Source organism: Mobula hypostoma, chromosome 1 (genome assembly GCF_963921235.1).
Source record: "Mobula hypostoma chromosome 1, sMobHyp1.1, whole genome shotgun sequence".
Classification (NCBI taxonomy): domain Eukaryota; kingdom Metazoa; phylum Chordata; class Chondrichthyes; order Myliobatiformes; family Myliobatidae; genus Mobula; species Mobula hypostoma.
The window spans coordinates 248109390-248686105 of NC_086097.1; the positions used below are offsets into that span (position 1 = coordinate 248109390).

Below are 576716 nucleotides of genomic sequence, written 5' to 3' on the forward strand. Positions count from 1 at the left end.
GCCACCGCAAAGGTTTGCAGACTCAGCCAGCCCCATCACAGGCACAAGCCTCTCCCTCTCCACCATCAAGGACATCTTCCAAAGGTGGTATCTCAAGAAGGCAACATCTATCGCTAAGGATCCTTCCAGGACATGCCATCTTCTCATTACTACCATCAGAAGGAGATACGGGAGGCCGAAGGTGCACATTTAATGGTTTAGGAACAGCTTCTTCCCCTCTGCCATCTGATTTCTGAAAGGTCCATGAACACCACCTTGTGATTTTGCTCTCTTTCTGTTTTGTTTCTTTATTTTTGTAGGATGTTTCCTATGTTTGAGGAGTCTGGGACCAGAGGACACAGCCTCAGAACAGAGGGGTGTCCATTTAGAACAGAGATGAGGAGGAATTTCTGTAGTCAGAGAGTGGTGAATCTGTGGAATTCTTTGCCACAGGCAGCTGTGGAGACCAAGTCATTACGACTATTTAAGGCAGAGGCTGATAGATTCTTGATTGGTTAGGGCATGAAGTGATACAGGGAGAAGGCAGGAGACTGGGGCTGAGGGGGGATCTCTCATCAGTCTGTATTGGAGAAAATCAACCATGGGATGCAGATTGGTGGGGAGAAACCCAGTTCATATTTCAGACCGACGACCTTTCAAGAGAAAATGTTTCCTTGTTTGTTTATGGCGATTCTTGGTTCTTGCCGCAAATTCTTCCCATATTATGAATGGGAATTGTGCCCCCAGCTATAAGATCCGGGTTCAATTCCTGCCACTGTAAGGAGTTTCACAGACGGCACGGTAGCACCGTGTAACGGTTAGAGTAACGCATTACAGCACCGATGACCCAGGTTCAATTCCCCCTGGTGCCAAACAAGAGTTTGTGCGTTCTCCTCGTGACTGCGTGGGTTTCCTCTCAGTGCTCTGGGTTCCCCACACATCCCAAAGACATACAGTACTGTGCAAAAGTCTTAAGTACATACTTACATATAGCTAGGGTGCCTGAAACATTTGCACAGTACGGTATTTGTCAACGTGGAATGGAGAGCAAGTTTGTATATCTGGCGGAAGCAAAGGATGTTAGGAATGGTGGGGGTGGAGCGCTGTGGGAGGGGTGTGGGACAGGTGGCAGAGAAACAGTGCAAGGGACAGGAGTGGGTGGTGCAGATGCAGACACACCCAGCCCTGGGACACCAGGTAAGATCATTTGATTCCAGACAATTGGTTTATTGATCATTACAGAATGTCTCTCTGGTGCTTCTCGCTCCCTCCCCTCTCCCTTCCCCTTTTCCCAACCATGATTCCCCTCTCCCTGCCCCCTTCCCACTCTCAGTCCACCATAGAGACCCATCTCAGAATCAGGTTTATCATCACTCACATATGTCATGATTTTTTTTTGTGGCAGCTGTACAGTGTACTGTGAAAACTACATAGAACTACATAAAACTACATAGTACTGTGCAAAAGTTTTAGACTCCCTAGCTATACAGGTACGATGTTGGAAAGTGTATGGTCATGCACTTTGGTGGAAGAAATAAACAGGCAGACTATTATTTAAATGGGGAGAGAGTTCAAAATGCAGAGATGCAAAGGGACTTGGGAGTCCTCGTGCAGGATACCCTAACGGTTAATCTCAACCTGGAGTTGGTTGTGAAGAAGGCGAATGCAATGTTGGCATTCATTTCTAGAAGTATAGAATATAAGAGCCGGGATGTGATGTTGAGGCTCTATAAGGCACTCGTGAGACCACACTTGGAGTACTGTGTGCAGTTTTGGGCTCCTTATTTTAGAAAGGGATATACCGACATTGGCGAGGGTTCAGAGAAGATTCACGAGAATTATTCCAGGAATGAAAGGGTTATCATATGAGGAACATCTGGCAGCTCTTGGGCTGTATTCCTAGTGTTCAGGAGAATGAGGGGGGATCTCATAGAAACATTCTGAATGTTAAAAGGCCTGAGCAGATTAGATATGGCAAAGTTATTTCTTATGGGTAGGGGATTCTAGGACAAGAGGGCACCACTTCAGAATTGAAGGATGTCCTTTTAGAATGGAGATGCGGAGAAATTACTTTAGTCAGAGGCTGATAAATCTGTGGAATTTGTTGCCACGGGTAGCTGTGGAACATGTCAGAATAGAAATAAAACACTTAATTTATTCTTGTGGAACATCCCATACTAATGGAGTAGGAATTCTTATGGATGAAAACATGACAAAAGTGTTTTAGGACATTGGGCAATATCAGAAAGAATACTCCTTGTTAGATTCAGAGGACAACCATTTGATTTAGCAATTATACAGGTATATGCACCAACAACAGAGGGAATAAATGAGGATATAGGTAAATTCTTTGAAGAGCTTAAACAAGCAAAGAATGGATGCAAATCTCAAGATAATATGTCATGGGAGATCTAAATGCTAAAGTAAGGCAAGGTGCTGATGGAAATACCACAGGAAAATTTGGACTAGGGGAAAGAAATGAAAGAGGCGAGAAATGGGTAGAATGGTGCAAGATGAATAATCAGGTCATTATGAATACCTACTTTAAAAACCACCCAAGATGCTTGTGGACCTGGAAAAGTCCAGGTGATAGCACCAGAAATCCAATTGATTTTATTACTATAAACCAAAGATTTAGAAACTCAGTGACTCAATGCAAAACATATCCAAGTGCAGACTGTAATAGTGACCATAATCCAGTAGTATGTCATGTAAAAGTAAAACTTAAACTAAAGAAGCAAAAACCCAAACAATCCCTTGACTACATGCAATTAATTAAAGAAGAAAACGTAAGACAAAACATTACAATTGAAGTAAGAAATAGATTTCAAAGTCTAGAAATAGAATCAATCATGTAGATAGCAATCATGTAGAAATGAAAAAAAAGAAAAGAATGGTTAAACGAGGAATGTGAGCAAATAGAAAGAATCCCTATTACTGATCCAAAAAGGTTACATCAACAAATCAAGAATATCACTGGTAAAAAGCTCCTCTGTTCTTCAAGTGGATGTTTGAAAGCAAAGGACGGTACTATTGTCATGGAAAAAGATGAGATTATGAACAGATGGACTGAGTATATTCAGGAATTGTTTGAAGACGATCAAGGAGAAAAACTAGAAATTAAGAAAAACTCTGAAGGTCCAAGTATTTTAAAATCTGAAGTTTGTAATGCAATAAATAAGATGAAGAAAGGAAAGGCAGCAGGTCCTGATGAATTAGTAACAGAACAAATTATCGCCCTTGAAGATTATGGAATTGAAAAACTTACTGATTTAATCAATGACATTTATGAGACTGGAATAATACCAGAAGAGATTAAAAAATCAGTATTTATCACTCTTCCTAAGAAACCTGGAGCAATAGAATTTGAATTACATAGGACCATAAGTTTAATGAATCAGATCACCAAGATATTTATAAGAATTTTGATGACAAGAGCTAAAAGTAAGATACAGGCTGAAATAGGCAAAGAATAATGTGGTTTTGTGAAAGACAAAGGTACAAGAAATGCGATATTGATGTTAAGGATACTATCAGAACGAGCTATTCAGGTGCAAAAGGATTTGTTTGTTTGTTTTATCGACTACACAAAAGCATGTGTTAAAGTGAAGCACAATAAGTTATGTGAAATATTACAGGAAACTCTAGATCTAGATTTGAAAGACCTTCACGTAATCAGAAATCTCTACTCGGAACAAACTGCCGCTGTAAGAATAGATGGAGAAGTGAGTCAGTTTATGGAAATCAAAAGAGGCGTTAGACAAGGGTGTGTTTTCTCCCCTGATTTGTTTAATGTGTACAGTGAAACAATATTACAAAAAATAAGAGACGTCTTGGGAATCAAAGTTGGCAGTGAAAACATCAATAATTTCAGATATGCGGATGACACTGTGTTAATTGCAAGTACGGAGGAAGAACTACAAAACTTAATTGATACAGTTGTTGAAGAAAGTGCAAAAATGGGTCTATTTATCAACTGCAAAAAGACAGAATGTATGGTGATATCCAAAAAGAAGAAGAATCCTATCTACAGGCTGAGAATAAATAGGGAAGACATAAAACAAGTGAAGAACTTTTGATACTTAGGAAGCTGGGTGACATCAGATGGCAGGTGCGACTTGGACATCAAAAGAAGAATAGAGATGGCAAAAGACACCTTCACGAGAATGAAGAGTATACTGACCAATACTAAACTAGGCATGACAACCCACCTCTGAGCACTGAAATGTTACATTTATCCAGTTATGTTACATGGCTCAGAATGTTGGACAATATTTAGTAACATGAGGAAACGAATTGAAGCAGCAGAGATGTGGTTTTTGAGGAGGATGCAATGAATATGGACGAAACGAATATCTAACGAGGATGTCATGAACAGAGCAAACACGAAAAGAGAAATAATCTATGAGATCATGAAAAGGCAACGTAACTTCATTGGACATGTGATTAGGAAAGAGGAGTTAGAATGCACGGTAATTATGGGAAAGATTGAAGGGAAGAAAGCAAGAGGAAGACAAAGACAAATGATGATGGAGACAGCAGCCAGAGAACTGGAAATGAATGCCAATGAATTGATCCACTTGACCTGAAACAGGAGCGTGTGGGCCATGGCAGTAAAAGCTCAAACTGGGCATGGCACCTGATGATGATGATACTTATCCAAACGTTAAAAAAGAGAGCAAATATAGCAAGTTAGTGTCCATGGATTCAATGTCCATTCAGAAATCTGATGGCAGAGGGGAAGAAACTGTTCCTAAAACATTCAGTGTGCATCTCCAGGCTCCTGTACCTCCTCCCTGATGGTAGCAATGAAGAGAGGGCATGTTTCAGATGGTGAGGGTCCTTAATGATGGGTTGTGGTTTTTGTGATCCAGAGTGCGTACTACAGCAGAGGTGGTAACACCCCTGAGATTGTCAAAGTCACTCACTCTTGATTCCTGCTTGTTTTTTTTTATTGACGCTACTGGGCAGGAAAATTGGCTGTTAAATTGGTCAGTAATCTGATGGAGCCTCTTCCTCCTAGCATTAAGAGTTGATAATTTTCTGATTGTCATTTCCAGTGGCATGAAGGGAATAAAATGCTGTGACTGATGCTGGGTCTTCCTGAGATGAGTGCTTTTCTTCTGCAGGTCGAATGGGAAATTGCCGCCGTGCACTGCAGATGATAACTGAGGAACTGCAAGATGTAGACAAGGCGATCGAGTTTGCCAAGGAACAGGATGATGCAGAGCTCTGGGAGGACCTCATCTCACATTCCATTGACAAACCACGTATGTAGATGGTCTTAAGTTAACTGAAATACTGATCATTTTACTGGGATTAGATTCTGTGTTTCCCTCGGAAATTTGTCCGTCCATTCACAATGGCACAATCAAATTCCCAACTGGCTATTGCTCCCCTGTGGGGCAACGACCTACCTCGCAATTCCTTCATCCCTACTTGCAATCGTGCCCTGGTGAAATCCTTAATCTTCCTCATCTTTTTCATTCTTGAATGTGGGCCCTGTCCTTGCTTCCAAGGACTTCAGCTGGTTAAATGGCCTAATTCTGCTCCTATGTCTTATCTCTTCCTGAAGTCCAATAGGACTTAGTTCAAGTGCATAAATGGTTTAGGTTCCCATTGCCACATCAGGCTGGATCACGATCTTAGCCCATTTTCTTCTGCCAGTACCACACTATTAATGGTTGGCTGACTTCTTCACCAATTGCCCTTATTTTTCTTCCATTTCTTAATCCTCTGTCCTATCTTTTCCTTCATCACTATCAACAGAAGGTCTCATGGCGTTCTTCATTACCAAGATTGATTCCATTTATTTTCCTTCTCTCTGTGTACCAGCCAAACCTTGGCGAGTCGGGGAAAGGGAAGAGGGAGATACAGAAATGATGCTGGGCTCCTCCTTTTGCATCCCATACCTCTGTGGATGAATTTCAGCCCTGCCCTCGCCTAATATCGCGGGCCTCACGGAGTCTGCCAGCTCCTACTGTTGAACTTCTTGCATCAACCCGTCTTTTAATGCTCCCGTTCCCTCTAGATTTGACTGTTTGGAAGATCTTCACTGAAGTGTTCATTTCAATGATCAGTCTGAATTCTGCTGTTCACATCCTAATTTGTACCGAGTCAAAATCGCCCATTAATAGGAATTTAAATAAATCTTTATTTCAATATCTCCCCCTGTTTAAAATTTTCATCCTCATTTCCCATTCAGTAACCTTTCTCATCTTGTGTGCTTGCATGTGCAAGAGATCAAATTTATAAAAATAATTAATACAAAGTTCTGTCACTAATTTTTTTTAAATGATTTATCAACCAACTAACCGGTGAACATGATCTCACTGTTTTTGCTCTCCTTTTGCACCACTTATTTAATTATTTTTTTTTAAATTGTAATTTATAATATTTTTATACATCCTGTGCCTAACAAAGTGGCCACTAAGTGTACAACCTCTAGAGCTTACAGGGGATAGTGTGATACACAAAAAGCATCCAGTGAGCGGCTATTCTATGGGCGAAAACATCTTGTTAATGAAAAAAGTCAGAGGAGAATGGCCAGAGTGTTGGAAGGTGGCGGTAACTCAAATAACCACGAGATACAACAGTGGTGTGCTCTCAGCTGAACCTCTTGACATCGTCTGCATGCTTTTATGCATTGAGTTGCTGCAATATGATTGGCTGATTAGATGTTTGCATTAATGTGCAGGTGTACAGGTGTCCCTAATAAAGTAACCACTGAATGTATACGAAGGATTTGTTAATCTTTAAGTTTCTGGGTAAATGAATGTTTGAGTTTATTTTCATGAGGGATAATTTATCACTTTTAAAGCTACCAGGTAATGTTGCAGTTCCATAAAATCCTGGTTAGACCAGACTTGGGGTATTGTGTTCAGTTTGGTCACCTCATGATGGGCAGGATGTGGAAGCTTTGGAGAGGATGCAGAGGAGATTCACCAAGATGTTGTCTCCATTGGAGACCCTGTCTTATGAGGATAGGTTGAGTGAGCTAGGGCTTTTCTCTTTGAGAAAAAGGAGGATGATTTGATAATAATAACAATAATAATAAGTACTTTATTGATCCCGAGTGGGAAATTATTTTGTTACACCAGCAACATTTAAAAATGTGCTTAGCAGTAATAATAAATATAACAATAATATTAACTAATAATAAAGTACAGAGTAATAATATACACAATAATAATTTACCAATGTGCAATAATAATGTACAAAATAATAAAACAGAGACTATCGTACTATGCTGTATACTCTCCTGTTGCAGAGAGATGAACTGTTGTATATACTTACTGCATATATGCTTGTTGATAGATGTGTACAAGATGATAAGAGACATAGATCGAATGGACAGCCAGAGACTTTTTCCAAGGTGGAAATGGCTGATACAAAGTGGTATAATTTTCAGGTGATTGGAGGAATGTAAAAGGGGATGTCAGAGAGTTTTTTTTCCACATAGAGTGGTGGGTGCATGGAACACCCTGCCAGGGACAGGATTTGTTAGGGACAGTTAAGAATGTCTTAGGTAGGCAGGTGGGTGATAGAAATATGGAGAGTTACGTAGGAGGGAAGGGTTAGACTGATCTTAAAGAAGGTTAAAATATTGGCACAATATTGTGGGTTGAAGGGTCTGTACTTTCTATGTTCTTAAATCAATTATATTCTTGGGATCTGACATGTGGTGATTCACTGTGTACTTGAACATTGTCCATCAAGTCTAGCCCACTGACAATCTGCCTTTTGTACCATCTCCACAGCGTTCATCACTGGACTGTTGAATAATATCGGGACCCACGTTGATCCAATTCTCTTGATCCACCGAATAAAGGAAGGCATGGAGATCCCTAACCTGCGAGATTCTCTGGTGAAGATCCTTCAGGATTATAACTTGCAGGTCAGTGCTGAGGAAAGTAAGAAAACGAGGACAATTACATTTTCTGCATAATGTTCTTCATCCATCCTCAATGATGTTCCAAGTTTATTGTCACCCGACTGTGCAACCAAACAAAACAATGTTCCTCTGGACCATGGTGCACCCACAAAACATAACACACAGCTCATCAACCAAAATATTACCGTAAATAAGTTAATAAAATATCATTCAAAATGCATGCAGTGCAGTTAAACAGAATACAGTAAATAGGTCGCTGACCCTAGTGACGAGACCTCGGTGGTGGCAGGGTATTAATTCATCTCAAGGGAGGATTCTCTCTATTCTTGGGGCACTGCTTCTTGAAGATGTCCTCAACTGTGGGGAGCATTGTACCTATGATGGATCTGGCTGAGTCTATGTCAAATTTGGAATCCCTGAATTACCATGATACTTTTGTGGCAACGTTTTCATCGTAATTAAAAAATTCCATTTGTTGCACGTCAACGATGGCTATGTGCACGGGAGCATTTCAGTAACTGTGCGGCTGTGCACCCGCATAGCTTAGCAGGGATCACTGGTTACAAAGCACCTTGGCTTCTGCTGAGATGGTAAGTTTTTAAATTAAAAACACCGACTTTAACACCACCTTGTGCTATGTCCTTGCACTAAGCACATCCTAATATTATTTTGGCAAGACAAGTGTCTGAGTGAAGAGAAAACTTTTATTTCATTAATAGTTGCAGCCAATTTCATTATTTGCTTGCAGATTTTACTGAGGGAAGGATGTAAAAAGATAATTGTGACTGACTGCTTGGCTTTGCTGAAGAAAATGCATAAAACCCAGATGAGAGGTGTCCGCGTTGATGGTAAGCAACCTTCCACGTCGATCCCTGTGGCAGAGAGGTTATAATAAAGCTTTCACTGACTGATGAATTCTTTTCTTAACTTTGAGTATTTCTGAGCCATTTAGATAAACACTCTTCTTCAGAATCAGACTCGGGTTTAATATCACTGACCTACAGCATGAAGTTTGTTGTTTTGTGGCAGCAGTACAGTGCAATGCATAAAATATACTCTAAACCACAATGGGGAATACATAAAATATTTCATAGTCATGGTCATAGTCATACTTTATTGATCCCGGGGGAAATTGGTTTTCGTTACAGTTGCACCATAAATAATAAATAGTAATAGAACCATAAATAGTTAAATAGTAATATGTAAATTATGCCAGTAAATTATGAAATAAATCCAGGACCAGCCTATTGGCTCAGGGTGTCTGACCCTCCAAGGGAGGAGTTGTAAAGTTTGATGGCCACAGGCAGGAATGACTTCCTATGACGCTCTATGCTGCATCTCGGAGGAATGAGTCTCTGGCTGAATGTACTCCTATGCCCAACCAGTACATTATGTAGTGGATGGGAGACATTGACCAAGATGGAATGCAACTTAGACAGCATCCTCTTTTCAGACACCACCGTGAGAGAGTCCAGTTCCATCCCCACAACATCACTGGCCTTACGAATGAGTTTGTTGATTCTGTTGGTATCTGCTACCCTCAGCCTGCTGCCCCAGCACACAACAGCAAACATGATAGCACTGGCCACCACAGACTCGTAGAACATCCTCAGCATCGTCCGGCAGATGTTAAAGGACCTCAGTCTCCTCAGAAAATAGAGGCGGCTCTGACCCTTCTTGTAGACAGCCTTAATGTTCTTTGACCAGTCCAGTTTATTGTCAATTCATATCCCCAGGTATTTGTAATCCTCCACCATGTCCACACTGACCCCCTGGATGGAAACAGGGGTCACCGGTACCTTAGCTCTCCTCAGGTCTACCACCAGCTCCTTAGTCTTTTTCACATTAAGCTGCAGATAATTCTGCTCACACCATGTGACAAAGTTTCCTACCGTAGCCCTGTACTCAGCCTCATCTCCCTTGCTGATGCATCCAACTATGGCAGAGTCATCAGAAAACTTCTGAAGATGACAGGACTCTGTGCAGTAGTTGAAGACCGAGGTGTAAATGAATAAGTAGTTCAAAAAGAGAGTAAATATAGTGAGGTGGTGTTCATGGGTTCATTGTCATCTCAGAAATCTGAATATGGAGAAGAAGAAGCTGTTCCTAAAATACTGAATCAGATTTCATATCGCCAACGTATGTTATAAAATTTGTTGTTTTGTGGCAGCAGTACAGTGCAATATATATTTTTAAATTACTATAAGTTACAATCAGCATGATTACCATTATGTGCTGCATCGTATGACGTTAGTGATTGTGGTCCTTGGCCATGATTGTTTCTGACAAAAGTTTCTACAGAAGTGATTTTCCATTGCCACCTTCTGGGCAGTGTCTTTACAAGACGGGTGAGCAGCCTTTGTCAATACTCTGCCTGGCGTCAGTGGTCGCATAACCAGGACTTGTGATCTGCATCAGCTGCTCAAACGACCATCCACCACCTGCTCCCACGGCTTCACGTGACCCTGATCCGGGGGGGTGGGGGAGTGGGCTAAGCAGGTGCTATACCTTGCCCAAGGGTGACCTGTAGACTAGCGGAGGAAAGGAGTGCCTTACGCCTCCTTTGGTAGAGACGTAGCTCCACCCCACCACCCTGGTCAAAGCGGTGTACCAGAATGTCACCGCTGTCGTATGCAAACAGCTACTTGGAGCCACAGGTGAGGGCTGAGTGTCTGGTGGAGACCAAAGGTGAGAGAGCTGCCCCAGAATGGACATGACAAGTCCTTTCACTGGAGGTGCTACTTCTCCCTCGACACCCCATACATCTCAATTCACAGTAGAACAAAGAAATACAATAGAATCAATGAAAAACTACACACTACAAACAACCGACAAGCAACTGAAGTGCAAAAAAAAGATAAATTGTGCAAATGTGAATATTCACGGGGTATTTTTCTGCATCTGTTCTACTGAAGTGGGCACGTGGCCAAGTGGTTAAGGCGTTCGTCTACTGATCTCAAGGTTGCTAGTTCGAGCCTCAGCTGTGGCAGCGTGTTTGTGTCCTTGAGCAAGACACTTAATCACACATTGCTCGAGTCTGTGCGAGGAGTGGCGCCCCACACAGACTTCCAATCTGTGCCTTGTAAGGCGTGAAAATGCCCGACGCAGGCCTCTCATGGTCTGAGTCGACGTTCCCTTCCCCGTTCTACCGAATAGATTTAATCGAGATTAATTGAGTCAGATGGTATGATGCAGTAATGGAGGCTACAGAAGTTAAGGGTGAAAGATTAAATGTTGATGAGGAGCATGAGGGGGAACTTCTTCACTCAGAGGGTGGTGAGAGTGTTGGACAAGCTGCCAGTTCAAGTGATGAAGGTGTGGTTGATTTCAGCATTTAGGGAAATTTGGATAGCCTCATGGATGGGGGTGGGGGTGGTGTATGGAAGGCTGTAGCCTGGGTGCACGTCAGTGGCTGATTAATGGTTCGGCACAGGCTAGATGGGCCGAAGGACTATTTTCTGTGCTGTCATATTGTGTGACTGTGTGAATGAGAAGGCAGTAGTGGCTTAGCTGATACTGGGCACGTGAAGATAGGAGGGAGCCCAATTGCCAGCAATTGACACGGTCTTCTGTTGTAAACACCATGTGATCCTTTTCCAGTGGGCATTACTGTTCACTACGTAAAAATAAAGATGTTTTGTTTTTAAGAAAGAAGAGGAATTTCTTGGTATTGGGTACAAGCCAGTCAATGCTACCCCTTTAAAGATCACTGGCTGAATCTCAAAGAATGCTCCATCCAGTTCTCTGCAATATGAAGAGCTTGGAGAGGAGTTGTACTGAAGTTATGCCAGGAATAGGGGACTTCACTTATGTGAAGTTGCTGGAAAGACTGGAGCTCTTCAAGCAGAGACAATTAAAGATAGAAACTTAGAAACATAGAAAATAGGTGCAGGAGTAGGCCATTCGGCCCTTCGAGCCTGCACTGCCATTCAGTATGATCATGGCTGATCATCCAACTCAGAACCCTGTACCTGCCTTCTCTCCATACCCCCGATCCCTTTAGCCACAAGGGCCATATCTAACTCCCTCTTAAATATAGCCAATGAACTGGCCTCAACTGTTTCCTGTGGCAGAGAATTCTACAGATTCACCACTCTGTGTGAAGAAGTTTTTCCTCATCTCGGTCCTAAAAGGCTTCCCCTTTATCCTCAAACTGTGACCCCTCGTTCTGGACTTCCCCAACATCGGGAACAATCTTCCTACATCTAGCCTGTCCAATCCCTTTAGAATTTTATACGTTTCAATAAGATCCCCCCTCAATCTTCTAAATTCCAACGAGTGTAAGCCTAGTTCATCCAGTCTTTCATCATATGAAAGTCCTGCCATCCCAGGAATCAATCTGGTGAACCTTCTTTGTACTCCCTCTATGGCAAGGATGTCTTTCCTCAGATTAGGGGAAATCTAATTAGATGATTGAACTTACATCTTAATTATGAGGGTATTTGATGGAGGGGAATCCATTCCCAGAATGAACAGCATCTCGCTCCAGACAACATGGGTTTAAGGCAGTGCTGGGAGACATGAGGTTTTGGATAACTTCACCCGCCATGGAAATGATTCTGCAGCAGAGTGTACAGTAATCTCTATTTTCTTACAGAAGAGAACATCTGTGGATCATGCCATTCTCCCATTTTGCCTGCAGGTAGGTGCCTTTTAAACTGGTCGACGGGTGGGTGAAATTGTGAGAGGAAGGTTAGTCTGGTAAATCTGAGTTACGTGGGACATTATTGTGACCTCTTTTGGCCAACATAAAAAATAAAACTTACCTCCTTTCTTTATTCACTGGGTCAATTAGTAAATTGGTTTATTATTGACACATTTACCAAGGTACAGTGAAAAACCTGTCTTGAAAACCAGTCATTCATTACACTGGCCCTTCCAACCCAAAGAGCCCATTCGACCCATTTACACCCACGTACTCACTCATACATCTTTGGAATGTGGGTGGAAACGAAGCACCCAGAGGAAATGCACTATACGTGGTCACGGAAAATGTACAAATTCCTTACAGACAGCAGTGGGAATCGAATCTGGGTCAACGGTGCTGTAAAGTTTTACACTAACCACTACGCTACCGTGCTGCCCCCTAAATATGCCTTTGCATTTAAAATACGCTAATTGTCTTCATGAGATTCCTCACTGTCCACTCATCCTCAAATGTTCTTTTCTCCCCTGTTATCTGCGTACATCTAACTAACCAGAGCTCCTGGTTACTTAACTGTGTTTGAATATTTCTGTACTTGTCTCCAAATTTTCAATGCTCACCTGTTCCATTGAGGTACAGATTGTGCCAGGTTTCCAAGTGGGCTAAGTTCCTAGCTGGCCTACCATAGAAATTATCTTTCCATAAGACCATAAGATCTTGTACCTTATTGTCTATCTGCACTGCCCTTTCTCTGTAGCTAGACATTTTATTCTGCATTGTTACTGCTTTACCTTGTTCTACCTCAATACACTGTGTAATGATTTGATCTGTATGCACAGTATACAAGACAAGCTTTTCACTGTACCTCAGAACCATGGACCATAAAATCAAATGGTTCTGTTTATCATCAGAGAATGTATACAGTATACAGCCTGAAATACTTAGTCTTCGCAGGCATCCTCGAAAAACAGAAGAACCTCAAAGAATGAACGACAGAAAAATGTTAGAATTCCTAACCCCCTCTTCCCCTCCCCCATGCAAGCAGCAGAAAGCCTCATTGCAAAATCCTCCCCCCTGCCCATTTCAGCAAAAAGCATCAGCACTCCCCCACCCACCGAGGAACAGCGAAGAGAGACCGTGATCTGCAGTCGACAAGGCACAGAGAGGTATCACCCATTTTCACAGCGAAACAGGAGACTGACAGTCACTGATACGATATTACAGTCTGCCGTGTCAATTTCCCATACAGCTGCCGCAGCGAAATCCCGATGTTCCATCTCCCAGGACACCTCAGTCGGCAACACCGGCCTGAAATCGGTCATCCACAGGGCCTTGCAGGGCCAAACCCCAGAGGTGCCACCGTCCAAGCCGTGCCTGGGGAATGTCGGAAAACGATCGGCCGACAAGATCCAGGAATGGGAACTCGTCCACCGTAAAATAAAAAAACGCAGTTTGAGTGCCACTTGCAGATCAGGACCTTGATAGAACCCCAACCACCTTGAGAAGGGAAAAAAGAGACATCACAGAGAGAAATTAAGCTGTTTTGTTGCCGATGAGTTTGAAGAGGCAGTCTGTTGCCACCATCTTAACCCTGCCCACCTCCGACCGTCAGACACAAACAGGATCAGAATTAGGCCATTGAGCCCATCAAGTCTGCTCTGACATTCAGTCACGGCTGACTTATTTCCCCCTCAATCCCATTCTCCTTCCTTCTTTCTGTAACCTTTGACACCCTTGCTAATCAAGAACCTGTAAGACTCCACTTTAAATATACCCAGTGATGAACTGACGGACCCAGTGGGTCATGGTCTCTTTAAGGGTTTTGCTATTGCATGCCTGTGGGGGGGGTGGGGTTGATGTTTTTACTGAGGCGGGGGGGGGGTTAATGCTTTGCTGCTGCTTGGGTGTGGGTGGGAGAGGGTGGTCTTTGGGGCTCTATTGTTTTTCTGTCATTCATTCTTTGGGGTTTTTCTTCTGTTTTGTGGATGTCTGTGAAGAGTAAGAATTTCAGGTTGTAAACTGTATACATTCTCTGATATTAAATGGAACCTTTGAATCACTGCACCATTGACTTGGCCTCCACAGCTGCCTGTGGCAATGAATTCCACCAATTCACCATACTGTAGCTAAAAAGTTCCTCCTTTTCTCTGTTCCAAAGAGACATTGTTGTATGTTCCCTCTGGTCCTAGACATCCCTACTACTGGAAACTCCATTCTGTGTTTCCCGAATTGATTTCAAATCCCGTTTAACCTGCTAGAGTTTTGTTGTGTATGGTTACTCTGTGCACCCAGTGAGTTTATAACTGAACAATGATAAACTTCGACCTCATTTTTCTTTTAAACTCTAGCTCAATCTTCCTTTTGCAAAAATGTTTGATATCATTTGTTGTTTGACCGGTGTTTGGTTCTCTCCATCAACTCCTTTCTATTTCTGAATGTGTTGATTTTCAGGGCAGTTTCTGGAAATACTGTGTAAGGCAGTGAGTGGGCATTGGGACACATTATGCTTGCAGCAAAAACTCCTTCCCAAGCAGATTTAACTAACTTAGAAAATCTCAAGTGTGGGGATTTAAGATTCAAGATTATTTATTGTCATTCATCAGTACAGAAGTGTAAAGGAGAATGAAGTGATTGTTACTCTGGATCCGATGCCGCATAAAAACATACAATAAACATTGAACACAATTAAAATCATAATAAATATGAACACAAAAGAAAAAACACAATCTGTGGCAACTTCTCAATGAAAGCAGTATGATTTCTACAGAAAATTGAAGATGATTAGACGTATTAAGTGTATACAATTTATTAGAACATTATATCACAATGTTATACCAATCTTTTAACCTTCTCTAAGATCAATCTAACCCTTCCCTTCTACATTGTCCCTCCATTTTTCTATCAAGCATATGTCTGTCTAAGAGTTTCTTAAATGCCCCTAACATATCTGCCTCTACCACCACCCCTGGCAGGACGTTCCACCGGAAGCTTTAAACTAATTTGCCAGGGGGTTGGGAACAGGAGTGAAACAGCTGAGGACGGGGCAGTTGGCGTACATGGAGATGCGATGTGCAGTGAGACTGTGAGGAGGGACAGGCAGATGATGAAGCAAAATTGCAGTCGGTGGGATGAGTTGAAGTGTAACATGGGGGCAAAGTGGAAAAGGATGATGGATACAGGACTGAAGGTGTTATATTAGAATACACTTAATATATGGAATGACATTGGTGATTTTGTAACCCTGTTAAAGATTGGTAGGTATGATGTTGTGGGCATCTCTGAGTCTTGGCTGAAAGAAGATCATAATCGGTAGCTTGACATCCAAGAATATACATTGTACCCAAAGGACAGGCAGGTAGACAGAGGGTGTGGGGTGGCTCAAATGGTAAAAGCTGAAATCAAGTCCTTAGAAAGTGGTAACACAGGATCAGAAGATGTAGAATCCGTGTGGGTAGAGTTAAGAAATTGCAAGGGTAAAAAGACCTTGATGGGAGTTTTACACAGACCCCCAAACAGTTGCTAGTATGTGCGATGTAGAGTTCAATGGGAAATAGAAAAGGCATATAAAAAGGCAATGTTACGATAGTCATGGGAGATTTTGATATGCAGGTGGATTGGAAAAATCACATTTGATGCTGGATCCTAAGAGAAGGAATTTGTAGAATTCCTACAAGATGGCTTTTTAGAGCAGCTTGTGATTGAGCCCATGAGGGTAAAGACAATTCTGGATTAGATATTGCACAATAGGCTAGATTTGATTAGGGACCTTAAAGTAAAGGAACACTTAAGTGGCAGTGATCATAATATGATAGAATTCACTGTGGAGTTTGAGAGGGAGAAGATAAAATCGGAAGTATCAATATTACAGTGGAGTAAAGGGAATTACAGAGGCATGAGAGAGGAGCTGGCCAGAATTGATCGGAAGAGGACATGAGCAGGAAGAGAGGGCATATAATATAGCAAAAAATAGTGGGAAGTTAGAGGATTGAAAAACTTTTAAAAACCAACAGAACGCAACTAAAAAAGTCATAAAAAGAAAAAAGATGAAACATAAAGATAAGCTAGGATAAGAGGTTACAAAAGGTTTTTTTTTCCAGATATATAAAGAGTGAAAGAGAGACAAGCGTGCATATTAGACCGCTAGAAAATGTCGCATGAGAGGTAGTAATAGGGGACAAAGAAACGGCAGACGAACTTAATAGATATTTTGCGTCAGTCTTCACAGTGAAAGACACTAGTAGTGTATCAGAAATATGAGAGTGTCAAGGGACAGAAGTGATTGTTGTTGCTATTACTAAGAAGAAGGTGCTTGGGAAGCTGAAAGGTCTGAAGGCAAATAAACCACCTGGACTACACCCCAAGGTTCTAAAGTGGTGGCTGAAGATACTGTGGAGGCAGTAGTAATGAGTGTTCAGGAATCACTAGATTCTGGAATGGTTCCTGAGGACAAGAAAATTGCAAATGTTACTCTGCTCTTTAAAAAGGGAGGGAGGCAGAGGAAAAGAAATTATAGGCCAGTTAGCCTGATTTCAGTGGTTGGAAAGATGTTGGAGTCCATTATTAAGGACCAAGTTTTGGGGTACTTGCAGACACATGATAAAATAGGCCGTAGTCAGCATGGTTTCCTCAGGAAAATCTCGTCTGACAAATCTGTTGGAATTCTTTGAAGAAATAACAAGCAGGATAGAGAAAGGAGGATTGGTTGATATTGTTCACTTGGATTTTCAGAAGGCATTTGACAAGGTGCCACACGTGAGGCTGCTTAACAAATTAAGAGACCATGGTATTACCCCTAGGCCTGAGTCGACGTAGTAGTATTACAGGAAAGATACTAGCATGATCGAGCATTGGCTGATTAGCAGGAGGCAGAAAGCGGGAATAAAGGGGTCTTTTCCTGTGAGCTGAGATTCTGAATTGGAGAAAGTCCAATTCTGATGGCATCAGAAACGATCTGGAAAGTGACCAAGTTGCTGGATATGTTTAAAGCGGGGGTTTATAGGTTCTTGATTAGTCAGGACATCAAAGGTTACGGGGAGAAGGCAACCGAATGGGGTTGAGAGGAATAATAAATCAGCCATGATGGAATGTCTAAGTAGACTCAATTGGCTGAATGGCCTGAATTCTGCTCCTGTATCTTGTGGTCTTATTCTTGAATCCCACCACTCTCTGTGTAAAGATCTTACCTCTGACATCCCCCCTATACTTTTCTCAAATCACAAACTTATGCCCGCAACACACATCAAAGTTGCTGGTGAACGCAGCAGGCCAGGCAGCATCTCTAGGAAGAGGTACAGTTGATGTTTCAGGCCGAGACCCTTCGTCAGGACACCTCTTGTATAAACTTATGCCCTCTTGTATTAACCATTTCCACCCTGGGAAAAGCCTCTGGCTAACCCCTGACCTGTGCCTCTTATCATCTTGTATACCTCAATCAAGTCACCTCTCGTCCTCATTCACTCCAAAGAGAGGAGCCCTAGCATGCTCAACCTATCCACATAGTTGTGACCAGCAAGCTTAAAAGATGGGGGAGTTGTTTAGTCATCTCTCCACACCGACAGGCTTCAGTTGTGACTTCATGCATCCGTTGATCTTATTGCACGCGGGTCTGGGCTGTTTTCGTGTCGAGAGTGAATAAGTGAGTATTTTGTGCTTCCTCATTACAGAAGCTGCAAAACCGTTCAGTGTAGTGGTCTTCTACTGTCGACACATCTTTCATAAGGATTGCCTTCCTTCCCCAGGCATGGTATGTTCTTGATTTATGTTAACATCTAAAGGCCTAGTCTATTGTCAGAATATTACTTTTTATTTGGACCATATACGATAAGATATAGGAGCAGAATTAAGCCATTTGGCCCATCGAGTCTGCTCCACCATTCCATCATGATTGATTTATTATCCCCCTCAATCCCATTCTTCTGCTCTCCCTCCATAACTTTTGACACCCTGACTAATCAGGAACCTATCAACCTGCACTTTAAATATACGCAACGACCTGACCTCCACAGCCGTCTGTGGCAATGAATTCCACAGGTACACCACTCTCTGTCCAAAGAAATTCCTCATCTCTGTTCCAAAGGGACACCCATGTACTTCGAGACTGTGCCCTCTGGTCCTACATATCCCCACAATGGAAAACATCCTCTCCACAGCCATTCTATCTCGGCCTTTCAATATTCAATAGGTTTCAATGAGATTCTTCCACCACCAACCCACCCATTCTTCTAAACACCAGCAAGTACAGGGCCAGAGCCATCAAATGCTCCTCCCCCTTCATTCTTGTGAACCTCCTCTGGACCCTTGGACCCTCTCCAATGCCAGCACACCCTTTCTTAAATAAGGGGCTCAAAACTGCTCACATTACTCTGTGCGGTCTGCCCATTGCCTTATAAAGCCACATTATGGGAATGTATGCATTTACATCAGTACGTTCCTATAATAACCTATAGCTGTATGTTGTAAAACAGTGCCGGCTTCCAATTTCTTCCCCTTTTCCTCATTCATATAAATTATGTTTTATTTTTCTCTCAACAAGGCTAAAATCAAATCAAATCAGGTTTAATTATCATTCAAACCATACATAGATACGGCTGAATGAGACAGCATATCTCTGGGGCCAGGTACAAAACATTCAAAATAGTAAGCAAACTTCAAAATAGCAAGTAACATTCAAAATTGTAAGTAACATAATTCAAAAAGGTGAGAGAAGAAGCTCATTCACTCGAAGAGGAAACATATATATAGTCGTAGACCCTGAGCGACAATGTCCAGCAATCTCCTGGCAGTGTACAAACGCACACAATCCAGCCTGTCATTCCACCACTCAAGCACAGGAGGGCAGCACCAACAAGAGAGGCCAGGCTCCAGCCAAGTGGGGACACCACTCTGTAGCGCTTTGCGAGAGAGAGAGGATCTGTACTAGCATAAATGATTGTCTTTTTTATCCAGGTACCCTGAAGGATCCTCATTTGGGTTTGGTTTAACATGTCTAACATTTCTTAACATTTTCCTCAATTAAAATACATAAAATCCTGGAGGAACTCAGCCAGTCTAAGCCCTGATGAAGAGTCTTGGCCTGAAACATCGGCTGTTTATTCCCCTCTTTAGATGCTGCCTGACATGCTGAGTTCCTCAGCATTTTGTATGTGTTTCTCAAGATTTCCAGCATCTGCAGAATCGAAACACAAGAGAATCTGCAGATGCTGGAAGTCCTGAGCAACACACGCAAAATGCTGGAGGAACTCAGCAGGTCAGGCAGCACCTATGGAAATGAATAAACAGTCAGGGTTTTGGGCTGAGAAGGAAGGAGGAAGATGCCAGAATAAAAAAGGTGGGGAGAGGGGAAGGAGGATAGATGAGACTGGGTGGGTGGAGGAGTGGGTATGAGGTAAGAAGCTGGAGGCAATAATTGGAAACGGCAAAGGACTGGAGCAGAAGGAATCTGATAGGAAAGGAGAGTGGACCGTGGAAGAAAGGGAAGGAGGAAGGGCACCAGAGAAAGGTAATAGTCAGATGAGGAGAAGAGGTAAGAGAGCATAGTGGGGAATAGAAGAGGAGGGAATGGTGAGGAGGGAGACATTTACCAGAAGGAGAAAACAATGTTCATGCCATCGGGTTGGAGTCTGCCTAGATTGAATACAAGCTCTTGCTCTTCTCACATTTTGAGCTTTGACTAGCAACCAATCCAGACATCAGAAGTTTGAGAGGAGGGGATTTCATTCAGGTCCACTGACCAAGTAGAAAAAGGCAGGGTCAGATCATGGCAGCATGACGAGCTCTGACCAGCAACCAATCAGCATTTGGGATTGATTAGCAGGAGCAAGTGCTGTGGCCATAGTCTGAGTGGAGAGAATGGACATAGTGATCATGAGGTGTAAGTGAAGACAGGCTTCAGTCAGCCAAAAACTGGAGGTAAAGTTTTTTTCCTTCCCTTCTTTATATCTGCTTGGTTAAGACAGCAGAGGTGCCAGGCAGGATAGCTGAATGCTCTTCTTGGGAGATGTGAGAAGGCAGGGAGACCTCCAGTGTCCCTGACGACTACTCCTGCGAGAAGTGCATCCGGCTGCAGCTTCTAACGATCTGAGTGGGGCTGGAGCTGGATGAACTCCAGATCATTCAGGAGGTTGAAGGAGTGATAGGACATATAGAGAGGTAGTTACACCCAAGGTGCAGAACAGTGGAAAATGGGTGCCAGTCAGGAAGGGGAAAGGAGTTAAGAACCCATTGCAGAGTACCCCTGTGGCCATCCCCCCTGAACAACAGGTTGACCTAACAGAGGAACGCAAGGCAGAGTGGTTGGGCGTCTGGCTCTGTGACTCAGATGGGAAGGGGGGAGAAGAGGCGCGCTGTGGTGAGAGGTGATTTGTTAGTTAGGAGAACGGACAGGAGGTTCTGTGGGCAGGAACAAGATTCCTGGATAGTATGTTGCCTCCTGGATGCCAGGATCCAGGATATCTCAGATCCTCAGCATTCTTAAGTCAGAGGGTGAAGAGCCAGAAGCCGTGGACTATAAAGGTACTATAAAGGCATGGGTAGTATAAGTGACGAGGTTCTGCAGAGGGAGTTCAGGGAGTTAAGTGCTAAGTTAAAGGTCAGGACCTCCAGGGTTGTGATTTCAAGATTACCACCCATACCACATGCTAGAGAGACTAGAACAAGGAAAATTATACAGTTTAATACGTGGTTAAGGAGTTGGTGTAGGAGGGAGGGCATAAGCTTTTTGGATCATTGGGCTCTCTTCCAGTGAAGGTGGGACCTGTACAGAAGGGATGATTTGCACCTGAACTGGAGGGGGACAGATATCCTAGTGGGAAGGTTTGTTTACCTGCACAGTGGGGTTTATACTAGAGTGGTGGGGGATGGGCTCCAGAGTGTCAGAACAGTTGGTGAGAGGTTGTGGAGGCAGATGTTGTTAAGACCTCCGACAAAGTTAGGAATCAAAGGGTTGAGCATGGTGCAACTAGTGTCCTTGAGTATCGTAGGAAAAGCAGATGATAGTGCTGAAGATGAGATAGGGGGGATCTCATTGAAACCTACCAAATGTTGAAAGGACTAGACAAGATGGATGTGGAGAGGATGTTCCCTTTGGTTGGGGTATCCAGAACTAGAGGGCACAGCCTCAAAATTGAGGGGTGACCTTTTAGATCAGAAGTAAGGAGGAATTTTCTTTAGCCAAAGTGAGGTGAATCTGTGGAATGCTCTGCCACAGACTGCAGTGAAGCACAAGTCCGTGGGTATATTTAAAGCGGAAGTTGATAGATTCCTGATTGGTTGGGCATCAGGATATGGTGAGAAGGCAGGTTTTATGGGGTTGAATGGGATCTGGCAACAGCCATGATGAAATGGCAGAGTGGACTCGATGGGCTGAATAGCCTAATTCTGCTCCTATGTCTTATGGAACTCATTAGGCGATCACCAATTCTGGATTGGGTGTTATGCAATGAACCAGAATTGATTTGAGAGCTTTAGGTAAAAGAACCCCCAGGTGAAAGTGATCTTAATATGGTCGAATTCACCCTGAAATTGAGAAGGAGAAGCTAAAGTCAGATGTATTAGTATTACAGTGGAGTAAAGGGAATTACAGTGACATGAGAAAATATATGGCCGGAGTTGACTGGAAAAGAGCAGGAGCAGGGATGATGGCAGGGCAGCAATGGCTGGAACTACTGGAAGCAATTCGGAAGGCATAGGATATACATCCCAAAGAGGAAGACGTACTCTAAAAGGAAGATGACACAACCGTGGCTAACAAAAGAAATCAAAACCAAAGAGAGAGCATATAACAGAGCAAAAATTAGTGGGCAGTTAGAGGATTGAGAAGCTTTTATAACCAATGGAAAGAAACTAAAAAAGTCACCAAGACGTTAAAGGAGGATACAAAAGTAAGCTAGCCAGTAATATTAAAAGGATACCAAAAGTTTCTTCAGATACATAAAGTGCAAAAGAGAGGTGAGAGTGGATATTGGACTACTGAAAAGATAGTAATGGGGGACAAGAAAATGGTGGACGAACTGAATAAGTATTTTGCATCAGCCTTCACTGTGGAGGACATTGGCAGTATGGTGGAAGTTACAGGTGTCAGGGGTCATGCAGTGTGTGAAGTTGCCATTACTAGAGAGAAGGGTCTTGGGAAACTGAAAGGTCTGAAGGTAGATAAGTCATCTGGGCCAGATGGTGTACACCCCAGGGTTCTGAAAGAGGTGGCTGAAGAGATTATGAAAACATTAGCAATGATCTTTCAAGAATCGCTAGATTCTAGAATGGTTCCAGAAGACTGGAAAAATCTAAATGTCACTCCACAGTTCAAGAAGGGAGAGAGGCAGAAGAAAGGAAGCTATAGGCCAGTTAGTGGTTGGGAAGATGTTGGAGTTGATTATTAAGGATGTCGTTTCAGAGTATTTGGAGGCTCATGATAAAATAGGCCGTAGTCAGCATGGTTTCCTCAAAGAAAAACCTTGCCTGATAAATCTGTTGGAATTCTTTGAAGAAATAACAAGCAGGATAGACAAAAGAGAATTGGTTGATGTTATGTACTCGGATTTTCAGAAAACCTTTGATAAGATGCCATAAATGAGGCTGCTTAACAAGCTACAGGTCCGTGGTATTACAGGAAAGATTCTAGCGTGGATAAAGCAGAGGCTGATTGGCAGGAGGCAAAGAGTGGGAATAAGGAAGCCTTTTCTGGCTGGCTGGCTGCCTGTGACTAGTGGTATTGGCACTGATTCTTTTTATGTTGTATGTCAATTAATTGGATGGTGGAATTGATGCCTTTGTTGCAAGGTGGAGAGGCGGGTAGTTTTGAGGAAATAGAGAGGCTACAGAAGGACTTAGGCCAATAAGAAGAATGGACAAAGAAATGGCAGATGGAATACAGTGTCAGGAAGTATATGGTCATGAACTTTGTTAGAAGAAATAAAAGGGTTTATGTTTTTCTAAGTGGAGAGGAAGTACAAAAAAAAACTGAAGTTCATAGGGACTTGGGAGTCCTTGTGCAGGATTCCCTGAAAGTTAACTTGCAGGTTGAGTCTGTGGTGAGGAAGGCAAATGCAATGTTAACATTCATTTCAAGAGGACTAGAACATAAAAGCAAGGATGTAATGCTGAGACCTTAGAAAGCACTGGTGAGGTCTCACTTGAGTATTTTGAGCAGTTTTGGGCCCCTTAGAAGAGATATGCTGAAACTGGAGAGGGTTCTAAGGAGGTTCATGAAAATGATTCCAGGATTAAATGACTTGACATATGAAGAGTGTTTGATGGCTCTGGGCCTGTATTCACCAGAATTCAGAGGAATAAGGGGTGACCTCATTGAAACCCAATGAATGGTGAAAGACCCTGATAGAGTTGATGTGGAGAGAATATTTCCTATGGTGGGAGTGTCTAAGACCAGAGGACACAGCCTCAGAATAGAGAAGTGTCCTTTTAGAACGGAGATGAAGGGAAATTTCTTCAGCCAGAGAGTGGTGAATCATTCTTTGCCACAGGCAGCTGTGGAGACCAAGTCTTTATGTATATTTAAGGCAGTGGTTGATAGATTCTTGATTGGTTGGGGCATGAAGGGAGAAGGCAGGAGATTGGAGTTGAGAGGAAAATTGGATCCGCCATGATGAAATGGCGGAGCAGACTAGATGGGCCAAATGGCCTAATTCTGCTCCTTTATCTCATGTTCTAACAGTTAGTGGAGAGCTTGTGGAGGCAGATATTGGTAAGACCTCAGACAAAGTTAGAAATCAAAAGTTTGAGCATGGTGTGACTAGTGTCCTGAGCTGTGTATATTTCAGTGCAAGAAGTATCGTAGGAAAGACGGATGAGGTCAGGGCATGAATCAACACTTGGAAGTATAATGCTGTAGCCATTAGTGAGACTCGGTTGCAGGAGGGGCAGGACTGGCAGCTCAGTATTCTGGGGTTCCGTTGTTTCAGATGTGATGGAGCAGGAAGGATTAAAGGAGGAGAGTTGGTGTTACTAATCAGGGAAAATTCATGGCAGTGCTCCGTCAAGACTGTCTGGAGAACTTGACTAGTGAAGTATTGTAGGTGTAACTGAGAAATAAGAAAGGTATGACCATGTTAATGGGGTTATATTACAGACCATCCAACAGTCCGAGTGATTTAGAGGAACAAATTTGTAGAGAGATCATAAACTGTTGCATGAAACATAAGGTTGTTATAGTAGGTGATTGTAACTGTCCACGTATTGATTGGGACTCCCAAACTGTAAACAGACTTGATGGGATAGGGTTTGTCAAGTGTGTTCAGGAAAGTCTCCATCAGTACCTAGAAGTCCCAACGAGAGAGTGTGTGGTATTGGATCTGCTACTAGGGAATGAGATGGGTCATGTGTGTAGGGGAACATTTTGCATCCAGTGTCCACAATACCATTAGTTTCAAAGTAAATATGCAAAAAAGATAGTCCATGCGTTGAGATTCTAAATTGGAGTAAGGCCAATTTTGATGGTGTCAGAAATGATCTGGCAGGTGTGTTTTCTGGCAAAGGTGTACCTGGGAAGTGGGAGGCCTTCAAAAATAAAATTTTGATAGTACATAGCTTCTGTGTGCCTTTCAGAATAAAAGGTAAAGATAATAAAAGTAGGGAACCTTGGGTTCAAGCGATAGCGAGGCCCTGGTCTTAAATATACCTTAACGATTTAGCCTCTGTGGCCGCCTATGGCAATGAATCCCACAGATCTGCCACCACCCTCCGGCTAAAGAAATTCCTCCTCATCTCCGTTCTAAGTGGATTCTATGGAATACAACCATAACAGAATCAACAACACTTGGGCTTTGAACCAGTGTACAAAAGGCAGCAAACTGTGCAAATATAAAAAGAAAGATATAATAATAATAATAATAAATAAATAATATGAGGTGAAGAGTCCTTGAAGGTGAGTCCATAGGTTGTGGGAACATTTCAGTGATGGGGCAAATGAAGTTGAATGGTTATCCCCTTTGGTTCAAGGGCCTGATAGTTGTTCCTGAACCTGGTGGTGTGGGTCCTGAGGCTCCTTTACCTTCTTCCTGATGGTATCAGTGAGAAGAGAGCATGGGCTGGATGGTCGAGGTCCCTGATGATGAATACGTTGGAGTAAAGGTCTTATTCTACTCAGAATATGATTTACTTAAGAAAAATAAAAGTAACTCAAAAGTCCCATGAATAATGATATTAGTAAAATCATCTTAGCAAACATTTGTTTGTGTCTATTTTTTGCATTAGTGGAAAGGATATTGGTTTGTAGTGTGAGAGTTCCAAAGGAATCAGCTTCCACAGAGTTTCTTCTCTAAGTAACCCCCTCGTGCACTGATCTCCCTCCTGGCATTCATCTCTGCAAATGGGACAGTGCTACATCTGCCCCTTCACCTCCACCCTTCCCTCACCACTATTTAGGACCCCGAACAGCCCTTCCAGGTTCAAAGTAAATTTATTATCAAACTACATATATATTTCCATATACAACCCAAGATTCATTTTCTTGCACACATACTCAATAAATCCATTATAGAATAATAACCATAATAGAATCAATGAGAGATCACACCAGCTTGGGCATTCAGCCGGTGTGCAAAAGACAACAAACTGTGCAAATACAAAAAGAAAGAAATAATAATAACGACAATAAATAATAAATATCAAGAACAGGAGAATATCAACACTTCACTTGAGAGTCTGTGTGGGCACCTGGCCAAGTGGTTAAGGCATTGGACTAGTGACCTGAAGGTTGTGAGTTCGAGCCCCAGCCGAGGCAACGTGTTATGTCCTTAAGCAAGGCACTTAATCACACATTGCTCTGCGACGACACTGGTGCCAAGCTGTATGGGTCCTAATACCCTTCCCTTGGACAACATTTGTGTCGTGGAGAGGGGAGACTTGCAGCATGGGCAACTGCTGGTCTTCCATACAACCTTGCCCAGGCCTGCGCCCTGGAGAGTGAAGACTTTCCAGGCGCAGACCCATGGTCTCACGAGACTAACGAATGCCTTTACTTTACTTACTTGAGAGTCTGTCAGGGTAATTTATTGTAGCCTCCTATACATCGGTGAAACCCTTCACAGGTTGGGGACTGTTATCCAGCACTTTCGATCTGTCCGCCACAAAAGTCAGGATCTCTTGGTGGCTTCCCAATTCAATTCCACTTCCCATTCCCATTCTGATATGTCAGTGCATAGCCTCCTCCACTGCCAGGATGAGGCCACACTCAGGTTGGAGCAACAACATCTCATATTCCATCTGGTTAGCCTCCAAACTGATTGCATGACTATCGATTTCTCCAAATTCTGGTCATTTCTCCCCTCCTTTCTTCTGTCTTTTTCCATTTCCCGTTCTGGTTACTGGAGAATATTAAAGGTTACAAATTTCATTATTATTTTTAGTCCTAGCACCTAAGGTTTAAAACAAATGTAATTTCTTGTTTATGGGTGCACCACTGATTAATGTGAGTTTTTTTTTTCTTTTTATAAGCAGTTCTGTAACATCTGCAGTGCAAAAAATCGAGGACCCGGCAGTGGAATGAGTGAAGTTTAAACCCTGAGATGAATTTGCCGAACAACCGTTAATTTAAAACCTTGGCTGCATTGTTGCGATACAGGTCATTTTCAGTCAACTGTACTTTGACAACTGTCAAATCTAGTGTGGGTTATGAAGTATTAACTCCTGATTAACATCACTTTAAAGTCATCCACCTTGTACATAATCCGCTTGCAGAAACCACGTGATCATATACAAACTTGAAGAACAAATGTTTTCCCCAACATTTGTCTCTCCTGCAACAGCTTTGACCTTTTCACTAAGAAAGTTGAGACATGTTAAAGATACAACTGTGTTTGCATTTGTAATTATAGTTCTGTTCTATATAAATACGTATGTATACGTTTGTAGCAATAGTTGTGTTCTATATAACTATTTGTATGTAGAGTTGAGTTCTTCTGAAGTGCGCTTGATAACTTACAAATATTGTAAACTTGTATGAAAAATCTAATAATTAAATAGCTGTTCTTTACGTTCTCAAGTCAGAGTAGTTTTTTATGAGATTCTGTAGATGCTGGAAATCCAAAGCAACACAGTCACAGAATGCTGGAAGGATTCAACTGGTCAGGCAAAGTTCAAATAAATTCTATTATCTAGGTACATTTATGCTGAGATTCATTTTCCTGTGGGCATACTCAGCAAACCTATAGAACGGTAACTATACTGTGAGAGTATAATGGAGATCATGGTGACAGGCTGAATCACTGTCTGGTATGGTGGTTGGGGGGCAGGGTGATACTGCTGCACAGGACTGAAAGAAGCTACAGAAAATTGTAAAATTAGTCAGCTCCATCTTGGGTACCAGCTTCCGTAGTATCCAAGACATCTTCAAGGAGCGGTGGCTCAGAAAGGTGACATCCATTATCAAGGACCCCCATCACACAGGACATGCCCTTTTCTCATTGTTACCATCAGAAAGGAGGGACAGAAGCCTGAAGGCACACACTCGGCAATTCAAGAACAGCTTCTTCCCCTCTGCCATATGATTCCTAAATTCACACTGAACCCACGAACCCAGTCCTGCTGAAGAGTCTTGGCCCGAATTCATAGACTGTTTTCTTTTCCCAGATGCTGCCTGGCCTGCTGAGGTCTTCCAGCATTGTGTGTGTGTTGCTTGAACCCATCTTTTTTTAATATATATTCCTGTTTTTCCACTATTTTTAATCTATTCTATCTATACACATATATATATATATACTTTCTGTAATTGATTTTTTTCTTTGAATATTTATCAGGTATTGAATTGTACTGCTGCTAAGTTAACAAACTTCACGTCGCATGCCAGTGATAATAAACCTGATTCTGATTCTCTAATGTGACCAATGGAAGATCAACCAGAGTGCAGAAAACAACAAACTGTGCAAATGCAAATATAAATAAAATAGCAATAAATAATGAGAACGTGAGGTAATGAGATAAAGAGTCCTTAAAGTGGGACCATTGATTGTGGGAAGCATCTTAATGATTGGGCAAGTCAGTATAGTTATCCCCTTTTATTCAAGAGCCTGATGGTTGAGTGGTAGTAACTGTTCTTGAACCTGGTGGTGAAAGCCCAGAGGCTCCTGTACCTTCTACCTGATGGCAGCAGCGAGAATTGAGCATTGCCCGGATGGTGGGGATCCCTGATGATGGATGCTGCTTTCCTACGACACTGTTTCATGTAGATGTGCTCAATGGATGGGAGGGCTTTACCCATGATGGTCTGGCCCATATCCACTACTTTTGTAGGATTTTCCATTCAAGGACTTTGGTGTTTCCATACCAGGTCATGATGCAGCCAGTCAATACACTGTCCACCACACACCTGTAGAAGTGTAGATCTATGGAAATGAATAAACAGTCGACATTTCAGGCCAAGACCCTTCTTCAGGATTCTACAGTTATTTATTTATTTGGTTGAATCTAAGTACAGAAGTACAAGGTGCATTTGTTATTTCAAAGTATGTATAGTATACTGTATACAACTCTGAGATTCGTCTCCTTACAGGCAGCCACACAGCAAAAAACAATAAAATTCAGCAAATAACATTCAGAACTGAAGCTCGCAGCCACGAAACCAGTCACAGCCGATTCAGGAGTCCATTAGTTGCAGGTCGCAGTACAAGACCATGAGACATAGGAACAGAATTGGGTCATTCAGCTCATTCCACTCAACCCCACACACCTGCCTTCTGGCCATATCCTTTGATGCCCCAATGGATCAGGAAACTATCAACTTCCACATTAAATATACCCATGGATTGGCCTCACTGCAGTCTGTCGCACAGCATTCCACTGGTTCACCACTCTCTGACAAATAAAAATTCCTCCTTATCTCTGTTCTAAAAAGGTTGGCCCTCAGTTTTGAGGCTGTGCCCACTAGTTCTGGATACCCCCACCAGAGGAAACATCCTCTCTACAACCACCCTATCAAGTCCTTTCAATATTCATAGGAAGAGGTGCAGTCGACGTTTCAGGCCGAGACCCTTAGTCGGGACTGACGAAGTCCAAGTCCTGACGAAGGGTCTCGGCCTGAAATGTCGACTGCACCTCTTCCTATAGATGCTGCTTGGCCTGCTGCGTTCACCAGCAACTTTGATGTATGTAGCTTGAATTTCCAGCATCTGCAGAATTCCTGTTGTTTGCCTTTCAATATTCAGTAGTTTTCAATGAGATATCCCTGCATTCTTCTAAATTCCAGTGAGTACCGGCCCAAAGCTGCCAAACACTCCTCATATGTTAACCCATTCATTCCCAGAATCATCCTCGTGAACCTCCTCTGGACTCTCTCCAATGACAACGCATTCTTTCTGAGATATGGGATGTAGGACCCAAAACTGTTGACAATACTCCAAGTATGGTCTGACTAGTGTCTTATAAAGGCTCAGTATTATCTCTTTGCTTTTATATTCTATTCCCTTTGAAATAAATCCCAACATTGCATTTGCCTTCTTTACCACAGACTCGACCTATGAATTAGCCTTCTGGGAGTCTTGCATGACGACTCCTAAGTCCCTCTGCACCTCTGATGCTTAAATTTTCTCCCCATTTAGATAATAATCCACGCCATTGTTCCTGTTACCAAAATGCATTATCATACATTTCCCAGCTCTGTATTCCATCTGTCAGTTTTTTGCCCGTTCTTCCAAATTGTCCAATCCTGATGTAATCGCATTGCTTCCTCAGCATTACCTACCCCTCCACCTATCTTTGTATCATCCGCAAACTTTGCCACAAAGCCATCAATTCCATTATCTAAAGCAATGACAAACAATGAAAAGTAGCGGTCCCAATACTGACCCCTGAGGAACACCACTAGTCAGTGGCAGCCAACCAGAAAAGGCTGCTTTTATTCCCATTCACTGTCTTCTGCTTGTCAGCCATTCCTCTATCCATGCCAGTATGCCAAAAACGCCATAGGATTTTATCTTGTTAAGCAGCCTCATATGTTGCTCCTTATCAAATGCCTTCTGAAGATCCAAGTAAATGACATCACTGTCTGTCCTTTGTCCAGCCTGTTTGTTACTTCCTTGAAGAATTCTAACGGATATGTCAGGCAAGATTTCTCTTTACAGAAACCATGCTGACTTGGACTTCTTTTATCATTAGTCTCCAAGTACCCCGAAACCTCATCCTTAATAATAGACTCCAAAACTTTCCCAACCAAAGGTTAGGCTAAGTGGCCTATAATTTCCTTTCTTTTGCCTTGGAGTGACATTTACAATCTTCAAGTCCTCTGGGACCATGCCCAGATCAAGTGATTTTTGAAAGATCATGTCCAATGCATCTGTTATCTCTTCAGCAACCTCTCTCAGGACTCGAATGAAGTCCATCTGGTGCAGGTGACTTATCCACCTTAAGAGCCCTTTCTGTTATAAAAGCAAAGGCATTCACTCCTCCACTCTGACACTCACAGACCTCTGGCACACTGCTGGTGTCTTCCACAGTGTGTCACCAAATGTTGTAGCGCTAGTTGACATGTCCTTCGGATCTTCCTCTGGAGATTTTGCGTGTGGAAATCTATAGAATGTGCAAAGCAGGCTGTTTGACCAAGATGCTGCGTGCCATGTTTGTGTTCCACACTCATCGATTACCTGGCCAGCCCTTTAGACAAGGATAAAGTTTTCCTCAACTATTTCCTGTGGCAGAAAGTCACAAATTCTCACCTAAGTGGGTAAAGGGAGATTTTTTTTAATCCCCTATCTGATTTGCACAATTTGTTTTTTTTCCTGCACATTGGGTGTAGGCCATTTTTAAATTCAAAGTACTGAGAACATTTTATTTTCAAAGTATGTATACGTCATACAGCCTACGGTTCATCCCCTTACAGACAGCCACAAAACAAGGAACCCGTTAAAAACACAAGACTGCCAAACACCCAGAGTGCAGAGAGAGAGGGGAAAAAACAATCACACAACCCTAATGCATTCAGAACTGAAGTTCAAAAAGTCAGGCATTACTGCAGCCAGTCTAGAGTTACACTAGTTGCAGGCCACAGCCTCAGTGCAGCACAGAGTCGAGCAGCAAGCCAAACCAGCCCATCTCTCACCTCTGACCCCGACACCCTGACCATCTCAATCTGGCCCAGAGCATAAATCGTCTAAATCTCAGGACCTTCCTCCCTCTCGGACGCTTCGATATGGCCAGTATCCGACCTTTCCAGTTCAGCTTGGCTCTTAAATTGATCAGATTGCTCCTCAACTCAACTCCCCTCACCTTGGCCACATCGACTTACTCGACCTTCCCAATCAGCTCGGCTTTTAAGTCAATCAAACCTCGGATGTTTCCTCGCCTCGGGCACATTGAATTTGTTCCAAGTCTGCTCCAGCAACTCCAGCCCAGACGTGCAGAAGCTGTCCTGCCTCAGCGAGACTCCAGCCACACCGCAAACGTGCCAGGTCGTACAGGCGATGCAGCTCAACTCTGACAGGGAAGCCCACAGGCCACCGTTTGTGTTTATCAGTAAATGTGTGAATAACAAAGTATTTAGTGGCTTTCTTTGTTTCATTGCTGACCAGCCAGGTGTCACTGAAGCCAGGAACTTGCACCATTTTAAAGGGTTCTATGGGTTTCTTTGTTTTGCGACTCTATATAAGGAGACAAAACTCAAGGGTGTATATAGTATACATACGTTGATAACAAATCTTCTTTGACTTCGATTTTTTGGTGACTATTTAATATTGATGGCCTCTGGGTTTGCTCTTCCCACTAACAGAATTCTTCTTTTTTAAACTTCAAAGTTATTATCATACACAAACTTGAGATTCATCATTTTGTAGGCAGCCTCAAAACAAACACAATAGAAATCTGGGGTGGGGGGGGGGGGGGAAACACACACACACAACAAAGACAGCCACATATCCGCTTTGTAAAAGAGGACAAATCGAGCAGATAGTAAAAAGTGAGTAAACAGAAACAGCAGGAAGATGAACTGCAGAGTCCCTGCAGGGGATTTGGCCCACAGCTGCAGAAGCCGTTCAGCACTGAAGTGAGTACAGCTCGTCCAGGAGCCCAGTGGCTGCAGGGCAACTGCTGCTCCCCAACCTTGCGGAGTGGGACCCAAGACTTCTGCACCTCCCTCTCCACAGCAGGAGGAGAAGACAGGGACAATAGTGTGCATCATTCCGGATGCTTTTAAAGTTGCAGTTTGGATTTTTGAGTATTCGTGGCTTGGGCATGTCCTGGGTGATAGAGGTCCTTACGATGGGAGCCGCCTTTCTGAGGCGTCGCTCCTTGAAGATGTTCTGGACACTACGGAAGTGTGATTTGTACTTCTGCGTAGTAGCCTACGCCGTTGTGAGCATTTATACTTGTGCGTTGGTGTGTCTGCATCGCTCTGCAATTCACCGCCAAAATGCTAGTTGGCGGTGGGGTTTCTATGCCACTGTGTCGAGTTTCTTCGTGTTGAAACTCAACACGAAGAAACTCAAACTCCAAACAATGGCGACTGAAACTGAAGGAGGGTGAATTTTCTGTGCTTGTCCGGCCACTGAGAGACATGGGCGAGGAAATGCATTTCAAATATTTTCGGATGTCGGCAGGCAGATTTGACGATTTGGTTCATCGTCTCCAACCATTTATTTCGCATCAGTGTACACACAGTATAATAAGAGGCTGGCAATCACCATTCGAGTTTTAGCTTCAGGTGGAAGTCAACAGGCTGTAGCAGCTAGCTACAAACTGGCATCAAGCACAGGGTCCTCCATAATTTCGGAGGTCTGTAAAGCTTTATGGAAAGCATTGCAGCCAGCGTTCCTTCCCTGCCCTTCAGTCGCCCAATGGGAAGCTATTGCAGCGTAGGAGGAAATGCGATGCTACCAAGCGGACCAATCACAGTTGTTGCGGTCTGCGTCGCCACGACGCGTAGTTAAGTTTTTGGGGAGGTGCGCTTCAGGCTGTGGCGTAGGGGATAGCGTAGGGTACGCGGCTACGCCATACCTACGGCGTCGATTTGACACAGAAGTATAAATTGGCCTTACGTTTACAACTCTCTGCAGTAGCCCCTCCCCCCATGCCAGACGGTGATGCAGCCAGTTAGAATGCTCTCCGCGGTACATATGTAGAAATTTGCAAGTGTTTTAGGTGACAAACCTCTTCAAACTCCTATCTCTCATAGATCTCCCATTTCGACTGAATGTTAATTAGCACTGGAAAGAGTCAGTGTAAATTACCACAGTGCATTTACTTTCTGTATTGAGTTTGGTTTTGGCATGAAAAACTTGTCCTCTTCTCTGTTGCGGGGGCCAAATTTGCTGGCTGGCCTTAAGGTTTTACTTTCATGGAGTGAGATCTGTGAGTCATGAGCTCCAATCCATCTACTCCTGAATCAGCCCATTGTTGATTGTTCCGATCATATGACCCTGCAAGCTTTCTACAGCATGAAAGCAGGGTGGTTTAGCCTTGAGACAGTAAAGCCATTAGCGCCTACTCAGTGGCCACTTTATTGGGCACCCCCTGTACCCAATAAAGTGGTCACTGAGTGTTCTGCACACCACTGTTGCAATGTATGGTCATTTGAGTTACTGTCACCTTCCTGTCGACTTGAACCAGTCTGGCCATTCACCTCTGACTTCTCTCATGAACAAAGCATTTTTGTCCGTAGAACTGTTGGTCACTGGATGTTTTTTTTGTTTTTCACATCATTCTCTGTAAATTCTAGAGATTGTTGTGTGTGAAAATCCCAGGAGATCAGCAGTTTCTGAGATACTCAAACCACCCTATATGACACCAACAATCATTCCATGGTCGAAGTCACTTAGATCACATTTCTTCCCCATTTGGTCGTTTGGTCGGAACAACAACTGAATCTCTTGACCACGTCTACATGCTTTTATGCATCGAGTTGCTGCCACATGATTGGCTGATTAGACACTCGCATTAATGAGTAGGTTTACCTCCATATGTACTGCATGGAAAACTTTCTCAATACCACATAGCCAAAGGAGAATTAATGAGCTACTAAGTACCTCTCTCTTTGGCCAAGCTTGCAGATTGTCAAAGGGAGGAAGAGGTTTAGGTCCAGAAGGTAAACTAATGCTTTATTGACGGAGCTGAGATCTGTGCAAAGGGACAGAGTCAGAAAAATTTGAATGGTTGGAGGTTACAGGAAAGAATTTTAAAATGGAAGCCCCCTGATCTTCTGCGGGTGTGCAGTAGAGAGCATCCAAACTTGCTGTATGGCTGCAAGGTACAGAAACTGCACTGGGGTGGACAGGAAGGTTCTACAATGGATAATCAAAACTGCCCAACACATCAAGGTGATCAACACTCGCACACCCCAAAATACTCCCCCACCACCACTACTTTATCATTTCCTGTCGGTCACCTTATCTACAGACACACTTGCGCCTAGCGTCAGTTTATGGACATAGAATAGGTCTGTGTATATGTTAATCTTATGTATTTTATTTATTGTGTTTTAGTGTGTTCTTTATGATAATTGTGTTATCTGTTTATGCTGCATCAGATCTGGAGTAACAATCATTTTGTTGTCATCATGGATAAAGCCATTGAGCACATCTACATAAAACACTGTTGCAGCAAATCAGCATCCATCATCAGGGACCCCCACCATCCAGAACATGCTCTCTTCCTGCTGCTGACATCAAGAAGGAGGTACAGGAGCCTCAGGGCTCACACCACCAGGTTCAGAAATAGTTATTACTCCTCGATCATCAGGCTCTTGAACCAGAGGAGAAAACTTTACTCAACTTCACTTGCCCCATCACTGAAATTCAGGTACAGCTTCTTCCCTTCTGCTGTCCGATCCCTAAATGGACATTGAACCCTTGAACACTACCTCACCTTTTTAATACAGGTATATATTATTTTATTATTTGTTTTTTGCATGATTTTAATCTATTCAATATACATAAATTGTAATTGATTGATTTATTTATTATTGTTTTTTTCCCTTCTATATTATGTATTGTATTGAACTGCTGCTGCTAAGCTAACACATTTCACAACACATGCCAGTGATAATAAACCTGATTCTGATTCTGAAATTTCCCAATCATCTCATGTTCTCAATATCAATTGCTTATTTATTTATTTATTTATTTATTCATTCATTCATTCATTCATTCATTCATTCATTCATTCTTCTTTTAGTATTTGCACAGTTTGTTGTCTTCTACATCCTGGCTGAATGCCCTAGTCGAGCGACCTTTCATTGATTCTGTTATGGTTATTATTCTATAGATTGATTGAGTATGCCCACAAGAAATTCAGGTTGCCCCACTATAGGGGGTATGTTGAGGCTTTGGAGAGGGTGAAGAAGAGGTTTACCAGGATGCTGCCTGGTTTAGAGGGTATGTGCTACCATGAGAGGCTGGATAAACTTGGGCTGTTTTCTCTGGAGCGGCAGAGGGAGATCTGATAGAGGTTTATAAGATTATGAGAGGCACAGACAAATTGGACAGACTCTATCTGTTTCCAAGGGTTGAAATGTCTAATACTAGAGGGGATGCATTGGATGTGAGAGGGGATAAATTCAAAGGGGATATGAGGGGTAAGATTTTTACTCAGTGAGTGGTGGGTGACTGGAATGTGCTGCCTGGTGTGGTGTTTGAGACAAATACATTAGAGGCTTTTAAGAGAGGTTTGGATAGGCACATGGATGTGAGGAAGATGAGGGGATTAGTGTTAGGGTGTTCTTGATTTGCTTTTTAGCTGTTTTGGCACAACATTTTGGGCTGAATAGCCTGTTCCTGTGCTGTACTCTTCTATGTCTTTGTCTGAGGAAATGAACCTCGGGGTTATATATGTACTTTGATTTGACTTCCAATCTGCTCCTTGTAAGGCATGAAAATGCCCAATGCGGGCCTCTCATGGTCTGCCGACGTTTCCAACCCCCTCCCCCCTCCCGCGATAATACATTTAATTTGAACTTTGAAGAATGACAATCACTAATCTTGAATCTCGAATTTTGATCCATCACTGCCCCTGTATGTCAGTAACCAGTCATGAAACAGTTAAATGGAATTTGGTGCGGGAGTACAGGAAGAAGGGTGCTGGTATGACAGCTGAACCTTATCAACAATACAGAAACCGATAACTAACATTTTGATAAGACGCTTACTGGGAGCAGAATCCGTGTTTGGGGCAGCCCACTGTTAATTACATCTGTTCTTCAAGGAAGCAGCACGGAAATTAGGCCTATATGAGAATACAGGGGCACCGACGGGAGCTGGTCACATGTATTTATTTGATTTACAGATACATTGTGGAACAGACCCTTCCGGCCCACTGAGCCGCACTGCCCAGCAACCCACCTATTTAACCCGAGCCTAATCACAGGACAATTTGCAATGACCAATTCACCTTCTAACCGGTACGTCTGTGGACTGTCGGAGGAAACCAGAGCACCCGGAGAAAAACCACAGATTCCTTGGGGAGGATGTATAGACTCCTCACAGCGGATAAACACAAGAGATTCTGCAGATGCCGGAAATCCAGAGCAACACCATCAAAATGCCGGAGGAACTCAGCAGGCCAGGCAGCATCGATGAAGAGGAGTAAACGGTCGATGTTTTGGGCCAAAACCCTTCTTCAGGACTGGAAAAGAAGGGGAAAGATGCCAGAATAAAAAGACGGTGGGGGGTGGGGGAATCCTTACAGAGGATGCTGGGATTGAACGCTGTAGTCCGACGCAATGAGCTGAAGTAACATCATGCTAACCCCATGCTACCAAGGTGCCCCCAGAGTTCTTTGCTGCACACCTTGGTGCTGGACGCAGAAATTCATGTGTGAGAAGCTGTGGACCGTGGACCTTCCGAAGTCTTCTCACCACTCCTTTTTGACAAACTACCTCAAAGGCAGGCTTTCGCACACTTTTGTCAATCTTTGTGTGTACTTTTTCATGGATTCTATTGTATTTCTTTTTTTCTACTGTGAATGCCCACAAGAAAATGAATCTTAAAGTCGTATATGGCGGCTGTTACGTCAGCGCGGAGGGAGAGCGGCAGTCAAGTTGTAGGGTTAAAAGATTTTACTGAGTTATGTTAGCCTCAGTGCATGACGGGAGCAATGAACCAGGCCCACCAAGATGACTAAGGAATGTGCACCAAAAGCCCGCACAAAAAGAGGGGACTTCCCACCGCGTAGGAGGCCCCAGTCAACTCACCACACAATCAATCATGTGTGCACACTCCCACATTCCCACAACCGATCCAGTACAGTTCATACATACACTTGGATAATAAATTTACTTTGAACTTTGAACATCCCAGATTATTTATTCAGTGCAAACTTAATTACCCATCTGCTCTGCAAACGCACTGTGTAGTGATAATCACAACTCCTTTCAAGACTTTAAATTAGCACCAATCTGACACAATATTCCATACATCAGCCTAAGGAAGACAAGTACAACTGTGTGGCTGGGCCGCCCTTAATTCTCACTCAATGCTGCTGAGGTCATTTCATTACTTTGACAATTACATACTATTGTGTTTCTCAGTGTCAAGCAGAGGTCACCCCCGGGGTGGAAGAGCAACACCTTATAGCCTCTGGGTAGCCTCCAACCTGATGGCATGAATATCGATTTCTTCTTCCCTGCCCCTTTCCTTCTTCTATTCTTCATGCTGGCCTTTTACCTCTTCTCACCTGCCTATTACCTGCCCCTGGGTCCCCCCCCCTTCCCTTTCTCCTATGATCCACTCTCCTCTCCTATCAGATTCCTTCCACTCCAGCCCCTGACCTTCCAGTTAGCCTCCTTCCCCTCCCCCCATCTTTTTATTCTGGTGTCTCCCCCCTTCCTCTTCAGACCTGATGAAGTGTCTCAGCCCAACATGTCAGATCCTTATTCCTTTCCAAAGATGCTGCCTGGCCTGCTGAGTTCCTCCAGCATTTTGTGTGTGTTCCTCTAGATTTCCAGCATCAGCAGATTTTCACATTTATGTTTCTCAGTCCTTTTCCCCAGTGAAAATAATTTTATTTGCCTTTCTGTACATTTAGAATTTGGAGGTCTGAGTTTCAGAATCATCCTAATTATTTTCCCGTTGATAAACTAACTACTGCCTTAATTCAAACGACTGCATACTTCTGATATTCGAGCCACCTCCATGGAGTGATTGTACGCGTACGCACCGTCAAACAGCATTCTCCGTGTCTGTCACCAGCAGAAACTTCGGCACCAAGCTCCAGCTGCCTTTCCTGAATCTTTGATCAGTAATTAAACCGTTAATCATTTCCAATGTTCACCTGCGAAATGCCAAAGTAACTGCAGATGCTTTCCCAATGTCCAATGGGAAACTTCCAAAACTATTCAATGACCCCTTTTCAAAATCATTTTTTGAAATGAATTTATTTCTTACATCCTTCACATACACGAGGAGTAAAAATCTTTATGTTACTTCTCTGTTTAAGTGTGTAATCATAGTAATTTATAATAGTTTATTATAAATAGAACAGTCAATGTAACATAGGAATACACAGAGTTAATCAGTCTGATGGCCTGGTGGAAGAAGCTGTCCTGAAGCCTGTTGGTCCTGGCTTTTATGCTGCGGTACTGTTTCCCGGATGGTAGCAGCTGGAATAGATTGTGGTTGGGGTGAATCGGGTCCCCAATGATCGTTCGGGCCCTTTTCTCACTCCTGTCATTGTAAATCTCCTGAATCATGGGATGTTCACAACTACAGATGCACTGGGCTGTCCGCACCACTCTCTGCAGAATCCTGCGATTAAGGAAGGCACAGTTCCCATAACAGGCAGTGATGCAGCCAGTCAGGATGCTCTCAATTGTGCCCCTGTAGAAAGTTCTTAGGAGTTATGGTGTTGAATGCGGAACTGTAGTCCAAGAACAGCATTCTCACATAAGCATCCTTCTTCACCAGATGTGTAAGGATGGTGTGTAGAACTGTGGCTGTTGCATCATCTGTTGATCGGTTGTGTGGGTAGGTGAATTGTAGAGGGTCCAGTGTGGGTGGCAGCGTGCTGCAGATGTAATCCTTGACCAGCCTCTCAAAGCATTTGTTTACTATTGAGGTGAGTGCGACAGGACGCCAGTCCTTCAGGTACATTACCTTGGTCTTTTTTGGTACAGGGACAGTGATGGATAATTTGAAGCAGGAGGGCACTCTACACTGGGAGGGGGCGAAATTAAAAATGTCTGTAAACACACCTGCCAGTTGTACCGTGCACATCCTGAGTACTCGCCCTGGGACGCCATCCGGTCCCGCGGGCTTGCGACTGTCCACTCATTGGAAACATCTGCTTACCTCAGCCTCAGAAATGACCAGGTTGCAGGTTGTAGTGGTGGCTTTCCTCGGAGGCTGAGAGTTATCGATACTGAACTGAGTGTAGGAGTGATTGAGCTCATCTGGGGCAGAGGCCGTGCTGTTGGTGGTACCACTGCGTTTGACTTTGAAGTTAGCGATGGTACGCATCCCTCACCACAAGTCATGTATGCTATTTGATGTGAATCTTGACTCAATCTTGTCCCTGTATTGTTGTTTCGCAGCCTTGATAGCTTTGCACAGATCACAGCTGCTCTTCCTGAGCTCCTGCTGATTGCCGGCAGTGTAAGCTCGATGTCGCACGGTAGGTGCTGCTCACACAGAACTATGGATTCAGAGTTTCTGGTTCGGGAGGACCCTGACCGATTTCTGGGGGACAACATCGTCGATGAACTTCTGGATGAAGCAAGTAAATCCATCAGTGAACTCAAAGACATCCTCATCATGGAAGACTTTCCAGTCAGTGTTATTGAAGCAGTCCTGCAGCATGGAGACTGGTTGGTCAAACCAACAGTAGACGTTTTTAACTCTGGCTGCCTCTTGTTTCAGCTTTTGCCTGTAGTCGGCAAAAGCAGGATTGAGGAATGATCTGATTTTCCAAAAGCTGGGCGAAGGAGAGCTTTGTAAGCATTGTGGAAGGGAGTGTAACAGTGGTCAAGTGTGCTATCTCCACGAGCGCTCACCTGGATGTGCTGATGAAACTTTGGAGAGAATTTCATCAGCGACGCTCGTTTAAAGTCACCAGCAACTTTGAAGGCAACTTTATTTTTAGGCAATGTCCAAATATTTAATGATTTCTCTTTTGAATTTGGAGCCTCATTCCACAGTTACAGAACAATTTAAGTTCAAAGTTTTAGTAAGTTTGAGAAATCGTATTGTGGCGGCGCTGAAATGTATCAATAGAGTAAAGCCATTACAGTGCCAGTGACCTGCGTTCAATTCCTGCCACTGTTTTTATGGACGTTGTACAGGGTGTTCTCCCGTGATCCCTGTGTGATTAAAGTTCAAATTTAATTATCATTCAACCATACATGAATACCCATGAATACAGCCAAATGAAACGTTGTCCAGAGCCAAGGTGTAAAACACAGTAGCAACAGTTATTCACAGCACGCAGCACATATAGGATAGCAAGCACATGTAAGACATCTACAGTCACATACGAAAAGAGTAGTCCAAGACCTTGAGTCCATGATTAGTGCAGCGGTCTGCAGTTGAACATAATTACAGTTGTCTTCTGCCAAGTGATCACGGTTGGAGGGGGAGTGTGGGGCAGCACCAACTCCAGCTTGGAAGCTGCACCACTCTGCTTCTCCACCGCCTCTCTCCTGGGCACTTGTGAGCAGACGGCACCGCAGCTTGAAGCCTAATCCACGCTACGACAGGCCAGGCAGCTCTCCCGTCGTCTGCCAAAACCATCAGTGAATCGGACTTGCAGTATTCCACATTAACAATGTCCAGCAGGGTTATGCAATCACAAGAAAAGCAACACTCACAACACGCTGGAGGAACTCAGCAGGTCGGGCAGCATCCGTGGAAGTGATGAGCTGACGTTTCGGGCCGGAGCGTTCGTCAGGACTGTAGAGGGAAGGGGCAGAAGCCCTATAAAGAAGATGGGGGAGGGTGGGAAGGAGAAGGCTGGTAGGTTCCAGGTGAAAAACCAGTAAGGGGAAAGACAAAGGAGTGGTGGTGGGGGAGGGGAAGGGAGGCAGGAAAGGTGAAGAAGGAATAGGGGAAAACACAATTGGTAGTAGAAGGAGGCGGAACCATGAGGGAGGTGATAGGCAGCTGGGGGAGGGGGCAGAGTGACATGAGGGTCGGCACAACATTGTGGGCCGAAGGGCCTGTACTGTTCTGTACTATTCTATGTTCTATGGAATGGAGAGCGAGTTTGTAAACCTGGCAGGCGCAAAGGATGCTGTGATTGGCGAAGGTGGAGGGTCGCGGGAGGGGTGTGGGCCGGGTGTCAGGGCAGGGGGTGGTGCGGGTGCAGACACACCCAGCTCTGAGACAAGGCAAGGTCATTTGATTCCAAACATTTGGTTTCTTGATAATTATAGAACGTCTCTCTGGTGCTTCTCATTCCCTCCTCTCTCCCCTTTTCCAAACCCTGATTCCTCTCTCCCTGCCCCCTTCCGCCTCGCAGTCCACAATACAGACCCGTATCAGAATCAGGTTCATCATCTCTCACACATGTCGTGACATTTGATGTTTTTTGTAGTAGCAGTGCAGAGCAATACGTAAAATCGCTACAGTACTGTGCAAAAGTCTTAGTAAATTGATTATCAAAGTACAGATGTCAGCAAATATGACCCTGAGATTCATTTGCTTGTGGGCATTTTCAGTGGAACAAAGAATTGTGATCAAATTAATGAAAAACCATTTGCAAAGACTGATAAGCCACCAACGTGCAAAAGAGGACAAGCTGTGCAAATACAAATAATAGTAATAATAAATAAATAGATGGATAATAGACAAGTAATGAGTCCTTGCAACTGAGTCCGTAGGTTGTGGACAGAATCTGGTTATTAGCACTGACGTGGAGTATGTTGTGAATTTTATGGCAGCGGTGGAGTGCAAAACAGAAAATGTACTCTAAGTTACAATGAGAAATAAATATTGGCCTCCATTAGTCGGGCCATCCATGGATGTTACTTCCTAGTTGACTACATGACACGTAAGGCAGTATGCAGGCCAGGGCAGTAGGATATGCTGTCGCTCCTGCAGCAGTCTGATCAATCCACAGGAGCGGCAGAGGCCGATACAGTCTGGCAGCAGTGGCATTGCAGGAGTTGCCTGTCAGCGTTGAGCTCAGTGTAGGACTGCCTCAAAAGCATAAGACCATAAGATATAGGAGCAGAAGTGGGCCATTTGGCCCATCGAGTCTGCTCCACCATTCATGGGCTGATCCAATTCTTCCAGTCATCCCCACTCTCCTGCCTTCACCCCATACCCTTTGACACCCTGGCTAATCAAGAACCCACAGCCGCTCGTGGCAACAAATTCCACAGATTTACCATCTTCATTACCTCTAGAAATGAGTGCCAACATTGCATTCACCTTCTTCACAACTGACTCAACCTGGAGGTTAACCTTTAGAGTATCTTGCACAAGGACTCCTAAGTCCCTTTGCATCTCTGCATTTTGAATTCTCTCCCCATCTAAATAATAATCTGCCCGTTTATTTCTTCAACCAAAGTGCATGACCATACACTTTCCAACATTGTATTTCATTTGCCACTTGTTTGCCCATTCCACTAAACTATCTAAGTGTCTCTGCAGGCTCTCTATTTCCTCAACACAACCCGTTCCTCCACCTATATTTGTATCATCAGCAAATTTAGCCACAAATCCATTAATCCCATAATCCAAAACATTTGACATACATCATAAAAAGCAGCGTTCCCAACACTGTCCCCTGTGGAACACCACTGGTAACCGGCAGCCAGCCAGAATAGGATCCTTTTATTCCCACTCTCTGTTTTCTGCCGACCAGCCAATGCTCCATCCATGCTAGTAACTCCCCTGTAATTCCATGGGCTGTCATCTTGGTGAGGACAATATGAGTGAGGTTGATGTTCTGGAGCATGTTGATATTAAGGGAGAGGAGGTGTTGGAGTTGTTAAAATACATTAGGACAGATAACTCCCCGGGGCCTGACGGAACATTCCCCAGGCTACTCCACAAGGTGAGAGAAGAGATTGCTGAGCCCCTGGCTAGGAACTTTATGTCCTTATTGTCCACGGGAATGGTACCGGAGGATTGGAGGGAGGCGAATGTTGTTCCCTTGTTCAAAAAAGGTAGTAGGGATAGTCTGGGTAATTATAGACCAGTGAGCCTTATGTCTGTGGTGGGAAAGCTGTTGGAAAAGATTCTTAGAGATAGGATCTATAGGCATTTAGAGAATCATGGTCTGATCAGGGACAGTCAGCATGGCTTTGTGAAGGGCAGATCATGTCTAACAAGCCTGATAGAGTTCTTTGAGGAGGTGACCAGGCATATAGATGAGGGTAGTGCAGTGGATGTGATCTATATGGATTTTAGTAAGGCATTTGACGAGGTTCCACATGGTAGGCTTATTCAGAAAGTTAGAAAGCATGGGATCCAGGGAAGTTTGGCCAGGTGGATTCAGAATTGGCTTGCCTGCAGAAGGCAGAGGGTGGTGGTGGAGGGAGTACATTCATATTGGAGGATTGTGACTAGTGGTGTCCCACAAGGATCTGTTCTGGGACCTCTACTTTTCGTGATTTTTATTAACGACCTGGATGTGGGGGTAGAAGGGTGGGTTGGCAAGTTTGCAGACAACACAAAGGTTGGTGGTGTTGTAGATAGTGTAGAGGATTGTCAAAGATTGCAGAGAGATATTGATAGGATGCAGAAGTGGGCTGAGAAGTGGCAGATGGAGTTCAACCCAGAGAAGTGTGAGGTGGTACACTTTGGAAGGATAAACTCCAAGGCAGAGTACAAAGTAAATGGCAGGATACTTGGTAGTGTGGAGGAGCAGAGGGATCTCGGGGTACATGTCCGCAGATCCCTGAAAGTTGCCTCACAGGTGGATAGGGTAATTAAGAAAGCTTATGGGGTGTTAGCTTTCCTAAGTCGAGGGATAGAGTTTAAGCGTCGCGATGTAATGATGCAGCTCTGTAAAACTCTGGTTAGGCCACACTTGGAGTACTGTGTCCAGTTCTGGTCACCTCACTATAGGAAGGATGTGGAAGCATTGGAAAGGGTACAGAGGAGATTTACCAGGATGCTGCCTGGTTTAGAAAGTATGCATTATGATCAGAGATTAAGGGAGCTAAGGCTTTACTCTTTGGAGAGAAGGAGGATGAGAGGAGACATGATAGAGGTGTACAAGATAATAAGAGAAATAGATAGAGTGGATAGCCAGCGCCTCTTCCCCAGGGCACCACTGCTCAATACAAGAGGACATGGCTTTAAGGTAAGGGGTGGGAAGTTCAAGGGGGATATTAGAGGAAGGTTTTTTACTCAGAGAGTGGTTGGTGCGTGGAATGCGCTGCCTGAGTCAGTGGTGGAGGCAGATACACTAGTGAAGTTTAAGAGACTACTAGACAGGTGTATGGAGGAATCTAAGGTGGGGGCTTATATGGGAGGCAGGGTTTGAGGGTCGGCACAACATTGTGGGCCGAAGGGCCTGTACTGTGCTGTACTATTCTATGTTCTATGTTCTATGTTAAACAGCCTCATGTGCAGCACCTTGTTAAAGGCCTTCTGAAAATCCAAGTACACCATATCTTCTGCATCTCCTTTGTCTACCCTGCTTGTAATTTCCTCAAAGACTTACAGTAGGTTTGTCAGGCAGGATTTTCCTTTCAGGAAACCATGCTGGCTTTGGCCTATCTTGTCATGTGCCTCCAGGTACTCCATACTCTCATACCTAACAATCGATTCCAACAACTTCCCAACCACTAAAGACAGGCTAACAGGTCTATAGTTTTCTTTCTGCTGCATCCCACCCTTCTTAAATAGCGAACATTTGCAATTTTCCAGTCATCTGGTACAATTCCAGAATCTATCATTTCTTGAAAGATCATCGTTAATGCCTCCGCAATCTCTCCAGCTACTTCCTTCAGAACCCGAGGGTGCATTTCTTCAGGTCCAGGAGATTTATCCACCCTCAGACCATGAAGCTTCCTGAGCACTTTCTCAGTCGTAATTTTCACTGCACAAACCTCACTTCCCTGACACTCTTTAATGTCCGGTATACTGCAGATGTCTTCCACTGTGAAGACTGATGCAAAGTACGCGTTCAGTTCCTCTGCCATCTCTGCATCTCTCATTGGTCCTATATCTACTCTCAACTCTCTTTTACCCTTTATACACTTAAAAAAGCTTCCAGTATCTTCTTTGATATTAGTCGCAAGCTTCCTCTCATAATTCATCTTTTCCTTCCTAATGACCTTCTTAGTGTCCTTCTGCAAGTTTTTAAAAGCTTCCCAATCCTCTATCTTCCCACTAGCTCTGGCTTCTTGGTATGCCCTCTCTTTTGCTTTTACTTTGGCTCTGACTACACTTGTCAGCCACGGTGATGTCCTTCTTTCCTTTGAAAATTTCTTCTTATTTGGAATATATCTGTCTTGCACTTCCCTCATTTTTCGCAGAAACTCCAGCCATTTGCTGCTCTGCTGTCCTTCCTGCAAATGTCCCTTTCCAGTCAACTTCAGCCAGTTCCCCATTATAATTTCCTTTATTTCCACTGAAATACCGACACATTGGATTTTATTTTTTCCCTCTGAAATTTCAATGTGAACTCGATCATATTGTGATCACTGTTCCCAAGGGGTTCCTTAACCTTAAGCTCTCTTATCACCTCTGGATCATTGCACAACACCCAATCCAGCACAGCTGATCCCCGAGTAGGCTCAGCAACAAGCTGTTCTGAAATGCCATCTCTTAGACATTCTACAAATTCTCTCGCTTGAGGTCCAGTACTGGCCTGGTTTTCCCAATCCACTTTCATGTTAAAATCCCCAGTGATTATCGTGACATTGCCTTTCTGACACACCTTTTCTATCATGACTTCTGCTCTGGATTTTTCCTCAGGATTTACTCCCAAAGCCTTCCCCATGAGTGGGTACAGCTGCAAGGCAACGGAGTTTTCCTTCCCCTAGGCGAGCTGCTAACCACGGCTGACAAGCCCCATTGTCCAAGAGCTATATATATATAAATAAATATATGATATGAAAATATAAATAGGTAGTGGAGAAAGAGAGCAAAAGGGGAGGAGAAAACACAGCACGTGCGGCCGCTCCGAATGATATCGTATTTGTTAAATAGGGGCCGTACACAACACTGATTTGATGGAGACGGACGTGAGAAGCATGGAGGAACATCTGGAGAAACTTCTGAAATGCCCGCTTCGCTGCAGCTGCTACTGTGCGATCGAGAATCTCCGGAGGGGAAGGACCCAAATCCTCGGCTTTGCCTATTGCCTGTTGCCAGGGCCGGGGTCGAAGCGCCCGGCAGAGATTGTGCTCGGTGTTCGGTGCTCGGTGTTGGAGAGCTGGTCGGAGGCTCTAAGTTTTTGGACGGACTCGGAGTCGGACTGTGGTCGGTGCTTCCAGGATGCTGCATCGGCAAGTTTGCGGCGCTGGAAGCTCATGGCAGGGAGAGTTTCTCCCTTCAACCATCTGCGTGAGATGATGGGACTTTCGAGAGACTTTGAGACTTTTTTTTAACTGTGCCCATGGTCTGTTCTTCATCAAATTATGGTATTGCTTTGCACTGTTGTAACTATATGTTATAATTATGTGGTTTTTGTCAGTTTTTTAGTCTTGGTTTGTCTTGCGTTTCTGTGATATCATTCTGGAGGAACAAATTGTATCATTTCTTAATGCATGCATTACTAAATGACAAGATGACAATAAAAGAGGACTGCCTGTCCTCATAATCTAATCTAAAAAATAGTGAGGTAGTTTTCATCGGTACATGGCCATTCAGAAATCTGTTGGCAGAAAGTAAAAAGCTGTTTCTGAAACACTGAGTGTGTGTTTTCAGGCTCGATACTCTACGTCTCTACTGAGTGTAAATGCTATTTCTAAGTTTTCATTTAGAATGAATCAAAGCGAGCTCTACATCTTCCCCTCTGGAGAGGTTGATAGTCACACACACTGACAGTTTCTTCTGATTAGGAATGCATGTCATGACTCATACACCATGCACCGTAAGAACTAATTCCTGACACGATATTTCTTCTTGAACTGGTAATTTTTGGCTCCCTTCCCCTATAAATGAGTGACTCATACAAAATCACAGTGTTTATTAAAATTACATTGCAGTCCTGATAATGCCATTCAACTGTTAACTCAAACAGGGCAGAGGTCTAGTAAATGTGCAGTCATTTGTGTAAATTCACCACTGTAAAATGGTGCTAGACGCGATTATCTAATCAAAACCCAGTTCAAGTCCTACTGTGACCTGTTGATAAGGAGATTGCCAAAAGGTTAAATACCCTGTAGAGCTGAACAAAGATTAATATTAAGTTGATAAATAAGTCAGTAGTGGCTGTAATGCTGAAACGGCAACCCTAATGAAATAAACTAGCCTTTAAATAGTTGAACTAAAATGCAAATTACAATAACATCGTCAATCCTTTTGCAGATTTTTGCCTTTTTTTCCTGTCCGATTGATATGTGGGTGATGGTGTTCCTTTCCATGACCACGATTGTTCTTGGCAACGTTTTCTACAGAAATGGTTTGCCATTGCCTTTGTCTGGGCAGTGCCTTTACAAGACGGGTGTCCCCAGCCATTATCAATACTCTTCAGAGATTGTCTGCCTGGTGTCAAGTGGTCACATAACCAGGACTTGTGATCTGCACCGGCTGCTCGTACGACCATCCACCTCCTGCTCCCATGGCTTCATGTGACCCTGATCAGTGGGTGGGGGAGGGCTAAGCAGATACTACACCTCGTGGAAGGGTGACCTGCAGGGTAGTGGAGGGAAGGAACGCCTTACACCTCCTTGGTCGAAACATATCTCCACCCTGCCACCCAATATTGATCTGTAATGATTTAAATTTAAATATAAGACCAAGTTGTTGTTTTATATTTATATTTATTGGTTCTTTTTTTTGTCATTTCTATTGTGTTCTTTAGCTTATTGCAATTTTTTATGCTGCTTCGGATTCAGAGTAACAATTATTTTGTGCACCTTGATACTGAGGTACAGAAGAATGACAATAAGCAGTCTTGAATCAGGAATGCTGAATGTCGATTGTGAACTTTAGGCAGTGCAAACCTGGAGAACACACAGATGTTCTCATCTATGGCTCAGGAGAGGAAAGGGTGAGCAGCTTCAAGTTCTTGTGTGTCGATATCTCTGGAGATCTACATTCTAATGTAATTACCAAGAAGGCATGCCAGCAGCTGCATTTCATTAGCAGATTGAGGAGAGTTAGTGTGTCATCACAGATCTATTGTGGAGAGCATCCTGACTGGTTACATCACCCTCTGGTATGGAGGGGCCACTGCAGAGGAACAGAAAAAGCTGCAGAAAGTTGTAAACCCAGCCAGCTCCATCATGGGCACTAAACTCCCCAGCATCCAGGATATCTTCAAAAGTTAATGCCTCAAAAAGGCAACATCCATCATTAAGGACCAGCATCACCCAGAACCTGCCATCTGCTCATTGCTACCATCAAGGAGGTGGTACAGAAGCCTGAAGGCACACTCTCAACGTTTCAGGAATAGCTTCTTCCCCTCTGACGTCAGATTTCTGAATGAACAATTAACTCACTGCTTTGCTTTTTTGTTTGCACTGTTTATTTATTTTTAGTTTCTTATTGTGATATAAGTCATTTTCATCTATTTCTTTGTAATGCTGCCACAAAACAACAAATTTCATGACATATGTCAGTGATAATAAAAATGATTCTGATTTCGATTCTAAATACTATTACAATCCTCCCAGTGTGGGGCTCTTTTATTTTCATTTGTGACAAATATCTAATTTCCCTTATTCACTCATTTTCTCCCTCCCACTGTCAAACGTGTTTCGTGTTTTTCGTTAATGATTGGAGAAGCCTTGTAACTGACAAGTGGCCGCACAGCAAGAGAAACCCAAAATGATTTTGTCGCAGAGCTTGGGGCTCGTTCCAGGTGCAAAAACGATTGCCCGTGCTTCTGACGCACTGAGGGTCGGAAAAGAAGGAACTCCGACTGCCGCAGTGATTGTAGTCCCCAAGCATCTCAGGCCTGAACACTTTGAATTTAAGAGCAGGAGGTTATGCTGCAACTCTACAGGGTACTGGTGAGGCCTCACCTGGAGTACTGTGTGCAGTTCTGGTCTCCTTAAGCAACACACATCAAAGTTGCTGGTGAACGCAGCAGGCCAGGCAGCATCTCTAGGAAGAGGTACAGTCGTCGTTTCGGGCCGAGACCCTTCGTCAGGTCTAACTGAAGGAAGAGTTAGTAAGAGATTTGAAAGTGGGAGGGGAAGGGGGAGATCCAAAATGATAGGAGAAGACAGGAGGAGGAGAGATGGAGCCAAGAGCTGGACAGGTGATTGGCAAAAGGGATATGAGAGAATCATGGGACAGGAGGCCCAGGGAGAAGGAAAAGGGGGAGGGGGGGAAAACCCAGAGGATGGGCAAGGGGTATAATCAGAGGGACAGAGGGAGAAAAAGGAGAGAGAGAGAAAGAATGTGTGTATATAAATAAATGACGGATGGGGTATGAGGGGGAGGTGGGGCATTAGCAGAAGTTTGAGAAGTCAATGTTCATGCCATCAGGTTGGAGGCTACCCCTATCCCTTTTGCAATCACCTGTCCAGCTCTTGGCTCCATCCCTCCCCCTCCTGTCTTCTCCTATCATTTTGGATCTCCCCCTCCCCCTCCCACTTTCAAATCTCTTACTAGCTCTTCCTTCCGTTAGTCCTGACGAAAGGTCTCGGCCCGAAATGTCGACTGTACCTCTTCCTAGAGATGCTGCCTGGCCTACTGTGTTCACCAGCAACTTTGATGTGTGTTGCTTGAATTTCCAGCATCTGCAGAATTCCTCGTGTCTGGTCTCCTTACTTGAGGTGGTGCTGAGGAGGCCTGGGACTGTACTCACTGGAATTCAGAAGAATGAGAGGAAATCTTATATAAACATACAAGGTTATGAAAGGGATGGATAAGATGGAGGCAGGAAAGTTGTTTCCACTTATAGGTGAGACTAGAACTAAGGGACATAGCCTCAAGATTTGGGGGAGTAGACTAGGGCAGATATGAGGAGGAGGAATAGCTTTTCCCAGAGAGTGGTGGATCTGTGTTATTCTCTGCCCATTGAAACAGTAGAGGCTATCTCAGTAAATATATTTAAGACAAGGTTGGATAGATTTTTGCATAGTAGGGGAATTAAGGGTTATGGGGAAAAGGCAGGGAGGTGGAGATGAGTCCATGGTCAGATCAGCCATGATCTGAGTGAATGGCAGAGCAGGCTCGACGAGCTAGATGGCTGACTCCTGCTCCTGTTTCTTACATTAGAACATAGAACAGGGAAATCTACAGCGCATTACAGGCCCTTTGGCCCACAATGTTGTGCCGACCATGTAACCTACTCTAGAAACTGCCTAGAATTTCCCTACTGCATAGACCTCTATTTTTCTAAGCTCCATGTACTTTTTTTCTAAACTCTAAGAGTCTCTTAAAAGACCCTGTTGTATCCGCCTTGACCACCTTCACTGGCAGTGCGTTCCACACACCTACCACTCTTTGTGTGAAAAACTTACCTCTGACATCCCCCTTGTACCTACTTCCAAGCACCTTAAAACTATGCACCCTTGTGTTAGCTATGTTCTTATGTTCTTCTCCTCTGCCACCGGATTTCTGAACAGATCATCAAAGTTCAAAGGAAATTTTATGATCAAAAAGGCATCTGTTAGTCTTGCGAGACCATGGATCTGCGCCTGGAAAGTCTTCACTCTCCAGGGAGCAGGCCTGGGCAAGGTTGTATGGAAGACCAGCAGTTGCCCATGCTGCAAGTCTCCCCTCTCCACGACACCAATGCTGTCCAAGGGAAGGGCATTAGGACCCATACAGCTTGGCACTAGTGTCGTTGCAGAGCAATGTGTGATTAAGTGCCTTGCTCAAGGACACAACCATTGCCTCGGCTGGGGGCTCGAACTCATGACCTTCAGGTCCCATGTCCAATGCCAACACTGGGCCAAGTGGTTAAGGCATTGGTCAGGGTACATATATATCACCACATACATCCCTGACATTCTCGCCACTCACTTTATGCTCTCTTTTTGCTCTACTTATTTATTTTTTATATTTCCTAATTTAACTTATAGCAGTTTTTTAAACACTAGAAAATCTGCAGATGCTGGAAGCCTTGAACCACATACCCAAAATGATCCACTGCAATTTGCCTATTGTCACAATAGATCTACAGCAGTTGTGATCACAATGGCCCTCCACGCAGGCCCGGATCACCTGGACAATGCAAGCACCTGCATCAGGGTGCTGTATATTGAGTATAGCTGTATAGCTAGTATTTAACACCATCATTCCGACAGTCCCGATCAAACCTTGCCTCTGTACCTCCTTCCACAACTGGATCCTTGACTCCCTAACCAGAAGACCACATTCTGTGTGGATTGGAGATAGCATCTCCACCTCACAGACAACTAACATTGGCGCACCACAGGGATGTGTGCTTAGTCCACTGCTCGAATCTCTCTGTACCCATGACTGTGTGGCTAGGAATAGCTCAAACAGCAGCTATAAATTTGCTGATGATATGACCATTGTTGGCAGAATTTCAGATGGTAACGAAAGGGCGTACAGGAGTGAAATATACCAGTTAGTTGAGTGGTGTCACAGCAACAACCTGGCACTCAACGTCAACAAGACCAAAGAGCTGATTGTGGACTTCAGGAAGGGAAGCAAGGGAACACAAATCAATCCTCATAGAGGGATCAGAAGTGGAGAGAGTGAACAATTTCAAGTTTCTGGGTGTCAATTCACGGCACATTGATGTAGCTACAAAAGCAAGGCGGAGGCTATATTTCATAAGGAGTTTGAGGAGATTTGGTTTGTCAACTAAAACTCCCGAAAACTTCCACAAATGTACCATGGGGAGCATTCTGACTGGCTGCATCACCACCTGGTATTGGGGAGGGGGGAGGGCGGGTAGGGGGGGGCGCGGATGCACAAGATAGAAATAAGTCGCAGAAACTTGTAAAAGTGTTTAGCTCTATCATGGGTCCCAGCCTCCAGAGTAACCAAGATATCTTCAAGGAGTGGTGACTTAGGACGTGGTGTTCACGATTAAGGATCCCAACCACCCAGGACGTGTCCTCTTCAGACTGTTACTATCGGGAAGAAGGTACAGAAGCCCAAAGGCACACACTCAACAGCTTCTTCCCCTCTGCCATCAGATTTCTAAATGGACATTGAACTCACGAACACTACCTCACTACTTTTTTATTGCTGTTATCTTCGCACTTCTTGTTTCAACTACTTAATAGACATACATAAGCTTAATGTAACTCAATTTTTTTCTCTATATTGATTTATCATATATTTCATTGCACTACTGCTGTAAAGTTAACAAATTCCACAACATATGCCAGTGATATTTAATGTAATTGTGATTCTGAAAATGCTGGAGGAACTCACAGGTCAGGCAGCATCCATGGAACTGAACAGATAGCCAACGTTTCAGGCCGACACCCTTCGTCAAGACTGAAAAGGAAGGGGGAAGACGCCAACATAAAAAGGTGGGGGAGGGGAAGGAAGATAGCTGGAGGGTGATAGGAGAAGCCGGCTGGGTGGGAAAGCTAAAGGGCTGGAGAGAAAGGAATTTGATAGGAGAGGAGAGTAGACCATAGGAGAAAAGGAAGGAGGACAGAACCCAGGGGAAGTAATAGGCAGATGAGGGGAGGTAAAGGGTCAGAGTGGTGAATAGAAAAAGTGAGCGGGGGGGAATTTGTTTATCGGAATGAGTAATCAATATTCACACCATCAAGTTGGAAGCTACCCTCCTATTCCCAAATGCGTTTGCTTCCAACAAGAGGGTGATATTGAGTACAGGAATTGGATTCTTTTGTTGAATATAAAAGGTTTGATGCAGACAAGTGTGAGATGTTGCTCTTTGGGAGGACAAACCAGGGTATGGCTTACACAGTCAGCGGAAGGGCACTGTAGAACGTGGTAAAGCAAAGGATTAGGGAATACAGATCCACATTTCATTGGACATGGCATCACAGGTAGATTGGGTCATAAAGAGAGATTCTGAGAGATTTCATCAATCAAAGTATTGAATGCTGGAGCTGGGATGTTACATTGAAGACGCTTGTGAGGCCTAATTTGGAGTTTTGTGTGCAGTTCTAATCATTTTCCTACAGGAAAGATTGAGAATATGCGGGGAAAATTTACAAGGATGTTGTTGGCACTCGAGGACCTGAGTTGTAGGGAAAGTTTGAATAGGCTAGGACTTTTTTCCCTGGAGCATAGGGAAATGAGGGGAAATTTGATAAAGAATCAGAGTCAGAATCAGGTTTATTATCACCAGCACATGTCGTGAAATTTGTTAATTTACCAGCAGCAGTTCAATGCAATACATAATAAATATAGACAAAAATAAGGAAATCAATTACAGTAAGTATATATATATATATATATATATGTATATTAAATAGTTAAATTAAAAATAGTGCAAAAACAGAAATAATGAAAAAGTGAGGTAGTGTTCACAGGTTCAAGGACCATTTAGAAATCGGATGGCAGAGGGGAAGAATCTGTTCTTGAACCGCTGAGTGTGAGCCTTCAGGCTTCTGTACCTCCTCCTGAGGGTAACAGTGAGAAGAAGGTATGTCCTGGGTGATGGGGTTCCTTAATAATGGTCGCCACCTTTCTGAAGCACCGCTCTTTAAAGATGTCTTGGATAATATGGAGGTTAGTACCCATGATAGAGCTGACTAATGTTATAACTTTCTGTAGTTTCTTTCAATCCACTGCAGTAACACTCCCCCCTCCCACAATATCAGCCTGTCAGAATGCTCTCCACGGTACATCTGTAGAAGTCATTGCTTGTTTTAGGTGACAAACCAAATCTCCTCAAACTCCTAAGGAAATATATCTGCTGTCATGCATTCTTTTATAGCTGCATTGATATGTTGGGACCAGGTATACTGACGCCCAGGAACTTGAAATTGCTCACGCTCTCCACTTCTGATCCTTCCCTGAGGATTGGTTCATGTTCCCTCGTCTTACTCTTCCTGAACTCCAGCTCTTTGGTCTTACTGACATTGAGTGCCAGGTTGTTGCTGTGACACCACTCAACGAGCTGGTATATCTCACTCCTGTACGCCCTCTCATCTCCATCTGAGATTCTGCCAACAATGGTTGTTTCATCAGATGGCATTTGAGCTATACCTAGCCACATGGTCATGGGTATAGAGATATACAAAATTATGAAGGGTATAGAGAGAGTAAATGCCAGCAAGCCTTTTTCACTGAGTTTGGGTGAGACTAGAACTATTGGTCGTGGGTTAAGGGTGAGAGGTGAAATATTTAAGGGGAGCATGATGGGGAACTCTTTTACTAAGAGGGTGGAGACTGTGCAGAACAAGCTGCCAGCAGAAGTGGTGAATGTGGGTTTAATTTCAACATTTCAGAGAAATTTGGATGGGTACATGAACTGGAGGGGTACGGAGGTCTATGGTCTGAGTGCAGGTCAATGGGACTAGGCAGCATAACATTTTTGGTTTATGGGCTGAAGGGCCTGTTTCTGTGCTGTATTGTTCTATGACTCTATGATGTACCTGAAGGGGTACCTAGGACACAGAGCCTTTGGCTTTGGTGGCACTGGTGCTGTCTATTAAGTCAAAGAAATTAATTATTTCAAGGTCCCTTGTCCTCTTCTTTTCCAATCCTGATGAATGGTCTTGGCCCAAGACATGGGTGCTTCCCTCTATAGATGCTGCCTGACCTTCTGAGCTCCTCCCGCATCTTGTGTGTGTTGCTCCAGATTTCCAGCATCTGCAGAATACCTGGTACCTACATGTTTTTGCTGTTCTTTAAATACTTTTGCCTCGTTCCATTTGGAGTCAGCACAGCAGTGCAGTGGTTAGCACAACTGGTTTTCAGCACTAACAGCGATCAACAATTGGAGTTCAATTCCCACCACTCCCTGTCAGAGGTTTCTACCATCCCTCCTGACCATGCGGGTTGTCCAGTTTCTTCTCACGTTCCAAAGACATACCGGTTAGAGTTAGTGAGCTATCCATCTGCTATGTTGGTGCCAAAATTGTGGCAACGCTTGTGGACTGCCCCCAGCACGATTGATGCTGATATGATTTGACACAAGTGACACAATTTAATTCGATTCAATTTTAATTGTCATTCAACCATTCATGAATACCCATGAATACAGCCAAACAACACAGCAATACTCTGGGGCCAAGGTGCGACACATCGCACAGATAGTAAAGCACGCATACCATATACAAGATAGCAAGCACATGTAAGGTATTAGGAAAGTACAGCCATGCAAACAAAATATTCCAGACCCTGAACCCATGAATGCTCCAGAAATCTGTAGCTGATTTGTCTTCTGCCAGGCAAACACTGGAGGGATGTGGGGTAGCGCTCCAGCCTGAACGCCGTGCTACTCCAGCCCCAATGAAGCACACCGGCTTCGACGCCTCTCTCCTGACAGCTGTAAAACAGGCAACACTGCAGTTTGAGGCCTAGCCCTTGCTATGACCAAGACCATACGACTCCACTACAGTCCACCCCTGCTGTCTGCCGATAGATCAGTGAATCGGACTGGCAGCATTCACATCAACAATGCCCGAAAGGTTCTTGCGATCACAAGAACAACTACTAAGATGGTCAAGCGACTCACATCAAAGTTGCTGGTGAACGCAGCAGGCCAGGCAGCATCTCTAGGAAGAGGTACGGTTGACGTTTCGGGTCAAGACCCTTCGTCAGGACTAACTGAAAGAAGAGCTAGTAAGAGATTTGAAAGTGGGAGGGGGAGGGGGAGATCCAAAATGATAGGAGAAGACAGGAGGGGGAGGGATGGAGCCAAGAGCTGGACAGGTGATTGGCAAAAGGGATATGAGAGGATCATGGGACAGGAGGCCTAGGGAGAAGGAAAAGGAGGAGGGGAGGAAGCTCAGAGGATAGGCAAGGGGTATAGTCAGAAGAACAGAGGGAGAAAAAGGAGAGAGAGAAAAAAAAATCATAATAATAATAAATAAATAACTGATGGGGTACAAAGGGGAGGTGGGGCATTAACAGAAGTTTGAGAAGTCAATGTTCATGTCATCAGGTTGGAGGCTACCCAGACGGAATATAAGGTGTTGTTCCTCCAAATTGAGTGTGGCTTCATCTTGACAGTAGAGGAGGCCGTGGATAGACATGTCAGAATTGGAATGGGACGTGGAATTAAAATGTGTGGCCACTAAGATGGTCAACTAAGATGGTCATTTGCTATTAGAGTGCACGCTTCCTTTGCCCACCGATTCTTCTGACTCAAGCAGCATAATCCGCACATAGTCCAGCTCCGATAAAATATATGTTTAAAAAGGACAGTAGCACCTTTATTTGACCCTGTAGAAGCCACTGCTATTAAACGTGCTGCCATCTCACCAGAAATCCCCAGCCATCTTACTGAAAAATCCCCTGCCATTTTCACTGTATGTTTTGATGTATATGTGACAAATAAAGCTATTCTCTAATCTTTTTTAGCTTAAAAAAAACCTCTTTCTTCGCTCTCTGAGTGTTGTCATTGTTAGAATGAGGTATGACCTCTGTTGTTATGACAATGCACGAATCAATTTGTTTCTGGAGTTCCGCAGAGCACGGCCAGGTGCCAGCCGTACTTGGTGGAGATTCTGTACCTCATTCATTTACCTCATTATTTGGGGCTTTCAGCCCACGTTGCAGAATTAGTTTGGATTAGACAGGTACTGGAGTCTGCTTCCTGGCACAGCTGCACTTTTCTAAAGTGCTCTTCCTCTGATGTTTGGCACAGGATCTGAAAAAAATGTTCCAAAGATATATCCTGTATTTTAGCTCACCAGCAGCTCACATCATACTTTCAGGAAAGCATTCACGCCTCCAATGTGTATTCTGGTGAAGGTAGGGCAACCTACTCACCTAGTCCAAACAGGACAAAACATAGAAAATTGAAGAACACAGCATCGACCAGGCCTTTCAGCTCAAGATGTTGTGCCAGCTTTTAACCTACTCCAAGATCAATCTAACCCTTCCCTCCTAAATAGCCCAACATTTTTCTTTCATCCAAGTGCTTACCTTAGAGTCTCTTAAATGTCCCTAATGTATCTGCCTCTACCACCACCCCGGCAGTGCATTCCACCACTCTCTGTGTAAAAAAATATACCACTGACAACACCCCCACTATACTTCATTCACCACCCCCCCACAGACCAGAGTTTTCCACCCTAGGAAAAAGGCTCAGGCTGTCCACTCAGTGTGTCTTCTTGAACACCATCCTCATCCCCCTTCACTCCAAAGAGAACAGCCTGTCATTGTCATAGAGTTATACAGAACTACAGCGCAGAAACAGGCCCTTCGGCCCATCTAGTCCGTGCCATTTAAACTGCCTATTCCCATCGACCCGCACCGGGACCATAGCCCTCCTTACCCCTACGATCCATGTACCCATGCAAACATCTCTTAAATGTTGAAATCCAGCTCCCATGCACCACTTGTGCTGGCAGCTCGTTCCACACTCTCACCACCCTCTGAGTGATGAAGTTGCCCCTCATGTTCCCCTTAAACTTTTCACCTTTCACCCTTAATCCATGACCTCTGGTTGTAGTCCCACCCAACCTTGGTGCTTGCATGTTCTCATAAGACATGTTCTTCTAGTCCAGACAGCATCCTGATAAATCTTCTCGATGCATTCTCTAAACCTTCAAGAAGTTTCAGTTCGATGCCGGAATTAGCGATCCATTCAGTAAACTCAGGTGAGGCAGTGTAAGTGGTTGTCATCAAAGGGCCGGAGTCCAATATTTGGGCATTGATGTGATTTGGGTGGTCACAGTTAACGTTTGAATGTTCTTTACTTCCTGCTGGTGGAGTAGCTCGCCACATCTTCCTGACCTCTTCTGGCAGAGCTTACACAGTCATTCCTCGTGTTCTGGTAGGAAATGAGGGGTTTTCTTTAGATGTATTAGGGAAAAGACTGGGGTATCACAGTGTGCGATGACAGACGACTGGACCCAGGTGTGCAAGGATGAACATGTAGAGACAGAAATATTCACAGGAATTCTAGCAGAACATCAGTGGCTTGACTGAGCGTAACTGCAAGCTGAATCATTCTCGAGAAAGAAGGATCTCACAATCAGCACTAATCGGGAGCACACTTTAAATAATCACAGTACGCAGAAAATCTGTGCAAGTCAAAATAAACTTGACAAGATTAAACAGAAAGTATGAGGGCTTAATGACTCTAGATAAGACAATTAACAAATACAGACCTGCTGGGCTCATGACACGGGCTCTATGGTCTAATATTCTCGAAGAAGGATGTTTTCCCTGCAGCCATCAAGAAGTCCGATGCTGGTCTCTATGATCCAGAGTTGGAAAAGTCTTTCTACAATTCCATATCTCAGCAAAACATCACTTTATCTCCAGCCACTCTCTCTTTAGCCAGAGGTTGGTGAATCTGTGGAATTTGATGGCACAGGCACCTGTGGAGGCCAAGTTATTGGGCATAGTTAAAGCAGAGGTTGATAGATTCTTGATTAGTTGGGGCATGAAGGGTTCTGGGGAGAAGCCAGGAGATTGGGGCTGAGAGGGAAATGGATCAGCCATGAGGAAATGGCAGAGCAGATTTGATAGGCCAAATGGCCTAATTTTGCTCTTATATCTTATTTTTTATTTTTTATTTTATAATTTCATTGAAGTAGAGTGCAGAATAGACCCTTCCAGCCCTTCCACCAGTAATCCCCTTATTTAATGCCAGGCATTGGAGAGGGTTCAGAGGAGGTTCACAGGGATGATTCCGGGAATGTAAGGGTTATCATACGATGAACGTTTGATGGCTCTGGGTCTGTACTCGCTGGAATTTTGAAGTATGATGGGGGGGATCTCATTGAAATCTTTTGAATGTTGAAAGGCCTAGACAGAGTAGATGTGGAAATGACATAGGAAGGAAAAGCAAAGAGGTCCTGAAAAGAGACTTTAGAGAACTAGGTAGAAAGCTGAGAAACAGGACCACCAGGATAGTAATTTCTGGATTGCTACCAGTGCCACATGCCAGTGAGGGTAGAAACAGGGTGATTTGGCAGGTTAATGCGTGGCTGAGAAGCTAGTGCAGGGGGCAGGGCTTCAGGTTCTTGGATAATTGGGATCTCTTCTGGGGGAGGTATGACCTAAGACCCGAGGGGGACCAATATTTGAGTGGGCAGGTTTGTTAGAGCTGTTGGGGAGCATTTAAACTAATTTGGCAGGGCAGAGAGAACTGGAATGAAGGGACTCAGGATAGGATGGATGGTAAAAAAACAACAATAGCATGCAGTCAGACTGACAGGAAGGGTAGGCAATGATACTCGAGCAACACACATCAAAGTTGCTGGTGATACTCGAGAGTGAGTTTGTTGAATGCCTATGAGGTGGAGTTCTAGTACAGTTTGTCATTGAGCCTACTAGGGGATCAGCTATACTGTGCTGGGTTTTATGTAATGAACTGGATGTGATTAGGGAGCTAAAGGTGAGAGAATCCTTAGGAGGTAGTGATCACAATATGATTGAGTTCAACTTGAAATTTGATAGAGAGGTATTAAAGTCTGACATAGAAATATTTCAGTGGAGAAAAGGAAATTACAGTGGTATGAGCAAGGAGCTAGCCAAAGTAAATTGGAAGGAGATGCTGGCAGGGGTGACAGCAGAGCTGCAACGGTGTGAAGTTTCGGGGAAAATGAGGAAGGTGCAGGATAAATGTATTCCAAAAACAAAGAAATACTTAAATGACAAAAAAGTACAATCGCGGCTGACAAGGGAAGTCAAAGCTAATGTAAAAGCAAAAGAAAGTGTACATGCCAAAGCAAAAATTAGTGGGAAGACAGAGGATTGGGAAGCTTTTAAAACCCAACAGAGAGCAACTAAAACAGACATTAGGAGGGAAAAGATTAAATATGAAAGAAAGCTAACAAATAATATTAAAGTGGATAGTAAAAGCTTTTTCAAGTATGTAAAAAAAAAGGAGAGATGAGCATGGATATAGGACTGCTAGAAAATGAGACCGGAAAAATAATAATGTGGGCCAAGGAGACGGCAGATGAACTAAATGAGTATTTTGCATCAGTTTTCACTGTGGAAGACATTGGCAGTGTGCCAGATGCTGAAGGGTGTGAGGGAAGAGAAATGGGTGCAGTTAGTTACAAGAGAGAGGGTACTCAAAAAGCTGAAATACCTAAAGATACATAAGTCACATAGACCAGATTAACTGCACCCTAGGGTGCTGAAAGAGGTGTGGTAGAGATTGTAGAGACATTAGCAATGATAGTTCAAAAATCATTGGACTTTGAAAAATTGCAAATGTCACTCCATTGTTTGAGAAAGGAGGAAGGCAGCAGAAAGGAAATTATAGACCAGTGAGCCTGACCTCAGTAGTTGGGAAGATGTTGGAGTCATTTGTTAAGGACGAGGTTATGGAGCACTTGGTGACACAGGACAAGACAGGACAAAGTCAGTGTGATAATTTCTATTTTAAGAAAGGCACACTCGACAACTTCATGCCAAAGAAACAACTTTATCTCGAACTTCAAAACGTTAAGTATATACAGAGGGTTTCACAGCCCGTACAGCATGGCGGGGACACTATGTATTGAGGGCCACCGGAAGAACAAAAACGGAAGTAGACCCCCCACCCCCAATATCCTAATTAGTATTAACTTACTTTTAATTACGCTGACATTACAACAGTCAGTATGGCTTCTTAAGGGAAAATCTTACCTGACAAACCTGTTGGAATTCTTTGAGGAGATTATACTTACGATAGATAAAGGTGATTCAGTGGATGTTGTATATTTGGACTTTCAGAAGGCCTTTGACAAGTTGCCACAAATGAGATTGCTTAACAAGTTAAGAGTCCATGGTATTACAGGAAAGTTACTGGCATGGTTAGAGCATTGGCCTACTGGTAAGAGGCAGTGTGTGGGAATAAAAGGATCCTTTTCTGGTTGGCTGCCAGGGACTAGTGGTGTTCCACAGGGGTCAGTGATGGGTCTGCTTTTTATGCTGTATATCAATAATTTAGATGATGGAATTAATGGCTTTGTTGCCAAGTTTTGCAGATAATATATGAAGATTGGTGGAGGGGCAGGTAGTGTTGAGGAAAGTAGTAGGCTGCAGGAGGACTTAGACAGATTAGGTAAATGGGCAAGAAAGTGGCAAATGAAATGCGGTGTTGGAAAATGCATGGTCACGTCCTTTGGTAATAGAAATAAATGTGTGGACTGTTTTCTAAATGGGGAGAAAATCCAAAAATCTGTGATGCAAAGGGACTTGGGAGTCCTTGTGCAGAACACCCAAAAGGTTAACTTGCAGGTTGAGTTGGTCGTGAGGAAGGCAAATGCAATGTTCGCATTCATTTCAAGAGGTCTAGAATACAAGAGCAGGGATGTGATGCTGAGGCTTTATAGGGCACTGTGAGGCCTCACCTTGAGTATTGTGAAGAGTTTTGGGCTTCTCATCTAAGCAAAGATGTGCTGGCATTGGAGACAGTCCAGAGGGGGTTCATAAGGATGATTCTGGGAATGAAAGGGTTATCATACGAGGGCTCTGGGTCTGTATGAGCTGGAATTCAGAAGGATAAGGGGGGATCTCATTGAAAGTTTTCGAATGTTAAAAGGCCTGGACAGAATCGATGTGGAAAGGCTGTTTCCCATGGTGGGGAAGTCTAGGACAAGAGGACTGCTTCAGGATAGAGGGGCATCAATTTAATACAGAGATGCTGAGAGATTTCTTTAGCCAGAGGGTGGTGAACTTGTGGAATTCATTACCACAGGCATCTGTGGAGGCTAGGTTGGTGGGTGTATTTAAGGCAGAGCTTGATAGGTTCTCGATTGGACACGGCATCAAAGGTTATGGGGGAGAAGTCCAGGGAGTGGGGCTGAGGAGGGGAAAAAAGGATCAGCCTTGATTGAATAGTGGAACAGACTTGATGGGCCAAATGGCCTAATTCTGCTCCTATGTCTTATGGTCTAATCATGGTCAATAACCAATGACCAACTAATCTACCAACCAGTACGTCTTTGGACTATGGGAGGAAACTGGAGCACCCAGAGCAAACCCACGTGATCACGGGGAGAACATACAGACTCCTTATAGGCAGTGGCAGGAATTAAACGCAGGTCGGCTGAACTGTAAAGCATTGTGCTAATCATACGCTACCATGCTGCCCCATCTTATGACCTTTATTAATATATTCACTTTAAAATTATAGTCAATGTGATCATGCCGTCTTCCAAAGGTTGATTTAAATTTAAAATCAGTATGTGGAGGCGTTAAATTATTACCAGAAAATGCTGGTGTTTCCCAAAGTTATTTCAAGGTTTTGATTAATTAGATAATAGACTTTGAAGACAATTTGGCCTATTTATTCACCTACAATTATTTGTAATTGTCAATTAAATGTTTTTGGAACAATTTGCTATAGTTTGTTATTGACTTCCATGGTTACACATCACAAGCTCACTTGTTATGACGCAAGCGGTTTTCTGATACCTGACTAGAGAAAGGATAACTTGACCTTGTACAACTCTATATTTTGAATTCTTAAACCTTTAATTAAATCAATCAGAATGATTCAGACTTCATATAATTCTATTTTGCACTAGCATGCAATTTGTCAATAACAGTAAAGGAATTTTCAAATTACTTCATCCTTGACCTCTCAGTTCTAGGGCTTTTTGTTTGAAGCATCTGTATTTCCTAATTTAGGGGCACACTCTCTTTCTGTCCATTACACCACTGACATTTGAGGCAGCAATGAATGTCCTCCATCTCTGGCGATGTTCAGGGCTTCCTTCATCGTGTCTGTAGCCTCCTCTCTGTTTTCACTACTGTCAGTCATGCAAGTCCTGGGTGGAGACTCAGGAATACCGTCGGACTCGGATGTGGAAGGATTCTTCATTGCTGTTTCCGTGACAATTTTGTTTTACCAGTTAGCGTTGTTAGACCTGAGCTGAACCCCTGAACCTGGAGGAACGGTAGACCACTATTAGTCTGACCTCTACCCTTTGACCTGTTTGGCATGTGTGACCCTAGCAGTAGTCAAGGCATAAAGCCCTGACTCCAGCCAGCAGAGCTCCTCTGGGGCTTTAAGGAATGCAAGCCTCCAAATCCCATGACAAGGTTGTGATCCTCTTGGAGGCATAAATAGACATTTAATATTTTGAAGACATCCTCAATAGTGGAGAGGCTGGTGACCATGATGGAGCTGGATAAGTTTACAAAGTGTGGTTGTAGACAGGTCATATTCTGCATGAAGGTCGGTGACCAGTGGTGTGTCTCAGGGATCTGTTCAGGGACCCTCTACTCTTCATGATATTTATAAATGACCTGGATGAGGAAATGGAGGGATGGGTTATTAAATTTGCTGATGACACAAAGGTTGGGGGTGTTGTGGATAGTGTGAAGGGCTGTCACAGGTTACAGTGGGACATTGATAGGATGCAAAACTGGGCTGAGTAGTGGCAGATGGAGTTTAACCCAAATAAGTGTGAAGCGGTTGAATTTGGTAGGTCAAATATGATGGCAGGATATAGTATTAATGTTAAGACTCTTGGCAGCGTGGAGGATCAGAGGGATATATAAGAACATACATAAGAAATAGAAGCAGGAGTAGGCCATCCGGCCCATCGAGCCTGCCCCGCCATTCAATAAGATCATGTCTGTAAACTCAGCTCCATCTACCTGCCTTTTCTCCGTAACCCTTAATTCCATGACTCTTGAGGCAATGTCCCCTTGTTCTAGTCTCACCTACCAATGGAAACAACTTTCCTATTGTATCTTTTCTATCCCTTTCAAAATTTTGTATGTTTCTGTAAGATCCCTCTCATTCTTCTGGATTCTAGAGAGTATAGTCCCAGGCGACTCAACCTCTCGTCATAGGTTAACCCCTTCATACCTGGAATCAACCTGATGAACCTCCCCTGCACTGCCTCCAAAGCCAGTATATTCTTCCTCAAGTATGGAGACCAGAACTGAACACAGTACTCCAGGTGCGGCCTCACCAGTACCCTGTATAGTTGCAGCATGACCTCCCTGCTCTTGAATTCAATCCCTCTAGCAATGAAGGCTAACATTCCATTTGCCTTCTTAATAATCTGTTGTACCTGCAAGCCAACTTTTTGTGATTCATGAACAAGCACTCCCAAGTCCCTCTGCACAACAGCATGCTGCAATCTTTCACCATTTAAATAATAATCTGCTGTTCTATTATTCCATGGGGGGGTGTGGTTGATGTCTTTTTTTTTCTGAATGGCTTCCATGGTTTTCTTTCTTTCATGGCTGTCTGGAGAAGACAACTCTCCGAGTTGTATACTGCATACATTCTTTGTTAATACATGTACCTTGAACCTTGTTGCCATCTATGCTTTTTTATTTGCACGATTTGTCTTCTTTTGCTCATAGGCTGTTCGTTAGTTTTTATTTATGTATTCATTCGTCCGTTATGTGCCATGTTGTATGATAAGGGGGATTGTGGTCTTTCGATGAGCATGATTGTTCTTGGCAAAGTTTTCTACAGAAGTGGTTTGCCATTGCCTTCTTCTGAGCAGTGTCTTTACGGGACAGATGATCCCAGTCTTCAGAGATTGTCTGCCTGGCGTCAGTGGTCACATAACCACGACTTGTGATATAGAAACATAGAAACATAGAAAATAGGTGCAGGAGTAGGCCATTCGGCCCTTCGAGCCTGCACCGCCATTTATTATGATCATGGCTGATCATCCAACTCAGAACCCCGCCCCAGCCTTCCCTCCATACCCCCTGACCCCTGTAGCCACAAGGGCCATTTCTAACTCCCTCTTAAATATAGCCAATGAACTGGCCTCAACAGTTTGCTGTGGCAGAGAATTCCACAGATTCACCACTCTCTGTGTGAAGAAGTTTTTCCTAATCTTGGTCCTAAAAGGCTTCCCCTCTATCCTCAAACTGTGACCCCTCGTTCTGGACTTCCCCAACATCGGGAACAATCTTCCTGCATCTAGCCTGTCCAATCCCTTTAGGATCTTATACGTTTCAATCAGATCCCCCCTCATATGCACCAGCTGCTCATACGACCATCCAACACCTGCTCCCATGGCTTCACGTGACCCTAATGGGGGTGGGGGGCTGCGCAGGTGTTACGCCTTGCCCAAAGGTGACCTGCAGCCTGGTGGATGGAAGGTGTCGTACACTTCCTTAGGTAGAGACGTATCTCCAATCTGCCATACAATATTTATCGATAGATTTTCATACATTCTATTATATTTCTTTATTATCCTATTGTTGACTGCAAGAAAATGAATCTCAAGCTAGCATTTGCACTTTGGTAATAAATTTACTTTGAACTTTGAAGGTAAAACTTGAGGATGCTTAAATAGGAAACTTAATCGCTGACCTTATCCACTGCTGATCCTTCGATGAGCAGGCTTGGAGAATGGAATCTGAAATTGTCCCCTTTGGCAGGGAGAATTGAAAAGAGCATGGTATGTAAACAGTGAAAAATGGGAAGTGCTCAAATGTAGAGAGAGTTAGGTATCCCAGCTCACGATTCATGAAGAGCTGCTTCACAGTAATCAGAAAAGCCAATGGAATGAGAATGTGAATAAAGGGGGAAAGTTTGAAGAGTTGGTTGTGAGGAGCACTGGTGAGAGCAGACTTGTGGTGTAATGTATGCAACAGTAATCTCCCTATTTAAGGAAAAATGTTGGAAATGATTCAGAGAAGTTTTTCTATAGTATTTTCTTCTCTTCTCCTCACCTGCCCCTCCACCTTCCCATTCTCCTATTTTCCACTATCCTCTCCTATCATGAAGATTCCTTCTTCTGCATCCCTTTATCTCTTCCATCTATCACCTCCCAGCTTCTTACTTTCCACCCTCACCTATCTCACCTCTCACTTGCCAGCTTGTACTCCTCCACCTCCCCCTCCTTCTTATTCTGGCTTCACCCTCCCCCACCGCCCCTCCCCCCAATGCCTCCCTTTCCAGTCCTGATGGAGGATCTTCATTGCGGCCCTAAACGCTGGTGGCTTAATGGGCGGTAAGTAAGTAAGTTCTTTCCGGATTGAGGCCCTTCACCAGGTTTGGAAAAGAAGATGTTCAGAGCTTCCTTCATTATGTCAGTAGCTTGCTTGTTTTCACTACTGTCAGTCAAGTAAGTCCCAGATGGAGACTCAGGAATACCATCCCACTCAGATGTAGAAGGATTCTTCATTGTTGTTTCAATTGCAGTTTTGTTTTACTAGTCAGGGTTGTTAGCCCTGAGCTGAACCCCTGAACTTGGAGGACCAGAGGACCACTTTTAGTCTGGCCTCTACCCTTTGACCTATTTGGCATGGGTGACCCTACTACAAGCCAAAGCCCTGACTCCAGCCAACATAGATCTCCAGGTTATAGAGACACACAATCCTCCAAACCACAACAAGGTTGTGGTCCTCTTGAAGGTCAATGGTCCAGTCCAAATCATCAACTGTTTATTGCCCTCCATAGATGCTGCCTAACCTCCTGAGTTTCTCAAGTATATTGTATTTGTTCCTCTGGATTTCCGGCATCTGCAGAATCTCTTGTGTTTAGTGAGTACACTGATTTACCAGATCATCATCTTTATCATTATGTGCCATGTTGTATGATGTGGGCAATCACAGCCCATGACCAAGAGTGGTTAGCCATTGCCTTCTTCAGGGCAGTGTCTTTACAAGAAGGGTGACCCCAGCCACTATCAATACTCTTCAGAGATTGTCTGCCTGGTGTCAGTGGTCACATAACCAGGACTTGTGATATGGAACGGCTGCTCAAACAACCATCCACCACCGGCTCCTGTGACATTTCCTTCTATCTTCCAACTATCAGGCTCTTGAACTGGCGTGGATAACTTCATTGACCACAACATTGAACTGATCACTGATCACAGCCTATGGACTCACATCAAGGATGCTACAACTCATGTTCTCAGTATTATTTATTTATTATTTTTTGTATTTTCACAGTTTAATTTCTTTTGTTCACTGGTTGCTTATCAATCTTTGTGTGTAATTTTTCACTGATTCTATTGTATTTTTTGTTTCTACTGTGAATGCCTGCAAGAAAATGAATCTCATGGTATATTGTGACATATACCTACTTAGATAATGTTTGAGATATCAGAAGACCAGAAGACACAAGAGCAGAATACATCCTAGGATGTCTAGGACACATTATCAGTGATGTAACCTGGGGCCATTGGGTGTCCTGGGTCTTTCAACATCAGAAATCTCCACCCAGGTGACCCAGCCAGAGTTGATCAGGCCATGGCTTGTGTCCCAGCAGCACTGATCATCCATGGGTCACACCTCTTGATCCATAGCCATCTGGAGGCTTGCTCAGTGCCCTCTGTGGTGGTCCTGATGGCTTTTCTCTTTGCAGCCCCCATAATGCCAAGGAGAGAGTAGGTTCTGCAGAATGAGCAGCCAGTAAACCCTCTACACCCCACCTCTGTAGACGTGCATCATGCCCTCCACCCGTCCCTGGCTCTGCACTACCAACTCCTGGTAATAAATTTAACTTCAAAGCTCAAAAGTTCAAAGTACATTTATTGTCAAAGTATTTGTACTTTGCACATCCTTGGGATTCATCTCCTTACAGGCTGCCATGAAACAAAGAACCCCAATGAGACTAAGGAGCTAATTATCAACTTTGGAAAGTCACGGGATGATGAGTATGCTCCAGTCTACATTAATGGAGACATAGTGGAGAGAGTGTCCAGTTTCAGGTTTCTGGGAATACACATCTCAGAAGACCTTACGTGGTCCACTAACACCACAACAATAGTTAAGAGAGCACAGCAACGCTTGTTTTTCCTCAGGACGCTGAAGAAAGCTGGTCTACCTGAACAGATGCTGCTGACCTTTTACCGCTGCACCATAGAGAGCATCTTAACATACTGCATCTCTGTGTGGTATCTCAGTTGTACAGTAGCTGATAGGAAAGCACTTCAGCGGGTCGTCTCTAGTGCACAGAAGATCATCGGGACACAGCTCCCAGCCCTGGAGGACACCTACAGCTCTCCTGCCCAAGGAAAGCTACAAGCATCTGTAAGGACAATACACACCCATGCAATCATCTGTTTGAACTTCTTCCATCCGGCAGACATTATAAGATTTTCTATGCCCACACTTCCAGACTGAAAAATAGCTTTTTCCCCAGAGCTATAATTGTTCTGAACCAATTGATCAAGCATCATCCATAAATTTGTTATATTGCTACTTTAATACTGGTTTTATGGCTGTCATGCATCTGAGTCGTGCTTTTGTACAGCTGGACATTGCTTGTACTGGCTGGTTACTTGATTTTATTTATTGTTTATTTATTTTATTTGTCGTTTTATAGCATTGAGTATGAGAGTTGCAAACTCATTTTCGCTGTATTGGTGCATGACAAATTGTACTATGCAGTGACAATAAAGATATTTCATTTCATTTAAAAACAAAAGAAGACCATCAAACACCCAATGTGCAGTGAGGGAAAAAAAGAACAAATCATGCAACAATAAAGCAAGCAAATTTACTTTGAACTTTGATATTTTCAACAAAAAAGGACTGTAGGGGATGAGTCTTTCTAAATTTTTTTTTACTGTGTTACATGCTCAAGGAGATGTGTTTTTTTTGTGAGAATGATGTAATGGTCTCTTGGAGGTCACCTGATGTGCTTTTCCCACCAATGTGAAGTCACGTGATGACATGTGCACCATGGCTATATAAGGGTCAACCCAGATGACGAGGTAGGTTTTTAGTTTGTAGATTTCCAGGTAGAACGTGCTGTATCTCCGTTTCTGTTGCGTGTTTGTTTTTGTGACGCAGTTTCATTTTTAAAACGGTTTTGCGTTCTATTGCGAGATACCATATTATTGGACTGGAAATTTTTGCTAGATGTGTTGATTTACTCAATTCCAACAGTAGAAGGGAGAGTGAAGACTTTATCGAAGTACAGGACTAAAGGATCGAGAGAAGTCGGCATCGTTTGGCAGTTTAATAAAGGATCGACCTTATTGAGTCTTCGTTGGAGGAGTAGTTACCTGCATCGAAGATAACTCTTGCCAAAAAGAGCAAGGAGTTCATGCAATGGTTTTCTCTCTCTCTAAAAGAATTTAAGGTCAGTTGTTTTAAACTGTTTATTTTCGGCATCGTGAAACCTGTGGACAGAACCAGCAGGAAAGTTGTGAAGAAATCCTTCTCCAGAGAAGTCTCTCCCAATTGAACATGTAAATCTGTTGGACTTTTGAATTTATCATTTTAAGAACTATATCTGACTTTATTGCTTTAAGAACTGTTTTCGCATTGAACTCTTTAAGAAACCAGTGCTGAGTGACGATTTGTTTGAATGGCTGCATACCAGTTAACTTCCAGTTAAAGTTTTTGTTTGTTTTTTTCCTTATCGTTTGTCCGTGTTTAATAAATGTTTGGTTGTTTTTATATACCCTGTCTCGATTGATATTCATTGTTGCCATTTACGTAACAACTGTGATCAATATCTTTATTGTAATTGATGAATATGGGCATGTTGATAATGGAATGGGGAGAGAGAATGCCACCTTTGTTCCTGAACTTGACAAAGCACAGTTTAAGAAGCATCAAGATGTTGGGAAGTTTCAGGAGGAGAAGGAAACAGAGGTGGCACTTATTGCTCAAAGAGTTTACTTACTTAAACTTCTTAACATATTTTGTTAATGTTTCAGGTTGTGAAGTGTTTAAATTATTTTAATTTTTCACGTAAAGTCTAATTTTCAAGATTTGGTGGGGGTTCTTTTCTTTGAACAACTTCCATGTTTTTCTTTGTTTCATGGCTGTCTGGAAAAGATGATTCTCAGAGTTGTATACTGCATCCATACCTCAATAATGAATGTACTTTGAACCTTGAATTATGATTTTTAAAACAATATTTTTATAACTGTATTTCAACATTCTTGGTTTCTTTTGTAATGCTATGTATTTTATTTTATATATTTAAATACATTATTCTGAGACGGGGTCCATTGGCTTCACCAGACTGACATAGGAGGTCATGGCATAAAGAAGGTTAAGAAACCCTGATTTAAAGCAACTCAGTTATTTTTAACGGCTTGAATGTGTTTTTGCATGCTGCTGAGTGTCAGGAACATTTAGGAACTTTAAAATCCCTGACAGATTTGACAGCTGTCTGAACTTGCAGTAACTCACTACTGCCAATTTTTCTAGGAGCTGAGAATCAGAATTCAGAGCAGTTCAAAAAAATCATTGATTTTTCAATGGTCTTAATTTGGCAGGACAATTGTAAATATGATTTCCTGATTCATTTTGTTCCGGAAAGCGCACTAGGGCTATTAAGACAAAAACTTCAAACCATTTCTTCCTCCAGGCAGTCAATCTGATCAAACATTCTAGTTAGCCCCCCGCCCCCATGACCCCCTCTATTTATCAACTCAGTTATGCACTGCGTGGTGAGGTGGAGATACATCTCTACCAAATAAGGTGAAAGGCATTCCTTTTCCTCCACTAGCCTGCAGATCACCCTTGGGCAAGGTGCAACACTTGCTTAGCCCCCGATCAAGGTCACGTGAAGCAATGGGAGCAGGTGGTGGGTGGTCGTATGAGCAGCTGATGCATATGACAAGTCTTGGTTATGATGCCAGGCAGACAATCTCTGAAGAGTATTGTAAAGACACTGGAGAGAAGAAGGCAATGGAAAACCACTCCTGTAGAAAAAATTGCAAAGACCACGAGACCCTAAGGCCATAAAGGATAAGGCCATTAGGCCATTTGGCCCATCAAGTCTGCCCCACCCTTTCATCATGGCCGATCCATTTGCCTCTCCGCTCAATCTTCAGGACCATGATTGCCCACATCATATAACATGGCACATAGTGACTAACTGACTGTCTGCACTTTAAACCACTTCGTATAAATCTGTTTACATTGTAAGCATATGTTGGTACCTATGTACACTTTATTCCATATCTGTACTTTAACCTGATTTTATTATTTTTTTTATATATTCCATTGGCATGTCGCAAAGGTAATGCTACAGTTGTTATGGGGGATTTCAACATGCAGGTAGACTGGGAAAATCAGGTTGGTACTGGACCCCAAGAAAGGGAGTTTGTGGAGTGCCTCCGAGATGGATTCTTAGAGCAGCTTGTACTGGAGCCTAGCAGGGAGAAGGCAATTCTGGATTTAGTGTTGTGTAATGGACCGGATTTGATAAGGGAACTTGAGGTAAAGGAGCCATTAGGAGGTATTGACTATAATACGATGTTTTAATCTACAGTTTGAGAGGGAGAAGGGAAAATCGGAAGTGTCAGTATTACAGTTGAACAAAGGGGACTATGGAGCCATGAGGGAGGAGCTGGCCAAAGTTGACTGGAAAGATACCCTAACAGGGATGACAGTGGCAGGTATTTCTGGGAATAACACAGAAGGTGCAAGATCAGTTCATTCCAAAGAGGAAGAAAGATTCTAAGGGGAGTAAGGGGTGACCATGGCTGACAAGGGAAATCAAGGACAGTATAAAAATAAAAGAGAAGAAGTATGACATAGCAAAGATGAGCGAGAAACCAGAGGATTGGGAAACTTTTAAAGAGCAACAGAAAATAACTAAAAAGGCAATACGGGGGGAAAAGATGAGGTACGAAGGTAAGCTAGCTAAGAATATAAAGGAGGATAGTAAAAGCTTCTTTAGGTATGTGAAGAGTTAAAAATTAGTTAAGACCAAAGTTGGGCCCTTGAAGACAGAAACAGATGAATTTATTATGGGGAACAAAGAAATGGCAGATGAGTTGAACAGGTACTTTGCATCTGTCTTCACAATCTCCCAGATGTAATAGTGGCCGGAGGACCTAGGGTAACGGAGGAACTGAAAGAGATTCACATTAGGCAGAAAATGGTGTTGGATAGACTGATGGGACTGAAGGCTGATAAATTCCCAGGGTCTGATGGTCTGCATCCCAGAGTACTTAAGGAGGTGGATCTAGAAATCGTGGACGCATTGGTAATCATTTTCCAATGTTCTATAGATTCAGGATCAGTTCCTGTGGATTGCAGGGTAGCTAATATTATCCCACTTTTTAAGAAAGGATGGAGAGAGAAAACAGGGAATTATAGACCAGTTAGCCTGACATCAGTGGTGGGAAGATGCTGGAGTCAATTATAAAAGATGAAATAGTGGCACATTTGGATAGCAGTAACAGGATAGGTTCAAGTCAGCATGAATTTATGAAGGGGAAATCATGCTTGACTAATCTTTTGGAATTTTTTGAGGATGTAACTATGAAAATGGACAAGGGAGAGCCAGTGGATATAGTGTACCTGGACTTCCAGAAAGCCTTTGATAAGGTCCCACATAGGAGATTAGTGGCCACAATTGAAGCACATGGTATTGGGGGTAGGGTACAGATATGGATAGAAAATTGGTTGGCAGACAGGAAACAAAGAGTAGGGATTAACGGGTCCCTTTCAGAATGGCAGGCAGTGACTAATGGGGTACCGCAAGGCTCGGTGCTGGGACCACAGCTGTTTACAATATGCATTAATGATTTAGATGAAGGGATTAAAAGTAACATTAGCAAATTTGCGGATGACACAGAGCTGGGTGGCAGTGTGAATTGAAAGGAGGATGTTATGAGAATGCCGGGTGACTTGGGCAGGTTGGGTGAGTGGGCAGATGCATGGCAGATGCAGTTTAATGTGGATAAGTGTGAGGTTTTCCACTTTGGTGGCAAGAACAGGAAGGCAGACTACTATCTGAATGGTGTCAAGTTAGGAAAAGGGGAAGTACAACGAGATCTGGGTGTCCTTGTTCATCAGTCACTGAAAGTAAGCATGCAGGTACAGCAGGCAGTGAAGAAAGCTAATGGCATGCTGGCCTTCATAACAAGGGGAATTGAGTATAGGAGCAAAGAGGTCCTTCTGCAGTTGTACAGGGCCCTGGAAGACCACACCTGGAGTATTGTGTGCAGTTTTGGTCTCCAAATTTGAGGAAAGACATTCTAGCTATTAAGGGAGTGCAGTGTAGGTTCACGAGGTTAATTCCAGGGATGGCGGGACTGTCATATGTTGAAAGGTTGGAGCGTCTGGGCTTGTATACACTGGAGTTTAGAAGGATGAGAGGGGATCTGATTGAAACATATAAGATTATTAAGGGATTGGACACACTAGAGGGAGGAAACATGTTCTCGATGTTGGGGGAGTCCAGAACCAGAGGCCACAATTTGAGAATAAGGGGTAGGCCACTTAGAACGGCGTTGAGGAAAAACTTTTTCACCCAGAGAGTTGTGGATCTGTGGAATGCTCTGCCTCAGAAGGCAGTGGAAGCTAATCCTCTGGATGCTTTCAAGAAAGAGTTGATAGAGTTCTTAAAGATAGTGGAGTCAAGGGATATGGGGAGAAGGCAGGAATGGGGTACTGATTGTGGATGATCAGCCATGATCACAGTGAATGGTGGTGCTGGCTCGAAGGGCCAAATGGCCTACTCCTGCACCTGCTGTCTATTGTCTATTGTATAATACTTTATTCTTTATAGCTATTGAATCGTGTTGTTCTATACATAATTCTTTATTCTGATAAATGTTTTAGGCAGTTTGTTGTTGCAAGTCCTGCCCTGACCACAGCAAATTCGTAATAAATTTATGGCAAATAAATTTGATCCTTGATCCTTGCTTGTAGATCCTTGGTTCATTAACAATAATCCCAGAGCAAATCAAAACACATTTAAATGGAGCTTTCTGTACCCTGGCTTTCCACTTAATGGCCATCCTCGAAGGCTTCCTGTTACATCCCTCCTTTGAAAGTAATTTTCCCCCATCACATTTGCTGCAACTCTTGGTTTAGAACTTCTTAGGAGGGCTAGAGCAGGAAAAGCTTATGCCCAGAAGGCTCAGCTCATTTTTGTACGCAATATTTCCATAATTAAATGTCTGAGCTTGTATTTGAATGTGAAAGCTAGGGTTTTGCTCTCTGGAAAGAAGATGCTAAGAGGTAACTTGATAGAGGTGTACAAGATGATAAGAGGCATAGATAGAGAGGACAATCAGAGACTTTTTTGGTGGGATGGAAATACCTAATACGAGGGGGCATAACTTTAAAGTAATTGGAGCTGGAAAGGGAATGTCAAAGATGTTTTTTTACACAGAGTTTGGTGGATGCATGGAACACTTTGCAGGGGTGGGGGTGGTGGTAGAGGCAAATACATTAAGGATATTGAAGAAACTCTTAGATAGGCACATAGATGATAGATAAATATACTATAAGACCATAAGACATAGCAGAAGAATTAGGTTATTCAGCCAATTGAGTCTGCTATGCCATTTCATCATAGCTTTTTAATTATCCCTCTGAACCCCACTCTCCTGCCTTATCTCCATAACTTTTAGCACTGTTACTAATCAAGAACCTCTCAACTTCCACTTTAAATATACCCAATTACTTAGCCTCAACAGGTGTATGCGGCAATGAATTCCACAGATTTACCATCCTCTGGCTGAGAAAATTCTTCCTCATCTCTGTTCCAAAGAGATATCCTTGTAGCCTGAGGTTGTGCCCTCTGGTCCTAAGACTCCCCCACTATAGGAACCATCTTCTCCACATCCACTCTATCTGAACCTTTCAGTATTCAAAATGTTTAAGTCATATCTCCACTTAGTCTTCTACACTCCAGTGAGTGCAGACCCAGAGCCATCAAGTGCTTCTCATACATTAACCCTTTCATTCCTGGAATCATTCTCGTATGCCAATGCCAGCTCATCCTCTCTTACATAATGGAGCCAAAATTTACCAATCCTCCGGCACCATCCCCATTTCTAATGACATTTGAAACATTCCTGTCAGAGCCCCTGCTATTTCCACACTAACTTCCCTCAAGGTCCGAGGGAATATCCTGTCAGGACCCAGAGACTTATCCACTTTTATATTCCTTAGAAGCGCCAGTACTCCCTCATCTTTAACCATCATAGTTTCCATAACTTCCCTACCTGTTTCCCTTACCTGACACAATTCAATAACCTTCTCCTCAGTGAATACCGAAGAAAAGAAATTGTTCAGAATCTCCCCCATCTCTTTTGGCTCCACACATAGCTGTTCACTCTGATTCTCTAAGGGACCAATTTTATCCCTCACTAGCCTTTTGCTATTAATATAACTGTAGAAACGCTTTGGATTTATTTTCACCTTAATTGCCAAAGCAACCTCATATCTTCCTTTAGCCTTTCTAATTACTTTCTTAAGATTCTTTTTACATTCTTTATATTCCTCGAGCACCTCATTTACTCCAAGCCGCCTATATTTATTGTAGATCTCTCTCTTTTTCCAAACCAAGTTTCCAATATCCCTTGAAAACCATGGTTCCCTCAAACTTTTAACCTTTCCTTTCAACCTAAGAGGAACATAAAGATTCTGTACCCTCAAAATTTCACCTTTAAATGACCTCCATTTCTCTATTACATCCTTCCCATAAAACAAATTGTCGCAATCCACTCCTTCTAAATCCTTTTGCATCTCCTTAAAGTTAGCCTTTCTCCAATCAAAAATCTCAACCCTGTGTCCAGACCTATCCTTCTCCATAATTATATTGTGATCACTGGATCCAAAGTGCTCCCCAACACATACCTCCGTCACCTGCCCTATCTCATTCCCTAACAGGAGATCCAACACTACCCCTTCTCTAGTTAGTTCCTCTATGTATTGCTGCAAAAAACTATCCTGCACACATTTTACAAACTCCAAACCATCCAGCCCTTTTACAGTATGGGCTTCCCAGTCTATGTGTGGAAAATTAAAATTTCCCACAATCACAACCTTGTGCTTACTACAAATATTTACTATCTCCTTACAAGTTTGCTCCTCCAATTTTCACTCCCCATTAGGTGGTCTATAATACACCCTTATAAGTGTCACTACACCTTTTCCATTCCTTAATTCCACCCAAACAGCCCCCTAGATGAGCCCTCTAATCTATCCTGCCAGAGTACCGCTGTAATATTTTCTCTGACAAACAATGCAACACCTCCCCCTCTTGTCCCTCCGATTCTATCACAGCTGAAGCAACGAAATCCAGGAATATATAGTTGCCAATCACACCCCTCCTGCAACCATGTTTCACTAATAGCTGCAACATCATACTTCCAGGTATCAATCCATGCTCTAAGCTCATCCACCTTTCTTACAATGCTCCTAGCATTAAAATAAATGCATTTAAGAAATTTTCCACCTCTTACTCTCTGTTTATCACTATCAGTGCAAACAACTTTACTATCTCCTTTTTCTTCCTTCTCCCCTACATCTGTTCCTACACTCTGGTTCCCCTCCGCCCCTTGTATCTAGTTTAAATCCACTGGATCCTCTCTAGCAAACCTACCTACAGGAATATTTTCCCCCCTCCAGTTCAGATGTAGACCGTCCTGCCAGAACAGGTCCCACCTTCCCTGGAAAACTGCCCAATTATTTACAAATCTGAAGCCCTCCCTCCTGCACCATGTCTTCAGCCGCATGTTGATCTGCGTTATCTTACTATTTCTAAACCCGCCTGCACGTGGCACTGGGAGCAATCCTGAGATTGCTATCCTAAGGTCCTGTCCTTTAACTTGGCGCCTAACTCCCTAAACTCACCTTTCAGGACCTCCTCACTTTTCCTACCCACGTCATTGGTCCCTACATGGACCACGACATCTGGCTGCTCACCCTCCCTCTTGAGAATACTTAGAACTCGATCCGAGATATCACGGACCTTGGCACCAGGGAGGCAACAGACCATCCTGGGTTCTCGATCTCTCCCACAGAACCTCTTATCTGTCCCCCTAAGTATCAAATCCCCTATCACTACTGCTCTCCTCTTTTCCCTCCTTCCCTTCTGAGCTGAGGGTCCAGTCTCGGTGCCAGAGACGCGACCACTGCAACTTGTCCCTGGTAGGTCGTCCCCATCAACAGTATCCAAAATGATATACTTATTATTGGTGGGAACGGCCACAGGCGTGCTTTGCTCATTCTGTCTATTCCCCTTCCCTCTCTTGACAGTCACCCAGCTACCTGTTTCCTGACTCTTAGGGGTGACTATCTCCCTGTAACTCCTCTCTATTTCTGCCTCTGCCTCCCGAATCATCCAAAGTTCATTCAGCTCCAGTTCTAGTTCCCTAACTCGGTTTGTCAGGAGCTGCAGCAGGATGCAGCTTTTACAGGTGAAGCCATCAGGGACGATTGTGCTTGCCCTGACTTCCCACATACTGCAAACGGAGCACTCAACTGCCCTAACTGCTGCCTCCATTACCTACTCTTAAGTTAATTAGATTTATTAAAGGAACTTAACCGGCCTTACCTCACTGGGAGCAGGCTCGTCCTCAGCCTCTACTCACTGAAGCCTCAGGAGCCAAAGCCTTCCTACTCTGTCTCCCACTACTCCGTTGCCCGCTCCATTAATCTGCTTGCTTTTTAACTCTCCTACTGCCTTATGGTCCGACTTTCACGCACTTGCGCAGTCGTGCCCCGTTCAACCGCCAAAATATGTAAAAATCGGATTGTTACGAGAATTTTACCACATTATTCATTTGAAATTCCCAAAGAAATCTCTAGTCCTTTGGAAGTAGCTTCTTGCTTTTATGGAATTAGGCAGAAATATTAAATTAACAGGTGCCTAAAGGAGATCCTCTTTGAAAGTTTGTTTATCAATATATCTATCTGTTTATAGAGATATAGTTCAGAACAGTGCCTTCTGGCCCAACAAGCCACTCCACCCAGCAGCCCACCTATTTAACGCTAGCCTAATCACAGGACAATTTACAATGAGCTACTAACCAGTACGTCTTTGGATAGTGGGAGGAAATTGGAGCACCCAGAGGAAACCCACGCAGTCATAGGGGGAATGTGCAAACTCCTTACAGACGGCACTGGAATTGAACTCTGAACTCTGGAACACCCCGAACTGTAATAGCATCACGGTGACTGCCAGGCTGCCGTGGTGCCCTAAGTAAATGGTCAAATTATTGAGCAAAAATGGAGGGATATATACTAAGCCATAACCTAAAAACAAGGGTGCTGATCTAAGGGTTACTTGGAGCATTGTGAGCAGATTTGGGCACCTTATTTTAGAAAAGACGTGCTGACATTAAGAAGGATCCAGAGGAGATTCGCAAGACTGATCCAGCCAATGACTGGGTTGATGTATGAGTAATGTTTGATGGCTCCGGTGAGGTTGATAAATTCTTAATTTATAAAGGGAACAAAGGTAACAGGAAGAAGGCAGGGGAATGGGATTGGAAGGAACAATAAATCAGCCATGATCGAATGGCAGGGCAGACTTGGTGGACCAAATGGCCTAACTCTGCTCCTATCTCTTATGGTCTTATGGTTCGTATCCCATTTACACCTACAAAAGGATTCATTTAATTTCATACTTGTGTATTTGGATGGGAATTAGAGTTATAAGGTTGAAGAAAATGCAAGCATCTCTACAAAGGATCACAAATACATTTTTGTTTCCATTTAGCAATAAGCACAAAAATAATCTACATAATATTAACCCCAGATACTCATTTTTTTGTCTTAAATACAGTGCCTCAGGTTGAATACTGAAAAGATTTTATGCTGTGGCCAATTAGTCATGGTCCCCCACTGTCCAAGATCAATTTATAAATAGCAGTGCTGCACAACTATAAATAGGTACACTCCAAAGGGAAATAAAGGAAAGAATATTAAAAATAGATGAATGGCTTGTATGCATAATAGATGAGGGAGAATGAAGTCAATTGTTTACATGGATATATCTGCTTGTTTTTATAGTCCACTTGAATAGGCGTGAGGAGGTTAGTTCACAACAGGGGGATGGGAACCAGTGCAGAGAGACAGAGGGGTGTAAAGTGAGGGTAGAAGCAAAAAGTACTAAGGAAAAGAGTAAAAGTGGCAGGCCGACAAATCCAGGGCAAGCATTAAAAAGGGCCACTTTTCAACATAATTGTATAAGGGCTAAGAGAGTTGTAAAAGAGTGCCTGAAGGCTTTGTGTGTCAATGCAAGGAGCATTCGTAATAAGGTGGATGAATTGAAAGTGCAGATTGTTATTAATGATTATGATATAGTTGGGATCACAGAGACATGGCTCCAGGGTGACCAGGGATGGGAGCTCAACATTCAGGGATATTCAATATTCAGGAGGGATAGACATGAAGGAAGGGGAGGTGGGGTGGTGTTGCTGGTTAAAGAAGAGATTAACGCAATAGAAAGGAAGGAGATAAGCCGGGAAGATGTGGAATCGATATGGGTAGAGCTGCGTAACACTAAGGGGCAGAAGACGCTGGTGGGAGTTGTGTACAGGCCACCTAACAGTAGTAGTGAGGTCGGAGATGGTATTAAACAGGAAATTAGAAATGTGTGCAATAAAGGAACAGCAGTTATAATAGGTGACTTCAATCTACATGTAGATTGGGTGAACCAAATTGGTAAAGGTGCTGAGGAAGAGGATTTCTTGGAATGTATGCGGGATGGTTTTTTGAACCAACATGTCGAGGAACCAACTAGAGAGCAGGCTATTCTGGACTGGGTTTTGAGCAATGAGGAAGGGTTAATTAGCAATCTTGTCGTGAGAGGCCCCTTGGGTGAGAGTGACCATAAGATGGTGGAATTCTTCATTAAGATGGAGAGTGACATAGTTAATTCAGAAACAAAGGTTCTGAACTTAAAGAGGGGTAACTTTGAAGGTATGAGACGTGAATTAGCTAAGATAGACTGGCAAATGACACTTAAAGGATTGACGGTGGATATGCAATGGCAAGCATTTAAAGGTTGCATGGATGAACTACAGCAGTTGTTCATCCTAGTTTGGCAAAAGAATAAATCAAGGAAGGTAGTGCACCCGTGGCTGACAAGGGAAATTAGGGATAGTATCAATTCCAAAGAAGAAGCATACAAATTAGCCAGACAAAGTGGCTCACCTGAGGACTGGGAGAAATTCAGAGTTCAGCAGAGGAGGACAAAGGGCTTAATTAGGAAGGGGAAAAAAGATTATGAGAGAAAACTGGCAGGGAACATAATAACGGACTGTAAAAGCTTTTATAGATATGTAAAAAGGAAAAGACTGGTAAAGACAAATGTAGGTCCCCTGCAGACAGAAACAGGTGAATTGATTATGGGGAGCAAGGACATGGCAGACCAATTGAATAATTACTTTGGTTCCGTCTTCACTAAGGAGAACATAAATAATCTTCCAGAAATAGTAGGGGACAGAGGGTCCAGTGAGATGGAGGAACTGAGCGAAATACATGTTAGTAGGGAAGTGGTGTTAGGTAAATTGAAGGGATTGAAGGCAGATAAATCCCCAGGGCCAGATGGTCTGCATCCTAGAGTGCTTAAGGAAGTAGCCCAAGAAATAGTGGATGCATTAGTGATAATTTTTCAAAACCCGTTAGATTCTGGACTAGTTCCTGAGGATTGGAGGGTGGCTAATGTAACTCCACTTTTTAAAAAAGGAGGGAGAGAGAAACCGGGGAATTATAGACCGGTTAGCCTAACGTCGGTGGTGGGGAAACTGCTGGAGTCAGTTATCAAAGATGTGATAACAGCACATTTGGAAAGCAGTGAAATGATCAGACAAAGTCAGCATGGATTTGTGAAAGAAAAATCATGTCTGACGAATCTCATAGAATTTTTTGAGGATGTAACTAGTAGAGTGGATAGGGGAGAACCAGTGGATGTGGTATATTTGGATTTTCAAAAGGCTTTTGACAAGGTCCCACACAGGAGATTAGTGTGCAAACTTAAAGCACACAGTATTGGGGGTAAGGTATTGGTGTGGGTGGAGAATTGGTTAGCAGACAGGAAGCAAAGAGTGGGAATAAACGGGACCTTTTCAGAATGGCAGGCGGTGACTAGTGGGGTACCGCAAGGCTCAGTGCTGGGACCCCAATTGTTTACAATATATATTAATGACTTGGATGAGGGAATTAAATGCAGCATCTCCAAGTTTGTGGATGATACGAAGCTGGGTGGCAGTGTTAGCTGTGAGGAGGATGCTAAGAGGATGCAGGGTGACTTGAATAGGTTGGGTGAGTGGGCAAATTCATGGCAGATGCAATTTAATGTGGATAAATGTGAAGTTATCCACTTCGGTGGCAAAAATAGGAAAACAGATTATTATCTGAATGGTGGCCGATTAGGAAAAGGGGAGGTGCAACGAGACCTGGGTGTCATTATACACCAGTCATTGAAAGTGGGCATGCAGGTACAGCAGGCGGTGAAAAAGGCGAATGGTATGCTGGCATTTATAGCGAGAGGATTCGAGTACAGGAGCAGGGAGGTACTACTGTAGTTGTACAAGGCCTTGGTGAGACCACACCTGGAGTATTGTGTGCAGTTTTGGTCCCCTAATCTGAGGAAAGACATCCTTGCCATAGAGGGAGTACAAAGAAGGTTCACCAGATTGATTCCTGGGATGGCAGGACTTTCATATGAAGAAAGACTGGATGAACTGGGCTTGTACTCGTTGGAATTTAGAAGATTGAGGGGGGATCTGATTGAAACGTATAAGATCCTAAAGGGATTGGACAGGCTAGATGCAGGAAGATTGTTCCCGATGTTGGGGAAGTCCAGAACGAGGGGTCACAGTTTGAGGATAAAGGGGAAGCCTTTTTTGGACCGAGATTAGGAAAAACTTCTTCACACAGAGAGTGGTGAATCTGTGGAATTCTCTGCCACAGGAAACAGTTGAGGCCAGTTCATTGGCTATATTTAAGAGGGAGTTAGATATGGCCCTTGTGGCTACGGGGGTCAGGGGGTATGGAGGGAAGGCTGGGGCGGGGTTCTGAGTTGGATGATCAGCCATGATCATAATAAATGGCGGTGCAGGCTCGAAGGGCCGAATGGCCTACTCCTGCACCTATTTTCTATGTTTCTATGTGTGTGTATGTGTATATACAATTTCTGCCTGTAAATAAGTGTCATACAAATGTATACATTATTGTTCATAAGCTTTAACTAATTTGTCTTGTGTATATATATTTGGGGATCTTTATAACAAGACTGTACGATCATATGACATAGGTGTAGAATAAGGCCATTTGGCCCATTGAGTCTGCTCCATCATGGCTGATAGATTATCCCACTCAACCCATTTCTCTTGCCCTCTCCCTATAACCTTTAATGTCCTTATTAATCAGGAATCAGTCAACCTCTGCTTTAAATATACATTATGAATTTGCCTCTATGGCCATCTGTGGCAATGAATTCCGCAGATTCAACACCCTCTGGCTAAAGAAATTCTTCCTTATCTCTGTTTTAATTTGATGTCCCTCTATTCTGAGGTTGTGCTCTTTGGCTGTAGAATTCGCCCACTATAGAAAACATCCTCTTCACATCCAGTCTATCCAGGGCTTTTGATTTGTTTCAGTGAGGTCCCCCCCCCCCCCGCCTTACTCTTCTAAACTCCAGTGAGTACAGACTCAGAGCCATCAAATGTTCTTAATTACTCCATCTGCATTTGCGTGTTTGCTGCTTGTTTATGTACATGGGGGTGGGGGGATGTCTTTTGTTATGTTTGTACTCACGTTCATACTCGGCCCAATACATGAATTTCTTTAGGCGTTATTAATTCGTATTGCCAAATCTTTAATTAGTTAATTAATTAATTAATTATTATATTTAGGATACAGCACCTTTTGAGTCACGACCAATTAGCCACCTGGTAGGTCTTTGGACTCGACTATCGGAGGAAACCGAAGCGCCCGGGGAAAACACACGCATTTCACGGGGAGGATGTACAGAGACTCCTTGCAGAACAGCTCTGCAACTGAACTCCGAAACGCCTCCAGCTGTAATAGCGTTGCGCTAACCATAACACTCCGAGGCTTTATAAATAAATAAAGTTAAAATATCTCAAACTAAAACTAAAGGAGCACACATTCTGGCAAGGTTGTTTGCGCAAACATGCAGCACGGTGCATGTTTTGCACGCGGGTGCGTGTCGGTGCAGGGTGGGTGGAGGTCGCTTTAAGAGTTGTTGCTGCGGCCGCCCCGTTTCAGGTGGAGCGCAGGGACGGAGACACACGCACACAGCAGCCATGGCGGACAACATCAAAACAGGAGTCTTCGCGAAAAATGTGCAGAAACGGCTGAACAGGGCCCAAGAGAAGGTAAGGAAATGGCCAGTCTCCTGCCCTGTCATCGGTTACGGACTCAATCTCTGGAGATAAGCGTTTGTTTTTCGGTTTCGGTCCCCGCAGCTGCCGGGCTGGATCGGTTTCAGCACCGAGAGGCAGGGACAGCGACCGACGGCCGAGGGACGGCGGGCGGATGCGGGAGAGATGGGACTGTGTGCGGAAGATAGGAAGAAGGTCGTGGTGGAAGGAGAGGACGGGGAGAGCTGAGAAGGGTGAAGGGGTGAGGAAGGGGATAAGGTTTCACACGGTACCGGAGCCGGTTTGTCTGCCTTCTAGGGCCGAAGCAATGCAAGAGAAGCCGGGGTGTGCGGCTGGCTCTTAAGCTAAGAATATGTAGATTCCAGTTCCCCTGTCAGGGCTCCGAGTAGATACAGAGAGAGGGTTGATGGGGTTAGTTCTGGGGGTAGATCCGGCTGTAGTATCCCAGAGTCACGGTGACCCTGAGAGCGGAGAGTGGGGTGACTGTCGCATGGAGTGACGGGGCCTGGCCCAACATTATATCGACATATCCCACGGGTAACCTTCAGAAGTCAAAGCCTGACGGGGGAACAGCCCAGCTGGCGCCCCGCATCATTTCATCGGGAGAGCAGCGGAAAAAAAAACAAGTGATAGTTTTAGAGGACATTCACCTCCTTTCCCCCCACTGCCCGTTAAACTGGGAGGAGGTGCAGTCAACCTGGGAACCGTACACGAACGGGCTTCAGATGCCGCCGGTCGGTGCTCCCCGCGGCGTGCTTGTGTGCTCTCGGGGTTACCCCGTCTTTTCTTGCCTGTCCCGACGAGCAGCTGACTGAAAGATTTGCTGCCCTCTGCTCTCCCCGCCCCCACAATGTTTATATAAGAGGATTTCTTCTCCTTTAATATCCCCGCGGACCCAACCACCCTAATCTCCGGCAGAATGTTGTTATCTTTGCCTCATTGCGCAGGGGAACTTGATAACTCATCGGCGTTTCTCTAGTGTGGGATGACATTTATTTGAAATTATCATTGGCGATTTCAGCGGGTTTGCTTTACAGTCGGAAGATTTGTTTGTTGCGGGCTGGTTAAGTTGGCACTGATTTTTAGAGCAACCTTTGACTCTTTTCGTTGTTATTGATTGGAACAGAGCAGTAATGTAGGAATGAAATCATCTGTTTTATCCAGAGACTTATTAATTACTGCTGACATCAAATAAAATGCATCTCTCTCTCAATACCGCGTAGGAACATCTCGCTCACTGGAACTTGGTTTGGCAATGGGACATTATAAGGTTAACAAAGTCAACAATCCGCACTCTGGCCATTTCATTAGGTACATCCCTACACCTGCGTTAATGCAAATCAGCCAATCAAGTGGTGGCAACCCAATACATAAAAGTATGTGGAGGTTCATTTGTTCGGACCAAACATTAGCATGAGGAAGAAATGTGATCCGAGTGACTTTAACCGTTGAATGATTGTTAGTGCCAGGTGGGGTGGTTTGAGTATCTCAGAAACTGCTGCCCTCCTGGGATTTGAGGTTACCGATTTTAATTGTTACAGAATTATATAAAAGTACAGTAGAGAAATAGGCCCTTTGGCCCATCTAGTCCTTGCCAAGGCATTTAAACTGCCTACTCCCATTGACCTGCATCAGGACCATCGTCCTCCATATCCCCTGCCTCCATTCATATACCTATCCAAACTTTTCTTAAATGTTGAAATCGAGCTTGCATGCACCACTTGCCCTGGGAGCTTGTACCACACTCTCATGACTCTCTGGGTGAAGAAGTTTCCCTCTTCACTCTTGTTTTAATATCACAATTCTGAATTGATTATGAAACAATGCTCAGAACATACAACGTGTATTTATCACCTTCCTCTGGTGCTCGTCCTGCTCCCCTTTTCCCCAAGGTCCACTCTCCTCTTCTATCAAATTCCTTCTTCTTCAGCCCTTTACCTTTTCCACCCCTCACCTTCCAGGTTCTTACTTCATCCTGCCTGTCCCACCCATCTTCCTTCCCCCTCACCTGGTTTCACCTATCACCTGCCAGCTTGTACTCCTTCCCCTCCCCCTACCAGCTTATTCTGGCTTTTTTCCCCTTCCCTTCCACCTGACAAACAGTCTCGGCATGTTTACTCCTCTCAATAGATGCTGCCTGATGGCCTCAGTTTTTTCAGCATTGTGTGTCTTGAATGCAAGTCACCTTTCCTCTGGGGCAACTTGGCTTATCACAGACACCAGCAGAGGCTTAGAGATCATGCTTTCTCAATATTGCTTTAGTTAATAATATTCAATTATTACATCACTAATTTTCCATTTTCATTGGAAAGTGATTTCCTAAGCTTGTGGTATTATAATTTATAGAGAGGACATAGAACATGATAGCAAAGTACATGCTCTTTGAAGATTAATCTAACCCTTCACACCTGGCCCTCAATTTTTCTATCTTCTATGCATCCACTACTATCAGTATTTTAAAAAGATCTACCATACTTCCCACCATACTTCCCTTCAATCACTTTGAAGTTGTGCCTTCTGGTATTAGCCATTTCCACCCTGAGAAAGGTCTCTTGCTGTCCACTTGATCTATGCCTTTTATTTTCTAGTATACCTCTATCATATCACCTCTCATCCTCCTTCACTCGAGGTAGAACAAAAACCGTTCAAATTGTAACAATGGAAAAGTTGATCAAAGATACTTGTGAAATAATGTCTAGATCAAAGACTATTTTATCACTTTTTATACACACAGTGGCCACTTAGTTAGGTGCCTCCTAATACTGTCTATATTTATGCTCTTCTGTTGCTGTAGTCCATCCATTTCAAGATTCAACATGTGCGTTCAGAGACTCTTGTGCACATAACGTGATTACTTGAGTTACTCTTGCCTTTCTGTCAGCTTAAACCAATCAGGCCACTCTCCTCTCTCATTAAAATGCATTTCCCCCACAGAACTGCCACTCACTGCATGTTCTTTGCACCGTTCTCTGTAAACACTAGAGACTGTTGTGTGTGAAAATCCCAGGAGATCAGCAATTTCTAAGATACTCAAACTACCCCATCTGGCACCAACAATCATTCCTCAGTCAAAGTCACTTAGGTCACATTTCTTCCTCATTCTGATGTTTGGTCTGAACAACAACTGAACCTCTTGACCATGTCTGCATGCTTTTATGCATTAAGCTGCTGCCATATGATTGGTTGATTAGACATTTGGATCAACAAGTATCTAATAAAGTGACTACTCAGTGTATATGCTCATTATTCATGTTTCCTGTAGAATTTCAGGAGAATTAACACATTGCCCAGAGGTTTATTTTAAAATGGTGAGTGCACAGTAACTTCATCTAAGGGCATTATCTGTTCCGTGTCCTTGAAGCTATCACAGTATCAGTCACTGTGCTCTCAGGAACATTGAAGGACACATTTAATCACAAGACAATATAAAATCTATGCTGGAATAGTGTGACTTCCATTCATTGGGTACATGACCTTTAGAATCTTGATTCATAGCAATTCAGTCTAAGTTCTTCATGCATGCACTTTGAATGCAAACTGATCTGAACTTAAGACTTAAATCTTATGGCTAAAACATAGCAACATACAATTTGCTATTAGTTGCCATCATTATTTCTAATTTTTTTATTTATCTATTATCTATTTACTTATCATTTATCTATCTATCCATCTAGACATGCAAGCTGGCCCTTCTGGTCCAATAAACCCGCACTGCTCAGTTACACCAATGAGACCAACCTCTACGTTTTTGGAATGTGGGAGGAAACTCATGCAGTCACAGGGGAGAATGTTTAAAAACTCTTTACAGACCCTGGTGGGAATTGAACCCAGGTCGCTGGCACCGTAATAACTTCACACTGACTGTTACTGCCCTAGTTATATTCAGTTGTGAAGTAAATGACTAGCTGACATATATTCTGCTGTGGTGATTGTTGTGTTCATCATTGAGGGAGAGTGCAGAGCACACCAGGACACCAGCTTGCAGGATATTCAATTGAACTTTACCCTGCTTGTATGGTATGTGAACTCCCCCCATGTGGGAGTGGCAGAGAAATAACACTATTAACTACCACTACAGCCATATTCTTAAATCTGAATCAAAAATTGTGTGTTGAAGTCCCACGTCATACTCAAACACACTATCAGGGTTTTTTCCCCTCTAGCCCCCAACTCCAATCCAATTCTCAATTATGCCTATCATTGTCTATACCATAAACTCTGGAGTTTACCCAGCGTTCGCTGTACTCTATTGATCAGAGGTGTCATTAAATCAAGGTCGTCTCTGGTGAATGTAGAAGAAACTCAGCTCCTTCAAAGAAAGGCAGTAATTTTCCACTTCATGTTACAGGCACTTTGTCTGTTTTAACTGACAGCATAAATGCTGATTTTCTACTTATGATATTGTGCTTGTTGGGCCTTATTACGTGTAAAGTGGCTGTCACATTTACTCCATTAGAATTCTTAAAACACAATTCAATATGTCCGAGGCACTTTAGTACCAAGACTACTGTGCTGATCCAAAGAGTGCTGTGTGAAGTCATTTTTACTCTCGGTCATTTGTGAGTCAATCTATAGCCAGAGAAGTGATGACACCCCCCCCCCCATTAGACTGTTTGGGGTAACTTATTTTTCATTCTTTCATACTTCTCTTTTAATATTTGTATATCTATGCACTACTGTGACTCTGACTCTGGAATTTCCTCTATGATCAGTAAAGTATCTATCTATTTATCCTAAGCATAGAACATTATAGCACATTACGAGTTTTATTTAGAGATATAGCATGGAACAGGCCTTCCGGCCCAACAAACAACACCCCCCAGCAACCCATCTATTGAACCCGCGCCTTATCACAGGACAATTTACAATGACCAATTAGCCTACTAACCTGTACGTGTTTGGAGTGTGGGAGGGAGCTGGAGCCCCAGGAGGAAACCCATGCATTCATGTGGAGGACGTACAAACTTCTTACGGGCAGCGTCAGAATTGAACTCCAAACTCTGACAACCTGAGTTGCAATAGCATTGCATTAACTGGTACACTACTGTGGTGCCCACTGTAACCCACTCTTAAGGTCAATCTAACCATCCCCTCCCACATAATCCTGTCATCCATGTGCCCATCTAAGAGCTTCCCACATGCTCCTACGACCACCCTGGCAGTGTGTTCCGCACACTCGCCACTCTCTGTGTAAAAACCTGACATTCCCACCTAGACTGTCTTCACCTTACAATTATGCTCTCCTGAATTAGCCTTTTCCACCCTGGGCTGTCCACTTGATCTATGCCTCTTACTAAGTTGTCCACCTGTATCAAATTGCCTCTCATCATCTTTGCTGCAGAGAGAAAACCCCTAGCTTGCTGAACCTTTCTTCAAAAGACATGTTCTGTAGTCCAGGCAGCATCCTGGTAAATCTCTCCTCCATCTTCCTCAGGAACTAATAGCCTTTCTTTACTCTGACTGATGGATGAGGATTTGGCACATCCAAGGACACCCCCAGTGGTCCTAAGATCTGTGCTGTATAGCTCTCAGATTATTGTGACTTCCAGTTCCAGCCTTCTCTGCTCCCATGAGTCTTTCCTCCTTTCACTCAGCCTAATTAGCTAGACATATCTTGTACGCTTTTGGAACATTTCATTCCAATCAATGTCCAATGAATGGATAATGCCCATTCTTCATTTATAAAGCACTCTTAAAATATTTGTAAAACCTGCCCTAATATCTTCCAGTGAGGTCTCTGTCATACTTGGTCACAGGAAAACAGCATCCATCATCGTGAACCCCCACCACATAGAACATTCTCTCTCCTTGTTGCTGTCATTAGCAAGAAGGTCCAGGAGCCTCAGGACTCACACCACCAGGTTCAGGAACAGTTACTACCCCTCAATTATCAGGCTCTTGATCCAAAGAGGATAACATCACACAGCTTCACTTGCCCCGTCACTGAAACGTTCCCATAACCTATGGAATCACTTTCAAGGACTCATCTCATGTTCTTGATATTTGTTGCTTATTTATTTAGTATGATTATTTCTTTCTTTTTGTGTTTGCACTGTTTGTAGGCTGAGATCCTCCATCAGGACTTATGATTCTGAAGAAGGGTCTCGGCCCGAAATGTCAACTGTTTACTCTTTTCCATGGATGCTGCCTGGCCTGCTGAGTTCCTCCTGCATTTTGTGTGCGTTGCTTTTCAGCAGATTTCCTCACATTTGTGATATTTTTGGCTGCTCTGGTTTCCGGTCACATTGCAGAGATGTATGGGTTAGTGTTGGAGAGCTGTGGGCATGTCATATTGGCACCAGACACATGATGGTACTGGCGGGCTACCCAGCACATCCTCAGACTGTGTTAGTCACTGACGCTAATGACACATTTTACTGTATGTATTGCTGTTTCAATGTACATGTGAAAAAAAATCACATTTACTGTATCTTAATCCTTTATAAGCAATGCAAAACAATTCCCACAATCTAGCTGTCCTTTGCTATGAACCTCCTTGGCTTCAAATGAATGAAGCCCTTTACACATAATTGTCTTTCTCAAATAAACCTACCTGTGATATATGTAATGTTGCAGATATGGGCAGGGAAAGGGCAGATGGAGTTTAACCCAGATAAATGTGAGGTGTTGCACATCGGTAGGGCAAACGTATGGAGACAGCACACTGTTAAGGGCAAGACCCTTAACTGAGTTGCTGAGCAAAGATATCTTCGGGTCCATGTTCATAGGTCCTTGAAAGTGGCTACCCAGGTTGATGGGGTGATTAAGAAGGCTTACAGAATACTTGCTTTTATTAGTCGCAGCATTGAATTCAGAAGTCAAGAGGTTACGTTGCAACTTTATAGAACTTTGGTTAGATCACATCTGGGGCATTGCATACAGTTCTGGTTGCCCCTCTACAGGAAGGATGTTGAGGCTTTGGAGAGGGTGCAGAAGATGTCCTGCCTGGTTTAGAGGGCATGTGCTATCATGAAAGGCTGAACAAACTTGGGTTGTTTTCTGCAGAGCAGCGGAGGCCGAGGGGGTATTGGATGGAGTTTTATGAGATTATGAGAGGCATTGATAGAGCAGACAGGGAGAATCTATTTCACAGGGTTGAGATGTCTGATACCAGAGGGCATGTATTGAAGGAGAGGAGGGGTAGGTTCAAAGGGGATGTGAGGGGTAAGATTCTCTCTGAGTTGTGGATGCCCGGAAAGCACTGACTGGAATGGTGGTAGAGGCAAATACTTTAGAGGCTTTTCGGAGATGTTTAGATAGGCACGTGGGTATGAGGAAGATGGAGGGCTATGGCTAATGTATAGGTAGGAAGGATTTGTTTTTTTGGGGGGGGGGGTTGGAAATTTTAGCTGGTCCTGGCCTGTTGGCCTGTTCCTGTGCAGTACTGTTCTATGTTCTATCCTTTCCAATCTTTTCCTTTGCCAATATTGGGTATTTTGCACATGCTTTGAAATGGCAATATCTTTATTCTAGTGCCAGCTTTGAATGATAATATTCAACCCTTTCCTCACTCTCTGTGTGTTTTGGATCTCATACTGGGCCGCCAGAGCTGAGGAAACAGCCTCAATGCTGTTATTTGCCATATTTCACACCTTGTTGATTTGCCTGGATTCTGCATCTCCTCATCAAAACTGCTTGACAAAGATTTTCAACCAGCAATACTTCAAACAAAACTGCCTTTATTCCAAATGGATGGTGCATCTTCCTCATTTTGAATAATTGGCTAGTTTATTAATTGCTCAGGAAGTGTGTGAACAAATCATAATTTGTCTTTGTCAGTGTAAACTTCCACTGATTGAGCAGGGATTTAGTTTCCAGTGAATCATCATGTAGACAATTGTTGGAATGGACTTCTTTTCAACACAAAGTAGTTCAGTACGAGATGCTTTCATGGGCTTGACATATTAATGCAATCGTGATGAAGGCAGGACAGCAGCATTATTTCATTCAGAGCTTAAGGAGAGTTAGGATGTCACTAGCAAATTTCAACAGATGTATCATTCTGATTGGTTACATCACCGTCTGGTATAGAGGGGCCACCACACAGGACTGGAAAAGCTGCAGAAAGTCGTAAACTCAGTCAGCTCCATCAAAGACACAACCCTCATCAAGGACATCTTGAAAAGGTGATCCCTCACGAAGGTGGCATCCATCATGAACAACCCTCATCACCCAGAACATGGCCTCTTCTCATTGCTCATATCAACGAGGAGGTACAGGAGCTCTGTCGGAATTCTGAATCGTCCATGAACCCTACCTCACTATGTCCTTACCATGAATATACTATCTCCTGTTTACAGTATATTACTTGTCTGTGCTAACATGGCGAAGCTGCTACTGTCTGTGACTTGTATGGGAGGTTCACGCATAACAACACGCACAGAATGTTGGAGGATCTGAGAAGGTCAGGCAGCATCAATGGAAAGAATGAATAGTTGACGTTAGAAGACCCTTCTTCAGGACTGAAAAGGATGGGGGAAGATGCCAGAATACCAAAGTAGGGGAAGGGAAAGAAGGACAACTAGAGGGTGATGGGATTATCATGAGGTCATAGTGCTCCCTTAATCTTGTCATTAAGATTACTGTTAGGTATGAGAATTGAGCTTGTTTGAAACTTTGTAACTTGCCTTTTTTTAAGATTAGATTATAAGGACACTCAGTCCTTGTTTATTGTCATTTAGAAATGCATGCGTTAAGAAATGATACAATGTTCCTCTAGTATGATATCACAGAAACACAGGACAGACCAAGACTAAAACTGACAAAAACCACATAATTATAACATATAGTTACAACAGTGCAAAGCAATACCGTAATTTGATAAGAGCAGACCATGGGCACGGTAAAAAAAAAGTCTCAAAGTCCCGATAGCCCCAACATCTCACGCAGACGGTAGAAGGGAGAAACTCTCCCTGTCATGAACCTCCAGCTCCGCAAACTTGCCGATGCAGCATCCTGGAAGCACCCGAGCACAGTCCGACTCTGAGTCCGTCCGAAAACTTTGAGCCTCCGACCAGCCCTCCGACACCGAGCACCATCTCTGCCAAGCGCTTCGACCCTGCCCCGGCCGCCAAGCAACAGGCAAAGCCAAGGATTCGGGCCCTTCCCCTCCAGAGTTTCGGATCACACAGTAGCAGTGGCAGTGAAACAAGTATTTCAGAAGTTTCACCAGATGTTCCTCCGTGCTCTCACATCTGCCTCCGTCAAATCAGAATTGTGCACGGCCTCCTACTTGACAAATAACAGATATTCATCACTGGAGTGGCCGCGCGCGCTGCGTCGCGCCACCATCTTCTCCTCTCCTCTCCATTGTTTCCATTTCTGCCTTTCTCATGATGGCGTTGCTCTGTTTGACACTGAGCGGTGTGTAAATGTTCCCAACGTGTAAATGCTGTTGATGAAATCTTCAATGATTTTTAGTAATGGGCAGCAGCTGAAACCAGTGTCAGAACACAACAGTCTGCCTTCCAAATCCCAAAACTCACCCTTCGTTTTGAAACGCACACAAAATGTTAAAGGAACTCACAGCTTCAATGGAGGGGAATGAACAATCGATGTTTTGGGCCAAAATGTCCACTGCTCACTCTCCTCCATAGATGATAGAGCATAGAGGGGGTCAGAGACAGACGTATTGAAATGGGATTGGGAAGTCAAATTGAAACTGCTAGCCACCAGGAAATCCCACGTTTTGTGGCTACAGTTTCTTACTGTTCTTTGAATATTTTGTCTTTTGCTCTCTGAGTGTTGTCATTGTTAGAATGAGGTATCACCTCTGTCGTTATGACAATGCAAGAATCAATTTGTTTCTGAAGTTCCGCAGAGCACGGCCAGGTGCCAGCCGTACTTGGTGGAGATTCTGTACCTCATTCATTTACCTCGTTATTTGAGGCTTTCAGCCCAGGTTACAGAATTAGTTTGGATTAGGCAGACACTGCAGTCTGCTTCCTGGCACATCTGCACTTTTCTAAAGTCTTCTTCTTGTGCATCTAAAGAGAAATTAGGCACAGAATCTTATAAAATGTTGCAAATTTATGTCCTGTATTCGAGCTCAGCAGCAGGTCGCATTCAAAATTTATTTTCCATTGATGCTGCCTGACCTGCTGAGTTCTTCCAGCATTTTGTGTGCGCTGTTCAGGAAAGCATCCAAGCCTCCAACATGTGTTCTGCCGAGGGAAGGGGTAACCTACTAATCTAGTCTAACCAGGGTAGAACATAGAAAACAGTACAGGCCTGTCGGCCCAAATATTTCGTCAACCTTTTAACCTACTCTAAGATCAATCTAACCCTTCCCTTCCATATAGCCCTCTATTTTTCTATCATCCATATGCCTATCTAGGAGTTCCTTAAATGCCCCCAGTGTAACTGCCCCTACCTCCACCCTGGCAGGGCCTTCCATGCACCCATCACTCTCTGTTAAGAAACCTATCTCTATATTTCCCCCTCCCCACCCCATATTTTCCTCCAATCATCATAAAATTATGCCTGGCTTACTGAGCTCTTAGACCACAAGACAAAGGAGCAGAAGTTGGCCATTCGGCCCATCGAGTCTGCTCCGCCATTTTATCATGAGCTGATCCATTCTCCCATTTAGTCCCACTCCTCCGCCTTCTCACCATAACCTTTGATGCCCTGGCTACTCAGATACCTATCAATCTCTGCCTTAAATACACCCAATGACTTGGCCTCCTCTTCTGGCATATTTTATTTATTTATTGAGTTACAAAGCGAACAGGCCCTTAGTGCCACACCAGCCAGCAACCCCCAGTTTAATCCTAGTCTAATCACAGGACAGTTTACAATGACCAGTTAACCAACCAACCGGTACACTGGCCTGTGGGAAGAAACCAGAGCACCTGGAGGAAACCCACACCCCACCCATGGGGAGAATGTACAAACTCCTCTCAGGCAGTGACGGGAATTGAACCCGGGTCACTGGTAATGAAAATTGTGCTAACCACTGTGCTCCTGTGCCCTGTTATGTTGCTCTAGGTTTCCAGAATCTCTTGTGGCCGTGAAGGTGGAAATGGGTTTTGTCGTTACAGAATGAGTAAAAACTAAGGGAATAGAATGGAGAGCGGTGGCCGGGGACCTGCTACGTTCAATCCCCGGGCCTGTTGTGTGCAGAAACAGCTTGTAATGATTCCATGCAGTGTTCAGCCAGAAAAGATCAGAACAGAGCTGCCACAGAGCAGCTGTTCTAAGCCGGGGCTAATAGATACGTCATTGGTTTCAAATAGCTGTTTAAATTATTGGACCCCGGAGAGCTATTACAGGAAGTTGCTGGTCTTAGACAGCAAATTAAATGCAAGTTTACCCTGTTTTCACAAGGGCTACAGCGGTACTGGTTTCTAGTTGCCGGACTGGATTCAGCTGCAACAGTTCTGATTTGGTTTATGCCTGGAGTGTAGGAGAATTTGACAGAGGCTTACAAAATTGAGGAGGGTGATAGAGTGTTCAAAGCATGTAACTATGTACAAAATTATTAAGCATATACATATAGTTAGGGTGCCTCAACTTTTGCACAGTGCTGTAGTCATTTTATGTATTGCACTGTACTGCTGCCACAAAAAGGAACAAATTTCATGACGTGAGTGCTGATAAACCTGATTCTGATATGGGTCTCTATTGTGGACTGACAGTGGGAAGGGGACAGGGAGAGGGGAATCAGGGCTGGGAAAAGGGGAAGGGAGAGGGGAAGGAGTGGGAAGCACCAGAGGGACAGTCTTTAGTGATCAATAAATCAGTTGTTTGGTGTCTCAGGGCTGGGTGTGCCTACAGCCGCACCATCCTCCACTCCAGCACTCTTTCTCTGCCACCTGTCCCACGGCCCTCCCACAGCACTCCGCCATTGCTGTTCCCAACATCCTTTGCTCCCAATAGATTTACAAACTCTCTCTCTCTCTGCTCCACGTTGTCAAACACAGTACTGTGCAAAAGTCTTAAGCACTCTAGCTATATACATGTGCCTAATTCTGTTGCACAGTACCGTAAGATTCATTTTCTTGCAGGTATTTACAGGATAATAAAGAAATGTTACAGGATTTCCTTTGACAATCAGATTTCTAAATGGACAATGAATCACCAATGAATCATCACTGTCTTTGCTCTTTTTGAATTACTAATTTATTTTAAATTAGTAATATTATTGTAATTTAGTGTTTTTATGTATTGCACTCTACTGCTGCCACAAAACAACAAATTTCACGACCTACATCATTGATATTAAGTGTGATTCTTATTCTCAGAATTTATGAAAAAATATAGATAAGAAAGACTGACAAGCTAATAATAAGCAAACAAAGACAAGTCGTGTAAATAATACTGAGAACATGAGCTGTTGAGCCCTTGAGAGTGAATCTATAGGTTGTGGAATCAGTTCGGAGTTGAGGTGAGTGAAGGAGTTGAGGTACCTGATGTTTGAAGAGTAATAACTGTTCCTGGATCTGGTGCTGTGGGTTCTGAGGCTCCTGTAACTCCTCCTCGATGGCAGCTGCAAAAAGGGAGCATGGCCTGGATGGCGGGGGTCCTTGATGATGGATGCTACTTCCTGTAGATGTGCTCGATGGTGGGGACGGACTTTGCCTGTGATGGATTTGCCTGCGTCCACCACTTTCTATACATCCAAATACATACAGTAGATCATTAACATGTGACGGCTGTATATAATGGTCAGAAAGGAACTGGGATGCAAGTATTTGTATCTAAGGAAATGAACAGAAAGTTTATGCAAACACGAGGAAATCTGCAGATGCTGGAATTTCAATCAACACACGTAAAAGTTGCTGGTGAACGCAGCAGGCCAGGCAGGCAGATGCTGCTGTGTTCACCAGCAACTTTTAAGAAAGTTTACACAGCAGGTTCATAAAGGCTTGGTTGGGTCAAACTGGAGTACCGTGAGCAGTTCTGAACACTAAACATTCTGGCCTTAAACTAATAAACTAATCTAATGTTAGAGGCGTAAATTCATCAGAATGCCACAGGCTGCGTCACCACCTTGTATGGAGTCTTCCATACACGGGATTGCACGGGCTGCAGGAAGTTGTTGACCCAGACAGCTCCATCACGGTGACAGTGCTCCCCACCATCGAGGCCATCTTCAAAAGGCAGTGCCTCAAGACGACAGCATCCATTACTGAGGACTCTCACCATCCTCGACATCTCTCCTCATTACTACCATCAGCGAGGAGCTACAGGGGCCTGAGGATCCATGCCCAATGCGTCAAGAGCAGCTTCATTCCCTCTGCATCAGATTTCTGAATGGTCCATGAACACTACCTCAATATTTGACTTTTGCACGATTTTTGTTCTGAACTTGTAATTTTTTTATTTCTTGAACTGTACTGGTGACACATAAAAAAACAAATTTCACAACATAGATCAGTGATAATAATCTGATGGTTAGAACCCAAGAGCTAAAATGTAAAACAAAATTATTGAAACATTGATTTTAGGGTGAAGGTTTTCTAAATTTTGTAGGGCAGGTGGAGAGAAGCTTTTAGTCATTTGGGGCTAACAAAGATGCATTAGTGATGTTACCTCCCTAGTAATGCAGAGGCCTGCTCTAACCAATCCAGAGACCTCAGTTCAAATCCCACCAGGGATTAATAATCTGGAATTTGGAAAATGGCAATTTGTCTCAGGAATGTATTTTCATAAAAACTCACTGGGCTCACATCAACAACTTTAAAAAGTTATCTGGGTAAGTACATGGAACAACACACAAAATGGTGGGGGAAACTCAGCAGGTCAGGCAACATCAATGGAAATGAACAGTCGATGTTTTGGGCCGGGGGGGGGGCGCGGGTGGAGGACGAAGTACAAGCTGGCAGGTGATAGGTGGAAGAGGTAAAGAGCCAAAGAAGAAAGATCTGATAGGAGAGGGGAGTAGATCATAGAGGATTCAACAGGCAGGATTGCAAGGGGCTGCAGAGGATTGTAAACTCAGCCATCTCCATAACAGTCACAACCCTCCCCACCACTGAGGACATCTTCCCTTGATAAAGGGAAGCAGGTGGGACACTAGGGAAGTGAAGGACAGTTGAGAAGAGAAATAGAATGGGAAATGGAAAAAAGAGAGGAGGGTGGAGAAATTCCTGCAAGTTTGGAGAAATCAGTGAAAGTGTCATCAAGGAAGAGGCTACCTCGATGGAATATGAACTGTTGCCCTTCCAGCCTGAGTTTGCCCTCAGGTAGGTCAGCCATTGGCTGTGGATTTGATCAAAGTACATGGAGGGTTAAAGGGTTATGGGCCAAATGCGGGGAGTTGGGACAAGTTTTCTGCATGCCACAGTCAGCAGGGATAAGTTGAGCCAAAGGGCCTGTTTCTGTGAGGTCTGACTCTGTAACTCTGGAGGAAATCTGCAAATGTTCACTAATCTGGCCTCTGTGTGCCTCCACACCCACTTAATGTGGTTGGCTTTGCCATCACTGCAATGCTCAGACAGTGAAAGGTCAGACCTAATTTTGACCAAGGCACCAAATAAGACGCAGCAAAGACAACCTGGAGAAGACATTAACATGAAGATATTAACAACTAAGAGCGTCTGGCCTGGGACTAACACGTAAACACCATCACAAACAAAATGAATCTCAAGGTAGTATATGATACCCCCCAACATCCAGATCATGCTCTCTTCTCGCTGCTGCCATCAGGAAGAGGGTACATCATTATCATCATTATGTGCTGTGTCATATGACCTGGTTAATGATGGCAGTGATTGTTCTTGGCAAACCTTTCTGCAGAAGTGGTTTGCCACTGCCTTCTTCTGGGCAGTGTCTTTACAAGACAGGTGACCCCAGCCATTCTCAGTACTCTTCAGAGGTTGTCTGCCTGGTGTCAGTGGTCACTTAACCAGGACTTGTGATGTGCACCAGCTGCTCATACGACCATCCACCACCTGCTCCTATGGCTTCATGTGACCCTGATCTGGTGGGGGGGTGGGGAGGCTAAGAAATGCTACACCTTGACCAAGGGTGACCTGCAGACTAGCAGAGGGAAGGAGCGACTTACACTTCCTTTCCTGTTAGGAAACGAGTTAGGACAAGTGACAGAAGTCTGTGTAGGGGAGCACTTTGGTTCCAGTGATCATAACAACATTAGTTTCAACTCGATCATGGACAAGGATAGATCTGGTCCTGGGGTTGAGGTTCTTAACTGGAAGAAGGCCAAATTTGAAGAAATGAGAAAGGATCTAAAAAGTATGGATTGGGACAGGTTGTTCTCTGGCATGGATGTAATCGGTAGGTGGGAAGCCTTCAAAGCAGAAATTGTGAGAGTGCAGAATTTGTATGTTCCTGTCAGGATTAAAGGCAAGGTGAATAGGAATAAGGAACCTTGGTTCTCAAGAGATATTGCAACTCTGATAAAGAAGAAGAGGGAGTTGTATGACGTGTATAGCAAGCAGGGAGTAAATAAGGTTCTTGAGGAGTATAAGAAGTGCAAGAAAATACTTAAGAAAGAAATCAGGATGGCTAAAAGAAGACATGAGGTTGCCTTGGCAGTCAAAGTGAAGGATAATCCAAAGAGCTTCTACAGGTATATTAAGAGCAAAAGGATTGTAAGGGATAAAATTGGTCCTCTTGAAGATCAGAGTGGTCGGCTATGTGCGGAACCAAAGGAAATGGGGGAGATCTTAAATAGGTTTTTTGCGTCTGTGTTTACTAAGGAAACTGGCATGAAGTCTATGGAATTGAGGGAATCAAGTAGTGAGATCATGGAAACTGTACAAATCGAAAAGGAGGAGGTCCTTGCTGTCTTGAGGAAAATTAAAGTGGATAAATCCCCGGGACCTGACAGGGTGTTCCCTCGGACCTTGAAGGAGACTAGTGTTGAAATTGCGGGGGCCCTGGCAGAAATATTTAAAATGTTGCTGTCTACAGGTGAGGTGCCGGAGGATTGGAGAGTTGCTCATGTTGTTCCGTTGTTTAAAAAAGGATCGAAAAGTAATCCAGGAAATTATAGGCCAGTAAGTTTAACTTCGGTAGTAGGTAAGTTATTGGAGGGAGTACTAAGAGACAGAATCTACAAGCATTTGGATAGACTGGGACTTATTAGGGAGAGTCAACATGGCTTTGTGCGTGGTAGGTCATGTTTGACCAATCTATTGGAGTTTTTCGAGGAGGTTACCAGGAAAGTGGATGAAGGGAAGGCAGTGGATATTGTCTACATAGACTTCAGTAAGGCCTTTGACAAGGTCCCGCACGGGAGGTTAGTTAGGAAAATTCAGTCGCTAGGTATACAAGGAGAGGTGGTAAATTGGATTAGACATTGGCTCGATGGAAGAAGCCAGAGAGTGGTGGTAGAGAATTGCTTCTCTGAGTGGAGGCCTGTGACTAGTGGTGTGCCACAGGGATCAGTGCTGGGTCCATTGTTATTTGTCATCTATATCAATGATCTGGATGATAATGTGGTAAATTGGATCAGCAAGTTTGCTGATGATACAAAGATTGGAGGTGTAGTAGACAGTGAGGAAGATTTTCAGAGCCTGCAGAGGGACTTGGACCAGCTGGAAAAATGGGCTAAAAAATGGCAGATGGAGTTTAATACTGACAAGTGTGAGGTATTGCACGTTGGAAGGACAAACCAACGTAGAACATACAGGGTTAATGGTAGGGCACTGAGGAGTGCAGTGGAACAGAGGGATCTGGGAATACAGATACAAAATTCCCTAAAAGTGCCGTCACAGGTAGATAGGGTCGTAAAGAGAGCTTTTGATACATTGGCCTTTATTAATCAAAGTATTGAGTATAAGAGCTGGAATGTTATGATGAGGTTTCATAAGGCATTGGTGAGGCCGAATCTGGAATATTGTGTTCAGTTTTGGTCACCAAATTACAGGAAGGATATAAATAAGGTTGAAAGAGTGCAGAGAAGGTTTACAAGGATGTTGCCGGGACTTGAGAAACTCAGTTACAGAGAAAGGTTGAATAGGTTAGGACTTTATTCCCTAGAGCGTAGAAGAATGAGGGGAGATTTGATAGAGGTATATAAAATTATGATGGGTATAGATAGAGTGAATGCAAGCAGGCTTTTTCCACTGAGGCAAGGGGAGAAAAAAACCAGAGGACATGGGTTAAGGGTGAAGGGGGAAAAGTTTAAAGGGAACATTAGGGGAGGCTTCTTCACACAGAGAGTGGTGGGAGTATGGAATGAGCTGCCAGACGAGGTGGTAAATGCGGGTTCTTTTTTAACATTTAAGAATAAGTTGGACAGATACATGGATGAGAGGTGTATGGAGGGATATGGTCTGTGTGCAGGTCAGTGGGACTAGGCAGAAAATGGTTCGGCACAGCCAAGAAGGGCCAAAAGGCCTGTTTCTGTGCTGTAGTTTCTATGGTTTCTATGGTTTCCTAGCGATGAATCTCCACTCCTCTCCCCCCCCCCCAATCAGAAGGTATAGGATCCTCAGGATCCACAGCACCAGGTTCAAGAACAGATATTAACCTTCATCCATCAGGATCTTGAACCAAAGGGGATAACTTCACTCAACTTCACTCGCCTCGTCACTGAACTGTTCCTATAATCTGTGGACTGGCTTCCACGGACTCTTCACCTCATGTTCGCAATATATTTGGGCTCTCTTTTCTTTCGCCTTGTATTAGCCCGGTTTATTATCTTTTACACATTGGTTGTTTGTCCATCCTCTTGGGTGCCATCTTTCGTTGATTCTATTGTGTTTCTTGTATTTACTATGAATGCCTGCAAGGAAAAAAATCTGTGTTGTATATGGTGACATATGTACTTTGTACTTTGAACTTTGATATAAAGGTAGTTGTCCATCAAATCTAACAACGACAGGAGATCCATGTGGGAGAGTTTTTAAAGAGTGGAAAAGACACTGCCCTGGGGCAGTTCCACTTTCTCGACCTCAGAAGTCCGGGTCCAGTCCTATGAGTAGTTGTCACAAACAAAATTAACCTCAAACTGGTAAATGGAGACATAGACATACTTTGAAAACAAACTTGCTTTGAGTTTGATTAGCTACCTGCCCATTATTTCAACACTATCTGGGTCAGCAATTCGTCTCCAGTTCTGTGAATTGCAGCTATTGTTAACAGCTTCTTGGGGGAAAATACAGAAGACCTACTGTGTGTCCAAATTGATAACGTTCATTTATATTCTCCCATCTCACACTCTAGTAATCTCTGCTATGTCAAGCATGATCTAGAGTTACAAATCATTTCTGGGTTTCTGTAACCTTCTAAAATTATCAAGTTCTTATTCACTCACCACTTAATTACAGGTCTAATGACTTCCTGATGACAGGTACTAGGCTAAACTGTGCTTTGATTTGCTTAAACTAAATAAATTCTGCAGATGCTGGATTCCCAGAGTAACACACACAGTAAAGGCTGGAGGAACTCTACAGATCAGACAGTATCTATGGAGATGAATACACACTTGATGTTTCAGGCCGGTCCCTTCATTAGGACATCAGAACAAGAACAATTCCCTTATTTTCCCTCTCACCTTTCCTCACCATTATTCTTTTTCATAGATACTGCCTTTCTATTTGAACAGTTTGTTGTTTTCATCACTCTGGCTGAATGCCCTAGTTGGCTGGTCTTTCACTGATTCTGTTATAGTTATTATTCTATAGATTTATTAAGTATGCCCACAAGAAAATGAATCTCTGTTGTACATGGTGACATATATGTACTTTAATAATAAAAAATTTACTTTGCACTTAAACTTTGAACATTACTAATTTCAGATTGATTCCTGGGATGGCAGGACTTTCATATGATGAAAGACTGGATGGACTAGGCTTATGCTCGTTGGAATTTAGAAGATTGAGGGGCGATCTTATTGAAACGTATAAAATCCTGAAGGGATTGGACAGGCTAGATACAGGAAGATTGTTCCCGATATTGGGGAAGTCCAGAACGAGGGGTCACAGTTTGAGGATAAAGGGGAAGCCTTTTAGGACCGAGATGAGGAAAAACTTCTTCACACAGAGAGTGGTGAATCTGTGGAATTCTCTGCCACAGGAAACAGTTGAGGCCAGTTCATTGTCTATATTCAAGAGGGAATTAGATATGGCCCTTGTGGCTAAAGGGATTGGGGGTATGGAGAGAAAGCAGGTACAGGGTTCTGAGTTGGATGATCAGCCATGATCATACTGAATGGCGGTGCAGGCTCGAAGGGCCGAATGGCCTACTCCTGCACCTATTTTCTATGTTTCTAATAGATGCTGCCTGACCTGCTGAGTTCCTCCAGCATTTTGCTTACCATTAATTTTCCAGTCTAGAGAAACACTTCACATCTTAAATGTTTGAAAGATTAGAGTTAGAACATTTGAAACATTCTCACTTCCTTTAATATCCTGCACTGGAAACAATCTGTTCCTGGTGACTTGAACCTCCTCAGTGTGATTTTTTTTCAGTGATTTTCATTTGCTTATGCTAATTTTGGTGAGTTACCATCTGTAGTGTCCACAGTTTTTAAATGCTGTTTACTGTCCAATCCATGTAAGATAACTTACAATGACTGATTTACCAGCAAAGTATTCTTTATCAGAGTTGCTTAACAGTCAAATCACAGAAATGGCTAGGCCAACAATACACACAGAGGCCATTTATCAGGTAGACCTGCTCATTAATGCAAATATAAGACTATAAGATGTAGGAGCAGGATTAGGCCATTTGGCTCATCAAATCTGCTCTGACATTTCATCATGGCTGATCCAATTTTCCTCTCAGTCCAATCTCCTGCCTTCTTCCCATATCCTTTCAAGCCCTGACCAATCACGAATCTATCAACCTCTGCCTTAAATATACATAAAGACTTGGCCTCCACAGCTGCCTGTGGCAAAGAATTCCACAGATTCACCACTCTCTGACTAAAGATATTCCCCCTCATCTCCATTCTAAAAGGACGCCCATCTATTACAACATATACAGTATGTACATTACAGCATATTTTATCATGTGCCTCCAAGTAGCCCAAAACCACATCCTTAATAATCGAGTCCAACATCTCCCCAGTCTCTGAGGTCAGACTAACTGGCCTATAGTTTCCTTTCTTCTGTCTCTCTCCCTTCTTGATGAGTGGAATGACATTTGCAATTTTCCAGTCTTCCGGAACCATTGCAGAATTCGTGATTCCTGAAAGATCATTACTAATGCCGCCACAATCTCTTCAACCACTTTTTTCAGAACCCTAGAGTATAAAATATGTGTTCCAGGTGACTATCTACCTTCATACCTTTCAGTTTCTCAAGAATCAACACTCTAGTTAAGGTAACTTCACACACTTCATGACCTCTGACACCTAGAACTTCTGCCATATTGCTCGTGTCTTCCATAGTGAAGATTAATGCAAAATACTTAATTGTTTCATTCACCATTTGCTTGTCCCCTATTACTACCCCTCCAGTATTATTTTCCAGTGGCCCAATATCCACTGTTGCCTTTCTTTTACACCTTATGTATCTGAAGAAACTTTTGGTATCCTCTAAAATATCTAATCAGCCAGTCACTGAGCAGCAACCCAATGCATAAAAGCATGCAGACATGGTCAAGAGGTTCAGTTGTTGTTCAGACCAAGCATCAGAATGAGGAATAATTATGATCTAGGTGACTTTGTGACCGTGGATTGATTTTTTGTGCCAGACAGGGTGGTTTAAGTGTCTAAGAAATACAATAACATCAATGAAGAATGACATACACAACCAGTGTGCAAAAGAAGACAAAATGTGCAAATACAAAAAACGAGTAATAATGTTAATAATAATGTAAATCACCGGAAAGCCACAATACTAAACTACAAGAATAGTCTGAAAGTTCGTAGCAATTGAGAAATGAGTGTGCTTGGCTATGCCCGTACCCTGGGTTTTACCAGCTTGAGCTGAGAAAAATTTTAAATAATAATAAGCTATAAATTAATAATACTGAGAACTTTAGATGTAGAGCCTTTAGAAGTAGTTCAGAGATTGTGGAAGCAGTTCAGAGTTAGGTGAGTGAAATTATCCACACTGCCGTGCTGGGCGACTCAGTCAGTATGAATGTATTGGGACAAAGGGCTTGTTTGCGTGTGTCTGACTCCGTAACTCTGGAGCTAGTCTGCCAGAAATCCCCTATCGGGCCTCTAAGTGCCTCCACACCCACCTAATAGCAGGGTAGCGCAGTGGTCAGCACAGGTGAACCGGGCTCAATTCCAACCGCTGCCTGTAAGGAGTTTGTACGTTCTGCCCGTGACCACGTGGGTTCCTTCCAGGCTCCAGTTTCCCCCCACAGTCCAAAGAAGTACTGGTTGTTAGGTTAACTGGTCATTGTAAATTGCTCCGTGATTTGGCTAGGGTTAAGTCGGTGGTTGCTGGGTGGTGTGGGGCGAAGGGTTACCTGTTCCGTGATTTAACTCAATAAAATGAAATAATGTGGCTTTGAGCATCACTGCAATGCTCAAGCAATGTCAGAATAAATGAGCAGTCAAACCTGGCTTTGACCAAAGCACGGAATTAAGACACAGCAGAACTGACCTGGCAAATACGTTACCATATTGGAGAATCTGTTTTGGGAACAGCACTTCAGTGATATAATTTGAAGATTATTTCTGGATTTGTGGTATCTAGTGTACTTTAGAGGTTGGTGTTATTAGCCCGAGTTACAGGTGGATATTTAAAAATATCTTATTCCATGTATTTTCAGATATACATAAATATCGGAGGAGGTACGGGATGTAATAGCATTCATGAGTTAAATTTATTTGCAAGAGCATTGGGAGTTGTTATTAGACAATAGACCACAGAACATTACAGCACCATACAGGCACTGCAGTCTATGACAGTGTGCCAACAAATGGCCTACTCCAAGATCAATCTAACCCTTCCTTCCTAACCGACCCTCAATTCTTCTATCATCCATGTGCCTAAGAGTTTCTTAAATATCCTTAATGTGTTTGCCTCTATCACCACCCCTGGCAGAGTGTTCCATGCACCCACCAATCTCTGTGTAAATAAAAACTAACCACTGACATACCCCTCCATACTTGCCTCCAATCATTTAAATTACGCTCCCTCATATCCGCCTTGGGAAACATTCTCTGGCTGTCCACTCAATTTATGCCTCTTATCATCTTGTACACCTCTCATCCTCTGCTCCAGGGAGAGAAGCCCTAGGTCCTCGTAAACACTTGGATTGAATTCAGTAAATATGTTAACTTCAATGTTATATGATGAAGATGTAGCCCAAGGAACAAAGAAATTAATAAATGTAAGAATACGAAGTCTAAATAAAAAGTTTTACTTTTGCAAGTAGTGAATTGCTCACAATAATTTAACGTAGATATTTGGCAACACATTTTCTTGCAGGGGAAGCAGTGAGGTTTACATGAATGTGTGAGTACCTTTAAGAACTGTGTACAGGAGGTACCTAATAACGTGGCCTCTGAGTGTATTTCTGCAGGTTTGTGCTCTTCTGCTGCAGGTTTGACATGTTGTGCATTCAGAGATGATCTGCTCAGCTCTGTTGTACTGCCTGGTTATCTGAGTTACTGTCACCTTCCTGTCAGCTTGAACCTCCTCTGTCCCCTCTCAATAACGAAGCATTTTCACTGACAGAACTGCCACTCAGTGAATGTTTTTTTGCTTTCATGCCATTCTCTGTAAATTCCAGAGTCTGTTGTGTGTGAAAATCCCAGGAGATCACCATTTTCTGAGATACTCAAACCTGCCATCTGGCACCAACAATCATTCCACAGTCAAAGTCACTTAGATCACATTTCTTCAGCATTCTGATGCTAGTTCTGAACAACAACTGAAGCTTTTGACCATGTATAAAAACTCAATGCTTTTATGCACTGAGTTGCTACCACATGATTGGCTGATTAGATATTCGCATTAACGAGCAGGTGTACCTAAAAATATAAATGCGTGTATATTCTGTGTTAAAGACACACTCACTCTGTTACTGACCACTGCGTGTATATTCTGTGTTAAAGACACCACTAGCTCTTTACTGGCTTGTTTTCTCTCGTCATTCAACTGACTTCATCCTTAATCGCTCTTGGCCTCTGTCATTTTCCCTGTCCCCCCCACCGATCTTAATAATATGGGGCTTGAAATTCCCGATGCTTGGTATCCTGCAGTAATGTATGAACAAATGCTTCCATGCGGCTAAGTTTGCACCTGCAAATTAGCAGTGTGGTTTTTCTGCTCCGCGTTTGTGCAGAGTATTTATCTGGGTCAACGTTAGTGCTTTGGGTTTTTCATTTACCTGCTCCCTGTGGCCACTTTATTATGTATACCTGTGCACCTGACCATTAATGCCTCGTTCCACACTCTCGCCACCCTGCGAGTGGAGAGGCTCCCTCTCACGTTCCCCTTAAACATTTCACCTTTCACCCTTAATCCATGACCTCTAGCTGTAGCCTTAGTGGGGAACAATAGCGATGGGTATTCACGGTACTGTCGATGTCATTGTGGCTATGGATTAGAATGTGCAGAAGGTCTGTCACTGTCTGAAGCAGTCCAGCAATCTGCCTTCCCACTAATTGCTAGAATGGTTGTGGGGACACTGAGAAGAGTGGCTGTGAATGGGTGCTGACGTAAACACATCCACGAGGTATAGAGGTACGGGAGGTACAGAGGGCTGAAGTCTCACACTTACCAAGTTCAAGACCACGAGGCCAAGGGTCCAGTTTATTGTGCTAGGGACTTGTAACAGCGGGCTGGAAGCTGTCCTTGAGCTTGGTGGTACGTGCTTTCAGGCTTTTGTATCTACTGTCCGATGGCAGAGGGGAGAAGAGGGAATGTCCGGTGTAGGCGGGGTCTTTAACTCTGCCGGCTGCTTTACTGAGGCAACAAGGTGTACAGACAGAGTCCACGGAGGGGAGGCTGGTTCCCATGACGTGATGAGACATGTCCACAACTCTTTGCAGATCCTTCTGGCCGTGGCCAGAGGTTCAGTAACAGCTACTTCCCTTCAGCCATTCTAAGATCCAAAGTACATTCATGATCAAAGAATGTATAAATTATACAGCTCGAAAATTGTCTGCTTACAGACAGCCTCAAAGCAAGAAGTTCAAGTGACCCAATTTAGAAACGACCAAAAACCACTGCACAGCGAAAGAGAGGGGGAAGACGCATCATGCAAACAATAGAAGCAAGCCGAACCAGACCGAGTGCCAGATCTGCCCCCAGACCAGCCGGAGGAGGCCCAAGCCAAGCATCGGTCCCCAGTTTTCACACCATCAGGGCAGGAGTGCACAACAGATGGATCAGATCACAGCCGCAGCACCCCGGTGAAGGGAACGAACCTTCATGGGAGAGCGAGCAAAGTTAGCCTAACCCTTGCCTCCGTACCCAACACGTGGGCTTCTATCTATATCAGTGTTTAAATTGTCCAAGCACCAAGCAGTGCCATGTCCTAGGACCCGGATCAAGGTGTGCCAATACCTTTGGGCCACCCCGGCCGATGTTCTTCTCGATCTCACCAAATTGGCTTGGCTCTTGGAACGATCCAGTCTTGCACCTCCACATCGACTCCTCTTCAAATCGCTCACTCCACCTCCAGTTCTTGAACCAACTGGCAAAGCTCTAATAACTATAGTTTAGCAACACTGTGACTGCCTTGGTGACCTTGCACTGAAATGGACTTGTTTTTGTTCCCATGTTGCTTTTGCATTGCACCTGCTCACACATGCACTTGTGCATCTGACAATAAACTTGACTTTGACTTTGCCTTTGATGTGGCTAAAGGATTAAACTGAGAAAGAAGGATGCTGAATTAGATTAGATTTGATTAGATTATGAGGACATGCAGTCCTCTTTTATTGTCATTTAGTAATGCATGCATTAAGAAATGATGCAATATTCCTCCGGTGTGATATCACAAAACACAGGACAGACCAAGACTGAAAAACTGACAAAAACCACATAATTATAACATATGGTTACAACAGTGCAACAATACCATAACTTGATGAAGAACAGGCCATGAGCATGGTAAAAAAAGTTCAAAGTCTCTCGAAAGCCCTACATCTCATGCAGACGGGAGAAGGAAGAAAACTCTCCCTGCCATGCCCGACCACAGTCCGACTCTGAGTCGTCCGAAAACTTTGAGCTCCGAACAGCCCTCCGACACCGAGCACCATCTCTGCCAAGCGCTTTGACCCCAGCCCCGGTCACCAGCAGCAGGCAAGGCCGAGGATTTTGGGGCCTTCCCTCTGGAGATTCTCGATCGCACAGTAGCAGCGGCAGTGAACTGGGCATTGCAGAAGTTACTCCAGATGTTCTTCCTTGCTCTCACGGCTGTCTCCATCAACTCAGAATTGTGCACGGCCCCTATTTAACAAATACGATATCATTTCACTGGAGAGTCTACACACGCTGCGTTGCGCCACTATCTTCTCCTCCCCCTGAATTATTGCATATTGTCGCTGAGAAGGAGGCAAGAATGAGCTCTCTCATTTGAATCAGGGTAGGATTGGGGTTTTTACAGAAAATCTAATATCTCTGTTAAAACACAAGAGATTCTGCAGATACTGGAAATCCACAGCAACACACACAAAAATGCTGGAGGAACTCAGCAGGTCAGGCAGCATCTATTGAAATGAAGATCGACATCAGCAATTGGGAAACCAATGCCAAGGACAGGAAGCTCTGGCAAGCCATCATCTGTGAAGGAACAGCAACTTTCGAAGCCAACAGATGTGCAGAATTAGAAGAAAAGAGAAGAAAATGGAAAGAGAGGCAGCAACAACCAAAGCCTGATCTGCCGTCTGGAACTACATGTCCTGAATGAGGAAGAACTTTCAAAGCCAAGATTGGACTCATAAGCCACTTGAGAGCCCATAAGTAGATCAACAGAACGAAGACCATCATCCTCGACCTCGAGGGATAGCCACGACGGATTAAAATGAAGAAACAGTCTATGTTTCGGGCTGAGACCCTTCTTCAAAAGAACTTTAAACTAATAAACACAACACCAGGGAAAATATAACGCAATTAGTAATTCTAAAACAAACAAAATCCAAGCGATGTGGTAGAATTGAACTTCAAGCACCACAGTGCATCACAGGAGCCAACCTCTCCTCGAAGGATTCCACTGCCTTAGAAAATTGTTATGCAGTTTTGGTCTCCAGGTTTAAGGAAGGACATCCTGGCTGTGGAGGAGGTGCAGCGTAGGTTCACTAGGTTAATTCCTGGGATGTCCGGACTGTCTTACGCAGAGAGGTTAGAGAGACTGGGCTTGTACACGTTGGAATTAAGGAGATTGAGGGGGGATCTGACAGGGACATATAAGATTATTAAGAGATTGGACATGATAGAGGCAGGAAGTATGTTCCAGATGCTGGGAGAGTCCAGTACCAGAGGGCATGGTTTAAGAATAAGGGGTAGGTCATTTAGGACAGAGTTGAGGAGGAACTTCTTCTCTCAGAGAGTTGTGGAGGTGTGAAACGCGCTGCCTCAGAAGGCAGTGGAGGCCAATTCTCTGGATGCTTTCAAGAAGGAGCTAGATAGGTATCTTATGGATAGGGGAATCAAGGGTTATGGGGACAAGGCAAGAACCGGGTATTGATAGTAGATGATCAGCCATGATCTCAGAATGGCGGTGCAGGCTCGAAGGGCCGAATGGTCTACTTCTGCACCTATTGTCTCTTGTCTATTGTCTATAAAAGGAGCCAGTATAATGAAGGACCCCATGCACCCCAGACATTCTCTCTTCTTCCCTCTCCATTCAGGCAGAAGATACAAAAGCCTGAAAGCACGTACCACCAGGCTCAAGGATAACTTCTACCCTGCTGTTATCATCTATTAAATGGTTCCCTGATATGACTTTGGGTGACAGGGTGGAGATGCATCTCTACCAAAGGAGGTGTAAGGTGCTCCTTCCCTCCACTAGCCTGCAGGTCGCCCTTGGGCAAGGTGTAGCACCTGCTTAGCCCCCCGATAGGGTGACATGAAGCTGTGGGAGTAAGTGGGGGATGGTCGTATGAGCAGTTGATGCATATCACAAGTCCTGGTTATGTGACCATTGACGTCAGGCAGACAATCTCTGAAGAGTATTGATAATGGCTGGGGTCACCGGTCTTGTAAAGACACTGCCCAGAAGAAGGCAATGGCAAATGACTTCTGTAGAAAAGCCTACCAAGAACAGTCATAGTCATCATTACCAAAGTCATATGATATGGCACATGATGATGAAGATGATGTACCTCCTTCCTGAAGGAAGCAGCAAGAAGAGAGCATGATTTGAATGGTCTTGTAAAGGCACTGCCCAGAAGAAGGCAACGATAAACCATTTCTGCAAAAAAATTTCCCGAGAACAACTATGGTCTTGGCAAAGACCATGATTGCCCATGTCATACAACATGGCAGATAATGATGATGATAAGCTGTCACTCTTGACCTCAGAATCTACCTCGTTATGACCTTGCACCTTATTGTGTGCCTGCTCTGCACTCTCTCCGCAGCTGTCACACTATTCTGCATTCTGTTATTGTCTCATTTTTAACTATTTCAATGCACTGATCTGTATGAACAGTGCAAGACAAGTTTTTGTCACTCTACCTTGGTACATGTGATTCCAATTCCAATCCTAATTTGGACTCTTCTCTTATCACTGAGAATATTTTAGGAAGTGGAGAGCACAAGGAGAATTCCTGCAGACACCTCACACTTGACCCAAAACGAGTTGTCCCCTTCTGTCTCTAGGAATGTCGCTGGTGATATGGGTGGGTGGGAGGGAGGGGGTTTGATTTGCGGTTACTGTCTGTTTTGTTTTTGCTGCTGGTGTTGTTCTGCTGAGCATTGTGGCCATGCTCTATCGATGCCAGACTATGTGGCAATACTTGCGGGCTGCCCCCAGCATATCCTTGGGCTGTGTTGTTATTTCACCGTACCTTTCGCTACACATGTGAGAAATAACTTGACCTGAAGCTGAATGGATCTACTGCTGGTGGGTTCATGTTCCATGCACAGAATGAAGATGTCTCCTGGCAACATCAGATCACCATCTTGTGTAAAGTCCACTCTCCTCCCCAACCCTCTTCCTAAAGTCTATTGGGAAATGGAAGAAGATACCCCTATTCTTGCTTGGATCTCTTGTCCTATTCCCTGGCAACCTTAGATCATCTAGGTCCCCTTACCATGAACCGAGGGATTTGTGGAACCCAGGCTGAGAACCCCTGTACTATGAGTTAGGGACCATTGTGATGTGAGTATCATAAGGGCCATGACAGGCACTGATGAGTGCTGGACAGATCAACACCTGAGGGAAGGTGCAGAAGAAGCAGACCAGGCTAAGAATAAAACTTGAGAAACACACTTAGAAGTTGCTAGTGAACGCAGCAGGCCAGGCAGCATCTCTAGGAAGAGGTACAGTCGACATTTCAGGCTGAGACCCTTCGTCAGGACTAGACACAGAACTAGACTAAAACTTGAGAGCCTGTTTGACTCTGCCATGCAACAGCACCTTCAGGCCTCTCCAATGGGAATATCCATATGATATCAAAGAATACTGGGTTCTGTTTAAATCCACATTCCTTGTACCCAAGGATGTTATTGCAAGCCCAGAAAGCATCAGGGTTGGTTTCCTGATACCGCCATGGAGACAGAGCAAATCCTCTCCAGGGGAAAAAAAAGAATCTTGTGCTTGGCAGAATAATATTAGCAGCAAGGTCAGAAGAGAAGCTTACTCCAGAGCCAAGGCAAATATCCAACACGCGGTGAGGGAGTGAAAGAATTCTTGGTGGACTGACAAAGCCCTGGAAATCCAGAGACTGGTAGACTCTGGTGACACGAGAGGCTTCTTCAGTGTCACCAAAACAGTCTATGGTCCAAGCTACTTCAGATTAAACCCCCTGCACTCAAAGGATTGGAAGAACTTGCTAAAGAATTGGAAGGGTATCAACAATCGATGGAGAGAGCACGTTCATGACCTTCATAACCGCAATAGCACTGCTGAACCAAAGGTTGCTAACCAAATCCTCCAGTGACCTGTTAGAGAGGACATGCAGGAACCTCCCAGTGTGAAGGAGGTCCATGATGCCGTGGTGCTCCTGTTTCATCCCTCACTCTAAAGATGTTTGGGTTAGGGTTAGAAAGCTGTGGCCATGTTACGTTGGTGCCGGAAGTCTGTCAACGCTTGCGGGCTGCCCCCAGCACAATTGTCGGACTTTGTTGGTTGTTGAGACAAAACAGTGCCGTTGACTGTACAGTAGGCTTGTTTTGGTGTACGTGTCAATCAAGGCTAATTGTTATCTTTGCAACTAAAAGAACATAAGAAATAGGAGCAGGCGTAGGCCATCTGGCCCGTCGAGCCTGCTCCGTCATTCCATAAGAACATGGCTGATCTGACCGTGGACTCATCTCCACCTACCTGCCTTTTCCCCATAACCCTTAATTACCCTACTATGCAAAAATCTATCCAACCTGAGATAGCCTCCACTGCTTCAAAAGAGTTACTCTGCAAACAGATGAGAAACCCACAGCCAGTTAGTCAGTGGGATTAATTTATTTATCACATGTATATCGATAAATACAGTTGAAATGTGTTGTTTTCATCAACAACCAACACAACTCAAGGACATGCTGTGGGCAGCTCACAGGTCTTGCCAAGCATTCTGGTACCGATATGACATGCTCACAATGTTCAGCAGAACAACACTGGCAGCAGCAACAACAGCAATGTAAACCCTTGCCCTCCCTCCCTCCCACCTTACACACAAACAGACAGTCCTCCACCCTCAGGACAGTCCGCCTCTAGGCCTCTATTCTCTAGCGGACTGGCAGACATCTGGCCTCGGACTACGTCAGTGGCCCTGTGGAGTCACAGACCCAGGGGTTTGGCCATTGGGTCTCGACTCCCGGACTTCCACTCGATCTTTGGGCTTCGATCTCTGGTATTGACCTCAGAACCCACCGATAATGGGACCCCAGACTCCAGGCCTCAACAGAGGGTACACAGAAAGCCTATCCTAGTTGCCTTATGGAAAGCATTTTCAAATAAGTGATTTACACACCACACACACCACACACAATGCTGGAGGAACTCAGCAGGTCAGGCTGTATCTGCGGAAAGAAATAAAGAATCGATGTTTTGAGCTGAGATATTTTGTCAAAATTGGAAAGGAGGGGGGAAGATGCCAGATTAAAAAGGTGGGGAGAGGGGAAGGAGGATGGCTGGAAGGTGATAGGAGAAGCCAGGCGGGTGGGAAAGGTAAAGGGCTGGAGAAGAAGGAATCTGATAGGAGAGGAAAGTGGACCATGGGAGAAGGGGGCCCAGGGCAGGGGGAGGGGGTTTTATAGGCAGATGAGAAGAGGTAAGAGGCCAGAGTGGGGAATAGATGAAGGAGGGGGAAATTTGTTTATTGAAAGGAGAAATTGATATTCATACCATCAGGTTGGAAGCTACTCAGACAGAAAATAAGGTATTGCTCTTCCATCCTGAGGATGGCCTTAACTTGGCACAAGAGGAGACCTGACCCGACACATCAGAACAAAATGGGAATCAGAATTAAAGTGTTTGGGTACTGGGAGGTCCTACTTTAGGCGGATGGAGCAGAGGTGCTCGATGAAGTGATTATTTTTTTCTCTCCGCCTCACAAAACCAGTTCTGCACAAAGCTTCATCTGTTCACATTTTAGGTACAATTCCAGCTGTTGTCGGTAATTAATTTTAATTAACAGTCTTGTAGATTTGCATAGCCTTAACTCGAAGTGATTATCTATTCCTAATAACAAAGAGATTAGAGGCTTTCAATAACTCAGAGTCTGTGCAGACAAGGAACAGAACACAGAGCAGCTGCAACAGCAAAAGGTGCTACAACCATTTTATGGATCTTTTGGACAATTACTTGATTTATTTTTATTCTGCCTGACTCCATAATCGAAATCTGCAGGTGATAAAGCTAGTTTATTTGGTGCTGTGGAATTGCATTACCCCACTGAGGTGTTGGATTTCCAGCAGCTGGGCCAGGTGTGACCGGAGAGCCTGTGAGCTGGGCCTCGGTAACAGCCAAAGCCTCATGGGATAGAGTCGGCTGCCTGCAGTCAGAATCTGAATCTGAATCACAATCGGAATTAGGTTTAATTTCTCTGACATATGTCATGAAATTTGATGATTTGGGCAGCAGGGCAGTGCAATATAGCTGGTTCCTTAAGGTTGTCATAGCTGGGGGTGGTAAAGGGGATAGGCTCCCACTACCTATTAAATGCTCTCAATGGCGTGCATCTCAAATGGCCTCTGACAACCAAGTCCAGCTCCTTACCTTCGTGTGTGTGTGTGGCTTAGCTACAAAGCCTGCTGGAACCATTTCTACTGTCAGAAGATGGAGCGTAGGCAGTTACTAGAGTCTTAAAACCAGTCGCTACGGGCAGATGGAGCTCATCAGTCATGGTTGACAGCTCATCTAGGAGAAGGAGAACTCCGATCTCAAACCTCTGCTCCTTGCAGCTGTACCCCAACTCATGGGGAAGGCTTCGGGAGTAAACCCTGAGGGAGAAATCTAGAGCTGGAGACACTCAGGCAGACCTACATTGAGTTCAACACTGAGTGGCAACTCCTGCAATGCCACTAGTGCCAAATTGTATTGATCTCTGTTGTTCCTTTGGATTTATCAGCTCCATGGAGAAGGGGAGCCTGCTGCATGGGCAGCAGCTTGCTCTCCATATTGTACTGCCTTGGCTTGTGTATCTAGGTAGCAACATCCATGGTCGACCCTGGCCGATAGATGCCTCAGTGCAACACTCACAACACGCTGGAGGAACTCAGCAGGTCAGGCAGCATCCATGGAAAAGATCGGTCGACGTTTCAGGCCGGAACCCTTTGTCAGGATTGACGACGGTGTCCAGCCCGGAACGTCGAGCGATCTTTTCCACGGATGCTGCCCGACCTGCTGAGTTCCTCCAGCGTGTTGTGAGTGTTGCTTTGACCCCAGCATCTGCAGATTATTTTGCGTTTAAGGTGCCTCAGTGCAATACATTAATAAAACTATAAGTTATAATAAGAAATACTAAATAACAATGAATTGATACAATAGTGGGAGAGTAAATTAGTGCAGTAGTGTTCATTGACCATTCAGAAATCTGATGGAGAGGAAGAATCTGTTCCTGAAACATTGAGTGTGTGTTTGCAGACTCCTGTATCTCCGCTCTGATGGTACTGATGAGAAGAGGGCATGTCCTAGATGGTTCAGGTCCTTAATAATGAATGCTGTCACCTTGAGGGATCGCTGTTTGAAGATGTTGTCAGTGCTGGGGAGGCTGGTGCCCATGATGGAGCTGGCTGAGTTTACAACTTTCTGCAGCTTTTTCTGATCCTCTCAGTGGACCCAGCACCAATTCCCGTGGCACTCCACTAGTCACAGGCCTCCAGTCAGAGAGGCAACCATCTACTACCGCTCTCTGGCTTCTCCCACAAAGCCAATGTCTAATATAATTACTACCTCAGCTTGAATGCCAAGCGACTGAACTTTCTTGACCAACCTCCCATGCGGGATCTTGTTAAGCTCAATGTAGACAATATCCACTGCCTTGCCTTCATCGACTTTCCTGGTAACTTCCTTGAAAAAACTCTATAAGATTGGTTAGGTGTGATCTACCAAGCACAAAGACATGCCGACTATCCTTAATCAGTCCATGTCTATCCAAATACTCATATATCTGGTCCTTTAGAATACCTTCCAATAACTTTCCCACTACTGTTGTCAGGCTCATCGGCCAATACTTTCCCGGCTTATTTTCTTAAGCAGTGGAACAACATTGGCTACCCTCCAATGTTCTGGTACCTCACTTGTCGCTAAGGATGATTTAAGTATCTCTGCCAGGGCCCCCGGCAATTGCTGCACTCGCGTCCTGCAGGATCAGCGGGAACACCTTGTCAGGCCCTGTGGATGTATCCACTCTAATTTGCCTCAAGACAGCAAAAACCTCCTCTGTAATCTGCATAGGGTCCATGACTTCGCTGCTGCTTGGCCTCAATTCTGTAGACTCTGTGTCCAGCTCCTGAGTAAATAAAGAAGCAAAGAATTCATTTAAAATCTCTGCCACCTGTTTTGGCTCCACATGTGGATTATTATTCTGGTCTTCCAGATCACCAATTTTGTCCCTAGTAATTCTTTTGCTCTTACCATATCTGTAGAATCCTTTAGGATGCTCCTTCACCTCACCTGCCAGGGCAACCTTTTGCCTTCTTTTAGCCCCACCCTGCCGCCCCCCGATTTCTTTCCTAAATGCTCTTTTGCATTTCATATACTTCATGAACACCTCATTTGTTCCTACCTGTCTGTACCTGCTACGCTATGCAGCTTTTTTTTTCTGATCAATATCTCTTAACCAGGGCCTCAATATCTCTTATCCAGTGATTCAATATCTCTTGAGAACAGAGTTTCCCTAAATCTGCTATTTTTGTCTTTTATTCTGACAAGCTTTTACTCTCAAAATTTCACTTTTGAAGGCCTCACACTTATAAGTACACCCTTGTCAGAGAACTGCCTGTCCCAATCCACACTTGCCAAATTATTTCTAATGCCATCAAATTGACCTTTCTCTAATTTAGAATCACAACCTGTGGAATAGACCTACCTTTTTCCATATTTACTTTGAAACTAATGGCATTGTCAAGATGCTAAGTGTTCCCCTACACTAACTTCTGTCACCTGCCCCGTCTCATTCCCCAATAGCAGATCTAGTATCACACAGTCTCTCACTGGGACTTTGACGTACTGATTAAGGAAACTTCCCTGAGCACATTTGACAAACTCTATCCTATCGAGTCCTTTTACAGTATGGGAGTCACAGTCAATAGGTGGAAAGTTAAAATCACCTACTATTACAACCTACACACATCAAAGCTGCTGGTGAACGCAGCAGGCCAGGCAGCATCTCTGGGAAAAGGTACAGTCGACATTTTGGGCCGAGACTCTTAATGTCGACTGTACCTCTTCGTAGAGATGCTGCCTGGCCTGCTGCATTCACCAGCAACTTTGATGTGTCTTGCTTGAATTTCCAGCATCTGCAGAATTCCTTGTGGTTACTATTACAAACTTATGATCTTTGCAACAGTCTGCAATCTCTTTACAAGTTAATTTCTGATGTTCGGTGCAAGTTTGTTCTGTTTGACCTCACTCAATCAGCTGATCTGTATGCCTCCCCATCACCATCTGAAGTTCTGACAACGATAGTTGTGTCACTGGCAAATTTACTACTGCTGTTTGAGCACAGAAGCAGGTTTTGAGTTCACCATAAATGAACTGGAGAGCCTGGTGTGGCTGGGCCTGTTCCCCATGTACACCGCAGGAAGATCTGATGGAGGCTTTCAAAACTACCTGTCCTGAATGCGGAAGAACTTTCAAAGCCAAGATTGGACTCATAAGCCACGTGAGAGCCCATAAATAGATCAACAGAACGAAAACCATCATCCTCAACCCCGAGGGATAGCCACGACGATATGAAGAGGAACCGTGGTAATGTTAGTAACTAGAGCACATAGTTGTTTTATAATTAACTCAAGCAAGGAGATACATTCGGTGACAAATGAGCAGCATTGCATTGGGACAATGGTATCCTCTCAACAGTGATTTACATAAACCACATGGCTCCCCCTCTCCCACTGTTCAATGCATTTAGGTATTCCATTCAGGGACAGATTGTGCCTGGTTTCCAAGTGGGCAAAGTTCCACAAAAATCAGAATCAGGTTTATTATCACTGGCATGTGATGTGAAATTTGTTAACTTAGCAGCAGTAGTTCAATGCAATACATAATCTAGCACAGAGAGAGAGAAAAAAATAAATTCAATAAAATATAATAAATATACAAGTAAATCAATTATGTATATTGAATAGATTATTTTAAAAATGTGCAAAAATAGAAATACTGTATATTTAAAAAAAGTGTGGTAGTGTCCAAACATTCAATGTCCATTTATGAATCAGATGTCAGAGGGGAAGAAGCTGTTCCTGCATCACTGAGTGTGTGCCTTCAGGCTTCTGTCCCTCCTACCTGATGGTAACAGTGAGAAAAGGTCATGCCCTGGGTGCTGGAGGTCCTTAATAATGGAAGCTGCCTTTCTGAGACACTGCTCCCTGAAGATGTCCTGGTACTTTGTAGGCTAGTGCCCAAAATGGAGCTGACTAGATTTACAACCTTCTGCAGCTTCTTTCAGTCCTGTGCAGTAGCCCCTCCATACCAGACAGTGATGCAGCCTGTCAGAATGCTCGCCACAGTGCAACTATAAAAGTTTTTGAGCGTATTTGTTGATATGCCAAATCGCTTCAAACTCCTCATAAAGTATAGCCACTGTCTTGCCTTCTTTATGACTATATCAATATGCTGGGACCAGGTTAGTTAGGTCCTCAGAGATCTTGACACCTAGGAACTGCTCACTCTCTCCACTTCTGATCCCTCAATGAGCATTGGTATGTGTTCCTTCATCTTACCCTTCCTGAAGTCCACAATCAGCTCTTTTGTCTTACTGGCATTGAGTGCCAGGTTGTTGCTGTGACACCATTCCACTAGTTGGCATCTCACTCCTGTATGCCCTCTCGTCACCACCTGAGGTTCTACCAACAATGGTTGTATCGTCGGCAAATTTGTAGATGGTGTTTGAGCTATGCCTAGCCACACAGTCATGTGTATATAGAGAGTAGAGCAGTGGGTCCTTGCTGAGGCAGGAGTTCAGTTTAGTCATAACCAACCTCTCAAAGCATTTCATCACTGTCGATGTGAGTGCTACCAGGTGATAGTCATTAAGACAGCTCACATTATTCTTCTTTGGCACTGGTATGATTGTTGCCTTTTTAAAGCAAGTGGGAACTCCTGCCCGTAGCAGTGAGAGGTTGAAAATGTCCTTGAATACTCCTGCTAGTTGGCTGGCACAGGTTTTCAGAGCCTTACCAGGTACTCCATCGGGACCTTCTGCCTTGCGAGGGTTCACTCTCTTTAAAGACAGACTAACATCGGCCATAAATTGATGTTCCATAAGTCCATAAGATCTTGCAACTTATTGTCTGCCTGCACTGCAATTTCTCTGTAGATGTTACACTTTATTCTGCATTCTGTTATTGTTTTACCTTGTTCTATCTCAATGCACTGTGTAATGAATCTATCCGTAAGAACAGTATGCAAGTCAAGCTGTTTGCTGTATCTCAACACCATAATACCATAGATGTAGAAACACATGCTAATCAAGAATCTATCAACCTCCACCTTAAATATACCCAATGACACGTCCTCTACAGACATCTGTGGCTATGAATTCCACAGATTCATCACCTCTGGCTAAAGAAATTCCTTCTCATCTCTGTTCTAAAGGGATGTCCTTGTACAGAATTACTCTATTTGCAGCAGGCAGTACAAACTCAACAAGAGAAATGGAATAGTGTGCCTTTATATTTCATGACATTGTAGTGCGTCTCATTCCCTGCATCTTGGCTTTATTCCTGCTGTATTTCTCATCTCAGCGAGGTGCCAGCTGGTACTGTTGCTGCAGCTGTGGCAAGGAGAAGTGTTCCAACACGATTCAGCAAAGTGACAATGCACAGAAAACTGAAAACACACAAGGGAAGGGCACATGGGCAGTATGCTGGGCTAGTCTGTTCCTAAGAAACCAAAGATAAAAGGAACACAGGCAGTTACAAAGTAAGACTGCCATTTTATCCTGAAATTAGTGTCTCTTCTTTCCAATGACCTCAGCTGGTTAAATAGGGGTAGGTTTGTGGAAAAGCTTACTGAAAGTGCTGGGTACAGCCCAGTCATCTACCAGCAAAGCCCCCTTCACGGCAACACCCCTGCTTAAATAGAACTTTGTGTTAATTTGGCATTCATGAAAACTTTGACAAACTTCTTTAGTTGCACAGTAGAGATTATGCACAGGTTGCTGCAGAAGTACCAACGCCCAGGGATGGAAAAGGCTACAAGAATTTGTCACCTCAGATGGCTGAAGAAGTTTGGCACGAGTCCCCAAATCCTCAGGACTTTCTACATGGGCTCCATCAAGAAAATCCTGACCGGCTGTGTTATCGTCTGTACTTCCCTCAATTGCAGGGCACTGCAGAGAGTGGTGCGGACATCCCAGCACATCTGTGGATGTGAACTTTCCTCTTCATGACATTTACAGCAGCAGGTGTGCAAAAAGGGGCCTGGAGGGTCATTGGGGACTCCAGCCACCCCAACCACAAACTGTTCCAGCTGCTACCATCTGGCAAACAGTACCACAGCATTAAGACCAGGGCCAGCAGGCTCCAGGACAGCTTCCTTCACCAGGGCATCAGATTTATCAATAACATTGATCTGATTGCATATCTGACTGTACATACATGTATACAAAACAATTCTGCCATTTGGTCATCAAGTCTGCTCCACCATTCCATCATGGCTGATTTATTTTCCCTCTCAACCCCATTCTCCTGCCTTCTCCCCATAGCCTTTGATGTCCTGACTAATCAACCATAATTCACTGTGCTCTGGCTAAAGAAATTCCTCCTTATCTCTGTTCTAAAGAGGCGTACCACACCATACAACCATAAGGCTGCCGAACCATCGTGGATAACTTCACTCACCACAAAACTGAACTGATTCCACGACCTACAGACTCACTCCCAAGGACTCTACAACTCACGCCTTCAGTATTATTTGCTTAATATTTTTTTCCAATTTGCAGAAGTTGTCGGCTTTTGCACATTGGTTGTTTGTCAGTCTTTATTTATGTTGAGCTTTTCATTAATTCTATTGCATTTCTTTATTTTCCTGCAAATGCCTGCAAGAAAATGAATCTCAAGGTAGTGTATGGAGATATATGTGTACTTTGAAGGCAAAACTTGAGGACCCTTGAGTCAGAAACTTACCCACTCACCCTATCCACTGCTGACCTTCTGATGATAATAAATTTACTTTGACCTTGACTTTACAACTAGGGTGGCCCTTGCTTTAATCCCTGATTGCTTATTTACTTATTATTATACTTTGTATTTACAGTTTGCTGGTTGCATGGCCAAGTTGGTGCAGTCTTTCATTGATTCTATTACGGTTATTATTCTATTTTTGAGTATGTCTGGAAGAAAATGAATCTCCGGGTTGAATATTGTGACATATATGTACTTTGATGATGAAATTACTTCAAACTTCACACTCTGAACTTTGATCTGTATGGAGTTGTGGTTGCTAATTAAAGTAGACATGACTCTAAGATAAGTAGAGATGGAGAGGGGAACCAGCGAGGGATCCAGCTTTGATCCACATTCAAGGGGCAATTTTGGAAGTGACCATAAGATATAGGAGCAGAATTAGGCCATTCAGCCCATTGAATCTTCTCTGCCATTCCATCATGGCTGATTTATTATCCCACGCAAGCCCATTCGGCTGCCTTTTTCCCATGACCTTTGACATCCTGATTTATCAAGATCCTATCAACCTCTGCCTTAAGTATACCCAATAACCCACCCTCTACAACTGTCTGTGGCAATGAATTTCACAGATAGATAGATAGACTTTATTGATCCTGAGGGAAATTGGGTTTCGTTACAGCCACACCAACCAAGAATAGAGCATAAATATAGCAATACGAAAACAACAAACAATCAAACAACGAAATGCAAACTATGCCAGATGGAAATAAGTCCAGAACCAGCCTATTGGCTCAGGGTGTCTGACCCTCCATGGGAGGAGCTGTAAGTTCGATGGCCACAGGCAGGAACGACCTCCTGTGACGCCCAGTGTTGTATCTCGGTGGAATATGGCTGGAGTCCAACAGCAAAAAGTTCAATATCCGGTCTACAAACACGTTCCTCGATCACCCTCTGGTGAAAGAAATATTTTCTCATCTCTGTTCTAAGTAGACATCCCTCAATCCAGAGGCTGTGCCTTCTGCGCACGGTGCCAGACGAGCCAGGATGTATATACAGAAGCCAGGATCACAGTCTGCAAACACGCTCAGGTTCAGAGACCACAGATGGCAAGTCGGGCAGCAGGTGAAAGGTGAGGAACAGAAGATGAAGGTGATGTGAAATGGTACGAGGTGGTGTTGATCATCTGTATGAAGAAGTCTGGAGCGACACAGAGAAGGGGTGGATTGTCACTGCCTGAAACTAGAGGGCATCAGTTTGAAGTGAGAGGGGGAGATTTAAAGAGGATTTAAGAGGCAAGATTTTCACAAAGGCTCATGGAATCAACCTCCCCAGTATCGAGGGCACCTTTAAGAGGCGGTAACTTAAGAAGGCAGCACCCACTAAGGACCCCCCCCCCACCCCGTCCCCAGCACCCTGCACGTGCCCTCTTTTCACTACTACCATCGAGGAGGAGGTATAGGAGCCTGAAGAGACAAACTCAATGTTTCAGGAACAGCTTTTTCCTCTCCTCCATCCTCCATTGAACCCTTGAACACTACCTCACTATTTAAAAAAAAAAAGGCATCCGTTAGTCTTGTGAGACCATGGATCTGCACCAGGAAAGTCTTCACTCTCCAGGGCACAGGCCTGGGCAAGGTTGTATGGAAGACCAGCAGTTGCCCATGCTGCAAGTCTCCCCTCTCCACAGCACCAATGTTGTCCAAGGGAAGGGCATTAGGACCCATACAGCTTGGCACCAGTGTTGTCGCAGAGCAATGTGTGATTAAGTGCCTTGCTCAAGGACATAACACATTGCCTCGGCTTGGGCTCGAACTCTTGACCTTCAGGTTGCTAGTCCAATGCCTTAACCACTTGGCCACGTGCCCAGACTCCTCACTATTATTGCACTTTTATTTCAGACACGTGACTATATTTGAGACACATGCCATTGGGAGCATTTAATAGGTAGAGGGGACTTGTCCCCATTTTTTCTCCCAGCTATGACAACCTTAACAGACCATATACTGGATATGCATACTGTCTGTCTGTCTAATATAAATATTCAACATATTTTTGTAACTTATTGTCTATTTTTATATTTTGCATTGTACTGCTACCACAAAACAACAAATTTCATGACACATGTCGGTGAGCTGCCGGAGGATATGGTGGTGTTAGATAGAAATACAACACTTACTAGACATTTGACAAAAGACAAACAAGAGATAGTCTGCAGATGCTGGAAATCGAGGGTAACACACACAAAATGCTGGAGGAACCCAGCAAGCCAGGCAGCATCTGTGGAAAAGAGCACAGTTGATGCTTTGAGCTGAAACCTTTCGGCAGGGCTGGAGGGAAAAAAAGAGACATTCAGCCTTGGGATTATTCTAGAGTTCCTTAAGGTTGTTATAGCCAGGGTAGGGGGTAGGGGGTGGGGACGGTGGTAGTGGGGATGAGCTCCCATTACCTAATAAATACTCCCATTGGCATGCGTCTCAGATAGCCTCTGACAACCAAGTTTCACTCCAAGCCTTCATGTGGCCTGGCAGAACCATTTCTACTGACGGGTGGGTCAGTGGCACCTTCAAACCAATCACTTCAGGCAGGTGGGACTTGTCAACATGGTTAGCAGCTCATTTAGGAGAAGGAGAACTCTGATCTCAAACCCTGAAGAACAATCTGGAGATGGTTGTTGACTTCGGGAGAGCACGGAGTGACCAATCTCCGTTGAACATCGACGACTCCTCCGTTAAGGTCGTTAAGAGCACCAAATTTCTTGGTGTTCACCTGGCGGAGAATCTCACCTGGTCCCTCAACACCAGCTCCATAGCAAAGAAAGCCCAGCAGCATCTCTACTTTCTGCGAAGGCTGAGAAAAGTCCATCTCCCATTCCCCATCCTCACCACATTCTACAGAGGATGTATCGAGAGCATCCTGAGCAGCTGCATCACTGCCTGGTTCGGAAATTGCACCATCTCGGATCCCAAGACCCTGCAGCGGATAGTGAGGTCAGCTGAGAAGATCATCAGGGTCTCTCTTCCTGCTATTACAGACATTTACACCACACACTGCACCTGCAAAACTAAAAGTATTGTGAAGGACCCCACGCACCCCTCATACAAACTCTTCTCCCTCCTGCCATCTGGCAAAAGGTACCGAAGCATGCGGGCTCTCACGACCAGACTGTGCAACAGTTTCTTCCCCCAAGCCATCAGACTCCTCAATACCCAGAGTCTAGACTGACATCTACATCATTTATTATTATATTGTAATTTGTCCTCTACTGTGCCTATTGTCTGGTTTATTAATTACTGTACTGCCTTGCACTGTTTTGTGCACTTTATGTAGTCCTGTGCAGGTTTGTAGTATAGTGCAGTTTTTATGTTGTTTTACGTAGTCTATTGTAGCCTTGTGCTGTCTCACATAGTCTAGTGTAGTTTTATGTTTTTTCATGTAGCACCATGGTCCTGGAGGAAATTGTTTCATATTTACGGTGTACTGTACCAGCAGCTTATGGTCGAAATGACAATAAACTTGACTTGACTTGACTTTGAGTTGGAGTCCCTAAGACTCCTCGTTCCTGAAGTTCCTGTGTTGAGTTCAACGCTGACTGGCAACTCCTGCGATGCCGCTGGTGCCAAACTGTATCGGTCTCTGCCGTTCCTTTGGATTCATCAGCTGTGTGGAGACGGGGAGCCTGCTACACGGGCAACAGTTCGCTCTCCTTATTGTACTGGCCTGGCTCGTGTATCACATGGACAACCAGGGCATGGTATCCATGGCCACCCCCGAGCAGTGGAGGGTCTGCTGATAATTTCAGCTTCACTTCACAGTGTGCTGCACACTGCTGTGACAGGGAGGACAGCTCTGCTCCATACTCCAGCAGGAGTTTCACCTGCTTTTCCCTTGCAGATTTGGCGGCCGTGGCTGCGACGGTCTGCTAGACTTGCTGAGTTGCCCAACATGCGGACATTCCCAGACTGAACTGGAGACCGGCATGGGAGTTCCTTGTCGCAGAACCTGACCGTGGGTCGGAAAGGAGTCATGGTACACTGCAACGCAGAAGCAGGTCCTTCCACCCATCTAACTGTGCTGACCCATTTAAACTGCCCACTCCCAGGACCATGGCCCTGCTTATCCCTACCACCCATGTACCAATCCAAACTTCTCTTAAATATTGAAGTCAAGCTGGCATGCATCACCTGTGTCGGCAGCTCGTTCCACACTCTCACCATCCTCTGCATGAAGAAGTTTCCCCTCCTGTCCCTTTTAATCTTTTGACCCCTCACTGTTAGCCATGACCTCTAGTAGACTCACACAACCTCAGTGGAAAAAAGCCTGCTAGGATTTACCCTATAGATGTCCCTCAGTTTTGTATATCTCTATCAAATCTCCCCTCAGTCTTCTATGTCCCAAGGAATAAAGTCCTAACCTGTTCAATCTTTCCTTATAACTCAGGTCCTCCAGTGCCACTACCTGCACCTGGACCATAACACTCCCTATTGCTCTCAGCCATGTTCCAATCCAAACTTCCCTTCGGTGCAGGAGACTGAGAGTCCGGGCCTAGAACTGGAGGCCTGGGAGATGGGTTTCAGGCCTGTCTCTGTGTTTATCTGTTAGTGGGAGGATGAGAAAGGAGCTCGTTGGCTGTTGTTTTGTTTTGCTGTTGTTCTTGCTGCCGCTTGTGTCATTCTGCTGAACACTGTGGGTGTGATATGTTGGTGCAGGAATATATGGTGACAATTGCGCATTTCTCTTGGCACATCCCTGGGTTGCGTTGATTGTTAACACCAATGACACCTTTCACTGTATATTTCAACGTAGAAACATAGAAACATAGAAAATAGGTGCAGGAGTAGGCCATTCGGCCCTTCGAGCCTGCACCACCATTTATTATGATCATGGCTGATCATCCAACTCAGAACCCCGCCCCAGCCTTCCCTCCATACCCCCTGATCCCCGTAGCCACAAGGGCCATATCTAACTCCTTCTTAAATATAGCCAATGAACTGGCCTCAACAGTTTGCTGTGGCAGAGAATTCCACAGATTCACCACTCTCTGTGTGAAGAAGTTTTTCCTAATCTCAGTCCTAAAAGGCTTCCCCTCTATCCTCAAACTGTGACCCCTCGTTCTGGACTTCCCCAACATCGGGAACAATCTTCCTGTATCTAGCCTGTCCAATCCCTTTAGGATCTTATACGTTTCAATCAGATCCCCCCTCAATCTTCTAAATTCCAACGAATACAAGCCCAATTCATCCAGTCTTTCTTCATATGAAAGTCCTGCCATCCCAGGAATCAATCTAGTGAACCTTCTTTATACTCCCTCTATGGCAAAGATGTCTTTCCTCAGATTAGGGGACCAAAACTGCACACAATACTCCAGGTGTGGTCTCACCAAGGCCTTGTACAACTGCAGTAGTACCTCCCTGCTCCTGTACTCGAATCCTCTCGCTATAAATGCCAGCATACCATTCGCCTTTTTCACCGCCTGCTGTACCTGCATGCCCACTTTCAATGACTGGTGTATAATGACACCCAGGTCTCGTTGCACCTCCCCTTTTCCTAATTGGCCACCATTCAGATAATAATCTGTTTTCCTATTTTTGCCACCAAAGTGGATAACTTCACATTTATCCACATTAAATTGCATCTGCCATGAGTTTGCCCACTCACCCAACCTATCCAAGTCACCCTGCATCCTCTTAGCATCCTCCTCACTGCTAACACTGCCGCCAAGCTTCGTGTCATCCGCAAACTTGGAGATGCTGCATTTAATTCCCTCATCCAAGTCATTAATATATATTGTAAACAACTGGGGTCCCAGCACTGAGCCTTGCGGTACCCCACTAGTCACCGCCTGCCATTCTGAAAAGGTCCCGTTTATTCCCACTCTTTGCTTCCTGTCTGCTAACCAATTCTCCACCCACACCAATACCTTACCCCCAATACCGTGTGCTTTAAGTTTGCACACTAATCTCCTATGTGGGACCTTGTCAAAAGCCTTTTGAAAATCCAAATATACCACATCCACTGGTTCTCCCCTATCCACTCTACTAGTTACATCCTCAAAAAATTCTATGAGATTCGTCAGACATGATTTTCCTTTCACAAATCCATGCTGACTTTGTCCGATCATTTCTCCGCTTTCCAAATGTGCTGTTATCACATCCTTGATAACTGACTCCAGCAGTTTCCCCACCACCGACGTTAGGCTAACCGGTCTATAATTCCCCGGTTTCTCTCTCCCTCCTTTTTTAAAAATTGGGGTTACATTAGCCACCCTCCAATCCTCAGGAACTAGTCCAGAATCTAACGAGTTTTGAAAAATTATCACTAATGCATCCACTATTTCTTGGGCTACTTCCTTAAGCACTCTAGGATGCAGACCATCTGGCCCTGGGGATTTATCTACCTTCAATCCCTTCAATTTACCTAACACCACTTCCCTACTAACATGTATTTCACTCAGTTCCTCCATCTCACTGGACCCTCTGTCCCTTACTATTTCTGGAAGATTATTTATGTCCTCCTTAGTGAAGACAGAACCAAAGTAATTATTCAATTGGTCTGCCATGTCCTTGCTCCCCATAATCAATTCACCTGTTTCTGTCTGCAGGGGACCTACATTTGTCTTTACCAGTCTTTTCCTTTTTACATATCTATAAAAGCTTTTACAGTCCGTTTTTATGTTCTCTGCCAGTTTTCTCTCATAATCTTTTTTCCCCTTCCTAATTAAGCCCTTTGTCCTCCTCTGCTGAACTCTGAATTTCTCCCAGTCCTCAGGTGAGCCACTTTTTCTGCCTAATTTATATGCTACTTCTTTGGAATTGATACTATCCCTAATTTCTCTTGTCAGCCACGGGTGCACTACCTTCCTTGATTTATTCTTTTGCCAAACTGGGATGAACAATTGTTGTAGATCAACATACATGTGATCTGAATAGCCTATCACGTAAATAGGACAGCCAACAGCTATTCCTGCGGCTAGCAGAGATCAATATTCTCTGAGTCCTAATGAAGTATCTCGGTCCAAAACATTGACGGCTTTTTCCCCTCCATGGATGCTACTTGGTTTGTTGCTGTTTGTGTTGTTTTACTACAGGATATGTGGGCGCTGGGACTTGTGGCGACACTGGAAGGCTGTCTCAGGCTCATCCTTGGGTCCATTGGTTGTTTACACACACGAGGCATTTCACTGTACGTTTCGATGTACAGTGAAAGTCTTCGGCATGTGTATATATCTGCAGTGCCTAAGACTTTTGCACAGTGCTGTATATTATGTCTTTCCGGTTACCAAACAACACTTGATACTGTCTGTCTGTCTAGGTACCATATCCGATACGGACTTTGGTGACCATGGTTTTCCATATAGATCTATCCTTCGTTTTTTTGGATGACTTCCGTTTCCTCGATGTGTAGCCACCTGGCTATGCTTTTGATGTACATAAGCCGAGGTCTTCCTCTCGGTTTGCTCCCCTCGATCTTTCCAGAGAGTATGAGTTTTTCTAGTTCATCTTTCCGCATGATGTGTCCCAGGAATCTGAGTTGTCTTTCTCTTATTGTTGGTATGAGTGATGGAACTGCTTGGGCTCCTCTGAGAACTTCTTCATTTGATGTGTGTGTGGTCCATGATATTTTTAACCTTCTCCTGTAGAACATTAATTGATACACTTGATACTACTAAGCAAATACAAAGCTAAGCACTCATTTCTATTTCCCAACGCGTGTGTGTTTGCGTGTGTGTGTGTGTGTGTATATATATTATACACAGAATATTTCTGTGGTTCACTGTCTCAGGCAGCTGATGGCCTGGCATGCGAGCTGCTTGGCGTGCTGAGTGTGATCAGGACTGCATCAGGATGGTGTGGATACTGGGTGGGCCTGCCTTGGCAAGTACCTCAGTGTCAGGGATTCTGTCTTCCCACTTAATGCCGAGAAGCTTTCTGAGGCAGACTGTGTGGAAGTGGTTCAGTTTCCTGGCGTGCAATTGGTACACTGTCCATGTTTCACAGGCATAAAGCAGAGTGGGAAGTACTGTAGCCCTATACACCTTCTGCTTCATCGGTAGACTTGTGCCTCTCTGTTCCAGACGCTGGCATAAAGTCTGCCAAAGGCTTCACTTGCTTTGGCGATCCTAGCATTTACTTCATCATCGATGATGGTGCTCTGGGACAGTGTGCTGCCAAGATATGTGAACCTGGTCACTCAGGGGAGCAGTCTGATGCCAACCTGTTCACTGGGTTGACTCAAGGTATGATTTCCCAGGTAATGGCTGATGCATTACTTCAATCTTGGTGTTGATGGTGAGGAAAAAGTTTAGAAAACTTGTCAACACCACACTGCATATCATCTTTGGAACCAGCATCGAGGGCAATGTCATCAGCAAATAGGAAGCCTCTGATGATGTCTGTCATAACCTTAGTCTTTGCTTGGAGTCTCCTGAGGTTGGAAAGTATCCCATCAGTGCAGAAGCTGGCATCACCGTCTCATAGAACATAGAACATAGAATAATATAGCACAGTACAGGCCCTTCGGCCCACAATGTTGTGCTGACCCTTAAACCCTGCCTCCCATATAACCCCCCACCTTAAATTCCTCCATATACCTGTCTAGTAGTCTCTTAAACTTCACGAGTGTATCTGCCTCCACCACTGACTCAGGCAGTGCATTCCACGCACCAACCACTCTCTGAGTAAAAAACCTTCCTCTAATATCCCCCTTGAACTTCCCACCCCTTACCTTAAAGCCATGTCCTCTTGTATTGAGCAGCGGTGCCCTGAGAAAGAGGCACTGGCTAACCACTCCATCTATTCCTCTTAATATCTTGTATACCTCTATCATGTCTCCTCTCATCCTCCTTCTCTCCAAAGAGTAAAGCCCTAGCTCCCTTAATCTCTGATCATAATCCATACTCTCTAAACCAGGCAGCACCAGGCAGCATCCTGGTAAATCTCCTCTGTACCCTTTCCAATGCTTCCACGTCCTTCCTATAGTGAGGCAACCAGAACTGGACACAGTACTCCAAGTGTGACCTAACCAGAGTTTTATAGAGCTGCATCATTACCTCGCGACTCTTAAACTCTATTCCTTGACTTAAAAGCTAACATCACATAAGCTTTCTTAACTACCCTATCCACCTGTGAGGCAACTTTCAGGGATCTGTGGACATGTACCCCCAGATTCCTCTGCTCCTCCACACTACCAAGTATCCTGCCATTTACTTTGTACTCTGCCTTGGAGTTTACCCTTCCAAAGTGTACCACCTCACTCTTCTCCGGGTTGAACTCCATCTGCCACTTCTCAGCCCACTTCTGCATCCTATCAATGTCTCTCTGCAGTCTTCGACAATCCTCTACACTATCCACAACACCACCAACCTTTGTGTCATCTGCAAACTTGCCAACCCACCCTTCTACCCCCACATCCAGGTCGTGAATAAAAATCACGAAAAGTAGAGGTCCCAGTACAGATTCTTGTGGGAGACCACTAGTCACAATCCTCCAATCTGAATGTACTCCCTCCACCACCACCCTCTGCCTTCTGCAGGCAAGCCAATTCTGAATCCACCTGGCCAAACCTCCCTGGATCCCATGCCTTCTGACTTTCTGGATAAGCCTACCGTGTGGAACCTTGTCAAATGCCTTACTAAAATCCATATAGATCACATCCACTGCACTACCCTCATCTATATGCCTGGTCACCTCCTCAAAGAACTCTATCTGGCTTGTTAGACACGATCTGCCCTTCACAAAGCCATGCTGACTGTCCCTGATCAGACCGTGATTCTCTAAATGCCCAGAGAACCTAAGCAGATGAATCACTGTCTGGGTCTCGACTAAGTTCAGTGGATCATCCATTGCAGGTACTTGGGGAGCAGGCAATCGATTGTTTTGTCATTTATAGTCAAAGAACAATTCAGAATATTGTTAAAATGCTTAGCCCTCCTGCAAAAAATGTTCCTTTTGTCCACGGTCAGCGTGTTCCCATCAGCACCAGGGAGAGGGGATGACCTTGATGATGTAGAGCCGTAGACTTTTTTTAGTGCAGCGTAGAAGTTCTTCAAACCATCCCTATCTGCATACACCTGGATCTCATCAGCTTTATTACTCAGCCAGGATTCCTGTATCTGGTGTGGTTTGTGTTGTATGGTACTCGTATTTATTGAAGGCATCCATCTATGAGATGGATTGGGGGTCGCTGAGGAAAGGTTTCTGGAGATGATGTTTCTCATCCAGCAGCTGTTTGACATTGATACAGGTTTCAACAAATCAGCCCTTGGGCTTTCTGGTAGCAGGGTCAGTGAGGATTGTGATGGATAAGTTGTCACCAACATAACATGACCACAACTCACTAACCGGAATCAGAATCACCTTTATTTTCACTGTCATATGCTGTGAGGTTTGTTGTTTTGTAACAAAAAATACTATAAATTACAATAAGGAATCATCGTTATCATTACACGCCGTGTTGTATGATGTGGGTCCCATGACCATGATTGTTCTTGTCAGATTTTTCTGCAGCAGTGGTTTGCCATTGCCTTCTGAGCAGTGTCTTTTCGTGACGGGTGACAGGTGACTCCAGCCATTATCAATACTCATCAGAAATTGTCTGCCTGGTGTCAGCGGTCGCATAACCAGGACTTGTGATACGCACCAGCTGCTTGGACAAACATCGACTACCTGCTCCCAAGGCTTCGTGTGACCCTGATCGGGGGTCGGGGAGGGTTGCCAAGCAGGTGCTGCACCTTGCACGAGGGTGACCTGCCGGCTAGCGGAGGGAAGGAGCGTCTTGCACCTCTGTTAGAGACCACCCCGCCACCCTACAATCAGAAATATATATAAAAATTAAATGTAGTGCACTTTTTAAAATTTTCTAGGATGTTGAAGGACCTGAGTTAAGATAAAGGTTAAATAGGTTTGGTCTTTATTCAGCAGAGTGTAGAAGAACACTTCAAGTTTAAGACAGTGCCAGTGAACCTCAATGACTTCTGGCTGATGGCTAACGAGAAAAGCAACGCTATTTGCTTGCGGTGACTGTTTACATGAGGTTTTTTCCTCATTGCGCATTGGTGTTCAACAGTTTTCCTTTTTACGAGTTTTATTCTTTTCTTTTTTTATGGGTTCCTTTTCATGGAAATGATGTGGTTTTTATTCTCTGCACGTTGGACGTTAGACAAGTCGTCCCTCATTCTAAGACCCAGCCGCTGCTGCATTGATACGTGTTTTATATTTGTAATTAATTTAGATCACTTTGTAGAGATCTGTTTTCACTGTGACACAGAAGAGTCCTTTTCTGTTGATCAGTGTCAAAAAAGCCAGATTAAATCCTCTGTGATTCAATCTTGTAAAACAATAAAACATGAAAACTTCCAAGGGAATGAATACTTTTTATGGGCTCTGCAGGTATGTGATTTTTTTTCTGGTGTCTTTTTTCATGGCTGCCTGTTCAAAGATGAAACTCAAGGTTGTATAATATATGTGTATCTTGAGAATAAATGTACTTCGAACTTTGAAGAGTGAGGGGAGATTTGGTAGAGGTGTCCAGAATAGGGATATAGATAGGATAAATGCAAGCAGGGTCTTCCCACTGAGATTGGATTAGAGCTCATGGGTTAAGGGTTAAAGGTGAAATGTTTAAGAGGAACTTCTTCACTCGGAGGGTGGTGAGAGTGTGGACCAAGCTACCAGTACAAGTGGTGGATATGGGTTCAATTTCAACATTTAAGAGAAATTTGGATAGGTACGTAGATGGGATGGGTGTGAAGGGCTATGGTCTGGGTACAGATGTAGCTGGTCATTTCTCTCCATAAATGCAGTCTGACCTGCTGAGTTCCTCCAGCATTTTGTGTGTGTTTCTCTGGATTTTCGGCATCTGCAGAATCTCTCGTCTCATTGATCATGTGTTTGGTTACCTGGTGTAACCTCCTTTTGAACTAAGCTGAATATCCCCGGACTGTTTCATTAGTCACACTTAATATCAGAGAAATATATACAATATACATCCTGAATTTTTTCTTTGTAGACATTCACAAAATTGTCCCAAAGAATGAGTTAAAACGTTAGAACCCCAAAGCTGTCCTACTCCCCCCTCCCACGCACAAGCAGCAGTAAAGCAACGACCCTCCCGATCCTCACCCACTTCTGTAAAAGAAACGTCAGCACCCTTTACCACCAAGCAAGCAATAGCAAAGCCCCCAATAAAGACCATGATCTGCAGTACAACTAATCATTCACCCGATAATTTAACATGGCACAGGCTCTCTCTCTCTCTCTCTCTCCCTAATAAAGGGAAAAGGGGTGTCCCCTTTCACAGTGAGAGGGGAGACATAACAAACTAGCGTTAAAAGTCTGTTGCGAAACTTTTTTCCCTGAGTTCTGAGTCCCAAAAATCGGCAACAATCTCTCACCCACCAGCAAGAGAGAGAGATTGTTTCAAAGACTCTGCGGTTTGATATTTAATATTCTGATTGTTGTTCTTTAATTTTTTTTCCATTTGCACAATTTATTTTTTTTTGCGCGGTGGGTTTTTAATGTTTTCTTTGAGCAGGTTCCACGGTGTTTCTTTGTTTTGTGGCTGTCTGCAGGAAGACAAATCTCAGGGTTGTATACTGCATACATACTTTGTACTTTGACTTCTTTGGCTTGTTTGATTGCAATCGTGCGAAGAACTTTGGGACGTTTACTGGGCTATACATACTCTGTAAATTAGAGTAGAATTCCGGAGCCTGTCTTTTCCAAATCCTCAAACTTTTGAGGGAGGCAGGACCTGTCCTGGACATGGCACGTAAGTGCAATTGTGAAGAAAGCACAGCAGCACCTCTTCTTCCTTAGGAGTCTGTGGAGATGCGGCATGACGTCTAAAACTTTGACAAGCTTCTATAGACTGGCTGCAACATGGCCTGGTAGGGAAACACCAATGCCTTTGAATGGAAAATCCTGCAAAAAGTAGTGGATTTGGCCCAGTACATCAGGGGTAAAGCCCTCCCAATCATTGAGCACATCTACATGAACACTCTCACAGAAAAGCAGAATCCATCATCATAGGTCCTCACCATCCAGATCATGCTCTTTACTCACTGCTGCCATCAGGTAGAAGGTACAAGAGCCTCAGGACCCCTACTATCAGGTTCAGGAACAGTTACTACCCCTCAATCATCAGGCTCTTGTACAAAAAGGGGTAACTACACTCAATTGCCTATCCATTGAGCTGTTCCCACAACCAATGATCTCCCTTCGAGGACTCTATCTCATCATCTCATGTTCTCATTATTTATTACTATTTATTTATATCTGCATTTGCACTTGTTGTCTTCTGCACGCTGGCTAATATTTCATTGATCCTGTTATAGTTACTATTCTATAGATTGGCTGAGAATACCTGCAGGAAAATGAATCTCAGGGTTGTATTTGGTGACAGATATGTACTTTGGTGGGAGCACGTGGCCAAGTGGTTAAGGCATTGGACTAGTGACCTGAAGGTCATGAGTTCAAGCCCCAGCCGAGGGAACGTGTTGTGTCCTTGAGCAAGGCACTTAATCACACATTGCTCTGCGACGACACTGGTGCCAAGCTGTATGGGTCCTAATGGGTCCTAATGCCCTTCCCTTGGACAACATCGGTGTCGTGGAGAGGGGAGACTTGCAGCACGGGCAACTGCTGGTCTTCCATACAACCTTGCCCAGGCCTGTGCCCTGGAGAGTGGAGACTTTCCAGGCGCAGATCCATACCTTTAATGTGTACTTTGATATTAAGTTTACTTTTAACTTTGAACCATTACATGTGACAAATAAATTTAGAATCTGATCATGTACAAATTCCAAATTCAATGAGTTCAGCATTTTTCGGGGTGGAAATGGTGCAGCGTTCCCTCAGGTGTGTGCAGTGCTCTGTGGATTTGCAAGTCCCAATGCCATCAATGCAAATGTTTCAGGAATCTCGCCTGACTCAGAGCCAGATTCACCATCTGGTTCTTCGTTCAACTGAAGATGAACAGAACTTTCCCCAACTGTTATTTAAGATGATGTGAAGCGATACCATCAGGTGGTGACTTTGACTGTTAACTTCAGGCAAGCGGGGAGAGCTGAGATGTTTGATTAGCTGTGATCTCGCATTTTTGTGCTAAGACACAAGGTTTTGCGCAGGAATTTGTATCAGGTTTATTATCACTGGCGTAATGTATGTCATGAGAATTGTTTTGTGGCAGCAGTGTATGCCACACCCTTGTAAACCGCTTTGACAGATGGGCTAAACCAAGTGAGGGTAGCCGGCAGCCTTGTACCCCAATGAGTTAGGGATATACCTGGCCTAGTAGGCAAAGTCAGCTCCAGCAGACCGGGAAGATGAGATCTACAGCGAGATGCAACAACCAGAAAGGCAGTACTGCAACACTCCATGAGAGCAAAGGACACAACAAGGCACCGAAGATCACTGTTTCGAGCCCTGCAGGCCTCTGCAGTGAACCGTAGATAGAGCGTTGGGCTTCTAGGATCTGGATTTACTAATTGTTGTCTTAATGAGAGTCACTAAGCCCTTGTGCTTTCTATTTAATCTGGTCAAGTTCATTGTGACTGGCAAGGGTTTTCCGCGTTCTGTGATTATTTAAAGCGGACTCTCAGTTAGCTCTCATCGCAGGATCCTTGTGTGTTTCGAGAATGATTTATCGCCCAGCGTTGCTCAGTTAAGCCACCGAAGTTCACTTGAAGCCCCGATGAAGAAACTCTTGTTTCTGTCTCAACGTGGGAGTTTGTCGTTCCTCTGCACCTGGGCTCAGTCATCTGTCTTTGCACACCGTGACTATCTCATGTGAAGTCATCTCCGGCAAACTGGGTGGATGAGATCTACAGTGAGAGCCAATGGCCAGGCAGGTGGTGCTTCAACGCTCTGTGGAGTGTGAAGGGCACGATGAGCCACAGAAGACTTCATGGTCATCCCCTGCAACCAAGGAAGACCTCAGTTTGCGATGCCTGCTTGTACCACTGGACCCGGACTTCTGAGGTCTGGAGAGTGGAACTGCCCCAGTACAATGGCTTTGCCACTCTTTAAAAACTCTCCCTCTCACAGGCTTTCTGTCATCATTGGACTCAATGGACAAACCATCACAGTGCAATACATTAAAAATTACTATAGGTCACAATAAGAAATATAGAAATAAACAAATAAATAAATAGCCCAAACAGAAAGCAAAATAGTGGGTTCATTGTCCCAGAGGTGAAGAAGCAGTTTCCTAAAACACGAGTGCGTGTCTTCAACCTCCAGTACTTCCTCCCTGATGGTAGTGATGAGAAGGGGACATGTCCTGGACGTGAGTGTCCTTAATGATGGATGCCACTTTCTTGAGACCTTGACGGTGGGGAGGCTAATTGCCATGATGGAGCTCCCTAAGTCTACAACCCTCTGTAGCTTTTTCTGCTCCTCTGTAGTGGCCCCTCCATACCAGGTGGTGATGTAACCAGTCAGAATGCTCTCCATGGACAGCTAGAGTCCTTGGTAACATACCAAATCTCCTCAAACTCCCAATGCAAAGTAGTAACTGCATGCCTTCTTTATGATTTCATTAATATGTTGGGTACAACATAGATCCTTTGAGGCGTTGATGCCCAGGAACTTGAAGCTGTTCATCCTTTCCACTGTTGACCTCTGGAAGAGGTCTGGTGTACTTCCCCTTTCTGAGGTCCGAAATCAGCTCCTTGGTCTTACTTACATTGAGTGCAAGGTTGTTGTTGTGACACCACTCAGCCAGCTGATCTGCTTTGCTCCAGTACGCCTTCTCACCACCTTCTGCAATCCTGACGTTAGTTGTGTCATCAGCGAGTTTATACAATAGAAGGTGTTTGGGCTGTGCGTGGCCGCACAATCATGATTGAGGTGGGAGTAGAGCAGTGAGCTGAGCACGTGTCCTTGAGGTCCACCTGTGCTGATTGTCAGTGAGGAGGAGATGTTATTTCTGATCTGCACAGTGTGGTCTCCTGGTGACGAAGTCAAGGATCCAGTTGTAGAGGGAGGTACAGAGGAACAGGTTTTGGAGCTTGCTCATTAGAACTAAGGATACAATTTTTTTGAACACTGAGCTTTAATCAATAAACAGCAACCTGACATAGGGATTACTATTATCCAAGAGAGACGAGGCCAAGTGGAGAGCCAGTGAGATTATATCCACTGTAGACCTATTGTGGCCAGAGGCAAATTGCAGCAGGTCCGGGTCCTTGCTTAGGCAGGTGTTGATTCTGGCCATGACCGCCTTCTCAAAGCACTTCATCACCATACATGAGTGTTGCTGTGGTAGCTCTCCCTATTGTCCTTGGGCACCGGTATGATCGATGCCCTTTTGAAGCAGGTGGGAACGTCCGACTGCAACAGCGAGAGATTGAAGATGTCCGTTAACACACCATCCAGTTGGCCGGCACAGGTTTTCAGTGCCCTGCTGGTTAGACCATCAGTGTCTGACAACAAGATGGCACTGGAGATGTGTGCTGACGTTTTGCGGGCATCTCACAAAACTGCTATCCATTCTACTAAACATATTTCTAGACTGCAATCACTGTAATCCGGAGCCTGTAATTTCCCTTTGGGAAGTGTAGTTTTGAAAAGACTGTACAATCTGTCGTTTTAGCAGTCTCCTGAAGGACTTGGTGAACTGGACTCTGAAGAGTGTAGGTATGGCTATCATCGTGATAGCCGACTTCCAGCCAGAATGAAGCAGATTGAAAATGAACTAGCTGATACAAGGACCGAGCAAGATTAAAAAGGTTAAGATGTCGAGATGAGGGTGGAGGATGAATTGGTGTTTAGTTCACTTCTCCTTGACAGCCAGGATCCTCCATCTACCTGGGTTTGACCCACTTCCCTCTCTTCTTGCTGCTACCATTGGGCTGTGGTTCAGGAGTCTTGGGTCCACACCAGCAGGTTCGGGTGGAGTTGTTGTCCTGCGGCCATCAGGTTCCTGGACCAGCTTCACTTACCTCGGTGATAAACTGGCTCCACAGCTGTGAACTCAGTTTCTGTGTTTGTTTGCATGATTTCTGCATGTCAGATGTTTGCCGACCTTTTCGTGGATTCTATTGTGCTTCTTTGTTTTTTGGCTGTCTGCAAGAAGATGGATCTCAGGGTTGTATATGGTACACATAGCTTGATAATAAATTTACTTTGAATTTTGTACCTTGTGTGAGGGTTCAACCTTCTGAAAGATGTTCTGACATTGGCCTCTGAGGGTGTGATTGATTTGAATGCTGAGCTGTAATCAATAAAAGCTGCCTGGCGTAGGTGGTGCATTCTGCATGCAGAAAGCGGTTGCAGTGCTGTGAAAGGGCACAGTTGGGTTCGTGTACAGCAGGGGATTCCAAACGTTTTTTATACTGTGGACCCTTAACATTAACCGAGGGGTCTGTCGGCCCCAGGCTGGGAACCTCTGATGTATGTGCTTCTGTCTGCACTGTATATTGGCCGTGGGGGAGGCGTGGGCAGACTGAGGCTGGAGGCTGGAGTTCCTGGCTTTGGTTGCCAGAGGAATTGTTAATCTCAATAGCCCCACGAGGCCCAAAGATTTTTCTTTGAACTCTTCCTGCTTCATTGAATTTCTTTTCTTGTTCTGCATTGTTCAGGAGAGAGCCAGTTCAGCGTGTAAACATTGCGTTTATGTTAATTAGGAGAAATTCTGCAGTCGCTGGAAGTCCGAAGCAGCACACACAAAATGCTGGAGGAACTCAGCTGGTCAGGCAGCATCTGTGGAAATGAACAGATAGTCGAAGTTTTGGGCCATGGCCCTTCTTCAGGGCAGGGAAGGAAGGGGGAAGATGCCAGAATAAAAAGGTGGGGCAAGGGGAAGGAGGCTAGCCTGGAAGGGGATAGGTGAAGCCAGGTGTATGGGAAAGGTCAAGGGCTGGAGAAGAAGGAATCTGATCGGAGATGTGAGTGGACCATGGGAGAAAGAGGAGGAGGAAGGGACACGGGGGGGGGGAATAATAGGCAGGTGAGAGGAGGTAAGAATTAGAGGTGGGAATAGAGGAAGGTGCGGGGGGGGTGGAGTGGAATTATTTACTAGAAGGAGAAATCGATATTCATGACATCAGGTCGGAAGCTACCGAGACAGAATATGCTACAGCAGGCGTTCCCCATCTTTTTTATGCCTTGGACAGCCACCATTAACTGAGGGGTCTGTGGATCCCACGTCAGGAATGCCTGTGTTACAGAGACTAGAGGAAGCTGTACAAAACACAAATGCCAGTCCTTGTTTACCTGACAGGCAGGTGTGTGATTTCTTTAATCTTGCCAATCTTTTGGGAGGACTGCCACAATATTCCACCTCAGGCAACTGGATGTCAGATCAGTTTTCCCTCGTTGCCTTCCTGTTGCCAAGCGCAGAAAGCAGTATTCGTTGTGATCTCTCTCCTTCCTCATCAGGAGACCACAGTCTGTGTGGATCAGAAATAACATCCCTTCCTCTCTGATGATCGGCACAGGTGCATTTCAAGGTTGTCAGCTTATCCCACTGCTCTACTCTCTCTACACATGATTGTGTGGACAAGCTCAGCTCAAACACCATGTATAAATTCACCGATGACACAGCAGTTGTTGGCAGAATCTCAGATGGTGACAGGGGAGGTGAAGGCGAGTGCGGTATAGACGTAGGTGTTGACAAACACCCAAACGTTACGTCTTCTCAGGTATTCTACATCTATCCCACTGTTTACACAGAAACAGGAATAGGGCGCTTTGTAATCGAGATGAGAATTACCTGTCCCATATACATGGAAATGCATTGTTTGCATCAAAATCAAATCAGCGAGTATTGTTCTGGGGGCAGCCTGGAAGTGTAGCCATACTTTGGATGCCAACATAAGACACTAACCCTAACCCACTTGTCTTTCTTAAGATGGTGGTGTGCCCGGATACAGCAGCCTCTCCAGGTCCAATCAAAGGTGTTTTTGTTGGTCTTGTACGCCTCTTTTACCATCGCAAGTTCAAAGTAAATTAATTATCAAAGTACATACATATCACCATGTACAAGTTTGAGATTCATTTCCTCGTGGGCATAAGCAGTGTATATATAGTAAATATATATTGTAGCTAGGATGCCTAAGACCCTTACACAGTACAGCATTTGTCAACATGAAGCAAAGAGTGAGTTTGTAGTCTGGCTAGAGGAAAGGATGTTGGGATGGTGAGGGTGGAGCGATGTGGGAGGGGTGTGAAACAGCTGGTAGAGAAGGAGGAGAGCCGGTGGTGTGGTGCGGTGTGGGTGCAGACACACCCAGCCCTGAGACACCAGGCGAGGTCATTTGATTCCAAACAATTGGTTTATTGATCATTACAGAATGTCTCTCTGGTGCTTCCTGCTCCCTTCCCCATTTTCCAGCCATGATTCTCCCTCTCCCTGACCCCTTCCCACTCTCAGTCCACAATAGAGACCCAGATCAGAATCAGGTTTATCATCACTCACAAATGTCATAAAATTAGTTTTTTTTATAGCAACATTACAGTCCAAGATATAAAATTACTACAGTACTATGCAAAACTTAGGCATCCTAACTATATTTGGGCACAGGAGTACTTTCAGCCAGAGACTCATTCCTCCAAGATGCAACACAGAGCGTCATAGGAAGTCATTCCTGCCTGTGGCCATCAAACTTTACAACTCCTCCCTTGGAAGGTCAGACACCCTGAGCCAATAGGCTGGTCCTGGACTTATTTCATAATTTACTGGCATAATTTACATATTACTATTTAACTATTTATGGTTCTATTACTATTTATTATTTATGGTGCAACTGTAACGAAAACCAATTTCCCCTGGGATCAATAAACTATGATTATGACTATGACTATATAGAGTATGGGTCTCAGACTTTTTCACTGGACTGTGTATCTGTTGCCCATTTTGAACTTTTATTTACATTCACTTCAAGTAGGAAATGGATGTTCATTTTACGCTTAGTGATCGACAGGCTGCTGTCTCTATCTTCCAAGTGCCAGTTGTGCCTCTGCCAGTGCGGCACGGTAGGGTAGTGGTTAGCACAACGCTTTATACTTCAACTCCCGTCGCGGCCTGTAAGGAGTTTGTACGCTCTCCCTGTGACCGCGTAGAGTTCTCTTGGTGAACATAGAATATAGAAATCTACGCAGTCACAGGGAGAACGTACTAACTCCTTACAGGCCCTTCGGCCCACAATGTTGTGCCGATCATGTAACCTACTCTGGAAACTGCCTAGAATTTCCCCAGTTCATTGCCCTCTATTTTTCTAAGCTGCATGTCCCTATCTAAGAGGCTCTTAAAAGACCCTTTTGTATCACCACCGTCACCGGCAGTGCATTCCGTGCACCCACCACCCTCTGAGTGAAAAATTTACCCCTGACATCCCCTCAGTACTTATTTCCAAACACCTTAAATCTATGCCCCCTCGGGTGCTTCAGTTTCCTCCCACAGTCCAAAGATGTACCGGTCGGTAGGTTAATTGGTCATTGTAAACTGTCCTGTGATTAGGCTGGGATTAAATCGGGGCATTGCTGGGCGGTGCCCAGCTCGAAGGGCCAGAAGGGCCTGTTCTGTGCAGTATCTCAATCAATCAATCAATCAATAAATAAAGAAACTTTCCCCTTAGGGGAAAAAAAACTGTATTTTTAGCATTTGTGGTAGACAGTTATTTTCTGTCAAATACTGAGAGGGTCGCAGGTATGTGTTACAGGCACAGGCCATCATTAACTCTGCTGAGTTTGACAACATAAATACCTTTGAATATACAGGTTTAGTACTGGTTAGAAGTGATGGTCTCTCCAAGAGGACCACGATCTTGGTGCTTGTGTGCCTCATTGACCCAGAGGGCTATGTTGGCCGCAGTCAGGGCTTTATGCTTTGGTTCTTGCTTGAGTCACCCATGTCAAATAGGTCAAAGGGTAGCCGCCAGACTGAGAGTGGTCCTCTGGTCCTCCAGGTTCAGGGGTTCAGCTCAGGGCTAACAACCCTGACTGGTAGAGCAAAATTGCTACAGAAACAGCAGTGAAGAATCCTTCGACATCTGAGTGCGACAGTATTCCTGAGTCTCCACCCAGGACTTGCACGGCTGAGAATCGAGAGGAAGCTACTGACACGAAGAAGGAAGCTCTGAACCCTACCAGAGATGGAGGACCTTCATTGCTGCCCCAAGTACCAGTGGATTAATGGGAAAAAAAGAAACAACAAGAAATGATGGTCACTTGGAACTCTGTCAAGTTACAACTGTGCTGTTCAAGCAGCGACCTTCCCCTCCCTCTCTCTAGTACATGGCGATCTGTGTTAAATGGGGTAGACACTAAAGTATTCCTTCGGAAGCTTAACAATGGTAGTGTAGCAGTTAGCATAACATTATTACAATGCCAATAATCTGGGTTCAATTCTGCCACCTGTCTGTAAGGAACTCGTAAGATCTTATGACCATGTGGGATTCTACCGGGTGCTCTGGCTTCGTCCCACAGTCCAAAGTTGTATGGGTTAATAGATTCCACACGCATTGCAAAGATATATGGGCTTGTTGGGTCAGAGGGGCCTGTTACTATGCTGTATCTGTAAATTTAAAAAAAATCACACTCCACCCCATCCTTGCCCACATCATCTCTGACAATATCCAGCTCCCGGTCTGTGTGCCAGAGTGTCTCCGCCAAGCTGGCAATGTAATGATCTCCGATTCTGACCCTGTTCCCTGCTAGTCTCCTTGCAATTACTTCTTGGCCCTTCTCCAATCCAAGCAGGTCGATAGGACTGACCCCACAATCTCATCCAGTGACATTGGTTTTCCACGTGGGCTTTAAGAAGATCTGCAAGTGCTACGCTAACAGCCCCTAAGCGGGAAAATAATTGTGGAAATGTAGATGCTCAAAGTCTTTCTTTTAAATCTTTTTATTGAATTAGTACACAAAAGGTAAACCATATAGGCACTAATGCACTGTTGTAATATAACATTACAAGAAGTATTAATACAAAAAAAATTAGTACAAACAGTGCAGTTTAAATATAAAATAACAAGGTAATATAATAGTATACTGATTTTCATACATATCAATAAGGAAAGGAAAAAAAACCCCAACCCCCCCCCCAAAAAAAACCCACTGTGCAACTAATCTAAAAAGCAAACCAAAGCAATGAACTAACTAGGAATCAAGTAGAGTTAAACAACTTTAATATTTTGGCAGATGACTGGGCGCATATTTTACAACTAGTCAATACTTCCTCTATTTGTTCTAAACACTCTCTAATTCAATTTAAAGTTGTCCATAGAGCACTTATGTCCAAAGATAAATTAGCTCGTTTTTATTCTCATATCAATCCTCTTTGTGACAGATGTCATGGGGAGATAGCCTCCTTAACTCATATGTTTTGGTCCTGTCCTACTCTGGAAACTTTTTGGAGAGACATTTTTAATATTATTTCAAAGGTATTGAATATAGATTCTCAAAGTCAAAGCAAAGTTATGATCAATGTGCATATATCTCACCATGTCCAACCCTGAGATTCATTTCACTGTGGACATTTACAGGAAAATGAAATATAAATATATACATATATATAATATAAACCAAGGCTGACTAACAACAAATGTGCGAAAAAGAAGACAAGAACTTAAAAAATGTTTGTTTTTGCACAATTTGCGAACAAGTGTTGTAGAGTCCTTGGAAGTGAGTCTGTTGATTGCGGAACTAGTTCAGAGTTGAGGTGAGTGAAGTTATTCACGTCGGCCCAGGAGCCTAATGGTTGTAGGGTAACAACTATTCCTGAACCTGGTAGTATGGAACTTAAGGCTCCAGTAGCTCTCTTCCTGTAAGAAGAGAGCACGGCCTGGATGGTGGGGGTCCTTGACAATGGATACAGCTTTCCTGTGACAGCGCTCGCTGTAAATGTGCTCAATGGTAGGGAAGGCTCTGCCTGTGATGGGCAGGACTGTATCCACCACTGTCTGTGGGCCTTTCTCACCCTGGGCATTGGCGTATCCATAATCAGGCTGTGATAACACTCCTAACTTTTAGAAGCATATTTTCTTATTTTGCATTAAATTAAACCAATTGATTTATTTTCTTTTGCACCTCAGTTGTTTATCAGTCTTTCTTTATGTATACTGTAGTTCTTTAATAAATTCTATCACGTTTCTTTATTTCTCTGCTAGTACCAGTGCCAATTTATAATTAGTTTTTGATCATTTGTTATGTTCCGTGTCGTAAGACATAGGTGATCACGGTCTTTCCATGGCCATGATTGTTCCTGGCAACTTTTTTTACTCAAGGTGTTTGCCATTGTCTTCTTCTGGGCAGTGTCTTCACAAGACGGGTCACCCCAGCCATTACCAATACTCTTCAGAGATTGTCTGCCTGGTGTCAGTGGTCATGTAACCAGGACTTGTGATCTGCACCGGCTGCTCGTACGACCATCCACCACCTGCTCCCATGGCTTCACGTGACCCTTCGGTAAAGACCTATCTCCTCACCACCACCCACATTGTGAGTTTTGCAGAGCTGCTGAGTCAAGCAGTACGTGGGCTGAAACTCTACTAAACTGATATTAATATTAATACCTTGAACTACAACAAGGTTTACCCTATCTCATTACATGTAACATTTTGTACAGCAACTCTAAATGTTGATCCTGCAGGCAGGGTTTCTTTGCAAGTGTAAATACCTTAAGTATCAAAGGTGGCCTCCAGCAGAAAGGCACCCTGGGCTCTCTGATCTGCTTACATCTGCTTGCTGTTCACTTCAGCTTCTGTTCAAAAGGAAACTGGCACACTGATGGTTTCTTGCATTGGTATACACACACACACACACACACACACACACACACACACACACACACACACACACACACACACACACCCCGTTGTCTTGTCATTCCGCTGTTGGGCTGAATGTCTGCTTCAATGTCTCCTTGCTATATTCTCCTTTCTCACCATATGTGGCAGAATATTCCATTACGTGGCTAATGGGGATGTGTAAATGTGTATATGTTTTTTGTATACTGTATTTAAGGTCGATACTTCTGTTTATTTTGTAATATGATTGTAACTACATTGTGGGATGCACCATATTCTCATTCATGTGTAGTCTTAAGTTTTATTTATGGGTAATTAAAGATGGCATGTCTTAGCGCCAAATAAATGGGCGAGAGAGAGAGAGACTGCCTGCATTTACCCTGTCTATACCCCTCATAACTTCGTATACCTCTTTCAAATCTTCCCTCATTCTCCTGCACTCCAGAGAATAAAATCCTAACCTATTCAATCTTTCCCTAAATAACTCGGGTCCTCAAGAATGCAGCAATGTCCTTGTAAAACATGCCAGTAGCACATTTAACCCTCCAGCCAGACATATTTCTATCTTATTTGTTTTATTTTATTTAATGATACAGTGCAGAATAGACCCCTCTGGCCACCCCAGCAACCCCTGACAAACCCAATTAACCCTAAGTAATAAAGCTTAAGGTTTATTAAAGCTTCAATCCACATTTGAGATTGATTAGCAAGAGAAAATTATTGGGAGACAGGGCAAACACAGTGGCCTTCATCTGAGAGGCCAGAGTCAGAGTGGTGATCTTGAGGCGTTTACCCTTCGAGGCTTCAGTCAAAGAAATCGAAGAAAAGAAAAGCTCTAGGTTAAATTACTTTTTTCCTTGCCTTCTTTATATCTGAGCAAAAGTTATCATGGTAGAGATGCGAGGCAGGATAGTGGAATGCTCCTCTTGCGGGATGTGGGAAGGCAAGGAGACTTCCAGTGTTCCTAACAAATATAACTGCAAGAAGATGTTGTAGGGATCACTAAATCATGGCTGAAAGAAGATTATAGCTGGGAGCTTGATGTCCAAGGATTCACACCGTATTGAAAGGACAGGCAGGAAGGCAGAGGGGCGATGTTGCTCAGTTAGTAATAAAAAATGAAATCAAATCATTAGAAAGAGGTGACATGGGGCTGGAAGGATAGAGCTAAGGAACTGGAAGGGTAAAAAGACTCAGATGGGAATTGTACATAGACCCCCAAACAGTAGTAAAGATGTGGTCTACAAATTACAATGGGAGATGGAAAATGCATGTCCAAAGAGCAATGTTACAATAGTTATGGGGACTTCAATATGCAGGTAGATTGGGAGAATCAGGTTGGTGCTGAACTCCAGGAGGGGGACTCTCCAGAGTGCCGATGAGATGATTTTTTAGAGCAGCTCGTGGTTGAGCCCAGTAGGAGACCAACTCTTCTGGAATGGGTGTTGTGCAACGATCCTGCATTGATTAAAGAACTTAAGGCAAAATAACCCTTGGGGCAAGTGATCATAATATGATTGAATTCACCCTGCAATTTGAGAAGGAGAAGCTGAAGTCAGATGTATTAGTGTTACAGTGGAGTAAAGGGAATTACACGGGCATGAGAGGGTTGGCCAGAATTGATCGGAAAAGAACACTGGCAGGGATGATGACAGAGCAACAATGGCTGGGATTTCTGGAAGCAATTTGGAAGGAACAGGATATATATATCCCGAAGAAAGAAGTATTCTAAGGACAAGATGACACAACTGCAGCTAACAGGAGAAGCCAAAGCCAAGATAAAAACCAAAGAAAGAGCATATAATAGAGCAAAAATTAATTGGGAAGTTTGAGGATTGGGAAGCTTTTATAAAAACAATAGGAGGCAACTGAAAAGTCATCAAGAAGGTAAAGATGGAATACAAGAGTAAGCCAGCCAAAAGTTTCTTCAGATACATGAAGTGTATAAGAGAGGCAAGAGTGGATATCAGACTGCTGGAAAATGATGCTGGAGATGGAGTAATATGGGACAAGGAAATGGTGGGCAAATTGAATAAGGACTATGTGTCAATCTTCACTGTCGAAAACACTCGTAGTATGGTGGATGTTCCAGGTGTCGGGGGCATGAAATATGTGAAGTTACCATTATTAGAGAGAAGGTTCTTGGGAAACAGAAAGGTCTGAAGGTAGATAAATCACCTGGGCCAAATAGTATCCACCCCAGATTTCTGAAAGAGGTGGCTGAAGGGAATATGGAGGCTTTAGTAATGATCTTTCAAGAATGACTAGGTCCTGGAATGGTTCCGGAAGACAGGAAAATTGCAAATTTCAGTCTACACTTCAAGAAAGGAGAGAGGCAGAAGAAAGGGATCAATGGGCCAGTTAGTCTGACCTCTGTATATGGAGGAATTTAAGGTGGGGGGTTATATGGGAGGCAGGGTTTGAGGGTCAGCACAACATTGTGGGCCAAAGGGCCTGTACAGTGTTGTACTATTCTATGATATGTAATAGTTGGGAGGGTGTTAAAGTTGATTGTTAAGGATGAGGTCTCAGGATACTTGGAGGCACACGATAAAATAGGCTGTAGTCAGCATGGCATACTCAAGGGAAAATCTTGCCTAAAATATCTGTTGGAGTTCTTTGAAGAAATACTGTACTTAGATTTTCAGAAGGCCTTTGACAAGGCCACGTGAGAGGCTGCTTGATTGGCTGGCTATGATGACTGGTGTTCCACAGGCATCTACGTTGGGACCAATTCTTTTTATGTTATATGTCAATGATTTGGATCATGGGATTGATGGCTTTGTTGCAAAGTTTGCAGATAATATGAATATAGGTGGAGGGGCAGGTAGTTTTGAGGGAGTAGAGAGGCTACAGAAGGACTTAGACAGATTAGAAGAATTGCCAAAGAAGAGGCAGATGGGATACAGTGTTGGGAAGTGTATGGCCATGCACTTTGTTAAAAGAAATGAGAGGGTTGTCTATTTTCTAAATGGAACGAACAGTCAATGTTTTGGGTGGAAGTGCTCATCAGCACCTCTGCTCTCTTCCTTTCCTGTCCTGATCAAGATTCTTGAAACAAAATGTCAACTGTTTATTCCTCTCATAGAAGCTGCCTGACGTGCTGAGTTCCACCAGCATTTTGTATGTGTTGCATCAGATTTATTATCACTGAGATATGATATGAAAAAATAGCAGTACAGTGCAAGACTCAAAATCCACCAATTATGAAAGTTATAAGTAGTGCAAAATGGAATAACGAGGAAGTGTTCTTGGACCATTCGGAAATCTGATATTGGAGGGAAGAAGCTGGTCCTAAAACATAGAACATAGAATAGTACAGCACAGTACAGGCCTTTCGGCCCACAATGTTGTGCTGACCCTTAAACCCTGCCTCCCATATAACCCTCCACCTTAAATTCCTCCATATACCTGTCTAGTAGTCTCTTACATTTCATTAGTGTATCTGCCTCCACCACTGACTCAGGCAGTGCATTCCACGCACCAACCACTCTCTGAGTAAAAAACCTTCCTCTAATATCCCCTTTGAACTTCCCACCCCTTACCTTAAAGCCATGTCCTCTAGTATTGAGCAGTGGTGCCCTGGGGAAGAGGTGCTGGCTATCCACTCTATCTATTCCTCTTAATATCTTATATACCTCTATCATGTCTCCTTTCATCCTCCTTCTCTCCAAAGAGTAAAGCCCTAGCTCCCTTAATCTCTGATCATAATCCATACTCTCTAAACCAGGCGGCATCCTGGTAAATCTCCTCTGTACACTTTCCAATGCTTCCACATCCTTCCTATAGTAAGGCAACCAGAACTGGACACAGTACTCCAAGTGTGGCCTAACCAGAGTTTTACAGAGCTGCATCATTACCTCGTGACTCTTAAACTCTATCTCTCAACTTATGAAAGCTAACACCCCATAAGCTTTCTTAACTACTCTATCTACCTGTGAGGCAACTTTCAGGGATCTGTGGACATGTACCCCCAGATCCCTCTGCTCCTCCACACTACCAAGTATCCTGCCATTTACTTTGTACTCTGCCTTGGAGTTTGTCCTTCCAAAGTGTACCACCTCACACTTCTCCAGGTTGAACCACATCTGCCACAAACATTGAGTGTGTATCTCCAGGCTCCTGTAATAAAAAGAAATGATAAAAAAACAAAATAATAATAATAAATAAATAAACTATAAATATCGAGAATATGAGTTGAAAAGCGTAAACACAAAAGATTCTGCAGATGCTGGAAATCCAAAGCAATGGACACAAAGTGCTGGAGGAACTCAGCAGGTCAGGCAGTGTCTATGGAGGGGAATTAAGCAGTCAACGTTTCGTCCTGATGAAGGATCGCGGATCAAAATGTTGACATTTTAATGGTGGCATGAATGAGAAACCAACTGCAGAAATGGAAACTAGATGAGACCAGGTTGGTCTGGAGAGGAAGTGTCTCTGTTTAAAATGGAACACCAGCATGGCAGTTAGTGGAATGCTATTACAGTACTAACGATCAGGGTTCAATTCCCATCACTGCCTGAAGGGAGTTTGTACGTTCTCAGCATGACTCTGACAATTTCCTCCGGGTGCTCCGGTTTCCCCCCACATTCCAAAGACATATGGTTTAGGATCAGTAAACGTGCAACGCGGGCATCCTATGTTGGCACCCGAAGCACGAGGACACTTGTGGGCTGTCCCAACACACCCTCAGACTGAGCTGGTCATTGACGTAAAATAATGCATTTCACTGTTTGCTTTGCTGCCCCTGTGACATATAAAGCTAATCTAACTTGAGAATGTCAGTGAGAGGGCTGACGTTCTTTTTAATTACCAAAAAGTGATGAACAATACACACAAAATGTCGGAGGAGCATCTGGTCGGGCAGCATCTGTGGAGTGGAATAAACAGTCGATGTTTTGGGCTGAGACCCCTTCAGGACTGGAAAGGAAAGTGAGTGGGAGGGAGATGCCAGAATAAGAGGGTGGGGGCAGGGGAAGGAGAGCAAGCTAGAAGGTGATAGGTGGAGCCAGGTGGGTGGGGGAGGGTGATGAGGAAGGAAGTGGAAATGACAAAGGGCTGGAGAGGGACGAATCTGATAGGACAGGAGACTGCACCATGGGAGAAAGGGAAGGAGGAAGGACACAAGAGGGAGGTTATGGGGAGGTGAGGAGAAGAGAACAGGTAAAGGGGGGGAGGCAGAGTGGGGTGGGGAATAGAATTGGAGGGGATGGGGAGGAGAAATTGTTGTCATCATGTTGAAGGTTACCTACACAGAATATGAAGTGTTGCTTCTCCAAAACAATGCAGTTGGTTTTTGATGGGATTTAAACTTAGTGGAATGAATATTAACATCAAGACATTCCCTGCTGGGTGAGAAACTGCTTTCATGAAATATAATGGAAGTTTAATAGGTTCACACTTCTGCCTAATTATAAACTAACTTCTCATTTTCACACCTCCAAACTACTGTAGTGAGCACTGTTTCTAGAAGGTCAATGTTAAACCAACCCTTTGGGGAATTAGAAGTTTCTGGAAGGAGAGAACATGTTGTGATCAGATCAGGATAGGTCACAGCAGGTTGAAGGATTATTGCTGAATGTAGTCAGGAGGAAGAGAGAGAATATCTTTCCTAGCGATGGGAGAGTCTGTTGCATGGGGCTTCAGCACCAGGATATCACAACCCCTTATTTTGATACAGCTTACACCACAGGAGCAGTTTTAGGCCATTCAGACCATTGTGCCTGCTACGCCATTGGATTAATGCCTGATTTAGACCATAAGACATAGCAGAATTAGGCCATTTGGCCCATTGAGTCTGATCCACCATTTAATCATGGCTGATCCTCTTCTTTCGCGCTCCTCAGCCCCACTCCCCGGCCTTCTCCCCGCAAACCTTGAAGCCGTGTCCAATCAAGAACCTATTAATCTCCGACTTAAATACAGAAAGCAACCTGGCCTGCACAGCTGCCTCTGGTAATAAATTCCACAAATTCACCACCCTCTGGCCAAAGAAATTCCTCTGCATCTCTGTTTTAAATGGATGCCCCCCTATCCTGTAGCTGTGCCCTCTTGTCCTAGACTCCCCCACCGTGGGAAACATCCTTTCCAGATCTACTGTGTCTAGGCCTTTCAACATTTGAAAGAGTTCAATGAGCTTCCCCCTCATTCTTCTAAATTCCAGCAAGTACAGACCCAGAGCCATCAAATGTTCCTCGTATGATAACTATTTCATTTCTGGAATCACCCTTGTGAACCTCCTCTCAACCCTCTCCAATGCCAGCTCATCTTTTTTTAGTTAAGGAGGCCAAAACTATTCACAATACTCAAGGTGAGGCCTCACCAGTGCCTTATAAAGCCTCAGCATCACATCCCTGCTCTTGCATTCAAGAACTCTTGAAATGAATGCTAGCATTGTTTTTGCCTTCCTCACCACTGATACAACCTGCAAGTTAACCTTTAGGATGTTCTTCTCAAGGATTTCCAAGTCCCTTTGAATCTCAGATTTTTGGATTTTCTCCCTATTTAGAAAATAATCTGTGCATTTATTTCCTCTACCAAAGTGCATGACCATGCATTTTCCAACACTGTATTTCATTTGCCACTTTCTTGCCCATTCTCCTCATCTGTCTAAGTCCTTCTGCAACCTTCCTGTTTCCTCAACACCTCCTGCCTCTCCTCCAATCTTTGTATCATTTGCAAACTTGGAAGCAAAGCCATCTACTCCATCATCTAAATCATTGATATACAGCATAAAAAGAAACGGTCCCAAAACTGAACCCAGCAGAACATCACTAGTCACTGTCAGCCAACCAGAAAAGGATCCTTTCATTCCCACAGACTGCCTCCTACTAATCAGCCAATGCGCTAACCATGTTAGTAACTTTCCTGTAATACCACGGGCTTTTAACTTGCTAAGCAGTCTCACTTGTGCCACCTTGTCAAAAGGCCTTCTGTAATTCTACTGCATCCTTTTGATCTCCTCAAATAATTCCAACAGGTTCATCAGGCAAAATTTTCCCTTAAGGAAACCATGCTGACATTTTCCTATCCTGTCCTGTGTCACCAAATACTCCATAACCTCATCCTTAACAATTGACTCTAACATCTTCTAAACCACTGAGGTCAGGCTAACTGGTCGATAATTTCCTTTCTGCTGCCTTTCTCCTTTCTTAAAGAATGGAGTGACATTTGCAATTTTCCAGTCCTCTGGAACCATGCCAGAGTCCAATGATTTTTGAAAGATCATTACAAATGCCTCCACAATCTCTACCACTACCTCTTTCAAAATCCTAGGGTGCAGTTCATCTGGTCTGGGTGACGCATGCACCTTTAGATCTTTCAGCTATTTGAGCACCTTCCCCTTGTAACTGCACTCACTTCTCTTCCCTCACAACCTTCAACACCTGGCACACTGCTAGTGTCTTCCACAGTGAAGACTGATGCAAATACTCATTTAGTTCATCTGCCGTCTCCTTGTCCTCCGTTATTATTTCTCCAGCCTCGTTTTCTAGTGGTCCTATATCCACTCTCATCTCTCTTTTATTTTTTTACGTACTTGTAAAGGTTTTTCTATCCACTTTGACCTACCGTCACTCACTAGGTATATTAATTAGTAGTGCAAAAAGAGAAAAAGAAAAGAAAAAAGTAGTAAGGTAATGTTCATGGATTCAATGTTCATTTACAATCCAATTGCGTTGGGGAGGAATCCGTTTGTAAAACGTTGAGTGTGTGTCTTTAGGCCGCTGTACCCTATCTATGAAGGTAACAATGAGAAGAGGGCCCGTCCTGGGTGAGGGGCATCCTCAATGATGGAAGATGCCTTTTTAAGACAAATAAGAGAAAATCTGCAGATGCTGGAAATCTAAGCAACAGATGTGTTGCCTTTTGAAGGCACTGCTTGACATAATGAGTTGCTCCAGGTTTGCAGCATTCACAGAATCTCTTGTGTCTAAAATAAATCTTACTCTGATTCTGAAAGAATATTGTGATGGAGTGCACTTGCTCACTCTTTGTGACAGGATTATAGGTCAGTGGACAGTTTCCTCAGATTCACATTCAGGTGTATTTATCACATGTACTTGGAAACAGTGAAAAACACCATTTGTGTTAACAACCAACACGCCCATGGATGTGTTGGGAGCAGTTTGCAAGTGTGGTCACACGTTCCAGTGGTGACATGCTCAGCAGAACAACACAGAACACAGCAAAACAGAACATACCAAGCAACAGCACTGAAACAATCCCAGTCCCTCCCACCACCCACGCAGATAATCAGTCCTCGAAAATCGGGGGACAGTCTTTGGCTCCAGCCTCCAGCAGGCCCAAGGATTCACAGACACTGGGCCTTTGACTTCCCCAGCGACTTCGTTAAGATCACATACTCAGGGCATCGATCATTGGGCCTCACTGCTGGACTTCCGATTGACCTTTGGCCTTCAATCTGGACTTCCGATTGACCTTTGACCCAGGACTCATCATTGATGATGAAAGAGAACCCTGGACTCTTTTTGCACTGTTAATTAACCTATAAAGTGTATACTGTGTTACAAGAATCACCCCTTGTAATAATGATCAGTGAGGCACAGAGAATCTGTACTTACCGACAAGTAACTTCTATTATTTCTACTAAAAAGCACGTGGGTTCACACTCTTGTCTACCTGTGTGCTCCCTACGAGAACCTCTGCCCCGACACTCCATGAACAGTCAATGAAGAGAGAAGATAATACCCGGGAAAGGAGTCCACGCTGCCCAGGCTCTCCTCGTGGTCCCGATCTCCACATGTCCGTGGGGTTCTCCTTATCCACGATGGTTGGTCTCTGGCTGCTGGAGAGTTATCGCCCCTGCATTTTTTGGAGTTCCTGAGTTTTATACTGTACCTCATCAATTGAACCATTGGATCTCCATCCCATTGGCTCAGGGTCACCTGATCTACCTGGGTCACCTTCTTACTGGTCATTGTACAGAGCTACACCAACATTGTTCCATGGCTCTGCTCACCCCAGCCTTGTGTATTTGTGCCTTTACACTCTGACTGGTCCAAACCAGTTAAATAAGACAACCCAGACAGAGTCTAACAAGATTACATATTACTTCTTTGGTAGGTCTGGCATTTTACATAACAAGTAGCCACTCCTCTGAGAATGGTCTCAGGTTTATTGATCCAATTAGATTGTCCCAGAGTCAAGAATCAATTCAGAGTCCACGCCCTTTACGTAACAAATGGTTACTTGTTTGAGAATAGTCTCAGGTTCAGCAGATCAGTACCTGAAGCTTCCTGTGTCCACATTCAGTTGCTCTGATTAGATTATCCAAGAGCAAGAGTCAGTTTAGAGTCCACAAAAAAGGGGGAACAAAGATAACTGGCTTGTCTGCTTCCTCTGTCTAATGCCAAGGAGCCTCGCCATTAACTGAGGGGTCCGTAGACCCAAGTTGGGAACCCCTGCTCTAGCCTGTCCTCTCTTTCCCCCACATCCCTGCCATTAAACGTTAATCTGACCCCAAACTCACCTCCTTGTCCCCAAAATCATCCATATGAAAGGCTTGCAGACCGTGGAAAGGGAGAGGAGGTTCCTCTAGTGGGAGAGTCTAGGACCAGAGGGCATGGTGTTAGAGTAGAGGGACGTCCATTTAAATCAGATGAGGAGGAATTTCTTTAGCCAGAGAGTTAGAACTCTGTAGAATTCGAGCCTGTCCACCTAAACCGAGAGCGAGGTTGGATCGGTATAAGCGTCGGGCCAATTTGGAAACGTCAGGTACAGGCCGGAACATGGTTGCAGGGTGCAGGCCCAGAGTGTATCGATGCAGCAGGGCCCAGTTCCTAGAGCAAGGAACAAATTGGTGGTTGGACGATTTAAACTGCCAGGTCAGGTTTCAGGACCTGAGGCGAGGGTCAGGCTGGTTCTGCTCGCTCTTCGGTGACGTTTGCTCTGCTGTTCGTGCCGTGAGGCCAAGGCTGTGGGCCTGCCCTGGCTGCTCCGGGCTTCATGTCCTCGAGCTCCACTACGTTTTTCTCTGCTGTTTGACGAACTGAGGCTGAGGCTGTGGCTGTAGGCCTGCTCCAGCTGCTCCAGGCTTCATCTCGAGCGAAGGGAGTTTTTCACTACTCGGGGTAAAAGAGAGGTGAGACTGCGCAGGCATGTGATGTCAGCCAGTACAGAGTGAAAAGTTTAAAAAAGGCAACCAATCTTCAACAGTTTTTGATTTGGAGCAAGAAGGCTGCGAGTGAACGACTGAATTTTTTGGAGCGAAGGGTGTTTTTTACTACTCGAGGTAAGAGAGAGGCGAGACTGCGCAGGCACGTGACATCAGCCAGTACAGCGCGAAATGTTTAAAAAGAAGACCGCCATATCTAGCAGGCAGCATTCAGAGTGGGCAGCGGAGTGAGAGGCGACAGAATGATAGGGCTTTGGCTCAACGGGTTTAGGCAGTAACAGGAAGAGGCAAGGTAGGTTTACCTGTGTTAATTGCGGAAAGGAAGTAGTATGAGTATGAGGCCAGTTTTCTGTGCTCGGTGTTAGATGTGGGAGGTCCTAGGGGTCTCCTAGCCTCCCGGATGGCCATATCTGCACCAGGTGTGTCGAGCTGCAGCTCCTTAGAGACCGTGTTAGGGAACTGGAGATGCAGCTGGATGACCTTCGCTTGGTCAGGGAGAGCAAGGAGGTGATAGACAGGAGTTATAGGCAGGTGGTCACACCAGGGCCATAGGAGACAGACAAGTGGGTCACAGTCAGGAGGGGGAAGGGGAACAGTCAGGTACTAGAGAGTACCCCCATGGCTGTACCCCTTGACAATAAGTACTCCTGTTTGAGTACTGTTGAGGGGGGGGGGACAGCCTACCTGGGGGAAGCAACAGTGGCCATGCCTCTGACACAGAGTCTGGCCCTGTGGCTCACAAAGGTAGGAGAAGGAAGAGGATGGCAGCAGTGATAGGGGACTCTATAGTTAGGGGGTCAGACAGGGGATTCTGTGGACGCAGGAAACTCGGATGGTAGTTTGCCTCCCAGGTGCCAGGGTCCAGGATGTTTCAGATTGTGTCCAAGATATCCTGCAGTGGGAGAGAGAACAGCCAGAGGTCATGGTACATATTGGTACCAATGACATAGGTAGGAAAAGGGAAGAGGTCTTGAAAATAGATTACAGGGAGTTAGTTGGTGGGGCGGGGGGGGGATGAAACTGGACTCTCACGGTGGTGTCTGAAAAGAGGATGCTGTCTAAGTTGCATGCCATCTTGGACAATGTCTCCCATCCACTACATAATGTACTGGGTGGGCACAGGAGTACATTCAGCCAGAGACTCATTCCACCGAGATGCAACACAGAGCGTCATAGGAAGTCATTCCTGCCTGTGGCCATCAAACTTTACAACTCCTCCCTTGGAGGGTCAGACACCCTGAGCCAACAGGCTGGTCCTGGACTTATTTCATAATTTACTGGCATAATTTACATATTACTATTTAACTATTTATGGTTTTATTGCTATTTGTTATTTATGGTGCAACTGTAACGAAAACCAATTTCCCCCGGGATCAATAAAGTATGACTACTACTACTATGAACGAAGTTGAGAAGCAGGACCACAAAGGTAGTAATCTCAGGATTACTGCCTGTGCCACACGACAGTGAGTATAGGAATAGAATGAGGTGGAGGATAAATGCGTGGCTAAGGGATTGGAGCAGGGGGCAGGGATTCAGATTTCTGGAAAATTGGGATCTCTTTTGGGGCAGGTGTGACCTGTACAAAAAGGATGGGTTGCACTTGAATCCCAGGGGGACCAATATCCTGGCAGGGAGGTTTGCTAAGGCAGCTGGGGAGAGTTTAAACTAGAATTGTGGGAACTGAACTGAAGAGACTGGAGAAGAGGAGGTTGGCTCACAAATAGAGAAAGCTTGTAGACAGTGAGAAAGGGAGGATAGGCAGGTGATAGAGAAGGGACGCGCTCAGGTTGAAGGTTTGAGATGTGTCTATTTTAATGCAAGGAGCATTGTGAATGAAGTGGATGAGCTTAGAGCGTGGATCAGTACTTGGAGATACGATGTGGTGGCCATTACAGAGACTTGGATGGCTCAGGGACAGGAATGGTTACTTCAAGTGCTAAGTTTTAGATGTTTCGGAAGGGGCACGGATGGAGGCAAAAGAGGTGGGGGCGTGGCACTGTTGATCAGAGATAGCGTCACAGCTGCAGAAAAGGTGGTATCATGGAGGGATTGTCTACGGAGTCTCTGTGGGTGTAATAACAATAGAGTTGTCGTGATGGGAGATTTTAATTTCCCAGATATCGATTGGAATCTCCCTAGAGCAAGGGATTTAGATGGGGTGGAGTTTGTTAGGTGTGTTCAGGAAGGTTTCTTGACACAATATGTAGATAAGCCTACAAGAGGAGAGGCTGTACTTGATCTGGTATTGGGAAATGAACCTGGTCAGGTGTCAGATCTCTCAGTGGGAGAGCGTTTTGGAGATAGTGATCATAATTCTATCTCCTTTACGATAGTATTGGAGAGAGATAGGAACAGACAAGTTAGAAAAGCGTTTAATTGGAGTAAGGGGAATTATGAGGCTATCAGGTAGAAAATTTGAGGCATAAATTGGAAACAGATGTTCTCAGGGAAAGGTACAGAAGAAATCTGGCAAATATTCAGGGGATATTTGTGTGGGGTTCTACATAGGTGTATTCCAATGAGACAGGGAAATTATGGTAGGGTACAGGAACCGTGGTGTACAAAGGCTGTAATAAATCTAGTCAAGAAGAAAAGAAAAGCTTACCAAAGGTTCCAAGAGCTAGGTAATGTTGGAGATCTAGAAGATTATAAGGCTAATAGGAAGGAGCTTAAGAGGAATTTAGGAGAGCTAGAAGGGGCCATGAGAAGGCCTTGGTGGGCAGGATTAAGGAAAACCCTAAGGCATTCTACAGGTGTGTGAAAAGCAAGAGGATAAGATGTGAGAGAACAGGACCAATCAAGTGTGACAGTGAGAAAGTATGTATGGAACTGGAGGAAATAGCAGAGGTATTTAATGAATACTTTACTTCAGCATTCACTATGGAAAAGGATCTTGGTGATTGTAGTGATGACTCGCAGCAGACTGAAAAGCTTGAGCATGTAGATATTAAGAAAGAGGATGTGCTGGAGCTTTTGGAAAGCATCAAATTGGATAAGTCACTGGGACCGGATGAGATGTACCCCAAGCTACTGTGGGAGGTGAGGAAGGAGACTGCTGAGCCTCTGGCGATGATCTTTGCCTCATCAATGGGGACAGGACAAGTTCCGGAGGATTGAAGGGTTGCGGATGTTTTTCCTTTATTCAAGAAAAGGAGTAGAGATAGCCCAGGAAATTATAGACCAGTGAGTCTTAACTCAGTGATTAGTAAGTAGTTGGAGAAGATTCTGAGAGGCAGGATTTATGAACATTTGGAGAGGCGTAATATGATTAGGAGTAGTCAGCATGGCTTTGTTAAGGGCAGGTCGTGCCTTACGAGCCTGATTGAATTTTTTGAGGATGTGACTAAACACATTAATGAAGGTAGAGCAGTAGATGTAGTGTATATGGATTTCAGCAAGGCATTTGATAAGGTACCCCATGCAAGGCTTATTGAGAAAGTAAGGAGGCATGGGATCCAAGGGGACATTGCTTTGTGGATCCAGAACTGGCTTGCCCACAGAAGGCAAAGAGTGGATGTAGACGGGTCATATTCTGCATGGAGGTCGGTGACTAGTGGTGTGCCTCGGGGATCTGTTCTGGGACCCCTACTCTTTGTGATTTTTATAAATGACCTGGATGAGGAAGTGGAGGGATGGGTTTGTAAATGTGCTGATGACACAAAGGTTGGGGGTGTTGAGGATAGTGTGGAGGGCTATCAGAGGTTACAGCAGGACATTGATAGGATGCAAAACTGGGCTAAGAAGTGGCAGATGGCATTCAACCAAGATAAGTGTGAAGTGGTTCATTTTGGTAGGTCAAATATGATGGCAGAATATAGCATTAATGGTAAGACTCTTGGCATTGTGGAGGATCAGAGGGATCTTAGGGTCCGAGTCCATAGGACGCTCAAAGCAGCTGCGCAGGTTGACTCTGTGGTTAAGAAGGCGTACGGTGTATAGCCCTTCATCAATCATGGAATTGAATTTAGGAGCCGAGAGGTAATGTTGCAGCTGTATAGGACCCTGGTCAGACCCCACTTGGAGTACTGTGCTCAGTTCTGGTCACCTCACTACAGGAAGGATGTGGAAGCCATAGAAAGGGTGCAGAGGAGATTTACAAGGATGTTGCCTGGATTGGGGAACATGTCTTATGAGAATAGGTTGAGTGAACTTGGCCTTTTCTCCTTGGAGCGACGGAGGATGAGAAGTGACCTGATAGAGGTGTACAAGATAATGAGAGGCATTGATTGTGTGGATAGTCAGAGGCTTTTTCCCAGGGCTGAAATGGTTGCCACAAGAGGACACAGGTTTAAGGTGCTGGGGAGTAAGTACAGAGGAGATGTCAGGGGTAAGTTTTTTCATTCATAGAGTGGTGAGTGCATGGAATGGGCTGCCGGCAATGGTGGTGGAGGTCGATATGATCGGGTCTTTTAAGAGACTTTTGGATAGGTACATGGAACTTAGTAAAATAGAGGGCTATGGGTAAGCCTAGTTATTTTTAAGGTAGGGACATGTTCGGCACAACTTTGTGGGCCAAAGGGCCTTTATTGTGCTGTAGGTTTTCTCTGTTTCTATCTTTCATGTCTGCGGGCTCCACAATGTGCTCTGCTGTGTGACGAGCTGAGGCTGTGGGCCTGTCCCGGCCGCTCTGGGCTTCAGGTCTGCGGACTCACTTTTGTTCTTGCATGCTCTTTGCTTGCTTTTATTGACTGCACGATTTGTGCTCCTTTGCTCTCTCTGTGCACTGGGTGTCTATTGGTCTTTTTCTAATGGGCTCTTTCAAGTTTCTTGTTTTGTGGCTGCCTGTAAAGAGATGAATCTCAAGACTATATAATTTATACATATTTTGTTAAACATGTACTTTGAACTTACATTTGTGGCACTTAAGAAACTCTTAGTCACAGGGATGGTTAATGGAACAATGGAGGGTTATGTAGGAGGTTGCTCTTAGAGTAGGTTAAGATGTTCACAACACCATGAATCAAAGGGGCTGGACCGTGCTGTACTGTTCTATAACAAAATATTCAAGCATCACTTTCAGTGAATTCTTAGCTCCAACATTTTGGGAAATGCTCTGATGTGAACTGACCTGAGAAGTGTTTCCTTAATTCATAGGTGCTGCAGAAGCTCGGCAAAGCAGATGAAACAAGAGATGAGCAGTTTGAAGGATTTGTACAAAACTTCAAAAAGCAGGAGGTAAGTAAAGATCTTGCTTTCATAGTGAACTCCTTCCACCACTTGGATTCACTAAATCACTTTGCAACGCAAGAACCATCTTTCAAGTGAAATTAGGCCCTCATACAGTACTAAGCACATTCCTACAATTAAGTGATTGGTCTGTAAGTCACACAGTCAGAGAGTTACACAACATGGGAATAGGCCCTTTGTCCCAACCCATCTATGCTGACACAGAAGGCCATCTAAGCTAGTCCCATTTATCTGCACTTGGCCCATATCCCTCTAAACTAGGCGTTCCCAACCTGGGATCCACCAACCCCTCAGTTAATGGTAGGGGTCCATGGCATAAAAAAGTTGGGAAACCCTGCACTAATCCTTTCCTATCCGTGTAGTTGTCCAAGTGTCTTTTAAAAGTTGTTATTGCATCTACCGCAACCATTTTATTGAGATACAGTATGGAGTAGTCCCTTCCGGTCCTTCGAGCTGCACCAACCCACAATCCCCCGATTTAATCGTAACCAAATCACAAGACAACCTACAATTCCGTATGAACTAGTACTTGCCCATCTTTTGATTGTGGGAGTAGACTAGTGCACCCCAAGGAAACCCAAATGGTCGCAGGGAGAACATACAAACTCCTTACAGGCAGTGGCAGATCATTCCAGATGCCGACCACAGTGCGTTTCTGAGGTTCCTATTACATCATTCCCCTCTCCCTGTAAATCAAGTCATTGACTCACATCCCTAGAAAAGGACTGTGTGTATTTTTATTATTAATCATCTGTTACGCCACTGGTGCTCAGGGCAGCAGTGAAGATCCTCCATCTTGGCCTGTCCTTGGCCACTTAGAAAGAACCTTCACTGCTGTTTCCAGCATAAGTTTTTGATCAGTTGGGGTTGTTACTCCTGAGCTGAAACCCTTGACTTGGAGGACTAGTAGTCCCCTCTTAGTCTGGCTTCTACCCTTTGACCTGTTTGCCATGGGTGACCCTACCCAGAGCCAAAGCATGAAGCCCTGACTCCAGCCAACAGAGCCTCTGGGTCAGTGAGACACGCAAAACTCCAAACCCAACAACAAGTCTGTGGTCCTCTTGGAGGCATTAACACTCCTAATTTTATATGTCTCTGTATGGTTACCTTTCAGTATTCTACACACTCCAAGGAATAAAATCCTAACGAAATCCCTAAAATCCTGACAACATAAATCTCCTCTACACTCATTGTATCTTTCCCATAGCAGAGTAACAAAAACTGAACAGAATATTCCAAATCCATCCTCACCAACATCTCGTACAACTACAGCATAGCATCCCAATGTCTCTACTCAGTGGCCTTCACTACCTGGGCGCCATGGTAACATAGCGGTTAGTGCTACGCTTTTACAACTCAGAGCGTTCCGGCGCTGTTCTATAGACAATAGGTGCAGGAGTAGGCCATTTGGCCCTTCGAGCCAGCACCGCCACTCACCATGATCATGGCTGATCATTCGCTATCAGTATCCAGTTCCTGCCTTATCCCCATAACCTTTGTTTCCACTATCTTTAAGAGTTCTATCCATCTCTTTTTTGAAAGCATGCAGAGACTTGGCCTCCACAGCCTTCTGGGGCAGAGCATTCCATATATCCACCACTCTCTGGGTGAAAAAGTTTTTCCTCAGCTCCGTTCTAAATGGCCTACCCCTAATTCTTAAACTGTAGCCTCTGCTTCTGGACTCACCCATCAGCGGGAACATGCTTCCTGCCTCCAGCGTGTCCAATCCCTTAATAATCTTACATGTTTCAATAAGATCCCCTCTCAGCCTTCTAAATTCCAGAGCATATAAGCCCAGTTGCTCCAATCTTTCGATATATGACAGTCCCGCCATCCCGGGAATTAACCTTGTGAACCTACGCTGCACTTCCTCAATAGTAAGAATGTCCTTCCTCAAATTTGGAGACCAAAACTGCACACAGTACTCCAGGTGTGGTCTCACCAGGGCCCTGTACAGCTGCAGAAGGACCTCTTTGCTCTTATACTCAATTCCCCTTGTTATGTAGGCCAGCATGCCATTAGCTTTCTTCACTGCCTGCTGTACTTGCATGCTTGCTTTCAGTGACTGATGTACAAGAACACCTAGATCTCATTGTGCTTCTCCTTTTCCTAACTTGACTCCATTTAGATAGTAATCTGCCTTCCTGTTCTTACCACCAAAGTGGATAACCTCACAGTTATCCACATTAAACTGCATCTGCCATGCATCTGCCCACTCACCCAGCCTGTCCAAGTCACCCTGCATTCTTACAACATCCTCCTCACATTTCACACTGCCTCCCAGCTTTGTGTCATCGGCAAATTTGCTAATGTTACTTTTAATTCCCTCATCTAAGTCATTAATATGTATTGTAAACAGCTGTGGTCCCAGCACTGAACCCTGCGGTACCCCACTGGTCACCGCCTGCCATTCCGAAAGGGACCCGTTAATCGCTACTCTTTATTTTCTGTCAGCCAGCCAATTTTCAATCCATGTCAGTACTCTGCCCCCAATACCATGTGCCCTAATTTTGCCCACTGATCTCCTATGTGGGACTTTATCAAAGGCTTTCTGAAAGTCCAGGTACACTACATCCACTGGCTCTCCCTTGTCCATTTTCACAGTTACATCCTCAAAAAATTCCAGAAGATTAGTCAAGCACGATTTCCCCTTCGTAAATCCAAGCTGACTCGGACCAATCCTGTTACTACTATCCAGATGTGTCGTGATTTCATCTTTTATAATTGACTCCAGCATCTTTCCCACCACTGACTTCAGGCTAATCAGTCTATAGAGAGTCTGTAAACGTTCTGTAAAGAGTCTCTGTATGTCATAGAGTCATAGAAAAGTACAGCACAGAAACAGGCCCTTCAGCCCATCTAATCCGTGCTGAACCATTTGAACTACATCCATCGATTTGCACGGGGACCATAACCCTCCATGCCCCTACCATCCATATACCCATCCAAACTTCTCTTAAACATTGAAATCAAGCTCGCATGCACCATTTGCTCTGGAATCTCACTCCACACTCTCACCCACCCTCTGAATGAAGAAGATTTCCCCCGTGTTCCCCTTAGACTTTTCACCTTTCACCCTTAACCCATGACCTCTACTTGTAGCCCCACCCAACCTCAGTGGAAAAAGCCTGCTTGCATTCACCCTATCTCTACACCTCATAATTTGGTGTACCTCTATCAAATCCCTAACTCTTCTACATTCCAAGGAATAAAGTCCTAGTGTATTCAATCTTTGCTGATAACTTAGGTCCTCCAGACCTGTCAACATCCTTGTAAATTTTCTCCATATGCTTTCAATGTTATTTACATTTTTCCTATAGGTAATTGACCAGATCTGCACACAATACTCCAATTTAGGCCTTACCAAAGCCTTATACAACTTCAACATAATGTTCCATCTTCTGGACAAAATACATTGAATTATGAAGGCTAATGTGACAAAAGCTTTCTTTACAACCCTCTCTACCTGGAATTATGGACCTGTATTCCCAGATCCCCTTGTCCTACAGCACTCCACAGTGCCCTACCGTTCACAGTGTAAGACCTTCGCTGGTTGGTGCTACCGACTCATCTTGGTTTCCTCCCCATGGAATGCATGGGTCTTCTCCAGGTGCTCCAGTCCACAGACGTACTGAGCAGGTTAATTGGTCATTGTAAATTGTCCCGTGATTAGGTTTGGGTTAATTGAGGCTGTGGGGTTGCTGGTGGTGTGGTTCGAAGGACTGCAAGGGCCTACTCCATGCTGTATCGCTAAAGAAATAGATGTATTTCTTAGGCATTAGTTGAAGGGAGATGTTTGCTCAAAAAGGAAGAGGAATGCACCAGCAGTCAGTAAGATCGATGCTTTCACATCAATTTTGTTTCCTCACTGGCTTCCCGTATTTGCTGATTACTCTGCCAATGCCTCTCAGAATGTTATTGTCATTGTGTACAGTTCTGGTCACCTACCTACAGGAAAGATATCAATAAGATTGAAAGAGTGCAGGGAAGATTTACAAGGATGAAAGATTGAAAGGTGACAGGAAAGGGTTGAACAGGCTTAGACATCATAAGACCATAAAACACAGGAGCAGAATTAGGTCATTTGGCCCATCGAGTCTGCTCTGCCATTCAATCATGGTTGATCCTTTTTTTAATATCTCTTCCTTAACCCCAGTTCCCGGACCTCTCCCCGTAAACTTTGATGCAATGTCCAATCAATAACCTATCAATCTCTGCCTTAAAGAGGCCCAAAACTGTTCACAATACTCAAGGTGAGGCCTCACCAGAGCCTTATAAAGCCTCAGCATCACATCCTTGCCCTTGTATTCTAGACCTCCTGAAATGAATGTTAACATGGCATTTGCCTTCCTCAAAACTGACTCAACCTGCAAGTTAACCATTAAGGCTGTTCTGCACAAGGACTCCCAAGTCCCTCTGCATTTCAGATTCCTGGATTTTCTCCTTGTTTAGAAAATAGTCCACTCATTGATTTCTATTACCAAAGTGCATGACCATGCATTTTCCAACATTATATTTCATTTGCTACTTTCTTGCCCATTCTCCTAATCTGTCTAAGTCCTTCTGCATCCTACTTATTTCCTCAACATTACATGCCCTCCACCAATCTTCGCATCATCTGCAAACTTGGCAACAAAGCCATCATCTGAATCATTTATATACAGCAATTAAAGAAGTGGTCCCAACACCAACCCCTGCGGAACACCACTAGTCACTGGCAGCCAACCAGAAAAGGATCCTTTTATTCCCACTCACTGCCTCCTACCAATCCGCCAATGCTCTAAACATGTTAGTAACTTTCCTGTAATACCATAGGCTCTTAACTTGGTAAGCAGCCTCATGTGTAGCACCTTGTTAAAGGCCTCTTGAATGTTCAAATATATAACATCCACTGCATCCCTTTTATCTATCCTACTTGTAATCTCCTCAAAGAATTTCAACAGGTTTGTCAAGCAAGATTTTCCCTGAAGGAAACCATGCTGACTTTGTACTATCTTGTCCTGTGTCACCAAGTACTCCATCACCTCATCCTTAACAATTGACTCTAACATCTTCCCAACCACTGAGGTCAGGCTAACTGGTTTATAATTTCCTTTCTGCTGCCTTCCTCCTCTCTTATAGAATGGAGTGACATTTGCAATTTTCCAGACCTCTGGCACCATACCAGAGTCCAATGACTTTTGAAAGATCATTTCTAATGCCACCAGAATCTCTAATGCTACCTCTTTCAGAGCCCTAGGATGCAGTTCCACTGGTCCGGGTGACTTATGTACCTTTAGGTCTTTCAATTTTTTGAGCACCTTCTCCCTTGTAATAGTAACTGCACTCAATTCTCTTCACACTCTACAACATCAGACATACTACTAGTGTCTTACACAGTGAAGACTGACACAAAATACTCATTTGGTTCATCAGCCATCTCCTTGTCCACCGTTATTATTTCTCCTACCTCATTTTCTAGTGATCCTATATCCACTCTCATTTCTATTTTTAACATACCCTGAAAAAACTTTTACTATCCACTTTGATATTATTTGCTAGCTTGCTTTCATATTTCATCTTTTCCCTTCTAATTATATTGCTCTCTGTAGGCTTTTAAAAACTTCCCAATCCTCTATCTTCCCACTAATTTTTGCTATGTTGTATGCCCTTTCTTTTGTTTTTACAATAGTTTTACTTCCCTTGTCAGCCACGGTTGTACTATTTTACCATTTGAGTATTTCTTCATTTTTGGAATACACATGTCCTGCACCTTCCTCATTTTTCCCATTACTGCTCTGCTGTCATCTCTGCCAGCAGCTCCTTCCAATTTACTTTGGCCACCTCCTCTCTCATACCACGGTAATTTCCTTTACTCCACTGAAATACTGCTATGTCAGACTTTACTTTCTCCCTATCAAATTTCAAGTTGAACTCAGTCATATTGTGATCACTGGTTCCTAAGGGTTCTTTTACCTTAAGCTCTCTAATTGCCTCCAGTTCATTACATAACACCCAATCCGGTATAGCTGATCCACTAGTAGACTCAACGATAAACTGCTCTAAAAAGCTATCTCTTAGGCATTCAACAAACTCACTCTTTTGAGATCCATTTTCAATCGACCTGCATGTTAAAATCTCCCAAAACAACCATAACATTGCCCTCTTGACTCCCTTTTTCTATTTCTTGTTGTAACCTGTGGTCCACATCTCAGCCCACTGTTGGGAGGCCTGTATATAACTGTCATCAACATCCTTTTACCCTTGTAGTTTCTTAACTCAACCCACAAGGATTCAACATCTTCCAATCCTATGTCACATGTTTCTATTGATTTGATGCCATTCTTCACCAGTAGAGCCACACCACCCTCTCTGCCTACCTTCCCATCCCTCCAATATAACGTGTAACCTTGGACATTCAGCTCCCAACTACAACCATCCTTCAGCCACGATTCAGTGATGGCCACAACATCCTACCTGGCAATCTGTAATATTGCAACAAGATCATCCACCTTATTTCTTATACTACGCACATTTAGATACACCTTGAGTACCGTATTTGCTATCCTTTCTGATTCTGCATTCCTAATGATTTAATACTCACCCTACACACATCAAATTTGCTGGTGACTGATGAAGGGTCTCAGCCCGAAACGTCGACTGCACCTCTTCCTAGAGATGCTGCTTGGCCTGCTGCGTTCACCAGCAACTTTGATGTGTGCTGCTTGAACTTCCAGCATCTGCAGAATTCCCTGTTGACTGCAACTAAGTCCCATCACCTGCCTGCCCTTCCTGACAGTCTGACTGCACGCTATCTTTACTTTTTTACCATCCGTCCTTTCCTGAGTGCATTCACTCCGGTTTTCACCCTCCTGCCAAATTAGTTTAAACCCTCCCCAACAGCTCTAACAAACCTGCCCATGAGAATATTGATCCCCCTCGGGTTCAGGTGCAACCCATCACTTTTGAACAGGTCATACCTCCTCCAGAAGAGGTCCCAATGATCCAGAAACCTGAAGCCCTGCCCTCTGCACCAGCTTGTATTATTTATTTATTTTATTTCGAGATACAGCACAGTAACATAAGAACATAAGAAATAGGAGCAGGAGTAACCATCTGGCCCATCGATCCTGCTCCGCTATTCAATAAGATCATGGCTGATCTGGCCATGGACTCATCTCCACCTACCTGCCTTTTCTCCATAATCCTTAATTCCCCTACTATGCAAAAATCTATCCAACCTTGTCTTAAATTTACTTACTGACAGGTCCTTCCACCCAATGAGCACATGTCGTCCAATTACACCCATGTGACCAATTAACCTACTAACCTATATGTCTTTGGAATGAGGGAGGAAACCCACAGAGTCACGGGAGAATGTAGAAACTCCTTAGGGACAGTAGCAGGAATTGAACCTGGGTCACTGGCACTGTAATAGTGCCATGCTAACCATTACATTACGATTGTGCCTGGACTGTAGGAGAATGAGGGGAGATTTGATTGAGGTATGCAAAATTATGAGGGGTGTAAATAGGGTAAATGCACAGGTTTTTTCCACTGAGGTTGGGTGAAACTAGAACTAGAGGTCATGGGTTAAGGGTGAAAGGTGAAATGTTTAAGGGGAACCTGAGAGGGAATTTTTCCACTCAAACCCCATGTTTCAACAGCGAAGAGAGGATAATATTGTTGTATTATATATTTGTGGTTTTTAGATGTTGCTTTTGCTTTTTTTCCAGGCTGAAGGCTGTCGATTACAGAGGGAACTACGTGGCTACCTAACTGCAGTGAAAGGTTATCATATCATTTGATATTCTCTCATTTTGATTTGTGTGATATACATGAAACATTAAGCATAGAACTTTACAGCACATTACAGGCTCTTTGGCCCACAATGTATGGTGACCTTTTAAACTACTCCAAGATCAGTCCAACCCTTGCCTGAAACAAATAAAGACTTTGAATAGTTAGCTTTATTTGTCACACGTACATCAAAACATATAGTGAAATGTGTCATTGGCATCAAATTAAATCAGTGAGGATTGTGCTGGTCAGCCTGCAAGTGTTGCCAGGCTTCTGGCGCCAACATAGTATACCCACAACTTACTAGAATGGAACAGACCAGAACTTTATTGTCATTGCTTAAGACAATGAGGTTGTGCTGCTACTCCAGTCAATGCAAAACTGATATTTACAATGCAGGCAGTATTCCCATATTTACAAGCAACTAGTGACTTTGATAGCCCATAGTACTCAAAGGCTAGTGACTTTGGACCATGGGAGGCAACCAGAGCACTCTGAGAAAACCCATGTGGTCATGGGGAGAACGTACAAACTCCGTACAGGTTTTGGGGGCAGCTAAGGTTACTAGCACTTTGTAGGAACTAAAGATGTTTTCAAGAAAACAAAAACTTAATGTCACTAGTTAGGACATTGATTTCCTCCTGATGAGAAATATCATGTTGTTTGTGAACCGTTCAGGTCAGTAAATTACCCCAAAACTGCATTATTAGACCCCTAAACTGTTTCTCTCCAACTACTCGTTCATTATGTACCATGTCATGACATAGGTGATCATGGCCTTTCCATGATCATGATTGTTCTTGGCAAATTTTGTTCTAATCTTCTTCAGGGCAATGTCTTCGCAAGACAGGTGACTCCAGCCATTATCAATACTCTTCAGAGATTGTCTGCCTGCAGTCAGTGGTCACATAACCAGGACTTGTGATATGCACTGGCTCCTCTCACAACCATCCACCACTTGCTCCTGTGGTTTCATGTGACCCTGATCAGGAGCTAAAGAGGTGCTACACTTGCCCAGGCTGGTGCCTTACACCTCCTTTGGTAGAGATGCCTCTCCACTCCAGTACCCTCTCTAACTATGGTGTATTGATATTCTAAAGGGCGAATAAATGATTATTTAGATCTGTTAACTGATTAATGTTTAGGACACTGAATATTCTTTTCTCAGAACAGATATAATTAATGAGAATGTCCTTTTCCTGTAATCAGCCCATCTGTTAAAATATAAGCAATTTATATGAGTCCTGTAAAGGGTCTCAGCCTAAACCATCAATTCTTTCGATAGATGCTGCCTGACCTGCTGAGTTCCTCCAGCATTTTGTGTATGTTGCTCTGAATTTCCAGCATTTGAAAAATCTCTCATGTTTATAATTTATACAAATAGGTGGAACTGCCCAACTGGGGGATATTTTCACTGTGTTACGTAACATGCCCACCAATGATAGTGTTGTTAAATCATCTTTAAAAAGACAGTAATTGGTGGATCAAAAGAAATACTTGGTCCATCCAACACAACTTCAAGCATCCTGATAGCTGAATGTGACGGAGTTATTGATTTTCCAAAGCAATGGAACCAGAAAATCTACATTGCTTCCTCAACACAACCTGCCCTCTACCTATCTTCACATCATCCACAAACATGACCTCAAAGCCATCAATTTCATCATCTAATCATTGACATATAGCATAAAAAGTGGTTCCAACACAGACCCCTCTAGAACACCCCTAGTCACCGGTAGCCAACCAGAAAAGGCTCCCTTTATTCCCACTCTTTTCCTCCTACTAGTAAGCCAATCTTCTGTCCATGCTAGTATCTTTCCAATAATATCATGGACTCTTATCTTGGTTAGCAGTCTCATGTGCAACAGCTTGTACAAGTAAACAAAATACATCAACTCTCCATCGCCTATCCTGTCTGTTATTTTTTCAAAGGAGCCCAACAGATTTGTCAGGCAAGATTTCCCCTTAAGGAAACAATGCTGACTTCGGCCTATTTTATCATGTGCCTCCAAGTACCCTTAATAATGTACGCCAGCATCTTCCCAACCACTGAAGTCAGGCTAACTGACCCCCATCACCCAGGCTCTACCCTCTTCTCATTGTTACCATCAGGGAGGAGGTACAGGAGTCTGAAGACACACACTCAGCGATTCAGGAACAGCTTCTTCCCCTCTGCCATCCAATTCCTGAATGGACATTGAACCCATGAACACTACTTTTTTATGGTTTTGCACTAAATTATTTAATTTAACTTTCTAAAATATATATATATACTTCTTTTGGGTGGGCTGGATGGAGATCTGTCTCCACCAAAGGAGGTGTAAGGTGCTCCTTACCTCCGTTGGCCTGCAGGTCACCCTTGGGCAAGGTGTAGCACCTGCCTAGCACCTCCCCACCCCCCGAACAAAGTCACATGAAGCCATGGGAGCAGGTGGTGGATGGTCGTACGAGCAGCCGGTGCAGATCATAAGTCCTGGTTATGTGACCGCTGACACCGGGCAGACAATCTCTGAAGGGTATTGATAATGGCTGGGGTCACCGGTCTTGTAAAGACACTGCCCAGAAGAAGATGATGGCAAACCACTTATGTAGAAACATCTACCAAGAACAATCATGGTCATGATTGCCCACATCAAATGACACAGCACAGAATGAACGAACTTACTGTAAGCTACAGGCTTTTTATTGCTATGTATTACAATGTACTGCTGCCACTGAACAAAAAATTTCATCACATATGCTAGTGTTATTAAACCTAATTCTATTCTGATTCCTTCTGTTTGTTAAACCCTGATTTTATTTTAACCATTTTCTGTGTTTTGTTTTAACTTCTTCGGAACGCTGGGTAAATATGCTGAACTGCTTGTTTTCCACAGGAATGCAGGAAGCTTCTACAAAGCTGACAGAGTCACTGCATGATGTTTATGAGCCTGAGTGGTATGGTCGGGATGATATTAAAACCTTAGGCCAGGTAAGGCTAAGCCCAGCTGGGATGAACCAATGTCTCTCCATTAAAAGCACGTTACTTTTGCTTCTTCGCGTTGTCACGTATACGCGGAGGAAGAGCAACAATGGAGCAGTGTGATTATGTGTTTTTACTGAGTCACGTTAGACACAGTACACACTGGACAACTTATAGTGCAGGAGCCGGCTGAGACGGGAGAGTGCACTCGAAAGCCCTCGCAAAAAAAGATTGCATTCCACCTGTAAGCCCGATCAATTCTCCGGGCAATCAATCAGCTGCAAGGGCACTGCCACATCCCCCTCGATTGATCTGATACGGTTCACCTCACAATGGGTTTTTATACACAACGTTGGCTAGGCATGGTTTGTGGTAAGGAATTTGATCAAATAACAGCTCTCGCTGAACACTCACTACCCAAGTTGGTTTGAGACACTTTGACCTTTATTTCCTGGAACGTAGGAGAACGAGAGGAGACTTGACTGAATTATGAGGGGTAGAGATAGGGTAAGTGTGAGCAGGCTTTTTCTGCTGAGGTTGGGTGAGGCTACTAGAGGTCATAGGTTATGGGTGAAAGGTGAAATGTTTCAGGGGAACATGAGGGGGAGATTCTTCACTCAGAGAGCGGTGAGGGTGTGGACCAAGCTGCCAGCGGTTCGATTGCAACATTTCAGAGAAATTTGGGGAAGTACATGGTGGGGGGGTGGGGAAGGGGTGTGGAGGACTATGGTCCACGTGCAGGTTGATGGGACAAGGTATAATGATGGTTTAGTACAGACTAGATGGGCCGAAGGGCCTGTTTTTGTTCTGCAGTTCTCTATGACTCTATGATCTGAGAGAATGCTACAAACATGCAAGTATTTTTCTCATCTCACTGCCGAACCTCACCTCTAGCCAACCTCCCTGAGGCAATGGAAATAATCTTTCATGCGGGTAGGAAACTGTTCAACCTTTGGCAAGTACACTACAGAGCCAAGGTCATCCAGAGCTCAGTGATGAGCTGCTTCCATTTGCGCCTGCTGAAAGACATACTGCGGAGATTCATCATTTCACTCACTGCCGCACTGAGAGAGCGATCCTTACACATAATGAGACCAAGGTCCTCCAGCAACCTGTCCTCTGTCAGCTCAATACCATCCTCCAATAATCACCGTTCTCCACAAGGCTCTGAAACATGTGAACTCTTTTCCAGGGTGTTATAGAACGGTAGTCCCCAACCTTCTTTGCACCGCGGACCGGTTTAATATTGACAATATTCTTGCAGACCGGCCGACCCGAGGTTGGGGAGCTGGTGGTGTTCAAGTAGGGTTAAACTCACCTCAACATGTCTTCTACAGTTAGGGTTGCCAACTTTCTCACTCCCAAATAAGGGACAAAAGTAGCAGTCAAATCCCAGGACACTTTACCCCAGGAAAGACTACCATGACCATGAAGCCTTGTGCGGGCACCTGTGTGCGCATACACGTACCTGCCGATTTTTCTACCCACTAATCGGCTTTGCCTTCATCTTCCCGACTACTCTGTACATACATTATTTCTACTTTATATAGGCTGTGTATTTATCATATCATTCCTGCTTTTACTATATGTTAGTGTTATTTATTTTTGGTTTTAGGTGTTATTTGGTATGGTTATTTTTTGGATCTGGGAACGCTCACAAATTTTCCCCATATAAATAAATGGTAATTGCTTCTTTGCTTTACTCCATTTCGGCATGAAAGGTTTCATAGGAATGCTCTACCTTGGCAGGGAAATACGGGACAAACCAATTTAGCCCAGTATACGGGATGTCCCGGCTAATACGGGACAGTTGACAACCCTATGTTCAAGTTCAACAGTGCGTGACAGGGAATGAGGAAAGGTGCAGCTGACTCATATCATTTCCTCCCGGCCCAGTAGCACATGCTTTGCGGCCCGGTGGTTGGGGACTGCTGTTATAGAACACAACAGCACAGGAACAGGCCCCTTGGCCCATCTAGTCCCTGCAGATCTATTAATCTGCACCCGGACCATAGCCCACCATACCACTCCCAACTCCGACTGAAGTTTCCCTTAAATTTTGCAATTGAACCACTCCCGGTGGCAGCTTGGTCCACACTCTCACCACCCTCTGAGTGAGTGAGCTCCCCCTCATGTTTTCACTTCCCCCTCACATTCATTATGGGCGGCTGCATGCTGAAGCTCACGATGCAATTGGGTACGAGCCGATTAACAAAGCGTTACAGTGGAAGAGTGGTCTTAATCCTGAGTTTTCAGCACACTATATGTCGAACATTGCTGACATGGCAAGAGTTATTGTACGGAGGTTAGTGGTGTTTGGAATGGCAGCGTCAGAATTATTGTCCAATGCTGATGGTCTTTGGGAGGTTAACATCAGAACTATGTTAGCCTAACGTCGGTGGTGGGGAAACTGCTGGAGTCAGTCATCAAGGATGTGATAACAGCACATTTGGAAAGTGGTGAAATGATCGGACAAAGTCAGCATGGATTTGTGAAAGGAAAATCATGTCTGACGAATCTCATAGAATTTTTTGAGGATGTAACTAGTAGAGTGGATAGGGGAGAACCAGTGGATGTGGTATATTTGGATTTTCAAAAGGCTTTTGACAAGGTCCCACACAGGAGATTAGTGTGCAAAATTAAAGCACACGGTATTGGGGGTAAGGTATTGGTGTGGGTGGAGAATTGGTTAGCAGACAGGAAGCAAAGAGTGGGAATAAACGGGACCTTTTCAGAATGGCAGGCGGTGACTAGTGGGGTACTGCAAGGCTCAGTGCTGGGACCCCAGTTGTTTACAATATATATTAATGACTTGGATGAGGGAATTAAATGCAGCATCTCCAAGTTTGCGGATGACACGAAGCTGGGTGGCAGTGTTAGCAGTGAGGAGGATGCTAAGAGGATGCAGGGTGACTTGGATAGGTTGGGTGAGTGGGCAAATTCATGGCAGATGCAATTTAATGTGGATAATTGTGAAGTTATCCACTTTGGTGGCAAAAATAGGAAAACAGATTATTATCTGAATGGTGGCCAATTAGGAAAAGGGGAGGTGCAACGAGACCTGGGTGTCATTATACACCAGTCATTGAAAGTGGGCATGCAGGTACAGCAGGTGGTGAAAAAGGCGAATGGTATGCTGGCATTTATAGCGAGAGGATTCGAGTACAGGAGCAGGGACGTGCTACTGCAGTTGTACAAGGCCTTGGTGAGACCACACCTGGAGTATTGTGTGCAGTTTTGGTCCCCTAATCTGAGGAAAGACATCTTTGCCATAGAGGGAGTACAAAGAAGGTTCACCAGATTGATTCCTGGGATGGCGGGACTTTCATATGAAGAAAGACTGGATGAATTGGGCTTGTACTCGTTGGAATTTAGAAGATTGAGGGGGGATCTGATTGAAACATATAAGATCCTAAAAGGATTGGACAGGCTAGATGCAGGAAGATTGTTCCCGATGTTGGGGAAGTCCAGAATGAGGGGTCACAGTTTGAGGATAGAGGGGAAGCCTTTTAGGACCGAGATTAGGAAAAACTTCTTCACACAGAGAGTGGTGAATCTGTGGAATTCTCTGCCACAGGAAACAGTTGAGGCCAGTTTATTGGCTATATTTAAGAGGGAGTTAGATATGGCCCTTGTGGCTACGGGGGTCAGGGGTTATGGAGGGAAGGCTGGGGCGGGGTTCTGAGTTGGATGATCAGCCATGATCATAATAAATGGCGATGCAGGCTCGAAGAGCCGAATGGCCTACTCCTGCACCTATTTTCTATGTTTCTATGTTTCTATAAGACAGTGGTGTTTGAGAAAGAAGCATCAGAATTATTGTTGGAAGTTAGGTTTCCTTAGGAAGATAGCATCAGAATTATTGTCCAAAATTCAGTGGTCCTTGGGCAGACAACATCAGTATTATTGTCCAAAGTTGTTAGTCCTTAAAGGCATCCGTTCGTCTTGCAAGACCATGGATCTGCACCTGGAAAGTCTTCACTCTCCAGGGCGCAGGCCTGGGCAAGGTTGTGTGGAAGACCAGCAGTTGCCCAAGCTGCAAGTCTCCTCTCTCCACGACACCAATGTTTTCAAGGGAAGGGCATTAGGATCCATACAGCTTGTCGTTGCAGAGCAATGTGTGATTAAGTGCCTTGCTCAAGGACACAACATGTTCCCTCGGCTGGAGCTCGAACTCACGACCTTCAGGTCGCTAGTCCAGTGCCTTAACCACTTGGCCACGTGCCCACACCTATGTTAGTCCTTGGGACTGGAAACATCAGTATTATTGTCCAATGTTGGTGATCCTTGGGAAGATAGTATCAGAATTATTGTACGAATGTTGCTGTCCTTGGGACAATAGCATCAGGCTTATTGTCCCTATTTGTTAGTGCTTGGAAAGATAGCGTTAGAATTATTGTCTACAGTTGTTGGTCTTTGGGACCAACACTCTCACCACCATAAAATAGGCATCAGACCTATTGTCAAATGTTTCTGACCTTTGGGAAGATAGCATCAGAATTATTGTTTAAATTTTAGATTTATTTTTTTTAGATTTTGCCGAGTGCCTTCGACCTCTCCCTGGCCGCTGAAACAAGCAAAGCCGAGAATTTCGGGGCCTTCCGCTCCAGAGATTCCGGTTACCACACAGTAGCAGTGACAGCAAAGCGAGCATTTCAGAAGTTTTCCAGATGTTCCTCCATACTCTCACATCCGTCTCCATCCAATCAGGATTGTGCACGGTCCCCTACTTGACAGATATTCATCACCGGAGAGGCTGCGCGCGCTGCCGTCGCGCCACCATCTTCTCCTCCTCCTGAGATCCTTTGGTGGTCCTTTGGAATATTTTATCAGTATTGGTTTCCAAAAGTCAGTAATTCTTCAGTAGATAGCATCAGAAATATTGTCCGATTTTGGTGATCCCTAGGAAGGAAGCACCCGAATTATTGTCCACATTTGGTGGTCCTTGGAAGATGGTATCAGAATTATTGTCTAAATTTGGTTGACTTTGGGAAGATAGCATCACAATCAGGCTCATTATTACTGATATATGTTCTGAAACTTACTGCTTTTGGGACAGCAGTACAGTGCAAGACACAAGAATTACTACAACCTACAAAAATAGTAAGTAGTGAAACAGGTGAATAGCAAAGTAGTGTTCACAGGTTCATGGACCGTTTGAAAACTTGATGGTAGAGGTGAAGAAGCTGTTGTTAAGACTTTGATGTTGCTCTTAAGGCTTGAGGATGGTGAGGTACCAGTGAATGGTGTTCTTCAGAAGCTGAAGGGCAAGTAGGGGTTATCCCTGCTCATTGAGTACTGAGGTTACGTAGCCAGCAAGGAAAGGAAAGAGTCACAGATTTCACCTATTGTCTCTGTCTTTGTGTTTTGGGAAGAAAGTTCAGGATGTGAAGTCCTAGAGATCACCATTCCTTACTCTTATGCTGGCAAATGGGGGTGTAATGTTGTCCTGTCATACAGACCCAAATGTCCAGCCTGTATCCCCGTCATTCCGTGTGTTAAAGCAACTGTAAATTAATAACAGCCAGCTGCTGATGCCTTCCTGTGTTAAGATTAATTACCACAATTTTTATGCATACACTGTTTGTGTATCTGTGTGAACAATATGCATGACACAGCTTCTCCCTATACTTCCGTACATGTGAGAATCAGAGTCAAGTTTATTATCACTGACCTAAAGTTCAAAGTTCAAAAATCAATAATCAGCTCCTTGGTCTTGAAGACACTGGGTAAGAGAGTTTTGTTATTGCACCACTCGGCCAGATTTCCAATCTCCCTCCTACATGCTGATCCGTCACTACCTTTGGTTCGGCCAAGAACAGCGCTGTCATCAGTGAACTTCTGTATGATGTTGAAGCTGTACTTAGCCACACAGTCAAACGTGTGAAGCGAGTTGAGCAGGGGACTAAGCACATAGCCTGTGGGGAACCTGTGCCAATGGCGGCCATGAAGGACATGTTGTTGCCAATGCAACCTGATTAGGGTGTGTGAATGAGGAAATCGAGGATCCAATTGCAAAAGGAGGTATTGTGGCCAAGATCTTGGAGCTTATTGATTAGCTTTGAGAGGAATTTGTTGTTTTCTGGCAATGGGTATCATTTACTTAGCCACTTGTCTCTAAGTTAGTTCTTATCTTCCTGAGTTCCACCACCCAGCACATGTCACCTTCTCATTGCTGTCAGGGAGGGGAACAGGAGCCTGACGACCCACACTCAACATTTTCGGAATAGCTTCTTCTCCATCAGATTGCTGAACAGACTATGAATCTGTGACTACTACCTCATCATTTTTCCTCTCTTTATGTTCAAAGTTCAAAGTAAATATATTGACAAAGTACATGTGTGTCTCCATACACAACCCTGAGATTCATTTTCCTGCAGGCATATTCAATAAATCCGTAACAGAGTAATAACCAGAATAGAATGAATGCAAGACTGCACCAACTTGGTGTTCAACCAGTGCTCAAAAGACAACAAACTGTGTAACTACAAAAAGAAAGAAACAATAATAATAAATAAATAAACAATAAATATCAAAAAAAAATTAAATGAAGAGTCCTTGAAAGTGAGTCCATTGTTTATGAGAAAAGTTCAGTGATGGAGCAAGTGAAGTTGAGTGAAGTTATCTCCTTTGGTTCAAGAGTTTGATGGTTGAGGGGGTAATAACTGTTCCTGAACCTGGTGGTGTGAGTCCTGAGGCTCCTGTACCTTCTTCCAGATGGTTGAGGGGTAATAACTGTTCCTGAACCTGGTGGTGTGAGTCCTGAGGCTCCTGTACCTCCTTCCTGATGGTAGCAGTTGGGGGTCCCTGATGACGGATGCTGCTTTCCTGTGTCAGCACTTCGTGTAGATGTGCTCAATGATTGGGAGGACCTTATCATGATGGACTGGGTTATATTCAGTACTTTTTGTAGGAATTTCCATTCAAGGGCATTGGTGTTTCCATACCAGGCCACGATGCAGCCAAGCAATGTACTTTCCACCACACATCTATAGAAATTTCTCAAATCTTTAGATGTCATGCCAAATCTTCACAAACTCTGAAGGAAGTAGAGCTGCTGCTGTGCTTTCTTCATAATTCCACTTACATGCTGGGCCCAGAACAGGACCTCCTACTTATTTATTTTTAATATATATTTCTTATTGTAATTTATAGTGTATTTTATATATTGTACTCCACTGCTGCTGCAAAACAACACATTTTATATCATATGTCAGTGATAATATATCTGTTTCTGATTCTCACATCTGGATCTTGATGCAATTTATATTGTTGTCATTATAAATTCTCAGGAGTTCTTTCATTACTTCTCAGAATTCTGATTCACTGTGGGCAGACTTCCACCAGAAGCTGGTTGACCAGGCTTTGTTAACGCTGGACACGTACTTGGGGCAGTTTCCTGATATTAAGGTAAGGTCTGATTGCAATGACCATAGGACCATAAGAGATAGGAGCAGAAGCAGGCCATTCGGCCCATTGAGTCTGCTCTGCCATTCATTCATGGGCTGATCCAATTCTTCCAGTCATCCCCACACCCCTGCCTTCTCCCCATACCCTTTCATGCCCTGGGTTAATCAAGAACCTATCTATCTCTGCCTTAAATGTACCCAATGACTTGGCCTCCACAGCCGCCCGTGGCAACAGATTTACCACCCTCTGACTAAAGTAATTTCTCCACAGCTCTGTTCTAAATGGACGTCCTTCAATCCTGAAGTTGTGTCCTCCTGTCCTAGACTCCCCTACCATGGGAAATAACTTGCCATATCTAATCTGTTCAGGCCTTTTAACATTTGGAATGTTTCTATGAAATCCCCTTTCATTCTCCTGAACTCCAGGGAATACAGCCCAAGAGCTGTCAGACGTTCCTCATATGGTAACCCTTTCATTCCTGGAATCATTCTCGTGAATCTTCTCTGAACCCTCTCGAATGTCAGTATATGTAATCATTCAACGCCGGTGACCTCCTCCGAAAGTCTCCACATCACTCAGAGCAACACACATCAAAGTTGCTGGTGAGCGCAGCAGGCCAGGCAGCATCTCTAGGAAGAGGTGCAGTTGACGTTTCAGGCCGAGACCCTACGTCAGGACTAACTGAAAGATCTCGGCCTGAAAAGTCGACTGTACCTCTTCCTAGAGATGCTGCCTGGCCTGCTGCGTTCACCAGCAACTTTGATATGTGTTGCTTGAATTTCCAGCATTTGCAGAATTCCTTGTGTTTGCGTTTTTAAATGTCACTCAGAGGGTGATTTTGTCCTCAGACACTGTTGTGGATAAGATGATAGTGATCGGCTTCTCCTTGGATTCTTGTCCTAGTAATTATCAAGCTGACACAGATGAAAACTGGGAGATTTACATCAGGGAACTAATTAGATATTGCCTATTTTACAGGACATGCCAAAGTGAAATAGCTCTTACTAAGTCTTTAACGATTTGTATCCTGAGATTAAGTATATACCTGCACTATCTCAAAGTGCAGTGTAAATTTATTATCAAAGCATATCTATACTTTGTGGCCACTTTATTAGGTAGACCTGCTCATTAATACACCTGGCCTTATCTATCATCTTCCTGCTAGCCTCCTTCCCCTCCTCAAACCTCTCCATTCTGGCATCTTGCCTGTTCCTTCTCAGTCTTGAAGAATAGTCTTGGCCTGAAATGTCAACTATCTACTCATTTCCATAGATGCAGCCTGACCTGCTGAGTTTATTCAGTATTTTGTCTGTGTTGCTCTGGGTTTCCAGCATCTGCCGACTTCCTCATATTTGTCATTAATGTAAATATATAATCAGCCAATCATACGGCAGCAACTCAATGCAGTCATGGTCAAGAGGTTCAGTTGTTGTTCAGCCCAAACATCAGAAAGGGAGAAAAATGTGATCTAAGTGACTTTGGCCGTGGAATGAATGTTGGTGCCAGATGGAGTGGTTTGAGTATCTCAGAAACCGCTGATCTCCTGGGATTTTCATGCACAACAGTCTCTAGAGTTTACAGAGAATGGTGGCCATTCTGAAGAAAAATGCCTTGTTAATGAGAGAGATTGGATCTGTTCAGGTTGACAGGAAGGTGACAGTAACTCAAATGACCATGTGTTACAACAGTGGTGTGCAGAAGAACATCTCTGAACATGTATCATGTCAACCTTGAAACGGATGGGCCACAGCAGCAGAAGACCACACCGGTTTCCACTCCTTTACCTAATGACATGGTCACTTGGTGTACGGCTGCCACAACCTCAAACTTCAAAGTAAATTTATTATCAAAGCATATGTATGTTAACATTCACAACCTTAATGTTTGTTTTCCTGCAGGCATTTACAGGAAAAATAAAGGTCACAATAAAATTTATGAAAAACTGTACATAAACAAAGACTGACAACACAATCAGTGAGCATAAGAAGACAAAACTGTGCAAATAAAATAAACAAGATTGAGAACATGAGTTGTAGTGTCCTGGAAAGTGAATCTGTAGGTCACAGAAACAGTTCAGAGTTGTGGGAAGTGAAGTTAGCCATTCTCCAAACACCACTTTATGCAGAGAACATCTCCTACCACCAGCTACCATCTTCTGTCCACCAACCAGCAGCTCCATCCCAATCACTGTTTACCCACAACAGAACATAGGAAAATGGAAGCAGCCAACAGCCACCCCAAAGACTCTGCAGCTCAGGTTCTCAGCTTTGTTTGTTTGTTTACATACTTATTTATTTATAATTATTATTTGTAGGAGCCGTGTATTCTGTGCTGTGCATTTATTATGGTAACTAGTCACATGAGTGAAGGCATGGTAAAAGCAAAGGGAATCAGTTACGTATTCATCCTTATTTCGTGGCAGTCCGTAGCTTGGGACCAGCAGAGGTTGTACCTTTGTTGACCGTCGAGATAATGCTCAATAACGCTTAATTGTATGTTTGCTAATTGCTAATAAAGGATCGGAATAGGGAACTTGACTCTTTAGAGCAATCATAAGACCTTAAGACATAGAGGCAGAATTAGGCCATTTGGCCCATCGAGTCTGCTCCACCATTCTATCACGACTGATCCCGGATCCCACTCAACCCCATACACCTGCCTTCTCCAAATATCCTTTGATGCCCTGATTGATCAGGAAAAGAGCAACTTCCACCTTAAATACACCCATGGACTTGGCCTCCACCACAGTCTGTGGCAGAGCATTGGTGCAATGGCTGTGTCATGCAAGTACAACAACTCCGTCTGAGGTCACAGGCAGGCAGAAATTTGTTTGGTTTTATTTTGTATCAGTTTTTGCAGCTACATTACTATTTTTTTCGTATTTGCACAGTTCGCCTTTTGCACATTGGTTGCATAATAGTCTCTAATTATGTTTAGTTTTTCATTGATCCTACTGTATTTCTCTGTGAATGCCGACAGGAACATGAACTCAGGGTAGTATATGGTGACATTTGTTTGTGTTGTATGACATGGGAGAACATGGTCTTTCTATGACCATGATTGTTCTTGGCAAACTTTTCTACAGAAGTGGTTTGCCATTGGCTTCTGGCAGCGTGTCTTTACGAGATGAGTGGCCTCAGCCATTATCAATACTTTTAAGAGATTGGCTACCTGGCATCAGTGGTCGCATAACCAGGACTTGTGATCTGCACCAGCTGCTCATACGACCATCCACCACCTGCTCCTATGGCTCCACGTGACCCTGATCGGGGAGGGGGGTGGGTGGGGAGCTAAGCGGGTGCTACACCTTGCCCGAGGGTGACTTGCGGACTAGTGGAGGGAATGGGCACCTTATACCTCCTTTGGTAGTGACATATCTCCACACCACCACTCAATACAATATATGTATTTGATAATGAATTTGCTTTGAACCTTGAACCTGGCCTCTCAATCCTTTCCTACCCTGCCATTCGGTACGAACATGGTTAACCTTCCCCAGGACTTAAAGCCTCTCCGTGTGTGTAGGTTCCACATAGCTTCAGTTAAGCAATCTTTTGAAGCAACTTCTTAGTTAAGTACATCCAGTCATTGACCTTAGCAACACTATGGGGTAGAGAATTCCAGAGATTCACCATCACCTCTGAGAACTTCCTACACACCTTGGCTGTTCCTTATCTTGTAACTTTGTCTAACCAGCAACTCCAATACCCCCAACCACCACTGCCCTCCACTTTTAAACCTCCTTCCCCTTCAAAATCACAGTCATAAAGTTGCACAGCAGAGAAAGATGCCATTCAGTCTATCATCCATGCCAACCACCAAATACATATCTTACAGGTTAATTTGTAAGTAGTTTCTAACCCTAAAGGTTAATTTGCAGGTTGAGTCAGTGGTGAGAAAGGCAAATGTGATGTCAGCATTCGTTTTGAGAGGACTAGAATATAAAAACAAGGATGTAATGTTGAGACGTCATAAAGCACTAGTGAGGCCTCACTTGGAGTATTGTGAGCAGCTTTGGGCCACACGTCTAAGAAAGGATGTGTTGATATTGCAGAGGGTTCAAAGGAGGTGACCAGAATGTTTCTGGGAATGAAGGGCTTGTGATATGAGTAGCATTTGATGGTTCTGGGCCTGTACTCCCTGGAATTCAGGAAAATGAGAGGTGGCTTCATTGAAACCCATCAAATCGTAAAAGGTCTCGATAGAGTGGATGTGGAGAGAATGTTTCCTATAGTGGGGGAGTCTAGGACCAGAGGACCCAGCCTCAGAATAGAGGGACATCCATTTAAAACAAAGATGAGATGAAATTTCCTAGTCAGAGAGTGGTAAATCTGCGGAATTCATTGCCACAGGCAGTAGTGGAGGCCAAGACATTGGGTATATTTACAGTAGAGGACAATAGGTTCTTGATGAGTCAGGGTGTGAAAGGTTAAAAGGAGAAGACAGGAGAGGGAAATGGATCAGCCATGATTGAATGGTGGAGCGGACTTGATTGGCCAAATGGTCTAATTCTGCTCTGATATTATGGTGTTACATGGATCCTAAATGGTTCTTCCGTAATCCTATTAACTATCCCCATCTTCTCCACCCACCTCCCCAACCTATACATTATTATACCAGTATAGGATTCACATCTTGTGCTGGCATAGGTCAGATCCACATTTCCAGAACAAGAACCTGGAAACAGCTGTTATCCTGTTTCATTCCATGCAAAGTGGCCGTTCATTCAGGTAGTGTTGTAATGTCCAGTTTTATACCTGATATCGATGGTACGTCTTCCCAAACTGGTCTGACTCTAGTCATAATTGAAACGCTGCTGTTCTGTCCTTGGCCCCACAGATCAATGTTTAACAACCGATCAAAGTGAAATAGCGGATCTTCGATCTAATCTGTAAATCCATTGGCTAAAGTATTTTTCACCAAGGTCTGGCTTCCTTCAAGCTTTAGGGAATAGCTTTTACCCTGAGAGAAAATGGTTAATATAAGGAGACATAATTTTCGGGTGATTGGAGGAAAGTATAGGGAGAATCAAATCAGTAGAAAGATGTGCCATAGGATTGGACGATGTCGAATCCTTGTGGGTTGAGTTAAGGGTAAAAGGACCCTGATAGCAGTTATATACAGGCCTCTCGTGTCATGGTCCAGTCCGTGAAATCTGCATTCCGGTTCACGGTCAGGTCCATCGACCCTTGCTCCAGGTTTTCCTGTATACCCTGTGTCTGTTCCTGTTGAGTACTAATTGAGGCAGCTGATGCTCGTTGGGGCTGGCTGCATAAATACCTCCAGAGACCAGGGTGTGGCTGCTGGATTGTTCTTGTCCTTACTCCTTGTATCCTTTCCTCTGCTTTCTGTTTCCTTGCCTGAAGCCTTGCTTTGTTTTGCCGGTAACTCTCACCTCGCCTAGCCTGAAGTCTTGTCTTGGAGCCACCCTGAACCTAGCTCCCTTCCTGTCCCTTGCCTCCGTCAGGTAAGCCAGGCCAGATTGCCGTTACCCTGCGGTGGGTTCTGTCCCTTCCTGTCCCTTGCCTCCGTCAGGTGGAGATCCGCACCCTGCCCAGGGGGAGCTTCAAGACCCCAAGCCTCTAGCCAAGCCTCGCCTGCAGTCCCTAGTCCCCAGCCTCGTCCGGCCTGCCAGCCAAGTCACGTCTTTGCCTAGTTCTGGGGTCCGAGCCAGAGGCAAGCCGGGGCTCCTAGCTCTCTTGTCCAGTCCTGTTCCAGGTTTCTGGTTTTCGAGTCCACGTCCTGGCCCTCACCCTGTATTCTAGTCCTGTCCCTAGTACCTCAGTGTCTGTGTCTTGCACTTGGGTCCGTTCCCAGCCACCACCTTATGACATCCCAATAGCAGTTGGGATATGGACCACAGATTACAACAGGAAATAAAAAAGGTGTGTCAAAAGGGCAATTTCACGAGAGATTTCAGCATGCAGGTCAATTGGGAAAATCAGACTGGTAATGGATCTCAAGAGAGTGAGTTTGTTGAATACCTAAGAGATAGATTTTTAGAGCAGTTTGTCGTTGAGCCTGCTAGAGGAACAGCAACACTGGATTGAATGTTATGTAGTGAACCGGAGTTGATTAGAGAGCTTAAGGTAAAACCCTCAGGAGGCAGTGATCACAATATGATTGAGTTCAACTTGAAATTTGATAGAGAGAAAGTGAAGTCTGGCGTAGCAGTATTTCAGTGGAGTAAAGGAGATTACAGTGGCATGAGAAAGGAGTTGGCAGGGATGACTGCAGAGCAGAAATAGCATGAGTTTTGGGGAAAATTGAAAAAGCTGCAGAAAAGATGTATTCCAAAAACGAAGATATACTCAAATGGTAAAATAGTACAACCGCGGCTGACAAGGGAAGTCAAAGCTAAATAAAAGCAAAAGGGACGGTATACAACAAAGCAAAAATAACTGGGAAGATCAAGGATTGGGAAGGTTTTTAAAAAACTACAGAAAGCAACTGAAAGAATCGTTGGGGAAAAAGATGAAGCATGAAAGCAAGTTAGCAACAATATCAAAGTAGGTAGTAAAAGCTTTTATTCAAGTATGTAAAAAACAAAAGATGTAAGTGTGGATATAAGACTGCTAGAAAATGAGGCCAGAGAAATAATAACAGGGGGCCAAGGAGATAGCAGATGAACTAAATGAGTATTTTATATCAGTCTTCACTGTGGAGGACACTAGCACTGTGCCAGCTTTTGAAGAGTGTGAAGGAAGAGAAGTGAGTGCAGTTACTGTTACAAGGGAGAAGGAGCTCTAAAAGCTGAATGACCTAAGGGTACACAAGTCACTCGGACCAGATGAATTACACCCTAGGGTTCTGAAAGAGGTAGTGGTAGAGATTGCGGAGGCATTAGCCATGATCTTTCAAAAATCATTGGACTCTGGCATGGTGCCAGAGGACTGGAAAACTGCAAATGTTACTCCACTCTTTAAAAGAGGAAGACAGCAGAAAGGAAATTATAGACCAATTAGCCTCACCTCAGTGGTTGGGAAGGTGTTGGAGTCAATTATTAAGGATAAGATTATGGAGTACTTGGTGATCCAGGACAAGATAGGACATGGGTTACTTAAGGGAAAATCTTGTCTGATAAACCTGTTGCAATTCTTTGAGGAGATTACAAGTAGGATAGATAAAGGGGATGCAGTGGATGTTGTATTTTTGGACTTTCAGAAGGCCTTTGACAAGGTTCCACACATGATGCTGCTTACCAAGTTAAGAACCCAAGGTACTACAGGAAAATTACTGGCATGGTTAGAACATTGGCTGATTGGTAGGAGGCAGTGAGTGGGAATAAAAGGATCCTTGTCTGGTTGGCTGCCAGTGACTAGTGGTGTTCTGCAGGGGTCGGTTTTGGGGCCACTTCTTTTTATGCCATATATAAATGATTTAGATGATGAAAAAGATGGTTTTGTTGCCAAGTTTGCAGATGATACGAAGATTGGTGGGGGAGCAGGTAGTGTTGAGGAAACAGGTTGGATGCAGAAGGACTTAGACAGATTAGGAGAATGGGCAAGAAAGTGGCAAATGAAATACAATGTTGGAAATGCACGGTCATGCACTTTATTGGTGGAAATAAATGTGCAGACTATTTTCTAAATGGGGAGAAAATCCAAAAATCTGAGATGCAAAGGGACTTGGGAGTCTTTGTGCTGAACACCCTAAAGGTTAACTTGCAGGTCGAGTCAGCGATGAGGAAGGCAAATGCAATGTTAACATTCATTTCAAGAGGTTGAGAATTCAAGAGCAAGGATGTGATGCTGAGGCTCAATAAGGCACTGGTGAGGCCTCACCTTGAGTATTGGAACAGGTTTGGGCCCCTCATCTTAGAAAGGATGTGCTGACATTGGAGAGGGTCCAGAGGAGGTTCACAAGGATGATTCCAGGAATGAAAGGTTTATCATACGAGGAATGTTTGATGGTTCTTGGTCTGTACTCACTAGAATTTAGAAGGATTGGGGGGCAGATTTCAAGCTTTATGAAGGTTGAAAGGCTTGGACAGAGCGGATGCCTAATTCTGCTTCTATGTGGTATGGTCTTATGGTCTTATGGAATGTCAGAGACAAGTTTTCAGAAAGGAAAATTGTGAATGCGTGGAACACACCGCCAGGTGTGGTGGTGGAGACACATACATTAGAAGCTTTTAACAAGCTCTTAGAGAGGCACATGGACGATAGAAAAATGTAGGTAGTCTCGGAAGGAAGGGTTTGATTGACCTTAGACTAGGATTAAATGGTAGAGCGCTACAGTGACATAGTGGTTAGTGAGATGCTATTCCAGCTCGGGGTGTTGGAGTTCATGAGTTCAATTCCGGCGCCACCCTGTAAAGAGTCTCTGTACCTTCTCCCCGTAGAGTGTGTGGGCTTTCGCCGGTTCCTCCAGTGTCCTCCCACAGTCCAAAGGCATGCGCAGTAGGTTAATTGGTCGTTATAAATTGTCCTGTAATTAGGTTTGGGTTAATGGGGTTTGTCGGTAGGTGCTGGGGCAGCACGGCTCGAAGGTCCCGAAGGGCAACTCCACGCTGTATCTCTAAATAAATAAAATAGAAAGTCTGCACAATATTGTGGGCCAAAGGGCCTATACTCTGCCTCAGTGTTTTGTGTTCGATGTTCTAATCCTCCGGGGGTGATGTATCTTTTATTAAGATTGTGACACCACGCCGGTTTCGGTTTGCGTTCTACACCCACATTGTCCACTTTGCATGTCTTGCCAAGTGTGAGTTAATGGAGCTTGCGATATTTCACTGCCATACATCAGCTCTGAAGGGTGCTACACTGTTGGCACTCTCTTGTTCTGAATGAATCATTGAGTCAATCGAGCTTGCAGTGCTTCCAGCTACTCAGTCACTGGCCAACACTCATCTTTCTGAAGCACTCTAAAACAAAGTGAATCGTTACTCATCTTCACAAGCGCAGCAATGTCTGCAGATGCTGGAAATCCAAAGCGACATACACACACACACACAAAATGCTGGAGGCACTCAGCAGGTTAGGCAGCATCCGAGGAAACAAACAGTCGATGTTTTGGGCTGAGACCCTTCATCACGACTGGAAAGGAAGGGGGAGGGCGCCAGAGTGAAAAGGTGGGGGGAGGGACAGAGAATCACTCGAAGGTAATAGGAGAAGCCAGGTGGGTGGGAATAGGAAAGTGCTGGTGGAATCTTCTAGGAGAGGAGAGTGGACCATAGGATAAGGAGGAGGGGACCCAGGGGGAGGTGATAGGCAGGTGAGAAGAGGTAAAAGGCCAGAGTGGGGAACAGAAAACATTTTACTAGAATAAAAAATGAAAATCATGCCATCAGGTTGGAGGTTATCCAACAGAATAAAGATGTTGTTCCTCCACCCTGAGGGTGGCCTCATCACAAAAGTAGAGGAGGCCGTGGACTGAGAACTGTCAGAATGGGATTCGGAATTAAAACGTTTGGCCTCTGGGAAGTTCCGCTCTTCTTGTTTGCTGTTTTGCAAATCTGCGTGCCTTCATAACAACGTTCTTGCATTTCAAAATGACATTCGGCATGAACTACCCAGTAAATGGTAGAACAGAGGGATCTAGGAATACAGGTCCATAATTCCTTGAAAGTGGTGTCACAGGTAGATAGGGTCATAAAGAAAACTCGTGGTATATTGGCCTTCATAGATCAGGATGTTGAGTGCAGGAGATGGGATGTTATGTTGAAGTTGTAGAGGACATTGGTGAGGCCTCATTTGGAATATTGTGTGCGGTTCTGGTCTCCTACCGACAGGAAAGATGAAAATAAGATTGAAAGAGTGAAAAGAAAGTTTACAAGGATTTTGCCATTATTTGAGGGCCTGAGTTATATGGAAAGGTTGAATAAATTAGGACTTTATTCTCTGGTGTGCAGAAGAAATTATTACCCCTGAACCATCAGGCTCCTTAACCAGTGGGACGACTTCACTCAAGGTCACGTGCCCACGACTGAACTGTTTCCACAATCTATGGACTCATTTTCAAGGACTCTACAAAGTAAAGTTCAAAGTAAATTTTTTTTATCAAAGTACACATATGTCACCATATACAACCCTGAGATTAATTTTCCTGCAGGCATATTCAACAAATCTATAGAATAGTAACTGTAAACAGGATCAATGAAAGATCAACCAGAGTGCAGAAAACAACAAACTATGCAAGTGCAAATATAAATAAATAGCAATAAATAAGGAGAACATGAAATAACAAGATAAAGAGTCTTTAAAGTGAGATCATTGGTTGTGGGAATATCTCAATGGATGGGCAAGTGTAGTTATGATATGATTAGGATTATGAGGACACACAGTCCCCTTTTATTGTCATTTAGTAATGCATGCATTAATAAATGACACAATGTTTTTCCAGAATGATATCACAGAAACACATGACAAACTGACTTAAAAACTAACAAAATCCACAAAATTATAACATATAGTTACAACAGTGCAAAGCAATACCGTAATTTGATAAGAACAGACCATGGCACAGTAAAAGTCTCAAGTCTCTCGAAAGTCCCATCATCTCACGCAGACGGTGAACCTCCAGCGCCGCCAACTTGCCGATGCAGCATCCCAGAAGCATCTGACCACAGTCCGACTCCGAGTCCGTCCGAAAAACACCGAGCACCGAGCACCATCTCTGCCAAGCGCTTCAACCCCGGACCCGGCAACAGGTGATTCGCAAAGCCGAGGATTTGGGGCCTTCGTCTCCGCAGATTCTCGATCGCACAGTAGCAGCGGCAGTGAGGCAGGCATTTCAGAAGTTACTCCAGATGTTCCTCTGCGCTTCTCACAGCTGTCTCCATCAAATCCGGATTGTGCGCAGCCCCCTACTTAACACATATCGATATTCATTTGGAACGGCTGCGTGCGCTGCATTGCACCGCCATCTTCCCCTCCTCAATAATTATCCCCTTTTGTTCGAAAGCCAGATGGTTGAGGGGTAGTAACTGTTCTTGAACCTGGTGGAGTGAGTCCTGAGGGACTTGACCCTTCTATGTGAAGGTAGTAGCAAGGAAGTATCATAGCCTGGGTAGGAAGGATCTCTGATGATTGATGCTACTTTCCTATGACAGCAGTATCCATCTCATCTCGCATTTATTATTTATTACCACTATTATTATTTTTAATATTTCGTATTTGTTCTCGAAGTCGGGAGTTCAATTCTGGCATCTCTCTAAGATAGTTTGTGTGTTCCTACGGGTGTTCAGGTTTGCTCCCCCAGTCCAAAGCTGCAGCGGTTTGTAAGTTATTGTAATATTGTCCTGTTATTAAGTCGGTGGGTTGCTGGCTGCCAAGACTTGCTGGGCTGGCTCGGGCTGGCTCGGCCTACCCTGTGCTGTATCTCTAAATAAATAAAACCCAGGTCCCTGGTGGGTGTTCAGGGATCCTGATGAAAGAACACGGACTCCGGGAAATGTGAGAATCAGAGCCCCAGTGGGTGGATGGGGAGCCTGAGAACCAGGGTCCTGGTGAATGAATGGGAAATATAGGCAAGATTAACTGGTGAGCAAGGTGCCAAACCATCAGGATTTCCAGGATAATTTCACTGTGGTTAGGTTTTCTGGTCTGTTTTTATTGAAGTCCCCCCTCCTCACAATATCCCAGCAACTTTGATTCCCCAACCAGAATTGCTTTTAGAACCATAGAACACTACAGCACAGAAAACAGGCCATTCGACCCTTCTAGTCTGTGCCAAAATCGATTTCTGGCCAATAGATAATCCTAAGGTACAGTAATCAGATTTCTATTAGCAGAGTTATCACTGTGCACAAGCTTCCTTCTGCTTTCCTAAAGGAAAAATGGAAGAGCGGATTATTACTTAAATGGTAAAAAGATTGCAGCATGCTGCTGGGCACAGAGACTTCGGAGTGCTTGTGCATGAATCACAAAAGGTTGGTTTGCAGATGCAGCAGGTTATCAAGAAGGCAAATAGAATGTTGACCTTCACTGCTAGAGGGATTGAATTTAAGAGCAGGGAGGTTATGCTGAAACTGTACATGGTACTGGTGAGGCTGCACCTGGAGTACTGCATGCAGTTCTGGTCTCCTAGGATGTACTGGCTTTGGAGACAATGCAGAGGAAGTTCATCAGGTTGATTCCAGAGATGAGGGGGTCAGACTCTGAGGAGAGATTGAGTCGCCTGGGACTGTACTCACTGGAAGTCAGAAGAATAAGAGGAGATCTTATAGAAGAATATAAAATTATGGAAGATATAGGTAAGATATAGGCAGGAAAGTTGTTTCCACTGGTAGGTGAGACTAGAACCAGGGGACATACCTCAAGATTCAAGGGAGTAGATTTAAGACTGAGGTGAGGAGGAACTGCTTTTCCAAGAGAGTGGTGAATCTGTGGAATTCTTGGCCCAAATGAAGCAGTGGAGGCTACCTCAGTAAATATATTTAAGACAAGGTTGCATAGATTTTCACACAGTGGGGGATTTATAGGTTATGGGGAAAAGGCAGGTAGGTGGAGATGAGTCCATGGCCAGATCAGCCATGATCTTATTGAATGACGGAACAGGCTCGGTGGGCCAAATGGCCGACTCCTGCTCCTATTTCTTAAGTTCTTATGTTCATTAAATTAATCACTAGCTTTTGTATTTAGTTCAGGATTATGAAGTGTTTTGCCATCTCCTGAGGCCATGAAAGGCTTTCTCCCCCTCCACGACTTGCTGCTTGTGGTGTTCTGTGTTGTTCTGCTGTGCATCGTGGCCAGGCTACGTTGGTGCCAGGGTTTTGGCGACACTGGCGGACTACCCCCAGCGCGTCCTTCGGTTGTGTTGGATGTTCACGTGGTAAACAAATCTGAATCTTATCGAAGTGTAGGCAGTAACATTGAACTAACTGGGTTGAGTGAGCTAGGGCTTATCCCTTTGGAGCGAAGGAGGATGAGAGGTGACTTGACAGAGATGTTCAAGATGATAAGAGGCATAGATAGAGTGGACGGCCAGAGATCCTTTCCCAGGGCAGAAATAGCTAATATCAGGGGTGTAATTTTAAGGTGACTGGAGGAAGGTACAGGAGGGGTGTCAGAGGTTAGTTTTCTTACACGGTGAATGCTGCGTGTGTGGAATGCCCTGCCAGGGATGGTGGTAGAGCTGGATACATTAGGGACATTTTAAAAGCTCTTAGATAGGCACGCGGATGATAGAAAAATGGAGTCATAATGCAAGGGATTCTGCAGATCAGTAGGTCAGACAACAAGGAGAGGAATAAACAGACGGCCTTTTGAGCTGGGACCCTTCATCAGGACTAGTCTATGTAGGAGGGAAGGGTTAGATTGATCTTAAAGTAGGTTAAAAGGTTGGCTAATCACTGTGGGCCGAAGGGCCTGTAATGTGCTGTTATGTTCTATGTTCTACGACTTCTCATGTCAAGCACACTCGATGGTTCTTCTCGTCGGTGGCCCAATGATACATCTCATGTCACGGTCAGGTGCAAGCTGCACTATCTGTGTGATGATTTTTGGTGTTAATAACGGTTCTGTTCTCACTCAACCAGACTCGAATCGCAAAGCGCAGCAGGAAACTTGTTGACTACGACTGTGCACGACATCACTTGGAGTCCTTGCAGCACTCGAAGAGAAGAGACGACAGCAAGCTCGTCAAGGTAGGGGACCCGAAGGCAATGAGGCTTAGGTAAATACAACAATGAAACATTAAATTAGTAGTTATATACATACCGCCGAGTGTCGCTACAGACCACAGTAACTCGTACATTGTGTTTTATAGGATTGCCTTTATACAATTCAGGTGCTTTCTATGCCACATTGGATCCAGAATAACATTTTGTTCTCCTTTACATTCGTGACCAAAGAATGACAATAAACTCTCTTGAATCTTGAAATGACAATGGTGTACAAGCGAAAGACTTCATGTCAGAAGGCTTAGCTTTATTTGTCACGTGTACATCGAAACACCTAGTGAAGCGCCATCGTTGGCGTCAAATCAAATTCGGGAGGATTGTGCTGGGTAAAGCCCGCAAGTATTACCAAGTGCCAACGTAGCATGCGCAAAACTTACCACCCCTAACCCGTGCGTCTTTGGGAGAAAACCAGAGCACCTAGAGGAAGATGTACAAATTCCTTACTGACTCCTTATTGAACCATGATCGGTGATCACTGGCGGTGTAATGTGCGAACGGCTGCACCACTGTGCCGTGTCATAATGCCAGGGTGACCTCTGCACGGCAGCCAGCAATGCAGGTGCCCAAAATGTGCTCTCTGGGTAATGAGTGCTCTCGAAACAGTTGCGTTTTCCGTGAGTCTGCTCCCAGGACAGTGGTGTTACTGCCAAGCCGTGTTGGTCCAACAGGCGGGGTGGTTCCCTCCTCTATGAAAGGGCCCCACAACACCCTCATCAGCCCCTTGGAAAGTGCTCCCAGCAGCACTCTGGTGGAAAGAATGCGTTCCCATTGGCACGCAGCCAGCAAGGTCCAATAGCTCTCGGTCAACAAGTGATCTTTCGGGAGGGTGAACCCTCAGGCCCTGATGGTGTACCTGGTAGGCCTCTGAAAACCTGTGCCAACCTGCTGGCAGAGGGTGTTCAAGGACACTTTCAATCTCTCACTAGAGCAGTTGGAGGTTCTCACCTGCTTCAAAAGGGCGACCATCATACCAGTGCCCAGGAAGATCAGGGAGAGCTGCTTGAAGGACGATTACCCAGTGGCTCTCACAGTGACTGTGATGAAGTACTTTCAGAGGTTGGTCATGGCCATAATCAACTCCTGTCTCAGCAAGGACCTGGACCCACTGCAATTTGCCTATCGCCACAATAGGTCTACAGCAGATACAATCTCAGTGTCTCCACTTGGCCTCGGATCACCCGGACAATGGTAATACCTACGTCAAGCTGCTGTTTATTGATTACAGCTCAGAATTTCAACACGATCGTAATGTATGATTAAGTATTCTTTTTTTTTGGCGCGTGCGTGCGTGTGCGATGTTGGCGAAATGATGTCTTTTTCATGCCTTTACAAGGCGTGGAGCGAGAGAGAGAGACTGTGTGACACGTTGCTCCCTCACACAGACATTTCGCAGCATTTTCCCCCTTTTATTTTACGGGGTCAAGTTGCGATCTCGACACTCAACCCGGCACGGATGGAAAGTGTACCTGGGAGCGGACCCGGCTGGTTTCGAACTCGGGAACCTCCATTCCAGAGTCCAGCGCTGATGTCATTGCGCCACCAGCCGGCCCATGATTAAGTATTCTTGTTTATTTAAATAATTCATTACGGGTTATATGTAAAAATAGGTGAATTACATACATCATCAAGCTACGTGTGATATGTGCACGCCTCACTTAAAGTAAACATGAATTTAGACCCGCATCCCTGGACTCCTGTGTCTTTCTTTCAATTAGTTTAATGCTTTGAAGTTAAAAAACGTAAGTTCTAATCCACAAGGTGCAAAACCTGGGCCCCTGTACCTCCCTCTACAACTGGATCTTTGACCTCCTCACCGGGAGACCACAGTCCGTGCAGATTGGAACTAACTTCTCCTCCTCATTGACAATCAACATTGGTGCACCTCGGGGATGTGTTCTTAGCCCACTGCTCTACTCTCTCTACACCCATGACCGTGTGGCTGGGCACAGCTCAAACACCATCTGTAAATTTGCCAATGACACAACTACTGTTGGCAGAATTTCAGATGGTGATGAGAGGTGTACAGGAGTGAGATAGATCAGCTGGATGAGTGGCGTTACAGAAACAACTTTGCACTCATCTCAGTCATACTAAGGAGTTGATTGTGGGCTCCTAGAAGGGGATGATTCTCATCGAGGGGTCAGAGGTGGAAAGGGTGACCAGTTTCAGGTTCCTGGGTGTCAAACATCCTGGGTCCAACATACTGATGCAACTTCAAAGAAGGCATGACATGCGGAGAATTGGTATGTCACCAAAGATGCGCAAATTCTTACAGGTGTACTGTGGAGAGCATTCTAACTGGCTGCATCACCGTCTGGTGTGGAGGGGCCACTGCAGAGGATCAGAAAAAGCTGCAGAAAGTTGTAAACTTAGCCAGCTCCATCATGGGCACTAGCCACCCCAGCATCCAGGACACCTTCAAAAGGAAATACCTCAAAAAGGCAGCATTCATCATTAAGGACCCCCCCCATTATTCAAGATATGGTCTCTTCTCATTGCTACCATCAGGGAGGAGGTACAGGAGTCTGAACACACACGCTCAACGATTCAAGAACAACTTCTTTCAGAGAGACATTGATAGGATGCAGAAGTGGGCTGAGAAGTGGCAGATGGAGTTCAACACGGAGAAGTGTGAGGTGGTACACTTTGGAAGGACAAACTCCAAGGCAGAGTACAAAGTAAATGGCAGGATACTTGGTAGTGTGGAGGAGCAGAGGGATCTCGGGGTACATATCCACAGATCCCTGAAAGTTGCTTCACAGTTGGATAGGATAGTTAAGAAAGCTTATGGGGTGTTAGCTTTCATAAGTCGAGGGATAGAGTTTAAGAGTCGCAATGTAATGATGCAGCTCTATAAAACTCCTGGTTAGGCCACACTTGGAGTACTGCGTCCAGTTCTGGTCGCCTCACTATAGGAAGGATGTGGAAGCATTGGAAAGGGTACAGAGGAGATTTACCAGGATGCTGCCTGGTTTAGAAAGTATGCATTATGATCAGAGATTAAGGGAGCTAGGGCTTTACTCTTTGGAGAGAAGGAGGATGAGAGGAGACATGATAGAGGTGTACAAGATAATAAGAGGAATAGATAGAGTGGATAGCCAGCGTCTCTTCCCCAGGGCACCACTGCTCAATACAAGAGGACATGGCTTTAAGGTAAGGGGTGGGAAGTTCAAGGGGGATATTAGAGGAAGGTTTTTTACTCAGAGAGTGGTTGGTGCGTGGAATGCACTGCCTGAGTCAGTGGTGGAGGCAGATACACTAGTGAAATTTAAGAGGCTACTAGACAGGTGTATGGAGGAATTTAAGGTGGGGGGTTATATGGCAGGGTTTGAGGGTCAGCACAACATTCTGGGCCGGCACAACATTCTGGGCCGAAGGGCCTGTACTGTGCTGTACTATTCTATGTTCTATGTTCTTTCCCTCCACCATCTGATTTTTGAATGGACAATGAACCCATGAACACCATCTCACTTCTTTTTCCCCTCTCTTTTCACACTACAGTACTTACTTAGTTTAATATTTTTATATTTTTATTGTAATTTATAGCTTTTATTAATATATATTGCAATCTACCGCAAAACAACAAATTCCACGACATACACTGGGGATATTAAACTGTTTCTGATCTGATCCTTGGCAGCCAAACGAATGGACTGTAAATTCTTACATCCATAACGCGGGCGTTGGCCAAGTCTCTGAACGGGGCTCCCAGTGAAGGTCACCAGCATTGCCCCAGTGATGAAGGTGGAAAAACCTTCCCTTCATATCCATCGTCCAGCAAAGGATGGTCAGTTTTTAGTGCCAGTGTGAAAGGTTAAAGATGAACTTTTTTTGTCACATGTACTTCAAAATATCAAAGCATGTCGTGGAATGCATGGTTTGTGTCAATGACCAGCACGATCTGAAGGCAACCTGCAATGTCGCCACGCTTCCAGCCCCAACATAGCATACGCACAGCCTGCTAACCCTAACCCGTACATCTGTGGAATGTGGGAGGAAACCAGAGCCCCCAGAGGAACTCCAGGCAGTCATGGGGAGAACGTACAAACTCCTTACAGGTAGTGACGGGAATTGAATCCCGATTGGTGACTGCTGGCACTGTAAAGTGTTTGTGCTACTGCTACACTCCCGTGTCGTATTATTGTGACAGAGTGACTTCTGTACAGCAGTCAGTGATGAAGTTCCCCTACAATGTGCTCTGCTTGTATTGAATGCCCTTCAAACAGTTGGCGCATTTTCATTTAATCTGCACTCGGGATGACGGTGTCGGAGTTGGTCTCCTTTCTTTAGCTCTCCTGAGTGTCGTGACCAGTTCAAACAAATAGGCTGCCTGGCGCATCAAGCCTGCTCCACCATTTAATCAGATCATGGCTGATCTGGCCGTGTACTCAGTTCCACACTTTTCCCCTCAACCCTTAATTCCCCTGCTATGCCAAAATCTATCTAACTGTGTTTTAAATATAACTAAAGTCTCTATCACTTCTCTGGACAAAGAATTTCACAGATTCACTTCTCTCTGGGCAACTGTCCTCTGTAGTTTCTCCTCATCTCCGCCCTAAATCGATTTCCCTGAATCTTTTCCTGTTTAAAGTCAAAGTACATTTATTATTGAGATTCATCTTCTTACATGCAGACACAAAACAAAGAAACCCAATAGAACCCATTTTAGAAAAGGCCATCAAGCACCCAATGTGCAGAGAAAACAGATCATGTAAATGATAAAAATAAGCAAATAATGAAGGTGAGTCTACAGCCAATCCAGGAGCCCTTTAACTGCACACCACAGACTCAGTGGTTCCAGCAATGCCCATATATTGGCTCATTCCACGTTCTTGGGACCAGGCCCCGTGGGCCTCAGTTTGGCCCATAACTGCCACGTTGTAACCACCCTGCACCTTAAAGACTTCAGTTCACACTGCAAAATGTCAGATCATACAGGGGGTTCAAACGCTCAACTCCAAAAGGGTAGGTACAGCCTATTGAATGGAGTGATAATTTACTAGAAGAAGTGTGAGTAATGAAGTAGTGAGAATTTGTGTTTGCTGCCACCAAGTCATCACTGTGCCTCACCAGAGAAAAATTCCTGCAGAGGACAATTGCACTATTATCCTCTGACGCTAGAGGGAGCTCTTATTGGTCACTACAGAGGTTGGGAGGTCTCGGCATTCATGTTTCTGATAATGTTTGCAGAAGCAATTTCTGCTGTGGAGGCCAAGTCATTGGGTATAGTGTGGGTGTCTAGGGTCTTGATTAGTTGGGGTGTCAAAGGTTACAGGGAGAAAACAGGAGAGAGGGATAATAAATCAGCCATGATGGAATGGCAGAGCAGACTTGATCGGCTGAATGGCCTAATTCTACTCCCATGTCTTATTGTCTTCAAAATAAAACACCAACTCTTGATTTCTTTTCCTTTTAGGCAGAAGAGGAGTTCCAAAAGGCTCAGAAAGTCTTCGAAGAATTAAATACAGATTTACAGGATGAATTACCATCATTGTGGTCAAGGTATTCAATTTTATTCTCTGATATAACTTGTTATCTAAAAGCATGTCTTTAATCTCTGATATGCACATTATCAAATTCAAAGAGAAACGTAAACAGCCGTTATTTTATTCCCAGTGTTCATTCGTTATGTGCCGTGATGTATGACATAGGTGATCATGGTCTTTCCATGAGTATGACTATTCTTGGCCAATTTTTCTACAGAAGTGGTTTGCCATTGCCTTCTTCCGGGCAGTGTCTTTACAAGACAGGTGACCCCAGCCATTATCAACACTCTTCAGAGATTGTCTGCCTGGTGTCAGTGGTCGCATAACCAGGACTTGTGACATGCACCACACACATCAAAGTTGCTGGTGAACGCAGCAGGCCAGGCAGCATCTCTAGGAAGAGGTACAGTCGATGTTTCGGGCCGAGACCCTTCGTCAGGACTAATTGAAAGAAGAGCTAGTAAGAGATTTGAAAGTGGGAGGGGGAGGGGGAGATCTGAAATGATAGGAGAAGACAGGAGGGGGAGGGATGGAGCGAAGAGCTGGACAGGTGATTGGCAAAAGGGATATGAGAGGATCATGGGACAGGAGGCCCAAGGAAAAAGAAAAGGGGGGGAGGAAACCCAGAGGATGGGCAAGGAGTATATTGAGAGGGACAGAGGGAGAAAAAGGAGCGAGAGAAAAAGAATGTGTATATATAAATAAATAACGGATGGGGTACGAGGGCCATCCTCTGGGTTTTTCCCCCCCTCCCCCTTTTCTTTCTCCCTGGGCCTCTTGTCCCATGATCCTCTCATATCCCTTTTGCCAATCACCTGTCCAGCTCTTGGCTCCATCCCTCCCCCTCCTGTCTTCTCCTATCATTTTGGATCTCCCCCTCCCCCTCCCACTTTCAAATCTCTTACTAGCTCTTCTTTCAATTAGTCCTGACGAAGGGTCTCGGCCCAAAACGTCAAATGTACCTCTTCCTAGAGATGCTGCCTGGCCTGCTGTGTTCACCAGTAACTTTGATGTGTGTGGCTTGAATTTCCAGCATCTGCAGAATTCCTCGTGCTTGTGATATGTATCAGCTGCTCCGATGGCTTCACGTGACCTTGATCGGGGGCTAAGCAGATTCTATACCTTGCCCAAGGGTGATCTGCAGGGTAGTGGAGGGAGAGAGTGCTTATACCTCCTTTGGTAGAGACGTATCTCCACCCCACCATCACCCATTTCATGGTAGAGCAGGTGAAAATCGCACCATTTGGTTTGCAACAGCACAACGGTTGGTGAGTGACCTGGACTGTTGTTTTCCACAACGCCATTCAGACTGCTTTCAAAATTCCCAAGGAGTGGGAAGAGGTGCAGTTACGCACATTCTTACTTATGCAGTGTTAATGGTCACAGCCAGGTTGTGGTGGGAAGGTGCCAAGCACGATCTCACAAACAGTCCTTTGCTAATTAGGCAGAGGAGTATGTGTCTGAGACACCTTCTAGTGGATGCAGGTGATCATGGGTAAGGTGTAGAGAAACTGTTAGCATTCATTTCACAAAGACTAGAATATTAAAGCAAGGATGTGATGCTGAGGCTTTGTAAGGCATTGATCAGACTGCACTTGGAGTATTGTGAGCAGTTTTGAGCCCCTTATCAAAGAAAAGATGTGCTAGCTCTGGAGAGGGTCCAGATAAAGTTCATGAGAATGATTCCGGGAATGAAAGGGTTTATGTATATGGACTGTTTGGTGGCCCTGGGGCTTTACTCACTGGAGTTTAGAGTGGCACAATAGTGTAGTGGTTAGCACAATGATTTACAGTACCCGGGTTCAATTCCCACTGCTGTCAGTAAGGAGTTTTACCATCTCCCCATGAAAGTAAGAGTTTCTTCCGGGTGCTCCTGTTTCCACCCACAGCCCAAAGACCTACTGGTTAGTAGGTTGATCGGTCATTGTAAATTGTCCCATGATTGGACTATGGTTAAATCAGAGCCAGAAGGGCCAATTCCACAATGTATCTCAATAAATTAATTCAATGATAAACAAGTAAACTCAGAGGTGTGGTGAGTACTTGAAACAAGCTCAAACAAGAGAAAATCTGCAGGTGCTGGAAATCCAAGCAGCACACACAAGATGCTGGAGGGACCCCCAGCAGGTCAGGCAGCATCTATAGAAAAGAGTAAACAGTCGATGTTTCAGGCCAAGGCCTGTCTCAGCCCGAATCGTAGACTATTTACTCTTTTCCATAGTTGCTGCCTGGTGCTGAGTTCCTCCAGCATTTTATATGAAACGAGCTGCCAGAGGAAGGGGTTGAGGCAGGTACAATAGTATAATTTATGAAGCACTTGAACAGGTACATGGAGGGGTGGGGACTGCGGGAGGGGTTGTGGATATTGACTGAACGCAGGAAATTGGGACTAACATTTTCTCCTGGCAATGGTTAATAATTGGAATGGTTAAAGTAGGAATCATATTCAGAGCCTGCATGTTTGGTCACAGAATGTTGGGATCTATGCAGTGTGGATTCATAAGGATGCTGGAAGGAATGGGAAAGTCTGATTGTAGAAAGAGCATAGAGATATTTGCAGTGTTTGAAAAGAGACTAGGACAAGGCTAAAGAGCAATTTTTAAATGAATGAAGTATTTTCTTTGGTTTTGGAGTTGGTGTTTACATAGATTGTTGAGAATGAGGAAGGTGAAAGCTTGCAAAGGGTCATGCTTTAGGATTTATTTTCATTTTAAAATCTTTTTAAATTATTATTAAAGATCAACAAAAAATACATTGAGATAATCAAGTCAATATGTCAATATGTACAATGAAGAATTAAATTAGCAAATGACTGATTAACAAAGCTAGGACAGCAAGAGGTCCAACGTTACCTTACAAAGGCATGGGTGGTTCCACAGGACCTACTCTTCCAAACCCACAAACAGAAATTAATGTAGAAGATAGAACATTGTAGCACAGTACAGGCCCTTCGGCCCACAACATTTTATAACCTTTTAACCTAGTCTGAGATCAATCTAAGTTCCCCAACCATACCGCAGCCACCACCCTGCGACCAGACATTGTCCTAGTGTCTGAGTCTACTAAGCAAGTGGTGCTGCTGGAGCTGACAGTCCCATGGGAAGATAGCTTGGAAGAGGCCTTTGAAGGGAAGCTCTCCAAGTACGCAGGACTGGTCAGCAACTGTCAGCAGGCTGGATGGAGAGCGAGGTGTCTCCCAGTGGAGGTTGGTTGTAGGGGATTCGTAGCCTGTTCTTTAGTTAGAGCCTTCAGCATTTTGGGCATTGAGGGAGAGAGGAAGAGGAGAGCCATCCGCAGTACCACCGATGCGGCAGAGAGGGCCTCAAGATGGCAGTGGCTCGAAAGAGGGGAGCCATGGAGTCATAAGTAGCTAGCCATCTGGACACAAGCTGGGGTCTGATCAGCCCCGGCTGGGTCACCTGGAGGAGGGTGTATGATGTTGAAAGGCCCGAAACACCCGATGATTCCAGGAACATCACTGAAGATGTGTCCAGAAGCATCAATAGATGTATGTACACAGTGGAGTCTCCATTTGGTAGCGTATGGAGTAAGACTTTTTTGTCTCAGCTCTGTCTTTCACAACTTACTTTCCACTGCTAGATCCATTTCAAGTTTGAAGATTTATTGTATTTGCTGAAGGATTTTACCATTTAATTACGATGGCTGGAAACGAATTACCGAGTGGCAAAACTCTTCCTGAGCCACAACAAACAGAGAAATCAGAGGAAGTCTCTACTTCAGACAGAATGCTCTCTTTAATAGAAGCTAATAATGTGAAGATCTGAATACCAAAGACGCTGAATACCAAAATGGATAAATTGATGAAAGCTAATGAATTGTTTGAAAAGACCATTATCGCTATTCAGGAGCCTTTGAAGAATTTGGAAGATCGATATCAAACACTTAAGCAGAGTACTCACAAAATTGAAAGGGAATTTGAATTAATGGATCAATCTATTAAGGAATAGGATTTGAAGATATCTTTTATGGAAAAGAAAATTAATGAGAATACTCTGGAATTATCAAGAATTAAGAAGAAAACGATTGATTTGGAAAGCAGAAATCGCAGGATGAATCTACATATACTGGGTTTGCCTGAAGATACGGAAATCGGTGAGCCACTAAAGTTTTTTTCGAACATGTTATACTCACTTTTTAGTGACATTCTCGAAGCCAGTCCGATATTGGACAGAGCCCACCAAATTCAGCGTTTTAAACCATCAGCCAAAATTAAACCACATCCTGTAATTCTCTGTTTGCATTACTTTATAACCAAAGAAGCTATTCTTCAGGATGCAAGGAAAAGGGATAAGCTAATCTATAATGAAGTTAAGATTTGTATAGTGGAAAATTTTACCCCAGAAATTTATCACAAAAGAATTAAGTATCGGGAAGTGATGGCGGAATTTTTTTAAATGAGCTGTCACCCTTTGCTGCGTTACCCAGCACGTCTGATGATTATTCCACCCAATGCTCGTTCAAGACGGATTGACTCTCCAGAAGATGGTTGGAAATTTATAGAAGAGTTTAAGTCCACTTCGTAAGCAATTTGAAAAGTTGATCCTTAGCTGGGACTGGTTTGTAACGCCGTTGATGAAAGTCCGCTATTCATTTTATCAATGTTCAGATACAGACTTGGTTAACTTACTTAGATCTGTTGTTGTTTGCTTTAACAGTTAATGTAATTCTGAATTTAACACATATATATTTACTTATTTTTTCTTTGATTTATAAGTCTTTAATATTAGTTGTAGTATATTTTAGTTGATTGGATTTATTCGAATCAACAACAATTGTAGGCCATATCTCGGGTAATGATGAGTTTGAGTACAGAGAGGAAATTAAGAACCTGGTGGCATGGTGCGAAGACAATAACCTATCCCTCAACGTCAGCAAGACGAAGGAATTGGTTGTTGACTTCAGTAGGAGTAGTGGACCGCACGACCCAATTTACATCGGTGGTGCGCAAGTGGAACAGGTCAAAAGCTTTAAGTTCCTCGGGGCCAATATCACAAATGACCCGACTTGGTCCAACCAAGCAGAGTCCACTGCCAAGAAGGCCCACCAGTGCCTTTACTTCCTAAGAAAGCTAAAGAAATTTGGCCTGTTCCCCTAAAACCCTCACTAATTTTTATAGATGCACCGTAGAAAGCATTCTTCTAGGGTGCATCACAACCTGGTATGGAAGTTGTCCTGTCCAAGACCGAAAGAAGCTGCAGAAGATCGTGAACGCAGCCCAGCACATCACACAAACCAATCTTCCGTCCTTGGACTCACTTTACACCGCACGCTGTCGGAGCAGTGCTGCCAGGATAATCAAGGACATGACCCACCCAGCCAACACACTTTTCGTCCCTCTTCCCTCCGGGAGAAGGCTCAGGAGCTTGAAGGCCTGTATGGCCAGATTTGGGAACAGCTTCTTTCCAACTGTGATAAGACTGCTGAACGGATCCTGACCCGGATCTGGGCCGTACCCTCCAAATATCTGGACCTGCCTCTCGGTTTTTTTGCACTACCTTACTTTCCATTTTTCTATTTTCTATGTTCTATTTATGATTTATATTTTAAATGATTAATATTTAATATTTTTACTATTTTTAATATTTAATATTTGTAATCCAGGGAGTGTGAAGCGCAGAATCAAATATCGCTGTGATGATTGTACGTTCTAGTATCAATTGTTTGCCGACAATAAAGTATAAAGTATAAGAATAAAGTATGGCTTTGCCTAATTTTAGAATGTACTATTGGGCAAAAATATTCCATATAATTACTTTTTGGATTCACTATTCAGATATACATGAATGTCCTTCATGATTGGATCTAGAGATAAACTCGGTGAAAGGATTCTCTTTGGCCTCTTTACTGGGAGTTCCTCTTCCCTTTCAATTTGGTTTCAGTTTCGTAGATTTTTTGAGTTAAATAATTTTAGTCTTTCTTATAATATCTATCTCAATTTTTTTTAAACCATCAATTTTGGATAAGGCCTTTGGAAAACCAAGGGAATAATAACTTTTTCAGATTTGTTTTTAGATGCCTTTTTCTCAGTTAGTGGATAAATATGATTTATCATATTTATTATATGATTTATTCATATATGATGAATGCACTGCCTGAGTCAGTGGTGAAGGCAGATACACTAGTGAAGTTTAAGAGACTACTAGACAGGTATATGGAGGAATTTAAGGTGGGGGCTTATATGGGAGGCAGGGTTTGAGGTTTGGCACAACATTGTGGGCCGAAGGGCCTGTACTGTGCTGTACTATTCTATGTTCTATGTTCTAATGTACACTTTTTTAGATATTTACAAATTAGGAATTTTTTACGTGGTTTGTTGCCGAATTACCCTTCTGCTTATCCACCTAATATGACAGATGCTCGCTTTCGGTTTAAACCATTTCAAAAAGGGTTGATAGCTATAATCTATAAACAGTTATTGAGTTCACGAATGATATCTAATGATAAAATTAAACATGATTGGGAATCGGAACTTCAAGAGTCATTTTCAGATAAACAATGGAGTAAAATTTTTCATTCAGTTAACAACTCATCTACTTGTGCCCGTCATTCCTTGATACAGTTCAAGGTAAGTGCATCAGGCCCACATGTCAAAGGATAAACTAGCTCGTATTTTCCCCAATATTAATCCTATTTGTGACAGATGTAATACTGAGCTGGCCACTTTAACTCATATGTATTGGTCTTGTATAAAGCTAGATAACTTTTGGAAAGATATTTTTAAATCACTATCAAAAGTTTTGGATCCGGATCTACAATCTAATTTGTTTACGACAATTTTTGGGATTATCCCATCAGAAGCAGGAAATATTCCTGTTTCTGCTCAACGTATGCTAGATTAATAAAGATTAATAAAGAAAGATCAATCTAACCTTTCCCTCCCACAAGTCCCCACTTTTCTATCAGCCTTTTGTCAAGTAATCTCTTAAATGTTCCTAATGTATCTGTCTCTACCAACACCCTATATTTAGCTATGGTGCCTAAGATGTTTACACAGTACTGTATTTATCAACATGGAGCAGAGAGTGAGTTCATAAATCTAGCGGGAGCAACGGATGTTGGGAGTGGTGAGGGTGGAGTGCCACAGGAGGGGTGTGGGACAGCTGGCAGACAAGGAGTGTCAGGGGTGGGGCGGTGGCAAGAGAGCAGAAACACCCGGCCCTGAGACGCCAGGCAAGGTCATTTGATTCCAATTAATTTATTGATCATTACAGAATATCCTTCTGGTGCATCCCGCTCCCTCCTCTCTCTCTTTTCCTTTTCCCAACCACGATTCCCCTCTCCCTGCCCCCTTCCCACTCCCAGTCCACAATAGAGACCCGTATCAGAATCAGGTTTATCATCACTCACATAGAAACAGGTGAATTGATTATGGGGAGCACGGACATGGCAGACCAATTGAATAATTACTTTGGTTCTGTCTTCACTAAGGAGGACATAAATAATCTTCTGGAAATAGTAGGGGACAGAGGGTCCAGTGAGATGGAGGAACTGAGCGAAATACATGTTAGTAGGGAAGTGGTGTTAGGTAAATTGAAGGGATTGAAGGCAGATAATTCCCCAGGGCCAGATGGTCTGCATCCCAGAGTGCTTAAGGAAGTAGCCCAAGAAATAGTGGATGCATTAGTGATAATTTTTCAAAACTCTTTAGATTCTGGACTAGTTCCTGAGGATTGGAGGGTGGCTAATGTAACCCCACTTTTTAAAAAAGGAGGGAGAGAGAAACCAGGGAATTATAGACCGGTTAGCCTAACATCGGTGGTGGGGAAACTGCTAGAGTCAGTTATCAAAGATGTGATAACAGCACATTTGGGAAGCGGTGAAATCATCGGACAAAGTCAGCATGGATTTGTGAAAGGAAAATCATGTCTGACGAATCTCATAGAATTTTTTGAGGATGTAACTAGTAGAGTGGATAGGGCAGAACCAGTGGATGTGGTATATTTGGATTTTCAAAAGGCTTTTGACAAGGTCCCACACAGGAGATTAGTGTGCAAACTTAAAGCACACGGTATTGGGGGTAAAGTATTGATGTGGATGGAGAATTGGTTGGCAGACAGGAAGCAAAGAGTGGGAATAAACGGGACCTTTTCAGAATGGCAGGCAGTGACTAGTGGGGTACCGCAAGGCTCAGTGCTGGGACCCCAGTTGTTTACAATATATATTAATGACTTAGGCGAGGGAATTAAATGCAGCATCTCCAAGTTTGCGGATGACACAAAGCTGGGCGGCAGTGTTAGCTGTGAGGAGGATGCTAAGAGGATGCAGGGTGACTTGGATAGGTTAGGTGAGTGGGCAAATTCATGACAGATGCAATTTAATGTGGATAAATGTGAAGTTATCCACTTTGGTAGCAAAAACAGGAAAACAGATTATTATCTGAATGGTGGCCGATTAGGAAAAGGGGAGGTGCAACGAGACCTGGGTGTCATTATACACCAGTCATTGAAAGTGGGCATGCAGGTACAGCAGGCGGTGAAAAAGGCGAATGGTATGCTGGCATTTATAGCAAGAGGATTCGAGCACAGGAGCAGGGAGGTACTACTGCAGTTGTACAAGGCCTTGGTGAGACCACACCTGGAGTATTGTGTGCAGTTTTGGTCCCCTAATCTGAGGAAAGACATCCTTGCCATAGAGGGAGTACAAAGAAGGTTCACCAGATTGATTCCTGGGATGGCAGGACTTTCATATGATGAAAGACTGGATGAACTAGGTTTATACTCGTTGGAATTTAGAAGATTGAGTGGGGATCTGATTGAAACGTATAAAATCCTAAAGGGATTGGACAGGCTAGATGCAGGAAGATTGTTCCCGATGTTGGGGAAGTCCAGAACGAGGGGTCACAGTTTGAGGATAAAGGGGAAGCCTTTTAGGACTGAGATTAGGAAAAACTTCTTCACACAGAGAGTGGTGAATCTGTGGAATTCTCTGCCACAGGAAACAGTTGAGGCTGGTTCATTGGCTATATTTAAGAGGGAGTTAGATATGGCCCTTGTGGCTAAAGGGATCAGGGGGTATGGAGAGAAGGCAGGTACAGTGTTCTGAGTTGGATGATCAGCCATGATCATACTGAATGGTGGTGCAGGCTCGAAGGGCCGAATGGCCTACTCCTGCACCTATTTTCTATGTTTTCTATATGTCATGAAATTAATATTTTTTGTGGCAGCAGTACGATGCTATACATAAGAGTACTGCAGTCCTGTGCTAAAGTCTTTGGCACCCTAGTTATGTTGATGTAAGACTTTTGCACAGTACTGTACACACTGACATCTCTCCTACACTTCCCTTCAATCACCATAAAATTATAGCCCCTTGTATTAGTCATTTCCATCCGGGAAAAAGTTTCTAACTGTAAACTCTGTCAATCCCTCTTTTGCATGAGTTTTGTATGTGTTCCCGAGGGAGAAGCCAGGAGGATGGGAGAAGCCAGGTGATTGGTGGAAGAGCTAAAGGGCTGAAGAAGAAGGAATCTGATAGGAGAGGAGAGTGGACCATAGGAGAAAGGGAAGGAAGAGAGAACTTGAGGGAGTTGGTAGGCCGGTGAGAAGAAGTAAGAGGGGGAGTCAGAATAGGGAATGGAAGAAGGGAGAAAGAGAAGGGGGAGGAGATAACTGGAAGTTAGAGATATCGATGTTCATGTTATCAGGTGGGAAGCTACCCAGACAAATATGAAGTGTTGCTCCTCTGGCCTGAGAGGGGCCTCATCGTGACAGTTTAGGAGGCTGTGGCAAGTGTGACATTCCAAATGCTGGGAACACTGAGCAGATTAACGTTTCAAATTGAAGACTTTTTCTCTTAATTTCAGATTACAATCTGCTTTTTTAAAAAATCTTCTTCTATCTGAAGATCTTTCTGAAATTTATAAGGGGGAAAGAGGATGGAATCATTGGGCAATGGATCTAAAGTTTCGTTTTCATTCCCAATGCTGGTTTGAGGTTGTTTTTTCACACAGATTAGTCAATTTTCACACAATTTAGTCTTGCCTCAGACTGTTAGACTGATGAATACCCTAACACCACCAAGGTCTTGTCACTAGGACAGCAAGCTGTTTACTCTTTACCTTTGCTTTACTACCAACATTTTGAATTAATATGTATTAACTTATTTACGGTAATATTTTGTTTTACGTACTGTGTGTGATATATTTTGTGTGGGTTCACCGTGTTCCAGAGGAACATTGTTTCATTTAGCTGTATGTATGTACAGACAGGAGACAATACGACTCGAACTTGCTCTTCAACTTGAGCAGATGAATTATGAGTAAGTGGTTTTCACAGATTATTTGTTTTCTCTCTCACAGCCGAGTTGGTTTCTATGTCAACACATTCAGAAACATTACCTGCATAGAGTCTAAATTCCACAAGGAGGTCGCAGTGGTGAGTAGTCATGACTCAACACCCGCTGAAGGTGTTTTTAGCAGTGAACTTCATGTCACCCCAAGGTCTATCGAGTGATTGCTTATACAGCACTTCTGGTGGATGAGTGAAAGTAATGAAAATAGCACTGGATTCACAAGCGATTCTGCAGAGACAACACACACACACACACACACACACACACACACACACACACAATGTTGGAGGAACTCAGCAGGTCAGGCAGCATCTGTGGAGGGAAATGAGCAGTCATCATTTCATCAAGACTGGAAAGGAAGAGGCAAAGTTCTTAATGACATGAGCAGCACACAAAATACCACAGGAACTTAATTTCAATATTTTTGAGGAGCTGAACAACCAATCAGCAGGAGGCAGTTCGCAAAAAAAATCCTTTCAGTCAGGTCCCCATTCAAGATTTAAAAAGCAAAGCCAAGCAGCAGTTTTCTCTGAGTTGCGCAGTCGACTGCGTAAAATGAGCCACCTTTTAATCAGGACGGCAATGAAGGTTTTACAGGCAGAGTTTCACGGCGGTTTCTCTGAGCTGAGCAGCCAGAGGGATCCATTAGAAAGGACCAATATAAATAACTCTAGTGCAAGTGGAATGGCAGCCATTCTTTTGAGTGCACCAGTCTTTAGAGTGCCATTGGCTCATCAGACTTAGGTGAGCTCAGGCTCGGGTGAGGTAAAATATCTTGTAAGTTACTCTCTCTCTCTGTTCTTATTTGTTCATTCCTCATCTGTTGGGGCATAGTAGTTTAGTGAGAATGGCTCCAGGGGCAGTGTTCTGTACTGTGTGTGGGATGTGGGAAGTCTGGGAGACCTCCCGTCCCAGATAAGCACACCTGCACCAGGTGCAGCTCCAGAGAGAACGTATTAAGGAACTGGAGCAGCAGCTCGATGACCTTCGACTCACACGGGAGAATGAGGAGGTGATAGACAGGAGCTATATGGAGGTATTCTGGATTGGGTGTATACAATGAACTGCAATTGATTAGAGAGCTTAAGGTAAAAGAACCCTGACCGGGAAGTGATCACAATATGATCAATTTCACCCTGAAATTTGAGAGGGAGAAGCTAAAGTGGAGTAAAGACAATAGGCAGTAGGTGCAAGAGTAGGCCATTCGGCCCTTCGAGCCAGCACCGCCATTCACTGTGATCATGGCTGATCATTCACTATCAGTATCCAGTTCCTGCCTTATCCCCGTAACCTTTGATTCCGCTATCTTTAAGAGCTCTATCCATCTCTTTCTTGAAAGCATCCAGAGACTTGGCCTCCACAGCCTTCTGGGGCAGAGCATTCCATATATCCACCACTCTCTGGGTGAAAAAGTTTTTCCTCAACTCTGTTCTAAATGGCCTACCTCTAATTCTTAAACTGTGGCCTCTGGTTCTGGACTCACCCATCAGCGGGAACATGCTTCCTGCCTCCAGCGTGTCTAATCCCTTAATAATCTTATATGTTTCAATAAGATCCCCTCTCAGCCTTCTAAATTCCAGGGTATACAAGCCCAGTGGCTCCAATCTTTTGACATATGACAGTCCCGCCATCCCGGGAATTAACCTGGTGAACCTACGCTGCACTCCCTCAATAGCTAGAATATCCTTCCTCAAATTTGGAGACCAAAACTGCACACAGTACTCCAGGTGTGGTCTCACCAGGGCCCTGTACAGCTGCAGAAGGACCTCTTTGCTCTTATACTCAATTCCCCTTGTTATGAAGGCCAGCATGCCATTAGCTTGCAGAGGAGTTGGCCAGAATTGATTTGGGAAAAAAAAAACACTGGCAGGCATGACAGCAGAGCAGCAATGGCGGGAATTTCTGGAAGCAACTTGGAAGGCACAGGATAGATACATCCCAGAAAAAGAAGTATTCTAAAGACAAGATGACGCAACTGTAGCTAACAAGAGAAGTCAAAGCCAACATAAACGCCCAAGAGGGCAAATAATAGAGCAAAAATTAATGGGAAGTTAGATGATTGAGAGGAAGGTAAAGATGGAGTATGAAAGTAAGCCAGCCAGTAATATTAAAGGGGATACCAAAAGTTTCTTCAGATACATGAAGAGTAAAAGAGAGGTGAGAATGGATATCAGACCACTGGAAAATGATGCTGGAGAGGTAGTAATGGGGGATGAGCAAATGATGGATGAACTGAATAAGTATTTTGCATCAGTCTTCACTGTGGAGGACACCAGCAGGTATGGTGGAAGTTCCAGGTGTCAGGGGTCATGCAGTGTGTGAAGTTAACATTACTAGGGAGAAGAGATTTGTGAGACTGAAAGGCCTGAAGGTAAATAAGTCACTTGGACCGGATGGTGTACACCCCAGGGTTCTGAAAGAGGTGGCTGAATAGATTGTGGAGGCATTAGTAATGATCTTTCAATATTCACTAGATTTTGGAATGGTTCCAGAAGACTGGAAGATTGCAAAGGTCACTCCAAAGAGGGAGAGAGGCAGAAGAAAGGAAATTGCAGGCCATTTAGTCTGACCTCAGTAGTTGCGAAGATGTTGGAATCAATTGTTAAGGATGTGGTCTCGAGGTACTTGGAGGCACATGATAAAATAGGCTGCAGTCAGCATATTTTCCTCAAGGGAAAATCCTACCTGACAAATCTGTTGGAATTCTTTGAAGAAATAACAAGTAGGACAGACAAAAGAGAATCGGTTGATGTTGTGTACTTGGATTTTCAGAAGGCCTCTGACAAGTTGCCACACATGAGGCTGCTTAACAAGCTACGAGCTCGTGGTATTACAGGAAAGATTCTAGTGTGGATAGAGCCGTGGTTGTTTGACGGGAGGCAAAGAGTGGGAATAAAGGGAGACTTTTCTGACTAGCTGCCGGTGACTAGCCGTGTTCCATGAGAGTCTATTTTGGGATCGATTCTTTTTATTTTGTATGTCAATAATTTTGATGATGAAATTGATGGCATTGTTGCAAAGTTTGCGGACGATATGAAGATAGGTGAAGGGGCAGGTAGTTTTGAAGAAGTAGAGAGGCTACAGAAGGACTTAAATTGATTAGGAGAAAGAAATGACAGATGGGATAAAGTGTATGGTCATGCACTTTGGTAGACGTAATGAAAGGGTTGACTATTTTCTAAATGGAGAGAAAATACAAAAAAACTGAGGTGCAATGGAACTTGGGAGTCTTTGTGCAGGATTTCCTAAAGGTTAATTTGCAGGTTGAGACTGTGGTGAGGAAGGCAAATGCAATGTTAGCATTCATTTCAAGAGGACTAGAACATAAAAGCAAGGATGTAATGTTGAGACTTTATAAAGCACTGGTAAGGCCTCACTTGGAGTATTGTGAGCAGTTTGGGACCTCTTGGTAAGGAAGTGCTGAGATTGGAGAGTGTTCAAAGGAGGTTCAAGAAAATGATTTCAGAATTGAACGACGTCATATGAAGAGCATTTGATGGCTCTGGGCTTATATTCACTGGAATTCAGGAGAATGAGGGGTTACCTCATCGAAACCTATCAAATGGTGAAAGGCCTTGATAGAGTGGATGTGGAGAGGATGCTTCCTGTGGTGGGAGAGTCTAAGACTAGAGGACACAGCCTCCGAATAGAGGGGCGTCCTTTTAGAACGGAGATGAAGGGGAATTTCTTTAACCAGAGAGTAGTGGAATTCGTTGCCACAGGCAGCTGTGGAGGCCAAGTCTGCATGTATATTTAAGGTAGTGGTTGATAGATTCTTGACTGGTCAGGGTATGAGGGGACACGGGGAGAAGGAGATTGGGGCTGAAAAGAAAAGTGGATCAGCTCTGAAGAAATGGAAAAGCAGACTTGATGGGCCAAATGGCCCAATTCCATTCCTCTATCTTATGGTCCTATGGTGTTGCTGAAAAGAATTTGGATAGGTACATGGATGGGAGGGCTATGGGCCTGGTGCAGGTTAATGTGACTAGGCAATTTAAATAGTTCAGCATTGGCTAGAGGGGCCAAAGGGTCTGTGCCTGTACTGTAGTTTCTGTGACTATATCATTAAGAACTTTGTTACTTTCTTTCCAGTCCTGATGAAGGTCTTGGCCTGAAGCTTTGGCTATTTCAAGTTCAGGTTCTTTGCTATTCAATCATATGCATGTATACAGCTCAATGAAATATTCCTCTATGGCAAAAGTGCAAACTCCCCGTACATACTGTCACACACAGCACGTATAGTCACAAAATAACATTAGCACCAGTCACAAACAAGAGAAAATCTGCAGGTGCTGGAAATCCGAGCAACACACACAAAATGCTGGAGGAACTCAGCAGGCCAGGCAGCATCTATGGAAACAAGTGTAGCTGACGTTTCGGACCGAAACCCTTCAGCAGAACTGGAGAAAAAAAGATGAGGAGTAGGTTTAAAAGGTGGGGGGTGGGGAGAGAGAACCACCAAATGGTAGGTGAAACTTGGAAGGGGATGGATGAAGTAAAGAGCTTGCAAATTGAGAGAGGGAAAAGGGAATGGGAAATGGTGAGGGGGGTGTTGGGAGGCATTACCAGAAGTTTGAGAAATCGATGTTCATGCCATCAGGCTGGAGGCTACCCAGACAAAATACAAGATGTTGTTCCTCCAACCTAAGAGTGGGGTCATCACGATAGTGGGGGAGGCCATGGATAGGCATATCGGAATGGGAATGGGGAGTGGAATTAAAATGGGTGGCCGCTGGGAGATCCTGCTTGGTCTGAAGGACGGCGTGTAGATGTGCAGTGAGGTGGTCTCCCAATCTACATCGGGTCTCACTGATAGCAGGAGGCCACGCGGGGAGCACCGAACACAGTATATGACCCAACAGACTCACAGGTGAAGCGTTGCCTCACCTGGAACAACTCTTTGGGCCCTGAATGGTGGTGAGAGAGGAGGTGTAGGGGCAGGTGTAGCACTTGTTCCGCTTGCAAGGATAAGTGCCAGGAGGGAGTCCCTGGCTCCGGGTGCAACTTTGATTTCAGTGTTTAAGGAAAGTTTGGATAGGTGCATGGATGGTACGGGTATGGAAAGCTACAGTCCTGGTGCAGGTCTATGGGAGTAGGCAGATTAAATGATTTGGCCTGGACTAGATGGGCTGAAGGGCCTTTCTCTGTGCTGTAGTTTTCTATAGCTCAATGTCATTAGCACAAGTCCCTGAGTGGCATGGCCTTAAGATTGACAAGTTGATATAAAGTATGTTTAAGTCAGGCAGTACAATGTTAATGTTCTGGTAGAATGTGGCGGGGATGGGAGTGGGGAGCCTCGCTTGCCTCAGTCTCCTCAGGAAGTGCTGTGCTCTTTTGGCCAGACGTGCGGTGTTGAGAGAGCAAGTGAGATTGTCAGTAATGTCCACCCTAAGACACTCGGTGCTCCTACAGCTCCTGAAGCTGTAGATGTGAAGTAGAGAATGGTCAGTCTTCACCTGCCTGAAGTCTACAATTATCTCCACAGCCTCATCCACAGTGAAGCTCAGGCTGCCGTGTTGACTCCCGTCCACAAGCCGCACTACCTCCTCCCTGTAGGCTTTGTCATCATTGCTGCTGCCGAGGCCAACCATCAAGAAACTTACTGATGTGGTTAGAGGCAGTACAGTCATCCACTATCAGCGTGAAGAGCAACAGGCAATTCCCTCCATTGATGCTAACATCCTGCTGTTTGTGTTATGTTTTGAGTATTTTTGAGGATATGAAAATAAAGGCAGTTTCTTATCACCATGTCTCTCTCTCTCCCTCTTTTACCCTTTTCTTCTAGCTCTGTCATAAGCTTTATGAAATAATGAGCAAACTTGGAGAACAGCATGCGGACAAAGCGTTCACCATCCAAGGGGCTCCCAGGTATGGTACCCAACTACAATTCACATTAATGGCAGCTAACTCATACAACTCACTTAATAAAGAAAGGGCGCAATCTTACATTTGGTGTCTGCACTGTTCAGCTATTTACTAATCTGGAGAAGGGTATTTTCTGGGACTTTTCTTCAATTCCCATCTCTAGCCCCTCTCCTTCCTCTTCATTATCATCATCATATGCCATGTCGTACGACGTGGGCGATCATGGTTTTCTCATGACAAATTTTTCTACAGAAGTGGTTTGCTATTGCCTTCTTCTGGGCAGTGTCTACACTCTTCAGAGATTGTCTACCTGGTGCCAGTGGACGCATAACCAGGACTTGTGATATGGACCAGCTGCTCATGCGACCATCCACCACCTGCTCCCATGGCTCCACGTGACCCTGATCGGGGGCCTAAGCAGGCACTACACTTTGCCAAGGGTGACCTGCAGGGTAACGGAGGGAAGGAGGGCCTCTCACCTCTTTTGGTAGAGACATATCTTCACCCTGCCTCCCAGCTCTTGAATCAGGGGTTCCCAACCTCTTTCGTGCCATGGAGCCTTACCATTAACTGGGAGGTTTGTGGACCGCAGGTTGGGAACCCCTGTCTTAAAAGAATAACAAATCAGCCATGATGGAATGGCAGAGCAGTCTCAATGGGCAAATGACCTAATTCTGCTCCTTTGTCATGTGGTCTAATGGTCTCTTCCTGCCAATCACTTCCTCCTGGTGCCCCCTCCTTCCCTTTCTTCCCTGGTCCACTTTCCTGGCCTATCATAGTCCTTCTTCAGATCCTTACCTCTTCCACCTATCACCTCCCAGCTTCTCACTTCCTCGCCCACCCACCTGGCTTCATCTGTCACCTTCTAGCTTGTAGTTCTTCCCCTCTCCAACCTCCTTATTATGGATTTTAGTCCTGAAGGAGATTTTCAGTCCTGCAGGAGGTTTTCAGTCCTGAATGAGGGTCTCAGCCAAAACAGCGACTGTTCATTCATTTCTCTCGATGCCAACTGACCTGCTGAGTTACTCCAGCATTTTGTGTGTGTTGCTGCATTTATTGGGCATACGGGTGGTGATGAGGCTTCACTAGGGCATGATAAGGGAGCTAGGGCTTTACTCTTTGGAGAGAAGGAGGATGAGAGGAGACATGATAGAGGTGTACAAGATAATAAGAGGAATAGATAGAGTGGATAGCCAGTGCCTCTTTCCCAGGGCACCACTGCTCAATACAAGAGGACATGGCTTTAAGGTAAAGGGTGGGAAGTTCAAGAGGGATATTAGAGGAAGGTTTTTTACTCAGAGAGTGGTTGGTGCGTGGAATGCACTGCCTGAGTCAGTGGTGGAGGCAGATACACTAGTGAAGTTTAAGAGACTACTAGACAGGTATATGGATGAATTTAAGGTGGGGGCTTATATGGGAGGCAGGGTTTGAGGGTCGGCACAACATTGTGGGCCGAAGGGCCTGTACTGTGCTGTACTATTCTATGTTCTATGTTCTCTAACTGATTGATTGGTCAAAAACATGATGGATGGAGATCACCTCAGCTCAAGAAACACTTAGCCAGAAGAAATGATTCATTTTGAAGGTCAGATTTGAAGGCAGAATACAGGGTTTATACCTGAATTCTTAGCGGTGTGGAGGAATAGCAGGCTCATGAGGTTCACATCCATCGATCCCGCAAAGCTGCTGAGCAGGTCGATAGTGTTGTTAGGAAGGTTAACCTTCACTAGTCAGGGACTGAGTTCAAGGTAATGATGCAGCTCTCTAAAACTCTGGTTCAGCCACACTTGGAATATTGTGCTCAGTTCTGGTCGCCTCATTACAGGAAGGGTGTAAAAGCTTTGGAGAGGGTGCAGAGGAGATTTACCAGGATGCTGCCTGGATTAGAGAGCAGGAATTATGAAGATAGGTTGAGAGAGCTAGGGTTTTTCTCTTTGGAGTGAAGGAGGATGAGAGGTGACTTGATAGAGGTGTAGAAGATGATAAAAGGCATAGAAAGAGTGGACAGCCAGAGACTTTTCCCAGGGCAGAAAAGGCTAATACAAGGGGGCATAGTTTTAAGGTGTTTCGAGGAAAGTATAGAGGTCATGTCGGAGGTAAGTTCTTCACACAGAGAGTGGTGGATGCATGGAATGTACTGCCAGGGGTAGTGGTAGAGGCAGATGTGTTAGGGAAATTTAAGAGACTATTAGATAGGCACAGGAATGACAGAAGAATGGAAGGCTATGTGGGAGGGAAGGGTTAGATTGATCTTAGAATAGTTAAAAGTTCAGCATGGCATTGTCGGCTGAATAGCCTGTACCATACTGTTATGTTATATGTTCTTAAAAATAGAAATGATAAGTATTTTTAATCATTTGGAAATTTTGAAAAATACTGAAGTTCAGGTGGATTGTGAAGGAGATTAAAAGGGAGGTAGAATCAGTGATTGAATTTGTGGGATGTAGAAAGAACAACTTAATGAGCTGAAAGGCATATTATCATTTTTTGTTATTTCATTAACTTTACTTTGAAAACTAGCCGGATTACTACTAGATTCTTATCACACCGATAGATCTTTCTTATGTTAAAATGAAGAATGTTTACCTTCATCCATGGATACAATCAAATGTTTGATGGTATTTCACACTACTTTCTGCTGCTTTGACAAAGGACTTGGAGGTAGGTTGAACAGTGTGTTGTAGCACAGTTGGTAGATGCAGTGATTAGCTTCCACACGCTCATGATTGTGGCCTAAAACACCAAATCACGCCAACTCTATTCCGACTTAGAAAGCTTAGAGCTTGGCTTTCTGTCAAATATTGAAATGGAGCAAAATTAGTGCTAGGTGGCAAATCAAATCCATTTCTAATAGTTCTGTTGTATATTTAATATTTCAGTTATATGTAAGTAATCTTGTATATATATTGTTTGATGAAACATTCTTATTCATTTTAATAATTGATTACAGGTTATACATAAAAATACTTTAATTACATACATCATCATGTTCCCACGTGATACGTGCAGGCGTCACTTAAATTAAAGACCAATTGCCAGATTCCACACATCTTCCTTTGAATCAATGTAAGGTTTTGAAATCACAAAACATACCATTGGCGATGAGAATGGGATTTCCAGGCAAGTTGTAGTTGTCCTAGCCAATCACGTCACCGCAATATTGTCCTAGCCAATCATGTCACCACAATATTGTCCTAGCCAATCACGTCACCTCAATATTGTCCTAGCCAATCACGTCACCTCAATATTGGCCCTCCTGTTTTTACCACATACATGCTCAATGTGGCTTGTTGGTTGCTCGAGTTCACTGTTATGGATGTCATTCCCTCAGGAGTTATCTTTTCTCGAGTGTAAGTTCTTAGTTGGATATCTGCAGGCTTCAGTTTAGTATCTTTGAAATGCCGTTCAAATTCATTTTGTGGGATGAATGAAACAGCCAAGGCAGTGTCCAATTCCATTTTAATTAATTTGCCATTCACTTCTGTTTTAAACCATATTGCTTGTCTATTGCTAATTTTCATACTGGAAATCTCAAGGCTACACAATCCTGTGTTGCCGTCATTATCAGATTTTTCATCAACAGCACGCAGGTTTGTGCTCTTTTAAAACTGCAGCTTCACTTTTTAGCTTTCTCTCTTCCCTGCGCAGACCATTTATTTTTGGCTGCCCGACATGCTCTTTGTACGTGTCCTATTGTGTTGCATTTTCTGCAAGTTTCGCCTCTAGACCCGCATTTTGAACTCCTCCGTGTCCCTTCGAATTTGTTTAACGTTTTGAAGTTACTGAACATATCAAGTTCCTTTGTTGACAGTAAATATCAGTAGCCTCGGATACTTGGTGCATGTAAACTAAGATACCTTCTGTTCCTGGTTCTACTTAGTTATCAAGTTTGTGTGGAAAGTGGGTTATTTTATCTCAAGTCTGTATTCTTGTTTGAGATTTAGAACCAGACAGTTTGCAATATTGGCATCATGTTTGACCCCCAGGTCAGTTTCCAATCACAAACTTATTAGCCAGTACTGTCACCACTGCCAGTCCTGACCCAGGTGATACCTGAGCAGCTGATACAGGTCTTTGTTCTGGAGCATTGGATGTAGAAAACTGAGGGGAGATATGATAGAGGTATACAAAATTATGAGGGGTATAGACAGGGTAAATGCAACCAGGCTTTTTCCACTGAGGTTGAGTGGCACTACAACCAGAGGTCATGGGTTAAGGGTGAAAGGTGAAAAGTTTAAGGGGAACATGAGGGGAAACTTCTTCACTCACTCAGAGAGTCATGAGCGTGTGGAATGAGATGCCAAATGCAAGTGGTGCACGTGAGCTTGATTTCAACATTTAAGAGAAGTTTGGATAGGTACATGGATAGTAGGGCTATGGCCTGGGTGTAGGTTAATGGGAGTCGGCAGTTTAAAATGGTCCAGCACAGACTAAATGGGCTGAAGGGCCTGTTTCTGTGCTGTTCTTTTCTATGACTCTATTACAACACAGTACAAGCCCTTCGCCGATGATGTTGTGCTGACATTTTAACCTTCTCCAAGATCTATCTAACCCTTCCCTCCCGCATTACCCTCCATTTTTTCTATCATCTATGTGCTTGTCTATGAGTCTCTTAAATGTCCCTAATGTATCTGTCTCTACCACCGCCCCTGGCAGAGTGGTCATTGCACTCACCACTCTCTGTATAAAGAACAGACATCTGACATCCCCCTATACTTTCCTCCAATCACCTTAAAACTATGCTCCCTGGTATCAGCCCTGGGAAAACGGTTTCTGGCTGTCCACTCTTATCATCTTGTGTACCTCTGTCAAGTTCTCGGGGGCTGCTCTTGCTGCTAAATGCCCCCAGATACTAGATTAATTTCTTGTTGTTACCTGAACATGACGAGGAAGCAATGCTGAATTATAGACTGGCTCCAAATTACTCATGAGTTTTGTAGCTACAGCGTTTCAGCGTCACTTTGTGTGTGGTTGCTAGGGAAAGCAGAAGTGAAGCTTCACTTCACAAGGCACAAGTCCCAGAAACCTTTCGGACTGTGTCAGGTTGATGACCAGAAATAGTTTTTGACTGTACATGATCGTGCTGTGTCGGGTCTCACCACACCACCAACTGATTTATGACTGTCCAATCTGCTTTCATCTTACAGTGACTCAGGACCACTGAGGATTTCCAAGACCCCGACCCCTCCAGAGGAGCTGTCTCCGCCCAGTAGTCCAGTGACCAGCCCAAACCACACCTTGGCGCCCGTGGTCGTGTCGCCGGCCCATACTCCAACTCGTCCCAAATCACCATCTCAGGTAACATTTCAAGTGGGGATATAGATAGATTCAGGTGATGGACTCTCTGTCTTGTTTTGCAATGCTGATGAATTGACATCACCATCAGGCAGAAGGTGCATGAATCTCAGGTCTCACACCACCAGGTTCAGGAACAATTATTACCCTTCAACCGTCAGGCCTCTGAACCAGCATGGATAATTTCACTCACCTCAACACTGAACTGATTCCACAATCTTCAGGCTTAGTCTCAAGGATTCTACAACACATGTTCTCAGTTTGTTTTGTGCCATGTCATATGACATGAGCGATCATGCTCTTTCCATAACCATGATTGTTCTTGGCAAACTTTTCTACAGAAGTGGTTTGCCATTGCCTTCTTCTGGGCAGTGTCTTTACAAGACGAGAGACTCCAGCCGTTATCAATACTCTTCAAAGATTGTCTGCCTGGCGTCAGCGGTCGCATAACCAGGACTTGTGATATGCGCCAACTGTTCATACGACCATCCACCATGGCTTCGGGTGACCCTGATCTGAGGGGCTGAGCGGATGCTGCACCTTGCCCATGGGCCAGTCTAAGACCTACAGGACAGCAGATGGAAGATAGAGACATATCTTCACCCTGCCACCCATTCTCAGTATTTTTTTATTTGCAGTTTGTCTTCTTTTGCACAGTGGTTGTTTGTCCGTCTTTGTTTATGTATGAATTCACTTCTATTTCCTCTTTTCCTGTAAATGCCTACAAGAAAACCCTTATTCCTTCAGGGCTCCCACCCATATGGTAATCAACAATAGCCAATTAACCTATCAACTGGCAGGTCTTTGTGGCGTGTGAGGAACCAGGAGCGCTTTGGGGGAAATGTAAATTGTCTCGGGGAGAGTGTACTATTGCACAGACATCACCAGGAGTTCAGATTTACATTAAGACGGAGGAGCAGAATTAAACCATTCGGCCCTTTGAGTCTGTTCCGCCCTTCCACCCCTCTCAGCCCCTTCGGCCCACAATGTTGTGCTGAACCCCCTACAAAGTAAATTTAAAAAAAACCCCAAAACGAATCCCTCCTACCTACACAATGTCCGTATCTCGCCATCTTCCTCATACCCATGTGCCTATCTAAACGTCTCTTAAAAGCCGCTAATGTATCTGTCTCTACCACCACCCCAGGCAGCACATTCCAGATAGCCACTACTCTCTGAGTAAAAATTTACCTCTCACATTCCCTTCAAACCCACCCCCTCTCGCCTTCAACACATGCCCTCTGGTATTAGACATTTCAACCTGAGGAAAATGATACTCTCTGTCCACTTTGTCTATGCCTCTCCTAATCTTATAAACCTCTATCAGATCTCCTGTTAACCTCCGCTGCTCCAGTGAAAATAACCCGTTTATCCAGTTTCTCATGATAGCACATGCCCTTTAAACCAGGCAGCATCCTGGTAAACCTCTTCTGCATCCAGTCCAAAGCCTCAACATCCTTCCTACAGTGGGGTGATCAGAACTGTGCGCAACACTCCAGAAGTGGCCTAACAAGAGTCTTATAAAGTTGCAACATAACTCTTGGGCATTCTGAATGCAGCAGTCCAGGCAGCATCTCTAAGAAGAGGTGCAGTCGACGTTTCAGGCCGAGACCCTTCGTCAGGACTAACGTCGACTGCAGCTCTTCCTAGAGATGTTGCCTGGCCTGCTGCATTCACCAGCAACTTTGATGTGTGTTGCTTGAATTTCCAGCATCTGCAGAATTCCTGTTGTCTTGGGCATTCTCCTGTCTTTTCCCAAGTAACTTTGACCTTTGAATCTGGATTGCTCTGGGTATGGGGCAGCAAATGTGCTCCTCTGCCTGGCTGCACCCTCTTGAATCTGCCCAGGTGCGGCCCAGCCAATGGAGCAGCGTGACTTCTCTCTGAATTTTATGGAATACTGTACATAAACAAAGACTGACGAACAACCAATGTGTAAAAGAAGGCAAATTGTGCAAATGAGAAAAGAAATACTGAGAACGTGAGTTGTAAAGAGTCCATGAAAGTGAGTCTGTAGGTTGCAAAATCAGTTCAGGAGCTTGGTGTTTTGGTATAGAACTGTGCAAAAGTCCTAGGTGTAGTATATATGTAATTACACGTATATAGCTCTATGCCTAAGACTTTTGTACAGTACCATAGTAATTTTATGCATTACACCGTACTGCTGCCGCAAAACAAATTTTGTAACACGTGAGTGATGATAAACCTGACTCTGATATGGGTCTCTATTGTGGACTGAGAGTGGGAAGGGGGCAGGGAGAGGGGAATCATGGTTGGGAAAATGGGATGGAGAGGTGAGGGAGTGGGAAGCACCAGAGAGACATTCTGTAATGATCAATACACCAATTGTTTGGAATCAAATGACCTTGCCTGGGGCTCAGGGCTGGGTGTGTCTGTACCCGTACCAACCCCCATACCTGGCACTATTTCTCTGCCATCTGTTCCACATCTGATACCTGTAAGTATATAGACTCGGTGGTAAATTTATAAGGTACTGGAGTAGAACCTGGTTTGGTCTTCTGCTGCTGTAGCCCATCCACTTCAAGGTCAACATGTTGTACATTCAGAGATGTTCTTCTGCACACCACTGTTGTAATGTGTGGTTATTTGAGTTAGTCGCCTTCCTGTCAGCTTGAACCAGTCTGGCCATTCTCCTCTGACCTCTCTCATTAACAAAAAGTTTTCGCCCACAGAACTGCTGCTCACTGGAGGATTTTTTCATATTTTGCACCATTCTCTGTAAATTCCAGAGCAGGGGTGGCCAACCTTTAAAATTCCATGCGTCAATTTTTCACGCACGAGTTCAGATGCGATTTTTTCACGCATGATTTCTATATTAACATATTTTTACAAGAATTGAATGAGGGTACAAGAGTTGTATGGCGCATGTGAACTCGTGCGTGAAAAAATTGACGCATGGAATGCGAAAGGTTGGCCACCCCTGCTCTAGAGACTGCTGTGCATGAAAATCCCAGGAGATCGGCAGTTTCCGAGATACCTAAACCATCCTGTCTGGCACCGACAGTATTTCCAGGTCAAAGTCACTTATATCACATTTCTTCCCTATTCTAATGTTTGGTCTGAACAACAACTGAACCTCTTGACCATGTCTGCACACTGTTATGCATTGAATTGCTGCCACACGATTAGCTGATTCAATATTTGCATTAACAAGCAGATGTACCTGATAAAGAGAATGACTCCATTAAGATTTGACAGAAGGGGGAAAGCTTTAATCTGCTGTTTGTACAGTGACGCTCCCAGGAGCGTGAAGTTGTGGAATCTTCCGTTTGTGGCCTGTTTCTGACCTCCTTTACCTTGTTGAATTTAGCTAAGGAAAGGACCTCCCGTCCCACCGCCACCAAAACTGACCCCAACAAAAGAGCTGCAGCCGGAAAACATCATCAACTTCTTCGAGGACAACTTTGTTCCAGAGATCAACGTCACCAGCTCATCGCAGGTGAGAGAACTTTATGTCTACACTGTTTCCCGGGAGTGGCCCGTCCGTAGTTCACAGGAGGCATGTGTGATGGAATATCAACGTTATAGCCAAAGGCATGAGCTGTAACCACATTTACAGTGTTAACTATTCACTCAGTTCTTTATAGGAAAACAGAAAATGCATCATCATAACATTTCACAGCCTCCCAGTGTTTCAAAGCACTTCATATCGATCACTTAGTGGATACTGCCACATAGCACTGTGAATTCCACAACCAGACAGCTGTTTTGTCTGATGTTGAAAGTAAACTTATTGTCAAAGTACTATATAAATGTCACCATATACTACTTGGAGATCCTTTTTCTTGCAGGACGAAAAGGAATACGATATAATTTTATGAGAAACTATTTATAAACAGACAAGCAACCGATCTGCAAAAGAAGACTAAGTGTGCAAAGAAAAATAATACTGAGAACATAAGTTGTGCACAGTGCTTTGAGAGTGAGTCTGTGGGTTGTAGGATCAGTTCAGTGTAGAGGTGAATGAAGTTATCCACCAGTGGTTGTAGGGTAATAACTGTTCCTGAACCTGCTGATGTGAGACCCAAGGCTTCTGTACCTCCTGCCCAATGGTAGTAGTGAGAAAAGAGCAAGGCCTGGATGGTGGGGGTCTTTGATGATGGAGTAGAGTTTGGCCTATCGAGTCTGCTCTGCCATTCCATCATGGCCAATTAATTATCCCTCTCAACCCCATTCTCCTGCCTTCTCCCTGTAACCTTTCATGCTCTGACTAATCAAAAATGTAACAACCTCTGCCTTAAACCCCCGCAGTCGCCTGTGGCCACAAGTTCCACAGATTCACCACCGTCCGGCTGAAGAAATGATGGATGCTGCTTTCTTGTGGCAGCGCTCCATGTCAATGTGCTGAATAGTGGGGAGGGCTTTTCCTGTGACGGACCAGGCTGTATCCACCACTTTCTGTTGCCTTTTCCATTCCTGGGCACTGGTGTTTCCATACCAGGCCGTGACGCAACTCTCTGCTGTGCATCTACCGAAGTTTGATTTTGATATTGATTGAGGGACATCCGAAGAATGCAAGTCCTCAAATCACCTATAAGACTTGGACCTTCTCTGGAGGAACATCAGGGTTTGGTTTAATGTGTTATCATATCCTCAGTACAATCACTGTGCACTAACCTGTAGTGTTAGCCTAGACTGTGAGCTCAAGTTTATGGCGCAGAAACTTCGGGCCATCATTAAGGACCCTTGTCATCCAGGACATGCTCTCTTCTCATTGCTACCATCAGGGAGGTACAGGAGCCTGAAGACACACACTCAACATTCAGAATCGGAATCAGAATCCGGTTTAATACTACCAGCATATTATCTGACAGCCGTACATCGCAATATATAGTAATTGTAAATTACAGTAAGAATTATATTTATATTTTAAAAAATTGAAGTAAGTAGTAGTGCAAAACTAGAAATGGAAGTAGTGAGGTAGTATTCGTGGGTTCGACCTCCACTCAGAGATCTCCTGGGTGCTGGGGAGGCTGGTGCCCAGGATGGAGCTGACTGAGTTTACACCCTCTGCGGCTGATTTCAGTCCTGCACAGTGCTCCCCCTGCTATCAGACAGCGATGCAGCCAGTTAGGATGCTCTCCACAGTACATCTGGACTATGCATCATGTGTCTGAACGGAACATTAATCCACAAACACTTCCTCGATATTCCCTCTCATTTTGCACTACTTACGAAGTTTTCATTGTAACTGATCATCAGGCTTTACGTGTTGCACTGTGCAGCGGCCACAAAGCAACACATTTCACAACGTATGGCCGTGACAATAAACCGGAGTCTGACCCTGATTCTGACCTTCCTCCTCAACATTGCTGGAACTCCTTCAAAGGGAGGCAATAGCAGATCGAGGAGGTCTGGCAATAGACTCTGTGTGACACCTAGCCAAAAGAAAACATCATCATCATCATCAGGTGCCGTGCCCAGTTTGAACTTTGACTGCCAAGGCCCACACACTCCTGTTTCGGGTCAAGTGGATCAATTCATTGGTATTCATTTCCAGTTTTCTGGCTGCTGTCTCCATCATCATTTGTTTTTGTCTTCCTCTTGCTTTCTTCCCTTTAATCTTTCCCATAATTACCGTGCATTCTAACTCCTCTCTCCTAATCACATGTCCAATAAAGTTACATTGCCTTCTCATGATCTCATACATTATTTCTCTTTTTGTGCTTGCTCTGTTCATGACTTCCTTGTTAGATATTCATTTCGTCCATGATATTCTTTGCATCCTCGGCAAAAACCACATCTCTGCTGCTTCAATTCGTTTCCTCATGTAACTAGATATTGTCCTACATTCTGAGCCAAATAACATACAAATTAGCCAGAGAAAGTGGCTCACCTGAGGACTGGGAGGAATTCAGAGTTCAGCAGAGGAGGACAAAGGGCTTAATTAGGAAGGGGAAAAAAGATTATGAGAGAAAACTGGCAGAGAACATAAAAACGGACTGTAAAAGCTTTTATAGATATGTAAAAAGGAGAAGACTGGTAAAGACAAATGTAGGTCCCCTGCAGACAGAAACAGGTGAATTGATTATGGGGAGCAAGGACATGGCAGACCAATTGAATAATTACTTTGGTTCTGTCTTCACTAAGGAGGACATAAATAATCTTCCAGAAATAGTAAGGGACAGAGGGTCCAGTGAGATGGAGGAACTGAGTGAAATACATGTTAGTAGGGAAGTGGTGTTAGGTAAATTGAAGGGATTGAAGGCAGATAAATCCCCAGGGCCAGATGGTCTGCATCCTAGAGTGCTTAAGGAAGTAGCCCAAGAAATAGTGGATGCATTAGTGATAATTTTTCAAAACTCGTTAGATTCTGGACTAGTTCCTGAGGATTGGAGGGTGGCTAATGTAACCCCAATTTTTAAAAAAGGAGGGAGAGAGAAACCGGGGAATTATAGACCGGTTAGCCTAACGTCGGTGGTGGGGAAACTGCTGGAGTCAGTTATCAAGGATGTGATAACAGCACATTTGGAAAGCGGAGAAATGATCGGACAAAGTCAGCATGGATTTGTGAAAGGAAAATCATGTCTGACGAATCTCATAGAATTTTTTGAGGATGTAACTAGTAGAGTGGATAGGGGAGAACCAGTGGATGTGGTATATTTGGATTTTCAAAAGGCTTTTGACAAGGTCCCACATAGGAGATTAGTGTGCAAACTTAAAGCACTCGGTATTGGGGGTAAGGTATTGGTGTGGGTGGAGAATTGGTTAGCAGACAGGAAGCAAAGAGTGGGAATAAACGGGACCTTTTCAGAATGGCAGGCGGTGACTAGTGGGGTACCGCAAGGCTCAGTGCTGGGACCCCAGTTGTTTACAATATATATTAATGACTTGGATGAGGGAATTAAATGAAGCATCTCCAAGTTTGTGGATGACACGAAGCTTGGCGGCAGTGTTAGCAGTGAGGAAGATGCTAAGAGGATGCAGGGTGACTTGGATAGGTTGGGTGAGTGGGCAAACTCATGGCAGATGCAATTTAATGTGGATAAATGTGAAGTTATCCACTTTGGTGGCAAAAATAGGAAAACAGATTATTATCTGAATGGTGGCCAATTAGGAAAAGGGGAGGTGCAACGAGACCTGGGTGTCATTATACACCAGTCATTGAAAGTGGGCATGCAGGTACAGCAGGCGGTGAAAAAGGCGAATGGTATGCTGGCATTTATAGCGAGAGGATTCGAGTACAGGAGCAGGGGGGTACTACTGCAGTTGTACAAGGCCTTGGTGAGACCACACCTGGAGTATTGTGTGCAGTTTTGGTCCCCTAATCTGTGGAAAGACATCTTTGCCATAGAGGGAGTACAAAGAAGGTTCACTAGATTGATTCCTGGGATGGCAGGACTCTCATATGAAGAAAGACTGGATGAACTGGGCTTGTACTCGTTGGAATTTAGAAGATTGAGGGGGGATCTGATTGAAACGTATAAAATCCTAAAGGGATTGGACAGGCTAGATGCAGGAAGATTGTTCCCGATGTTGGGGAAGTCCAGAACGAGGGGTCACAGTTTGAGGATAAAGGGGAAGCCTTTTAGGACCGAGATTAGGAAAAACTTCTTCACACAGAGAGTGGTGAATCTGTGGAATTCTCTGCCACAGCAAACTGTTGAGGCCAGTTCATTGGCTATGTTTAAGAGGGAGTTAGATATGGCCCTTGTGGCTACGGGGGTCAGGGGGTATGGAGGGAAGGCTGGGGCGGGGTTCTGAGTTGGATGATCAGCCATGATCATAGTAAATGGCGGTGCAGGCTCGAAGGGCCGAATGGCCTACTCCTGCACCTATTTTCTATGTTTCTATGTTTCTATAATTGGATAAATGTAGCATTTCAGTGCTTAGAGGCGGGTTGTCATGCCTAGTTTAGTATTGGTCAGTATACTCTTCATTCTCCTAAAGGTGCCTTTTGCCATCCCTATTCTTCTTTGGATGTCCACGTCGCACCTGCCATCTGATGTCACCCAGCTTCCTAAGTAGCAAAAGTTCTTTACTTGTTTTATGTCTTCGCCGTTTATTCTCAGCCCGCAGATAGGATTCTCCTTCTTTTTGGATATTACCATACATCCTGTCTTTTTGCAATTGATAGATAGACCCATTTTTGCACTTTCTTCAACAATTATATCAATTAAGTCAATAATATCAAAAAAGAAAACATAGATCATAGAATATAGAACAATATGTTTTCTATGTTCTACGTTTCTATGTTCTAATACTGCTAAGATCAATCTAACTTTTCCCTCCCACATAGCCCCCCATTTTTCGAAGTTCGAAGTAAATTTATTATCAAATTACATATATATCACTATATTTGTTCAGATCCCCTCATGAGCCCTTAAGCACAGTCCAGCTACTGAAAGCTATTCCTCGGCCTCCTGGGATCACCTCTCTGTTGTCCTTACTCTTCAGCCTCTGTCTGTGTGCAGGTAGGAGCAGGACGGACAGGTGATCAAATTTCCCGAAATACAGTCTGGGCATGGAACAATAAGTATTCCTAATTGTAATATAGCACTGGTCAAGTGGTTAAGGCGTTCGTCTAGTGATTTGAAGGTCGCTAGTTCGAGCCTTGGCCGAGGCAACGTGTGTGTCCTTGAGCAAGGCACTTAACCATACATTGCTCTGCGACGACACCGGTGCCAAGCTGTATGGGTCCTAATGCCCTTCCCCTGGACCACATCGGTGGCATGGAGAGGGGAGACTTGCAGCATGGGCAACTGCTGGTCTTCCATACAACCTTGCCCAGGCCTGCGCCCTGGAAACCTTCCAAGGTGCAAATCCATGGTCTCATGAGACTAACGGATGCCTATTAGTGTGTGGGGACCCCTGGTGCTGCAGGTGATATGTTGATGATAATTGGGCAGAGATTCCTGAGTGAAATCCCTGACTGTGATTTGAAAGGGGGTGAGGTAAACTGTTCCTTGTTTGCTAATCATGGCATGCAATATATCGAATGCTTATTTAATGTTGGCTTTTGGAGGTATGTAAACTGTGGTCAGGATCATGGAGGAGAACTCTTTCGGTAAGATGAATGGTTGGCTCCAAGCTGGAGAAACAAGAGTGCAACAAGACCACTTCATCCAAGCACCACAACGAATTTATCATGAAACACTGCCCCCACCTTTTGCCTTCTTTGCCATCCTGTGTATTGAGAAGCCCTTGGGTCTTACCAATGTATCCAGCATGTCCAGAGTGAGCCATGTCTCAGTGAAACACAGAACATTGCAATTTCTCATTTTCTCTCCCCTCCACCCCCGATACAGCAATCGTGCCCTCCCTTAGGTCCTCAATCTTGTTCTGCAGCAACTGTACATTTGCTGGGTAGAGGGGGGTCTCATTCCTCGTTGTTTCAGTCTTCCACTCCTCCCTCTCTTCCTGCTATGGTAATGAACTATGATAATCCACTTAAAGGTGCTGTATTTGCTTATTTGAAAGTTAAGTCCGCTGAGTCCTTCAGAAGGTTGTGAAAACATTAGTTCATTAAGACAGTTCAAAAACAAGTTGCTTACAGGAAAGTTATAGGCTGCTGATTGCAGTGAGAGTATTTAAAAAGAAGTATATTTAGAAGTTTTGTAAACAGCCTGCAACATGTCACCATGGTTCACCGATGTCATCTTGGGGAAAGGATTTTTCTATCATCCATGTTTTTAAATGTCCCTAAATGTATCTGCTTCTGCAACCACCCCAGGCAGGGCAGGTTGAGAAGGATAATAAATCAGCCATGATGAAATGGAGGAGTAGATTCAATGGGCTGAATGGCCCAATTCTGCTCCTATTCTTGTGGTATTTCTGTGTAAAAAAAATGCCTCTGGATGAAAAATTGCTTGTCAAACGTGTTCAGGAAAGTTTCCTCATTCAGTACATAGATTCTGGTAAAATGGCGGCACAATCGGTCACAGAGGCTTCTACAGGGGCCAACCAAGGGTGTTATTGTCCTTTTTTAAACATTTTATTTTACGATCACAAGACCCTGCTAGACATTAAGAACTTGAAGTGCTGAAGATCTACCCTATTGGTGAGTTGCTGGTTGGTTGGAGCTGGACTTCATGCGGACCGTGCTGTTGACTGTGAAAGAGACATTCGGGGGTGTAAGTGCGTGAAGGCAGTCCAGCAGTCTAACAGCAAGTGATTGTCTTGTTCATTTTCCCTCTGATCACAAGACCCTGTTGGACATTGTTGATGTGGAATGCTGCAAGTCCTATTCACTGGTCTATTGGCGGATGGTGGGAGAGCTGTGTGGCCCAGGTTGTTGCGAGGACTAGGCCTCAAAACAGAGTTTAGCCTGTTTACTGCCGCTCAGGGGAGAGGCTGTGTGGTGTGGCATCCAAGCTGGAATCAGTGCTGCCCCCTAGTGTTCTCCTGGCTGACGACAAGTCAAATTGTGTTTGACTGCAGACTGCTGCAACATTCATGAACTCAGGGTCTTGGACTATTTTTTTTGTGTGACTGTATTTTACTGATATCTTATATTTATTCTATATAACTGTTCTACATATAACAGTTGTGTGGGCACGAGGCCAAGTGGTTAAGGTATTGGACTAGCGACCTGAAGGTCGTGAGTTCGAGCCCCAGCCGAGGGAAGGTGTTGTGTCCTTGAGCAAGGTACTTAATCACACATTGCTCTGCGACGATACTGGTGCCAAGATGTATGGGTCCTAATGCCCTTCCCTTGGACAACATTGGTGTCGTGGAGAGGGGAGACTTGCAGCACGGGCAACTGCTGGTCTTCCATACAACCTTGCCCAGGCCTGCGCCCTGGAGAGTGAAGACTTTCCAGGTGCAGATCCATGGTCTCGCAAGACTAACGGATGCCTTATGTTGTACATAACTATAGTGTATATAACTGTTGGTATTGTGTTTTGCACCTTGGCCTTAGAGTAATGCTGATTTGTTTGACTGTTTTTATGGGTATTCATGTATGGTTGAATAACAATTAAACTTGAATTATCTTTGAAGTCCCAAATGGATAGAATGCAATACTAGATCTACTAGGGAATGAGATAGAGCAGGTGACAGAATTTTGAGTAGGGAGCACTTTTTATCTTGTGACCACAGTGCCATTAGTTTCAATGTAATTATGGAAAAGGATAGGTCTGGTCTGTGGTTTGACATTCTAAATTGGAGAAAGGCCAATTTTGATTGCATCAGAAAGGACCTGGCAAGTGTGGATTGGGACAGGCTGTTTTCTGGCAAAGGTGTACTTGGCAAGTGGGAGGCCTTCAGAGGTGAAATTTTGAAAGTACAGACTTTGTGTATTCCTGTCAAAATAAAAGGCAAGGATAACAGATTTATGGAACCTTGGTTTTTGAGAGATATTGAGACACTGGTTAAGAAAAAGAAGGATGTACATAGCAGGTACAGACAGGCAGGAACAAATGAGGGACTTGAGGCATATAAGAAATGCAAGAGGGAAATCTTCAGAAGGAAATCAGGAGTGCCAAAAAAAAGACATGAGATTGCCATAGCAGACAAGGTGAAGGAAAATCCTAGATAGATAGATAAATTTTATTGATCCCAAAGGAAATTACAGTGTCACAGTAGCATTGTAAGTGTACAGATATACAAATATACAAATATTACAAGTAAGAAAGAATAAAAAAAATAAGTTACCTCAGACAGTCTAACAGGAGGGGTTCATCACTTCCCCGGCTATAGGTCGACTGATTACAGAGCCTTATGGACGAGGGTAAGAATGACTTCATATAGCACACTTTGGGGCAGTGCAGTTGTCTTAGTCTATACTAAAAGTGCTCCTCTGTTCAGCCAAGGTGGCATGCAGAGGGTGAGAAACATCGTCCAGAATTGCCAGGATTTTCCATAGGGTCCTCTGTTCTACTACAATCTCCAGTGTGTCCAGTTTGACTCCTATAACAGAGCCAGCCTTTCTAATCAGTTTATTGAGCTTTTTGGCATCACCCTTATTGATGCCATTGCCCCAGCACCCCAAGGCATAGAAGATTGTACCAGCAACAACAGTTCTGGAGGTTGGAACCAGGAGGTAGCCTGTCCCGGAGTTCGGGGTCTGTCTGTTTGTGCGTGGGTGGGAGGGTGGGAAAGGGATTTGTTTTTCTGTTGCTGTTGTAGGTTGCTTCTTGTATTGTTCTGAAGAACATGGACAGTAGATGGTATGCTCTGTCGGCTATCTTCTACCTTGAAAGAACTAAATCTTTGTGATCCCATAAGATATTAAACATACGAGTAAAATTTGGTTATTCAGCCCATTGAGTCTTTTTTGCCATTTCATCATGGCTGATTTATTTTCCCTCTCAACCCCCTTCTCACCATAGCCTTTGATGCCCTGACTAACCTATCAATCTCCACTTTAGATATACCCAATAACTTGGCCTCCACAGCCGTCAGTGGCAATGAATTCCACAGATTCACCATCCTCTATCGAAAGAAATTTCCTCCTCATCTCTGCTTGGCAGTCCACTCAGCCCATCAAGTCTGCTCTGCCATTCTATCATGGCCGATTTATTATCCCCCTCAACCCCATTTCTTTGACTTCTCTCTGTAACATTTGACTCCTCTCTGCAACATTTGACTCCCTGACTAATCAAAAACCTATCAACCTCCACTTTACTTTGATTTTTTTTGCCCATTCTCCTAATCTGTCTAAGTCCTTCTGCAGACTCCTCATTCCTCAACACTACCTGCTCCTCCAGCTATCTTCATATCATCCGCAAACCTGGCCACAAAGCCATCAATTCCATCATCCAGATCATTTCCGAATGCTGCATTGGGAACAGTGGTAGGTGATATGTAGGTAAGAATGTGGCAGTCTCCCAGCATCCATTTCAGAAAGGAAAAACTGAGATCAGAATTGAAAACTGAATCATTTCCTCACAGGGAATGTCACATGACTGAAGTATCTAACAGGGCAATTTATAGTTCCTTAAAGAAATCCCATTAGCACCTTGTCTCTACAGAACATGCATCCAGGACCCTGTTTACTTGGTGTGTGAAGTGAGAATAGAAACATAGAAACATAGAAAATAGGTGCAGGAGTAGGCCATTCGGCCCTTCGAGCCTGCACCGCCATTTATTATGATCATGGCTGATCATCCAACTCAGAACCCCACCTCAGCCTTCCCTCCATACCCCCTGACCCCCGTAGCCACAAGGGCCATATCTAACTCCCTCTTAATTATAGCCAATGAACTGGCCTCAACTGTTTCCTGTGGCAGAGGATTCCACAGATTCACCACTCTCTGTGTGAAGAAGTTTTTCCTAATCTCAGTCCTAAAAGGCTTCCCCTTTATCCTCAAACTGTGACCCCTCGTTCTGGACTTCCCCAACATCGGGAACAATCTTCCTGCATCTAGCCTGTCCAATCCCTTTAGGATTTTATACGTTTCAATCAGATCCCCCCTCAATCTTCTGAATTCCAACGAGTACAAGCCCAGTTCATCCAGTCTTTCTTCATATGAAAGTCCTGCCATCCCAGGAATCAATCTGGTGAACCTTCTTTGTACTCCCTCTATGGCAAGGATGTCTTTCCTCAGATTAGGGGACCAAAACTGCACACAATACTCCAGGTGTAGTCTCACCAAGGCCTTGTACAACTGCAGTAGTACCTTCCTGCTCCTGTACTCGAATCTTCTTGCTATAAATGCCAGCATACCATTCGCATTATCAGCAAACTTATTAGGAAGCTCACTGTCTATTTCTGGGTGCAACATAAATTATTGGAGCTATTTTGATTATTCTTGCTTTAGAAAGCAGAGGTGAATTCAGTCCAGCAACATCGATTTTAACGGCTTCCTGTCCCACTACAATAAGAATGTGTTCATGCCAGTCAGTGTGATCGCTCAAGTTGAGTATGATGTTTTCCTAAGGGGTTGTCTATTGGTGGGTGCTTGGGTGACTGAAGAGGCCGATTCGGGATCCACATATTCCGTTTCAGTGTGTACATGAGTAAGTGGTGGCTGTAGTTAGTGTTTGGGTCTTCTGGTTGTTCAATCTCTCCTTTCACAGCTGCTGTTTGTTGTCGTGTAACTCAGCTCCCTCTTGAACAGATTTCCTCCCGGTCTATCTACTGAGTGCAATGTAGATGTAATGTTGAGTGTCTTTAATCTGAATTTGATGTTCAAAGTTCAAAGTACATTTATTATCAAAATATGTCAACTATATGTACTACAACCTTGAGATTTGTCTGCTTACAAGTAGTCACAATACGACAAAACCCAATAGAACCCATTAAAGCAAAGACCGTCAAACAGCCAACATGCAGCCAGTCATCACTGAAGCCGATTCAAGTACTGGTTACGTTGCAGGCTACAGCCTCAGTTCAACACAGAAACAAGTAAATCTCGTGGAGCAGTGAGCTGACCACCATCCTATCCCTTGCCTCCGGCCCCAGCACCCTGACCTTTCCAAACTGGCCCGGTCAAACCCTGGGTTGTACCACACTTAAACCGGCCAAACGCTGGGTTGTACCACACTTAAACCGGCCAAACGCTGGGTTGTACCACACTTAAACCGGCCAAACGCTGGGTTGTACCACACTTAAACCGGCCAAACGCTGGGTTGTACCACACTTAAACCGGCCAAGCGCTGGGTTGTACCACACTTAAACCGGCCAAACGCTGGGTTGTACCACACTTAAACCGGCCAAACGCTGGGTTGTACCACACTTAAACCGGCCAAACGCTGGGTTGTACCACACTTAAACCGGCCAAACGCTGGGTTGTACCACACTTAAACCGGCCAAACGCTGGGTTGTACCACACTTAAACCGGCCAAACGCTGGGTTGTACCACACTTAAACCGGCCAAACGCTGGGTTGTACCACACTTAAACCGGTCAAACGCTGGGTTGTACCACACTTAAACCGGCCAAACGCTGGGTTGTACCACACTTAAATCGGTCAAACGCTGGGTTGTACCACACTTAAACCGGCCAAACCCTGGGTTGTACCACACTTAAACCGGTCAAACCCTGGGTTGTACCACACTTAAACCGGCCAAACGCTGGGTTGTACCACACTTAAACCGGCCAAACGCTGGGTTGTACCACACTTAAACCGGCCAAACGCTGGGTTGTACCACACTTAAACCGGCCAAACGCTGGGTTGTACCACACTTAAACCGGCCAAACGCTGGGTTGTACCACACTTAAACCGGCCAAACGCTGGGTTGTACCACACTTAAACCGGCCAAGCGCTGGGTTGTACCACACTTAAACCGGCCAAGCGCTGGGTTGTACCACACTTAAACCGGCCAAACGCTGGGTTGTACCACACTTAAACCGGTCAAACGCTGGGTTGTACCACACTTAAACCGGCCAAACGCTGGGTTGTACCACACTTAAACCGGCCAAACGCTGGGTTGTACCACACTTAAACCGGCCAAACGCTGGGTTGTACCACACTTAAACCGGCCAAACGCTGGGTTGTACCACACTTAAACCGGCCAAACGCTGGGTTGTACCACACTTAAACCGGCCAAACGCTGGGTTGTACCACACTTAAACCGGCCAAGCGCTGGGTTGTACCACACTTAAACCGGCCAAACGCTGGGTTGTACCACACTTAAACCGGCCAAGCGCTGGGTTGAACCACACTTAAACCGGCCAAACGCTGGGTTGTACCACACTTAAACCGGCCAAACGCTGGGTTGTACCACACTTAAACCGGCCAAACGCTGGGTTGTACCACACTTAAACCGGCCAAACGCTGGGTTGTACCACACTTAAACCGGCCAAACGCTGGGTTGTACCACACTTAAACCGGCCAAACGCTGGGTTGTACCACACTTAAACCGGCCAAACGCTGGGTTGTACCACACTTAAACCGGCCAAACGCTGGGTTGTACCACACTTAAACCGGCCAAACGCTGGGTTGTACCACACTTAAACCGGCCAAACGCTGGGTTGTACCACACTTAAACCGGCCAAACCCTGGGTTGTACCACACTTAAACCGGCCAAACGCTGGGTTGTACCACACTTAAACCGGCCAAACGCTGGGTTGTACCACACTTAAACCGGCCAAACCCTGGGTTGTACCACACTTAAACCGGCCAAACGCTGGGTTGTACCACACTTAAACCGGCCAAACGCTGGGTTGTACCACACTTAAACCAGTCAAACCCTGGGTTGTACCACACTTAAACCAGTCAAACCCTGGGTTGTACCACACTTAAACCGGTCAAACCCTGGGTTGTACCACACTTAAACCGGTCAAACCCTGGGTTGTACCACACTTAAACCGGCCAAACGCTGGGTTGTACCACACTTAAACCGGCCAAACGCTGGGTTGTACCACACTTAAACCGGTCAAACGCTGGGTTGTACCACACTTAAACCGGCCAAACGCTGGGTTGTACCACACTTAAACCGGCCAAACGCTGGGTTGTACCACACTTAAACCGGCCAAACGCTGGGTTGTACCACACTTAAACCGGCCAAACGCTGGGTTGTACCACACTTAAACCGGCCAAACGCTGGGTTGTACCACACTTAAACCGGCCAAACGCTGGGTTGTACCACACTTAAAACTGGCCAAACGCTGGGTTGTACCACACTTAAACCGGTCAAACCCTGGGTTGTACCACACTTAAACCGGCCAAACGCTGGGTTGTACCACACTTAAACCGGCCAAACGCTGGGTTGTACCACACTTAAACTGGCCAAACGCTGGGTTGTACCACACTTAAAACTGGCCAAACGCTGGGTTGTACCACACTTAAACCGGCCAAACGCTGGGTTGTACCACACTTAAATCGGTCAAACGCTGGGTTGTACCACACTTAAACCGGCCAAGCGCTGGGTTGTACCACACTTAAACCGGCCAAGCGCTGGGTTGTACCACACTTAAACCGGCCAAACGCTGGGTTGTACCACACTTAAACCGGCCAAACGCTGGGTTGTACCACACTTAAACCGGCCAAGCGCTGGGTTGTACCACACTTAAACCGGCCAAACGCTGGGTTGTACCACACTTAAACCGGCCAAACGCTGGGTTGTACCACACTTAAACCGGCCAAACGCTGGGTTGTACCACACTTAAACCGGCCAAACGCTGGGTTGTACCACACTTAAACCGGCCAAGCGCTGGGTTGTACCACACTTAAACCGGCCAAGCGCTGGGTTGTACCACACTTAAATCGGTCAAACGCTGGGTTGTACCACACTTAAACCGGCCAAACGCTGGGTTGTACCACACTTAAACCGGCCAAACGCTGGGTTGTACCACACTTAAACCGGCCAAACGCTGGGTTGTACCACACTTAAACCGGCCAAACGCTGGGTTGTACCACACTTAAACCGGCCAAACGCTGGGTTGTACCACACTTAAACCGGCCAAACGCTGGGTTGTACCACACTTAAACCGGCCAAACGCTGGGTTGTACCACACTTAAACTGGCCAAACGCTGGGTTGTACCACACTTAAACCGGCCAAACGCTGGGTTGTACCACACTTAAACCGGCCAAACGCTGGGTTGTACCACACTTAAACCGGCCAAACGCTGGGTTGTACCACACTTAAACTGGCCAAACGCTGGGTTGTACCACACTTAAACTGGCCAAACGCTGGGTTGTACCACACTTAAACCGGCCAAACGCTGGGTTGTACCACACTTAAACCGGCCAAACGCTGGGTTGTACCACACTTAAACCGGCCAAACGCTGGGTTGTACCACACTTAAACCGGCCAAACGCTGGGTTGTACCACACTTAAACCGGCCAAACGCTGGGTTGTACCACACTTAAACCGGCCAAACGCTGGGTTGTACCACACTTAAACCGGCCAAACGCTGGGTTGTACCACACTTAAACCGGCCAAGCGCTGGGTTGTACCACACTTAAACCGGCCAAGCGCTGGGTTGTACCACACTTAAACCGGCCAAGCGCTGGGTTGTACCACACTTAAACCGGCCAAGCGCTGGGTTGTACCACACTTAAACCGGCCAAGCGCTGGGTTGTACCACACTTAAACCGGCCAAGCGCTGGGTTGTACCACACTTAAACCGGCCAAGCGCTGGGTTGTACCACACTTAAACGGCCAAGCGCTGGGTTGTACCACACTTAAACTGGCCAAGCGCTGGGTTGTACCACACTTAAACTGGCCAAGCGCTGGGTTGTACCACACTTAAACCGGCCAAACGCTGGGTTGTACCACACTTAAACCGGCCAAACGCTGGGTTGTACCACACTTAAACCGGCCAAACGCTGGGTTGTACCACACTTAAACCGGCCAAACGCTGGGTTGTACCACACTTAAACCGGCCAAACGCTGGGTTGTACCACACTTAAACCGGCCAAACGCTGGGTTGTACCACACTTAAACCGGCCAAACGCTGGGTTGTACCACACTTAAACCGGTCAAACGCTGGGTTGTACCACACTTAAACCGGCCAAACGCTGGGTTGTACCACACTTAAACCGGCCAAACGCTGGGTTGTACCACACTTAAACCGGCCAATCGCTGGGTTGTACCACACTTAAACTGGCCAAGCGCTGGGTTGTACCACACTTAAACCGGCCAAACGCTGGGTTGTACCACACTTAAACCGGCCAAGCGCTGGGTTGTACCACACTTAAATCGGTCAAGCGCTGGGTTGTACCACACTTAAACCGGCCAAACGCTGGGTTGTACCACACTTAAACCGGCCAAACGCTGGGTTGTACCACACTTAAACCGGCCAAACGCTGGGTTGTACCACACTTAAACCGGCCAAGCGCTGGGTTGTACCACACTTAAATCGGTCAAACGCTGGGTTGTACCACACTTAAACCGGCCAAACGCTGGGTTGTACCACACTTAAACCGGCCAAACGCTGGGTTGTACCACACTTAAACCGGCCAAACGCTGGGTTGTACCACACTTAAACCGGCCAAACGCTGGGTTGTACCACACTTAAACCGGTCAAACGCTGGGTTGTACCACACTTAAACCGGCCAAACGCTGGGTTGTACCACACTTAAACCGGCCAAACGCTGGGTTGTACCACACTTAAACCGGCCAAACGCTGGGTTGTACCACACTTAAACCGGTCAAACCCTGGGTTGTACCACACTTAAACCGGCCAAACGCTGGGTTGTACCACACTTAAACCGGCCAAACGCTGGGTTGTACCACACTTAAACCGGCCAAACGCTGGGTTGTACCACACTTAAACCGGCCAAACGCTGGGTTGTACCACACTTAAACCGGTCAAACCCTGGGTTGTACCACACTTAAACCGGCCAAACGCTGGGTTGTACCACACTTAAACCGGCCAAACGCTGGGTTGTACCACACTTAAACCGGTCAAACGCTGGGTTGTACCACACTTAAACCGGCCAAACGCTGGGTTGTACCACACTTAAACCGGCCAAACGCTGGGTTGTACCACACTTAAACCGGCCAAACGCTGGGTTGTACCACACTTAAACCGGTCAAACCCTGGGTTGTACCACACTTAAACCGGTCAAACCCTGGGTTGTACCACACTTAAACCAGTCAAACGCTGGGTTGTACCACACTTAAACCGGCCAAACGCTGGGTTGTACCACACTTAAACCGGTCAAACCCTGGGTTGTACCACACTTAAACTGGCCAAACGCTGGGTTGTACCACACTTAAACCGGTCAAACCCTGGGTTGTACCACACTTAAACCAGCCAAACGCTGGGTTGTACCACACTTAAACCAGCCAAACCCTGGGTTGTACCACACTTAAACCGGCCAAACCCTGGGTTGTACCACACTTAAACCGGTCAAACGCTGGGTTGTACCACACTTAAACCGGTCAAACGCTGGGTTGTACCACACTTAAACCGGCCAAACGCTGGGTTGTACCACACTTAAACCGGCCAAACGCTGGGTTGTACCACACTTAAACCGGCCAAACGCTGGGTTGTACCACACTTAAACCGGCCAAACGCTGGGTTGTACCACACTTAAACCGGCCAAACGCTGGGTTGTACCACACTTAAACCGGCCAAACGCTGGGTTGTACCACACTTAAACCGGCCAAGCGCTGGGTTGTACCACACTTAAACCGGCCAAACGCTGGGTTGTACCACACTTAAACCGGCCAAACGCTGGGTTGTACCACACTTAAACCGGCCAAACGCTGGGTTGTACCACACTTAAACCGGCCAAGCGCTGGGTTGTACCACACTTAAACCGGCCAAACGCTGGGTTGTACCACACTTAAACCGGCCAAACGCTGGGTTGTACCACACTTAAACCGGCCAAACGCTGGGTTGTACCACACTTAAACCGGCCAAGCGCTGGGTTGTACCACACTTAAACTGGCCAAGCGCTGGGTTGTACCACACTTAAACCGGTCAAACGCTGGGTTGTACCACACTTAAACCGGTCAAACGCTGGGTTGTACCACACTTTTGGACCTGGGTCCTGCCACTTCAATACACCTTCAGGCCCAGGTTCCATCACCTCAACTCTGCCTAGCCTTAGTTTTGCCGCTTCAAATTGCCTCCAAGTCCGCTCCAGCAATGACCAAACACTGGCTCGTTCCTCGCTCTTGTCCCCAGGCCCTGCCACCTCGATTTGGCCCGTACACACCACGCCACAGCCATCCTGTGTCTTCGAAACTTCAGCTCAAAATGTCAGGTCATACAGGCGGTTCAAAAGCTCATCTCCAAAAGGGAGGTAACAGGCTATTGGTTGCAGTGATTGTTTACCAGAAAAAGTGTGATTAGTAAAGTAGTAGTTGTGTTTGCTGCCAGCAAGTTGTCACTGTGATTCAACAAAGCCATTTTAAACCTGATCTTTGAAGCATTTTCTTTGCCTGCCAGGGGCTTGTTGACCTTCCTTCAACTGAAAGTAAAGGATCTGTTTGGGGAGACGTAAGTTAGGTACACAGATGACACAACCTATCCATCAGAGTTGGTGTTGTTTTATCATGGGTGAAATGCTGTTCATGTTGGCCTCCTCCATACACTGGTGTTTGTCTGTCCTTCCAGCTGATCCTCAAAATCATTCATAAGGTTCTTTGGTGTTATTGTTCCAGAGCTTTCTGGTGTCAAATGCAGGTGATCCAGCTCGATACAGTAATGTACAAAGGACTTCTCTTCTCCAGATCAAAAGTTTTGTTTGGATCTGTAGGTCGTGGTCTTCAAAGGGTCTTTTCATTATTCTTACATAGGTGTCACTAGCACTACAGCAGAACAAATGAATGTTTTTGTTTGTAACATTATACCTGTGACTTTTTAAGATGTTCCCCTTCCAAATTCCAATCTGTTTGGGCATTGCATCTTTTGCCTCAGCTCCATATACTTAACAGTTTCTGGCAACATTTCTCTGCCTGTGGAGGGTTGATCCTTCCTCTCCCACCCAGCTCCAGGGCCAGGGCCACAACACCCCACAGGGGCACCTCATTCTCTTTCCCATTTCAACTCAACCTCTTGCTCCTTTCTTCTCTCCCAATCCTTCTCTGATCCTGTAACCAACCATCTTCTCTCTGCTCTGACCTCTACTCCTTTACCCCCTTCCAACCCTCTCTACCATTACCCTGTTCACATTCTACACTCGCCATCTTCCCAAACTTAAAGTCATAAAGACGAAAAAGATGGAATATGAAGGTATGCTAGCCAATAATATTAAAGAGGATACCAAAAGTTTCCTCAGATATATAAGGAGTACAAGAGAGGCGAGAATAGATATTGGACCACTGGAAAATGATGCAGGAGAGGTAGTAATGGGGGACAATGAAATGGCAGACAAACTGCATAAGGATTTTGCATTAGTCTTCACTGTGGAAGGCACTAACAGTATGCCGGAAGTTCAAGAGTGTCAGGGGACAGAAGTGAGTGCAGTTGAAATTACTAGGGAGAAGGTGGTTAGAAAATTGAAAAATCTGAAGTTAGATAAGTCATCTGGACCAGATGGTGTACACCTCAGGGTTCTGATAGAGGTGGCTGGAGAGATGGTAATGATCTTTCAAGAATAACTGTATTTTGGCTTGGTTCCGGCAGACTAGAAAATTGCAAATGTCACTCCAAGAAGAGAAGGAGGCATTAAAAAAGGAAACTATAGGCCATTTAGTCTGACCTCAGTGGTTGGGAACACGTTGAAGTCAATTATTAAGGATGAGGTCTCTGGGTACTTGGCGGCACATGGTAAAATAGGCTATGGTCAGCATGGTTTCCAAAAGGGAAAATCTTGCCCAACAAATCTGTTGAAATCTTTGAGGAAATAACAAGTAGGGTAGACAAAGGAGAATTGGTTGATGTTGTGTATGTGAATTTTCAGAAGGCCTTTGACAAGGGGCCACCCATGAAGCTGCTTAACCAGCTATGAGCACATGATATCACAGGAAAGATTCTAGCATGGATAAAGCAGTGGATGATTGGCAGGAAACAAAGAGTGGGAATAAGGTGAACCTTTTCTGGTTGGCTTCCAGTGACTAATGGTGTTCCACAGGGGTTTGTGTTGGGACCGATTCTTTTTACTTTATGTGTCAGTGATTTTAGATAAGATTAGATTAGATTCAACTTTATTGTCATTGTGCCAAGTACAGATACAAAGCCAATGAAATGCAGTTAGCATCTAACCAGAAATGCAAAGAATAGTGTTATCTACAAAATAACTGCGAATAAAAAGTAAGTGCTACAGCACACAAATATAGAAGTACTGAGACAGTACAATATGGGTGCAACACTGCTTAGCGCTGTGATGTGAGGTTCAGCAGGGTCACAGCCTCAGGGAAGAAGCTCTTCCTGTGCCTGCTGGTGCGGGAGCGGAGGCTCCTGTAGTGCCTACTGGATGAGAGGAGAGTAAAAAGCCCATGGTTAGAGTGAGATGCATCCTTGATAATGCTTTTCGCCCTGCCCAGGCAACGTTTATGGTAGGTGTTCTCAATGGTGGGCAACTTTGTGGATGATACGAAGGTAAGTGCAGGGACAGGTAGTGTTGAGGAAGCAGGGAGGCTGCAGAAAGATTTGGACAGATAAGGAGAATGGGCAAAGAAATGGCAGGTGGGATATAATGTCAGGAGTGTCTCATCAGGAAGAGGAAGTTAGCGCCGGTGAACAACGCTACCGCAGGCAGCATCCTCCAGATGGTCCACAAAGCTGTTTCTTTCACTCCTCTTACGTCTTCTTTTTCTTTCAAATGTGGTTCTGCTGCTGCTGGAGTCAGTGATCTCCAGTTTGATGGTGTGTTTTCCGGCCGATAGAGCAATCTTGCATATTGCTCTCTCCGAGAAGCTTAGAGACCAGCGCAAGCCCATGATCAACTCTATTTCTCACTGATCTTGCTGATTAAAATGTCAAAGAAGACTGAAACATTGAGGCTAACGAGTGTTCAACATCGTCTACCAGTCTCTCACTCACCTTTGCTGGAGGAAGGTGGCTGTGTGTGACTTTCTCTTTCTCCCTCACGCTGGCTGCTCTGGAGGGAAGGCCCTTGTATTCGCGTGATCTCTCTCTCTCCCTCGATGCTGTTGAACGACGGTGATGAAGTTCTGGGTCTGTAGTTTGTGTTTGGGACTGTAGTTCCCGGTCACTCCATTCTCTGTTGCTATTTTGGGGAACTTTGAATCGGGGTGGCCTGCAGATAATGAACACTGAGCTGAACTGTATATGGGCTCCTCGATTTTGAGTTTTAAATCCTATGTTTTCACTCGTTCTTTCTTGTTGCAGTTTGCGTGATTTGTTTTATTGTGTGTAGAGGGGTGGTTGGTGTTTTTGCTTTGAATGGGTTCCATGGTTTTCTTTGTTCAGTGGCTGTGTTTGGAGAAAACGAATCAGGGTTGTATATTGCATACATACTTTAATATTAAATGTACTTGGAATCCTTAGAAAATAGTTTACCCTTTTATTTCAAAGTGGATTCCCCACAGGTTAATTTGCAGTGGTGAAGAAGGCAAATGCAATGTTAACCTTCATTTTGAGAGGACTAGAATATAAAAGCAAAGATGTAACATTAAGGTTTTACAAGGTACTAGTAAGGCCTCACTTAGAGTATTGTGAGCAGTATTGTAAGAAAGGTGTACTGACATTGGAGAATGTTCAGAGGAGGTTCACGAGGATGACTCCGAGATTGAAAGGCTTATCACTGAAGAGCATTTGATGGCCCTGGGCCTATACTCACTGGAATTCAGAAGAATGACGGGGGAAGCTCATTGAAAACTATTGAATATTGAAAAGCCTTGATAGAGCGGATGTGAAGAGCATGTTTCCTATCATGGGGGAGTCTAGGACCACAGCCTCAAAATAGAGGGGCGTAAATAAATTAGCCATGATGGAATTGTGGAGCAGACTTGATGGGCTGAAAGACCTAATTCTGTTCTTACTCTTTGTCTAATGGTCCTGCAGTCTAAACCCTTCCCACCTCAGGGAGCTTTTTAGGGGACCACAGTGCCTTGCCTTCAGATTTTGTCTCATCAATTGTTCATGTACTCTGGAGATACAGTGCAGGACAGGGTCTTTCAGCTGGACCACCCAGCAACCACGCCCCGACCCAACAACCCCGATTTAACCCTAACCTACTTACAAGACAACTTGCAATGACCAATTAACCTACGACCCGGTACGTCTTTGGACTGTGGGAGGAAAATGGAGCCCCTGGGGAAACCCATGCATTGCACAGAGACTCCTTGCAGAGGATGCTGGGTTTGAACTCTGATCTGCCATCCCTCAAGCTGTAATACTGTTGCAATAAATGAAATATAAATTGTTTAATGTGCAGATACTTACAGATTTGTCATTGGGCATTCCTCCCAGCAGACACCTTGTATAAAAACTGATGGTTCACCCTCAAATGCTTGAAGTGAAGGTCTGTACTGATGGAAGGTTGACATATGCATGGAAGGACATGATTGCATTTGGGATGTGACATTGCTCATTTTTGGCAGAGGGAGTTGCTTTTGTTCTTTAGACTAAGTAGATTGTCTACCCCTTTCTCCTTAGGCCCTGATGTGCTGCGGATCCTTTTTTGCTGTGCCAGAAATATCTCAACAGGTAAAGAGCGGTGCCTTGTTTCTCTTGCATCAATAGTTCACTTTTGCCTAACTTTCAAATTGTTTTCCTTGTTTATTACCTTCATTTCAAGCTTCCACTCCTTTGATCTACATAATAACCCCACATTTATAAACACAAGAGGTTCTGCAGATGCTGGAAATCCAGAGTAAAACACACAAGATGTAGGAGGGACCTCAGCAGGCCAGGTAGCATCTATGGACAGGAATAAACCGTTGATCTTTCAGGCCGAGACCCTTCAAAGTTCAAAGTAAATTTTATTATCAAAGTACATATATGTTACCATACACAACCCTGAGATTCATTTTCCTGCAGGCATACTCAACAAATCTATAGAATAGTAACTGTAACAAGACCAATGAAAGATCAACCAGAGTGCAAAAGACAACAAACAGTGCAAATGCAAGCATAAATAAATAGCAATAAATAACAAGAACATGAGACAACAAAATAAAAGGTCTTTAAAGTGAGCTCATTGGTTGTGGGAACATCTCAATGGATGGGCAAGTGAGTGTAGTCATCCCCTTTTGTTCAAGAGCCTGATGCTTGAGGGGTGGCAACTGTTCTTGAACCTGGTGGTGCGAGTCCTGAGACTCTTGTACCCTCTACCTGCTGGCAGCAGTGAGAAGGGAACATGACCTGGGTGGTGGGCATCCCTGATGTTGGATGCTGCTTTCCTATGACAGCGATTCATCTGGGAGTGGTTGGGAGGGTTTTACTCGTGATAGACTGTGCTGAATCCACTACCTGTTTTAGGATTTTGTCCTGACCCTTCGTCAGGACAATCGTCATGGGCCTCACTGTTCCATGCTCTGAAAGCAACATCTCCTTCATATACACATCATGATGCCATAAGATATTGGAGTAACTTTAGGCTATTTGGCCCATTGAGTTTGCTGTGCCATTTGATCATCCTGCCTTTAGAAGAATTCTTCTTTGGAATGTACAGTATCTATCCTGCACCTTCCAAGTTGCTCTCTGAAACTCCAGCCAATCAATTTAGACCAGCCCCTCTCTCGTGTCTCTGTAATTCCCTTCCATAGAATATTAACATTTGTACATTTTAGTGATTCAAGGTGCATAATTTGTGTGGAAGAACTATGATTGCTAACTGTCTGGATACATGGAAAATGTTCCCTACCGAGCTGCAGAAGTGCAAACCACAGAATCCACCTTTCATCTCCATAAAACTCTTACCATTCAGCTATATCAGATATCAACTTGATTCAGTTTCTGAGGTTCCTCTTCTCTTGGGCTGGATGTGCAGACGAATACACGGGCTTTACTAGCTGCATGCTACTCCTCCCCAGTCTGCAAACAAGCTCAATCTAAACTCTGTAAGAAAATCTTAAGAGCACTACCAGGACTGAAACAGGCCCTTTGGTCCATCTAGGCAACGTTGAACTGTTATGCTGCCTAGTCTTATTGACCTGCACCTGGACCCACATCCAGCACTGGCAGCTTGTTTCACACCCACTCTGCCTCTGAGAGAAGAAGCCCACCTTCATGCTCCTCTTAAAACCTTTGACAAAGTCCCGATAGGAGGTTGGTCAAGAAGGCTCAGTCACCCGGCATTCAGGATGAGGTAGAAAATTGAATAAGACGTTGGTTTCACAGGAGACGCTAGGGGGTGATAGTAGATGGCTACCTCTTTGACTGGAGGCCTGTGACAAGTGGTGTACCACAAGTATTGGTGCTGATTCCATCGTTGTTTGTCATCTGTAGCAGTGATCCAGATGATAACGCGGTAAACTGGATCAGCAGGTTTGTGGATGACACTAGGTGGACTGAGAGGAAGGCTACTGAAGCTTGCAGTGGGATCTGGACCAATTGGAAAAATGTGATGAACTTAATGAGGACAAGTGTGAGGTGTTGCACTTTGGGAGGACAAACCAGGGTAGGACTTGCATGCTGAGGAGCACAGTCGAACAAAGGGATCTGGGAACACAGATTGATAATTCATTGAAAGGTAGATCGGGTTGTAATGAGAGCATTCAGCACACTGGCCGTCACAGATCAGAATACTGAGTACAGACGTTGGGATACTATGTTCAATTTGTATGAGACATTGGTGAGATCTAATTTGAGTATTGCATTCAGTTCTGGTCACCTACCTACAAGAAAGATATCAAAAAGAATAAAAGAGTGCAGAAAAAATTTACAAGGATGTTGCAGGGACATGAGGACCTGAGGTATTGGGAAAGGTTGAAAAGGTTAGGATTTTATTCTCTAAAGCATAGGAGAATGAGGGGAGATTTGATGGAGGTATACAAATATAAGGGGTATGGATAAAGTAAACAAAAACAGGCTTTTCCATTGAGTTTGGGTGAGACTAGAACTAGGGTTAAGGATGAAAGATGAAATGTTTAAGGAGGGGGTGAGGGGAACTTCTTCAGATGGTGGTGAGAGTGTAGAATGAGCTGCCAGTGGAACTGGTGAATAAAGGTTCAATTTCTACATTTGAGAGAAGTTCAGCTAGGTACATGGAAGGGGTAGGGATGGCTATGGTCCAGGTGCAGGTCGATGGGAGTAGGCAGTTTAATAGTTTGGCACAGACTAAATGGGCTGAAGGGCCTGTTTCTGTGCTGTAGTACCCTATGACTTTAAATATTTCACTATTCAACCTTAATCTAGGACCTCTAGTTCTTGTCTCATGAACCTCAATGGGAAAAGCCTGTTTGCATTTACCCTATCTATAGCCCTCATCATTTTACATACCTCTCTCAGCTCTTCCCTCAATCTCCTACATTCCAAGGAATAAAGTCCTAACCAATGCAATCTTTCCTTATAACTCAGGTCCTCCAGTCACGGCAACATCCTTGTAAATTTTTTGTTTCCCTGTACTCTCTCATACTTATTTACATTTTTCCTGTAGGTAGACGGCCAAAACTGCACACAGTACTCTGAATTAGGTCCCACCAATATCTTATACAACTTCAACATAACATCCCAACTCTTGTACTCAGTATTTCGTACTCAACACAAGCAGTACAATTTGTGTCACCGCCCACCCCCCCCCACCCCCGACAGATTATTCTATTAGTAGTCCTGGTAGAATCTTCTTTCCCCTGTTGCATGAGAACTTTCCCCAGCAAAGAATTGACCTCCCAGGCCTTCTCCATGGTCAGCCAACAATCTGCTGGAGAAATTCAGTGGGAGGAAGGGAACTGTGGACATTTCGAGCAGGTTTGCAACAGTTGCTTTCCTCTCACAGATGCTGCTCGACGTGCTGAGTTTTTTTTCCCTCTTAACTATTCTTTCCAGAAGTGGCTGCATGACTTTGGCTTCACTAGAAGAGAGATCAAGTCAACCAGCAGGGCTGTAGCTGAGGCAGCAGAGAAAGGATCAGCATGGGTGTGGAACAAGTATGTCCAGAGGGGCAGATAGTCAGACAGTGTATACATATCTTGCAAACCCTTCAGTAGTTGCATAGACACCTGAAGAGCAGACTATCTGTTGGATGGAAGTGACCAACATCTCTGATAGAGACAGATGCCAGGTTTTCAAGCTCACCAGTGGGAGTTGGTGCTTTAGCACTGCTGGCCCACCACCTCGAGGGAGTCTTGATCATAAGCGGGCCGAAACTCCTGAAGACAGGTGGCAGATCAACTGATGATCCCACTGGTGATAGCACAGGACAGTTAACATCTTAGTTCACGTGTGTTTTTAACTCTTCTCATCTCATTACCCGCCTTTCACCTCCCTCTGGATCCCCTCCTCTTTCCCTTTCTCCCATGGATCACAGTCTTCTCCCATCGGGTTCCTTTTTCTTCAGGCCTTTTGACCTTTTCCCCCCGTCACATCCCAGCTTCTTAATTCGATCCTCCCCTCCCCACATCGACACACCTTCACTCTCACCTGCTCTCACCTATCACCTTCCAGCTTGCACTCCTTCCCCACCCCCCCACCTTCTTATTATGGCTTCTAACCCCTTCCTTTCGTGTCCCTGAAGAGGAGTCTTGGCCCAAAATTTCAACTATGTATTTCCCTCCGTAGAACCCTATTTGGGTGGCGAGGTGGAGATATGTCTCAACCAAAGGAGATATATGGTGTTCCTTCCCTCTGCAGTCTGCAGGTCACCCTCGGGCAAGGTGTAGCACTTGCTTAGCCCTCCCCCCACCACCGCCACCCCACCAATCAGATTCACGTGAAGCCTTGGAAGCAGGTGGTGGACGGTCATACGAGCAGCTGGTGCTTATCACAAGTCCTGGTTATGTGACCACTGACGCCAGGCAGACAATCTCTGAAGAGTATAGATAATGGCTGGGCTCACCTGTCTTGTAAAGACACTGCCCAGAAAGACCATGATCGAACACGTCATACAACATGGCACATAATGATGACTACCCTAATGATGAGTCATGGCCTGAAATATCGACTGTTTCTTTCCCTCCATAGATGCTGCCTGACCTGCTGAGTTCCTGCAGCATTTTGTGTGAGTTGCTCAAGATTTCCAGCATCTGCAGAATCTCTTGTGTTTATAAAAGCTATGTTGTCATGTTACTGCAGTATAAAACTTTAGGCAGCATTCGGAGTATTGTAGGCAGTTCTGCTCAGCGAATTTAAGAAAGGATGAAGAAAGAGTGCAGAGGCCTAGACAGAGTGGATGTGGAGAGGATGTTTCCTTTAGTACAAGAGCCTAGGACCAGAGGACAAGGACTACCCTTAGAACAGAGATGAGGAAGAATTTCTTTAGCCAGAGAGTGGTACATCTGTGGAATTCATTGCCATAGTCAGCTTTGGAGGCCAAGTCCTTGGGTATATTTAAAGTGCTGGTTGATAGGTTCTTGATTAGTTAGGACATCAAAGGTTACAGGGAAAATGCAGGAGAATAGGGCTGATGGAATGGCGGAGCAGACTCAATGGGCCAAATGGCCTAATTCTTCTCCTATGTCTTATGGTCTTTTGGTTGAAGATGTTCACTGGATTGTTACCTGAGTTGGATAGTATTAGACACAAGGAGGTGATGGACAAATTTCTCTGCAACATTAGAGACCAAAGGGTGACCTATATAAAATTCTGAAAGGTATAGACAGGGTAGATAGTATTTTTGCCAGGGTTCATTCCCTATGTGCTGAATAACATGACATGGGCAATCATAGTCTTTCCATGACCATGATTGTTCTTGACAAATTCTTCTACAGAAGTGGTTTGCCATCGCCTTCTTTACAAGACAGGTGACCTCAGCCATTATCAATACTCTTCAGAGATTGTCTGCCTGGCGTCAGTGGTCACATAACCAGGACTTGTGATCTGCACCGGCTGCTCATATGGTCATTCACCACCTGCTCCCATGGCTTCATGACACTGATTTGGGGTACTATGCAGGTGCTACACCCTATCCATGGGTGATCTAAAGATTAGTGGGGGGAAGGAGTATCTTTCACCTCCTTCGGGGGAGGTGTAGAAATGTTGAATACCATTTATTAAATATATATTAAGTATTGCCCATTCAGTCTCCCTCTCGTCCCTTCTTTTCTCGTGACCTGCCTATCATCTCTCCTGGATACCCTCTTCCTTCCCTTTCATGCATGGTCCACTCTCCTCTCCTATCATACTCCTTCTTCTTCAGCCATTTACCTCTTCTGCCTATCACTTCCCAGCTTCTCTCTACATGCCACACCACCACCCACCCTCCTTCTCTCGCCTAGTTCCACCTTTCAGCTGCCAACCTGTACTCGTCCACCTCCCCACACCTTCATATTCTGGCTCCTTTCCCCTTCCTTTCCAGTCCCCTTGAACCCTTGAAGTGTTTCAGTCCAAAACGTTGAGCCCTCCATGGATGCAGCCCGACCTGCTGAGTTCCTCCAGCATTTTGTATGTGTTGCTGTGGATTTCCAGCATCTGCAGAATCTCTTGTGCTTACGTTGTAGATATAACCATATAACCGTATAACCGTATAACAATTACAGCACTGAAACGGGCCATCTCGGCCCTTCTAGTCCATGCTGAACTCTTACTGTCACCTAGTCCCACCGAACTGCACTCAGCCCATAACCCTCCATTCCTTTCCTGTCCATATATCTATCCAATTTAACTTTAAATGACAACATAGAACCTGCCTCAACCACTTCTGCTGGAAGCTCGTTCCACACAGCCACCACTCTCTGAGTAAAGAAGTTCCCCCTCATGTTACCCCTAAACTTTTGCCCTTTAACTCTCAACTCATGTCCTCTTGTTTGAATCTCCCCCACTCTCAATGGAAAAAGCCTATCCACGTCAACTCTATCTATCCCCCTCGTAATTTTAAACACCTCTATCAAGTCCCCCCCTCAACCTTCTATGCTCCAAAGAATAAAGACCCAACTTGTTCAACCTTTCTCTGTAACTTAGGTGATGAAACCCATTTTAGTAATTCTTCTCTGTACTCTCTCTATTTTGTTGACATCTTTCCTATAATTCGGTGACCAAGACTGTACACAATACTCCAGATTTGGCCTCAGCAATGCCTTGTACAATTTCAGCATTTTCATATTCAGGAGACTTCCTGCCAGGGTCGCCATCATCGTCATTCTGTGCTGTGTCATATGACGTGGGTGATCACGGTCTATGACCAGGATTGTTCTTGGCAAATTTTGCTATTGCTGCCTTCTGGGCAGTGCCTTTACAAGACAGCTGACCTCAGCCATTATCAATACTCTTCAGAGATTGTCTGCCTGGTGTCATAACCATAGGCACCGGCTGCTCGTACAACCATCCACCACCTGCTTGCATGGCTTCATGTGACCTTGATCAGGTAGGGGGGGTTAAGCAGGTGCTACACCTTACCCAAGGGTGACCTGCAGGCTGGCAGAGGGAAGGAACACTTTACAGCTCCTCTCCTTTGGTAGAAACGCGTCTCCGCCCCGCTACCCCTGCCAGGGTTGTTCTGTTAAATACTGAAAGCCATAGATTTGCAGTGAGAGGGCAAAAGGTTAAAGGGGAGTGTGGGGCACATCTTTACACAGTGGTGCTCTCAAATGCCCTGTCAGGGGAGGAGTTGGACGCAGCCACAACGGTAATATTTACGAGGTGTTCAAGGCAGGCACAGAAACCGACAGAGTGCAGAGGGATACAGATCATGTGCAGGCAGATCAGATTGGCTCAGATTGGCATTGGCATTGGCACAGACATGGTGGGTGAAGGAGCTGCTTCTGCTCTGCGCCCTTCTCTTTTGGTGTTCCATGTTCAGGAGCTCCCTCTGTAAACGTTCCCACTGTTCTCTCGGCCTCTGAGATGTCCTCTAAATCAACCTCTTCCACGAAGCTTCAGGTTCAGGTTCAGCCTCAGATTCATTGAGACATGCAGCGACAGGCATCGTCCATGTTAACGACCAACACAGCCCAAGGACGTGCTGGGGGCAGCCCACAAGTGTCACCACGCATGCCCAGAGTGATCATCTTTGGCATATGTCATGAGATCTGTTGTTTTACCACAGCAGTACATTGCAATGCAGAATAATAAAAAACTATAAATTGCAGTATGTTAAAAAGTAAGTGCAAAAAGAGATGGAAAAAAGTAGTGGGGTAATCCAACCACAAACAAGAGAGAATCTGCAGGTGCTGAAAATCCGAACAACACCCACGTGAGGGAGTGTTCATGGATTCATTGTCCAGTCAGAAATATGATGGCAGAGGGGAAGAAGCTGTTCCTGAAACTCTGATTGTGTGCCTTCAGGCTCCTGTACCTCCGCTTTGACAGCACCAATGATAAGAGGGCATGATTTGCATGATTTGGATGATAAGTGCTGCCATTTTGAGGCATCGCCTTTTGAAGATGTCCACGATGCTGGGGAGTTTAGTGCCCATGGAGGAGCTGGCTGCGTTTACAAGTTTCTGCAGCTTTTTCTGACCCTGTGCAGTGGCCCCTCCAGACCAGACAGTGCTGCAACCAGTTGGAATGCTCTCCTCAGCTCAGCAAAACATAGCACGGCCACAACGATCAGAACAACAGCACTAAACAACCACAGCAAATCAAGCCAGAAGATGGTGAACCTGTGGAATTCGTTGGCACAGGCGGCGGTGGAGGCCAAGTCATTGTGTATACTTAGGGCAGAAGTTGATAGGTTCTTGATTGGTCAGGCATGAAGGGTTAGGGGGAGAAGGAAATTGGGGCTGAAAGGGAAATGGATCAGCCATGAAATAGCAGAGCAGACTCAATGGGCCAAATGGCCTAATTCTGCTCCAATATCTTATAGTTAGATGGTCTAAGCCCCCTCCCTACCACCTTTTCACCCACCCACCCACTCACACAAGCACCCATCACTTACCTCGACAGCTTAATCCACACTCTTACCACCCTCCGAGTGAAGAAATTCCCTCTCAGGTTCCCCTTAAATGTTTCACCTTGTACCCTTAACCCATAACCTCTGGTTGAAAAACCCCACTTGCATTTACCCTGTCTGTACCCCTCATTCTCTGACACTCCAGGGAATGAAATCCTAATTTATTCAGCCTTCCCTATAACTTAGGTGCTCAAGTCTTGACAGCATCCATGTAAAATTTTCTCTGCACTCTTTCAATTTTATTGACATCTTTCCTGTAAACAGGTGAACAAAACTGCACACAGTACTCCAAGTTAGGCCTCACCAATGTCTTCAACATAACCTCCCAACTCCTGTGCTTAGTACTTTGATTTGTGAAGGCTAATGTGTCAAAAACTTTCTTTATGACCCATTCGAGCTTTTTCTGTATCCTTTTTCTCTGTACTCTTTCAATCTTGTTGATGACTAACTGGCAAGTTTTCTCACCGCATTCATTTGCCTCCCATGGCGAACAGCTCTTGTGCTTGTCATCGACAATCAATCTAAAACAGCATTCTCCATAATAGAACGTCATTGTTTCCGTGGTGTTGCAGTGGAGAGGCGATCTTTCTCATAAATATCGGATATTATTGTTCTCATTAACATCCCGTCGCTTATATTTTCAATCCCCACCCTGGATAGTTTCATTAACTCTTAAAAAGGGTCTTCATTTCTCAGTATCAAATGTTCAGAGCAAAGGCTGTTCAGGCTGACAACTATCGGGGAATTTATAGCAAATGAAGATTGGGGTATGTATTCATTTAACACACACAAAATGCAGGAGGAACTTAACAGGTCAGGCAGCGTCTATGGAGGTGAATAAACAGTTTCTAGCTGAGGTCCTACAACTGGACTTAGATCTCAGCTTGAAACGCCGACTGTTTTTTCCCCTCCGTAGATGCTGCCTGACCTGCTGAGATCCACCAGCACTTTGTGTGTTGCTCAAGAACTTCAGCATCTGCAGAATCTCTTGAACACATTTACTGAAGAAAGAATATTATAGCACAGTACAGCCCTTTCGTCCCATGAAGTTGTGGGCCCTAAAATCAATCTAATCCTTCCTACCTACATAGCCTTCCAGTTTTCCAATATCCACGTGTCTATCTAAGAGTTTTGTAATGTTCCTAATGTATCTGCCTCTACCATCACCCTGGTATGGCATTCCACACTCTGTGCAAAGAACTTTTCTCTGACATTCTCCCTATGCTTTCCTCCTATCACCTTAAAATTATGCCCCCTTGTTATAGCCTTGAGAATAAGTATCTGGCTATCTACTCTGTCTATGCCTCTTATCATCTTGTACATCTTGATCAAGTCACCTCTCACCCTCTTTCACTCTAGAGAGAAAAATATTCATTCATCTGTGGATGCAAATTAAGTTCGAGCAGGAGTAGGTTATAATACTGCCACTCTGCTCTGCAACTAGACAGTGACGGATCCTGTATCTCAAGTCCACTATTTTCCCATCCTCATAGCTTCTGATTGCCTCACTCTACAGAAATCTGCCAATCACCTTTTTTTTATCATCCACAACCCCCGAGATAAAGAAATTCATCTAAAGATTAGCTTTATTTGTCACATCTCCATGGAAATATCGAAACAGTGAAATGCACCGTTTGTGTCATTGACCACAGCTTACTAACACACTTCCAGATCCCACAGTTCACTAACACACTTCCAGATCCCACAGTTTACTAACACACTTCCAGATCCCACAGTTCACTAACACACTTCCATATCCACAGCTTACTAACACACTTCCAGATCCCACAGTTCACTAACACACTTCCATATCCCACAGCTTACTAACACACTTCCAGATCCCACAGTTCACTAACACACTTCCAGATCCCACAGTTCACTAACACACTTCCAGATCCCACAGCTTACTAACACATTTCCAGATCCCACAGTTCACTAACACACTTCCAGATCCCACAGTTCACTAACACACTTCCAGATCCCACAGCTTACTAACACATTTCCAGATCCCACAGTTCACTAACACACTTCCAGATCCCACAGTTCACTAACACACTTCCAGATCCCACAGTTTACTAACACACTTCCAGATCCCACAGTTTACTAACACACTTCCATATCCCACAGTTTACTAACACACTTCCATATCCCACAGTTCACTAACACACTTCCATATCCCACAACTTACTAACACACTTCCATATCCCACAGTTGACTAACACACTTCCATATCCCACAGTTCACTAACACACTTCCCGATCCCACAGTTCACTAACACACTTCCATATCCTACAGTTCACTAACACACTTCCATATCCCACAGTTCACTAACACACTTCCATATCCCACAACTTACTAACACACTTCCAGATCCCACAGTTCACTAACACACTTCCATATCCCACAGTTTACTAACACACATCCATATCCCACAGTTCACTAACACACTTCCATATCCTACAGTTCACTAACACACTTCCATATCCCACAGTTCACTAACACACTTCCATATCCCACAACTTACTAGCACACTTCCAGATCCCACAGATCACTAACACACTTCCATATCCCACAGTTCACTAACACACTTCCATATCCCACAGTTTACTAACAACACTTCCATATCCCACAACTTACTAACACACATCCATATCCTACAGTTCACTAACACACTTCCATATCCCACAGTTCACTAACACACTTCCAGATCCCACAGTTCACTAACACACTTCCATATCCCACATTTCACTAACACACTTCCAGATCCCACAGTTTACTAACACACTTCCAGATCCCACAGTTCACTAACACACTTCCATATCCCATAGCTTACTAACACACTTCCAGATCCCACAGTTCACTAACACACTTCCATATCCCACAGTTCACTAACACACTTCCATATCCCACAGTTTACTAACAACACTTCCATATCCCACAACTTACTAACACACATCCATATCCCACAGTTCACTAACACACTTCCATATCCTACAGTTCACTAACACACTTCCATATCCCACAGTTTACTAACACACTTCCATATCCCACAGTTCACTAACACACTTCCATATCCCACAACTTACTAACACACTTCCATATCCCACAGTTGACTAACACACTTCCATATCCCACAGTTCACTAACACACTTCCCGATCCCACAGTTCACTAACACACTTCCATATCCCACAGTTCACTAACACACTTCCATATCCTACAGTTTACTAACACACTTCCAGATCCCACAGTTCACTAACACACTTCCATATCCCACAGTTTACTAACACACTTCCAGATCCCACAGTTCACTAACACACTTCCATATCCCACAGTTCACTAACACACTTCCAGATCCCACAGTTTACTAACACACTTCCAGATCCCACAGTTCACTAACACACTTCCATATCCCACAGTTTACTAACAACACTTCCATATCCCACAACTTACTAACACACATCCATATCCCACAGTTCACTAACACACTTCCATATCCTACAGTTCACTAACACACTTCCAGATCCCACAGTTCACTAACACACTTCCATATCCTACAGTTCACTAACACACTTCCATATCCCACAACTTACTAGCACACTTCCATATCCCACAGTTCACTAACACACTTCCATATCCTACAGTTTACTAACACACTTCCAGATCCCACAGTTCACTAACACACTTCCATATCCCACAGTTTACTAACACACTTCCAGATCCCACAGTTCACTAACACACTTCCATATCCCACAGTTCACTAACACACTTCCAGATCCCACAGTTTACTAACACACTTCCAGATCCCACAGTTCACTAACACACTTCCATATCCCACAGTTTACTAACAACACTTCCATATCCCACAACTTACTAACACACATCCATATCCCACAGTTCACTAACACACTTCCATATCCTACAGTTCACTAACACACTTCCAGATCCCACAGTTCACTAACACACTTCCATATCCTACAGTTCACTAACACACTTCCATATCCCACAACTTACTAGCACACTTCCATATCCCACAGTTCACTAACACACTTCCATATCCCACAGTTCACTAACACACTTCCATATCCCACAACTTACTAGCACACTTCCATATCCCACAGTTCACTAACACACTTCCATATCCTACAGTTCACTAACACACTTCCATATCCCACAGTTCACTAACACACTTCCATATCCCACAGTTCACTAACACACTTCCATATCCCACAGTTCACTAACACACATCCATATCCCACAGTTCACTAACACACTTCCATATCCTACAGTTCACTAACACACTTCCATATCCCACAGTTCACTAACACACTTCCATATCCCACAGTTTACTAACACACTTCCAGATCCCACAGTTCACTAACACACTTCCATATCCCACAGTTCACTAACACACTTCCATATCCCATAGCTTACTAACACACTTCCAGATCCCACAGTTCACTAACACACTTCCATATCCCACAGTTTACTAACAACACTTCCATATCCCACAACTTACTAACACACATCCATATCCCACAGTTCACTAACACACTTCCATATCCTACAGTTTACTAACACACTTCCATATCCCACAGTTTACTAACACACTTCCATATCCCACAGTTCACTAACACACTTCCATATCCCACAACTTACTAACACACTTCCATATCCCACAGTTGACTAACACACTTCCATATCCCACAGTTCACTAACACACTTCCCGATCCCACAGTTCACTAACACACTTCCATATCCCACAGTTCACTAACACACTTCCATATCCCACAGTTTACTAACACACTTCCAGATCCCACAGTTCACTAACACACTTCCATATCCCACAGTTCACTAACACACTTCCAGATCCCACAGTTTACTAACACACTTCCAGATCCCACAGTTCACTAACACACTTCCATATCCCATAGCTTACTAACACACTTCCAGATCCCACAGTTCACTAACACACTTCCATATCCCACAGTTCACTAACACACTTCCATATCCCACAGTTTACTAACAACACTTCCATATCCCACAACTTACTAACACACATCCATATCCCACAGTTCACTAACACACTTCCATATCCTACAGTTCACTAACACACTTCCATATCCCACAGTTCACTAACACACTTCCATATCCCACAACTTACTAGCACACTTCCAGATCCCACAGTTCACTAACACACTTCGATATCCCACAGTTCACTAACACACTTCCATATCCCACAGTTTACTAACACCCTTCCAGATCCCACAGTTCACTAACACACTTCCAGAGCCCACAGCTTACGTATGTCTCTGGAATGTGGGAGGAAACCAGAGCACTGGAGGAAATCCATGTGGACATGGGGAGAACATACAAACTCCTTACAGACAGCAGGCAATAGATGGCAGTTGTAACCTGCAAATCCCTCTTAGAATGTATCAATGAGATTACCACTTATTTTTCTAAACTCTGTTGAGCACAAACTAGTTCTATTAACTTATTCTTCATAGAACAAACCCTCTTTTCCAGGAATCAGTGCAATAAATCAATACTGCAATGATTCAGTGAGACTTAGGAACAGAATTAGGCCATTCAGCCCATCGAGTCTGCTCCGCCATTCCATCATGGCCAATTTATTATCCTTCTCAGCTCCATTCTCCAGCCTTCTCCCTGTAACCTTTGAAGCTGTTACTAATCAAGAACCTATCAACCTCCACTTTAAATATACCCAATGACTTGGCCAGCACAGCCATCTGTGGCAATAAATTCCAATAGATTTGCACCCTCTGGCTAAAGAAATTCCTCCTCATCTCTGTTCTAAATGGATTTTGAAGGCAAATCTATCCTTCAGAGACCAAAACCGCATCCATTATTGGCTCTGAGAGTGTCTGCTTGCATTGTTCTCTCAAATCTGTTTCAAGACAAATTTATGAACAGGAATGACTATCAAGGATACGCGTGCACTGACCGTATCTACCAGGAGACCACAGGGGTCCAACGTTGGCGTTGGAACCAATGGTTGAAGAATTAAGTGCCACTTGACGGTTCAGGCATAATCAGTCCTGTGCATTGTTTTATGTTTAATCTGAAAGACAATATTCAGAAGTCCAATGTCCGATTCAGAGACTACCTGAACACTCCTTGTGGTCCAACCAGCACCCAGAGCAGATTATGTGGCCATAGAGGCATAGAGCATTAGCATAGAAAAAGGCCCTTCAGTCCACCGAGTCTGTGTCGACCTGTTTTTCTGCCTAGTCACATTTAATCACATCTGGACCATTACCCTTCAATTCTGAATGTTATTTGCTTACTTTTATTGTTTGCACGATTTGCTATTTTTCTGCACATTTGGTGTCTGGCAGTTTTCATTTCTTAATGGGTTGTACTGGGTTTCTTTGCTTAGTAGCTGCTTGTAAGGAGACAAATCTCAAGGTTGTATATAGCATACATACTTTGATAACCAATGTACCTTAAACTTCAAACGTATCCATGCAGTTCCCTCTAAATTGTAACGACCGGTGTCACAAAAATCTTGCACTGTGCAATCTTTTGCCCAATGACAACATGTGCGTACAGAATAATGTCTTCAATAAAGACAGTAGAGTTACAGAACACACATGGACTAAGATATTAACTGTCCTGTGCTATCATCAGTGGGATCATCAGTTGATCTGCCACCTGTCTTCAGGAGTTTCGGCCCGCTTATGATCAAGACTCCTTCGAGGTGGTGGGCCAGCAGTGCTAAAGCACCACCTCCCACTGGTGAGCTTGAAAACTTGGCATCTGTCTCTATCAGAGATGTTGGTCATTTCCATCCAACAGATAGTCTACTTTTCAGGTGCCTATGCAACTACTGAAGGATTTGCAAGATATGTGTACACTGTCTGACTATCTGCCCCTCTGGACATACTTGTTCCACACCCATGCTGATCCTTTCTCTGCTGCCTCAGCTACAGCCCTGCTGGTTGACTTGATCTCTCTTCTAGTGAAGCCAAGGTCACGCAGCCACTTCTGGAGAGTGAACGCAATAAACCCACGGCAGCCTACTTCGAATGGATAGCATGAGACCTTCCACCCTCTGTCTCTGCACTCTGATCTTAATTCTGATAACCAATGTACCTTAAACTTCAAACGTATCCATGCAGTTCCCTCTAAATTGTAACAACCGGTGTCACAAAAATCTTGCACTGTGCAATCTTTTGCCCAATGACAACATGTGCGTACAGAATAATGTCTTCAATAAAGACAGTATAAATAAGTCATTTCTAAAGACTGCAGACAAGTCATCGCAAATTCCACATTGTCCGCACCGTCTGTATCAGAATCCAGAAAAGGAAATGTGATCGTGTACGATTGTGAAATGTACTTAACATGCCAACAAGGTAGAGAGTGACAACCTTTTGTGTGGAGTTTAAATTCCTTTGTGCACTAATAGCAAAAGGTGTGGGTGTGCATGTGTGTGTGTGTGTGTGTGTGTGTGTGTGTGTGTGTGTGTGTGTGTGTATACGTACACCTTAGGGGGAACATTGCATCTATGTACCTATCCATATTTCTCTTAAATTTTGCCATCTACTTAATTTCTATTTGTAGATTCCTGTAGTATCAAAGATGCTTATTTAAAAGAGTGGTTAGATTAGGAAAAAATCTTATCTGTTTGTAACTTGTGTTGCAATTTCTTCAGATTCTGAAATGCACCACATATTTTCTTCATTTAATGATAGTCAGGTTGGTTATTTTCCCCCTTCTGAGCATCCTTCTTTTTCATCAGGCTTTTTGTCATCCTCATGTTCCCTCCCTTTGACTCAGAGTCAATCTCTCTCTCTGTCTCTCTGTCTGTCTCTCTGTAGTGCAGAGTAGGCTCTCTAGCCACCAGACATCCCACCCTGCAAAAACTCATTTCAGGGAGGTAGCACCATCCATTTGCAGGAGACTTCCGGGAGAGGTGGGATGTCTGCAATAGAGTAGCTCCTTAGCAGCTGGCCGGCTAGTTTAAATAACGTTAGCTATGCTAATGAACGAATGACACCTGTTAAACTCACCTCAACATGTCTTTTACATTTTAACCCACCATGGGCAATAGAAAAGTCACTGTTGCAAACAGTGCAGCGAGCAACACTGTCATTATTTTTGACCTCTATTAGGCAGGGGTACACTTTAGTGTAGTCTGGGGTGACGTACGTTTTATATTTTCTTTTTTTGGAACACTCCGCCACTCTGACTTTTTTTGGAACTCTCTCACTCTCTATCGCGCGCACCCTCGCTCGTGGTCGCTCTCTCGCGCTTGCTTTCTTGTTCTCTCTCTCCCGCGCATGCTCTCTCACTCTCTCGTGATCGCTCTCACTTGCTTTCCTGCTCGCGCTCTCTCTTGCGTGCTTGCTTTCTTGCTCTTGTGCTCGCTCTCTCGCTCTCTCCCGCACGTTCTCTCACGCTCGCTCTCAAAAAAATCAATTTCCAGGACATTGTATATAATTTGCGGGCATCAGGGAGCCACTGTTAATATGCGGGAGACTCCCGGAACTTCCGGGAGAGGTGGGATGTCTGAGCCACACCGCTCAAGCTGCCCCAATTAACCCTAGGCTAATCACGGGACAATTTTCAATGACCATTTCAACTACTCGGTATGCCTTTGGACTGTGGAAGAAAACTGGAGCAGCCACACATTCCACAGGGAGGACGTACAGACTCCTTAGAGGGGATGCCGGAATTGGATCCCAGACTCCGGAACTTCCTAAGCTGCAATAGCATCGCGCTAACCGTTACGCGACTGTGGTGCCCAGCTTTCCTCCGACCTCCGCAAATTACCATATTTCTCACAGTGCAATTCAGAGCAAGCACCTTAGCTCTGGCTGTTTGGGGGCCCTTTATACAAGATTTCAGTTCATTAAATGTCCTTTTCAATGCTATTTCACAGTGGGACAACATTAGCCCTCTCTTTGACTCACTCATTTCTAGCAAGACTGTATTCTGATAATGGCCTTATTGAACTTTATTCGTTCTGTTAATGTCAAGAAACTTTTCTTACATTAAATTCAATGGAACAAATGTAAATCACGGCACTATTATATGGAAGAGGAAATCATACGCACAAGCACAAGAGATTCTACAGAAATCCAGAGTAACCTTTCCACAGCCCATTCCCATTCGAACATGTCTGCCCACGGCCTCCCTACTGCCATGATGAGGCCACTCTCAGGCTGGAGGAGCAGCACCTCATGTTCTGTCTGGATAGCCTCCAACCTGATAGCATGAACATCGATTTCTCCAACTCTGGTAATTTCTCCCCTCTCCCTTTCCCTCCTTTGCCATTCCCCATTCTGGCTCCCCCCTTACCTTTTCTCTTCTCCTCACCCGTCTCTCACCCTGCTGTAGGCCCCCTCTTCCTTTCTCCCATGGTCCATTCTCCTCTCCTATCAGGTTCCTTCTTCATTTCCACCCATCACCTCCCAGCTTCTTATTTCCATAAGACAAAGGAGCAGAAGTCGGCCATTCGGCCCATCGAGTCTGCTCCGCCATTTTAACATGAGCTGATCCATTCTCCCATTTAGTCCCACTCCCCCACCTTCTCACCATAACCTTTGATGCCCTGGCTACTCAGATACCTATCAATCTCTGCCTTAAATACACCCAATGACTTGACCTCCACTGCCGCCCGTGGCAACAAATTCCACAGATTCACCACCCTCTGGCTAAAAAAATTTCTTCGCATCTGTGTTCCGAATGGGCGCCCTTCAATCCTTAAGTCATGCCCTCTTGTTCTAGACTCCCCCACCATGGGAAACAACTTTGCCTCATCCACTCTGTCCATGCCTTTCAACATTCGAAATGTTTCTATGAGGTCCCCCCTCATTCTTTTAAACTCCAAGGAATACAGTCCAAGAGCGGACAAACGTTCCTCATATGTTAACCCTCTCATTCCCAGAATCATTCTAGTGAATCTTCTCTGTACCCTCTCCAACATCAGCACATCCTTTCTTAAATAAGGAGACCAAAACTGCCCACAGTACTCCAAGTGAGGTCTCACCAGCGCCTTACAGAGCCTCAACATCACATCCCTGCTCCTATACTCTATTCCTCTAGAAATGAATGCCAACATTGCATTCGCCTTCTTCACCATCCCCACCTTCATTTCATCCCTACCTTCCCCATACCTGGCTTCACTTATCACACACTCAAACTGCAGGAGGAACTCAGCAGGTCAGGCAGCATCTGTGAAGAGGAATAAAGAGTTGACGTTGAAGGACCCAGACCCTTCACCAGGACTGCCAGCTTGTACTCCTTCCCCTTCCCCCCACTTTCTTATTCTGGTTTCTTCCTCCTTCCTTTCCGGTCCCGATGAGGAGTCTCAGTCTGCAACACCAACTGTTTATTCATTTCCATAGACGCTGCCTGACCTGCTGATTTCCTCCAGCAGTTTGTGTGTGCTACTCTGGATTTGGAACAGAAATAGTCTGCAGATTAATTACAAGAGAATTTTTCAGACTGACCAGATATGATCCGGTGTTTTTGAATAGATCTTAAAGATGCAATATAGAAACATAAAACCACTGCTTTTTTAACTCTGTTGCTCCATAACAAAAATGAGTTAACCATAGCTGAATATATTATAGCAGCACAAATGTGATTTAATATGCTATTGTCTATAGTAGTCTATGTAGTCCTGTCGCCATTTAACATAAATGCTGAATTTGTGGCCCTCTGTTGGTCACGGTTGACAATGGATGTTGTGTCCTTGCTGTCTACGTGATACACGAGCCAGGGCAGTACAATATGGAGAGCAAGCTGTTGCCTGTGTAGCAAGCTCCCCCTGTCCAAGCATCAGATGAATCTAAAGGAACAGCAGAGACCGATACAGTTTGGCAGCAGCAGCGTCGCAGGAGTTGCCAGTCAGTGTTGAACTCAACGTAGGGACTCCAGCTGTGTTTTTCTTCCCCTCGGGGTTTACTCCTGGAGCTTTCCCCATGAGTGGGTGTAGCCACAACGCGGCGGAGGTTTGAGATCAGAGTTTTCCTTATCCCAGATGAGCTGCTGACCATATCTGTCTGAAGGTGGCTTTGCCCCTTCTCCTGACAGTAGAAACGGTTCCACCGGGCTTAGTAGCTAAGCCACAAGCGAAGGCAAGGAGCTGGACTTGGTTGTCAGAGGCTATTTGATACACATGCCACTGGGAGCATTTAATAGGTAGTTTATCCCCATTACCACCAAGATATATAATCTTATACACCCTATAACACCCTTAAGGAATCACATGCAAAATATTAAAACATAATTATAAGACAAGGTTGGATAGATTTTTGCACAGTAGGGGAATTAAGGGTTATGTGGAAAAGGCAGGTAGCTGGAGATGAGTCCGTGGCCAGATCAGCCATGATCTTATTGAATGGCGGAACAGGCTCGACAGGACAGATGGCCGCTCTTGCTCCTATTTCTTATGTTCTTATGTTCTTATAATTTCACCAAGGTATGTAAATTCCTTGTTCCTAAATAAAATAAATGTTTGCATCAAACACTTTCAGCTGCAGAGCTACCCATGACTAGTGAACAGTGGAGGTCTACACAGCAGAGTAATAGGTAGCGTAACCGTATTACGGTACCGGCGACCCCAGTTCAATTCCCGCCACTGTTTGTAAGGACTTCGTACATTTTCCCGGTGAATGTGTGGGTTTCTTCTGGGTGCTCCAATTTCCTCCCACATTCCAAAGACATACCGGCTGGTCGGCTAATTGGCCACATGGGAGTAATTGGACAGCGGGGCCCATTGGACCAAAGAGGCTTGTTACCATGCTGTATTGTCAGAGAGATAGATAGCTGAACAGACAGACAGATAGATAGATAGCTCAATAGACAGATAGACAAAAATAAACAAATCAATAAATCAATAAAATAGATCAATTATAAAAGATTTTTTCTAACTGACAAGACATGATCCAGTGATTTCTGAACAGATTTGCATGCTGCAAAATAGAAACATAAAACCACTGCTGTTATGTTTTGTAAATTCTAAACATTAAATTAAATCCAAGGAAACATGGGAGTCTGGGAATACAGGTGTAACCATCTTTATTTTAAGCGAGGCCACATGTATCACGGGGTAATGTGACAACATATGCAATCAATGTATTTTTACACATAGCCTGTAATTAATTATTTAAACACATGAATATTTAATCAAGCAATATTATATAATTGAAATATTAATTACGTAACAACTGTGTTCTTAATAACTCAGTGTCCCATGACTAAAAACAAACTGATTACTGTATATTGACATGATTATATCGGCAACACAGAGGTGCTTCAATATGTTATTGTCTAAAGTGGTCTAGATAGTCTGATAATCACTTCAACATAAATGCTGAATATTTCACCAACACTCACATAGGTACTTCTGCTCCATTGTCTTATGGTGTTAAAACCCACGGGGAGAAGGCAGGAGAATAGGGTTGAGAGGGAAATGGATCTGCCATGATCAAATGGCAGAGCCGACATGAAGGGCCGAATGGATGAATTCTGCACTGATGTCTTATGGTCTAAACTCCTTGTAACTAAATAAAATAAATTTTACCTTCAGACATTTTCAGCTGCAGAGCTACCTATGACTAAGACCTTAAAAGTCAAACACCCAGTATCAGAGTCCTCAATTAGGTTGGAGTAAGACTACCTGATCCACAAAACTTTAGTGCTGGTACAGAGGGATCTGGGTCTGTCACTGCTGGGACAGAGGCAACTGTGTCTGTCAGTGTTGGGACAGTGAGAACTGGTTCTGTCAGTGCTGGGACAGAGGGAACTGGTTCTGTCAGTACTGGGACAGTGGGAACTGTGTCTGTCAGTACTGGAACAGTGGGAACTGAGTCTGTCAGTACTGGGTCAGTGGGAACTGTGTTTGTGAGTGCTGGGACAGTGGGAACTGTGTCTGTCAGTACTGGGACAGTGGGAACTGTGTCTGTCAGTACTGGGACAGAGGGATCTGGGTCTGTCAGTGCTGGGACAGAGAGAACTGGGTCTGTCAGTGCTGGGACAGTGGAAACGGTGACTGTCAGTGCCGGGACAGTGGAAACTGTGACTGTCAGTGCTGGGCCAGTGGGAACTGGGACTGTCAGTGCTGGAACAGTGGGAACTGGGTCTGTCAGTGCTGGGATGGTGAGAACTGGTTCTGTCAGTGCTGGGATGGTGAGAACTGGTTCTGTCAGTACTGGACAGTGGGAACTGTGTCTGTCAGTACTGGGACAGTGAGAACTGTGTCAGTCAGTGCTGGGACAGAGGGAAATGGGTCTGTCAGTGCTGGGAAAGAGGGAGATGGGTCTGTCAGTGCTGGGACAGAGGGAACTGTGTCTGTCAGTGTTGGGACAGAGGGAACTGTGACTATCAGTGTTGGGACAGTGGGAACTGTGTCTGTCAGTGCTGTGACAGTGGGAACTGGTTCTGTCAGTACCGGGACAGCGGGAACTGTGTCTGTCAGTACCAGGATAGAGGGATCTGGGTCTGTCAGTACTGGGACATAGAGAACTGGTTCTGTCAGTACTGGGATGGAGGGAACTGTGTCTGTCAGTACTGGGACAGAGGGAAATGGTTCTGTCAGTACTGGGACAATGGGAACTGTGTCTATCAGTGCTGGGACAATGGGAACTGTGACTGTCAGTGCTGGGACAGAGGGAACTGGTTCTGTCAGTACTGGGACAGTGGGAACTGTGTCTGTCAGTGCTGGGACAGTGGGAACTGGGTCTGTCAGTGCTGGGACAGAGGGAAATGGGTCTGTCAGTGCTGGGACAGAGGGATCTGGGTCTGTCACTGCTGGGACAGAGGGAACTGTGTCTGTCAGTGTTGGGACAGAAGGAACTGTGACTGTCAGTGTTGGGACAGTGGGAACTGTGTCTGTCAGTGCTGTGACAGTGGGAACTGGTTCTGTCAGTACTGGGACAGCGGGACCTGTGTCTGTCAGTACTGGGACAGCGGGACCTGTGTCTGTCAGTACTGGGACAGTGGGAACTGAGTCTGTCAGTGCCGGGACAGTGGGAACTGTGTCTGAAAATGCTGGGACAGTGGGAACTGTGTCTGTCAGTGCTGTGACAGAGGGATCTGGGTCTGTCAGTGATGGGACAGAGGGAACTTGGTCTGTCAGTGCAGGGACAGTGGAAACTGTGACTGTCAGTGCCGGGACAGTGGGAATTGTGGCTGTCAGAGCTGTGCCAGTGGGAACTGGGACTGTCAGTGCTGGGCCGGTGAGAACTGGTTCTGTCAGTACTGGGACAGTGGGAACTGTGTCTGTCAGTGCTGGGACAGAGGGAACTGGGTCTGTCAGTACTAGGGCAGTGGGAACTGGGTCTGTCAGTACTGGGACGGTGGGAACTGGGTCTGTCAGTACTGGGACAGAGGGAACTGGGTCTGTCAGTGCTGGGTCAGTGGGAACTGTGTCCGTCAGTGCTGGGTTGGTGGGAACTGTGTCCGTCAGTGCTGGGATAGAGGGAACTGGGTCTGTCAATGCTGGGACAGAGGGATCTGGGTCTGTCAGTGCTGGGACAGTGGGATCTGGGTCTGTCAGTACCGGGACAGTGGGAACTGTGTCTGTCAGTGCCGGGACAGTGGGAACTGTGTCTGTCAGTGCTGGGACAGAGGGAACTGGGTCTGTCAGTACTGGGACAGAGGGATCTGGGTCTGTCAGTACTGGGACAGTGGGAACTGGGTCTGTCAGTACTGGCACAGAGGGATCTGGGTCTGTCAGTACTGGGACAGTGGGAACTGTGTCTGTCAGTGCTGTGACAGAGGGAACTGGGTCTGTCAGTACTGGGACAGAGGGATCTGGGTCTGTCAGTACTGGGACAGTGGGAACTGGGTCTGTCAGTACTGGCACAGAGGGAAATGGGTCTGTCAGTACTGGGACAATGGGAACTGTGTCTATCAGTGCTGGGACAATGGGAACTGTGACTGTCAGTGCTGGGGCAGAGGGAACTGGTTCTGTCAGTACTGGGACAGTGGGAATTGTGTCTGCCAGTGCTGGGACAGTGCGATCTGGGTCTGTCAGTACTGGGACAGTGGGAACTGGGTCTGTCAGTACTGGGACAGAGGGATCTGGGTCTGTCACTGCTGGGACAGAGGGAACTCAGTCTGTCAGTGCTGGGATGGTGAGAACTGGGTCTGTCAGTGCTGGGATGGTGACAACTGGTTCTGTCAGTACTGGGGCAGTGCGAACTGTGTCTGTCAGTGCTGGGACGGAGGGAACTGGTTCTGTCAGTACTGGACAGTGGGAACTGTGTATGTCAGTGCTGGGACAGTGTGATCTGGGTCTGTCAGTACTGGGACAGTGGGAACTGGCTCTGTCAGTGCTGGGTCGGTGGGAACTGTGTCTGTCAGTGCTGGGACAGTGGGAACTGTGTCTGTCAGTACTGGGACAGTGGGAACTGGCTCTGTCAGTACTGGGACAGAGGGATCTGGGTCTGTCAGTACTGGGACAGTGAGAACTGTGCCTGTCAGTGCTGGGACAGTAGGAACTGTGTCTGTCAGTACTGGGACAGTGGGAACTGGGTCTGTCAGTACTGGCACAGAGGGAAATGGGTCTGTCAGTACTGGGACAATGGGAACTGTGTCTATCAGTGCTGGGACAATGGGAACTGTGACTGTCAGTGCTGGGGCAGAGGGAACTGGGTCTGTCAGTACTGAGACAGTGGGAACTGGTTCTGTCAGTGCTGGGTTGGTGGGAACTGTGTCTGTCAGTGCTGGGACAGTGGGAACTGGTTCTGTCAGTACTAGGACAGTGGGAACTGTGTCAGTGCTGTGACAGTGGGAACTGTGTCTGTCAGTACTGGGACAGAGGGATCTGGGTCTGTCAGTGCTGGGACAGTGGGAACTGGGTCTGTCAGTGCCGGGACAGTGGGAACTGTGTCTGTCAGTGCTGGAGCAGTGGGAACTGTGTCTGTCAGTACTGGGACAGTGAGAACTATGTCTGTCAGTGCTGAGACAGAGAGAATTGGGTCTGTCAGTGCAGGGACAGTGGAAACTGTGTCTATCAGTGCTGGGCCAGTGGGAACTGGGGCTGTCAGTGCTGAGACATTGGGAACTGGGTCCGTCAGTGCTGGGATGGTGAGAACTGGTTCTGTCAGTACTGGGACAGTGGGAACTGTGTCTGTCAGTGCTGGAGCAGTGGGAACTGGTTCTGTTAGTACTGGGACAGTGGGAACTGGGTCTGTCAGTGCTGGGACAGAGGGAAATGGGTCTGTCAGTGCTGGGACAGAGGGAAATGGGTCTGTCACTGCTGGGACAGAGGGAACTGTGTCTGTCAGTGTTGGGACAGAAGGAAATGTGACTGTCAGTGTTGGGACAGTGGGAACTGTGTCTGTCAGTGCTGTGACAGTGGGAACTGGTTCTGTCAGTACTGGGACGGTGGGAACTGGGTCTGTCAGTACTGGGACAGAGGGAACTGGGTCTGTCAGTGCTGGGTCGGTGGGAACTGTGTCCGTCAGTGCTGGGTTGGTGGGAACTGTGTCCGTAAGTGCTGGGACAGAGGGAACTGGGTCTGTCAGTGCTGGGACAGAGGGATCTGGGTCTGTCAGTGCTGGGACAGTGGGATCTGGGTCTGTCAGTACCGGGACAGTGGGAACTGTGTCTGTCAGTGCCGGGACAGTGGGAACTGTGTCTGTCAGTGCTGGGACAGAGGGAACTGGGTCTGTCAGTACTGGGACAGAGGGATCTGGGTCTGTCAGTACTGGGACAGTGGGAACTGGGTCTGTCAGTACTGGCACAGAGGGATCTGGGTCTGTCAGTACTGGGACAGTGGGAACTGTGTCTGTCAGTGCTGTGACAGAGGGAACTGGGTCTGTCAGTACTGGGACAGAGGGATCTGGGTCTGTCAGTACTGGGACAGTGGGAACTGGGTCTGTCAGTACTGGCACAGAGGGAAATGGGTCTGTCAGTACTGGGACAATGGGAACTGTGTCTATCAGTGCTGGGACAATGGGAACTGTGACTGTCAGTGCTGGGGCAGAGGGAACTGGTTCTGTCAGTACTGGGACAGTGGGAATTGTGTCTGCCAGTGCTGGGACGGTGCGATCTGGGTCTGTCAGTACTGGGACAGTGGGAACTGGGTCTGTCAGTACTGGGACAGAGGGATCTGGGTCTGTCACTGCTGGGACAGAGGGAACTGAGTCTGTCAGTGCTGGGATGGTGAGAACTGGGTCTGTCAGTGCTGGGATGGTGAGAACTGGTTCTGTCAGTACTGGGACAGTGCGAACTGTGTCTGTCAGTGCTGGGACGGAGGGAACTGGTTCTGTCAGTACTGGGACAGTGGGAACTGTGTCTGTCAGTGCTGGGTCGGTGGCATCTGGGTCTGTCAGTACTGGGACAGTGGGAACTGGGTCTGTCAGTGGGAACTGACTCTGTCAATGCTGGGACAGAGGGAACTGGGTCTGTCAGTACTGAGACAGTGGGAACTGGTTCTGTCAGTGCTGGGTTGGTGGGAACTGTGTCTGTCAGTGCTGGGACAGTGGGAACTGGTTCTGTCAGTACTAGGACAGTGGGAACTGTGTCAGTGCTGTGACAGTGGGAACTGTGTCTGTCAGTACTGGGACAGAGGGATCTGGGTCTGTCAGTGCTGGGACAGTGGGAACTGGGTCTGTCAGTGCTGGGACAGTGGGAACTGTGTCTGTCAGTGCTGGAGCAGTGGGAACTGTGTCTGTCAGTGCTGGAGCAGTGGGAACTGTGTCTGTCAGTACTGGGACAGTGAGAACTATGTCTGTCAGTGCTGAGACAGAGAGAATTGGGTCTGTCAGTGCAGGGACAGTGGAAACTGTGTCTGTCAGTGCTGGGCCAGTGGGAACTGGGGCTGTCAGTGCTGAGACATTGGGAACTGGGTCCGTCAGTGCTGGGATGGTGAGAACTGGTTCTGTCAGTACTGGGACAGTGGGAACTGTGTCTGTCAGTGCTGGAGCAGTGGGAACTGGTTCTGTTAGTACTGGGACAGTGGGAACTGGGTCTGTCAGTGCTGGGACAGAGGGAACTGGGTCTGTCAGTGCTGGGACAGAGGGAATTGGGTCTGTCAGTGCAGGGACAGTGGAAACTGTGACTGTCAGTGCCAGGGCAGTGGGAACTGTGTCTGTCAGTACTGGGACAGTGAGAACTGTGTCTGTCAGTGCTGGGACAGAGGGAAATCGATCTGTCAGTACTGGGACAGAGGGATCTGGGTCTGTCAGTACTGGGACAGTGCGATCTGGGTCTGTCAGTACTGGGACAGTGGGATCTGGGTCTGTCAGTACTGGGACAGTGAGAACTGTGCCTGTCAGTGCTGGGACAGTAGGAACTGTGTCTGTCAGTACTGGGACAGTGCGATCTGAGTCTGTCAGTACTGGGACAGTGGGAACTGGTTCTGTCAGTACTGGGACAGTGGGAACTGTGTCTGTCAGTGCTGGGCCAGAGGGAACTGTGTCTGTCAGTACTGGGACAGTGCCATCTGGGTCTGTCAGTACTGGGACAGTGGGAACTGGGTCTGTCAGTGCTGGGTCGGTGGGAACTGACTCTGTCAATGCTGGAACAGAGTGAACTGGGTCTGTCAGTACTGAGACAGAGGGAACTGGGTCTGTCAGTGCTGGGTCGGAGGGAACTGGGTCTGTCAGTGCTGGGTTGGTGGGAACTGTGTCTGTCAGTGCTGGGACAGAGGGAATTGGGTCTGTCAGTGCAGGGACAGTGGAAACTGTGACTGTCAGTGCCAGGGCAGTGGGAACTGTGTCTGTCAGTACTGGGACAGTGAGAACTGTGTCTGTCAGTGCTGGAACAGAGGGAAATCGATCTGTCAGTACTGGGACAGAGGGATCTGGGTCTGTCAGTACTGGGACACTGCGATCTGGGTCTGTCAGTACTGGGACAGTGGGATCTGGGTCTGTCAGTACTGGGACAGAGGGATCTGGGTCTGTCAGTACTGGGACAGTGAGAACTGTGCCTGTCAGTGCTGAGACAGTAGGAACTGTGTCTGTCAGTACTTGGACAGTGCCATCTGGGTCTGTCAGTACTGGGACAGTGGGAACTGGGTCTGTCAGTGCTGGGTCGGTGGGAACTGACTCTGTCAATGCTGGGACAGAGGGAACTGGTTCTGTCAGTGCTGGGAGAGTGGGAACTGGTTCTGTCAGTGCTGGGCTGGTGGGAACTGTGTCTGTCAGTGCTGGGACAGTGGGAACTGGTTCTGTCAGTACTAGGACAGCGGGAACTGTGTCTGTCAGTGCTGTGACAGTGGGAACTGTGTCTGTCAGTACTGGGACAGAGGGATCTGGGTCTGTCAGTGCTGGGACAGTGGGAACTGGGTCTGTCAGTGCCGGGACAGTGGGAACTGTGTCTGTCAGTGCTGGAGCAGTGGGAACTGTGTCTGTCAGTACTGGGACAGTGAGAACTATGTCTGTCAGTGCTGGGACAGAGAGAATTGGGTCTGTCAGTGCAGGGACAGTGGAAACTGTGTCTGTCAGTGCTGGGCCAGTGGGAACTGGGGCTGTCAGTGCTGAGACATTGGGAACTGGGTCCGTCAGTGCTGGGATGGTGAGAACTGGTTCTGTCAGTACTGGGACAGTGGGAACTGTGTCTGTCAGTGCTGGAGCAGTGGGAACTGGTTCTGTTAGTACTGGGACAGTGGGAACTGTGTCTGTCAGTGCTGGGACAGAGGGAATTGGGTCTGTCAGTGCAGGGACAGTGGAAACTGTGACTGTCAGTGCCAGGGCAGTGGGAACTGTGTCTGTCAGTACTGGGACAGTGAGAACTGTGTCTGTCAGTGCTGGAACAGAGGGAAATCGATCTGTCAGTACTGGGACAGTGGGAACTGGGTCTGTCAGTGGGAACTGACTCTGTCAATGCTGGGACAGAGGGAACTGGGTCTGTCAGTACTGAGACAGTGGGAACTGGTTCTGTCAGTGCTGGGTTGGTGGGAACTGTGTCTGTCAGTGCTGGGACAGTGGGAACTGGTTCTGTCAGTACTAGGACAGTGGGAACTGTGTCAGTGCTGTGACAGTGGGAACTGTGTCTGTCAGTACTGGGACAGAGGGATCTGGGTCTGTCAGTGCTGGGACAGTGGGAACTGGGTCTGTCAGTGCCGGGACAGTGGGAACTGTGTCTGTCAGTGCTGGAGCAGTGGGAACTGTGTCTGTCAGTGCTGGAGCAGTGGGAACTGTGTCTGTCAGTACTGGGACAGTGAGAACTATGTCTGTCAGTGCTGAGACAGAGAGAATTGGGTCTGTCAGTGCAGGGACAGTGGAAACTGTGTCTGTCAGTGCTGGGCCAGTGGGAACTGGGGCTGTCAGTGCTGAGACATTGGGAACTGGGTCCGTCAGTGCTGGGATGGTGAGAACTGGTTCTGTCAGTACTGGGACAGTGGGAACTGTGTCTGTCAGTGCTGGAGCAGTGGGAACTGGTTCTGTTAGTACTGGGACAGTGGGAACTGGGTCTGTCAGTGCTGGGACAGAGGGAACTGGGTCTGTCAGTGCTGGGACAGAGGGAATTGGGTCTGTCAGTGCAGGGACAGTGGAAACTGTGACTGTCAGTGCCAGGGCAGTGGGAACTGTGTCTGTCAGTACTGGGACAGTGAGAACTGTGTCTGTCAGTGCTGGGACAGAGGGAAATCGATCTGTCAGTACTGGGACAGAGGGATCTGGGTCTGTCAGTACTGGGACAGTGCGATCTGGGTCTGTCAGTACTGGGACAGTGGGATCTGGGTCTGTCAGTACTGGGACAGTGAGAACTGTGCCTGTCAGTGCTGGGACAGTAGGAACTGTGTCTGTCAGTACTGGGACAGTGCGATCTGAGTCTGTCAGTACTGGGACAGTGGGAACTGGTTCTGTCAGTACTGGGACAGTGGGAACTGTGTCTGTCAGTGCTGGGCCAGAGGGAACTGTGTCTGTCGGTACTGGGACAGTGCCATCTGGGTCTGTCAGTACTGGGACAGTGGGAACTGGGTCTGTCAGTGCTGGGTCGGTGGGAACTGACTCTGTCAATGCTGGAACAGAGTGAACTGGGTCTGTCAGTACTGAGACAGAGGGAACTGGGTCTGTCAGTGCTGGGTCGGAGGGAACTGGGTCTGTCAGTGCTGGGTTGGTGGGAACTGTGTCTGTCAGTGCTGGGACAGAGGGAATTGGGTCTGTCAGTGCAGGGACAGTGGAAACTGTGACTGTCAGTGCCAGGGCAGTGGGAACTGTGTCTGTCAGTACTGGGACAGTGAGAACTGTGTCTGTCAGTGCTGGAACAGAGGGAAATCGATCTGTCAGTACTGGGACAGAGGGATCTGGGTCTGTCAGTACTGGGACACTGCGATCTGGGTCTGTCAGTACTGGGACAGTGGGATCTGGGTCTGTCAGTACTGGGACAGAGGGATCTGGGTCTGTCAGTACTGGGACAGTGAGAACTGTGCCTGTCAGTGCTGAGACAGTAGGAACTGTGTCTGTCAGTACTTGGACAGTGCCATCTGGGTCTGTCAGTACTGGGACAGTGGGAACTGGGTCTGTCAGTGCTGGGTCGGTGGGAACTGACTCTGTCAATGCTGGGACAGAGGGAACTGGTTCTGTCAGTGCTGGGAGAGTGGGAACTGGTTCTGTCAGTGCTGGGCTGGTGGGAACTGTGTCTGTCAGTGCTGGGACAGTGAGAACTGGTTCTGTCAGTACTAGGACAGTGGGAACTGTGTCTGTCAGTGCTGTGACAGTGGGAACTGTGTCTGTCAGTACTGGGACAGAGGGATCTGGGTCTGTCAGTGCTGGGACAGTGGGAACTGGGTCTGTCAGTGCCGGGACAGTGGGAACTGTGTCTGTCAGTGCTGGAGCAGTGGGAACTGTGTCTGTCAGTACTGGGACAGTGAGAACTATGTCTGTCAGTGCTGGGACAGAGAGAATTGGGTCTGTCAGTGCAGGGACAGTGGAAACTGTGTCTGTCAGTGCTGGGCCAGTGGGAACTGGGGCTGTCAGTGCTGAGACATTGGGAACTGGGTCCGTCAGTGCTGGGATGGTGAGAACTGGTTCTGTCAGTACTGGGACAGTGGGAACTGTGTCTGTCAGTGCTGGAGCAGTGGGAACTGGTTCTGTTAGTACTGGGACAGTGGGAACTGTGTCTGTCAGTGCTGGGACAGAGGGAATTGGGTCTGTCAGTGCAGGGACAGTGGAAACTGTGACTGTCAGTGCCAGGGCAGTGGGAACTGTGTATGTCAGTACTGGGACAGTGAGAACTGTGTCTGTCAGTGCTGGAACAGAGGGAAATCGATCTGTCAGTACTGGGACAGAGGGATCTGGGTCTGTCAGTACTGGGACAGTGCGATCTGGGTCTGTCAGTACTGGGACAGTGGAATCTGGGTCTGTCAGTACTGGCACAGAGGGATCTGGGTCTGTCAGTACTGGCACAGAGGGAAATGGGTCTGTCAGTACTGGGACAATGGGAACTGTGTCTATCAGTGCTGGGACAATGGGAACTGTGACTGTCAGTGCTGGGACAGTGGGAACTGGTTCTGTCAGTACTAGGACAGCGGGAACTGTGTCTGTCAGTGCTGTGACAGTGGGAACTGTGTCTGTCAGTACTGGGACAGAGGGATCTGGGTCTGTCAGTGCTGGGACAGTGGGAACTGGGTCTGTCAGTGCCGGGACAGTGGGAACTGTGTCTGTCAGTGCTGGAGCAGTGGGAACTGTGTCTGTCAGTACTGGGACAGTGAGAACTATGTCTGTCAGTGCTGGGACAGAGAGAATTGGGTCTGTCAGTGCAGGGACAGTGGAAACTGTGTCTGTCAGTGCTGGGCCAGTGGGAACTGGGGCTGTCAGTGCTGAGACATTGGGAACTGGGTCCGTCAGTGCTGGGATGGTGAGAACTGGTTCTGTCAGTACTGGGACAGTGGGAACTGTGTCTGTCAGTGCTGGAGCAGTGGGAACTGGTTCTGTTAGTACTGGGACAGTGGGAACTGTGTCTGTCAGTGCTGGGACAGAGGGAATTGGGTCTGTCAGTGCAGGGACAGTGGAAACTGTGACTGTCAGTGCCAGGGCAGTGGGAACTGTGTCTGTCAGTACTGGGACAGTGAGAACTGTGTCTGTCAGTGCTGGAACAGAGGGAAATCGATCTGTCAGTACTGGGACAGAGGGATCTGGGTCTGTCAGTACTGGGACAGTGCGATCTGGGTCTGTCAGTACTGGGACAGTGGGATCTGGGTCTGTCAGTACTGGGACAGAGGGATCTGGGTCTGTCAGTACTGGGACAGTGAGAACTGTGCCTGTCAGTGCTGGGACAGTAGGAACTGTGTTTGTCAGTACTGGGACAGTGCGATCTGGGTCTGTCAGTACTGGGACAGTGGGAACTGGTTCTGTCAGTACTGGGACAGTGGGAACTGTGTCTGTCAGTACTGGGACAGTGCCATCTGGGTCTGTCAGTACTGGGACAGTGGGAACTGGGTCTGTTAGTGCTGGGTCGGTGGGAACTGACTCTGTCAATGCTGAGACAGAGGGAACTGGTTCTGTCAGTGCTGGGAGAGTGGGAACTGTGTCTGTCAGTGCTGGGACAGTGGGAACTGGGTCTGTCAGTGCCAGGACAGTGGGAACTGTGTCTGTCAGTGCTGGAGCAGTGGGAACTGTGTCTGTCAGTACTGGGACAGTGAGAACTATGTCTGTCAGTGCTGAGACAGAGGGAAATGGGTCTGTCAGTGCTGGGACAGAGGGATCTGGGTCTGTCACTGCTGGGACAGAGGGAACTGTGTCTGTCAGTGTTGGGACAGAAGGAACTGTGACTGTCAGTGTTGGGACAGTGGGAACTGTGTCTGTCAGTGCTGTGACAGTGGGACCTGGTTCTGTCAGTACTGGGACAGTGGGAACTGAGTCTGTCAGTGCCGGGACAGTGGGAACTGTGTCTGAAAATGCTGGGACAGTGGGAACTGTGTCTGTCAGTGCTGTGACAGAGGGATCTGGGTCTGTCAGTGATGGGACAGAGGGAACTTGGTCTGTCAGTGCAGGGACAGTGGAAACTGTGACTGTCAGTGCCGGGACAGTTGGAATTGTGGCTGTCAGAGCTGTGCCAGTGGGAACTGGGACTGTCAGTGCTGGGCCGGTGAGAACTGGTTCTGTCAGTACTGGGACAGTGGGAACTGTGTCTGTCAGTGCTGGGACAGAGGGAACTGGGTCTGTCAGTACTGGGGCAGTGGGAACTGGGTCTGTCAGTACTGGGACGGTGGGAACTGGGTCTGTCAGTACTGGGACAGAGGGAACTGGGTCTGTCAGTGCTGGGTCGGTGGGAACTGTGTCCATCAGTGCTGGGTTGGTGGGAACTGTGTCCGTCAGTGCTGGGACAGAGGGAACTGGGTCTGTCAGTGCTGGGTCAGAGGGATCTGGGTCTGTCAGTGCTGGGACAGTGGGATCTGGGTCTGTCAGTACCGGGACAGTGGGAACTGTGTCTGTCAGTGCCGGGACAGTGGGAACTGTGTCTGTCAGTGCTGGGACAGAGGGAACTGGGTCTGTCAGTACTGGGACAGAGGGATCTGGGTCTGTCAGTACTGGGACAGTGGGAACTGGGTCTGTCAGTACTGGCACAGAGGGATCTGGGTCTGTCAGTACTGGGACAGTGGGAACTGTGTCTGTCAGTGCTGTGACAGAGGGAACTGGGTCTGTCAGTACTGGGACAGAGGGATCTGGGTCTGTCAGTACTGGGAAGTGGGAACTGGGTCTGTCAGTACTGGCACAGAGGGAAATGGGTCTGTCAGTACTGGGACAATGGGAACTGTGTCTATCAGTGCTGGGACAATGGGAACTGTGACTGTCAGTGCTGGGGCAGAGGGAACTGGTTCTGTCAGTACTGGGACAGTGGGAATTGTGTCTGCCAGTGCTGGGACGGTGCGATCTGGGTCTGTCAGTACTGGGACAGTGGGAACTGGGTCTGTCAGTACTGGGACAGAGGGATCTGGGTCTGTCACTGCTGGGACAGAGGGAACTGAGTCTGTCAGTGCTGGGACGGAGGGAACTGGTTCTGTCAGTACTGGACAGTGGGAACTGTGTATGTCAGTGCTGGGACAGTGTGATCTGGGTCTGTCAGTACTGGGACAGTGGGAACTGTGTCTGTCAGTGCTGGGTCGGTGGGAACTGTGTCTGTCAGTGCTGGGACAGTGGGAACTGTGTCTGTCAGTACTGGGACAGTGGGAACTGGCTCTGTCAGTGCTGGGTCGGAGGGAACTGGGTCTGTCAGTGCTGGGTTGGTGGGAACTGTGTCTGTCAGTGCTGGGACAGAGGGAATTGGGTCTGTCAGTGCAGGGACAGTGGAAACTGTGACTGTCAGTGCCAGGGCAGTGGGAACTGTGTCTGTCAGTACTGGGACAGTGAGAACTGTGTCTGTCAGTGCTGGAACAGAGGGAAATCGATCTGTCAGTACTGGGACAGAGGGATCTGGGTCTGTCAGTACTGGGACACTGCGATCTGGGTCTGTCAGTACTGGGACAGTGGGATCTGGGTCTGTCAGTACTGGGACAGAGGGATCTGGGTCTGTCAGTACTGGGACAGTGAGAACTGTGCCTGTCAGTGCTGAGACAGTAGGAACTGTGTCTGTCAGTACTTGGACAGTGCCATCTGGGTCTGTCAGTACTGGGACAGTGGGAACTGGGTCTGTCAGTGCTGGGTCGGTGGGAACTGACTCTGTCAATGCTGGGACAGAGGGAACTGGTTCTGTCAGTGCTGGGAGAGTGGGAACTGGTTCTGTCAGTGCTGGGCTGGTGGGAACTGTGTCTGTCAGTGCTGGGACAGTGAGAACTGGTTCTGTCAGTACTAGGACAGTGGGAACTGTGTCTGTCAGTGCTGTGACAGTGGGAACTGTGTCTGTCAGTACTGGGACAGAGGGATCTGGGTCTGTCAGTGCTGGGACAGTGGGAACTGGGTCTGTCAGTGCCGGGACAGTGGGAACTGTGTCTGTCAGTGCTGGAGCAGTGGGAACTGTGTCTGTCAGTACTGGGACAGTGAGAACTATGTCTGTCAGTGCTGGGACAGAGAGAATTGGGTCTGTCAGTGCAGGGACAGTGGAAACTGTGTCTGTCAGTGCTGGGCCAGTGGGAACTGGGGCTGTCAGTGCTGAGACATTGGGAACTGGGTCCGTCAGTGCTGGGATGGTGAGAACTGGTTCTGTCAGTACTGGGACAGTGGGAACTGTGTCTGTCAGTGCTGGAGCAGTGGGAACTGGTTCTGTTAGTACTGGGACAGTGGGAACTGTGTCTGTCAGTGCTGGGACAGAGGGAATTGGGTCTGTCAGTGCAGGGACAGTGGAAACTGTGACTGTCAGTGCCAGGGCAGTGGGAACTGTGTATGTCAGTACTGGGACAGTGAGAACTGTGTCTGTCAGTGCTGGAACAGAGGGAAATCGATCTGTCAGTACTGGGACAGAGGGATCTGGGTCTGTCAGTACTGGGACAGTGCGATCTGGGTCTGTCAGTACTGGGACAGTGGAATCTGGGTCTGTCAGTACTGGCACAGAGGGATCTGGGTCTGTCAGTACTGGCACAGAGGGAAATGGGTCTGTCAGTACTGGGACAATGGGAACTGTGTCTATCAGTGCTGGGACAATGGGAACTGTGACTGTCAGTGCTGGGACAGTGGGAACTGGTTCTGTCAGTACTAGGACAGCGGGAACTGTGTCTGTCAGTGCTGTGACAGTGGGAACTGTGTCTGTCAGTACTGGGACAGAGGGATCTGGGTCTGTCAGTGCTGGGACAGTGGGAACTGGGTCTGTCAGTGCCGGGACAGTGGGAACTGTGTCTGTCAGTGCTGGAGCAGTGGGAACTGTGTCTGTCAGTACTGGGACAGTGAGAACTATGTCTGTCAGTGCTGGGACAGAGAGAATTGGGTCTGTCAGTGCAGGGACAGTGGAAACTGTGTCTGTCAGTGCTGGGCCAGTGGGAACTGGGGCTGTCAGTGCTGAGACATTGGGAACTGGGTCCGTCAGTGCTGGGATGGTGAGAACTGGTTCTGTCAGTACTGGGACAGTGGGAACTGTGTCTGTCAGTGCTGGAGCAGTGGGAACTGGTTCTGTTAGTACTGGGACAGTGGGAACTGTGTCTGTCAGTGCTGGGACAGAGGGAATTGGGTCTGTCAGTGCAGGGACAGTGGAAACTGTGACTGTCAGTGCCAGGGCAGTGGGAACTGTGTCTGTCAGTACTGGGACAGTGAGAACTGTGTCTGTCAGTGCTGGAACAGAGGGAAATCGATCTGTCAGTACTGGGACAGAGGGATCTGGGTCTGTCAGTACTGGGACAGTGCGATCTGGGTCTGTCAGTACTGGGACAGTGGGATCTGGGTCTGTCAGTACTGGGACAGAGGGATCTGGGTCTGTCAGTACTGGGACAGTGAGAACTGTGCCTGTCAGTGCTGGGACAGTAGGAACTGTGTTTGTCAGTACTGGGACAGTGCGATCTGGGTCTGTCAGTACTGGGACAGTGGGAACTGGTTCTGTCAGTACTGGGACAGTGGGAACTGTGTCTGTCAGTACTGGGACAGTGCCATCTGGGTCTGTCAGTACTGGGACAGTGGGAACTGGGTCTGTTAGTGCTGGGTCGGTGGGAACTGACTCTGTCAATGCTGAGACAGAGGGAACTGGTTCTGTCAGTGCTGGGAGAGTGGGAACTGTGTCTGTCAGTGCTGGGACAGTGGGAACTGGGTCTGTCAGTGCCAGGACAGTGGGAACTGTGTCTGTCAGTGCTGGAGCAGTGGGAACTGTGTCTGTCAGTACTGGGACAGTGAGAACTATGTCTGTCAGTGCTGAGACAGAGGGAAATGGGTCTGTCAGTGCTGGGACAGAGGGATCTGGGTCTGTCACTGCTGGGACAGAGGGAACTGTGTCTGTCAGTGTTGGGACAGAAGGAACTGTGACTGTCAGTGTTGGGACAGTGGGAACTGTGTCTGTCAGTGCTGTGACAGTGGGACCTGGTTCTGTCAGTACTGGGACAGTGGGAACTGAGTCTGTCAGTGCCGGGACAGTGGGAACTGTGTCTGAAAATGCTGGGACAGTGGGAACTGTGTCTGTCAGTGCTGTGACAGAGGGATCTGGGTCTGTCAGTGATGGGACAGAGGGAACTTGGTCTGTCAGTGCAGGGACAGTGGAAACTGTGACTGTCAGTGCCGGGACAGTGGGAATTGTGGCTGTCAGAGCTGTGCCAGTGGGAACTGGGACTGTCAGTGCTGGGCCGGTGAGAACTGGTTCTGTCAGTACTGGGACAGTGGGAACTGTGTCTGTCAGTGCTGGGACAGAGGGAACTGGGTCTGTCAGTACTGGGGCAGTGGGAACTGGGTCTGTCAGTACTGGGACGGTGGGAACTGGGTCTGTCAGTACTGGGACAGAGGGAACTGGGTCTGTCAGTGCTGGGTCGGTGGGAACTGTGTCCATCAGTGCTGGGTTGGTGGGAACTGTGTCCGTCAGTGCTGGGACAGAGGGAACTGGGTCTGTCAGTGCTGGGTCAGAGGGATCTGGGTCTGTCAGTGCTGGGACAGTGGGATCTGGGTCTGTCAGTACCGGGACAGTGGGAACTGTGTCTGTCAGTGCCGGGACAGTGGGAACTGTGTCTGTCAGTGCTGGGACAGAGGGAACTGGGTCTGTCAGTACTGGGACAGAGGGATCTGGGTCTGTCAGTACTGGGACAGTGGGAACTGGGTCTGTCAGTACTGGCACAGAGGGATCTGGGTCTGTCAGTACTGGGACAGTGGGAACTGTGTCTGTCAGTGCTGTGACAGAGGGAACTGGGTCTGTCAGTACTGGGACAGAGGGATCTGGGTCTGTCAGTACTGGGAAGTGGGAACTGGGTCTGTCAGTACTGGCACAGAGGGAAATGGGTCTGTCAGTACTGGGACAATGGGAACTGTGTCTATCAGTGCTGGGACAATGGGAACTGTGACTGTCAGTGCTGGGGCAGAGGGAACTGGTTCTGTCAGTACTGGGACAGTGGGAATTGTGTCTGCCAGTGCTGGGACGGTGCGATCTGGGTCTGTCAGTACTGGGACAGTGGGAACTGGGTCTGTCAGTACTGGGACAGAGGGATCTGGGTCTGTCACTGCTGGGACAGAGGGAACTGAGTCTGTCAGTGCTGGGACGGAGGGAACTGGTTCTGTCAGTACTGGACAGTGGGAACTGTGTATGTCAGTGCTGGGACAGTGTGATCTGGGTCTGTCAGTACTGGGACAGTGGGAACTGTGTCTGTCAGTGCTGGGTCGGTGGGAACTGTGTCTGTCAGTGCTGGGACAGTGGGAACTGTGTCTGTCAGTACTGGGACAGTGGGAACTGGCTCTGTCAGTACTGGGACAGAGGGATCTGGGTCTGTCAGTACTGGGACAGTGAGAACTGTGCCTGTCAGTGCTGGGACAGTAGGAACTGTGTCTGTCAGTACTGGGACAGTGGGAACTGGGTCTGTCAGTACTGGCACAGAGGGAAATGGGTCTGTCAGTACTGGGACAATGGGAACTGTGTCTATCAGTGCTGGGACAATGGGAACTGTGACTGTCAGTGCTGGGGCAGAGGGAACTGGTTCTGTCAGTACTGGGACAGTGGGAATTGTGTCTGTCAGTGCTGGGACCGTGCGATCTGGGTCTGTCAGTACTGGGACAGTGGGAACTGGGTCTGTCAGTACTGGGACAGAGGGATCTGGGTCTGTCACTGCTGGGACAGAGGGAACTGAGTCTGTCAGTGCTGGGATGGTGAGAACTGGGTCTGTCAGTGCTGGGATGGTGAGAACTGGTTCTGTCAGTACTGGGACAGTGCGAACTGTGTCTGTCAGTGCTGGGACGGAGGGAACTGGTTCTGTCAGTACTGGACAGTGGGAACTGTGTATGTCAGTGCTGGGACAGTGTGATCTGGGTCTGTCAGTACTGGGACAGTGGGAACTGTGTCTGTCAGTGCTGGGTCGGTGGGAACTGGCTCTGTCAGTACTGGGACAGAGGGATCTGGGTCTGTCAGTACTGGGACAGTGAGAACTGTGCCTGTCAGTGCTGGGACAGTGTGATCTGGGTCTGTCAGTGCTGGGACAGTGGGAACTGTGTCTGTCAGTACTGGGACAGTGGGAACTGGCTCTGTCAGTACTGGGACAGAGGGATCTGGGTCTGTCAGTACTGGGACAGTGAGAACTGTGCCTGTCAGTGCTGGGACAGTAGGAACTGTGTCTGTCAGTACTGGGACAGTGCGATCTGGGTCTGTCAGTACTGGGACAGTGGGAACTGGTTCTGTCAGTACTGGGACAGTGGGAACTGTGTCTGTCAGTGCTGCGCTAGAGGGAACTGTGTCTGTCAGTACTGGGACAGTGCCATCTGGGTCTGTCAGTACTGGGACAGTGGGAACTGGGTCTGTCAGTGGGAACTGACTCGGTCAATGCTGGGACAGAGGGAACTGGGTCTGTCAGTACTGAGACAGTGGGAACTGGTTCTGTCAGTGCTGGGTTGGTGGGAACTGTGTCTGTCAGTGCTGGGACAGTGGGAACTGGTTCTGTCAGTACTAGGACAGTGGGAACTGTGTCAGTGCTGTGACAGTGGGAACTGTGTCTGTCAGTACTGGGACAGAGGGATCTGGGTCTGTCAGTGCTGGGACAGTGGGAACTGGGTCTGTCAGTGCCAGGACAGTGGGAACTGTGTCTGTCAGTGCTGGAGCAGTGGGAACTGTGTCTGTCAGTACTGGGACAGTGAGAACTATGTCTGTCAGTGCTGAGACAGAGAGAATTGGGTCTGTCAGTGCAGGGACAGTGGAAACTGTGTCTGTCAGTGCTGGGCCAGTGGGAACTGGGGCTGTCAGTGCTGAGACATTGGGAACTGGGTCCGTCAGTGCTGGGATGGTGAGAACTGGTTCTGTCAGTACTGGGACAGTGGGAACTGTGTCTGTCAGTGCTGGAGCAGTGGGAACTGGTTCTGTTAGTACTGGGACAGTGGGAACTGGGTCTGTCAGTGCTGGGACAGAGGGAACTGGGTCTGTCAGTGCTGGGACAGAGGGAATTGGGTCTGTCAGTGCAGGGACAGTGGAAACTGTGACTGTCAGTGCCAGGGCAGTGGGAACTGTGTCTGTCAGTACTGGGACAGTGAGAACTGTGTCTGTCAGTGCTGGGACAGAGGGAAATCGATCTGTCAGTACTGGGACAGAGGGATCTGGGTCTGTCAGTACTGGGACAGTGCGATCTGGGTCTGTCAGTACTGGGACAGTGGGATCTGGGTCTGTCAGTACTGGGACAGTGAGAACTGTGCCTGTCAGTGCTGGGACAGTAGGAACTGTGTCTGTCAGTACTGGGACAGTGCGATCTGAGTCTGTCAGTACTGGGACAGTGGGAACTGGTTCTGTCAGTATTGGGACAGTGGGAACTGTGTCTGTCAGTGCTGGGCCAGAGGGAACTGTGTCTGTCAGTACTGGGACAGTGCCATCTGGGTCTGTCAGTACTGGGACAGTGGGAACTGGGTCTTTCAGTGCTGGGTCGGTGGGAACTGACTCTGTCAATGCTGGGACAGAGTGAACTGGGTCTGTCAGTGCTGGGTCGGAGGGAACTGGGTCTGTCAGTGCTGGGTTGGTGGGAACTGTGTCTGTCAGTGCTGGGACAGAGGGAATTGGGTCTGTCAGTGCAGGGACAGCGGGAACTGTGTCTGTCAGTGCTGTGACAGTGGGAACTGTGTCTGTCAGTACTGGGACAGAGGGATCTGGGTCTGTCAGTGCTGGGACAGTGGGAACTGGGTCTGTCAGTGCCGGGACAGTGGGAACTGTGTCTGTCAGTACTGGGACAGTGAGAACTATGTCTGTCAGTGCTGGGACAGAGAGAATTGGGTCTGTCAGTGCAGGGACAGTGGAAACTGTGTCTGTCAGTGCTGGGCCAGTGGGAACTGGGGCTGTCAGTGCTGAGACATTGGGAACTGGGTCCGTCAGTGCTGGGATGGTGAGAACTGGTTCTGTCAGTACTGGGACAGTGGGAACTGTGTCTGTCAGTGCTGGAGCAGTGGGAACTGGTTCTGTTAGTACTGGGACAGTGGGAACTGTGTCTGTCAGTGCTGGGACAGAGGGAATTGGGTCTGTCAGTGCAGGGACAGTGGAAACTGTGACTGTCAGTGCCAGGGCAGTGGGAACTGTGTCTGTCAGTACTGGGACAGTGAGAACTGTGTCTGTCAGTGCTGGAACAGAGGGAAATCGATCTGTCAGTACTGGGACAGAGGGATCTGGGTCTGTCAGTACTGGGACAGTGCGATCTGGGTCTGTCAGTACTGGGACAGTGGGATCTGGGTCTGTCAGTACTGGGACAGAGGGATCTGGGTCTGTCAGTACTGGGACAGTGAGAACTGTGCCTGTCAGTGCTGGGACAGTAGGAACTGTGTTTGTCAGTACTGGGACAGTGCGATCTGGGTCTGTCAGTACTGGGACAGTGGGAACTGGTTCTGTCAGTACTGGGACAGTGGGAACTGTGTCTGTCAGTACTGGGACAGTGCCATCTGGGTCTGTCAGTACTGGGACAGTGGGAACTGGGTCTGTTAGTGCTGGGTCGGTGGGAACTGACTCTGTCAATGCTGGGACAGAGGGAACTGGTTCTGTCAGTGCTGGGAGAGTGGGAACTGTGTCTGTCGGTGCTGGGACAGTGGGAACTGGGTCTGTCAGTGCTGGAGCAGTGGGAACTGTGTCTGTCAGTGCTGTGACAGTGGGAACTGTGTCTGTCAGTACTGGGACAGAGGGATCTGGGTCTGTCAGTGCTGGGACAGTGGGAACTGGGTCTGTCAGTGCCGGGACAGTGGGAACTGTGTCTGTCAGTGCTGGAGCAGTGGGAACTGTGTCTGTCAGTACTGGGACAGTGAGAACTATGTCTGTCAGTGCTGGGACAGAGAGAATTGGGTCTGTCAGTGCAGGGACAGTGGAAACTGTGTCTGTCAGTGCTGGGCCAGTGGGAACTGGGGCTGTCAGTGCTGAGACATTGGGAACTGGGTCCGTCAGTGCTGGGATGGTGAGAACTGGTTCTGTCAGTACTGGGACAGTGGGAACTGTGTCTGTCAGTGCTGGAGCAGTGGGAACTGGTTCTGTTAGTACTGGGACAGTGGGAACTGTGTCTGTCAGTGCTGGGATAGAGGGAATTGGGTCTGTCAGTGCAGGGACAGTGGAAACTGTGACTGTCAGTGCCAGGGCAGTGGGAACTGTGTCTGTCAGTACTGGGACAGTGAGAACTGTGTCTGTCAGTGCTGGAACAGAGGGAAATCGATCTGTCAGTACTGGGACAGAGGGATCTGGGTCTGTCAGTACTGGGACAGTGCGATCTGGGTCTGTCAGTACTGGGACAGTGGGATCTGGGTCTGTCAGTACTGGGACAGAGGGATCTGGGTCTGTCAGTACTGGGACAGTGAGAACTGTGCCTGTCAGTGCTGGGACAGTAGGAACTGTGTTTGTCAGTACTGGGACAGTGCGATCTGGGTCTGTCAGTACTGGGACAGTGGGAACTGGTTCTGTCAGTACTGGGACAGTGGGAACTGTGTCTGTCAGTACTGGGACAGTGCCATCTGGGTCTGTCAGTACTGGGACAGTGGGAACTGGGTCTGTTAGTGCTGGGTCGGTGGGAACTGACTCTGTCAATGCTGGGACAGAGGGAACTGGTTCTGTCAGTGCTGGGAGAGTGGGAACTGTGTCTGTCAGTGCTGGGACAGTGGGAACTGGGTCTGTCAGTGCCAGGACAGTGGGAACTGTGTCTGTCAGTGCTGGAGCAGTGGGAACTGTGTCTGTCAGTACTGGGACAGTGAGAACTATGTCTGTCAGTGCTGGGACAGAGAGAATTGGGTCTGTCAGTGCAGGGACAGTGGAAACTGTGTCTGTCAGTGCTGGGCCAGTGGGAACTGGGGCTGTCAGTGCTGAGACATTGGGAACTGGGTCCGTCAGTGCTGTGATGGTGAGAACTGGTTCTGTCAGTACTGGGACAGTGGGAACTGTGTCTGTCAGTGCTGGAGCAGTGGGAACTGGTTCTGTTAGTACTGGGACAGTGGGAACTGGGTCTGTCAGTGCTGGGACAGAGGGAACTGGGTCTGTCAGTGCTGGGACAGTGGAAACTGTGACTGTCAGTGCCAGGGCAGTGGGAACTGTGTCTATCAGTACTGGGACAGTGAGAACTATGTCTGTCAGTGCTGGGACAGAGGAAAATCGATCTGTCAGTACTGGGACAGAGGGATCTGGGTCTGTCAGTACTGGGACAGTGGGATCTGGGTCTGTCAGTGCTGGGACAGTGGGAACTGGGTCTGTCAGTGCTGTGACAGTGGGAACTGTGTCTGTCAGTGCTGGGACGGAGGGAACTGTGTTTGTCAGTACTGGGACAGAGGGAAATGGATCTGTCAGTACTGGGACAGTGGGAACTGTGTCTGTCCGTGCTGGGACAGTGCGATCTGGGTCTGTCAGTACTGGGACAGTGGGAACTGGGTCTGTCAGTGCTGGGACAGAGGGAACTGGGTCTGTCAGTGCTGTGTCAGTGGGAACTGGTTCTATCACTGCTGGGACAGAGGGAACTGGTTCTGAAAGGAATGGGACAGTGGGAACTGGGTCTGTCAGTGCTGGGTCGGTGGGAACTGTGTCTGTCAATGCTGGGACAGAGGGAACTGTGTCTGTCAGTACTGGGACAGAGGGAACTGGGTCTGTCAATGCTGGGACAGAGGGAACTGGGTCTGTCAATGCTGGGACAGTGGGAACTGGTTCTGTCAGTACTGGGACAGTGGGAACTGGTTCTGTCAGTGCTGGGAGAGTGGGAACTGGTTCTGTCAGTGCTGGGAGAGTGGGAACTGTGTCTGTCAGTGCTGGGACAGTGAGAACTGTGTCTGTCGGTACTGGGACAGTGGGAACTGGTTCTGTCAGTGCTGGGAGAGTGGGAACTGGTTCTGCCAGTGCTGGGAGAGTGGGAACTGGGTCTGTCAGTGCTGGGTCAGTGGGAACTGTGTCTGTCAATGCTGGGACAGTGGGAACTGGTTCTGTCGGTACTGGGACAGTGGGAACAGTGTTCGTCAGTGCCAGGATAGTTGGAGCTTAGAAATTTGGTGCTGATATATTGTTAGCTGGGAGCATTGGTGTTGGGAAATTGATGCATCAGTGTAGGATCCATCTGGTTGTAGCAAATGTGACTGACCTTAGTATGATCTTCATTAAAACATGTAGACCTATTTTGTGATGTTCCACTGGAGACAAAACTAAAGTATATTTCAATTGTTTCTCCTTCTTGCTTCACATAGCCGGAACAACCTGCCACACAGCCGGGCGAGTCTCTGCTTGACATGGACTTCGATCCTTTCAAACCTGACCAGACCAGTACAGCAACGCAAAGTCAGTCACCACACGCTCAGGTCTGTGTGTTATAGAGATTTCATGTTCCCTTGTAAGAAGTGAAAATACAACTACTCATATTGACTGGGCTGGGATTTGTGACGGGATGCTTGGAAGTGTGGGATTTTCTGTGTGGCGTCAATTTTGACTTCATAGTGTGTGTGATATTTCCCATGGGTGAATGCCTCAGTTGTTGGCCGGCAGAGGTGTGGGCAGCCTGATTAACTTTATCAGAATCAGATTTATCATCATTGAGGTTCAATATGTCATGAATAGGGTGGTGGAGTGGAGATACATCTCTACCAAAGGAGGTGTAAGGCACCCCTTCCCTCATTAGCCTGCAGGTCACCCTTGGTCAAATGTAGTACCTGTGCAGCCCTCCCCGATCAGGGTCACGTGAAGCCACGGGAGCAGGTGATGGATGGCCGTCTGAGCAGCCAGTGCAGATCACAAGTCCTGGTTATGCCACCACTTACACCAGGCAGACAATCTCTGACGAGTATTGATAATGTCTGAGGGTCACCCCTCTTGTAAAGACACTGCCCAGAAGAAGGCGATGGCAAACCACTTATGTAAAAAAAATTTACCAAAAACAATCATGGTCATGAGAGTGTGATTGCCTATATCATGTAACATAGCACATACTGCCGAGGATAAAATGAATTTTGTTGTTTTGAGGCAGAAGTACAGTGAAATATTATGATTTACAATAAGAAGTATAAAAATATAAATAAGTAGTGTAAAGACAATAAGAGTGAGGTAGTATTTATGGGTTCACTGGCCAGTCAGAAATCCAAAGCGGAAGGCAAGGAACTGCTCTTAAAATGAGTGTAGGTCTTCAGCCTCCTGCACCTCCCTATTGATGGTAGTAATGAGAAGAGGGCACATTCCTTGCAAGGTCCTTTGTTAGGAATTGGAAAAAACTGCAGAGGGTTGCAAACTCAACCAGCTTCATCACGGGCACGATCGAGGACATTTTCAAAAGGTGATGACTCAGGAAGGAGACATCCATCATTAAGATCTTCACCACCCAGGACATCCAGCTGTAGGGTACCTGAAATGAGAAGAAGTATAAGAATTGTGTTCTATTGAGGATTCTGCCTGGACAAGAGAGCCTGAGTTATGGGGAGAGGTTGGCTGTCTGGGATCTGTATTTCCTTGAGAGCAGGAGAATGAGGGGTGACCTCACAGGAACTTTTAAGAATCATGACAGGTGTGGATAAGGTGGATAGTCATAGTCTTTTTCCCCAGGGCAAAACCAGGGGACACATATTTATGATGAGATAAATTCAAAAAGAGACCTGATAGGTGATCTTTTAACTCAAAGGATAGTGAGTACTCAGAGGACGGTACCATTATCATGGAAAAACAGACGGTATACCGCATACAAATAAACAATTCAGCTTTATAGTTCTTAATTTGACTGAAGGGTTAGTAAAGAAAAGGGCCCATTTTAATGAAACAGTCTAATGTGCACAAGTTGGAGCTCACGGTTTCCCCTTCGCTGATCCTCCTTCGATCTCATTCCGGGCTTCGTCGAATCATGGCGCTGCTCTGGGTCGAATCCTACGACCTCTTCTCTCTGGTGTCTTCTCTCTTCATCTCCTTGACAAAAGCCCCAAGCCCAACCTTAGAGTCCCTTGCCTGACAAACCTCCCCTGAATCCGGCCATCCGTATTGGATGACACACAATCCTCCTGTCTCTTATCTTCAACAGTAACCCAAACAAACAGCTTGCACAGAACAGCACAAAAATCAAATACAGACCAGCATAACAGTAAAAAATATGAACCAGGGCATTACAGGTGCATGGAGGGGAGAGGCCTTGAGGGTTATGGACTGAACACAGGCAACTGGGACTAGCAGTGAGGATGCTGTGGTCAGCATGATCCAGTGGAGCTGAAAGACCTGTTTTTGTGCTCTGTGGATCATTGTTTATTGCCAGTGCTCCGTCATGTCTGACGAGGACATGAAACCATTGCACTGGGGCAATTCCACTCTCTCGACCGCAGGTGAAATCTGGGTCCAGTCGTACAAACCAGGGTCACAAACTGGGGTCTTCCTTAGTTGCAGTGGATGACCATGAGGTCTTCTGTGCTTCGTCGTGCCCTTCACTCTCCACAGAGAATTGCAATACCATCTTCCCAGCTGTTGGATCTCATTCACCAATTCGCTAGAGCTGACCTTGCATGCTGGGACAGGCATGTCCCTGTCTCACTGGGTACGAGGCTGCTGCCTGCCCTCACCTGGTTTAGCCTGCCTGTTGAAGCAGAATAGTTGTTTATTGATTATTTATTAAATAAATAAATAGTAAAATTGAGAATTACAATTACCCAGCTGCAGTAAATACTGGAAGTTTAATTATTAATGCTATAAATGGAGAAATGTAATATGTGTGATTTCAACAGAACTATTACTACAGTTTTAATAATGTTCTTTTTTTCATCTTTTTTAGACTCTTCCTTGGGATCTGTGGGAGGTAGGAACAAGATATTTTCCATCTGAAATCAAATTCATCTTTAGGTTTATTCACTCTTGAGGATGGTTTCACTGAGGGATTTTGTCAGAGTAGCTTCTCAGATAGCATCAGATTCAATCGGTCAAGGTATCGAAGCAGAATGACAGGCTGGATTGCCAGGAACTCTACCATCAATTTGCTGGGCAAGTCGCTCAGGGTTGTGGGCTACAGATGTGTATTTTTGCGTGACTGTTTTCTTTCTCATTATTTTAAATGTGCTGAGAATGTTTTGCACCTTAACCCTGAGGAATACTGTTTCAGTCAGCTGTATCCAGGTGTTGTTGAATGATAATTAAACTTGATTTGATTTGTATTGAGCGCTGCAGGAGTTGAGATGTTGTATTGAAGTTGTATGAGACATTGGCGAGGCCAAATTTGGAGTGTTGTGAACTGTTCTGGTCACCTAGCTGCAGGAAAGATATCAATAAGATTGAAAGACTACAGAGAAAATTTACAAGGATGTTGCCAGGACTTGAAGACCTGAGTCACAGTATAGGGAAAGTTTGAACAGGTTAGGCAAACACGAGGAAATCTGCAGATGCTGGAATTTCAAGCAACACACACAAAAGTTGCTGGTGAACACAGCAGGCCAGGCAGCATCTATAGGAAGAGGTACAGTCGACGTTTCGGGCCGAGACCCTTTGTTAGGACTAGTCCTGACAAAGGGTCTCGGCCCGAAACGTCAACTGTACCTCTTCCTAGAGATGCTGCCTGGCCTGCTGTGTTCACCAGCAACTTGAATAGGTAAGGACTTCATTCCCTGAAGCGTAGTAGAATGAGGAGGGAATTGATAGAAATATACAAAATTATGAGGGGTATAGATAGGGTAAATGTAAGCAGGCTTTTCTCCACCGAGGTTGGGCAACAAGAGGTCATGGGTTAAGGGTGAAAGGTGAAATGTTTAAGGGGAACTTCTTCACTTAGAAGGTGGTAAGAGAGTGGAACATGCTGCCAATGGAAATGATGGATGTGGGGTCGTTTACATATTCAAGAGAAGTTTGGATAGCTACATGGATGGAAGGGGTTTGGAGGGGTCTGGGTGCAGCTAGAATAATAGTTCTGTTACTCTAGGGACTGAGACTAGGCAGCGTACTAGTTCAGCACAGACTAGATGGGCCATATGGCCTTCTTCTGAGCTATAATACTCTATGACTATGATGCGCAAGAGCATGCTAGATTAGATTAGATTATGAGGGGACACAGTCCTCTTTTATTGTCATTTAGTAATGCATGCATTAAGAAATGATACAATGTTCCTCCAGAGTGATATCACAGAAACATGGCAAACCGACTTAAAAACTAACAAAAACCACATAATGATAACATATAGTTACAACAGTGCAAAGCAATACCGTAACTTGATAAGAACAGACCATGGCACAGTAAAAGTCTCAGAGTCTCTCGAAAGTCCCATCATCTCACGCAGACGGTGAACCTCCAGCGCCGCCAACTTGCCGATGCACCATCCTGGAAGCATCCAACCACAGTCTGACTCCGAGTCCATCCGAAAACTCCGAGCCTCCGACCAGCTCTTCCACACCGAGCACCGAGCACCATCTCTGCCGAGCGCTTCGACCCCGGCCCCGGCAACAGGCAATATGCAAAGCCGAGGATTTGGGGCCTTCGTCTCCGGAGATTCTCGATTGCACAGTAGCAGCGGCAGCGAAGCAGGCATTTCAGAAGTTTCTCCAGATGTTCCTCCGTGCTTCTCACAGCTGTCTCCATCAAATCCGGATTGTGCATGGCCCCCTAGTTAACACATACGATATTCATTCGGAACAGCCGCGCGCGCTGCGTCGTGCCGCCATCTTCTCCTCCCTCCTTCGATGTAATGTAATTTAACTGCTTATAGTTTGCCGTGTGAAGCTGATGGTCTATATGAGGAATCTATTCAAGTGCACCACAGATCTCTGACAATCCTGTATAAAACTCCATTGATACAGTCTAACTAGCTCCCAGAAAACAGTGAACTGGTTGGTTCTTCAAAAAGCAATATTGACTGTGAAATAATAACTGTGAAATAACTCAGTGACTCTCCTCAACTTTGACAGAATACTCATTAGTTAACTTTGGATGGGAGTGTACATTATGTACACAGCACACTCAGGTAGAAGATGAAAATTTTGTTTTCAAATTTCAACATTGTTTAATGTCAGTTCCGGTGCACAAATGTAAAGGAGAATGAAATAATTGTTAGTCTGGATCTGACGCAGCACAAAAAAAAAACACAGTAAGGTAAAGAACATAATGAATATAAATATATAAGATGGATTGACTGAATGTCCATAAAGTGACACCAGGCACAGGAGTGTCTGTATGTAAGGTGACTCTGACAGGAAATGATAAAGTAGTGGTGGTTGGGGGTGTGGAGGGGTGGGTTAGTGGCTGGAGGTGTTGATCAGCCTCTCTGCTTGGGGAAAGTAATTGTTTTTGAGTCTGGTGGTCCTGGTGAGGGTTCTATGTAGCCTCCTCCCTGATGGGAGTGGAGCAAACAGTCCATGAGCAGGGTGGTTGGGATCCTTCATGATCTTTCTGGCCTTTCTCAGGCACCATTCTCAATGTACGTGGTTGGTGTTGGGAGGCTTCAGCAGAGCAAGAGGAGCTGGTTTTTTGTGAGCATATTTCTGCATGGATACGTGGGGCATTTAAACATAGTGAAACAAGTGTAGAGGTTCACAGTGCATAATGACAATGGACTAGACATAATGCCTATATTTAATACTAAATTTTGTTTCTCTCAAGGCAAACACAGAACTAGTTCAACCTGTGAGTACATTTCCACATTTCCTCCATATTCACACTGTCCTGAAGATGAGCTCTCCTTAATCTCTCAGAAAATGAAATATTAATTCATTCATCAACTTTAAGAATCAAGTTTATTCATCATGTACAGTACATTTAAGAAATTGCTGTGGTGTGTTGACTGTGACTAGTTTTTCTCAATATTAATGCTTTCATCCTTAGATAGCTTTCCATAAAATTAATTTGCACTTGTGTAGTGTCCCACTGGTTTCTTAAGGTTGTTATAACCGAGGGCGGTAATGGGGACAAGCTCCCACTACCTAATAACTGCTCCCCATGGTGTGTGTCTCAACTAGTCTCTGACAACCAAGTCCAGCTCCTGGCCTATATGTGTGGCTCAGCTACTAAACCCAGCGGAACCATTTCTACTGTCAGGAAAGGGGCAAAGGCAGGTTACTTGTGCCTTAAGACCAGTCACTTCCGGCAGATGGTTCTCAAAAGCTGTGGTTGGCAGCTCGTCTGGGGGAAGGAAAACTCTGATCTCAAACCTCCGCTGCCTTGGGGCTATACCCACTCACGGGGAAGGCTTCGGGTGTGAACTCCAAGGGAAAATCTGGAGTTGGAGTCCCTAAGATTAGGATAGAATGGAATAGAACTTTATTTTCATTACTCAAGATGAGATTGTGGTGCTACTCCAGACCGTGAAAAACAGATATTTACCATGTATGCAGTACGGCTTAATTAAAAAATTTTAAATGTAGTCGGTCCTACGTTGAATTCAACGCTGACTGGCAACTCCCGCGACACTGCTGGTACCAAACTGTGTCGGTCTCTGCCATCGGTATTGGTTTATCAGATGTGTGGGGAGGGGTGGGAGTCTGCTGCTTGGGCAACAGCTTGCTCTCCATATCGTACTGGCCTGGCTTGCGTATGACAGCTAGGACAGAAACATCCAGGGTCGACCCTGACCGAAAGAAAGCCTCAGTGTCCCTGTCAATGATGAATGAGAATGAAGAGGTGGGGTCTGGAGGGAGAGGGGACCATTTTCAGTCACGTGTCCCAGGGTCGAATGGCACCCGCGGGCATTGTTACCCCACAGAGCTAGTTTTATACCCAGGGCTCCTTAAAACCACTCCCTAGAATCCTACTGTCTTAGAAACACCAGAGATTCTACAGACACTGTACGAGCAGTGATAGCCAAAGGTAGAAGGAGTCAATTTTAGAAAACCTAGCTCATTTATTTTTCCTACATTTACACACTTCGTCCAGCGGTCGTGGAGCATACGGATCCCTTCTTTGTAGAAGTCGGCATCTTGGACTTCCAGAAGCGGTCCACAGCAGGGGTGATTGGTAAGTTCATGACCTAAGGTAGAAGCAGATGAGGAGAAACTTCAAACTTTCTGCATGTTTCACTCAAAGAGTTGAACTGCACGTGCACGTAACGAGAGCTGTATAACTCATCTCCTTCTACCTTAGACCACGAACCTATCAATCGTCCCTGCTAGAGACCACCTGGAGGTCCAAGATGCTCTCGTTACATGCACGTGCAGTTCAACTCTTTGAGTGATAACGCAGAAAGCTTGAAGTTAGTAACTCATCTCCTCCTACCTTAGGCCACAAACTTACCAATCACCCCTGCTGTGGACCACTTCTACAAAGAAGGGATCCGTATGCTCCATGACCGCCGGACTAAGTGTGTACATGTAGGAGGGGACTATGTTGAAAACTAAATGTACTAGGTTTTCTGAAATTGACTCCTTCTACCTTAGGCCACAAACTTATCAATCACCCCTCGTAAATCCAGATTAGCACACACAGAATGCTGGAGGAACTCAGCAGGTCAGGCAGCATCTATGGAAAGGAATAAACAGTCGATGTTTTGGGCCAAGGCCCTTCTTTAGGACTTGAAGGACAGAAGAGTGTCCTGATGAAGGGTCTCGGCCTAAAATATCGACTGTTTATTCTTATCCATAGATGCTGTCTGACCTGCTGAGTTCCTCCAGCATTGTGTGTGTGTGTGTGTGTGTGTGTGTGTGTGTGTGTGTGGTCTTTTTTAAATCCATATATCCAGTATGCTTTATTTTATATCTTTTACTTATCTTCTCTGCTGGAAAAACATGATTTTGTTTTGCTTTTTAAAAAAATCATATCTGCTTGTGCTATTGTCTTTTATATCTGTCTTCACTCATTTTCTGTCAAAAGCCTGAATCTTCAAACAGTCTCTTCTCGGTCTGTGAGCCGGCTGGAGAGGACAACCCAGATGCTGGTGAACCGAGCAACGTTACTGAATCAGAAGCCAGCCAACAAGGCCTGCTCCAGCGCAGCCTTAACGACACAGGCCTGCTCACTAGCAGCGAGGAAGGGCCTCTGCATGGCTCTCACCTTGAAGCGTGGCCATGTGCTTGGGAGCAAGAGGCTGTAGACTGCTCAGACGAGAGCACTGCAAGCCCGCTGTGTCGGGCTGGGGAAGAGGAGCAGAGTACAGTCGTTGCAGAGAGTTGGCTGGAGGATCCGTTAGACCAACAGGTAGACACTGAAGTAATGAGGAGAAGGAGTCGGCCTACAAATCTGTATGCGGAGCAAGACCTCTGTGTGGATCAGAAGGCATCCTTAACTCCTGTAGTGCCCCAAGACCTAGAACTGGCTAAGGGAGGAAGTGTTAATCTATTTGCACAGATAGATAATGGATACTATGATTCAATAGTGCAGCCAGGACATGAGCCAGTGCAGGATACAGGTAAGGTTGATGAGGCCAGAACCCATACCACGGAAGCCCTGGGGCCTGAGGGTGAAGAGCTGAGCTTTGTTGAGAGGCCTCAGAGTGATGACAGTACCAAAAGCCACCATGATAACCTACTCGATGGTCAATGTGCAAAAGCTAGCATTCTGCCTAACCAGAAAAGTGATTGTATTCCCAATAGTTGGCAGGGTGAGGATGTTCCGTCGCCCTGTGTGGGTGACTGTACCCCAAGCTGCCAGGAAACGGAGAGGACTGTTTCCGGGAGTGAAGGGGCTCAAATTCTTTCCCTTCAAGGTGACACATTTGGTGTTAGCTGTGAGGAGACAGGCAGCATTGCACAATCTCAAGATAGAGAGAACCATTCTGAACTTATTAACCCAGAAACCAATACAACAGACGATACAATTGAATCACCGTCACAGATAGGAACCAATCAAACTGATGAAACCCACACTGAGATCTCAGATGAGAATCAAGCAGACACATTTCACACAGCGACCGACAACGTGATCTCCCCCGAAAACCTGCAGCCGGAATCCTGGGACAGAGAAAAGCAGGAGATATGGCCAGAAAACTGGGAACCCAATGTTATCAGCACCGAGTGGGACCTCGGTCTCTTGGGTCTGCCGCAAGGCCAGAAGAACGGATTTGCCTCATGGCCAACGTTTCAGGAAAACCAAGGGGAGACCGGTAACCCTGACAGAGATGGGGAAGCCCATCTTTGGAGAGGGTGTGATGAGGATGCGAGTTTTTACCCTCCACCAGGTTTGTTTGGTAACACAGAGACTGGGAACGTGCTGGGCGGTTCCAGTCAGGACGAGGAAACGCAGAACTTCCATGGGGACGCTGAAAATGATGGTGATGGAACACGGGCCAGAGATACTCACGCCCCCCAGACTTCCCGCCCCGTAGAGACTTTAAGTAATGCTAGCGACGAGAGTCCATCCAGCCTAAAGGAAACAACCCTCTCGGATCTGTCTGAAGATGAGAGCGCAAACCAGAGATACGGACTCTTATACAAGGAACTAGATGCTGGAAGAGAAGAGGTACCTTGTCAAGTGTTTAGAGTAGAAAAAACTATTTAGGAGAGACTTTGACTGTAAATACCAGTTTTAGTTTCATTATTTCCCTTGTTTCAATCTTTCCTTTGTTACCATGCTTGCTTTAGCTTTTCCTTCAGCTGTCGTTGTTTTGTGTCATTCCTCCCACAGGGCAAGACATAATGGCAAATCTGATACCTGTATGTATAGAGACTCAGTGGCCCCTATATTAGGTGTGGTCTTCTGCTGCTGTGGCTCGTCCACTTCAAATCTGAAAGACCGTGCGTTCCGAGATGCTCTTCTGCACGCCACTGTTGGAACTTGCGGTTATGTGAGTTACTGTCGCCTTCCTGTCAGCTTGAACCAGTTTGGCCATTCTCCTCTGACCTCTCCCATTGACATGGCGTTTTCGGCCACAGAACTGCTGCTCGCAGGATGCTTTTTTCGTTTTTTGCACCGTTCTCTGTAAACTCTAGAGACAGTTGAGTGTGAAAATCCCAGGAGTCCAGCAATTTCTGAGATACTCAAACTACCCTGTCTGGCACCAACAACCATTCAATGGTCAAAGTTACTTAGGTCACATTTCTTCCCCAATCTGATGTTTGGTCTCAACAACAACTGAACCTCTTGACCATGTCTGCATGCATTTATGCATTGAGTTGTTGCTATGTGATGGCTGATTAGATATTTACATTAACGTACGGGCATACCTAATAAAGTGGCCACTGAGTGTATATGATTTTCTGATTGATATAGAGAGTGGCCACAGCCCAACTTTTCACTTCTTTTTCTGTTTATCTAGATGCCCAGTGCTGCATTCAATGGATTCGCACAGGTAAGACACTTATGGTGAATCACTTCAGAGTTCAAAATACTGTATGTTTATTAGCAAAGTGTCACTGTATACTAACCGGCTGGTGGCGTAGTGGCATTAGCGCCGGACTCCGGAGTGAAGGCTCCTGAGCTCGAATCCAAGTCGGGCCACCCCCTGAGCATACTTTCCATCCGTGCCGGGTTGAGCGTCGAGCTAGCCTCGTAAAAAAAACAAGGGTCGAGTCAGGAACGTTCATATCGTGACCCGGTTAATCCGAAAGGAGACCAATCCTGACACCACACGCCAGACAAGAATCGCTGACTGTCTGGTGCGACACGCTAGGAAGGACCATATACTACCCTGAGGTTCATTTTCTTGTGAGCAGTCACAGTAGAATACAGAAATACAATAGAATCAATGGCAAGCTACGCATAAAGACTGACAAACAACCAATTTGCAAAAGAAAAAAACTGCAAATAATAAAAATATATAAAACTGAGAACTTAAGTTGTGGAGTCCTTGAAGGTGAGTTCATAGGTTGTGGAATCAGTTCAGTGTTGAGGTGAGTGAAGTTATCCACACTGGTTCAGGAGCCTGATGGTTGAGGGGTAATAACTGTGCCTGAACCTAGTGATGTAGGTGCTGAGGCTCCCTTACCTCCTTCCCGATGGTAGCAGTGAGGAAAGAGCATGGCCTGGATGGAGGGTGGCCCTGATGATGGATATTTGGTCACATTTTGGAGCTGGTCAAATGGCCAAATCAGCCTGGTTTTGCTGATACGTTTTAATAAATTTAATTTTCTAACCTTCTGTTTTGTCTGCCCCAAAAGCAGATCAGACAGTTGGGTGAAGGTGAGGTGAGGGCTAGTCTACCTACCTCTGTCCGATCTCTCCAGCCAATGGTCCTCCCCACGCGAATCCCTAAACTTGTCTTATTTCTGTTCTTAGATTCAGATTGATTGATCACATGTACATTGAAACAAATGGATAAATGTGCCAACCAACACAAGGGTGTGCTGAGGGCAGCCCGCAAGTGCCCCTCGGTTAATGGTAGGGGTTAGAGGGAAATGGATCAGCCATGATGGAACGGTGGAGCAGACTCGATGGGCCGAATGGCCTAATTCTGCTCTTATGTCTTATGGTGTCATTTTATTTTAATGTGAGGTTCCTAAAGAAGCATGAGATCACCAAATCAAATGAACAAGTGAATCATAAAGCTTGCGGAAAGCATGGCGGCAGGGTAGAGAAGTGGTTAGCACAATGCTTTACAGTACCGGCGACCCGGGTTCAATTCCACCGCTGTCTGTGAGGAGTTTGCCCGTTCTCCCCGCGACCGATTGGGTTTCCTCTGGGTGCTCCCATTCCCTCCCACAGTCAAAAGACGTACCAGTTAGGAGGTTAATTGGTCATTGTAAATTGTCCCCTGATTAAACTAGGATTAAATTGCCAGATATGCTGGGCTGTGTGGCTGGAAAGGCCAGTAGGGCCTGTTCGGGCACTGTATCTCAATAAATAAAATAAATAAGTAAATAATAAAGGTGAATTAACAAAACAATATGAGAGGCAAGACTGTTGTCGAAAACAAGAGATTCTGCAGGTGCTGGAAATCTTAACCAACACACCCAAAGTGCTGGAGGAAGCCAGAGGGTCAGGCAGCATCCATGGTGGGGAATAAACCGTGTGTTTCAAGCTGACAACTTTTTTGACCTCATTGAAACCTATCAACTATTGAAAGGACTCAATAGAGTGGATGTGGAGAGGATGTTTCTTATGGTGGGAGAATGCAGGACCAGAGGACACAGCCTCAGAATAGGAGGATGTCAATTTAGAATAGAAATGAGGAAGAATTTCTTTAGCCAGAGAGTGGTGAATCTGTGGAATGTGTTGCCACAGCTGGCAGTGGAGGCCAAGTCATTGGGTGTACCTAAGGCAGAGGTTGATAGATTCCTGATTAGTCAGGGCATGGAGAGATAGAGATACGGGGAGAAGGCAGAAGATTAGGGCTGAGCAGGAAAATGAATCAGCCACAACGATGGGCTAACTGGCATAATTCTACTCCTATATTTTGGGATCTTGTGGTCTTTCATCAGGACTGGAAATGAAAGGGGAAGAAGCCAAAATAAGAAGGTGGGGGGAGGGGAAGATGTACAAGCTGGCAGACAGTAGGACATCGCTTAATCTATCTTCTGGTAATATCTCCCCTCTTTACTTCTCTTTTTCCATTCCCCATTCTGGCCCCTCTCTCACTCCTTCTCCTCATCTGATCATTGCTTCTCACTGGTACTCCTCCATCTCTTTCTTCCATGATCCAATCAGATTCCTTTATCCTCAGTCCTTTATCTCTTCCAACCTATCACCTCCCAGCTTATTTCATTCCCCCCTTCCACCTCATCTGGTCTCACCTATCACCTTCAACCTAATAGGGTAAACATTGAGCACTGAATCTAGCTTCTGGTAATTTCTCTCTCCTCCTCCTCCTCTCTTTTTCCATTCCCTATTCTGGCTCCCCTCTTACCCCTTCTCTTCTCCTCACCTGCCCATCACCTCCCTCTGATTCCCCTCCTCCAACTCCTTCTTCCATGGTCCATAGTCCTCTCCTATCAGATTCCTTTTTCTTCAGTCCTTTAACTCTTCCAGCCTATCACCTTGCAGCTTCTTATTTCAGCCCCCACTCCCACCCACCCAACTTCCCCCTAACATGGTCTCACCTATCACCTTCTAGCTTGTACTCCTCCCATTCCCACCTTTTTATTCTGGCTTCTCCCCCGCCCCCCCCCCCAGCCCTTCCAGTGTTGATGAAGGGTCTCAGCCTGACATGTTAACTGTTTATTCCCCTCCACAGATGCTGGCTGACCTGCTGAGTTCCTCCAGCATTTTGTGTGCGTGTTGTACCAGACCATAGCCAATATTTGAACCAAGTACAAACGTAGTTTGCTGTAAATAATGTAATGTATCCGGGTTAAATACTAAACTAGGACCCATTATTTCCAACTGGTTGCTTGTTTAATATTTATTTAGAGAATCACCACGGAAACAGGCCCTTCTGGCCCAACAAGCCTATGCCAGCCAGTCACACCCATGTGACCAATTAACCTACTGACCTGTATGTCTTTGGAATATGGCAGGAAACCGGAGCACCCAGGGGAAACCCACACGGTCACGTGGAGAACGTACGAACTCCTTAAAGACAGCAGTGGGAAATGAACCCCAGTTGCAGGCGCTGCAAAGCGACTCGCTAACTGCTACACTACCACCTAAATATTTAGAAACACAAAACCTCCAGCATAATACAGGCCCTTCAGCCCACAAAGTTGTGCCGATCATGTCCCTACCTTAGAACTACCTAGGCTTTACCCATAGGCCTCTATTTTTCTAAGCCCCGTGTACATTCTTCAGTTCCAAGCTTCTTCCCCTCTGCCATCAGATTTCTGAATGGAAAATGAACCCATGGACACTCCCTCAGTACATTTGATCTCTGCACTCCTTATTTCATTTATATATTGAAAACAAGTATATATTTACTTATTGAGATACAGCATGTTACAGGCCCTTCCGACCCTTTGGGCACACCACCCAGCAATCCCCCGATTTAGCTCTAGCCTAATCACTGGGCAATTTACAATGACCAATTAACAACGCTTTTCTCAACCTTATGAGACTAGGTTGAGTGTACTTGGCCTTTTCTCCTTGGAGTGACAGAGGACGACCTGACAGAGGTGTATAAGATGATGAGAGGCATTGATCGTGTGGATAGTCAGAGGCTTCCCAGGGCTGGAATGGCTAGCACGAGGGGCATAGTTTTAAGGTGCTTGGAAGTAGATACCGACGGGATGTCAGGGGTAAGTTTTTCACACAGAGAGTGGTGGGTGCGTGGAATGCACTGCCGGAGGCGGTGGTGGCGGATACAACAGGGTCTTTTAAGAGACTCTTAGATAGGTACATAGAGGTTAGGAAAATAGAGGGCTATGCAGTAGAGAAATTCTAGGCAATTTCTGGAGTAGGTTACATGGTCGGCATAACATTGTGGGCCGAAGGGCCTGTAACATGCTGTAGGTTTCTATGTTCTATGTTCTATTAACCTACCAAACGGTACTGGGAGGGTTAGGGTTGAAAATTGAAAAAAGAGAGCAGTATTAGGCCATTTGGCCTATCAAGTCTGCTCTGCCATTCCATCATGGCTGATTTATTTACCCTCTCAAACCCATTCTCTTGTCTTCTCCCCGAAACTTTTGATGCCCTTATTAATCAAGAACCCATCAACCTCCTTTTTAAATATACCCAATCACTTGGCCTCCACAGCTATCCGTGGCAACGAATTCCACAGATTCACCACTCCCTGCCTAAAGAATTTCATCCTCATCTCTGTTATAAAGGAGTGTCCTTCTGTTCTGAGGCTGTGCCCTCTGGTCCTAGACTCTCCCACTGTAGCAAACATCCTCTCCACATCCACTCTGTCTAGGACTTTCAATATTCAATAGGCTTCAGTGAGATCCCCCATCTTTCTCTTGAATTCCAGTGAGTACAGGCTCAGAGTTATCAAACACTCCTACTACGTTAACCCTTTCATTCCCAGGATCAATCTCATGAACCACTCTGGACCCTCTCCCATACCAGCACATCCTTCCTTGGATGAAGGGCCCGATCAGATTCTGATTTTGCTATCAACTTGCCCTCATTTGTTTAAATCTCAGGGGCTGCTTTTCATCCATAGACGTGACTCAGAGGAGACCATGCTGTCTGTCTGAAAGTTAAAAATGTCTTTTTTTAAAATCTTTTTGAAAGCCTATGGTCCATGAATAAGAGTTCCTGTGGAGAGTGCAACGTTGGAGCTTGTGCAGATGAATATTAATAGTGTCTCCGATAGATGAAAGTACCTTCCAGCTGTGCTCCTTACACAGTCTGATTAATCTTGACAAGCTATTGCATAGATTAGTTTAATAAGATCACGCCGCCAGTCGTATCTCAGGCCTAGAGAGATATTCTTCCTCCCCTGTGGTATTCCCTGACTCACTCGTTGCCTTTTTGATGTCTTCACCTATTAAAGCTGGATGCTGGTATCACAGGCGGAACCACGGAGCTGCCCAGTCAAAGCGTGTTTGATACAGTGGTGAGTCAGATTGTGCCTGTTGCATTTTAATTCCGTCATCCCACCGTTAGGAGTCCTACCCACAAAGGCGATTGTTGTACACGGTCATGTTGTGCCTTAAAGATCACAAATACTGTGCAAAATCTAAAGTATAATGTATAAATCTCTCGTTCACAACTCTGATGGAGATTCTTTAACCTTAAACATTACTGTTTGATGATTGAGAGTTGTTTCAAATCTGTGGTCCTGTGACTCAGCCTTATGGTTAGGGTTACAGATATTTGTGTTTCAGATTAAAGAATCTTCATTAGAATAGGGAAGGAGAATATAAGTTAGCTTTACACTTGCAAAGATAATTGCATGAGGATGATTTGGACAAAAAGAAACGTGTTTAGTCACACACCCACAAAACCTGGAGGAACTCAGCACATCAGAATCAGGTTTAATATCATCGGCATATGTCATGAGATTTGTTGTTTTGCAGCAGCAGAACAATGCAATACATAATAATAAAACTGCATGAAATACATCTATAAAAGTAGGGAGGTTATGTTCACGGGTTCACTGTCCACTCAGAAAGCTGATGGCGGAGGGGAAGAAGCTGTCCCTGAAACATTGAGTGTGTGTCTTCAGACTCCTGTACCTCCTCCCTGATGGTGGCAATGAGGAGAGGGCGTGTCCAATGTCCTGGATGCTGGGGGGGGGGGGGGGCCAGTACCAGTGATGGAGCTGACTGAGTTCACAACTTCCTTCAGCTTATTTGAATCCTGTGCAGTAGCCTCCCCATACCAGGCAGTGACGCAGCCTGTCAGAACACTCTCCCTGGTACATATGTAGAGATTTGTGAATGTCTTTGGTGACATGCCAAATCTCCTCAGACTCTGAATGAAATACAGCTGTTGTTGTTCCTCCTTCATAACTGCACTGGTATGTCAGGTCCAGGATAGATCCTCAGAGATATTCAAAGGTTCAAAGGTACAATTTAATGTCAGAGAAATGTATACAATATACATCCTGAAATGCTTTTTCTTCGCAACCATCCATGAAAACAGAGGAGTGCCCCAAGAGCGAACGACAGTTAAATGTTAGAACCCCAAAGTACCCCCCCCCAGCTCCCGTGCGTAAGTGGCAGTGAGCAACGATCCCCTTCCCCCCCACCAACAAAAATAAAGCACACCCACTACCAGCACTCAAGCGTGAGCAAAGCGATAGCAAAGACACAGACTTGCAGTTACCCCAAAGACTACATTGTTCACTCGATAATTCGACATGCTGCAGGCTCTCTCTCTCTCCCCTAACAAGGAAGAAAGAGATGACTCCATTTTCCAACAAGCGGGGAGACATAACAACTCACTGGTTTACAATGTTAAAAGTCCATTATGTCGCTTTTTTTCGAGCCCTGTGCCTGAAGATCGCAAGGATCCCGGGTCCCCAGGCACACAGCAGATGTTCCAACTCCCCCAACGACACACGGGTCTCCTGTGGCGACACCAACCCTGATCCACCCGTCTCCAGTTCCACAAGATGCCAGGCTTCAGAATCCGTGCTGAAGTCTTAGGCCAAGCCTTCGGCATGCAGAATAGCAGCCGATTGTGGAACCCTGAGAGCGGGTCCCATTCCCACAAAGAACCATGGTCAGTGTGTAACTCCAGGTCAGGGTCTTCAAAAGAACCCTGAAAAAGAAAAATAGAGATATTAAAGATGGAAATAGAACTGTTTTTGAAGATGCCAGCAAAGGAGTCGCCGTTGGGCGCCATAACTACTCAGCTAGGGAACTGGAAATTGCTCACCCGTTCTCCTTCTGATTCCTTGTTGAGGACTGACGTGTGTTCCTTCATCTATAGGAAGAGGCGCAGTCGACGTTTCAGGCCGAGACCCTTCGTCATAGTCCTGACGAAGGGTCTCGGCCTGAAACGTCGACTGCGCCTCTTCCTATAGATGCTGCTTGGCCTGCTGCGTTCACCAGCAACTTTGATGTATGTTGCTTGAATTTCCAGCATCTGCAGAATTCCTGTTGTTTGTGTGTTCCTTCATCTCAGCTTTCCTGAAGTCCACAATTAATTCTCTGGTCTTACTGACATTGAGTGAAGGGGAATAAACATTTCAAGCCGAGACCCTTCAACAGGACTGGAAAGGAAGGGGGAAGGTGCCAGGATAAGAAGGTTGGGGAAGGGAAAGGAGTACTAGCTGGCAGGTGATAGGTGAAGCTAGGTGAGGAGGAAGGTGGGATGAAGTAAGGAACTGGGAGGTGATAGGTAGAAAAGGTAAAGGACTGGAGAGGAAGGAATTCGATAGGAGAAGAGAGTGGACCATGGGAGAAAGGAAAAGAGGAGGGTCACCAGAGGCAGGTGATGGGCAAGTGAGGAGATGAGAAGGTGTAAATAGGGAGCCAGAGTGGGAAGTGGAAAAAGACAGAAGGTGGAGGGGTCTCAAAAAAAAGCAGAAAAAGTCAGAAAAATCGATGTTCATGCTGTCAGGTTGGATGCTACCCAGCAGAAATATGAGGTGTTCTTACAACCTCTCCATGGCCTCATTATGTCAGGAGGCCATGAACCAACACGTTAGAATGAGAATAGGGATGGGAATTAAAATGGTTGGCCTCTGGGAAATTGTGCTATTTTTTGACAGAGCGAAAGTTCTCGAAGTGGTCCCCCATTCTATGTCGGGTCTCACCGATGTAGAAGGAGTGCTCGATGAAGCGGTCTCCCAGTCTACATCGGGCTTCACCCATGCAGGAGTGCTCGATGAAGCACTTCCCCAGTCTATGTCGGGTCTCACTGATATAGATGAAGCCACATTGGGAGCACCGAGTAAGGTAGGTGTCCACGACAGACTTGCAGGTGAAATGTTGCCTCACCTGGAAGGACTGTTTGGGGCCCTGAATGGAGGTGAGGGAGGAGGTGTATGGGCAGGTGTGGCACTTTATCCGCTTACAGGGTTAAGTGCCGGGAGAGAGCTTAGTGGGGAAGGACAAATGGACAAGGGAATCACAGAAGGAGTGATCCCTCTGGAAAGCAGAAAGCGTTGGGGAGGTAAAGATTATTTGGTGGCAAGGTCTCATTGAAAATGGTGGAAGTTGTGGAGAATGATGCGTCAGTTTCAGAGGCTCATGCGATGGTAGGTGAGAACAAGAGGAACTCTATCCCCGTTATGGAAGTGGGAAGATTGGGTGAGATCTGATATCTCAGAATTGGAGGAGATGCGGGTGAGGGCAGCATCAATGGTGGAGGAAGGCTATCCCCATCCTTTAAAGAAGGAGGACTTCTCTGATGTCCTGGAAAGGAAGGCATCGCGCCTGGAATAGGTGTGGCAGAGATGAACAAAATGACAAAAAGGAATGGCATTTTTACAAGTGACAGGGTGGGAAGAGGTATAGTCAAGATAGCTGTTTATAAAAGATATCAGGAAACAGTCTGTCTTCAAAGGTGGAGGCAGAAGAATTGAGAAAGGGGTCAGATGTGTCGGATCAAGTAAATTCGAGGCCCAAGTGGAATTCTATGAAATTGCTGAGCTCAGCTTGGGAGCATGAAGCAGCACCAATGCATTCGTCGTTGTAGCCCAGGAAGAACTGGGGAGTTTTATCTGTTGGGGCTCAGGACATGGACTATTCCACGTAACCAGTGGAAACACAGGCACAGCTGGGGCTCATGCAGGTGACCATGGTTACACCTTGGGTTTGGAGAAAGTGGGAGGAGCTGAAAGAGAAATTGTTGTGTGTGAGGACCATTTCTCCCAGATGGAGGAGGGTGGTGGTGAAGGGGACTGATTAGGGTTGGTTGTGTCTAGTAGGGTTTATGATTTTTATCAATGACTTGATGAGGAAGTGGTAGGGTGGATAAGTTTGTAGATGATATGGAAGTTGTGAATAATGTGGAAGGTTGTCATGGGTTACAACAGAACATTGAGGAAATGCAGAGCTGGGCTGAGAAGTGACAGGTGGAGTTCAGTCTAGAGGGTCACACATCAGTTCAGTGATGAGGTGAGTGAAGTTATCCACACAACCTGCAGCACCAATCAGCAGCATCTGTGGGAGGAAAGGATGTGCCTACGTTTTGGCCCCAACACCGCATCAGGGCAACAGAAGAAAGCAATGCCAAAGCAGATAGAGAGTCAGAGCACGAAGAAGGGAATGTAAAAGCTGCAAAAAAACGGAGCTCACGGACAAGATCTCTGGCTGTCCATTCAAAATTAAATTTGATTTGGGGCAGAAGCACAGTACAAGACATAAAAATTACTATAAGTTACAATAAATAGATAAATAGTCCAAAAAGGAATAAATTTGTGTTTATGTATTCATGGACCATTCAGAAATTTGACAGGGGAGGGGAATACGTTTACAGACAGACTTACAGATACTGGCATTCATAGCAAGAGGATTCGAGTACAGGAGCAGGGAGGTACTACTGCAGTTGTACAAGGCCTTGGTCAGACCACACCTGGAGTATTGTGTGCAGTTTTGGTCCCCTAATCTGAGGAAAGACACTCTTGTCATAGAGGGAGTACAAAGAAGGTTCATCAGATTGATTCCTGGGATGGCAGGACTTTCATATGATGTAAGTCTGCATCGACTAGGCTTATACTCACTGGAATTTAGAAGATTGAGGGGGGATCTTATTGAAACGTATAAAATTCTAAAGGGATTGGACAGGCTAGACGTAGGAAGATTGTTCCCGATGTTGGGAAAGTCCAGAACGAGGGGTCACAGTTTGAGGATAAAGGGGAAGCCTTTTAGGACCGAGATTAGGAAAAACTTCTTCACACAGAGAGTGGTGAATCTGTGGAATTCTCTGCCTCAGGAAACAGTTGAGGCCAGTTCATTGGCTATATTTAAGAGGGAGTTAGATATGGCCCTTGTGGCTAAAGGGATCAGGGGGTATGGCGGGAAGGCTGGTACAGAGTTCTGAGTTGGACGATCAGCCATGATCATACTGAATGGCGGTGCAGGCTCGAAGGGCCGAATGGCCTACTCCTGCACCTATTTTCTATGTTTCTATCAAGAAACTTGAAAACCTACAAGAAAGCATGATTGTACAAATACATAAACTGGCATTAAGAATGTTAAACTACAAGAAAAGTAACAACTTAAATAGCTATTTTGACCCTAATCCAATACTGTGGCACTATAGGAATGCTTATTATTTCAAAAAGAAAACAGTGATCTAATAATTGTCCTTGGTCTCTTTTGGAAAGCAAGATGACCTGTTTCAGTATTGAGAATGCCAGGCCTCTGAGGAAGAGTACTTAGGGCAAATAATTCAGCTTTTCACAGTCTTCCTTACTAAATATGCGGTTCAAAGCTGCTTAGTTCCCTGCTAGCATCACAGGAGATGGAATGATTAATGTAGGTTTAGCAGTGGTCAACTGCCTCTTTATTTTCACTCACTGATTTGATAAAATAGGATACTAGTTTAAGCAGTTTAAATAGTTCAGCATGGACTAGATGGGCTGAAGGGCCTGTTTCTGTGCTGTACTTTTCTGCGACTCTATGACTGGTTGATGGGAATTTAATAATTCAAAGTCCACACTGACTGAAAAGAATTCTAAGATTTTCAGACATTTCCACAAAAAAAGAATTAGTTACTGGTACACGCTGCAAAATTTGTTATTGAAGTACATATATGTCACCATATCCAACTCTGAGATTCATTTTCTTGCAGGCATACTCAGTAAATCCAAAAACCATGATAATCAATGAAAGACCGTGCCCAACAGGACGGACAAACAACCAGTGTGCCAAAGACAACAAACTGAGCAAATACCAAAGAAGAAAGTAAATAATAAATAAATAAGCAATAAATATCAAGAACAGGAGGTGAAAAGTCCTTGAAAATGAGTCCACAGGTTGTGGGAACAGTTTACTGATGGGACAAGTGAAGTTATCTCCACTGGTTCAAGAGCCTGATGGTTGAGGGGTATTAAGTGTTCCTGAACCTGGTGGTGTGAGTCCTGATGATCCTGTACCGTCCTCCTAATGGCAGCAGCGAGAAGAGACCACGACCTGGGTGGTGGGGGTTCCAATCAAGGACTGTAGATAATTATTGTTTGTTTATTTATTATTATTATTACTACTTTCTTTTTGTATTTGCACAGTCTGTCTTTCTGACTCTGGGTGATCACCCTAGTTGGCGTGGTCATTCATTGGTTCAGTTATAGTTATTATTCTATGGATTTGCTGAGTATACCCACAAGAAAATGAATCTCAGGGTTGTATATGGTGACATACTGTATATGTATTTAGATAGATAGATATATATACTTTATTGATCCCGAGGGAAATTGGGTTTCGTTACAGCCGCACCAACCAAGAATAGAGCATAAATATAGCAATACAAAAACCACAAACAATCAAACAACAAAATGCAAACTATGCCAAATGGAAATAAGTCCAGGACCAGCCTATTGGCTCAGGGTGTCTGACCCTCCACGGGAGGAGCTGCAAAGTTCGATGGCCACAAGCAGGAACGACCTCCCGTGACGCCCAGTGTTGTATCTCGGTGGAATATGGCCGGGGTCCAATAGCAAAAAGCTCAATATCCGGTCTACAAACACGTTCCTCGATCATAATATGACCCAAGTTGCATCATCCGTTGTTAACCAGAACAGTAAACACCCAACTCCTTTACGCTTACCGCTCTCAGTGCACTTCCGGTCAGCCTGAATGGTCTGGAAGCCATCCATGGAAAAGATTTGATCGGGTATGTCCTTGTGCAGCCCCGTTCCAGTAAAACACATAACACCGCACTCCCGAAATGTTCTCTGACGCCTGGCTAGCGCCGTGAACTCATCCATTTTATTATCCACTGAACTCCTCTTCTCCATAAGTCTCTATTGTCTTGACCCGGTCCTCTTTCCTCGCCTTTGTGATCCGCCTCTGCATCCTCTGTGTGTTTTCCTCCAGATTTCAGCAGGGGTGTCCGCCGCTCTGCTCGCTAAACCGGCCGGCATAAGCGCAATCAGCTGGTCCCCGGAATAAACAATGCGACCATGCTTCTGCCCCGCTAATGAGATGTGTCAGAATGCAACTATTTCCAGTGCTAAAAACCCAAATAAAACTCTCTCTACCAGCATGTTAGAGAGGGTGCAGCTTCAACGTTTTAAAAAATACAAAAAATAACGTAAGTTAAAAAATTTGAACTTCCTTCCCCTCCACTATCTGAATGATCCATCAACAGTACCTCACTATTTAGTTTAAACTTTGATGCTGCTTTCCTGCGACGTACGTGTGACAAATAAAGCTAATTTTTATTACAGATTGAGGCCTAATTTTCCATTTTAAGGTGTGTTGAGTTTTCTTGTAATTACATATCCTCCGAGGACTAACATGGCCGCCTTTCTCCCCCCCGCCCCGCCGCTCTCAAAAGATCAATGCTGAAGCCACTCTTGTGGAGGAGCCCAAAGCTGCGGAGGCTGGCACGGAGTCGGCCGAGGATGCTCCCTCTGCTGTGCAAGGCACAGTCGTGGAGGAGGCCGCGGTGAGTCCCGCTGCCTGACTGCGGAGTCAGTCCCGAAGCAGCCAACGTTTTGTTCATCCCATCACCACAGCATTACCCTGTTTACTGCTGATCGGCAGAGATGGGTTCCTGCTCCATCTTCAGAGCATGCCATCTCTCATCGTTAAGTTGCCTGTGATCCTCTAACCGCACCTCCCCACTCCTCCAACCTGCCTGCCTTCCATTTTTATTCATTTGCTGACAGCAATAGCAACGATGAGTCTGTTACTGAAAAGGCCAGAAATGAATGTACGATCTATAGCAAAGGCCTTGTTGTCATTGACACAACCTGTGTACAACCAGGCCATGTGTCACACTGTAGTCCATTTTCTTTCTTTCTTTCTTTCTTTCTTTTTAAATCTTTTTATTGAGTAAGTATACAAAAAAGGTAAGCCATATAAACATTAATACAATGTTAAAGTATAATAAAATTCCAAAAGATAACAATACCAAAAAGAAAATACTACAATGTAATTTAAGCATAAGAAACCAAGATAACATAATAGTTTACTAAATTTTATATATATCAATGGAAAAAAAGAAAAAAAAAACCCCCAAAAAAAACCCACCGTGCAACTAACTAAAAGCAAGGCAAAGCAATGGGCTAACTTGAAACCAAACAGAGTTAAACTTAAAATCACGTCCTCAATCCCGACCTCCATTAAAACAGTGAAAAAAAAACAAGAAGGGTAAATATTACATTAAATGAAAATATCGAATAAAAGGTCCCCAAATCTGTTCAAATTTAAATGAAGAATCATAAAGGTTACTTCTAATTTTCTCCAAATTCAAACATAAAATCGTCTGAGAAAACCAAAAAAAGGTAGTTGGGGCATTAAGCTCTTTCCAATGTTGTAAAATACATCTTTTTGCCATTAAAGTAAGAAATGCAATCATTCTACGGGCTGAAGGGGAAAGATTACTAGAAATTTTAGGTAGTCCAAAGATAGCAGTAATAGGGTGAGGAGAGATATCTATATTTAATACCTTAGAAATAATATTGAAAATATCTCTCCAAAAAGTTTCCAAAGTAGGGCAAGACCAAAACATATGAGTTAAAGAGGCTATCTGTCCCGAACATCTATCACAGAAAGGATTAATATGCGAGTAAAAACGCGCTAACTTATCTTTGGACATATGTGCTCTATGAACCACTTTAAATTGAATTAGGGAATGTTTAGCACAAATAGAGGAAGTATTAACTAATTGTAAAATCTGCCCCCAATCATCCACAGAAATGGTAAGCCCCAATTCCTGTTCCCAATCTACCCTAATCTTATCAAATGGAGCTTTCCTAAGTTTCATAATAATATTATAAATCATAGCCGATGCACCTTTCTGACATGGATTAAGGTTAATTATCGAATCTAAAATATATATAGGAGGGAGCATTGGAAAGGAAGAAAGTATAGTACTTAGGAAATTTCTAACTTGTAAATATCTAAAAAAATGTATTCTTGATAAGTTATATTTATTAGATAATTGTTCAAAAGACATAAGGGAACCATCTAAAAATAAATCCAAAAACCGTAAAATACCCTTAGTCTTCCAAGTTTGAAAAGCGCGATCCGTAAAAGAGGGAGGAAAAAATATGTTACCTAAAATAGGAATCGCTAACCCGAATTGATTAAGATCAAAACATTTTCTGAATTGAAACCAAATGCGCAAAGCATATTTAACTATCGGGTTAGAGACCTGCTTAAGGCGTTTCGAATCAAAAGGAAGAGAGGAACCTAAAATAGAACCAAGTGTATAACCCTGAACAGATTGTAATTCCAATGCTACCCATTTAGGAATAGATAGTATGTCCCGGTCAAGTAACCAAAATTTCATATGTCGAATATTAATAGCCCAATAATAAAATCTAAAATTAGGTAATGCTAAACCTCCATCTCTCTTAGCTTTCTGTAAATGTATTTTACCCAGTCTCGGATTCTTATTCTGCCAAATAAATGAAGAAATTTTAGAGTCAACTTTATCAAAAAAAGATTTAGGAACGAAAATTGGTAATGCCTGAAACACATATAAAAATTTTGGCAAAAAAAACATCTTAACTGCATTAATACGACCAATCAAAGTTAAATATAAGGGAAACCATTTAGATGAAAGTTGAGTAATATGGTCTATTAATGGTAAAAAGTTAGTCTTAAATAAATCTTTATGTTTACAAGTAATTTTAATCCCAAGATATGAAAAGTAATTATTAATCAATTTAAATGGAAATTTATAATATAAGGGAAGATGTTTATTAATCGGAAAAAGTTCACTCTTACTAAGATTTGATTTATAACCTGAGAAAAGACCAAATTGTGCTAATAACTCTAAAACAGCAGGAATGGATCTCTCAGGATTAGAAATATATAAAAGTAAATCATCAGCATAGAGTGATAATTTATGGGACTTTAATCCCCGAGTTATCCCAGTAATATTTGAAGATTCTCGAATAGCAATTGCAAGAGGTTCTAATGCAATATCAAATAATAGGGGACTAAGAGGACAGCCTTGTCGAGTACCACGAAAGAGAGGAAAAAAAGGTGAGTTTAAAGAGTTAGTACGAACCGAGGCTACAGGGGAGTAATATAACAGTTTAATCCAGGATATAAATTTCAAGCTAAAATTAAACATTTCAAGCACCTTAAATAAATAAGGCCATTCTACTCTATCAAAAGCTTTCTCGGCATCTAAAGAAATAACACACTCAGGAACATTTTGTGAGGGAGTATAAACGATATTTAACAATGTACGAATATTATAAAAAGAGTAACGACCTTTAATAAAACCCGTTTGGTCTTCCGAAATAATAGAAGGAAGTACTTTTTCTAGTCTATTTGCTAATAACTTAGAAAAAACTTTAGAATCAACATTTAATAAAGATATTGGTCTATAAGATGCACATTGAGCAGGGTCTTTATCCTTCTTTAGTATTAAAGAAATTGATGCTCTATTAAAAGATTCCGGAAGTTTACCAAGTTTCAAAGAAGCCTCAAAAACCTTATAGAGCCAAGGAATCAATAAAGAAGCAAAACATTTATAAAATTCAACGGTAAATCCATCAGGGCCAGGAGCTTTCCCCAGATTCATAGAAAAAATAACATTCTTAATCTCATCCATTGTAATGGAAGTATCTAATAAAGAAGACATATCCCGTGAAATCTGAGGGAAGTCTAACTTATCTAAAAAATCATTCATATATTTAGAATCTCGAGGAGACTCTGATTGATATAAAGAAGAATAAAAATCACAAAAGGTTTGATTAATCCCCACATGATCCAATATCAATCGATCATTTTGGTTATAAATCTGATTGATTTGAGATTTAACATAATTAGATTTCAATTGATTAGCCAGCAGCTTGCCAATTTTATCACTGTGAACATAAAAATCACTTCTTGTTTTCTTTAATTGGTTTACAATCGAGGACGAGAGTAGTAAACTGTGTTCCATTTGAAGTTCAGTTCTTTGTTTGTATAGCTCCTCAGAAGGAGCCATAACATATTTCTTATCAATTTCTCCACAATTGCCATCTCCTCCTGCTTCTGTTTCTTCCTCAAAGCAACGGAATACGAAATAATCTGACCCCGAATATAGGCTTTAAAAGTGTCCCAAAGAGTGTTAACCGAAATATCTTCTGTATAGTTAATTGTAAAAAAAAGCTCAATCTGTTCATTCATAAAATTAACAAAGTCCGAGTCCTGAAGCAACAGCGAATTAAAACGCCATTGTCTATTGTTTGGTATATTGGCCATAATTTTAATAGAAAGCTTAAGTGGAGCATGATCCGAAATGGTTATAGAATCATAATCACATTTAATCACTGAAGGAATGAGACGAGAATCAATGAAAAATTAATCAATTCTTGAATAGGAATGATGAACATGTGAAAAGAAGGAAAAATCTTTTTCCTGAGGATGCAGAAAACGCCAAATGTCCGTCGACCCAGAATCAGAAAGGAAAAAATTAATCAAATTTGCAGATTTATTAGGTAAAGTCCGTAAAGGAGCCGAACGGTCCAAAGCTGGAGATAAACAGGTATTAAGATCTCCGCCCCAAATCAATGAAAACTCGTTCAAATTCGGAAACTGATCAAACAATGATTTATAAAATTCCGGACAATCCATATTAGGAGCATAAACATTAACCAAAACTACTTTTTTATTAAATAGTAAACCACTAACCAATAAAAATCTACCATTCGGATCAGAGATAATATCCTGTTGTATAAAAGTAACTGAGGAATCTATAAAAATAGAGACACCTCGAATCTTAGCATTAGAGTTCGAATGAAATTGTTGACCCTTCCAGAATTTGAAAAAACGTAGTCTGTCCCCCCTCCGTACATGGGTCTCTTGTAAAAATAAAATTTGTGCTTTAAGTCTCCGGAACACTTTAAAAACTTTTTTCCTTTTAATAGGATGATTAAGACCATTAGTATTCCAGGAGACAAAATTAATAATAGACTCCATAAATCCTAAAGTCAACCCACAACAAGGAGGATTGACAATAGGCGCGACCCACAAACCCGGAGAGGAAACAGAACATACAAAAGATACCGGGGAAAAGGACGCAACCAGTACTTCAATAATGTATATAGCCCAAAGAGAAACAAACTAAAACGTGAAGCCCCTCCCACCACCCACCACCCCAAGACCCCAAGGCAAAATCTAAAGCAGACCCGCCAGAAAGAAGCAAGCGCTAAAACTACCCCCATGACTTCCGGTATACGCTCCCTAAAAAAAAGGTATAAATATGAAAAAGATCAGCTAATTGTAAAACAGTAAAAAAATAAGTAAAAAAAAGTTAACTCAATTAAGATACATACAGAACAGAACAAAAGCCGGAAAATATATATTAAAAAAAACCACAATAAACCTCAAACTCATGAATAGACACAGCAACAAAAAAAATAGGATTATTAACATAAAGTAATTATAAAAAGCAAAACAGAATAAAATTTTAAAAAAACTACAAAATTTAAGGCCGCACAGGAAATACGTAAGATGACAAAAGGGAAGTAACCACCCAGAATCCCCTGGGAAAAGAAAGAAATGACGCAGTTAAAAAGAAAGTTTAGCAGCCATATTAAGAAATCAAAAGTAAACTTTTCTGCCCAAATAGGGCACAGAAAAGTTAAAACCAACCAATTCACAGCCTCCGATCAACGGAGATAATTAAAAAAAGGCAATTAAGATGTTGAAGATGAAAGTTGATCCAGATAACTCTGGGCATCCGATGGAGAATCAAAAAAACGAAGGGCTCCATCTAACATGCGAATCCTTAGACGTGCAGGGTACAGCAGCGCTGGTCTTAAATCCATCTTATAGAATTCCGACATCACGGATCTGTAACGGACCCGTTGGTCCCAGATTGGTTTACTGAAATCTTCCACGAATCGGAACTTAAGATCCGAAAAATCAATGAAACCTTTAGATCGAGCGAATCGAAACAGTCTCTCCTTGTCTTGAAAATAATGAAAACGTAAAATAACATGCCTAGGTCTATCTGACCTAGACGAGTATGATGGGATTCTGTGAACACGATCCAGTAGCGGTGGTTGGTCAGGAAATACAGTAGGGAATGCATCTTTTAAAAGTTGAGAGAAATATTTCATGGGATTGTTGGCTTCAACGGCTTCCCTCACGCCGATCATTCGTAAATTCTGCCGTCGCATTCTAGATTCCAAGTCAGAGTTTTTAAAAGTCAAAAAGTCCAGTTTCTTCTTCATTACATTAATTGTTTCTTCGATTTTCCCCATCTTAAGCTCACTTTGTTGCGCGAATTTTTGAAGATCAGATATAGCCGACTGATGTTCCGCAATACATGTTTGCATCTTATCAATTAAATCGGCAATTTTCTGGAAATTAGTTGAGATTTCCGTATGAATCAGGTCTTTAACAGGTCCTGCAATTTCCGTACGAATCATCTCCCTAACAGAGGTTGAAATTTCCCTCTGAATTAACTCCGATATCGCTTTCAAAGTCACCGGTGATTCAGTCGGGGGGAGATCCGTAGCTTTTGGTTTAACCGGAGGTTTACCATCCTTGCCGTCTTTCTCGTTCTTAGACATGGCAGATCTAAGTTCCATCCAGTTGTCGGAGAATTCAGTTTAATTCAAAGTATTGTAAGAGTTGATGCCTTAATGGTTAATTAAAGTATAGCTGACCATAGAGAAAAAAAACTCAGAGGTAATGGAGCGAGTCAAGAACGCGACTTCACTCCATGAGCGCTACCGGAAGTCCCCCATTTTCTATTTGAGTTGTTCATCCACATGTCCCACACCTTCAGTGTATATGTGTAGCCGTCTGCACGAGCACCTGTGTGGTTAAAACGCCTATAAGTCCATAAGACACACATAGGAACCGAATTAGGCTCATTCAGTCTACTCTGTCACTTGATCGTCACTGATTTATTTTCCCTCTCAACTCCATTATCCTGCCTTCTCCTCATATCCCTCGAGGCCCTCACTGATCAAGAACCTATCAACCTCCACTTTATGACTTGGACAGCTGTCTGTGGCAAAGAATTCCACAGGTTCATAGCCCGCTGGCTCAAGGAATATATAAGTCATTGGTCATCGTGCATTTGGAGCATTGTGAGCAGATGTGTGGGCCCCTTATCAGTGAAAGGTCTTATTGGAATTAGAGAGGATCCACAGGAGGTTCATGAGAAAGATCCGTGGAATAAAAGGGTTAACATATAAGGAGCATTTGATGGTTCTGGGCCTGGACTCACTGGAATTTAGAACAATGAGGGGAAATCTCATTTAAACATTAAATATTGAAAGACCTATATAGAGTGGGCGCGGAGATGTTTTCTATAGTGGGTGAGTCTAGGACCTGAGGACACAGCCTTAGAATAGAACATTTATTATGCAGAGAGTGGTGAGTGCGTGGAATGAGCTGCCGGCCACTGTGGTGGAGGCAGATACAATAGGTACATGGAGCTTAGAAAAATAGAGGGCTATGGGTAACCCTAGACAATTTCTAAAGTAAAGACATGTTCGGCACAGCATTGTGGGCCCAAGGGCCTGTACTGTGCTGTAGGGTTTCTGTGTTTCTATGTTTCACATTCTTTTAGAATAGAGATGATGGGGAATTCCTTTAGCCAGAGAGTGGTGAATCTGTGGAATTTATTGATGGCTGTGGAGGCCAAGTAACTGGGTATATTTAAAGTGGAGATTGTTAGCTTCTTGATTAGTCAGGGCATCAAAGGTTACGGAGTGAAGGCAGGAGGCAGGAGAATGCGGCTGAGAGGGATAATAAATCAGCCATGATGAAATGGCAGAGCAGACTCAATGGGCCGAATGGCCTAATTCATCTCTGATGTCTTATGGTTTAATGCCAGTGTTAGTGCCTTAGCCTGTGCTCTGTAGGTAAGTGCTCATTGCTTGAATACCATCAGACAAATCACGCTCGTCTCATCATTTGAAATCACACCATGTTCTGACATTTTACAGTGCTGGATTTAAAATATGTGACCAGACTGCATTTGAATGAAATAAATCCCACGTTTTATTCCCCATCTAGGAGATTAAGGAGCTTGACGTTCAGGAGGCAGCTGTAAGTGCCGAGAACGAGGGCGTCGAGGTACATAAACAATGCTTCAATGAGACAGCACAAGTCCAGATCTAAAGCTCATTACAGTTAAATGTCAGCTCCCAAGTCTCTTCCCTCTAATTAGTTCCCCATGAATGGATCAATTCCTTCTGCGTCAGAGATACTTGCAAAAGCACTGTGTTGTTCAGCCACATGAACAATTGAGTGTACGGTAGGTTTCGGTTAATTGGGACACATTGGCACCAGTACATTTTAGCTCAATTTAATGGCTCCACCAATTAGCCAACCAACTATCAGTGACAAAAAGCACTGCTTTTTGAACACAAACACATGCAACTGATGCTATTTAAAAACTTCCGGCTTTAAGCACGTAACGTCTCGTGGCTGGGTTTGAAATCGGTTGGAGAAATGCCAGAGCAGCAGAAATCCGTTCCCAAGAAGGGTTCCAAGAGAGCTTTACCTCAACCGGTGAGCAAGTCTGGCAAGAGCAAGAGGACAAGGAAGGAGACTTACTCCATCTACATGGTTCACCCTGACGCTGGCATCTCCTCCAAGGCCATGAGCATCACGTACTGGTTCGTGGACAATATTTTCGAGCTCTTTGTGGGTAAGGCTCACCGCCTGGCCCATTACAAGCAGTCGACCGTAGGCTCCCGGGAGATCCAGGCTGCCATGTGCCTGTTGCTGCCTGGGGGAGCTGGCCGAGCACACTGTGTCAAACGGGACACAAGTACATTACCTCCAAGTGAACCTGCACAGAGTGGTGACAAGACAAACCAACAACAAAAAATGACCACACAAGAGCTCACTACTGCCCCCAGTTCAAAACTATTTGGCAATAATTTCCTGTCCTAATTAAGCAGTATCATGTCCCAAATAAACAAAGGGAATACCAAGCAACACACATCAAAGTTGCTGGTGAACGCAGCAGGCCAGGCAGCACCTCTAGGAAGAGGTACAGTCAACATTTCGGGCCGAGACTCTTCGTCAGGACTAACTGAAGGAAGAGTGAGTAAGAGTTTTGAAAGTGGGAGGGGGAGGGGGAGGAGGAAATCCGAAATGATAGGAGAAGACAGGAGGGGGAGGGATGGAGCCAAGAGCTGGACAGGTGATTGGCAAAAGGGATATGAGAGGATCATAGGACAGGAAGCCTAGGGAGAAAGAAAAGGGGGGGTGGGGAACCCAGAGGATGGGCAAGGGGTATAGTGAGAGGGACAGAGGGAGAAAAAGGAAGTGTGTATATAAATAAATAAATAATGCATGGGGTACGAGGGGGAGGTGGGGCATTAGCAGAAGTTAGAGAAGTCAATGTTCATGCCATCAGGTTGGAGGCTACCCAGACGGAATATAAGGTGTTGTTCCTCCAACCTGAGTGTGGCTTCATCTTTACAGTAGAGGAGGCCGTGGATAGACATATCACAATGGGAATGAGACTTGGAATTAAAAGGGAATACCAGCTACTTTCTTGATTAGTTTTTGTTCTTTTAAAATTCTCCCAACTAAGAGGTTGTCCCATTTAACCAATGAGCCAGTTAACAAGAATCCACTGCATTTGACAGCCAATCTGTACTATAATGCTAAACCATAAAAGTTGGCATTTAAGAAAAAAAGATGTGTTGATTTGAGCTATTCTCATTTTGAAGATTAATGCATGTTTGTTTTTGTAGAACAATCAAATGACTGCTCTGTGAAAGTGTAAAAACAATTCTCCTGATGAGGGGTCTCAGCCCAAAACGTCGACTGTACCTCTTCCTAGAGATGCTGCCTGGCCTGCTGCGTTCACCAGCAACTTTTATGTGTGCTGCTTGTCTTTCCATAGTTATTTTTTAGTCGTTGTCTGGCCTCTGCCTTTTAACTTGAACCCAAATCCCAGATGATCCTCACAGGCATGATAAGCCAGATGGAATGCTCTTGTGATGTAAGATTCTGTGAATCCCATCATTTGACCCAATTCAATCCGTCTCCCTGGAGACATCTCAACTACCACCCAGTGTAACACCAACCTGTTTTTGAATGATTTTCTGCTCTTTCGCTCAAGCACTGAAGTGGAAAGAAGTTGAAGTTCAAAAGTTGAAAGTAAATGTATTATTGAAGTGCATATATGTCACCATACACAACCCTGAGATTCATTTTCTTGTGGGCATACTCAATAAATCCATTAACCATAATAGAGTCAATGAAAGACTGCATCGACTTGGGTGTTCAACCAGTCTGCAAAAGACAACAAACTGCAAATACAAAAGGAAAGAAATAATGATGATAAATAAATAACAAATAAATATCAAGAACATAAGATGAAGAGTCCTTGAAAGTGAGTCCATAGGTTGTGGGATTATTTCAATGATGAAGTGATGTTGAGTGAAGATGTCCTCTTTGGTTCAAAAGCCTGATGGCTGAGGGATAATAACTGTTCCTGAACCTGGTGGTGTGAGTCCTGAGGCTCCTATGCTCTGATAGTCTTCTTCACTGTCCACTACACCTCCAATCTTGGTGTCATCTGCAAATTTACTGATCTAGTTAACCACATTATCATCCAGACCATTGATATAGAAGACAAATAACAATGGACCCAGCACCGATCCCTGCGGCACACCACTAGTCACAGGTCTCCAGTCAGAGAGTCAACTCTCTACTACTACCACTCTCTGGCTTCTCCCACAAAACCAATCTCTAATCTAATTTACTACCTTAACTTGAATACCAAGCAACTGAGCCTTCCTGACTAACCTCCCATGAGGACCTTGTCAAATGCCTTGCTAAAGTCCATGTAGACAACATCCACTGCCTTGCCTTCATCAACTTTCCTGTTAACTTCCTCAAAAAAATCTAGAAGATTGGTTAGACACAACCAACCATGCACAACGCCATGCTGACTATCCTAATCAGTCCATGTCTATCCAAATATCCACATCTAGGATCCCTTGGACTATCTTCCAGTAACTTTCCCTTTACAGGTGTCAAGCTCACTGGCCTATAATTTCCTGGTTCAAGTTTACAGCCTTTCTTAAACAATGGAACAAAATTGTCTACCCTCCAATCCTTCGGTACCTCACCAGTCATTAAAGATGATTTAAATATGTCTGCTAGGTCTCCTGCAATTTCAACACTTGTCTCCTACAGGGTCCTAAGGAAATCTTGTTAGGCCCTGGGGATTTATCCCCCTAATTTGCCTCAAGACAGCAAACACCTCCTTCTCTGTATTCTGTATATGGTTCATGACCTCACTGATGCTTTGCCTCACTTCTCTAGACTCTGTGTTCATCTCCCGAGTAAATACAGATGCTAAAAGAAATCCATCTCTTTTGGCTCCATGCATAGATTACCAGTCTGATCTTCCAGGGGACCAATTTTGACCCTTACAATCCTTTTTCTCTTAACATATCTACAGAATTCCTTAGGATTCTTCTTCCCCATGTCTGGCTGGGCAACCTCATGCCTTCTTTTAGCTCCCCTTAAGTGTTCTCTTGCATTTCTTGTACTCCATAAGTACCTCATTTGTTCCTACCTGCCTATACCTACTACACACCTCATTTTTTTTCTCAACCAGGGCCTCAATATTTGCTGAAAACCAAGGTTCACTAAACTTGTTATCTTCAACTTTCATTCCAACAGGCACGTCAAGCTTTGAACTCTCAAAATTTCACTTCAGAAGGCTTACCACTTACCAAGAATACCTTTGCCAGATAATAGCTTCTCCAAATCCACACATGCCAGATCCTTTCTGATACCATCAATATTGGCCTTTCTCCAATTTAGAATATCAACCCAGACCAGACCTATCTTTTCCAATATTTACTTTCAAGCTAATGGTGCTCCCCTAGACAAACTTTCGTTACCTGCCCTGTCTCATTCCCTAACAGGAGATCAAGTATGCACAGTCTGTCGTTGGGACTTCTGTATAAGGATGAAGGAAACTTTCCTGAACACATCTGACAAACTCTATCCCATCTAGTCCTTTCACGGTATTTGAGTCCCAGTCAAAATGTGGAAAGTTAAAATCACCTACTATAACAACCTTATGTTTCTTGCAATAGTGTGTGATCTCTCTACAAATTTGTTCCTCTAAGGCCTGTGAACTGTTGGGTGGTCTGTAATATAGCCCATTAACATGGTCATACCTTTCTTATTCTTCTGTTCCAACTGCCTTTAATCTGAGACGTTCTAATAAGCTCTTCAGAGCTTTTGCCTGTCAATCACTTGACGTAACTCATGAAAGACGTGTGCTGTCAACTAAATCTTTCTCTTCCCTCAGTTTCTTCCATCACTGCAAAATGTTTGAGCTTCACTTTCCTCAGTATGTCCCAAAAAAAAGCTGCTGTTTCCTGATTGATGATATCAGCTCTCTTCTTTTTCTGACTTTTCACAACACTTCCTCATTTGTTACTCCGTGCATCTACAATGTTTTCATCATGCTCTCAAAACCCACATTCCTGCAGCTTCGAGTCTTCCCTTATGTCGCTTTGATATTATCCAACATTCACTCTGTACGTCAGTGTGGAATGAACACAGCACCACAACACCCTGAGTTTCATATTCAGGGAAATTACATTATTGGTCATAAAGTGGAAAAAAACAACAAAACAGACCAGATGAAAGATTAGCCTGTTCCATAATGTGGTTTTCTACAATCCTCAGATTCAATAACTCACTTGTTTTGTTCCCCATAAAGACGATTAATGACTCCGAAGAGCAGAAGCCGGCTGTAGATGCTGAAGCAGAAGGAGCTCAGGTATGTAAATTCAACACATGGGCGCATCATCTGTTTGTTGCACTTAAATGCCTGCCATCAGCTCTACCCCTATTCATGGTGTGCACCCTGGAACATATCTTTCGGCCGTCCAGGGAAGTTGCAAGCTGCAGCAATGCTTTTATTTTAACGGCTTGTGTTCACCAGAGGATGCTCCCCGAGTTTCCTCAGCTCCACCTGAACACCAATATTCTGTTTGTCAAACCATAAGGCCAGGTGGAAAATCTATCAGAGTGTTCTGATTTCTTGAAGAAGGATCTCGGCCTGAAAACATCGACTGTTTATTCCTCTCTATAGGTGCTGCCTGACCTGCTGAGTTCCTCCAGCATTTTGTGTGTTTTCCTCCGGCTTTCCCCGAGGTGCCTTCCTATTGACCCGAGTTCCTTTTGTAAATCCTCAGCAGGCAAGACCCCACTGTCAACACATCCCTGAAGAGTTCAATAGAAAGGCTTCTAGTCCCAAGGTTTGCTGGAAAAGTACTTACAAACCACACAGCAAAACAACGCTGTTCACCAATGTTCTTTTATCATTGGACAGCGCACACAAAATCCTGGAGGAACTGAGCAGGTCAGGTAGCATCTACAGAAATGAATCAACAGAGAACATTTCAGGCTGAGACCCTTTATCAGGACTGGAAAGGAAAGGGAAAGAAGCCGGAATAAAGTGGTGGGGGAAGGGGAGGAGTGCAAGTTGGCAGGTGATAGGTGAAGCCAGGTGAGTGGATTGGGAATGGGGATGAAGTAAGAAACTGGAAAGAGAAAGGTGAAGGGCTGAAGAAGGAACGTGATAGTAGAGGAGAGTGGATCACGGACAACCAGAAGGAGGTGGTGGGCTGATGAGGAGAAGGGGGTGAGAGGGTAACAAGAATGGGGAATAGCAGAGGAGAGTAGGGGGGAGTGGGGAGTGGGGAGTAAGCAAGCAGATGATAATTTAGGATATCCTTCCTAGTCCTGATGAAAGGTCTCTGCCCGAAACGTCAACTGTTTATTCCTCAGCATAGATACTGCCTGACCTGCTGAATTCCTCCAGCATTTTGTGTGTGTGTCTCTGGATTTCAGGCATCTTCAGAATCTCCTGTATTCTTTTTTCATTTTAGAATTATATCCATGGAAAACTGCATGGCTTTTGAACATAGCTTCACAATCCCTTAATTTCAACTTGCCTTCATCTAACAGAGCAGAGCACCTTCTCAGTTCCCTATTGTTCTGAATGAACTTACACCTAAGATGTCAAAGACACCAGAGATCCAGCAGATGCTGGAAACCCAGAGTAAAACAGACAAAATGCTGGAGGAACTCAGCAGGTCAGGCAGCATCTATGGAAAGGAATAAGGATCTGACATGTTGGGCTGAGACACTTCATCAGGACGCTAAAGGAAGAAGGAAGAACCCAGAATAAGAAGGTGGGAGGAGGGGAAGGAATACAAGCAAAACGAGATTGGTGAAGCCAGGTGGGTGGGGAATGTGGATGAAGTGGGAAGCTGGGAGGTGAAAGGTGGAGAAGGTGAAGGGCTGGAGAAGAAGGAATCTTTTCAGGGAGGAGAGTGGACCATGGAAAACAATGTCTATCTAGGAAAATGAACAGTTACTATTTTGGCTCAAGAAGTTGACTGTTCATTTTCCTCCACAGTTACTATCTGACCTGCTGAATTCCTCCAGTATTTTGTGTGAGCTACACCTGAAATTTCAGCCACAGTACTAATTCCAAGTCACCATTTTCAAATCTGTTCTGATTGTTACTGTATAGAACGTGACGACCGAGAAGGATGATGAAGAACACAAGACATCTCCTGAAGATGTGGTGACGTCCCAGGTACAGTCCAAAATTCTAGCCCTGATTCCTGTGGCCAGCTTTGTGCATGAGTTATGTTCAGTATTCTATGTTGAGTTATGGTACAGAATTCAGGGGAAGAGAAGAGCCTTGGGTTACTGCAACTGTCTAAAACAGGGATTCCAACCTTTTTCATGCCATGGACCCCTACCATTAACCAAGGGGTCTGTGGACCCCAGGTTGGGAACCCCTGATCTACAAGGTGCTGACATTGTATTTTTATATAGAGATGTGGCATAGTCACAAGCCCTCCTAGCCCATAAGCCCACGTCGCCCAATTACACCCATGTGGACAACTAACCTGCTAACCCATACGTTTTTGGAATGTGGGAGGAAACTGAAGTATCCTGAGGAAGCCCACATGGTCACAGAAACTCCTTATAAACAGCAGCTGGAATTGGGTCTGGGTCGCTGGTGCTGCTATAGTGTTAAACCAGCCACTACACTACCATGCCACCCTAAATTTTGTAGATTAAAAAAAGACTTCTACATTCCTTCTATTTCCAATACTCCAACATATCCACTCTCTCTGTTCTAAAGGGACATTCTTCTATTCTGAGATTGTGCCCTCTGATCCTAGACTCCCCCACTATAGGAAACATCCTCTCCACCGCCACTCTATGTAGACCTTTCAGTGTTCTGCAGGTTTTAATGAATGCGCCCCCCCCTCACAAGGCCTCATACATAACCATTTCAAAGTTGTAAGATCAAAGCACATTTACTGTCTAAGATTCATTCACAGAGTCATTTTTATGAACCGCCAGCACATCATTTCTTAGATAAGGTTCCCACAACTGCTCATAATACACCAAATGTGCTCTGATCAATGCCTTATAGAATTAATTTCATTGGCATATGTCATGAATTTGTTGCTTTCTCACAGAAGTACACTGCAATACATAATAATAAAAAAAACTATAAATTATAGTAAGAAATATACATATAAATTTAATTAAGTAATGCTCTTCATATGACAAGTTATTTAATCCTGGAGTCATTTTTATGAACCTCCTTTGAACCCTCTCCAGTTTCAGCACATCCCTTCTAAGATAAGGGGCCCAAAACTGCTCACAACACTCCAAGTGAGGCCTCACCAGTGCTTTATAAAGTCTCAACATTACATCCTTGCTTTTATATTCTAGTCCTCTTGAAATGAAAGCTAACATTGCGTTTGCCTTCCTCACCACAGATTCAACCTGAAAGTTAACCTTTAGTAACTCCCGATCTATTTGGACCTCAGTTTTTTGTATTTTCTCTCCATTTGGAAAATATTAAACTGTTTCATTTCTTCTACCAAAGTGCAAGACCGGACACTTCCCAACACTGTATTCCATCTAACAACACACATCAAAGTAGCTGGTGAATGCAGCAGGCCAGGCAGCATCTCTAGGAAGAGGTACAGTCGACATTTCAGGCCGAGACCCTTCGTCAGGCCTTCAGTTAGTCCTGACGAAAGGTCTCGGCCTGAAACGTCGACTGTACCTCTTCCTAAGGGTGCTGCCTGGCCTGCTGCATTCACCAGCAACTTTGATGTGTGTTGCTTGAATTTCCAGCATCTGCAGAATTCCTATTGGTTACTGTATTCCAAGTACCATTTAAGTCCTTCTGTAGCCTCTGTACTTCCTCAAAATCTACTTGCCCCTTTACCTATCTTCAGATCATCTGCAAACTTTGCAAAAAGCCATCAATTCTATCATCCAAATCATTGACATATAACAGAAAAAAAATCGGTTTCAACACTGACCCACGTAGAACACCCCTAGTCACCAGCAGCCAGACAGAAAAGGCTCCATTTTTCCCCACTCTTTGCCTCCTGCCAATCAGCCATTGCTTTATCCATGCTAAGGCTTTCCTGTAATACCATGGGCTCATAGTTTGTTAAGCAACCTCATGTGTGGCACCTTGTCAAAGGCCTTCTGAAAATCCAAGTATACAACATCCACCAATTCTCCTTTGTCTATCCTGCTTGTTATATCTTCAAAGAATTCCAACAGATTTGTCAGGCGAGACTTTCCCTATTTTGTCACATGCCTCCAAGTACCCTGAGACCTTATTCTTAATAATTGACTCCAACATCTTCCCAACCACTGAGGTCAGACTAACTGGTCTATAGTTTCCTATCTTCCGCCTCTCTCCCTTCATGATGAGTGGAGAGACATTTGCAATTTTCCTGTCTTCCAGAACCATTCCAGAATCTAGTGATTCTAATGGCTCCAGGATCTCTGCAGCCACCTCTTTCAGAACTTTGAGGTGTACACCATCTGGTCCAGGTGACCTATCTACCTTCAGGCCCTTCAGTTTCCTGAGAACTTTCTCTCTAATTATAGTAACTTCACACACTTCATCCCCCTAATACCTAGAACTTCCACCATACTGATAGTGTCTTCCACAGTTAAGACTGATGCAAAATACTTATTCCGGTTATCTGCCATTTCATTGTCCCCCATTACTACCTCTCCAGCACTGTTTCCCAGTGGTCCAAAATCCACTCTCACCTCTCTTTTACACTTCCAGTCTTACACAGTGGCACCTCCACATCAGATGGTGATGCAACCAGTCAGATTACTCTCCATGTTCACCTATAGAAACTTATGATTGTCTTTGGTGGTACATCATTTCTCCTCAAACTCCTAATGAAATATAGCCGCTGGCATGCCTTCTTTGTAATTACATCAATCTGTTGGGCGCAGAGTAGATTTTCAGAGATAATGACATCCAGGAGCTTGAATCTACTCACCCTTCCCACTTCTGATCCCTTGATGAGGCCTGGTGTGTGGTCCCTCGATTTCATCTAATACTCACTCTGCCAGACCAAAAAGAAAGGCAGAGGTCAATCCTAAAAAACTCACTGGTATTGAGTCAGAACAAGTCTAGCTTTCAATGTAATTACCATCAGGGTTTTGTCTTCACAGATTTTACTGTTAATTTGACCTTTGAACACTGCAATGTTAAGCAGAACGAAGAGATTTTATTGAACAGACTCGGCATAGAGTCAAAGAATCTGCACTACACATTAAGTAGCTCATTTGCTGAAATCAGAATCTGACCAGCAAAGATAAGTTCCTGCAAATTCAATGGCAGCTGACTTAAATTTTCAAAGGGGCAATCTATACCCATTGGCCACTTCATTAGGTACCTCCTGCACCTAATTAATGTGACCACTGAGTGTATGTTCCTGGTCTTCTGCTGCTGTAGCCCGTCCACTTCACGGTTCAACATGTTGTGCATTCAGAGATGCTCTTCTGCACACCGTTGTTGTAACTTGTGATTATTTAAGTTACTGTCACTTTCCTGTCAGCTTAAACCAGCCTTGCCATTCTCTTCTGACCTTTCTCATTAACAAGGAGTTTTCACCTACAGAACTACTGCTATTGGAAGCAGTGAAATCATCAAAGTCAGCATGGATTTGTGAAAGGAAAATCATGTCTGACGAATCTTATAGAATTCTTTGAGGATGTAACTAGTAGAGTGGATAGGGGAGAACCAGTGGATGTGGTATATTTGAATTTTCAAAAGGCTTTTGACAAGGTCCCACACAGGAGATTAGTGTGCAAATTTAAAGCACATGGTATTGGGGGTAAGGTATTGATGTGGATAGAGAATTAATTGGTTGGCAGACAGGAAGCAAAGAGTGGGAATAAACGGGACCTTTTCAGAATGGCAGGCGGTGACTAGTGGGGTACCGCAAGGCTCAGTGCTGGGACCCCAGTTGTTTACAATATATATTAATGACTTAGACGAGGGAATTAAATGCAGCATCTCCAAGTTTGCGGATGACAGGAAGCTGGGCGGCAGTGTTAGCTGTGAGGAGGATGCTAAGAGGATGCAGGGTGACTTGGATAGGTTGGGTGAGTGGGCAAATTCATGGCAGATGCAATTTAATGTGGATAAATGTGAGGTCATCCACTTTCGTGGCAAGAACAGGAAAACAGATTATTATCTGAATGGTGGCCGATTAGGAAAAGGGGAGGTGCAACGAGATCTGGGTGTCATTATACACCAGTCATTGAAAGTGGGCATGTAGGTACAGCAGGCGGTGAAAAAGGCGAACGGTATGCTGGCATTCATAGCAAGAGGATTCGAGTACAGGAGCAGGGAGGTACTACTGCAGTTGTACAAGGCCTTGGTGAGACCACACCTGGAGTATTGTGTGTAGTTTTGGTCCCCTAATCTGAGAAAAGACATTCTTGCCATAGAGGGAGTACAAAGAAGGTTCACCAGATTGATTCCTGGGATGGCAGGACTTTCATATGATGAAAGACTGGATCGACTAGGCTTATACTCGTTGGAATTTAGAAGATTGAGGGGGGGATCTTATTGAAACATATAAAATCCTAAAGGGATTGGACAGGCTAGATGCAGGAAGATTGTTCCCGATGTTGGGGAAGTCCAGAACGAGGGGTCACAGTTTGAGGATAAAGGGGAAGCCTTTTAGGACTGAGATTAGGAAAAACTTCTTCACACAGAGAGTGGTGAATCTGTGGAATTCTCTGCCACAGGAAACAGTTGAGGCCAGTTTATTGGCTATATTTAAGAGGGAGTTGGATATGGCCCTTGTGGCTACGGGGATCAGGGGGTATGGGGGGAAGGCTGGTACAGGGTTCTGAGTTGGATGATCAGCCATGATCATACTGAATGGTGGTGCAGGCTCGAAGGGCCGAATGGCCTACTCCTGCACCTATTTTCTATGTTTCTATGCTCACTGGATGGTTTTTGTTTGTTTTTTGCACCATTCTGTGTAAAGTTTAAGAGACTGCTGTGTATGAAAATCCCAGGAGATCAGCAGTTTCTGAGATACTCAAACTAGCCCATCTGCCACCAACAATCATTCCACGGTCAAAGTCACTTAGATCACATTTCTTCCCCATTCTGATGTTTGGTCTGAGCAACTAAACCTCTTGATCATGTCGGCATGCTTTTATGCATTGAGTTGCCACAACATGATTAACTGATTAGATATTTGCATTAATGAGCAGGTGTATAGGTGTACCTAATAAAGTGGCCACTGAGCGTAATTTGAACAACTGAAATATTGAGACGTATCACCTTTGAGACACTCCTATTTCTGAGAGATTTTGAAATTTGACTTGTGCGCCTTTTGAAAGGTCTCGGTTCCTTCGATGGTTATCGAGCCGGCATCCAACAACGAGCACGAGGATGATCAGAGTCCTGCCGTGAACGACGCTGTGGCCGTGCAGGAGGCAGGTGAGGTGCCAGCCAAGGAAGAGAATTCAGCTCCGGTGCCCAGTGCAGTGGAAGAGACAGAGGAACTGAATAGAGCTGAAGATGAGCAGCAAGTCAATGCAGAGAGTACGGGCGTCCCTCAGCAAGAGAACACACCCGAGGTTGAGGCTGCCAAGCCACAGCCCATGCCTCCTGGCTTCATGTACAAGGTATCACTGTTACTACAAATCAACCGCCGACAAATTGTCATGAGGCTTTCTTTAAAATAACATTAATGAGCATGTCTACAAGGAGAGCTGCCATAAGACCATAAGATATAGGAGTAGAATTTGGACATTGGCCCATCAAGTCTACCCTGCCATTTCATCATGGATAATCTATTTCCCTCTCAGCCCCAATCTCCTGCCTTCTCCCCGTATCCATTCAAGCCCAGATCAATCAAGAATCTATCACCTCTGCCTTGAATACTGTACACCCAATAACTTGTCCTCCACAGCCACCTGTGGCAATGAATTCCACAGGTTCACCACTCTCAGGCTAATGAAATTCCTCCTCACCTCCATTCTAAATGGACTTCCCTCTATTCTGAGGCTGTGTTCTCTGGTCTTAGACTCCCTCACCACAGGAAACATCCTCTCCACATCCACTCTATCGAGCCCTTTCAACATCCGACAGGTTTCAATGAAGTCACCCCTCATTCTTCTGAATTCCAGTGATTACAGGCCCAGGGTCATCAAAACGTTCCTCTTATGATAAGCTTTTCAATCCCAAAATCATTTTCACGAACCTCCTCTGAACTCTGTCCAATTTCAGCACATTCTTTCTGAGGTAAAGGGCCCAAAACTGCTCACAAGACCAAGAGAGCAGCTTCCATCAACAATGACCCCCCACCATCCGGGCCGTGCTCTCTTCTCGCTGCTGCCATCTGGAAGGTGATAGAAGAGCCTTAGGTCCCACACCACCAGGCTCAGAAAAAATTATGACCCTTCAACCATCAGGCTCCTGAACCAGCATTGATAACTTCACTCATCTCAACTCTGAACTGATTCCACAACCTGTTGCACTCACAAAATGCTGGAGGACCTCAGTAGGCCAGGCAGCATCTGTGGAAAAGAATACAGTCGACATTTCCGGCCGAGACCCTTCGGCAGAACACGCAACCTGTTGATTCACCTTCGAGGTCTTTACAACTCATGTTCTCAGTATTACTTATTTACTTGTGATGACTCGGTGGGCTGAATGGCCTAATTCTGCTCCTATGTCTTATGGTCTTATTTATTTATTATTATTGTGTTTTTTATAAGCACAGTTTGTCTTCTTTTGCACATTGGCTGTTTGTCAGTGATTGAGAGTAGTTTTTCATTGATTCTGTTGAGTTTTTTCATTCTACTGTGAATGCCTGTAAAGAAAATGAATCTCAGGGTTGTATATAGTGACGTATGTACTTTGATAGTAAACTTACTTTGGACTTTATGAGGAAAGGTTGCAAGATACATTTTTTTCTCTTTGGAGTGAAGGAAGATGAGAGGTGACTTGATAAAGGTGTTTCAAAGGTTTCAAAGGTACAGTTAATGTCAGAGAAATGTATACAATATACATCCTTTTTCTTCACAACCATCCACGAAAATAGCAGAATGCCCCTAAAGAATGAATGACAGTTAAATGTTAAAGTCCCCCCTAGCACTCCCCTCCCCCCACCAGCAAAAAAAAGCATCAGCACCCACCACTGAGCACTCGAGCGTGCAGCAAAGCATAAGCAAAGACACAGACTTGCAGTACCCTAAAGACTACTCATCCACCCGGTATTCAACATACCACAGGCTCTCTCTCTCCCTAATAAGGGAGAAAGGGATGTCTCCATTTCACAGTGAGAGAGGAGACATAACACACATCTCGCTGGTTTATGATGTTAAAAGTCCTTTTCCTGAACTCTATGCCCAAAAATCTCAGGTCTCTGGGCACACAGCCAGTGATCTACCGACTCCCACAGCACACCAATTTCCTGCCGGACACCAACATTCGATCTGTCCATCTCCAGAGCCACAAGATCCTAGGCTTCCAAAGGTGAGCTAAACACTTAGGCCGCATCCTTGGCATGTCGGATCACAGCCAGTCGTGAAACCCCGAGAGTGGGTCCCATTCCCGCAAAGAACTGAAGTCAGCATGTAACTCCAGGTCAGGGATTTCAAAAGAACCCCGAAAGGGAAAGATAGAGATATTAAAGATGGAAATAGGGCTGTTTCTAAAGATGCAAGCAAAGGAGTTGCCGTTTAGCGCCATCATAACTAAGCTTCACCCTCTCTAAAAGATGATAAGAGACTGAGTGGATAATCAGACACATTTTCCAGAGAATGAACATTCAAAATGGATGATTCATCATCCACAAATGTGATACTGGCTTATCGTTGCTGGTTTTAATCTTGGAGCTTCCAAGCAATGTGGAAGTAAGTTCACCAGCACACTGCAATGCCCCAAAAACCTCATTTTCCATCACCTTAAATGTAATTAGAGACGAGTGAGGAATGTTGGCCATACAAAATAATGCATTTATCCTATAAAACCATTCTCTAAACTGATAGAATTTTATGGATCAAACTTTCCAACAGGTTCAAGCAGTCCATAACTTCGAAGCTGCCAATGACGATGAACTTAACTTACAGCGTGGAGACATTGTGTTAGTGATTCCGTCGGAGACAATAGAAGACCAGGTAACCAGAATTGAAATGTGGAACAAACCTGCTGAAGTTCCAGTAGCAAGTTTCTTTATACAACTTTGAGAGAGTTTTATAATGTTATAAAGTACACAGAGCTTAGGGATCTATCTACTCACTGGCAAAGCAGTGGTTGGTCAGTTCTTGGTTAGTCAGAGTATCAAAGGATACAGGGAGAAGGCAGGAGAAAGGAGTTGAGAGGGAAAATAACTCAGCCATGATGGACTGGTGGAGCAGACTCAATGGGTGGACATCTTATGGTCTAAAATTTTCTCATGATGAAATGTTATTATTTGCTAATTCTTGTGCATATGCAGGAAAGAAAGATGCCTTTGGGAGGAAATTAAATTTTAAAGTTTCTAAAAGGCTGTTAAGTAGAACATAGAGCATAGAACAGTATAGTAGGTGTCCTTCAGCTAATGATACATAGAAACATAGAAAATAGGTGCAGGAGTAGGCCATTCGGCCCTTCGAGCCTGCACCGCCATTTATTATGATCATGGCTGATCATCCAACTCAGAACCCCACCCCAGCCTTCCCTCCATACCCCCTGACCCCCGTAGCCACAAGGGCCATATCTAACTCCCTCTTAAATATAGCCAATGAACTGGCCTCAACTGTTTCCTGTGGCAGAGAATTCCACAGATTCACCACTCTCTGTGTGAAGAAGTTTTTCCTAATCTCCATCCTAAAAGGCTTCCCCTCTATCCTCAAACTGTGACCCCTCATTCTGGACTTCCCCAACATCGGGAACAATCTTCCTGCATCTAGCCTGTCCAATCCCTTTAGGATCTTATACATTTCAATCAGATCCCCCCTCAATCTTCTAAATTCCAACGAGTACAAGCCCAGTTCATCCAGTCTTTCTTCATATGAAAGTCCTGCCATCCCAGGAATCAATCTGGTGAACCTTCTTTGTACTCCCTCTATGGCAAGGATGTCTTTCCTCAGATTAGGGGACCAAAACTGCACACAATACTCCAGGTGTGGTCTCACCAAGGCCTTGTACAACTGCAGTAGTACCTCCCTGCTCCTGTACTCGAATCCTCTCGCTATAAATGCCAGCATACCATTCGCCTTTTTCACCGCCTGCTGTACCTGCATGCCCACTTTCAATGACTGGTGCATAATGACACCCAGGTCTCGTTGCACCTCCCCTTTTCCTAATCGGCCACCATTCAGATAATAATCTGTTTTCCTATTTTTGCCACCAAAGTGGATAACTTCACATTTATCCACATTAAATTGCATCTGCCATGAATTTGCCCACTCACCCAACCTATCCAAGTCACCCTGCATCCTCTTAGCATCCTCCTCACAGCTAACACTGCCACCCAGCTTCGTGTCATTCGCAAACTTGGGAGATGCTGCATTTAAATCCCTCATCCAAGTCATTAATATATATTGTAAACAACTGGGGTCCCAGCACTGAGCCTTGCGGTACCCCACTAGTTACCGCCTGCCATTCTGAAAAGGTCCCGTTTATTCCCACTCTTTGCTTCCTGTCTGCTAACCAATTCTCTATCCACATCAATACCTTACCCCCAATACCGTGTGCTCTAAGTTTGCACACTAATCTCCTGTGTGGGACCTTGTCAAAAGCCTTTTGAAAATCCAAATATACCACATCCACTGGTTCCCCCCTATCCACTCTACTGGTTACATCCTCAAAAAATTCTATGAGATTCGTCAGACATGATTTTCCTTTCACAAATCCATGCTGACTTTGTCCGATCATTTCACCACTTTCCAAATGTGCTGTTATCACATCCTTGATAACTGACTCCAGCAGTTTCCCCACCACCGACGTTAGGCTAACCGGTCTATAATTCCCCGGTTTCTCTCTCCCTCCTTTTTTAAAAAGTGGGGTTACATTAGCCACCCTCCAATCCTCAGGAACTAGTCCAGAATCTAACGAGTTTTGAAAAATTATCACTAATGCATCCACTATTTCTTGGGCTACTTCCTTAAGCACTCTAGGATGCAGACCATCTGGCCCTGGGGATTTATCTGCCTTCAATCCCTTCAATTTACCTAACACCACTTCCCTACTAACATCTATTTCGCTCAGTTCCTCCATCTCACTGGACCCTCTGTCCCCTACTATTTCTGGAAGATTATTTATGTCCTCCTTAGTGAAGACAGAACCAAAGTAATTATTCAATTAGTCTGCCATGTCCTTGCTCCCCATAATCAATTCACCTGTTTCTGTCTGCAGGGGACCTACATTTGTCTTTACCAGTCCTTTCCTTTTTACATATCTATAAAAGCTTTTACAGTCCGTTTTTATGTGATACTATGCTGATTGACATACCATAGGACTATAAGATATAGGAGCAGAATTAGGCCATTTGGCCTACTTAGTCTGCTCCACTATTTCATCATGATTGATCCATTATTCCTCTCAGCCCCAATCTTCTGCCTTCTCCCCGTAACTCTTCATGCCCTGACTAATCAAGAATCTATCAACCTCTGTCTTAATCTATACCCAGTGACTTGGCGTCCAGAGCTGCCTGTGGCAACGAATTTCGCAGATTCACCACTCTCCGGCTAAATAAATTCCTCATCTCCATTCTAAATGGACACCCCTCTATTCTGAGCTGGTGTCTTCTGGTCTTCAACTCTACCACCATAAGAAATATCCTCACCACATCCACTCTACCCAGGCCTTTCAACATTCGATAGGTTTCAATGAGGTCACCCCTCATTTTTCTGAATTTTAGTGAGTGGAGGCCCAGAGCCATCATATGATAAGCCATTCAATCCTGAAATCATTTTCGTGAACTCCTTTCAGCCCACTCCAATGTCAGCACATCCTTTCTAAGATAAGGGGCCCAAAAGGGGAACTTGATGATGGTGAGGACAATATGAGTGAGGTTGAAGTTCTGGAGCACATTGATATCAAAGGAGAGGAGGTGTTGGAGTTGTTAAAATACGTTAGGATAGTTAAGTCCCCAGGGCCTGATGGAATATTCCTCAGGCTGCTTCACGAGGCGAGGGAAGAGATTGCTGAGCCTCTGGCGAAGATCCTTATGTCCTCATTGTTCACGGGAATGGTACCAGAGGATTGGAGGGAGGCGAATGTTGTCCCCTTGTTCAAAAAAGGTAGTAGGGATAGTACGGGTAATTATAGACCAGTGAGCCTTACGTCTGTGGTGGGAAAGCTGTTGGAAAAGATTCTTAGAGATAGGATCTATGGGCATTTAGAGAATCATGGTCTGATCAGGGACAGTCAGCATGGCTTTGTGAAGGGCAGATCATGTCTAACAAGCCTGATAGAGTTCCTTGAGGAGATGACCAGGCATATAGATGAGGGTAGTGTAGTGGATGTGATTCTCATGGATTTTAGTAAGGCATTTGACAAAGTTCCACATGGTAGGCTTATTCAGAAAGTCAGAAGGCATGGGATCCAGGGAAGTTTGGCCAGGTAGATTCAGAATTTGCTTGCCTGCAGAAGGCAGAGGGTCATGGTGGAGGGAGTACATTCAGATTGAAGGATTGTGACTATTGGTCTCCCACAAGGATCGGTTCTGGGACCTCTACTTTTCGTGTTATTAACAACCTGGACGTGGGGGTAGAAGGGTGGGTTAGTGGTGTTGTAGATAGTGTAGAGGATTATCGAAGATTGCAGAGAGACATTGATAGGATGCAGAAGTGGGCTGAGAAGTGGCAGATGGGAGTTCAACCCAGAGCAGTGTGAGGTGGTACACTTTGGAAGGACAAACTCCAAGGCAGAGTACAAAGTAAATGGCAGGATACTTGGTAGTGTGGAGGAGCAGAGGGATCTGGGGGTACATGTCCACATATCCCTGAAAGTTGCCTCACAGGTAGATAGGGTAATTAAGAAAGCTTATGGGGTGTTAGCTTTCATAAGTCAAGGGATAGAGTTTAAGAGTCGCAATGTAATGATGCAGCTCTATAAAACTCTGGTTAGGCCACACTTGGAGTACTATGTCCAGTTCTGGTCACCTCACTATAGGAAGGATGTGGAAGCATTGGAAAGGGTACAGAGGGGATTTACCAGGATGCTGCCTGGTTTAGAAAGTATGCATTATGATCAGAGATTAAGGGAGCTAGGGTTTTACTCTTTGGAGAGAAGGATGATGAGAGGAGACATGATAGAGGTGTACAAGATATTAAGAGGAATAGATAGAGTGGATAGCCAGCACCTCTTCCCCAGGGCACCACTGCTCAATACAAGAGGACATGGCTTTAAGGTAAGGGGTGGGAAGTTCAAGGGGGATATTAGAGGAAGGTTTTTTACTCAGAGAGTGGTTGGTGCATGGAATGCGCTGCCTGAGTCAGTGGTGGAGGCAGATACACTGGTGAAGTTTAAGACTACTAGACACGTATATGGAGAAATTTAAGGTGGGGGGTTATATGGGAGGCAGAGTTTGAGGGTCAGCACAACATTGTGGGCCGAAGGGCCTGTAATGTGCTGTACTATTCTATGTTCTATTAAAATTGCTCACAATACTCCAACATACTCCATGGTCAATCTATCTCTTTCCTCCTGTACAGCCCATATTCCTCCATTTTTCTTACATCCATGTGTCTATCTAAGTCTCTATTATGCTCCCATTGTATCAGACTTCACCATCAACCCAACAATGTTTTCACTCTTCTCATCAGATTTCTGAACAGTTCAACTCTACCTCACGACTTGGCCTAATTAGGGAGAGTCAGCATGGCTTTGTGTGGTTTAGGTAATGTTTTACCAACTTGATTGAGTTTTTTGACAAGGTGAGGAGAGAGATTGATGAGGGTAGGGCAGTGGATGTTGTCTACATGGATTTCAGTAAGGCCTTTGACAAAGTCCCTCATGGGAGGCTAATCCAGAAGATTAAGATGCATGTGATCTGCGGCAAATTGGCAGTTTGGATTCAGAACTGGCTTGTGCACAGAAGACAGAAGGTAGTGGTTGAAGGGACTTGCTCAGGCTGGAGGTTTGTAATTAGTGGTGTTCCACAGGGATCTGTGCTGGGACCTCTGCTATCTGTGATGTCTATAAATGACCTGAATGAAAATATAGATGGGTGGGTTGGTAAATTTGTGGATGATACCAAGATTGGTGGTGTTGTGGATAGTGTAGAAGACTGATAAAGAATATAGCAAGATATGGATCAGTTGCAAATATGGACAGAGAGATGGCAGATGGAGTTTAACCCAGATGAATGTGAGGTGTTGAACCTTAGTAGGGCAAATGCAAGGAGACAGCACATTGTTAAGGGCAAGAGTGTTAGTAGTGTTGCTGAGCAGAGAGACCTTGGGGTCCAAGTTCATAGCTCCTTGAAAGTGGCTACACAGGTCGATAGGGTGGTTAAGAATTTTTATGGAATGCTTGCTTTTATTTGAGTTCAAAAACCAAGAGGTTATGCTGCAACTCGGTGCAAAAAACTCCGGTTAGGCCACATCTGGAGTATTGCACACAGTTCTGGTCACCCCACTATAGGAAGGATGTCGAGGCTTTGGACAGGATGCAGAAGAGGTTTACCAGGATGCTGCCTGGTTTAGAGAGCATGTGCTGGATAAATTTGCTTGTTTTCTTCAGAACGACAGAAGCTGAGGGAGATCTGATAGAGGCTTATAAGATTAAGAGAGGCATCCACAGAGTGAACAGAGAGTATCTGTTTCCCAGGGTTGAAATGTCTAACACGAGAGAGCATGCATTCAATTTGAGAGGGGGTGTGAAGGGCAAGTTTTTTACTCAGAGAGTGGTGGATGCCTGGAATGCGCTGCCTGGTGTGGTGGTAGAGGCAAATACATGAGCAATGTTTAGATAGGCACATGGATATGAGGGAGATGGAGGAATATGGACACAGTGTAGGTAGGAGGGATTAGTTTTTGGAAGGTTTTTGGTTTACTTTTTTAGCTGGTTCGGCACAACACTGTGTTGTACTGTTATAGGTTCTACGACAGTAATGCCTGATACCTATGGAACAGAAATGTTTCTTAGAGTCACAGAGCACTACAGCTCAGAAACAGGCCCTTCAGCCCATCTAGTCTGTGCCAGACTGTTATTATGCCTAGTCCCATTGGCCCGTACATGGACCGTAGCTCTTCATACCCTTCCCGTCCATGTTCTTATCGGAATCAGGTTTAATATCACTGGCATACATAGTGAAATTTGCAGTTCAATGCAATATATAATAATAGAGAAAAAACTGTGAATTACAGTAAGGGTATATATTTTAAATAGTAAAATAAGTCGTACAAAAAACAGAAATAGAAATGTAGTGGGGTAGTGTTCACAGGTTCAATGTCCATTCAGAAATCGGATGGCAGAGGAGAAGCTGTTGCTGAATCACTGAGTGTGGGCCTTCAGGCTTCTGTACCTCCTTTCTGATGGCAGCAATGAGAACAAGGCATAACCTGGGTAATGGGGGTCCTTAATGATGGATGCTTTGTCTTTGAGGCATCGCTTACTGAAACTTCTCTCAAAGTTTGCAATCCATCGCCTTCACCGGCAGCTCACTCCACCCCAAGTGGTCACCGAATTACAGGAAAGATGTCAACAAAATAGAGAGAGTACAGGGAAGATTTACTAGAATGTTACCTGGATTTCAGCACCTAAGTTATAGAGAAAGGTTGAACAAGTTGGGTCTTTATTCTTTAGAGCATAGAAGGTTGAGGGGGGACTTGATAGAGGTATTTAAAATTATGAGGGGGATAGATAGAGTTGACGTGGATAGGCTTTTTCCATTGAGAGTAGGGGAGATTCAAACAAGAGGACATGAGTTGAGAGTTAAACATAGAAACATAGAAAATAGGTGCAGGAGTAGGCCATTTGGCCCTTTGAGCCTGCACCGCCATTTATTATGATCATGGCTGATCATCCAACTTAGAACCCCGCCCTAGCCTTCCCTCCATACCCCCTGACCCCCGTAGCCACAAGGGCCATATCTAACTCCCTCTTAAATATAGCCAATGAACTGGCCTCAACTGTTTCCTGTGGCAGAGAATTCCACAGATTCACCACTCTCTGTGTGAAGAAGTTTTTCCTAATCTCGGTCCTAAAAGGCTTCCCCTCTATCCTCAAACTGTGGCCCCTCATTCTGGACTTCCCCAACATCGGGAACAATCTTCCTGCATCTAGCCTGTCCAATCCCTTTAGGATCTTATACGTTTCAATCAGATCCCCCCTCAATCTTCTAAATTCCAACGAGTACAAGCCCAGTTCATCCAGTCTTTCTTCATATGAAAGTCCTGCCATCCCAGGAATCAATCTGGTGAACCTTCTTTGTACTCCCTGTATGGCAAGGATGTCTTTCCTCAGATTAGGGGACCAAAACTGCACACAATACTCCAGGTGTGGTCTCACCAAGGCCTTGTACAACTGCAGTAGTACCTCCCTGCTCCTGTACTCGAATCCTCTCGCTATAAATGCCAGCATACCATTCGCCTTTTTCACCGCCTGCTGTACCTGCATGCCCACTTTCAATGACTGGTGTATAATGACACCCAGGTCTCGTTGCACCTCCCCTTTTCCTAATCAGCCACCATTCAGATAATAATCTGTTTTCCTATTTTTGCCACCAAAGTGGATAACTTCACATTTATCCACATTAAATTGCATCTGCCATGAATTTGCCCACTCACCCAACCTATCCAAGTCACCCTGCATCCTCTTAGCATCCTCCTCCCAGCTAACACTGCCACCCAGCTTCGTGTCATCTGCAAACTTGGAGATGCTGCATTTAATTCCCTCATCCAAGTCATTAATATATATTGTAAAGGGCAAAAGTTTAGGGGTAACATGAGGGGGAACTTCTTTACTCAGAGAGTGGTAGCTGTGTGGAACGAGCTTCCAGCAGAAGTGGTTGAGGCAGGTTCGATGTTGTCGTTTAAAGTTAAATTGGATGGATATATGGACAGGAAGGGAATGGAGGGTTATGGACTGAGTGCAGGTTGGTGGGACTAGGGGAGAGTAAGAGTTCGGCACAGACTAGAAGGGCCAAGATGGCCTGTTTCCGTGCTGTAATTGTTATATGGTTATAAGTGAAGAAGCTCCCCCTCAGCTTGCCCTTCACCCTTGACCTATAACCTCTATTTCTCATCTCACCCAACCTCAGTGGAAAAAGCCTGGGATAACAGAAAGGAAATTATGTACAAATTCCTTTCAGACACCGGCAGGAATTGAACCCCAATCGCTGGCACTACAAAACAATATGCTAACTGCTACATTACCCATAATACTACTACTGCTTGAAGGGTTATCGTTTGTACAGCACATTGCTGAAAGACAAACACTCACATTAAATCTCTGTACAAGCGAGACACTTCTCATTGTCTTTGACTTGGTAACTTGTTCATGTGCTTTTTCCAGGATGCGGGCTGGCTCACAGGGGTAAAGGAGTCAGACTGGATCCAATATGGTACTACCCACAGTTACAAGGGGCTGTTCCCCAAGAATTTCACTCAGCAACTGGAATAGACTTTGGCCACGGGCTCCGTCGGTGTGGAAGTTACCGGAGAGAAACGGAGAAAGCAGGACTCTGCTTCCCAAGCCACATGGTCTCCCACAACACAGTTGTGTCCTTGGATTTATCAAAGGGAGGTGCCAGAGGCGCACAGCTTATCCGCGAGGCTCAACGTATCTAATGATCACAAACACTGAAGTGAGGCGGTGTATATTAGGACACAGGAAGCATGCACTGACCTTGATATAATCTATTTTCAACAAGCTATGAAAATGAATATGCATTTCTTTATTAAATCCAACATTCTGTTTGTGTTTCCCTGGAGTTAACGATATTCTTGAATGCACCTCTTCCTGTCGGTATAACGGTGGTGTAGTCCTCCCGATGACAACTCCATGTTTTGCACTGTGCATTACGTAAAATCTGCTGCAATGTGTCACATTTCGGTAGCCTATCTAGTCGATTCTGTGTGTACTTATTAATTTTTGATCTGTTGGCTGCAAATTGTTTTTTTAAAATCTGTACACCCGCAGAGCTGAACAGTCTTTGCAGCGATGTGGGATGAGTGATTGTACCGTTGCATCTCCTCACCGTGTGCGTCGCGGCGTTCCCCTCCTCCCAGTATCCGTGCTGGCTCTGTTTTTGAACAAATTCTATTGCTCTGTTGCCAAAATGAGTCTGGGAAACTGTATTTGTAATGTATTGCGCGTTAAAGGTTATCAGATTCAGAACGATGTTCGAAGGACAAGACTACACCACCTCCTGGCTTCTTCACTGAATAAATCAACAGGGATTTACAGGGAGAAATGAATCAATGCACCAATTACTGAACACCGTGCCCTCTAGTTATCCTTGTAGCAGCAGTCTGAAACATTTCATTCCAACTTCGTGGAATATACAGTCACATAAGGATAGGCGTTGTAACCTAGATATTGTATTGTGTAGTCCCATACTGCTCTCCATTTCACCACTGCTCATGCTGGAATAAAAAGGTAAACTCAACTTGCTGACGGTGTCCTGTTATTTAAGGAATTTGAACATATCAGGCCTATGTCTGCAAATAACTACAGGATGATTTTTAGACCATGAGACCATAGGAGCAGAATTAGGCCAGCTGGCCCATGGAGTCTGTTCCACCATTTCATCATTACTGATCCATTCCCTCTCACAGCCCAGTCTCCTGCATCCTGCCTCATATCCCTTCATACCCTGACTAATCAAGAACCTATCAACCTCTGCCTTAAATATACCCAATGACTTGGCCTCCACAACCACCTGTAGCAACGGATTCCACAGATCCACCACTGTCTGACTAAAGAAATTCTTCCTCATCTCCATTCTAAAAGAACTCTCCTCTATTCTTAGGCTTTGACCTCTGGTCATAGATTCTCCCACCAGAGGAATCATCTTCTCCACATCCACTCAATTAAGACCTTTCACCATTCGATAGGTTTCAATTAGGTCACCCCTCTTTCTCCTGAATTCCAATGAATAGAAAACCAGAGCCATCAAATGCTCTTCATATGACAAGCCATTCAATCCTGGAATCATTTTTGTGAACCTCCTTTGAACCCTCTCCAATGTCAGCACATCCTTTAAGGGGCCCAAAACTGCTCACCAAGTGAGGCATCACCAGTGCTTTATAAAGCCTCAACGTTACAGCCTCACTTTTCATATTCTATTCCTCTTGAAATGAATGCTAACATCGAATTTGCCTTCCTCACCACAGATTCAACCTGAAAATTAACTTTTGAGAATCCTGCAGAAGGACTCCAAAGTCCCTTTGCATCTCAGATTTTTGAACTTTCTCTCCAGTTAGAAAACAGTCTACCCTTTCACTTCTTCCACCAAAGTGGAACCGGTAAGTGTACACTTACCGGCATTGCATTCCATCTACCACTACTTTGCCCATTCTCCTAATCTTTCTCACTCCCTCTGTAGCCAAGACCATAAGGCATTGGAACAGAATGAGACCATTCAGGCCATCGAGTCTGCTCTGCCATACTATCACGGGTGATCCCAACCCACTCAACCCCATACACCTTCCTTCTTGCCATTTCCTTTGATGCCCTGACCAATCAAGAAATGATCTAATTCCGCCTTAAATATACCCACAAACTTGGCCTCCACTGCAGTCTGTGACAGAGCATTCCACAGATTTACTACTCTCTGGCTAAAAAAAATTCCTCCTTACATTTGTTCTAAAAGGTCGTCCCTCAGGTTTGAGGCTGTGCCCTCTAATTTTGGATACCCCCACCACAGGAAACATCCTCTCCACATCCATCCAGTTCCCTTCCACAGTCCAAAGACGTACCGGTTGATAGGTTAATTGGTGATTGTAAGTTGCCCTGTGATTAGGCCCAGATTAAATCAGGACAGTGTGGCTGCAAGGGCCTTTTCTGCCCTGTATCCCAATAAATAAATAGCCTCTGCAGGTCAGGCAGCATCTATGGAGGGGAATAAACAGACAACGTTTCAGGCTGAGACCCTCCAACAGGAAGAGACCTGTCCTGAGGAAGGGTCTCGGCTTGGAACTGTTTATTTCTCTCCACAACCTGGGGTCCTGGACCTCTTGGTTAATGGTAGGGGTCCATGGCATAAGAAGGCTGGGAACCCCTGTTCTAGATGCTGCCTGGCACACAGCATTTTGTGTGCATTACTCCATTAATTTGTTCCCTTTCTTAATCTTCACCTAGCAATGCAAACAGCCAGACAGAAGGCATAATTCTATTCTTGGAGTGCCGTTTTTCCACATCTCACTAAACATATTAAGTCCGCCATGTTTTGCTGCCTTACTTAACTTGTAGGGCAATCCAGTGCACCGCTTGGTACATACATTCTGAAAATGGGCTGACTTTACCAAGTTTCCAAGTCACTCGACGGAATCTCACTAGAATTTTCAATGTTGTAGCAACTGATTTACACAGACACAGGTCTGTGTACATTTCACTCTGGCCCAGGAATGGATTACAAATTAAACCATGGAGCAAGCAGGCTGTGTGGCCAAGTTAATAAGAACTCTATGAGGTCCATGGTATTACCGATGAAGTTCAAAGTTGAAAGTAAATATATTATCGAAGTTTGTTTAAATTCTCCCACTCTCCTCCACACTAGGGGCCAGCTAACCCACACATCTTTGTTCAAAGTGAATTCATTACCGAAGTATCTATATGCTACCATATACTACCCCGGGATTCGTTTTCCTGCAGGAAAATAAGGAAAAATAATAGAATTTATGAAAAACTAGACATAAACAAAGCCTGACGAACAACCAATGTGCAAAAGAAAATTGTGCAAATACAAAATAAATGATTCTGAGAGCATGAGGTGCAGAGTCCTTGAAAGTGAGTCTGTAAGTTGCAGAATTAGTTCAGTGCTGAGGTGAGTGAAGTTATCCATGCTGCTTCAGCAGCCTGGTGGTTGAAGGATAGTAACTGTCCTAAATCTGGTGGTGTGGGACCTGAGGCTCCTGTACCACCTGCCCAACGGTAGCAACGTAGAGAAAGCATGGCCTGATGGCGGGGGATGGATGAGTGATGCTGCTTCCTTGTGGCAGCGCTCCAGGTGAATGTGCTCAATGGAACGCTGCCACAAGCAAGCTAATAAATTACAGACAGAAAGCATTATGGTAATGATATCCCGTAATCCCATAACTCAAGTTCAAATTCTCTTTGGCAGTTTGAGAATTTAATATATTTAATGGAATAAATTAATGAAAGTTGGTGACTGGAACCTTTCACGTTCACCAACATTCCTCACAGAAGGAAATCCACTCTTCTATCTATAGAAAGATTGGGGGCTTGTCAGAGACGCACATGAGTGTGAAAGAAATGGAAGACTCTGGACATTGTGTAGGCAGACGGGATTGGTTTAATCATTCGATTACTAATTTAATGGTATAGGCACAACATTGTGGGCCAAAGGGCCTGTTTCCTGTACTGGACTGTTCTAGTCTGGCTTCTTCTCTTCAGGCCTTCATGAATCTTCAAATAGACAGCAGTGTGGTTGACTCTAAACTGCTCAATTCAAATCACTTGGCAAACCCCATTCTAACCATGGACAGTTAGTAACACGGGATAAACGCTGGCCTCACTATTTGCCCATCCCTTGAACAAAAGTGAAAAGTCATCGAATGTTCCTTACTTGCGTCTTGCAGATAAGAAAAACATTTCGGCTGGTTGGGAGGTGAACCACGGCTAGACAAGATGCTGCCTCTTTCCTGCTCTTATGGACATAACGTGGATCTCGAGAAAGCAGATGAAGTAGTTCTGGGTAAATGTAGTATCCAGCACAAAGAGATTTGGTACCCTCCAACCTGTTGGCATGAATAGCGATTTCTCCTTCCAGAAAAAAAGCATTTCCTCCCCTCCCCTCTTCTTCTATTCCTCACTCTGGCATTCTTCCTCTTCTCTCCTGCCTATTATCTCCTCCCGGGTCCCTTCCTCCTTCCCTTTCTCCTATGGTCCACTCTACTCTGCTGTCAGATTCCTTTCTCTCTGGTCATCTATCATCTTCTAGCTACCCTCCTTTCCTTCCCCTCACTTTTTTATTCTGTTGTCTTCCCCCTTCCTTTCCAGTCCTGAAGAAGTCTCCTGGCCCAAAATGTCGACTGTTCAATCATTTCCATAGATGCTGAGTCTCCATAACACCATTAGATATAGCAGAAGAATTAGGACATTGTTCCCATCGAGTCTGCTCTACCATCTCATCATGGCTGATCCAACTTTCCTATCAGCTCCAGTCTCCTGCCTTCTCCCATATCCCATCATGCCCTGACCAATCAAGAGTCTATCAGTCTCTGCCTTAAATATACATAATGACTTGGTCTCCACAGCTGCTTCTGGCAATGAATTCCATAGAATCACCACTCTCTGGTTGAAGAAATTCCTCCTCATCTCTGTCCTTCTAAAAGGACACCCCTCTAATCTGAGGCTGTGTTCTCTGGTCTTAGACTCTCCCACCATAGGAAACATCCTCTCCATATCCATTCTATCAAGACCATTCACCATTTGATAGGTTTCAATGTCATCCCTCATTCTCCTGAATTCTAGTGAATACAGGCCCAGAGCCATCAAATGCTCTTCATATGACAAGCCATTCAATCCTGGAATCATTTTCATGAACCTCCTTTGAACCTTCTCCAATTTCAGCATTTCCTTACCAAGAGGCCCCAAACTGCTCACAGTAGAAACATAGAAAACCTACAGCACAATACAGACCCTTCGGACCACAAAGTTGTGCCGAACATGTCCCTACCTTAGAAATGACTAGGCTTACCATAGCCCTCTATTTTTCTAAGCTCCATGTACATATCCAAAAGTATCTTAAAAGATGCTATCGTATCCGCCTCCACCACCATTACCGGCAGCCCATTCCATGCACTCACCACTCTCTGAGTAAAAAACTTACCCCTGACATCTCTTCTGTACCTACTCACCAGCACCTTAAACCTGTGTCTTCTTGTGGCAAACATTTCAGCCCTGGGAAAAAACCTCTGACTATCCACACGATCAATGTCTCTCTTCATCTTATACACCTCTATCAGGTCACCTCTCATCCTCCATCACTCCAAGGAGAAAAGGCCAAGTTCATTCAACCTATTCTCATAAGGCATGCTCCCCAATCCAGGCAACATCCTTGTAAATCTCCTCTGCACCCTTTCTATAGTTTCCACATCCTTCCTGTAGTGAAGCAACCAGAACTGAGCACAGTACTCCAAGTGGGGTCTGACCAGGGTCCTATATAGCTGCAACATTACCTCTCGGCTCCTAAATTCAATCCACAATTGATGAAGGCCAGTACACCGTACGCCTTCTTAACCACAGAGTCAACCTGCGCAGCTGCTTTGAGCATCCTATGGACTCGGACCCCAAGATCCTTCTGATCCTCCACACCGTCAAGAGTCTTACCATTAATACCATATTCTGCCATCGTATTTGACCTACCAAAATGAACCACTTCACACGTATCTGGGTTGAACTCCATCTGCTACTTCTCAGCCCAGTTTTGCATCCTATCAATGTCCCGCTGTAACCTCTGACAGACCTCCACACTATCCACAGCACCTCCAACCTTTGTGTCATCAGCAAATTTACTAACCCATCCCTCCACTTCCTCATCCGGGTCATTTATAAAAATCACAAAGAGTAGGGGTCCCAGAACAGATCCCTGAGGCACACCACTGGTCACCGGCCTCCGTGCAGAAAATTACCCGTCTACAACCAATACTCCAAGTGAAGCTTCACAAGTGCTTTATAAAGTCTCATTATTACATCCTTGCTTTTATATTCTAGCGGTCTTGAAATGAATGCTAACATTGCATTTACCTTCCTCACCACAGACTCAACCTGCAAATTAACCCCCAGGGAATCCTGCACAAGGACTCCCAATTCCCTTTGCACCTCTTTCTCTCCATTTAGAAAATAGTCAACCGATTCATTTCTTCTACCAAAGTGCTTGTCCCAACACTTTTGCTTCATCTGCCATTTCTTTGCTCATTCTCCTAATCTGTCTTAAATCTTTCTGAGCCTCTCTACTTCCTTAAAACTACCTGCCCCTCCACCTATCTTCATATCATCTGCCAACCTTGCAACAAGGCCATTAATTTCACCACCCAAATCACTGACGTATAAAAAGAATCACTTTTAACACAGACCCCTATGGAACACCTCAAGTCACTGGCAGCCAGCCAGAAAAGGTGACTTATCTACCTTCAGACCTTTCAATTTCCTAAGAAACTTCTCTCTAATAATGGTAACTTCACACATTTCATGACCCCTGACACCTGGGACTTCCACCATACTGTTAGCGTCTTTCACAGTGATGACTGATGCAAACTCCTCTCTCATGCCTCTGTAATTCCCTTTACTCCACTGTAAATCTGATAAATCTGACTTCAGCTTCTCCCTCTCAAATTGCAGAGTGAATTCAATTATATTATGATCACTTTCCCCTCAGGCTTCTTCTACTTTAAGCTCTTCTCTAATCAATTCTGGTTCATTGCACAACACCCAATCCAGAATAGCTGATCCTCGTGTGGGCTCAACCACAGGCTGCTCTGAAAAGCTGTTTTGTGTGCACTCCAGAAACTCCCCCTCCTGGAATCCAGATCAACCTGATCTTCCCGATCTACCTGCATACTGTATTGAAATCCACCATGACTATTGTAACATTGCCCCTTTGGCATGCATTTTCTATCTCCCATTGTAATTTGCAGGCCACATCCTTATGACTGTTTGAGGGTCTGTACACAACTCCCGTCAGGGTCTTTTTACCCTTGCAGTTCCTTAGCTCTATCCACAAAGATTCCGGACCTATATCACCTCTTTCTATTAACTCGATACCTTTTTTCACCAACAGAGCAACACCACCTCCTCTGCCTTCCTGCCTTTCCATTCAATACAATGTGCTTCGTTGGGCATTAACCTCCCAGCTATAATCTTCTTTCAGCCATGATTCAGTGATGCCTGCAGCAACTGTGCTACAAGTTCATCTACCTTATTTCATATACTGCACGCATTAAAATATAACACCTTCTGTCCTGACAAAATCAACCATTTTTGATTTTGTCCACCTTTTACACGGCAACTCATCCAGTTAACTGAAATCCTTCCCTTTAACAGCCTCTCCTCACTATACATTGCCTCTGTTTGTAAACCAGCAACCTCATCTTTAGCACTAGCATCCACCTTTCCTACAATGCTTCTTGCATTAACAAATGCGGAGCTCAGGACAGTAGTCACACTGTAGTGTTCTCGTGCAGTGTGTTGAAACTCTGACTAAACACCAAGTTAAACCGGAGCCAATGAAGACAGAGTCGTAGTAAGGTTAACCATTTACTGTTCACTCTTCCACATTAACGTCGTATGGTGAAAACTGTTGATAAAAAAATACAAACATATACAGCGTCTGTTTCATTCTGGAGACCACACGCACTCTCATCTCTCAGTGAGTGTCTCCAGCCGCCCCGAGTAGCGGGTGAGGGGTCGCGTCAAACCGCCGTCGGGCTCGAGCCCACCCCGCGTTTGAAATTGAAAAGCCGGCACGCGCGCCGCCCCAACCGCCGCTTCCTTAACAGAAACCGCGTTAATATTTTTACTTCAAATACATTCTTATGGACTTACAGCGTTGCTTCTATAACGTTTCTTTGTGGGTAGGAACGGAGCTCTTCACATCATGCCGCCCGCATGGCGCCCACCTTCACACCTTCCCGAACCAAGACGCGGCGAAACTGGAGGTGACGTCATCACATGCCGCGATATACCATAGACAATGGATTTACCTTTGTTATACTGCAACTTAATTATAAACCTTTAACTAGAAAATAGTTACAAACAAATCATTTAAAACGTAGACCCAACAAAGTCAAATAAATGCCTTAAGGGCAACACACATACCACGCTCAATCTTTCGAGTCTTAACTTTGTCTGGTGTCTGAGCAACATAACACCATGAGACATAGAAGCAGAATTAGGCCTTTTGGCCCATCAAGTCTGCTTTACCATTCAATCATGGCTGATCCATTATTTCCCCTCCTCGGCCTTGCTCCGGTAACCTTCGATGCCATGTCCAATCAAGAAACTATCAACCCCTGCCTTAAATACACCCAACGACCTGGCCTCCACAGCTGCATGCGGCAACAAATTCCACAAATTCTATAGTTAGGGGGACAGACAGGCGATTCTGTGGATGCAGGAAAGAAACACGGGTGGTAGTTTGCCTCCCAGGTGCCAGGGTCCGGGATGCTGCTGATCACGTCCACAATATCTTGAAGTTGGAAGGTGAACAGCCAGAGGTCGTGGTACCAACGACATAGGTAGGAAAAGGATGTCCCGAAAGCAGACTACAGGGAGTTTGGAAAGAAGCTGAGAAGCAGGACCACATGGGTAGAAATCTCAGGATTACTGCCTGTGCCACCGCGACAGTGAGTACAGGAGTAGAGTGAGGTGGAGGGTAAATGCGTGGTTGAGAGATTGGAGCAGCGGGCAGGGGTTCAGATTTCTGGATCATTCAGACCCCTTTAGGGCAATACAATATGGATGGGTTGTATTTGAATCCAAGGGAGACCAATATCATGGCAGGGAGGTTTGCTAAGGCTATTGGGGAGAGTTTAAGCTAGAATTGCTGGGGAAACTGAACTGAAGAGACAGAGGAAGGGGCGGTTGGCTCACAAATAGAGAAAGCTTTTAGGCGGTGTGAGAGAGAGGATATGTAGGTGATAGAGAAGGGATGCGCTCAGACCGATGGTTTGAGATGTGTCTATTTTAATGCAAGGAGTATTATGAACAAAACGGACAAGCTTAGAGTGTGGATCAGTACTTGGAGCTATGATGTTGTGTACAGGAACCGTGGTGTACAAAAGCAGTTGAAAATCTGGTCAAGAAGAAAAACATAGAAACATAGCAAAACCTAGAACACAATACAGGCCCTTCGGCTCACAATGTTGTGCCAAACATGTACTCACTTTAGAAATTACCTTGGGTTACCCATAGCCCTCTAAAGAAAAGCTCACAAAAGGTTCAAAAAACTTGGTAATGATAGAGATCTAGAAAATTATAAGGCTAGCAGGAAGGAGTTTAAGATTGAAATTAGGAGAGCCAGAAGGGGCCATGAGAAGGCCTTGGTGAGCAGGATTAAGGAAAACCCCAAGGCATTCTACAAGTATGTGAAGAACAAGAGGATAAGATGTGAGAGAATAGGACCAATCAAGTGTGACAGTGGAAAAGGGTGTATGGAATCGGAGGAAATAGCAGAGGTACTTAATGAGTACGTTGCTTCAGTTTTCACTACGGAAAAGGACCTTGGTGATTGTAGGGATGACTTACAGCACTGCACTGAAAATCTTGAGCATATGGACATTAAGAAAGAGGGATGAGATATACCCCAGGCTACTGTAGGAGACGAGGGAGGATTTTGCTGAGCCTCTTGCAATGATTTTTGCATCATCAATGGGGACAGGAGAGGTACCAGAGGATTGGAGGGTTGCAGAAATTGTTCTCTTATTCAAGGAAGGGAGTAGATATAGCCCAGGAGATTATAGATCAGTGAGTCTTACTTCAGTGGTTGGTATGTTGATGGAGAAGATCCTGAGAGGCATCTCAGATTTTTGGATTTTCTGCTCATTTAGAAAATAGTCCACACATTTATTTCTACTACCAAAGTGCATAACCATGCATTTTCCAACCTTGTATTTCATTTGCCAATTTCTTGCCCATTCTACTAATCAAAGTCCTTCTGTAGCCTTCCCGTTTCCTCAATACTACCTGCCCCTCCACCAATCTTCATATCATCTGCAAACTTGGCAACAAAGCCATCTATTCCATCATCTAAATCATTGATGAACGTCATAAAAAGAAGTGGTCCCAATACCAACACCCTCAGAACACCACTAGTCACTGGCAGCCAACCAGAAAAGGATCCTTTTATTCCCACTCGCTGCCTCCTACTAACCAGCCAATGCTCTAACCATAGCAGTAACTTTTCTGTAATACCACGGGCTCTTAACTTGGTATGCAGCTTCATGTATGGCACCTTGTTAAAGGCCTTCCGAAAACCCAAATGTACAACATTCACTGCATCCTCTTTATCTATCCTACTTGTAATTTCCTCAAATAATTTCAGCAGGTTCGTCAGACAAGATTTTCTCTTAAGGAAATCTTGCTGACGTTGTTGTATCTTGCCCTGTGTCACCGAATACTCCATAACCTCATCCTGAACAATTGACTTCAACATCTTCCCAACTACCGAGGTTGGCTAACTGTCTATTATTTCCTTTCTGCTGTCTCCTTCCTTAAAACGTGGTGTGACATTTGCAATTTTCCAGTACTCTGGAACCATGCCAGAGTCCAATGATTCTTGATGACGCCATAATCTCTTCCACCTCTTTCAGAAGCCTGGAATGCAGTTGATCTGGACCAGGTGACTTACGTAACTTTAGGTCTTTCAGATTTTTGAGCACCTTCTCCCTTGTAGTAGTAACTCTTCCCTCACACCCTTCAACACCTGGCACACTGCTTGTGTCTTGCACAGTGAAAACTGATCCAAAATACTCATTTAGTTCATCTGCCGTCTCCTTGTCCCTGTTATTATTTCTCCGGCCTCATTTTCTAGCGGTCTCTATCATCTCTCGTTTATTTTTTATATATTTGAAAAAGCTTTTTCTATTCACCTTGATATTGTTTTCTAGCTTGCTTTCATATTTCATCTTTTGAATCATCCTAATGATTCTTTTAGTTGCTTTCTGTAGGTTTGAAAAGCTTCCCAGTCGTCTATCTTCCCTCCAAGTTTTGCTATATTTTATGCCCTCTCTTCTGCTTTTACATTAGTTTTAAATTCCCTTGTCAGCCATGGTTGTATTGTTTTGCTATTTAAGTATTTTTTATGGAATACATCTATCCTGCACCTTCCTTATTTTTTCCAGAAACTCAAGCCATTGCTGCTCTGCTGTCATCCCTGCCAGTTTCCTCCCAATTTGTTTGGCCAAGTCCTCTCTCATAAAACTGTAATTTCTTTTACTGCTATGTCAGACTTTATTTTCTCCCTATCAAATTTCAAGTTGAACTCAATCATATTGTGATCACTGCCTTCTAAGGGTTCCTTTACCTTAAGCACCCTAACTGCCTCCAGTTTACTACATAACACCTAATCCAGTATAGCTGATCCCCCTGTAGGCTCAATGACAAACAGCCATCTCCATAGGCATCAACCAATTCATTCTCTTGAGATCCATTACCAACCTGATTTTCCCAACGTACCAAAATCTCCCATGGCTATCATAACTTTGCCCTTTTGACATGCCTCTTCTATTTCCCATTGTAATTTGTAGTCCACATCCCAGCTACTGTCTGGAGGCCTATCGATAACTGCTATCAACATCCTTTTACCCTTGCTGTTTTACTCAACCTACAAGGGTTCAACATCTTCCGATCCTATGTCACATCTTTCTAATGATTTGATGCATTTTTTACCAGTAGAGCCACACCACCCCCTCTGCCTACCTTCCTATCCCTCCGATACAATGTGTAACCTTGGACATTCAGCTCCCAACTACAACCACCTTTCAGCCACGAATCAGTGATGGCCACATCGTACCTGACAATCTGTAAAAGTGCAACAAAATCACCCACCTTATTTGTTATACTCTGTGCATTGAGATATCAACTTCAAGTTGCTTTTATTGTCATTTCAGCCATAACTGCTGGTACAGTGCACAGTAAAAACGAAATAACGTTCCTTGCGGACCATGGTGCTACACAAAACAACACAAAACTACACTAGACTACTTGAAACAACACAAAACTACACTAGACTACCTGAAACAACACAAAACTACACTAGACTACCTGAAACAACACAAAACTACACTAGACTACGTGAAACAACACAAAACTACATTAGACTTCAGACCTACATGGGACTACATAAAGTGCACAAAACAGTGCAAGACAGTACAATAATTAATAAACAAGACAATAGGCACAGTAAAAGACAAATTACAATATAATAATAAATGATGTAAATGTAAATAATGTAAATAATGTTTTAGCAGGAATTGAGAAAGAAAGGAGCAAAAATTGCAAAGGAAGTGGAGTGGTGTTCAGTTGAGTGTGTGTGTGTAGATATAACACTTTGAGTACTGTATTTAAGAACATAGAACATAAGAAATAGGATCAGGAGTAGGCCACCCGGCCCATCCAGCCTGCCCCACCATTCATGGCTGATCTGTCCGTAAACTCAGCTCCATCTACCAGCCTTTTCCCCATAACCCTCGCTACCCTTTTTGATTCTGTATCCCTAATGCACTGATACTCAGCCTCCTGGCTGCAGTTTTGTCTTATCATCTGCCTGCCCTTCCTGACAGTTTGTCTGCACGCATCTTTTGTTTTTTTTAAACCATCTATCCTATCCTGAGTTTCGGGACGAAACGTCGACTGTGCTTTCTTCCATAGATACTGCCTGGCCTGCTGAGTTCCTCCAGCATTTTGTGTGTGTTGTGCGAGAATATTGGCCCTCCTTTGGGCTCAGGTGCAACCAAAGAGATCCCAATGACCCAAGAACCTGAAGCCCCGCTCCCTGTACCAGGTTCTCAGCCACACATTTATCTGCCAAATCATCCTGTTTCTACCCTCACTGGCATGTGGCACAGGTAGCAATCCAGAAGTTACTACCCTGGAGGTCCTGCTTCTCAGTTTTCTGCCTAGGTCTCTAAATTCTTTTTTCAGGACCTCATTGCTTTTCCTTCCTATCGCATTGGGACCAATATGTACCAAGACTGCTCTGCCTCTCCAAAATGCTGTGGACGCAATCCGAGATGTCCCCGACTCTGGCACCTGCGAGGCAATTTACCATCTGGGGTTGCTTTCACATTCACAGAATCTCCTGTCTACCTCCACAACCTCTCCACCAACTGTTGTGGCACTCTGGTTCCCATCCTCCTGAAACACTAGTTTAAACCCTACATGCAGCATTAACAAGTCTTCCCACTAGGATATTAGTCTCCCTCCAGTTCAGTGCAAACCATTCCTTCCATACAAGGCCCACCTTCCTGCAAGAGAGTCCGATAGTATCCACAGTGGTATACCTGTTGTTGAGGGAGATGGCCACAGGGGTACGCTGCACTGGCTCCTTAACCCCTTTCCCCATCCTGACTCTCACCCAGTTTCCTGTATCCTGCTCCTTGGGTGTAACCACCTCTCTAAATGTCTTGTCACCCCTTCAGCCTCCCAAATGATCCAGAGTTCATCCAGTTCCAGCTTCAACTCCTTAACACGGATTGTTAGAAGTGCATCTGGGTACACTTCTCGCAGGTGTAGTTGTCAGGGGTACAGGAGGTATCCCTGCCTTCCCACATCCTGCAAGAAGATCATTCAACTTTCCTGCCTTGCATCTCTACTGATTTATTTTTCCCCCTAGTCCTGCTGAAGGGTCTCAGCCCGAAACGTCAACTGTTTACTTTTTTCCATAGCTGCTGCCTAGCCTGCTGAGCTCCTCCAGCATTTTGTGTGTGTTGCTTGGTTCTCCAGCATCTGCAGATTTTCTCTTGTTTGTGATCTGTACTCTCCTAGCTGAGCAGATATAAAGAAGGGAAGGAAAATAAACTTAACCTCGAGCTTTTCTTTTCTTTTGCTTTCTCTGACTGAAGCTTCTCCTCGTTGAAGCCTTGAAGAACTAAAGCCTCAAGATGTCCACTCTGACTCTGTCACTCAATCAGTGGCCACTACGCTTGCCCCTGACTTTCTTTAATTTGCTTTTGCTAATCAATCCCAAATGCTTATTGGTTTCTGGTTACTGTTTTTCATAAATTGCCGCAAAACTCTGCTTTTAAAATCTTGATTGTCATCCTGATTAAGATTGCTCCCTAACGCACTCCCTGCCGTGGATTGTCCAACTCAGAGAAAACTGGTGTGAAGCTGTTTTTAAATCTTGAACATGAACGTCACTGAAAGTTAGCTCTTTTTACGCACATGCAACATCTTACCCAACTTCAATATAAAAAGCCTGCTTGCATTTACCCAGTCTATACCCCTCTTAGTTTTGTATTGATATATCAAATCTCCCCTTTCTCCTACAGTCCACTTCAGGGAATGAAGTCCTAATCCATTCAGCCTTTCCCTATGACTCAGGTTCCTGTAAATATTCTGTGTATTCTTTTAATCTAATTGATACCTTTTCCTGCAGATTTCACGCTGCACACAATCTGGTCAGGCAACAACTAAACTGATATGCTCAATATTGATAAGTAACAGCCAGTGCTGTATTCACTTTTTACAGTTACACATCAGCTGATGGTCTGTGTTCAATGTTTTTGTTCACTACACTTTAGCAAAAAAATGTTTCTCATCTTGCCTTTTTTTGAATCAGATGCAGCCTGCACTGTGATGACTCATCCTTTACCATTGAAAATAATGCATTCAGTTCAAATCCTTTGTGATTTTCAACATCACCATTAGTCCCTTGTAATTTTTCTGAATGGAATCATTTCTACACTGTAGAGGGGAAGTTTACTAGATCAATCTAACCCTTCCCTCCCTCAAAGCCCTTCATTTTTCTTTCATCTGTATGCTTATCTAAAAATTTCTTAAATGTCTGAATTAAAAAAAAGATTTATTGATATATAGCACAGAATAAGCCCTTCCGGTTCTTTGAGCCACTCCACTCAGCAACCCGACTTAATCCGAGCCTAATCATGGGACTGTGAGAGGAAACCAGAGCATCCGGAGGAAATGCATGCAGTCAGGGGAGAACGTACAAACTCCTTGCAGGCAGCATTGGCATATATCTGCCTCTTCCACCACTCCTGGTAGGGCATTCCATGCACTCACCACTCTCTGTGTAAAAAACATAACATACCTCTGTCAACCATCTTAAAATTAAGACCCCTCGTATTAGCCATTTCTGTCCGAAGAGAAAGTCTCTGGCAGTCCACTAGACCTATGCATCTTGTACAACTCATCGTCCTTTGCTCGACAGAGAAACACCCTAGCTCGCTCAACCTAATGAGGGTTACATCCCATACCACAAGGGTCAGCCATTGGGTTCCTGAACCAGCATGCATAATTTCACTCACCCCAACACTGAACTGATTCCACAACCTAGACTCACTTTCAAGGACTCTACAGCTCACGTTGTCAGTATAAATTATTTATTATTAGTTTCTCTTTCTGTACTTGCACAATCTCTCATCTTTTGCACACTGGTTGTTTGTCCATCTTTGTGTGGTATTTTATACTGATTCTATTGTATTTTTTTGTAGCTACTGTGAATGCCTGCAAGAAAACGAATCTCAGAATAATAAATGGTAACATATACGTACTTCGATTATAAATTTATTTTGAACTTTGTACGAGGGAAGAGTTATATTGAAGTTAGGTTAAAAAGTTGGCGCATCATGGGCCAAAGGGTCTGTACTGTGCTGTTGGGTGGGTTCTACATTCTATAATCACACAGCCGAGGGCCGCACGTGACAGAAAACACGTTGTAATAGTAATGGCTAATGAGGGTAGGGGAATGGAACTGATGAAGCTGCTTCCTGGGACTCATCATAGAAGTGATGAGCTGCGTGGTACCCTTCTGGGGAGAGTACGAGACTGGGTAACCTGCAGCAAAAGACTCATTCAGGACCGTTCCCAAATCATTTCTAACAACTACAAAAAACAAAGTTTGCAGTGGAAAGGAGTACTTTTCCCCTTGCCTTGCCTTGTAGGTGCACAACAAGATGATGTGGGGTGCCACAGTAGCACAGCAGTCAGTACCACGCTATGGGGCTGGAGTTCGAACTTCAATCTCAGCACCTCTGTAGGGAGTCTCTGTATGTCCTCCCTGTGGAATGTGTGAGTTTTCTTTGGGTTTTCTGGTTTCCTCCCACAGTCCAAAGACGTCTGGGGTAGGTTAATAGGTCAGAGACTCATAGTCATAGTCAAGAGATTCTGCAGATGCTGGAAATCCAGAGTAACATGCACAAAATACTAGAGAAACTCAGCAGGTCAGGCAGCATCCACGGAAGGATCTCAGGCTGAAACGTTAACTCTATTCCTTTCCATAGTGCTGCCTGACCAGCTGAGTTCCTCCAGCATTTTGTGTGTGTTAATGCCACCTTAAACCCAATAAGTGTTGGATTTTCAGTTATGGAAAGTGACTCAAGAAATTCTGTTCCCATCAGAATTTTAGAAATTGTAAAATTATGCTAAACATTCTCTAAGCAACACTCACACACAATACTGGAGGAACTCAGCATGCCAGGCATCATCTACGGAAAAGAGTATAGTCGACGTTTTGGGCCGAGACCCTCTGCAGGTCTGAATTAATCTGGTTAAGCATCACCCAAGCATCTTTTGAGATAGCTTACTATATATTTTTTAAAGATGTCTTTTGTATAGTTATTTGCTTTTCATCTGCCCACAGACATATTTGTAGGCTTCAGCAACATAGTAGATGCATTAATTGGACTCAAAAAGATCTACATTATTTTTTCAATAATAACTAAGTGCTGCAATGGAAACAAACACACCAATGGCTATATGAAAAGTCACAAACAGCCTACAGAGAATATGCATTTATTGTTGATTGTTTTTTGTTTTGTATTTTAAAAATCTGATGGGTACTTTTGCAGAGAGGTGCAAAACTGACAACAGGCACTTCTTATACAGCCTGCAAGATTTGCATCAATGAAAAGGAAAACAAGGATGAGGCATATGTTTTGTATCAAGTCCCACCATTAAAATAACCCCACATTAACATTACAAATATTTGATTAGGAGAGATTGTTTTATATGATAAAGTCATCGTCCATTCCCGTGGAGAGTATGTAAAGAAGTGGCTGTTGACTCCTTGCTCTCGGTCAAAGCTCTAGGCTGGTGGATAAATACGCTGAATTTCACGCCTTGATTGTCTGCAGCTCGCACAAACCCACTGTTTGCTGTCATTGTGATTGCCTTTAAGGCATCTCCAGTACCAAAAATGGTAATAGAGCGACTGTTAATTTTTGCACTGGCTTCCAGTCGGGAGGCCCGTTCAGAAGGCTGGTCTGGCACCACCGTGATTCCCTGCAGCAGCTTCTGTGCCCGTGCTTTCTCTCCAGGGCCACCTAACGTCTCCAAAATTGCCTGGAAATCTCTCACTGCCGACTCGCAAGCAAATAGTTCTTTGTCCTTCATGAAGGCTTGTAGTTTAGGCAGGACACTCTCCGCCCTTTCCTGAGTAGCTTGTTCAGTCAGTACTTTCTCCTTAAAGATGAAGTGACATCCACCGTGACTTACCGCTGAAACAAAGGTGATCAAGGTGGTTATATCTAAATTGGCACGGTTGCAGGAATCCACTTTAACCTCAGTGGGAAAAGCAACACTGGCAACAACTGTAGACCGGTCTACTTTTGTCACTTGCAAAGGCTCCTCGAGATCTTCTTCAGAATCACTCGATTTATCACCTTCCTCCATAAAGTCGATCATTGAATTCACAGCAACGATATCTCCTCGCACAGATAGCCCCATCTCTTTTAGTTTTTCTGCCATAGGGCTAGAAATGCCATTGTAAAATGCAAACACAACATGTGGATTGCTATACTGCACCAGCTGTTGTCTGCTGGCTTCCAAATAATCTTCTGCTTGCTCAACAATACTTTTGTCACCGTATTGGCCCCTCCCCACCCAGATACTGTGCAGCGCCTCAGCTTTCCGCCCGATAGCTTTGACCCACGTCAGTCCACCGTTTGCAACGACGTCCACCATCACGGACTGCTTCCCGCCAGAGTGCTCCTGATAGTTAAATACGCGCAGAAGGCTAACAACATCCTCTAGGCTTTCAGCCGACTCAATGACTGCCTTTAAGTGGGTGAGGTTCGTGCTCTGTAGGTGTGACTCCTTCACTGAAACTTTGCCCATTTCGACTTTCCGCAGAAACTTCAGTTCGGCCTTCAGCTTGCTGCAAAGCTTGGGCCCCCCTTGCACCCCGCCGGCCCGGGAACGGGACAGGGCCTCTGCCCGTTCCAGCAGCTCACGAGCTTCAGTGATCCTCTCCGAGAGAACCTTCTGCAGTGACATTGCATCCCTGGAAAACAAAACGTTTCGGTTCAGCCACAAGAGCACAAATAGGCCATTGGGACTATGAAATCCCTGCCATTTCATTGGCTGATTTATCATTCCTCTCAAGCTCAAGTTCCTGCCTTCTCCCCATAACCTTTGATGCCCCAACTAATCAAGAACCTATCCTCCACTTTAAATGTACCCAGTGACTTGGCCTCCACAGCCATCTGTGGCAATAAATTCCAGATTCACCACCCCCTGGCTTAAGAAATTCATTTCAGTTCAAAAGAGATGTCCCTCTATTCAGAGGCTGTGCCCTCTGAACCTACACTTCCCCACTACAGAAAACATCCACTCCAATATTCAAGCAACACACACAAAAAACGCTGGTGAACGCAGCAGGCCAGGCAGCATCTATAGGAAGAGGTACAGTCGACGTTTCGGGCCGAGACCCTTCGTCAGTCCTGACTGTACCTCTTTCTATAGATGCTGCCTGGCCTGCTGCATTCACCAGCATTTTTTGTGTGTGTTGCTTGAATTTCCAGCATCTGCAAATTTCCTCATGTTTGCACTCCAATATTCAACAGGCATCAATGAGATCCATCCTCATTCTTCTAAACTCCAGTGAGTACAGGCCCAAAGCCATCAAACGCTCCTTTTATTTTAGTATATTGTTACTGTACAAGTGAAAAGCCTCACGGCATTCTAATGGGCAACAGCTAAAAACACATTAGCAATTGAATTAAGGACAGGGTACATTAAACCCCTTACAGATCAGCAGTCAGTGCCAATAATGATAGTCCTAGAGCAGTACAGCACAGAACCAGGTCCATCTAGTCCATGCCAAACTATTATTCTTCCATATCCCAATGACCTGCACCCAGACAGTAGCCCTCTGCACTCCTCCCATCCATGTACCTATCCAAATTTCCCTTAAATGTTGGAATGGAGCTTGTATCCAGCACTTCAGCTAGCAGTTTCTTCCACACTCACCACCCTCTAGCTGAAGATGATCCCCCTCATGTTCCCCTTATACATTACAATTTTCACCCTTAATCCGTGACCTTTAGCTTTAGACTCGCCCAACCTCAAGTGACATCAGTGAAAGAATCCGATATCATTCCAGATATTGGACTGACACTTCAGTGCAGTACTTAGGGAGTGCACCATGAGGTTAAACACGAAAAATACTGCAGAAAATCCCATACCACAGTTCAAAAATGTGGGCGCTAGCCAATGTTTATCACTCAACAAACATATCTCCACTACTAAGGTAATTATACCTCTGAAGTTCTTCATTCACGTTAAATTAGTGATGAAACAGGACATCGGAGGGAGACTATAAATTTGGCTGAGTGGTGTCATAACAATAGCCTCTCACTCAATGTCAACAAAACCAAGAAGCTGATTATTGACTTCAGGAAAATGAAACAAAAATGGCTCTTGAAAATAATTCGAAGATTCATTGGCTTGTCATATGAAGAGCATCTGATGACTCTGGGCCTTTATTCAATAGAATTCAGAAGAAGGAGGGGTGACCCTTACTGAAACCTATTGAATGGTGAAAAGCCTTGATAGAGTGGATGTGGAGAGGATATTTCCTATGGTGGGAGAGTCTAAGACCAGAGGACACAGCCTCAGAATAGAGGGGTGTCCTTTTAGAACATAAGAACATAAGAAATAGAAGGAGTCGGCCATCCAGCCCATCGAGCCTACCCCGCAATTCAATTAGATCATGGCTGATCTGTCCGTAAACTCAGCTCCATCTTTTCTCCATAACCCTTAATTCCCCTACAATGTAAAAACTTATCTAACTGTATCTTAAATACATTTAGTGAAGAAGCCTCAACTGCTTCCCTGGGCAGAGAATTCCACAGATTGACCACTCTCTGGGAAAAACTGTTTCTCATCTCCGTCCTAAATCTTCTCCTCTGAATCTTGAGGCAATGTCCCCTAGTTCTAGTCTCCCCAGTGGAAACAACTTTCCTACTTCTATCTTATCTATCCCTTTCAAAATTTTGTATGTTTCTATAAGATCCCCTCTTATTCTTCTAAACTCCAGAGAGTATAGTCCCAGGCGACTCAGTCTCCCCTCATAGGTCAACCCCTTCGTCCCCGGAATCATCCTGGTGAACCTCCCCTGCACTGCCTCCAAAGCCAGTATATTCTTCCTCAAGTATGGAGACCAGAACTGCACACAGTACTCCAGGTGCGGCCTCACCAGTACCCTGTATAGTTGCAGCATGACCTCCCTGCTCTTCAATTCAATCCCTCTGGCAATGAAGGCCAACATTCCGTTTGTCTTCTTAATAACCTGTTGCACCTGCAAGCCAACTTTTTGCGATTCATGCACTAGCACTCCCAAGTCCCTCTGCACAACAGCATGCTGCAATCTTTCACCATTTAAATAATAATCTGCTGTTCTATTATTCCTTCCAAAGTGGATGATCTCGCATTTACCAACGTTGTATTCCATCTGCCAGACCTTGGCCCACTCACTTAACCTATCTATATCCCACCGCAGACTCTCCACATCCTCTGTACAATTTGCTTTTCCACTCAGTTTAGTGTCATCAGCAAATTTTGCTACGCTACACTCAGTCCCCTCTTCCAAATCATCACTGTAAATGGTAAACAGCTCTGACCCCTGCAGCACCCCACTCACCACTGACTGCCAACCGGAGAAACACCCATTTATACCAACTCTCTGTCTTCTATTGGTTAACCAATCCACTATCCATGCCAATACACTTCCTTCAACTCCATGCATCCATATCTTGTTTATAAGAATGGAGATGAGGAATTTCTTTAGCCAGATTGCGGTGAATCTGTGGAATTCTTTGCCACAGGCAGTTGTGGAGGCCAAGTCTTAATGGTTCACTTAAAGCAGAGGTTGATAGATTCTTGCCTGATCAGAGCATGAAGGGATATGGGGAGAAGGTAAGAAATTGGGGCTGAGAGAAAAATGAATCCGCCATGATGAAATGGCAGAGCAGACCTGATGGGTCAAATGGCCTAATCCTGCATTTATATCTTATGGTCTAACCCAGACGTCCACAAGCCAGTCCTCATCAAAGGATCAGAGGGAGAGTGGGTTAGCTAATTTAAATTCCTAACTGTTATTATTTCGGAGGACCTGTTCCAAGTGCAATTTACAAAGGAAGTACGGGAGAAGCTCTATTTCCTTAGGAGATTGCAGAGCTTCGACATAACTTGTAAAACTTCTATAGATGTGTAGTGGAGAGTATATTGACTGGCTGTATCACAGCCTGGAATGGAAATACCAATGCTCTTGAATGGAAAATCTTACAGAGTAGTGATCAGAGCCCAGTCCATCACGGGTAAATCCCTCCCCACCACTGAGCACATCTATATGAAACAATGCCTTAGGAAAGCCAACATCGATCATGAGTGACCCTCACCAGCCAGACCATGCTCTCTTCTCCCAAATGGCGGTAAGGAAGAAGGTACAAGAGCCTCAGGACTCATACCACCAGGTTCAGGAACAGTTATTACCCCTCAACATAGAACATAGAAATCTACAGCACATTACAGGCCCTTCAGCCCATAATGTTGTGCCGACTATGTAACCTACTCCAGAGACTGCGTAGAATTTCCCCACTGCATAGCCCTCTATTTTTCTAAGCTCCATGTACCTATCTAAGAGTCTCTTAAAAGACTCTATTGTATCCACCTCTACCACCATAGCCGGCAGTGCATTCCATACAACACGCACAACATGCTGGAGGAACTCAGCAGGTCGGGCAGCATCCGTGGAAACGAACAGTCAATGTTTCAGGCTGAGACCCTTCATCAGGACTGAAGAGGGAGTGGGTAGGGGCCCTATAAAGAAGGTGGTTTTTCACCAGGCACCTACCAGCCTTCTCCTTCCCACCCTCCCCCCACCTTCTTCATAGGGCCCCTACCCCCTCCCTCTTCAGTCCTGACGAAGGGTTCCGGCTCGAAACATTGACTGTTTGTTTCCACGGATGCTGCCCGACCTGCTGAGTTCCTCCAGTGTGTTGTGCATGTTGCTTTGACCCCAGGATCTGCAGATTATTTTGTGTTTACGAGTGCATTCCATGCACGCACCACTCTCTGTGTGAAAAATTTACTCCGACATCCCCCGTGTACCTACTCCTTAAAACTATGCCCCCTCATGTTAGCCTTTTCAGCTCTGTGAAAAAGCCTCTGGGTATCCACACGATCAATGTCCCTCATCACCTTATAACCCTCCATTAGGTCACCTCTCATCCTCCGTCGCTCCACAAAGAAAAGGCCAAGTTCACTCGACCCACTCTCATAAGGCATGCTCCCTAATCCAGGCAACATCCTTGTAAATCTCTGCACTGCCTCTATAGTATCCACATCTTTCCTTTAGTGAGGTGACTAGAACTGAGCACAGGACTCCAAGTGGGGTCTGCCCAGGGTCTTATATAGCTGTAACATTACCTCACAGCTCTTGAGCTCAATCCCACGGATGAAGAAGGCCAACATATCATACAACTTCTCAAAGACATTGTTAATCTGCGCAGCAGCTTTAAGTCTCCTGTGGTCACAGACCCCAAGATCTCACTGATCCTCCACACTGTCAAGAGTCTTACCATTAATATTATATTCTGTCTTCAAATTTGACCTACCAAAATGAACCATTTTACAATTATCTGTATTGAATTCCATCTGCCATTTCTCATCCCAGTTATGCATCCTATCAATGTTCCGTTGTAACCTCTGACAACCCTCCAGACTATCCACAACACCCCCAACCTTCGTGTTATCAGCAAACCTACTAACCCACCCTTCTACTTCCTCATCCAGGTCATTTACAAAAATCACAAAAAGGAGGGGTCCCAGAACAGGACCCCACGGAACACCATTGGTCACTGTCCTGCGTGCAGAATATGAACCATCTCCAACCACCTTTGCCTTCTGTGGGCAAGCCAATTCTGGATCTACAAAGCAAGGTCTGCATGGATCCCATGCCTCATTACTTTCTGAAGGAGCCTTGCATGGGGAACCTTATCAAATGCCTTACTGAAATCCATATACACTACACCCACTGCTCTACCTTCATCAAAGTGCTTTGTTATATCCTCAAAGAATTCAATCAGTTTCATAAGGCCTGACGGGCCCTAGACAAAGCCATGCTGACTATAATTTCCTGTGTTATCGCTACTCCCTTTCTTGAACAAGGGAACGTCTCAACCCAAGCAAAGCTGCAGGACCGGATGGTATCAGTACCAGGGTGCTCAAAGCCTGTGCCCCTCAGCTATGTGGAGTATTTCGCCATGTATTCAACATGAGCCTGAGGCTCCGGAGGGTTCCTGTACTGTGGAAGATGTCCTGCCTCGTCCCTGTGCTGAAGACGCCGCGCCCCAGCGGCCTCAATGACTACAGACCGGTGGCATTGACCTCCCACATCATGAAGACCCTGGAGAGACTTGTTCTGGAGCTGCTCCGGCCTATGGTCAGGCCACACTTAGATCCCCTCCAGTTCGCCTACCAGCCCCGACTAGGAATTGAGGATGCCATCGTCTACCTGCTGAACCATGTCTACGCCCACCTGGACAAGCCAGCGAGCACTGTGAGGGTCATGTTTTTTGACTTTTCCAGTGCGTTCAACACCGTCCACCCTGCTCTGCCGGGGGAGAAGCTGACAGCAATGCAGGTGGATGCTTCCCTGGTATCATGGATTCTTGATTACCTGACTGGCAGACCACAGTACCTGTGCTTGCAACACTGTGTGTCCGACAGAGTGATCAGCAGCACTGGGGCTCCACAGGGGACTGTCTTGTCTCCCTTTCTCTTCACCATTTACACCTCGGACTTCAACTACTGCACAGAGTCTTGTCATCTTCAGAAGTTTTCGGATGACTCTGCCACATGGTGTGAGCAGAATTATCTGCAGCTTTATGTGAAAAAGACTAAGGAGCTGGTGGTAGACCTGAGGAGAGCTAAGGTACCGGTGACCTCTGTTTCCATCCGGGGGGGGTCAGTGTGGACATGGTGGAGGATTACAAATACCTGGGGATACGTATTGACAATAAATTGGACTGGTCAAAGAGCACTGAGGCTGTCTACAAGAAGGGTCAGAGCTGTCTCTATTTCCTGAGGCGACTGCCCTTTAACATCTGCCAGACGATGCTGAGGATGTTCTATGAGTCTGTGGTGGCCAGTGCTATCATGTTTGCTGTTGTGTGCTGGGACAGCAGGCTGAGGGTAGCAGACACCAACAGAATCAACAAACTCATTCGTAAGGCCAGTGATGTTGTGGGGATGGAACTGGACTCTCTCACGGTGGTGTCTGAAAAGAGGATGCTGTCTAAGTTGCATGCCATTTTGGTCAATGTCTCCCATCCACTACATAAGGTACTGGGTGGGCACAGGAGTACATTCAGCCAGAGACTCATTCCACCGAGATGCAGCACAGAGCGTCATAGGAAGTCATTCCTGCCTGTGGCCATCAAACTTTACAACTCCTCCCTTGGAGGGTCAGACACCCTGAGCCAATAGGCTGGTCCTGGACTTAATTCATAAATTACTGGCATAATTTACATATTACTATTTAACTATTTATGGTTCTACTACTATTTATTATTCATGGTGCAACTGTAACGAAAACCAATTTCCCCCGGGATCAATAAAGTATGACCATGACTATGAACATCCCTTTGTCAATAATGTCACTGCAAAGATTATGTCACCAGAAAACTTTCACATTCTTTCTGAGATCCTCTGATTGATCTCTACTTAATACCTTGTAACTTTTAAAACGTAGTCAAAACATTCAGTTTTCCCTGCAATCCACATCTTCCGTCTGTCCCCGAAATCCCAGTTGGGCCTTATTCCAAGCAGTAAGGCTGATCAACACCTCTACCCACTAACCCACCACTACTTTATTATTTCTCGTCAGTCACTGTCCAGACACACCTGTACCTGGTGTCACTTTATTGAGTTACAATCAATATATATAAACTATCTTATATTCACTGTGTTTTCAATATTATCGCTGTTTTCTTTTTCTTCTTATTGCTTTGTTTGTTCTGCAATGTATCCGGAATAACAATTATTTTGTTGTCATTTACACTCGTGCACTGGAAATGACATTAAATAATCTTGAATCTCGAATCCTGCTCTCCCTCCTCCCGGCCCATTGTTCCAGGTCCCCATCCATCCTCCCAGCAGACCACTGCTTCTCATTCCTACTGATTCTGCCCCCACACTCCCCACTGGCTCCGGGACCCCATCGCTCTCACAGAGCCCTCCCTCTGGCCCGTTAATGGGAGGCCATTTCAGTCCCCCAGCTGTCAAACCACAGTCCCCCCATCAATCAGTCTTCAGGGTCCCCATAACCCCAGTCCCCTCCCCAATCCCTCAGCTACCTCTGGAGACACACACCAGGCCATCCCTGCCGGTGGACGGACCCCGGCTCCTGCCTCTCTGCCACCACATCCAGTTCCCAGCACCCGGCCCCTCTTCCTCCGCTCCATCCTCGACCCTCGGGGTTACCTGTGCACGCCCAAGCTGGGCGGACGGCGCTCGGTGCGGCCTCGGGAACGGGCTCAGCGCTTCGCCACGTCCCACCCGTCAGCGGCCGCCATGTTGGTGAGGGCGGCAAGCATGCGCAGTGGCTGGATGCCGGGACAGCGGTGGTGGGGGGGGGGGTTGAAGGCTCAGGCTCAGTGCTTTGGGCAGCGATGGCGGTGAGGGGGAGCGGATAAGGGGTGATAGGCAGAGGGCAAAGAGTGGGAGTGCGCAGTTCTGGTCGTCTTATTACAAGAAGGATGTAGAAGCTGTAGTGAAGGTGCAGAGGATGATACCTGGATTAGAGAGCATGTTTTATCAGGGTGAGTTGAGGGAGCTAGGGCTTTCCTCTTTGGAGCAAAGGAGAATGACAGGTGACTTGATCGAGTGGACAGTCAGAGGCTTAACAGGGAGTCAAAAATATTTCATAGAACATAGAATAGTACAGCACATTATGGGCCCTTCGGCCCACAATGTTGTACCGACCCTCAAACCCTGCCTCCCATATAAGCAACACATCAAAGTTGCTGGTGAACGCAGCAGGCCAGGCAGCATCTCTAGGAAGAGGTACAGTCGACGTTTCAGGCCGAGACCCTTCGTCAGGACTAACTGAAGGAAGAGTGAGTAAGGGATATAAGCCCCCACCTTAAATTCCTCCATACACCTGTCTAGTAGTCTCTTAAACTTCACTAGTGTATCTGCCTCCACCACTGACCCAGGCAGTGCATTCCACACACCAACCACTCTCTGAGTAAAAAACCTTCCTCTAATATCCCCCTTGAACTTCCCACCCCTTACCTTAAAGCCATGTCCTCTTGTATTGAGCAGTGGTGCCCTGGGAAAGAGGCGCTGGCTATCCACTCTATTTATTCCTTTTATTAGCTTGTACACCTCTATCATGTCTACTTTCATCCTCCTTCTCTCCAAAGAGTAAAGCCCTATCTAAAATGTTTTTGCATTTTTAAAATCTATTCAATATACCTATACTGTAATTGATTTACAGTACTTGTTTATTATTATTTTTATTTTATTATTTTTTTCTTCTCTTCTACATTATGTATTGCATTGAACTGCTGCTGCTAAGTTAACAAATTTCACACCACATACCGGTAATAATAAACCTGATTCTGAAGTAAAAAAAAGATAGAAAACACAAGGGCAATGCAACCTTTTGTTTATTAAAAATAATTAATTATAGACAAGAAATTACTGGGATTCATCATTTTATTGAATAGTTTATCAGTTTGAACTCGTCAGTTTTATGGGGAAAAATAAGATACTGCTAAAAAAAAAATACGTCAAATGAAATATTCAAACAAAATCATATTTTCACCCCAAATCTCTAAACGGTGCGGGATTAAAACAATAATTCAAAGTTATTTATACATATTCAATAAATAGAGATTCCAATACAAATCACACTTCATCCAGAAATCTCAAATTCAATCCAGTCACTTGCTGAAAACACTTATACACAATCTGACTCTGTAAAAACAAGGGAATTTCTTAAAAATAGCCAAATCCAAAAGTAATCACTCCTGAACAAAAGTGATTTAAAACCACATATATAATTCAAATTCCCTTACCCATGATTTTCCACATCCTTATATAGGCCATTGTTACAAATAAAACTAATCCAAAATCAAAACAAAATAAATACCATTAGCCTGCGACCACTACAGGCTTGTTATACTTGCATGATGCACCATCAGCTCCAATGAAATAATTGTTCCAGAGAGTCAGAACCCCTATTAGCAATTAGCAAACACACAATCTTGAAGTGATCAGCAAAGATTTGACCTCTGCTAGTCGCAAGCCACAAACTGCCACAAAATAAAGCAATACATAATTTACTCCCTTCGCTTTTACCACGCCCCCACTAATGTGACTCGTTACCATAATAAACCCTGCAGCACAGAATACGAAGCAGGCAGAGGACAGACATGGCTCCTACACAAGTCCAAAGATCAGATCATCCACAGTTTGGACCACTGAATTGAGCAAGGTTTAGTAACCAAGTCTAACGTGTTCTTATGAGCACATTTTGACTTCTGTTCCTAATGTGGAAGTATTTGGGAGTTTGATATATATTGGCACAACTTTATCTAATTATAAATACTTCTTGGTTGCATTTTGATATGGTTATTGCTGAAATTGAAATCCATCTGCACGTCCCATTATTTTTATACCAGAAAACACAAAGGCCCATCACCTTAACCAAAGGAAGAACAAAACCAAGAGAAAATCTGCAGATGTTGGAAATCAAAGTAAAACACACAAAATGCTGGAAGAACTCAGCAGGCCAGGCAGCATCTATGGAAAAGTGTAAACATTTTGTGCTGAGATTCTTCATCAGGACTGGCAAAAGAGATGAGAAGTGCGAGTGAGAAGATTGGGAGAGAGGAGCAGGAAGCACAAGGTGATAGGTGAAACTGGGAGGGGGAGGGGTGAAATCAAGAGCTGGAGGTCGACTGGTGGAAGAGATAAAGGTCTACAGGAGGAATTTGATAGGAAAGGATAGAAGGCCGTGGAAGAAAGGGAAGAGGGAGGAGCATCAGTGGGAGGCGATGGGCAGGTAAGGAGATAAGGTGAGAGAGGGAAATGGGGAATGGAGAAGGAGAGGGTAATGACTGGAAGTTCGAGAAATCAATGTTCATGTCATCAGATTGGAGACTATCGAGATGGGAAACAAGGTGTTACTCCTCCATCCTGACTGCAGCCTCATCATGGCAGTAGGACAGGCCATGGACTCCCAGGACTGTCAGAATGGGAATGGGAATTACTTCATTTAGGTACTTATCATATTTTTAGGTGGTACACTTGCCCATACACCTCCTCTCTCTCTCCGCTATTCAGGGCCCAAACAGTCCTTCCAGGTGAGGCAACACTTCACCTGTGAGTCTGCTGGGGTCATCTGTTGTGCTCCTGATGAGGCCTCCTCTACATTGGTCAGACCCGAGGTAAATTGGGAGGATGCTTCATCAAGCACCTCCTCATCATTCGTGACAAGTGGAACTTCCCAGTGGCCAAACATTTTACTTCCCATTCCCATTCCGATGTCAATTTATGGCCTTCTTTTGTGCCAAGAAGAGGCCACCCTCAAGGTGGAGGAACAGCACCTCATATTCTGTCCGGGTACCCTCCAACCTGATGGCATAAATTTTGATTTCGCCTTCCGGTGAACAAAATTTCCCCCTCTTTCCTCTATTCCACACTCTGACCTTCTCACCTGCCTATTACTTCCCCCGGGATGCACCCCCCTTCCCTTTCTCCTATTGTCCACTCTCCTCTCCTATCAAGTTCTTTCTTCTCCTGTCCTTGACCTTTCCCACCCACCTAGATTCACCAATTGCCTTCCAGCTAGTTGCCTTCCCCTCTTCCCACCTTTTCGTTCTAGCTTTTCCCCCCTTCTCAGTCCAAAATCTCGACTGATTCTTTCCTATAGATGTTGCCTGACCTGCTGAGTTTTGTGTGTGTTATTTATAGTGCTGTGTAAGAAAACCAAATATTGGAAATTAAGAGGAATGAACAGCACGAGCTCACTGACAAGACTATAAAACAAAGGGGTAGAATTAGCCCACTTGGCACATTGAGTCTGTTCGTGGCTGATTGAAATGAAAAGTACACGCATTGAACTGAAACGTATACACGTAGTATTAACCAGTATTTCCATTCAACGTGATCAGTGAAAGTCAGAATATTTCCATAAAAAGAGAAGAGCTGCTAGATGACAACAAGGCAAGATTACGTTGCTTACCTTTTACTTGCATTGAGTTGCCATCTCGTAATAATGTTTCTATAGGTTCGCCTGCCAATCTCATGAATTTACACAAGTTTAAACCCATAGTGGTGAACAGCTTTTAAGAAAGGTTTCAATCAAAGGTTCCTGGAACAATTCACTACCTGCTGAAGCAAGCCATGATTCTCTAGTTAAAACCTACTTAAAACGTGAGTGCCTTATGATGCTTCCAGACCTCGAATATTCAAATGAATTTGATGGTTAAAATGGTGTAGGCTAAACCATTTGGCATCATTGTATATGATGGGCTTCCTTCAAGTAAATGGAATATTTCCAGTCTGCAAGACCCATAAACAGAAAGCCCAGTTATGTTTAAGGTACAGTGTTAGATTAATTACTAGGCTGATACTTTTGAATGAACAATAGGACATCAAAGAGTACAGCACAGGAATAGACATTTCGCCCACAATGTTATGCCGAACCAGCTAAAAAGCAAATCAAAACACACAAACACTAATTCCTCCTACCTACAGCATATCCATATCTTCCATCTTCCTTACATCCAGGTGCCTATCCAAATGTCTCTTAAAAACTTCCTTTGCCTCTACCACCGTTCCGGGCAGCGCATTCCAGGCATCCACCACTCTGAGTGAAAAAGCTTACCCCACACATACCCCTCGAACCTATCCCCTCACCTTGAATGCATGCCCTTTGGTATTTGACATTTCAACCCTGGGAAACGGATATTCTCTGTCCACTCTTTCTATCCTATCTCATAATCTTATAAACCTCTGTCAGATCTCCCCTTGGTCTCCACCGCTCCAGAGAAAACAACCCAGGTTTATCCAGCCTCTTGTGTTAGCACATGCCCTCTAATGTGGGCAGCATCCTGGTAAACCTCTTCTGCACCCTCTCCAAAGCCTCAACATCCTTCCTATAGTGGGGCAACCAGAAGTGTATACTACACTCCAAGCGTGGCCTAATCCGAGTTTTATAAAGTTGCGTCATAACCTCTTCATTTTTTCCCTCAATGCTCAACTCGACGGTGGTGTCTGAAAAGAGGATGCTGTCCAAGTTGCATGCCATCTTGGACAATGTCTTCCATCCACTACATAATGTACTGGTTGGGTACAGGAGTACATTCAGCCGGAGACTCATTCCTCCGAGATGCAACACAGAGCGTCATAGGAAGTCATTCCTGCCTGTGGCCATCAAACTTTACAACTCCTCCCTTGCAGGGTCAGACACCCTGAGACAATAGGCTGGTCCTGAACTTATTTCCTGAAATAATTTACATATTACTATTAGCTCCCTTGCATCCAGTTGCATATTTTTCCAGTTTGTGGCTTTTTGGTTACACAGTAAATAATGCAGTGGCATGCTCCGATTTTATATTATCCAAATAAACCTCTCCATTTTGGTTATCAAATGTGAGCACAGAGGACAACGATTTAGACAATAGATAATAGGTGTAGCAGTAGGGCCTTTCTATTCAAGCACATATCAACCTCCGTTTTAAATATAGCCAACTGTGCCAATGAATTGCTCAGAATCATCACCCTCTTCTGCACCCTGTCCAATGTATCACTGTTACAGTGGGTCAACGGCAATGACAGATTCATCCAAGAGGAGCTGGCCAAAGTTGATGGGAATGGGACACTAGCCAGAATGACAGCAGAGCAGCAATGACTGGAGTTTTTGGGGCAACTTAGAAGGTGGAGGGCAGATGCATCCCAAAGATGAAGTATTCTAAAGGGAGGATGAGGCAAGCGTGGCTGAGAAGGGAAGTCAGAGACGGCATAGAATGAAAGAGGAGGGCATAGAGTAGTAGCAGAAACGAGAGGGAAGTTGAATGATTGGGAAGCTTTCCAAACCAACAAAAGCCAGTGAAAAACAATGAGGAGAGAAAAGATGAAATCTGAAGGTAAGCCAGACAATAATATTAAAGAAGGTGCCAAAAGCTTTTCTTCCAGAGGTAGAAAGAGTAAAATGAAGGCAGAGTGGACATTAGAGTGCTGGAAATGACACTGGAGAGGTAGTAATGGGAAAAAAGGAATGGTGAACAAACTGAATAAGAATTTTGCCAGCGAGGGGGGGAAGTGAGTGTAATCACTGTTGCCAATGAGAAGCTGAAATGTCGTAGGTAGATAAGTCATCTAGACCAGTTGGTCTACACCCCAGTCAAGTCAAGTCAAATTTATTTATAAAGCAGATTTAGAAACAACCCATGTTGACCAAAGTGCTGTACAAACCATAACAGGTAGCTAAAATCACAAATCAAGAAACACAGGTAGAAACAACAAGGCACAAAGCTTATAGGCAGAAAATAAACTACACATGAGCCTTGACACAAGCCAAAAATCAGCCACATCAGGACGATTCAAATGCTCGTGGATAAAGGTAAGTTTTGAGCCTGCACTTAAAAGAGTAAATGGAGGGGGCAGATCTGATAGGGAGGGAAATCCTGTTCCACAGTCTGGGGGCGACAACAGCAAAGACACGGTCACCCCTGAGCTTAAGTTTAGAGCGCGGGACAGCCAGGAGCCCCAAGTCAGCCGACCTGAGGGAGCTGGAAGTAGAATAAGGGGTTTTACCGCTGGCCTTTACTACTGCATTAACTTGCTTGTTGAACTTAAAAGCAATATCAAATATCACACCAAGGTTTTTGACATGGGGTTTGAAAAGGGTGGACAGGTTACCAAGGCTGTTGGCAATCACTTTGATAGAGTCAGGGGGGCCAAATAGGACAACTTCAGATTTGCCTTCATTCAGCTGCGGGAAGTTTTGTGCCATCCAACACTTTATGTCCTCAAGGCAATTCATGAGGCTGACGAGATTTGACTAGACCTTTGTTTCAAGGGGAGATAAAGCTGTGTGTCATCAGCATAACACTGGAAGGAAATGTCACATTTTTGGATGATTTGGCCGAGGGGAAGCATGCATATGGAGAAAAGAATGGGACCTGGGATGGAAACTTGTGAGAACCCGCAGGAGAAACTAGCTGGAAAAGAAGAAGATTTGCCTATGTTGACGGGGAAGCTTCTATTTATGAGGTAGGATGTGAACCAATTCAAGGTAGTGCCATCAACACCAACCCCGCACTGGAGACTGTCTATTAGCATGGCATGATCTGCAGTATCAAATGCTGCGCAGAAGTGAAGAAGAGTTAGGATGGCAGAGTCACCTGAGTCGGTAGAGAGGAGGAGATCATTGTACACTTTCAGCAGGGCAGACTCTATGCTATGATAAGCCTTAAAACCTGACTGAAATCTTCCCAAGATGTTGTTTTGGTGTAGGTAGGGCAGCAATTGACTAATTGACTAATTCCAGTCAGAGCAACCCCGACTGGAACCACCGCCTCCCGGACATGGGCACCGGCCCCCGGCACCATGGACTCCCTCGCCTCTGACTCCGACCTCAGTTCTGGGGCCCTGCAAGCTACAGGCTCCGCCAGCACCAGCTCCAGATCCAGCTCGGACCATGGTCCCGACCCTCTACAGACCGGAACCCCTCGTACTGCAGCTGGGTCCTACCGCCCGGCCTATTCTACAACCACCATCTTTCCTCCCCGAGACTCCCAACCTTCCCTCATCGCCCCTCCATTCCTCTGATCTCTCATCCTCCCCTAACCCCCCTCTCCCTCCTGAGAACTCCCACTCTTCACCCTCCTCCGACCCCAGCCACAACCCTTGCCGTGTCTTCACCATCCCCTCTGACCTTCCCCTCTCTGAGGCAGAACATTCTGTCCTTAGCAAGGGCCTCACTTTTGTCCCCCTCTGTCCACACCTCAGTGAGTTCCATGCCCGCCATGACGCTGAACTCTTCTTCGTCGCCTACGTCTTCGAGCCTACTTCTTTGGCAGAAATCCTGTCCCCCTACTGATGACCCCTTCTCCTGTCTTCGACCCTCCTCCTCCTCCTGGACACTCCACCCGGGCCTTCTACCTGCACTCGATCTCTTCATCTTTAACCGTCATAATTGATGTTGCATTTCTGTAAGTGCCTGCAAGAAAATTAATCTTAAGGAGAAGTACAGTGCATTGAAATAGTATTCAGTCTGCACAAATACAGTCTTTTCGTGTTTTACTCTGTCATTTTCTAAATATTTTGAAGTAGAATTTATTGCGCTAATCTACAAAACATTGTGCATCATATCAAATCAAAAGAAAAATTCCAAAGTTTCTCAATAATTAACTAAAAATTAAAAACAAAATTGTGACTCATGGAAAGTATTCATCCCTTCCTTTGTAATTACCACACTCACTTTCCTCAGGTGCCATTTGTGATCTCACCAACTCACCTAATTTGTCAATGCAGAACATTGAATTCATAAGAATAAAAACCCCTCACTCTGTGAGGTCCAGCTGTATGATAGACTTAAAACAGACCAAACCAAAATGAAGATAGCAGCTGCTTTTGATGGGAGGGGTTTTTCACCTTCTGCGGAGATGTGATGGCCGGGAAAGTCAATGGCTGATAACCCAGCCTGCTGTTTTGCATGGTTAGTAATCAATTTGTGTTGGCTTAAGTGCTCATAAAGTGTGCGGAGATGAGGTTCATGTTTGGATTTGGATGCATTGATGACAAGTATGTCATCCAGGTGAACAAAAGGAAAATCTAAGTTTTTAATGCAGAGTCCATCAGCTATTGGAAGACTGTACTGCATTTTTCAGCCCAAACGGCATGCGCAGAATCTCAGAAAGGCCAAATGGGATTATCACAGCCATATCTAATCTGTACAGGTCTTTCAGGCCTTTTAACATTCGAAGTGTTTCTATGAGTTCCCCCGTCATGCTCCTGAACTCCAGGGAATATAGCCCAAGAGCTGCCAAACGTTCCTCATACGGTAACCCTTTCATTCCTGGAATCATTCTTCTGAATCTTCTCTGAACTCTCTCCAATGTCAGTATATCCTTTCTAAAATAAGGAGCCCAAAACTGCACACAGTACTCCAAGTGTGGTCTCACGAGTGCCTTATAAAGCCTCAACATCACGTCCCTGATTTTATATTCTATACCTCTAGAAATGAATGCCAACATTGCATTCTCCTTCTTCACCGCTGCCTCATCCTGGAGGTTATCCTTTAGGGTATCTAAGATGTACCAAGTCCCTTTCTATCTCTGCATTTTGAATTCTCTCCCCATCAAAATAATTGTCAGCCCGTTGATTTCTTCCACCAAAGAGCGTGAGCGTACACTTTCCAATATTGTATTTCATTTTCTACTTCTGTGCCCACTCCCCTAAACTATCGACGTCTCTCTGCAGGCTCTCTGTTTCCTCAGCACTACCCGCTCCTCCGCCTATCTTTGTATCAACAGCAAATTTAGCCACAAATTCATTAATCCCACAGTCCAAATCACTGACACACATCATAAAAAACAGCGGTCCCAACATTGACCCCGATGTCCCATAGGTTTGGATCCAGCTGCCGTTGGCAAACTCCAACGAATTTCGTCGCTCTTTGCCATCTGATCAATAAGTGATACTGGCAGCACATTGACTTGAGCTCCTGTGTCACACAGGAAACATGGCCCCGAATTTGTGTCTGAAATGAACAGTAGACATCCCTACCAGCTGGAACCCACGGTGTTCACAGACCGCTGAGGTCCAGATGTGCTGGCACTGTCAAAGCTACCAGGTGGTTGGAACTTTCCAGTGTCCATACCAAAACAAGCGAGGTAAAAACACAGGGCTGGCATTGTCTGTTTCACAGCCACGGGTGCCCTTAAGTTGGGGGCTTGCTGACCGGGCTTATTGAGGTAGAGAAAGCTGAGTGTAGACTCTCAGCCATATTAGCAAGCTCCCTTTCGTCCTTCACAGGTGTACTTGATCGGGCTCAGCAAACTTGTTTCGGCATTTTCTGCATGAAGAGTTGTTTGAAATTAAAACAAGGATGGTGATTGCTCAGGAGGGATAGCATGTGATCCATTCGCTCTGATGGCTTAGCGTCACCGTGGCTGGGCGAGGAAAACAACTGTTGCTGCACTCAGACTCCAACAGTCCAAAACTCTGTAAATGGTGAGTTTTCAACGATCGGTATTGATCATATCCAGGCAGGTTTTCAAGGAGACTCTTCACACTGGAGTTAAAATAATCAGGGTTGATCATCTGAGGGTCTTTTGCACAAATGCAACATTTTTTCATATGTTTGTTTTTAATTTTATAAATTATATGATTATATAATAGCCCAGTACCCACAAAATCAGTTGTCCTCAGACAACAGATTATCATTTCATTTTGATAAAAAAGTGTCAAAAGGTCATTTAAAATGTATAACATATATTCCAGATGAAAGAGTAGATTGAAAAAAGTAAAAGAGTAAATTGATTTACTTGTTTATTTACTACTATTTTTACTTTTTTTTTCTCTCTGCTGGATTATGTATTGCATTGAACTGCTGCTGCTAAGTTCAGAAATTTCATGTCACATGCCGGTGATAATAAACCTGATTCTGATTTTGAAAACCAGTTATTTCTTTCACCCTCATCACGTTATTGTAACCCAGCCAATGACAAAGGCTTTTTCTAAATATGGAGATGTTGAGGTGTGACCCCTCCGGGAGAGGAGACATTATGACTCCAGCAGACACATCATAATGAGATGCATCATCACCATAGGATTTAAATTCTGCTTAGTTGGACAGCTGAGACAGAAGTATACAAGACGGCTATCATGGATTCTCCCATATCTACACAGATGGTTCAACATCCAGCGACAGGTCATTCAGGTACCTCTCTTTATGTTCATTAATTTCATGTCGGACAATGAGTGAGGTTTCCTCTCTTTACAAATTGATAAGAGGAGAATTAGTTGTCCTTTTTTATTATATATTGCATATTTGCTTCTGACTATGTATGATTATGATAATATCTATTTCATCTTTTGTGTATATTGTTGCTGATGTACATATTTGAGATAATTCTCCCCTTGTCTGCATATATGTTTCCTCTAAATCAATAAAAAGATTAATAAAGAAAAGATTTCTCATGCTGTGACTCAAAATGTAAATGTTCCTGTCGTTGTCTAGTTTTAAGCCGGTGAATATTTTTCCTCTCTTTTCTTTCATTCCATGATGAAGGGTCTCAGCCTGAAACGTGGGCTTTACTCTTTGTCTTAGATGCTGCCTGGCCTGCTGAGTTTCTCCAGCATTTTCTGTGTGTTCCTTGAATTTACTTTTTCTTTCTTCTACTTGAGGGACAAGAGTGCTGGAAACCATGACACATGATTGTGCACAAGACAACACAGATTTGAACCAGAGATGAAGCTGAGAGTGACCTTTACACAATTCAAGCCCAAGACAGCAAGTCCCGACTGCATTCAGTACTCCCCAGGTTAGTACCTCTGCATCCCTTCCACCTCACTGTGTTCACTCAATTACCACTCCCATTCCACCACACAAACTGACAGAGTCATGGAGACTGTGTGAAACCACCTCTCTTATCACAGGACCATTTCCATCCCGTGCATCCTGGGGTCAGAGGGTTCACTCATCCAGTGCTAAGTTTGTTTTTACATTGACTTATTTCTCATTTTAAAAGTTACCATTTCTGTGTGCTGATGGGTGTTTGTCACCCGACCAGTTCTGCCCAAAATTATTTGGTCTGATTGTTTCTTGGTGAAATTTGACAATGGGTTCCCTGGTTGGACCTCCACGCCCAGTCATCATGACCCCGCGTCGGTAACAGGAACCGACCCTGCTCCTGCTCTAGGCTCAGGTCAGCATTGCTCGGAGTTACCGTACTGGCACTGGAGAGGGCCCAGTCCATGTGGTCAATTCTTCCAAAGGCAGCTGGGGCTCCACCCTGACACCGACTCATTTAATGTGATTAGCAAAAACTGCAGCCCTTTACTTCCACCCTGCCCCTGAAGCATGGGGAATAAATATACCAGTAGGGCTGTTTACAAAAGACTTGTTTGGTGTTGTCAAATGCTCTGGTCATGTCTGCTGACCATTAAAACATGCGATTATGGGCATTAAATTAAGGGAGCAAGCATAAGTTCAACAGATCGTGGAATGAAAAGGTGAGAGAAATTCACCAAAACAGAAAACACTTGCAGTATTTTTGGGGGGTGGGGGTGCAGTGGAAAGTCCATCATGGCAGTGTCTTTTGATGGTGGGGTGGCAGACCATCTTCTGCTCTGATCCGAGGTCAGTTCGCAGGTTGATTGGCATCTGCGAACAGTTCGAGCTGGCGTCGGGGGCCAGGGTCAACTGCACGAAGAGCGAAGCCATGCCCTTCGGCAACTGGCACGCCCGATCCAGTCACCCCTTCACCATCAGGTCTGACCACGTGAAGGTGTTGGGGATCTGGTTCGGAGGGGCTGAGGCGTGCAACAAGAACTGGCGGGAGCGGACTGCCAAGGTGAAACAGAAACTGGGAACGTGGGGAGGGCGCTCCCTGTTGATAACGGGCAAGAGCCTGGTCATCAGGTGTGAGGTGCTCTCAGGGCTGCTGTACTTGGCGCAGGTGTGGCCCGTCCCCCACTCCTGCAGCTCGGAATTCACCCGAGCCATCTTCAGATTCGTCTGGGGATCGAGGATGGAGCGAGTGAGACAGACCGTCATGCACAAGTCCCTGGACAACGGGGGCAAGAACATCCCTAATGTCGCCCTCACCCTGATGGCCAGCTTCGTGTTGTGGCTGCATCAGGTTGTGCGTGGATCCCAGATACGTGGGCACAAAGTACTACTATGTGCCCAGGTTTTACCTGTCGCCCTGGCTACGAAGGATGGGTCTGGCCCCTTTCCCGCGCAACACCCCTGTCAGCTGGTCGTTTCCTCCTTACCTGTCCTTGGTGGAAAAATTCTTCAAGCCAACGCATTTGACCACAAGGCCATTAGACAGTGGTTGGCATGTAATGTCCTGCAGGCACTGCAGGAGAAGGACGAGATGGACACAGTGGGGTGGTTCCCTGAGCAGACCGTCCAGTTCATCTGGCAAAATGCCTTTCATCACCAGATCTCACCAACAGGCACAAAGACCTCGCTTGGCTGGCGGTGAGAGGGGCCCTCCCAGTCAGATCCCTCCTGTACGCCCGGAACGGTTCCTCCACACCCCACTGCCCATGGGAGGACTGTAATGGGATGGAGTCGGTGGCTCGCCTCTGCACATTGTGGGTTCGCGAAGAAGGTGTAGAAGAGAATAGAAGGGACAGTACTAAGATTCATGCCCAGCAGTTGCGTTACCGAGGTCTCCATGATCTACGGGCTGTTCCCGGGAACGCACACGGAGACAAACATCCGGTGCTGCTGGCAGATCCTTGATTCGGTGAAAGACGCGCTTTGGTCTGCCCGAAACTTGGTGGTCTGCCAGCACATGGAGATGTCGGTGACTGAATGCTGCCCACTGACTCACTCTCGCCTGCAGGAGTACGTGCTGAGGGACGCACTCAAGCTTGGTGCGGCCACCGCGAAGGCCCGGTGCGGAAGGACCACAGTTTAAGGTTCATCACCCGTGGGAGTGGGAGGGGTTGGGTGGGGAGGAGACCTACCCTCATCAGCGGTGTGGACAGATAATCAACAGGGTGCCCAAGGAGTGGGTGGAATTGTTAATTTGGGAAAGCATTAGAGCCTTTGCCTGCCTTTATGGTTGATAATTTTATTGTTAATAAGTCTTAACTCTTGACCAAGGGTTGAGAGTAAATGAATGATTTATTGTAAACATCTTTTATTTGTAAATGAACAGAGAGTCAACACATAGTTTTATTGTTAATAACTTTATTGAATAAGGACTCAGAGTCAACGAATGTTTTTTCTTAAATGTAAGTAACTATTTTGTAACACTTCTGAATAAAGTATTTTTGGGGAAAAAAAAATCTACACAGATGGTTCAACATCCAGCGACAGGTTATTCAGGTATCTCTCTTTATGTTCATTAATTTCATGTTGGACAATAAGTGAGGTTTCCTCTCTTTATGAATTGATAAGAGGAGAATTAGTTGTCCTTTTTTATTATATATTGCATATTTGCTTATTACTATGTATGATTATGATAATATCTATTTCATCTTTTGTTTATATTGTTGCTGATGTACTTGTTTGAGATAATTCTCCCCTTGTCTGCATATATGTTTCCTCTAAATCAATGAAAAGATTAATAACGAAAGAAAAGATTTCTCATGCTGTGACTCAAAATGTAAACGTTCCTGTCGTTGTCTAGTTTTAAGCCAGTTAATATTTTACCTCTCTTTTGTTTCCTTCCATGATGAAGGGTCTCAGCCCGAAACGTCAGCTCTGCTCTTTGTCTTAGATGCTGCCTGGCCTGCTGCGTTTCTCCAGCATTTTCTGTGTGTTGTTTGAATTTACTTTTCCTTTCTTCTCCTTGAGGGACAAGAGTGCTGGAAACCATGACACATGATTGTGCACAAGACAACACAGATTTGAACCAGAGATGAAGCTGAGAGTGACCACTACACAATTCAAGCCCAAGACAGCAAGTCCCGACTGCATTCAGTACTCCTCAGGTTAGTACCTCTGCATCCCTTCCACCTCACTGTGTTCACTCAATTACCACTCCCATTCCACCCCACAAACTGACTGAGCAATGGAGACTGTGTGAAACCACCTCTCTTATCACAGGACCATTTCCATCCCGTGCATCCTGGGGTCAGAGGGTTCACTCATCCACTGCCAAATTTGTTTTTACGTTGATTTACTTCTCATTTTAAAAGTTTGCCATTTCTGTGTGCTGATGGGTGTTTGTCACCCGACCAGTTCTGCCCGAAATTCTTTGGTCTGATGGTTTCTTGGTACAATTTGACAATGGGTTCCCCGGTTAGACCTTCATGCCCATTCACCATGACCCCGCGTCGGGAACAGGAACCGACCCTGCTCCAGCTCCAGGCTCAGGTCAGCATTGCTCGGAGTTACCGTACTGGCACTGGAGAGGGCCCAGTCCATGTGGTCAATTCTTCCTAAGGCACCTGGGGCTCCACCCTGACACCGAGTCATTTAATGTGATTAGCAAAAGCTGCAGCCCTTTACTTCCACCCTGCCCCTGATGCATGGGGAATAAATATACCAGTAGGGTTGTTTACAAAAGACTTGTTTGGTGTTGCCAAATGCTCTGGTCATGTCTGCTGACCATTCAAACATGTGATTATGGGCGTTAAATTAAGGGAGCAAGCATAAGTTCAACAGATCTTGGAATGAAAAGGTCCAGTATTTTTGTGGGGTGGGGGTGCAGTGGAAAGTCCATCATAACAGTGACTTTTGATGGTGGGGTGGCAGACCATCTGCACAGATACAGTGGCTGAGAAAGTCAAGGATAGACAATCTGAACTGGTATTTGATGGGGTTAATAATCAGCCCACAATGGCTGAAGCAATAGAAAAGTATGTGGAGATGTGATAAGTGTTCGGTTTTGGATGCGCTGGTGACAGGTACAGTACTGTGTAAAAGTCTTAGACACATGTATCTGTAGCAATGGTGCTCAGACTCTTGCTCAGTACTGTATATTATCTCTTTCCAGTCACAGCTTAATACCACTTCATACTCCTGAGCTGGTACAAAGCTAAGCACTCTTCTTTCTGTTTCCCAGCCACCTCCTATTTTAATGAATTTACAGAATTGCGCAGAAGTTTCCGGCACCCTTGCGACATATATGTGCCTTTTGCACAGTGCTGTGTGTTGTCCAGGTGAACAAAAAGATAATCTGTCAGTGTTTTAGCTCACAGTCCATGAGTTGCTGGGAAGTCTGTGCTGCATTTTTCTCCCAAAGGGCATGCACAGAAACTCAAACAGCCCAAATGGGGTGATAACAGCATCTTTGGGAATATGGTGAGAGCACCCAGGTACCTGATGATAAACTCTGACCGAATACACTTTAGAAAAAATTATCTTTCTGGCTAAATTTACCGAAAAGTCTTGAATATGTGGGACTGGGTAATGATCAGGGGTAATGGCCTATTTAGAGATCGGCAGGGATGTCATTATCGGCTTCACTGAGTTCGTTGCTGAAAGATCATCGTTGGGTGCTTCACATCCAAGGATACAGATTGTGTTGAAAGGACAGGCAGAGGGAGTGGGGAGGCATTATTGTTAAAAAAAAAATCTAATCCTTATAGAGAGATGACATAGGAATAGAAGTTGCAGAAAATCTGGGGTGGGGCGCGTTGGTAGAGCTAGGAAACTGCCAGGTCTCTGATGGGAGTTTATACAGGCTCCCAAACAGTAGCCAGAATGTGGGATATAAATTGCAATGAGAGATAGAAAAGGAAAGTCTATGATGTAGCGAGCTGGTGTTCAGTGAATGGGAGGGTAATGAGGATTGTGGAAGAACAAAGGAATCTGGCTTTGCAGATAATACAAAGGTAGATGGAAGGGCAAGTATTTGACAGCAAGCAGGGTGCCTGCAGAAGTACTTGGACAGATTGAGAGAAAAGGCAAAGAAGTAGTAGATGGAATATACTGTAGGGAAGTGTAGGGTCATGCACTTCAGTAGAAGGAATTAAGGTGTCATCTATTTTAAAATTTTAAAAATTAGAGGGGTAAAGGTCCTTGGAAGCACTTCTGCAGGATTCCGTAAAGGTTAACTCGAAGTTTGAGTCGATTATTACGAAGGCAACTGCAATGTTGGCATTCATTTCAAGTGGACTAGAATATAAAAGGAAAGATGTATACTGAGGCTTTATATGGCATTGGTCAGACCAAATTTGGAGTATTGTGTGCATGTTTGGGCCGCTTTTCTGAGAAATGATGTGCTGGCATTAGAGAGTTTCCAGAGAAGGTTCACGAGATTGATCCAGCAATGAAAGGGTTAACATATGAGGAGCGTTTCATGGCTCTGGACTCGTACTCGCGAGATGATGGTGGATCTCATAGAAACCTATTGAATATCGAAAGGTCTAGATAGAATGGACATGAAAAGGATATTTTGTATACCTTCTGATCTAGGGCCAGAGGGCATCCATTTAGACTAGAGATAAGGAGGAATTTCTTTAGTAACAGGATGGTGAATCTGTGGAATTCATTGCCACGGATGGCTGTGGACACCAAGTCATTGAGGATATTTAAAATGGAAGTTGATTGGTTCTTGCTTAGCCAAGGCATGAAAGGTTCCAGGGAGAAGAGAGTACAGTGTGGTTGCCAGGGATACACAATCAGCCATGATGGAATGACAGACTCAAGGTGCTGAGTTGCCTAATTCTGTTCCTATGTCTTTTGGTCTTATGGTCTAATTGATGAAGACATTAGTGAGGCCTCACCTGGAGTATTGTATTCAGATTTGCTTGCTCTGCTACGGGAAAGATGCCGTCCAGCTGCAAAGAGTGCGGAGGAGATTTACGAGACTGTTGTCAGCACTTGAAGGACTGAGTTATGGACAGAGTTTGGGCAGGTTGGGAGTGCACAAGTTTAAGGAAAAAGAAGAAATTTAATCAGGACACAGGAGAAAATTATTCACACAGCAGACACTCAGACAGGTACATGAATAAGAATGGTTTCGAGGGATACGGGACAAATGCAGGCAGATGGGACTGGTTCAGAATAGGATGCCACCAACACCACTTCCCCATTCCCTCTGCTCCCTCCCCGTCCATTACCCTGTCCCCTCCAGGCTATTCAAACCAGCTGACGCAATTTGCTCAAAGATAGTGTTGTCATCAACAGGTCCATCTAGATTAAGTCCTGTGATTGGCCTGGGGAGATTCAGATCATCAACTGACCCTTCCAGACTGGAGTCCTGATTGGCTCCAGGACAATGACAACACTGACGACCACGCCCTTGGCTGTGATGGGTTCCACCAATGTCCATACTGTCTCCTGGCCTTTCACCGTGGTGATCGACTCCTCTTCTGCTCTCACCTATCGGTGTTTCTCCAGCAAGAGCATCATCTACTGGCTGCAGTGGACTGCCATCGTCCATTGGCTCACCTCCACATCATCACCCAGTGTCTTCACTGATTGGTCCACATGAGGAACTCCAGTGGGTGACTTCACTGGGCACATCATTGAACTACAGCACAACAATTTCATTATATGGCATCAAGTATGGGATCTTCACAGATCCAGTGGTCATTGATAGACAACAGAACGTCAAGTCTGATTGTCTTGATGACTAATTTCAGCTCTGTCTCAACCAATCAGCTGAAGAACAGCTCAGATCTACCCGAGCTGATTTTTTTGTTGTCCGATGAGTGGCTGATCAATCCCAGAGCACCTCTCAGTAGCTCCACAAGTGACACCATATTTTTGGCCCCCAGCCTCACCCTACCCTTCCTCCTCACCTCTCCATTCCCACCCTCAGGTTCACCCTGCCCCATGTCCTGGCTGTCCTCACTGTGACTGTCTGGTTCCTCCAGTGAGGGAGCACCTCCCTCTTCGTCCCCGACCGATTCCCCACCCTCCCTTCCATCCCTCCCCCACACATGTCTCCCCTCCCTCTCTCCCCTCACCTTTTCCTTCCAGCTCCATGCCCCACCTCTTCCCTTCCCTCTGCTATACACATACACCTCCCTCCCATTTCCTCCCTCCCCCTCCCACACACTTCCCCATCTACCTCCCCACCTTCCCCCCTAGGACCTTGTCAGGGAGCCCTCCCTTCATCCTCCTCCTGCCCATTCCTCCCCACTCCCCTTCCCTCTCCCCTCCCCAAACCTCTCCCCCCTCCCTCCCCATCTCCTCTAACCCTTTCCTCCCTGCTCCTCCCCTTCCCCTCCACTCCACCACTCCCTCCCTATTCCTCACCCTCCCCATTTCCCACCCCTTCCCCTCCCATCCTCCTCCTTTCTCTCCCTCTCTCTCTATCCCTCCTGCCTCTGCTCGTACCTCACCTCAATTCCCTCTTCCCAACCTCTCACCTTCCTTCCCTCCCCTACCCTCCATCCCCTCAATTGTATGTGTCTTTGTGTTAAGTGTGTGTGAGAGAGAACTACCCTCCCCACTTCCCCCTCCTCCCTCCATCTCCACTGCATTCCCCACCCCTCTGATTCCTCCCCATCCCCTCCAGCCTTATCTGCACCCTCCCCTCTCTCTCACACACCTGCAAACACACATACAGTTGGGGTGATGGATGGAGGGGGTGGGGGGCAGAGAGGGTGGAAGAGGGGGAGTGAGGAGGAGGAGCGGGAAGGAGGTGAGAGGAAGTAGTAGGTTGAGGGGGAGGGTGAGTGAGGAAACAGGAGGGGAAGGGGTAGGTTGGGGGGAGGGTGGGTGAGGAAACAGGAGGGGAAGGGGTAGGTTGAGGGGGAGGGTGGGTGAAGGAACAGGAGGGGAAGGGGTAGGTTGAGGGTGAGGGTGGGTGTGGAAACAGGAGGGGAAGGGGTAGGTTGAGGGGGAGAGTGGGTGAAGGAACAAGAGAGGAAGGGGTAGGTTGAGGGGGAGGGTGGGTGAGGAAACGGGAGGGGAAGGGGTAGGTTGAGGGGGAGGAGAGTGGGTGAAGGAACAGGAGAGAAAGCGGTAAGTTGAGGGGGAGTGTGGGTGAGGAAACAGGAGGGGAAGGGGTAGGTTAAGGGTGAGGGCGGGTGAGGAAACAGGAGGGGAAGGGGTAGGTTGAGGTGGAGGGTGGGTGAGGAAACAGGAGGGGAAGGCTAGTGGGACTGAGTAGGAGGATGGTAGGAATGGGAGGGGGAAGAAGAGGGTTGAAGAGAGGGTGAGGAAAAGGGCAGGAGCAGGAGTGTTGCTGTGGAGGTGGAGTGAGGGAGAAGAAGTAAAGGGAGAGGGGAAGTGGAGGGTTGAGGGGAGATGGAGGGGCAAGGAAGGTGGAAGGTTGGGAGTGGGATCGGAGGAAGATGAGGGAGGCAGAGGGGAAGGAGGAAGGGTGGAGGGGTTGGAGGAGAATGGGAAGGGGAGGGTTGAGGGTAAGGGAGGGGCAGGGGAATGTGGTGGTGAGGGGGCAGGGGAAGGAATAGGGACGGATGGAGGAGAGGAGGGTGAGGGGGTTGGGGTGGGGAGGGGAGGGGAGGGGGAGGTGGGGGATGGGTGGGTGGGGAGGGGAGGGTAGAGGGAGGGGGACTGAGGACGAGTGGGTGGGAGGAAGATGGAGGGAGGGTTCCCCCATGAGGTCCCAGACACCCCCCATACCCCACCCCAGCCCAGACCATCCCCCTCTGGAATCGGCCCCATTCCCTGCCCGGGGCTGGGGGTGAACGTTGAGCTGCTGAACCTGCAAGAAAATGGATCGTCTGATAGATTATGGTTCATGTACTTGGAAAATAAATTTACTTTGAAATTCAACTTTGAAATCTGTTGTTTGTAAAACATGTACTGATGAGAAATGGTGTCAATGAATGTCTGAGAGTGGAAAACAGTGGTGTTCAGTCCCACTGCCCCTTGCCAGTCAAGAACCCCCACCTGAGTCTGTTCCATCTGCCTGTCTTGACCCATCTCTCTCTGAAGTTTCCTCTCCGCCCTGTCTAATCAAGCACATGTCAACCTCTGTTTTAAATATAGCCAACTGTGCCAATGAATTGCTCAGATTCATCACCCTCTGGGTAAAGAAATTCCACCTCATCTCTATAAATGAATGCCCTCTGTTGTTAGACAGTTTGTCCCTGGGGTGAGGAGGGCTGTGTTGCGGGAAAGGTACCAGCTATCAATCTATGCCCCTCGTAATCTTATCACACATTATCATACTCCCCTCAGCTCCGCCACTCCTTAGAAAATACCCCAGTTTGTTTGGCCTCTCCTTAAACAGTAACTTATGCCTTTAATCCAGACTGCATCCTGTGAACCTCTTCTGCACCCTGTCCAATGTATCACTGTTACAGTGGGTCAACGGCAATGACAGATTCATCCAAGAGGAGCTGGCCAAAGTTGACAGGAATGGGACACTAGCCAGAATGACAGCAGAGCAGCAATGACTGGAGTTTTTGGGGCAATTTAGAAGGTGGAGGGCAGATGCGTCCCAAAGATGAAGTATTCTAAAGGGAGGATGAGGCAAGCGTGGCTGACAAGGGAAGTCAGAGACAGCATTGAATCAAAAAGGAGGGCATAGAGTAGTAACAGAAACGAGAGGGAAGCCGAATGATTGGGAAGCTTTACAAACCAACAAAAGCCAGTGAAAAACAATGAGAGAAAAGATGAAATCTGAAGGTAAGCCAGCCAATAATATTAAAGAGGCTGCCGAAAGCTTTTCTTCCAGAGGTAGAAAGAGTAAAATTAAGGCAGAGTGCTCATAGAGTGCTGGAAATGACACTGGAGAGGTAGTAATGGGAAAAAAGGAATGGTGAACAAACTGAATAAGAATTTTGCCAGCGAGGGGGAGAAGTGAGTATCATGCTTTCTGCTCCAACGCCCATACATCTGGGAATGTGGGAAGAAGCTGAATCATAGAACATAGAATAGTACAGCACAGTACAGGCCCTTCGGCCCACTATGTTGTGCCGACCCTTAAACCCTGCCTCCCATATAACCCCCCCACCTTAAATTCCTCCATATACCTGCCTAGTAGTCTCTTAAACTTCACTAGTGTATCTGCCTCCACCACTTACTCAGGCAGTGCATTCCACGCACCAACCACTCTCTGAGTAAAAAACCTTCCTCTAATATCCCCCTTGAACTTCCCACCCCTTACCTTAAAGCCACGTCCTCTTGTATTGAGCAGTGGTGCCCTGGGAAAGAGGCGCTGGCTATCCACTCTATCTATTCCTCTTATTATCTTGTACACCTCTATCATGCCTACTGTCATCCTCATTCTCTCCAAAGAGTAAAGCCCTATCTAAAATGTTTTTGCATTTTTAAAATCTATTCAATATACCTATACTGTAATTGATTTACAGTACTTGTTTATTATTATTATTTTTATTTTATTATTTTTTTCTTCTCTTCTACATTATGTATTGCATTGAACTGCTGCTGCTAAGTTAACAAATTTCACACCACATGCCGCTGATAATAAACCTGATTCTGAAGTAAAAAAAAATAGAAAACACAAGGGCAATGCAACCTTTTGTTTATTAAAAATAATTAATTATAGACAAGAAAATACTGGAATTCATCATTTTATTGAATAGTTTATCAGTTTGAACTCGTCAGTTTTATGGGGAAAAATAAGATATTGCTAAAAAAAATACATCAAATGAAATATTCAAACAAAATCATATTTTCACCCCAAATCTCTAAACGGTACGGGATTAAAACAATAATTCAAAGTTATTTATACATATTCAATAATTAGAGATTCCAATACAAATCACACTTCATCCAGAAATCTCAAATTCAATCCAGTCACTTGCTGAAAACACTTATACACAATCTGACTCTGTAAAAACAAGGGAATTTCTTAAAAATAGCCAAATCCAAAAGTAATCACTCCTGAACAAAAGTGATTTAAAACCACATATATAACTCAAATTCCCTTACCCATGATTTTCCACATCTTTATATAGGCCATTGTTACAAATAAAACTAATCCAAAATCAAAACAAAATAAATACCATTAGCCTGTGACCACTACAGGCTTGTTATACTTGCATGATGCACCCTCAGCTCCAATGAAATGATTGTTCCAGAGTCAGAACCCCTATTAGCAATTAGCAAACACACAATCTTGAAGTGATCAGCAAAGATTTGACCTCTGCTAATCGCAAGCCACAAGCTGCCACAAAATAAAGCAATACATAATTTACTACTTTCACTTTTACCACACCCCCACTAATGTGACTCGTTACCATAATAAACCCTGCAGCACAGAATACGAAGCAGACAGAGAACAGACATGGCTCCTACACAAGTCCAAAGATCAGATCATCCACAGTTTGGACCACTGAATTGAGCAAGGTTTAGTAACCAAGTCTAACGTGTTCTTATGAGCACATTTTGACTTCTGTTCCTAATGTGGAAGTATTTGGGAGTTTGATATATATTGGCACAACTTTATCTAATTATAAATACTTCTTGGTTGCATTTTGATATGGTTATTGCTGAAATTGAAATCCATCTGCACGTCCCATTATTTTTATACCAGAAAACACAAAGGCCCATCACCTTAACCAAAGGAAGAACAAAACCAAGAGAAAATCCGCAGATGTTGGAAATCAAAGTAAAACACACAAAATGCTGGAAGAACTCAGCAGGCCAGGCAGCATCTATGGAAAAGTGTAAACATTTTGTGCTGAGATTCTTCATCAGGACTGGCAAAAGAGATGAGAAGTGCGAGTTAGAAGATTGGGAGAGAGGAGCAGGAAGCACAAGGGGATAGGTGAAACTGGGAGGGGGAGGGGTGAAATCAAGAGCTGGAGGTCGACTGGTGGAAGAGATAAAGGTCTACAGGAGGAATTTGATAGGAAAGGATAGAAGGCCGTGGAAGAAAGGGAAGAGGGAGGAGGATCAGTGGGAGGTGATGGGCAGGTAAGGAGATAAGGTGAGAGAGGGAAATGGGGAATGGGGAAGGAGAGGGCAATGACTGGAAGTTCGAGAAATCAATGTTCATGTCATCAGATTGGAGACTATCCAGATGGGAGACAAGGTGTTACTCCTCCATCCTGACTGCAGCCTCATCATGGCAGTAGGACAGGCCATGGACTCCCAGGACAGTCAGAATGGGAATGGGAGTTACTTCATTTACGTACTTACCATATTTTTAATTGGCACACCTGGCCATATACATCTCCTTTCTCTCCTCTATTCAGGGCCCAAACAGTCCTTCCAGGTGAGGCAACACTTCACCTGTGAGTCTGCTGGGGTCATCTGTTGTGCTCCTGATGAGGCCTCCTCTACATTGGTCAGACCTGAGGTAAATTGGGAGGATGCTTCATCAAGCACCTCCTCATCATTCGTGACAAGTGGAACTTCCCAGTGGCCAAACATTTTACTTCCCATTCCCATTCCCATTCCGATGTCAATTTATGGCACCCTTTTGCGCCAAGAAGAGGCCACCCTCAAGGTGGAGGAACAACACCTCATATTCTGTCCGGGTACCCTCCAACCTGATGGCATGAATTTTGATTTCGCCTTCCGGTGAACAAAATTTCCCCCTCTTTCCTCGATTCCACACTCTGACCTTCTCACCTGCCTATTACTTTCCCCTGGATGCCCGCCTCCTTCCCTTTCTCCTATTGTCCACTCTCCTCTCCTATCAAATTCTTTCTTCTCCAGTCCTTGACCTTTCCCACCCACCTGGATTCACCAATTACCTTCCAGCTCGTTGCCTTCCCCTCTTCCCACCTTTTCATTCTAGCTTTTCCCCCCTTCTCACTCTTGATAAACGGTCTCAGCCCAAAATCTAGACTGATTCTTTCCTATAGATGCTGCCTGACCTGCTGAGTTTTGTGTGTGTTATTTATAGTGCTGTTTAAGAAAACAAAATATTGGAAATTAAGAGGAGTGAACAGCACGAGCTCACTGACAAGACTATAAAACAAAGGGGTAGAATTAGCCCACTTGGCACATTGAGTCTGTTCGTGGCTGATTGAAATGAAAAGTACACGCATTGAACTGAAACGTATACACGTAGTATTAACCAGTATTTCCATTCAACGTGATCAGTGAAGGTGAGGATATTTCCATAAAAAGAGAAGAACAGCTTTTGAGAAAGGTTTCAATCAAATTGTTCCTGGAACAATTCACTACCTGCTGAAGCAAGCCATAATCCTCTGCTTAAAACCTGCTTAAAACGTGAGTGCCTTATGATGCTTGCAGACCTCGAATATTCAAGTGAATTTGATGGTTAAAATGGGTGTAGGCTAAACCATTTGGCATCATTGTGTATGATGGGCTTCCTTCAAGTAAATGGAATATTTCCAGTCTGCAAGACCCATAAACAGAAAGCCCAGTTATGTTTAAGGTACAGAGTTAGATTAATTACTAGGCTGATATTTTTGAATGAACAATAGGACATAGAACAGTACAGCACAGGAATAGACATTTAGCCCACAATGTTATGCCGAACCAGCTAAAAAGCAAATCAAAACACCCAAACACTAATTCCTCCTACCTACAGCATATCCATATCTTCCATCTTCCTTACATCCAGGTGCCTATCCAAATGTCTCTTAAAAACTTCCTTTGCCTCTACCACCGTTCCGGGCAGCGCATTGCAGGCATCCACCACTCTGAGTGAAAAAGCTTACTCCACACATACCCCTCGAACCTATCCCCTCACCTTGAATGCATGCCCTTTGGTATTTGACATTTCAACCCTGGGAAACGGATATTCTCTGTCCACTCTTTCTATCCTATCTCATAATCTTATAAACCTCTGTCAGATCTCCCCTTGGTCTCCACCGCTCCAGAGAAAACAACCCAGGTTTATCCAGCCTCTTGTGTTAGCACATGCCCTCTAATGTGGGCAGCATCCTGGTAAACCTCTTCTGCACCCTCTCCAAAGCCTCAACATCCTTCCTATAGTGGGGCAACCAGAAGTGTATACTACACTCCAAGCGTGGCCTAATCCGAGTTTTATAAAGTTGCGTCATAACCTCTTCATTTTTTCCCTCAATGCTCAACTCGACGGTGGTGTCTGAAAAGAGGATGCTGTCCAAGTTGCATGCCATCTTGGACAATGTCTCCCATCCACTACATAATGTACTGGGTGGGCACAGGAGTACATTCAGCCGGAGACTCATTCCACCGAGATGCAACACAGAGCGTCATAGGAAGTCATTCCTGCCTGTGGCCATCAAACTTTACAACTCCTCCCTTGGAGGGTCAGACACCCTGAGCCAATAGGCTGGTCCTGAACTTATTTCCATCTGGCATAATTTACATATTATTATTTACTTATGGTTTTATCTATATTCTATTCTTGATTGGTGCAACTGTAACAAAACCCAATTTCCCTCAGGATCAATAAAGTATGTCTGTCTATCTATCTAACTAATAAAATACTTGACTCAGGAGTCTAACAATAACAACATGAGAGTGACAAACAAAATCCATTAAATTATTGAATTCCACTGGAAAAAAATTCAACTTTGAAGGATGGAATGCTTGTTTTTATTAGTCAAGGCATTGAGTCCAAAAGTCAAGAAGTTATGTTGCAAGTTTATAGAACTCTGGCTTAGCCACATCTGGAGAATTGCACACAGTTCTAGTTGCCCCACTATAGGAAAGATGTTGAGACTTCGGAAAGGGTGCAAAAGAGGTTTTCCAGGATGCTGTCTGGTTTAGAGGGCACATGCTATCACAAGAAGCTGGATAAACTTGGGTTGCTTTCACTGGGGCAGCAGAGGCTGAGGGGAGATCTGACAGAGGTTTATAAGATTAGGAGAGACAGAGATAGAGTGGACAGGGAGTGTCTGTTTCCCAAGGTAGAAATGTCTAATACCAGAGGGCAAGCATTAAAGGTGAGGGGCTATGTTCAAAGGGGATGTGAGGTGCAAGTTGTTTGTTTTTTTACTCAGAGTTGTGAATGTGCTGCCTAGTATGGTAGTTGAAGCAAATACATTACATTTTTAAGAGACAGTTAGATAGGCACATGAATATGAGGAAGATGGAGGGATCTGAATGTTGTGTAGGTAGGAGGGATTCATCTTGGGGGGGGGGTTGATTTACTTTTAGCTGGGTTGGTATAATATAGTGGGCTGAGGGGCCTGTTCCTACGCTGTACTGTTCTATGCTAATAAAGCAGGGGCCACAAATTCATTTGTTCATAATCAGGGAATCTAAAATAGAGTTTCACCTCAAGAGATGTCATTGATCAGAGTCCTGAAAATGGGAATTATCAGCTCCAAAATGTGCTGAGATTAATTTGCATTTATGGTATAAGCTTAGCCATTCCAGAGTCATAATTCAGTCCGGTGGAAATTCTCATAGCAAGACTGCAGGTGTTTTACTTTTTTTCTCTGTGGCAAACAGTAAGCTATCTAACAGTTATGTAGAACCAGAACACAAATAGTATGTTACTTAATCAGATTACACCTTCTGATGAAGGGCCTGGGCCTGAAATATTGATGGCTGCCTGACCCGTGGGGTTCCTCCAGCATTTCGTGTGTAATACAAATTACGCTGTGTTTTGTAGACTGATGATAACAGGAGCCACTAAATTGTCTCCATTTTTCATTGCTTTCTCTGCAGATGTCTTCCTCGTATTTGTTTTAAATGACCAGTATTCTAATTAACCTGATTATCCAAAAAGGCTTTTTCTACTTTTTTCAATTTTTGCAGCTCGGCTTGAAGTTCCCAATATTTCAGATAAACCCACAACAACCTGCCATTCTTTCTTTTGTCTGTGTTTTGTACATTTGCACAGTGTGTTTCATAGTTAAAGATATATTTCAAATCATTTTCGATGCCCAACTGTCTAGCAATTGGATTGGCAGCCGCTTTACTGAGCATCTTCCTCTCTAATTCAAGTCTTTCTTGTTTCGGACTAAAGAGACTGCAGAAAAGATTTTGCCTGTTGACCAGGGAATTTTCATATTCTGTTATGAGTGCTCTAGCTTGAGTTTCCCACTCTCCTTCTTTCCGCACCAGATCTCGATACAGAACCCCGGCTACTCCTGACCGTAGCAGGGAGCGCTTTTCCCCCTCTATATTTTTACGCTCTTGTTCCAGCTGCCGGCGTTCTTCAACTAGCCGGTGGCTCTGTGCAGAAAGTGCTTCACGATAACTTTGGACTTTGCTTCTGAGCTTCTCCTGCTCCAGCTCACAGCGTGCAAGTGAACGTCGATTCTGAACAATGATGTCTTCATACATCAATTTCAGATTTTTCTCTGTAGTTTCTATCGTGTTCTTGCATGCTGTTTTCACTTGTTCTATTTCTTTCTGCGATTCTCTTGACCAGATCCATCCTTAAAAAAATTAAAGCGGCTTTCAATTGCAACTAGATTCATTTCTAGAGAGCAAATATAACTTTCCAGGATAAAATTTTATGGTGTTACAGGAAAGATACTGGCATGGATAAAGGGATGGCTGACAAGAAGCAGCGAGTAGGAATAAAGTTTTCTGGTTGGCTGCCAGTGATTACTGGTGTTCCTCAGGGGTCAGTAGTGGAACTGCTACTTTTCATATTGATGGTGAAAGATTTGGATAATGAAACTGATGGCTTTGTGGCAAAGTTTACGGATGATACAAAGATAGGTGGAGGGGTAGGTAGTGTTGAGGAAGCAATGCGATTGCAGCAGGACTTAGACAAATTGGAAGAATGGGCAAAAAAGTGGCGGATGGGATACAGTGTTGGGAAATGTATGATAATGCATTTCGGTAAAAGGAACGATAGTGTGGACTATTATCTAAATGGGGAGAAGGTTCAAACATCAGAGGTGCAGAGGAACCTCGGAGTCCTCATGTAAGACTCCCAGAAGGTTATTTTACAGGTTGAGTCTGTGGTAAAGAAGGCAAATGCAATGTTGGCATTTATTTCAAGGGGAATAGAATATAAAAACAAGGAGATAATGTTGAAGCTTTATAAAACACTAGTCAGGTTGCACTTGGAGTATTGTCAACAGTTTTGGGCCCCATATCTCAGAACGGATGTGTTGTCATTGGACAGAGTCCAGAGGAGGTTCATGAGGATGATTCCGAGAATGAAGGGGTTAACACATGATCGTTTGGCAGCATTGGGCCTGTATTCACTTGAATTTAGAAGAATGCGGGGGGTGGGGTGGGGGAAATCTCATTGAATCCTACTGAATGTTGAAAGGACTAGACAGGGTGGATATGGAGAGGATGTTTCCTGTGGTAGGGGTATCCAGATCTAGCGAGCACAGCGTCAAAACTGAGGGGCAACCCTTTAGAACAGAGGTAAGAAGGACATTTTTATTAATCAGAGGGTAGCTCTGCCACAGATTGCGGTGGAGGGCAAGTCCATGGGTATATTTAAGGTGGAACTTGATAGGTTCCTGATTGGGCAGGGCATCAAAGAATATGGCGAGAAGGCAGGTGTATGGGATTGAGTGGATCTGGGATCAGCCATAATTGAATGGCGGAGCAGACTCAATGGGCTGAATGGCCTAATTTTGCTCCTGTGTTTTATGGCTTTACGGTCCATTAGACTAAAAGACTTTCAAGTCCCTCCAGCATTTTACAAATGCGAGAAGATCTGCAGATGCTGGAAATCCAAAGCAACACACACAAAATGCTGGAGGAACTCAGCAGGCTAGGCAGCATCTATGGAAATGAATAAACAGTCAACTGAGGACTGAGAGGGAAGGGACAAGATGCCTGAATTAGAAGGTGGGGCAGGGGAGAGAGGCTGGCTGGAAGGTGATAGGTGAAACTAGGTGGGGATCCCCTTCCCTTTTTGTCCACACCCCTCTTCTCCAGCCCTTAATCTTTCCCACCTGGCTTCACCTAGCCTCTCTCCCCTCCCCACACCTTCTAATTCAGGCATCTTGCCCTATTCCTCTCAGTCTTCAGTCGACTGTTTACTCTTCTTAATTAAGAACACAAGAAATAGGAGCAAGAGTCGGCCATCTGACCCATCGAGCCTGCTCCGCCATTCAATAAGAACATGGCTGATCTGACCATGGACTCATCTCTATTTACCTGCCTTTTCCCCATAACCCTTAATTCCCCTACTATGCAAAAATCTATCCAACCTTGTTTTAAATATATTTACTGAGGTAACCTCCACTGCTTCATTAAGCAGAGAATTCCACAGATTCACAACTTTTTTGGAAAAGCAGTTCCTCCTCATCTCCATCCTAAACCTACTCTCCTGAATCTTGAGGCTATGTCCCCCAGTTCTAGTCTCACCTACCAGAGGAAATAACTTTCCTGCCTCTATCTATCTATCCCTCCTGAATTCCAATGAGTACAGTCCCAGGCGACTCAATCTTTCCTCATAGTCTAATCCCCCCATCTCTGGAATCAACTTGGTGAACCTCCAAAGCAAGTATATCCTTCCTCAAGTAAGCAAACCAGAACTGCACACAGACTCCAAGTGCAGCCCCACCAGTCCCCTGTTCTGCAGCCGTAACACTATCTCTGATCAACAGTGCCATGCCCCCCACCTCTTATGCCTCCCTCCCTGTCCTTTCTGAAATATCTAAAGCCTGGCACTTGAAGTAGCCAATCCTGTCCCTGAGCCATCCAAGTCTCTGTAATGGCCACAATATCATAGCTCCAAGTACTGATCCGCACTCTAAGCTCATCTGCTTTGTTCAGAATACTCCTTGCATTAAAATACACATCTCAACCCACTGGTCTGAGCACGTCCCTTCTCTATCACCTGCCTATCTTTCCTCTGGCACTGTCTCCAAGCTTTCTCTATCTGTGAGCCAACCGCTCCTTCCTCCGTCACTCAGTTCGGTTCCCACCCCCAAGCAATTCTAATGGCCTTTGCAAACCTCCCCGCCAGGACAATGGTCCCCCTGGGATTCAGGTGCAACCTGTCCTTTTTCTACAGGTCCCACCTGCCCCAGAGGTCCCAATGATCCAGAAATCTGAATCCCTGCCCCCTGCTCCAAACCCTCAGCCAAATCTAGCTTCCTTCTCTTTTTTGCTCGCTTAGTGGTTCTTCAATACTCTTGGCGACTTTGTATGCACAGGCTTTTAGTTTGATGCCCTCTTTCATTATCCAAGGCTGGCTCTCCCTACTCTTCTACCTTACTTTTAATTGGAATACACTGTGAAAAATCTCTTTGAAAGTCGTCCACTGTTCCTCAACCGTCCCACCATATAGTTCCCAAATATAGCAGCCAAATCCTCCCTCATCCCATTGTAGTTTCCATCGTCCTGCATAAACGATGATGCTGCCTGATCTGCTGAGTTTTCATAGATCTGCTTCAATTGATGCTGCCTGATCTGCTGAGTTCCTCCAGCATTTTGTGTGAATTGCTCAAGATTTTCAGCATCAGGGATTATAAAACGAAGGGAGTTAAAATATCTTTTTGAAAACTTCCACTGGCTGAAGAATCCAAAAGTTTATTTTGCATTTCTGCATAATTGTTTTTTATAACCATAAGCCAGCTTTTACTACTGAAGAAGACCAAATCCACTCTAAATATTGTGGTACAACCAGGAAACAATTCTAATACAAATCAACACACTTACGGAAGGCAGCAAGAGCCAACATAGGAACTAGTAGAGCGTAATTCCATTTGCTTCCACCGCCTTCTCCATCTCTGCGATTGGGCAAGATATTCCAATTCTCTCCTGGTGCATTCAGATTATTCATGGGGTCTCAGTTTGCTGCTGATAACAACGATACCTGGATCTGGGCAGGAAAAATAAAGCAAATATTTCTCCAAAAGTGATAAACAGATAGAACTGCAGTGGCTTGTATCATTAAAAACAGTCCTTGCAACTCCTCAGTCAATGATATGCTGCAAACACAATACCACTGACATTTCAAATTCTGGCAATGGTGACTGAAGTGGAAGATAATGGAACCAAAAGATTAACATGATCAACAAGTTCCATTTTGAAGAAGCTGATGATCTAATTGCTTTTAACATTGCCCCTCTTGTTTCAAACAAATGCACTTTAAAAATTAACTTGTACTATATGAAGCTCGTGCCATAAACTGAGCTGGAATAAATATCTTTTTGACGTGTCACAGGTCACATGCCATACTCTGCCCTTTTTCATAAAACTTTTAGAAACCTGCTTTTCAGAATCAGGTTTAATATCACTGGCATATGTCGTGAAATCTGTTAACTTTGCGGCAGCAGTATAACACAATAGATGATAATAGAGGGGAAAAAATGTAAATTACGGTATACAGTCGGCCCTCCTTATCCACGAGTTCCGCATGCGCGAATTCAACCAATCGCGAATCGAGAAAACCCGGAAGTGCTCTTCCAGCACTTGCTGTTCAAGCATGTACAAACTTTTTTTTCTTGTCATTATTCCCTAAACAATGCAGTATAACAACTATTTTACATAGCATTTACATTGTATTAGGTATTATAAATAATCTAGAGATGATTTAAAGAATACGGGAGGATGTGCATAGGTTATCGTGGATCGGGATCGAAAAAAAAACATTAGTTCTCTTACTAAGTAAGTTGGAACAGGTACATCCGGTATTATTTAGTGTCAGTTAGTCAAACATTTGTCTTAGTATATAGTATATATTTTACCTTTCTATGCATATAAAATACTTAAGAAACGTATGTTTCAGTGCCGGGCTTGGGAACGGAAGTTCCTGAGTTCGATCCAGTGACAGACCGCTCTCCATTGTGCCGGATTAATATGGAGGATCAAAAACCCAAAACCCAATAATTAAACCATTGCATTGCTTAGTAATAATTGTAGCTTTAATTGGGCAGGGCCTTTCCCATTTTATCCTTTAAAATTGTTCCGATCGTTGACTGACTGTAGCCTAACGCTTTTCCAATGACCGATGGCGTTTCACCTCTTTCTGATCACTTTATTTTCAATCATGATCGTGATTATTTTCGTGAACAGAAACACTGCGGATTCAGAGCTCCGCCGCCGGGTCCTAATGCCCACCGCACTGAGACAGGTTGAATAAGGGACATGAGCATCCGTGTGTTTTGGTATCCGCGAGGGGTCCCGGAAGCAATTCCTCGCAGATAAGGAGGGCTGACTGTATGTACATACACACACAGTTGCACAAAACGTTTGTGACCCCTTTGAAGTTACTTGGTTTTCTGCACTAATTACTCATAGAATATGGTCTGATCTTCATCCAAGTCACAATAATAGACAAACACACTCTGCCTAAACTAAAAACACACAAACAATTGTACTTCTTCTCGTCAATATTGGGTACACCATTTAATTAACCACAGTCTAGGTTCAAAAAAACTATGTAAACCTCTGGGGTAATTCATTCTACTAAAGACCAACGACGGGACCCGAGGTCATGAATAACTCCATCTCAAAGCAGCAAGGAAGACTGAAGCATCGAGGTGAAGACGTTCGGACCCGGTCAGCAATCGCTCTCATCAGGGCCAGAGGGTCAGCGATCGCTCCCAACAGAGGCCACCATTCGGACCAGGCATGAGTTCTGAGTCACAACTGTTCGATGTTCTGAAATTTATGTGATCAGACTGTACTTTACATTGTCCTCCTTCAGCTTTTGGTGTTTTGTTTCTTTTGGCCGATTGGTGGATGGGTGATCTGTAAGCTCTTTGTGTGTCTGTGGGGGTTGGGGGGGGTCATGGGGGTTTTTGATGCAACTGTCATTTTTCCTTTTTGCAAGTGAGGGGGTTGGTGGCTGCTTTTTTCTCTGTGGGGGAGGGGTTGAGGATGTGTTGCTATTGTCACTGACCTTTTCTCTGCAAATGAGGGAGTGGGTGATTGTTATTATCACTGTCTTTTTTTCTGCGAGTGAGGGGGTCAGAGATTGTCTTGTTGCTTTTTTTTCCTGTGGAGGGTGTTGGGGATCGTTATTGTTGCTCTTTTTCTGTGGGGAGAGGGTGGGGGATTCTGGTGTCTGTGTGTCTTGTTTCTTTTAATTTTTCAAGTGTATTTCATGGCTACCTGGAGAAGACGGATATCAGAGTTGTATTGTACATGTATACTTTGACAATGAAATGAACCTTTGAACCTTAAACTTCCTCGAAACTCTCCAAGATTGGTTAGACATGACCTACCACACACAAAGCCCTGCTGACTATCCTTAATCAGTCCATGTCTATCCAAATACTTATATATCCAGTCCCTTAGAACACATTTCCAGTAAATTTCCCACAACTGATGGCACTCACCGGCCTATAATATCTTGGTTTCTGTTTAGAGCCTTTTTTAAACAGCACAACAACACTGGCTGTCCTCCAGTCTTCTGGAACCTCTCCTGTTGCTGAGGGTGCTTTAAATATCTCTGCCAGGGCCCCAGCAATTTCTGCACTTGCCTCCCGCGGGGTCCGAGGGAACACCTTGTCAAGTTCCAGGGATTTATCTACCTTGATTTGTCCCAGGATAGCAAACACCTCCACTGTAATCTGTACAGGGTCCATGAAGTTGTTGCTGTTTTGCCTCACTCCTATAGACTGTATTCATCTCCCGTATAAATACAGATACAAGAATGTGCATGGTAGGTCATGTTTGACCAATCTATTGGAGTTTTTCGAGGAGGTTACCAGGAAAGTGGATGAAGGGAAGGCAGTGGATGTTGTCTATATGGACTTCAGTAAGGACTTTGACAAGGTCCCGCATGGGAGGTTAGTTAGGAAAATTCAGTCGCTAGGTATACATGGAGAGGCGGTAAATTGGATTAGACATTGGCTCAATGGATGAAGCCAAAGAGTGGTAGTAGAGAATTGCTTCTCTGAGTGGAGGCCTGTGACTAGTGGTGTGCCACAGGGATCAGTGCTGGGTCCATTGTTATTTGTCATCTATATCAATGATCTGGATGATAAGGTAGTAAACTGGATCAGCAAATTTGCTGATGATACAAAGATTGGAGATGTAGTGGACAGTGAGGAAGGTTTTCAAAGCTTGCAGAGGGATTTGGACCAGCTGGAAAAATGGGCTGAAAAATGGCAGATGGAGTTTAATACAGATGAGTGTGAGGTATTGCACATTGGAAGGACAAACCAAGGTAGAACATACAGGGTAAATGGTAAGGCACTGAGAAGTGCAGTAGAACAGAGGGATCTGGGAATACAGATACAAAATTCCCTAAAAGTGGCGTCACAGGTAGATAGGGTCGTAAAGACAGCTTTTGGTACATTGGCCTTTATTAATCGAAGTATTGAGTATAAGAGCTGGAATGTTATGATGAGGTTGTATAAGGTATTGGTGAGGCTGAATCTGGAGTATTGTGTTCAGTTTTGGTCACCAAATTACAGGAAGGATATAAATAAGGTTGAAAGAGTGCAGAGAAGGTTTACAAGGATGTTGCCGGGACTTGAGAAACTCAGTTACAGAGAAAGGTTGAATAGGTTGGGACTTTATTCCCTGGAGCGTAGAAGAATGAGGGGAGATTTGATAGAGGTATTTAAAATTATGATGGGTATAGATAAGAGTGAATGCAAGCAGGCTTTTTCCACTGAGGCAAGGGGAGAAAAAAACCAGAGGACATGGGTTAAGGGTGAAGGGGAAAAGTTTAAAGGGAACATTAGGGGAGGCTTCTTCACACAGAGAGTGGTGGGAATATGGAATGAGCTGCCAGACAAGGTGGTAAATGCGGGTTCTTTTTTAACATTTAAGAATAAATTGGACAGATACATGGATGGGAGGAGTATAGAGGGATATGGTCCGTGTGCAGGTCAGTGGGACTAGGCAGAAAATGGTTCGGCACAGCCAAGACGGGCCAAAAGGCCTGTTTCTGTGCTGTAGTTTTTCTATGGTTTCTAATGCATTTAAGGTCTCCTCCATCTGTTTTGGCTCCGCACATGGATTACCATTCTGGTCTTCCATAGGACCAACTTTGTCCCTTGCAATCCTTTTGCTCTTAACATACCTGTAAAATCCCTTAGGATGCCCCTTCACCTTGTTTACTAGAGCAACTTCATGCCTTCTTTTACCCTTCCTGACTTCTTTCTTGTCTTTACTCGCATTTCTTGTACTCCGTAAGTACCTTAATTGTTCCTGCTTGCCCAGACTTGCTATGCACCTCCTTTTTTCTTCTTTTATGAAAACAGGTTGAGTGAACTCGGCCTTTTCTCCTTGGAGCGACGGAGGATGAGAGGTGACCTGATAGAGGTGTATAAGATGATGAGAGGCATTGATCATGTGGATAGTCAGAGGCTTTTTCCCAGGGCTGAAATGGCTGCCACAAGAAGACACAGGTTTAAGGTGCTGGGGAGTAGGTACAGAGGAGATGTCAGAGTTAAGTTTTTTACACAGCGAGTGGTGAGTGCGTGGAATGGGCTGCTGGCAACGGTGGTGGAGGCGGATATGATAGGGTCTTTTAAGAGACCTTTGGATAGGTACATGGAGCTTAGAAAATAGAGGGCTATGGGGAAGCCTAGTAATTTCTAAGGTAGGGGCATGTTCGGCACAACTTTGTGGGCCGAAGGGTCTGTATTGTGCTGTAAGTTTTCTATGACTGTTGGGTGGTCTGTAACATAGCCCCAATAACGTGGTCATACCTTTCTTATTTCTCAGTTCCACCTATAACACCTCACTAGTCAAGTTGTCCAGTCTGTCCTGACGGAGAACTGCTGTGACAGTTCCCTGACCCCTCCTCCTTTAATCCCTCCCACCTCATCACATCTAAAACAACAGAACCCTGCTCCTCCTGCAGCTAAGTCTCATTAATGACTACAACGTCATAACTCCAGGAGCTGATCCATGCCCTGAGCTCAGCTACCGTTCCAACTTCTTGCATTGACATATCGGCAGCTCAGGGCACAACACTCAGCCTTTTGATTCCTGAACTTGTCTGAGGTTTTACCAACGTCTGCCTGCACAACCCCTCCACCAACTGTTCTGGCACTCTGGTTCCCATCCCACTGCAACTCTAAGGATGCTGAGGACTTGATCTGAGACGTCCTGAGTCTTGGCAAAATACCATGCAGGAATCTTGTTCTTGTTCACAAACCCTCCTGTCCATTCCCCTAATGAATCCCCTATCACCACAGCGTGCTTCTTTTTCCCCCTTCCCTTCTGAATCACAGAGGCAGGCTCAGTGCCAAAGACCCAACCACTGTGGCTTTCCTGTTAGTTCAATCCCCCCACCCACCAACATTATCCAAAGTGATATACCTGTTGTTGAGGGGGATGGCCACTGGCTCCTTTACCCCTTTCCCCTTCCTGACTGTCTCCCAGTTTCCTGTATCCTGCACCACAGGTGTAATTATCTCGCTATATGCCTTATCTATCACCCCTCCAAGTCTCCTGAATGATCTGGAGTTCATCCAGTTCCAGCTCCAATTCCTTAATACAAATTGTTAGAAGCTGCAACTGGATGCACTTCTCGCAGTTGTAGTCGTCAGGGACACTGGAGATCTCCCTGCCTTCTCATATCCCTCAAGAAGAGCATTCAACTCCTCTGTATGACATCTCTACTGTCCTAGCTGAGCAGATATAAAGACAGGAAGGAGAAAAAAAACTCAACCTAGGGCTTTTCTTTTCTTTGCTTTCTCTGACTGACCCATCTCTTAGCTGAAGCCTCGGAGAGCTAAAGCCTCAAGAACACCACTCTGACTCCGTCTACTCAGACTAGGTCAGACAATGGACCTGAGTGAAATACCCTCCTCTCAAGCTTCCAATGTCCGGATTGGTCACTGGTCAAAGCTCTATTATATAGAGGAATTTAACACATTAAAATACCCAATGATGACTTATCAATGACTTATTGTGTACAGTTCTGGTCACCAAATTATAGGAAAGATGTCAGTAAAATTGAGAGAGTACAGAGGAGGTTTACTAAAATGTTGCCTGGATTTCATCTCCTAAGTTACAGAGAAAGGTTGAACAAGTTAGGTCTATTCTTTGGAGCGTAGAAGGCTGAGGGAGGACCTGATGGAGGTGTTTAAAATTATGAGGGGGATTGACAGAGTTGATGTGGATAGGCTTTTTCCATTGAGAATGGGGGAGATTAAACAAGAGGACATGAGTTGAGAGTTAAAGGGCAAAAGTTTAGAGACAACATGAGGGGGAACTTCTTTACTCAGAGAGTGGTAGCTGTGTGGAACGAGCTTCCAGCAGAAGTGGTTGAGGCAGATTCGACATTGTCATGTAAAGTTAAATTGGACAGCTATATGGACAGGAAGGGAATGGAGGGTTATGGGCTGAGTGCAGGTCAGTGGGACTAGGTGAGAGTAAGAGTTCGGCATGGACTAGAAGGACCGAGATGGTCTGTTTCCCTGCTGTAATTGTTATATGGTTATATGTTATATGGTTATCAAGCAGAATATGATAATGATTTGTAACAGGAGATACAAAGAGAGTTCATGGAAAACTTGGATTTCATTTCAATAAAGGAGAAAAAGGCAGAGAGATTTAGGAAATAAATACCAGAACTAAAGACTTTGCTAGCTAAAGATACAATTGACGTGGTGGAGAAATTAATTTGGAGACAAGAACCACGATTACAACATTGCAGCTGCATGATGGTTAAAGGGACGAGATTACAGAGTTTGAAAGGAACAAGGAAATTGAAGAATATGAAAACTAGACTGTATATCGAACAAACTCTTCTTGGGCTTCTAGCAAAGCACAGGTATTGATTTTAACCAATGTTTCAAAGACAAACTCTGCCTTGTTCATCTTTACCTGGACCCGACTGGAAGCCTGAGAAGAGTTTATTTGTCATAAGCACTGGATTCTTTCCCAAGACTGTATATTTTAGCATTGAAGTTTTGCTTACCTGTGAGCTGACTATAGGTCATTCAGCACAGGGCTATGGTGACAGGATGAGGCTTTCCTTTTCAGGTGTAATGCCCTGGTTCATATTTTTACTGTTGGGCTGTATGTATTTCATTTAGCAGTTCTGTAAGAGCAGTCTGCTCTGTTTTCAGCTTGTTTATTGTTGAAGATAAGAGATGAGGAGAAATGTGTGCCATCCAATTAGGATGGTCGAATTAAGGGGAGGCTTTTCTGGTGAGAGACACTAAGGTTGGAATTGGGGCTTCGGATTCAACAGGAAATGAAGAGGGAAGACACAGGAGAGAAGAGGTCGTACAATTTGACCCGGAGTAGGACCATGGTTCGACGAAGCCAGGAGTGAAATCAATTGAGGATTGGTGACTATGGAGAAACTTTGACCTCCAACTTGTGCACATTTGAGTGTTTCATTAAAATGGGCCTTTTTCTTTTTTTTTGCTCTTTCCTTTACTAACCCTTTAGTCAGATTAAGATTCATAAATATCATCTTCTAATGGTATGCAGTGTACTATTTGTTATTTTGTTGCATCGATTTGTAACAGGGTAGCAAATTACACAGCATCGACACAAACAGGGGTTTGGGGTGGGAGACAGCCTCAATCTCATGAATTTGGCGGGGCCGGAGGTTGTTCTTCCCAGACTTACACAGCCAAGGAAACCAGGGGATTTCACAGGACTTCAGAGATGTCCTCCTTATTCAAAGAACTGGGCTTCTCTTCCTCCATCATTGATACTACACATATCTGCATCTCCTCCATTTCTCAGATATCCACACTCATCGCATCTTTCCACCACCTTAACAGGGATAGAGTTCTTCTTGTCCTTACCAACCACCCCGTGAGCCTTCACATCTAATACATCATTTTCCACAACTTCCGCCATCTCCAAAGGGATCCGACCACCAAACACATCTTTACCTCCCCCCACTCTCCACTTTCGCAGGGACTGCTCCCTTGTGATTCCCTTGTCCATTCATCCCTCCCCACTAATCTCCCTCCTGGCACTTACCCATGCAAGAGGCCAAAGTGCTACACCTGCCCATTCACCTCTCCCTTATCTATATTCAGTGCCCCAAACAGGTGAGACAACTTCACCTCTGAATCTGTTGGGGTCATCCATTGTACCCAGTGTTCCTGATACAGCCTCCTCTGCATGGATGAGACCAGTCGTAAACTGGGGGACCGCTCTGTCAAGCACCTCCGCTTCACCTGCCAGAAACAGAATTTCCTGCTGGCCAATCATTTTAGTTCCAATTCCAACATGTCAGTACATGGCCTCCTCTTGTGTCACAATCAGACCACTGTCAGGGAGGAGCACCACCTGGTATTTTGTCTGGGTAGCCTCCAATTTGAGGATAAGAACTATAATTTCTCCTTCTGATAATTTCTCCTTCTGGTCATTTCTTCCCTCCCCTTCTCTCTTTCTCTATTTCCCTGACCTTTCACATCATCTCACCTGCCTATCACCTCCACCTCCTCCTTCTCTTCCTCTTATGGTCCACTTCTCTCTCCAATCAGATTCCTTCCTCTCCCATCCTTTACCTTTCTTGGCATTCTTCCCCTTCCTTTCAGTCCTGAAGAAGGGTCTCGGCCTGAAGCATCAACTGTTTATTAATTTCCATAGATGCTGCCTGACCTGCTGAGTTCCTCCAGCATTTTGTATATGTTGCTTTGGATTTCCAGCATCTGCAGAACCTCTTGTGTAGGTGATAGGTGAAATCAGAAGGGTGGGGATGGGTGATGAAGAAAGAAGCTGGGAGGTGAGAGGTGGAAAGTTAAAAGGCTGAAAAAGGAACCTGATAGAGGAGTGTGGACCATGGGAGAAACGGAAGGAGGAGGGGCACCAGAGAGAGGTGTGAGGTGACAGGTAGGTGAGGAGAAGAGGTGAAGGGGGAACCAGAATGGGGAATAGAAGATAAAAGGAGTGGGGAGGGCAGAAATTACCGGAAGTTAAGAGAAATCGATATTCTCTGTGCTCACATTTGATAACCAAAATGGAGAGGTTTATTTGGATAATATAAAATTGGAGCATGCCACTGCATTATTTACTGTGTAACCAAAAAGGCACAAACTGGAAAAATATGCAAACAACAAAAAATATGCAACTGTTTTAGCACTGAAGGACCACTGGAATAATTATTGTGTTAATATTCAAATTCAGAGAATAAAAAGTTAAGCTGCCACTTGCTAAATTACTCCTGTGTCTATCTGATACAAATAGTATCTTGCTTTTGATTATTATTGCACATTAATGATGTAGCTCATGCTCTCCTCTTGCTGCTGCCATCGGGAAAGTGGTACAGGAGTCTCAGGACTCACACCGCATGGTTCAAGAACAGTTACTACTGTTCAACCATCAGGTTCCTAAATGAAAGTGGATAACTTCGTTCGCCTCATCATTGTCATGTTCCCACAGCCTATGGATTCATTTTCAAAGACCAGACCATGTCATGATGCAACCAGTCAGGATACTCTCTGCCGTGCATCTATAGAAGTTTGTCAAAGTTTTAGATGTCATACTGAATCTCTGCAAACTTCCAAGAAAGTAGAAGCGCTGCACTGCCTTATCTGAAATGGCATTTAGATGCTCAACCCATGACAGATCCTCTGAAATGATAACGCCAAGGAATTTAAAGTAACTCACCCTGTCACTCCCTCCTCCTGTACTCAATAATCAAATCACTGGTTCTGCCGATGTTTTTGTGGTACTATTCAATCCTCCTCCTGTACGCTGATTCGTCACCACCTTTGATTCAGCCAACAACAGTGGTGTCACCAGCAAACTTATATATGGAGCTGTACTTAGCTTCACAGTCATAAGTATAAAGCGAATAGATCAGGTTGGAGGCTATGCAGATGGAATATGAGGTGTTGCTCCTCCAATCTGAGAGTGGCCTCATTGTGGCAGTAAAGGAGGTCGTGGACAAACATGTCGGAATGGGAAATAGAATTAAAAGTGTAAACTGCATGTATTTCACTAGTGGTTATTAGAGCACTAGGGCACAGAAGCAGGCCCCTCAGCACATCCAGACTATGCAAAACCATTATTCTGGCTAGTCCCATTGACCTGCAATAGAACCATAACCCTCCACAATCCGCAGCCACCACTTTTGCTGGCAGCTTGTTTATATTTGCAGAGTTTGCCTTCTGTACTCTTTCACTGATCTTGTTATACTTGCTATTTTATAGATTTATTGAGTATGCCTGCAGGAAATGAATCTCAGGTTTGCATATGGTGTCATACATGTACTTTGATAATAAGATTATTAACTAAATGTGTGTGAAAATGGCTTATTAGCTTAATATATAAGACATTGAGTATGCCTACCAGCATAAATACATATAAATCTTTCATCTGCAGTATCATTCTAGGCCAGCACACCTTTTGAATGATTAAAAAATCTGGAGTTATCCAGATATGTTTCATAACGACCGGAATATCCACAAAATGAGTTATCTGTCTCAGGCTGACATTTATTTTGAAAGCTGATTAGAGGTCACATTAGATACAGCTTTCGAAAGCCTTATTTCTGTGTATCCTGAGCAATGGGATGCCACTCGCCCAGTTCAAATCTCTTGTGCCTGTAATATTTGTGTGACTAAATGACAAGCTCTGAATCACTCTTATTGAGAACACTGAAAAATCTACAAGGGTTTAATGTCTTTCCATTATTACGAGGATCCAAGCGCAGACTGAAGAAGACAACTGTGCAAATGCAAATGCAAATATAAATAGTAACAGATAACAAGAAGATGAGATTTATTGGATTCTGCAGATGTTGTAAATCCAAAGTAACATACATAAAATGCTGGAGGAACTCCGCAGGCCAGGCAGCATCCATGCAAAGGCACGAGAAAGAATAAGACAAGAGAACCTCATAGAGAGATCAGAAGTGGAAAGAGTGAGCAATTGCAAATTCCTGGGTGTCAATATCTCTGAGGATCTAACCTGGACCCAACATATCAATACAGCCTCAAAGAAGGTATGACAACAGCTATATTTCATTAGGAGTTTGAGAAGATTCGGTATGTCACCAAAACACTCGCAAATGTCTGTTTGGGACTATTCTAACTGGCTGCATCACCGTCTGGCTTTGGGGGGGGGGGAGGTTACCACACAGGATCAAAATAAACTGCAGGGAGTTGTAACCTTAGTCAGCTCCATCATGGGCACTAGCCTCCGTAGTATCCAGGGCACCTTCAAGGAGCGATGCCTCAAAAAGGCGGCATCCATCACTACGGACCCCCATGCCCTCCTCTCATTGCTACCATCGGGAAGGAGGTACACAAGCGTGAAAGCGCACACACACTGATTCAAGAACAGCTTCTTCCCCTCCCCTCCCCTCTGCCATTACGAATTGCAATGTACTGCCGGGGAATTAAACCTGACTCTGAGACAGGTCGACATTTCGGACCAAGACCCTTCAAAAGGACTCATAATAATTTATTATAAGTATTATATAATCATTATATTATACAATAATTTACAGAATAGTAATTGGAAATTTCTACCACCTTCCATGGCATTCTATTAAAAATTATGGCAGGCGGAAGTCCTGATGAAGGGTCCCGGCTGTTTATTTCCCTCCAAAGACGAGGCCGACAGCATTTTGTGTGCGTTGCCCTTCAGTCACCTTTTCCCATTAAAAATAAACACCATTCCTTACCGGTTCCGATCCCGCTGTCGCCACTCTCCGGCCGACGGTAACCGAACAGCCGCCACTCTCCGGCCTGACCCCTGACCCGCGCCGTGACGTCAGCCGCGGCCGCCGTTCGCGTCACCCGCCCAGGGACCCCAAAATGGCGACTCGTTGCTTAGCAACGGTGCGATCTCTGGCAGTTTTATAAACTTCAGATTCTGCAGATGTTGAAATCCAGAGCAACAAACAAACGCATAGAATGCTGGAGGAACTCAGCAGGTCAGGCAGCATCTATTTCAGATGTTATGTTGTTATGTTCTTATTGAAAGTTTACCGGCGATCCCCATGCAGACTGGTGAGGATGTTCTGATGGTGGTGTTACCGGTGTTTGCGTTGCTGTTCACTGGTTCCAAGGCTATTCAGGTTACGAAGCTATTTCGGGAGGGCATGTGGTGGGCAAGAGGAGGAACATATACCCCAGGCTGCTCTGGGAACCGAGGGAAGAGATTGCTGCGCCTCTGGCGATTATTTTTGCATCATCTATAGGGACGGGAGAAGTACTGGAGGATTGGAGGGTTGCAAATGTTCCCTTGTTCAATAAAGGGAGTAGATATAACTCAGGAAATTATAGACCAGTGAGTCTTAATAGATGTAATCTGATTAGGGGTAGTCAGCAGGGCTTTGTCAAGGGCAGGTCGTACCTTACGAGCCTGATTGAATTCTTTGAGGCTGGAACAAAACACATCGATGAAGGTAGAACAGTGGAAGTAGTGTATATGGATTTACGTAAGGCACTTGATAAGGTTTCCCATGCAAGGCTCATTCAGGAAGTAATGAGGCATGGGATCCAAGGAGACCTTGCTTTGTGGATCCAGAATTGGCTTGCCCACAGAAGGCAAAGGATGGTTGCGGATGGTTCATATTCTGCGTGGAGGATGGTGACCAGTGGTGTTCCACAGGGATCTGTTTTGGAACCCCTCCTCTTTGTGATTTTTATAAATGACCTGGATGAGAAAGTAGAAGGGTGGGTTAGGAAGTTTGCTGATGATACAAAAGTTGGGGGTGTTGTGGATAGTCTGGAGGGTTGTTACAGGTTTCAGCGGGACATTCATAGGAAGTCGAACTGTGCTGAGAAGTGGCAGATGGAGTTCAACCCAGATAAGTGTGAAGTGGTTCATTTCAGTAGGTCAAGTTTCAAGACAGAGTATAATATTAATGTTAAGACTCTTGGCAGTTTGGAGGATCAGCGAGATTTTGGGGTCTATCTCTATAGGACACTCAAAGCTGCTGCACAGGTTGACAGTGTTGTTAAGAAGGTGTGTGGTATGTTGGCATTCATCAACTGGGACTGAGTTCAAGAGCCATGAGGTAACGTTACAGCTGTATAAGGACTTAGTTAAACACCACTTGGAGTCCTGTGTTCAGTTCTGGTCACCTCACTACAAGATGGATGTGGATACTATAGAGAGAGTGCAGAGGAGATTTACAAGGGTGTTGCCTGGATTGGAGAGCATGTCTTATGAGAATAAATTGAGTGAACTTGGCCTTTTCTCCTCGGAGTGATGGAGGATGAGAGGTGACCTGACAGAGGTGTATAAGATGATGAAAGGCATTGATCGTGTGGATAGCCAGAGGCTTTTTCCCAGCTCTGAAATTGAACACAAGAGGGCACAGTTTTAAGGTGCTTGGAAGTAGTTACAAGGGGGATGTGAGAGGTAAGTTTTTCACACAAAGAGTGGTGTGTGCATGGAATGCACTGCTGGTGGCAGTTGTGGAAGTGGAGACAGTAGGGTCTTTTAAGAGACTCTTAGGAAAATGGAGCTTAGAAAAATAGAGGGCTATGCACTAGGGAAATTCTAGGCAGTTTCTAGAGCAGGTTACATGGTCAGCATAACATTATAGGCCGAAGTGCCTGTAATGTGCTGTAGATTTCCTATGTTCTATGATCTCTAAGAGGGTGGTGGGTGGGTGGGTGGGGTGGGGGTGATGTGTGGAAGTCCCCTTTGTATATCATAGTTGATACTGTACAGATATTTGTATCTGTTAGAAGTAGTAGTAAATCAGGCTTATAAACACTTTGAATGGATATACAAGGACATGGCCGATAGGGGCGGGGTGGGGGGGGGGATGATTTTTCACTTTGGTACACGTAACAGAAGAGAAGAGCATTGTTAAGTGATGAGAGATTGGATGGTGATGCGGCTAATATGGACTAAAGTCTGTATGTATGCAGAACATTGAAGGCCAAAATATAGCAGCAGCAAGCACCAAACAGGACAAGTGATATGTTGATACCAACTGTTTTGTTTGCTACATTCATGTATGGTTGAATGATAATTATACTTGAACTTGAAATTTCACAAATAAGCTTCACAGCATATACCAGTGATATTAAACCTAATTCTGATGCTGAAGAATAAGGAAGTCTTACCACAATGGAATGGAACTTGGTGAGACCACATCTGGTGTTGTATATCATCATCATCATTATGTGCCATGTCGTGGGTGATCATGCTCTTTGAACCATAATTGTCCTTCGCAAATTTTTCTACAGAAGTGGCTTGCCATTACCACCTCTGGGCAGTGTTCGTACAAGATGGATGGTCTCAGCCATTATCAATATTCTTCAGAGATGGTCTGCTTGGTGTTAGTGGTCACATAACCAGGACTTGTGATAGGCACCAGCTGCTCATATGGCCATCCACCACCTGGTCCAGTGGCTTCATGTGACCCTGATCGGGGGGTCTAAGCAGGTGCTACGCCTTATCCAAGGGTGATCTGCAGATTAGGGGAGGGAAGGAGTGCCTTGCACTCCTTTGGTAAAGACGTATCTCTACCCTACCACGCCGGTGTTATTTATGGGGAATGCTTTAAGCTTTCCAGGCTGATTGGTTTTGCAAAATGAAGAGAGACTAAATGGACTGGGCATGTATTCTGTGGAGCTAAGGAGAATAGATCTCACTGAACTTGATAGGCTAGATGCAAGGAATCTTAGATAAAGACATCATCATCGTCAAGTGCCTGTTTCGCCACTGACATTTAGGGGCAACAATGAAGTTCCTCCATCTCTGTCTGTCCTAGGGCATCTTCTCTATTGTGTGGCATGTTTGGTTCAGGATCCTCATTTCTTCCTCCATGTAATGGCACTGGTTTGTCTTTGGTATCACGCGTTTCCTTCACCATTCAATGCAGTGCTGTCTTGATGATCGAGTTGGCCTCTCTTCTTGTCTTAATCTTGGCAGTATTCAGGGCTTCCTTTATCGTGCTAGTAGCTTCCTCTTGGTTTTCACTACTGTCAGTCATGCAAATCGCAGGTGGAGACTCAGGAATACCGTCGCACATCGTCGCATAGGATTTTTCATTGCGGTTTCCATAACAATCTGTTTTTTGAGCAGTCAGGGTTGTTAGCCCTGAGCTGAACCCCTGAACCTAGAGGACTGATGGACTAATTTTAGTCTGGCTTCTACCCTTTGACCTGTTTGGCAGAGGTGACCCTACCGAGAATCAAAGCTCAAGGCCCTGACACCAGCCAGCATAACTCTCTGGATCATTGAGGCACACAAGCCTCCAGAACACAACAAGGTTGTGGTCCTCTTGGAGGGAGATCAACGATCCATTTATTATCAAAGTGCACAACTCTGAAATTATTTTTCTCCAGCTAGCCACGAAACCAAAAAAGAACAGCAGCATGGTCATCAGCTCCCAAATCCCTCTTTGCTGCAAAAAAAAACAGAAGTGGAACAGGCACATCGACTCCCAAATCTCCTTCCCCCACACACAAAAAAAATGAGAAAGATCAGGCGGAAAGCACAGTATATAAAAAACCAGGGGGAAAAGAAGTCTATAGTCCAAGTTCATATCAAAAATGCAGAAAACCTGAATAACAGGCAGATAAAGACACTAGATCATTAACACTCCCACAGACCTACCATTCACTGTCCAATGAAGACATGAGGGAATGCAGGTGCTGGAAGCTGGAGCCACAGCCTGTCCATCAGTATCAAAAACATTAGTAGGGAAAGGTGTGAGATCCTTCAAACAGAGTTTAAAGAATATAAGAGAGGTAGGAAGCAGGACCTGAAAGGTTGTGATGTCTGGATTTCTTCTGGTGCCATGTGCGAGTACATATGGAACAGGGGTTCCCAACCATTTTTATGCCATAGATCCCTACCATTAACTGAGGGATCAGTGGACCCCAGGATGGGAACCCCTGGAGTAGAGATAAAATGATGAGTCTATGGCTGGAGTGATGATACAGAAGGGCCATTGCTCAGGCGTCTTTTCCTAAGATGGTGCTGCGTACGGCAGCCGTGTTGCAAGCTCCATACCAACTTTAGAGTGTACTGCTAATTTCTGCGATCTCCTTCGCATTTCTAGTTCAAGAGGCTGATAGTCACGTCAGATGTGATCAACGAACTCTCCTGAACATCAGTAAGACGCCATTTATCCACAACATGCTGCCTTTCCTACACTGGGAACCCCTGCTTACGTAATAGAAACATAGAAACATAGAAAATAGGTGTAGGAGTAGGCCATTCGGCCCTTCGAGTCTGCACCGCCATTTATTATGATCATGGCTGATCATCCAACTCAGAACCCTGCACCAGCCTTCCCTCCATACCCCCTGATCCCTGTAGCCACAAGGGCCATATCTAACTCCCTCTTAAATATAGCCAATGAACTGGCCTCAACTGTTTCCTGTGGCAGAGAATTCCACAGATTCACCACTCTCTGTGTGAAGAAGTTTTTCCTCATCTCAGTCTTAAAAGGCTTCCCCTTTATCCTCAGACTGTGACCCCTCGTTCTGGACTTCCCCAACATCGGGAACAATCTTCCTGCATCTAGCCTGCCCAAGCCCTTTAGGATTTTATACATTTCAATCAGATCCCCCCTCAATCTTCTAAATTCCAACGAGTACAAGCCTAGTTCATCCAGTCTTTCTTCATATGAAAGTCCTGCCATCCCAGGAATCAATCTGGTGAACCTTCTTTGTACTCCCTCTATGGCAAGGATGTCTTTCCTCAGATTAGGGGACCAAAACTGCACACAATACTCCAGGTGTGGTCTCACCAAGGCCTTGTACAACTGCAGTAGTACCTCCCTGCTCCTGTACTCGAATCCTCTCGCTATAAATGCCAGCATACCATTTGCCTTTTTCACCGCCTGCTGTACCTGCATGCCCACTTTCAATGACTGGTGTATAATGACACCCAGGTCTCATTGCACCTCCCCTTTTCCTAATCGGCCACCATTCAGATAATAATCTGTTTTCCTATTTTTGACCCCAAAGTGGATAACTTCACATTTATCCACATTAAATTGCATCCGCCATGAATTTGCCCACTCACCCAACCTATCCAAGTCACCCTGCATCCTCTTAGCATCCTCCTCACAGCTAACACTGCCACCCAGCTTCGTGTCATCCGCAAACTTGGAGATGCTGCATTTAATTCCCTCATCCAAGTCATTAATATATTGTAAACAACTGGGGTCCCAGCACTGAGCCTTGCGGTACCCCACTAGTCACTGCCTGCCATTCTGAAAAGGTCCCGTTTCTTCCCACTCTTTACTTCCTGTCTGCTAACCAATTCTCTATCCACATCAATACCTTACCCCCAATACCGTGTGCTTTAAGTTTGCACACTAATCTCCTGTGTGGGACCTTGTCAAAAGCCTTTTGAAAATCCAAATATACCACATCCACTGGTTCTCCCCTATCCACTCTACTAGTTACATCCTCAAAAAATTCTATGAGATTCGTCAGACATGATTTTCCTTTCACAAATCCATGCTGACTTTGTCCGATGATTTCACCGCTTTCCAAATGTGCTGTTATCACATCTTTGATAACTGACTCCAGCAGTTTCCCCACCACCGACGTTCGGCTAACCGGTCTATAATTCCCCAGTTTCTCTCTCCCTCCTTTTTTAAAAAGTGGGGTTACATTAGCCACCCTCCAATCCTCAGGAACTAGTCCAGAATCTAACGAGTTTTGAAAAATTATCACTAATGCATCCACTATTTCTTGGGCTACTTCCTTAAGCACTCTGGGATGCAGACCATCTGGCCCTGGGGATTTATCTGCCTTTAATCCATTCAATTTACCTAACACCACTTCCCTACTAACATGTATTTTGCTCAGTTCCTCCATCTCACTGGACCCTCTGTCCCCTACTATTTCTGGAAGATTATTTATGTCCTCCTTAGTGAAGACAGAACCAAAGTAATTATTCAATTGGTCTGCCATGTCCTTGCTCCCCATAATCAATTCACCTGTTTCTGTCTGTAGGGGACCTACATTTGTCTTTACCAGTCTTTTCCTTTTTACATATCTATAAAAGCTTTTACAGTCAGTTTTTATGTTCCCTGCCAGTTTTCTCTCATAATCTTTTTTCCCCTTCCTAATTAAGCCCTTTGTCCTCCTCTGCTGAACTCTGAATTTCTCCCAGTCCTCAGGTGAGCCACTTTTTCTGGCTAATTTGTATGCTTCTTCTTTGGAATTGATACTATCCCTAATTTCTCTTGTCAGCCACGGGTGCACTACCTTCCTTGATTTATTCTTTTGCCAAACTGGGATGAACAATTGTTGTAGTTCATCCATGCAATCTTTAAATACTTGCTATTGCATATCCACCGTCAATCCTTTAAGTGTCATTTTCCAGTCTATCTTAGCTAATTCACGTCTCATACCTTCAAAGTTACCCCTCTTTAAGTTCAGAACCTTTGTTTCTGAATTAACTATGTCACTCTCCATCTTAATGAAGAATTCCACCATATTATGACCACTCTTACCCAAGGGGCCTCTCACGACAAGATTGCTAATTAACCCTTCCTCATTGCTCAAAACCCAGTCTAGAATAGCCTGCTCTCTGGTTGGTTCCTCAACATGTTGGTTCAAAAAACCATCCCGCATACATTCCATGGGAGGCTCGTTTATTACATCGCCACTACCTCGCAAGTGGTGCCGGAGGCGAGGGAGAAGGGCCGACACCCTGGTGAGGTTGAGACTGTGATAATTGGCTGCCACTCCCAAGCATACTCCTGGCTAACGTCCAGCCCCTGGACAACAAGCTGTGCGAACTGAGAGCCAGAATCTCCTCTAAGTGGGGAACAAAGGAATGTAACGTTTTGTGCTTCATGGAGAGCAGGTTGACAGAGGAGATACCGGACCATGCCATCAAGCCCTCTGGGTTCCTGCTCCGGGCGGACAGGTGTAAGAACCTCTCTAGGTAGAGTAAAAGAGGTGGGGTGTGCTTCACGGTCAATAATGCTTGGTGTGACCCCCAGAATGTGCATGCCCTCAAATCCTTTTGTTCTCCGGATCTGGAGTACCTTGTGCTGCTTTGTAGACCTTTCTGGCTGCCTAGGGAGTTCACACTGTTATTATCATAAGCTGTGTATATTCCGCCACAGGCTGATACTGACCTGGCTCTCAAGGAACTGTACGAGACCATCAGCACCCTGGAGACTGTACACCCAGAGGCTGCCTTCATTGTTGCCAAAGACTTTAATAGAGCGTCGCAGTCTAAAGTCTCTCCAGGTGAGCACACGGGGAGATAGCATTCTCAGCCACTGCTACTCTACCTTCCGCAATGCTTACAAAGTGCTCCTCCGTCCGCCGTTTGGGAAGTCGGATCACTCCTCCATCTTGCTTCTGCCAATGTACAGGCAGAAGCTGAAACAAGAGGCGGCCATAGTTAAAGCCGTCCACTGTTGGTCCGACCAGTCGGTCTCCATGATACAGGAATGCTTTGATGATATCAACTGGAACGTCTTTCATGATAAGGACGGCTCCAAGTTCACAGAAGGAGTCTCGAGCTTCATCTGAAAGTGCATCGTGGACATTATCCCCCAAAAATCAGTCAGAGTCTATCCAAACCAGAGCAAGGAAAAGATTTTCAGATGGACAGACCAAAAGAGAACGCAAGAAGGTCTTGACACAAACAATACATTTCACTCTATGAAGCTAATTCTTTTTTAGGTCTAAGGCAGACTTGAAGTGAATGTAGATCGACAGAAGATGGCGTATTAATGATGAATGTTGGATTCTATTGTTTTAATGCAAGGTTCTTTCCGATGTCAGGAAAAGGGCACAAAACTTGTTGCTTCTTGATTGTTTTGTTAAGTATTAATAGAACAAAGAGAAATTGAAACAACTGTGATAGATGTATACTAAGTGAAGGAAGAAACGAAGAGCAAATATGACGTGCTTTGTGATCAGCTATTTTATACCATAGGTAAGGAAAATTCCATGCAAACTTTTAGATAAGAGTCAACCAATGAGATGGCTCTCATTCAAATAATGCAGCACCAAGAGCAGCTTCCAGAATCAAAGATCAAAGTACATTTATTATCTAAGTATGTATGCAGTATACAACCCTGAGACTCGTCTTCTCCACAGACAGCCACAAAACAAAGAAAGTTTTTCTTAGCTTCTAGCCTGGTACGGGTACATTTCGATGACAAACTCTGCCATCTTTATCAGGGATCATGCATAGGCATCTTCTTCTTCTTCTTCGCCTTGTTTTACTGCGGTTGGCACCCAGCTTAATGGTGCATTACCGCCACCTTCTGCTCCGGAATGTGCAATAGCCTTACATTCTAAATCCCTTCACCTAATCACACACAAACACATACCCTAACCTACACTTTATCCTCCCATCTTTGACCATCCTAGTACCCTATTCCTGCTTATCCGTCATATCCTATAAAAAAAACCCTGTACCCCTTAAGAAAGCTAAAAATACCTTGACCTGTGCTCTCTCACCCATGCCCAGCAATCCTTTTAATGTGAATTCCTGCACCCCCAATTCCCTTAGATTAATTCTCATCATCTCTCTCTGTATCCCATACTTCCTGCAACTCAGAACTACATGTTCTACTGACTCCTCTTCCTGACATTCCTCACACAATCCTGTCTCTATCATTTTCAATGTTTTGTTTAATGCACAGTGCCCCAGCCTTAACCTAGTCCACACAGTTTCCTCTCTTCTGTATCCACCTACCCTAGTACCTGCAACATTCTTTTGTATTTGAATAAATGCCTCCCTTTCCCCTCCCTGTCCCATCTTTCTTGCCACATTTGGTTGATATTTTTCCCAGATTACACACTTAACCTCTGCTTTACTGATACTAATGTGCATTTCTATATTTTCTTTCTTTCATGCCCTCTTTGCCAACTCATCCACTCTCTCATTCCCCATGTGCTGGAACCCATAGAAATTTTACTTGACCTCCCTGATTTGCAATTCTTGTGACTGACTAAAGGACTTCATAAAGTACATCTTACCGACTGTTTGAGTGAGAAGACCTTAAACTTGCTGGAACTGAGGATGAATCTGAGCATATCAACACTTTGACTTCTCTAGCTTTCTCCACCCATTGCAACGCAACAAACACCGCCAGCATCTCCACTAACTTATTAGGTGTTCTTCTGCTGATTCCAATTTCTTTTGCTGGTATAGCTACCCTAAACACTGTCACTCCTGTTTCAGGTTCCTTAGCATCATCTGTATAAATCTGAGTATAATCACTATACTTTTCCATCACATGACAGTTAAATGCACTTACCAAATATTTATATTTTCCTTTCCGGCACTTATCCTTGTAAGTGGAACAAGTGCTACACATGCCCTTACACTTCCTCCCTCACTACCATTCAGGGCCCCAGACAGTCCTTCCAGGTGAGGCGACACTTCACCTGTGAGTCGGCTGGAGTGATATACTGCGTCCGGTGCTCCCAATGTGGCCTTCTATATATTGGCGTGACCCAACGCAGACTGGGAGATCGTTTTGCTGAATACCTACGCTCTGTCTGCCAGAGAAAGCAGGATCTCCCAGTGGTCACACATTTTAATTCCATGTCTCATTCCCATTCTGATATGTCTATCCACGACCTCCTGTACTTGTCCAACACATTTTCCGTCTTCATGGGAATCCCTCTGACATTGTTTCTGACCGAGGATCCCAATTCATCTCTCAAGTCTGGATATCCTTCTGTCAAGCCCTCGGAGCTTCAGTAAGTCTGTCTCCTGCTTTCCATCCACAGACTAACGGTCAAATGAAGTGAGCAAATCAGGACCTGGAAGTAGCACTGCGCTGCATATCCGCCAGCAACCCGTCATCCTGGAGCACCCATCTCACTTGGGTGGAGTATGCCCACAACTCCGTGGTCAGCGATGCCACTGGAATGTCTCCTTTTGAATGCTCCCTCAGCTATCAGCCCCCTCTGTTTCCTGCCCATGAAGATGACATCGCCGTGCTTTCAGTCCAGGCCCATCTCCACCAGTGCCGCAAGGTCTGGAAGGATGCACGCTCGGCTCCGCTGACCACAACCGGAAGATCGCCGATCGCCATTGAATTCTAGCGCCCAACTATTGGCCTGGTCAGAAGGTTTGGCTCTCTTCAAGAGACATTCCCCTCAAGAATGAATCCAAGAAACTCGCCCCTCATTACATCAGACCATTAGAAATCGAGAGCCTCGTCAACCCCTCGGTGGTCAAACTCAAACTGCCCAGACCCATGCACATTCATCCCACGTTCCACATCTCCCAACTAAAACCCATTTCTGTCAGCCCTTTGTGCCCTCCTGCTGAACCTCCTCCACCTGCCTGGGTCATCGATGACTACCCAGCTTACACCATCCGGCGAATTCTGGATGTACGCCGCCGAGGCTCCATTACCTGGTCGATTGGGAGGGATATGGTCCTGAGGAGTACACCTGGATTCCCCGCTCCTTCATCTTGGACCCTTCCCTTATCCGGGATTTCCATCATGACAATCTGGACAAGCCTGATGGTTTGCCTGGAGGCTCCCATTGGGGCAGGTACTGTCACAGTCCTGACCGTTAATTCCCTTTGATTGTGTCACAGTTATGACCGCTAATTTCCCATTTTCTCCTTTGATAGCGGCACACCTGGTTCTCATCAAGACCTGCTGCAAAAAAACCTTGGCTTTGCATCCAGTCGTTGCCAGATTGTTGTTTTAGCCAGTGTGGTAATTAACGTTCCCGGCCACTTAGGATTGTATGTTCTAAGTTTTACTTCAGTACCGAGGTTTACCTGTGTAACTCCATCTCTCCGTGTCAAGAAAAGTATTGTCTACCGCTTGCCTTTCTACGCTCTGTGTCAAGATAAGTTCTGCCTGCCTCCTGCTTTCCTGTTCAGCCTCCTGTTTGCCGTTCAGCTCCAGCCACTCTCACACCCTTGCCTGCATCCTAACTCAATCTCTGTGCCAGTGTCCTGCTTTTGGGTTCGCCCTGTTATTTGCAACAGTCTCTAGAGCCCCGAGATCCTAGGCCTCCAAAGCTGAGCCGAACTCTTAGGCCGAGCCCTTGGCATACTAAACAGTGGCCAGTTATGAAACCCTGAGAGCGGGTTCCATTCCTGCTAAGAACTGTAGTCAGCGTATAACTCCATGTCAGGGTCTTCAAATGAACCCTGAAAGGGAAAAATAAAGCTATTGAAGATGGAAATAGAGCTGTTTCTGAAGATGCAAGCAAAGAAATTGCTGTTTACTGCCATCATTACTTCGCTCCGCCTCCATGTAGTTAAACATGTAGTGCAAAATTAGAAATTAAGAGTTGCGAGATAGTGTTCATGGGTTCAACGTCCATTCAGAAGTTGGATGACGGAGGGGAAGAAACTGCTCCTGAATCACTGAGTGTGTGCCTTCAGGCGACTGTATCTCCTCCCTGACTGCAGCAAAGAGAACAAGGTTGATGGGGGTCCTTAATGTTGGACACCATACTTTGGAGGCTTCGCTCCTTGCAGATGTCATGGATACTATGGAAGCTGGTGCTGGTGATGGTGCTGGCTGTCTGCAGCTTACTTCGATCCTGTGCAGTAGCCAGCACCATACCAGACGGTGATGCAGCCAGTCAAGATGCTCTCCAAGGTATATATGTAGAAATTTCCAAGTTAACGTTCCTTTCACACTCAGCTTATGTCTCCCTGGCCCCATGAGCACTTTCTTTGTTGAGTTTAGCATAATGTCTGTTTTATTCACCAGCTTTATGAACAGTCATTTGTGAATGGCTGTGACATATGCCCCAGTGTCCATTTTGAATATAACTGCTTCATCTTGCAACTGAACTGTACTACACTAACCTTGTCTATTTGAATCTAAAGCCCCACAGAAAGCTGTCCCTTTGTCTGAATCATGGTCTTCTTTGACCTCCTAAAGAACTGTTTTTAAGTGACTCTGGCTTTTATAACGGCCAACTCTATTGCATTGGTGGCATTTCACTTATTTTGCTGCACAGAGCTCTCTGACGTAGAATGGAGACGTGCTCAATCTCCTACTGGTGGCCATTTTACTTGTTCTTTGTTTCGCTGTTCTGTTTCATTTGAGCTGAGCTTTACTGACTGCATCTTGTTTCCTCTCATTAAACATATCTTACTTTCCCGTGAAATACTCTTTGAATTTGTCCTGGACTGTCATGTACTCCTTTTCCAGAGCATCTGTCAGTCCTATCCACCCATGATGTCATCTGCTTTGTACCCCATGCAGTATATCAGTGTACTTACTTGATGCTCTTCTGAATCCTGAGTGAGATTGCTCGCAACCCTAAATCTCTCAAAGCATCAGAGCCATCTCTCAAATTCCCCTGGGTTAGAAAAATCAAATATCTGGGAGGACTTTAGTAGGTAAATAGATATAGGTATTGCAGGTATTTGTTCCATTTTCCTGTTTGTTTGTCTACTTATTATTTCATTTATTTGAATTACAAAAGTCTTCTCTCCCTGAAAGTTTGACTGACTTCTCTGCTGTGTCTGTGTCTCTCTGCACTTCCCCAGGTTAGTTGCCTACAGATTATTAAAATGTAGCCACTTTTGGGTGCAGCCTGCAGGTGTTGCTTGGCAACCCAAGGCAGGTCTCAGCTGAACCTCATAGCAACTAGCACAGGCAGTCCAGATTGACGAGTCTGGCTGGTTAATCTGTTATGTACCTTACAATACTTCATTTTTACACTTTAATTTATTTATGTGTAATTTATCTGCAGATTTTATCCTTACTTTCATACATTATCGTGTGATATATGTGTGTTATGTGTACTACTGTGCTTTACATCCCGGTCCGGAGAAATGCTGTCTTGTTTCACGGTATACATGTATATAGTCAAATGACAATAAACTTGACTTTACTTGAATTCCCTGGACATTTCCCACAGATATAAGCAAACAAGAACAGACTTACTGCAAATTATTCCTTGTTTGTTTTCTCACTTGGTCTGTAGCTCAAGTTCATCGACGATCAACTACTTCTGACATCATGTTGTATTCAATATTGAGGAAGAGGGCAGAGAGACACCCGGACACCAGCCTTGCAGGCTACTCAACTGAACTATATTACGAACCTTGCTTATACAATATGTGAATTCCTCCCGTGTGGGAGTGGCTGAATGGCATTGGATTAACCCATTAACTACCACAACAATGTATATGCAGTGAGATATGAATCCAAGAGATGGAAGCAATAGTTTAATTGACTGAGACTGTTTACTTGAATATAAGACCATAAGATATAGCAGCTGAATTAGGCCATTTGGCCCATAGAGTCTGCTTTGCAATTTTATTATTGCTGATCCATTTTTCCACTCAGCCCCAATCTCCTGCCTTCTCTCCGTATCTCTTCATACCCTGACCAATCAAGAATCTATCAACTTCTACTTTAAATATACATTAAAACTTGGTGTCCACGGCTGCCTGTGGCAAAGAATTCCACAGATTCACCACTCTCCGGCTAAAGAGATTCCTTCTCATCGCCAATCTAAAAGGATGCCCCTCTATTCCGAGGCTTTGTCCTCTGGTCTTAGACTCTCCCACCACAGGAAAAGTCCACCTTGTCAAGGCTTTTCAACATTCAATAGGTTTCATTGAAGTTACCTCTCATTCTTCTGAATTCTAGTGAACACAAGCCAGAGCACCAAATGCTCTTCATGACAAGCAGTTCAAACTTGGAATCATTTTAGTGAACCTCCTTTGAACCCTCTCCAGTTTCAGCACATCCTTTCTAAGATAGGACTGCCCAAGACTGCTCACAATACTTCAAGTGAGACCTCACCAGTGCTTATTAAAGTTTCAACAATAGCAAAATATCAGTAAATATATAATAAATACAAAATGATTCTCACAAAATGCTGGAGGAACTTTGCGGGCAAGGTAGCATTTATGGAAATGAATGAACAGTTCAGCCGGGACACTTCATCAGGAATAGCTTCTTCCCCACTGCCATCAGATTTCTGAGTGGATAATAAACCCATGTTCAAAACCTCACCATTCTTTTCTCTTTCTTTACTCTCTTTTTGTTCTACTTTCCTCAGGACCCACACACACAAAATGCTGGAGGAACTCAGCAGATCAGGCGGCATCTATGGAGAGGAATAAACAGTCAACATTTCAGGCTGAGACCCTTCTTTAGGACTGGATCAACTGGGAAAGTACACCAAGAAACGGCAGATGGAAGTGTCTTGGACCGTAAACCACAGTTAAATGGAAGATCAGACAATGCTGATTAAATCCATTATTTGGGTGACTGTCGTGTGGGTGCAAAGAGGGATGTGTGAGGGTGGTATGTCATTCAAAGAAAGAATTGCAAATATAGAACTGTCCTTTGATCTTTAGTATATAAAATCTCATGTAATGTTGAGCTAGGCAGACATCTTGCTCCAAAAGGCTGTCAGTTCATTTGTAAGTCAGTGTATCATATAAAACGATTACTTTTCATATCTACCAATTGTGCCTCTCCAGTAACTTAATTCATATGACTGCAGACCAGTTCTGTGCTGTATCTCAATAAATAAATCAATCGATCTGTCAGAACTCATCAGGCCAGGCACCATCTGTGGGAGGACCCCTTCTCCACTTTATACCAGTCGTCACACCTCTCTACTCTCAGTCCCGATGCCTGGTTTCAACCCGATGCATCGACAATTCCTTCCCTCCCACACATACCGTCCTTCCATTACGGAGACATTGCTATCTTTGCCCCTCTTGTGTCGCGGAAATTCTCCCCTGTATTACTTTAACAGAGAACCACAATTAAATGCTTGTTAACTGGGACTGAACTGTTCATTATTGTTGTTATAACAATTGTTTCCCCAGAACGACACAAAATACTAATATTCCTAATTTATGCACATTATTTGTTTTATTCTAAAATGTAACATAGAGAACTGCAATTACATACTTTATGAAGTATTTTATAATTGCAGTCATCACAACATTGCAGGAAACACTTGTAAAAGGTTTTCACCCAACATAACCACTTAGTTTTGCACAAAGAGTTAACGCCCTATTCTTTGAAATGACACTACATAACTTGTTTGTTGGGCCCAGTTTAAGTTTGGATTGAGAGGAATCTCTCATTGTTCACCACTCCCTCATTGCTGCTCTCAGCATAGACTTCTGAGCTGATGTATATGGAGTGAGATATGAATCCAAAAGATGGAAGCAAGAGTTAAATTGACTGAGACTGTTTCCTTGAATATTACAATAAAAACAAAATGACACACACAAAATGCTGGAGAACTCAGCAGGTCAGGAAGCACCTATGGAAATGGAAAACAGTCTGCATTTTGGCCAGGACCCTTCATCAGGAATAGCTTCTTCTCCATCGCCATCAAGTTTCTAAACGGACAATGAACCCATGTTCAAAACTTCACTATTCTTTCCTCTTTCTTTGCTCTACTTACCTTAGGACCAACAAATAGAAAGGACCTATGGGAGTGAATAAACAGTCGTATGGGCTGAGAAGTCCTGAAGTAGACTCTTGGCCTGAAATGTGAACTATTTATTCCTCTCCATAGATGCTGCCTGACCCGCTGAGTTCCTCCAGCATGTTCTGTGTGTTGTACTGGATTTTCAGCATCTGCAGGATCTATAATGTTTATATACTAGAAATACTCAGCAGTCAGGCTGAGTGTTGTATTGAACTGCTGCTGCTAAGTTAACAAATTTCACATCGCATGCCGGTGATAATAAACCTGATTCTGTGCAGCAGAATTCATATTATTTAGTACTTTAACAATCATAGGCTCTGTAGCAAGACTGGATTGTGAATCCTGGCTTACATTTCCAATGGTTCACAGTCCAGGTAACATCTACAATGTACTGAAGATTAGCGTTGTATTCATTAAATCAGTATGTAGTACGTCATCATAATATGAATATCACCAATCTTCCAACATTTCTCAGTGACCTCATTATCATAGAAACACAGAAAACCTATAGCACAATACAGGCCTTCGGCCCACAGTTGTGCCGAACATATCCCTACCTTAGAAATTACCAAGGTTACCAAGGTTAATCATAGCCCTCTATTTTCTAAGCTCCATGTACCTATCCAAAAGTCTCTTAAAAGACCTTATCACATCCGCCTCCACCACTGTTGCCGGCAGCCCATTCCATGCACTCTCCACTCTCTGCATAAAAATCTTACCCAACATCTCCTCTGTACCTACGCCCAAGCACTTTAAACCTGTTCCCTCTTGTGGCAGCCATTTCAGCCCTGGGAAAAAGCCTCTGACTATCCACACGATCAGTGCCTCTCATCATCTTATACACCTGTATCAAGTCACCTCTCATCCTCCGTTGCTCCAAGGAGAAAAGACCGAGTTCACTCAACCTATCCTCATAAGGCATGCTCCCCAAACCAGGAAACATCCTTGTAAATCTCCTCTGCACCCTTTCTATGGTTTCCACATCCTTCCTGTAGTGAGGCGACCAGAACTGAGAACTGAGTACTCCAAGTGGGGTCTGACCAGGGTCCTATATAGCTGCAACATTACCTCTCTGGTCCTAAATTCAAATCCACGATTGATAAAGGCCAATACACCATACGCCTTCTTAACCACAGAAGTCAACCTGCGCAGCTGCTTTGAGCGTCCTATGGACTCGGACCCCAAGATCCCTCTGATCCTCCACACTGCCAAGAGTCTTACCATTAATACTATATTCTGCCATCATATTTGACCAAAATGAACCACCTCACATTTATCTGGGTTGAACTCCATCTGCCACCTCTCAGCCCAGTTTTGCATCCTATCAATATCCCGCTGTAACCTCTGAGAGCCCTCCACACTATCCACAACACCCCCAACCTTTGTGTCATCAGCAAACTTACTAACCCATCCCTCCACTTCCTCATCGAGGTCATTATAAAAATCACAAAGAGTAAGGGTCCCAGAACAGATCCCTGAGGCACACCACTAGTCACCGACCTCCATGCAGAATACCTCTGCCTTCTGTGGGCAAGCCAGTTCTAGATCCACAAAGCAATGTCCCCTTGGATCCCATGCTCCTTACTTTCTCAATAAGTCTTGCATGGGGTACCTTATCAAATGCCTTGCTGAAATCCATATACATTACATCTACCGCTTTCCTTCATCAATGTGTTTAGTCATTGGTGTATGGGATGTCAGGGAGGGCTAGCACCTCTGGTGGGGGAGCATGTCATGTCCTTTTCTAGGTGGTTAGTCCACCTTTGGTCCCCACCTGGCACTCAGCTCTCACCTGTGGCTGCCCGTAGCTGTTTGCATGCGACAGTGGCCACACCCCGGGCAACGGCTTCGACAAGCCGGCTAAACCAGGTGAGGGTAGCCAACGGGTCTCAAACCCTCGGTGAGATAGGGAGTTGTCTATCCCAGCATGTGAAGACAGACTCTGGCAGATTGAGTGGACGAGACCTATGGAAGGTCCAACGGTCAAGAAGGCGGTCTCTGCAAGCGTCGTGGAACGTGTAGAGCAGGACAAGACACAGAAGACGTCCTGGTCATCCACTGCGCCTGGTCCCATCTCCAGCCGTCTCGACTCAGTCTTGCCACTGGATCCAGATGGGAATTGGGAAGAGAGAGTGAGGCTGACGCTGTGCAACTCTCCCTCACTTAAATCCAAATCATGCGCTAGTCTCGACACCATCAATGATATTGAGGTCTTCATCAATGACGGCGATGGACCAACATGGATAGTCACATCTTCAAAAAATTCAATCAGGCTCATAAGGCACGACCTGCCCTTGACAAAGCCAAGCTGACTATTCCTAATCATATTATACCTCTCCAAATGTTCATAAGTCCTGCCTTTCAGAATCTTCTCTATCAACTTACCAACCACTGAAGTAAGACTCACTGGTCTATAATTTCCTGGGCTATCTCTACTCCCTTTCTTGAATAAGAGAACAACATCCGCAACCCTCCAATCCTCCAGAACCTCTCCCATCCCCATTGATGATGCAAAGATCATCGCCAGAGGATCAGCAATCTCCTCCCTCGCCTCCTACAGTAGCCTGGGGTACATGTCATCCGGTACCGCTGACTTATTCAACTTGATGCTTTCCAAAAGCTCTAGCACATCCTTTTTCTTAATAGCTACATACTCAAGCTTTTCGGTCCGCTGCAAGTCATCACTACAATCACCAAGATCCTTTTCCATAGTGAATACTGAAGTATAGTATTCATTAAGTACCCCTGCTCTTTCCTCTGGTTCCATACACACTTTCCCACTGTGACACTTGATAGGTCCTATTCTTTCATGTCTTATCCTCTTGCTCTTCACACACTTGTAGAATGCCTTGGGATTTTCCTTAATCCTGCCCGCCAAGGCCTTCTCATGGCCCCTTCTGGCTCTCCTAATTTCCTTCTTAAACTCCTTCCTGTTAGCCTTATAATCTTCTAGATCTGAACAAATGGAACAAGCTACTGGAAGAAGTGCTGACACAGATGCAATGGTATCTTATAGAACTTATAGAATAGTGCAGCACATTACAGGCCCTTCGGCCCACAATGTTGTGCTGACCCTCAAACCCTGCCTCCCATATAACCCCCCACCTTAAATTCCTCCATATACCTGTCAAGTAGTCTCTTAAACTTCACTAGTGTATCTGCCTCCACCACTGACTCAGGCAGTGCATTCCACGCACCAACACTCTCTGAGTTAAAAACCTTCCTCTTATATCCCCCTTGAACTTCCCACCCCTTACCTTACAGCCATGTCCTCTTGTATTGAGCAGTGGTGCCCTGGGGAAGAGGCGCTGGCTATCCACTCTATCTATTCCTCTTATCATCTTGTACACCTCTATCATGTCTCCTCTCATCCTCCTTCTCTCCGAGTAAAGCCCTAGCTCCCTTATTCTCAGATCATAATCCATACTCTCTAAACCAGGCAGCATCCTGGTAAATCTCCTCTGTACCCTTTCCAATGCTTCCACATCCTTCCTATAGTGAGGCAACCAGAACTGGACACAGTACTCCAAGTGTGGCCTAACCAAAGTTTTATAGAGCTGCATCATTACATTGCGACTCTTAAACTCTGTCCCTTGACTTATGAAAGCTAACACCCCATAAGCTTTCTTAACTACCCTATCTACCTGTGAGGCAACTTTCAGGGATCTGTGGACATGTACCCCCAGATCCCTCTGCTCCTCCACTACCAAGTATCCTGCCATTTACTTTGTACTCTGCCTTGGAGTTTGTCCTTCCAAAGTGTACCACCTCACACTTCTCCAGGTTGAAGTCCATCTGCCACTTCTCAGCCCACTTCTGCATCCAATCAATGTCTCTCTGCATTTAAGAAACACTTGGTTAGGTACGTGGAGAGCTGAGTCTTGGAGGCAAAGTTGGAACAAACAGACAAAATTGTGATCAGCTGGGTGGGCACCATGGTCAGTGTGGGCTGGATGGGTCGAATGGCGTATTTCAGTACAGTATGCTGAATGTCCCGAATCAATGATGCTGGAAACCTAAAGTGAACAGAGAACTAAGCAGCAGCGTACAGGAAGTGCTGGAGGAACAGTGGACATTTCCGGTTGAGAGCGCTGTTGGAGGGTCCTGCTTCCAAATGCCGACTGTTCATTTCCCTCCATAGACAGTCATAGAAAAGTACAGCAGAGAAACAGCCCTTCCAGTCCATGCCAAAACCATTTAAACTGCCCAAACACATTGAGCTGCACCAGGACCATCGTTCTCCCATCCATGTACATATCCAAACATCTCTGAAAGGATGAAATCGAGCTGGCATGCACCACTTCTGCTGGCAGTTCGTTCCACACTCTCACCTGGTTCTCCAAACAGTGAACCCATCTCTTTTCATCCATCCACCTTATTATTTTTGTTCCTCACCTGTTCCTATCTCACAGCTGCCACTCTCGGCTCACTCCGACTGACAGACATGGTCAGTGAGGGGAAACACTGCGGTGGTCACTCTCTGACAGTCAGTGAGAGGGAAACCTGCTGTGGTCACTGTCTATGACAGACAGACATGGTCAGTGAGGGGGAACACTGTGGTGGTCACTCTGACAGTCAGTGAGGGGGAAATCGGTGGTGGTCACTCTCTGACAGACAGACACGGTCAGTGAGGTGGAAATCTACGGTGGTCATTCTCTGACAGTCAGTGAGAGGGAAACCTGTGGTGGTCGCTCTCGAACAGACAGGTACGGTCAGTGAGAGGGAATCCTGCGGTGGTCGCTCTCTGACAGACAGGTACGGTCAGTGAGAGGGAAATCTACAGTGGTCACTCTCTGACAGACAGGTACGGTCAGTGAGAGGGAATCCTGTGGTGGTCACTCTCTGACAGACAGACACAGTCAGGGAATCCTGTGGTGGTCACTCTCTGACAGACATGGTCAGTGAGGGGGAAACCTGCGGTGGTCGCTCTCTGACAGACAGGTACGGTCAGTGAGAGGGAATCCTGTGGTGGTCACTCTCTGACACACAGACACAGTCAGTGAGAGGGAATCCTGTGGTGGTCACTCTCTGACAGACATGGTCAGTGAGGGGGAAACCTGCGGTGGTCGCCCTCTGACAGACAGGTACGGTCAGTGAGAGGGAATCCTGTGGTGGCCACTCTCTGACAGACAGGTATGGTCAGTGAGAGGGAATCCTGCGGTGGTCACTCTCTGACAGACATGGTCAGTAAGGGGGAAACCTGCGGTGGTCGCTCTCTGACAGACATGGTCAGTAAGGGGGAAACCTGCGGTGGTCGCTCTCTGACAGACACGGTCAGTGAGAGGGAATCCTGTGGTGGTCACTCTCTGACAGACACGGTCAGTGAGAGGGAAACCTGTGGTGGTCACTCTCTGACAGACATGGTCAGTGAGGGGGAAACCTGTGGTGGTCGCTTCTGACAGACAGGTACGGTCAGTGAGAGGGAATCTGTGGTGGTCACTCTCTGACAGACACGGTCAGTGAGGGGGAACCCTGTAGTGGTCACTCTCTGACAGTCAGACATGGTCAGTGAGAGGGAAACCTGTGGTGGTCACTCTCTGACAGACATGGTCAGTGAGGGGGAAACCTGTGGTGGTCGCTTCTGACAGACAGGTACGGTCAGTGAGATGGAATCTGTGGTGGTCACTCTCTGACAGACACGGTCAGTGAGGGGGAACCCTGTGGTGGTCACTCTCTGACAGTCAGTGAGGGGGAACCCCGTGGTGGTCACTCTCTGACAGACAAACATGGTCACTGGGAGGGAAACCTGTGGTGGTCACTCTCTGACAGACACGGTCAGTGAGAGAGAACCCCGTGGTGGTCACTCTCTGACAGACAGGTACGGTCAGTGAGAGGGAATCCTGTGGTGGTCACTCTGACAGACAGGTACGGTCAGTGAGAGGGAAACCTGTGGTGGTCACTCTCTGACAGACAGACACAGTCAGTGAGAGGGAATCCTGTGGTCGTCGCTCTCTGACAGACAGGTACGGTCAGTGAGAGGGAATCCTGCAGTGGTCGCTCTCTGACAGACAGGTACAGTCAGTGAGATGGAATCTGTGGTGGTCACTCTCTGACAGACACGGTCAGTGAGGGGGAACCCTGTAGTGGTCACTCTCTGACAGTCAGTGAGGGGGAAACCCCGTGGTGGTCACTCTCTGACAGACAGACATGGTCAGTGAGAGGGAAACCTGTGGTGGTCACTCTCTGACAGACACGGTCAGTGAGAGAGAACCCCGTGGTGGTCACTCGCTGACAGACAGACACAGTCAGTGAGAGGGAATCCTGTGGTCGTCGCTCTCTGACAGACAGGTACGGTCAGTGAGAGGGAATCCTGTGGTGGTCACTCTCTGACAGACAGGTACGGTCAGTGAGAGGGAATCCTGCGTGGTCACTCTCTGACAGACACGGTCAGTGAGAAGGAATCCTGTGGTCGTCGCTCTCTGACAGACAGGTACGGTCAGTGAGAGGGAATCCTGTGGTCGTCACTCTCTGACAGACACGGTCAGTGAGGGGGAAACCTGTGGTCGTCGCTCTCTGACAGACAGGTACGGTCAGTGAGAGGGAATCCTGCGGTGGTCGCTCTCGAACAGACAGGTACGGTCAGTGAGAGGGAATCCTGTGGTCGTCACTCTCTGACAGACACGGTCAGTGAGGGGGAAACCTGTGGTGGTCGCTTCTGACAGACAGGTACGGTCAGTGAGGTGGAAATCTACGGTGGTCATTCTCTGACAGTCAGTGAGAGGGAAACCTGTGGTGGTCGCTCTCGAACAGACAGGTACGGTCAGTGAGAGGGAATCCTGCGGTTGTCGCTCTCTGACAGACAGGTACGGTCAGTGAGAGGGAAATCTACAGTGGTCACTCTCTGACAGACAGGTACGGTGAGAGGGAATCCTGTGGTGGTCACTCTCTGACAGACAGACACAGTCAGGGAATCCTGTGGTGGTCACTCTCTGACACACAGACACAGTCAGTGAGAGGGAATCCTGTGGTGGTCACTCTCTGACAGACATGGTCAGTGAGGGGGAACCCCGTGGTGGTCACTCTCTGACAGACAGACATGGTCACTGGGAGGGAAACCTGTGGTGGTCACTCTCTGACAGACACGGTCAGTGAGAGAGAACCCCGTGGTGGTCACTCGCTGACAGACAGACACAGTCAGTGAGAGGGAATCCTGTGGTCGTCGCTCTCTGACAGACAGGTACGGTCAGTGAGAGGGAATCCTGCAGTGGTCGCTCTCTGACAGACAGGTACGGTCAGTGAGAGGGAATCCTGCGTGGTCACTCTCTGACAGACACGGTCAGTGAGAGGGAATCCTGTGGTCGTCGCTCTCTGACAGACAGGTACGGTCAGTGAGAGGGAATCCTGCGGTGGTCGCTCTCGAACAGACAGGTACGGTCAGTGAGAGGGAATCCTGTGGTCATCACTCTCTGACAGACACGGTCAGTGAGGGGGAAACCTGTGGTCGTCGCTCTCTGACAGACAGGTACGGTCAGTGAGAGGGAAACCTGTGGTGATCACTCTCTGACAGACATGGTCAGTGAGGGGGAAACCTGTGGTGGTCGCATCTGACAGACAGGTATGGTCAGTGAGATGGAATCCTGTGGTGGTCACTCTCTGACAGACAGGTACGGTCAGTGAGAGGGAATCTGTGGTGGTCACTCTCTGACAGACACGGTCAGTGAGGGGGAACCCCGTGGTGGTCACTCTCTGATAGACAGACATGGTCACTGGGAGGGAAACCTGTGGTGGTCACTCTCTGACAGACACGGTCAGTGAGAGAGAACTCCGTGGTGGTCACTCTCTGACAGACAGGTACGGTCAGTGAGAGGGAATCCTGTGGTGGTCACTCTCTGACAGACATGGTCAGTGAGGGGGAAACCTGTGGTGGTTGCTTCTGACAGACAGGTACGGTCAGTGAGAGGGAATCTGTGGTGGTCACTCTCTGACAGACACGGTCAGTGAGGGGGAACCCTGTAGTGGTCACTCTCTGACAGTCAGTGAGGGGGAACCCTGTGGTGGTCATTCTCTGACAGTCAGTGAGGGGGAACCCCGTGGTGTCACTCTCTGACAGACAGACATGGTCAGTGAGAGGGAAACCTGTGGTGGTCACTCTCTGACAGACATGGTCAGTGAGGGGGAAACCTGTGGTGGTCGCTTCTGACAGACAGGTACGGTCAGTGAGGTGGAAATCTACGGTGGTCATTCTCTGACAGTCAGTGAGAGGGAAACCTGTGGTGGTCGCTCTCGAACAGACAGGTACGGTCAGTGAGAGGGAATCCTGCGGTTGTCGCTCTCTGACAGACAGGTACGGTCAGTGAGAGGGAAATCTACAGTGGTCACTCTCTGACAGACAGGTACGGTGAGAGGGAATCCTGTGGTGGTCACTCTCTGACAGACAGACACAGTCAGGGAATCCTGTGGTGGTCACTCTCTGACACACAGACACAGTCAGTGAGAGGGAATCCTGTGGTGGTCACTCTCTGACAGACATGGTCAGTGAGGGGGAACCCCGTGGTGGTCACTCTCTGACAGACAGACATGGTCACTGGGAGGGAAACCTGTGGTGGTCACTCTCTGACAGACACGGTCAGTGAGAGAGAACCCCGTGGTGGTCACTCGCTGACAGACAGACACAGTCAGTGAGAGGGAATCCTGTGGTCGTCGCTCTCTGACAGACAGGTACGGTCAGTGAGAGGGAATCCTGCAGTGGTCGCTCTCTGACAGACAGGTACGGTCAGTGAGAGGGAATCCTGCGTGGTCACTCTCTGACAGACACGGTCAGTGAGAGGGAATCCTGTGGTCGTCGCTCTCTGACAGACAGGTACGGTCAGTGAGAGGGAATCCTGCGGTGGTCGCTCTCGAACAGACAGGTACGGTCAGTGAGAGGGAATCCTGTGGTCATCACTCTCTGACAGACACGGTCAGTGAGGGGGAAACCTGTGGTCGTCGCTCTCTGACAGACAGGTACGGTCAGTGAGAGGGAAACCTGTGGTGATCACTCTCTGACAGACATGGTCAGTGAGGGGGAAACCTGTGGTGGTCGCATCTGACAGACAGGTATGGTCAGTGAGATGGAATCCTGTGGTGGTCACTCTCTGACAGACAGGTACGGTCAGTGAGAGGGAATCTGTGGTGGTCACTCTCTGACAGACACGGTCAGTGAGGGGGAACCCCGTGGTGGTCACTCTCTGATAGACAGACATGGTCACTGGGAGGGAAACCTGTGGTGGTCACTCTCTGACAGACACGGTCAGTGAGAGAGAACTCCGTGGTGGTCACTCTCTGACAGACAGGTACGGTCAGTGAGAGGGAATCCTGTGGTGGTCACTCTCTGACAGACATGGTCAGTGAGGGGGAAACCTGTGGTGGTCGCTTCTGACAGACAGGTACGGTCAGTGAGAGGGAATCTGTGGTGGTCACTCTCTGACAGACACGGTCAGTGAGGGGGAACCCTGTAGTGGTCACTCTCTGACAGTCAGTGAGGGGGAACCCTGTGGTGGTCATTCTCTGACAGTCAGTGAGGGGGAACCCCGTGGTGTCACTCTCTGACAGACAGACATGGTCAGTGAGAGGGAAACCTGTGGTGGTCACTCTCTGACAGACATGGTCAGTGAGGGGGAAACCTGTGGTGGTCGCTTCTGACAGACAGGTACGGTCAGTGAGATGGAATCTGTGGTGGTCACTCTCTGACAGACACGGTCAGTGAGGGGGAACCCTGTGGTGGTCACTCTCTGACAGACAGACATGGTCACTGGGAGGGAAACCTGTGGTGGTCACTCTCTGACAGACACGGTCAGTGAGAGAGAACCCCGTGGTGGTCACTCTCTGACAGACAGGTACGGTCAGTGAGAGGGAAACCTGTGGTAGTCACTCTCTGACAGACAGGTACGGTCAGTGAGAGGGAATCCTGTGGTCGTCACTCTCTGACAGACACGGTCAGTGAGGGGGAAACCTGTGGTCGTCGCTCTCTGACAGACAGGTACGGTCAGTGAGGGGGAAACCTGTGGTGGTCGCTTCTGACAGACAGACATGGTCAGTGAGGGGGAACCCCGTGGTGGTCACTCTCTGACAGACAGACATGGTCAGTGAGGGGGAACCCCGTGGTGGTCACTCTCTGACAGACATGGTCAGTGAGAGGGAATCTGTGGTGGTCACTCTCTGACAGACAGTAAGAGGGAACCCCGTGGTGGTCACTCTCTGACAGCCAGACACGGTCAGTGAGGGGGAACCCTGTGTAGAAGTCTCTTTACGCAGGGGTGCTTCCCCTGTACATTGGGGTGGAAGGTGTTGCCGTACAACAGGTTTTTGAGCAGGTTCACTGACACCCCACGCACCTGTCCACAGTGCGGGCGGGAGGAGTCGGTGTGCTCCGTGTTTACGCAATGTGAGAGGCTGCAGCCGCTTTTTGAGTTCCTCGGAGAGCTGCTGCCGCTGCGGCGGCTCTGGCTGCCCTTTCGTCCCGCGCTCCTCACTTCCGGGCGCCCAGTTCAGAATGGGGTGGGCCGAGAGGAGGATCTCCAGGTCCTGCGCCTGGCCAAGACGGGCCGACTGCCTGCCCCTTTCCCGAGGATCCGCCCGTGCCCGGCTGTCCTTGGAGAGGGAGGCCGCGGCCGGCACTTTGCGGGATTTCCGTGAGCGGTCCGGGCTGTTTTATAGCCGGCAGTAATCGCATGGTAATTTGGGTCTAACTATGTTTGGTAAATGTTATTGTCTTGTGCCTGTGTTGTAAATAAACTTTGACAGTTTCGATGCAATAAAAACTTGCCGCACTCAACCCGACAGCCCTCCCTCCGTCTGACTGACTGAAGTCGGCGCGCTGACAGGGAACCAATAGCCACGCACCGACCGTGCCCACGTCGTGACGTCAGCACGCAGAGACGTCTCCAGCTGAAGCGATACCGTCATCGCCCGGAGTGCCCAAGATGGCGGCTCGTTGCCTAGCGGCGGCGGGGTCTATAGTAAGTTTATCGGTGTTCGCTGCGGTCAGGGTTAACCAGTGCGGACTGGGGAGCATGTTCCAATTGCCCTGGTTACCGGGGATCCGGGGTGCCGTTTGCAGTTGTCTCGATCTTGGGTTTGCTAGTTCCAAGGTCATTCTGGTTACGTAACTGTGTAGCGAGGGGATGTTGTGGGGAAGAGTTGTTGCTCCTGGGCGGAGATTGGATTGTGGTGGGTGAGAGTTGGTGCCAGTGCACACACGGGTGGGTTGTGGTGGCTGACTGTTGGAACCAAGGGGCCATGGCGGGTCAGAATTGATACCTGTGTGTGGTTGGTGAGCAATAGTGTTAGTGAGTGAGGTAGGTGTGATGGGCGGAGGTTTGGTTAGTGTGACTAGATAGACATGTAAATGAAGCCAATAGGTGGGTCTGCATAGCCACTTTATGTAATGTGCAATATGTGGTGATGTCCATGAACACACAAACATGGCAGCTTTGGGCCTGTATTCACTGGAATTTAGAAGAATGCGTGGGAATCTCATCGAAACCTATCTGCCATTTCTTTGTTCCCCGTTACTACCTCACGAGCATCATTTTCCAGTGGCCCAATATCACTGTCACCTCCCTTTTACCCTTTATATAACTAAAAATATTTTTGATATCCTGCTTTGATGGATGGAGCCAGGCAGCGAGGTTGACTGAGGATCAGTGAATTGAGCTCCAACTGGTGCACATTTCACTGTTTAATTACAGTGGACCTTTTGTTATTTCTTTTCTTTACTAACTTAATTCATAAATATTAATTCCTTTAATCGTATGCAGTGTGCTGTCTGTGGTTTCTTAGCACTGAGTTGCAACAGGGCTGCAAACTACACAGCATCCACACAAACCAGGGTTTGGGGTGGAAGGAAGAGCCGTCTCAATCTCACCAGTTTGGCGGGACTGGAGTGCATCTTCCCTAGACTTATGCAGCCATGGAAACCAGCAGGTTTTCATATTATTGGCTAGTTTGCCGTTGTATTTCATCTTTTCCCTTCCTATAGCTTTTTCGGTTACCTTTTGTTTGATTTTAAAAACTTTCTAATCATCCAACTTTCCACTCACTTTTGCTACCTTATATGCCCTTTCCCTGGCTTTTATGCAGTCCTTAACTTCCCTTGTCAGCTGCGATTGCTTACCCCTGCTGTTTGAGAACTACTTCTGCAGGACATATCTATCCTGCACCTTGTTAACTATTCTCAAAAACTTTAGGCACCTCTGCTCTGCCATCATCCCCGCTTGTATCCTCCTCCAATCCACCTGGACAAACTCCTTTCTCATGCCTTTGTAATTCCCATTATTCCATTGCAATACTCACATGTGTGACGTGTGCTTCTCCCTCTCAAATTGCAGTATGAATTCAACCATGATCACTGTCCCCTAAGGGTTTCTTTACATTAAGCTCCATAATAAGATCTGGGTTATTACACAACACCCAATTTAAAATAGCCTTTCCCCATGTAGGCTCAAGCACAACCCACTCTAAAAAGCCATTTTGTAGGCGTTCAACAAATTCCCTCTCTTTTGTCATCTGACACCAACCTGATTTTCTCAATCCCCTTACGTATTGAAGTCCCCCATTACAATTGTGACATTACCCTTATTACATGCCTTTTCCACCTCCCCTTGCTATCTCAACCCCACATCTTGGCTAATATTTGGAGACCTATATTTGATTCCTATCAACACACATAAAAATTGCTGGTAAACGCAGCAGGCCAGGCAGCATCTATAGGAAGAGGTACAGTCGATGTTTCGGGCCGAGATCCTTCGTCAGGACTAACTGAAAGAAAAGATAGTAAGAGATTTGAGAGGGGGAGGGGGAGATCTGAAATGATTGGAGAAGACAGGAGGGGTAAGGGATGGAGTTAAGAGCTGGAAAGTTGATTGGCAAAAGGGATATGAGAGGATCATGGGATGGGAGGCCTAGGGAGAAAGAAAGGGGGAGGGGGGAAGCCCAGCGGATGGGCAAGGAGTAGAGTGAGAGGGACAGAGGGAGAAAAAGGAGAGAGAGAAAAAATAATAATAAAAATAAATAACGAATGGGGTACGAAGGGGAGGTGGGGCATTGTTCCGTTATCATACCGACCAATAATGATTGCGTTATTACAGCAGGTAGAATGGGCAAAAGGCCGAGTAACTAGTGGACGTGGATCTTAAAATAGTATTTAATAGATCTAGTAAGAAAGGGAGCGTAACAGTGAAAGGAGTGATACCTCTTTCTCCCTCGTCAGAGAGATGTTGGTGTTGGGATGGACAGTAGCTTTTTTTTTGATGGACTGTAGATCATGGTTTCTGGGGTGGGGGGAAGATTTGCAGTTGCTTGCATTGGGGGGGAGTGGTTGATGATTTTGCTGAAGCAGGTTGGGAGAGCGGGCGGGATGAGGTTTTTGCTGCTGCTTCTGTGGGGGGGAGGGAGGGGTAGCTTTGGGGTTCTAATGTTTTCTGCCATTCATTCGTTTGTTTTTTTTCTTTTTCTTGGACATCTGTGAACAGTAAGAATTTCATGTTCAGTACTGTATACATTCTGATATTAAATTGAACTATTGAAAAGAGTCTTTGTGCACAAGATGGTTGCAATTTGTGCTAAATTACCTAAATGTGGGATGAAAGCAGATATCATAGAGTAATATTCACTCTAGGGTGTGTGCACTCACACATCTTTTGTTAATAGTGCATAAAGGAATTTAAATTGTGCACAAAAAGTTGTCACCCTCTAACTTTTTGGCATGTTGAGTATGTTTCACGATCGTACATAATTACATAACCTTTTCTGGTTTCTGATGCGGACGGTGTTGACAACGTGGGGTTTGCGATGATTTGTCTGCAGATTTTAGATCTGGCTTATTTATAATATTTTTATTGAAGAAATTATTGATTCACTGTGTTGAATTTCAAAGAAGCAAAGTTGTGAAATGCAAACAAACTGCTAGTTCATTTAAGCAGATTGGCTTAATGAAACAGTAGAAACTGCTACACTGAAAGCTTATGAGGTCAGGAGTGTGCAACTACGAAAAATATTTATGTGCAGTACAGAAACTGGAGTTGTCTTCATGTATTGTCATGATGCACAGGCTGCTGGAGAATTTGGAAGTGAGAAGAAGTGGAGTGATACTTGGAAACTTGGCTTTTTAAAGCATCATTTAGCAAGCAAATCACAAAAGCTCCAGCAAGAAAATCCTTTGTTACCTGCTATAGGCCTGCTACATATGTTTTGTGAGAGTGCAGATGAACCAGAATGAAGACGATCAAATCCAAAGGAGATCAAAGTTCTTACTGACGATTACTTTGTTTCTTTTAAACAGTGAACAACAAACTGTACTTGGTAGTTTATTATCCTTAGAATAGCTTCAGGTTTACTTCCACTTACAAATTCAGTGCGCACATGTTGTCACTGTACAAAAAATTGCACAACACAAGATTTTTACACATGGTCATTACAAATTAGAGGGAACATTGTCACGGAGGCTAGCAACAGGAGATTAATAGCAGAAGTCTAATTTGTAGAATACTATGGACAAAGTTGACTATGTGAAATCAGACATATTTGGGTGAATGGCTTCCTTTTTCGTAAAATGCAGTGGTTCTGCTGCCACCAAAGTGACTTGCCTCATGATTGATTTAAACTAAATTGAATGTTGCACAGTACTTACTATATTTAAGTTTAGTGTCATCTGCAATAAGCACTGTTTGAACCACTGGCTTCTTTTATTAGGTACTTCTTGTTAATACAAACATCTAATCATCCAAACAACAGGAATTCTGCAGATGCTGGAAATTCAAGCAACACAGGTCAAAGTTGCTGGTGAACGCAGCAGGTCAGACAGAGTCGACTGCACCTCTTCCTAGAGATGCTGCCTGGCCTGCAGCAACTTTGACCTGTGTTGCTTGAATTTCCAGCATCTGCAGAATTCCTGTTGTTTGCGTTTTTAAATTCACTACTGCGAAGCCTCTTCCGGTGATGCCTACACCGAAGAAGTTTAGATCCTCTCATCGACGGGAGCTCAGTGAAACCATCTCTCACTGCTCCCCATCTGTAATTTCTTCGGTTCTTCAACTTTTCAACCACATTTTGACTCAGATCTCCCCCTCCCCCTCCAACTTTCAAATCTCTTACTCACTCTTCCTTCAGTTAGTCCTGACGAAGGGTCTCGGCCTGAAAGTCGACTGTACCTCTTCCTAGAGATGCTGCCTGGCCTGCTGCGTTCACCAGCAACTTTGATGTGTGTTGATCTAATCATCCAATCATGTAGCAGCAACTCAATGCATAAAGGCATGCAGATATGGTCAAGAAGTTCAGTTGTTGTTCAGACCAAATTTCAGAATAGGGAAGAGATGTGCTGTAAGTGACTTTTACTGTGGAATGAATGTTGCTGCCAGACAGATTGTTTTGAGTATCTCAGAAACTGCTGATCTCCTGGCATTTTTTTTGCACAACAGTCTCTAGAGTTTACAGAGAATGATCCAAGAAACAAACATCCAGTGAGTGGCAGTTCTGTGGGCAAAAGATCCTTGTTAATGAGAGAGGTCAGAGGAGAATGGCCAGACTGGTTCAAGCTGACAGGAAGGCAACAGTAACTCAAATAACCACGTGATACGGCAGTGGTGTGCTGAAGAGCATCTCTGAATGCACAACACATTGAAACTTGAAATAGATAGGCTGCAGCAACAGAAGACCATGAACATACACTCAATGGCCACTTTATTAGACACAGGAGGTACACAATAAAGTGACCACTGAATATATCGATGACAGTAACTTGACTATGTAGGGCATGGTATTAAAGACTTAGTAGCTGCACTAATAAAAATACTAGAATGGGTTCATGAGATTTTTATGCTGGTCATTTGAAAGGTGCCTGTGCTTGTGATGACTGTGCAGTATATTATTTCTATAATTTAGTGTTTTATGTCATTTTACATTTTTGATCTTGTAGGTTTAATCATTTATATTAATTGGGTTTTCTATTTTTATAGATCCCCGGCGTGAGTCGAACGGCAGCTCGTAGGTTCCACTTTGCTGTCTATGGCAATCATAATAAAAATGCAGCGAAAGTTTCAAATTCAGTAAGTAAAACTCCACAAAGCATTTTCTGTGGGGTCTTCCTATTGGTTTGAATGTAGAATGTCAATATTTTGACATTCTGTAGAGAACTGAGACTTCGAATAAACAGTGAATCAAGTATTAATTTGGGGATGAGAGGAGTGGTGGTTGAATGTGATGAAAATGGGGATTTGTTCTTTGCTTCTCAAAGCCACGAGTCAGACATTCAGAAATGGGCACAGTGACTATTTGGAGTACCACTGCACAAAGGCGAGTGTTAGGTCTCATGAGAATGGGCAGCTAGATCTGGGGAGTGCCAGAAGCCGCATGTTTGTGAAAGTAGTGTTAAATGGACTGTTCAATCTGGCGTTGGTACATGCTGATAACCCAGATTGGAGATGGAGAAAGAGCGAGAACATTTCCTCAGATGTTAACTATTACGATGAGACAATGGATCTGGAAGTCAGGATCATGGAAAATGGGGTGCTGACATGTTTTACTGCATAGCACCAAGTTAAGATCAGCTTCATTGTCAAAGCAAGAATCCATAATATCTATCATAACTCAGAAATTATCTGATGCTCTGGAAATGTTTGGTCCCCATGGGAAACACTTCCATAAGAGATCATGACTTCATGTCTCCTGTATTTTGGTAATATATAATTGTAATTATCATAGTATAAAAATTAGGGGGCTGGAATGTAGGGGCCATGCATCTGTTTTCTATTTGTACTGTATTCTGTGTTGCATATTAATTACATGTACTATGGTAACTTATTACGTGTGTGAAGGGAATAAGTTAAGTATTCATGCTTTGTTCTAGGCAGTTTAGTTTGGAGCTGGGGACCAATCGATGTTATATCTTTCGTTGACCGCTTAGTTATACTTAATTATACTTACTTGCTTCACTCCAAGATTGTATGTTTGCTAATTGCTTATGAAGGATCAAATACAGTTCTTCAACCTTTGGAGCATCATTACTGGAGTGATTGGAGAGCATGTCATACAAGTCTGTTGGGCTTGCCAGCAGCGGCAGTTGGTTTGTTAGAATTGACCACTGCACTGTAAAATAGGAATGTTCTTTTTAATAGTGTTTATTAGTGCTGACTTGCCTTTCTCCTGAATTTGATGGGTCAGCGTTGGTACATAAGATATGGCATTACTAGCTTCTACTTAAACCTATCGCCCATACTGGAGCACAGGCTGCTGTCAGCAGCTCTCCGGAATCCTCGGTCCTGGGCCAGTCTTTCAAGTTGTCCCCAAGTGTAGCCCATTTTCAAAGATCTTTTCTCTCCCAGAGATGAGGTCTTCAGAGCTTCTGTAGGCATTTCTGTAGCTCTGTTATTTTTTGCGGGATAAGGTTGCTAGCCCCTTGCCCAACCCTCCTCCTCTCACAGACAGGCGTAGTTAGCCCTACTAGCTGCTGCTCTGGGAAGGTAGTAGGCCTTTTTGCCTCTTAACACAGGTGGGCAGGATATTACTGAGCCACTTCAGTTTAACTTTCAAGCTTTCATAGTCATTTTTCTTTAATTTTGGGATTGAAGTGTATGACCACTGTGCAGGCCAAGCCCTCTTCTCGCTGCAACCGTCAGGCAGGAGGTACAGAAGCATTAGGTCCCACCCCACCAGGTTGAGGAACAGTTATTACCCCACACCATCAGCTCCTGAACTAGAATTGGATAGCATTCTTCACTGTATAGTGCTTAGCACAACACTTTACAGTACCAGCAACCCGAGTTCAATTCCGGTCATTGTCCGTAAGGAGTTTGTATGTTCTCCCTGTGACCGCATTTGTTTCCTCCCACAGTCCAGAGACCCACTGGCTAGTAGGTTAATTGATCATTGTAAATTGTCCCATTTAGGCTAGAATTAAATTGGGGGATTTCTGGGCTGGCACAGCTCAGAGGGCCAGAAGAGCCTATTCCACGCTGTATGTAAATAAACAACAGATAAATAAAAAAAACGTATTTCCTGTAAATGCCTGCAAGAAAATAATCTCACGGTAGTACGTATATGGTAATATATGTACTTTGATTTTTTTTTAACTAATGATTTTGCACATCCTTCAGTTGTCACTTATTACCCCCAAAGTACACTTCGATAATATAAAAAAATTAAAATACCACTGAACATTTTGTTTTTGCACAATATTTACCTCTTTGATCCTTTCTACTTTAAACCTGCTTCGGTGTTTTTGCTAATCAAGATGCCTGTGTTTTGTTTCTTTACACAGATCTCCACGCAGTATCCAGTGGTTGATCATGAGTTCGATGCAGTGGTTGTCGGAGCAGGGGGAGCTGGCTTACGAGCAGCCTTTGGTCTATCTGAAGCTGGCTTCAACACTGCCTGCGTTACAAAACTGTTTCCTACCAGATCGCACACAGTTGCCGCACAGGTGGGCTGCTCCGATATCCTTTCCGTGCTTTGAAAGTAGTAATATTTTTTGATTTTGTACTAACCGTGCTCTTCCTAAAACTATTATGACTGAGTAATGTGATAACTAGGAGCATACTGATAAAGTTCAAACAATAAAGACAAGATTTTCTTTAGTTTTAACAACTTTACTTTCTCCCTTCATGTTTGGTACACCAAGCTGCCATTATTTTTTAACTAACCCTCTCCCCTGTACCACCCTCGTGCACGTGTGCATGCCAGCTAAATGCCTACATAGCCCAAGTGAACAGAAACTCAACAATTACAACTCTGAGTAATAGACATTGGTTGTTAGTACATCTGGGTGTAGTTTTCATTGATTCTATTCTGTCTCTTTGTGAACACCCACAAGAAATTGAATCTCGGTAGTATATGGTGACATTTATGTATTTTGATAATACATTTAGTTTCACCTTTGAACTTTATGGGTGTGAGCTGGTACTGGGATGGGATGATAGGCTGTTGATGAGTGAAGTTGTCAAAGGTTACGGGTAGAAGGCAGGAGAATGGGGTCGAGACCGATCCTGTATCTTATGGATATGGTAGGGGGCCAGTTTTGTCAGGGTGTAAATTTGGCATCTAAAATTGATGATTGTAGGTGATACTCATTTCAGTCTCAATGTAATTGTGTGATTCTTATAATTTTTCAAATTTTTTTTTGTTTAGGCTCCCCTATTTGTTGATTAACACTCCTCCAAGTAGTAAAGCTGCTCTTAGGAAGCCATTAATGACTCCCACTGTTGTTGTATTGCCAACTTACTGTTATTTCTAACCCTTGCTATCTGTTTTTTCCATCTTTTCTGATTCAACATCTTGATCTTCCTAGCCAGTACCTACACTATTGATCCAGAGAATGAAAGGGTTGATGTATGAGGAGTGTTTGACAGCTCTGGGCCTGTGCTTGCTGGAGTTTAGAAGAATGTGGGGGCATCGTGTTGAATCCTATACTTAGGTAGGGTGGGTGTGGAGAGGATAGTTCCTCTAGTGGGGGAGTCTAGAACTAGTGGTCACAGCCTCAGTGTAGGACATTTGTTTAGAACAGCGATGATGAGGAATTTCTTCAGCCAAAGGGTGGGGGATCTGTGGAATTCATTGCCACAGATGGCTGTGGAGGCCAGTTCATAGGTATATTTAAAGCAGAGGTTAATAGCTTCTTGCTTATTAAGGGCATCAAAGGTTATGGGGAGAAGGCAGGAGAATGAAGTTGAGAGAGCTAATAAATCAGCCATGATGGTATAGTAGAACAGACTCAATGGACCGAATGGCCTAATTCTGCTCCAATGTTTTGTGGCCTAACTCTGAGTATTCCCCACAATCCTTTTTATATTTTGATTTTAGTCTCACGTGAATCACATTCTTTAATTCCCACTTTCTTCTGGTTGCAGTTTCAGAAAATTGTACTTGGTACAATTCCACCTGGTATCACAACCACATTTTCTATCATTGTTTACACACAGCTGCCCGTCCTCCCTCCCCCCTACTGCCACCACATGAACTGTCTTATACCACAGTATTACGATCATACCACAATGTATCTCCTGCTTTATTAACTTATTCTCAGTCACTATTTTTTTTGCTTTGCTACAGATTAGAGAATAATTGTTTTACAAGGAATTGCTGTTATAAATCAATAACTATTTGGTTTTGCTATTGATATTGGTTTATTATTGTCACATACCCAACAAAAAAGATATTGCTTATCATACGTTTGTACTTTTGGTATCTTCAGTCCTAATCTTCTTTGTTTAAATTTAATTCTTGATCTTGTCAACATGAGACAAATCTAAAACACTGCTGAGTGAGAATGCTGAACACAGGATTCTGCAGCGGCTGGAAATCCAGAGTAACACATGCAAAATGCTGGAGGAATTCAGCAGGTCAGGCAGCATCTGTGGAGAGTAATAAAGTGCCAATATTTCTTGCTGAGACTCTTGGAAAATGTCCTTTCTTTTAAAGCTCTTGCTGATGTTATGGCCCCAGTAAATCTAAGTGCATTGAACAAAGAGGAATCAGTACGGGGAAGCAATGCTGTCAAATTAAAGTGATTCTAAATCAAATGCTGTACTTGGATGGATAATTCTAATTTATTGCTTTACAGAAAAGATATCAATAATTTGTGTAACTCAAGTACTATTGAATAGCTTTAATTTTTAATAATGTAGTTGTAAATTTAATGCTACTGAGAGGGCAGTCTCTGCTTGATGCAGTTGACAGCAAAAAATAAAAAAGTGCTCCAAAATTTCTATATATTCATGTTGTTGTTGTTCGTCCTTCGTAGTCGAAGATGACCATGGCTTCAAAGTCAAATGGGAGATTGGTGGCTGTGGGTCCGGAGGTGACTGATGAGGCCAATCCAGGCCCTGAAGGCTCGCCCACATGTGGGACACAAGTGGGTGGGTGCTGTCGTGGCAGTGGATGCTGCTCGGGCCTTGTGCACAGCACGCTTTCGTTGTGCGTCGATGATGCGCCTGACTTCAGCTGCACGGGCTCCTGTGGTGATCTTGCTGCGCCAAGCTGGACGGTCGAGGGCAAGCGTCTCCCACGTGTTGATGTCGACACCCAGGCCTTTGAGGGACGCTTTGAGGCAGTCTTTGTAACGTTTCTTCTGCCCCCCGACTGAGCGCTTGCCCTGACACAGTTCTCCGTACAGCAGCTGCTTAGGCAATCGGCTGTCTGGCATTCTGACCACATGTCCAGCCCACCTGGCTTGGGCTTTCAGCAGGAGGGTGTAGACGCTGCAGAGCCCAGCTGGTTCCAGGATTTCCGTGTCGGGGACTTTGTCCTGCCACCTGATGTGGAGGAGTCTGCGGAGACAGCTCAGGTGAAAGTGGTTGAGCTGTTTGGCGTGTCTGCTGTAGACAGTCCAGGTCTCGCTGGCGTAAAGGAGGGTGGTAAGGACCACTGCACAGTACACCTTCAGCTTGGTGGTAAGGCTGAGTCCTCTCTGCTCCCAGACATTCTCACGGAGTCTCCCAAAGGCGGTGCTGGCTTTGGCAATCCTGTTGTTGACCTCAGCGTCTATGTTCACTGCGCGAGAGAGTATGCTGCCCAGGTAGGTGAAGTTGTGGGCTGCCTGGAGATTCTGGCCCTTCACCGTGATGCACGGCTCCCGGTATGGCTTTCCTGGGGCAGGCTGGTACATAACTTCGGTCTTTTTGGTGCTGATAGTGAGACCGAAGTTGTCGCAGGCTTGTGAGAAGCAGTCCATTTCACGCTGCATCTCCTGCTCTGTGCTGGCGTTGAGTGTGCAGTCATCAGCAAACAAGAAGTCTCTGATGACAGTCTCTCGCACCTTTGTAACCGCCTGCAGGCGCCTAAGGTTGAACAACCTGCCGTCAGTCCTGTACCTGACGTGGATTCCTTCTTCGTAGTTATGGAAGGCATCTGTCAGCATGGCAGAGAATACCATACTGAACAGAGTCGGGGCAAGAACGCAGCCTTGTTTGACGCCATTTGTCACTGGGAAGGCCTCCGACTCGTCGCCGTCATCCAGAACTTTCACCATCATACCGTTGTGGAACTGCCAGACGATTGTGATGAACTTGCTGGGGCAGCCAAACTTCTCCATGATCTTCCACAAGTCTTCTCTGCTGACTGTATCGAAAGCCTTGGTTAGATCGACAAAGGTCACGAAGAGGTCGCTGTGTTGCTCCTGGCATTTTTCCTGGAGTTGACGCGCAGCAAAAATCATGTCCGCGGTCCCACGTTCAGCACGGAAGCCGCACTGGCTTTCTGGGAGCAGACCTTGCTCAAGATGTTGGAGAAGGTGGTTGAGCAGGACACGGGCCAGAATCTTCCACGCAATGGACAAGAGGGAGATGCCTCGGTGGTTGTCGCAAGATTGGCGGTTGCCTTTCCTCTTGTAGATGTGGACTATGCTGGCACCTTTCAGCTGTTGCGGGATCTGTCCCTTTTTCCACATGGACTGGAAGAGTACAGTCAGCTTTTGCATCATGACAGGGCCTCCTGCTTTGTATACTTCAGCAGGGATTGCATCGGGTCCTGGCGCTTTGCCACAGGAGAGTTGCTTCACTGCCTTCCTGACTTCATCTACTGTGGGGAGGGTGTTGAGGTTCTTGTTGATCTCTACCTGGGGCAGGCGAGCAATGGCCTCGTTGTTGATGTCGGCAGGGCGGTTAAGGACGTTGTTAAAGTGCTCAGCCCACCGATCCAGAATCTGCTTCTTCTCTGTCAGCAGCTGTGTCTCATCTGCGTTGAGGAGGGGTGAGGAGCCGGAGGACTGGGGTACGTATACAGCCTTAAGCGCATCGTAGAAGCGCTTTATGTCGTGGTTGTCTGCATAGCCCTGGATTTCATCGGCCTTCTTGCTGAACCAGCTGTCCTGCATCTCGCGAAGTTTTTTCTGCACCTTTCTTCTTGCGTTGGTAAAGGCATCTTTGTTGGCTAGCGACGTGGGGTCGTTCTGATGTGCTCTGTAATGTTGGTGTTTCTCTGTTAGTAGTGCCTGTATTTCTTCATCATTCTCATCAAACCAGTCTTGGTTTCTTCGGGTTGCTGGTCTGAGATGTTCGAGGGCGGTAGTGTAGACAGTGTCTCTGAAGGCCGTCCACTGTTCCTCAACGCTGGTCCCGTCTTCCTGTGGTGTGTCTGGCAGTCTGCCTTCAAGGTCATCGACGAATTCTTCTGCAACCCTGCTGCTTTTCAGCTTGGAGACATTCAACCTCTTTGCAGTCTTCTGCCCTTGGGGTCTTCTCATGGGCAGAATGCGAAGCCTGAACTTGGACACAATGAGGCAGTGGTCGGTCCAGCAGTCGGCACCACACGTGGCTCTCGTCACTCTGACATCCATCCTGTCCCTCTTCCTGGTGATGATGTAGTCAATCAGATGCCAGTGCTTCGAGCGTGGGGTAAGCGGAACAGGGTGTTGGTGATGACAAGGTCGTGTGTGGCACATGTCTTGAGGAGCAGAAGGCCGTTGCTGTTACACTTGCCAGTGCCATGTCTTCCAATGATCCCTTCCCAGGTTTGGTAGTCTGTCCCTACTCTGGCATTGAAGTCCCCGAGAACAATAAGCTTCTCTGACTGTGGGATTGCTGAGATGAGAGCGTCGAGTTCTTCATAGAACTTCTCTTTAATGTCATCTGGGTTGGTCATGGTGGGAGCGTAGGCACTAATCAGCGTAGCACTCTTCTTGTTTGCAAGTGGGAGCTGAAGTGTCATCAGGCGGTCGTTGATGCTCTCTGGGTGCTTGGTGAGTTTACGGGCGATATATTCATAATTGAGAGTTGGAAGTGCTCCTCTGAAATCTAACTGAAGAGGCGGTGGTGGAACAATGGTGGTTGTCTGTCATGTCCAATGATGACAGGAGAGCTCTGCGGGAGAGGTTTTAAAGTGGGAAAAGTTGTTGCACTGGGGCAGTTCCACTCTCTCGACCTCAGAAGTCCCACTCCAGTGGAATGAACAAGTATAACAACCTGGGGTCTTCCTTGGTTGCAATGGTTGACCATGATGTCTTCTATGCCTTGTCATACCCTTTGCTTTCTGTGGAGTGTTGCAGTACCACCTTCCTGGCCAACAGATCAAACAGTAGATCTCACCCGCCCAGTCTGACTTTGTTTGCTAGGACAGACATGCCCCTTACCTCCCCAGGGTTTGAGCCTTGCCGGCTACCCTCACCTGGTTTAGCTGCCTGTCAAAGCGGTTTATGGAGGTGCGGCTATGGTTGCGTGCAAACAGCTACTTGAAGCCACAAGTGAGAACTGTGTCACCAGACATACTTGCAAATTTCTATAGCTGTACTGGGGAGAGTATTCTAACTGACTGCTTCACGGTCTGGTAAGGGGGAGGGGCCACTGGGAGGAATTATATGCAGAATTAAAAGGGCTAAAACCTAACTGACTTATTTACAGCATGGCTAATAATGTTGCAAACATAACTAATGAACAAAAGAGTGCTTGTGCTTGAGAATGCTGCTCTGTGTAACTACCTATCAAGGATGCCTAGCAACAAATAGTCATAGTCATACTTTATTGATCCCGAGGGAAATTGGTTTTCATTACAGTTGCACCATAAGTAATTAACTAGTAATAAAACCATACATAATTAAATAGTAATATGTCAATTATGCCAGGAGATGTCCAGGACCAGCCTATTGGCTCAGGGTGTCTGACCCTCCAAGGGAGGAGTTGTAAAGTTTGATGGCCACAGGCAGGAATGACTTTCTATGACGCTCTGTGTTGCATCTCAGTGGAATGAGTCTCTGGCTGAATGTACTCCTGTGCCCACCCAGTACATTATGAAGTGGATGGGAGATCAGAGTATCACTATCTGAGTATGTATGTGATAGTGAATGTTTAACAAGCAGCCCCAAACAGTACTTGGGGCTCACTTGATTGCAGATTTTCCCGGTCTCTATAAGTGGGGCTCTGTAGTTCAATTGAGCGACACAAGCTTGCTAATAAACAGTATGTAATTCTAAGTAATCTGTTTGACAATTATTCCCTGGGTCTGAACCTAAAGTCCTCTGGTAGAGAAGTGGACAGACTCTGCACACAATCGAAAGAAGCTGCAGGTGTGTGTGTGTGTGTATATACACACACATACACTATAGTTCATTGTTATTTTTTAAACTATGTATCGCATTGTACTGCTGCTGTAAAAGCAACAAATTTCACAATGTATGCCTGCGCTAGTAAATCTGATTCTGATTCTGAACTGAGTGTCCGGTGGGGACCAAAGGTGAATGAGCTGCCCTGGAATGGAGATGACAAGTTCCTTCACCATAAGTGTTATCCCTGTCTGGACCTCCCATATGCCCCAATGGGACAATGTAGAGCAGGTTTATTATACACTTCATCTGGCAGAGTTTGATTCTTGTATTTAATATGGGGAAGTAGTTTGATTTCCTCAGTAACTGATAGATAGCCAAAAAAAAAAGACTTAAATGAATTGCTGCGGATTTGGAGGAAACATTCTGAATCTTGTTGCAGGGTGGAATAAATGCAGCTCTGGGTAACATGGAGACTGATGACTGGAGGTGGCACTTTTATGACACAGTGAAAGGATCTGATTGGTTAGGAGACCAGGATGCCATCCACTACATGACTGAGCAGGCACCCGCCGCTGTCATTGAGGTAAGCTGATTTGTCTCCCATCTTAAAAGCTGGAAATGCATTTAAAAGTCAGTGGATTCAGTAATGCAGCAGCTTAACGTGCAACAAATGGCACCTCATTCTTGTCTTTGCAACTGGGATGCATGTATCCTCCCTCGTTATGATATGGAACTTATCATGTCTCATCATTAATTAGATGTCAGATTTGAATTACACCAATACAATAGAGCTGGCTTGTTGAATGTTACATGGTGATAGAATGATATTGAACTTCAGTACAATTGTAATTCACACAAAACAAAACTTAATTCTTTGCACTTCCAACTTTACCGCATTGTAAATCCCTGTGCCAGTTTATGTCCTAGAGAATCACTTTGGGAACTGGGAACATTTGCGTTTGGAAAATGAACATGTATTACATCCTTATTGTCCACGTGATAAATTATATTCTCAAATATCTTGACCAAATTTGTCAAAAACTGTTTTCCTTTCATAAAATCATTTTGATGGTGCAAAATCAACAATGGATTTCAGCATTTTCCCAATAAATAAAAAATCAAATTGAAAGAGTACAGAGAAAATTCACAAGGATGTTGCTGGGACTTGAGAACCTGAGTAATAGGTTGAATACTTTAGGACTTTATTCCATGGAGCCTTGGAGAAAGAGGGGAGATTTGTTAGAGGTCTGTAAAATTATGAGTAGTAAATGCAAGCAGGCTTTTTCCACTGAAGTTTGGTGAGACTAGAACTAGGGGGTCATAGGTTAAGGGTGAAAGGTGAAATTTTTAAGGGGAACATCAGGGGGAACAACTTCACTGAGAGGGTGGTGAGAGTGTGGAAGGAGCTGCCAATGCTTGTGGTGAATGCGGGTTTGATTTCAACATTTAAGTGAGGTTTGGATAGGTAGGTGGAGGGCTCTGGTGCAGGTGCAGGTGGATGGGAATAGACAAGCTAGCTGGGCCGTAGGGCCTGTTTCTGTGCTGTAGTGCTCTTTTAACTCTATAACTTGTCTAGCTAAGTGGTCATAGTTCCTCGCTTTTCCCCTCTCATTTTGAGATGCTTTTGCAGTTTTCCAGAACGCTGGACTATCTTGAAGCTAATGAGTTTCAGAAGACCATTTAAAAAAAAAGCAACCAATATCTCTATAGCCACTTTTTTGGGAAGTCTAAACCATTAGTTCTTAGAGATTTTTCTAAATCATTACTTTGATATAGATTGTAATTTGTATTTTCGTTTATCTTCACACCAGCTTGAGAACTATGGGATGCCTTTTAGTAGAACGGAGGCAGGCAAGATTTACCAGCGTGCATTTGGTGGACAGAGCCTGCAGTATGGAAAAGGGGGGCAGGCACATCGCTGCTGTTGTGTTGCAGACCGGACGGGCCACTCTTTGCTTCACACGTTATATGGCAGGGTAAGGTGACATTAAAACAAAGTGCTGGGAGTATTCAAGGGGCCTTTCGCTCTTTATGGAGAGATATCTTAAGTTTAAAATATTGTGTTTACATCCTCTTTCGTCAGCTAAGGTTTATTTAGAGACGCGATGTGGAGCAGACCCTTCTGGCCCAACAAGCCATAGTACCCTCAACCCACTTATTCAACCGGAGGCTAAACACAGGACTGCGTGGGGCGCCATGGTAGAAATTAGTGCAACACTATTACTGCATGGGATGGTGAAGTTTGGAGTTCAGTCTTGGCGTCCTCTGTAAGGAGTTTGTAAGTTCTCCCCATGGGATGCTTGGGGTTGCTTCGGATGCTCTGGTTTCCTCCCACAATCCAAAGAAAGAGATTAGTAGGTTAATTGGTCATGATTAGGTGAGGGTTAAATCAGAGTTGTCGGGGATTGCTGGGTCAGTGTGGTACAACGGGCTGGAAGGGCCTACTCCACACTGTATCTCTAATTAAGCAAATAATTAGATCTTTAAACAACGACTATTTACAATTTACTATTTACGATTTACAACTTGTCAACCGGCACGTCTTTGGACTGCGGGAGGAAACCAGATCGCCAGAGGAAACCCACGAGGTCACTGGAGGACATATTACAGGTGGCGTCAGAATTCAACACCCTGAGCTGTAATAGTGTCACTGCTCTCATGATGTCCCAAAATTAATATTTTTACCCGAGGCAAACATATTTTAATGTTTCCTTCCCTGCAGCCTGTTTATCTAATGCTGTTAATGTGGTATAAAGCTTCAAGGCACTTTCACAGGGAATTTATTACACAAATTTTGACACAATTTTGACATATTAAAGATTAGTTTAATTTGCCATATGTACGTCGACACATTGAGATGTTCATTTGTGCAGTGACCAACACAGTCGAAGGATGTGCCGGGGGGCAGTGTTGCCATGCTTCTAGCACCAACGTGGCATGCCCACAATTCACGATCCCTAACCCATACATCTTTGTTATGTGGGAGGAAACTGGAGCACCCGGAGGAAACCAACAAAGAGAACATACAAGCTTCTTTCAGGCAGTGGCAGAATTGAACCCAGGTTACTGCCGCTGTAATCGCATCGTGCTAACCGCCATACTACCCTGCTACCTGTGTTTAGCCTACATATTCCTTGTAGGCAGCAATGGAGTTAAACCCCAATCTTAGGATTGCTGGCACTGTAAAACGTTATAGAAACTGCCACTGTACTGTGCCACCCCCGAATGGTGACTGAAAACTTTCTAACGGTGTTGATTTTAAGGGGCATCTTCAAAGAGAAAAGTTAAAGCGTTATAATGTTGCAGGAAAGAAGTTCTGGGGACTTTGTCGATGGACTGATTGGAACGAGAAATGCAGAGAGTGCAAGCAGTAGGTTCTGGGGCTTTAGAGCTGAGAGAAATATGTTTGAAGTGGGTGAGCCAACGGAAATAGTGAAAAGAAGCATGGGACTGTCAAATCTGGGCGCATAGAAGAGCGGGGTGGAAAGGGATAAGAAATCAGCAGTAATGAAATGGCAAGCAGACTCGATGGGCCAAATGGCCTAATCCTACTCCTGTGTCTCATGGACTTGTGTTGATGATTTGTGGTAAGTGAGGACATGGCAGCTGAGCTTGATGTTTAAGTCCAGTGCTCATAACAACATCAAGTATTAGAAATGAAGTCTGACAACTTGATTTTGTAATGATGTGCTGTGTCGCTTGATGTGGGTTCATTTGTTGTTTGATGTGTCGTTTCATGCTTGTATTCATGATAGTTCTTGGCAAATTTTTGTACGGAAGAAGTTTGACATTGCCACCTTCTAGGCAGTGGCTTTACAAGGCGGGTGACCCCAGCCATTATCAATACTCTATAGAGATTGCCTGGTGTCAGTGGTCGCATAACCAGGACTTATGATATACACCAGCTGATCGTACGATCATCCATCACCTGCTCCCATGGCTTCAAGTGACCCTGATCGGAGGTGGGTGGGGTGGTGCTAAGCAGGTGCTGCCTCTTGCCCAAGCGTGAATTGCCTGCTAGTGCAGGAAAGGAGTACCTCACACCTCTTTTGGTGGAAATGTATTTCCACCCTGCCACCCACATTAGAAACTATTTGTTTTGAAAATGTATAACAAAAGATAAATGGTCCTTATTGAGTGGTCATCAGTGGAGGGTGCGAACAACTTGGTGTCAGCATATCAGAGGATTTGTCCTGGACACAACATATTAATGCAATCATGAGGAAAGCAGGTCAGGTCCTGTATTGTACTATATTCACACGAGATTCTGTAGACGTTAGAAACCCAGAGTAACACACACAAAATGTTAGAGGAGCTTCAGCAGGTTAGACAACATCTATGGCGTGGAATAAAGAGTTGAATTTTGGGGCTGAGACCCTTACCCGTCATAAACGATCTTGGCCTGAAAAGATTCTTTTTTTCTATCCATAGATGCTAACTGTCCTACTGAGTTCCTCCAACCTTTTGTGTGCTACTGTATTATATTTATGTTTTGCTGCCCACAAAACAAGAAATTTCATGCCATATGTCAGTGTCAATAAACCTGATTCTGATGGGGAATTAAATGATGCTGCCACATGAAATCATTTTGTTCTATTGGAGACGTTTAGTTCATGTTAAGCTTGCATAATTGGGTGAGGTTCTGAGTTTTGCAAAAGAGTTGGTCCTCACCATTTCCCCTGCTGCACAAGCATTCTTTAACAGTGTTTTATCTGTAAGATAATGGAAGTTGTTGTCATGTGCCTCCACAGTCATTACGTTATGACACCAGTTACTTTGTTGAATACTTTGCCTTGGATCTTCTGATGGAGAATGGAGAGTGTCGAGGAGTTATTGCACTGTGTATGGAAGATGGATCTATTCACCGATTTAGAGCTAATAACACTGTGCTTGCTACCGGGTAAGAGCTCAGTTTTATTTCTCTGTATGTGTTAATTCTTCATGCAATTTACAGTACTGTGCAAAAGTCTGAGGCAAATATATATAGCAAGGGTGCCTAAGATTCGTGCACAATTCTGTATTTGTCAACTTGGAGTAGAAAGCGAGTTTGTAAATCTGGCGTGAGCAAAGGATGTTGGGAATGGTGTGGCTGGAGTGCTGCAGGAAGGGTGTGGGACAGGTGGCAGCTAAGGAGTGCCAGGGATGAGGTATGAACATAGAAATCTACAGCACATTACATGGTTGGTACAACATTTTGGGCCCAAGGACCTGTAATCAACTCTAGACACTGCCTGGAATTACCCAACCGCATAGCCCATGTACCTATCCATGTAGAGTCTCTTAAAAGACCCTATTGTATCTGCCTCCACAACCATTGCTGGCTCTGCATTCCATGCACCCACCACTCTCTGTGTGGAAAAACTTGCCCCTGACGTCCGCTCTGTACCTACTTTCAAACACCTTAAAACTGTGCCCCCTCATGTTAGCCATTTCAGCCCTGGGAAAATGCCTCTGGCTATCCACATGATTGATGCCTCTCATCATCTTATACACCTCTATCGGGTCATCTCTCATCCTCTGTCACTCCAAGGAGAAAAGGCTAAGTTCACTCAACCTATTCTCATAAGGCACACTCTCCAGTCCAGACAACATCCTTGTAAATCTCCTCTGCACTTTTTCTATTGTATCTACATCCTTCCTGTAATGAGGTGGCCAGAACTGAACTCATTACTCCAAGTGGGGTCTTACCAAGGATTTGTATAGCTGTAATATTACTTCACAGCTCTTGAACTTAATCCCATGGGTGATGAATGCCAACACACCTTACAGTTTCTTAACAACACTGTCAACCCACGCATCAGCTTTGAGTGTCCTATGGACACGGTCCCCAAGTTCTGTCTGATCCTCCACACTACCAAGAGTCTTACCATTAATACTATATTCTGTCTTTAAATTTGACCTACCAAGATGAACCACTTCATACTTATCTGGGTTGAACTCCATCTGCCATTTCTCAGCCTAGTTCTGCATCCTATCGATCTCTCACTGTAACCTCTGACAACCCTCCAGACTATCCACAACACCCCCAACCACTGCCATTAGCAAACTTACCAACCTTCTACTCCCCCATCCAGATCATTTATAAAAATCACAAAATGGAGGAGTCCCAGTACAGATCCCTGCAGAGCACCACTGGTCACTGTCCAACATGCAGAATACAAACCATCCACAACTACCCTTTGTCTTCTGTGGGCAGGCCAATTCTGGATCCACAACGCAAGGTCTCCTTGAATCCCATGCCTCCTTACTTTCTGAAGGAGCCTTGTATGGGGAACCTTACCAAATGCCTTACTGAAATCCATATATAGTACATCCACTGCTCTACTTCCATCAATGTGTTTTGTTATAGCCTCAAAGAAAGTCAGGCTCGTAAGGCACAACCTGCACTTGACAAAGCCAGGCTGACTATCCCTAAACAGATTATGTCTCTCCAAATGCTCATAAGTCCTGATTCTCAGGATCTTCTGCAACAACTTGCCCACCACTGAAGTAGGATTCACTGGTCTATAATTTCCTGCATTATGTCTACTTCCTTTCTTGAACAAGGGAACGACATTTACAACCCACACAAAAATTGCTGGTGAACGCAGCAGGCCAGGCAGCATCTATTGGAAGAGGAACAGTCAATGTTTCGGGCCGAGACCCTTTATCAGGACTAACTGAAAGAAGGGATAGTAAGAGATTTGAAAGTGGGTGGAGGAGGGGGAGATCCGAAATGATAGGAGAAGACAGGAGGGGGAGGGATAGAGCTTTGAGCTGGAAAGCTGATTGGCAAAAGGGATATGAGAGGATCATGGGACAGGAGGCCAAGGGAGAAAGAAAAGGGGGAGGGAGGAAGCCCAGAGGATGGGCAAGGAGTATAGTGAGAGGGACAGAGGGAGAAAAAGGAGAGAGAGAAAATATATAATAAATAAATAACAGATGGGGTACAAAGGGGAGCTGGGGCATCAACGGAAGATAGAGAAGTCAATGTTCATGCCATCAGGTTGGAGGCTACCCAGACGGAATATAAGGTGTTGTTCCTCCAACCTGAGTGTGGCTTCATCTTGACAGTAGAGGAGGCCGTGGATAGACATATCAAAATGGTAATGGGATGTGGAATTATACTTTATACTTTATTGTCGCCAAACAATTGGTACTAGAACGTGCAATCACCACAGCGATATTTGATTCTGCGCTTCCCACTCCCTGGATTACAAATATTAAATATTAAAAATAGTTAAAATTAGTAAATATTAAACATTTAAATTATAAATCATAAATAGAAAATAGAAAAATGTAAAGTAAGGTGGTGCAAAAAAACCGAGGCAGGTCCGGATATTTGGAGGGTACGGCCCAGATCCGGGTCAGGATCCGTTCAGCAGTCTTATCACAGTTGGAAAGAAGCTGTTCCCAAATCTGGCCATATGACTCTTCAAGCTCCTAAGCCTTCTCCCGGAGGGAAGAGGGACGAAAAGTGTGTTGGCTGGGTGGGTCGTGTCCTTGATTACACTGTGCGGTGTAAAGTGAGTCCACGGACGGAAGATTGGTTTGTGTGATGTGCTGCGCTGTGTTCACGATCTTCTGCAGCTTCTTTCGGTCTTGGACAGGACAACTTCCGTACCAGGTTGTGATGCACCCTAGAAGAATGCTTTCTACAGTGCATCTATGAAAATTAGTGAGGGTTTTAGGGGACAGGCCAAATTTCTTTAGCTTTCTCAGGAAGTAAATGCACTGGTGGGCCTTCTTGGCAGTGAACTCTGCCTGGTTGGACCAAGTCAGGTCATTTGTGATATCGAGGAACTTAAAGCTTTTGACCTGTTCCACTTGCGCACCACTGATGTAAATTGGGTCGTGCGGTCGGCTACTCCTTCTGAAATCAACAACCAATTCCTTCGTCTTGCTGATGTTGAGAGATAGGTTATTGTCTTCGCACCATGCCACCAAGTTCTTAATTTCCTCTCTGTGCTCAAACTCATCATTACCCGAGATACGGCCTACAATTGTTGTGTCATCAGCAAACTTTATATATTGAGTTTGATGGAAACTTGGCTACACAATCATGGGTGTACAGTGAGTACAGCAGGGGGCTGAGTACACAGCCTTGTGGGGCACTGGTGCTCAGAGTGATTGTAGAGGAGAGCTAAAATGTGTGGCCACTGGGAGATCCTGCTTTCTCTGGTGGACAGAGCATAGGTGTTCAGCAAAACGGTCTCCCAGCCTGCGTCAGGTCACGCCAATATATACAGAAGGCCACATCGGGAGCACCGGATGCAGTATATCACCCCAGCCGACTCACAGGTGAAGTGTCACCTCACCTGGAAGGGCTGTCTGGGGCCCTGAATGGTGATGAGGGAGGAAGTGTAAGGGCATGTGTAGCACTTGTTCCGCTTACAAGGATAAGTGCCAGGAGGGAGATCGGGTGGGAAGGGATTGTGGGGGGGGGGGGGGGCCCCAGACCTCCCCTTCGTACCCCATCCATTATTTATTTATTTATTATATATTTTCTCTCTCTCTCTCCTTTTTCTCCCTCTGTCCCTCTCACTATACTCCTTGCCCATCCTCTGGGCTTCCCCCTCCCCCTTTCTTTCTCTCTAGGCCTCCCATCCCATGATCCTCTCATATCCCTTTTGCCAATCACCTGTCCAGCTCTTGGCGCCATCCCTCCCCCTCCTGTCTTCTCCTATCATTTTGGATCTCCCCCTCCCCCTCCCACTTTCAAATCTCTTACTATCTCTTCTTTCAGTTGGTCCTGACGAAGGGTCTTAGCCCGAAACATCAACTGCACCTCTTCTTATGGATGCTGCCTGGCCTGCTGCGTTCACCAGCAATTTTTGTGTGTGTTGCTTGAAATTCCAGCATCTGCAGATTTCCTCGTGCGAACATTTACAACCCTCCATTTCTCCGGTACTTCCGCCATCCCTATTGATGATGCAAAGATCATCAACAAAGACTCAGCAATCTCCACAGAAGCCTGGGGTACATCTTGTCTGGTCCCAGCGACTTATCTAACTTGAAGTTTTCTAAAGCTCCAGCACATCCTCTTTCTTAATGTCTACATGCTCAAGCGTTTCAGTCCACTGTACGTCATCCCCACAATTGCCAACATCCTTTCCCTTGGTGAATACTGAAGTAAAGTATTCATTATTAACTCCGCTACCTCCTCCGGCTCCATGCACAAGTTTCCGCTATGGCACCTGTTTGGTCCTATTCTCACGCGGCTCATCCTCTTGTTCTTCACATACTTGAAGAATGCCTTGGGGTTTTCCTTAATCCTGCTCGCCAAGACCTTCTCATGGTCCCTTCTGGCTCTTCTAATTTCATTTGCTCATTCCTGGCATCCTTGTAATTTTCTAGAACTCTATCAGTACCTAGTTTCTTGAACCTTTCGTAAGCCTATACCTGTAAGCCTATATCTATATGGTGCACAGTAATATATTTGGAAAATACTTCTAATTGTTGGAATCCCATGTAGGCATACTTAGGGGAAATGTTAATTAACTAAATGAAATAAGTATTTAAGATCCTATCGGTAACGTTGTGCTCTTTCTGAGAGGTGGTTTCACAGAAATGGACAATGATATCTGTTTCGTTGGCTAATGTGGGAAATGGATCTCTCCCTCCCCCTCCCACTTTCAAATCTCTTACTAGCTCTTCTTTCAGTTAGTATTGATGAAGGGTCTCGGCCCGAAACGTTGACTGCACCTCTTCCTAGAGATGCTGCCTGGCCTGCTGCGTTCACCAGCAACTTTGATGTGTGTTGCTTGAATTTCCAGCATCTGCAGAATTCCTCGTGATTGATAGAAAGGCTCCTTTCTGAGATTCAGTAAAGAAATCTACAATTAATTGATCTCATGGCTGGTCTCCAGCTGTTTAGACACACAAGTGTTATCTGCATATTATAATTTGATGATCGAAGTTGGGGTGATACTGATTCCTTAATGGAAATTGCCATTTAGATTTAATCCCACTCTTTCAGAGGGCTTGCTGGAGGTGAGGTGCAGTATTGGAGCAAGGATGGTTCATGCAGTAACACAACCTTGCCTGCTGGTTAGGATCTTGCATTTGTGTGTCAGCATGGCATGGTAATACACTTCTGAGGACACACAACTTTGAGAGGGGCCGAATGGCATAATTCTACTCCTGTACCTTATAGTCTTACGGAATTACTCTTGGAACTCCTGGTGGATGAATCTGTATTGCGACTCCGGGTGTAGTGCCTTTCCTAAGTTGTTACATGGTTGGTAATGTTGAATTAGGGTCTAAAATGGTTATTTTTCTTACCTTGTTTCTTGTAGCTTAACTTTCCCATACTCATAAGTTTCATATGACCACCTGCAGGATGAGTTGGTGGTAAGGTTAATGCAATGTTAACATTCATTTCGAGAGGACTAGAATATAAAAGCAACAATGTGATGCTGAGACGAGGAAATCTGCAGATGCTGGAAATACAGACAACACACACAATATGCTGGTTGAACACAGCAGGCCAGGCAGCATCTATAGGAAGAAGTACAGTCGACGTTTCAGGCCGAGACCCTTCATCAGGACTGAAGTTGCTGCCTGGTCTGCTGTGTTCAACTAGCATTTAGTGAATGTGATGCTAAGGCTTTTTAAGGGGTTGGTCAGACCACACATGGAATATTGTGAGCAGTTTTGGGTCCTTGTATCTAGGAAAGAAATGTGCTGGCATTGGAGAGGGTCCAGAGGAGGTTGATGGGAATGATCCCAGGAATGAAAGGGTTAACATATGAGGGGCAGTTGATGGCTCTGGGCCTGTATTCACTGGAGTTGAGAAGAATGAGGGAGAATCCCATTGAAACCTATCGAATATTGAAAGGCCTAGGTAAAGTGGATGTGGAGACGGTGTTTCCTGTAGTGGGGCAGTCTAGCTCCAGAGGAGACAGCTTCAGAATGGAGGGACATCCATTTAAGAACAGAGATGAGGAGGAATTTCTTTTAGCCAGAGGGCTATGAATCTGGAATTTATTGCAACAAATGGCTGTGGAAGCCAACTTATTGGGTATATTTAAGGAGAGTTTGTTAGTTTCTTGATTAATCAGGGTGTCAATAGTTACGGGGAGAAGGGAGGAGAATGGGTTTGACAGGGATAATACATCAGCCATGATGGAATGACGGAACAGATGCAATGTGCCAAATGGCCTAATTCTGCTCCCTATGTCTTATAGTCTATACAGTATAAATATGTAAATGTTCAGTAAGTTTTCTAGTAATTGTAGTTTACTGATTCTGTATTTTCCGGAAGCTTCTTGGTTTTCTGCAGCAGGTGTCACGTACCTTGAATCTGACTGTTTTGCAGGTCATATCTTTTCAATTGAATATACTTTTAGGTCTAGTATGAAATATGAAAGGACCACAACTTCCTTTACTTTCATTCTTTGTGTAACACTTAATAAAATGGCTGCATTCTCCGAGTTTTACAGCTTATTGCTCTATAAATCTTCTGCATCAGTATCACCAGATGCAACAAAAATTACACACTTCTCTTGAAAGTGGTCACAATTATGTTGTCCCAGATCTCCTGAAGTGTGCCTTTTCACTTAGTTTTATGGATTTATGCAAAGATATTTTCTGTCATATGTTTAGACTTGAGCAGCAGTTTTGGCTGTTTTGGATAAAGAGAGCAATTCACTAGCAATGCACAGCCCCAGATAAATTTCTTTCCTGATATTCCACTGAAAATTTGCACTCAGCATGAGCAGTTGTGGGTCACTTATCTAAGAAAGGGTGTGCTGGCATTGGAGAGCGTCTTGAGGTTCTTGATAATGATCCTGGAAATAAAAGGGTTAACTTATGAGGAGGGTTTGATGGCTCTGAGCCTGTATTCGCCGAAGGTTAGAAGAATGAGGGGGAGATCTCACTGGAACCTGTCGAATATTGAAAAGCCTAGAGAGAGTAGACATGCAGAGGATGTTTCCAAGAGTAGGGGAGTTTCAGGACCAGAGGGCACAGAATACAAAGATGTCCCTTTAGAGTAGAGATGAGTAGGAATTTTTTTAGCCAGAGGATAGTGACTCTGTGGAATTTTTTGCCAAGTCTTTGGATATACTTAAAGCAAATTAAAGGTTCTTGATCAGTCAGGGCATCATAGGTAACAGGGAGAAGGCAGGAGAATAGTGTTGAAAGGATAATAAATCAATTATGATGGCCGAACTGTGCCCCAATGTTTTATGGTATTATAGATACATGGTTTTTAATCATCTTTCAAAATGGATGCTGAATGAATGTAGATAATTCACTGTGAAGTGGGGTGAGGGAAGGTGGTCATGTTTGAGAAAATCTTGGAAGTACCTCTTTAACATGGTTTGTAACTGCCTAGCTGCTGTTAAGAATTCCTCTATTCTTGGTTCCAGCAGTGTTCTTCCTGACATTTTAGGCTGTATATTGATTTGATAGCACTGAGCAATCCACTCGCTGTTGTTATTGGCTAAACTCTAGATCTGTTGTGCACTTTAATGGTCAAAAATACATTTCAAGCCAGCAAAGTTGGCAATGGGAGAAGCAAGCAATGCCCTGATATTCCATAGAAGATGTTCATGTATTTAGTTTATAAAGACTTATAAACTAATAAGTCAAAGATCTGCATTTCATTTGAATAATGTTAGAAAAGGTATTTGTAGATAACATGGCTGAGTTCCTTTTATGTAGATGTTAAGCAGTGAAGAAAATATTTTTACCTTGCAGTGGGTATGGAAGGACTTACTTCAGCTGCACTTCAGCACATACGAGCACTGGTGATGGATGTGCCATGGTCACACGGGCTGGATTGTCAAACCAGGACTTAGAGTTTGTCCAGTTTCATCCCACAGGTATGTGGATTGCTCCCACATGTGTCCCAGCTTACAAACTACTGACTTCTCAATGTCCCGCTCCCGTGAACAAATGCTTGGAAGACTTAGTGTGTTGATGGTAATGGGAACAGGAGTGATGGGGCTGAGGATGAGATGACGGCTTACAAACAGAGGCAATGTGTAGTGACACTGCTAGCAAGGAGAGGCTGATGATAGGGCAAAGTTCCAGTCAATGGGATGAATTAGAACATAGAAAACCTACAGCACAATACAGACCCTTGGGCCCACAAAGTTGTGCTGAACATGTCCCTACCTTAGAAATTACTAGGCTTACCTATAGCCCTCTATTTTACTAAGCTCCATGTACCTATCCAAAAGTCTCTTAAAAGACCCTATCGTATCCGCCTCCACCACCGTTGCCGGCAGCCCATTCCACGCACTCACCACTCTTTGAGTAAAAAACTTACCCTTGACATCTCCTCTGTACCTACTCCCCAGCACCTTAAACCTGTGTCCTTTTGTGGCAACCATTTCAGCCCTGGGAAAAAGCCTCTGACTACCCACACGATCAATGCCTCTCATCATCTTATACACCTCTATCAGGTCACCTCTCATCCTCCATCGCTCCAAAGAGAAAAAGCCGAGTTCACTCAACCTATTCTCATAAGGCATGCTTCCCAATCCAGGCAACATCCTTGTAAATCTCCTTTGCACCCTTTTTATGGTTTCCACATCCTTCCTTTAGTGAGGCGACCAGAACTGAGCACAGTACTCCAAGTGTGGTCTGACCAGGGTCCTATATAGCTGCAACATTACCTTTTGGCTCTTAAATTCAATTCCACGATTGATAAAGGCCAATACACCATACGCCTTCTTAACCACAGAGTCAACCTGCGCAGCCGCTTTGAGCGTCCTATGGATTCGGACCACAAGATCTCTCTGATCGTCCACACTGCCAAGAGTCTTACCATTATTACTATATTCTGCCATCATATTTGACCTAGCAAAATGAACCACTTCACACTTATCTGGGTTGAACTCCATCTGCCACTTCTCAGCCCAGCTTTACATCCTGTCAATGTCCTGCTGTGACCTCTGACAGCCCTCCACACTACGCACAACACCTCCAACCTTTGTGTCATCAGCAAGCTTACTAACCCATCCCTCCACTTCCTTATCCAGGTCATTTATAAAAATCACAAAGAGTAAGGGTTCCAGAACAGATCCTTGAGGCACTCCACTGGTGACGGACCTCCATGCAGAATATGACCCAATGTAATAGAGGTTGCAGTGTAAGAGGGGTCAAAGTCAAAAAGGGTTGATGAATACTGGACTGAAAGTGTTAAATTTAATGTACACAGTATATGGATAAGGTTGTGAACTTGTAGCACATTTACAGATTAGTTTGTATGACATTGTGGACATCACTGAATCACTTAACATTCAAGAGGACACTTTGTACCAAAAGGACAAGAAGGTAGGCTGAGGGGGTGGCTCTGCTCTGTTGGTAGAAAATGAAATTAAATCCATAGAAAGAGGTGACATAGAATCCTGGGTAGAGCTAAGAAACTGCAAGGGTTTTAAAAAAAAAACCTGATGGGAGTTAGATACAGACCTCCAAACAGTGATAAAGATGTTGTCTACAAATTACAAGGGAAGATAAAAATGCATGCCAAAAAGGCAATTTTACAGAGTCATGGAGGATTTCAATATACAGATCCATTGGGAAAATCAGGTTGGTGCTGGATCCCAAGAGGAGAAATCTGTAGAATGCCTACAAGGCTTTTTAGAGCAGCTCATAGTTTTAGCCTACTAGGCATCAGCTATTCTAGATTGGGTGCTGTGCAATGAACCAGAATTGATTAGAAAGTTTAAGGTAAAGGAACCTGTAGGGGCTGGTGATAATATGATAGAATTCACCCTGAAATTTGAGAAGTACCAGTTTTACAGTGGACTAAAGAGAATTACTGAAGCATGAGAAAGGAGCTGACCAGAATTGATTGGAAAAGAACACTGGCAGGGATGACAGCAGAGCAGGAATGGCAAGAATTTCTGAAAGCAATTCAGAAGGTGTAGGATGTATACATCCTAAAGAGGAAGAGGTATTCTAAAGGCAAGATGTGACAGTCTTAGCTAACAAGAGAAGTTAATGCCAACATAAAACCCAAAGAGAGAGCATACAATAGAGCAAAAATTAGTGGGAAGTTAGAGGATTGGGAAGGTGTTAAAAACCAACAGAAGGCAACTAAAAAAAAGTCATAAAGAAGGAAAAGATGAAATACAAAGGTAAGCCAGCCAATAATATTAAAGAGGATACCCAAAGTATTTTGCATCAGTCCACTTTGGAAGACACTAGCAGTGTCAGGGTGCAGAACTATTTCAAGTTGCTATTACTAGAGAGAAGGTTCTCAGGAAACTGAAAAGTCTGAAGGTAGATAAGTCACCTGAACCAGGTGGTGTACGCACCAGGGTTTTGAAAGAGATGGCTGAAGAGATTGTGGAGGCATCAGTAAAGACCTTTCAATAATCAATTGATTCTAGAATGGAAAATTGCAAATTCACTCCACTCTTCAAAAAGGAAGAGATGCAGAAGAAAGGAAATTATAGGCCAGTTAGTCTGACCTGTGTGGTTGGGAAGATGTTGGAGTCGCTTGTTAAGGATGTGCTTTCAGGTACTTGGAGGCACATGATAAAATAGGCTGTAGTCAGCATGATTTCCTGAAGGGAAAATCTTGCCTGCCAAATCTGTTGGAATTCTTTGACGAAATTACAAACACAATGGACAAAGGAGAAGTGGATGTTGCACTTGGATTTTCAGAAGGCCTTTGACAAGATGCCACACGTGACACTGCTTAAAAGACCCCGTGGTATTACAGGAAAGATAAATGTATGGCATTGGCTGACTGGCAGATGACAAAGCCTGTGAATAAAGGGAGCCTTTTCTTATCGGCTGCTGGTGACTAGTGGTGTTCCACACATGTCTGTGTTGGGACAGCTTTTTACGTTAAACTTGATTGACAGGAAGCAGAGAGGTAACAGAAGGATTTGGACAATTTAGGAGAATAGGCAAAGAAGTGGCAGATGGAGTATAGTGTCAGGAAGTGTATGGTCATGCACTTTGGTAGAAAAAAATAAAAGCACAAATTTCTATATAGAGAGAAAATTCAAAAATCTGGGGTGCAAAGGGACTTGGGAGTCCTTGTGCAAGATTCTGTAACGGATAATTTGCAGATTGAGTTGGAGTCGGTGGTGAGGGAAGTAAATGCGATGTTAGCATTCATTTTGAGAAGACCAGAATATAAAAGCAAGGATGTAACTTTGAGGCTTTTTAAAACACTGCTGAGACCTCACTTGGAGTATCGTGAGCAGTTTTGGGCCTCTTATCTAAGAAATGATTCTGGGATTGAAGGGTTTATCATATGAGGAGCATTTGATAGCTGTGGGCTCATACTCACTGGAATTCAGAAGAACGGAGGGGAATCTCAAAGAAACCTATCAAATGTTGTAAGGCCTCAATGGAGTGGATTTCAAGAGGATGCTTTCTCTGTGGGGGTTCTAAGACCAGAGGACCAGCTCAGAATAGAGGGGCGTCCATTTACAATGGAGCTGAGGAATTTCTTTGGGCAAAGAGTGGTGAATCTGGAATTCATTGCCATATGCGGCTGTGGAGGCCAGGCCATTGAGTATACTTAAGGCAGGGTTGATAGATTCTTAATTAGTCAAGTCATGAAGGATACAGAGAGAAGGCAAGAGATTGGGGCTGCGAGGGAAAATGGATCAGCCGTGTTGGAATGGCAGAGCAGACTCGATGGGCCAAATGCCCTAATTCTCCTATATCTGATGGTCATATGATCTTATGGATTTGCTAGCTGTAGGGCATCAAGCATCTCACAATGGGTGGTAATGCTGTCTCTCTTTCCTGTGCCATAATGTTCAGGCTGAGCCAAGCCAAGCCAAGCAGAGCTAGGAGTGCTGTACTGGCTCGCTTACCAAGGTAGTGAGGCTACTTACCAGCTGCTCTTCCCATATATGCCTGATCACCTGTTTATACGATCCTCCCCCTCAATCAGGTTTTATCATTTCTGCCTTATGAACAGTTTGGCTGACAGATGGTTCTCAGGAACAGAACCCTGTCATAGTAGAATATATCATTACAACTGTTTATTTCTTTTGATGATGAGGTTTTTCCTCATAGCTGTCCACAAGACCATAAAACAAGATCAGAATTAGGCCATCTGGCCCATCGAATTTGCTCATCCATTCTATCATGGCTGATTTATTATCCCTCTCAACACCATTCTCCTGCCTTCTCCCTGTGACCTTTAATGCCCTGACTAATCAAGATCCTATCGACCTCTGCTTTTATTTCCTCCTAGCTAGAAATTCCTCCTCATTTCTATTGTAAATGGATGTCCTATTCTGAGGCTGCGTCTCCTCGGCCTAGACTCCTCCATTATGGAATACATTCTCTCTGCATTTACTCTACCTAGACCTTTCAGTATTCGATTGGACATAACTAGACAATAATTCAACATATTTCAATAGCTAATATAAGGACCTAATCAGTCAGAAAGGACATAATTAAAATTGTTTTCCAAATCTAATGCAGAACACTAGCAATAGGACAGATGCGTTATTATACCAAAAAAGCAACCTTCTGTTTCAAGGGCAACACACACACAAACTACTGGAGGAACTCAGCAGGCCAGGCAGCATCTAGGAAAAGAGAGCAGCTGGCATTTTGGGCTGAAACCCCGACTGTACTCTTTTCCTAGATGCTACCTGGCCTGCTGACTTCCTCCAGCATTTTGTGTGTGTTGCTCGGATTTCCAGCATCTGCAGATTTTCTCTTGTTTCCATTTTTATCTCAACTTAAGAGGCTGTTTACAGGAAAATAAGAGATCTTGCTTTCACTAATACTTACTGAATGTCTTAAAGATGGATCTTTTATTAGCAACGACAGCTTGTATTTACAAATCACCTTTGATCCACTAAAATATCTGAAGAAATTTCCAGAAACAAATAAGTAAGGGATGTAGTTAGATAAGCAAATAAAATCTTGGTCAAAGAATTAGGTTTTTAAGGATTTATGACTTCAGGAAGGCAAGAGGTCCCAAGCAAATCCCACTGTTCATAAATGGTGAGGTAGTGGAAAGAGTCTCCCGTTTCAAGTTTTTGGGGACGAACATCACCAAGCAGCTCTCTTGGTCTGAAAACACCAGTGACTATACTACCTGAGACACTTAAGGAGACCTAATCTGCCCCAAGAACTGCTGGTCAATTTTTACCGATGTGTGATAGAGAGCATACTGACATTTAGAATGACAGTGTGGTACACTAGCTAAGCAAGGCAGATCACAAAGCACTCCAAGGGTGATTGGGTTGGCTCAGCACATCACTGGGAACCAACTACTGGACCTGGAGACAAGTTCCGACTCTCAGTACCTACAGCATGCTTGTAACATCATTAAAGACCCATCCCATCCCAGACGCTGTCTGTTCAATCTCCTGCCGTCTGGCAGGAAATGCAGAATCATCTTAGTCAAGACAGTAAGACTGAAAAACAGCTTCTTCCCGAGGGCTGCTGTGCAGCTGAGTAATGCTACACCCCGGCTTGCCAATGGCCTTTGAGTGTTGGGGACTATCAAAGTCGCTTGTTACATGTAAATATAGGAATTTTTATTTAATTAAGCTGCACTGCATGCATTGTAAATATCTGTATTGCACAGACTGGAATAGCACCACAATCTCATTGTCTTGACATTAGAGAGGAAATAATTTCATACCGGGCTTTTGGAAAGACGTGATTAAGCTCGAGAGGGTGCAGGAGTGTATGCGGAGAGATTTGATAGGTTGGGGCTGTTTTCTCTGGAGTGACAGAAGCTGAAGGTCACCTTTATAAAATAACAAGGATAACATATATGCTCACAGTCATTTCCCCAGGGATGGAGAACTAAAAATAAATTATAGCTTCAAGTTGAGAGGAGAAATGTTTAAGAGAGTCAAAGGACAGATTTCTCACAAAGTGAAATCTGTGGAATTTGTTGCCACAAGTGGCTGTGGAGGCCAAGTCATTGGGTGTATTTAAGGCAGAGATAGATTGGTTCTTGATTAGCCAGGGCATCAAAGGGTATGGGGTGAAGGCAAGGGAGTGGGGATGACTGGAAGAATTGGATCAGCCCATGATTGAATGGTGGAGCAGACTCAATGGGCTGAATGGCCTACTTCTGCTCCTAAATCTTATGGTCTTATGGGAATGGTGGGTATATGAAATGAGCTGGCAGAGGAGGTGGTACAGGCAGGTACAATTATGTTTAAAAGTCATTCAAACAGGTACGTGGATAGGAAAGATTTAGAGGGATATCTAAAGGGTTTTAAAGGGATACTTGAAGGTTTAGAAGCAGATGTTTAAATTTTCAACTTGTACTATGCAATGTCAGATTTAGATATGCCTGCAAACCATCTTTCTTTACCTCCTGCATGGCCATTTACCCAACTTCCTCCCACTCTAATCCAGGAATCTATGGTGCTGGCTGTCTGATTACTGAAGGATGTCGTGGCGAAGGTGGAATTCTCATTAACGGTGAGGGGGAGAGATTTATGGAACGTTATGCTCCCGTTGCAAAGGATCTGGCTTCAAGGGATGTTGTTTCACGATCCATGACGATTGAAATTCGTGAAGGACGGTAAGATTTTCATCTTTAGCCTTATGAATTCTTTATGTGCAATTGAAAATTGTATTTTATCTTTCAACCACCAACCTTGTCTCTGCTCTTCCATCAGCTTCTGACTCTTAGAGTTTGCAAAAATAGCCAGGCAATAACTCTAGAATTCCTTTAAGGGAAATAGCTGACTTGGCTCACAGATTTGTTTGAATTCTGGGACATCTATGTAACACACGCTAAATGCTGGAGGAACTCAGCAGGTCAGGCGGCTTCTATGGAAATGAACAATTGGTTGACGTTTTGGGCCGAGACCCTTCTTCAGAACTGAGAAGAAATGGGGAAGGTGCCAGAAGAAAAAGGTGGGGCGGGGGGGAGAAGAGGACATCTAGAAGGTGATAGGTGGAGCCAGCTGGGTAGGAAAAGGGCTGGAGAGAAAGGAATCTCCCGTATGTAGTGCATTTAATTTAATCCTACTTCCCTTGTTTTCACAAGGGCAGGGCTGGAGTGAATGGTTTTAAACTGCTGGTTTTTGATCACCCACAAGAGGGCAGAGGTTAGCTGGAATTCTGTGCCAAAAGCGAAAGAAATGGTTATAGATTTTGATTAATTTTAATGTTTAGAAAAAGAGCAGTATTCCTAAGCTCAGACAGAAAAGTTGCTATTGAGTTGGCTATTTATGGACTGGGATGGATTACGGGTCATGGAGCTTTGGGTCCCACGCCACCAAGTTCAGGAACAGCCATCGACCATCAGGCTCCTGAACCATCATCGATAACTTCTCTCACGAAAACGCTGAACTGATTCCCCAACCTACAGACTCACTTTCGTGGACTCTACAATTCATATTCTCAATATTTATTTATTGATGATTATTATTTTGTTTTATTTTTTGTATTTGCGCAATTTGTTGTCTTTTGTACATTAGTTGTTTGTCAATATTTGTGTGCATTTTTTCATTGATTCTATTGTGTTTCTTGGTTTTACTGTGAAAGCCTGCAAGAAAATGAATCGTTGTTCCATATATAGTGACATGTATGTACTCTGATAATAAATTTACTGTGAACTTTGAATAGCACATTTGTTGAGCTGATCACTCAGATCATGGCTGGCAGGCTTTTAAAACGGTGACAGATTTATTCCTTACTGTTGTACTGAACAATGAGATGAATTTTTGATATAGAAACATGAGCACAAAAACAGGACTTACTGCCCACTTCGTACACATCGACTGTGATACCCATCTACGTTAGTCAGATGTGCCCATATTAGGTCCATATCCTATACAAGTACTTGTCCAACTGGGTACATTCCATATACCCACGTCCTTTTTCGAAGTTCAAGTTTAATTGTCATTCAACTATACATAAATACTCAAGAATACAACCAAACTCTAGAGCCAAGGTGCTAATTCAGTTCCAACAGTCACACACAGTACAGAGAACATATAGCACATATAAGATAGCACAGACACGCACACGCTCACTCACGCACTGACACACTCACTCCAAGATCTTGAGTCAGGTCAGTGGATGTTGTAGAGAACTGCAGTGGAACACACTATAGATTGTCTTCTGAAGAGTGAACACCGGGGGGGTAGTACCGACTCCAGCTTGGACATTGCGCCACACCACACTGCCCCCGGTGGAGCACAACAGTCCTGGCACTACAGCTTGAGGCCTAGTCCTCGCTAAGACCGAGGCGATGCAACTCCCCCGCCGTCTGTCCACCAATAACTTAGTTAATCGGACTTGCAGGATTCCACATTAACAACGTCCAACAGAGTCTTGTGATCTCAAGAAAAGTGACTAGAATGATCACTCACTGTTGAACTACGCACCTCCCTCACACATTGATATCTCTGACGCAGGCAGCACCATGATCCGCACTAGGTCCAGCTCCTTCAGTTTCTCCACAATCAGCAACTCACTGATGGGGTAGACTTTCAATACTTAAAGTTCTTAATGTCCAGCAAGGTCTTGCAATGATCAAAAAATACATTTAAAAGGCTCAGTAACAACTTTGGTTCCCATAGAAGCTGCTACAGTCGAGCGCACCACCATCTTACTGGAAGTTCATGACTAACCTGTTGCTAGGGTTTCTATTAAACCTTTCTCCTCTCACCTTAATCCTATTGTTTAGTTTTAGTCTCCCCATCCCTATTAAGCATTTTAATAGGGTGACACGGTAATGTACTGGTTAGCACAGCGCTTTACAGCAGTGGTCCCCAACCATCGGGCCGCAAAGCATGTGCTACCGGGCCGCGAGGAAACGAATTGAGTCAGCTGCACCTTTCCTCATTCCCTGTCACGCCCACTGTTGAACTTGAACGCATGCGAGATCATCAGTCGGTCATTAACCTACAACTACTCTGAGTAAAAAACAAATGTTGCTTGAGAGTTTCTTTGGAAGAGGTGGTAGGGGACATAAAAGGCCTAACGATGATGATAATGCAGAGCCAGCTGAGGCCGAGACTGCAAAAAAAAAGAAATCTTCCTTCAACAGAAAATACGATGAGTCGTACATAAAATATGGCTTTATTGCGACCGGTGACTCACATGCTCCAAGCCCCCTGTGTGTGATATGTGGAGACAAGCTGTCTAATGAGGCAATAAAGCCCTCAAAACTGCGAGTCCAAGCACCCTGCACCTAAAGACAAATCCGTTGAGTTTTTTGAGGGAAAATATGCGCTGTGTGTTTAATATTCAAACGTTACTTAAAATGTTATGATGTTATTGACTTATAAGTGACATAATTATCACTATATTCATGCGAGGAAAGTATGCACTGTGCGTTTAATAAATTTGTTAGGTAAACCCTTTTAGAAACGAAATTGAGTGTATTAGCCACTTATGAGCGACTTATAGTTGACTTATCACCTATATTCCGGTCGTGATTAACAAACGCCCCCTCCCAATCGGCCGGTCTGCAATAATATTGTCAATATTGAACCGGTCCACAGTGCAAAACAGGTTGGGGACCCCTGCTTTACAGTACCAGGAACATAGTATACAGTACCTGGGTTCAATTCCTGCTGCTTTCTGTAAGGAGTTTGTATATTCTCCCCATGACTTGTGTGCTGCAGCTTCCTCTCACTGTCCAAAAACCTACCGGTTAGTAGGTTAATTTGGTCCCATGTTTAGGCTAGGATTAAATTGGGGAGTTGCTGAGCAACATGGCTCAAAGGGCCTATTCCCCACTGTATCTCAATAATAGTATCTGCCTGTACAGCCTCCTCTGGCAACTCTTCTCAGATGTTCACCACCCTCCACATTGTGGAAAAAAAACTAACCTTTCAGATCCCCTTTAAGTTTCTCCACTTACCCTAAACCGGTGTTCTCTGGTCCTAGGTAGTAGTCATAGTCATACTTTATTGATTCCGAGGGAAATTGGTTTTCGTTACAGTTGCACCATAAATAATAAATAGTAATAAAACCATAAATAGTTAAATAATAATATGTAAATTATGCCAGTAAATTATGAAATAAGTCCAGGACCAGCCTGTTGGCTCAGGGTGTCTGACCCTCCAAGGGAGGAGTTGTAAAGTTTGATGGCCACAGGCAGGAATGACTTCCTATGACGCTCTGTGTTGCATCTCGGTGGAATGAGTCTCTGGCTGAATGTACTCCTGTGCCCACCCAGTACATTATGTAGTGGATGGGAGACATTGTCCAAGATGGCATGCAACTTAAACAGCATCATCTTTTCAGACACCACCGTCAGAGAGTTCAGTTCCATCCCCACAACATCACTGGCCTTATGAATGAGTTTGTTGATTCTGTTAATGTCTGCTACCCTCAGCCTGCTGCCCCAGCACACAACAGCAAACATGATGGCACTGGCCACCACAGACTCGTAGAACATCCTCAGCATTGTCCGGCAGATGTTAAAGGACCTCAGTCTCCTCAGGAAATAGAGACGGCTCTGACCCTTCTTGTAGACAGCCTCAGTGTTCTTAGACCAGTCCAGTTCCCCTGCCCTTGAAAAAGATTGAGACTGTCCCATCTTTGCCCCTCATAAATTTGTAAATCTCTATAAGATCATCTGTAGCCTCACACATTTAAGAGAGGGTAAACCAGCTTATCCACTCACTCTCTCTTTATTGGTAAAACCCTCCATTGCAGGAAACAAACTGGTGAATCTCTTTCTTTCTGACATATCCTTCCTGAATACTGTACAGTGATACAGATGAGGACTAACCCAGATTTTGTACAACTTCAATATGACATCCCATCTCTTATGCTAAAGAACATGACTTGTTTATATGAACCTGGCAGATGCAATGTCGATTGATGTAATATTTTGATAGGAATAGTTTAATTTTCATTTTTTGACTTGTATATTTTTGACTATATAAGAATTGAAAGTAATAATTTATCTGATGTTTTCTATGATTATTGACATTTTCTTTCAATTCTATTAACAGAGGGTGTGGCCCTGAAAAAGACCATGTTTACCTGCAGCTGCACCACCTGCCCCCGGAGCAGCTGGCAATGCGACTGCCTGGCATTTCAGAAACTGCCATGATTTTTGCTGGTGTGGATGTCACCAAAGAGCCAATTCCAGTTTTGCCTACAGTGCATTACAATATGGGGGGTGTTCCCACCAACTACAGAGGACAGGTAATACACTCAAGTGATTCTGCAGATGCTGGAAATCCAGATTAACACAAAGTGCCTGGGGGAGCTCAGCAGGTCAGGCAGCATCAATGGAGAGGAATAAATAGTGGACGTTTCTAAGATCGAGACCCTTCATCAGGACCTGCTGAAGGATCTCGGCCTATAGCATTTACTTTGTTTTCTCACCACCTGGTGATTTGGCCAACAACAGAAAATAAGGAGGCGTGGGATCCAAGGGGACATTGCTTTGTGGATCTAGAACTGGCTTGCCCACAGAAGGCAAAGAGTGGTTGTAGACGGATCATATTCTGCATGGAGGCCGATGACCAGTGGCGTGCCTCAGGGATCTGTTCTGGGACCCTTACTCTTTATGATTTTTATAAATGACCTGGATGAGGAAGTGGAGGGATGGGTTAGTAAATTTGCTCATGACACAAAGGTTGGGGGTGTTGTGGGTAGTGTGGAGGGCTGTCAGAGGTTACAGCGGGACATTGATAGGATGCAAAACTGGGCTGAGAAGTAGCAGATGGAGTTCAACCCAGCTAAGTTTGAGGTGGTTCATTTTGGTAGGTCAACTATGATGGCAGAATATAGTATTAATGGTAAGACTCTTGGCAGTGTGGAGGATCAGAGGGATCTTGGGGTCTAAGTCTATAGGGCACTCATAGCTGCTATGCAGGTTGACTCTGTGGTTAAGAAGTCATATGGTGCATTGGCCTTCATCAATCATGGGATTGAGTTTAAGAGCCGAGAGGTAATGTTGCAGCTGTATAGGACCCTGGTCTACTTGGACTACTGTGCTCACTTCTGGTTGCCTCACTACTGGAAGGATGTGGAAACCATAGAAAGGGTGCAGAGGAGATTTACAAGTATGTTGCCTGGATTGGGGAGCATGCCTTATGAGAATAGGTTGAGTGAACTTGGCCTTTTCTCCTTGGAGTGACGGAGGATGAGAAGTGACCTGATAGAGGTATACAAGATAATGAGAGGCATTGATCTTGTAGATAGTCAGAGACTTTTCCCCAGGGCTGAAATGGCTAGCACAAGAGGATACAGGTTTAAGGTGCTGGGGAGTAGGTACAGAGGAGATGTCGGGTAGGTTTTTTTACTCAAAGAGTGGTGAGTACGTGGAATAGGCTGCCGGCAATGGTGTGGAGGCGGATACGATAGGGTCTTTTAAGAGACTTTTGGATAGGGACATGGAGCATAGTAAAATGGAGGGCTATAGGTAAGCCTAGTAATTTCTAAGGATGGGACATGTTCGGCACAACTTTGTGGGCTGAAGGGACTGTATTGTGCTGTAGGTATTCTATGTTTCTAGAATTGGCTATGCTTACCCACACACTTGTGGCTGGAGGGTGAACCGTCAGAAATATATAAAACTGAGAGGCATGGATGTTTTCTTCCATGTTGGGAATGTCAAATACCAAAGGGAAGGCGGGGGGGGCTGGTGGAGAGGGGGTAAGTTTAAAGAAGATTTGCAAAGCATAGCTTTCTGCAGCTTACTTCAGTCCTATGCAGTGCCTCCCCTCCATACCAGACAGCGATGCAGCCAGTTAGAATACCAGACCTGACAAAGGGTCTCGGCCCGAATCATTAACTCTATATTCCTTTGCACAGGTGCTTCCTGACCTGCTGAATTCTTCCAGCATTTTGTGTGTTGTACTATAAAGTCATGAAACAAAGAAGGTACCACTATTGTTCCTTGACAAGGTCATTTTAGTATGTGGTCTACTATGAATAATATGAATCTCAATCTCCTTAAGCCAGTAGAAACAAAATTATATTCTGTTTTCTTTAGGAACTTGGTACATTTACAGCATTGACACTAGTGTTATGTGAAAATAACAAAACCATAAGACACAGGAGCTGAATTAGACCATTCAGCCCATCGAATCTGCTTCACCATTCCATCATGGCTGATTTATCATCCCTCTCAACCCCATTCTACTTTCATCTGTAACCTTTGATCCCCCAACTAACCTATTAACCTCCACTTTAAGTATACCTGATGACTTGTCTGTGGCAATGAAATCCACAGATTTATGACCCTTTGGCTAAAGAAATTACTCCTCAGCTCTGTTCTAAATGGACACCCATCTATTCTGAGGCTGTGCCCTCTGGTCCTAGACTCCCCCACTATAGAGAACATCTCCACATCCATTCTATCTGTGCCTACCAATATTCAAAAGGTTCAATGAGAACCCCGTTCCTATTTTTCTAAATAGAGCCTCATACACAAACCCTTTCATTCCCAGGATCATTCTCATGAGCCTTCACTGGGCCCTCTCCAATGCCAGCACATCGATTCTTAGATAAGTGGCCCAAAACTGTTTGCAATACTCCAATTGCGTTCTGACCAATGCCTTATAAAGCTTCAGAATTGTATCCTTGCTTTTATATTCAAATCCTCTCAAATTGTATGTCAACGTTACATTTGCCTCCCTCACCACTGACTCAATCTGCAAGTTAACCCTGCAGCAACCTGTCATATAATGAAGCTTGCCACAGAAATTGCTCGGTAATGGTAGGGTCCATGGCATAAAAAAGGTTGGGAATCCCTGCTCTAGAGTGTTCATGAAGTATACACTTTTTTAAAACAGCTTATCTGAAGGGAAATATGTATGGCTCACGTTATAAAAATAGTTTCACCACATTTGAGTGTATAATTTGCTTCTTGCAGGTGATCAAGTATGTAAATGGTAAAGATGTTGTCGTCCCTGGTCTCTATGCTTGTGGTGAAGCTGCTAGTGCTTCTGTACACGGAGCTAATCGGCTTGGAGCAAACTCCCTACTCGACTTAGTTGTGTTTGGTCGTGCCTGTGCCCTCACCATTGCAGAAACGTCCAAGCCTGGTAAGCTTTCTGACTCATTTTGAAATTAAGCAAACATTCCCAGAGCACGTGACTTTGCATCACATAGTGTTCTAACCGATCAAGGTTAAAATAGGTTCTTGATTATGGGTTTTTTGTTCGTACAAAATGTCAGTGTTTGGAGGGCAAGTATTTATTCCTTGCCAAATAATGTTGGAGGATGAGAGGTAACTTGATTGAGGTGTATGAAACAACACACAAAATTCTGGAGGTCACCCATTTTAATTCCACTTCCCATTCCCATTCTGATATTTCAATCCGTGGCCTCCTCGACTGTTGTGATGAGACCACACTCAGGTTGGAGGAACAACACCTTGTATTCCGTTTGGGTAGCCCCCAACCTGTTGGCATGAACATCGATTTCTCACAATTTCAGTAATGCCCCCACCCTCTCCTTCACCATTCCCCATCCCCTTTTCCTTCTCTCACCTTATCTCCTTGCCTGCCCATCAGCTCCCTCTGGTTCTTCTTCCCCACCAACCCCCTTTCTTTCTTTCTTGGCCTTCTATCCTCACCTATCAGACTCCCCCCTTCTCCAGCCCTGTATCTCACCAATCAACTTCCCAGCTCTTTACTTCATCCAACTCCCTCCCGGTTTCACCTATCACCTTGAATTTCTCTCTCCCCTCCCCCACTTTTTAAATCTACTCCTCAGCATTTTTCCCCAGTCCTGCCGAAGGGTCTCAGCCCGAAACGTCGATCCTACTCTTTTCTATAGATGCTGCCTGGCCTGCTGAGTTCCCCCAGCATTGTGTGTGTGTTGCTTGGATTTCCAGCATCTGCAGATTTTCTGCCTCTTGGCACCTCGTACATCTCTAGCAAAATAGATTGAGTGGACAGGTAGAGACGTTTTCCCAGAGTAGAAATGGCTAATGCCAGGGGACATCATTTTAATGTGATTGGGAGAAAGTATAGGGGAGAAGTTTTTTTTACACAGAGAATGGGTGTGTGGAACTCCCCGTAAGGGTGGTGGTAGATGCAGATATATTAGGGGCATTTACAGTAAGAGACTATTTGTTAGATATATGATAGAAAAATGGAGCATTACGTAAGAAGAACAGGTTAGATTGATGTTAGAATAGGTTAAAAGATTAGCACAATTTTGTGGGCTGGAGGGCCTGTACTATGATTTACAGTTCAGTGCTTTGTTTAGAGCCCTAAGCGGTTCATCGAAAATGCCACTTTGCAACATCTGCTTATTGTAGAGGACCACAAAATCAGTTAAAAATCTTAAGGTGGCCACAGGATCCTACAGTACGATATACTGTGGTTCATAGAGAATTAAAATTGGAATTTTGAACCTTGGGTTTATGGTAACTATTTCTCACACGTTTAAGAACATGGGTTCCAAGTTTTCAGTGTTGGAATCCAACATTGTTGAGGTAACAGTGTGGAATAGGCCCTTCAAGCCACCACACTGCCCAGCAATGCCAAATTTTAATCCTAGCCTAATCACGGGACAGTTTACAATAACCAACTAACTTACTTACCAGTACGTCTTTGGACTGTGCGAGAAAACCAGAGCTCCTGGAGGAAACCCACGTGGTCACAGAAAGACCATGCAAAACTCCTCACAGGCAGCGGAGGGAATTGAACCAGGGTCACCTGTGCTGTAAAGTGTTGTGCTGACCACTAAACTACCATGAAACAAATAAGCAAATTCCATTGTCTGCCTCCCACCCAGTCAATTTCTCTCTCCTTCCTATTCTTCCCCACCAACAGTTAACAGGATTTCTTTATTAAGGTACCAATTGGAGCGTATATTGCAATATCCAGTGTTAGGACAGCTTTATAACTTCTGTTAAATAGCAAGTAAACTTTGTTACTTTTTGTCTTTCATATCCATGAATTTTTCTTGATGTATCACATCCTAAGTATGTTCACTATTACACAGCAGCCAACATTCATTCACCAGGGACCACATTAAAGTACAAAATCCAAAGTAAATTTATTATCAAAGTACATATGTGTCACCATATACAACCCTGAGATTCATTTTCTTACAGGCATTCACAGCAGAACAAAGAAATGTGACAATCAATGAAAAATACAAATAAAGACTGACAAACAACCAATGGCAAAAGAAGGCAAACTGCAAATAAAAATAAAGACAGGCCAAGTAATGTTATTTGACTGATCCAAATGTTAAGTATAACTTTACCTCTCCCCACCCTGCTTTCTGCAGGGATCACTCTCTCCATGATCCCCGGTCCATTCGTCCCTCCCCACTAATCTTCCTCCCTCTGGTGTCTTCCCCCTCCCTTTCCAGTCCTGAAGAAGATCTTGGCCTGAAACGTCAACTGTTTATTCATTTTCATAGTTTCTGCCTGACCCATTCCACGTCCCATTCCCATTCTGATATGTCTATCCATGGCCTCCCCTACTGTAAAGATGAAACCACACTCAGATTGGAGGAACAATACCTTATATTCCGTCTGGGTAGCCTCCAACCTGATGGCATGAACATTGACTTCTCAAACTTCTGCTAATGCCCCACCTCCCCCTCGTACCCCATCCCTTATTTGTTTATATACACATTTTTTTTCTCTCTCTCCTTTTTCTCCCTCTGTCCCTCTGACTATACCCCTTGCCCATCCTCTGGGTTTTTCCCCCCTCCCCCTTTTCCTTCTCCCTGGGCCTCCTGTCCTATGATCCTCTCATATCCCTTTTGCCAATCACCTGTCCAGCTCTTGGCTCCATCCCTCCCCCTCCTGTCTTCTCCTATCATTTTGGATCTCCCCCTCCCCCTCCCACTTTCAAATCTCTTACTAGCTCTTCCTTCAGTTAGTCCTGACGAAGGGTCTCGGCCCGAAACGTCATCTGTACCTCTTCCTAGAGATGCTGCCTGGCCTGCTGTGTTCACCAGCAACTTTGATGTGTGTTGCTTGAATTTTCAGCATCTGCAGAATTCCTCGTGTTCTGCCTGACCTGCTGAGTTCCTCCAGCATTTTGTGTGAGTTGCTTTGGGTTTTCAGCATCTGCAGACTTTCTCGTGTTGATGTTACTTGAGGATAGTGTTATGAGCTGGAAAACAGTTCATCACAGAACAGTACAGTCCTTTGGTAAGCTTACTACACTGAGCTTACAGACTAAGTTCCACGTTGGCAGGGTATGATCACACAACCTTCTGAAACTTGATGTGAGAATGCTCACTAACTATTGTTACATGATCATGTTTTGGCTTTTTTTTGTTTTCTTGTGCTCTTTATACATGCTTGAATGTGAAAGATCTTGGGGAGACTACAGCTACAACAATACTGTTTTTCTTTGTGGAAGAATTACTATCAACAGAATAGAATTGGATTCTTTTTAAAATCATGTCTTTGTATCTGAAGTGCTATTCTTTCTTGCTGCAAACCCAGGAGAAACTCTTGCACCAATTAATCCAAATGCCGGGGAGGAGTCAGTGGCGAACCTGGACAGAATGCGGTTTGCCGATGGAAGCACTCGCACGTCCGAGCTCCGTCTGAACATGCAGAAGGTGAGGAACAGGGGCAACTTTCAGGAATTACTCAGTCAATATATTTCACAGCTTTTGTATATTATGGGGTAATTGAAGTCACTGTTGAAAATAGGGGTGCCGGTGTTTAAAAGGCTTTCTATGATTCTGCTTAACTGGTGTCTATTTAGTGCAAATATTAATGAATATTCCTATTAAAACTATTAAAGATCGGTTAGCGCTTTGAGGTTGACGTTTCCTCCTGCCTATGACTTGGGGTGATGGAATGTCTATGTGAGGATATGAAACATGGTCAGAAATGTTCAGCATGGACTAGATGGGCCAGAGGGCCTGTTTTTGTGCTGTAGTGCTGTATGACTCCATGTGCAATGAATGTTTCTGGGCTGAATTGTACAACAGTACCAATATGTTCCTTACAGGGTGGTATGGTAAGGTGGCGCTTAGCCTAACAATTTACACCACCAGCAGTTCGGATTCAATTCCTGCTGCTGTCTGTAAGGAGTTTGTTTGTTCTCCCCGTGATCGTGTGGGTTTCCTCCGGGTGCTTCAGTACCCTCCCACGTTCCAAAGACGTACAGGTTAGGGTTAGTAAGCTGTGGGGATCCTATGTTGGTGCCAAAGGCATGGCGGCACTTGCAGGCTGCCCACGGTGCACCCTCAGACTGTGTTGGTCATTGACAGAAATGACACATTTCACAGTATGTTTTGATGTACATGTGAAAAATAAAGCTAATCCTTAATCTTCTCAAGGTTGTTCATAACGCTGAGTGGCTTCCTTGCCCCATCGGTGTACTTTCTATGGCGCAGGGTAGGCCGCGGATATACGTTCAGTGGCCACTTTATTAGGTACGCCTGTTCACCTCGTTAATGCAAAGCATGTGGCAGCAACTCGATGCACAGAAACGTGCAGGCATTGTCAAGCGGTTCAGTTGTTGTTCAGACCAAACTTCAGAATGGGGAAGAAATGTGATCTAAGTGACAGACCTGAAGGAGGGTCTCAACTCCAAACATCGACGGTTTACTCTTTTCCATCGATGCTGCCTGGCCTGCTGAGTTCCTCAGATTTTCTCTCGTTTCTGACTGTGGAATGATTGTGCCAGACGTGGCAGTTTTGAGTATCGGTGAAACTGTTGATCTCCTGGGATTTTCACACACAGCAGTCTCTAGAGTTTACAGAGAATGGTGCAAATAACAAAAAACATCCAATGAGCGGCAGTTCTGTGAGCGAAACCGCCTTGTTAATGAGAGAGGTCAGAGGAGAATGGTCAGACTGGTTCAATCTGACAAGAAGGCGACAATAAACAGCAATATAAAAAGTGTTTTGAAGTGTGTGCAGTGTAGTGGTGGGGTAATAGATGACGATGGGATGCTGACTTCTTGGGGGATGGGGAGAAACTTTTAAGATGGTGTGAAGTTTTTGTTTTAATTGGGCTTTCTGGAAAGAAGCTGCAGTGATGGTAGACTGCAGCCAATGACCTTTTCTGCTGACATGATAGTTCACTATAGCTTTCATGTATTGTGAGAGGGTGCTGCAGATTACCAGACACAAATAGCTGATGCAAAGATGTGCTCTATGATGGCAGTGTAGAATTGCACCAGTATGTACTACGGAAGGTGGAATTTTACAAACTGCTGCAAGAAATGCATTTTCTGTCGAGTCTCTGTATTAGCCCTATTAAGCCATTTGAAAACTGTGTATTAGATACCTTTTAATCTTCTAAAATGAAGTAAATGGAGGGGTAATTTAGACAACCTAACCTTTTAATTTAACCCTATAAGTCTCAATGGTGCTTTGACGTCAAAGCATGAGAATTGACAGTTCACATTTGTAATCTGTATCGCGAATGGCAAACGTCAGTCCTTGCTCATACTACATTCAAAATGGAAATGATCTTGTTACAAGGGACCAAACTGCAATTGCCAGATTTGCATCAGGGTAGCAAGTTAGTATTCTTTGGCTTCAATGATCTAAAATCAGTTATATTTTAACATAATATGGTTTTCAGTAGCCTAATCCTGCTCCTATGATGTAACCCTAACCCTGAGTCTTTCAAATGGGGAAGGAAATCGGAGCACGCGGAGGAAAGCCACGCAGTCACGGGAGAACGTACAAACTCCTTACAGACAGCGGTGGGAATTGAACCACTGATCACTGATGCAGTTATGTGTTACACCAACCGCAATGCTATAGGTTTCTTTATGTAGCTTCCCTCACACTGGTGCACTCTTCTGAACAAAGTGTAGCTACCAAAAGACATTTTTGCTAATAAACTTATATCTCATCTTTCAAATTAAGCCTTTGCCAGCTTGCCTCCTTTAGCAGTGTGTTAGCGAGTTGATCATTATTTTAATCAGTAATGAAGGATGTGTTGAAATGATGTCAGTGGTTAAGTGTAAATTTAATTAGGAAATTAATCGGTTTGAATGGGCTATAAAATGTCTTGATGCTGATTGGGGATGTACGGAAGATTAATGTTCACTTAATTCTTGCCTTCTGCAGTGCATGCAAAGTCACGCAGCAGTGTTCCGCACGGGGTCAGTGCTTAAAGAAGGCTGTGACAAGCTGAGTGATCTATACAATTGCTTGAGTGACATCAAGACATTTGACAGAGGTGAATGTATTTCCTAAAATAGAAACAAAGGATGCTGGAAATAGACAGCGGATTGGGTAACCTTTGTGGAGAGAGAAATACAGTTAATTGCTGGGGTCATTGTCCTTTGTAACAAAAGGTTCATGACTTTCTTGATTAATTTATTTATAAGGCTTTAAGGCATTGGTCAGCAGTTTGTGGGCTAATGGCATTTGAGAGGGACTAGAGGACGTTCAAGAGAATGAGCTTGGGAATGAAAGGGTTAACACAAGTGTTTGAAGGCTCTGGGCCCGTACTCGCTGGAGTTTAGAAGAATGACAGGGGATCTCGGTGAAACCTATCGAATGTGAAGAGCATGTTTCTGAAACTGGGAGAGTCTTGGACCAGAGGGCACAGATTCAGAATACAAGGAGATCCCTTTAGAACAGAGATGAGGAGGAATTTCTTTAGCCAGAGAGTGGTGAATATGTGGAATTCATTGCCACAGACTGCTGTGGTGGCCACGTCATTGGGTGTATTTAAAGTGGAGGTTGACAGGTTCTTGATTAGTCAGGGCGTCAGAGGTTGTGGGGAGAAGGCAGAGAAATGGGGTTGAGAAAAATAATAAATCAGCCTTGATAGAATGGCAGAGCAGATTCAAAGGGCTAAAAGGCCTAACTTTACTCCCATCTGCCACAAGCAGGACTTCCTGGTGGCCAAATATTTCAATTCCGATTCCCATTCATTTTCCGAAGTGCTGATCCCTGGCTTCTCTTGTGCCAAGATGAGGCCACCCTCCTTATAATCCATCTGGGTACCCTCCAACCTGATTGCATGAATATCGATGTCTCCTTTTGATAAACAAATTCCCCCTTCCCCCAATTCCCCACTCTGATCTTTTACTTCTCACCTGCCTGTTACTTCCCCCGGGTCCCCTCCGCTTTCCCTTTCTGCTATGATCCACTCTCATATCAGATTCTTCCTTCTCCAGCCCTTGACCTTTCCCACACACTTGGCTTCATCTATCACCTTCCAGCTACCCTCTTTCCCTCCCCCTCCCACCCCATCGTTCCCCTTCCTTCTCAGTCCTGAAGGTTTCAGCTCGAAACGTCAACTGAAGAGACCAGTATTGTATGTGGAGGCCAGTAGGGTGGAAGTAGAGGATCTGAGCCGTTCTATGTTCTTGCAAGCATATACTCGCTCTAAGTTTTAAGAGGAGAAGGATTTCAAGTAGAGGTGCAAGAAAGGTCAGATGTGGTTAAGGGGTTGTCAATTACGATAGGGGGAAGTTAGCAGTTCATGAAGAAAGATCTTTCTTCAAGGCATTGATGTTATCTGTGATCATCAGAACCGTTAGGACTATTCCAGAGGAACTGGGAGAATGAAATGGGGTGGGATCTTCTTTGATTCTGGTTATGAGCAGTTTAGTGGTGAGGATCTTGTGATTAATAAGCACAGTACTTATTTCAAATGTGCTGAGTGGTCAGTAAACTGTGTTTAATGAGAGCTTATGCTGTTTGTTTCAGGTATCGTTTGGAATTCTGACCTGATTGAGACCTTGGAGCTGCAAAACTTGATGCTGTGTGCCTTGCAGACGATCTACGGTGCAGAGGCTCGCAAGGAAAGCAGAGGAGCACATGCTCGGGAGGACTTCAAGGTCAGAGTCATCTGACAATGTGATGGGATCAAACAACATAACTCTGTTATGTCACATATCGGAGCTGGGCGCTGAATCTTTACTGCATCAAAAGTGCCTAAAAGATAACCATGGAATACAGAAAAGGCCATGGATAATCAGCAGATCAGATAGCAGTTCTGATGAGGGGTCATTGGCCAGAAACGTTAGTTAGACTCTTAGAGTACTACATCACAGTAACAGGCCCTTCGGTCCATCTAGTCCATTTTAACTATTATTCTGCCCGGTCCCATCAACCTTCACTTGACCATATCCTTCCATCCGTGTACTTATACAACCTTCTTTTAAATGTTCAAAGGTACAAGTTAATGTCAGAGAAGCGTATACAATATACGTACATCCTGAAATGCTTTTTTTTCCCCGCAACAATCCACGAAAACAGAGGAGTGCCCCAAGAATGAACGACAGTTAAATGTTAGAACCCCAAAGTACCCCCCCCAGCTCCCCTCCCGTGCGTAAGCGGCTGCGAGCAGCAATCCCCCACTCCCACCGGCAAAAATAAAGCACACCCGCTACCAGCACTCAAGCATGAGCTAAGCAATAGCAAAGACACAGACTTGCAGTTACCCCAAAGACCACATTGTTCACCTGATAATTCGACATGCTGCAGGCTCTCTCTCTCCTAATAAGGGAGAAAGAGATGACTCTATTTTCCAGCGAGCGGGGAGACATAACAAACAACTCACTAGTTTACAATGTCAAAAGTCCGTTACGTTGCGATTTTCGAGCCCTATGCCTGAAGATCTCAAGGATCCCAGGTCCCCAGGCACACGGCAGATGTTCCGACTCTCCCAACGACACACGGGTCTCCTGTGGCGACACCAACCCTTGATCCACCCGTCTCCAGTTCCACAAGATGCCAGGCTTCGGAATCCGTGCTGAAATCTTAGGCCAAGCCTTTGGCATGCTGAACAACAACGGCCGATTACGGAACCCCGAGAGCGGGTCCCATTCCCGGCAAAGAACCGTGGTCAGCGTGTATCTCCAGATCAGGGTCTTCAAAAGAACCTTGAAAGGGAAAAATAGAGATGTTAAAGATGGAAATGGAGCTGTTTTCGAAGATGCCAGCAAAGGAGTCGCCATTGGGTACCATAACTACTCAGCTCCGCCTCCTAACATTGAATGTTGAAATTGAAATTGCACCACTTCCACTGGTAGCTCGTTCCACACTCTCCCCACCCTCTGAGTGATGAAGTTCACCCTCCTGTTCCCCTTAAACATTTCTCCTTTCATCTTAACCCATGACCTCTTACTCCAGTCTACACAGGAGATGCCCAATCTGCTAAGCAGATTCAGATTCATTCGTTTATCACTTGTACCTCAAAGCATACAGTAAATGCATCATTTGTGTTAACAGCCAACGCACTCAAGGGGGCAGCATGCAAGTATCACTATGACAACAGATAAACAAGACTCTATCCTCCCTCCCTCCCACCCATTCACTCACTCACTCACGTATTCACTCATATACACAGACACGTCTCCAACCGCAGGACAGACCTCCTACCACCACTTGGCCGTGGACCTGCATATTTTCAACATCTGCAATTGTTTTCCTTACCATTAAAACCTACCCTCTGTGAATAATGTTATGAATGTTGAGAACATTTATTGACCTTTCAAATAATTTCCCCTAATTTAATCATTGAATTTTAATTCATCTTTTCAGCTTCATTTCCTGGCCTCGGAATAGAATATCTTGTCAGAACCAGGGAAGCTCAGTTATTCACTTTAGTGAGATGCCTGTGGGGCGCTTAGAGTAAAGAAATTTCCTCCAGTGCAAGATGCCATCGTGAGGCAAACAAATTAATATCTTTAAAAAAAATCATAGTTGAAGATGATTTGCTAGAGGTATACAAAATGATATGAGGCATAGACTGAGAGTCTTTGCCAGCGTGGAAATGGCTAATACAATGGGGCCCTTTTCGGTGGGCTGCGATCAGCACAGAGTCAAAAAAACAGCACGGGTGCTTTGGGGACTTTTTAGCGAGCAGCAAAGTGACCTGTTAGACACTGAACACCCATTGTGTGAGTGGACAGTGTTAGAGTGGTCAGGCTTAGGCGGGAACAGTTCTGGGCAAGCTCACTTTCTGTTAATATATAACTAGTCACTGAGAATAGGTCCACAATTAGTGATATGTTCCTTGTGTGAGATGTGCGAAGTATGGGAGATCTCCAATCTCCCTGATAACTACATCTCCACAAAGTGCACCAGCCTGCAGCTCCTTAGAGACTGTGTTAGGGAACTGGAGCTGCAGCAGGATGACCTTCGGCTCATATGGGAGAACGAGGAGATGATAGGAGCCCTAAGTTCCAGGAGGGGGAAAGGTAAAAAGGCAGCCAATACAGAATAGCCCTGTGGCTGTTGCCCTCAATAATAAGTACACCATTTTGGGTACTGTTGGGGGTGGGGGTGGGGGGTTGACGTATGCATGGCTGAAGAATTGGTGCAGGGGCAGAGTTTCAGATTTCTGGATCATTGGGCTCTCTTCTGGGGAGGTAATGACGTGTATAAAAAGATATGGGTTCTACCTGGACCCGAGGGGGATCAACATCCCTGTGGGCAGGTTTGCTGGAGCTGTCAAGAATTTAAACTAATTTTTCAGGGGGGGTGGAAGCCAGAGTGATAGGGCTGAGGATGGGGCAGCTGATGTGCAAGCAGAGGCAGTATGTAATGAGCCTGTGAGGAAGGACAGGCAGATGATAGGGCAAAATTGCAGTCAGTGGGAAGAGTTAAAGTGTAACAGAAGGTCAAAATTGAAAAGAGTGATGAATACAGGACTAAAGGTTGTATTTCAATGCACAGAGTAAAGTAGAATACTGAATAAGGTAGATGATCTTATAGTGCAGATGGAGATTGGCAAGTATGATGTTGTGGGCATTGCTGAGTCATGGCTGAAAAAAATCATAGTTGGCAGCTTAACATCCGAGGATACACATTTTATTGAAAGGACAGGTAGGTAGGCAGTGGGGGGGTGGTTAATGTATGAGGATAGTTCTGGCCCTTTACTCACTGGAGTTTAGAAGAATGAGGGGGGATCTCAGTGAAAGCTATTGAATCTTGAAAGGCCAAGATAGTGGATGTGGAAAGGATGTTTCCTAGTCTAGAACCAGAGAGAGCAGCCTCAGAGTAGAGGGACGTCTATTCAGAACAGGGAGGAGGGAAAATTTCTTTAGCCAAAGGGTGGTAATGGCTGTGCAGGCCAAGTCATTGGGTATATTTAAGGCAGAGATTGATAGGTTCTTGATTAATCAGTGTGTCAAAGGTTGTGGAGAGAAGGCAGGCAGGAGAATGGGGTTGAGAGGGATGATGTATCAGCCATGATGGAATGGAGAAGCAGACGTGATGTTGAATGGCCTAATTCTATGTATATGTCTTATGGTCTTAGAATTTTAAGGTGGTTAGAGGGAGGTATAGGGGAGGTAAGTTTTTTTTTTTACAGAGCGTGTTGGGTGTGTGGAACGCATTGCCAGAAGCGGTTGAAGAGGCAGATACATTTGGGACATTTAAGAAACTCTTAGAAAGCCATATGGATGATAGAAACGTGGCGGGCCATCTGGGAAGGTAGATTGATCTTGGAGTAGGTTAAAAGGTCGGCACAATATCGTGAGCTGATGGGGCTGTACTGTGCTGAAGTCTTCTGTATTCTATGAAATTGAAAGGCTGGGAATAATTCTCTGTGGGGCCATCTGAAATGTGCAATAAAATAGTTTGGGACTTCCTCATTTCTTTTGTCTCTTTCAGGTGAGAATTGATGAATATGACTTTTCAAAACCATTGCAAGGTCAAGAAAAGAAACCATTCAGTGAACATTGGCGGAAACACACTCTCTCATCTATGGATCCAAAGACTGGGAAGGTGAGGATCTTTGATTAGTGAACACAGAAGGTTTACACAGACAGATTCCTGGGGTACAGACTGAGATAAGTACCATTCCATCTGAATAAAGCATTCTTTTGAACAATTAAATGGTTAGTTTTACAAATGCTACAGGCATTAAATATTTTGAATTGCTGGTCACGCAAAGTAGGAAATTACAGATACTCTAATTGTGACTTCCAACTGGTAAAGTTAGTTGTCAGTAAACCGTGGGCACTTTGCACAAAGACAGCCGAATAGAACTTAGTGAATTATAACATCTTGATGGAAAACTCATGTTCTATTTAACATCTATTGTCATTCAATGGAGAAATAGAAATCGCCCATTAGATTAGCGTCCTCAAATTTGGTCTGTGGTCAGGGACAGGAGGGTATGACTGCCGGAAAGGCGGGTGGTGGGATCTAAGCGACAGTGCTGGAGGAGCCTCAGATCTTGAGCTTGTCCAACAGGTCTGAGATTCTTGCTCTTGTGTGGATGAGAGTGGGGGCTCTAGGAAGGATAAGCAACCAAACTGTGGCACCGTAGTTCAGGGAGCCATTCTGGAGGGGGGAGAGAAGAGAAATGTAGTGGTAATTGGGGATAGTATAGTCAAAGCAATAGACAGATTTCTCTGTCATGAGGATAGAGCGTCACAGAGGCTGTGTTGACTGCATGGTGCCCAGGATCGGGGCATCTTACCGACATCAAGGCAGAATTTGACCGAGTATGGCATCAAGGTGCCCGAGCTGAAATGGAATCAGTGGGAATTACAGGGAAAAACCGCCGCTGGTTGGAATCATACCTGGCACAAAGGAAGATAGTTGTGGTGGTTGGAGGTCAATCATCTCATCCTCAGAATGTCACTGCAGGAGTTCCTCAGGGAAGTGTCTTAGAACCACCATCTTCAGCTGCTTCATCAATGACCTTCCTTCTGACCATCAGCAGGTCAGAAGTGGGGATGTTCGTAGATGACTGTATAGTCGTGACTCCTCAGATAGTGAAGCAGTTCATACCCAAAGGCAGCAGAGCCTGGACAATATCCAGGCTTGAGCTGACAAGTGGCAAGTAACGCATGGGCCACAAAAGTGCCAGGCAATGACTATCTCCAACAAGAGAGCCCCTAACCATCATCCCTTGACATTCAGTGGCATCAACATCCTGGGGGTTACCATTGACAGGAAACTGAACTGAATTGAGCTAACCATATAAACACCGTGGCTACCAGAGCAGGTCAAAGGCTAGGAACCCTGCGGCACATAACTCACCCCCTGTCTCCCCAAAGCCTGTCCATCATCAACAAGGCTCAGGTCAGGAGTGTGATCTAGTACTTGCCACTTGCCTGGATGAGTGCATCTCTATCAACACTAATAAGCTTGACACCATCCAGTCCAAAGCAGCCCACTTGATTGGTAACCCTTCGGCAAACATCCAATCCCTCCACCATCGACAAACAGTTGCAGCAGTGTGTACTATCTACAAAATGCACTGCAACAAGATATCTAAGTTCCTCAGGCAGCACCTTCCAGACCCACAACCACTACCATTCAGAAGGACGAGAGCGCAGATACCTGGGAACACCACCACTTGGAAATCCCCCTCCAAGTCACTCACCATCCTGACTTGGAAACATATCGCCGTTCTTTCATTGTCGCTGGGTCAAAATCATGGAATTCCCTCCCTGACAGCACTGGATGTACCTACACCTCAGGGACTGCAGCGGATCAAAAAGGCAGCTCATCATCACCTTCTCAAGGGAAACTAGGGATGGGCAATAAATGATGACTTAGCTGGCAACGCCCACATCCTGTAAATGAATAGATAAAAATAAGATAAAAACTTGCAGAGGAATTTGCAGTGGGAGGGGAAAGATGCAGTTGTCGTGGTCCATGTGGGTACCAACGAGATGTAGAATGAGGAAAAACGTTCTGCTGAGGGAATTTGAGCAGTTAGGGACTAAATTAAAAAGCAGAACCTAAAACGGATGGTAATTTCTGGATTACTACCTGAGCCACGAGCAAGTTGGCATAGGGTCAAAAGATGAGAGAGTTAAATGTATGTCTCAAGGATTGGGGTGGGAGAAGTGGGTTTGAATTCATAGGAAATTGGCACCAGTATTGGGGAAGGAGGGAGCTGTTCCAGTGGGATAGGCTCCACCTGAACTATGATGGGACCTGGATCTTAGCGAATCACATAACTAGAGCTGTGGGTAGGGCTTTAAACCAAATAGCAGGGGGTGAGTTCAACCGATTGGAGAAGTATGGATAAAGTAAAAGAGAAACGTGTGGATAAAGATAAAGTAAAAGCAAAAGATAAAAAAGAGGAAAGTAAGAGGGGAGTGAAGAAAAGTCAAGTGTAAAAGAAAAAACGATTATAAGATTTTAAAAGCACAATGAGTGTAAGGGCATTTTATTTGAATGCCCATAGTATTTGAAACAAGGTCGGTGAACTTGTGCACAAATCAGTACAAAGAGGTATAATTTAGTGCCCGTTACAGAAATGTGGTTGCAGGGTAGAGAGCATTGGGAGTTAAATAGCCAAGGATATCAGGTTATACAGAACGATAGCAGGAAGGTAAGGGAGGTGGGGTAGCGCTCTGAATTAAGGATGAGATCAGGGCGACAGAGACGATCTAAGGAGCAGAATGTTGAATCCATCTGGGTAGAGGTTAGGAATAGTAAAGGGAAAAACCCAGTGGAGGGAGTTGTCTATCAGCCACCGAATAATAACTTTACAGTGGCACAGGCAATAAACAGAGAAATATCTGAGGCATGTAAGAATGGAACAGCAGTTATCATGGGGGACTTTAACTTGCACATAAGATTGAGTGAATCAAGTTGGTCAAGGCAGTCTTGAGGAGGACTTCATAGAATGCATCCATGATGGCTTTCTTCAACACCATGTTACTGAACCTACAAGGGAACGTGCCATCTTAGATCTGGTCCTCTGCAATGAGACAGATAAAATTAGTGATTTTGTAGTTAGGAATACTCTTGGAAAGAGTGATCACAGTATGATTGAGTTTCTCGTTAAAATGGAGGGTGCAGTAGTTTGATCTAAAGCCAGTGTATTAAACAATGGGATAAGGGAGGATTTGGGAGTGCTTGTGCATGAATCACAAAAGGTTGGTTTGCAGGTGCAGCAGGTTATCAAGAAGGCAAATGAAATGTTGGCCTTCATTGCTAGAGGGATTGAATTTAAGAGCAGGAGGTTATGCTGCAACTGTACATGGTACTGGTGAGGCTGCACCTGGAGTACTGCATGCAGTTCTGGTCTCCTTGCTTGAGGAAGGATATACTGGTTTTGGAGGTAATGCAGAGGAGATTAACCAGGTTGATTCCAGAGATGAGGGGGTTAAACTATGAAGAGAGATTGAGTCACCTGGGACTATACTCGTCCCAGGAATTCAGAAGAATGAGAAGAGATCTTATATAAGCATATAAAATTATGAAAGGGTTAGATAAGATAGAGGCAGGGAAGTTGTTTCCACTGGCAGGTGAGACTAGAACTAGGGTACATAGCCTCAAGATTTGGGGAGTACATTTAGGACGGAGATGAGGAGGAACTGCTTTTCCCAGAGAGTGGTGAATCTGTGGAATTTTCTGCCCAATGAAGCAGTGGAGGTAACCTGAGTAAATATGTTTAAGCCAAGCTTGGATAGATTTTTGCATAGTGGGGGAATTAAGGGTTCTGGGGAAAAGGCAGGTAGGTGGAGATGAGTCCGTGGCCAGATCAGCCATGATCTTATTGAATGGCGGAGCAGGTTCAACGGGCCAGATGGCCGACTCCTATTTCTTATGTTCTTATGGAAAATACAAAGTAACAGGCAAATTTATATAATTTTAAAAAGCTATTTAAGAGTTTTAGACCGTAAGACATGGGAGCAGAATTAGGTCATTTGGCCCATCATGTTTGCTCCATCATTTGATCATGACTGATCTATTTCTCTCTCCACCCCATTCTCCTGCCTTCTCCTCTAACTGTTTGCACCCTGACCTATCAACCTCTGCCTTAGATACACCCACAGCTGCCCGTGGCAATGAATTCCATGGATTCAGCACCCTCTAGCTGAAGAAATTCCTCCACATTTCTGTTCTAACTGGATGTCCCTCTATTCTGAGTTTGTGCCCTCTGGTCTGGACTCCCCACCTTAGGAAACATCCTCTCCACATCCACCCTATCTAAGCCTTTCGATATTCAATAGATTTCAATGAGCTCATTCTTCTGAATTCCAATGAGCACAGGCCCAGGTCCATCAGTTGCTCCTCATGACAAGCCTTACAATCATGGAATCACTTTTGTGAGCATCCTTCGAACTCTGTCCAACGTCAGCATATCCCTTCTTAGATAAGGGGCCCAAAACTGCTCATAATACGCAGTGAAGTCTGTCCCCTGTGCTTTATACAGTCTCAGCATGGGTGCTTTTGCGGTTTCTGTAGCCACTATTTTATCAGATGAGAGGACGTTGATTCTATGTGTGAAGGAGGTCCTTGACGTCCTTTCTATGGTTGAGGGCTGCCACACATAGCCAGAACTTAAAAAATCCTAGCAGAGTATCAACATGCAATTTGATAAGAGACTCAGATTGAGTGGACAGCCAGAAGCTTTTTCCCAGGATGACAATGGCTAGTACCAAGGGGCATCATTTTAAGGTGATTGAAAGAAAGTATAAGGGGGATGTCAGAGTGGTGAGTGTGTGGAATATGCTGTCAGAGGTGGTGGCAGAGGCAGCTACATTTATTATTTAAGGGACTCGTAGTCACATTGATAATAGTGAAATGGAGGGTTATGTGCGATGGCTGGGTTCTTAGAGTAGGTTCAAAGGCAACACAAAGGACCTACACTGTACTGTGGTGTTCTATGAATAATTCATAGTTATTCCTAAACTTGGTCTGGAGGACTGTGACAATAAAACATAGAAAACTACAGCACAATACAGGCCCTTCGACCCACAATGCTGTGCCAAACATTTACTTACTTTAGAAATTACCTAGGGTTGCCCATAGCCCTCTTATTTTTCTGAGCTCCATGTACCTGTCCAGGAGCCTCTTAAAAGACCCTATTGTATCTGCCTCCACCACCATCGCCGGCAGCCCATTCCACGCACTCACAACTCTGCGTTCAGAGAGGGTTGTGAATTTCTCTCACTATAACCTGCCTGCTGACCCAGCAGAATAACTTGCTCAGCACGGGCTTGTGCAGGTAGAGGTTCTGATTAAATCAACTATCTGAAATGGTGTTTTAAATTGGACTCCACATGGGACGACTTTAATACATTAATTAGGAGCATGTGCTTAGGATCAGAGGTGAAAAGACAGAACACTAAACTACAGACATTCCAATAAGTCAGCTTTCACATAGTTACCCCATTATATATGGACCATGGGTTTTTAAATTGGTCTGTGGATAAATATCCTCTAAGTAGAATGTTCCTTGTATTCCTGTTTTCAGATTTAGATCTCATCAGATTCAAAGTCAGATAAATAAATATCCCTTTGTTATTGACTTAGCACCATTTTCTGAATTCCTATTTTCCTTTAGTTTTACTTTAGACAATAAGACCATAAGACATAGGAGCAGAAGGAACAGAATTAGACTGCTCCACCATTTGATCATGGCTGATTTATTGCCCCTCTTGCCCCCGTTCTCTTCCCTTCTCCCTGTAACCTGTGATGCTGTGGCTAATCAAGAACCCATCAACCTCTGCTTTAGATTTTCCCAATGACTTGGCCTCCACAGCCATCTGTGACAGTGAATTCCACAGATTCACCACTCTCCAGCTAAAGAAGTTCCTCCTCCTCAATGTTCTATGCATGGACAGAGTGGATGTGGCAAAGTTGTTTCCCATGATGGGGGAGTCTAGTACGAGAGGGCATGACTTAAGGATTGAAGGGCGCCCATTCAGAACAGAAATACGAAGAAATTTTTTTAGTCAGAGGGTGGTGAATCTATGGAATTTGTTGCCACTGGCTTCAGTGGAGGCCAAGTCATTGGGTGTATTTAAGGCAGAGATTGATAGGTATCTGAGTAGCCAGGGCATCAAAGGTTATGGTGAGAAGGTGGGGGAATGGGACTAAATGGGAGAATGGATCAGCTCATGATAAAATGGCGGAGTAGACTCGATGGGCTGAATGGCCAACTTCTGCTCCTTTGTCTTATGGTCTTCTAAATAGACATCCTTCAATTCTGAGGTTCTGCCCTCTTGTCCTAGACTCCCCTACTATAGGAAAAATTTGCTCCATATCCACTCTGTATAGGCCTTTCAATATTTGATAAGTTTCAATGATTTCACTGCCCCATTTTTTCTAAACTCCAGCAAGCACTAGCCTAGAGTCATCAAACACCCCTCTACATTAGCCCTGTCATTCCTGGAATCATTCTCATGTACCTCCTCTCAACCCTCTCCAATCCCAGCACATCTTTTCTTAGATAACGGGCCCAACACTGCTCACAATACTCCAAGTGTGGTTTGACCAACGCCTTATAAAGCCTCAGCATTACATCCTTGCTTTTATATTCAAGTCCTTTCAATCCTAGCATTGCACTTTCCGTCCTTACCACTGACTTAACCTGCAAGCTACCTTTTGGGGAATCCTGCACAAGGACTCCCAAGTCCCTTTGCACTTCAGATTTTTGAATATTCTCCCCATTTAGAAAATAATTTGTCTTTATTCCTTCTACCAAAGTGTATGACAATACACTTCCCCACACTATATTCCATCTGCCACTTCTTTGTCCATTCTCCCAACCTGTTTAAGTCCTCCTGCAGATCCCTGCTTCCTCAATACTACCCGCACCTCCAACTATTGTATCGTCTGCAAAGTTTAATACAAAGCCAAACCCTCTCTCTGCACTAATCCTAACCTCACCATCAAATCTGCAGAAAATGTTGCGGGGGGGGGGGAGGGTGGTTGCTGCAGTAGTCTGGCGGACTGACTCTGTCGTCCAAATCATTTACACATAACATGATAGGAATTGGCCCCAACATCTACCCTGTGGAACACCACTCGTCACTGCCAGCTAACGAGAAAGGCCCCTTTTAATCCCACTCTTTGCCTCCTAGTCAGCAAATTTTCTATCCATGTTAGTATCTTCCCTATAACACCGTGGGTGCTTAACTTGTTAAAGAGCCTCATATGTGGCAACTTGTTAGAGGCCTTCTGAAAAAACAAGTAAACAACATCCACTGACTCTCCTTTGTCTAACCTGCCTGTTAGTTCCTCAATGATCTCTAACAGATTTGTCAGGCAAGTTATCCCCTTAAGGACTTTGGCCTGTGCCTGTTTTATCACGTGCCTCTAATGACCCTGAAACCTCCTGAAAAAGGGTCTTGGCTTGAAATGTCGACTGTTTACTCTTTTCCATTGATGCTGCCTGGTCTGTTGAGTTCCCCAGCATTTTGTGTGTGATGCCTTAATAATGGACTCTAACATGTTACCAAGTCCTGAAGTCTGACTAACTGACACGAGGACTCCCAAGTCTCCTTGCACCTTTGAGTTTTAAATATTCTCTTCTTTTAGAAAGTAGTCTACACCATTGTTCCTTCTACCAGAATGTTTGACCGTACACGTCTCTACACTGTACTCCAACTGCCTCTTTGCCCATTCTCCCAATCTGCCTAATTTCTCCTTTTTCTCTTCAGATTCTGATCTCTTCTTCCAACTCAGGTCGATAAAAAATCTGGCCTAGCAGCACTTTTGAATTCCTATTCTCCTTTAGTTTTGTAGCTACATAAGTGTTATAGAGCTTATGTCATATTTGTCAAGTCGATATTGGAGTGTCTGGTTTGGTTTATTGTTTGACTGACTCAGACCTGTGGGCAGTGGGAAGAGTATTGGACACTTTACCTACATCTGTTCTAAGCAGTCTTGTGCCACTTTGAAATTCTAGGTAACTCTGGATTACAGACCTGTAATCGATACAACATTGGATGCAGAAGAATGTGCCTCAGTTCCACCAGCAATACGTTCTTATTAGCACAACTCCATTGCTGTCTCCATTGCAGACTGCATTAGCGTAATAAAATGAGCTACCTTGTTTATGTATTTAATGAAATTGTATGTAAATTGTTTGAGCAAAATATGATCCCATCTGAACTATTCTCAGTTTCTAATTGTATCTTGGTGGCGGCTTCATTGTGCGTTCAATTAAAAAGAATAGTTATGTTGCAACATAATCGACCTGTGTTCCGGAGCTTGTAAAATTTTATCTCTGAATAATTTTTCTATTGATGATGAAGTTTCACAATGAATCCAGTTATGTGGGCCATCTTCCTCCGTGTCCAAGTACGGATGAACCATATCCGTGTAGCAGCCTTTTGAGAGAACTGTGGAGCAATGCTTTATCAATGGCTTGGTTGGTTTATCATTGTAAAAACTAGAACGTCCAAATAAATATACCGATATATACATTCTAAATGAAGTAGGGCATTCTGCATTTTGAATAAAGCAAATGAAGTATTTGTATTGTTGATCTGCCTGAGACATTTTCTTAACTACACTCCATGGCCGCTTTATTAGGTCCAGGAGTGGAACCTGGTGCGGTCTTCTGCTGCTGTACCCATCCACATGAAGGTTTGGCATGTTGTGCATTCAGAGATGCTCTTCTATGTACCACTATTGTATGGTTAGTCATAGACCACTACAGCACAGAAACATTTACTCCGTGCCAAACCATTAATCTACCTCGTTCCCTTTACCTGCACCTGGACCATAGCCCTCCAAATCCCTCCCATCCATGTAGTTTAAATTTCTAAATCAACCCGTATTCACCACTTGCACTGGCAACTCATTACACACTCTCACCACCCTCTGAGTGAAGAAGTTCCCCTTAAACATTTCACCCTTAACCCATGATCTCTGGTTGCAGTCCCACCCAACCTCAGTGGAAAAAGCCTGTTTGCATTTACCCTATCTGTATACCTCAATAAAATCTCCCCTCAACCTTCTGCTAACATATTCAATTTTTCCCTATAACTCTGGCAACATCCTTGTAAATTGTTTCTGCATTATTTTAACCTTACATCTTTTGTGCAGGTTGGTGACCAAAACTACACACAATTCTCCAAATTAGTCTCACCAACATCTTTTCAACTTGACATCCCAGCTCCTATACTCAAAACATTGATTATGAAGGCCATTGTGCCAAGAGCTTTCTTTATGAACCCTACAAAATGCTGGAAGAACTCAGCAGGACAGGCAGCATCTATGGAAATTAATAAACAGTTGACATTTTGAGCCAAGGTCAGAGTAAGAAGGTGGCGGGAGGGGTGAAAGAAGTGCAAGGTGGTAAGTGTCAGGTGAAACCAGGGGAGGGGGTGAAGTAAAGAGCTGGGAAGTTGATTGGTGAAAGAGATAAAGGGCTGGAGGAGAGAGTAGAAGATCCTGGAAGAAAGAGGAGGAGGAGGAGCTCCAGAGGGAGGTGATGGGCAGGTTGGGAGAGGGGGGGCGTGGACAATTACCAGAAGTTTGAGAAGTCAATGTTCAATCCATCAGGTTTGAGACTACCCAGATGGAATATAAGGTGTTGCTCCTCCAACCTGAGTGTGACCTCATCAGGACAGTAGAAGAGGCCGTGGACTGAGGTTATGAAATGGGATGGGAAGTGAGATAAAATGGTGGCTACTGGGATATCCTGTAGGAGGTAAAATCGGGAGGTGCGAGGTAAAGGAATTTGAGGTTGTTGGTGGATGGGATATCCCTGGAGCAAAAAGGTTGGCGGGGTGCAAGAGACAATGGCCCGGTGCTCCTTAGAGGGGATTTGTTTGCCTGTTCGAGGGGCAGGTGGTAGGTGGTGTCTGAGAGTTGTTGCCTGGCCTCGATAAGCTAGAGCTCAGTCTGCCAGACTACTACAGCACTCACTTCATCTGCGGGTTTGATGGTGAGGCTAGGGTTAGTGCGGAGGGAGCGGAGAGCGTTCAGAAGGAGTGAGGCTGGAATTGAAGAGAGGAGTGGTACAGTCGAGATAGTTGATGTCTTGTCAGCAGTTAGCAACAAAAAGATTCAGAGTGGGGTGAGCGAGAAGAGGAGGGAGGTTGATTAGGGGTCATTGGTGCAGGTTGAGAAGTCCTTGCCAATAATGTAGGCACAGAGGCGGCGGAAGAAGAGCTCGGTGTCATGGTAGGCAAGGAAATCACTGAGGTATGGGCACAGGGGGCAAAGATGAGGCTTTTACTGAGGACAGAATATTCTGCCTCAGCGAGGGGAATGTCACAAGGAATTGTGAAGACAGCACAGATGAGAGCTGGGATCAGAGCGGTGGGGGGGAGGGAAGAATCTGAGGAGAGGAGACGGGAGGGTTGGGGTGTTCAGGGGAGGTGGATTGGGAGGAAGATGGAGCCTCTGAAACTCAAGGGCTGATGGTGGGACCTGAGAGACACGGGATTGCAGAGGGTGGTGGAAGAAGAGGAGACTGGGGTTCCAGCGGCAGCACGTAAAGTCTTGGCCTGGAGGTGCTGTCGTCAAGGCCCAGGCTGGAGTCAGAGTTGGAGGTTGTACAATGGGCACTTCAGAGGTGTCCAGGATCGTTGGAACTCGCATTGATGGCAGTGGAATGTGGGTTCGGAATCTGCTCGGGATTGTTAAAACCGTCAAAGTCTGCAGCAGATTCAGCGGTCTGCAGACGGGCGACCTTCCGTTCCTTGCTGGACATGAGAAAGGTGAAGAACCAGTGATTGAAAGCATGGATGTAGCAGAAGATAAAGTGTCAGAGAGGTCCATTGCAGGTGGCGGAGAGAGAATCTCGGAGTTGTGGAAGCGACTGGAATATGGACACCAGATATCTCCAGCGGAAAGTGTGGCGCGTAGAACGCAGTGGGAGAAGCAGCCATTTGAATGTGAGTACGTGGAGTCCTCAGAGGCTCCAAATAGAGAAGTTTTAAACAGATCTGGAAGCCACGTGGCACAAGATGGCAGCGAAGACGTGTTCCCAGGAAGGATATATGGCTGTGGTTGCAGGTCTGGGTGAGCATGTGGTGAAAAGTCAGAGAGCAGCAGGGATCACAGAGGGGGAGCAGTAAGAGAGGGTTTCACTGAACTCCCGTTGAAGAGAGAATTTAAACTTCTTCAGGGCAGGCATCCCTTGAAGAGACTTTGCAGTGTAAAAGTAGAATCACAAACACGAGAAATCTGCAGATTTTCTCGTGTTTGTGTCTTTATGACCCTATCTACCTGTGACTCCGTTTTCAAGGAATTATGGATCTGTATTCCCAGATCCCTCTGCCCTTTCACACTCTGCAGTGTGCTACTGTTCACTGTGTAGACATACCCTGGTTGATCCTCCCAAAGCGCAACACCTCACACTTAAATTCCATCTAATTTTCAACCCACTTTTTCCAGCTGGTCCAGATCCTGCTGCAAGCCATGGTAGTCTTGCTCACTGTCCACTACACCTCCCAGTCCTGGTGTTGTCCACAAATTGGCTAATCCAGTTAACCACATTATCATCCAGATCATTGATATAGATGACAAACAATAATGGACCCAGCACTGATCTCTGTGGCACACCACTAGTCACAGACCTCCAATCAGAGAGGCAACCATCTACTACCACTCACTGGCTTCTTCCACAAAGCCAATGTCTAATCCAGTTAACTACCTCTTCTTGACTGCCAAGCGATTGAACCTTCTTGACCAACCTCCCATGCGGGACCTTGTCAAATGCCTTGCAAAAGTCTATGTAGACAACATCCACTGCCTTCATAGGCTTTTGGCTTTGGCTCAACAGGGCTTTGGCGAGAACAGGCAAGGTAAGTAGGTAAGTCCACTCCTTAGTTCTTAATTAAATCTTGAGAGAATAGGGGGTATGTCTACAGAGCCAGTGTTCTGTTCTGGGTGTCAGATGTGGGATTTCCAGAAGACTTCCGCCCTTCCCAATAGCCACATCTGCACCAGGTGCATCAAGATGCAGCTCCTTAGGGAATGTGTTAAGGAACTGGAGCTGCAGCTCGATGACCTTGGGCTTGTTAGGGAAAGTGAGGATGTGATAGACAGGAGGTACAGGGAGGTAGTCACCCCAAGGCCACAGGAGACAGATAAACGGGTGACTGTCAGGAGAGGGAACGGAGAACGTCAGATAGTGGAAAACACCCCTGTGGTTGTTCCCCTCAACAATAAGTGCTCCATTTTGAGTACTGTTGGGGGGAGATGATTCCATGGCCAGATCACCATGATCTTATTGAATGGTAGAGTAGGCTCGATGGGTCAGATGGCCGACTCCTGCTCCAAAGTAACAGGCAAATTTACAAAAGTTATAAAAGCTATTTGAGGGGCTTAGACCATAAGACATAGGAGCAGAATTAGGCCGTTTGGCTCATCATGCCTGCTCCATCATTTGATCATGGCTGATCTATTTCTCTCTCAACCCCGTTCTCCTTCCTTCTCCTCCGACTGTTTGCACCCTGACCTATCAACCTCTGGTGCTCCTCCTCCTTCCCTCTGCTTTAAATATACATAAAGACTTGGCCTCCACAGCTGCCTGTCGCAATGATTTCCACAGATTCATCACTCCCTAGCTAAAGAAATTCCTCCTCATCTTCATTCTAAAAGATGCCTCTCTATTCTGAGGCTGTGCCCTCTGGTCCTAGACTTTCCCACCTTAGGAAATATCCTCTCCACATCAAGGCCTTTCACCATTCGATAGGTTTCAATGAGGTCACCCCTCATTCTTCTGAATTCTAAAGAATGCAGCCCCAGAGCCATCAAACACTCTTCATATGACAAGCCATTCAATCCTGGAGTAATTTTCATGAACCTCCTTTGAACCCTTTCCAGTTTCAGCACATCCTATCTAAGGTAAGGGGCCCAAAACTGTTCACAATACTCCAAATGAGGCCTCACCAGTGCTGTATAAAGTCTCAACATCACATCATGGCTTTTAATCCTCAAAGTGGCTACTGAGTGTGTATATAATCCAATGGGAATGGTAAAGTCCTCCTAAGGAATGCAGGAAAGAACAGGAGGGAGGAGGTGATAATATCAAGATTGAGGTTTGGGCACCCAAGGTTAAACAATTGTCTTTAATGAAGAAACACAGTAATGGTAGGTGTGAGTATTGTAATCAACAAGAAATGGGTGAGTATGTACTGGTAAGGTGTCCAAGGTAGAATCAAGAGAATTTAAAGTTATCATGGAATAAAATACAATTTAATATACAAAATATTTTGCAGAAAGCATCACAGGATCATTGCTTTACCTTAATAGTGCAGCTTGTTAAGAATACAGGTCTTTTTTATAGAATTTGATACAAATATAAACATATAGGATTTCGATATCCTGATCCTCACTCCAGCCCAGTAGGTGGCAGTAATTCACTTTAAACCTGTTTGCCACCAACCATAAAACCTCAGAAGAAGATGAAGAAGAAAAGAGTCCTCCTAATAATTGGGTGAGCTAAAGGATATGGGAGCAGTCTTAAACTAATACTTCTTCTTGATGTTTACCGTGGAGGACATCATGGAAGCTGAGGAATTTAAAGAAGACGGACTCTTGACTTGACAATCTACCTCATTATTACCTGCATTGGCGCTGCTTCCTGCACGCATGCTGAGCTCGTTGACTTTATTAACTTTGCCTCCAACTTTCACCCTGCCCTCAAGTTTACCTGGTCCATTTCCGACACCTCCCTCCCCTTTCTAGATCTTTCTGTCTCTGTCTCTGGAGACAGTTTATCCACTGATGTCTACTATAAGCCTACTGACTCTCACAGCTATCTGGACTATTCCTCTTCTCACCCTGTCTCTTGCAAAAACGCCGTCTCCTTCTCACAATTCCTCCGTCTCCGCCGCATCTGCTCTCAGGATGAGGCTTTTCATTCCAGGACGAGGGAGATGTCCTCCTTTTTTAAAGAAAGGGGCTTCCCTTCCTCCACCATCAACTCTGCTCTCAGGCGCTTCTCCCCCATTTCACGTACATCTGCTCTCACTCCATCCTCCCGCCACCCTGCTAGGAATAGGGTTCCCCTGGTCCTCACCTACCACCCCACCAGCCTCCGGGTCCAACATATAATTCTCCGTAACTTCCGCCACCTCCAACGGGATCCCACCACTAAGCACATCTTTCCCTCCCCACCCCCTCTGCATTCCACAGGGATCGCTCCCTACGCAACTCCCTTGTCCATTCGTCCCCCCCATCCCTCCCCACTGATCTCCCTCCTGGCACTTATCCTTGTAAGTGGAACAAGTTTTACACATGCCCTTACACTTCCTCCCTTACCACCATTCAGGGCCCCAGACAGTCCTTCCAGGTGAGGCGACACTTCACCTGTGAGTCGATGGGGTGATATACTGTGTTCGGTGCTCCCGATGTGGCCTTCTATGTATTGGCGAGACCCAACGCAGACTGGGAGACCGCTTTGCTGAACACCTACGCTCTGTCCGCCAGAGAAAGCAGGATCTCCCAGTGGCCACGCATTTTAATTCCACATCCCATTCCCATTCTGACATGTCTATCCACGGCCTCCTCTACTGTAAAGATGAAGCCACACTCAGGTTGGAGGAACAACACCTTATATTCCGTCTGGGTAGCCTCCAACTTGATGGCATGAACATTGACTTCTCTAACTTCCGCTAATACCCCACCTCCCCCTCATACCCCATCTGTTATTTATTTATATACACACATTCTTTCTCTCTCCTTTTTCTCCCTCTGTCCCTCTGACTATACCCCTTGCCCTTCCTCTGGGTTCCCCCCCCCGCCTTATCTTTCTTCCCGGACCTCCTGTCCCATGATCCTCTCATATCCCTTTTGCCTATCACCTGTCCAGCTCTTGGCTCCATCCCTCCCCCTCCTGTCTTCTCCTATCATTTTGGATCTACCCCTCCCCTTCCCATTTTCAAATCTCTTACTAACTCTTCTTTCAGTTAGACCTGACGAAAGGTCTCGGCCCGAAACGTCGCCTGTACCTCTTCCTAGAGATGCTGCCTGGCCTGCTGCGTTCACCAGCAACTTTGATGTGTGTTGCTTGAATTTCCAGCACCTGCAGAATTCCTGTTGTTTCCGTTATTACCTTTGTACTTTGCTGTCTACATGCCCTGCACTTTCCTTGTATCTGATAAATTTTATTCTGCATTCTGCTATTGTTTTACCATGTACTATGTCAATAAATTGATCTGTATGAATAGTATGCAAGACAAAGTTTTCACTGTATCTCAGTTCATCTGACAATAATGAACCAATTTAATTCCCAATCCCAATTCCAAGAGAACTGAATCAGATTGAGGGTTATTATCACTGATATATGACAAGAAATTGTAGTTTTGTCACAGCAGTACAGTACATAAAAATACCATTAGTTACAAGAAGAAATATAAAAAATACAAAGTATTTCATAAAGAGAGCAAGATACTGAGGTAGCATCAATGAGTTCATGGACTTCGCAGAAATCTGATAGTGGAGTAGAAAAGGCTGTTCATAAAATGTTGAGTATGTGCCTTCAGGCTCTTGTACCTCCTCCCGGATGGTGGCAAAGATTAGATTAGATTATGAGAACACTCAGTCCTCTTTTATTGTCATTTAGAAATGCATACATGCATTAAGAAATGATACAATGTTTCTTCGGAGTGATATCACAGAAAACAGGACAGACCAAAGACTAACACTGACACTGACAGAACCACATAATTATGACATATAGTTATAGCAGTGCAAAGCAATACCATAATTTGATGAAGAACAGCCCATGGGCACAGTAAAAAAAAAGTCTCAAAGTCCCGAGTCGATCGACTCCCGAGTCCCCGATAGCAGGCGGCAAAAGGGAGAAACTCCCTGCCATAAACCGCCAGGCACCGTCAACTTGCCAATGCCTTGGAAGCAGCCGACCCCTAATCCATCTGTCCGGAAACTCCGAGCTTCTGAGCAGCCTCTCCGATACAGCCTCCCGAGTGCCATCCTCTGCCAAGCGCCTTCGACCTCTCCCCAGCCGCTGAAACACGCAAAGCCGAGGATTTCGAGGCCTTCAGCTCTGGAGAGTCCGGTTACCACACAGTAACAGCAGTAGCAAAGCAGACATTTCAGAAGTTTTCCAGATGTTCCGCTGTGCACTAACATCTGTCTCCATCAAATCAGAATTGTGCACGGTCCCCTACTTGACAGATAATAGATATTCATCACCGGAGAGGCCGCACGCGCTGCCATCGCGCCATCTTCTCCCCTCCCCAAGAGAGGAGAGCATGTCCGGTGTAGCAAGAGTCCTTAATGATGGATGCCAACTACTTGAGGCATCACCCTTTGAAGATGTCCTAGAGGCAGGGGAGGCTAGTGCCCGTGACAGAGCTGAGTTTACAGCCCTCTGCAGCTTTTCCTGATCCTGTGCTGTCTGTGGCCTCTACATACCAGCTGGTGATGCAGCCAGTTAGAATGCTCTCCATTGTGCGTCTCTAGAAGTTTACTGGATTCTTTGGCAACACGTCCAATCTCAAACTCCTAATGAAATATAGTCACTAGCATGCTTTCTTCATGATAGCATCGATATGCTGGGCCCAGGATAGATTCTCAGAGCTTTTGACACCCAGGAACTTGAAACTGGTCACCCTTTTCACTTCTGATCCCACAATGAAGACTAGTGTGTATTCTCTCGACCTCCCCTTCCTGAAGTCCACAATCAATTCCATTGTCTTACTGATGCTGAGTGCAAGATGGCTGTTGTGACACCATCTCAACCAGCTGATCTTTCTCACTCCTGTGCTGCTCCTCATCATCAGTTCTGTCATGTGCAGATTTATAGACGGGGCTTGAGCTGGGCCTCGCCGCGCAGTCAGGTGTGGAGAGAACAGACCAGCGGCCGAAACATGCTTCTTTGATGTGCCCCAGTGTTGATTGTCAGTGAGGAGGAGATGCTATTTCTGATCTGCACAGACTGCTGCCTCCCGCTGAGGAAATCAAGAATCCAGTTACAGAGGGAGGTACAGATCGCCAGGTTTTGAAGCCTGTTGGTTAGTACTGAGGGGATGATGGTGTTGAGCTGTAATCAATGAATGTGGGTAAACCTATTGTCCGGGTAGTCCAATACCAACTGGAGACTCTGTGAGATTGCATCTGCTCTAGACCTGTTATGTAACAGTGATACTCTGAAACATTACAGAAGGTTAGTTATTGGTGGTCTCGAGGGGCAGTAAGGTGGATAAAGCAACAGGACGGGACCTAATGTATCCTCGGACATAATGGGAAGCCAGGGAAGAAATTGCAGGGGCCTGGCAGGGATTTTTGTATTGTCTTTAGCAGGGGGGAGGATACTGGAAATCTGAAGGGTGGCTAATGCTGCACCTTTCTTTAAGAAGGGCTGCAAGGACAAGCCGGGAATCTTCAGGTCTGTGAGCATCAGTGATGAGAAAGTTTCTGAAGGGAATTTTGACAGACAGGATCAGCATTTGGAAGGGCAAAGACTGAATAGAATCATTGTCATAGAGTTATAGAAAAGTACAGCACAGAAACAGGCCCTTTGGTCCATCTAATCCGTGCCAAACCACTTACACTGCCTAGTCCCATCAACCTGCACCTAGACCATAGCTCTCCATACGCCTACTCTGTATGTACCTATCTAAACTTCCCTTAAACGTTGAAATCGAGCTCGCAAACATCACTAGCACTGGCTGCTCATTCCACCCTCTCACAACCCTCTGAGTGGAAAAGATTTTCCTCACGTTCCCCTTAAATTTTTCACCTTTCACTTTTAACCCATGATCTCTAGTTGTAGTCCCACCCAACCTCAGTGGAAAGAGCTTGTTTGCATTTAACCCTCATTTTGTATACTTCTATCAAATCTCTCCTCAACCTTCTACATTCTAAGGAATAAAGTCCTAATTTATTCAATCTTGCTTTATAATTCAGTCCATCCAGTCCTGGCAACATCCTTGTAAATTTTCTCTGTGCTCTTTCAACCTTGTTTACATCTTTCTTGTAGGTAGTGACCAAATCTACACACAATACTCCAAATACTTTATACTTTATTGTCGCCAAACAATTGGTACTAGAACGTACAATCATCACAGCGATATTTGATTCTGCGCTTCACACTCCCTGTCATAAGACATGCATAGCTGGGGCCCATGCAAAAGCACTGACTAATCCTTTGATTTGTAGAAAGTAGGAGAAATCAGAAGAGTTGTTTAGGGTTTGTAGAAAGTGTGTGTAACAGTTTTGTTTATTCACAAATGTAATGTGTATACTCTGCTTCCAGTACTTAATGCCATTAAATCAACAGAATTCTCATTATTCAGAGTTGGCTACCTGTGTGACCATGTGCTTCTCCACCTCAAAAATCAGTAGAATAGAGGGATAGTTTAACATTTGTCTCATGGAAAGCCTTAATGGCACATACTAACTTCACTCCACACTGTGTCACTGATCTACATCACATCCTAAACATTTACAGTTCTGGTCACCGAATTACAGGAAAGATGTCAACAAAATTGAGAGAGTAGCAGAGAAGATTTACTAGAATGTTACCTGGGTTTCATCTCCTAGGTTACAGAGAAAGGTTGAACAAGTTGGGTCTTTATTCTTTGGAACGTAGAAGGTTGAGGGGGGAACTTGATAGAGGTATTTAAAATTATGAGGGGGATAGATAGAGCTGACGTGGATAGGCTTTTTCCATTGAGAGTGGGGGAGATTCAAACAAGAGGACATGAGTTGAGAGTTAAAGGGCAAAAGTTTAGGGGTAACATGAGGGGGAACTTCTTTACTCAGAGAGTGGTAGCTGTGTGGAACGAGCTTCCAGCAGAAGTGGTTGAGGCAGGTTCGATGTTGGCATTTAAAGTTAAATTGGATAGATATATGGACAGGAAAGGAATGGAGGGTTATGGGCTGAGTGCAGGTCGGTGGGACTAGGTGACAGTAAGAGTTCGGCATGGACTAGAAGGGCCGAAATGGCCCGTTTCCGTGCTGTAATTGTTATATGGTTATATGGTTATGGTTATATTAAAAATAGTTAAAATTAGTAAATATTAGAAATTTAAATTATAAATCATAAATAGAAAATAGAAAAATGGGAAGTAAGGTAGTGCAAAAAAACCGAGAGACAGGTCCGGATATTTGGAGGGTACAGCCCAGATCCGGGTCAGGATCCATTCAGCAGTCTTATCACAGTTGGAAAGAAGCTGTTCCCAAATCTGGCCATACGAGTCTTCAAGCTCCTGAACCTTCTCCCGAAGGGAAGAGGGACGAAAAGTCTGTTGGCTGGGTGGGTCATGTCCTTGATTATTCTGGCAGCACTGCTCCGACAGCGTGCGGTGTAAAGTGAGTCCACGGACGGAAGACAAATTAGGCCTCATCAACATCTTATACATCTTCAACATTACTTCCCATGTCTTGTACTCAATATTCTGATCTATGAAGGCCAATATGCCAAAATCTTTCTTTTCGACCCTGTGACAGCAATTTCAATAAATTATGGACCTGTAATCCCATATCCCTTTGTTCTACTGTAATAGAGTTAGTCAGCATTGCTTTGTGTGTGGGGAATCGTGTCTCATGAGCTTGGATGAGTTTTTTGAAGAGGTAACCAGGAAAATTGACATGGATGTGGCAATGGATGTTGTCTACATGGTCTTGTTACAATAATTAACCCTTGTAATATTGATCAGTGAGACACAGAGCATCTGTATTTACCGACAAGTAACTTTAATGTCTCAACTAAAAGACACGTGGGTTCACAAATTATCTCCCTGTGTGCACCCCATTAGAACCCCTGACCCTCCATGAACAAACAATGAAGAGAAAGGGTATTACCCAGGAAAGGAGTCTACACTAGCCTCGTGGGTCCCGATCTCCACGTGTCCATGGGGTTCTCCTTATCCGTGATGATTTGTCTCTGGTTGCTGGAGAATTATCGCCCCTACATATTCAGAGCTCCTGACTCTTAAGGTGTTCCTCATCAATTGAACTGGTGGATCTCCATCCCATTGGCTCAAGGTCACCTGACCTAACTGGGTCATCCTCTTACTAGTTCCAATCAGGGGCTACAACTAACGTTGTTTCATGGTTCTGCGCAGCCCCAGCCTTGTGTATTTGTGTCTTTCAACTCTGATTGGACCAAACCAGTTAAATGAGGCAACCCAGACAGAGTCTAATGAGATTACAGATTGTTTCATTGGTAGGTCTGGCATTTTACAAAATAAGTAGCTACTCATCTGAGAATGGTCTCCGGTTTAGCAGGTCATTACCTGAAGCTCCTTGTGTCCACATTCAGTTGCTCTGATTAGATTGTCCTAGAGCAAGAGTCAGTTCAGAATCCACAAAATGGGAGGAAACAAAGACAAATGGTGGTTTGTCTTCCCTGTCCTTGTTTCATCAAATCCACTAATTGTAGACTGAATTTCCTTCTGGCCCACAGTCTTTAGCAAGGTACCACATGGTAGATTGGTCCAGAAGATGATCACATGGGAACAATGTGTTTATATATAAACTATTTTGGTGAAAATGTAGCTGACTTTAGTACGTTTGTGGATAACATCAGAATTGGCGATGTGGTGCACAGTGAAGAAGATTGTCTAAGGTTGCAATGTGATTTAGATCATAATCACAGGAGATTCTGAAGATGCTGGAAATCCAGAGGAACACACACAGAGAAACTCAGCAGATCAGGCAACATCTATGGAAATGAACAGTCAATGAAGAGAAAAGGTATTACCGAGGAAAGGAGTTTACGTTGACCCGGCATTCCTTGTGGTCCCGACCTCCACGTGTCCGTGGGGTCCTCCTTATCCATGATGGTTAGTCTCTGGTTGCTGGAGAGTCATCATCCCTACGCATTTGGAGCTCCTGAGCCTTATAGTGTTCCTTGTCAATTGAACCGTTGGATCTCCATCCCATTGGCTCAAGGTCACCTGACCTACCTGGGTCACCTTCTAGGTTCTAGACTAGGGCTTGACATTTTGGGCTATGATCTTTCTTCAGGACTGGATCAACTGGAGAAGTGCGCAAAGTACTGGCGGTTAGTATTTAACTCAGGAAACTAGACTTCTAGGGTTGGCACACTGGCATAACGGTTAGCAAAATCTCTTTACAGTGCCAACAACCTGTGTTCAATTCCCACTGTTGTCTGTAAGGAGTTTGTATGTGACCATATAGATGACCATATGGGTCCACAAGACCATGTGCGTTTCTTCCAGGTGCTCTGATCTCCTCCGACATTTCGAAGACATATGGGCTAGTAGGGTAATTGATCACATAGGTGTAATTTGGCAGGGAGGATTCGTTGGACCGGGAAGACCTGTTTCTGCGCTGAATCTCTAAATTAAAAGAGTTTGGTGAAATGAAGTATTTTGTGCAGTTCTGGTCACCATCCAATGGGAAGGATGGGATTAATCAAGAGAAGGTCCAGAAATGATAATCAAGGACAGATGAACAGGCAGGCTCGACGGGATTATTTCTTCTTGACATTGTGGTTAGGGATGAGTATTGTGAGCTGAAAGGCCCGTTCCAGTGCTCTACTGTAACTAACTTCGTTCATTTCCTTGGCTGCTGAGGGCCTGCAGTCCTCCACCAAAACCAGGCGGCTTTCTCTGTAACAACTTCTGTGAAAGCAGTCAAAAAGTATTTGTTTTACTAGCCTTCCATTTCTTTATTTCCCAATATGCTGTCAGGTCATCAGAGAAGGTCATTGGCTGCAGACTGGCATCACAGCAGGACTTGTATGTGTTCAGGATACATACACCTACAGGAAAGATGTAAATAGGGTTGAAAGAGTACAGAGAACATTTAGGAGGATATTGCTGGGACTGGAGGACCTGAGTTATAAGGACTTTATTCCTGAGAATGTAGAAGACTGAGAGGAGATTTGACAGAGGTATGCAAAATTATGAGGGGTAAAGGTAGTGTAAATGCAAGCAGGCTTTTTCCACTGAGGTTGGGTGGGACTACAACTAGAGGTCGTGAGTTAAGGGTGAAAGGTGAAAAGTTTAAGGGGAACATGAGGGAACACTTCTTCACTCAGAAGGTTATGAGAGTGTGGAACGAGCTGCCCAGTGCACGTGGTGCACACAAGCTTGATTTCAATGTTTAAGACAAGTTTGGATAGGTACATGGATGGTAGGGGTATGGAGGGCAATGGTCCTGATGCAGGTCGATGGGAGTAGGCAGTTTAAATGTTCTGTCATGGACTAGATGGGCTGAAGGGCCTGTTTCTGTACTGTATTTTTTTTATGACTCTATTACAAAGAAGTGGGCAGATAAAATCATTGTAGACCCTACCCACCAACCTATTCAGCTTTTCCTTCTGGAAAGCACTATAGCGCTATTAAAACAAAAACTTCACACACTTTTAAAAATTTCTTCCCCTGGACGTTTAATCTGATTAACTGCTCTTGTTAGCCCTCCACTCCCTTATCTATTTCCTGCTTCAATACATTGTAAACACTTTAATCCACTTTGCTAATACAATTTACATTGTAAATACATGCTGGTATTTATGTATTTATGCACACTTTATTCCACATCCAACCTTTACCTCTAACTTTATTAGCTTTTTTTTTACCATAATGGCACAAATGTATATCATAAACTTTTTTCTTGTGAACATTGGTAATATAAAATACTGCAGGTCTGTTTCATTGGTTCATTGGTGAGACTGACGGTGAGGGAACTGCGTTGCCTCGGCTGTTGCACGGAATAGGTCCTCGTGCCGCGGCCTTGCCTGTTATAGGGGTCAGAGAAAGTGTGGAAAAGAACAGAGCTTTCCGGTTTAAGATGGTGTTACTTGTCAGTTTACTTGCCAATCATAAGGCAGGAGATTCGACTAAAAATATTACTTACAACATCTTTCATGAATCAAATTGTGGTGAACCATCGCTGCAGACTGTGAGGAGGCCGGCGGAGACGAGGCTGGTTCGGGGGATGAGCCGTGCTGGGGTACTGTGAGGCACAGCCTGTTCGAGCTGGGATCACAGTCAGAGATGGAGTGAATGATTTGGAGAGGAGTCTACGCAGAAGTGTTTTGATGACCGTTTTTCTAACCCGGGTGCGAGGTTGGATTGGTTCAAGCGAAAGCCGATTTGATGAGATCAAGAGTGGCTTCGGGCTGAGTGGCCCAAGTATATGAAAGTGCTGGGATCCAGGTCCTAGAATGTGGCACTCTCTCCAGTGCTTGGACAATTTAAACATTGGCCCAGATAGGATGGAAAGTTTGAATGTTCGGAACGGAGGCTGATTTCGCCTGGTCCCCTGCGAATGATCATTCCTTACCCCGCGGAGCTGAGGATGTGAACTGATCTGGCGGCTGTGCGTTTCTGCCCTGCTGGTGTGACGTACTGGGGACCGAGGCTTTGGGCCTACTCTGTCAGGTTCAGGATGCTGTTAGCCTGCTTCTATTGTCTGCATGATGTGTGTGTGTTTTTTCTTTCTTTCTCTTTCTCTACACAGTGTTTTTTGGTCTTTTTTTGAATTGGGTTCTTGCTTTGTGGCTGCCTTAAAGCAGACAAATTTCAAGTTGTGTAACTTATACATTCTTTGATAATAAATGTGCTTTGAATCTTTGAAATATCATCTCTGCTGGGTTGGAGGGCTGTCACTGCTCCCTGGAAGACAAGCTAGGGTGCTTGCGACTGACTCAGCAGTAGACAAACCGATTTGCCTTCTCCTACTGAACCAGTGCAAGATGAGGAACTGCTGCGTACTTGTTCTTGCAGAAACGTGGCTCCAGGTCGACATCAATCTTCAGGCCCTGCCACTCAGTGACTTGTGTTAATATCATTTTGTGATCCAACGTAACCATGCGTGCTGTGTGCTCTGTGTGGCTGCATGTACTGTGTCTTGCACCATGGCCCCACAGGAATGCTGTTTCGTTTGGCTGTATCCATGTTCATGGTTCAATGATGATTCAACTTGAACCTTAATTTGTTATCCTGTGTAATTGTTGAATGTTGCTTTTGGTTGCATGCCCTGCCCTGACCAACACGCATAGCAAGTTGTTAATACACAGAGGCATAGAACACTACAGAACAGACACAGGACCCTCAGCCCATCCATTCCATGCTGAACTATTAATCTGCCTAGTCCCATTAACCTGCACCCATATCACTCTCATCCACGTACCTATCCAAGTTTCTCTTAAATCCTGAAATCCACCACTTCTGTTGACAGCTTGTTCTATTCTCCCACCACCCTCTGAATGAGGGAGTTCCTTCTTATCTTCCCCTTAAAAATTTCACCTTTCACCCTTAACCCATGGCCTCTAGTTGTCATCCCACCTACCTCAGTGGAAAAAGTCTGCTTGCTTAAAACGATCTGTACATCTCATGATCAGGAGATTCAGTGGGATAGGGATAGCGCAGCAGCTGGGTCAGTTCACAGCCTCGGCATGGCGGAGAAAGAGTTACGGGGAGAAGGCCGGGGAGTGGGGTTGAGGAGGCAAAAATAGGATCAGCCATGATGGAATAGCAGAGCAGACTCGATGGGGCAAATGGCCGAATTCTGTTTCTATGCCTTATGGTCTTATGGTCTTATACTTGTCTGTCAAATCTCCCCTCATTCTCCTACGCTCCAGGGAATGAAGTCCTCACCTATTCAACCTTTCCCTATAACTCAGGTCCTCAAGTCCCGGCAACATCCTTGAAGTTTTCTCCGCACTCTTTCAACCTTCTTTACATCTTTCCTGTAGGTAGATGACCGAAACCGTACACAGTACCCCAAATTAGACCTCGGCAACATCTGGTAAATGAATATGGAGAATAAAGTTGATCCTTTATCCTGTCTCAAACTGTCAGGGATCCACAATAATTTAATGGGTAAAATTACAATAGGAAATATATACACATAAAAATATTTTAAAAATACATAAGTAGTGCAAAGAAAGCAAAAATAGTGAGGAATAGTTCATGGGTTCATTGTTCGTTCAGAAATCTGATGATGAAGGGCAAGAAGGTGTTCCTGAAACATTGAGTGTGTATCTTCAGGCTCCTGTTCCTCCTCTCTGATGCCAGCAATCAATCAGAAGAGGGCATAAGGGGTCTGTAATGTTGGAATGCCACCCTCCTGAGGCATCGCCTTTTGAAGGTGTCCTCGACGGTGGGAGGCCAGTGCCCATGATGGAGCTGGCTGAGTTTACAACTCTCTGCAGCTTTTTCCAGACCCTCCATGCTGGACAGTGATACAACCAGACAGAATGCTTTCCACAGTACATCTGTAGAAGTGTACCAGCGTCGTATGTCACGTACCAGATCTCCTACTCCTGATGAAATATAGCCAATGGCCTGCCTTCTTAGTAATTGCATCAGCATGTTGCGCCCAGGGTAGACTCAGAGATGTTGACACCCAGGAAACTTGAAACTGCTCACCCTTTCCACTGCCGACCCCTCGATCAGGACTGGCGTGTGTAAGAATAAGGAGAATTGCTTTGGTGACAATATCCAACACATTCCGGCCTTGTTTGCATGGAACAGGTTTGAGGTGTATGGGTGTATGTGTCTCCAGGTGTTAAAGGGATGTTGTGAAACAACCTCCCACAGCTTCTCAACTGCTGTTTTATTTTCAGCGGATTGGAGTTCAGTTTGAGCCTTGGTTTGCTGGCAAAGGGGACCAGAGTCCATGGCCAATTCAACTTCCCATTCCCATTTCCATTCTGATTTGTTGGTCTATGGTCAATACAACTTCCCATTCCCTTTCTGATATGTCAGTCCATAGCCAATTCAAATTCTCATTCCCATTCCGACATGTCAGTCCATGGATAATTCAACTTCCCATTCCCATTCCGATATATCAGTCCATGGATAATTCAAATTCTCAATCCCATTCTGACATGTCAGTCCATGAATAATTCAACTTCCCATTCCCATTCTGATATATCAGTCCATGGATAATTCAACTTCCCATTCCCATTCTGATATATCAGTCCATGGATAATTCAACTTCCCATTCCTATTCTGATATGACAGTCCATGGACAATTTGACTTTCCATTCCCATTCAGGTATCTCAGTCCTCCACTACTGACACAACGAGACCAAACTCAAGTTGGAGGAGGAACACCTTATATTCTGTCTCTCTCTCTGGGAAGCCTTGAAGCTGATGGCATGAACATTGATATCTGTAATTTCTGGTGTTTCCACTCCCCTCCCACCTACCACCCACCACTTCTCTCTGTTCCCATTCCCCATTCTGGTTCCCCTCTTACCCCTTCTTTTCTCCTCACCTCCTCTCCTCCTTCCTTTTCTCCTATGGTCCACTGTCTTCTCCTATCAGATTCCTCCTTCTTCAGCCATTTATCTCTTCCACCTATCATGTCCCAGCTTCTTACTTCATTCCCCCCTCCCCTACCCACCTTCCCCCTCACCTGATCTCACCTATCACCTGCCAGTGTGTACTCCTCCCCCGCCCCCACTTCTTATCCTGACTTCTTCCCTCTTCCCTTCCAGTCTTGAAGGGTTTTGGCCTGAAATGGCCACTGTTAATTCCTCTCCGTGATGTTGCCTGACCTGCTGAGTTCCTCCAGCGTTTTATGTATGTTTCAAAACGAAGGATGAGTTTTGTGTTTTGGAAGGCAGGCTGCTGAGTTCTGAGACTGCTTTGTGCTGGGGTGGAGGCTCTTGAGCAAAGACTATTGAAGATTTCATCAACAGCCTTCAGATGTTGGGAACATTCCACTCAGTGTCAAACAGAACAACACAGTCATGAGAAAGGCCAAAGTGAGCTCAAGCAGAAAATAATCACTGAAATCTGGCTAAAAGTTTCCGACATCCCATAAAACAAATTATTCAATTCTGACTAAACATAATTACTTAGGCAATTTACAAAGTTTAAAATCAGCAGCTTCAAACAAGCTCAATTCTTATATCTAACAACAAGCTTAATGACAAGGTAAAGGGATCACTTTGACTTCATGATCAGCCTCTTCATTTCGTGTGGAGAGAGGATATTACTCCCTCTGAACTTTCACTTATTAGAACAGAACAGTACAGACACTTTATCCAAAAATGTGTCAACGTTATAATCTACTCCAAGATCAATCTGACCCTTCCCTCCTACATAGCCCTCCATGTTTCTATCATCCATGTGCCTAGCCAAGAGTCTCTTAAATGTCCCTCACGTATCTGCCTCCACCACCACCCCCGGCAGCACATTCCATGCACCTCTGTTGAAAATCTTAACTCTGACATCCTCCCACAAACCTGAGAAAATCTGCAAATGCTGGAAATCCAAATAAACACAAACAAAATGCTGGAGGAGCTCAGCAGGCCAGGCAGCATCTATGGAAATGAATAAACAGTCGACGATTCGGGCCGAGATCCTTCATCAGACCCTGTAGTAATTTTATGTACATATTGCACTGCACTGCTGCCGTAAAATAAAAACAAATTTCATGTCATGACATATGTGAGTGATTCTGATATGGGTCTGTATTGTGGCCTGAGAGTGGGAAGGGGGCAGGGAGAGGGGAATCATGGTTGGGAAAATGGGATGGAGAGGGGAGGGAGTGGGAAGCACCAGAGAGACATTCTGTAATGATCAATAAACCAATTGTTTGGAATCAAGTGACCTTGCCTGGTGTCTCAGTGCTGGGTGTGTCTGCACCCACACCACCCTCTGTCCAAGTTAACAAATACAGTACTGAGCAAAAGTCCTAGGGACCCCAGCTATATATATATATATATATATATATAAAATTTTTGCCCAGTACTGTCAAGCTGTCAAAAGAGAAGAAATATAGTGAGATAGTGTTCATGGGTTCATTTCCATTCGTCCATTTGATTGCAGAGGGGAGCATTATGTGGTTGTTATACTCATCCGTTTCAGTAAGCCAGCCAGCATCTTCAAATACCCACCCTTCTGCGACCTCCTCTCTTCTTCCTTCTCCCATTGTGCCTGGGGAAGGTGGGGGTCATTGGGTTTCTAACGTTTTCTGTCATTCATTCTTTGGGATTTTTCTTCGCGCTGTTTTATGGATGTCTGTGAAGAGTAAGAATTTCAAGTTGTATGCTGTACACTCATCCCTGACATTGTGACTTCGCACTGAACAGAGCTACATGGCTGCAAGCTAATTCTCCCCATCTAACGGGAAGGGGCCAGGCAGGTGGCTAAGCTGGTTAACTTGGGGCATTGTGTACGATCTTGGTCACTCTTTTGTCAGAAAGACATCATCAAGCCAGAGAGGTGCAGAAGATATTTAGGATGACGCTGCCTGGACGAGAGGGCCTAAGTTATAGAGAGAGGTTGGCTACGCTGGATCTTTATTCCTTGGAGTGCAGGAGATTGAGGGGTGACCTCAGAGAAGTTCATAAAATTTTGAAGGCTGTAGATAAGGTATCATAGTTTTTTTTCCCCAGGGTTGGCGAGTCCTAAACTAAAGAATACAATAGTTGAATAGATCAATTGTTCACGTTTAAATTTCATCCAGCCATACATGAACACCCATGTATACAGTCAAATGAACCAGTGTTACTCCGGTGCCAAACACAGTGCCAACAGTCACACAAAGCACAAGGCGTAGCAAGTACATATAGAGTCATGGAAGAGTACAGCAGAGAAACAGGCTCTGCTACTCCATGCCAAACCAGTTAAACAGCCTACTCCCATCCACCTGCACCAGGATCATAGGTCTCCATACAAATACCATCCATGTAACCGACCTTACTTCTCTTAAACGTTGAAATCGAGCTCACGCGCGCTTGTTGGCTGTTCATTCCACACTCTCACCACCCTCTGAGTGAAGAAGTTTCCCCTCATGTTCACCTTAAACATTTCACCCTTAACCCACGACCTCTGATTGAAGTCCCACCCAACCTCAGTGGAAAAAGCCTGCTTGCATTTACCCTATCTATACCTCTCACAATTTTGTATATATCAAATCTCCTCTCAGTCTTCTATGTTCCACGGAATAAAGTCCAAACCCATTTAATCTTTCCTTATAACTCAAGGCCTCCATTCCTGGCAACATCCTTGTAGATTATCTCTGTATTCTTTCAACCTTATTTACATCTCCCCTGTAGGTAGGTGACTAAAACTGCACACAGTTCTCCTAGCAACACTCATCAAAGTTGCTGGTGAACGCAGCAGGCCAGGCAGCATCTCTAGGAAGAGGTACAGTCGATGTTTCAGGCCGAGACCCTTCGTCAGGACTAACTAAAGGAAGAGTTAGTAAGAGATTTGAAAGTGGGAGGGGGAGGGGGAGATACAAAATGATAGGAGAAGACAGGAGGGGGAGGGATGGAGCCAAGAGCTGGACAGGTGATTGGCAAAAGGGATATGAGAGGATCATGGGACAGGAGGCCCAGGGAAAAGGAAAAGGGGGAGGGGGGAAAAACCCAGAGGATGGGCAAGGAGTATAGTCAGAGGGCCAGAGGGAGAAAAAGGAGAGAGAAAAAAAGAATGTGTATATAAACAAATAAGGGATGGGGTACGAGGGAGAGGTGGGATATTAGCAGAAGTTTGAGAAGTCAATGTTCATGCCACAGGTTGGAGGCTACCCAGACGGAATATAAGGTGTTGTTCCTCCAACCTGAGTGTGGCTTCATCTTGACAGTAGAGGAGGCCGTGGATAGACATGTCAGAATGGTAATGAAATGTGGAATTAAAATTCTCCTAATTTGGACTCACCAGCATCTTATACAACTTCAACATAATATCCCATCTCCTGTACTCAACACATTGATTTACAAAGGCCAATGTGCCACAAGCTTTGTTTACATCCCTAACTACCTGTGACACTACTTTCAATGAATTATGTACCTGTTTTGCCAGATGCCTTTGTTCTACCGCACCCCTCAGTGCCCTACCGTTCACTGTGTAAGTCCTACCCTGGCTGGTCCTACCAAAGTGCAAAACCCTAATGCACTTGCCTGCATTAAATGCCATCTGCCATTTTTCAGTCCATTTTTCCAGCTGATGCAGATCGCCTTTGTAAGCCATGATAGTCTATCTGGCTGTCTGCCACACCCCCAAATTTGCTGACCAGTTAATGCATTATCATCCAGATTGTTGATATAGATGACAAACAACAATAGATCGAGCTCCGATCCCTGCAGCACACCACTAGTTACAGGCCTCCAGGCAGAGGGGCAGCCTTCTACTACCTCTCTAGCTTCTCTCACAAAGCCAAAATCTAGTCCAGTTTACTAGGTCATCTTGGATGCCAAGACTCCGAACCTTCTTAACCAAATTCCATGCAAGACTACTTCAAACACCATGCTAAGTCCATGTAGACAACATCTACTGCCTTGCCTTCATCAACTGTCCCAGTAACTTCTTTGAAGAACTCTAAAAGATTGGTTAGATACTACCTACCACGCACAAAGCCATGCTGTCTATCCTTAATCAGACCATGCCTATACAAATACATATATATCCAGTCCATTAGAATACTTTTCACTAACTTTCCCACAAATGACGTCAGGCTCACCAGCCTATTATTTCCAGATTCCTGTTCAGAGCCTTTTTTAAACAGTGGAACAACTTTGCCTATCCTCTAATCCTCTGGTAGCTCTCCTGTCGCTAAGGATGATTTAAATATGTCTCATAGGGCCCAGCAATTTCTGCACTTGTCTCCCGTAGGGTCCGAGGGAACAGCTTGTCGGGTCCTGGGGATTTATCCACCCTGATTTGCCTCAGGCCAGCAAACCCCTCCCCCTCTATAATATGTACAAGGGCAATAAAGTTGATGCCATTTGCCTCACTTCTATAGACTCTGCGTCCATCTCCAGAGCAAATACAGATGCAGAAAATCTATTTAAGATCTCCCCCATCTGTTTTGGCTCCACACATCGATTACCATTCTGATCTTCTGGAGGACCAACTTTGTCCCTTGCAATCCTTCTGCTCTTAACATATATGTAGAAACCCTTGGGATTCTCCTTCACCTTGCATGCTAGGGCAACATCATACCTTCTTTTAGCCCTCCTGATTTCTTTCTTAAGTGTCCCTTGCAATCCTTATACTCCACAAGCACCTCATTTGTTCCCACCTGCCTATACCTGCTATGCACTCCATTTTTTTCTTAACTAGCATCTCAATATCGCTTGAAAACCAAGGCTCCCTGAACCTGTTATCACTACTTTTAATTCTGCCAGGCTCATGCAAGCTTTACTCTCAGAATTTCACTTTTGACGGCCTCCTACTTACTAAATACACATAAAGTCATAGAGTCTTAGAAAAGTACAGCAGAGAAACAGGCTATTCTGCCTCATCTAGACCATCCCAAACCATTTAAACTGTCTATTTCCATCGACCTGCATTCGGACCATAGCCCTCCAAACCCCTACCATCCATCTACCCATCCAAACTTCTCTTAAACATTGAGATTGATTGGGCATGCAACTCTTGCCCTGACAGCTCATTCTACATTCTCACGGTCCTCTGAGTGCAGAAGTTTCCCCTCATGTTCCCCTTTCACTCTTAACACATGACCTCTAGTTGTAGTCCCACCCAAGCTCAGTGGAAAAGCCTTTGCCAGAAAATAGCCTGTCCCAATTCACACTTGCCAGATCCTTTCTGATACAATCAAAATTGGCCTTTCTCCAATTTAGAATCTCAACTATGGACCAGACCTATCTTTTTGGTATATTTACTTTAAAACTATTTACTTTGAAACTAATGGCATTATGATCACTGGATGCAAATTGTTCCCCTACACAAACTTCTGTCACCTGCCCTGTCTCATGCCATAATAGCAGATCAGGTATCACTGTCTCACCGGGACATCTACGTACTGATGAAGGAGACTTTCCTGAACACATCTGACAAACCCTATCCCATCTCGTCCTTTTACAGTTTGGGAATCCCAATCAATACGTGGAAAGTTAAAATCACCGACTATAACAACCTTATGTTTCTTGCAACAGTCTCTACAAATTTGTTCCTCTAAATCCCTCGGACTGTTCAGTGATGCAGCCCCATTAACGTTGTTATACCTTTCTTATTTCTCAGTTCCAACCATAACACCTCACTAGTCGAGTTCTCCAGTCTGTCCTCACTGAGCACTGCCATAACATTTTCCCTGACTAGTAACACCACCTATCCTCCTTTAATCCCTTCTGTTCCGTCACATCTAAAGCAACAGTACTCCGGAACACAGTCCTGTCCCTCTTGCAACCAAGTCTCACTAATGGGTACAATATCACCATTCTATGTGTTCATCCATGTCCTGAGCTCATCTGCCTTTCCTATGATAGTTCATACATATGTGCAGTTCAGAACATTAACTGCACCATGCTCAACCTTTTGATTCCTAACTTTGTCTCAGGTCTTCCCAACATCTATCTCCACAGCCTCTCCACTAGCTATACTGGCATCCTGATTCCAATCCCCCTGCAACTCGAGTTTAAACCCCACTGTGTAGCACAAGCAAACCTTCCTGCGAGGGTATTATTCCCTCGTTTTCTTCAATGACCTGGAGACCATGTTGGCTGGAGTCAGGGCTTTATGGTTTGGCACTTGGTAGGGTCACCCAAACCAAACAGGTCAAAGGGTCCACCAGTCCTCCAGGTTTGGAGAATCAGCTCCGGGTTAACGACTCTGACTGGTCAATGCAAAATATTACAGAAATAGCAATAAAGAATCCTTCTACATCTGAGTACAGTGGTATTCCTGAGTCTCCCTCCACCCAGGACTTGCATGACTGACAGAGGTGAAAACTGAGAGGTAGCTACTGACATGATGAAGGAAACCCATGAATATTGCCAGAGATGGAGGACCTTCATTGCTGCCCTAAAACGCCAGTGGCACAACGGGCAGTAACAACGGGCAGCACAACAGGCAGTAACAATGGGCAGCACAATGGGCAGCACAACGGGCAGTAACAACGGGCAGCACAACGGGCAGTAACAATGGGCAGCACAATGGGCAGCACAATGGGCAGTAACAACGGGCAGCACAACGGGCAGTAACAACGGGCAGCACAATGGGCAGTAACATGCTGGCGCCATACTGGCATTACGCTAACCTCTACACTACCATGCCACCTGTGCATAACGAAGGGTGGAATTCCTTCTGTATGCACAAAAGAGGGCACTGACAGAGACACAAAGTCCAAGGTCGTTCATTGCCTTAAAAACCCTATCAACATCAGAATGTGTAAGCCTAGTGTGACGGTTTTCTGACGGCATTATCAGCAGCCAGAATCCTCAAGACATTTTTTCCCAATTCTTACACCCGCTGCAGTGGCAGCTGGTGGTCCATGTCAGGAATAGGAACAAAGACCCCCTGCGGATTTGCAAATTTATGGGCAAGGATCTGCCTGCCAGAATTCCCCAAAGAGACAGCTCAGCTTCCTTCAACTGCAGTGTTGGCTCGCCCCTTGGACTGGAGGCATGCTTTGGAGGACCACAGAATGTGGGGGAATCGGTTACATCTTCATCAAGGGCAAACATAGACACAGGCAAACAGCCCACACAGCATGTTAAGTTATTACCATGTACAGAGAAACTCTTCTTGCCTGCTGTTAGAACATAGAACAGTACAGGCCCTTCGACCCACGATGTTGTGTACCCTTTTAACGCACTCAAAGATCAATCTAAACCTTCCCCCCCACATAACCCTCCATTTTTCTTTGATCCATATGAAAGTCTAAGTGTTTCTTAAAATTCCTTAATATTTCTGCCTCCATCACCAGCACAGGCAGTGCATTCCACACATGTGAGTGATGATAAACCTGATTCTGATATGGGTCTCTATTGTGGACTGAGAGTGGGAAGGGGGCAGGGAGAGGGGAATCATGGTTTGGAGAAGGGGGAGGGAGAATGGAGGGAGTGGGAAGCACCAGAGAGACATTCTGTAATGATCAATAAGCCAATTGTTTGGAATCAAATTACATTGCCTGGTGTCTCAGGGATGGGTGTATCTGCACCCATGCCACCCTCACCCCTGGTACTCCTTCTCTGCCACCTGTCCCTCACCCCTCCCGGGGTGCTCCTCTCTCATCAGTCCCAACGTCCATTGCTCCCACCAGATCTACAAACTCGCTTTCTGCTCCACATTGACGAATACTGTACTGTATAAAAGCCTTAGGCACCCGAGCTGTAGATATCTGTCTTGCACAGTACTGTACCACAGCCATTTAGAAGCTGTCCTTGAGCATGGCGGTACGTGCTGACTGGCTTTTGTATCTTCTGCCTGAAGGGGGAAGGAATAAGAGCGAATGTACAGGGTGGGTGGAGTCTTTGGCGACGCTAGCGCTTGACCAAGGCAGTGAGCATTATAGACTGAGTCCAGGGAGGGAAAGTTAGTTTCTATGATGTGTTGAGTTGTGTCTGCAACTCTCCCATACCATGGGCACCATGATAGTGTAGTGGTTAGCCTGACACTATTACAGCTCAGGGTGTCGGAGTTCGGAGTTCAATTCTGCTGTCATCTGTAAAGCGTCTATACTTTCTCCCCCTGGAATGCGTGGGTTTTCCCCGGGTGCTCTGGTTTCCTCCCACAGTCCAAAGACGTACCAGTTAGTAGGTTAACTGGCTCTTGTAAGTTGTCCTATGATTAGACTAGGGTTAAGTCGGGATTGTCTGGCGTTGTGAGGCTATTTTTCCCAAAGGGCCAGAAAGGCCAACTGAGCACTGTGTCTCTAAATAAAATAAAAATATAAGTGATTGTGTGCTGGAGGACAAAAGGATCCAGAATATTTCAGGTGCCCAGGTATCCGGAGTTTTACCTGGTGGAAGTGAGCTCAGTGCTTTTGCTTTCCAGAGGATGGGCTTCAACTTCAGGAAACTGGAATCCCGAAATGGTGCAAGAGACAGCCAGGTGCAAAACAGGGAAAATGTTTGAAGCTTTGGAAGCCCTTTCAGATCAGAGTCAAGCTTATTATCCAGGCCCAGATCTCCAGATGGCCACACATTTCAATTAGATTTCCCGTTCTGATTCCGAATGCCAGTCCGTGGTCTCCTCTACTGCCATGGTCAAGCTGGCCTCAGGTTGGAGGAGCAAAGCCTCATCTTGGTAGCTTTCAACCTGATGGCATGAACATCGATTTCTCTAATTTCTGGTAATTTCTCTCCCTCCCTCTTTCCCCTTCCTCCCTTATTATTCTGGTTTCTTTCCTCTTCCTTTCCACTCCTGATGAAGGGTCTCAGACCAAAACATTCACTGTTTATTCCTCTCCATAGATGCTGTCCGACCTTCAGAGTTCCTCCAGCATTTTTTGTGTGTTGATCTGGATTCCCAGCATCTGCAGAATCTCTTGTGTTTATGATTTAGTGCACAGTGTAGATACACAGGCTCCCTCCCCTCATTTTCATATTCTGGCTTCTGCCTCCTTCATTTCCAGTGTTGATGAAGGATCTCTGCCCAAAACATTCGCTGTTTATTCCTCCCATAGATGTTGCCTGACCTGCTGAGTTTCTCCAGCATTTAGTGTGTGTTACTCTGGATTTCCAGCATCTGCAGATTTTCTCTTGTTCGTGATCCACAGAATCTCTCGTATCTCCGACATCCTTTGAGGACGCATGTCTTCTGAGGATAGATTGAGTGAGCTAGCGTTTTTCTCTTTGAGAAGCTCGAGGGTACAAGATGATAACAGGCGAAGATCAAGTACACAGTCAGAACCTTTTTCCAGGACGGCAATGCCTAATACTTTTGAAGTGATTGGTAGGAGGTAGAGAAAGAGAGTCAGAGATAAGTTTTTTTATGTAGAGAGTGATGGGTGCATGGAACACCCTGACAGGGATTATTATATAGGCAAATTCGTTAGGGACATTTTAAAAACTCTTAGATTCTTAAATGCAGCACAAGATTGCACTCGAACTGAGCTGAACTGAGTATGCCTGGACTCTTTCAATTTTGTTTTTTAATATTCTGCATTTTTCATTAAGTTTTTTTTTGCCATTTATGTTATTTGATTTTCTTTTCTTGCGCTTTGGGGGTCTGATGTTTCTCTTTGAACAGGTTCCATGGTTTTCTTTGTTTCTGTAGGGAAGTGCATGGAGAAATGTACTGTGAATCTTTGGGATAGGCACGTGGATGATGGAAAAATGGAGGCTATGTAGGAGGGAAGGGTTAGATTGATCTTAGAGTAGGTTAGGAGATTAGCAGAACCTTGTGGGCTGAAGGGCCTGTACTGTGCTGTAGTGTTCTGTGTCCTTTGTTCTATGACCCAGCAACTTCTGAACTGACACATATCTGCTTTCCACTCCTAGGGCTTTTCTCTGCAGACAGTGAGATTTTTATTTTGATGTCCATCTGTTGCACAAAGATCTTCAAAACAAAACTTTCCACCGTGTAAGCTGGGACCTCTTGAATGCACAAATGGGCTGTTTTATTGCCGGCCAAAGCAATCCCCTTGATTTTGTACACATGATTTCAGTTGCCAGTTCAACTGGGAACATTCCAAGCTCCATATATCCTGCTGTTTCACGATGCTGCCTCAAGTCGCTGGAACACTCTACCATTCCGAGCTTAACCATCCGTTTCAATGCAACCTCCCCTTCCCATTCCAACGTCCTGGTCTATGACCTCCCCTAGATTAACCATTTCAATGCAACCTCCCCTTCCCATTCCAACGTCCTGGTCTATGACCTCCCCTAGATTAACCATTTCAATGCAACCTCCCCTTCCCATTCCAACGTCCTGGTCTATGACCTCCCCTAGATTAACCATTTCAATGCAACCTCCCTTTCCCATTCCAACGTCCTGGTCTATGACCTCCCCTAGATTAACCATTTCAATGCAACCTCCCCTTCCCATTCCAACGTCCTGGTCTATGACCTCCCCTAGATTAACCATTTCAATGCAACCTCCCCTTCCCATTCCAACGTCCTGGTCTATGACCTCCCCTAGATTAACCATTTCAATGCAACCTCCCTTTCCCATTCCAACGTCCTGGTCTATGACCTCCCCTAGATTAACCATTTCAATGCAACCTCCCCTTCCCATTCCAACGTCCTGGTCTATGACCTCCCCTAGATTAACCATTTCAATGCAACCTCCCCTTCCCATTCCAACGTCCTGGTCTATGACCTCCCCTAGATTAACCATTTCAATGCAACCTCCCCTTCCCATTCCAACGTCCTGGTCTATGACCTCCCCTAGATTAACCATTTCAATGCAACCTCCCTTTCCCATTCCAACGTCCTGGTCTATGACCTCCCCTAGATTAACCATTTCAATGCAACCTCCCCTTCCCATTCCAACGTCCTGGTCTATGACCTCCCCTAGATTAACCATTTCAATGCAACCTCCCTTTCCCATTCCAACGTCCTGGTATATGACCTCCCCTAGATTAACCATTTCAATGCAACCTCCCCTTCCCATTCCAACGTCCTGGTCTATGACCTCCCCTAGATTAACCATTTCACTGCAACCTCCCTTTCCCATTCCAACGTCCTGGTCTATGACCTCCCCTAGATTAACCATTTCAATGCAACCTCCCCTTCCCATTCCAACGTCCTGGTCTATGACCTCCCCTAGATTAACCATTTCAATGCAACCTCCCCTTCCCATTCCAACATCCTGGTCTATGACCTCCCCTAGATTAACCATTTCAATGCAACCTCCCCTTCCCATTCCAACGTCCTGGTCTATGACCTCCCCTAGATTAACCATTTCAATGCAACCTCCCCTTCCCATTCCAACGTCCTGGTCTATGACCTCCCCTAGATTAACCATTTCAATGCAACCTCCCTTTCCCATTCCAACGTCCTGGTCTATGACCTCCCCTAGATTAACCATTTCAATGCAACCTCCCCTTCCCATTCCAACGTCCTGGTCTATGACCTCCCCTAGATTAACCATTTCAATGCAACCTCCCCTTCCCATTCCAACGTCCTGGTCTATGACCTCCCCTAGATTAACCATTTCAATGCAACCTCCCTTTCCCATTCCAACGTCCTGGTCTATGACCTCCCCTAGATTAACCATTTCAATGCAACTTCCCCTTCCCATTCCAACGTTCAGGTCCATGGCCTCCTCTAGATTAACGATTTCATAGAAACATAGAAAACCTACAGCACAATACAGGCCCTTTGGCCCACAAAGCTGTGCCGAACATGTCCCTACCTTAGAACTACCTAGGCTTTACCCATAGCCCTCTATTTTTCTAAGCTCCATGTAGCCATCCAGGAGTCTCTTACAAGACCCTATTGTTTCCGCCTCCACCGCTGCTGCTGGCAGACCATTCCATGCATTCACCACCCTCTGTGTAAAAAACTTACCCCTGACATCTCCTCTGTACCTACTTCCAAGCACCTTAAAACTATGCCCTCTCATGCTAGACATTTCAGACCTAGGGAAAAGCCTCTGACTGTCCACAAGATCAATGCCTCTCATTATCTTGTACACCTCTATCAGGTCACCTCTCATCCTCTGTCGCTCCAAGGAAAAAAGGCTGAGTTCACTCAACCTATTCTCATAAGGCATGCTCCCCAATCCAGGCAACATCCTTGTAACACACATAAAAATTGCTGGTGAACGCAGCACGCCAGGCAGCATCTATAGGAAGAGGTACAGTTGATGTCCTGACGAATGGTCTCGGCCTGAAACGTCGACTGTACCTCTTCCTAGAGATGCTGCCTGGCCTGCTGTGTTCACCAGCAACTTTGATGTGTGTTGCTTGAATTTCCAGCATCTGTAGAGTTCCTCGTGTTTGCGTTTTTAAACATCCTTGTAAATCTCCTCTGCACCCTTTCCATGGTTTCCACATCCTTCCCGTAGTGAGGCGACCAGAATTGAGCACAGTACTCCAAGTGGGGTCTGACCAGGGTCCTGTATAGTTGCAACATTACCTCTCGGCTCTTAAACTCAATCCCACGATTGATGAAGGCCAATACACTGTATGCCTTCTTAACCACAGAGTCAACCTGTGCAGCTGCTTTGAGCGTCCTATGGACTCGGACCCCAAGATCCCTCTGATCCTCCACACTGCCAAGAGTCTTATCATTAATGCTGTATTCTGCAACTTCCCATCCCCGTTCCGAAGTCCTGGTCTGTGACCTCCCCTAGACTAACCATTTCAATTCAACTTGTCATTCCCATTCTGACGTCTCGGTCCGTGGCTTCCTCTAGATTGAAGATAGTTGAAAACCATTTCCAGTGCACAAGTGTAAAGGAGAACAAAATAATTGTTACTTCGGATCTGATTCAGCACAAAAAACCCTCAAAAGATAACTCACACAATGACAAATATAAATATACAAGATAACTTATAACTTGATTGTATGTCCATAAAGTGACGCTAGGCTATTCATAAGGTGACTGACAGGGTTAGTGGGTGGATATGTCGATCAGCCTTGGGAAAGTAACTGTTTTTGAGTCTGGTGGTCCTGGTGTAGATGCTAAGTAGTCTCCTCTCTGATGGGAATCCATAAGCAGGGTGGGTGGCATAATGAAGCCACACTCAGGTTGGAGAAGCAACACCTCATATTCCATCTGGATAGCCTCCAACCCGATGGCATGAAGATTTGCTATTACAAAGTTCTGGTAATTTCTCCCCCTCTCTCCTTGTCTCTTTTTCCATTCCCCATTTTGACTCCCTTCTTACCCCTTCTCTTCCCCAATCATCCATGTGCCTATCTAAGAGTTTTTTAAATCCCCCGATTTCTTAAATGCCTCTGCTCCCCCACGCCCCACTGCAGGGTGTTCTAAGCACTCACCAGACTCTGTGTTAAGAACTTACCTCTGACATCCCCCCGCCATTCCTTCCTCCAATCACCTTCAACTTATGGTATTAGCCAGTTCTGCCTTTCACCTCCTTCTGATGGCCCTCCTCCTTCCCTTCCTTCCATGGTCCACTCCCCTCTCCTATCAGATCCTTCTTCTACCGCCCTTCAGCTCTTCCATCTATCACCTCTCAGCTTCTGGCTTCATCTCCACCTTCCCCCTCACCTGGTCTCTCCTATCACCTGTCAGCTTGTACTCCTTCTCCTCTCTCCAACTTCTTGTCCTGATCTCTATCCTCTTCCTTTCCGGTCCAGCTGAAGGGTCTTGACCCGAAGCTCCAGCCTTCCCTTTCTTGATCATCAGGAAAATGGGCATGGCCCATCACTCCATTCAACCTCGGAGAGAATGCCAGACGCCTCCAACTTCTGCAGTTCAGCATTTAGGACATAGTATGCAAGGCACTGGACGTGCTTCATAGAATCTAGGTGTTGCTGCTTTGTTCGGTTCAACTCTGGCCTTCACTGTCTTTGAGTTTACCAATTCCCTTCTCAAACACCTTCTCATTAGCATTAAGGAGCTGTGACAGTCTCTGGTTTGTGCTATTGTTTGAGCTTCCATTGCCTACTGATGACACATGGAGAGCTAAAAACCTTTTACATAATAGCATCACCGTGTCAGACCAGCCTCTAAAAATGAAACCCCAACTCAATGTTGGTGGTTGTGAATTATGTACATTTCTCCCACTTCTGTTACGCTACAATGGTTTGGGCCAAAATGGGACAGATCTGGATATAATCATGTTGATAGACTGAGTCAGAGCTCTGCTATTAACAGGACGTTGCTTTATGATGCTCAGTTTTGTTACTAAAGGCGTGGAAACTTTAGTGAGCCTGCAGGGCCAGTGTGAGAATGTTCAGGGGCTCGAGTCTCGAGGGCCCTGATGAGATGCAGCCCAGCTTATTGAGAGCAACAAGAGCTGAGGTCACTGGAGCCTTTACCAAGATCTTCATGTCCTCTCTAGTCACAGGCAAAGGCCCAGAGAAATGGCTAGTAGTTAATGTTCTGCTGTTCAAGAAAGGAAATAGAGAACATTCTGCCAGAAGTGGTGGTAGAGGAAACTTTTAGAGAGACACATAATGTGGGAGGGAAGCATTAAATTTATCTTGGAGTCAGATAAAAGGTAAGCACAGTATTACAGGCTGAAGGGCCTGTACTGTGCTGTAATATTCTATGTTCTTTGACTCTATGACCTACAGACTCATTTTCAAGGGCTTCTTACAACTCATTCTCTCAGTGTTATTAGTATTTACACACTTTGCCTTCTTTTACACGTTGGTTAGTTGTCAGTCTTTGCCTGCTTATGTCGAGTTTTTGTAAACTGTGTTGTTCTTTCTGTAAATGCCCACAAGAAAATGATTCTCAAGGTGACATATGTGTGCTTTGATTTCCTTAAGGTTGTTACAGGCGCGGGTGGTAGTGGCGACAATCTCGTACTACCTATTAAATGCTCCCAGTGGTGTGCATCTCAAACAGCCTCTGACAGCCAAGTCCAGCTCCTGGCCTTTGTGTGTGAGCCCAGTGGAACTGACTCTACTGACCGGAGAAGGGGCAAGGGTGGGTTACTGGTGACTTAGAAATAGTTGCTTTGGGCAGATGGGGATTGTCGTCCATTGTTGGCAGCTCATTTAGGAGAAGGAGAACTCTGACCCCAAACCTCCGCTACCTTGCGGCTGTACCCACTCACGAGGAGAGCTTCGGGAGTAAACCCCGAGAAAAAAATCCAGGGGTGGTATCCCTAAGGCAGTCCCATGTTGAGTTCGAAGCTCATTGGCAACGGTGCTACTGCCATACTTTATCGTTCCTTTGGATTCCTCAGCTGCGTGGAGAGGGAGAGCCAGTTACATGCTCTCCATATCGTACTGCCCTAGACAGCTGGGAGGCAACATTCATGGTTGAGCCCATGCTCTTTCTTTGCTTCATAGCTGCCTATGGGAAGATGAATCTCAGGGTTGTACACTGCATACATACTTTGATAAGAAATGTACTTTGAACTTTGACCTGCAGGACCACGGGACAGGAAATGGAATAGAAATTGGTTTATTACAATCACGAGGGGTATAGATATGGTAAGTGCTGTTAGGGTGTATTCTGGGAATATAGCAGATATCAATTTAAGGAAGAACCAATCATCAGTTCTTATTGTAAACTGCAACCATGGTTCCATGGTTGAGTAGTGGTTCGTGCAATGCCAACACAGGTCAGGATGTCTGGAGTTTGGAGTTTAATTCCAGAGTCACTCTGTGAGAAGTCTCGGTACATCCTCCCCGTGGAGTGCCTGGGTTTTCTCCAAGTCTTCTAGTTTCCTTACACAGTCCAAAGGCATACCGGGTAGGTTAGTTGGTCATTTTAAATGAAATGAAATATCTTTATTGTCACTGCATAGTACAATTGTCATGCACCAATACAGCAAAAATGAGTTTGCAACTCTCGTACTCAATGTTATAAAACAACAAATAAAATAAATGAACAATAAATAAAATCAAGTAACCAGCCAGTACGAGCGATGTCCAGCAGTACAGAAGCACAACTCAGATGCATGACAGCCATAAAACCAGTATTAAAGTAGCAATATAACAAATTTATGGATGATGCTTGATCGATTGGTTCAGAGCAATTATAACTCTGGGGAAAAAGCTATTTTTCAGTCTGGAAGTGTGGGCATAGAAAATCTTATAACGTCTGCCGGATGGAAGAAGTTCAAACAGATGATTGCATGGGTGTGTATTGTCCTTACAGATGCTTGTAGCTTTCCTTGGGCAGGAGAGCTGTAGGTGTCCTCCAGGGCTGGGAGCTGTGTCCCGATGATCTTCTGTGCACTAGAGACGACCCGCTGAAGTGCGTTCCCATCAGCTGCTGTGCAACTGAGATACCACACAGAGATGCAGTAAACAACAGGAATTCTGCAGATGCTGGAAATTCAAGCAACACACATCAAAGTTGCTGGTGAACGCAGCAGGCCAGGCAGCATCTGTAGGAAGAGGTGCAGTCAACGTTTCAGGCGGAGACCCTTCGTCAGGACTAACTGAAGGAAGAGATGCAGTATGTTAAGATGCTGTCTATGGTGCAGCGGTAAAAGGTCAGCAGCATCTGTTCAGGTAGACCAGCTTTCTTCAGCGTCCTGAGGAAAAACAAGCATTGCTGTGCTTTCTTAACTATTGTTGTGGTGTTAGTGGACCATATAAGGCCTTCTGAGATGTGTATTCCCAGAAACCTGAAACTGGACACTCTCTCCACTATGTTAGTGTAGACTGGAGCATACTCGTCATCCCATGACTTTTCAAAGTTGATAATTAGCTCCTTAGTCTTTGCTGTATTCAGAGACAGGTTGTTCTCTGAGCACCAGCTCACTGAGTTCTGTACCTCCGTTCTGTACCCTGATTCGTCTCTGTTGGAGATCAACCCGATTGGTGTTAAATGCAGGTAACACCAATTGTCCTGTGATGAGGTTAGGATTAATCGTGTTTGTCGGAGATTGCTCGGGCAGTGTAGCTCAAAGGGCTGGGAGAGCCTATACTGTGCTGCATCTCTAAATAAGTAAAAAACTTTTAAAACTGAAGTTAAAAGCACAAGCTGACCCACACACTAAGGGATTGCATTTGCATCAGCCAAAAGTTAAAACAATGGGGTTGTGTTAATTGCCCTGCATCAACCCAACAATTACATGTTTAAGTAAGTTACTCCATTGTAAATAAGCTCTGGGAGATGTCCCAATGAAACTATCTGAACATTCAGAGGTGTCTCCCAATGTGGATATGCGATTTAAAGGAACTAATTGTCAACCCAAAGTATTGAAGTAAACAATGTCATTGTTTCAGTCACGATGGCACCTGTGCAGAACGTTCCTTTGGTCAACATCTTTTGGATAGATCATAAAGCCATCTTTTTCACTTCTTTTATGTCTTTGATATTTGTTTCTCATCTTGAGTGTGGTTGTGGAACTGTTGGAGCCTGTGCTTTGTTGTTAGGAGATCATTTGCATGCTTCAGCACTCTGCACTCTCCGGGAGGATTCCGGAAGACAGAGACAGCGTGCGTGCGTGGCCCTCATAGCGAGAAGGCTTCAGGATGGTGCATGAGCTGATGTTTGGACCCATTTTGCCAATTATAGCTTCCATTGTTTGCCGATTGAAAGCAATGAGGGTGATTGAAACTTTAAGGTGAGTGCAGAAGTTTGGAGATCATTTGCCTGTTCAGGCGCTGTGCCGTCTGGGAGACAGAAACAGTGCGTGGGAACCTCGAGGTGGGCAGGCTGCAGGACAGGGCACAAACCCATGCTTGGCTCCAGTTTGCCGATTAAAGCTCATTTTGTTCACTGATTAAAGCAACGAGGGAGATTGAAGCATCGAAGCAAGAGCGGAGAGTGACCGTCAGCTGCCTGTCTTTTGATTGCCCTGTACCAGAGAGGGAAAGGTCTGTCGCTGGGCCTGGAGAGTGTTCCCCAGGTTTTTCTGCGTTTTGGATGTGGACTTTGGACTGTAGACTTTTTTCAGTCTTATGCTTTTTATATTTCGTGTTTTTTTCATCCGATCTTCTCATTTTTTTTGTGTGGGGAGGGGCTTTGGGAATCAATGTGCCAGGTCCACTTTATTTGCTTTTTTGGTGTAGGGAGGGGGATTTGGTGTTGATGCACCTGTTCTGTTTTTTTTTTGTTCATTTTTTTTGTGGGGAGGTGGAATTTGGGGATTGATGACCATGCTGCCTTTGTTTTCTTTCTTGGTTTCATGGTTACCCAGAGGATTGAAGAATTTCAGAGTAGTATACTTTGATAATAAATGAACCTTTGAACCTTTGTAACTGTTGTAACTGTTGAAACTGTATTGAAACACCTATTGACCTTAAGGGTATAAAAATGAAATGTACTTTTGAGTTCGTGGGACTCTACCATGAGTGTCTCCATAACAATACCTGCTTGTTATGATGAATTAAGACTTTTATATCTCCAGTTTCTGTGTCTCTCTGCTGAATTCGATCAATTACAACAAATGTATACGGCCTTTTCCACTGAGATTGGGTGAGACTGGAACCTCATAAGATTAGTGTAAGGTTAAGACCATAAGGTGTAGGAGAAAAATTAGGCCATTTGGCCCATCAAGTCTGCTCTGCCATTTCATCATGGCTGATCCAATTTTTCTCGCAGCCCCAGTCTCCTGCCTTTTCCCTGTATCCCTTCATGCCCTGACGAATCAAGAATCTATCAATCCCTGCCTTACATATACATAAAGACTTGGCCTCCACAGGTGCCTGTGGCAAGGAATTTCACAGATACAACACTCTCTGGCTAAAGAGAGTGGTATAGCAGCCTGTCAAAGGCCTTCTGAAAATCCAAGTACACACCTTCAATCCACTCTCCTTCATCTATCCTGCTTATTACTTCTTCAAACAATTCCAAAAGATTGTCCGGCAAGATTTTCCCTTGAGGAAACCTTGCTGACAATGGCCTATTTTATCATGTGCCTCCTGAGACCTCATCCTTAATGATCGATTCCAACATCTTCCCAGTCACTGAGGTCAGACTAACTGGCCTATAGCTTCCTTTCTTCTGCCTCTCTCCCTTCTTGAAGAGTGGAGTGACATTTGCAATTTTCCAATCTTCTGGAACCATTCCAGAATCTAGTGGTTATTGAAACATCGTTACTAATGCCTCCACGATTTCTTCAGCCACCTCTTTCAGAACTCTGGGGTGTAGTCCATCTGGTCCAGGTGATCTATCTACCTCCAGACCTTACAGTTTACCAAGAACTTTTTCTCTAGTGATGCCCCCTGACACCTGGAACTTTCACCATACTGCTAGTGTCTTGCACAGTGAAGACTGACGTACAATATTTATTCAGTTCATCCGCTATTTCGTTGTCCCTATTACTACCTCTGCAGCATCATTTCTAAAGGTCCAATATCCACTCTCACCTCTCTTTTACATCTTATGTATCTGAAGAAACTTTTGGTATCTTCTTTAATATTATTGGCTAGCTTACTTTTGTATTCCATCTTTAACTACGTCGGGTCTCACCGATATTAGTTCCCTTCTGTTGGTGTTGAAAGTCTTCCCAATCTTCTAAGTTCCCACTAAATTTTTGCTCTGCTAAATGCACTCTCTTAGACTTTTATGAGCAGCACCCACAAAATGAGGAACTCAGCAGGCCAGGTAGCGTTGATGGAAAAGATTACAGTAGACGTTTTGAGCCGAAACCCATCGGCAGGACTGGAGAAAAAACGCTGAGCAGTAGATTTAAAAGGTTGGGGCAGGGAAGAGAGAACTACCAGGTGATAGGTGAAACCTGGAGGGGGAGGGATGAAGTTAAGAGCTGGGAAGTTGATGGTAAAGGAGACAGAAGGCCATGGAAGAAACAAAAGGGGAGGAGCACCAGAGGAAGGCAATGCACAGGCAAGGAGATAGGGTGAGAGAGGGAACAGGGGACGGGAAATGGTGAAGGGCGAGGCGGGGGGCATTATTGGATGTTAGAAAAATTGATGTTCATGTCATCAGGTTGAAGGCTACTCAAATGGAATATAAGGTGCTGTTCCTCCAACCTAAGTGCGACCTCATCACGACAGTATGGACATTTCGGAGTGGGAATGGGTGACCACTGGGAGATCCTGCTTGTTCTGGTGGACGGATCATAGATGCTAGGCAAAGTGGCTCCCAATCTACGTCGGGTCTCACCGATATACAAGAGGCCACACCGGGAGCACCGAACACAGTATATGACTCCAACAGACTCACAGGTGAAGTGTCACCTCACCTGGAAAGACTGTTTGGGGCCCTGGATGGTATTGAGGGAGGAGGTGGAGGGGCAGGTGTAGCACTTGTTCCAGTTGCAAGGATAGGTACCAGGAGGGCGATCAGTGGGGAGGGATGAATGGACAAGGGAGTCGCGTAGGGAGCGATCCCAGCAGAAAGCAGAAAGTGGCGGGGGGGGGGGAGGGAAAGATGTGCTTGGTGGTGGGATCCTGTTGGAGGTGGCGGAAGGTTTGGAGGATTATGTGCTGGACATGGAGGCTGGTGGGGTAGTAGGTGAGGACAAGGGGAACCCTATCCCTGGTGGTGTGGCGGGAGGATGGGGTGAGGGCAGACATACATGAAATTGTCACACCACCAGGGATAAGGTTTACTCCACTGTAATACTGATACATCTGACTTTGGCTTCTCCTTGTAAAATTTCAGGGTGAATTTGATCATATTATGATCACTTTCTCCTAAGGGTTCTTTTATCTTACACTCTCTAATCAATTCTAGTTCATTGCACAATACCTGATCCAGAATAGCTGATCCTCCAGTGAGCTCAACCACAGGCTGCTCTAAAAAGCCATCTTGTAGGCACTTTAGAAATTCCCCCTACTGTAATCCAGTACCAACCTGATTTTCCCAATTTACCTACATATTGAAATCCTCCATGACTATTGTACCATTGTCCTTTTGGCATTCATATTCTACCTCCCACTGTAATATGTAGGCCACATCCATATGACTATTTGGGGTCTGTATCCATCTCCCATCGGGGTTAAGGGTGAAAGGTGAAATGTTTACGGGGAATCTGAGGGGAACTTCTTCAGTCAGAGGGTGGTGAAAGTGGGAAACCAGCTGCCAGTGGATGTGATGGATGCTGGTTCAATTTCAATGTTTAATAGGTACATGGATGGGAGGGATATGGAGGGTTATGGTCCAGGTGTAGGTCAATAGAACCAGGGAGAAGTTTGGATAGGTACATGGGATGGGAGGGGTATGGAGTGCTATGGTCCCTGTGCAGATGGATGGGACTAGGCAGATTAAAAGTTCAGTATGGACTAGATGGGCTGAAGGGCCTTTTTCTCTGCAGTAGTGCTCTATGTATCGAGACACAGTAAAAACACTGTCATGCATATGGTTCATACCGATCAGATCATTACACAGTGTACTGAGGTAGAATACAATAAACCATAATAATGCAGAATAAAGTGTAAAGGATAGAGGGAAAGTGCAGTTCAGGTAGACAGTAAGGTGCAGTTTCATACGGAGGTAGATAAAAGTCTATCTTATTGTACAAAAGGTACGTTCTAGAGTCTGATAACTGTGAGAAAGAAGCTGTCCTTGAGAATAGTGCTACATGGCTTCAGGCTTTTGTGTCTTCTGCGCTTTGGGAGGGGGGAGAAGAGAGGATGTCCGGGTTGGGAGGGATCTTTGATGCTGAACTGCGGCAGCAAGAAGTGTAGACAGAGTCCATGGAGGGGAGGTTGGTTCCTGTGAAGTACTGAGCTTATCCACAGCTCTATGAAAACCGTAAATCCACGGAGGTGGGGTGGGGCCTGGTTTCCGTCATGTGCTGGGCAGTGTCTTCTGTATGAAACAGACAGTGGCTGCTGCTGCAGCCCATGATACACACAGCTACTCTCTGGTTGGCAAGATCCTAAGATAGTAGAGACATAGGTAATCCAGGGTGGAAATGGCTCGGATGAGGGAGCATCCTTTGGAGGACTGGTCCCCAGCCTCCGGGCCACGGACCGATACCGGACTGCGAAGCATGCAGGGGTGCAGCGGTAACTGGAACGCACCCAGCACATCATTAAGAAAAAAGCCAAAATAAGCAAGCCAATTAATTAGGTGCTGCCCAGAAGCCAGTCTTCATTAGAGGAACTGAGGTGGAGAGGGTCAATAACTTTAAATTCTTCAGCATTAAGGATCGACGTTTCTCTCTCTGAAAAGTGTCAGAGGATCTGTCCTGGGACCAGCACGTAACTGTCATTACAGAGAAAGCACGGCAGCGCCTATACTTCATTAGAAGTTTGTGTAGATTCAACATGTCACCTCGATCCTGACAGCCCTGTCTTTTCAGCCTGTCTGGGCTGGCGTTTAAATTGACCAAACAATGGAACAGCTAAAGGCTCCAGCGCCCTGGAAAGAGGAGAGAACATCACGTAGAGCAAGTGAAATCGGTAATCACCTCTGATCTGAGCCGACATTTACGTGCTGGGCGGCACCTAATTAATTAGCTCGTTTATTTCGGCTTTTTTCTTAAAGGTGTGCTGGGTGCGTCCCAGCTACCGCTGCACCCCTGCACCCCTGCATTCTTCACGGCCCGGAGGCTGGGGACGACTACTTTGGAGGGATATATATGAGAATGTCAGAGGTAGTTTTTATACACAAAGAGTGGTGAGTGTGTGGAACACCCTGCCAGCAATGTTGAGAGAGATTAATACATCAGGGACATTTAAGAAGCTCTTAGATAGGCACATGGATGCTAGAAAAATAGAGGGCTACGTGGGAGGGTGAGATTGATCTTAGAGCAGGTTAAAAGGCTGGCACAACAATGTGGGCCGAAGGGCCTGTACTGTGCTGTAGTGTTCCACGTCGTATGTTCTAATTTCTTAAAAGCAAAGCACGGCAGTGATCCAAAACAAAATCAAAACGGTCAATATTAGAGCATGTTTGAGGTTAAGGCGGCTGCTTGCGGAGTGAGAAGCGGAATTAAAGGCCCACTTTGCAGCCTTTTCATCAGAGAAATGGTTAAGGATTAATATTTATCAGGAAACCAGGGACTTTCCCATTGGGAACGATGACTCAGAAGTCTTACCACACTCCAAGGGAACAGACAGAATTCTGGTTTAGTATCTTGTCTGAATCAGAGTTGACCCTGAGGGGAAAATATTATAGAGGACCCCTCGCAAGAGGTCTAAAGTAATGTAAACCTTCATTTGTCCACTCAAGGGGGCTCTTAGTCCCCTCCTATTTCCCATGAGTCATCACTGCCCCCATGGTGACCTCGCTGCCCAGAGTCCCTCACACATACAAACACAAAGAAGAGTCCGGAGTAATCTGTTCCTTCGATTAACTTACAGGAGACAGCTCCCTTGCCCTTTATGTTCAAGCACATAATAAATGAGGTATTTACTTCAAAGGAAGACCTTTGATTCACTGTCTAGTTTTCTGCTGTTCTTCATGAAACATATGGGGCTTTGCGTCACAGAAGAGGTTAACCTCTCAGGGCACATTGGATAGCAGAGTTACTCACTTCAGATCGTCAACTTACTCTGTGTAGGAGGCCGATTTCAGTAACCCTCTGCAGATTTTCCCTTGTTTTGCAATACCATAGCTTTCCTCTGCTTTTATCCAGGGGTGGGGGGGGGGGAGGCTGGCAGTTTGTGCTCTGTGGAGAGAGGAGCTTTTAAAATGAGATTAGCTTTATTTGTCACACATACATGGAAACATGCACTAAAATGCACAACTCACTAACCCTCACCTGTACGTCTTTGGATAACTTCCCTCACCTCAACACTGAACTGTTCCCACAACCCATCGACTCACTCTCAAGGGCTGTTCATCCCATGCTCTCGATATTCATCGCTGCCTGCAAGGAATTCGTATGTTCTCCCCGTGACCACATGGGTTTCCTCCGGGTGCTCTGGTTTCCTCCCACATACTGATTGGTAGGTTAATTGGTCATTAGAGGGTCATGCGGTTGATTCTGGGAATGAAATGGTTAAAGCATGAGGAGTGTATGATGGTTCTGGGCCTGTAGAGTTTAGAATGGGGGGAGATCTCATTGAAACCTATCACATATTGAAAGGCCTCGATAGAGTGGCGGTGGAGGGGATGTTTCCTAAATTCATTAAGACACAGCACAGAATAGGCCCTTCTGGCCCTTCGAACCACACCACACCACCCAGAAACCCCGGATTTAACCCTCGCCTAATCATGGGACAATTAACCAGTACATCTTTGAGTATATTTAAAGTTGGAGCTGGTAGGTTCTTGATTAGTCAGGGCATCAAAGGTTACAGGGAGAAGGCAGAAGAATGGGGTTGAAAGGGATAATAAATCAGCCATGATGGAATAGCAGAGCAGATGGGTGGAGTGACCTAATTTTGCTCCTATGTCCTGTGTTCTCATGCTCTCCTTCTCTCTCCCTCTATTTATTTATTTTGCAGATGTTGGTAACTTTTCAATATCTTGCACTGTACAGCTGCCACAAACAGCAGATTTCACAACACATGTCTGTGATAATAAACCTGATTCTGATTTGGGTTCTGCAGCTCCACGTGGACAATGCAATATCTTTTCTTATTCAGCCCTGGGCTTTGCACTTTGTTAACACATCCAGCTGTAATTGCCTGGAGTACAGATGCTCCAGAGGCTGCAGGTGTGACAGAATAACTGTGAGCTAATCTGTTAAACCCCCTGTGTGTAATTACCTTCAGAATGAGCATCCTGTTCTCAGGGCGATAGCAGATGCTGATAATGATGTACTGTACACACTCTCAGTGGCCACTTTACTGGCTGCCTCCTGTACCTGATGAGGTAGCTACTGGGTGTATGTGGTGCTGAAATAGATAGATAGATAGATAGATAGATATACTTTATTGATCCCGAGGGAAACTGGGTTTTGTTCCAGCCGCACCAACCAAGAATAGAGCATAAATATAGCAATACAAAAACCACAAACAATCAAACAACAAAATGCAAACTATGCCAGATGGAAAATAAGTCCAGGACTTATAGTCTCTAAAGAGATTCTCGGGAGCCAGGTAGAAAACTGAAAACAGGAGAGCCAGAGTATAATCTCTGGATTGTTGAGGCTCTATAAGGTGCTGGTGAGACCTCACTGTGGGCAGTTTTGGGCTCCTTATTTAAGAAAGGATGTGCTGACGTTGGAGAGGGTACAGAGAAGATTCACTAGAATGATTCCGGGAATGAGAGGGTTAACATATGAGGAACGTTTGTCCGCCCTTGGACTGTATTCCTTGGAGTTTAGAAGAATGAGGGGAGACCTCATAGAAACATTTCGAATGTTAAAAGGCATGGACAGAGTGGATTTGGCAAAGTTGTTTCCCATGATGGGGGAGTCTAGTATGAGAGGGCATGACTTCAGGATTGAAGGGCGCCCATTCAGAACAGAAATGCGAAAAAATTTTTTTAGTCAGAGGGTGGTGAATCTATGGAATTTGTTGCCACGGGCAGCAGTGGAGGCCAAGTCATTGGGTGTATTTAAGGCAGAGATTGATAGGTATCTGAGTAGCCAGGGCATCAAAGGTTATGGTGAGAAGGCGGGGGAGTGGGACTAAATAGGATAAAATGGATCAGCTCATGATAAAATGGCGGAGCAGACTCAATGGGCCGAATGGCCTACTTCTGCTCCTTTGTCTTATGGTCTTATGGTCTTATGGAGTTACACTCGAACACGAGGGGGACCAATATCCTTGTGGGCAGTTTTGCTAGAGCTAATTTGGCAAGGGGTTGGGAACAGGAGTGATAGGGCTGAGGATGGGACAGTTGGTATACAAGTTGATGCAGTGTGTAGTGAGACTGTGAGGAAGGACAGGCAGATGATAGGACAAAATTGCAGTCAGTGGGGTGAGTTAAAGTGTATCAGCGGGCCAAAATCAAAAAGGTGATGAATACAGGACTAAAGGTGTTACATTATATTTAAATCCATACAGTGTGTGGAATGAAGTAGATGACCTTGTCACACAGTTAGAGATTGGCAGGTATGAAGTTGTGGGTATTGTTGAGCTGAGGCTGAAAGAAGATCATAGTTGGGAACTCAACATCTGAGAATCCACCTTGTATTGAAAGGTCAGACAGGTAGGAAGGCGATGTGGGGTGGCTCCATTGGTAAAAAATGAAATCAAATCCTTGTAAAGAGGTGACATAGAGGTAGAATAATTGTGGGTAAGAAACTGCAAGGATAAAAAGACCCTGATGGGAGTTATATACAGGCCTCCGAACAGTAGTCGGGATGTGGGCTACAAATTACAATGGGAGATAGAAAATGCAAGCCAAAAGGGCAATGTTACAATAGTCATGGGGGATTTCAATATGCAGGTAGATTGGGAAAATCAGGTGTTACAGCTCTAGTAAGCCTATCCACAGGGATATTTGTCCCCGAGGTTCAGGTGTAACCCGTCCTTTTTGTACAGGTCATACTGTCACCAGAAGAAAGCCCAATGATCTGGAAATCTGAAGCCCTGTGCCCTGCACGAGTACCTCAGCCGTGCTTTCATCTGCCAAATCATCCTATTCTTATCCTCACTGACACATGGCGCTGCCAGTAATCCAGAGATTACTACCCTGGAGGTCCTGCTTTTCAGCTTTCTGCTTAACTCCTTATAAACATAGAACATAGAATAGTACAGCACAGTACAGGCCCTTCAGCCCACAATGCTGTGCCGACCCTCAAACCCTGGCTCCCATATAAGCCCCCACCTTAAATTCCTCCATATACCTGTCTAGTAGTCTCTTAAACATCACTAGTGTATCTGCCTCCACCACTGACTCAGGCAGTGCATTCCACGCACCAACCACTCTCTGAGTGAAAAAACTTCCTCTAATATCCCCCTTGAACTTCCCACCCCTTACCTTAAAGCCATGTCCTCTTGTATTGAGCAGTGGTGCCCTGGGGAAGAGGCGCTGGCTATCCACTTGATCTATTCATCTTATTAACATGTATTATCTTATATTTCCCTTAGGTCCACAAGCATTGTCAACATTTGAGTTACAATTAAGGACATCATAGTAGCACAATGCTTTACAGTGCCAGCGACCAATGGTTCAATTCCCACTGCTGTCCGTAAGGAGTTTGTACGTTCTCCCTGTGACTGTGTGGGTTTCCTCCGGGTGCTCCAGTTTCCTTCCACAGTCCAAAGATGTACCAGTAGGTAGGTTAAATGTTCATTGTAAATCCCCCGTGATTAGTCTAGGATTAATTCAGGGGATCGCTGGGCAGCGTGGCTCAAAGTGTCGGAAGGGTCTGTTCCACGCTGTAACTCAATAAATAATCTTTTAAAAAATTTGTGCCTGTTGTTCCAGATTTCCAGCATCTGCAGAAACTCTTGTGTTCTTAAAACTACTCCCCTGGTTTGGTCAGTCTTCCTATCCTCTCCCACATTGTCGGTTTCTGTCTCTGTGAGATGTCTCGGTAGAGTTTGATTTGTTAATAGTAATGCATAAACACTCATTTTGCATCGCCATATACAGCCTGTTTGATAGCTGTAGCCAACTTGGTCGATGGGGAAGATGAAACTGTTAAGTGTAGGCTTAACTATTGAAAAGTAAATTACCTTAAAACCAATTTTAATAAACAACTGTTTTTGCTCATTTTTTTCCACTGGCAAAGATTTGTTAGCACCAAGGACTAAGAAGCACATTGTAATCCAACCATCAACGCTGCCCTCACCCACGTCTCTTCGATTTCACGCAGATCTGCCTACCCCAATCCTCCCGCCACCCCACCAGGGATAGAGTTCCTCTAGACCTCACCTACCACCCCACCAGCCTCCGTGTCGAGCACGTAATTCTCCGCAACTTCCACCATCTCCAACAGGATCCCACCACCAAGCACATCTTTCACTCCTCCCCACTTTCTGCTTTCCGCTGGGATCGCTCCCTACGTGACTCCCTTGTCCGTTCGTCCCTCCCCACTGATCTCCCTCCTGGCACTTCTCCTTGCAAGCGGAACAAGTGCGACACCTGCCCCTACGCCTCCTCCCTCACCGCCATTCAGGGCCCTAAACAGACCTTCCAGGTGAGGCAACACTTCACTTCAGAATCCTGTGATTCTGATGGGATCATTTACTGCTCCCGGTGTGGCCTCCTGGATATCGGTGAGGCCCAAAGTACATTGGGAGACTGCTTCACCGAGCACCCGTGCTCCATCTGCCAGCAAAAGCAGGATCTCCCAGTGGACACCCATTTTAATTCCACTTCCCAGTCCCAGTCCAACTACATGTCAGTTCATGGCCTCCTCTACTGTCACAATGAGGTCATACTCAAGTTGGAGGAGCAACACCTTGTATTCCATCTAGGTAGCCTCCAACCTGATGGCATGAACATTGATTTCTCAAACTTCCAGTAATGCCCCCCCATCTCCTTCACCGTTCCCCATTCCCAGTTCCCTCTCCCATCTGATCTCCTTCCCTGCCCATCGCCTCTCTCTTGTGCTCCTTCCCCTTTAATTTCTTCCATGGCCTTCTGTCCTCTCCTATCAGACTCCCCCTTCTCCAGCCGTGTACTTATTTCACCAATCAACTTCCCAGCTCTTTACTTTGTCCCTCGTCCCCAGTTTCACCTTTCACCTTGTATTGCTTCCTCTCCTCCCCCACCTTCTAATTCTGACTCCCCACCTTTTTTTTCTCCAGTCCTGATGAAGGGTCTCGGCCCAAAATGTTGACTACACTCTTTTCCATCGATGCTGTCTGACCTGCTAAAGTTCCTCCAGCATTTTGTGTGTGTTGCTTAGATTTCCAACATCTGCACATTTTCTCTTGCTTTCAACAATGAAGAGCTTTCACAAGGGATTCATTATAATCACGTCAAACAAGGCTGGATGGTGATAAAGGATGTTCAGGGTCTAGGTCTTGGCTCCCCACTCAAAGGCCAGCGACGTGGACGGGATGAAAGACATCTAGAGTCGATGCTCTGCTGTATGCTCAAGGGCCAGCCGAACGGACAGGTGATGAAGGACACCTGTCCCAGGTCGGTCCATATGAACAGGACGCATGAGGGCCTGTGAGTCAAGGCTGGAGTTCAGGGTCCCATCACCGGCAATTTCAGGGAAGATCAAAACCGGAAGGTCGACCCAAAATCCGGATTGGCAGCACGGTAGCTGAAGCCTGGAGACTGGAAGCCCTATCCTGTAGTTATAGTGTGTGGTGTGTGTGGCTGGGAGGGAGGAAACAACAGTTGTTTGGCTGTTGTTTGTCGTTTTTGTGTTCTGTACTCCTCCGCCGAGCGTTGTGGGAATGATATGTTGGCACTGCAATGTGTGGCAACACTTGCGGGCTGCCTCCAGCACATCCTTCAGTGTGTTGTAATGAACACAAACGGCACAGTTCACTGGACAGGTGACAAGTTGCTCTGAACCTGCATTTGTTTGCTGTGGGATCCGACGGACAATTTCCACATGTGACGAATAAATCTAAACCTGGATTTGTTTGCGGTGGGATCCGACGGACAATTTCCACATGGTTGCAGAAGAGGAAAGTTTACTGATGCCGAGCAGCTTGACTCTGTCCGCAGCAGGCAGGATTTCCCGTTTCTCACCTGCCGTTTTAATCCCACTCCTTACTTCCATTCTGCTATGCCTCCTCCACTGCCACAAAGAGGACACTCTCAGGCTCGAAAAACAACACCTCACATTCCACTTGGGTAGTCTCTGTCCTGGTGGCATGAACATCAATTTCTCTAACCTCCGATAATTTCTGCCCCCTACCCCTTCTCTCTTTTTCCTTCCCTGTTCTTCTCCTCACCTCTCCTCCTTCCTTTTCTCCCATGGCATACTCTCCTCTCCTGTCAGATCCCTCCTTCTATAGACCTTTAACTCTTCTATCACCTCCCAGCTTCTCACTTTATCCCACCTTCCCCCTCACCTGGTCTCACCCACCCCCCGCCAGCTTGTCCTCCTTCCCCCCCCCCCAACATTCTTATTCTGGCCTCTTCCCCCTCCCCTTCCAGTCCAGTGAAGGATCTCGGCCTGAAATACTGACCGATTGTTCCTCTCCATAGACGCTGCCTGACCTGCTGAGTTCCTCCAGCATTTTCTGTGTGTTACCCTGGATTTCCAGCATCTACAGCATCGCATTTGTTTAAAATTCATGATGGGATTTTTTTTCCCAGAAAAGTGATTGTACAACCTTCATCACCAGAGGTATGAAGCATCAGAGAAGGAGTAACACTGACACATTCACAGCTGAAATTTCAAACATATTAGGCCAAATTTACGAACAGCGAAGAAGATCCTGTTGCCTTTGCCCTCAGAGAGAATAAACAAATATTTGTTTAGTCATGTCTTAGTGTAACTTAATTGATGTTTCTTTAATCCAAATACTTCAGGCACAACAATTTACAGAGAAATGCCTAAAGGGGTCACACATTGCTAGATATGTGGGTAATGAACAAAGATATAAATGGCTGGAACAAAACACAATAATAGCTCCCTACTATTGTTGTCTACTGTGAACTCGGCAAAGAGCTCCTTTTTATTCGGCACCAAGACATACCATCTCTAATTACCCATAGAGATAACTACAGACTGCGCGGGAATCGGAATATGATGCCCCCCCACAATGTAGTTACAATCATATTACATAATAAATAGAAGCATCCACCTTAAATACAGTATGCAAACAGTACATACACATTTACACATCCTCATGACTAAAGAAATGGAATATTCTGCCAGTATAGCAGGAAAGGCACCTTAAAGCCAACCCAAGCACCTCAGCCCAGCTTTGGACCCAATATAAGAATATACCGGGGAAGACATTGAAATGCACGTGTGTGAGGAGTGCATTTACCAAGTGCTCTCCCTCACATATATATTTCTCCCCTTTCAATTCTTAAAGATTAAGGTTTAGCATCATTTTTTTTTAAAAGGCATCCGTTAGTCTTGCGAGACCATGGATCTGCGCCTGGAAAGTCTTCACTCTCCAGGGCGCAGGCCTGGGCAAGGTTGTATGGAAGACCAGCAGTTGCCCATGCTGCAAGTCTCCCCTCTCCACGACACCGATGTTGTCCAAGGGAAGGGCACTAGGACCCGTACAGCTTGGCACCAGTGTCGTCGCAGAGCAATGTGTGATTAAGTGTCTTGCTCAAGTGTGTTGCCTCGGCTGCGGCTCGAACTCACGACCTTCAGGTCACTAGTCCAATGCCTTAACCACTTGGCCACGTGCCCACAGCTTCATTTATCGCATGTACATAGTGAAGTGTGTCGCTGTGACAATGGCCAACACAGTCCGAGTATTGTGCTGGGGGGCTTACACAACAAGCTCACGGCTCAGCAACCCTGACCTGGATATCTTTGGACTGTGGGAGGAAACCAGAGCACCTGGAGGAGACCCACGCAGTCTCGGGGAGAACGTACAAACTCTTACAGACTGCGGTGCGAATTTCGGTCATCGCTGGCGTTGTAAAGCGTTGCGCTAACTGCTCCGATACCATATCACAAGAACACAGGGAAATAGGGGCCGGAGAAGGACATCCTGTCCCACCATTCCCTGTGTTCTAGAGGCGGGCGGTGAATTGACACAGATGAGGATTTAAGGCCAGCATAGAGCATAGATCGAGTGGAATTTTTCCCAGAGTGTAAGTGGTTAATGTTGGGGGGGGGTCATAATTTTAAGGTGATTGGATGAATATAGCGGGGGGGGGGGTATGTCAGAGGAAAGTTTTTATTACACAGAGAGCGTGGATCGCCCTGCCAGGGGTGGTGGTAGAGGCAGATACATTAGGGACATTTAAGAAACTCTTTGATAGAAAAATTGTGTTGGAGGGAAGGGTTAGATTGTATGCTGAAGGGACAGCAATTTGCTATATTATTCTCCGTACTATGTTCTGTGTTATTAATTTATCTTGTTCCACCTCAATGCACTGTGTAATGATTTGATCTGCAAGACAAGCTTTTCACTGTATCCCCCTACATGTGACAATAAGAAACAAATTTCTCTTCTTAGTTGTAAAGCAATACCCAGTGCACAGGGTTACAGAAGCTATGATTTTTTTTTGAAATCTGACCTTATGCAATTCCTCTCATACGTTTAAAGGGGATTTTTCAGGATAGGAACATTAGTTATAGAAATGCAAACATCATCAGTTATGGACTGAAGTATCAGCTAGTTAATTCACAGGACATCCTCTGCCCTCAAAAAGAAATGCTTACTTGCAACCTTCCCACAGTAAACCCAATTGGCTTGAAGTACAGTCTGCCAGTTCACAGCAAGAAGCTACTTTATAAGTTTGCTTTAGAGAAGGGAAGGCAGGAGATATCACTAAACGTTAGATTTAGCTTAGATTAGATTCAACTTTATTGTCATTGTGCCGAGTACGGATACAAAGCCAATGAAATGCAGCTGGCATCTAACCAGAAATGCAAAGAATAGTGTTATTTACAAAATAACTGTGAATAAAAAGTAAGTGCTACAGCACACAAATATAAAAGTACTGAGACAGTACAATATGGGTGCAATACTGCTTAGCGCTGTGATGTGAGGTTCAGCAGGGTCACAGCCTCAGGGAAGAAGCTCTTCTTGTGCCTGCTGGTGTGGGAGCAGAGGCTCCTGTAGCACCTACCGGATGGGAGGAGAGTGAAAAGTCCATGGTTAGGGTGAGATGCATCCTTGATAATGCTTTTCGCCCTGCCCAGGCAGTGTTTATGGTAGATGTTCTCAATGGTGGACAATTGGGTGCCGATAATCCGCTGGGCAGTTTTCACCACACGCTGGAGTGCTTTGCGGTCCGATACATGACAATTGCCATACCACACTGAGATGCAGTTGGTGAGTATGCTCTCAATGGTACAGCGGTAAAAGCCCGTCAGTATCCTGGGACAGAGGTGAGCTTTCTTGATGCTCTGCAGGAAATAAAGGCACTGTTGCGCCTTTTTGATCAGGATGGAGGAGTTCAGGGACCAGGTGAGACCCTCGGAAAGGTGGACACCAAGGAATTTGAAGCTTGATGCACGCTCCAGTACAGCTCTGTTGATGTAGATGGGGATGTGAGTGTGGCTCCTAGCATGCTTGAAGTCCACAATAATCTCCTTGGTCTTCTGGGTGTTAAGGGCCAGGTTGTTGTCGGCACATTACGCGGCCAGGTGCTGGACCTTGTCCCTGTAGCATGCATTTTCAGAAACAAACTAAACATTGGCCAGCAAAATCAAGACTCATGATGTGAACGGGAGTAATGTGTTCATCTTATTATAGGAAGAATGGGATTAAATTGGAAGGAGTGCAAAAAATGAAGATTTACAAAGATGTTGCCAAGACAAGTTATGGTGAGATGTTAAACAATCAGGGTTTTTACTCTTGGAATATTGGAGAGAGAGTTCAAAGTTCAAAGTAAACTTACATTCAAAGTATGTATATGTCACCATATACAACCCTGAGATTCATTTTCTTGCAGGCATTCACACTAGAACAGAGAAATTCATCCGTTAATCTTGCGAGACCATGGATCTGCGCCTGGAAAGTCTTCACTCTCCAGGGTGCAGGCCTGGGCAAGGTTGTATGGAAGACCAGCAGTTGCCCTTGCTGCAAGTCTCCCCTCTCCACAACACTGATGTTGTCCAAGGGAAGGACATTAGGACCCATACAGCTTGGCACCAGTGTCGTCGCAGAGCAATGTGTGATTAAGTGCCTTGCTCAAGGACACAACACGATCCCTTGGCTGGGGCTCGAACTCTTGACCTTCAGGTCGCTAGTCCAATGCCTTAACCACTTGGCCACGTGCCCACGAAATACAACCGAATCAGAATACACACAAGCAGACTGACAAGCAACCAAAGTGCAAAAGAAGACAAACTGAGCAAATGAGTAAATAAATAATACTATTTATTTATTGAGATACAGTGTGGGAACAGGCCATTCTGGCCCTTCGAGCTGTGCTGCCCAGGAATCCCCTAATTTAACCCTTGCCTAATCATGGGGCAATTTACAATGGCCAAATAACCTACCAACTGGTACGTGGTATGTCTTTGAATGCGGAGGAAACCAGAGCATCTGGAAGAAACCCACCTGGTCACAGGGCGAACGTACAAACTCCTTACAGACAGCGGCAGGAGCTTGAATTACAGAATCCTTAAATGTGATACTGTGGTTTTGTGGAATCAGTGCTGTGTAGGGGTGAGTGAAGTTACCCGCGCTGGTTCAGGAACCTGATGGTTGAGGGGTAAGAACTGTTGAAGGGACAAGTACAATCACGGGTTGGGGCCACAGATAGGATGGATAGTCTTTTTTCAGGGTTGGAGTATCAAAAACTAGAGGGCTTAGATATAAGGATAGAGATGAGAGGTTTAATGAAAGAATTAGCGTTATGGGTCACATGCACGCAGACACATTGAAATGTACAGTGAAATGCTTCTTTGGCATCAATGACCAATACAATCCAAGGAAGCTTGGAGGCAGCCCTCAAGTGTCTTCATGGTTCTGACTGACATAGTTTGTCCACAACTCATTAAACCCAACCTCGTACGTCCTTGGAATATGGGAACCGGAGCACCCGGAGGAAACCCACACAGTCATGGGGAGAACGTACAAACTCCATACAGATCATGATCATCATCATCATCATGTGCCGTGTCATATGACATCATCATTATGTGCCGTGTCATATGATATCATCATTATGTGCCGTGTCATATGACATCATCGTTATGTGTCTGTGTTGTATGACATGGGCAGTCATTACCTTTCCATGACCATGATTGTTCTTGGCAAATCTTTCTAAAGAAGTGGTTTGCCATTGCCTTCTTCTGGGCAGTATCTTTACAAGACAAGTGACCCTGATGATTATCAATACTCTTCAGAGATTGTCTGCCTGGTGTCTGCGGTCACATAACCAGGACTTGTGATATGTACCAGCTACTTGTACGACCATCCCCCACCTGCTCCCGTGGCTTCATATTACCCTGACTTTGATCGGGGTTGGGGGATGGTACTAAGCAGGGTGCTACACTTTGCCCATGGATGACCTGCAGACCAGAGGAGAGAAGGTGTGACGTATCTCCACTCTGCCACCCACCTTACAGAGAGTAACAGGAATTGAATTGTATTCGCTGGCACTGTAAAGTGATACACCTTCTCTATCATTACTGTGCCACCGCGCTAAAAACCCAAGGGTGACAATTTTGCTCGGCAGGTATATGGAACCAGCTGCCAGAGGAAGTGTTGAGGCAGGTACATTAGATACATGTAAGAAGGATGTGGATAGGAACGTGGATGACAATAGAGGGATATGGGACAGGAGCTTGGAAATGGGATTAGTTTGAATGTACATCTTGGCTTGCATGGACAAGTGTGGGCTGAAGGGCAGTAGATCTTGAAATCTGACACTGCCCACACTTGTAGAATGGTGGTTGTCCATCATGTCTGACGATGACAGGGAAGAGTCTGCACAGGAACGTTTTTAAAATGGAAAGTCGTCGCACTGGGGCAGTTCCATTCTCTCGATCTCAGAAGTCCGAGTTCACTGGTACGAACAAGTGGCACAAACTGGGGCTGCAGTGGATGACCATGATGCCCTCTGTGCTTTGCCGTGCCCTTCACTCTCCGTGGGAGCATTGCAGTACCACCTTCCCGGCCACTGGATCACCCGTCCAGCCTGCCAGGGCTGACTGCGCATGCTAGGACAGGCATGTCCCTATCTCACTGGGGTATGAGACTCACCAGCTACTTTCAGCTGGGTTAGCCCGCCTGTCAAAGTGGTGTATGTACCGGGGTGTGGCCACTGTGACATGCGAACAGCTACTTGGAGCCACAGGCGGGAGCTGAGTGTCCAGCGGGGACCAAAGGAGAGTGAGCTGCTCCGGAGTGGACACGACAAGCCCCCTCACCAGAGGTGCTACCCCTCCCTGGATAGCCCACTTGCAGAATACTTGGCAAACTATATATCATCCATGGATAATTTAAGGCCTTCTCCGAGGATCGTCACCTGGTCGTGGTGGCGAGGCCCGTGAGCTCCTCAGATCTTGAGCGTGATGCCATCTGGAGCTCAGCTCCTGGCAGGGTGAGGCTTCAGGATTCTGTACCTCCTTCCTGATGGGAAGAGGGCACATCCTGGGTGGTGGGGGTCCCCATACCAGATGGCGATGCAGCCAGTCAGAATGCCCTCCACGGTACATCTGCAGAAACCTGCGAGTGTCTTTGGTGACATACCAAATCTCCTCAAACTCCTAATGAAATATCGTCACTATCTTGCCTCCTTTAGAGCTGCATTGATATGTTAGGCCCAGGTTAGGCCCTCAGAGATGTAGACTCCTTGAAACTGAGTCCATAAGACCATAAGATATAGGAGCAGAAGTGGGCCATTCGGCCCATTGGGTCTGTTCTGCCAAACAATCATGAGCTGATCCAATTCTTCCAGTCATCTCCACCTCCTGCTTTCACCCCATATCCTTTGGTGCCCTGGCTAATCAAGAACCTATCTATCTCTGCCTTAAGTACATCCAGTGACTTGGCCTCCACAGCCGCTCGTGGCAACAAATTTCACGGATTGAGTCCATAGGTTGTGGAATCAGTTCAGTTTTGGGTGAGTGAGGTTATCCCTTCTGGTTCAGGAGTCTGATGGTTGAGGGGTAATAACTGTTGCTGAACCTGGTGGTGTAGGACCTAAGGCTCCTGTGCCTTCTTCCTGATGGCAGAAGTGAGAACAGCGGTTTCTCTTCTCACTGAACAATCTGAAGGGTTAAACAGTTAATACATGCTCATGTTAGTCGACCATGATTGAAATCTGCTGTTTGTGACTTATGGAATAATTGGCTATTGGACACTTCACAGAAAGACAACACCATGTAACTTGAGGACTGTGTCTATAATAAAAAAAATGTATGAAAAATCAACCGTAGCAACAGGATTTTGGGGGAGGGGAGTGCTGGACTTGTTGTGGGTTAGGGTTATGATCAGCTGTGAAGTCTGTAATTAATATCCCTGACTATATCTGTTATCTTTCCCACAGGCATGGGTTCAAGATCCAGAAAAAGTTTCACAATAACAGCAGCTAACTCCCAAACCTACCCCAAGTCAATTCAAAGCCTCTCTCCTGAGCTTGGCGATGAACCAAAGATCTGATTAGATTGGACTCTAACCGTTAGAGGGAATGATGAGCGAGCAAGCCAGAGAAAGTGCAGATTCACATTCGGATTTATTGACCCTGAGTACATCGAAATGCAGAGCGAATGATGTTTGCGTTAATGATCAACGCACTCAAGGATATGCTGGGGGCAGCCCATCAGCGTCGCCCCACCTCCTGGCGCCTACGTAGCATGGACACAATGCTGAGCAGAACAACACAAGCAGCAGCAGCAGGGGAACAGAGCACGACAAGAGCAAAACGAGACCTTGTAACACCCATCCACCCACTCACTCATACACACAAACAGGCGTCCATCCCCAGAACATGCTGCCTCCAGGCCTCTAGTCCCTAGCCCCAGACTCTCAGACTTACAGCCATAGGGCCTCTGGCCCCTGGGCAAGCCAGTCCAGGGGCTTTGACCTTCAGGTCTCAACCTCCAGACTTGCTGACCTCAGCCTTCAACCTTTGGGCTTCTATCTTGCTGAGCTTTGCAGTTTGACCTTCAGCTTTGCCCTCTAGTCTGGGTGTCGACCCCAGGACTCTCCGATCATTGATTTGAGCTTTGGGTCTCAACTATGGGTTTGTTGGTGAAATAGAACTCATGAGCCAGCCTTTTCATGTTGTAGCGTTGTGTGATTCTTTATAACAGTATAATTCTACTGTCACCACATCTACAGTTATCCCTCTGTGCTGTGCGGAACTGAGTCAGCGACTGGCCAAAGAATCCAGCATGGTAGACAGCCACCTGGTCTCCACACTGCACCACGTCGATATCCTGGGTTGTCGGCAACACAAAACAGATGATGGAAAACCGGCCGCTCTGCTTGCCAAGTGGTCAGAGACGTGTGAACGGGGCCGATGATTCACAACACCTCTGCCGCTGTGCTGGCGTGCCCTTCTCTGCAGCTCACGCCTCTGGAGAGTTACTTACTTACTGCCCAGGAAAGCAGCATCCACCGTCAGAGACCCCCACCACCCAGGCCATGCCATCTGCTCATTGCTGCCATCAGGAAGAAGGTACAGGAGCCTCAGAACTCACACCACCAGGTTCAGGAATAGTCATTACCCCTCAAACATCAGGCTCGTGAACCAAAGAGGATAAATTCACTCAATTTAACTTGCCCCAAGACTAAACTGTCGCCACAACCACTGGAATCACTTTCAAGGACTCTTTATCTCATGTTCTTGATATTTATTGCTTATTTTTATATTATTATTATTTCTTTCTTTTTGTATTTGCAAGTTGTTGTCTTTTGCACTCTTGTTGAACACTCAAGTTGCTGTGGCAATTTCCCCCGGAATCAGTAAAATATGACTATGACTATTATATTATGGGTATTATTCTAATATAGATTTATTGAGTATGCCCAGAAAAAATTAATCTCAGGATTGTATATGGTGATATATATGTACTTTGATAATAAATTCGCTTTGATCTTTGAATTTTGATGTCCTGGTTGGAGACTCAGGAAGACCATCACAGTCAGATGTAGAAGGATTCTTCGTTGCTGTTTGTGTAACAGTTTTGTTCGACCAGTCAGGGTTGTTAGCCTGGAGCTGAACCCCGAATCTGGAGGACCAGTGGACCACTCTTAGTCAGGCCTCTACCCTTTGACCTATTTAGGAGGGGTGAGCCTACCAAGAGCATAAAACCCTGACTCCAGCCAACATAGCTCTCTGGATCATTGAGACACGTAAGCTTCTAAATGATGACAAGGTTGTAGTCTTCTTGGAGGTCTCTGGCGAGATCTTCCAGGTTGTGTTAGGTTGGGCTGGATGGAGAAAGTTTCTACAGATGTAGAGTGCAGAGCACCCTAACTGGTTGCATCACCATCTGGTATGGAGGGGCACTGCAATGGATTGGAAAAAGCTGCAAGATGTTGTAAACTCAGCTAGCTTCATTATGGACACTAGCCTCCCCAGCACTGAGGACGTCGTCAAAAGGCGATGCCTCAAAAAGGAGGCATCATTCACTATGGATCCCCACCATCCAGGACATGTGCTCTTCTCATTTCTACCATCAAGGAGGAGGTACAGGAGCCTGAAGAGTCACACTCAACGCGTTAGGAACTGTTTCCCCCCTCTGAAATCAGGTTTCTGAATAGACAATGAATCCAGTCACACTAGAACACAGAAAATCTACAGCACATTACAGGCCCTTCAGCCCACAATGTTGAGCTGGCCATGTAACTTACTCTAGAAACTGCCAAGAATTTTCCTACTACATAGCCCTCTATTTGTCTAAGCTCCATGTACCTATCGAAGAGTCTCTTAAAAGACCCTATTGTACCCACCTCTACCACCTTCGCAGGCAGTGCATTCCACACACCCACCACTCTCTGTGTGAGAAACTTTCCTCGGACATCCCCCTTGTACCTACTTCCAAGCACCTTAAAACTATGCCCCCTCATGTTAGCCATGTAAGCCCTGGGAAAAGGAGGGGGAACGTCGACTCAGACCATGAGAGGCCTGCGTTGGGCATTTTCATGCCTTACAAAGTGCAGATTGGAAGTCTGTGTGGGGCGCCTCTCCTCGCACGGACACTAGAGCATTGTGTGGTTAAGTGCCTTGCTCATGGACACAAACATGCTGCCACAGCTGAGGCTCAAACTAGCGACCTTCAGATCACTAGATGAATGCCTAAACCACTTGGCCACGTGAGGAAAAGCCTCTGACTATCCACATGATCAATGCCTCTCATCATCTTATACACCTCTATCAGGTCATCTCTCATCCTCTGTCGCTCCAAGGAGAAAAGGCCAAGTTCACTCAACCTATTCTCAAAAGGCACACTCTCCAATCCAGGCAACATCCTTGTAAATCTCCTCTGCTCTGTTTCTATAGTATCCACATTATTCCTGTAGTGAGGTGACCAGAACTGAACACAGTACTCCAAGTGGGGTCTAACTAAGGTCTTATACGGCTGTAGCATTACCTCATGGCTCTTGAACTCAATCCCACGGTTGATGAAGGCCATCACATCATACGCTTTCTTAACAACACAGTCAACCTGTGCAGCAGCTTTGAGTGTACACAGAGTTAGGGTCACAAGGCACCTGGACGAAATGGGATCTTCCCAAGTGCAAGATAACTTGGGCAGAGCTTTGAAGACTGGAGCCCCTACGCATTTCTTTCCTCCTGCTGTCCCTGGATGACACTGGCCCTACACCATCACAGCTGCAAACATGGAGGCTGAAAGAGGACCCTATCTGCAAGCTTTGTGGTCAGTGGGGATCACAGGCACACATACTGTCAGGATGCAAAACAGCTTTAACACAAGGACAGTATATGTTACACCACGACAAGGTCCTGCTGTCCCTTGCTGACACACTGGAGTGGGAGAGGTGTAAAAAGAGACCAGCTGGCAGAGAGGCAAACAGGGCAGCCATTTTCATCAAAGAGAGGGCCAGCTGGTCATACCAAAGAGACCTAAATCCAATCTGCTGCAAACTGCCAAATCATGGGAGACGAGGGTCGATGTAGGGAGGTGCAAACCACACTTTGACCAGGCATCAGTCTGTGATCCACCAAGGTCAAGAAACTCATCCTGGTGGAGCTCACAGTACCATAGGAGGACGGATGCAAGGAGGCTCAGGAGAGGAAAGCCCTGAAGTACCAGTCCTTAGCCCAGCAGGGACAGAGGCTATTCCCTTTGGAGTGCAGACGTGGCTATTCCCAGTGGAGATCGGTCATAGAGGGTTTCCCCAAGGTCAGTATGGGGGTTGCTGTCTGCACTGGGCCTTGATGAAAAGAGCAAGAACCAAGCAGCTCGCAGGATGGGGGAGGAGGCAGAACGAGTTTCTTGCTGGAGATGGAGCAGGCAAGAGGCATTGAGCTGGAAGTCAGGAGTTTGGCCACCACTGCTGACCCACCAACTAGAGAGTGTAGCGGTTAAAGGTCAAAACACTCTATGAAGGCTGAGGACCTGCTGACGACATCTGCTCCTGGCCAAAGGCTACAGTTACCTGATCAGGTATCTGAGGAGAGTACGCCAGTGTATGATGCAAACTGAACGAAAGTGACTGAATATCAACAGGGCCCTTGTAGGGGAATTAGTAATGAATGCTGAAGCAGTTGAACTCTGATAGGGAACACATTTCAAAGTGCTAGTAATAAGAACATCAAAACAACCATAAACCCCTGGATAATGGGAAGGGAACAAGATGAGACAGTAAACAGTCAGGGCTATTTCTGGAATAAAGGGAAATGTACAACGATATCTCTCACAGTGCTCTTGATGTTTTATTGACTTTGGCTTGTCTAAACAGGATAGACTTCCAAGATCCCATTAAACAACAGTGCGGTGGACAATCAGGAAGTGAGTGATGGGCTTGGGAAAGGTGGAATTGGTGGGTACGTGACTCTTGTATGAGCCTCCATCCAGCTCTGGATCTGGGTCGGTTGGTCTCCACAGAACCTGCTGGCACAGGCTTTCGACCTGCAGAGCACTCAGACTTGGACTCTTGTCCAGATGCTTCAATTACTGCCCCTGACCTCTAACTCCCTCTCATCCTAAAATATGCTTTATAACTCCAGAATCTGAACAAAAGAATAAACCAGAGTAGGGATATTTGTCTACTTAGAATTTTTTTCCTTTTCTTTTTGTGAGACACTCACATATGACATAGTGGCATAATGACGTGTGCTATTCACATACTTTTACATATAACCCATAACGAATTTTGTAAACAAACAAAGAATGCTTCATCAAACTACATATTTATAATTTTACTGAAACATTAAACACAAATAGATTTCCCTACTTAGCTATAAGCTCCAACTCAATATAGAATGCACCTCAGCTCAAATATGTAACATATTGCTCTCTAGTCATACACTAGTGAAGTTTAAGAGACTACTAGACAGGTATATGGAGGAATTTAAGGTGGGGGTTTATATGGAAGGTAGGGTTTGAGGGTCGGCACAACATTGTGGGCCGAAGGGCCTGTACTATGCTGTACTATTCTATGTTCTATATTCTATCATATATACAGTATATACACACACACATACATTATACTGTGTGTATATATATATATCAAACATCCTTGTTTGAGGAGCCTTTAATTTGTCCCAGCTGTTTGTGCTACGTACTCCGTCTGATATTGGGTTCAAGGAGATCAAAGCACGAGCCCAAGGGACTACACCACAGACCCCTAGCTCCCCGTGCTAACCCAGAAACCATCGCTATGAACCTTAAGGACAACTATGTCTGAGCCACGGAATCAGCAGACGCCACTGCTCAGTGCCATTGTTGCCTGGAAGAGTGAAGAATGAAACAGAAGTTAATACTAAGGATTAGAACTCTCATTGGGAACAGGAAAAACATCAGTCGGCAGTCCAACGACAATCATCTCTGCTCTGTTGATGCTAGAAGAATGGCTACACTAGCATGCTGAGGACTGAGGGAAACAGGGAAATGAACATGGTTGTAAAATTCAGCCATCATTTCTGTCTTTATTTCCATAAGACCCTAAGACAGGAGCAGAATTAGGCCATCGAGTCTGCTCCACCATTCAATCATGGCTGATCCAGCTGTCAGATGGGAAATTTCGGGTGGCTCGGTAGCATAACGGTTAGCATAACTCTGTTAAAGTGCCAGCAACCCAGGCTGAATACCTGCCCTAGTCTTTAAAATGTTGTACATTCTCCCTGTGACCGTGTGAGGTCATACATTCCAAAGATGTTCGGGTTAGCAGGGTAATTGGTCACAGGGGTGTAATTGGGAAGCACAGGCTTATTGGACAGGGTGGGCCTGTTAACGTGCTATAGCTTTAAATAAAAAAAAAATATTTTTTAAATGCAGTGGCTAAAGTGCGACATATCTATCTGAGAATGTGTGAGTCATGCAGTTCTGTAGAGACATGGCATTGACTGGGATCAGTTCAACTTACCAAGAGAGAAGACAACCGCTCCCAGAACCCACTGCAAGCCCTCAGGAGCCCACAGAGACTATATAGTTAGCAAAAGCTCATGAGCAACACACACAAAATGCAGGAAAAACTCAGCAGGTCAGGCATCGTCCATAGAAATGGACAGTCAACATTCTGGCCCAAGACCCTTCTCTGGGTTTTCTTTTGAGCAGGACCATTACTTCAGATGCAGAGAGCTGTCAGATGGGAAATGAAAAGTCCAGAAGCTGGGAGTGGAGGATGAATTGAGGATGAATTGGGATAGGAATTGGGATTGGGATTGGAATAGGTTTAATATTGTTATACTTATCAAGATACAGTGCAAAACTTGTCTTGCATGCTGTTCAGAGCCCATCTCTGCATTCACTCTGCTTTTGTTAGTGGATTAAAAATGGACACCAGTGGTTGATGATGAGTAATAAGGGTAAACTCTCTCTCATACAGGTACTGGTTGAAACATTTTACACCCCAAACCAGTGGCATGTCCTCTATGTCAATCCATGCATAATTTTCCCCCGCAGTGGTGAGGGAATGTGACACAAAGGCTATGGGACATTCACTGCCATCCCTGATGACATGTGTCATGATTGCAGCTATACCATAAGGCGAGGAGGAATCACAGGCAAACTTCTCTGGACAATGTGAATCATAATGTGTCAGTACAGTGTCTGATACAGTCACCATTTCCCTTGCCTTTTGGAAAGGCAGCTCATACCACTTTGTCCATTGTCATTTCTCCCCGATCTGTAGTAGAGAGTTTAAGGGATGAGGCACTGTAGCCAGGTTTTTCAGGAACCTGTTATAGTATGTGACAAGTCCTAAAAGGGCCACAACTGTAACATATCCTTTGGCTTTGGGGCATCAGCCACTGTTTGAATTTTCTCAGCAGACTAGGTAGGAGATACAGAAGCCTGAAGGCACAAACTCAGCGATTCAGGAACAGCTTCTTCCCCTCTGCCATCTGATCCCTAAATGGACATTGAAGCTTTGAACACTACCTCACTTTTTTTTAATATACAGTAGTTCTGTTTTTGCACATTTTAAAAAATCTATTCAATACACGTAATTGATTTACTTGTTTATTTATTATTAGGTTTTATTTATTTATTTATTTATTTTGAACTGCTGCTGCTAAGTTAGCAAATTTCATGTCACACGTTGGTGATAATAAACCTGATTCTGATTCTGATTCTGATCATGTGTTGACCACAGCAAGTGGTGTCTGGTTTTAAGAATTCATACCTGCCACATGGTGGCTCTGAACCCATAATCACCTCATCTTTTGAATGTTATCTTGAGACTTCAGAGATGTTCCTTGCCATCCAGGTAACACTGAGCACCTGAGCCATACCTTTCTGCTAGAATGCAGGTGCAGATATTCCTATTGTAGTAAGCTCTTTGTGAGTGTTTACGGTGAGAAACACTTTGGAATCATCTTCCATCTTAATTCTGTTTTAGTTGACTATTGCAGGGGGTGTGGCATACAAAGGATGGATTGTCTCAGCCAATCACAACTTCGCAATGTTGGCCCTCCTGTTTTTACCACATACCAGCCCAATCTGGCTTGTTGGTATAAATTCTCAGTTGGATATTTGCAGGTTTCAGTTCAGTATCCTTGAAATGCCATTCAAACTCGTTTTGTGGAATTGGTGAAATACTGAGCCAGTATCCAATTCCATTTTAATTAATTTGTTGTTCACTTCTGGGTAAACCATATTGCTTGTCTCTCATTAGTTTTCACATTGTAAATCCCAAGGCTACTCAGTCCTGCACCACTCCCATTATTATCAATATTTTCATTAACAGCATACAGATTTGTGCTCTTTTTGAAACTGAAACATGGCTTTTTAATCTTGTATATCTCCTACTTCGCTGAATTTGCAGCAAGTTTCACATTTAAACCTGTATTGGTCTGGTGTAAGTGAATCCCTGCCACAACTGTGATACAATTTGTTCAGCCAGGCCAGTTTCTGTTTAGACATTACAATTTTGTTCACGTTCACTTTCATTCCTGATTGCTACTCAGTTGTGTCTCTGTTGCTGTTTCCATTGATACAGTGATTTCAACTGCTCTTTTAAATGTCAGTTGTGCTTCAGTTAGGAGTCGTTTTTGAATGCTTTCTTGAAAGATTCCTCAAACTAAACAATCTTCCATTGCCTCATTAAGCCCATCACTGAATTGACAATGCCTGGACAATATTTTCCTTCAGTTCAGCCACATAAGCTGAAATAAACTTCTTTTTGATTCTGCTTATGAAAATGTTCTAAAATCAACAATGGTTCCAGTTCTAAACATCCCTGCATTACATTCATGATATTAGCAAAGCTCATTTCAGCTGGTTTTGCTGGAGCAGTTAAACTTCTAAGCAAACTGTATGTTTTCCCACCTATTGCACTCAGTAACGCTGGCACTTGCTTTTCAGTGGTTATTTCAATTGCTTCAAAATACTGTTCAATTCATACACCATTCAGCTATCTGTTGTGTAATCGAACACACCAGTCTTTCCAATGTAGCCAGCTATTTATGCCTTTATTTATTATTATTATTATCACCCGGTGCTCACTGTTTATGAACCTGTGGCTGTACGCATTGCTTGTTAATTTCATCCATTTAATGTCTTTTTTTAAAACTTGAATGTCTCTCTCCCGTTCCAAAGAAAAATGTGCTGCACTTCAACTGGTAGGTAGCCATCTTGGGTTGATTTTAAAACTTCTTCATCACCACAGTTATATTTGGTAACTCCAGAAACTAGTCAAAAGGAAAACACAGGAGCTGCAGATACCTCGTGTAGTTAGGTTCTTTTCTCAGTGCAGGGAGAAGGCAGGAGAGGAATAGTGAATCAGCAATGTTGGAATGGCAGAGCATGTTTGATGGGCTGAATGGCCCACTTCTGCTGCTATCTCTCCCATGGTATTTTGAGGGTAGAGATGTGGGGATAACATCACTACAGATGAGGAAACGCCCAGGTCCACATCTAACCAGAGCTGGTGACCTATATGGGAAGGAACTTTTGAACTCCTTACTGATAAACTGTGATATTTTTAAGAGATGTGGTTCCTTAAGATTGTTATACCTGGGGTGTTAATGGGGGACAAGCTCCAACTACCTATTAAATACTCCCAATGGTGCACATCTTAAATAGCCTCTGACAACCAAGACAGCTCCAGGTCTTCACATGTGGCTTAGCTACTAAACTCGGCGGAACCATTTCCAAGTGACAGGAGAAGGGGAAAAGGTGGATTACTGGCAGCTTAAAACCAGTCACTTCGGGCAGATGGGTCTTTTCAGCCTAGTTGACACCTCATCTAGGAGAAGGAAAACTCTGATCTCAAACCTCCGCTGCCTTGTGGCTACACCCACTCATGGGGAAGGCTTTGGGAGTAAACTCCAAGGGAAAAATATGGAGCTGGAACCCCTAAGGCAGTCTGATTTTGAGTTCTACTCTGACTGGTAACTCCTGCAACACCACTGGCGCCAAACTTAATTGATCTCTGCCGTTCCTTTGGATTCATCAGCTGTGTGGAGAGGAGGAGTCTGCCACATGGGCAGCAGCTTGCTCTCCATATTATTGTACTGCTCGGGTTTGTGCATCTGCTCAGCTAGGGCGCAACATCCATGTCCGACCCCAACTGACAAAGGCCTCTCTCTTTGTGAGGTGAGATCATGTGTCTACACAGAGCCGTAGAACCATGAAGCCGTACAACCTGGATACAGCCAGCCCTTGTCAATCACAGTGCCCACCCAGCTAGTCCTAACGTCCAGTGTTTGGCCACTTCCGGCTAAGCCGCGACCCTGCAGGTACCGATCCAAATGTTTCTTAAATGATACGATTGTACCCACCTCAACCACATTCGCCAGCAGCTCTTTCCTTATATTCACCACCTCGGTGTGAAAAAGTTGCCCCTCAGATCCCTTTCTAATGTTTCCCCTTTACGCGAAATCTATTCCCCTTTGTTTTACCCTGGGGAAAAGACTGTTACCATCAACCTTATCTAAGCCTCCCATAATTTTAAACATGCCTGTTAAGTTTGCCTCTCATTCTTCTATGTTCCAGGGAATAAAAACCTTGGATAGCCACTTTTGTAACTCTGGACCTCTAGTCCTGGCAACATCCTCATAAATCTTTTCTGCACTTTTTTAGTTTAACTACGCCTTTCCTCTTACAAGGTCACCAAGTATGTCCAGAGTGCTCCAAGACCGGCCTTCCTGATGACTCATACAACTGTAACAGACTTCCAGAAGGTTTCCTGGATTTTCCAAATCTGAGAGCTCATTTATTTTTCTCTGCTGTCAGCAACCGAGAGAGGAAATCTCAGAGGCATTAAAAAGCCTTTCAGGGGATCTGTCCTGGGCACAGCACGCAAGTGCCTTTACAAAGAGAGCACAGTAGTGCCTCTACTTCCTTAAAAGTTTGGAAAGATTCAGCATGACATCAAAAACTCTGACAGGCTGATATAGATGTGTGGTGGAGAGTATATTGACTGGCTGCACCATGGCCAGGTTTGGAAACACCGATGTCTTTCAGTGGAAATTCCTACAAAAAGCAGTGGATACGTCCCAGTTATCACAGTCAAGCCCTCCCCACCATTGAGCACATCTACACAGAGCGTTATAGCAAGAAGACAGTATCCCTCATCACAAACCCCCACCACCAAGTTATGCTCTCTTCTCACTGCTGCCATAGGGAGGAAGGTACAGGAGTCTTAGGACTCACACCCCCATGTTCAGGAACAGTTATTACCCCTCGACCACCAGGCTTCCGAACCAAAGGGGATAACTTCACTCAACTTCACTTGCTCCATCACTGAAATGTTCCCACAACCTATGGGCTCACTTTCAAGAACTCTTTATCATACGTTCTTGATATTTCTTGTTTATTTATTTATTAATTATTATTATTTCTTTTTTCTTTTCTACTTACACAGTTTAAAACATATCTACAGCACACTACAGGCCCTTCAGCCCACAATGTTGTGCCAACCATGTAACCTACTCTAGAAACTGTCTAGAATTTCCCTAGCACTTAGCCCTCTATTTTTCTAAGCTCCATGTACCTATCTGAGAGGCTCTATTGTGTCCATTTCCACCATCACCGCTGGCAGCGCGTTCCACGCATCCACCACTCTCTGTGTGAAAAACTTTTCCCTGACATCCCCCATTTCCAAGCACCTTAAAACAATGCCCCCTCGCGTTAGCCATTTCAGCCCTGGGAAAAACCCTCTGACTATCCACACGATCAATGCTCCTTCTCTTGCCTTTTTTCTTCTCCTCACTGCCCATCACCTCCCGTGGATGCCCCTCCTCCTTTCCTTTCTCCTACGATCCGCTGACCTCTCCAATCAGATTTCTTCATCTTCTGTCCTTCACCTCTTCCACCTATCAACTCCCAACTTCTTAGTTCATCCCAGCCACCTTCCCTCTCACCTGTCTTCACCTATCACCTGCCAGCTTGTAGTCTTCCCCTGTCCATCTGCCCACCTTCTTACACTGGCTTCTGCCTTCTTCCTTTCCCATCCTGATGAAGGTTCCCAGGATGCTGCCTGACCTGCTGAATTCCTCTGGCATTGTGTGTGCGTGTGTTGGCCTGACTGGAATTGGTGATCACAGAATGAAATCTCTAGGAACACGTTGGCAAACCTAAAACAAACACACTCTTACTGGACACTCGTATCTGAGCCAGCTCGAAGAGCACAATGATCTCTTTTGCAGGCTGCGCACTCTCAGTGACTCAGCAAATGGAAATCTTTCCAGTCGGCAAGGGACTGGCAATGCCAGCAGACAGGGGAAACCCACAGTCTGTGTGCCAGCTGAACCTCCTGGCTGTGTCTCCTGGTCACGCGCTCAGTCGGCTGGCTGTCCAACAGTGTTGCTGCTCCCTGAGGAAGTTGGATGTCAGGCCTACTTCAATGGTTGTGTGTCTCAGGCATACCAACTGGCTACTCTGATGGGGACGGAGCTAAAGATGGCGCCAGAGGGCGACTTCTCCCAGTCCATCTATGAAATGGTTTAATTCTGCTCTCTAATGTCTCTTATTTCCGTTTCAAGGTAGCTGGGGTCCTGTTGGAGTCTATGATCTACAGATACACTCAGACTGCGGTTCTTCATGGCGGTGACTTGCCGCTCTGAGTAGCCTAGCGATTTTGATATCTTCAGGAGCAGCCTGAGAGACAGGCACCTTCCGGGTGTGGTCCTGCAGCCCTATGGATAAACCAATTAAATGCCAGTTTCACTGAGTGAAGCATCAGGGGAGATCAGAACACCAAGAGAGAGCAGTGCACGCCGCTGGCGAAGTAAGAGACGCTGCAGATTGTAACATCGAAACTGTGAGCTGTTGGTCTCCCTCTCGATGCGCAGGAGCGATATCTCTCTCCCCCTCGTTAGTGACAGAGAGAGAGGGAGCCTGTGGCATGTCGATCTGTTGGGTGAAGAGTGGTCTTTGATGGACGCTAGATCATGGTCTCTTTGGGGGCTTTGCTGTTCGTTGCATGGCGGGTAGTGGGGAGGGGCTGATGCTTTTTGCTAGGTCAAGTGGGGGGAGGGGGAGAGGGGTCAAGGTTGATGGTTTTGCTGCAGCTTGTGTGTGGGAGGGGAAGGGAAGCTTTAGGGTTTCAACATTTTCCTGTCACTCATTCTTCAGGAGTTTTCTTCTGTTTTTGTGGATGTCTGTGAAGAGACTGTACTTCATCTGGAATTGGGAAATGAACCTGGTCAGGTGTCAGATCTCTCAGTGGGAGAGCATTTTGGAGATAGTGATCATAATTCTATCTCCTTTACAATAGTATTGGACAGAGATAGGAATGGACAAGTTAAAAAAGCATTTAATTGGAGTCAGGGGAATTATGAAGCTATCAGGCAGGAAATTGGAGGCTTAAATTGGAAACAGATGTTCTCAGGGAAATGTACGGCAGAAATGTGGCAAATATTCAGGGAATATTTGTGTGGAGTTCTGCATAGGTACGTTCCAATGAGACAGGGAAAGGATGGTAGGGTACAGGATCAATGGTGCATAAAGGCTGTTGTAAATCCAGTCAAGAAGAAAAGAAAAGCTTATGAAAGGTTCAAAAAACTAGGTAATGATAGAGATCTAGAAGATTATAAGGCTAGCAGGAAGGAGCCTAAGAATGAAATTAGGAGAGCCAGAAGGGGCCACGAGAAGGCCTTGGCAAACAGGATTAAGGAAAATCCAAGACATTCTACAAGTATGTGAAGAGAAAGAGGATAAGTTGTGAGAGAATAGGACCAATCAAGTGTGACAGTGGAAAAGTGTGTATGGAACCGGAGGAGATAGCAGAGGTACTTAATGAATACTTTGCTTCAGTAATCACTACGGAAAAAGACCTTGGCAATTGTAGGGAAGACTTACAGCAGACTGAAAAGCTTGAGCATGTAGATACTAAGAAAGAGGATGTGTTGGAGCTTTTGGAAACCATCAAGTTGGATAAGTCACTGGAACCGGACGAGATGTACCCCAGGCTACTGTGGGAGGTGAGGGAGGAGATTGCTAAGCCTCTGACGATGATCTTTGCATCATCAATGGGGATGGGTGAGGTTCTGGAGGATTGGAGAGTTTATTTATTTTATTTAAGAATGTTTATTTTATTTCAGCAGGAAACAGGCCCATCCGGCCCACTAAGCCACACTGCCCAGCAATCCCCCGATTTAACCCTCGCCTAATCACAGGACAACTTACAGTGACCAATTAACCTACTAAGCGGTACGTCTTTGGGCTGTGGGGAAAATCAGAGCACTCGGAGAAATCCCACCTCACAGGGGAAGAACATGCAAACTTTATACAGAGGATGCCAGAATTGAACTCCAAACTCCAGTGCCCCGAGCTGTAATGGTGCAATGCTAACCTCTGCACTACCCCATACATATATGTAGGTTGGCATATCAACAGGAAGGACTGGGAATGTCCTCCAAATTGGAGATTAGTCAAATAATTCCTATGTTTTATATGTAGAATAACTAATATTGACCAGTGAAGTTATAGGATAGCATCCAATTATTCATCGGTTATAAGGTCCATAAGACCATAAGTATAGGAGAAGAATCAGGCCATTCGGCCCATCAAGTCTGTTCTGTCATTCCAGCATGTTTGATTTATTACCCCTCTCAGCCCTGTTCTCATGCCCTTTGCCCATAACTTTTGTGTCATGGTCCAGTCCGTGAAATCTGCATTCCAGTTCACGGTCCGGTCTGTTGATTCCTTATTCCAGGTTTTCCTGTTTTCCATTGTTCCATTGGGTGCCTTAATTGAGGCACCTGATTCTCATTTTGGGCTGGAACATAAATAACTCTCAAACCAAGGATTCCTGGCTTGGGATACAGAGAGAGATGATGAGAAATAAATTAAGGGAGTTGGGGATGCAGGAATTCACATTAAAAGGGTTGCTGGGCATGGGTGAGAGAGCACAAGTCCGGGTATTTTTAGCGTTTTTAAGGGGTACAGGGGTTTTTTATAGAATATGACAAATAAACAGGAATAGGATACTAGGATGGTCAAAGATGGGAGGGTGAAGTGTTGGTTTGTGTATATATATATATATATATATATATATATGTGTGTGTGCGTGCGTATGCGTGTGCGTGTGCGTGTGCGTGTGTGCGCATGCGCGCGCGATTGGGCGAAGGGATTTAGAATGTATGCCTAGTGCACATTCTGGAGCAGAGGGTGGTGGTAATGCACCATTAAGCTGGATGCCAACCGCCGTAAAACAAGATACAGACAGATAGGATTGCTGGCTGGACTGTTCCCTTCCCCTTCCTTCTGAAGCCTTGCCTGCATCCCCGTCAATTTCAACTGCTGGAGTGAGACCGGAGCCTTGCCACGCCAAGATAAGGAACTATCTATTGTTGAGTTTGGAACTGTCTCTTTGTGTCCCTGTGTTTAGTGTTTGCGTCAAAGAAGAGTCCTGGTCCTAGGTCCTGTTCCCAAGGAGGGATCCTGACTCAGAATATGACCCATCTGCAATCACTCTTTGCCTTCTGTGAGCAAGCCAGTTCTGGATCCACAAAGCAAGGTCCCCTTGGATCCCATGCCTCCCTATTTTCTTAATAAGCCTTGCGTGGGGAACCTTGTCAAATGCCTTGCTGAAATCCATATACACCACATCTACGGCTCTACCTTCATCAATGTGTTTAGTCACATCCTCAAAAAATTAAATCAGGCTCGTAAGGCACGACCTGCCTTTGACAAAGCCATGCTGACTATTCCTAATCATATTACACCTCTCCAAATGTTCATAAATCCTACCTCTCAGGATCTTTTCCATCAACTTACCAACCACTGAGGTAAGATTCACTGGTCTATAATTTCCTGGGCTATCTCTACTCCCTTTCTTGAATAATGGAACAACATCTGCAACCCTTCAATCCTCTGGAACCTCTCCTGTTTCCATTGACGATGCAAAGATCAACTTTTTGGAGAGAAGGCAGGAGAATGGGGTTGAGAGGGTTAATGGCCAGGACTTTTGGGTCTTGGGCATGTTTAATCGATGTGGTTTGTGGATTGGACTTTACAGCTTTGAGAAACACTTTATGATGTGGTTCTGGTTTCTGGTCGCTCCTTTTTTCTTTTAGTTTTGGGAAATTCTGAATCAGGGCAGCCAGCAGAAAATGAACTCTGAGCTGAACTGAGCTTGCCTGGACTCCTTTGATTTTGCGTTTTATATTCTGTGTCTTTCACGCATTTTCTTTCTTTGCTACAATGTGCATGGGTTGCTATGTGTGTGGGGAGGAGTTTGATGTTTTTCTTTGAATGCGTTCCATGGTTTTCTTTGTTTCCTGGCTGTCTGTGAGCAAGACAAATCTTAGGGTTGTATACTGCTTACCTACTTTGATAATAAATGTACTTTGAATGTTTGAACTTTTGAATCTACCATGGGACAGATTCGATGGGTCAAATGGCCTAATTCTGCTCCCATGTCTGATAATCTTAAGGCAATCAAGATAGGTTTGTTTACTTAATAATCATGTAACACAAGAAACACTTTTAATCTTGATCATAGCAGATTTTTACACTGATGTAACATAAATATCATTCCTTCATGCTCATTTCCTGCTTTACGTAATTTTCAACACAAGAAACTATTACACCAATTTAGGAACGATTAACTCAGAGCCCGACTTTAGTAAATTTCATAGCTGTGCCAAGTCAAACTCAGCAGTAAAACTGACTGAAGTCATGGCGTCAACTGTGTCCACATAAATATGAATATTCGCTTCAATTAGCAATTAACTGCCAAGGGCTGGAAGCCCGGAGGGCTGTGTGTGTGCGTGTGTGTGTGTGTGTGTGTGTGTGTGTGTGAGTGTGTGTGTGTGTGAGTGTGTGTGTGTGAGTGTGTGTGTGTGAGTGTGTGTGTGTGGGTGTGTGTGTGAGTGTGTGTGTGTGTGTGTGTGTGGTGGAGGCAGGAGAATATGTACAGGGGCTTGTTTTGTTTTGCTGTAGTTGTTGTTACTTGTGTTCTTCTGCTGAGCATAGTTACTAACTTACTGCCTGTTACACTGCTGGCATGTAGGGTAGCAATGAAGGTCTTCCATCTCTGTCTACTCTTGGCCATTTTCTCTATTGTGACCCGGATGTGGTTCAGGGTCCTCATTTCTGCTTCCACGTACGGTGCCAAGTTGTCTTTGATCTCCCGTATTTCCTTCCTTCAAGGGTTCAGATGTGGAGAGGATGTTTCCTGTGGTGGGAGAGGCTAAGACCAGAGGACACAGCCTCAGAATACAGGGGCGTCTTTCAAGAACGGAGATGAGGAGGAATTTCTTTAGCCAGAGAGTGGTGAGTCTGCGCAATTCTTTGCCACAGGCAGCTGTAGAGACCAAGTCTTTATATATATTTAAGGCAGAGGTTCATAGAGTCTTGATTGGTCAGGACATGAAGGGATATGGGGAGAAGGCAGGAGACTGGGGCTGAGAGGGAAAGTGGATCAGCCATGATGAAATGGCGGAGCAATGGCCTTATTCCGCTCCTATATCTTATGGTCTTGTGGTCTCATGGTCCGCTGCAGTGCTTTCTTGATGGCGGTGTTGGCCTCTCTCCTAATCACATCCGGTGCAATCCGAGGTATATTACGATCGAGAAACGTGTTTGCAGACTGGATATTGAACTTTTTACTGTTGGACTTCGGCCACATTCCACCATGATACAACACTTGGCGGCACGGGAGGTCGTTCCTGCCTGTGGCCATCGAACGTGCAGCTCCTCCCGTGGAGGGTCAGACACCCTGAGCCAATAGACTGGTCCTGGACTTATTTCCATCTGGCATAGTTTGTATTTTGGTGTTTGACTGTTGGGGTTTTTCGTATTGCTATATTTACGCTCTATTCTTGGTTGGTGTGGCTGTATCGAAACCAAATTTCCCTCGGGATTAATAAAGTATATCTATCTATCTATCACAGACCCAACCCATCACAAGCGTTTCTACAGGATGATTGTGGCCACGTCCTCTTGTCGACAGTCCAGATGCACATAGCGGGCATGTGTTGTTGGTGCCAGAATGTGCGGCGACATTTGCCGGCTGCCCCCAGCTTGTGTTGGTGTTTAACGTAAATGATTCATTTCACTGTATGTTTCAATGCACCTGTGATAAATAAATCTGAATCTGAATTTTAATTATCATGATTGACACTCCAGAATTGTGGTTTAGTTTCTGGAAAAGCTAAGCTGGTCAAAAGGAAATGGATGGTTGGCATTTTGTGTCAAGACCCTCCGTTGGGGCGGGGAAGGGTGGTAAGATGTTGAATCCTGGTGGGTTGAGTTAAGAAACTGCAAGGGTACAAGGACCCTGATGGCAGTTATATACAGGCCTCCCAACAGTGGCTGTGATGTGGACCACAGATTACAACAGAAAATAGAAAAGGCTGGTCAAAAGGACAATGTTATGATAATCATGGGAGATTTCAACATGTAGGTTGTTTGGGAAAATCAAGTTGGTAATGGATCTCAAGAGAGTGAGTTTGTTGAATGCCTAAGAGATGGCTTTTTTTGAGCAGTTTGTCATTGAGCCTACGAGGGGATCAGCTGTACTGGATTGGGTGTTGTGTAATGAACCAGAGGCATTTAGGGAGCTAAAGGTAAAAGAACCCTTAGGAACCAGTGATCACAATATGATTGTATTCAACATGAAATTTGATAGGAAGAAAGTAAAGTCTGATGTAGCAATATTTCAGTGCAGTAAAGCAAATTACCGTGGTATGAGAGAGGAGTTGGCCAAAGTAAATTGGAAGGTGCTGCTGGCAGGGATGTCAGCAGAGCAGAAATGGGAAAAATGAGGAAGGTGCAGGACATGTGTATTCCAAAAATGAAGAATCACTCAAATAGCAAAATAGTACAACTGTGGCAGACAAGAGAAGTCAAAGCTAATGTAAAAACAAAAATGGGAAGATAGAAGACTGGGAAGTTTTTAAAAGGCTACAGAGAGCAACTGAAAGAATCATTAAAAGGGAAAAGATGAAATGTGAAAGCAAGTTAGCAAATAATATCAAAGTGGATAGTAAAATGCAAACAACAGGCATTCTGCAGATGCTGGAAATTCAAGCAACACACATCAAAGTTGCTGGTGAACGCAGCAGACCAGGCAGCATCTCTAGGAAGAGGTGCAGTCGACGTTTCAGGCCGAGACCCTTCATCAGGACTAACTAAAGGAAGAGTGAGTAAGAGATTGGAAAGTGGGAGGGGGAGGGGGAGATACAAAATGATAGAAGAAGACAGGAGGGGGAGGGATCTCCCAGCGGCCACATATTTTAATTCCACATCCCATTCCCATTCTGACATGTCTATCCACGGCCTCCTCTACTGTAAAGATGAAGCCACACTCAGGTTGGAGGAACAACACCTTATATTCCGTCTGGGTAGCCTCCTACCTGATGGCATGAACATTGACTTCTCTAACTTTCACTAATGCCCCACCTCCCCCTCGTACCGCATCCGTTATTTATTTATTTTTATACACACATTCTTTCTCTCACTCTCCTTTTTCTCCCTCTGTCCCTCTGACTATACCCCTTGCCCATCCTCTGGGTCCCCCCCCTTATCTTTCTCCCTGGGCCTCCTGTCCCATGATCCTCTCGTATCCCTTTTGCCAATCACCTGTCCAGCTCTCGGCTCCATCTCTCCCCCTCCTGTCTTCTCCTATCATTTTGGATCTCCCCCTCCCCCTCCCACTTTCCAATCTCTTACTAACTCTTCCTTCAGTTAGTCCTGACGAAGGGTCTCGGCCTGAAACGTCGACTGTACCTCTTCCTAGAGATGCTGCCTGGCCTGCTGCGTTCACCAGCAACTTTGATGTGTGTTGCTCAAATTGGATAGTAAAGTTTTTTCAAGTATGTAAAAAATAAGAGATGAGAGTGCATATAGGACCACTAGAAAATGAGGCAGGAGAAATAATAACAGAGGACAAGGAGATGGCAGATGAACTGAATGAATATTTTGCATCAGTTTTCACTGTGGAAGACACTAGCAGTATGCCTGATGTTGTAGTGTGTGAAGGAAGAGAAGTGGGTGCAGTTACTATTACAAGGGAGAAGGTGCTCAAAAAGCGAAAGACCTAAGGGTACATGAGTCACCTGGACCAGATGAACTGCACCCTAGGGTTCTAAAAGAGGTAGTGTTAGAGATAGTGGTGGCATTAGAAATGATCTTCCAAAAATCATTGGACTCTGGCATAGTTCCAGAGAACTGGAAAATTGCAAATGTTACTCCACTCTTTAAGAAAGGAGGAAGGCAGCAGAAAGGAAATTATAGACTAGTTAGCCTGATCTCAGTGGTTGGGAAGATGTTGGAGTCAATTGTTAAAGATGAGGTGATGGAGTACTTGGTGACACAGGACAGAAGAGTACAAAGTCAGCATGGTTTCCTTAAGGGAAAATCTTGTCTGACGAACTTGTTGGAATTCTTTGAGGAGATTACAAGTAGGGTAGATAAAGGGGATGCAGTGGATGTTGTATATTTGGACTTTCAGAAGATCTTTGACAAGGTGCCACACATGAGACTGCTTACCAAGTTAAGAGCCCTTGGTATTACAGGAAAGTTACTAACATGGTTAGAACATTGGCTGATTGGTAGGAGGCAGTGAGTGGGAATAAAAGGATCGTTGTCTGGTTGGCTGCCAGTGACTAGCGGTGTTCCGCAGGGGTAGGTTTTGGGACCACTTCTTTTTATACTGTATATAAATGATTTAGATGACAGAATAGATGGCTTTGTTGCCAAGTTTGCAAATGATACGAAGATTGGTAGAGGGGTAGGTAGTGTTGAGGAAACAGGTAGCATGCAGAAGGACTTAGATTAAGAGAACGGGCAAGAAACTGGCAAATGAATTGTAATGTTGGAAAATGCATGGTCATGCACTTTGGTAGTTGAAATAAATGTGCAGACTATTCTCTAAATGGGGAGAAAATCCAGAAATCTGAGATGCAGAGGGACTTGGGAGTCCTTGTGCAGAACACCCTAAAGGTTAACTTGCAGGTTGAATCAGTGGTGAGGAAGGCAAATACCATGTTAGCATTCATTTCAAGAGGTCTAGAATATAAAAGCAGTGGTGTGATGCTGAGGCTTTGTAAGACACTGGTGAGGTCTCACCTTGTGTATTGTGTACAGTTTTGGGCTCTTCATCTTCGAAGATATGAGCTGGCATTGGAGAGGGTTCAGAGGAGGTTCACAAGGATGATTCCAGGAATGAAAGGGTTATCATACGAGGAATGTTTGATGGCTCTGGGCCTGTACTCGCTGGAATTTAGAAGGATAAGGGGGGATCTCATTGAAACCTTTTGAATGTCGAAAGGCCTAGACGGAGTAGATGTGGAAAGGATGTTTCCCATGGTGGGAGAGTCTAGGACAAGAGGGCACAGCCTCAAGATAGAGAAGCGTCCATTCAAAACAGAGATGCGGAGAAATTTCTTTAGCCAAAGGATGGTGAACTTGTGGAATTTGTTGCCACATGCAGCTGTGGAGGTCAGGTCCTTGGGTGTATTTAGGACAGAGATTGATAGGTTTTTGATTGGACATGGCATCAAAGGTTATGGGGAGAAGGCCAGGAAATGGGATTGAGGAAGAGAAATAAAAGGATCAGCCATGATTGAATGGTGGAGCTAAATGGCCTAAATCTGCTCCTATGTCTTACAGTCTTATGGTCTTAAATCTTTCCCTGCTCACCCTGAACCTACAAACCCTCATTTTGGACTCCTCTACCCTATGGAAAAGACTGTTACCAATATCAATGCTCCTCATAATATTAAACATTTTTATAAGGTCACTCCGCATTCTCCTACATTCCAAAGTATAAAGATTTAGACTGGCCAACCTCTCCCTGTACCTCAAGCCCCCTCGTTCTGGCAACATCCTTCTAAATCCTTTTGAACACTTTCCAATTTAACCATGGCTTTCCTAGAGTGACTGAAACCGTACACAACCTCACCAATAACTAACACAACTGCAAGATAATGTCCCAACTCCTGTACTCACTACCCTCAATGAAGGCCAGTATGCTCATCGCCTTTTTCACCACAATCTCTCGCAGGTTCGATTTCTCCTGGAAGACAAACCTTGCAAAGAATAGTTGAATGGTGAATCCAATAGACCTTACAAATCCTAAATGGCTTCATATTGCACTGGCAAATGAAACGATAATTGAAATGCTGAAATCAAGATCCTCTGCCTTTCCTCAGCCATCTAATTGCTGCTTTAGGATGTAGAGGCCACAGGGAAGATTTGAAGTACAGCTCCTTTGAGTCGGCACCCACAGCTGCACTAGCGTGTCAGAGTATTTTCTTTCTTCTGAACCCCCCCATCCCCAAATAGTCCAGCACGCTGTATGTTCCAGCAGCTTACAAAGGCCGTGCCTCGTGCTTTGAGGGCAGATTTCAGCATCGTTTGGCTCAAGCACAGTAACTCATTTAGTAATGTCATAAGAAAGCTGAAGTTGGATCTGTGTTCAAATATGAAAAATGATTTTGGTTTAAGGATCTGCTCAGAACGAACATCTTTATCATGCCACATTCCTTCTTCCTTTGTCACGCCCCTTGTGATTTACTCCCCTCTGTTTTCCTGCCTCCCTCTACCAATCCTTCTTACTGTTTTGGCCTCTTCACCTCTCACTCCATCTCTCTCTCTCTCTCTCTCTCTCTCTCTAAGTTTTCCGTATCAGTCTTTCGTTCTGCTCTCTCCCCCTTTCTGTTGCTTCTCTCATTGTCTCCTTCACTCTTTCTTTTCCATTTTCTCTATCTGCCTCTCTCTCCATATCCACATCTATGTACCTCTCTGCCTCTCTCTCGTTCTCTCTCTGCTTCTTTCCCCTTTGCCATCTTTCTCGCTTCTCTCTCTTTTTTCTTCCTCTTTCCCACTCTCTCTCTCTGTCTCCCATCTTTCTTTCCTCTCTCTCTCTCTCTCTCTCTTTTCCCCTGTCTCTGCCATCGCTTTCTCTAGTCTTGTTTGTAATTTCTTTTCTGTGAATTCTTCCCTCATTCCAGTTTATTTCACTTGCCTTTCTGGCTGTTAATGTTTTCCTCACCATCTGTTTGTTCCTTTTTTCCTGTCTCATTGAAGCATCTTTGTTCGCTGTTGACGCAGTGACGGTTAATGAGGTCCTGAGGACGTTTAATGTGATGAAGTATGTGGGCTGTCTAGGGAGGGGCATCACCTGTGGTGAGGGGGCTCGTTGTGTCCATTCTGGGGCAGCTCACTCACCCACTAGACACTCAGCTCTCACCGGTGGCTCCGGGTAGCGCTTTGCACACCACAATGGCCACATCACTTCGACAGGCTGGCGGGCCTTATACCCCGGTAAGAGAGGGACACGCCTGTCCTAGCAGGCGCAGTCAAACTCCGACGGACTGGGCGAAAGAGACTTGCAGTGAGATTCAATGGCCAGGAAGGCGGTACTGCAAAGCTCCACGGAGGACAAAGGGCATGACAAGACACAGAGTAAGTCACGGTCAGCCACTGCAACCAAGGAGGACTTCTGCTTGTGATGCTGGTCTGTACCACTGGACCTGGGCCTCTGAGGTGCAGAGAGTGGAACTGTCCCGGTGCAGTGGCTTTCCCACACTAAAAAAGACTTACTGCACAGGTTTCCCGTCACTGGCGGACACGGCAGACAACCACCACCAATATAAAAGTTGACGAGATCAGCGTTATTTAAAGAGATTAGCCTCACTGGTCACATGTGCATAAAAACATATGATGAACCACGTTGTTTGAATCAAACCAGATCAGCGAAAAAATGTGCCCTACTTCTCACTGCCTCTGTAAAGCAGCCAGCATAATCAAAGACCTCATTCACCCAGACATTCTCTCCTCTCCCCTCCCCCAGCAGGCAGAAGATACGAAGGCCTGAACACACATACCACCAGGCTCGGGAACAGCAGTGTTACACAGTACTGGGCAAAAGTGTTAGACACATATACTGTATATAGATACACTTCTACATAATATTGTAGTAATTTTATGTATTGCACTGTCCTGCTGCCACAAGATAACAAATGTCATGACATATGTGAGTGATGATAAACCTGATTCTGATCTGGGTCTCTATTGTGGACTGAGAGTGGGAAGGGGTCAGGGAGAGGGGAATCATGGTTGGGAAAAGGGGAAGGGAGGGAGGAGGGAGCGGGAAGCACCAGAGAGACATTCTGTAATGATCAATAAACCAATTGTTTGGAATCAAATGACCTTGCCTGGTGTCTCAGGGCTGGGTGTGTCTGGACTGGTGGCATCACCCCCCCCCACATTCCTCTGGCACGCCCTCTCTGCCCCACACCCCTCCGCCCTCACCATTCCCAACGTCCTTTGCTCCCCTCAGGTTTACGAACTCGCTCTCCGCTCCACGATGACAAATACAATGTAAGGAGTTGGATGTGCTCAGGATTATCCAGAGCCTGAAGATATTACAGGTGAGACTTTTGAAGAAGTGGCCACACCCAGAGTACAGGCTTCAGATAGTAGATGGGTGACCACCAGGAAAGGTAAGGGGATTGAGCAGCTTTCCCCTGTGGCCATTCCCTTCAGCAACAAGTATAACCCTTTGGATACTGCTGGGGGAGGGGCTATCGGAGCTTGGCAGTAGCAGCCTAGCTGGTGGCACTGTGCCCAGCTCTGAGGTTCAACAGGGAAGACTAAAGTCAGGCAGTGCGGTAGTTATATGGGACTCAGTAGTTATGGGAACAGAAAGGAGACTCTGTGGCTGCAAAATAGACACCAGGATGATGTGTTGCCTCCCGGGTGCTGGGTCCATGATGTATTAGAGTGGTTGTGGGAGATTCTCAAGGTGGAGAGGGGAGCGACTGGAGGTCGTGGTGCATATTGGCACCAATGGCATGGGCAGAAAAGGGGAAGAGGTCCTACCCAGTGAGTACACAGACTTGGGACAGGGGCTGAAGAGGTAGTAATCTCGATTCACAACACGCTGGAGGAACTCAGCAGGTCGGGCAGCATCCGTGGAAAAGATCGGTTGACGTTTCGGTCCGGAACCCTTCGTCAGGACTGTAGAGGGAAGGGGCAGAGGCACTATAAAGAAGGTGGGGGGAGGGTGGGAAGGAGAAGGCTGGTAGGTTCCAGGTGAAAAACCAGTAAGGGGAAAGATAAAGGGGTGGGGAAGGGGAAACAGGGAGGTGATAGGCAGGAAAGGTGAAGGAGGAATAGGGGAAAACACAATGGGTAGTAGAGAGAGGCGGAACCATGAGGGAGGTGATAGGCAGCTGGGGGAGGGGGGCAGAGTGACATAGGGATAGGGGAAGGGAGGGGGAGGGAATTATCGGAAGTTGGAGAATTCTATGTTCATACCAAGGGGCTGGAGACTACCTAGACGGTATATGAGGTGTTGCTCCTCCAGCCTGAGTTTAGTCTCATCATGGCAGTAGAGGAGGCCATGTATGGACATATCTGAATGGGAATGGGAAGCAGAGTTGAAGTGGGTGGCTACTGATCGTTTCCACGGATGCTGCCCGACCTGCTGAGTTCCTCCAGCGTGTTGTGAGTGTTGCTTTGACCCCAGCATCTGCAGAGTATTTTGTGTTAGTAATCTCGATTATTCCCAGTGCCATGGGCTGCTGCAGGTAGGAATGGGGTGGTAGCACAGACGGATGACTGGCTGCGGAGATGGTGTAGGGGACAGGGTTTCTAGTTCTTGGATCATTGGAAACTTTTCTGGGAGAGGGGTGACCTCTACAAGAGGGACGGTTGCACCTGAACTGTAAGGGGACCAATATCCTGGCTGGGAGGTTTGCTGATGCTTCTCAGGAGAGTTCAAACGGGGCTGGGAACTGGAGCCCCAGGTCAGTAAGGGACGGATCAGACTGGAAGGTAGATGTCAGGGTAAGTACTGAAAGGCAAAATTGAAATAACAGGTATGATGGATCGGATAGTTGGAGTGTGTATATTTTAATTCTTGGAGTATTTCAGTACTTGGATCTATGATGTTGTAGCCATTACTGAAACTTGATTGAGAGAGGGGCAGGAACGGGTGATTAATGCACCAGGTAAGTTTCGGGAAAGACAGAGGAGATGGTAAACGAGGGGGTGGAGTTGTGCTACTAATCAGGAACAATATCACGGCTGCACTTAGGGGAGACATAGAAGAGGGGTCAGACACAG

General features: G+C 45.0%; 5 protein-coding genes and 1 long non-coding RNA gene across 11 annotated transcripts in view; 3 read left to right on the forward strand and 3 right to left on the reverse strand.

The window, feature by feature from the left end:
- The window catches only part of vps41 (VPS41 subunit of HOPS complex), a 237190-nt gene extending 208829 nt beyond the window's left edge, over positions 1–28361 (forward strand). The window contains exons 24-29 of one of the 3 annotated variants that reach the window (XM_063042399.1): positions 5109–5249; positions 7740–7876; positions 8622–8721; positions 12471–12515; positions 18182–18261; positions 26967–28361. In XM_063042399.1, the coding sequence (XP_062898469.1) occupies positions 5109–5249; positions 7740–7876; positions 8622–8721; positions 12471–12515; positions 18182–18261; positions 26967–27029 (566 nt within the window). In that variant the 3' untranslated portion in view covers positions 27030–28361. The remainder of the gene's footprint in view (positions 1–5108; positions 5250–7739; positions 7877–8621; positions 8722–12470; positions 12516–18181; positions 18262–26966) is intronic. The other 2 variants (XM_063042407.1, XM_063042410.1) reach the window with 2 other exon arrangements.
- Positions 28362–83331: 54970 nt separating this feature from the next.
- Positions 83332–341452, forward strand: amph (amphiphysin). Of its 3 annotated transcripts, XM_063066808.1 has the most exons (24): positions 83332–83556; positions 160328–160408; positions 168136–168190; positions 171076–171170; positions 178476–178571; positions 192052–192159; positions 197612–197697; positions 208000–208075; positions 213778–213860; positions 219005–219155; positions 222484–222612; positions 244024–244074; positions 287486–287596; positions 290032–290055; positions 292837–292860; positions 297419–297451; positions 302474–302536; positions 309877–309987; positions 317529–317588; positions 322228–322287; positions 324052–324117; positions 329241–329528; positions 331926–332027; positions 340357–341452. In XM_063066808.1, the coding sequence occupies exons 1-24, from the start codon at positions 83485–83487 to the stop codon at positions 340462–340464; spliced, it is 2133 nt and encodes a 710-aa protein (XP_062922878.1). In that variant the 5' UTR covers positions 83332–83484; the 3' UTR covers positions 340465–341452. The 3 variants fall into 3 exon arrangements, with proteins under 3 accessions (XP_062922878.1, XP_062922897.1, XP_062922887.1); XM_063066827.1 differs by lacking the exon at positions 317529–317588; XM_063066817.1 differs by lacking the exon at positions 244024–244074.
- LOC134356161 (uncharacterized) lies at positions 303672–344617 on the reverse strand. Its single transcript, XR_010020291.1, has 3 exons — positions 344594–344617; positions 326873–326938; positions 303672–304188 (listed from the first exon to the last, which is right to left on the reverse strand). It is a non-coding gene; the product is annotated as an uncharacterized LOC134356161 (long non-coding RNA).
- Positions 344618–357485: 12868 nt separating this feature from the next.
- Positions 357486–366603, reverse strand: c1h7orf25 (chromosome 1 C7orf25 homolog). Its single transcript, XM_063042417.1, has 2 exons — positions 366475–366603; positions 357486–358990 (listed from the first exon to the last, which is right to left on the reverse strand). Exon 2 carries the CDS (start codon positions 358981–358983, stop codon positions 357727–357729), a length of 1257 nt encoding a protein of 418 aa, XP_062898487.1. The 5' UTR covers positions 358984–358990; positions 366475–366603; the 3' UTR covers positions 357486–357726.
- Positions 366604–388107: 21504 nt separating this feature from the next.
- Positions 388108–409060, reverse strand: LOC134356166 (coiled-coil domain-containing protein 127-like). 2 transcript variants are annotated; one of them, XM_063066852.1, is made up of 4 exons: positions 408963–409043; positions 401544–401659; positions 397103–397265; positions 388108–393897 (listed from the first exon to the last, which is right to left on the reverse strand). In XM_063066852.1, the coding sequence occupies exons 3-4, from the start codon at positions 397224–397226 to the stop codon at positions 393218–393220; spliced, it is 804 nt and encodes a 267-aa protein (XP_062922922.1). In that variant the 5' UTR covers positions 397227–397265; positions 401544–401659; positions 408963–409043; the 3' UTR covers positions 388108–393217. The 2 variants fall into 2 exon arrangements, with proteins under 2 accessions (XP_062922922.1, XP_062922912.1); XM_063066842.1 differs by lacking the exon at positions 401544–401659 and having other exon boundaries at positions 408963–409060.
- A 26387-nt stretch (positions 409061–435447) lies between these two features.
- sdha (succinate dehydrogenase complex, subunit A, flavoprotein (Fp)) lies at positions 435448–496591 on the forward strand. Its single transcript, XM_063066867.1, has 15 exons — positions 435448–435593; positions 440589–440678; positions 442889–443050; positions 450039–450182; positions 451411–451575; positions 454351–454499; positions 462284–462408; positions 468908–469076; positions 473479–473674; positions 476355–476526; positions 479907–480025; positions 482505–482616; positions 484101–484231; positions 488016–488129; positions 496018–496591. The coding sequence occupies exons 1-15, from the start codon at positions 435558–435560 to the stop codon at positions 496102–496104; spliced, it is 1971 nt and encodes a 656-aa protein (XP_062922937.1). The 5' UTR covers positions 435448–435557; the 3' UTR covers positions 496105–496591.
- Positions 496592–576716: the final 80125 nt, after the last annotated feature.

Coding starts and splice junctions, on each gene's coding strand:
- sdha (XM_063066867.1), top strand. CDS start 435,558: ATGGCGGCTCGTTGCCTAGCGGCGGCGGGGTCTATA. Junction 435,594..440,588: donor TAGCGGCGGCGGGGTCTATA/GTAAGTTTATCG, acceptor CTATTTTTATAG/ATCCCCGGCGTGAGTCGAAC. Junction 462,409..468,907: donor TGTCCAGTTTCATCCCACAG/GTATGTGGATTG, acceptor ACTCTAATCCAG/GAATCTATGGTGCTGGCTGT.
- amph (XM_063066808.1), top strand. CDS start 83,485: ATGGCGGACAACATCAAAACAGGAGTCTTCGCGAAAAATGTGCAGAAA. Junction 160,409..168,135: donor AAAACTTCAAAAAGCAGGAG/GTAAGTAAAGAT, acceptor CTTTTTTTCCAG/GCTGAAGGCTGTCGATTACA. Junction 287,597..290,031: donor GTCAGTCACCACACGCTCAG/GTCTGTGTGTTA, acceptor CATCTTTTTTAG/ACTCTTCCTTGGGATCTGTG.
- LOC134356166 (XM_063066842.1), bottom strand. CDS start 397,226: ATGAATAATCTGAATGCACCAGGAGAGAATTGGAATATCTTGCCCAAT. Junction 393,898..397,102: donor GTTGGCTCTTGCTGCCTTCC/GTAAGTGTGTTG, acceptor AATTTTTTTAAG/GATGGATCTGGTCAAGAGAA.
- c1h7orf25 (XM_063042417.1), bottom strand. CDS start 358,983: ATGTCACTGCAGAAGGTTCTCTCGGAGAGGATCACTGAAGCTCGTGAG.